Genomic DNA, 505,218 nt, shown 5'->3' with positions numbered 1-505,218 from the left:
TTATTAGTGAAAACATACGGTGTTTGGTTTTCTGTTCTTATGATAGTTTGCTGAGAATGATGGTTTCCAGCTTCATCCGTGTCCCTGCAAAGACATGAACTCATCTTTTTTTATGGCTGCATAGTATTCCATGGTGTATATGTGCCACATTTTCTTTATCCAGTCTATTATTGATGGACATTTGGGTTGGTTCTAAGTCTTTGCTATTGTGAATAGTGCCACAATAAACATACGTGTGCATGTGTATTTATAATAGAACCTGGATTCAAGAGGTCGTGTTGAGAGCTCTCTGGGAGCCTAGAAGATAATTTGGGCTCTCTCCTCCACTTTGGGAGACAAGGGGGACATTAACATTGATCTCGTGAAGCTGGAGGATGGGGGAACTTTTATATACACAGCCTATTTTCCATCCAGAAATGTTGGAAGGTAAAAACCCTCAGGAAGTAGCCTGAGCTAGCAGGATGAAAAAAAGGCATTGTATATCACATGTCAGGGCAGACAAAGGTGGAGGCAACCTCCCCTGGACAGGTCTCCTCTGCCTTTACTGGGCATGGAAGAAGACATGGAGTTCCCTTGAGTATGTTTGATGGGACATGGAGAGGACAGCAGGGAATGTGTCAAACCACTTAACTAAGTAACAGGATGTCCAACTTGCAGAGTGCTTTGGAGGGGTGCACCATGGGGGCAACTGAAGGGAAATATGGCTGCTTTTCTGCATGGAGACAGGGTCAAGGTGGAGCTGACCCTTACTCTAAAAACCACATATGTCATCTACACAAAGACCACTCCGAACAGCAGAAGCTGTAGTTTTCAGTGGAACCAAAATGAGACTCAGGCCTCTCCCTTTCCTCCAATAGCATCTCCAAGGCAGCTGACTACAGCCAGCTAGGTTACTGGAACCTCCGCTCCCCACTAGTCCACATAGAATAGGGCCATGTGTTAGTGTGAGACCCCATGATTTGAAGAAGGTATTTAAGAGAAAGAAAGGGGGAATACAAGAGCACACCATGTATCCTGCACTGCCTCCCAGTTGCTACCTCTTCCTCTAGTAGAAGTTTCACTTGAGCAAAGGAGAGATGTATTATCTTTGAATTAGAATGAGATTGATTTTTAAACTAGACTAGACAGATGGAATCAGACTGAATGGCAGTCACGTCCCCTTTATCCCTGGGGAAGAACACATTTAGTAGCAATCAGTGGAAAAGTAAATCATACCATGAAGTTAACAGCCCAATGAGTTCAGACTGCTCGATCAAACTGATCAAATGAACAGTACACTGTCATCAAAAAAAATGGTAATGAAATTCCAGGCAGAGAAAAGATCAAATTGATCTGAAGCAGATATAAAATGTGCAAGCAGGAGAAATTTTGTGAAAGTGACATGACACAGTACCAATCCACACTGTGCAGGAAAATCAGTCCATTTGATCCTTGAAATGTGTACATATTGAGCTGTGTTTCAAGTCAAATGAATACATTATCTTGGTGTAGGTCCTGCCAAAAGAAGAGCTTGAATAAAGACTTAGACACAAATACTTCATTTGGAAGATGATCCCAGGAAGGTCAACATGGCAGAGTGAAGAAATAAGACAAAGAGAACAAAGTCAAGAAACTGTGTTTTAATGAATGGGATACCACAATAGGCAACTGGGGCTCAATCCCATTGGTGACCTTCTGAGAGACACTTGAGAATTGTCTTTCTTGAGGGGGGCACTGGTATATTTAATTATCTCCTATCCATCATTAGATGAGAATTGTTCCTGCAGCATCAACTCTCCTCGCCCTGCACATGGGCAAAGTTTGTTCCCTTTGCTAAAATTGACACAGCAAATGACCTCCAGGAAGGGATGAGGGAACACGAGTGGGACCCTGAGAGCATCTCCTACATAAATAGACCTAACTAAAGACAAAAAGAGTACATGAGAAAGTCTATGGGTTGCTGATTTCTGGATCAAAATATATTGTTCTAAAAGCAAAGAAATTTCTTATCCTGATTTTCTCACATGACAAATGTTTTGATCATTAAGCCTGATCATTGTCAGCATTTCTAAAAACTTAAAGCTAGAAAAGACAAGATCTTATGATTCACTTAGGCTGAGTTAACCAAGGCCCCAAAGAGTTAGGTAATGACAGCACATTAATCATAATACAGGTTGAGTATCCCTTACCTGAAATACTTGGAACCAAAAGAAGTGTTTCGAATTTGGGATTTTTTCAGATTTTTGGAATATTTGCATTATACGTACCAATTGAGCATCCTAAATCTGAAAATCTGATATCCAAAATGCTCCAACGAGCATTTTCTTTGAGCATCATGTTAACATTCAAAAAGTTTTGAATTTGGAAGCATTTTGTATTTCAGATTTTCAGATTTAGGATCCTCAAACTGTACCTAAATAGACAGGTATACACACATGCACGTGCACGCACTTTCACACACACACACAGACACACGCCCCACATATTTCAGTTCCATGAGGGCAGGAGTTCTTATGTATTTTCTTCACTGCTGTGTCCCAGTACCCAGAGCAGCGTCTAGAAAGCACAAGATCAGTGCTAAGAAATACTTATTATCTCATCTGTCATGAGTGCCTTTGTAAACCATTTCCCAGCAGACAACCTGACAGGCTCTGTCACTTTAAATGACAGCTGAAGTACCATTGACCCTGGACCCTCTTGGCTGTCTGAGCTTATAATCTCCTTCTCAGAAAAGTTTTTAAAATGCATAAAGTAAAATATGTAGGCTTACAAAAAAAAAAAAGATTAAAGTATCATTATCACAATTTTAAAATGCGGCTATAATGCATTAAATAACAAGATCTTTTGATGGGTCAAATAACTACCATAATTTCAAAGTAATGAGTATAAATGATTCTTTTGAGATATAGCTGGCAAGTGTAATGTGGCTATTTCTATTGATGACAAATTCACAGGTCTTCTTATACTGCAGTGGTTTAATGCCCATGTTCACCACTGAAAGAAATTCTACTTTTCATTTGAGGTTAGTAAAAACTGGAGGTATAATTTTTTCCCATCCAAGTTCATAAATTCTGACAGATCCCCTCAACCCAAAACTGATAACCCCTGAGTGATTTACTGAACTGGGGTGGAGGGGAATCCCTGCATAAAAATTCTCTGAATCCAAAATAAATTGACACAGAAAACTGTAGAAGTCAGATTTAAAACTCTTTTTTTTTTTTTTTTTTTTTTGAGACGGAGTCTCGCTCTGTCGCCCAGGCTGGAGTGCAGTGGCACCATCTCGGCCCACTGCAAGCTCCGCCTCCCAGGTTCACACCATTCTCCAGCCTCAGCCTTCCGAGTAGCTGGGACTACAGGTGCCTGCCACCATGCCTGGCTAATTTTTTTGTATTTTTGGTAGAGACGGGGTTTCACCGTGTTAGCCAGGATGGTCTCGATCTCCTGACCACGTGATCCGCCCGCCTCGGCCTCCCAAAGGGCTGGGATTATAGGCGTGAGCCACCGCGCCTGGCTAAAACTCTTATATTAGTCCCTTTGAATCTTTCGTGACCTCTTGTTTGGCAGGTAAAATTTGAACGTACGTGTTAAGAATTGTGCTAGCAAAATGCCACTAATGATAATTTTTAGAGAGTCTCTCCAATGTGACAGGCATTGTGCTAGGGACTTCCAGGTGCTTCATGAGTCCTCAAAAAAAAAATGAAGTAAGCTTCATTTTCAGATGAAAAAACATGAACCCAGAGAAGCCTAATAATTTGGATAATGTTGCACATACATTGATAGTAGAGGCTTTTTAACCAGAAGTCTTCTTATTTCTCCATCAACATTATCTGGGGAGCAGAGTAAAACTACAGATTCTAGGGCCTCACCACAGAGATTCTCAAAATAATGTCTGGGATGATGCCCTAGAACTAACATCTTTCAAAGGTCTCCTAGGATGATTCTAATACAGCGTGCCTTTGAATGCACTTTGAGACACAACGATTTAAAGCTTTCTCTGGCCCAGGTTGCTTGGTGTTTGTTCCGGGGAAGGGTTTGAGCACAATGCCAGTTTGAACCACCTGCCTGGTAAAACCCACCCCTACACATGCAGCAGTCTGCTTCACCCAGATGCTGCAGGTCACTCCTACCATCTTTCCTCCCCTTTCTCCATTCACATTTCTCAGATGTTTCTTCCCATACCCATGTGGTTTGCCAAGGCTTTGCTAATGGAAAGATTGGACAATTGACAAAAAGAGAGAGATGATGGTTTGGAGGGCATTCTCAGGCTCCAGATAAGCGAGTGCTTTCTGCCCCTCTGAGGCTGTTTCACTGGGAACTGTTTCCTGGGACTGAGGGAATCCTGCAAAGAACCATGCTCTGAATTTAAATCAAAGTCACCCTCCCTCAAGAGAAATCCACATATGGTCCATCTGGCCTGGCTTTTCCAGGCAGGCATACCCAGCAACCAGGCCCAACATCCTCTTGTGCCCACAGGCATTTGTGTTTAAAATCCCAGTAAAAAAGAAAAATGACAGTTCAAGGGGTAATTGAGCATCTGTGTTTTATATGTTTTCTTCCCTGTCTCTGAAGCTTGAGAAGCAATGCAGATAAATGGGCCATTGCCTCAGGCTATTCCTGGCCCAGGAGCAGCTGCAAAATGTTAGGACAATGGCAATGACAATGAGTATGGAGAGGGCCCAGAGCTGAGGCCTGGGGTGGAGTCCGTCTTCCTGGACACCCTGAGCTGGGAGAATGCCAGGCTGCCAGGCACAGACGTGTCCAGAGACCACTTCCTGCTCTATGTCATGAGGCTCCCCTTTATCGTGTTTAATTGATGATAAAGATGAAGACATGGCTGAGAGAAATAAGGTGCAGTTCAAAGGCAACTAGACTGAGTTTGACATATAATTTTTAAATAGCTAGGTAAAAATTACATGGTAAACAATATTGATAATCATAACAGTAATCGTAATAATGGCTTTTTATACATCCTGCACATTACTTGTGGAAAAATCACTGTTATTTGGATTCTGGAAAGATTGAAGTAGCTGAGACACAGAGATGTGGTCATGAGTCAACACTTTCTAAAGATTCAGGGCACTCTGACATTTTGAGAATGACATGTTTGTTGTATGTTGTTTGTTCTCTTGTCAGTCCTTCCCTAGAGAAACTAAGGCCAAGTTTATTACTTTATAGGCACTACGGAGCCTGTACTCAATAGGTGCACAAAACAATAGTAGGTGTTATGTACATTTACATAACAATGATGTAATTACATGACAATTCCAAAACTAATAATAAGCCTTATGTTTTGTGAAAGCAAGTTTAAAGAAAAACATACACAGAAGGGAATTTTCAGACATATGACTCAGAAAGGTTTAAGATTTCTTTTTCAAAACGGTTGCAGAAGGGAATGGTAACTCACTGTGAAGTCCCAGATAAATCTAAGTGTCCATTTCTCCCCTAGATATTCAGATGGGTCCAAATAAGGAATACAACGTTTAAAGAAAATACTGGGATGCTAAAAAGGAAAAGTTTTGTCAAGTTTGGGGAATGTGGGTGAGAAGATCACAGATCACAGATGAGTATAAGAATGGAGTTAACCATCTTTTAGTTTTCACCAAAGGTATTTTTTTCCTTGTGCAACATGCAAATTTTAGGAGGAATTAAAGATTTTCCCTCACTGGTAAGAGGCAGACACTGAAGAGAGATCATGAAGACAAGAAGATTGTGGTTAATAGAAGAGCAAACAAATGGGAAATAGGACAGAAACTGGATGATACTTGGTGAGATTGCTGGGATAATGAACTTCTGAGGATACCCTATTGTGAGCAGTTTGAAGACTTAGGGAGAGGAGTTCATGAGCTGCCTCTCATATGGTGGAGACTGTATATGTGGAGGGAGAGAGTTCCACTCTAAAACCAGACAAAAGATTTTTCCCTACTCCCACTCGGACATTCTGGGAAAAAAATGATTATTTAGAAAGTGAATGAATTCAAACTATGTGCATTTCTCTAGGAATTTTCCTTCAAATAGAAGTCAACTTAGGCTACTACGTCCAGCCCACCTTTTTAATCCAAAGTGAAATGCCAAACTCAAGACCAAGAAGCATCAGAAGCAATATTAGGCCAACTGGTCAAGAGGTGCCATTATTAAAACTATTTATATTTGCCAAAAAAATCCATGTTTTTTTCACCTAGAAAAGCCAACTTCCCCCTCATTGGTTTCCTGCCCTGTCTTTACTTTTCCTCTTGCAAACATGCAAAATCCGTCTTCATCTTTTCCTCTTTCTCTTCTGGACGCCAAAGACACCATTTTAGCTTTGTTTTCTTGTTTCAAGAAAGCAGCCAAAGGCCAGAGAATAGTGTGTTTTATTTCATTTTGAAAAACAGACTCACACAGATTGATTCTTCAGGTCCCCCGACTTGGACCTGGCACAGGAAGAAGTCCAAACAACTCTGCATAGTTACATTAGTCGTTTTCTGGTGCTGCAGTCGCTGGATGCGGGTAGCAGTGAAACATTCCCAAGACAATCACTAAACATGCAGAATGCCAGCCAGAAGCATGAATCACTTTCAGGGGTCTTGCTGCAGGGAGCATGAGGTTGTATTCTGTGTGCATTGACAACTGTATAGGATAAGCCAGCTGTGTCCAAGGGAGCAAAGCACCCCATATTCTTCTGAACCTAAAGGGGTTTCCTCCTCAAAGAAGCATGTTTTCAATCCCTAAACTTTGGGGCCAGATACAGCTCCAAGTGGCATTTATTGCTCTTTGGAGAGTCAAAGCCAAGCCACCATGAGCACGAAAGCTGTCTGAGACCCTCCTCCCCTCCTCCCCAGCATGGAGAGAATAATTGCCATTTCACCCTACAAATCCGAAAGAGTCTCCCCCTTCCGTGGGTTTAAGCATGGACACAAGCCAAGCAAGCCTCAGATACCCAGGCCTGTTTGATTGTAGCTATGTTGGTGTATCTCGTGTACAAGATGGAAAAGTGCTTTTGTTGTTCTACCTGATCCAGTTGGGGGAGCAGGAATAGGGGGTGCCTGCCTAACGGCCTCTAGCCCATGTGCTTATACTGGGATCTGTCCCGAGGGATCTGCACCTGGTTGGCAGTCATTTTGTGGTGGACGTGGTAAATCGCGAGTGTTACCATGATGACGAGGCCCAAGATGAGCCCCAAAATCAGGGGCAAGGTTTCTTCCAGTTGCTCCCGCTCATCCACTGGGCATTTATGCTCTGCAATGGGAAAGAAGAAAAGCAGAGAGCTCTGGTCAAAACATCCTGAATCATAAGTTCTACAAAACAAAAAGGGAAATGGAGGTAAAAAGATTTCTCAAGGAAGCTTTGGGACTATTTTTCAGAAATAGTTTTCCCTAACCAACCCCTAGGTTAACACTTAATCGTTCTACATAATGCGTAATAAAAATACATCAATTAACTAGGACAACATGTAATTATTGGATTCCTGGCAGATGTCAACAAAACATCCAGATAACTTATTTAAATGTTCAGAGTTTCACCATTAGACACAATCATCATTGTTTTTATTGTTGATTCATTTTTAACTTTTTATTAAAGTAATATGTACACATAACGCATTATATAAAAATATGTAAGTTTCAAAAAGACTGAAAATACCAAGTGTTGGTGATGATGTGGAATGACAGGAACTTGTAACACCCTTGTTGAAAAATGTTATGACCACTCTGCAAAACTGTTCGATAATTTCTAATAAAGACAAACATACCCAGCATCCCATTCTTAGGCATTTACCCCAGGAAAATGAAAACATAGTCAACAGGAAAAGACTTGAACATAAATGTTCATAGCAGCTTTATTCATAATAGCCTAAAACTGGAAACAACCAAAATGTCCATCAAAATGGAATGGATAAATTGTGGCATATGTTCATATAATGGAACAGTAGTCAGTAATAAAAAGGAATGTACTATGGCTACACATAACAAAATGGGTGCATCTCAGAAATATTATGCTGACAGAAAATTGCCAGACACAAGGAGTGTATACATACTGTATGATTCCATTTATATGAAGTTCAAGAGCAGGTAAAACTAACTCTGTGGTGATAGAAGTCAGAATGTGCTTATATCTGGGGAAAGGAAAACAAGGGAACTTTCACCTGTGTTGGAAATATTGTAGATCTTGATCTAGGAGATGTTTACATGGTTGCAAATATAAGTACGAAAGCATTAAACCATACATTTTAGATTTGTTGATTACTTTGTTATTTTTTATTGATACACACTATTCATACATATTTATGGGACACGTGATATTTTGTTATGCGCATACACTTTAATGATCAAGTCAGGGAATTTAAGATATTCATCACCTCCAGAATTTATCATTTCTATGTGTAAACAATGTTTCAAGTCCTCACTTCTGGCTATTTTGAAATGTACAACACATGGTTGTTAACTATAGTCACCCTACTCTGCTATTGAATATTAGAACTTATTCTTATCTAACTATATGTTTGTACTCATTAACCAACCTCTCTTTAGTCCACTCTCCCCAACACAAACACACACACGCACACACACACACACACACACACACCCATATCCTTCCCAGCCTCTGGTATCTCTCTACCTCTCTGAGGTCAATCTATTGAGCTCCTACATGTGAGTGAATACATGCAATATTTGTCTTTCTGTATCTGGCTTATTTCACTTAATGCAATGTTCCAGTGCCATCCACATTGTAGCAAATGACACCATCTCACTCTTTTCAATGGCCAAATAGTATTCAATTATGTATATGCACCACATTTTCTTTATCCATACATCTGTTGATGGACACTTAGGTTGATTCTGTAACTTTGCTATTGTGAATAATGCTGGGATAAACATTAAGGGTGCATGTAATATATGTAAATTATGCTATAATTTTTAAGTAAGTGTAGAGCTTGATGAATTTTTACAAATGAACATCTCATGTAACCAGCATCTAGATCAAGAACACAAATGTTAGCAGCACCTCAGTGTTGATTTATTTTTCAGCCTCCTAAAATTCAAGATAGCTTCATAGTGCTGAGTCTCCATTTTTTTACATAGAACCACCATCAACAAAAAACTATTCTTGGGAGAACTTCTAGTGGTCAAACAGTTTGTCAGGCTAACCAGAATTATATTCCTAGAAACTAGAACAGGCTCATTTGCTTCTTGTGGGTAACTGGTGGCCTTTTAACCAAAATCAGGAGCCACAAGTGAAAAATAAACAAGCTTTACATGTCTCTTCATAAACACCAAGTTTTTTAAGTCCAGACGACCAAGTAAACATTTATTAAGTACCTACTGTATTCCAGTCTCCTCCAGAATCCCTATTGACATAGTCCCTTCTCTCACCTTGCCTGAGATCAGCAGAAATGAAAAGGGATGAGCTTTCCTCTCTAATAATAACAATTAGTGGAGACTTACTTTCACATATACAGCCTTTGATAGCTGTATACTTGACATTCTTAGTCCCTAAATTAACAATCAGTTCTAAGCACAAAGATTATCTGGTTAACAACCCTCTGAGGTACACAATATTATTATACTCATTTTACACATAAGGTAATCAAGTCATAACGATAATAAGTGGTTTGCCCAGGAGTAAATGAAGCCTGATCTGAACTCAAACAACTTAACACTATAGTTGGGGCAGCACTTAACAGACCTAAACTACTGGCATTAAAAGGCCACAGAATCCCAAGGTGGAGCAGAAAGGAGGATTTGTCAGTTCGGTTTCCTGATCTGCATGCTGGTTGCAGAGGTTCATCTAGCATCTGAAAATTCAATGAGCTGGATACTTATTACAAAGGGGAACAAGGAAGTTTTCCAGCATGATGGATATGTTGATTTCTTGATTGTGGTGATGGCTTCACAGGTGTATTCATAAGTTGATATTTACTAAATTACATGCTTAAATGCATACAATTGTACCTAAATACAACTGTTTTGTATGTGTGTGTATATATATATATATATATATATATATATATATATATATATACACACACACACATATGTATATGTATCTATATAATACACATATATATAATAGAAAAAGAAATTCTACTAGAAATAGCTTTTTTAAAAGATAGTTTGGCAAATGGTAGAGAAATGTTAAGGACTTATTAGGACTAAACTGAGCCTTTCTTCTTATTACAACCAAAAGTTTGAAAAAGAATTTTCAGGAAACTTTTCCCCCCACTATTTGATTCCATTCTAATGAGTCCCAACACTTTGAAGGTCAGCCTGGATCAATACATCCATTGCTCCAGGGACAGGACCTGAGATGACACAGTGTATCAGAAAGAGTGGCAGGCCTAGAACTTCATGATGCCAGCATGGCGGTCTTCTTCGCCAGTATGATACCATATTGCCTCTTTAAAGAGAACAATGAATAGAAATGGATCACGTGGGGTAGGAATTTTGTTAACAACAAAGGTTATTTATTTTCCTCATGATAACACTCTGTTGCCCATGTAATGTTAACACAGATTGCAGGGTTTGATTGGTTTGCAGGCGCTAGTGGCAACCTCATACAATTTTTTCTTACTTAATACAATACATTGAATAGAAACAAAGAATTTTTAAAAATTTTAAAATATTAAGAAGAAATACATTGATTTCAAATTATTTAGTAATAAGGCTAAGTCTGTGTTAAACAGTAAAAATAAAAAATAAATTATCTCACAAAAAGTAGCAAAGCCCTCAGGACCTTCAGACTCTCATCTATGCACCTTTCCAGGCTGCTACTTGAGTAGGCCCCAGGCATCTTTACAAGGTTGCCCTTGTGGCTCTAGCCTCTGTCTCTTCCCTTCTTAACTCTCTCCCCTGCAGAGCAATTTCATAGTTACCCAGACTGTAGACCATGGTTTTAGCTCACTTCTTCCTGCTTACACTCTAGTTACCCAGGCAAACAATCAGCCAGAAGCCCGAAATACAACATCTACCTTCCTAGGCAGAATGGGAGAGGCAATGGAGAAAGAGCTGTGTCTGGGAGCAAGAGCTTATGTAGCAAAATCACTGGAGAACATGGACAGGTGGTGTTCTGTGTGGCCCCAACTACAAGTATTCAGGACAGGGAGGGTGGGGAGTTAACAAAGCTTCAGGAGGAAGGGAGGTTGGAGTTGGATTGGGAAGAATCTGGGGATGGGGCACCAAACGACCTTGACCAATTTGTAAAGTCATGTCTTCTCTTTTCTCTTGTTTTATACCATAGCAATGAATAAACAGATATATAGTTAGATATAGCTGTAGAAATAGAGATATACATGAACTTTTAGTGGTCTCCATAGATCCAGATCATCACATCAAGAGGGAGTAGATGTAATGGAACATTGTGAGAGAAAGAGATGATAGTGGGCTCAGATCCCAGATCTTCCACTGTCCAACCCTGGGTGAATCTCTTAATCTACTAAGCTTCAGTTTCCTGTAAAATCGATATGACACCTAATTTACAGGGTTGCTGTGAGTATCCAACGTCATACTACAGAAGGCCAAGCACAGTGCCTGGCACAGAGTAGCTTTTCTGTCATTGTTCACTATAAAGATAGAAGTCTTATACATTTAAGTCTTCTGTGTACTTCTTTTAAATATGGGAGTCTTTGGAGCTCAAGTACCAAAAGTATTATTTCTAAATTGATAATAAAAAAGAATGTCTCACATCCCATTCTTTAAGAAAATTAGAGAAAAGATGATATAGTATGGTAAAGAAAGAGAAAGACAATATGCTTAGAATGCTATCATGATTTATTTCTCAGACGATTATCTTTTGTTGCTTTAGGAAAAAAAAATAGAATTAATCACACCACAGGAAAGGGCAATATAAAGAGGATATCAACTATGAAGATGTCAAAAAGTATCATAGCTACTACCAAATCCTGCACTTACCAACCCCTAATCAGTAAGTGGTCAAATAAAAAGGAATTCCTGAGCCCACTCTCTCATCCACTGTTTCAAAATCCACAAAGCTCTGAAAACCAAAAGTACTTTGTAATCACTTGTTTGGCAGCAAAACCTGACTTTGTCTAATGTGAGGCTGCTTGTAGTTTTCAGTCATCCTACTTAGTATGACGTTTCACATGTTTCACCGCAGGAAACAGATATATTAATATGTTTGATTGCATGGGGCTGCCCTGACTCTTCCATGGTCTTATGTAATATATAAATTGTGCACTGTATAGTCTTCCTAAAGTCTAAAATATTCTGAATTCTGAAAACCATCTAGCACCAAGGTTTTTTTTGTTTGTTTTTTTTTTTTTTTTTTTTTAGTTCGATCTGGGTTTTAGATGAGGGATTATGAACCCATAAAAGCAGGGCACGCTTTTCTCTTTCAGGCTTAAGACAGTGCTTTTAATCTCTGCCTATGACCCACGGGAAAAAAAAAAAAACAATATTTTACATGGCAGCTTAGAGCATATGTACATGCAGAGAACTAAAGCAGAAGTTTGACAAACAATAGTTATCCTTGCTTTATGCATCTAATAATTTATGCTCTATTCTATTCTGTTTCATTTAAAACAATGCTGCTCATGACCTACTAAGAAAAGGTTGTAATCTTTTTTGTGCAAGTATAATAAAACTAAGGACCCCTTCTCGGAATAATGTTTATGAATGAATAAAAAATAAAATACATACAATTACAAGGGAAAGTGAAATTCAGCCATCAAATATTTTTAAAAGAATTTCAGATACAGCAATATATGTATTTCCTTATTGGAACACATATATGTTGGCCATGATTATAAAGCAGTGAGAAGCATAAATGTTACTTTGCAAGATCTGCACAAACTAAAGTGAGATGAAAATACCTATGATTTCTATTGGTGACAGTCACGGGTACTGCTAATATTACTGTGGTCTGTCACCTTCATTTATAAACAAAGAAAATGCTAAATATTAATCAGAAGTTAGTGAAAATAAAGATATAAATTTTTTCCTCTGAATTCTATCTATAAACTATATATACCCCAGGGTAAAAATCTTGTATTGTAAACTGATTATGCAACCCACAGATTACAAAACAAGGAAGGCCTCTGACTTCCGCCAGGGAGAAGAGCATCTGTTGGCTTAGCCCGGACTACATCTGGCTTCAGACCTCCCTGAACCCCTGACTCCCTATCCACCTCCACAGGACTTAGGATCCCTCATGCCTTTGCTCTTGGTGGACTCAGGGCTCTAGAGTACACACAACAGGGTAAGTGGCTTGTGGCTGGAAGAGACAAAAACCAGCCTCATCATTGGAAAGAACCAGATGAAGACAAAACAAACAATAAATGCATAATCTGTTGCCAGCTGCCAGTTGCCAACAAAAGTCTCCTCAACTCTTAACCCAAGTGTACCCACTAAAATCATAATTTATCTTAGGTGCTGGTTGCTAGATATGTGTTTTATTTCATGACAGCATTTAAAAATTATATTGACTCCCTGAGATAAACTACAAGAGCGCTTCATTGCACCCCCAATGAATGGCATTGGGATAGGCAATGGGAAGCAGAGGCAAGCTCTCTGCTTCCTCAGGCTCTCCTAGCACCATGGACTGAAACTGTTTGAAGAGGTGGGCAAGCTTTCTGCTGGCTGTGCTTCTCCTGTTGTTTGGCAGGGCAAGATAGAGAAAGGGTTTGACGCTCTTTCCATATGTTCCCTGTGCTGGCCCTGGACTCCTATAACATCAGCAAAATATATTTTGTATACTGAGAAGCTGTTAAGATGAGTGGGCTTTGGAGACCTTTGACTGCAGACAAGCTGATACCCTCATCAAGATGTAAGCATTTGCTAGGCACAGTGGCATCACCACCCAGCTACTTGGGAGGCTGAAGTGGGAAGATTGCTTATGCCCAGGAGTTCAAGGCCAGCCTTGACTCCCATCTCAAAAAAAAAAAAAAAAAAAAAAGATTTAAGTATTAGAGAAGAAAAAAATTATAAGTGCAAGTATTGTTTGATGCCACTGTATGCCAGGAACATGACATGCATTGTATACACCCTATCCCACTAGACTGAAAGTTTCAGTGTGGCAGAAAATGTTCTTATATCCCAGTACCTAGGTGTAGTGGACACAGACACTGTCCATTCTTCTTTTGGCATTCACCAGTCCCATATATCCCAACAGGTTTTGACTACAAAGTAGGTCAGAAGTCCCAGGGAGTTAATGCTTCCACAGCGACCATCAGTGATAGATGGCATTTGGTGGGTAAACACTGGTTTGCTCACCCTCAGGTGAGATAATTCTGAGGCATATCTTATGCTCTCTCCAGAGGACAGTATCCGAAGCACAGAATTCTATGACTGGCTAACTCCATGGCCGAAGGCTGGGGCTCCATCTTGGAGTCCTCAACACAGTTCTCAGCTGTGTTCATAACAGATTATTTACCGTTGGCTGCTTACTCAGGAGGCCTTGAGGACCAACTATGTAGGGTGGCATGTTTCTTGACTGGGAAGTGCCAGGTAAGTCACAGGTCTACAAAACTCTCTGGATCAGCAAACCCTTCATGCATTTGTGACATGACAGCTTGCCACAGGACGCTCTACTGGGGGGCTGGTATATAGAGAAATGTCAGCCATGTTCATTTACACTAACACTAAAGTTCCCGCAGATCTGGGTAAAATACAGATTAAGTGGCGTCTCCCAATCATGATGCTAGGAACAATAATAAAAAGCTCATGAATTGGGGGTACCCAACAAACTCTGTAAATGCCTCTCACACTCACATGTTGATTACAGCTACTCAGCAGGAGCAGCTGTGGCCCTGAGATACTAAGGACAAAACCTCTGATACCCAAAGACAGGTTCTAGGAGGGAAGCCTTCACCAATTCGCTTCACCTCCCTGTGTCTCAGCTGCTCCACTGTAAATGGGGATCTCAGTATCTTTCTGCAGTTCTGTTTTGTTTCTTTTTGTTTTGTTTTGTTTTGTTATGTTTGCCCCTTGAGAGAGAATTAAAAAGGGACCAATCTATATGTGATGTCTTTTAAATGCCTGATAGACCTGAATCCTGAATAAAGGGAAATAGAGGTAGCCTTCCTATTCTATTATATTTTTTCTGACATAATACATAAAAGTTTCCTTTTACTCAAGGTATTAGAATACTCAGACTGGTTTGTTCCCTCCCAGCGACACATCCCCATTCCCATCTCAGCCAGAAATCACATGGGGCTCTCCAAGGGAATTGCAGGACTTTGAATGAGGCCCTCAGAAATTAATTGTGGAAGAACAAGGTAATCAGCCCCAAATGAGAAACAGAGTGTTTCAGATTGCAGGGGTGATAGCTTCTATTGCAGAGGTGATAGTTGCTGTACAAAGTGTATTTGGTAAATAAATGAGCCAAAGATGGCCTCTGTGTATTGGCCTCTAGGTGGTTTATTTCTTCACTGCAGGCTGAGACTGTTAGCTCAAAAGCCTGTTGGCACCAAACTCCCAAATCTTTACACATCCAATTATTTGTAAAATAGCTTAAACAAGAAAATTTGCAGCTGTATGGAGCCTGCCTGCTTTGCATACTCCTTGAAACCTCATGCAACAGCTGTTACCCATTGATAAGACAGGGCCTTGGAGTTCTAAGGCTCCAAGGCACTGCTGCCTCTAGAAGCTCTGGGACCCATGGACTCCTTGCTGTGCTGCTGAGCAGATGTCACCTGGACACATAAATCCCTCTCCAAAGCCCCTCTGCTTTGGGCATTCCCTTGTCCTCTTCCTTTTCTGAATGGTGGTCCCATAAGCTTCCCTCTGCACAGTCTCCTGCTGTGAGGGGCTTCCCTTCTCACAAATCCCTTTCCAACTGTCACCCAATGAAGCTTATTGTGCCTTTAATCCTTCAAACTCTCTATAGTGCTCCATGGGCCAGCAGTGTCACCTGAGACCTTGCTAGCAATGGAGCTTCTTGGGGCCCACTCCCAGACCTAAGTGAACCAACTCTGCGTGCTAACAATATCACCACAGTCATTGCACATTGAAGCTGAAGTTTCATGAGCTCATTGCTGGGCTAAGAGAGTTTTGTTTGGGGGTCAGTGTAGTAGTCAAGTACAATGCACTAAAGGGACTCATGTGATAAAGATGTCAACCTCCATTTGGGCTGCTCTCAGCCCTTGTGAGTGTCCACTTACCGACTTCGTGGACACTACCTTGATTTTCTCATAAGGCCTATTCAGTAGACAGGTGTGAAGAGTGCCAGGTATGACCCCCTTACACAGGGAATAGACTCTTCACAGGAAACCATTATGCTGTGCTTGACAATGGCCACGGTCCAAACACATGAACACACAAACACACACACACACACACACACACACACGAACACACGGACACACCCCTGCAGTAGGTGTGCAGATATATGACGTGATATTCCTTCTCCATGCAAGCATACTCCACTCACATGCACACACCGAAAGGCCCCTGAGCTTGTATTCTGGGGATAAAGGCCCAGTGATAGATCCCGAAAAGGCACCCAAAAGGAATCTTTAAAATTCCACCAAATTGAAAATAATGATCTCTTACAAAACAAAGTCGGGGCAGGTGCTGAGAGGAACAGAAGGGAGGAGCCAGGAACAAAAAAACGCAGCCACACAAAGGCACACTGATCCAGTGAGTGATTCTGAATGAGGCTTGCCACCTCCCAGGAATGTCAAGGCGTAAGCCTGGGGACACCATACAGGAGAGAACATCCTAATTATTAGCCATAAAAGCCTGGGGTGAGACAAGTGCCATTTGATTGTGACTTCTCTATTTGCATTTAGGAAGTTATATGTAGTTACAAACTCTCTATGTCTACCCAGCAGCCTTCCCTATCTAGGACCTTTAAGTGGATCAAAATTGGTTTTAAAACAAAAGACACCATTTACTCCATGCAATGAATTGTACTGATTTTTAGGAAAGTAGCTCTGCTCCTTATTCAGTACTTATTTATTCTTACTTTATACACCATTCTAAAAATCTATGAGGTTTGATTTCTCAGGCCATAGGCAACTATAAACAACGACTTAAAAATAACACAGAATGGTAAGGAGCTAGAAGAAGCAGCAATTATAGCACCAGTGGTAACAAGAAGTAAAGAAGCGCCTAGTAACAGCTAATCAGCAAAAACTAGAAAGTCATAAACTATTAAGAGTACCCATATAAACTCAAAAGCATTTATGGCAGGGTCCTGGGGACTAGGAACTGACATTACATAGTCCAATTATTTTCATAATAAATTCCTTGTCATCAATAATCATAAGAAGTCAAATTATACTTGATTATGCTTAATATTTTCAGTTTAAGAGAGACACTGACTGTTACATTTTGTAAATGCTTCCATAAACAAAAAGATTTTTAAAAACTGTTAAGGTCTCGACACAGTTTAGTAGCTTCAATTTTGTAGAAAATACATTAACATGGGATAGCCTATCCTTCCACCTGTCTTTTCTTAAAGACAATTTATCTTAGGACTTCTCAAATGCCTTCTCAATAATCAAGGTGGAAGGTGGTGCATTCTATTCTGGAATAGGTTGAGTGGAAGCTGCATTTTATGAAAGCTAGATGCCTTGGAAAATGATCATAGATGACAAAGGTGGAGATTCTCTAATATCCTGAACATTGGCATTGTTGTATTCACCTGGGGGTCTCCAACCCAAAGAAAGGCATAAACAAAGCAATCAAAATTTTTTCTGATTTTTTTTCCATGTAGAATAAACAGAATATAAAATTTAATAACCTCCTTTGTGAGGGAGAGAGAATAAATGATATGAATTCATTTATCCCACAATTGCCCAACGTGAATTGTTGCTTGACTTGAACAAATTGCAGAGGTTTTGACTCCCCTTGTGCCCTACCTCTGCAGGGGTGCTGAGATGAAAAGAATGTGTTTGACCTGAACCTGCCACAGCACAGCTGGGTCCCCTTTCAGAGGCTAAACAGACTGAGAGACAGCCTTGCTCCACACTCAGCAGAAGCAGCTGGCCTTAAACGGCTCAGCCTTCAGGTACCCTTCCCTCCCTGGAGCTTAAGGATATCCTCCTCACGAAGATGCTTGGTGGAAAGACTTGATGAGTCCATGATCTGTGCATACGCACCCACCCCCTCTGCCTTCTGGATGCACAGAAACTCGGACTCACAGCAGCAGAATCTTCAACTAGAAGTATCCGAGAGAACAAGAAGAAACGGGCCCAGAAAGGCAAAGGCCCTTTCCCCCATCTGTAGCTCTCTAGATTAACTAACGTCTTAAATACTTTAGCTGCTTTCTCCTTGGGAAGTTTGCATCAAAATTACAGTTTTTTCCAAAGTGACTTTTTAAATCTTTCTCCCTATGAAGGTTCATCTTTTGGCAAAGGAAAGAAGATGGGGAGAGAGGGAAAGATGAAATATAAGAAGGGAGGGAAGAAGGTAAAGAAAAGAAGAAGGAGGAAACAAAGGGAGACTGAGAAGAAAGGACTAAAGTGAAGGTAAACGGGGAGGAGGCTGGGAGGGAGAAAGAAAGAACTACTGAGATAAGTTCATACATTCAGCTTACTGCTTTTTTAGTCTTTGAAAATTATTAAAGAGGCAGGCAGTGTCATTTCAACCTAGAGGAAATCCAAGTGGTAACATCCTGGGGCCCTGGTAGGTCCCTCTCTCATCCTTCCTGAAATAAACTAGGTCTTCTTCCCCTCCATCCCCCAACAACTTACCTTCACTGAAGACAAAATCTGAGATAATGTCAAAAGGTTGGATGTGGACCGCAGACAGGATCATGGTGACCGTCTTCTGCGGATCACTAGAGGCCAGTGAAATGGTTTGTTGAGCTTGACACTCATAGGACTTCCCAGCGGGGGTGACCAAGGCAGAGAGGTGGTGCGAGTTGGCTGTGTGCTTCCCAGCTACAGCAAGAGCCCAGAGCAATAGTTAGAACCCTCATTGTTCCTAACCTAATGTGCCAGAGAGCTGGCTATTGCCTCTCAGTTCCAGACACCACACCCCTCCTGTCCTCTCTGTTCCCTTGCCAGGGCTAGGGCTCTACAAATGGCATCAAGTGGTGATGAAGGACAAACACACCCATTATCTTGAGAGCCAGGGCTCTTTCAATATTAATTTGGAACTCCTTTTTTGAAGAGGAGAATGATACTTAAAAACCCAACCCTTGTTACTGTATAAAACCTAGGCTGGGCATGGTGGATCCTGCCTGTAATCCCAAAACTTTCAGAGGTCAAGGTGGGAGGATCGTTTGAGCCCAAGATTTCTAGACCAGCCTGAGCAACATAGTGAGACTCTGTCTCTACAAATACACACACACACACATACATTTACAAAATTAGTCTGGCATGGTGACACATGCCTGTAGTCCCAGCTACTGGGGAAACTGGGGTGGGAGAATCTCTTGAGCCCAGTAGCTTACTCCAGGCTGTGGTGATCTATGGTGGTGCCACTGCCCTCCACCCTGGTGGACAGAGTGAGACCGCACTTCAAAAAAGAAAAAAAAAATCCCTAATAATGGAGATTCCAAAGACACAGAAGGAACAGTGACTTGGTTTTCCACATTTCACACGGGCCTGGCAAAGAATAAAACATCTTCCTCAACAAAGCCGGACAGATTGCTGGTCCTCTGGATGCTTGTCCTTACACACATACATCCCCTCTGAAGGTCTGCCTCCCATTGCTCTTTTTCTGACCTAAGTTTGATTTTTCCTTTTTCCTTTTTGGTCTAATTTAACTGGGGGACATCTTGCATCTAAACTTTGATGAAAAAGAAAAAATCCTCCTTTTACTGTGATAACAAAAAGGGGTGAAAAGGGAAAGATGACACATGTATTTTTATGTATTCAATAAAAATCCTTTCCCAACTCAGGTGCCTGGGTGATGAAGGGCCTCATTATGAGTGAAATAGACAACTTATAAAGAATAAAATAAATTTAAATGTGGTCTTTGACGGTGTCTGCAGATAGGAATATTGTTATTTGGGGGATGAACGCTCGTTTTGCCGAGGAGGATCTGGCTGAGTTGTCGGAGGGATGGGCCAGAAACGCTAGTAAATTATACATGGTGCAGAATCCACTGTCAGGTAGCTGCAGTCGATGACTGAATATCCCGTGCGAGCCATGCTGCCATGCGCAAAAAGACACTGAAGGCCATCACATCCTGACTGAAAAGGAAAGTCGCACTGCCCCCTTGCAGTTTTAGCGCATAAGAAACAAAACCAGGATGCGGAAGAAAATTAAAATGCAGCTTTGCCCTTCTCCGTGGTCCTTCAAAGGCCAAATCATAAGAGGTCGTTTTGAAGCACCAGGGAACGACAGGCCTTCAAGGGACTTCTTATCTAGGATCAGGCCACGGGTGACGTTTGGGTCCCCACGCCTGCGGTTCCTGGCGGATCTACAAGGCCTGAGACCCAGAAGACTCATGGGCGCTCCCGCCTCTTCCGCCCTAAAGAGCAAGCCGAGGGAAGACTTGGCCTGGGACCTCAAAGCGTGGGACGGTTTCCAAAACCTTGAGGAATTCTCTCTCCAAGCCTGTTCTGCGAGTTCCCAGGCTCCCTCCCCAGCCATGCCAGCCTCCACTCACCACTGACTGCGTCTTTGAAGTGGGTTTTCTCCGAGGAGTCGTAGACAAACTGCACTTTGCTCAGCCTCCAAGTCGCCTCAGGTCCCTTGGACATGTTGTGGCTTTCCTGTTGAGCCGGGGAGGTGCGCTTCAATCGTCCCCGCAGCGTCTGGGTTCTTAAACCTAGGGGCCGCCACTTCCCACACCCACGCGGAGCCTGCGGCCCCTCTGCCCGCTGGGCTCGGAGTTACCTTTACAAAGAGCATTTTGAGTGCATATGCGCGATCCACCCAGAACACTTGCAGCTCCGACTGGCTGTGGCCACAGCGGCCCTTCACCTCAGCTCCCCGGGTCAATGCGATATCGGCCTGTTCTGTGATCAGCTGGGAACACAGACGCCCCGCGCCCCCTCAGCTCGCCCGGCCCCGGGGCGGGGGCTGTAAAGGGCGGCGCGTCCAAACTCTGGGTTGCACGCTTGGGCGCTCCTTTGCGCGCGCGCATCCCAGGTTCCGGGAACATGCGGTTAGATGCTCTACGTGCAGCCCCGATAGGGAAGCGGAGAGAAGGGGGTTTACTTTCAAAGCAGGCAGGGGAACAGAAGGCATTACAAGCTGGAATCCCCATGCAGCATTCGGGAGCAGCCTGCCGGGGTGTGGGAAAGAAGGCGGGCAACCCAGGTCTTCGAAGAGCCTTGAGGAAGGGTGCCCTTCGCCCTGGAGCCCTAGGAGCAAGCTGAGGGGGGGGAAAGATTCCTTACATCTACGTAGTTGCTGGCCCACACATCATAAGGTACAATAAATTTGGCTGCAAACTCTGCCATGAGACACGTCGTCCCATTTTCCCGCACCACAAATATATCTTTTTCAGGGTTAGTGGAAAGGCCTGAGAGATTTTCCACTTCTTGTTCTGCCATGATTTGAGCCATTGTATCTGCGGAACAAACAAAACAATTCCATCAGTTCAGGGCTCAGCCCACGCGTCTCGGGCGCTAGGGTGGGGAGACAGTGCTCTGCAGGCTTTGGAGTGACAAAGTTCTCTGCCAGCAGCTGTGCGCTCTACGAGCCGTTTCTCTAACCCGGGTCTAACAAGCCTCATTCCTTCGCTGTTAATTTATAATGAAAATACAGTTAAAAAAATTAAAAATCCTGACTTTGTTTGTAATATAGCTGGCTGTTTTCTACATCTTGGGATTTTAAAGTAAATATTTCTTGCCAATGCTCTGACCTCACGAAGCTGGCCTGTCTAGGCTCTGTCTGGAATATGCCACAGAGGTGTATGGCTCTCAGGGGAATTCCCTGCCACCGGCGAGGAAGGCCCTCCCTCCTCCCCTAAAAGAAAAAAAGAAAAAACACCGCAAAACATTAAGGGCCATATTTTTTATCTCAAGCTAATTGACTTTACTTTGCCGGCTCTGTTCTCTGCAAAGAGTGCCCGTCCTCTCTCCCAGTCGCCAAATCGCTACTCACGGAACAACATCAGGAGAACTCGAAGTCTGTCGATGCTGGGGACCCCTCTTCCTTGGAGATCCATACTCGCAGTGCCCCGAATGAGGCCGGCTGTGCTGCTGCAGAGGCCGCCAGAGAGGGAATCCCTCAAAGTCGCCGCTGGAGTGGGCCGGGGTGAGCGAGAGGCGGGGGACAGAGAAGGGGGAGGGAGGGAGCGCGTATTCTGTGAGCGCCTAGCTAGGACTCGGTGTCGAGCGCGGCACCGACAGCTGCTGGCAGAGCAAATCGGCTCACTGCGGAGGAAAGGACCGCACGGCGGTCCACGGCTGCGAGTGCTGAAAGCAATCCGATTGTGTGGCAGGAGTGGCTGTGGCTTGGCTTGTGCGGAGGGCCAATGAGATCTGGGGGGACTAAACTTCTCCCTGGGTCTGTTTCCTGTTCTGCAACTGCATCCGCAAAGATGAGTCTGTTCTGAGAAACTTAATACCACCCTCAGCCTTATTAAATCTCCTTACCAGGTACAGTTATTAAGTGGTGTAGATACCTTATCACTGGAGTACTGTCTTCTGAAAACGCATCTGGTTCCCGAAAGAAAACGGTGGAGCAAAAATTGTTGCTGATTCGGGGGAGGAGGGCTATGCAGGAATAGAGAAGGGAAAATGCTATGGCAACAGTTTCCTGAATTTGGAGACATCCCCTTCTCTCCCCTGCTCTCAATGAGCTCATGGGTTTAAAGTTAAATTGACGCCTCCTCGAACGAGGCCATCAGACAATGCAGTAGCTCCATGTGGGCTTATTTTCCTGTGAATTTTGCTCCCGGGTGCATGAGGACTCTGAACTCTGGGGTCACCTACCCTCCCGCATTATACTGTGACCACTCTGCCAAAAAGGGATGCAAGCAAATCAGAAGTTTTTGAGAGTTATCTAGTGTCTCCTAGGACAGAAATTTTAGAATTATGCCCTAAGTAATGTCACATAGTTATGTAAGAAAAACACACACTGATATTACTCTAAAGCCTGTAGTGGAACAGAAGAACAAATACTACTGGGCTAATTCCTGTATTTACATATTTGGTAGCTTGCTTATTTTTTATTTTTGCTCTGTAAATCAGAATACAGCTTTCAAAAATACACATGCAGTCCTCATCAATTGTAGTGATGTCCAAATATTTTATTCCTTAGAAGATATTTCATAATGCAAATAAATGTTGCATCAGTAATATAATGTTATAAAACAATGTCATATTAAAGGGAAAATTGCAAAGTATTTCACCTGCATTATCTAATTTGATTCTCCCCAATCTTAGAGGGTAGGCAAGGAAAGATATGAGTTACTGTGGTTTTACATACCCCAAAACTGAGGCTCAAATAAATTAAATGACCTTCCCAAATGTCACATGGTCAGTTAGAATTAAAATACAAAAATCACATGCTTTAACTCTGTGAGATTATCTTCATTTCTCCTTATATAATATTTTTACTCCATATTTTGACTTCCATAAAAATCTATATTCAATATCAAATAATAATCTGAAATCTGAAATCTCTATCATTAATTCACATTCTTCAAATTTATAGAATGCTGTTTTAAGTATAATCACATTCTGACATATCTGCCACAAAGTATCTATATAATGTTTTTGGCTTTCAAACATATTCCTATATCAATCATTAGATCACTAGCAATTCAAAGTATAAAGTAATATTAAAATTGACATTATATTTTGACATCTTGACTTTTATGTTTGTAGTTCAGTATTTCATCCAAACATTTCTCAAGAACTTTACAAAGATGATTATATATAGAAGAATTGATGCAAATTTTACAGAACTTAACAGAAATGATTTTATACAGAAGATTGATAAAACGTCAGTTCTCATCAGTTGAAAGTGGAAGAGATAACATTTGTATGTGTTACATTTTTTCATGTTAGCAATTATTATTAAACACTTATTTTCCTGTAGTACTGTAAAACTGGAAAACAATGAGACATGTAATAAAGTATTTATTCTCTCTCTCTCTCTCTCTCTCCAGTATTTTATGAGGACAGAAATGAGTAGATTTCAGTCCAGGATTCACTACTTATTATTTTTGTGACCTTCTGAAGATTTTATTTGTTCTCATCTGAAAAATTGGGAAAATAACTCAGGGGATGGCTAGTTAAACCAAATGGGCCAATGAGTATAAATAAACAAAGTACAAATAGATCCATAAACATTAACCGAATACTTACTACTTCCAGTATGCTTGATGCTTTGAAAACCAAAAGATATTTATCATTACACAAGTAGGAGAGACACCTATAAAAGATTTTGACAATTTCTCTTGCAGTATGTTATTGCAGATATCTTCACTATATAAGTTGTTAAAAGATCAACTGAATTAATTCATGATTATCTGCCTTAATAATAAAAGATTAGGTGAGTAGTAGCATTGGTCATTGATCTTAAAATGTAGTAGTTGATTTACAAATGAGATGGTTGTTCCTTTGAAAATTATACCTGATATAAATGATCTCTTTGTTGACACTGGAGAGTGTACCCTAGAGTACTCAAATGGGTTGAAAGAAGAAAGAAAGCAATTTTAACTCTTTTTTTCTGGGGGGATTATTTTCAAAGCACAATCAGTTTAATGACTTTTTTAATATTTAATCTTAAACATGGCTAACAAATGCCCATTAATTTATCATCTTATCCACTGTGATACATTGCAATAGGAGTTAGGTCATTATACCTACAACTTTCACCTACATTAATTAAATATCTTTCTAATCATTCTGGAAAAAAACTCTTTGGTTCTCTAAAATAAGCAAAGAAGTGATCAAGGAGCAAAATTTGCCATTAAATTGCATTTTAATATATTAACAATGTTCCCCAGAATTTGCTCTACTTTTCATTTCTCAAGTCTAAAAGATGGTAGGAGAAATTGACATAAATATGTACACCTGTGTGGGTGGTAACTGTGTCAATTTTTATTATTGCTGCTGGTGGTCAGTAGAAACTGTTAGGGTGCAGTGTGACCTAAACACACTGGATTTGGGATCTCCTCTAGATCTTCTAGGTCCTTCAAAGGCTGTTTTTCAATTCATATGGATACTTACTGAATTAGCCTTTATGAATCTCATGCCATTGAGTGGTTGCTGTTTTATAAAAGGGCAAGAAGAGGCCCTTGCATAGAACTTTCAATTTGGATGAGAAGAATTTACATAAAGATTCCAGTTAGCCTAGCACAGTGTCTGCATAAATGTTCAGGGGGAAAAAAAAGTAAGACAGGCATCCCAGGTGGGAGAGTGGTTGAAATTGATGAAAAAAGGTCTCTTGGAGAAGGTGAGTCTTGAAAGAAGTTGACAAACTGATGTAGGGTGGAAGGAAGGATACGGATGGAAGAAATATCTATTGAATAGGGAATCAATGCAAAGATGTAACTCTTCATCCATCCATATTTATCCATTTGCAATAAAAAGCAAATTAGGCCGTAAATCAACAATGCCTTATGTACTATAGAACCCCTATTTCATTTCCGTATTTGATAATTTACCCACATATGGCATATGCAAAAGAATGGCCTATGCAAAATTTATTCTAAATAAAATTAAACTTTTTAAGTTGTTAGGGGCATCTTTTCATACTTGGTTGTGCAAGCAATTGACTTGTATTTGTAGAATCAAGAAACAAAACTATGAAAATTAGTGAACAATACTAATAAGAAAAGCGTATTTATAGCTTCAAAAGGAAAAGGCTGGGCTTTGTTGCAGCTGAAATTTGGTTTATTGAGGTTTCAGTTCACTTTACAGTAAAGTGTAAAAATGTACTCCTTGCTCTGTTGTTCCCACAGCCACCAAGCCATCCCTCTGCAACCCACACACAGACAACGGACGCACACCCGAATAACAGAAGCAGAAATAATTTAAACAAACAAGATGCATGCAGCTGTTAAGCCAGACTTTCTACTCACCAAAACTTTTCTTGTGTTCAGCTTATCATAGAACAATTAATTCATTTAGTCATTGCCTTCAAAGACCTTCGCAACCCTTTCTAGGATCTAAACTCTTGTGGGACAGAAACTGAAAAATAAATGTATGCACAAGAATTATTTTTCAGTTTCTATCCCACAAGGGTTTAGATCCAGAGCAAAGAGTACAAAAATAAGTGTGCGCATGAGCAATGTATGCACAAGAATATTTCGCACATACATTGCTAAGCCCTAGAATATTTGGAAAGAATCAGAAAATTGAGTTTAGGCTCCAATGCACTCAGTCTGCATGCCCTTGGTGTAATTTTCCTCATCCTAGTGCTTCTTTGGTGTCTCCTGCATCTACTCTAATGAAACAATGGTTATTTCTGCAATAACGGTAACCAGTGGAGGAAACAAACCACCAGAATAACGGCCTTTTTATTGGCTATGTTCACACTAAGTCCTGAAAAAAATACCATTTATGAGTTCATTTAGAAGAATTGCCTTCAGCATGGGGCAATATAGAGAACTGCATCCTTATAGCAAACCCTAAATAAGTAAATGGTGAGGGGCCAGGTAATCATTCCTCAAAATTTCAGTAGCAAATAAATCATTTTTGTCTTTTGAATCCGTGATTAGTTAACTGTTCTGGTCAGTCTTACATTTTTGGTCAGTGATACACAACTCACTCTGCTATCTCGGGAGGGAGGAAAACCTTGTTAACTTCTGGGCAGGGCACCTTTCTGTAAGGTTGAATTAAAACTCATTTGAGGATTTTAAAAAATCTTTAATGAGTCTGTTCTCCAAGAAATGACATCTGTCACAATAGGCCTAAGGTTAGACTAGCTGTGTCTCATTTAACATATTTTGCTACCTGAATTCTGTGATAATGCAGTACCCTCAAAATCTCTGAGATGGCACAGGAGTCCATTGTTCCCTTGGTTACTACTCTCTCTCTCTCTCTGTTTTTTTTTTGTTTTGTTTTGTTTTGTTTTTTTTTGAGAGTCTCACTCTGTCGCCCAGGCTAGAGTGCAGCGGTGCAATCTTCGCTCACTGCAACATCTGCCTCCTGGATTCAAGCTATTCTCCTGCCTCAGCCTCCTGAGTAGCTGGAACTACAGGCATTTGCCACCATGCCCGGCTAATTTTTTGTATTTTTAGTAGAGACAGGGTTTCACTATTTTGGCCAGGCTGGTCTCGAACTCCTGACCTCGTGATCCGCCTGCCTCGGCCTCCCAAAGTGCTGGGATTACAGGTGTAAGCCACTGTGACCGGCAAATTACTCTTTTAATTGTCTATCTGAAGTTATCTGCATATTAACTTGAAGATGTGTTTGGAACTAAGGAAAATTTATATTAATGGCCTTTGGGAAGGAGGGTGAGAGTGGAGCCCAGAGCCCACTGTCTCCTATTGAAGCTTTGCTTGCATTGTAGCTGGAGTCCTGGAATTCCCTGGGGTGCTCTGATGTTGTAAGTTTAGGACTTTGTTTTTTCTCTCTCTCTCGTTGTAAAAGCATAGCAAGATGTTTTAGTAACAAGGTAGTGGGAAAGGGAGAGTGTATTGGAAAGGCAAATGGGATGGGAGTATAAGAAGCGATATGTTAGTTATGACTTTATTACTCTAGTAGCGACAACATGTGGAAGGAGTGGCTTCAATTCTCTGGTCTTCGACATAGCTTTCCTAAAGGATACCTCCAGAACTACATGCCCCAAGTCTGAGTGATCTGAGTAGGGAAGTAATCTGAGCAATATCCTTTGGCTGATGGGGGGTGGGGTGCTCGGAATTTCATTATTAACATGTAATATCTGAACGTGCAGGAAGTGTGCGCTGCTCAGGACACATGGCCCGTGGTCTGTGGTGTTACCTTTGGATGGCGCGGCGGTAGGTGGGCCTGGTTGCTCATGGCTCAGTATCCCTGGGCTGGCCCGCGCGCCCGCTGCGGACTCCAGACTTGACGGCTTCTGCCCGCGGGAAGGAAGATGCATTCTACTGTTGGGCGCCTCGCTGCCTGCACCTCTGGCTCGCGATGTCCTCAACCTGGGAAAGACGTCGGCGCTTTGCACCCGAGTTGGGCTCCTTGGCACATTCGAGCAGCTGCTCTGGGTATAGCGATGGGTGATAAAAGTCATGCCTACTTGCAACGGCTAGGTCCAAACCCGCTCCAAAGCTCAGGGAGAGAGGTCAGCCCCGGGGCTGGAGTTGAGTACGTTCAGGCCATGGCGACAGGAACCACGGGGTCTTTAGTGTTGGGGTACCTGGAAGAGTTACACATGTCACAAGAGTCCATTGTTCCCTTAGTTAGTTACTGTTTTTACTTGTCTATCTGACAATTTTAAAGGGCGACGAAAGTTCCTGGTAGCGTGGCTCCTCTGAGACTTTCTTTGAAGTTCTTATGCCCCGGGAAGCCTCTGCCGACCTTGCTCTGGGGCGGGGAGGATGGGCGACGAGACAGACCCTGGCGATCACTGGCCGCGGGCTTCTCGGGTCCCTCCCCTGTCCAGAGAAAAGCCTGGAGACTAGTAGGGGAGGCAGGGTATTAAACCGAGGAGAGGGAGGAGACCAGGTTACAGAGGCTTCGCTTCTTTTTCTTTTTCTTTTCTAAACCGCCAGCACAGTATCCGTGCCCAGGGAAATTCCCCCGAAGAGCCCCAACGATCTAGCCTCCAGGTAAAATGGGGAGGATGCTGCGTTCCAGGGCCAGGGGCGCGCGGCCTCGCTGCAGTTTGGTCCTGGGACAACCCCAGGACCTGTAAGAGATTTTCCAAACAGAAAATAGATTCTGCTTAGAGGAGATCGAAGCAGAGACTGCCAACCAGGCGGGCTCCGAGGGCGCGCAGGCAGTCCAGGCGGTTACCCAGAGGAAGCGGTGTTTGTGCGCGGGGCTGGCGCCAGCCCTGGAGACAAGTGGGTTCGGGCCCTAGGACCAGGAGAGAAGGTGGACTCATTCATTGGTGTTCCCTCTGTAGGGTCCCTATTCGCTAAGCTAAGCTCCATGCCCAGAGAGGCGGGAATGAAATTCACACCTCCTCCTACCTCCAACGCCTCAGGGCGCCCAAAGCTGCTGGAGGCTCTGGGCTATGTCAGGGCTTTTTTTCTGCTGTCCCCTCATTCCCCAATCTGGGCATGAGGGCGCGGGAGAAGGGACTTCACCCTAGATCGGAACTGGAGGAAAAATCCAGTCTTCCACCTTAACGGGAGACAAACCGCAGGCTCGCCTCCCCTCGGAAGGTCTCCACCGCTAAGGCTGCTTGGGAGCCCCGGTGCGCACCGCCCCCTGTCCCGGTCCAGCCCGCCAGGTGCGCTGCCCGACGCCGCAGGCGGGATGTAAGATCCCGTGTCTGGCTGCGCTCAAGGGTGGCCTGTCCCCGGCCTCTCTCCCCTGGTCCAGTGAGGGCCATATACGAACTCTGGGAGGCCCCACACCTGATAAAAGCCCTGGGGATTTTTTCAACAGTCCCTCAAAATAAGGGTGTGAAAATATCCCATTCGGTTATTTTTTTCTCCATGGTGACCATTAGGTTTGTTTCAACTTAAAAGCAGATTTGGGGGTGCCCCAGCCTTGCCCCTGCTTGTGAGATCCCCCAGGCCTCTGCTGTCCACCAGAGGTGTCCCCTGGCCTAGCAACCCCGCGTGGGCACCTACCCCCGCAGGCCCCAGGCCCAAATCTATTTCTTCCCCAGGATTATCTAATTCTCCGGGGCCAATGTTTTTCTTCTTCTTCAGAGAAACAGCAGGATCTACGGAAGTTTGTACCCACCGCCTCGCCTGCAGCCTCGGGAGTCTCAACCCAAGCCGGCCCGGCCTTGTAGCCCAGAGCAGCAAAGCCACAGCAGGCAACGCGAGCTAACGCGGGTCGCGCGGAGGTCGGGAGCCCAGGCGGCGGAGGCGGCGGCGGCGCAGTTATTCCCGGGTGACTCTGGGGACTCGTGCAGATGGGGGACGCCTCCGGCCACGCACTTGGAGCCAGCTGCAGCTCCCGGGAGCCTGGCACTGATGGATCGTCTCATTTCCCAACTTGATGGGCCGGAACCTGGGATAGCTGTGCCTGCAGGGAGAGGGTGGGCTCAGGGACCGAGGGATGGGTGGCCCTAGGTGCTGGATTTTGGTTAGGGAAGGATACATTTCTCAGAGAAAAAAACCTGAATTTCCCCTTAACGCGAGGTTATGATCCGTTTTTCCACTTCACGGTCTGAGCACTGGCGCCACGCCCGTTTTCGCCAGGGACCGCGGGCCCTGAGTAAGTGGCAGTTCCCGGGGGCGCCTGGGGCCTCTGAGTCCGCCCGCACCGCGCCACGTGGCATCTTTTCCCACCGGACGCTGCGGAAGCAAAGGACTCGCCCTTCTATTTCCCGGAAAGAGCCCTGGGGGCATGCGGGCAGCAAAAACCCTCCTTCCATTCCGGGTCCACCTAAAGTCCGCATCTCCCCGTGGAATGGGAACTTGGGAACTTGGGCTCTGGTCCAGTGCTCGCTCCGAACCTCCGGGCACTGCGAAGCCAAGGGCCAACCCCGTGCCACGCCAACCAGTTTGGAGGAAGGAGGCAGAACTGGTATTGAAAGTCGGGGCAGTGGTGAGGGAGGGTTGTAGAAGGGTGAGGGAGAAATGCGCATCAAAATGCTTGAATTCCTTCTGTCTGACCCTCCAGCAAGACGAAGAAAGTCGTGCATCCCCTGGGAGGGAGAGGCTGCTTGTCCCTGTCCTGACACCCCACCCCATGGCTCAGGCTGGAGTCAGAGGGAATGAGAAGAGTGGGAAGCCAGAGGCTGAGCTTGGGTGAGAGGAGAGCAGACGAACTGGAGAAGGGTGGTGTTGCGGCGATTCCTGCCTCTGGGCAGTAACCATGAGTTTTTTCCTTTCAGCTTCCTAGAATCTTCCTCCATCTCAAGAAGTGGAACTCCAACTCCGCTCCAAGGCCTACCTCCTTAGCTGGGTCTTGGAGATCACTGAACGGATCTCAAACCTGGGATCTTAAAGAATCCCAAATCTGGGTGCACCTCAGCAGAATACGTTCTCCCAGACCAGTCTGTCAGGAAAGCCCCAGCTCTCTAGCTGGCCAGGAAACACCACATGGTTCGGGACATCTGACAAAGTGCCGTCCAAAATCCAAAGTGTGGTTCTGAGACCAGTAGCATCACTGTCCCTTGGAGACTGCAGGATTGCAGGCCTCATCCAGCCCTACTGCATCGGAACGTGCATCTGAGAGATATCCAAGGACTGTGTACAGTCTGGTTGGAGAAGCCCTTGCCCAATTTACAGAACCTGAGTTTAGCCATTGACAACCTGTTCAACCCTGTTCCTCCCAGCCTCCTCTTCATCACCTGTCAAGTGGGAGCTGTTTTGGAGGTCCTGGGGGGCTCTTATGCACTCCTGAGTGCATTCAGACCAATGGAATCAGAATCTCTGGTTTGCTGGAGCCTAGGCAGGAGTGTGTGTTTTGGGTGTCTCCAGGTGATTTTAATGGCAGCCAGGAATGACTAGTGTAGAAATACCCACTTTACAGATTAGTTAGATTAGCTAATCTGTCTAGCCTGGGCAAGACAATATGTGCAGTGTTAAGCCCACTGCTCTCTGTAGCCTGATTCATTCTGTAGCCTGACATTCTGTAGCCTGAGTCATTCTGACTCCAGCAAGTATGGCCTTGAACCATACTTAATTAGCCAAGTATGGCTAATCAGCTTCGCTGTGCCTCGGTTTCCTTACCCACAAAATGAAGTTGATAATAGTGCCCACCACAAAGGGTGTTTGTGAGGATTTAGAATCAAATGTTTAAAATCAAATTCAATAAATATTAGTTTATGAGGTCAAATCCCCCAATCTCTCATTTTCAACTAAATGGTAGAAGGGCTTGATTACTTATTTATCTCACCCTACGACCCAAAACCCTCGCCAAGCCAAGCAGCCCTCTTCCAGAGCACAACAGCTCGCTTTGCTTCAATATTCTTGTCTAGTTTTGAACATTTTTGGCACAAAATCCTATATTTTAAATTGCTTTGCAATTCAGTAAACCTGACCCTCTTGCAAAGGTTAATTTTGCCAAGTCCAGTAATCCCATTCCAGGTCCATCAGTTTCAGAAGCACTAGTATGAAGGGTGTGCTCAGCTCTGATCCCACCCAGAGATGCTGATTCTGTAGGTTTGAGGTGTGGTGGTGTATTTGTGTATCTAACAAGTTCCTAAGTAGTACTGATGCTTCAAGTCAGAGGGGACGACACCTTGAGAACCAGAGTGTGAAATGAATGGTTGACTCAGAGCATCTCAGGAATCTCAATGGCAACACTGTCCCTTAGAAATGCAATGCGAAACACACACATAATTTAACATAATTTAAAATATCCTGTAGGTACATTTTAAAAAGTAAAAAAAGAAACAGGTAAAATTAATTTTAATAATGTATTTTAATTAACCAAATATATCCAAAATATTTTTCTCAACATCTAATCAAGAACAAATATGCAGTGAGGGTTAACTGAAAAATCACAAGATCTATACATTTCGAAAAGGAGACTTTATTTCTTGTAAAAGTTTACAGCCTGCCAAGTGGCCATCCTACCAGCTGGGAAGTGTAGCTTCCAGCAAAGACCAGAAATAGGCACTTTGAGGGAGAGAGGAATTAGACAGAAATTTTAGTTGAACAGGTTGGCCAAACATACATAGTCAACAGGTTATACGAAGAGCTTCAAATACTCATGAAGGTGGTCCTGAGGCATGTGTACTGAACAAACATGCAGGTAACATATAACCATGTGTGCTTTGGGGTGGAGAATTAACATTTACATGTATTACAATTAGGCCCTACACCTCCTTTTTAGGACACAAAGGCAACCAAGTACACAGCCTCTGTAAACCGGCCAGAATCAGTCCATGGCTGTGGTTTTCTCATCAGGAGGAAGTTAACTGAAATCAGCCTCTTGTCCAATCAAAGCTGTAGTTATGGCTGTTGGAACAGGGGGGCGCCGTTAGTCAGCGGCTGGTGGTGAGCTGCAAATTGTTTTAATATTGCTTCTCTTGAGGCCAGTGCTTGTTTAGCTGCAAGGAGAAAAGGAAAAAACCTTGGCAATTAGAACCTGGTTTATTCTTTAAGTGTGTTGGGGGGGCGGGGGGTGGTGCATGATAACTCTTGCCTGGCATGGGAAGTCCTGTTTGTAATTTGGTGTTTTCTTACCACAAAGAGTCCATTCTGTCAGTCTTATGACCTCTATTTTAACATTAATTATGGTCAGTTATTGTGCCTAAACCACAAAAGGGAAGGGAAATAAGAAGGCGTATCTGACCTCTTGTCCCAACGTGGCCGGGAACTTAGTTTTTAAGGTTTCTCTGCAGTCGGTCTTAGCCAAGAGGGTGTCCATTCAGTTGGTGGAGGAGGGCTTAGGACTTTTAGTTTACATGAGCTATTTTACATTTTTTATTAAGTCTTTGAAGTCTGGTGTTTCTAATATGGAATAGCTATATTTCAAATGCTCAAGTGCCACAAGTGTCTGGAGGCTTCTGTATTAGACAGTGCAGGTCTCAACAATTACTTCAACTAGAACAAAAAGTAGAATTGAGTTTCACTGTTCCCTTGCAAATTTCCAGAAGCGTGCGTAAACCAGAATGTCCAAATAATTTTGCCTTTCTATGGTGTACTAGTCTGCTTGGGTTGCCATAACAAAATGTCATAGACTGGGTGGCTTAAACAACAGAGATTTCTTTCTCATCGTTCTGTTCTGGAGGCTGGAAGTCCAAGCTCAGGGTACCAGCATGGTCAGGTTCTGCTGAGGGTTCTCTTCCTGGATTGCTGAATAAGCCACATGTTGCCTTCTGTATATGTCCTCACATGGCCCCACCCTTGTGACATCATCTAAACCTAATTATCTCCCCAAAACCCAATCTTCAAGTACTCATCACTTTGGGGATTAGGGTTTCAACATATTAATTTTGAGGGGACACAATTCAGTCCATAGCATATGAAGCTGGGTGTATGAGAAAAGTGAGGACAGGACAAAAGAGGCAGGAGTATGTCAGTCATTCAGGAGCTATGAGGCAGGGGCCATTCCATTACTGGTGTGATGACCAATCAAGTTCATGTTTTGATAGGAGATTTAGTAGACATCTGTTTTGCTCTTGCCCCACCGCAGGTATGTACTACTACTTCCTTTACCCATACTCTATTTCTCTCAAAGGAAATACTATCCCCAACTCTCATTGCATAGAATTCTGGCGATGTTGAATCTGCACTGATTACTGGTATAGGGATCAATATCTGACCTTATGAGGAAGGATAAAGCATTTCTCAGAGCTTGTGGGAAAGATATTCTTGTTCTTCTCAGGACTTGGCTAAGAGGATGTAAGGTCTGGAGCTGCCAGAAGGTGACAACTTAAGCTTCCACCATGAGGAAACAGAGTTTCCAGTAACATAGAGAAAATCAGTACTAAGAGAGAGAAATCAGGGCCACAGGACTTTGATTACTTGACTCAGCTGCACTTAAAGCCAGCTGGGAATCAGCTCACCTTCCACATCTTTTAAAAGATGATGGAGGAGGCCAGGTGCGGTGGCTCATGCCTGTAATCCCAGCACTTTGGAAGGCCAAGGCAGGCAGATCAGGAGGTTAGGAGTTCAAGACCAGCCTGGCCAACATAGTGAAACCTAGTCTCTACTAAAAATACAAAAAATTAGCCAGGCATGGTGGTGGACGCCTGTAATCCCAGTTACTCAGAAGGCTGAGGCAGGAGAATTGCTTGAATCTGGGAGAGGCTGCAGTGAGCAGAGATCATGCCACTGCACTCCAGCCTGGACGACAGTGAGAAACTCCATCTCAAAAAGAACAAAAAAAATGAGGGCGGAAATCCATGTTACAGGTTTGTAAGTGTCACAAGTTGGAACAGAGTAGCAAGTTGCATTTGCTGGGCATCTTGTCCTAGCATTCAAGTGCTTTGATGCATTATTATTTAAAAAATGACATTAGTAGCAGAATATGTAACCTTTAGGCCATGTTTTATGTCCCATTTCTTAAGAATGTCCGACGTGTGACCTGGAATCTAAAGTACCTTGGCAATTGGAGATTTGATAAAATATCAAGATCAGAAACCATATGGTAGATGTACTTCTCACAGACAAATAGTCCAACCCAATTACTGCTAAAAGACTGCTCATTACTTCCCTCCAAGAGAATGAAATTTGAAATAGGGTTTGACAGGAGTATAAATAAACACAGATATTACTCCTTCTTATGTGGCTACAATAATACATTTCATACACCTGTGACTGTACCTTTATAGCTTTATATTGTGGTTATTTTTCTGTGCTTCCTGCTAGTTGAGAACTCCTTGAGGGCAAGGACCATATTTATCTGTATCCCCAACACCTGTCATAAAGCCTGCAACACCACAGACGGAAAACAGTATTTCCTGAATTTACACTTCTCTATCACATTGCTTTGTTATTTCCAGGAGTCAGTAATGCCAGCATGGGCATGAAGTGGAAATACATTGTAATCATTATGTTCTAAAAGTATCCCTACGTTACCAAAGGCTGAGGTCTGTTGCAGAAACACTTATGGGTATTTATCAGACACTGTTCTAAGCTCTGTTATAAACAGATCAACAAGACACACACCATTTTTCTTGCCCTTGGACCTTTGTCCTCATTGTTCCTTCTACCTTGAATGCTCTTCCCACATCCTTACTCTCCTCCATATCCCTAGGACTCCTCACTTGCCTTACTCAGGTATGTCTTCAAATGGGACCCTCTCAGTGAAGCCTTTCTTGGACATCCTGTTTCAAATGATACCCTCTCTCCACCCATCCTTCGTCCAGGCTTTGTTTTTCTCCTTATAACGTATCACTTTCTTAACAGCTTGCATTTCATCAAATTTAAGGTTCCACATTATTGTAAACCACACCATTATTTTATGTACTATTACAAAAGCAAAACACGCTGCCAGTTAAACCATGGCATGCCATCGATCAGGACACATTCAGAGTTAGAACTAATGAAACACATTCATTTACATTATTAGTTGTCTGGTCCTTTTTATTAGAATAAAGATCTCAATCTTTTTTTAAAAAAAGTTCTTATTCTCCAGTGCCTTAAAACATAATAGGCATTTCAAATGTTAAATGTGGGAGGATAAAATCCATGTCTTCAGGAGTGAGATCAAGTAAACAGTTATGAAACAATATAATAAATACTCAAGTAGAAGACGGTAGGAATTTTTCTCTGCATGCAGAGAAGAGCGTGTCTCCCTCAGCCTGGCTGGGAAGAGCCTCTCAGGGGAGGTGTTGACCAAGCTGGTCTAGAAGTGTGTGGGAGGCAGATCCACTGCAGGGGAGGATTTTCAAGCATCAAAGTCCAGGGATACAAAAGAGTATGAAAAACCAGGAAAACTGGAGGCTATTCTGTCTGACCGAAATGTGTGTTGTGTCTAAAGCAGTGATTCTTAACCTTGAACAAGTATCAGAATTGCCTGCAGGGCTTGTTGAAGCACATTGTTGGGCTCCTTCCCCAGAGATTCTGATTCCATAGGACTGTAGTGCAGCAAGAGAACTTGCATTTCTAATAGGTTCCCAGGTGACTCTGATACTGCAGGTCCAAGGACCACACTTTAGGAACTGCTGGCCTGGGGGAAGGCTGGAGGAGGGAATCAGTCATCTCAGCTCGAGTGCTGCTGTACACTCAGCCTTGGTGCATATGCTCAGATGAGGCATAGAGACCACGAGGGAAGGAGGGCAGTAAAGGGCTTTTCACTTCCTCATTATCATGTGCAATAAATAGAGTGCAGGAATTTTTTCTATAGCTTTCTAAGTCTGGGGAAAGCAAACACTTTTCCTTGTGTCCAAGATGTCCCCTTGTTTTTTAAGACTGAAAGAGAACAAATACACTAACTTTTGTCTACACCAGACTCCTTTAAAGAGCAATGTCTCCATTGTATCCCAACTCTTAGATTACTGTTTCCATGAGGAAACTGAGGCCTGGAAGATTAAGTGCTGGGATACAACTCCCCTACTCCCAGCTTTTATATCCCCATTAGTAAAAGGGAAAATAGGGCCTAGAACTCACTGTGCTGCTGCCAAGACTCTCCCTGCCCCTGTCTGCTCCTCAGCATCCACAGTGTCACTACCACCATCTGGAAACTATCCAGACTATTCTCCTGTGTCCTTTATCCCTACCCTGTCAGGGACCTCCATGAGCCCAGGCCCTCAGCTCCTCCTTATACAGCTCTGAAACCCCCCATAAGAATGTCATCTCCCACCCCACTTATCTTCTGGAACTCATGAACAGTCATCAGCAAAATTCCTGAAATCTGCAACTTCTTCTCTGCAAATACCCCTCCCTTGCTTGCTCTAACTCAGATCAGGATATTCTATGAAGGGACACTGCTTTCCGTGCAGCCCTTTCAAGAGGGAGCTGTAAACTCCCAAACTTTAGTGCCACTGTGTCTGAAGGGTGTGTGTCTCCTTTAATCTTCATTGTTGTTCTCCCAGACTACTGTCTTATTTTTCCCCCCAAGACAGCCCCTTCTCTCTCAGCTTCATATCTGATGTTATCGGACTGTAACTCCACTACTCTTTCTCATGCAACCATGTACTGTTACTCCCATCCCAACAATGAGTGACGCCTCATTCTCTGAATATGTTAGCTATCGACTCAAGATCACTCTCTGTAATGTTCCTCCTCCTCTTCCTCCTCTTGGTGGTTTCACTATCCATAGCTGTGGCTTTCTAATCTCACCAATTCCAGTCCCTCAAGCTCCTCCCTACTAATGGTCTTCTCTTAAATTCTACCTCAGCCATTTAAACCATGATCCAATTACCTTCCAGTCACCGATTCATTTCTCTGCTTCTTTTCATAGCATGGCTCTTTGAAATGACTGTCTACAAGCACTATCTCCATGTTTTCTTCCCATTCTCTTGAGCCCACTTCAACTGGGACCCACCCAAGTTGGTCTTGTTGAGGTGTGATGGTCTTTGATGTGTCAACTTGGTTAGGAAATTTTATTCAAACAGTAATTTAGGTGCTGCTGTGAAGATATTTTGCAGCTGTTATTAAAGTCTATTATCAATTGACTTTAAGCAAGGGAGATATTTTAGATAAACTGGTGGACCTCATCCAATCAGCTGAAGTTCTTAAGAGCAGAGCTGAGGATTCTCTGGAGAAAAAAACAATCTGCCTGTGAACAGAAGCCTGAGAGTCCCAGCCTGTCCTTCCTAATGCCTATGGAATTTGGACTTATCCACTTATTCCCCCATAATCACATAAGCCAGTTCCATGCAGTAAATCTCTTAACAGGTATCTTCTACTGGTTTTGCTTCTCCATGGGTTCAACCTAAACTGATACATGAGGTTTTTCAGGTTTCCAAGATGCCAAATTTAATGATAAATTCTCAGGTCGTACTTGACTTAGCCAAATTTGACAGTTGATTATTTCTTTATCAAGGCCCTTTGCTCATTGGCTTCCAGAACAGTTCACTCTCTTGCATTTCTCATGAGTCACTGGTTTCCTCACAGTTTCCTTGGCGACTCTTCCTCGCTTGTGATTACTTTTTTTTTTTTTTTTTTTTTTTTTTGAGACAGGGCTTTCTCTGTTACCCAAGCTGGAGTGCAATGGTGCAATTACAGCTCACTGCAGCCTTCACCTCACAGGCTCAAGTGATCCTCCCATCTCAGCCTCCCAAGTAGCGGGGAGTACAGGCATGTGCCACCACACCTGGCTAGTAGTTTTTTGTTTTGTTTTATTTTTGTAGATACAGGGTCTTCCTATGTTGGCCAGACTGATCTCAAACTCCTGGGCTCAAGCGATCCTCCCACCTTGGCTTCCCAAAGTGCTAGGATTACAGTTGTGAGCCACCATGCCTGGCTTGTGCTAACTCTTAAGATGGAAATGCTAATCCTCAAACATCTTCTTGTCTCTTCCTACTGTTCCATCTGGCTGAATCTGCAGCTAGAGTTGCCTCAAAAGTGGTGGCAGGAGAGTTCCCACTAGGGACTGCTTCAGAGTGTTCTGAGATGGGGCCAGTGGGGATTCCAAAGAAGCGCTAAACACCAGGTTGATTGTCCAACGAGTTTCTTAGATGAATTTATATAGACAGGGTGCTGCAGCTTCCTTGTGAGGGACAGTGATACAGGAGATGTTTTACCCAGGTATGTCTCCAGTGAAGGGGTTGGGTTATGAAGTTTATCTGGAAGTTTAAGGAATTTGGCTCAGAGCAGGGGCTAGTTTCTATGTGTTTAACAACATGTTTGACCTTTTAGAGTTTTGGGCAACAATGCAAACAAGTTTACCAGTGCGTGGAAATGTTGAAGGCCCCAGCTTGAATTTAAGGCTTCAGGGATTAAACATGAAGCTGGCCAGGTCACAGGACAGTCAGAATACAGAAAAAAAAGTGGGAGGATCTGGAAGATTATATGCTCTACACTCACTCAGTTGACTGTATCATTCAGTTTTGTTTCTTTAAACAAAATGCATATGTTCATGATCTCAAATGTTTGCCAAATGCCTACTCAACATCTATACTGGGTTATATAAAGCCGTTTATAACTAAACATGTCCACAATGGGGTTTTTTCTTTTTAGAGACAGGGTCTTGCTCTGACACTCAGGCTGGAGTGCAGACACATGGTCATAGCTCATTGTAACCTTGAGCTACTGGGCTTAGGCAATCCTCACAAATATCTGGGTCTACAGACACACACCACCACAACCAGTTAAATGCAACCTTAAAAATAATTTACAGACAGGGTCTCACTGTGTTACCCAGACTGGTCTCGAAACTCCTAGGCTCAAGAGATCCTCCTTCCTCAGCCTCCCAGAGCACTGGGATTACAGGTGTGAGCTGCTGTGCCCAGCCTTAATGGTTAATTTTATCTGTCAGCTTGGGTAGGTTATGGTGCTCAGAGGTTTGGTCAAACACTAGGTTCGATATTGCTGTGAAGGTATGAGATATGATTAATATTTAAATCAGTAGCCTTTGAATAAAGTAGATTACCCTCCGTAGTATGGGTTGGCCTTATCCAATCAATTGAAAACTGTAAGAGAAAAGATTGAGGTCCTCTGAGAAAGTGGGGAATCTTCTCCAGGCTGCCTTCAGACTCAAGCTGTAAAGTCAACTCTTCCCTGGGTCTCCAGCCTACTGCTTTCCTGCCGATTTTGAAATTGCCAGCCTCCATAACTGTGTGAGCCAGTTTCTTAAAATAAACCTCTCTCTTTCTCTTTCCACATTCTATTGGTTCTGTTTCTCCAGAATTCTGGCTAATACAAAGTTCAAAACCAAACTCCTAATGCCTCACCCTTGCAAAAAAAACCCTGCTCCTTGTCAAACTACTCCATTAAAGTTAGCTACCGCTAACTATAATGGACCTACGGGGACATGGAGAATGAGTGTCTTGCCAGGCTGAAGAAGCCTCAGTCTCTGAGCCCACAGGATGGCCAACCAGCCCTGGAACAATGATCCCAGATTCTTCGAAGGAAATAGAATGCTAACATGTTTAAGCTACAGTTAGAAGGTGTTTTTCATCTTTCACAGCCACTTAATCCTTACTGCTGGGCATTTCTATTGGAGGAGCAGCAAGAGCAAAGGGCTCTTTTAGAGACACGGTCTTGCTCTGTCACCCAGGCTGGAGTGCAGTTGCGTGGTCATAGCTCATTGTAACCTTGAACTGCTGGGCTTAAGCAATCCTCCCAAGTAGCTGGGAGTTACTCAAACCAAAACTTTCTAGACCAACACTGACTCCTCCCATTCCATCATAGCCCACATCCCATCCAATCTATCAGCAAATCCTGGCATCTCTCCCTTCAAACTAGACACATGATCTGACCACTCCTCACCATCTTCATTGCCCTCTCCCTGGTCTATGCCACTACTCTCTGTCATCTAGATAAGTACCTCCTAATCAGCCTCTGCTTCTGCCATGGTGCTGCCATGGCCAGTTCTGCACATGGGATCAAGAGTGATTCTACAGTGTAGGTAAGGCTTTGTCATGCCTTCCTCGAAACTCTGTAATTGTTTCCCATTTCATCCAGATGGAAAAGCCAGGCCTACCAGGCTTTACATGATTTGGCCACCCTTGCCTCTTCTGCAATCACTCAGCCCCTTGGCTCTGCTCCCATTCTGGATGCTCTCCAGCCCCTGGCCCTTTGCTCTTGCTGTTCCCTCCACTGCAGATGCCCAGCAGTAAGGATTAAGTGGCTGTGAAAGATGAAAAACACCTTCTAACTGTAGCTTAAACACGTTAGCAGTCTATTTCCTTCAAAGAAACATCCTGGGATCATTGTTCCAGGGCTAGTTGGCCATCATGTGGGCTCAGAGACTGAGGCTTCTTCGGCGTGGCAAGACATTCATTCTCCATGTCCCCGTAGGTCCAACCAGCATAGAAGAGCACAGGGCACAGGAGGAAGAGGTTAATGGAGAGGCCACTGCTGTATTCTAAGGAAGGTTCGCCAACACTTCCACTGGACACTTCTCCTGACGTTCCATTGCTCAGAATGGAATCATATGGTCATATGTTCATACCTGGCTTCAAGGGAGCCTAGGAAATGTAGTATTTACTCTGGGAAGCCATGAACCTAGCTGAGATCCAGTTCTATTCTGGAAGATGATGGGTGGAAGGATATTGTGGGGAACACTAGTACTTGCTATCTCAGCACCTTTTGGAATGACAAAGATGCACAGTGTGACTGGGGTAGATTGATATGAAACTAGATTGGAGAGGCAGGTAGGTATGGAAGGTTATTTCCAAAATGGCTGCCCAAAATCTCTCCCATTCTTGTATATTAATATCCTTCTTCCAATCAAGAGGTGGACCTATCTTCCCTCCCCTTTGAGTCTGTGAGTCTGGGCTGACCTTATGACTTAATTTGACCAATGGCATAGACCAATGGAATATCATGGCCTAGGCTTTAAGAATTGATTCTGGCAGTTTCCTTTGTTGCTCTCTTGAGATTCAGCGTCCAGGTAAAGAAACTTGAACTTGACCACTAAATGTGGAGAGATATGTGGAGAGGGAGCGAGCAGCCCAGGCAGACATCCCAACTGGGGCACCAGATGTGTCAGGAAAACCATGTTGGACATTTCAGCCCCAGCTGGGTTCCCAACCAAGCACAGCCATACAAGCGACCCCAGTCAATACCAAGTGGAGCAGAAGAACTAGCCAGCTGAGGTCAGCCAACCTAGAGCACCATGAGAAATAATGAATTGTTGTTGCTTCAAGCACTCAGTTTTGGGATAGTTTGTTATGCAACAATAGATAACTGGAATAAAGGGCAGAATCACATGAAGGTTTATAGGCTTAGGAAAGGAGTTTGGCCTTTATTTTTAGTGGAGAGGGAAGTATTATGGGATTTTAAGCAGATGACCTGCACAATCAGTCTGATTTATACTTTAAGAAGATCACTCTTCTACTGCGTGCAGAGAGGATTGCACGAGCTCAAGAGTGGATGCAAATGAAACCAGGAAGCTGTTAGAGTGGTCAAAGCAAGAGATGACATTGGTTACAACCAGGGTGGTTATCTCAGTAGTGTTGAGAAGTGATTCCATTTCAGAAATATGCTGGAGGAGGAGCTGATAATACTTATCGATTATACCAAAGGGACAAGAGAAAGCCATTAATCGAAGATAATCCTGAGAGTTTTAACCTGAGGCTGGGAAGGAGCAGGCAAGAAACCCAGGAATTCTAATTTGAATAACTTAAGTTTGAAATGCCCATTAAATTTCCAACGGCAGCTTTGAGTATTTGAGCATCAACAGGGAGGTCATTGCTGGATGTATAAACCTGAGACTCTGATTACCAAGGATCCTTCTTGCCTCTTGAAAGTTGGGTGTGTTGCTTTATCCTTGCTCTTAGAGTGGGGTCCATTTTCTCATACAAATGCAAAATATCACTGAACCCAAATATTAGACTTTTACATTAAGAAGAAAATTTAGAAAGGCACACTGTCTTTGAGACAGAGTCTCATGATTTTCTTGGCACCCGGCATGCATATCTGCTAGACTTGGGATGATTAATGGACAAGATTGTTTGTGACCCACTTATGGGCTGTTTCTTCCATTATAAAGCCTTTGAAATCTGGAAAGCTGGCTGGATTCAGTTTCAACTGGAAATGCACCATCCTTTTTTTTGTTGTTAATCATTAAACAAAGCCCACAATGCAGTCATATCTTTAGAGGTTTTATTGTTACTAAAATATAGCACACATTACGGTATTTGTGTCTTTCATGTTTTCTGTCCTAATGGCTAGAATATCTAAGATGGGAAATAATAATGCAGAGCTGGTTAGTTCTCACTGACTTTGATAGTTAATTTTGATAATTCAAGAGTACCTTATTTTAGATTATTCGGGACTTTTGTTGTTTCTATTTCTTGCGAATAACGTCCATACCGGAGGATAGCCAGAGAAAAAGAAAAGAGGAAGCAAATAACTCTTAATATTTTTTCCTTATCAAATAATCCACTAAGAAAATTTCAGGATGTGTCTTTTTGCATAACATTGAGGAGTCTGCCATCTAACAGGAAAGTTAAGGCACATATATGAACATCGGGCACACTCCAGCAGCTGGAAGTATCATTTTTTTAAACAAAGTAAGTCTACTTTGAATGTTCTCTCCCAATGCTGCTAACTCTCCAAAGTTGAAGGGGAGCCCACTGCAGTAGACACTTTTGGTGCCCCACTCATATTCCCTTGTCTCCTCAACCTCCCATAGCTTTAGTACTATCTCATTCATGCCTAAGACTTCCTGCCTCTGGCACATGCAGCTCTCTCCCTGAGGGCTTCTCTGGCTCCAGGAGCTTGCTTGGCCCATGAGGGGCTGGCTGGAGCTAGCTACTAGGGAGTCACTACCCTCAAGAAAAACTCCCATCCAAAGAGAAGGGAATGCTGATGGATAAATACCCCTTGTCTCCACCCTGGTGGGACAATTCTGAGGTGTGTGCTACACCATCCTGCCGAATATCTAGGGGGATTGTGCCCATCGCCCACAGAGGTAACATTCTCCGTAATTATTCCTTTATTGTTTTACTTCCATCCCCCAAACCCTCATTCTATTTCCTGGGATCACCTCCAGATAAAATACTTGCACTCAAATTTTTGTCCGAGGCTCTACTTTTTGCAGAACACACACTGTGACATCCCGCACCATTTGTCTTCTTCTTCAGAACCACACAATCACACTACGGCTTTTAAACACCTGGGGAGTGGGGGAGGTGCCCACTCCTCAGTCCCAGAGGTCACTGTAGCCATTGTCTCCTGTCCAACCCAGCAAGGGCAAGCGTGCCGGGCCCAAGGAAGCCTTCATTCTTGGCAGCTCTCTTTGTCTGCAAAGGTTCCAAAAGCAGCAGAAACCAAGGCTTGGAATCAGTCAGGCAGCAGAACCATCTAAGGTTCTGCCACTTCCTGGCCCTGGACTTCAGAAACCCTGTGTCTTTGAGGGCTCCAAGGAGACTTTGTTGCTTCTCCTCCCCGAAAGCTAGAGTTGGGTTCCTGCCACTCTGCCTCTGCACCCCCATCCCTCCCCTCTTCTCTACTCTAGGGTAAATGGGCTAGACTGAAGGCTGGCAAACTTTCCTTGCAAAGGGCCAGAGAGCAAACATTTTAGACGTTGCAGGTCATATGGTCTTTGTTAGAAATCTTTGACCCTGTTGTCATAACGCAAATGCAACTAGAGGTCATATTTAAGTGGATGAGCATGTCAGTGTTCCAGTACAATTTTTTTATGGACACTGAAATTTGAATTTCATATAATTTTTATGAATCACCAAATATTTTTCTTTTAACATTTTTCCAACCACAGAAACATAAAACCCATTCTTATCTCATGAGCCATATAAAAACGGGTGAGAGACCAGATTTGGCCAGTGGAATATATAGTTTCCTGACTCGTAGACTAGACTTTCAAAAGCAAAGTTCTGTTTAGATTTTATTACCCTGCTGAACTCCCTTTTTGATTGGCATTCTTTAAACCAAATCTAATTAATATTGGGAATGCATGGGATTTATCAAATCCTGAGGTATTATCAACAAATAAATCCTTCTAGTGCAGGGATCATGTTTCTTTGCATTTTCCTCACAGCACCTTGTATGATGGTATCCATAAATTAATTTATAACAGCACCAAAAGCAGGGAGTTTATTATTTGTTCATTTATTTTATTTTATTTTATTTTGAGACCGAGTTTCACTCTGTCACCCAAGCTGGAGTGCAATAGCATGATCTTGGCTCACTGCAACCTCCGCTTCCAGGGGTCAAGCGATTCTCCTGCCTCAGCCTCCTGAGTAGCTAGGATTACAGTCGCCCACCACCATGAGCTGCTAATTTTTTTTTTTTTTTTTTTTAAGTAGAGACGGGGTTTCACCATGTTGGTCAGGCTGTATTATTTGTTCTTTACTGTGCTAAGTGCTGTACTGAGGGGCTCACTCACTCATTTCCTCATTTGAAGCAGAAATGATAAAAACTGTACTAATAGGTTGCCATGACAATGAAATGACATTGTGCCTTTGACAAATGCTCTTTGTTCATTGTAAACTGTCAGGTGGTTTTGTGTTCATGGTTTTTAAGAATAGGATGTGATGATCTCTATGACAGTGTGGTGGTTCTACAGAGAACAGAAATTTGGACCCAGGAGAATAAATGGGTTCTGTTTTTTAATCTCCATGGTGTTGCTTTGTGACCTCAGATTCAACATTTGTACAATGGTGATAAGGTTCTCCATTTGCCTGTAACATGAAAATTAAATGAGAGAGCTCACTAAATGCTATAAACATGTTAGATTTAACTTTAACATTCGGAGTCTGTGCTATGAGTGTGTGTGTGTGTGCGCGTGTGTGTGTGTGTGTGTGTGTGTGCGTGCATGTGGTGTTTAGGCAGAAATCTAAGACGGCCCCCAATACTCTCATCTCCTTGTACATGTACTCTGAATAACCCCTTCCCATGAAGCATGGGCAGAACCGTGAATCTGATAAATTTAACTTCCTTGATTAGGTTGCATTACCTGAAATGGGGGAATTTTGCAGATGTAATTAATTTAGCAGATATAATAAGTCAAACCAGTTGACTTTGAGGTAATCAAAAGGGAGATTATCCTGGTAGGGGTGACCTAATCAAGTGGGTCCTTAAAAGGAACTGCTAGATCCTTCCTGAAAGAGGAATGCTAAAAGAGATTCTGCTGCTGGCTTTGAATGGGTAGGCTGTCATGTTGTAAAGAGGACCTATATATACGGCCTTGTGACAAGGAACTAGGCAGCTTCTAGGAGCTGAGAACTATCCTTGATCAACCAACAGCCAGCATGGGAGTGCGGATTTGAATCATATAACTGCGAATAACTGAATTCTGAAAATAACTACTTGAACCTGGAAGTGAATCCTGAGCCTCAGATGAGAACACAGCCTAGCTGACGCTTCACTTTAGTCCTGTGAGATTCTGAGCAGAGAATCCAGCCACACTGTGCCCAGACCTTTGACCTACAGAATTGTGAGATAGTAAGTGGGTTTGCAGTAACTCTGTGGTCATTTGTTATGCAGTAATAGAAGAGGAATACAATGTGAACTTGCAATCTACATGAGGTGATAAGAATAAGTGTGTAAAAGACAAAAGTCTAGAACTAATGGCTAACAGACGTGGTCTGGGTCATAAATTCTGCATTCCATTGTGAGTAGGGAAGAATTTGGAAGGGTGTCATGGGATGGAAGCATCATAGACAAAAGATTCCTGAGATCCATCTTTTCTCGTGAAAGGAAGAAAAGAAAGCATTTTGTTAGATAAGGTGGGACTGGAGCATGGGAAGTTTGTGCCTCCACATAGTTTGAGGTCATGAAGACAAAGACAAGCGAGTGTTTCAAGAATGGGGCAATGGTTGACTGTGTCAAACATTGCAGAGAGGTTTTGATGAGCATGTAGAAGAGACACATGGGATTTGGCTAGGTGAAGGTCATCCACATCTTAAGCAATGCCAATGGACATGATGGGAGTTTAACAGTGAGTTTACCTCCACATTTGTAATCCATTGATATTTGACAAGGATGCCAAGACAATTTGATTGAGAAAAAGTTTTTTCAACAGAGGCTCGGTAGATCTCTAGAACTTATGTAAAAACAAAAACAAAAACAAATGGTTCTGGGACAACTAGCTATCCATATACAAAAGAATGGCATTCACCCTTACAGTAGATATAAAAAGAATTCATAACGGATCAAAGACCTACATGTAAGAGATTAAACTATACAACTCTTAAAAGAAAGCAGGCATAAATCTCAGTGACCATGGATGAAGCAATGGTTTCTTAAATATGACACCAAGAGCACAAGCAACAAAAGAGAAAAATAGACAAATTGAACTTCATCAAAATTTAAATTTTTGTGTTTCAAAAGACACCATGAAGAAGGTGAAAAGGCAACCCACAGAATGAGAGAAAAATTTTGCAAATTATATATCTGAAAAAGGACTAGTATCTAAAATGTGTAAAGAACTCCTACAACTCAGTAATAAAAAGACAACACAATTTAAAATGAGCAAAGGTTCTGAGATATATATTTCTACAAAAAAAGATATACAACTTGCCAATAAGCACATGAAAAGATGCTTAATACCATTAAGGATCAGGGAAGTGAAAGTCGAAACCATAATAAGATACCAACGACACACACACTAGGATGACTATAATAAAAAAGGTAATAAGTATTGACAAAGATGTAGAGAACTCAGAATCTTCATACACTGCTGGTGGAAGTGTGAAATGACGCAGCCACTTTGGGAGACAGTCTGGCAGTTCTTCAAAGAGTTAAACGTAGAGTTACCATGTGACCCAGCAATTCTACTCCTAGGTATATACCCAAGAGAAAAGAAAACATACATCCACACAGAAACTTGTATGTGAATGTTCATAGCAACATTATTCATAATAGCCCCAAATCAGAAACAACCCAAATATCTATTAACTGATAAATGAATAAATAAAATGTATTATCTTCCTTTAAAGCTTGGTATACTGAAAAAGTTGGAATTTGTCTCTTCAGAGGTATCTAATGAATATTACTCTATTAAACATCTTATTGAAATGAACTTTGCTAACCAATTATTAAAAGTATATCAATCTAATACATTTTTCCAAATATTTAAAATCATACCTTTATATATCATGCAAAAATAATGACATGATATTATTTTAAAATTCCTAAAAGAGTTTCTATAGAGTATGTATTAAGATGAAGAGGAGTTCTCAGCTAAAAAGGTAAACACAGCCACAAATGATCTTCAAAATACCACTCTTTGAACACTTAGGATATGCCTGGAACTGTATGTATTAAATGATTCAAAAGCTAACTTGATTCTCACAGCAGCACCATGAGGTAGGTGGCATTACATCCATTCTACAGATGGAAAGCTCCAATTCTGCGGCATTAAGTAGGATGCCTGAAGTCCGCAGTTAGTGAATAGCGGAGTTAGGATCTAAGCTGTAGTCAGTGGGATCCCAAATTAGACTGTTAATTGCCACACTGACTTCTACAAGTAGAAAGTTTCATCTATCTCAGCTGATCCCAGTTGCACCCATTTCCATTTTGCTTTGCACTATCATTTAATGTTACTGCAGATCCCCTTGGGAGAATTTATGCCAAATTCATCATCTGGGTTCTCTTTAATCTGACAGCTGCCACCTTTCCTAAGTGGATATTTCTGCTATTTTTCTCGGGTGTGTCATTTCCTGTCCCTTGTGAGAGGCTCTCTCTTAAGTTACTCTTGTATTGTTTCAAATCATTTTCTGTTGCAGACTTGGAGAGTTGGCATGGAAAATGCTAGAAGGGAAGAATAAAGAGAGTCTATTCCACATCCAACTCTGCCTCCCTCACTCAGCACAGGCTTTTGAGAGGAGTAGAATAGTTTCCTTGTGGAGCAGCAAAGCCTGCTGAATTAATTTTATGCTCAAAACTCTTCTGAGTAATTATGCCTCTTCGATGGTTTCCACTAGGCAACAGGCTTCAGAAGTAAACTTTGTTATTTTGGCATCATCCCTATTGGTCTTCTGAATGTGTATATGTATTTTTGTATACTAAATTATATTTCATTCCCCCCATTCTCTTTATACCATGAACATATATCTATTGCTATATTTTTAAAACATGGGTTTAATTGAGAATTATACATGCAATGGAAGACACAAATCTTAGGTGTATTCCCTGATTCCCTGATCAATGTTTACCTGTATAAACACCCATGTAACCTCCACGCAGCGTAAGTTATAGACCAGCAGTTCTCAAAATCTTTGGCCTCAGGGATTCCTTAACACTCTTAATATTTTTAAAAAACTCAGAGTTTGTTTATGTGAATTATATCTGTAAGCATTACTATGTTAAAAATTTGAAACAGGAATTTCAAAATATTTCTCAATTCAATAAAAATAACAAAACTGTCACTTGTTAATATATAACCAATATTGTACTATTACAATAACTTTTTTGTGAAACATAACTGTATTTTCTAAAAGTTGGTGGGAGGAGTGGCATTGTTTTACATTGTTGCAAATGTCTTTAACGTATGGCTTTACAGAAGTCATCTGAGTTCTAATGTCTTTTTCTTCATTCGGTCTGTTGTGATATGTCATTTTCACTGCAGTATATGAAGAAATCTGGCCTCCCACAGAGACGGATTTGGAAACAAGAGGACTACACAGACCCTCTGACAGTCTCTTGGGGGACACAATGGCTTGCCAAGGGATCCTTGATACACACTTCGAGAACCACTTGCATAGACCATCACCATCATCCTGGAAGGTTTTTTCAGAGAGGACCACTACTCTGACTTCCTTCAAGATTAGCATTGCCTTTCCTTGATCTTCATGTATGTGGAATCATAAGGTAAGTACTTTCATGTGTTCTACCCTGTGAATATACTACATTTCATCAATGCATCCTCCTATTGGTACACATCTGATTTGTTTCTAGCTTTTTATTATTATGAATAAAGAACATGCTTTTTGATGAACACATACACAATACACTCATTTCTTTTTTTCTTTTTTCTTCTTCTTTTTTAAGATGGGGTCTCGTTACGTATTGCACGCTGGGGTGTGGTAGCTATTCTTGGGTGCGATCATAGAACACTACTTTGTACTCTGGGATTAAAGAGGAGGCATAGCCTTGAATTATATTGTCAGCCTCCCAAGTAGCTTGGACTGCAGGTGTGTATCACCATGTCTGGCTTACACTCATTACTCTTAGAGTGTAATTGCTGGGACATAAGATTGGCAGACGTTTAGCTTAATAGACTTCCAAGCCTTAGAAAATATTTTTACTTTGCTGAATTTTATTTCAGCATATATTATTTAGCATAATATACTTTTAAATTATTCGAAATATATTTAAATACATTCCTCTTATTAATACCTAATATATGCTCCTATATTTTTCTTTTAAGAATTTTGCTTTAAAATCAGTCTAACTACTCAATACCATATATTTCCATTGCTAGACTATTGCATTTAAAAAATCTGTGTCCCATATTTTATGCAATTGGACAAAGTAATGTGGTAAAGTAATTCCCCGTTTATCTGCAATTTTAGGACCCATAACTCAAACAGACCAGTCCGAAAGCAGCTACTTAATATTAGCATCCAAGACTGTGGCAGGAGGTCATTTGAGTGACCAGGGAGCCCAAAGGAAAAAGAGAGAAGGTTTAGAAGCAAACCAAAAAAATGAAAAGACAGGGAGGGGGAGGGAGAAAGTCAAAGAAGAAAGAAGAAGAAGGAGTAGGAGGAGGAGGAAGAAGAAGGAGGGGGAGGAGGATGAGGAGGAGGAGGTGTTTGTCAAATGACAAAGTTAGTTGAAATCATCAGCAGTCCAGCTTAGAGGAAGTGAACAGCAGACACTCAGAAGGTTACAAATAAAAAGAAACCTGAGACATCAAACATGAGGCTTAGCAGCTGGAATCACTCCCTGAGAAAACCATGTTCCGTGCCTGTAGGTGATTCCAGTGGCTTTTGAAAGCTGCAGTCTCTGGGACTTTGAAATGAGACTGTTTTATCATCTTCCTGTTCCCAGAGCTTGGCTGTATCAGTTAGTTATGGCCACATAACAAAAAATATCAAAACTCAGTGGCTCAAATCAACATCCATTTCCTATTTCTCATATGGTTATAGGTTGGCTGGGTGTTCCCACGGCTCTGGGAAAGGCATGGCTGATCTCAGCTGCAGGCTCACACATCTATTGTCAGCTGGTAAAATGAACGAGATAACTCCACTCTCTGCAAGTCGCGCATACCCGCCAGCAGGCCAGCCTTCTCATGTGCTCTCACGGCAGTGTCAGAGACTTAAAGTGAAGAAACAAAAATGTGCCTCCACTCGTGTCCAGTTTGCTGCTACAGCTTGAGTGTTCCTTATCCAAAATGCTTGGGACCAGAAGTGTTTCAGATTTCGGTTGTTTTTAGATTTTGGAATATCTGCATATACATAATAAGATATCTTGGGGATGGGATCCAAGTCCAAACACAAAATATATTTATGTGTCATTACACTGTATACACATAGCCTCAGGGTAATTTTATACACTGTTCTAAATAATTTTGTGCATAAAAAATTGGGGCCATTAATGCCACCCATCTACCTTATGAATATCGCCTAAAGCTAAAACTGTTGATAAGTTTTCAAAATAGAGTGCATTACTGGTAAAAAAACAAGTTGAAGGGCTGGATACGGTGGCTCATGCCTGTAATCCCAGTACTTTGGGAGGCCGAGGCAGGCAGATTGCCTGAGGTCAGGAGTTTGAGACCAGCCTGGTCAACATGGTGAAACCCCATCTCCACTAAAAATACAAAAATTAGCCAGGCATGGTGGTGCGTGCCTGTAATCCTAGCTACTCAGGAGGTTGAGGCAGGAGGATCACTTGAACCCAGGAGACGGAGGTTGCAGTGAGCCGACACAGTGCCACTGCACTCCAGCCTGGGCGACAGAGTCACTCTGTCTCAAAAAAAAAAAAAAGAAAAGAGAAAAAGTTGGAAGTGTGTAACAGTGAAACACTAAAAGAACATAACTGACCCCATTTTTGTTTAAGGGGCCTTTTCCTGTTCCTGCACATAGGCTAGGCTAATTTGGGCACACAGATAAAATACAAAAATAGCCATTTTGTATTTGTACTCTGGGATTAAAGAGAGAGTATGTAAGCAACTATGTTTTGTTAAAGATTTATAGGAACATTGTGACTTGGCTAAAGACAAAGACAAAGAAGTTTCCAACCTCCTCAGACCCTTGTTGGCACTCAAATGTCTGCAGTTGTCAGTCACCTCTTGATCCCAACTCCTCCTCTTCCCACCACCCTTAACATAAAGAGTCTGAAATGAGTACTGACCAAAGATGGTACTTTAGGACGCTAGTCCACCATCTTCTCAGTTTTCTGGCTCTTTGAACTAAAGTCACCTTCCTTGTTCCAACTCCTTGTCTCTCTACTTACTGGCTGTTGTGTGGTGAGCAGAATGAGTTGGAACTGGGTTACAAGGGTAGAGAGGTTAAGAGTGGTTTTCCAATAAATATTTAATCCATGAACAAATAAAGTTAGTTCAATGCTGAAGAAATGTCTAATATAACCATTTATATGGCTACTTGATGTAGTAGAAGTGAATTCATAATACAGGGGTACAGTCTGTAGGGTTCAATATGCTGTGCTGTAACAAATACCACACCCTAACAAAATACCAAGATTTGTCTAAGGAAAAACAAAAGATAGAAGTGTTAAAAGCTGCATGTGAATTTTGAGAAAATCCATGAATTGCTTGAAAAGGGTAAACAATTTTGATGGATCAGTATAACATTTCCTCATTCACATTATATGATATCAAAGTTCCGAAATGACAGATGGTCAAATCCTTTTTCTGTCTGTTTTGTTTTTGGTACATTCTGATTCATCTAAAGCTATTGAGTCCTGATGCAAGTGATTAGGTATACAATATTAAATTGGCCTTCCTTGGAAATTTTTCCTAATTTTATTGTGCTGGACACTCAAAAATTTCCAGGATGAAGTACTTCAGAAATTGCCCCTTACCCTGAACTTCCAAGAAGGTAATGCTAGGAGAGGAAAGGAGTGGAAAAGGCACAGCATCATTTATCACGATAAGTACAGTGTAGACACCAATTTTTTAATGTAAAAGCAATGATGCTGCTATTTTAACCATCTCCCTACTCCCCCCACCCGCCTAATATTTTTTCATTATTCTAACCTATGGAGCAGAACGTTTTCCACAAAATATTATTAAAGAAGATGGCTCATAAATATTCATCCCAGAGGTATCACCAGATTTATTATGATATTAAAGATGCAATTAAAATATGTGCTTGAGATTCCGTTCAACGTCAAGCATCAAAGAAGAGTTGTAGAAATGTGTGGCCTTCTGTTAGATTTGCACAAGTGATGAAGAAGGAGAAGCTAGAGTTTTGAACGAGGCGTCCCTAAGATAACCTCAGCAATAAAATAATAGGGGTATTCCTTCTTCACTCTCCATAATCTCTTAATGTTGATGGATCCACACTGTTAGATCCGTGATGGCCACTGTGATCATTGCACTGTTTTAAAAGTATGCTAACAATAAGTATTGAGAAAAATTATTTTTCTTGGAACTGAAAAGACACTTTGCAAAAAAGCTTCTTTTAGGTTTTCATTAAGTTTTCAAAGGCATTTCCTGCCCAAGAGTCTATACAGATGGTTATTTTACTTCATAGAAAATAACTTAGTAATTCGATATCTAGTGACTACCTCTTCTTTGAAGAGCAACTGAACAAAGCCTGAAAAGAAATTAGTCAGGACTGGTGGAAAAGTCTTATGCTTAAATAGCTTTTAAAGTATAAATGGATAAATGAAAAAGGGCAGGTTACTTCTTGCTTGGGAGAATGAGAGAACTTTTCAGAAATGGCATTTTTGGAAGTTGCTTTTCAAGACTTAATAGAACATTATTATGTAATGTGGCTAGAAAAGATGTGTACTATGTGTATGTGAACAGAGACTAGTGATAAATTCATATTGACTAAAATGAGTAGGCATGTTGGGGGCAGAAAATGAATGCTGTTATCACTAATTTCAACATTATTCTTTAGGCAGTAGACAGGAATTCTGCATTTACAAGCAGAATGGTAATATGATTGCAGGTGTCATTTGGGAAGATTAATCTCTGTGTAAAAGGGATTTGGAGGGCAAAGAAATTGAACAGCAAGTTTAAAATTCTGAACGTTGAGTTATAAGGAAGGAGAAGAAAGTTTCCAAGACAGGACAGAATTCATAAGTTTTATGAACAGATTGGGTGCTGGAGGAAATGAGATGGAGCAGAAAAAGATGGCCACAAGGTTTAGCACTGCTTATGGACTATTAAAATATGTGGGGAGGACAGATGGAGAAAGAGTCTCTATTTTTTTTAATTAATCACATACAATGTGCACATGGCCGCCTATTTAACTATTGACAATCTGAGAGGGAGAGTCAGAGCTTCGGGAAAGAAAGGTAAAGGCTAGAATTATAGATTCGAGAATTACATGCAAAGAAGTAGAAATCAAAGGCATGTGATTGAAAGAAACAGCTAAAGGAAACAAGATTCTTCAAATAAAGACGGTGAAAGATAGATTTCTTCCCCTTTTTGAATTGCTTTCCAGGAAGCTCATTGCTAAATTTGAAACTCAGTTGCAGAATGGTTCCTTTTTGGAACCATTTTTCAGTTCCACAAAACCAGTTTCAGTTTTGTGATAAAATGATTCTCTTGTGTCCTATCTTTAAAATTTCCTCTCCTCTTTAAGGCTTAGGGTTGAGGAGTTTGTATACTACTTTTGGAATACTACATATTTCATGGATTCCAAGATGTATGTATTTTTCACATTTTAACATCTCTGAAATTGGGATGTGCCTTGACAATCACCGGATAGGGTATTATAGTTTAATTGGCAGTGTGTTTCATTTTGTGTGGTATATAAAATAATAGTATAAGCTATAATCAATAATGCCTTCAATTTGATGAAAGATGGTACTTTCTGATGTGTTTCCCTATCTTGGTAACCTGGCTCTTTTTCCATGAAGCCTTTTATTCCCCCAAAATGTGAAGAGCAACCTACTTAGGAAAAGAGAAGTATAGTACTGTATGGGTATTCCATCAGTCAGGAATGGGAGTTGAGTATCTTTTCTGGGCTGAAAGAAAGAATAAAGGTAAGAATTGAGACTCAAGTGCCCTGGCTCCCAAATAAGAACAAAAAGTTCTGATGGTGGGAGAAGCAAGATGTTGTAGAAACCCAGATAGTCTTGGGGCAGTATAAAGCTTGCTTGCTTCTTGCTTTTTGGGGCATTGCTCTGGAACATTTCAAGCCTCCTGGATTTAGAAAACTCTGTGGTATTGAAACTACATGGCCCTAGTAGCTGACAAATGACCAAAGGAGTGTTTTGATGGATGGACCTGAGACAGCATCTTTGGTTCCTGCACAGCCCCCAAAGACCTGGAAGTTCTGCATATCCCAGAAGAATGCTGGAATAAACTGATACCAGAATGAGGACTTGGCTGAGCAGGGACTTTGAACCACTGGGGTGGGAAGGCCCACTTTGCAAAGCTGCAGTAGAGTGCAGTTAGGACCTGTCCAACAATGGGGAAACCAGATGCTCCTACCAATTGCCAGGTGGACACGTGAGCTTCCCTCATACCCAGATGCCATCTGGGGAAAAAAGCAAGATCTCCTGAATGGGGAGGGATCTCTAACAGGGGATTTGACTCTCAAGTAACTAAACATGTCCCTGAAAATGTTTTTTTTTTTTTAAAAAAAAAAAACAAAACTGGAAGACACTGAGTTACTTTAATTGGCTATTAATTTTTCTTCATAATAAGGGATAATGCAAGGTTTGAGTGCAATATGAACTGACAATAGCAGGTAACACATGCTTTTGTTGCACATTTGAGTTGTGTGTACATTTTAATCCTACTACAATGGATTAATGGTATGATGTCTCAAATACTAAAAGTAACCTGGATCAAAGAAAAACAAACTGGTTCCATGTATAACACTGGAAAATATAAATGCTTATGGTGGCCTAGGAGGATGAAAAGAGGGAAGAAATAAGAAAAATGGAAAAACTAGTAGTACCTCTCCAAAGCAGAAACAAGAGGAGGCAAGTGATGAATTCAGTCAAGTGTTACAGAATGGTGAGCATAGTTGAGCTCTTGGATTTGATTTGATTTGATGATGAGAAGCCACTCAGAATCTTTGAAAATTGGCAATCCAAATGTGGTGATATTTTATTAACCATAATTTTTCATGAGATGTTAGTGCCAAAAGATATGTAGTCTAACTCCACTGTTTTACAGATAAGGAAACTAAGAACAAGAGATATTTTACAGAATCCACTTCAAATCATAAATAGGAGAAAAACAAGTCTATTACAACTGAAGTCAACTAGAATCTGCATGTTTTGCATCATTTGGGTGAAAAACATGCTGAGGGTATTAATAAGCCCCCTTTGAAAATAACGATGATATCATGTATATGAAAAAGGCAAAACATTTGCTAGAATGTGTCTTGGGAGCAAATACTCTTGACGAGTGTTATGCGTGTTTTAATTTTTTATTAGAGAAGTTGGAAGTTTAATTTCAATATTGATGGTATCATCATTTTCTCCGCTTTGTTCAGAGGAACACACAGAATCAATTTTTACAAGCATATACAACAATTCATCTGGTGCTGTGCCCTAAAATCAGTAATCTGATTAGTTCTAGACTACCGGGTTTCCATGCGCTCCTCTTGGCTTTGGTGGCATGGCTCAATTCCCAGCGGAATACTTTTTCATGCACTGTCTGCAACTCAACTACAGCAGGCTTAAAGACCATGCAGATTAACACTGTAGCAAATTGTTTTGATATTTAACAGACATAAAAAGGTCATTTCCTGATATGAAATTCTGAAAATCTGCATAAATATTTTTGTGTAAAATTAAATTAGTTATGTATTTTTTTCAAACTAGAACTTGAAGTATCAAGAATGCCCACATAATTCATATACACATATATATATAGAGAGAGGGTTTTTCATTATGCTAAAAGTCTTGATAGTCAAATTATATTCTGTGCCATACATTTATTTAACCAGTATTTATTTGGCATTAGGTTAACTGTGTATGGATTAGTCTTTATTGGTGCTTGTGTATCATGCAAACATAGTTCTAGTATTCCTGTTTACTAATCTTGTCATGTGGCAATACTTAGATGATTTTGCTCTCTAACAGTGTGAATTAAAGAGTATAAATACTTTATACATGGTCACATTTACAAACGTTTGCCAATAACCACTTCACAATCTTTATGGTGTGAATTATAATATCCGGAATCTGCAGAAACAATTCCTATAAAGCAATGTCAGATGTAAACTTTCTTAAATGTGCCTAACACAGTTCTCCTTTGAGTAATGATGAGTTTTGGCACACATACACTGCTCTATTTTTCTATTGTTCTAACAATTTCCACAACTTTTACAGGAAATTAGCCTCTGATGGCATGGTAGAGACATGGCACTTACTGATGAGGTAACTTAGATGTAGAAAAATTTTGCAAAATTATTTGTCTAGCAGACCACCACTTCTGCTAATAAACTTGTAGACAGAGTTTTCTTTTCCTAGTGCATGCACTTGCTATGAAATTGCTAATGCACTGTTTTTTGTTTTTGTTTTTTGCTGCAGTTCAAACATGTCCTAAGGCATCACAAAGGAGAGTTGTTCACACCAAGCTCATTTACTTGTGATGGTATTTTATAGCAAACATGTTTAAGTTGTATTATCAATGGTTGGACTCTGCCTTACTGGAATAGTAAATTTTTGTGGATTTGTAGCTATTTTTGTTTGGCCAAGGAAATGCAATACTCAAGCTGTTAAATAGAAGTCAGTCAGACATTCCAAGTCTCTCTGGTTTCAGATATCATCTTGTTTACACATAAAGGAAACAAAATAAACAGCTTTCATCCATGGAGTTTGTGTTCAGAAGTTTGTGAGTGAGTCTTTTGATGCTTTGTGGGTTTGCTGCTTCAGTTTGCATTTTGGAGTTTCATACTACTGTTGCTGGTCTGCGGTCCATCTCGGCTTCCAATTTCACCATCTGCTGCATCTCCTTCGCCTATAACATCAGAAACATGGCCTTACGTGTGTTGAAATCCTTATCTGAAGGCACTTAACAACCCTGGCCTCTCTTCTCCCATAAATATGATCCTGTCACCACATCCTTGCTACTCAAAATATGGTCCATGTACAAGCAGCATCAGCATTGCCTGGGACCTTCTTAGAAACGTAGAATCTTGGAGTCTACCCCAGATCTATTGAATCAGTTAAAATCTTCATTTTAACAAGATCTCCAGGAAGTTTTTATACACATTAAATTTTGGGGACTGGTTTACACAGTGCCAGGAGAACCACTTGAGAAGAGGGTAGACCACTTGCTTTATCTTTAGACCATACCACAAACTGTTTGATTTAGTTTCTACAGATTGACACGTTGCTTTGACTGTGTGTAGATAATTTTATCACATTAGAATAAGTATTGCTTATGTACAACTTATTTCCTAAATAGCCTGAAATTTAGTTAAAAGTAATTCCCTAAAAATCTAATTGATAGAGAAGTTCAGGTGAGAGCATATTACATTGGATTGGCTGGAGTCTTCTGTAAATGGAATGTTACAGGAACATGCAGGCTTTCAGGAATCTTATTGTGCAAACTCTATCCCTGTGGGCTCTTACTTCTCTAGGGTACTTTTTATGGACTACCAGGAAGTAAGCAATGGTGAATTCAACCTCATGAGTTCAGATTGTCACTAAGAAAACCAGCTAATTCGAGAAGAGGAAAGGGGATATGATGGGGGCAGTGTCTGGTGAGAAATACTTGCTTGGAAACATAGGAAAAAATCAAATAGTACATTTCGACTTTTATTATCCAACTGGTAGCCTGGATGATTTTGCCCAACCAAATGCACGTATCTTTTGAGGAATGATGATTGCCCATTTCTTTTTTTTAGTGACATGCTGCTTTGAAATAAAGGACATTTGAAAATAGAAACATGGACCTATGAAGATATAAATCGGATGAAGATTCTGAAGTGCCCTGATGTTACTATTTATGTCTGCTTAGATATTCCAACTAAATGGAAGGTCACTGGGAGGGGATTTGGTCAACTCTGTAGATATATGAGAAGCATCTTCCAAATGAATTCTTGTGACAAAATTAATTTAACCCACAGACTATACTGTGATTTCCTTCTTCTTCTTACTTCTATATTTTGGCGTTAAGCTTCATTTTGGTGAGGATGGATATAATAACACCAAAGAATTAAATCTTTCTGTGTAAATTTGGGATGGTTGGTTCCCTCTGCCCAGATATTTTTTATGCCTAAAGTATAGTAATACTCTAATAGAGAAATGAAGAAATGGAGAAAAATATACAAACATGAAACTATGACACAAACAGTATTCAAAAGGGATGACAGTGAAACATTATCAGCACTGGAAATTAAATACTTCCAAGTTCGGTAAATAGTAGCAAATGATTCTCTGTGCTTGTCCCCCTTTAGCTTCTGAAGAAAGTATTGACCACGGTGTAGAAGGAAGAATCATAGGACATTACAAGACTATTCCAACAGCTAAGTTCTTATATGAGTTGGGTGACCATTCATTCTCATTTGTCTGAGGCAATTCCAGTTTATGCCTGTAGTCCTAGATATTATAAACAGAGCTGCCTTTCACTCTCAAAACTATCCTGGTATGGACAATAAATTATATGACCACCTTACTTATGAGGAGTGATTAGGGTCTTTGGCAGATGGGACTTAGCAGAGAGCATGACAAGAGTCATCGTGTAAGGTTTCTACATGCACAGCACAGCTCCATCATTAAAAACCACCAACCAACTTTCAGCGAGCGCTTTAAAAATTAATTGGAGTCATATTAACATTTGTGAGTGACCTGACTCTGTGACCCTGTCTTAGCTCTGGTCAGTCCAAATGACAGCTGCACATCACTGTTCTGGTTATGTCTTTATTACCATGATCTGTTTCCTAAATCTGCAATAGAAAATACAGGTTCAAATACCCTCAGAAGTAATTCTCTAAAGACTTAGGGCATTTTGGCATGAATATGACATCAGAAATCCAAGCATGGAATAGTCAAGCTTTTAAATCCAAACCCTTCAGATATTAGTTATGACCAGATGTGACTCATAAATGGAGACTGCACAGAGAATACGGACGTAGTCGAGAAGGAAAGCAACGTCTTGCTTATCAGAGTTTCGGTCCTACCTTGCGTTTGGGACACTGCATGACAGGATTTCAAAAGCTGTTTGTACAAAAATAGTAATGTCAAAATTGAGTCATACATACAAAACGAAGAAAATAAATGAATATTGAAGTGAATTTGAAAAATGAATGCAAAACCATATACAGAAAAGCAAAAAGCTAAGGATAAAACATGTACACACCCCTCAGTGACAAACTTTCCCCTAGTTGATCTCAACAGAAAAAAAAGAAACGAAACAAACAACCAACGCCTGTCATTCCCAGACTGTGCCTCTCTTCTGTGGCAGTAAGTGGAGAACCTGGCCTTTAAGCAAAACCTTTTACCTCTCTTTATTAAATGATAGGATTGATGATAAAAATCAATTTTTGAGACTCGAGTGTGTGACAGTAATGGAGTCGTTAATGTTTGAAATGGTACATGTCAAGACAGATGAGATATACTGTGTAGCTGGGAAGTCTATGAAAAAACTCAAGTAGGAAAAACATCCCCAACCTTCAGAGTGTTAAGTGAATAGTTGGCTGACCAAGTAGGCAAGGACATAAAGTGGCTTACAAATAACCTAGAAGGTGAGGATCCAGAATCAGGACCAAAACATACTGACGCCTGGTTTGTTTCTGCCAGTGCCCCCAACACTGGTTTAGCTAATGGACTGAATCCATTCCAGGCCTTGCTTTGGAAGGGGAGATTTGGGACACCGATTAGGAGTAGGGTCACAGGAGAACAGAAAGAAACCTTTGAGGGAAATACTATGGGAGAATGTTTACATTTATCTCTGGCTTAGAAAAAATGTCTTGGGATTTAACAATTATTTAGAAGATTGTTGTAGAAGTTTGCATTGTCTGGAGACAAAGAACTGTTCTTGCTGATGAAATGTTTACCTGGTTATGAAGGCAGTTATACTATATAGTTCCAGACCTTGCCTTTTTATGAGGAAAGAAATGAAGTCACTGTATCTTTTGCACTGTGCCCATGACAGTGTTGTACCATACAGAGTAACTGTGAATTGAGAGCTTTCTCACCCTTAAATGCCAAAAAATGTATACTAGAAAGATCTGGGATTGAATTTGCAATTGAACAGGCCATATTTCTAAAGCAAAGCTTAACACAGAAACTCAAGTCCAAATTCTTTGCTTGCCAGAAGCATCAGTATGATATCTTGAATGTCTTTTCCTTGAATCTCATTAAATCTTTATCAGGTCTCAAGCCTTTTCATGTTCTATGCTTTCCCAAGCTTTTGTGACTCAAAGTGTCAGTTGTGGGTGGTAGACCTTAAAAGACATATTTGAATTTCTGCAACAAAAAGCCAGCACCCTCCCAATACAATCTAATCAATACAGCTATCACTAATCTAGCAGTTTAATGCAAGAACTCTGGTGTGGCTTGAATTAGCCATGTGTTAGGATAAAAGCTCAAACTGATTTTTAAAAATTATGTACTTCGGCTCCAAAGCTAGCGACACAAGATGACTGTTTTCTCTAGCTCTGGCATACACCACTATTGTAGTGATGAGTAATTCTGAGCACATTTACATTCTTTAGTCAAACTTGTTGCTAAGCAACACAATTAATTTCCAAGTAGTTTCTTAATTTAGTTAACTAACACATAACTGTGCCTTACCTTTCACTGTGCCCTTCCTCTAGGGAGAATTTTTAAAAACCTTCTCCAAGGCATCCTTATCCCTACCCATTGTTGAATCACTGAAGTGGCTTCTAAAGCTTTGGAGATGGTGACTTTATCCTTACTCATATTCCCATATTTCCCCCAGGAGCACTTTCTGAGAAGTGCTTTAAGAGCAAAAACATAAGCTAGGTAACTTGTACCAGAATGTGATGTGTTTATGAGTTGGTCAAATGAATTGTACCTGTGGGACAATAACCATGTATTGTCCCCTTGGAGTGGACTTGCTTATGAATAGAAGCACTTAGCTGAAAAGGAAATGGGAAACATAACTAGGAAGTATGTTGATGAATAAAATTTCTGTCCACCAAAAAGTAAAGAATCTGAAACTAGAAGTCAGATTTATCTGTTACCCAATTGCCATACAAAAAAGATTTTATTTTATTTTATTTTATTTTATTTTTACTTTCTCAAAGGTACTTTTTAGTATAATTCCTACTTAAGTATTCTTCAAGGGGAGTCATTTACTCTGGAAAAAAGTATTCCTTAAATAGGATTGTTTTATAGATGGGAGAAAACAGGAAGGAATAATGTGGCACAAGTACATATTTCATCAAAACCTCTCCGTTTCTAAATTGAATTACCTAGGAATAATAACTTCTATACCAACTACACCTAAAGAATAACATTTGAACTGAGAGAGTCTGAAATGTAAATGATAACTGAGGGTCTTGTTGCCATAGGAACTAGAGGGATTTCCATTAATTAAAGGTTACTGTAGAAGGCTGATGGGCTGTAGCCCATTTGGAAAGGTGCCCACCTGTACTATGCACCAGATAAAAATACATTTACCTTGGTGCTGGTATATGCCCATTGGCCTAACTAAACAGTTGGTGTTTGGGTAACTCCTTTTTTTTTTTTTTTGAGATGGAGTCACTCTGTCGCTCAGGCTGGAGTGCAGTGGTGCGATCTCGGCTCACTGCAACCTCCGCCTCTTGGGTTCAAGTGATTTTCCTGCTTCAGCCAACTGAGTAGCTGGGACTACAGGTGCATGCCACCAGGCCCGGCTAATTTTTGTATTTTTAGTAGAGACGGGGCTTCACCATGTTGGCCAGGATGGTCTCGATCTCCTGACCTCCTGATCCACCCTCCTCGGCCTCTCAAAGTGCTGGGATTACAGGCATGAGCCCACTGCGCCCGGCCTGGATAACTCTTTATTTGTGTATATTTCTTTATTTAGTGTCTTGTCTTGCAGGGAAAAAGACCAAGACTATGGTATCCACTCATGCTCAGTGATTTGTAGAGTGATGGGGGCTCATGACTTTAGATACCACCTGTAAGTCCCAGGGAGGTTTTTAAACTTCGTTTTCAGATTGAGTTTGAAAATAGGTGGTTTCTCTCATTTGCTTTTAAACATCATATCCCTTGCCTATAGTTTGCAAATTATAAAACTCTAAATGAAAATGGAGAAATACTTCGTAATCTCTTTTTTTCATCCTCTCACTTTTAGTAATTTCATTCTTAGAATTCACATAATCCCCATAATTTATCCAAATATTCTTTTTTTGGCACAGCCAGATTCTGCTCCTGCTCCAAAAACTGGTACTTTCTTTTCTTTTTGGATATAATGGAGAAAATATAGTAATGGGCAACAAATTCTTCTATCTACCTTTCAATTACAATATGCAAGCCACTGGTCACTGTGGGCCATGGCATGTGTATCCCAAAGCTGGCTAGCTGCCTGCATGTTTTTACGTATTTTAGGTAAAATACCTGCTCATTCTGTTTCTCTAGGAATTCTAGATGTTCAAGCTGGACTTTTTTCAACTGATCCATTTCTTTGGACTGCTTCATGGCAAGCTGCAAAAAAAAAAAAAAAAAAAATTCTGATTGAACTTTGGGTTACAATCTTAAAACAGGGATGAGAGATGACTTGTAACTTTATAATTTAAGTGAAAGAGATAATAATTTTTTAAAAAATCATCTCAAAATTTGGAGAGTTTAAACTCATAATTATTTCTGGGAAGATCTTTCCTGCTAAAATCTTAGAAAATAATAGAGGACTTACGCATGACTAAACCTGGCTTCATTTTCTGTATAAAATGGTGCCAAATCATTACCTTAAAGATTTTAGTGAGACATTATTTTAGCTTTCAGGGAGCAGAGAAGCTGGAATGTTTAATGTACAGAAAAATCAAATTAAACAAATTAGCTAGAGATCTGGTGGCTAAGCATGTTATTGTTTATAGTTTTTTAAAGGAAGAATGCCAAAAATATAATAAAATACTTACTCTCTTTCTTTCTTCCAGAAACTTTTTAGTGTTGCTGCTGTTTAACTCCCTGACTCGCCTAAAAGCAATGGGCACAAATAACGGTTGGTATGACATTGAATGAAATTAATATTATATCAAATAATAAAGAGCTATATTCCATCAAATTCTCTGGATGGAATTATTGCTTTATTTTTCTAATTGTTATTGCAGTATTTTCAAACATATAATGTCCAGAGAAGAATATTTAAAAATCTGTGTATGTGTCCCTCAGATTAACTGATATTTTTAATGTTTTGCCATGTTTATCTCACATTTTTAAAGGCAATAAACAGTTCCAGATGTAATTAAAGCCCCATGTGTATTCTTCCTGATTCAGTTTTCCTTATTCCTCTCTCCCCAGAGGTTACCACTATTGTGAATTTGGTGTGGATCTTCTCACCCATGTTTTAATATTTTAAACCACATACAGATGTGCCCATGTGTAATATAAGAGCTTCTCAAACTTTCCTGTGCATACCAATCACCTGGAGAGATGATAAAAACCACAGACTGTTGTGCCTTCCCCTTAGTGACTTTGATCCAGTGGGCCTGGGGTGGGAGGTCTGAATTTCTAGTAAGCTCCCAGGTGATGCTGATGTTGCTGGCCAGGCACAGTGGCATCGCTTCCTGTGTTTTCTAAATGTACCCATAGAGTAACATAGTCTGGGTTTCTTCCCATAGCTTACCACTTAGTCTTATGTTTTAGAGATACACCTATGTTCCAGACCACTTCATTATTTTCATTTGCTGTATGGACTTTTCAATTTATGAACAGACTACACTATTTCCTCATTGCCATTAACAAAAATTAGGTTATTTTCAAACAACGCTACAACGATCGGGTGCGTGGGCCCTGTAATACCTGACACAATAAGTGTCTGTTGAATAAACAGATGAGTGGATGAAGTATGGTGCATATCTTCTTGTGCACACAGGCAAAGGCTGCTGTAGGGTGTATACTCAGACTTGTCACTTGGCAGGGTACGAACAGGCTCTTCCTTACTCCAATCCAGTTGTCCCCAACTGCATTTCCATCTGCAGTGTCTGGGTGTTACCCTTTCCCCATATCTTTGCCCACTCTTAGTACTATCAGACTTTCTGTCAGTTGGATGCTCCTATGGAATGGAGCTTATTGTCTTAACTTGCATTTCCCTGACTACTGGTGAGGTAGAGTGTTTTTCATGAGTGAAAAGACCTATAACTTCTTGAACTTCTGTAATAATTGCCAGTCTGTTCAGGTTTTCTCCATTTTCAGTCAGTTTTGGATATTTATATTTTTCAAAGCAATTCTCCACTCCATCTAACGTTTCAAATTTATTGGTAGTTTTTTTTAATAGTAGACTTAGTTTTTCAAAGCGTTTTTCTCTGTAGTTAATTCCCCTTTTCATTCCTAACATCACTAATTCGTGCTTTCTCTCTCTTCTTTAGTCTTGGTGAAAGTTAACTGATTTATTATTCTTTTCAAATAAGCTTTTGTTTTTCTGAATGTTCTCTATTGCATTTTGTTTTCTATTTCAGTATTTTTTGCTTTTTAAATTTATTTCTTTCCATCAGAGATCTTTGGGTTCACTCTGTTTTTCCAACTTCATATTCTCTTTGAGTGGTTAGCTCATTAATTTTCACATCTTTTAAAAAATATATGCATCTAGGCTATATTTTTCCCTCCAAATATCACTTTAACTACCCTCTACACATTGATAAATAGTGTTTACATTGTCATTCAGTTATAAATATTGGGTAATTTCTGTTAAAATGTCTTCTTTGATCTAAAAATGTAAGTATGATTTTCAGTTTCTATGTATCTTTCTTAGTGCTATGACAAATTTTTAAATTTTATTTCTCCTCAGTTTGATAAAGTGGATACAAACATACACACAGTATGGGTTTAGAATATAACTATCATTTGGTATAGAAAAATTATTTTTTAAAAAACAGCCAATTTGTAGATATTTTGGAACCACATACCACTGGATACAAACTTATAAGAGATAGCAGAGTAGGGTGACTATACTTAGCCACAAATGTATAGTACTTGGGTGATGGACAACCTAAATGCCCTGACTTGATCACTGGGCATTGTATACATGTAAAGTTTTCTCACGTACCCCCATACAGTTGCACAAATAAAAATAGAAAGTTACAACAAATAAGTACAGTTTTCAAAATAAGATAAATTTTTAAGACCCTTGCTAATTAAGTTAGCAGTAACTCCAAATTGAAGATAATTTGACCTCAACCGAGCTAAAGTCTACTTTGTAACATATTTGAAAAAGATGGTAAAAAGCTATTAATTGGCACATTTGTCATGGTTAATTCTATATTTCACTTTGGATAGTCTAAAACAGTTCAAATTCATGAGGTTTTATCATGGCTGGAATATTTGGTGTTTTCAAACTGAAGAAGGTGTCATTTCCATGTATATAAGGCCCTTAAACAAAGTTGCTTATCTGAGAATAACATCCAGAGAATGACATTTTTTCTTTTCTTTTTTTTTTTGAGATGGAGTTTTGCTCTGTTGGCCAGGCTGGAGTGCAATGGCAGGATCTCGGCTCACTGCAACCTCCGCCCCTGGGGTTCAAGCAATTCTCCTGCCTCAGCCTCCTGAGTAGCTGGGATTACAGGCAGGTACCACCACACCCAGCTAATTTTTTTGTATTTTTAGTAGAGGTGAGGTTTCACCATGTTGGTCAAGCTGGTCCCAAACTCCTGACCTCAGGTAATCTGCCCACCTCGGCCTCCCAAAGTGCTGGGATTACAGGTGTGAGCCACTGCACCTGGCTCATAAAACAGCTTTTCTCTGTTGGACTTTGGCCAAAAGGCCACCTTCTTGCTAGGTATTATTCCCCCAAAAGAAGGAACCCCACTGTCCCTAACTGCTGGTGGCGTAATCCAGGCTCTTGGTTATGGAGCTGATAGCATTTGTATTCTCAGATGTTCCTTGAGGTGGATGATGGGCAGCACTGGTGATCGCTGGGAATTAAGTGCCTATCCCTTGGGTAACATGACTATTGACAGCTCCTCAGATCCCCTTCACCAGCTGTGTCTAAAGGGCTTGCACTTGGCACCTTCTATAGAGGACACACAAACCTTCCCCCCAGTCTCAGGCGGCCAATGACTGCCTAATATGGAAACACAAAAGCCAGGTACTCTTGCTTCAAAGAGGGACAAATCTGTGGTGGAATTTTTTATTTGAGGTTACTGGGACCCTAGGTGAGACCACATCCTTGCTTAGGGCCTGCCCTGGGCCTTCCTGCTTTCTCACTCCCTTTCTCTGAAGGTCCCTTCCTCAGTGAATCACAAGCACATCAATTCCTGCCTTGATCTGCTTCCAGAAAACTCACCTAACATAAGGACAAATGAGACAAATGGGATGGGGGCTTTCAAGATGATCCCATGTGAAGGACTACTGAAGAAGACCGCCCTCCTGACTGTTGCTGCTATTCAGAACTGGCCCATCCAGAACGGACTGACACCTGAGCAGGGGAGAGGCTTGCAGAATGACCCAGTGGAACCTGGGAAGGATGCTTCAGAATTATATTGATTATAGGCTGGGCGCAGTGGCTCACGCCTATAATCCCAGCACTTTGGGAGGCTGAGGCGGGCAGATCACTTGAGGTCAGGAGTTCAAGACCAGTGTGGCCAACATGGTGAAACCCCATCTCTCCTAAAAATACAAAAATTAGCCAGGTGTGGTGGTGCATGCCTGTAATCCCAGCTACTAGGGAGGCTCAGGCAGGAGAATCGCTCAAACCCAGGCAGAGGTTGCAGTGAGCTGAGATTGTGCCACTGCACTCTAGCATGGGTAATAAAGCAAGACTCCATCTCAAAACAAACAAGCAAAAAAAAAAATGAATAAAATAAAAAAAAGAATTATATTATTATGTCATATTTTATGCAACTTTGTTTGTAAAGCAGCACATATATATTGAATGTAAACTAATTTTACTGGTGGTAGTAAGCAACCAGAAAATGTGGACGATTGTTCTACAGTGATAATAACAAATCTCCATTGCAGTTATAATAGCAGAATTCCTAGTCAAAAGCCACAAGTGTTTTGCTGTCTCAGTTGTGTGTGTGTGTACACACATAAAGAAAGTTGAGACTGTGTCCTCAAGTCAATGCCATATTCCTGCAGTGAACACTCTCAGACTTACCTTTCCCGTTCTGCTTTATTCTTGATAGATTTATCTTGGCTGATGGCTTTGCTATTTTCCATAGAAATCTTAGCCTGGTGTGCTCGCATTTCCTTGCTTTCCCTATGTATTAAAAACAAGAAAACAAACAGGGAGGGGGGATGGAGAGTTTGTGTTTAATGGGTAGAGAGATTCACCTGGGGAAAATGAGAAAGTTCTAGAGGTGGGTGGCAGTGACGGGTACACAACAAAGTGAATGTACTTAATGTCATGCACTTAATGGTTACAACAGTAAAGTTTACATTTTATATATATAGACATAATTTAAGCATGGAAAAAAACAAAAATACTTCTGTTTATAGCAATATGACTAGGCTCACTCCTCTCACTCTTCTTTTTTTTTCTTTCTATTATTGAGCTCATCGACTTCTGTATTTTGGAAAAAGGAGGGACGGGACCCCAAGCTATGTGGATGCTGATCCTTGAGGGGCAGTGGCCACCTAGTGGTGAAGTGACAGTGATGGCCTGTGATGAGGAGACAGTATTTTTGCCCATAAATATAAAGATCTCAGTTTTGCTTCATATTATTTGGGATCAGATGGGCTGGAAGAGAGAGAGAAAATGTTCTAACCATCACAAACGGCCTTCCTGTTTCTATCAGCCACAGGAATGAAAGGGACTAAATGGTTTCAAGTAAGCACAGGGAATAGCAAAAAAGTAGGTTTGCAGGTGACCAACCACTGCATGTGGGAATGCATGTGTATGCATGACACACATGCATTAAAGGAATAAAACTTAAAATGCTACATAGTATATTATTACAAAAATTTTTTTCTATAACCTATGGAGATCTATTGAAAGCACTGCCTGGAAACCAGCATACAAGCAGTCAGGTTACCTAGGCACTGCTATTTGCTCTGCATCCAAAGAGATGGGCAATACTGAACTGGAGAGTTGCTCACTCAGCTACCCTAGAGCCACTCCAGCAGGAACATGTATAGAAACTCTGGACACAAGAAGATCACTCTCAGATTTTACCATAACTTGTTAGGAAATTGACCTTTCTGTATTCATTCATTCAACAAACACCAATGACCAAACGTTGCTGACAAATGTCAAGAAAGCAAAGATTTTTAACCAAGAATAATAGTTGTGATCATGAGGAAGAAACACAACCACCAGGGGTTTGAGAAAAAGCTAAAATACTGCTGTTGCTTTGAAAAGTGCTTCTGCCATGGATTTATTTTATTTATTTATTTATTTTTTATTATACTTTAAGTTCTAGGGTGCATGTGCACAACGTGCAGGATTGATACATAGGTATACATGTGCCATGTTGGTTTGCTGCACCCATCAACTCGTCATTTACATTAGACATTTCTCCTAATGCTATCCCTCCCCCAGTCCCCCACCCTCCAAAAGGCCCGGTGTGTGACGTTCCCTACCCTGTGTCCAAGTGTTCTCACTGTTCAATTCCCACCTATGAGTAAGAACATACGGTGTTTGGTTTTCTGTCCTTGTGATAGTTTGCTGAGAATGATGGTTTCCAGCTTCATCCATGTCTCTGCAAAGGACATGAACTCATCCTTTTTTATGGCTGCATAGTATTCCATGTTGTATATGTGCCACATTTTTTTAATCCAGTCTATCACTGATGGACATTTGGGTTGGTTCCAAGTCTTTGCTATTGTCAATAGTGCCACAATAAACACATGTGTGCATGTGTCTTTATAGTAGCATGGTTTATAATTCTCTGGGTATATACCCAGTAATGGGATTGCTGGGTCAAATGGGATTTCTAGTTCTAGATCCTTGAGGAATCGCCACACTGTCTTCCACAATCGTTGAACAAATTTACACTCCCACCAACAGTGTAAAAGCGTTCCTATTTCTCCACGTCCTCTCCAGCATCTGTTGTTTCCTGACTTTTTAATGATCGCCATTCTAACTGGCGTGAGATGGCAACTCTTGTGGTTTTGATTTGCATTTCTCTGATGACCAGTGATGATGAGCATTTTTTCATGTGTCTGTTGGCTGCATAAATGTCTCCTTTTGAGAAGTGTCTGTTCATATCCTTTGCCTACTTTTTGATGGGGTTGTTTTTTTCTTGTAAATTTGTTTGAGTTCTTTGTAGATTCTGGATATTAGCCCTTTGTCAGATGGGTAGACTGCAAAAATTTTCTCCCATTCTGTGAGTTGCCTGTTCACTCTAATGGTAGTTTCTTTTGCCATGCAGAAGCTCTTTAGTTTAATTAGATCCCATTTGTCTGTTTTGGCTTTGGTGGCCATTGCTTTTTGTTTTAGTCATGAAGTCCTTGCCCATGCCTATGTCCTGAATGGTATTGCCTAGGTTTTCTTCTAGGGCTTTTATGGTTTTAGGTCTGACATTTAAGTCTTTAATCCATCTTGAATTAATTTTTGTATAAGGTGTAAGGAAGGGATCCAGTTTCAGCTTTCTACATATGGTTAGACAGTTTTCCCAGCACCATTTATTAAATAGGGAATCCTCTCCCCATTTTTTGTTTTTGTCAGGTTTGTCAAAGATCAGATGGTTGTAGATGTGTGGTGTTATTTCTAAGGGCTCTGTTCTGTTCCATTGGTCTATATCTCTGTTTTCGTACTAGTACCATGCTGGTTTGGTTACTGTAGCCTTGTAGTATAGTTTAAAGTTGGGTAGCATGATGCCTCCAGCTTTGTTCTTTTTGCTTAGGATTGTCTTGGCAATGAGGGCTCTTTTTTGGTTCCATATGAACTTTAAAATAGTTTTTTCCAATTCTGTGAAGAAAGTCATTGGTAGCTTGATGGGGATGGCATTGAATCTATAAATTACCTTGGGCAGTATGGGCATTTTCACGATACTGATTCTTCCTATCCATGAGCATGGAATGTTCTTCCATTCATTTCTGTCCTCTTTTATTTCATTGAGCAGTGGTTTGTAGCTCTCCTTGAAGAGGTCCCTCACATCTCTTGTAAGTTGGATTCCTAGGTATTTTATTCTCTTTGTAGCAAATGCAAATGGAAGCTCACTCATGATTTGGCTCTCTGGTTGTCTGTCATTGGTGTATAGGAACGCTTGTGATTTTTGCACATTGATTTTGTATCCTGAGACTTTGCTGAAGTTGCTTATCAGCTTGAGGAGATTTGGGGCTGAGATGAAGGGGTTTTCTAAATATACTATCATGTGATGTGCAAACAGGGACAATTTGACTTCCTCTTTTCCTAAATGAATACCCTTTATTTCTTTCTCTTGCCTGATTGCCCTGGCCAGAACTTCCAACACTATGTTGAATAGGAGTGGTGACAGAGGGCATCCTTGTCTTGTGCCAGTTTTCAGAGGGAATGCTTCCAGTTTTTGCCCATTCAGTATGACATTGGCTGTGGGTTTGTCATAAATAGCTCTTATTAATTTGAGATACATTCCATCAATATCTAGTTTATTGAGAGTTTTTAGCATGAAGGCCTGTTGAATTTTGTTGGCCTTTTCTGCATCTATTGAGATAATCATGTGGTTTTTGTTATTGGTTCTGTTTACGTGATGGATTACATTTATTGATTTGCATATGTTGAACCAGACTTGCATCCCAGGGATGAAGCCGACATGATCATGGTGGTTAAGCTTTCTGATGTGCTGCTGGATTTGGTTTGCCAGTATTTATCTTATTGAGGATTTTTGCATGGATGTTCATCAGGGATATTGGTCTAAAATTCTCTTTTTTTGTTGTGCCTCTGCCAGGCTTTGGTATCAGGATGATGCTGGCCTCATAGAATGAGTTAGGGAGGATTCCCTCTTTTTCTGTTGATTGGAATAGTTTCAGAAGGAATGGTATCAGCTCCTCTTTGTATCTCTGGTAGAATTCGGCTGTGAATCTGTCTGGTCCTGGACTTTTTTTGATTGGTAGGCTATTAATTATTGCCTCAACTTTAGAGCCTGTTATTGGTCTATTCAGAGATTCAACTTCTTCCAGGTTTAGTCTCGGGAGGGTGTATGTGTCCAGGAATTTATCCATTTCTTCTAGATTTTCTAGTTTATTTGCATAGAGGTGTTTATAGTATTCTCTGATGGTAGTTTGTATTTCTGTGGGATCGGTGGTGATATCTCTTTTATCATTTTTTTATTGCATCTTTTTTATTCTTCTCTCTTTTCTTCTTTATTAGTCTTGCTAGCAGTCTATCAATTTTGTTGATCTTTTCAAAAAACCAGCTCCCGGATTCATTGATTTTTTTGAAGGGTTTTTTGTGTCGCTATCTCTTTCAGTTCTGCTCTGATCTTAGTTATTTCTTGCCTTCTGCTAGCTTTGGAATTTGTTTGCTCTTGCGTCTCTAGTTCTTTTAATTGTGACGTTAGGGTGTCAATTTTATATCTTTCCTGCTTTCTCTTGTGGGCATTTAGTGCTATAAATTTCCCTCTACACACTGCTTTAAATGTGTCCCAGAGATTCTGGTATGTTGTGTCTTTGTTCTCATTGGTTTCAAAGAACATCTTTATTTCTGCCTTCATTCCATTATTTACCCAGTAGTCATTCAGGAGCAGGTTGTTCTGTTTCCATGTAGTTTTGCAGTTTTGAGTGAGTTTCTTAATCCTGAGTTCTAATTTGATTGCACTGTGGCCTGAGAGATAGTTTGTTGTGATTTCTGTTCCTTTACATTTGCTGAGGAGTGCTTTACTTCCAATTATGTTGTCAATTTTAGAATAAGTGTGATGTGGTGCTGAGAAGAATGTATATTCTGTTGATTTGGGGTGGAGAGTCCTGTAGATGTCTATTAGGTCTGCTTGGTGAAGAGCCGAGTTCAAGTCCTGGATATCTTATTAACCTTCTGTCTCATTGATCTGTCTAATATTGACAGTGGGGTGTTAAAGTCTCCCATTATTATTATGTGGGAGTCTAAGTCTCTTTGTAGGTCTCTAAGGACTTGCTTTATGAATCTGCATGCTCCTGTATTGGGTGCATATATATTTAGGATAGTTAACTCTTCTTGTTGAATTGATCCCTTTACCATTATGTAATGGCCTTCTTTGTCTCTTTTGATCTTTGTTGGTTTAAAGTCTGTTTTATTAGAGACTAGGATTGCAACCCCTGCTTTTTTTTTTTTTTTTTTTTTGCTTTCCATTTGCTTGGTAGATCTTCCTCCATCCCTTTATTTTGAGCCTGTGTGTGTCTCTGCATGTGAGATGGGTTTCCTGAATTCAGCACACTGATGGGTCTTGACTCTTAATCCAGTTTGCCAGTCTGTGTCTTTTAATTGGGGCATTTAGCCTATTTACATTTAAGGTTAATATTGTTATATGTGAATTTGATCCTGTCATTATGATGTTAACTGGTTATTTTGCCCATTAATTGATGCAGTTTCTTCCTAGCCTCGTTGGTCTTTACAATTTGGCATGTTTTTGCAGTGGCTGGTACCGGTTGTTTCTTTCCATGTTTAATGCTTCCTTCAGGAGCTCTTATAAGGCAGGCCTGGCGGTGACAAAATCTTTCAGCATTTGCTTGCCTGTAAAGGATTTTATTTCTCCTTCACTTATGAAGCTTAGTTTGGCTGGATATGAAATTCTGGGTTGAAAATCCTTTCTTTAAGAATGTTGAATATTGGCCCCTACTTTCTTCTGGCTTGTAGGGTTTCTGCCGAGAGGTCCGCTGTTAGTCTGATAGACTTTCCTTTGTGGGTAACCCGACCTTTCTCTCTGGCTGCCCTTAACATTTTTTCCATCATTTCAACCTTGGTGAATCTGACAATTATGTGTCTTAGGGTTGCTCTTCTCGAGGAGTATCTTTGCGGTGTTCTCTGTCTTTCTTGAATTTGAATGTTGGCATGCCTTGCTAAGTTGGGGAAGTTCTACTGGATGATATCCTAAAGAGTGTTTTCCAACTTGGTTCCATTCTCCCCATCACTTTTGGGTACACCAATCAAACACAGATTTGGTCTTTTCACATAGTCCCATATTTCTTGGAGGCTTTGTTCCTTTCTTTTTACTCTTTCTTCTCTAATCTTTTCTTCTTGCTTTATTTCATTAATTTGATCTTCAATCACTGATACCCTTTCTTCCACTTGATCGAATCAGCTATTGAAGCTTGTGCATGTGTCACGAAGCTCTCGTGCCATGGTTTTCAGCTCCGTCAGGTCATTTAAGGTCTTCTCTACACTGTTTATTATAGTTATCCATTCATCTAGCCTTTTTTCAAGGTTTTTAGCTTCCTTGCGATGGGTTTGAACATGCTCCTTTAGCTCAGAGAAGTTTGTTATTACTGACCTTTTGAAGCCCACTTCTGTCAACTTGTCAAAGTCCTTCTCCATCCAGCTTTGTTCCATTGCTGGCAAGGAGCTGCGATCCTTTGGAGGAGAAGAGGTGCTCTGGTTTTTAGAATTTTCAACATTTCTGCTCTGGTTTCTCCCCATCTTTGCGGTTTTATCTACCTTTTGTCTTTGATGTTGGTGACCTACAGATGGGGTTTTGGTGTAGATGAACTTTTTGTTGATGATGATGCTATTCCTTTCTGTTTGTTAGTTTTCCTTCTACTAGTCAGGTCCCTCAGCTGCAGGTCTGTTGGAGTTTGCTGGAGGTCCACTCCAGACCCTGTTTGCCTGGGTATCACCAGCGGAGGCTGCAGAACAGCAAATATTGCTGCCTGATCCTTCCTGTGGCAGCTTTGTCCCAGAGGGGCACCCACCTATATGAGGTGTCTGTCGGCCCCTGCTTGGTGGTGTCTCCCAGTTAGGCTACATGGGGGTCAGGGACCCACTTGAGGAGGCAGTCTGTCCGTTCTCAGAGCTCAAACGCCATGCTGGGAGAACCACTGCTCTCTTCAGAGCTGTCAGACAGGGATGTTTAAGTCTGCAGAAGTTGTCTGCTGCCTTTTGTTCAGCTATGCCCTGCCCACAGAGATGGTGTCTATAGAGGCAGTAGGCCTTGCTGAGCTGCAGTGGGCTCCACCCAATTTGAGCTTCCTGGCCACTTTGTTTACCTACTCAAGCCTCAGCAATGGTGGACGCTCCTACCCCAGCCAGGTTGCTGCCTCACGGTTCGATCTGACTGCTGCACTAGCAGTGAGCCTGGCTACATGGGCGTGGAACCTGCCAAGCCAGGCACAGGAGAGAATCGCCTTGTCTGCCGGTTGCTAAGACCTTGGGAAAAGCACAGTATTTGGGCAGAAGTGTCCTGTTTTTCCAGAGACAGTCTGTCACGGCTTCCTTTGGCTAGGAAAGGGAAGTCCCCTGACCCCTTGTGCTTCCTGGGTGAGGTGACACCCCACCCTGCTTTGGCTCACACTTCTTGGGCTGCACCCACTGTCCAACCAGTTCCAATGAGATGAACCAGGTACCTCAGTTGGAAATGCAGAAATCACCCATCTTCTGCATCGATCATGCTAGGAGCTGCAGACTGGACCTGTTCTTATTCAGCCATCTTGGAATGAAGCCCATGGATTTATTTTTTAAAGTATTTTAGTAACTAGGTCATGATCTCTTCAAATGACTTCCTAAGCAATTCAAGAATTAGTATATTTTGTTTTTTCCTTTCAGATAATGCCTACTGTTGTGAGCTAATGTTTTTCTCTTTATTCAACAATGTAAAAGAAGATTAGACAAGTGCCATGCTGTATTCCGTGAAGTATCTTTGAATAAGGGTAGGCACCTAAAATCTGGCATTGTAGCAATCATCAAAGGCAGAATGATGAACACAACTTTCTGCATAGTGAATCAAGAGCATTTCTAAGGAAAAAAGAAAAGACAACTTCTAATCCTATAGGACGAAATAGAATGCTTTAAAATGCATGGGGGTACAGCACATTATCCCACAGAAAATGGAGCATGGGAGACTGCATTTAGTTGCCTCAAATGAGAATGGGAAACCAGGGCAAAAACACTTTGTTCTTGTGGCAGTATCTGTCACTCCAAAGTAATGTTGGGAATTTGGGCATGCAGCCAGATAACTTATGCAGTTGGCATTAAACACATTTTTTTGTTTGATTTATTTGTATAATGCTTCTATTTTCTACTCTTGTTGTGTCTCAAGAGACCCTAACTGTGGCATACGGTAGGCACTAAGTGAGAACCAAGCAAGCTGCAACCGAGCTATGATAAAAAGATGTAACAAACACCAACCTTCTTCTGCTCAGGGATAAGTCCAGCTCATGGCTTGCAGTATTTCAAATGCAATATTCACTTTGCTGAAGTGGGCACAGGCCAAAATAAACTGATACTTTGCTGTTTTTTAATCAGGCTTATCTTTTCAAAATTCACAGAAGTCCTAACACTGTAAGGAAGGGAAATGGAGACTCTCTCCACAGGTAGCTATTAAATGATCAGAACCTGGTCACTCTAGGAGCTGAACTGATTGGTCTTTATCTCTCTGTGTGTCTTTTCTACCTAAGAGACTCCAGATCATTCTCCAAAGGCCAGTTCCAGCCCTACCATTTTGAAAAGTCTCCATGACCACTCTGAAAAGGTAGAGCTCCTCTGAGCTGGATGCCTTTAGTGCCCATGACATTTTAAAATATGTGTCATATGCTACTTTGTTATCTGACTTAACTGTTCATATGGGTGTTGTATCTTGCCAACACCTGTAAGCCCTCTGATGGCAGGGGCCATTTCTTTTTTCAAAATAGAGATGGGGTCTTGCTATGTCTTGAAGTCCTGGGCTCAAGTAATCCTCCTGTCTTGGCCTCTCAAAGCACTGGGATTACAGGTGTGAGCCACTGCACCTGGCCCCTGGGTGCCATTTCTTATAGCTCATCTTGCTCATAATCAGCCATATGATGAGATACACAAAAGAGCTACATGTTGTACGTCAAATTGATTTCACTTATTACCTTGGCTCTCTTATACACACAAAATCAGCTTTTGTTTTTAAATATTAGATGTTTACTCTGGAGACGGCAATTCCCCCACCTGTCATGGGACAGTTTCAGCTGCTGGGTTTGCTGCTCGTGGGCATTGATGAGTAGCTTTTTCAGCAGCTCACACTGCTGGCTGAGGTGCAGGTCTCGGATTTCTTGCTCCTCAGCACTGTGGGTATTGATCATTTCTGACCATTCCTTTGTGTGCTGTGCTACAATCTCTTTGACCTGTTTGGGAAAAAGGGGACGGTGCCATTGTAATCCTCATAGGTCAGGTATGAACCCAAAAGCACAACATTATTCAGGTATTTCAGGTTCCTCCCACCAACTTAATTGGTGAATCATGAGACACCTATAACCACCAAAAAATAATATGTATTAATCAATGGGAAGCAGGAAGTTATTGCTTATCAAAATAAATCAATTGCTTTGGCTCTGAATAGTTAACTGTGAACCCTTATTTTACTGCCTCACTTAGCAACACTCTGTTTTGTTTTTTGTTTGTTTGTTTTGTTTTTTTAGATAGAGTCTGCCTCTGTTGCCCAGGCTGGAGTGCAGTGGCATGATCTCAGCTCACTGCAACCTCCACCTCCTGGGTTCAAGCGATTCTCCTGCCTCAGCTTCCCAAGTAGCTGGGATTACAGATGCGTGCCACCATGCCCAGCTAATTTTTGTATTTTTACTAGAGACAGGGTTTCACCATGTTGGCCAGGCTGGTCTCAAACTCCCGATCTCAGGTGATCCACCTGCCTCGGCCTCCCAGAGTGCCGGGATTACAGGCGTGAGCCACCACACTCAGCCAACACTCTGATTTGTGTGGGCCTTAGGCTCTTTTACCAATTCCATCAGGATTTTCTTTATCACCTTATGTTTCTCCAGCTTCATGTCCACAAGCCCACATGTCTGAATAGAGAGCTGTGTGTTCTTTTATTTCTGGATCATGACTTACTGTGTCAACCCTGATAGACACTAGGGTAGAAAGTCCTCCCCACCCAATATCCAAGCTCTTTGCAGTGGGGTTTTGCAGTGCCTCTTGTCAAGAGCTGGAGTCTGTTTCTCCAGCTCCTTGAAGCTGGGTGACCTGTGACTTGCTTTAGCCAATGAGATAGTAGCAAATGTGATGCAAGCAGAGGCTGGAAAGTACTTGCCCTTCTGCTATGCTGGGATCCCTGTGGCTACCCTCTGACTGAGCCTGTGCTAGCCTGCTGGAGGTTGATAGGTCATGTAGGAAAACAAGCAACAGCCAGACAACTACCAGATACATAAGTAAGGCCATACGCCCCCTGCTGACAGTAGATACACAAGTGTCTCCAGCCAAAATCAGCAGAAGTATGGCCCAAATTTCTGACCCACTGAATTGTGACCTAATAAACTGTAGTAGTTGTTTCAATGTGCTCTTCTTTGACACAGTTCATTATATAGCAAAAGCAAACTGATACTGTTGCCAAGGCTTTTCTTATTGATGCCAAGCATCTAAGAATCATGACAGTTTGCACAACTACTAATTCTCAAACATTCCAGTTAAGAAGAGAGAGAGTGGGGAATAACTCTTAAAGACACATGCCTTACTGCCTCTATAGAGTTCATGCCCTACAAAACATACAGCTACCAAGAACATCTTGAACATCTTGCCTGCTCCATGCATGCAGCAGGGCCATTAGGCCAGATGACACAGCTGCATATAGATAGATGAGGCTGGCTGGTTCAACCACAGCTATTTTTGGGAGCTTTCTTTAACAGTTGTTGTTGGTTTTTTTTTTCTTTTTTTTTCCTTTTCATTTAAAAACTATCATTGCTGGAAGAATTGTTTTCATTCTTAACTGGGACTTAACACTTAGTTCTCCAAATGCCCACAAAGTTGATTAAAGTCTCTCAAGCTCCTATTTTCTCCTGTCTTTAAGAAAATGTGAGTAATTAGGCTTCTCTTTTAGAATATCAGCTCTTAATTTTTTCTCATTCCAAATTTCCATGTAAAGTTAGGATGGAGTAAGTATCACCTCCCAATTTGGGCGGTTTTCTGTCCTATGTTTAATGTTATTTCTATAGGGAAGTATATTCTGTATTTTATATAATATTTCCTTTTAGTATCTTCATTTATTATTTTCCTTGATGCCTCTGAGGCAGGCAACATAAATATTGTTAGCATAGTTCAACAGACAAGACAAAAGAAGATGTTCCATGAAATGGCTCTTCTTAAAGCCAGTGAGTCTGAGGCAAACATGAACCCTGGGCTCCCCTGACATCCCAGATCAGCTGCAGGCTACTAGACCAGCTCTGGGCTACTGTTATTTCTAATTTACACTAGGTACTCCTTCTAAAAAATTACAAAGTGTCTTCTGCAAGTCACTGCTGTAAAAATGGGCATTTTCTTACCTTAGATTTGTGATCTGATGTCAGCGTCTGAATTTTGATTTCTGTTTCTTTTTTCATTTCGAGACAATTACTTCCCCTGAAAATGGAAAGTTGCAAATGCATGCCAGAAATTAGATATTTTCCCATTCCCATGGGTCTTTGCTACAAAGCTTTCTGATGAAGATAATATATTCATCAAATATGAGATGTCATGGCTCATTGGGCAACACTGGTCTTTCTAGTAATAGATTCACACCTTACAAAATATTATCTGTTTCATGATTACTCAATTCAACCACTATACAAAGAGGCACTTCAAACCTAACAATTATTTCATCATTAAGGGGCTGTTGTCAGTTTCCATTTTGGTTCCTGTTTTTCTCAAGCTATTTTTCACTTATTCAATAAAATATTATTTGGGATGAAAACTGGAAAATAGGTCCTCAGACTTGAAGTGAATTTTTCATTCTTCCATTTCATTATAAAGCCAGATTTTTGTCTTTTAAATATGCCAGTGAAGGAGAAAATAGCAATCCTTGGCACCACAGGGCAATTTTTGCTTCTTATTCTATTGTGAGTAGGAAATATATGCTAGGCGAGTGCCCAGCAACTATTACTGCTTATTTCAGTGATTATGTCTTCCTTTTGGAATATCCACATCGCTGCTGAAACAAGAACAGGTCCTGAGCTTCATCTTCAGCATGTATACTCTAGGTTATTATAGCTCAAGTCAGAATGCTTCCTTATAATATAATTCCAAGTTCCTGTGAGAGAAGCATTACTCTAAAAATGCAAGGTCTCGCATCAAATCTAGCACTTCTCAATGGCTGGCACTGAGCAAGTTTCTTCTCTCTTCTGTTATTCAATAAGTTTGCAGCACTGCCGAAACATTCCCGTGACTTAATTCTAGACAAATCTTTCACAGTAAATGCAATGAGAGGTTTTATTCAACACTCTCATCTGAGGGCATAAGGGCATGCACTTGTAATATTTATTTGAAAATCAAGATTTTATTTTCCCCTTTCTAGTGCATCAACCTTCTTTATATTCGGGCTATGCAAAATAATTTCTGTAATTTAGAATTTTCCCAACTTTAGCTTGTCTTCCCTTGTTCCCCCATTCATCTTTTTACCATCACCTTAAAGATCCTTGAGTGGAAAGCATATGAGAGGTAGTCATTAGCCAAAGCTGGAAGCACTTGAATAAAGCTTCCCTTTCCCAGGTCAATCTTTCCTTTCAGCTGAGTAGGTAAGAGTAAGGGGAAACCTTTCATTTGTTTCAAAAATAGATCCTGCATGAGAAAGCTCCAAGGACTGTCACAGTTTCCCCTTTCACTAACTTTTTAGCAACTCAGTTGCAGTTAAAAGTCCAGGAAGGCTGGGTGCAGTGGCTCACGCTTGTAATTCCAGCACTTCGGGAAGCCAAGGTAGGCAGATCACTTGAGGTCAGGAGTTCGAGACCAGCCTGGCCAACATGGTGAAACCCCATTTCTATTAAAAATACAAAAAATTAGCCGGCATGGCAGCATGTACCTGTAGTCTCAGCTACTCAGGAAGCCGAGGCAGGACGATTGCTTGAACCTGGGAGGCGGAGGTTGCATTGGGCCAAGATTGTGCTACTGCACTTCAGCCTGGGCAACATAGCAAGACTAAGTCCAGGCAACCTTGATATCATGGTGAATATTAATGATGAGAAACTCTCCTCAGATATGGCTTTCCAGAAGAAAGTATCTGATGTCTGATTTTGAAGTAACTTTTAATGTATTGCTAAGATTCTACTCTTTAGAGTACTTGGAAATGCTCTGTGTGAAGAGCCTGCTAGGAGTGCTGCGTTTGACAGCAGAGGCTCAGGAAGAAATCTACAGATTAGACTTTTCCAGTCTCATCTACGTTTAGGATAAAACAGGGCTTTATTTGCTGAGAGACCTCCAAGAGCACTCAATAGCCTGTTTGGGGGGTTAAGTGTCACACCAGGGACACTTCTAATAATTACCAAGTTTATAATAAATTACATTTTGATCCCACATTATCTTTGAGAGTAAAAACAATCATGAGGTAAAGATATATTTTATCAATTTTTTAAAAATTTCTAAAGGTAGCACTCATGATTGATTGAATCAGAAAACTGTAATATTATTTTTAGCAAAGAAATTTACTCTATGGTGCTTGGATCTGAAATCTCCTTAATAAAAATTTTTGGTTTGGTTAAGCCAAAACTGTGTTTCTAAATACACCGATCCACAAAAATGCATGAAACATTTTTTGAAAAGATATCTTGTAAATACAAATAACCTTATTCTTGGAGAGTACTATAAAGTCATCAACAATTTGCTCCTTGGTATTAGAGTCTGTCTACCATCAGTTTCAATATTATAGCCTAAAATGTCATTAAATATGAGAAATTAATTTACAAAAAAGAAATAGGCCAAAGCTGATGTGGTTAGAATCTAGAAGAATCACAGCTCCTCAAAACTTACTGTAATCACTACCAATATTGCCACATGAGCTCCGAGGTGGGTGACTCACTTACTCACTTAAAATACAGATCAAAATGTTTTCTAAGCAACAGGCACATTTCTGCCTCAATAATACACAGTGAAACCTACGGGGAAAACAAAAGGCAGATGATGCATAATAACAGATGCTCAATAATCAGTGCCTGATTTGTATTTTTCTGAAAAATACAACTTTAATAAAAATGAGGGTACCTCTCAAATAGTGAGGCCTGATACCAGGGCAGGCATTTTAGTTACCCACCATTTACTCCTCAAGCAAATTACATTGGTTTCATGTCATGAACTTAGATCTTGGGATCTGAAATTTCGGCAATATGAACCAATGTCCAAGAAAATTATAACTAACATAATCTGTTCTGTTTTCAGAGTTTAGTTTTCTAGGTATATCTTGGGTGACTGTTAAAACAAAAAATAAAAAACAAAAACCAAATGCCAAAAAACCCAAGTAGGAAAAAGAAATCTCATTCTCCTTTTCTCTTGTGCCAAAGGTTGTGGAAAACTAGAAGACATCAGCAGAGATTGAAGGAAAGAGATAAAAACCAGAGGGAATCCCTGGAGAAGGTCAAAGGCAGGAAAAATAATTTCTCAGATAAATAGAATGTATGCGTGGTCTCATGGAATTTTCCCCAAAGTATTTATAAAGGGAAAAAAGTAATCTGACAGTGCAGAAACCTGTAAGATACCAGCTTAACCAAGTCATCCAGGTTAACATCACCAATAATGGGACATATCAATGTCACACCCCCATCCCCCCAATATCGTGGACTGAGAAGGAAGCAGCATTGTTTCCATGGTGTGCTTGCCACAAATGCATAACCTCACTCTCATCATGAGAAAATATCAGACAAATCCAAAAGAAGAGCCATTCTACAAAACAACTGACCAGCTCTCTTCAAAAGTGAAAGTCACAAAAGACAGGGAGAGATTGAGGAATTATCACATACTGAGATGACAACTAAATGCTATTTAATTTTGGAGGTGATCCCAGAGTGGAAAACAAGCACTTGTGGAAAAACTGGTAAAATGTGAAAAATCACTGTGGCTTGGTTAATGGTATTGCACCACTGTCAATTTCCTGGTTTGACAACTGTACTATGATTATGTGAGATGTTAACATTTAGGGAAAGTGAGTTAAGGGCATAAGGGAACTCTGTAGTATTTTGGAAACTTTTCTGTAAATTTAAAATTAGTTCAAAATCAAAAAGGACAATCAATTCTCAGAGTAAAGAGGTATTTTTTCAATTATTTGAGGCTAAGATTTCTTTCTCATATTAGAAATAATTATGATGAATTAAAAGATATCAGAATCTCTGCTGAGAACCTTCCCCAAACCAGAAGCTACATCCACTCATTGACCTGTTATGATGTTAGAGCATTTAAAATGAATGAGTTTCTTACTTCCCAGGAATAATTTTTAATGATGAAAATCAAGTCAACACTAAGTTCTTCCTTGACCTAAACAGCAGCAAAACTGTGGGAAAAGACAAAATATAAACATAGAGAAAGTCTTCAGAAGGAAATAAACAGTATTACCCCTTCTTCTTCATTGCCTTCTCTAGGATTTTCTCATGAGTCGACTTCTCTTTGTCATACTGTGCCACAATTTTGTCAACTTGCGTGCAGTGTAACTTCTGCATGGTACTGTGTTCCTGAACAAGAAGGATTTGCAGTTATGAATTGGACTCTTAGCATGGCTCACACCATATAGGGCTGGCATAACTTTCACCAGCTTCCCTAGAGTCTTCATTTAGAAAGTCAAGGAATAACCAAATCTGAGAACAGTACAGACTCCAGATCTCCCATTCAACACCGGTTTTTTTGTCCAAGGGCATTCCCAACATGGGAGTCTCTAGCCTCAGTCTAGTGAACATGCCCAGTTCAAATGCACTCCTGCTCAGCAGTGGGTAGTGCCAATCATCTCGAAGTCCTTTCTTCTACATATACACATCTCTGTAGTATTTCCACCCATTCATCTTTGTTCTGCTGTTTGAGACATGTAATTAGCCTACTGCCCCTTCCACACATTGGTCCTCAAACATGCAAGTTCAGCCACCATGTTTCTTCTCTTGTATATGCTAAATGTAACTATTCATCATGTGACATGGTTTCTAAACACCTGCACATTTTGGAGCTCTTGAATGCCATTATTATATAATGAGAGGCATCACTGTGTTTGTCACCATCAGCTGAATTTGAATCTACATCACTTAATATTTTCACTGGCTTACTTATCTAGAAGCAGTTTATGAGGATAAAGTGTTCAGGAGCTATGGCCTTCTGTTTTACAGATATTTAAAACATTTTCCCATCTGCTTCACGTAACCATTGAAATTGGGGCTGCAATGCTTTGGAAAGTAGGTATTTCAATATAAACATTATTTCTTCCTGGACAATGAAAAAGGCATTTAGCTACAGCCAATGACTTATATGAAATCAGATTTCTTTAGCTGCTCAGCCTCCCAAGCACAGAGGAAATCAGTACAATCAGAAATTTCCAACTCTAAATGACACTTGATGTTATAGCCTAACCTTACTCTTGAGAACCAGAAAAATGGGATGCTATTCATGACTGGAATGGGTGTACATGTTGTTCAGGTTATATAACCCCTCTCACCGTCATATTTCCTTTCACTTATTGAAGAAAATAGTGCCTTAATTTAAAAGCAAATTTATTTTCTTTCTAAGGTAGGCTTGACTTTATGCAAATCTAATTCATGAACTTCTTTTAACGGTTTCATAAAATATAAATGGGGAAGGAATTTTTAAGTCTTTACCAAGACTTCCTTAATTTCCCAGCTAAGAGATTTAACACAGGACTTGATCTACAATTCATTTATATATAAATTCTTTAGAAACGCATTCATGCACAAGGCCTCAGCATTCTTGTCTTTAGGAGAAGGAGTGGAGAAGGGTGATGCTGGATAGGGAGATTCCCAACATAGGAACTTACAGTGGGAACAAAGGCTAGGTGGGCTTGCTGTGGATCTGGGCTTAATTTGTAATTGGAATGCCCCATAAATCTAGCCATATTACCAATGTGTGTGCACCTTTGTGCTATAAACACATTTCCTCCAGAGCTTCTGCAATGTGGCACTGGGTTAAGGACATGGGTTTTTCAGTGCTGGGGTGAGTCACTTACCTTTCCAGAGTATGCTCATCTTTATAATTGGGATAGTGACATTTACTTCATAGGGTTGTTAGGATTAAAAGTGAATCTAATGTATCAAATGTGTGTTACAGCTTATTCAAAACACAGTGACATACAAACCTATCTATACTATTCAATACCCATGATAACACACAGAGAGTGACTTGAGATAGGGATATCAATCAGACTAATTAAATCAATAAATGTTTCCTCCATGCTTGATCTACTGCCCCAGGAATAGAGGAACATGTTGATGTATCCCTGAATGTATTTAACTACTCTTGTAATACTTTGGTACCTACTAAAATGCCCTCCTCCTAGTCTTCTTTCTAAGATTTAGAAATCATTATGGTTGGCTAACCCATGTGTTAATTTTTCCTGGGCAAAAAATTAAATAAATAAGGGGCTTTCTGCAGGTCTCAAAATATATCAGAAGTGCCACAGTCCTATATTATCTTGCAAATATCATTGAAAGGAGGGTGAAGGCTATTTCTTTAAATATTTTAGTGCAGAACAGGACAAGTAGAGACTTTGAGGCTTGGATGTAAATTGACACAGATTTTTTTCCTAAGAAAATATTTTGGTGAACCTTATTAATCCAATTAGATATGAGGAATAGGGCTCTTTGTACCACAAAGTTGTTTATGATGGATTCAACTCTATGTAATATGCTCTACAAGAGCAGGGCAGGTCTTTTCTCTTTACCAGTACATGGCACAAAGCCTGGTACAAAGTATATGCTCAATAAGTATTTATCGCATGAATAAAAAGTCAGCATAGGAAAATAGCAAGAGGACTTAGATTCTGGTCCCAGCTCAGCCAATAATTAAACAACTGCCCTTGTGTAACATATATAAATCTTCCCAGGCCTCAATGTCTTTATTAGAAAACTGAGTTAGGGCTGGGCACAGTAGCCCATGCCTGTAATCCCAGGACTTTGGGAGGCTGAGGCGCATAAATCACCTGAGGTCAGGAGTTCGAGACTAGCCTGGCTAACATGGCAAAAACCCAACTCTACTAAAAATACAAAAATTAGCCGGGCATGGTGGTGCACTCCTGTAATCCCAGCTACTCTGGAGGCTGAGGGACGAGAATTGCTTGAACCCGGGAGGCATAGGTTGCAGTGAGTCGAGATCATGCCACTGCATGACAGAGCAAGACTCCATCTCAAAAAAAAAAAAAAAAAAAAGAAAAGAAAAGAAAAGAAAACTGAGTTAGGTACCTTTGCCTAACCGAATTCATGAGTTGCTTATGAGATGCAAGGTTACTAAACATATGCAAAAATAATTTGAAAAACTGAAAGCATATTGAATTAAAGTGACTATAATTAATGTCAGTAACAGGAAAGCTGGTCCTGAAAAATTGTCTCTGTTTCTCTTTTTATTCAAAACTCCATCCCTGTGTGGTAGGCAGTGATTGCTGAAGTGTTTTGGGATAACTTGATTCCCAGACACCACTTGTCCTTTCAGAAAGAAATGGGGATCCTAATTACTGATTTCCATGTGACTCTGGTCAAGTCTCAGCTCATTGTGCTGTAAAATGAAGGAGGCATGAAATGATCTCTAAGTCCATCTTAGCTTAAAAAAAATGTCCATTATTGGTTTTATTCTTTTGGTCCTTAGTTAAATCATGAAACACTATTGAAGAGACATACATTTCTCATTCATTCAAGCCAAGAGTACCAAAATTAAATGTGTTAACTTAAAGTAAATCTTAACTGGGACATTTTGGGGAAAAACATGTATAGCATTCAGAAGAATTTGTGTACGTTTCTTATCCAAGTTAAGAGTAAATTCAGCTTCTTTTGGGGAAAACTGCTGCTGCAATTCATTCTTGTGACTGATGTGACTATGGGCGTGAATGATCGCACCACAGAGGGTGCTGAAAAATTGGAGTAAATCATGTTTGCTCAGCATGTAACTCTGAGATTACCAATAGGCGGACTCTGAGGGCAACTGCTGTGTCTCTGCCCCTTTCCACTGCAAAACTAAGTTATAGGTCTGGTACTAAGGTCTGACCATGAATTAAAATTGATGAGTTTAACAACAGTCTTGGTGCTGTCGGCTAAATTGCTTGCATAGCAAAGAGAAAATTTTCCATCAGTAGCTTTACTAAAAATGCCAGAGTTTAGTAGGCTTCTCAGGCATTTCATTTGACTCATTTAATGTTGATACTGCAAACTGGTGGCCTAAGGAATGTATCCTGCCTGCAGATGTAGTTTTTAGTTTTGGATTTTGTTTTGTTTTTTCCTACGCAGTTTCAAAAAGAGGTTGAATTAGACGCCGATAGTAAAAGATCAGGAAATTCAGATAAGCTTTCTGATTTTTTGACTCTCCTTTAAGAGGACACGACTGACCCATCTACTCTCCAGGCACCAATGGTGGTAGCTCAGACTGACTTGGCCTGTGGATAGAGATGAGTGCTCCCAGCTTTTATGGAGTCAACACCTGTCCAACTTCCCTCAGCTACTTCCTGCTTGGACCCCATAGGCATTTGAATTGTAATTCCCCTTCTAACACGTTACTGGAGATATGTATCCAACTTTGGGTTTTACATTTTTGGCTCTAAGGAATTGACCTCATTGGACAATTGAAAAGCATGCCTGTCTCTTAATGAAAGTAACTGCAGCTCTGGATCCCAATGAGTCATGTGCTGGGGGAGGATTATTGTTAATTAATTCTCCTTTTTCTGTGTCTCATATAATAGACACTTGAAAAACCATTACCCTAGTTTCCATTTCGAATTGAAGTGGTTCTAGAAAGTATGAGACAAGTAGAAGTTTGATTGCCAGTACATTCAGAGGGTCAAATGCAGTTGATCATTGCCATTTTCCAAAAATAGACATTTTAATGAGCATTTTTATATCCATCTGGGGTGCAAATGGTCGTTACCCCCATCTTTTCTTCTCAATATCCTAACAGCAAATTGCACACCTATTTGCAAATGGCAGAACCTCACACTCACCCCACTGTTCCTTTCTATCTGGTAGCTAACCTGCAAGTTTGGAAATAAGCTCTCCTTGGGACCATACATTTATTTCTTAAACTGCTGAGATATAGTTCATAGATTCTCTGCTTCTCTTTAAGTCTAAAAAGTAGAATTATTTATCTAGGCCAGCAGTGGCAAATCTTTTGGCTTCCTTGGGCCACATTGGAAAAAGAATTGTCTTGGGCCACACATAAAACGCTGACACTAATGATAGCCAATGAGAGAAAAAAAAAAAAAAAGTCTGTGCATAAATCTCATGTTTTAAGAAAGTCTACAAATTTGTGTTGGGCTGCATTCAAAGCCATCCTAAGCTGCATGTGGCCTGGGAGCTGCATGCAGGTTGGACAAGCTTGATCTAGGCTGATATGTAAGAGCTGAGATCTCCCTACAGTTGCTGGATATAGACTAAATAATAGTCCCTGTTCTTAGCTACCAAGGGCTGTTTGGGCCAGGGGCACACTAGTAGGGAGAGTGCAGCCCAGGTCATATTTCTTCATCAGCAGGTCATTTTATGACATAAGGCTTTGGGGTGGTAAGCCTTAGCTCCATGTTGGGTGGCTGAAAACTATTATAAAAGAGCTGTAGATGTCCTTTCACAGAAAGGATGTAGGAATTAATTCTTACTATTATGTGGCAAGAGGATAAAACCTCTGTTTCTTTAAGGAGGCTTGATAAGTGTCTTTGCAGGCGATTAGTGGGGTTTCTACTAAGGGCTCAAAAGATAGTAAAAAGTGCTACATAATGTTCCTAAAAAAACAGTCCTCAAAATTTAGCATGCAGAGGAGAGGAGTTTATCTAAAATGTATTTCTGTATTTCCTATATTCTTTTCTTAGAGATGATAGCTAAGTGTCAGATAGGCATAAGAATACATATTTTTGTAAAGCCTCCAGCTCTTGGCCCAATGACCTTATGTTGAAAAACCAGTCCTGAAGGAACCCAAGATATTTGTGCCCTGATAGGTTCATGATTGCTCTTAAAAACCTGTTAGTGAGACCATAAAGAAAAAGATGTGTGAAGAGAAGAAAAATTAGTGTGAGAAACATCAGAGGCAGCTGAGTATAGTGGTTACAAGTCTGAGTTCTCAAGCCGGGCTGAATTTGGTTCAAATCCTGACTCCACCACTTAAAAACTAGATGATTTAATGAAGCTGTGTTTTTTTAAGTATTAATAAGCTAATCTGTTGAATAGCCGGTAGGCTATAAAAATGGCCACAGTTATTTCCCTTTCTGCATCCACTCCCACTTCTGATGTAACTTTGTCACCTGTCAAAAGGTAGAGACCTCATAAGGCCAGACTTAGGACCTACTTTGGCCAAAAAATGAGGTGGAAGTGATGGTGTGTTAGTTCTGAGCTGGGGCCACAAGAAACTATGCTTGATCTGCTTGGTCTCTCAGGACCCCAGCCATGTGAACAAGCCTGGACTAGCCTGCTGGAAGACAGGAGACCACATAAAGCAGAGAGGAAGTGGTTTAACAGAGGCTGACCTAAATCAGCCAGTCCCCCATCTGCCAACCAAACTGGTAGTAACAGCAGATTCATGAGTGAATACAGCTGAGACCAGAAGAACCATCCAGCTAAACCCAGCTCCAACTACTGATGCACAAAATTGTGAGCCAAATAAATGGTCATTGTTTTAAGTCACTACATTTTAGGGTGGTTTGTTACCCTGCAAAAGCTAACAGATACAAAACTCATATAATTATAGTACTCCTTTATATAACTGTTATGAGAATACCTAAGAATATGTGCTTAAGCAAGTATCAATATGTACAAGCTAGTATTGCCACTTTAAAAGTGTTGACTGACAGAAAAATCAGTGTTAGGATAAACACGTCATATGGAGATCAGGCATGAAGTATGTCCAATGGTAATAGATTCACCACATTGTTCCCCTCTCCTTAAACAGTTTTTCATTTTTTGGTTTTAAAGACAACATGTTTTTGTTGTTGTTGTTGTTGTTTGTTCTGTTTTGTTTTTGAGACAGAGTCTTGCTCTTGTCACCCAGGCTGGAGTGCAGTGGCACAATCTCAGCTCACTGCAACCTCCGCCTCCTGGGTTCAAGTGATTCTCCTGCCTCAGCCTCCCAAGTAGCTGGGATTACAGGCACCTGCCACCATGCCTGGCTAACTTTTGTATTTTTACTAGAGACAGGGTTTTGCCATGTTGGCCAGGCTGGTCTTAAACTCCTGACTTCAGGTGAGATCTGCTTGCCTTGGCCTCCCAAAGTGCTGGGATTACATGCATGAGCCACCATGTCTCGCCTAAAGACAATATGTTAACAGAGCTGGCATCGGTGTATATTAGGCAAGTAAATATTCATTATATTCTTCATCTTAGAAGTTAGCTTGGGCCGGGCATGATGGCTCCAGGGAGTTAATGGACAACTCTGATGTAGGTTAAGTTCTAAAAATTGAGGGGCATCCTTCCTTAGTCACAGTCCTGATAATCAGCAGTATATCAACACTGCCCAAAGTTGATAGTGATTTTCCCTAATGTCCCATGTGCTGTCACTGCATTTGACCCAATGAGGGAACTTGTCCACTTAGTGAGCATCCCATATCCTACACAGGAGTATGGTGCAAGACTATGGATTCTGGACTCTTGATTTTGGTTCAAATATCAGCTATGCTGCTTCCTAACTCTGGGACATCAGATAACTTCACTAATTCCTAATTCCCTCACATATAAATGGAGACTCACATAGAATTTACCTTACAGGGTAGAGTCTTAAATGAGACAATGCATATAAGGTGCTGAGCACAGCATCTGAGAATTACTGAGCATGCAGGAATTCTAGCTGCTATTATTGCTGCTATTATTACCACCCGCCACAGCATATTTTCTGGCCATGCCTCAAGAAAATATTAAATGAAGCCAAAATCTTTATGTTTCCAACTAGCCCAAAGGCCACTGAGGTGTCTGCTCAATAAAAGAGATCCAATTTAAATGCAAGAAAAATCTGTTAGATAGTGCTGCAGCATACGGGCATCCACTCTATTCCAAATAATTAAAGTCATTTAAGGTGCTTTCTCTCTTATTTCTCATTCTTACTCTTTTTCTGTTGGCTTTCCATAGTTCAGCCTGTTGTCAATAACCAACAACATTGAAGCCCCTACTTTAAATTGTTCTGTCTCCAATAACCCCATTGAGCAATGTAAGGAATTTCACTGAATGGAATTATTCATGAAACTTAGAAACAGTCTTTGAAGTGAAGTGACTGTATCAGCAAATCCATTGAGCCCAACAGTTCTGTAATACAGGGAACATTACTAGGATAAGATTAGGCCTAACTTCTAAAAAAAATCAGTGTTAGGATAAACTCTTAAAGAAATGACTTCTCAAAAAATCAGTGTTAGCACAAACTCTTAAAGAAATGACAGGGGACAGGGTTCCAGACAATGTTCTCGGCATCTCAATACGTGGAATGATTAAAAGGTACATCACTCAAGCCAAGTTCTGAAGGACATGCCTTGGTTTGAGGCTTGGGTCAGAGAATAAAGAAACAGGAATGCAAGATTAGTTTAAAAGAACTCAGAAGTTCTTTCAAATTAATAAATTATAAATTAAGTTTCTCTTGCTCTCATTGCCCTTAATAAAAGAGGACAGACATTATCCTACCAGCAGCAGCTGGTTATTATATGTTCTTAGGAAGGAAAGAGGTACTACCTTTTTCTTCTTTACCTGTGAGGGAGTCTGGAAGTGACGATGTTTGAGGGCCATGACGTTTTTCAACCCACAGGAGAATTCCTGGGGCCACCTCCTGCTGTTCTCTTACAATTTGCAACTAGCTCTTGTAATTTTTCACAATCACTGTCAAAATACCACTTCTTATGGGTAAAAAGCAAAAATAAATCTATTTCAGAAGTAGGCTACTGGGCAAGATTTACATAAGGGAGAAAAAGTGACAAGTGTTCTCTCTCTAGGTGCTGTGAGTGGGAGGTTGACAGATTGCTAGCATCTCCCTCCATGCACCAGTGTGTATGGCAAACTATGTGACAGTGACCTGGCAATTTAGGTAACTAGTGGCTAGAATTGTGAGCTGGTCTTCAATATTTTATATAGTCATGTTATTAGTGAAATAATTTTTCTTTTTTTTTGAGATGGAGTCTTACTCTATCACCTACACTGGAATGCAATGGCACGATCTCAGCTCACTGCAACCTCTGCCTCCCGGGTTAAAGCGATTCTCCTGCCTCAGCCTCCTGAGTAGCTGGGATTACAGGGGTATGTCACCACACCCAGCTAATTTTTGTATTTTTAGTAGAGACAGGTTTTACCATGTTGGTCAGGCTGGTCTCAAACTCCTGACATCCTATTCTACCCACCTTGGCCTCCCAAAGTGCTGGGATTACAGGCGTGAGCCACTGTGCCCGGCCTAGTGAAACAATTTTTAAATGGATGAAGCTTTGTTATGCATTTGAAAGAATTGTTAGAAATGCAGACTACAAACAAGTGACAAGCACTCCCAAACCGATTCTATTTTTTAATTTCATTGTTAACCAGTTAGAATGAGTTATTACTGTTAAGTGGTCTGGTATCAGCTTCAAAGTAGTGTTTTTGGCTACAAATGATTCATCCATACATAACACAAAATAGTAGCTGTAGAGCACTGTACCTTTGCATGTTTCTTCTTTAAAGAATTTAGCTCCTTCTGCTGTTTCTTTAAATGCTTCAAGTAAGCCTTTGGGAGAAAAATAGAATCAAAAATAGGTTTTTTGTTTTTTCTTTTTGTAATCACAATGATTACACTTGGTGAGAAACAAAAATATATTGGTGTCACCAATATGTGTAATACAAGAGTGCTTGCAAAATAGTCAAGCAATTTTACCTTCATCTGCTTTAAGTCTTCTATCCTTACTTGAGGGATAAGTTCAATACCTAAACAAACAAAAAAAATTAAGTCACTATGTATACTAAAAATCAGAGAGAATAACTGGTAATATAGAACTGACATATCGAAATCTCATCGAAAGACTTTGAAGCAGCTTTACATATGATGAATATAAACATCTTAAGTTCCTATTACAAAGCAATTAACTGGACAATTGAAATGTTGAATGTCTTAACTTAGGTCAGGTTTCCTACAAGCAGAGCCTGAGAAGGGGATTCATGTGCAAGTGATTGATTGAGGGCAGACTCTCAGGAGAAACCCCTAAGGGAATGAAAGAAGTGGAGCAGGGCAGAGGAACAAGGTAGGGTGTGTTTCCAGTAGAAATCCAGCCTCAGTCTGATCCTGCAGGGAGCTCTTCAGTACAAATGGCACCCAAGAGTCATTCCACCTTGGCAAAAAGAGGCTGGGCATTTGTAACCCTGGATCAATCAGCTGAGTGCTACAGAGGTTTCACAAAACCTTTCAGGCAAGGGAACTCTCATGGTCCCAGGGCAATTCTATGGAGAAGGGCAGCTGAAATGCCCAATCAGCCAAAATTCATAGGAGCTGTGAGATGGGATAGTGAACCCATAAAGGGGAGCTGATCAGGCACAAAAGTATCTATTATCCTTATTCTTACCTTTGTATTTCAAGGCATATCATGCCAGTCAACTAATTCCCAACTCTATTCTCAATTCAGTCATTGTGAAAGAATAAAACATTTTTTTCTGGCTTCTCCCTTTTACCAAATTCAATCTTAGCATTTAAGCAATGTGCTATTGAGCACAGCAATGCCTTAAACATACAGGAAATAATAAAATCAAACCAGTGTATAACAGGAGCATACCAGGAGGAGCTAGGGTAATACACTAAGTCATCCTGCTATCTGAGTGATGCTAGGCCAGGTGTTGTCATGGCAACAACAGTTGTAGCCAGATCCTCAAACAGTTTCTGTTTGACTGCAGATTTTCATCTTAGGCAAACAAAATGAATGTGTACTCTGTGCTGTAATTGATTTCCATTAGAATCCCAAAGGCTAGGTATGATATATTCAAGAAAGATAGGCATCAAGTCCCAGGCTCTTGTTTTTCCCTTTTATTCATTTTAAGATGTGCACATTCAATGATAGGGTGGTCAGGCCGCAGAAGGAAAGTTTTGGCTGAGGGAAATCAGCCTTGTGATCTGTAACATTTTATGATCGGGGTATAAAGGGTCCATGGGGCTCTCTACTGATCTCCTAAGTTGGCTTTCACAAGCTGTCTCTCTAGTGACTGAGGCAGGGTAAGGCAAGGGAGTGACTCCTGGCACACAAAGAGCTCCCTGTCTTTAGGCCTCAGCTCTCTCATCTGTAAAATGAACATACAGGATTTGGGGAGTATGCAAGGTCCTCCAGAGATCTAGCAAATTCTGAGTTTGACCCAGTCTGATGAAACTTACACTCTCTCTCTCAATTTTTATTTTCTTTTTGTCTTGGTTCAACTAAGTCTTGATTAAAAGGAACCTACAAAAACATAAACTTCCCTCAACTACCTGGTTTTGTGTTTTGGGGGAAAGACACAATTTGTAAAAATGTTGATTCCCATAAGTGATTTAGTTAGAAAAAAAAAAACCACACTCTACAGAAGAGGACAGTTCCATCTGCGTGCCAAGAACAGCCTTCCTCATAGAGCTTTGCACAATAATGGGAATGTTCCATGCGTGGGTCTGTCCAACTGACGGCCTCTAGCCATCTGTGGCTCTTGAGCACCTGAAATGTGGCTAGTGTGAATGAGGAACTCAAGGTTTAACTTTTAAGTTAATTGTTAAATAAATTCAAATAGCCCTATGTGGTTAGTGGTAGCCCCATGTGGTTAGTGGCTACTATATAGGACTGTGCAGGTCTACAGGCTTCCCTGGTATGAAAGTAGGTTAGGCAGCACATTTTGGGTTTTAGCTAATTGAAGTTTCACTACATAAAGTTTTTGTTCATATCAGCATAGTTCCTTAACAATAACTTGTTTTCTCTTAATTGCTAATCTGGAAGTTAGGAGCTGGGTGTTCTTAATCCTTTGTTCTTAAAATCAGAAAAAAAAAAAAAAGTCGTGTTGGTGCAGTTGTTGCTGTTTGGCTGAATGTCTAAGAAAAACAGTTTGGAATTTCACACCTCCCCACCTTCATAGAGGTCTGCAGCAAATGCCGTCTGCTCCAGCCACACACTATGCCCTCTCTACATCAGCTCTTCTAGTTCACTTCCAATTGCCAGCGTCTGAATGCCGAGAATTTATCCCTTCCACGGGAACCCTCAAGAAAAGGCTGACAGGAGTCAGGGTATACATTCCCCAGCTCCCTCATCCCTCTAAGAGGAGACCTCTGAGAAGTATGTCCAATACCAGCCCCCAGAGTTTCTCCAGGGCATTAAGTTCCAGGTGCCTACTGGCAACTGGCTTTAAAACATTCTAATTACTGGCTGCCTTCCCTCCCTGGTGTCACTTCTTCACATCTCTATCCATGTCCACTGCCTCCCAGAATAAACTACTTGCACTGGAAGCCTTCTCTCAGGGTCTTTGGGGTGACTCAAATTAAGACAGTTTTCTGGAAAGAAATGGAGGCTTGCTTTCTCAAATGACATCACTTCCCCCAAAGGCTCCTGGAGTAGAGTTTATTCCCCACCCCACCCCAATCCATGGAGAGGCGTGGGAAGAACACCTATAGACTTCTCTCTTGTACTTCCATGCCATTCTCCTAAAAACTATCATACAAAAGAACAGACCTCTCACTTACACCAGGCTCTGCTGAGCCTAACTACCTCCACATGTGTCCTTTTAGGTCACACACTGCCCGGCCCCATGAACTTCATATCTGAATTGTGGTTTTCCTATGCAGGCATTCCCAGACGTCCAACACAGTGATTCAATATGCATGAGAAGAATGTGCTGAGTGACTTTTCTTTCTGTTTTCATGATGCCTTCCATTCTAGAAATCTTCATCTCTACTTTACCTCACCTCCCACTGACAGTTGTAAACGGGATGTTAACACTGCTTGAAACTGCCCTTCCTCCAAGACAAGTAGCTTAGAGTAACCTCTTTCTGACTGCAATCTCCATCCTGCCAACTTCACTCACTCCCTCACACCTACCAAGCAAGCTTTTTACTTTCATCTTGTTCCTGGTTCCCTTTAACCTTTTCCTTTCCTAGAAAAGTCTCTCTCCTCTAGTATCTACCCCACTGGAACATTAACCTATATATTATGATCAGGGTGGCAGACTGAGTGCAAAAATGGCCAAAAAATTCCACCCCTCCCTGTTTCCACACCTACTTACATGTGACTTTGGAATTTCTCCCATCAATATGTGGAATCTGTTTCCCCAACTCTTGAATCTGAGCTGGGCCATGTGACTTGCTTGGGATGACAGAATGTAGTGGAAAGGATGCCATGCCAGTTCTAAGTCTAGGACTCATCAAGGAACCTGACATACAGATGGTTCAACTTACAGTGGTTCAACTTTGTGATGAAGCAAAAGTGATATGCATTCAGTAGAGAGCATATGTTGAATTGTGAATTTTGATCTTTTCCTAAGCTAGGGATATGCGCTGGGGCTGCAGCAAGCCTCAGCTCCCAATCAGCTGTATACTCTACACTGTACTGCATTTAATAAGTTACACGAAATATTTAACACTTTATTATAAAATAGGCTTTGTGTTAGATGATTTTGCCCAACTGTAGACTAATGTAGGTGTTCTGAGCACATTTAAAATAGGCTAGACTAAGCTAAGCTATGATGTTCGGTAGCTTAGATATTAAACACATTTTTGACTTAATGATATGTTCAGCTTATGAGGATGTAACTCTGTCATAAGTCAAGGAGCATCTGTACTTTCACCTCCATTTTAGAACACTGCAACTACCATGTGAACAAGCCCAGGCTAAGCTGATGAAAGATGAGAGTCCACAAGGAAGACAGCCCACTTGTCCCAGCCAATGACACTTTAGCTGAACCCCAAACATTTGAATAAGCATAGCTAAGATCAGCTGAGTCACTGATACTAATCCTCCCATAACCAGAAAAGCCACCCAGACAACCTCATGAGCTATAATAGATGCTTACTTATTTAAATTACTGACTTTTGTGATTGCTTGTTACACATCAATAGCCAACTGTTACAGTGTCATAACTTAATGGTCTTCAAACTTTTGGTCCCAGACCATATAAATTGTGATAATTTCAGGCTTGCAACTCCCTAAGCTGTACTTTGTCCACAGTTGTTGCTGAGTTTCTGGGCACTGCTGAAGAAGTAATGAGATCAAGCTACATCAACTTAGTACACACCACCAACCCTCACCAGGGTCCTGTGTGCTATGTGGCAGACCTTCTCCTTATTTCCTGTGGATCATTCTATTCCAGCCAGGGGCAACTCCAAAGCTTTTCTATACTGCTGTTTTTCAGTTCTACCTCTACGTTTCTCAGCAGAGAGCAGCCACCTAACCAACTTCTTAGATCAGATAAAATCTATCTGTGTTATACTACAAAAATGACCACTATTTCTTTCTCCTCTAATCAAGAGGTAGAGTCTATTTCTCTACCCCTTGAATATTGGTTCACTTTGTGACCTGCTGTAGCCAATGGGAGACTAGCAGAGGCTGGAAAAGGGCTGCTCTTTAAACTCAGGGAGTACCATATGAACAAGCCTGCTCAGGCTTCAGGATAATGTGAAACAACTTGCCAAATGACAGATGTGTGCATAAGGTCATCCCACATCTACCTTCCAGTCAACCTATCAGCTGATCACAGGTGCATAAGCAAGACACAGAGATTAGCCAAGCCAGCTTAGACCAACCAACCCAATGAAACATGATCTCAATAAATGGTGGTTGTCTTAAGCTACTAAAATTTGAGGTCATTTGTTATGCAGCATAAGCTGACTGATACACCGTCTGTCAAGAATTCTTCCTGTCTATCCTGAAACTTCTATTCACTCATCATTCTTCTTAGCTCAGACAGAACATATCTCTTCCTTCCTTATCCAGCTGAATTTCACCCTTTCTGTTGATTCAGATCTTCCTTATAGCCTTGTTTTACCATGTACTCTCTTTTGCATTTTCCTTGTTTTTCTTTATTAGTTCCTACCAACATGCTACTGTCCTCCAGAACAACCATTTTATGTCTTAAATTATGTCTCACATTTTTTTAACCATGTTTCTACCTTCATCATCCAATCACCCCTGGTTCAACTATAATTTTGTAGTCTTCACTTCTCTGGACTTGTCTACAGCATCTTCTCAAAACTAATTCTTCTTAGAACATAGATCTCTCTTTTCTCTTTTTTCCCCATTCATTCTGCCTTCTAAGTATTCTTATTCTGTTTCTCTGTCCCTCCTTCTTCTTCTCCACCTGATATAGATTTGGTAATTGCATATTTCTGCCCAGATGTATCAGCAACAGCTTGTCCTCAGTGATATACAGAACCAAAATCATCTTCCTTACCAAAAGCAGCTCCTCCTCCTAACTCCTCTACTTCTCTCAATGGTACAATCTATCTCTGGGATCTGTCCTTGAAGTCTGAGTTACCAAAAAGCCCCTTTCTGCCTAAGGCCCATATCAAAGCTGCCAACTTATTTCTTTCTTTCTTTTTTTTTTTTTTTTTTAAGATATAGTCTCCCTCTTTCACCCAGGCCGGACTGCAGTGGCGCTATCTCAGCTCACTGCAAGCTCCGCCTCCCGGGCTCACGCCATTCTCCTGCCTCAGCCTCCTGAGCAGCTGGGACTACAGGGGCTCGCCACCATGCCTGGCTAATTTTTTGTATTTTTAGTAGAGACGGGGTTTCAACATGTTAGCCAGGATGGTCTCGATCTCCTGACCTCATGATCTGCCCGCTTCGGCCTCTCAAAGTGCTGGGATTACAGGCATGAGCCACTGCACCTGGCCTCAAGCTGCCAACTTATTTCTATTCTTCCTTCCTTTTGACAATTTCCAACTTAATCTAGATTTCCTTGCCCCTATCATTCATTAAACAGCGCTTTACTTCCTGAGAAAATAGACTACTAGATTTTAACTAGGCATGGTTCCAGGGACACACTGATGATGAGGTGTGGTCTCATCTGCAATGACCTCTTTCTCTGGTTGTTAATACTTTATTAACACAATGTGATAGGTGTGTTATAACAGAAGCATGAGTATCATAATTCTTACCTTGCCCTTAGCATGCCCACTTTCAATGAATTCTTCTGCCAAGACTATAATTTTCTTCAAATACTCCTTTGACTCATTTCCCATGACCTTCTCAGGATGACCCCAGAATTCTTTCCAGAACAAGAAAAATGAACTCCTTGCCACTCCCTATCAGCATTCTCCCTGCCCACTTTCCCTCCAGTATGGAATGGGCACCATCCAATCAATGGATGTCTGGCCAATTCATATGGAAACCAATTAAAATAACCAGCACAGTTGTTTCCCTACATACTGGCTGAATATGAGACACGTGATTCTTTGTGATGCCACCTCTTAATGATCTTTTGTTTCATCTACAGGTAAGCACATGGAATTGGCCTTCAAGTGCTCATTTGATAATTTTACAAACAAATAATCATGTTTCTACTTATGAGGGAAAATTATCAGTATGAGAATTTAGAAATGTCCAATAGGAATAACTATGTTGGTTCATGAGCCCACGGCCTGTCCAGGTAACTACCTATGGGAGGGTCTGGAAGAGAGTGGGGATGAATTAGTTAACATCACTATGTAAAAGGTTCTTTCCCACAAAGAACTTCGAATTTATATATTTCCTAAAGCTATAGATATTGTACACTGTGTAATTAAGGTGGGTGCAGAAGATAAGGAACCCAACGGCTCTCTCTCACCTTTCTTGGCTTCCACACCAGAGGCCAGGGCAGCCGTGGTGGTTGGTCTGAGCTCAGAGCTACTCTGAGGGGTCACATTTGCTTTGGCGGTGTTGGCCTTTCCTTTCTTGTCATTTTTGGAAGTGTCACTGGGCACGTCGGCTATGTCACTCTGGAACAGAAACATTTACATTGACCCAAATGAATGTCACTCAAGGTCAAATATCTTGTACATTCTTTATTTTACTGAATCCAGTAAACTTCTACCATACTCTTCCTAGACTTCTACTCTCTTAAAGGCAAAGGATCCAGCCAAGGAAAGAAGATCCAACTTCTTAACAAGCAGAGAATACTTTCTCTTTTTCTAGCTATTGGAGAGATGCTACATCCATTCCAAACTGAGGAGTCTGGTAAAGAGAACATTTAAAAACAAAGAAACAATCCACGTGTGCACTGGAATGGGAGAAGGTTGGGATGTAAGGCTGGCAAACAGTGAAAAATCAATAATAAACGCCATTTTGGCTGGGCATGGTGGCTCACGCCAGTAATTTCAATGCTTTGGCAGGTCAAGGTGGGAGGATTGCTTGAGGCCAAGAGTTTGACACCAACCTAGGCAACAGAGTGAGACCCTGTCTTGACAAAAAAAGTAAAAAAATTAGCCAGGCACAGTGGCATGCATCTGTAGTCCCAACTGCTGAGGAGGCTGAGGTGGAAGGATGGCTTGAGCCCAGAAGTTTAAGTTTATAGTCAGCTATGATCACACTACTGCACTCCAGCCTGGGAAACAGAGCGAGATCCTATCTGTTAAAAAATAAATAATTAAAAATAAAAAGCAATTATCATTAATTCACTGAACTAGGTTAACTGGTATTTCAGTGTATCATAGAAACATCCTGTACAGTACAGTTTGAATATCCCTTATCTGAAATGCTTGAGACCAGAAATGTTTTGGATATCAGATTTTGGAACATTTACATATACATAATGAGGTATCCTGGGGATGGGACCCAAGTCTAAACAGAAAATTCATTTATGTTTTATATACAACTTATACACAGCCTGAAGGTAATTTTATACAATATTTTTAGTAATTTTGTTCATGAAAGAAAGTTTATGTACAGTGAAACTTCAAAAAGCAAAGGTATGACTATCCAATGTCAGCACTCAAAAGGTTTTGAATTTTGGAACTTTTCGGATGTTGCATTTTTCTGATTAGAAATGCTCCACCTACATTTTAAACTTTCCCAAAAGTATAACAAATGTTTTGCATTTTCTTTCTAATGGGGAAGGGGTCCCCAGATGTGAGTTAAGCCACTGATGATGAAGTGGATTTTTCTGATGGCAGTCACATTTTATTAAACATGCCACACTTTTGTAGAAAGTTAACTATTGTTGAATTGATGAGCTCAGTTTTAAAAACCCTCCTTAAATTTGCTAATTCATTACTTTGTCTTGTTTTTGTAAACACTGTTTGATAATCAAACTCCCACAACTTGGCCACCTTTAATCAACCATTTCTACTTACAGTTTCAATGCCCATAGCTCTCATTTGGTCTGCTCTCTTTTCTGTAATTGAGAGAAATTTCTTTGGATCTGATAAAGCATCCACGATATCTAGGGGAAAAAAAAACCCAATGAGCCGTTAATTCTCTGTTTTACTGAAAATATTCATTAAAACTCTGCTTAATAAACTACAATCCTGGATACCTGTTGTGCTTTCTGTTAATAATCTTTTCCTAGGACATAAGACACACTGAGGAAGGCACAGCTAGTTGCAGAAAACAAGAAAGGAGTTAAAAGCAAGGGCCAAAGACCAGATGATTTTTTTATTTAGTTTTTCCTGATACAAAGTTTTTCCTGATATGAAGGAGGCAAAGTGTCAGGACAAACTGAGTGAAGTGTGTGGGTTCTAGACTGTTTCTTCACTTGTGTGTGACTTTCAGCAAGTTGATTAATGTCCCCAGCCTCAGTTTCTTTATCTGGAAATTAGGGTGGATACCACCTGCCCTGCAGAATAATCATGATAATTCAATGAGATGATGAACACAAAAAGTACCTGAGGCAGGTAGGTCTTATTTTTCGATACAGAAGGATAATACATATTCAAAGCCAATTTTGGTTCCATGGTAGACAAAATGAAATCTTTCTCTAGTGTTTTCTCAGGTATAACTTGAACTTAAAAGATAGTAGAATTTAATATTTTATATTAATGCCATTTGAAGATTTCCAAGTACTTTCAGAGTTTCATATAATCGTGCACAATTTACTCATACTATAGAAGGCAAAATTATTCTTGTTAACTTGAAACCATCCATAATTTATACATTTTAAATACTGTGTAAGTTTATAAAGTTTTCCCTAACAGAATCGCCTTCCTAATTACAATCTTAGGATAATTCTTAAGATAACATTCTCAGTACACGGGGCACATAATTCTCTAGGTTTCAATTTTTTTTTCTTTTCCTTTTTATAACAGAAAATAACATTTGCACATGGTTGGCCGGACGCAGTAGCTCACGCCGGTAATCCCAGTACTTTGGGAACACGAGAAGGGTGGATCACCTGAGGTCACGAGTTCAAGACCAGCCTAGGCAACATGGTGAAACCCCGTCTTTACTAAAAATACAAAAATTAGCTGGGCTTGGTGGCGCATGCCTGTAATCTCAGCTACTTGAGAAGCTGAGGCAGGAGAGTCACTTGAACCCAGGAGGCGGAGGTTGCAGTGAGCAGAGATCGTGCCAATGTACTCCAGGCTGGGTGACAGAGTGAGACTCCGTCTCAGAAAAAAATAATAATAAACAAATAAAATAAAATAACATCTGCACATGGTAAACATTCAAATATATAAAATGAAAAGTGAAAACTTTCTCTCCTGCCAATCCTACGCCCAGAAGGTAACTATTATTATCCATTTCTTGTATCCTTTCTGATATTTTTTAAAACTCCAAATGGGTTCATAGTTTTCTGCACCATTTTTTAATGTCAAATATCTTGGGAAACATTCTCATATTGGCAATATAGCTCTAATACATTAATTATAAGGGTTGCTTAAACTTTCCATTCTCTGAATGGTGATAATTTCTTTAACCAGTTCCTATTGGTAGACAGCTTGTCCTTCCAGTTCTTTGCTATTAAAGTATTGTAGTGAATGTCTTTGAACATTTCGTAGCATACCTCTACATATATTTACAGAATAGATTCTTAGAAGTTAGAATGATGGGTAAGAGTATTTGTCCTATGGTAGTTATTGCCAAATTGCACTCCACCGAAATTGCATCAATTTATTCTCCCACCAGTGGCATGTGAGAAGGTCTGTTTTTATCACCCATGATCCCTAAGAACTCTTTGCCTCTCAACAACAGCTGTGGAAAAATTAGTTCTTAAATCTTGCTCAGGAAAAAAAAATCACAGACAATTATTTTTGGCAAGTTAATATTCTAGGAATTTATTTATATATTTTAAACTCTTTGTTACAAAACATTTCAAGTATACACAAAAGTGGAGAGAACAGTACAATAACCCCTCATATATTTATGATGATAACCCAACAATTATAAACATTTGTTTGCCACATTTCCTTTATATTCCTTTCATTTTTTCTCTTTCCTCTCTATTGAAATATTTTAAGGTGAATTCCATATATCAGAACATTTAATTCCTAATAACTTGTCTCTGCAGCTCTAAATTTAATTTGGAGCCAACCATCCCAATGCTATATCCAACAAAATTGGCGTAATTCTTTACTATGATATAATACACAGCCCATCTTAATATTTCCCCTATTTATAGTTACATTGCTTGAATCAAGGTACCAGATTTCACACTATGTCTCTGATAATTATGTCTCTTAAGTCAATTTTAGTCTAAAGCAATCCCTCTTGACATCTTTCTTTAAGGATACTTCTAGGAGGTGCTGTGACTTTATATGCATCACATTGAGGGACATAAAGGCTGGTTGTCCCATTTGTGACGCTAAGTTCCTCAAGTAGGCTCAGGAGGTGGCAGCTTGCAGGAGGTGGCAACTCCATCTCTGCATTCATACTGCTGCTATCTCTCTTCACAGCAATTCGGTGATTCTCATGGCAATACTTTGGCTCCCAACATTACTTTTAGAGGTGCTTGCAGGAGGTGGCAACTCGATCTCTGCATTCATACTGCTGCTATCTCTCTTCACAACAATTCGGTGATTCTCATGGCAATACTTTGGCTCCCAACATTACTTTTAGTGGTGCTGATGGTGCTGACATCTCTCTTCAGTCAGTAGTGTCTGGAGGAGACACAGGGTCTACCTCCATTGCTTAGAGAGGAAATGCAATGTTCAGAAGACTCCTCTGATGCCAATTCATGTCTTTCTACTCAGCATCCTTCTGCCCTGTGGTCACTGGTCAACCATGAGGTGATGCTGTGTTAGGAGAACCACATGGCTTTCTCATCGTCATCAGGATGCCATGAAGTGGGCATGATTAAGGTCCTTCAGCACATGAAGACACAATTTGACCAACCTAGACTTTTAGCACAACTCTTTGTGCCTGACTCCCAAATGCCTCTTCTTGCCACTTGTCCACACCATTATGAGGCAGAGTGAGGTTTAACTTGTATCCATTAAACTTTTCTGCCCTTCTTTGGAGGAGATATACTTGGTCTATGCTTCTCTGTACATTCTCACTTCAGATATGTTTTGCCAAGCATCCAATCCCAATGGCACATTTCAGTGATAACACACAGGACTGGGTGGTTAGGAAACAAATACTCGCTAATTTTTAATAACATATAATCAGTCTGGGGGCCTGAAGAGAGTATATGGCATTTTTGAGGAGTAACTGGTAGTCTTTTCCATAGGAATAACAGATAATACTTTAATTACTTAAAACAAGTTACAGAATCAATAAAGCAAGACATTAAAGAATCAATAAAGCAAGATATTAAATGATCCATCTATCCTAACCAAGCATTTTTGTATATTTTTGTGTCATTTTTGCACATGAATACATATTTTCCATGGTTTATTAGAAGTTATATAACCTGCATTTTCATTGATGCATATATTATATCGGCATAGTTCTGAAAATTATTTTTAGTAAATGGGAAATGTCACATTGATTTTCTATATCAAACTATTCCCCACTGGTAGATACTTAGATGGGCTTTCAACTTTTCTATAAAAAGATGAATTTAGGAATATCTTAGTGCAAAAAATGATTTCTTTGTCATTTTATCAGAAAGTTAATGGTTTAGTTAAATAATATAGCACTTTATATAACTCATATGCCTGATAGGCATTCCTAACAAAATTTATTCTTAATAAGCTTTAAAATAGTTATTGAAGAATGATGAATGGAAGGAGTACTAAGAAAATAAAGCGGAGGCCGGTCACGGTGGCTCATGCCTGTAATCCCAGTACTTTGGGAGGCTGAGGTGGGTGGATCATTTGAGGTCAAGAATTTAAGATCAGCCTGGTCAACATGGTGAAATCCTATCTTTACTAAAAATACACACACACACACACACACACACACACACACAAACACACACACACACAAATTGGCCCCGTGTGGTGGTGCACACCTGTAATCCCAGCTACTCGGGAGGCTGAGGCAGGAGAATTGCTTGAACCTGGCAAGTGGAGGTTGCAGTAAGCTGAGATCATGCCACTGCACTGCAGCCTGGGCGACAGAGCAAGACTCTGTCTCATAAAGAATAAAAAATAAAAATTAAAAGCAGAATTAAGAGGGTGGAGTAGGTTGAATAGTGTCCACCAAAACTCCTGTCTACCTAGAACTTCAGAACGTGATGTTATTTATAAACAGGGTCTTTGCTTAGGTTTTAGAAGAGGACTGAAATGAGATCCTACTAGATCAGGGTGGGCCCTAAATCCAATCACTAGTGTCGCTATAAGAAGGGAGAGAACATGGAGTCACAGGGAAGAAGGCCATGTGACAACAGAGGCAGAGACTGGAGTGGTGCATCTTCAAGCCAAGGAATGCCAAGGACTGTCTGAAGCCACCAGAAGCCAGAAAGAGGCAAGGAAGGATTCTTCCCGAGAGCCTTCAGAGAGGGCATGGCCCTGCCCACCACTTAGTCTCAGGCTTCTAGCCTCCATAAATCTCTGCTGTTTTAAACCACCCAGTCTGTGGTTATTTGTTACAGTAGTTCTAGGAAACTAGGGCAGAGGGAGAACAAGACAACTGTACATTCGATTGCCAACAGTAATTGAGGGGAAAAAAATTCACTACTTAAATTCTTGGGTATGCATCTTCCATAAAAAGTCATGTGCTTAAGTGTACAAGGCAGGCTTTATCATTAAGACTATGGAGGGTCCAGCAGCCCCTGGAGACCTCCTGCTAGAATACCAGTGGTTTTCCTCCTGTTTATGCAGCAATGTCTTGGTCTCAGCTTCTAGGGCTGATTCTACACAATCCTGACCTAGCTGAATCCACATATTGTCTTGTTTGTCACAGGCAAGCTATCTGAGATGCTCTCATCAGCCATCTGCTATCGGATTATGTAGATGTCACCTAAATGATACAACAAAATCGGAGCCTGCTGAAGATTTATCCATTAGCTGGATAAATATCATTACTTAACTCTATCTTGAATTACCAATATTAACAAATCTAGACACTATTAGGGACATATGATGCCAGATCCTAACATGCTGCCTTATTTGGTCTTATTTTTTGAAACGTCTTATTTGAGATGTTTTATTTGCAGTTAGAGGCTGCCTTTACCTTTAAGAAATTACAATATACAATAATAATGCAATATAATGTTCTTGAACAAAATGCAACAAAAATATGAAAAGTGTAAAGTAAGGTTTGTTCAAATTAAATCAGATAAGACAAAAAAGAGATTACAAAAGGACTAAATGCCTTGAGCAAGGCTAAAGTTAGCAGGCTATTTGAAATGGATGCTTCATTCCTAGCAATTTCATATAACAAACTAGATACTTCTAGGATAAGCATGCCCAACCCATGGCCCACAGGCCACATGTGGCCCAGGATGGCTTTGAATGTGGCCCAACACGAATTTGTAAACTTTCCTAAAACATGAGAATTATGCACAAACTTTTTTTATTTTTATTTTTTAAATTTTATTTATTTATTTATTTATTTTTATAGCTCATCAGCTATCGTTAGTGTTAGTATATTTTATTTGTGGCTCAAGACAATTCTTATTCTTCCAATGTGGCCCAAGGAAGCCAAAAGATTGGATACCCCTTTCTAGGATGTCTAATTGGGTCATGTGGTGGCAGGTGTTCATTCTGTAGCTGGAGTTATAGAACAATGCAGAAGAATGGCATTTGAATACCTGGGACAGTTCTGACAAAAATTCTCTGCCAAAGTGCAAAGGGCTCAGCATTAGGGAGCCAAGGCCTGCCTTGGCATCTTTAAGATAATTTTTCATTGTAATTCAGTTTCTCCACTGGCCAGAGGCATATATATGTGAGACATATGGATAGGTAGATACGAAGAGTGCTGCATATCAAAAAAGGAAATTGATTTTTAATAGCCACATTTAAAATAATCTGTAATCAGAGAATGAAAAGCTCTACCTCAAATATCTCATACTTACCTACTTGTGTAACTGTACTTGAAAAATGGTATTTATTTTTTCCTTGCCTCAGCCCAGAAAAATAACTTGAGGAAGTGGTTAAATAAATCTGGTATATTCTTGGCCAAAGTTTTGCATATTCAAGTAAACCCAGTATCTTTCTTTGGTGCCAATATGACATTTCACTGGGCTTCCTTCCTTTTATTGGGGAATACTGTGGCTGCCTATTTCCCATTTAGTTTAGGGTTCCACAGGATAAATCACTGTGGCAAGAATTCATTTCCAGTGCTGATCGGCATCCACTGGCAGGTGAGTAGGCCTTGCTGGGGGGAGCCACATTGTACATCTAACAGGGTAGAGATGGATGCATGCAAACTCCTGACTCTGCAGAACCCATGTAGGTGGCCTAAAACACCCTAGATTCTTGGAGGCCACAGCAGGGGCTCCGGAACCTCTCTTTTTAAAAGAAACCAGTCTGCTTTTTCTGATTTGGTTCTTTCATTAAGATTTAACTTAAAGCTCTACTTATGTGTATTTTTAAAAACACCATCTATTTCTGGGCATAATGTCATTTCCATGAAGCTGGTCTCTCCTAGTAAAGACTCTCCATGTAGGCCCTGCTTTTCCCCTCCCTTCCTCCCTGCCATGCTTCCTGACTTTCATATAGAGTTGAAAGCATCAATGTAGGTGTCTCTAAGAATGGAAATGAAGATAGCAATTCCTTAGTACAGACTTCCAGATGCTTATTGGCTTTTCAGGAGAACTCAGTTGATTTTCGTTTGTTTAACCAATGCTTTTCAAATCATTGAGTGCCTCAGTGGTGAGCACTGCCCATGGCACCTACACTCCCCCTCCCCACCCCTATGTGCTCACTCCTGGCCCAGGTTCCCTCCCGTTCCCCTCTACTATTCCTAACTTACCAAGAGGTACAGGCAGAAGAAAAATCCTTTTCCCCTATCAGCTGCAATGTGGTGCTGATAAAGAAAGGCAAATCCCAAGTCTATGATTTTGTCTTAGTCCTTTGGGTTCCTACCAAAAGATTAAGCATTTCTCAAACTGCATTTCCTAGAATGGTAGAAAATACAGTAGGTGCTTGGGCAACAAGATCCTGTGTCAAATAAGATTGGGAAATGCTCATGTTCTCCCCCTCCCCTTGGGCATTCACCATACATCCCAGGAGCCATGCAATAGATAAGCCTGTTTAAATTTGCTTAGTCTAGCAATTTCCAAAGTATTTTACCATAATCCATCCTGCCCCCTTCCCCTCCAGAGCTTTTCTTCTTGAAGTCTGACTAATATTTTCTGTAGTACAGAAAAGGCCACAAGAAAGATATCACTGTGAATATGCAACTGGGTTTTTCAACAAATATTTAATAAAATATGACATTTTAGCACCCTTAAGGAAGAGGACAGATGGAACAAGTTTAAACTGCATCAGGAAGTCCTGAGATTATTTCCCAGGAATGGCATCTTAATTAAGAACATTCTTTCTCTGGAAATATCTGATATAAGAAACAGTCAACTATCTTTGTAAAAATGGTTGGAAAGCAACCCTATGAAAACCCTGGGCAGAGACCCAAGATGTATTTTTAATCATAGGGAAGGTGGAAAGGGGAAATGTACAAAGAAATAGAGGGTCACTTCATCTTCCCTGACATAAAATAGTTGTAGAAGAGGAGGCAAAATTTATGGTTGCAGAAGTAATGATCAGCACTGCCCGAGGAACAAAGCGCTGGGAGGCTCATGAAACACAGCGGGGAGTGACATTTCAATACAATGCTGAGGCTCCATAGATTTCGGAAGCAAAGCATCAACTCTCTTATTTGCTCCCCTCCCTATCACTCAGTAATAATAAAATAAACACAAGTGATAAAACCCACCCAAAGCAACAGTGGGTGAAAAAGAAATACTGACCCTCGTTTCATTGCCATTAGCCCTGGAACTGCTTCCTGTCTCCTACAGCAGTGTCTAACACTGATAAAGCCTTGCAATGGGCAAATGCCATCTACGGTGGCGTTGGCACCCACAGATAAAGCAGCAAAGATAATCCCAGCACTCGGAGTCTCATTGGATTTGACAAAGGAAGAATGCTCCTAGCACCCAATCTAGTACTTCTATTTGTGTATGACAGAGGGAGTAAAAGACAGGGTTGTTTTTCTTTACGTTTTGTAGCAAAATAATATTGAAAAAATTAAGCCAAGTTTTCATGATTCATTCCTAATCATCTGTCCTAAATGTTACTTTTTTTTTTTTTCTGATAGGAGACTGTATTGTTGGACATTTTGCATCTGGGCTGCTTAGAAACAGCCAGGAAGGGTTCAGAACTCATGGTAGCCATCACTGCTCTGTTATTTCTTTGTGTCTTTTGGGAGTTATTTTGTTGTTGTTGTTGTTTTTGGAGACAGAGTCTTGCTCTGTCAACCAGGCTGGAGTGCGGTGGCATGAACTCGGCTCACTTCAACCTCTGCCTCCCAGGTACAATCAATTCTTGTGCCTCAGCCTGCAGAGTAGCTGGGATTACAGGCGTGTGCTACCATGGCAGGCTAATTTTTGCATTTTTAGTAGAGACAGTGTTTTGCCATGTTGGCCAGGCTGGTCTTGAATTCTTGGCCTCATGTGATCCACGCGCCTCGGCCTCCCAAAGTGCTGGGATTACAGGCATGAGCCACCGCGCCTGGCCAGTTTTGAGAGTTTTTATGCTATAGAAATGAGAAGGAGAAGCAGAAGGAGTTGCACTCAAATTCCTAACTCTGTTTCCTCAGCGGCCAAGGAAGAAAACTTCAGTGTTTATCCATAACTAAATTATGGCCGACATAAAATGTAATCCTATACAGCTAATAAAAATATAAAAATATTTCATGACATGGAAACATATTCTAAAAAAAAATTAGAATTCCAAATTAGCAGTATAGTAAGATTTAATTTTATTAAAAATAAAACAGAAAAGGCCAGGCACAGTGGCTCACGTCTGTAATCCCAGCACTTTGGGAGGCCAAGGCAAGTGGATCACCTGAGGTCAGAAGTTCAAGATCAGCCTGGCCAACATGGTGAAACCCCGTCTCTACTAAAAACACAAAATTAGCTGGGCATAGTGGTGCACGCCTGTAGTTCTAGCTATCGGGAGGCTGAGACAGGAGAATCGCCTGAACATGGGAGATGGAGGTTGCAGTGAGCCGAGATTGTGTCACTGCACTCCAGCCTGGGTGACAAGAGCAAAACTCCGTCTCAAATAAATAAATAAACAAACAGGAAAAAAAGAGACTGGAAGTAAACAATAGCTGTCTCTGGGCAGCAGATTTGTGAGTGACCCTCATTTGATCCTCTGTGTTCTCAGAATTGCTCTCTGATACATATTTTAGCTACTTAACTTTTTATAGAATAAACCTGCTATGCATATTTGTGGAAAAAAGTAATGAAAATCCACACTATCTTTCTTTAGCTAAATATAAATCTAATGATGTATATTGATGAGTTTCTTTTTTTTCCTAGGGGAAAAAAAACATTTTTTTTTCTAGAAAATGCTGAGTGTGATGGTGCTGAGCTTCATCTTGAACTTGTTCCTGTGGAATGAAGAGGGAATATCAATACTCCAGGGAACACAGACTCTATAGATTTCCTATCTCACTGGTTCAGCACATAAACACACTGAGATATGAATGTGGGAGGTTGGCTAAACAGGGAAAATATAAGTATATTTTGAATAAGTCAAGAAGCTATAAAGAAGATCAGAGATTTGGAAAAAGACAGTTCTCATATTCTTCTTCTGTTATCTACAGGGAAGTCCCTGACACCGCATAATGTCTGTCCCTGGTTTCTTCACATATAAAATAAATGACCAGAGAATTTTGAATAAATTGTATTTGAATGTCAACTCTGGTTAAGGCATCGACTGCAGAATCTCATCAATGGTACATAGAAATTTCAAACGCTTCTGATAAAAAGTAAGCAGCCACAATGACATGTTAGGAAAGAATACTGGCAGGACTAATATTAAAGAGATTAATTTGGCTAAATACTTAAATACAACATGGGTAATAAGCTACATTGTAAATACAGATGTTTCTGCAGCACAGATCTCCCTATGCTTACATCCATTCTGAACAACTTCATGCTTTTGGATCTCTTTACATAAAGCTCTTGGCATAAAGTAGAAGCTAAACAAATGATTTCTTTCCCTTTTCTATTCGAGTGGCTTAGTTCCCAAGAATGAATTAGAGTTTCAGTGGGAAGTTAACCCATGCAGAGGCAAAACTTCTAAATCTTCCATCATATGGGTTTATACAACTATTTCTAAAATGTATGAGGTATTCCACAGTTCCTGCTTTCTAAGCTCACGTATGTGGAGTATGATTTAACTCATCAGCTGATGCCCCATGGCCACCACCATGCTGTGTTGCAGGGAGGTTTCTGAGGTTTGCCACGGACTGCTGCTCCTAAACCTACCACTTGTCTCCAGTGCCCCTTTCTGATCCTCTTACCCAGCCTCACAGCATCCCTTTCCAGGCTTTTTATGGGTTGTTACCTCTATTACTGTATGTTGTAGCTTCTAATGTGCTTCCTTTTTTTTTTTTATGAAAGACAAAGGAGAAGGAGGAAGGAGCCTGGACTATGAATTTTGGGATGGAAAAATCCTCATGGCTTATTTTAATTTTTGACTCTGATATTAGACTGGTAAAGTTGTGGTTTAGTTGCAGAAAATCTGCCCTCCACAGAAGCATGCACTACTAAAAACAAACAGCAAAATTATCCCATATTCCCCAGATAAAATAGTGATGTGTTCCAGTGAAGTATAGAAATTATATCTGTGTCTACAGACACCCCGCCCACCCCCATGCGCTCATACATTTCTGAGCCTTGCTATATCATGTACTCTAATGATAAGCACCTCACAATAATGCTATGAGGGAGGTAGTTATTATTATCTTCACTTTGCAGGGGAGGAAATGAGGGGTTTGAGAGGTTACATCCTCTTCCCAAGATCACCCTGCCAGCAGTGGAGAGTAAGGATTTGAACCCTTGGCTAATCGGATGCCATCATCCTGCTGTACTATTTCCTTATGGTTCAACAGGCTGACAATATAGAGGATCTTTGCTTTCTTTTAATGTATTGGCTTAGATGGAGGCCATAAAAAGTTAACATGTTTGCATGTAAGCAAAATTCTATGACTTAATCTAGCTTTGGATTCCTCCCATTGATTACCTTAAAGCATATGGATTGATGACTAGGATTTTTTATGAAATTGAACTTTCTTGTGGATTTGGAAGAAAATTCAGGCATGTTGATAGCTGAGTTCAATTTAAATCTTTTAGCGATACTATTGATAAGATATCTATGGTTTCACCTTATTTATGTTTTTTTCCCTAGTCTGATTGTCAATATAAATATACCCTTCACAAAATGTGTTTGTAAAAATTGATAAACAACATAAAATTATAGTATTTTAAAATAAGAAAGGACTTTAGAGATCATCTCGTTTTGTACTTTCATTTCTTACTATGAAACCTGAGGTTATGATGTATTCTTGATGTATTCAAGGTAATCAGGGTTGGCAGCATTAGCAGGAATAGACAGTATTTTTATTGTTTTTTAAAGCATGGACAAGATGTTTTATAATCTTATAATCTAGGACCTCATCTATATCATATTCCGTACCCAAATGTTTATCTTACCTCCAAATCCATCAGGCACATATGTTTTAAGAACAATATTGCAGAAAATTGTTGGTAGTGATAATGGTTTATTTCCCTCATTTCGAAGGGAAATGTGTCGATATCCGGCTTGGAGGCCATCAAGCGGGAGGATCCTCTGGCCAATCAGCTTGTTGTTATCATCATACACAGCTATTCTCAAGACAGCCAGGTCCGGCAGGATCACCTGCAAACAGAACAGGACTTTCACTGATTTTTCCAATGCAGCGCCCAAGAACCATGACTCTAAGGAGTGTGGACCAAATCCATGCTGTTCTTAAATGTTCCCTGATGTTGAAAGTAAGTCCATGATCCATCTGCATTCCCCAAAATGTACTGCATGAGCTACAGTGCCCAAGACACTGAGAAAAGCAATTGGAACATGTTTCCTGGAAATTATCTCGTGAAAAATGTTAGATGAAATGAATGTTAAAGATTACCACTTCAACCCTTGTGATTGATCCTTGTCCCCACCCATATAATGGATGAGAAATAAAGCCACTTTCCTTGATCTTAGACATATCAGTGACAGAGTGGGGCCTGGGAATTGGGGATCTAATCCTGTGATCTAATATCTGGCATATTGCTGACATCTATATTTGTTTGTTTTTAAGAATACGAAAGTATCTCTGAATAAATAAAGTATCTCTGAATAAATAAATTAAGTATCTCTGAATAAATGCTTCATGCATAAGAGATAACTTTTGTACATAAATTTGGGTCCTCCTTGTTTCTTGTACTCCTCAGTTTCCAGCAAATGTTGGGATGTTAAATAGAGTAAGATGCGGTAGCTAGAAACATTAACATACTTTGATTCTAAGACACCTACTCCTGCTATCCCCAAACGGAATAAATGAACATAAAATCTGAGTTCAGATAGCAGAAACCTGATTCAGTTACAAAATAGCAACATTACAAAAAGGGTATCCAATGTGTTTAATCAGGAATGCCTTTTTATTGGCTAAAAGCAACCAGGACATCTTGCTTGATCTGAGTGCTATGTTTAAAGCTAGACAATGGACTGGTTGCCTATTTACATCTGAAGGCTATAATTTAATTCCAGCTTAATGAAGATGAAGAGGAGAAACCATGGTAACTTAGCCAATTTCCCTCTCTCTTGCTCCTTATGCAGTGAATAGAGGCTTGGGATTTGCCATTCTTGCCATGTGAGATTAGTGAAAAATACAAAAATGACAAGAAAGAAAACAAAGTTTTTAAAGCACTTGCTAGCAATGAAAAAAACGATTTAACTTCTGAAGAACAGAGAAGGACTCAGAATTGGCATCTCGTTTCTAGTGCCAGAACTATTATATATAAACACTAAGCTGGGTATTTTCTCATTCATCCAAAACAAAGAATGCCTGAGTCAACTTTCTCAGCTTCTAGAAATGTGAGTAGGGATTATTCACTATGCCAAAGAACACTAGCCATACTGGTAACGGATCCAGCTATAACAAATTGGAAATACCAGGGAAGGAAAAAACCAAATCACAGCTATGCATGTAATTTACACCATATCCTGACAGGGGCAGAGAAGAAGACAATGGGATGCGAAGATTGTGTGGATCCCAGCGTAAACTTAAATGTCAAAATGGCCTGTTTCATCAAACCTACATTGATCTCCCTTCATTTGGTTTCTGTAAGCCAGTTACTCTATTCTGAAATGGATAATCCCTATTTTGTTAAGGAAAGAAGCTGATTATCTGTGTTGCATGATGTACAAATGGAGCAGAACCAGCTGGAAAACTTGTGCCTAAAGAAGCAGCAAGAAATCATTGTGGTCAGGACAACAGAGTAAGTAAGAAAGGAAAGTGAACATTCTTGGAGACAGCACTGCCGGTGTGCGGATTTTCCACTGCATCTTCAATAGACAAAAAATAAACCAAGGGAAAAGGTGAATAAGAGATTAACAACCGAACGTTAGAGAGAATGGCTGTGATTGTTTTTAGGATCCAACATACGGTATTAGGAGAAAAAAATAAAACACTAACAACAGTACAAGAAGGATAAGACCTGCAAGTAGGCAACAGGTGTCACTCTTTCAGGAGAGACAGGACCATGCCAACTGACCCATGTAGTGACATCTATTGACCAAAATTTTGGAGTGCAGCATCTTACCTGACTACTTGGCTAAAGGAATAGTGTAAGTTACCAGTAACTTCCAGGGTAGGGAAGAACTCTCTAGTGTACGATGGTGTCCACCAGCAAGGACTCATTCTAAAAGATGGTAAACCCAGAGCTGAGGCACTGCTGTGCAGGAGATGGGCTCTTCCAAGGAGGAGAGGAGAACCAAAAGGAGGCAGGGCCAAATAGAACCAATGATCCTATGACAGCTACAGAAGTTAGCCATTAGGAGAAGAGAAAAAGAAGATGTTGTCGGTTGAATAAGTGCCCCTGTATCGTGTAGCGTCTGTGAACTAAAACATGGCTCCCAAGTTATTAGAGTAAGTTTGACGTGCTGAAAATGTCCTACCTTCCGAAATACAAATGACTCTTCATTGTAAACTGGATTGAGTCCATTATTCATAACCATGCGAGTTCGGAATTCCTTACGTATGGTGTCAGTGGGCAACCCATACATATCCACCTCTACGTAGGTGCCAATTTTCTTATCTGATAAGAATTGACCTGATATAACCTGTAGCAGCACGAACGAGAGCAAAGAGAAGTAAGCTCTGTGTAAGCATCAGTAGCAAAAAATAATCAGGAAGTAAGAAATTCTGTCTTTTGGGTGGGAGCAGGAATTTCAATTATCTATGGCAATAATGTATTCATTTCTATCAAACCAAAACATTATCGAACAACTACTATAGGCAAAAAAACCCCAGCTGTTTCAAGCAGATGTTCTACCTTCTAGAACTGTCTAGAAAAAAAACAAAGAAAAAATATATATGAATCATAATACAAATAGTGTCCACGGCCTCTTCATCTCACCTAAGTGTCTACACCTATGAAATGAAGTGATGAATTCAGGTATGTCCTAAGACCCTTCATAGCTCTGAAATTCCATCATGCCATACTTATTAATGAATTCTTTTAGAAGTCTTGAAAAGAGACACACAGAAAAGTGAAGCTAGAATTTGTCTGTCATTACTGATATTGACACTGGTCAGCTAGGACAGTTTTATAATGTTAGTCTATCTACGATAAAGCTATGGAGAGATGATTTTTCATTTAGTGTTTAAATGACTATAGCCACTTATTAGGGTTTTTTGTTTACATTATTTTCTAGCTAACAATCTGAAACAGCTTTTTTGAGGTATATTTGACATACAATAAATTATATGCATTTAAAATGTACAATTAGGCTAGGCACGGTGGCTCATCCCTGTAATGCCAGTACTTTGGGAGGCTGAGGCAGGTAGATCACCTGAGGTTAGGAGTTTGAGAACAGCCTGGCCAACATGGTAAAAACCCATCTCTACTAAAAATATAAAAATTAGCCAGGTGTGGCGGTGGGCACCTGTAATCCCAGCTACAGGTGCAGGAGAATCACTTGAAACCGGGAGGAGGAGGTTGCAGTGAGCCGAGATTGTGCCACTGCACTCCTGCCTGGGCGACAGAGTGATACTCAGTGTCAAAAAATAAAAAACAAAAAAAAAATGTAAAATTAGATCAGTTGGGACATATGAGCACATCTGCGAAACCACCTCCATAATTAAGATGATAAACATTTGTATCATCACCTGAAGTTTCTTTGTGCCCTTTTGTAACCCATTCCTCCCTGCCCTTTTTTCAAAGGCCATCACTGATTTACTGTCTGTCACTATAATTTGCATTTTCTAGAATTTTGTATAAATGGAATCAAGTAGCAGGTACTTTTTTGATGGTATCTTTCACTTTAAGTAGCTAATAATTTTACTAGTGAAAAAATGGGTCTCATTTTTTAAAAAGGGGGTGGAATCTTAAGTCAAAGTTGTGAGCAGCACATGGATCTTGCAATTTAACATTCAATATTTTATAATTTCTTTCAAGGACCACTTGTGTATACATTTATACTACCTTGTGATGAGCAGGGGCCTTACCTGCACTGAGCAAGTGGCTGCAATAACACCATCAACAGGAGTTTCAGAGAAGGGGTCAAATGTTCGATCAGGCCGCCTCATGAAATCTGGTTTGAGAAGGTACCTGGTAGGACAATAGCATAGAAGTTTATTAGTAGGTTTTACAAAGACTAAAACACTCGCTAGTTGAAACAATGGATGCTTCCTTTTCTCCATCTGTAACACAGGAGCTAGGATTTTAGGCAGAGGGTCCTAAGGATGGAAGAGAATGTGCCCGCCCTTATGCACAACCTTAAAGAGCTGCAGCCTCAGTGGTATCCAGGACTTCCTGATCCTATCATCTTCTCTGGAACTTTTTTATCCCCTGGTCACCTTTAAATACTTTTCTTTATATGTATAAAATAAAATGCAAAGAATAACAATGAAAAACCAATTATATTAGCTATAGTTATCAAAATATAAAAATATGTGATATTCTACCTCTGTATTAATTGTACTTGTAATAATGCATTAAATTATAAGATCTAATGGTAAGATCTAATTATGATGACAATAATCTAAAGTACAAAAATATTTTGAGACAGCTGTAACAATAGTAGTGAAATATGACAATGTCTGTGATTTACATTGGTGAGAGAGTCACGGGTACCACTAATGTGACTGTGGATTGTTGTCTACATTCACAATCAAAGGTAATTGACATTTCAGCTAGAGGTAGGTGAAAATAAAAATAAATTATTTCTCCATTTCTAGTAGAAACAATCAGGCAAGAAAACAAATTAAAAGGCATCCAGATTGGAAAGAAGGAAGTAAGCCTATTTCTAGTCACAGATGACATGATCCCATAAATAAAAAAAAACTCTAAGGAATCCACTAAAAAAACTATTGGAATAAATAAATTCACCACTATTGCAGGATACCAGATAAACATATAAAAAGTCAATTGTATTTCTATACAATGACAATGAACATGCAAAAATGAAATTAAGAAAACAATTCTATAACAACAGCAAAATATAAACCACTTAGGAATAAACTTTTTTAAAAAAAATAAGTGTCTACAATTTGAAAACTACAAAACACTGTTTAAAAAAATTAAAGAAGAGCTAAATAAATGGGAAGACATCTTGCCTTCATGGGTTGGAAGACCATATTGTTAAGCTGGAAGTATTTCTCAAATTGATGTGTGAATTCAGTGTAATCTCTATCAAAATCCCAGCTGACTTTTTGGTAGAAACTGACAAGCTAATCCTAAAATTCATATAGAAACTCAAGGGATCAAGAATAGCCAAAACAATGTTAAAAGAGAGAACAAAATTGGGTGTCTCACACTTCTTGATTTCAAAACTTATTACTAAGCTACAAGATTTAATCAAGACAGTCTGGTACTGACATAAAGAAAAACACATAACTCATTGAGACAGAATCAAAGTCTATAAATAAATCCACGTTATCTATGGCCAATTGATTTTTGACAAGGATGCCAAGACCAATCAATGGGTGAAAGAATAGTCTTTTAAATAAATAGTGACAGGATAATAGGATAGTTCCATGCAAATAAATAGATAAATAAATAAAACTGGATCTTTACCTTATACCATATACAAAAATTAGCTCAAAGAGGATAAAATAACTAAATGCAAGAGCCAAACTACAAAATTCCTAAAAGAAGCCATAAGGACAAATCTTTATGACCTGAATTTGGCAATGGATTCTAAACATGATACCAAAAGCACATGCAATGATACACTGGATTTTCTGTTGAAAACTTTTATGCTTCAAAAGACACTATGAAGAAAGTAAAAAGACTAGTCACAAAAAGGAAAAAATTTGCAATTCATATATCTGATTAGAGGCCTGTATCTAGAATACATAAAGAATAACTCATCTAAATAATGGTCAAATGATCTGAACAGACATTTCTCCAAATAAGATATACAAAAAACCAAGAAGCACATAAAAAGATGTCTAACATCATTAGTCATCAGAGAAATGAATATCAAAACCACAATGAGATATCACTATGTATACACTAGGATGACTGTAATTAATGAGTCAGATAACAATAAGTGTTGACAAGGATGTGGAGAAATTGGAACTCTCATATGTTGCTAGTAGGAGTGTAAAATGATGCATTCACTTAGAAAGACAGTCTGGCAGTTCCTCAAAGAGTTAAACATAGAGTTACCATATGACCCAGCAATTCCATTCTTATGCATGTAACCAAGATAAATGGAAAGACATATTCATAGAAGAACTTGCATATGAACATTCATAGCAGCATTATTTGTAATAATCCAGAGATGGAAATTACCCAAATGTCCATCGATGAATGAATGTATGGCACAAAACATGGTATATCCATACAATGGAAAATTATTCAGCAATAAAAATAATAAAGTATTGATACACATTACAACCTGGATGAACCTTGAAAACATTATGTTAAGTGAAAGAAGCCAGGCACGAAAGGCCATATGTTATATAAATTCATTTATATCAAATGTTCAGAATAGGCAAATATAGAGACAGAGGGTAGATTAAAATTCCTATTGGGAGATGAAAGCTAAACGATACAGATTTTGAGGCGATGAAAATGTTCTGCAATTACCCTCACTACACAATGTCTGCCCCTCATGTCCACGGGGTAGTGGTCATATAATCACAGATTCCATAATTTCCCTGAAACTTGTGTCAAAAAACTTAAAAAAAATTAAAAAATTATTAGAAATAAGTATAACCATAGATTTAAAGAATCCATACTATGAGCAGTACATCAATGAAAATAAAAGTACTTTTTTCCAAAAGTAAAGGTTTGCTTTTAAATGTAAAAGAATCAAAATTATGGGAACTCAAATCTCTAATTTTTCTTAGAAGCATAACTTTTATTAATTTCAAGTCTAGATGATGTCAACTTTATTATCTGTTAAAATACAACCCAAAAGGGATCCTGAGTCATGATATTTTTTCTTTAAAGTTTAATGTCACTTTTCTTAGTTTTGAAAAAGTCACCATTCATTGTTATCTTCTAAGACTGAACAAAAAACAAAGTGTTAAAAATATTCCCTTACATTTGATAGTCCAAAAAGGAATCTTTAAGAGACAACACTGATTTTTTATCAAGAATATAGACATTTACACAATTGTTGAAATGTTGAAGGTAATTTTGAACACTCTTGTCTCCAAGAGAATGCAACCCACAATATTAATATAAAAGCTCTCTATATAGAAGAGATTATCTTCTGTATTCATGGAATTTTAGATTTGCAGCTTTTTTTGTGGCTAGAGTTGGCAACTAGAAAATATGATGATACAGCAAAAGGTAAAGAATCAGGATGGAAAGTAGGTGAGTAGCTACAATACTACGCCTGCATCTCCGAGGGAAGCCCACCAGCTTTCTCTGGAAGGAAAACCGACACAGACTGTGAGGGGAGGTAACAATGGTGGGTCTGGCTTTCATGACACAGGCAGCATTTGGACCCCAGCTGTGGCAAATGAGGGATTCTGCCTCCCGAGGAAGGTCGGGACTTGGATGAATACAGGACTGGAGTCACCTTTCCAGTTCTGAATCTCCTTGGGAAGTGAGTGTCCAGAGATTCCTCACTTTCCACAGTCCTTTGTTAAAGATCAAGAGCCCTTCCTACCCACCAAAATAAGAAACGGGATCACAATGACATCTCAGGGTCAAAAGCATTCTTCCACATCCCCCCTTTCAAATCTGCATAGAACACTCATCTCTGAAGGAGTGAATTGATCCAAAATGAGAAATGGCAGGGGAAAGGGGCAAGAAACCCATATCCAATTCTCCAAAGCAGGCATGCTCCGGTGAAATGGGTTCATTTTGTATACTTGAAGAGAGTAAAACAGAGTATGCAGAAGCTTGTCAGGACCATGAGATAAGCCCTGGCCTGGGATAGGACACTTAGCAAGCTTTCTTTGAAGGTCAAAGGAGCATCTGTTCTGGGTCCAAGGCGGTCTGAGAGAGCAGCAGAGGTTGCCTCTCATATCCCTGGTGGCTGTGAGGGTGCAGGGGGCTGGGGCATTGATAGGGAAGCTGAAGCCAGAATCTGGCACCAGAGCTGGCTATGTGGATGTGCTAATTGTGCAGTTCTACAGGGCCCTGAACTCAGAAGGGCCCCATGCTTGGTTTAATGCTCTGCATCCACCATCCTAAATTCTCAGGAGCCCTTCATTTTCATTCTGCATTGGGCCCTGCAAATGACATAGATGGTCTGTTTGGTGCTTTCTGGTACAGAAAATGAACTCATTCCAGACATCTAGGTCTGTGCGGTAGGCACAGGCACAAGGCCAAAGCCAATGCCAAGACAGGGATCCAAGGATTTTCTGTGGACTGTGTAAGGCCTTGGAAGGCAAGCGAGGGAGAGAAGAAGGGTTGCTAACCAGGTGGGTGGATAGGAGCACCAAGAATGAGAAAATGGGGTCATAAGGAAATGCATCCTATTTCATCATACCTAAGATGCCATCAGTTGTCCAACATGCCATTATTTTATTTAGCTGCAAGAAAGCAAAATGGCTGCTGATGATAACTGCAAGTTGCTATGCTATACAGTATCCCCCTTTATTTGCAATTTTGCTTTCTGAGGCTTCAGCTACCCCTGGTCAACTCTGTTCCAAAAATATTAAAATAGAACCTAATATAAAAATTGGAAAATAAAAATTTGAAATAAAAAATCTATTTTAAAAGATAGAAAACCCAATAGGAAAATGAGTAGAAGTTCTTCACAAAACAGAATATCCAAATAGCCAATAAACATAAAAGAGAAAAAATTAAGATATTTTGAGACCACATTCACCTAACTTTTATTACACTATATTGTTATAACTGTTCCATTATTAGTCATTGATGTTAATCTCTTACTATGCCTAATTTATAAATTAAACTTTATCACAGGTATGCAATGTGTAGAACCACAATATATATAATACATGTTGGGTTTGGTGGTTTCAGGCATCCACTGGGGTTCTTAGAACGTACGGCCTGTGGGCAAGGGAGAAATGCTGTATAAAAAACAGCCTCTGAATCATAAAATGTCATACCATTTTGATATCAATCACTCACTTTCCTATGAAAGTCTAAAAAGATTTTAGGTATTAATTTACACTATTTTGTTTCATTTGCAATTAGGGAAATGTCTTCCATTTTTCCATCTTCAAAAACGAGACTGTTAAAAGCACTGCTCACTTTCCTGGTAACATTCACACTTATTGGGCCCAGTGGTGCGTCCTCCCACAAGATCAGCCAGGGAGCACAGAGGGTTTTCCCAGGAGGGTATCTGACGTTTTGCTACAGTTGCTAGATCCTGGGGGTGTTTGTGTACTTTGCACACTGATGTTCTATATAAAACAGGGATTCTTTGCCTCCACAGGCCTAAAGGGCACAGAATGCCTCTTTAAGAAATGCAGTCCTCAGACTCAGCCCAAAGGGGCAGTTTTTAAAAGTCTTTGCAGGTGGGTGGGAGAACCACAAGGGTGACACGGTGAGAACCATGCAGTGCCCGAGCACCAGTGACAGGAGCTCCTGTGCAGCACCGGGCCCCACATCTACCATCGCCATGGAACACAGAGGCATGCAGGTGACGGCAATTTCTTCTCTTTTCCCTGTCACTGACAGCCTTTGCCACCAGCTGGGTGTATGGGAAGGGGAATTAGGAGATTACAGAGTCAACAGCATCGCTGATACTTTATCAAGCTGGGCTGCCCCACTGCACAGGCTATTTTTCAGCTTTTCTGGTGAGGTGTATGCTTTCAGTCACATAGCGTCCAACACATCAGCACAGAATTCAGGCTAAAGTAGCAACAGTATCCTTTTCTGTGAAGGTATTTTAAAATAAATGAACGCATTTACAAATGACCAGTGAGGTCAGGCATAGTAGCTCATGCCTGTAATCCCAGCACTTTGGGAGGCCAAGGCAGGCAGATTGCCTGAGCTCAAGAGTTCGAGACCAGTCTGGGCAACATGGTGAAACCCCATCTGTACAAATAAAAAAACTAGCCATGTGTGGTGGTGGGCACCCCTAGCTATTTGAGGGGTGGAGGAGGGAGGATGGATTGAGCCCAGGATGTCAAGGCCTCAATGAGCCACGTTTGCACCACTGCACTTGAGCCTGGGTGACAGAGCGAAACCCTGTCTTAAGAAAAAATAAATAACGGTGGAGAGAGTGAGACACTGCACGTGCTAATAATGGCTAAGCAGAAATTCTAGGAAAAACAAACAACATAGGATTGTCAGGACTTTTTTTTTTTTTTTTTTTGAGATGGAGTCTTGCTCTGTCACCCAGGCTGGAGTGCAGTGGCACGATCTTGGCTCACTGTAAGCTCTGCCTCCCAGGTTCACGACATTCTCCTGCCTCAGCCTCCCAAGTAGCTGGGACTACAGGTGCCCGCCACCACGCCCGGCTAATTTTTTGTATTTTTAGTAGAGACGGGATTTCGCCGTGTTAGCCAGGATGGTCTCGATCTCCTAACCTTGTGATCTGCCCGCCTCGGCCTCCCAAAGTGCTGGGATTCCAGGTGTGAGCCACTGCCCGCCTCGGCCTCCCAAAGTGCTGGGATTCCAGGTGTGAGCCACTGGGCCGAGCCGTCAGGATTTTTTTTATACAGAAACAATACTCCCTGCATCCGGCCAGGCTGCCAGGATTCCTCATGGCATGTTAGACAGCTGATGGCATCTTAGGTGTGATCGCTGAGGTGGGCAAGGAAAGTGCTTCAAGCATCACCGGGCCACTGCAAGTTTTCAGAAGTGAGCACAGCCATGCCCGACGGGTCCTGTAAGAGCCAGGAGTGCTGAGGCTGACTCCTTGGGGTCCTTAAAGGACGACTGAACAGAGCACTCATTGAATTTTGCAATGTCTGTGTGTGTGATTGATCACAAGGCCTTAAGCTTTTCTTAAATCTCACTTTTGCACAGAAATGTGCAGTTCCTGAAGTACTTTCGTACACTCATTCAACCTGACTGAGCTGTCGTAAACTGTTAAAGAAAAAAATGTACACAAACACTTGTTAAACATGGTAAAGTGGACTTTATTCAAAGGGGTAGGGAGCCATGGTGATAGGTATAAGGGCTCAACCCTTACCCCAACAAGCGTACATGGAGATTTAGAACCATGGAGTAAGGTGAGCGCCAGCAGATGGAAAATTACTATGAGGAAACATCAAGGATAAGGACTTCTGGCCAAACTGACTTGATAGGATTATTGCTGAAGGCAGGCCAAAGTGACAGGATATCCAGGGTGGTCAGATACCAAGGGCTGGGGATTTTCACTAAACTGAACTAGCACGATTGTTGCTCAGACTGGATTCTACAGTGACTGAGAGGGAAGCCCAAAGGTGGGTCTCATCAGAAAGGACTCGGTTTTTGTCAAAGGACAAAGTCTTTTTCAGTTCCCTGTTTCGTTCTAGAAAAAAGACATTTTTTTTCCTTTGAGTACAACAAACCCTGTGCGACAGGTGTCACCGTCTTCATTTTATCAAGCAGAGAAGAGAGGCTCTGGGTCTAACACACCTGCTCTAGGCAATACAGCAAGAACTAGGAGCAGCTGGGAGCTGAGCTCAAACCCTGATCTTTAGACTCCCAGCCTAGGGCTTTTACTGACAGTCCAGGGCTGAACCCCTGGGGCTTGATGCCTTGGCCCACTACTTGGGAGAGGAGGAGGTCTACAAAGCAATTTATGCGCAAAATCTCCTGGGTTGGAACACTTGGCATTAAATAACAAAATTGCTTTCACAAAATTCTGAAATATGAATTCAGATCTTTCTCTTCCCAGCTACACAATTTATTTTCTTCCAAAGCACACAGCAGAGGAAAATGTAGGGCATGCTCCAGGTATGTAAGTGGTGGGTGATTTGGGGAATAGCATAATCACTGTGTTTGCAGCCACATTGGCAGAGAACCATTCACCAGGCTGGCAGAGGGAGGCAGAGTGCATGCTGAAAAGTCATTCCTAACTCACAACCACTGAAAAATGTTATCTTGACTGGCAGTGTTCAGTGATAAAAAGATATCCAATCAGGTGAGCCACCATGAAGAAATTCCTAATAGCATCATTATGACGGGATAGTTTTCCATTGGATTCCTCTACAGGCCTTTGGGCAGTGGTCTGGAGTTATTAATATTTACTTGTTTGGGGACAGATGCATGAGGCTGAGGTGGGGTGAGGGGATGACCACATAGTTGTGTTTTTTTTTTTTTATCTCAAGAGAATTCTAATTTTATATTTTCATTTAACCTTTCAGTGTTTCTGTAGAATTAACATTTCCTATTTCACTTCTTGGTTCACAGTTTTCAAGAGTGCTATTTAAGGAAACTAGGACAATATTCACAGCATTATTCTTTGATAACTGCTACTTACAAGACACAAAAAAGAATCAGTAGAGGACAAAGGTTTATTCCCAACTGAATGAAATTCAGCTCGACACCCACAACTTCATTACATATGAAATTAACTTCATTATTTGATTTGTCCTAGGTAAAATGCACATATTTAATGCCTACATCTCCAGTTAATGTCCAAGTGTGCAGGGATTATTACCTGTCCCAGACATAAAATCCTCCACTATTGATTTTAAAGTGAGAGGATTAAACTGTAGCATATGTATGAACTGCTTCACTTGTGATTTAAAAAACCCAAAACCTGCTTAGTAAAATGGGGTAGATGAAGAATGTATATGTGCAAATATTCTCTAGGTATTTCATTTCTTTCTATTCCATCCCTCAAACCCAGCTTAAATTCTGTAGCCCCTAATTGAAAATGACATGGCTTCATTAGAGCTGTAGTATGGAGTTCTCAATCTAGGTGAAAACAGTTTAAATCATATTACTCACCCGCACGATCCATTATACTCAAATTTTCCCTGATTCAATTGCATCGCTAAATCTGTCAAGAGACAAAAATAATTTAGCATCTTGTCTTCCTAGACAAAAAAGACCCTGACGGGGTGATTTGAAACAATAGGTATCAGATTGCTCCTAGGCCCACAGGTCCCTCTTTAATACTACAAGGTTCTGCTTGGTCTATTTAAGGCATACTCTCTTCCATGTTGAATTGACCTCATGTTTCATTTAAATTAAACATAAAATGTGTTTTCATAAAGATCATGCTAAAGGTCACTTTTAAAACTGGATTCAATATAGGAGTCACACCATTGTTTGATGAGTATTGAGAGTAGAGATATCCAACCTGCTACAGTGGGAGAGGATGGGTCTCAGGATCCCTGGGCAGAGGAACCCTGGAGATACCCGGGAGGGTGAATATGAAACTTGATTTAAAAGACTGGAAAATGAACTAGGTAAGTATCGCATAAAACTTGGTGGCATGCTTCCAGGATGGGAGGCAGGGGGAATTACTCTAGTGGGGTCTACACTGGCAGCACATGGCTTTTGACTTCTGTCTTGCAAGTGAATAACATTTTTTCTTTCTTCCCATCCGCAAAAGAAATGGGTAAACTGATGGATATTTTTTCCTCTTCAAAATGTTGTGTTTAAACCTAATATTATAGAATAAAACATAAGCTGGGTTAGCCATTTAATCCATATTATGGACTCACTGACAACTGAGAACACAAGTTGGGCTTTTTTAAGTAAGTGAAGTCATCAGAGCCTTGTTACTGGGCCCCAGCTAGAAACACTCAGGATTGTATTGGTAGCTATCACGTCACAGTCTAACCTAGCAAGCACTGTGGGGACCCCATGCAGAATGGTGACTCCAGTAGGAGGAGCTTCTGGTCACTGGGGAGGCTCCTTCAAGGCATGAGAAGCACAGTCAGCTCACACTCATGCCAAAGGAATGAAAGTCAAAGGATCTTCCACTCAATCCACATAGCAGGGAACGAAGTGACAGGGATTCTTAAAATACAAAATAGATTTTAAAAAATCCTCAAATTGGGAAGCATGGGCAGTTCTCTTAATAGCAAAGAGTTGAAGGAAAAAAGAGCTTTCTGGTTTTGTTTTATTTTACCAGTTGTAAGAACCATGCTGTAGAATTGACCATCTACAGTGAAGAGGGTTTGTGGCATATTTCTATCTATTCTATTTCTATTTTGCTACCTCTAGTCTTGATACTGTGATCCTAGGCTCTTAAGCAAACCTCAAAAATTTTAAAAATGTGTTTATCAATTATAAAAATTTACTCTTTTCCTTCCAGAAAAAAAAAGTCATTATATATTGGAAACCTGACTTTGAGTACACTTTGGAGGACCAAGTTATAGATTAGTACCTCTTCAAATATGTAACTCCTTATATACCATTTTAGTGGCATTTACTTCAAAATATTCTGTATTTGTTTAGTGAAGTGCCCCTGCATCAGTCATATTTGCTGAATGTTCACAGTGGTCAGGGTGTTTGCCAAAGGAGAAATGAGTCGCTGTTACTGTACAAAGATACTCAAATTCTTTTCACTTAATTCTGCCTCTGGAAACAAAGATAACAACTTTGATCCAAAAGGAAGAAAAATGAGAAATATTTTGGAATATGGGATAATGGTTAGCAGGAATAGTCATGGCATTTATGAAAGGAATTAAATTCCAATCACAACACATTATCTTCTACCATTGTTTGCTCTATTTTGGTTTTTTTTTTTTTATTTCTCACCATTATATAAATCCAATAACACATTGCTTTGCCATATGTCTGCTTCCTTTAAAAAATGCCCACAGCCAACTGATGGGAAGTGCTGGCACCATCCTGTCAAAGTGTTCTCATGGAATTTGGGGTCACTGGACATCAGCTCCTACCTGGGGTTTGATAGTTCAGTGAAACCATCTGGCAGCCAGCGTTCCAGAAAATCTGAGGCATGTAATTACTGGAATCGACTCGGCCTCCCTTGGGGTAAATGCGACTCATTTGCCGTTTGTTATAACTGTAACTTATTAAGGAAAACAGAAAAAAAGAGTCCTACAGCAGAGAAAAATAAACAACAAAGAGCTAAAACAACAAAGGTCTAGGCCAACAATGACAAACAAGTAGACAGCACAGAGCAGATTTCACATTTACAAATGATGCTTAAGATCACAGTTCACTGTGTGGATTATAAAAACAATTTTCATTTGGGCAGATTGTCACAGCTGCCATGGTCTTTCCCACATATCATTTTATGAACTCCACCACCAGAATGAGATATTAGCCATTTATCTATTTCAGAGGCTCTTGCCAAACCAACGTGAGTCAACCACTCATTCCACTTGATACATAAGGATACTTGACAAATTCAATTGCATGTGTCTTCAAGTAGCCAAGACCGACTGATTCATTAAAAGAAGACATGTTATAATGAATATTGCGTTCTGTAAAAGAAAAGCAAAGATGGATTCAGGAACTCTGCCATCAAACCCTCACCGAAAAACAGCAATAAATAAATGCAATTACACCCTGAATCATGAGGCCTTGGAGGCTAATGCTACATTATCATGTCAGTAGCTCCTACTTTCATTGACATCCTGTGGATGGAGACATCTGTCTTTTCAGCCACCACCGAAATATGAATTTTTGATGATAATGATGATTACGATGGCTTCTCTAGCCCAGAAATGAAGTTTTTAAATACTTCTTATGTTTTTTTGAAAACCAGCTTTTGATTAAAAGGAGTCTTGTGAATGCACTTGGGAACAGAAGAAGCTACATGCCCAGCACTAACAAATCCATAGTCTCTCATCGCCACCTTGTGGTTGAAGTCGTGAATGACAATGTAATGTCACCACATACCAAGGTGGCTTCTATGGTCTGTGAAACAAAAATAAGGTGAGGTGGAACAGCCCCCATGCCCACAAAGAAAAATGGCAACAAATTAGATAAAAGCTCATCAGCACCATAAAAGAAAATCAAGCAAAAAAGGCGACTGCATTTAACCTTTGGTGTTACCTTCTGCCACATGGAAACCTTGAAACTTTACAGGCTGGGCGTAGTTGATCATTGTGGACAAATATGGATGGATATTAGTGGTAGCACCTACATATTTATAAGATGCCATCCACGCCTGCTCATCTTCTACAGTGACCAGGCCCTACAAGCACAAGGAAGAAAACATATAAGTTGATGACTTCAGTAGGACCCACGGATACGTGCTGCAGATTTCCTTAATAAAGATAATTGCACACACACAAATTGAAAGGTAAAGGCTTTTTCTTCCTCAATTATGCTAAAGGATACTTTAAGAAGTTAGTGTCTGTTGTAGCTCTGAATAATGCAAAAGGAGGTAATCATAAAATATTAAGCTTATCTTACATTTGTAGGACATTTTTAGATTTTTAAGGGACTTTATTCAAGAAATTACTGGCCGGGAACGGTGGCTCATGCCTTTAATCCAGCACTTTGGGAGGCCAGGAGTTCAAGACAAACTTGGCGAACATGGCAAAACCCCATCTCTACTAAAAATGCCAAAAATTAGCTGGGTGTGGTGGCGTGAGCCTGTAATTCCAGCTACTTGGGAGGCTGAGGCAGGAGAATCGCTTGAACCCAGGAGGCAGAGGTTGAGGTGAGCTGAGATTGTGCCACTGCACTCCAGACCAGGCAACAGAGCAAGACTCCATCTCAAAAAAAAAAAAAAAGAAATTACTATATTGGACCTCACAGCAATGCTATGAAATAGATATAGCATCATATTTTTACAAATTGAGGCACAACATCAAAAATAGTGACTCTCGAACATTAGCGTGCATCAGAATCACCTGGAAGACTTTTTAAACTAGAACAGATTCCTGGGCCCCACACTCAGAGTTTCTGTTGAAGTGAGTCTGCAGTGAGGCCAGTCATTGCTGTAACTAGTTCCCAGGTGCTAATGATGCTGCCTCTTTGGGGACTATGTTTCACTGTAGCACTCTAGAATGTAAGCAACATACATACGTGGTTTATAGTATTTAAAAAGCACTTAATCTTAAAAGTAACCTAATAACTTGCTGCATAGGACATATTGAAACTGCATTACTTTGCATACAGAAAAAAGAAAACAAATTAGTTTATTTATTGATAGAAAAAACAACAATAAAACCAACAACAAAAATACCTTCAAAAGTGATCAATATTTTTGCTGAGAACTTTGCAAAGCTAAATTTCCTGCATAAAGTGAATCTAGTTGGATAAATTCCTTAGTTGGATGATGTAATCCATGAGTTAAAAAATGGTCAGATGCTGGGCGCAGTGGCTCACGCCTGTAATCCCAGCACTTTGGGAGGCTGAGGCGGGTGGATCATGAGGTCAGGAGATCGAGACCATCCTGGTGAACACTGTGAAACCCCATCTCTATTAAAAATACAAAAAAATTAACTGGGCATGGTGGCAGGCACCTGTAGTCCCAGCTACTGGGAGGCTGAGGCAGGAGAATGGCGAATGAAGTGAACCCGGGGGGCAGAGCTTTCAGTGAGCGGAGATCACGCCACTGCACTCCAGCCTGGGCAACAGAGTGAGACTCCATCTCAAAAAAAAAAAAAAATGGTCAATTTGTTTGTCTTAACTGATCACTTAACAATCTGAGCATTCTAAATTATCAAACTGATTTCACCAATAAAAGCCTGAAACAATAATCAAGTAATGTAATTTGGTTTTGTTTTTGTTTTTATCATTTTCTTAATGTGTCCTCCTGCTCCCCCACCAAACAACGGCCATGTCCGTTCCTTCCATGTGTGTTTAATAATAATAAATACCACCAGTGCTATGAGCTGAGCACCAGGATGAGTTCTTGCACACACAGTCTCATTACTGTCTGTGATGTGTAGTGAGGATTAGAGTCCTACCCACTGACCACATGAGAAGATTGATGCCTTGAGAATTAAAATAACTTAGCTAATAAATGACAATGACCAAATGTCAATCTGTATACTGTTGACCCAAATTATGAATTATGAAATTCTAGAACAAGAGAGTAATGTACTCACAAATATTTTGGGACAGGCCTGCGACCATATTTATTCATAATTCTTTCAAGTTTAATATTTAGAGGGTGAGAAGATACGATCTCAACTTCAAATAGGATAGGACCCCACAGGCAGCAAGGCAGTATTTTCCGAACCTCTGAAGTATGAGAATGAAGTTATTAGGCAAACTTCTGCCTGTGGCTGTCAGCCTCACTGTTGTAGGATAAACCATAAATACTTACTAAATAAAACCACTGTGATCACTTGAAGAACTTTGAAGAGGATGAAAGAAAGTGAAAATGTAACTTTACCTTTCCTACAATAAGGCCAATAGCTAATAACATCAAATAATACTCTTAGAAGTTATGCAGTGTAAAATTAATCAGTGATCTTCCAGAATGTCAATGTAGTGGGAACTAAGATCATCCTTTCTATTATGCTATAATATGGATTTGATGACCTATTCACTCATTTTTATTTTCAAATTCAATATGCTGATGATCATGTAGTTCCACTGCAGGAATGAAATCTCTAATTCCAGTGAAGAAAATGCCTTACTGCATTAAATACCTACTTTTAGAAAATCATCTTACTCATCTGCCCTAGTTTTGTGATTTTTATCAGGATTTAATCATTTTTTCACCACAACTGATTCCTTCCTTTGAAGATTTTTTAAATTAGATGCATCTGATTTAAAATGTGCAAGGGAATTATTTTGTTACCTTTTTGTTGTTTTCATGTTCAAGGTCATCTGAAGCCTAATTAGAGAAAGGAAATAATTTGTTTACTTCTCTAAAGGGCAAAATTCCAAATTTATTAGCCATACATACATAGATATTTAAATAAGTGTAGGTAAACTTGTTATTCTATTTATTTGCTAAGGTGGGACATTACTGATGACAAAAAGCCATGGATGGCCTCACTGTTTTATGCACCAGAAGGGCTAATCTTAATGCTCTTTCCCTCCTTCGTGGACAGTCTTTACCTACTTAGATGTTTTATTATAATTATTTAATTAGTGCTTTAGTCATGGGGCTTAGGAAAAGCAGCATGAATGGTCACTCTTGAGTAACTCAGCATTCATGTCTGGGTATTTGTTATGGACTGTTTGCTGGTGCAGCCCCCCATACTGTCCCCAATTCATATACTGAAACCTTAATTCTCATGTGATGGCATTTGAAGATGGGGCCTTTGGGAGGTAATTTGGTCATGAGGGCCAAGCCAAGAGAGAGCTTGCCTCCTTATTCTCTGTCCACCACATGAGGACATAAACACGAAGAAGGCCCCCCACATTAGGAACTGATTGCGTGGAACCTTGATCTTAGACTTCTTAGACTCTAGAATGGTGACAAATAGTTTTCAGTTGTTTAAGCCAATGGTATTTTTGTGATAGCAGCACCAACTGACTAAGACACTAAGACAATATTGATGAAGGCTTTAGCAACTTTTTTTTTTTTTTTTTTTTTGAGACACAGTCTTGCTCTGTTGCCCAGGCTGGAGTGCAGTGGCACAATCTTGGCTCACTGCAACCTCCGCCTTTTGGGTTCAAGCAGTTCTCCTGCCTCAGCTTCCTGAGTAGCTGGGATTACAGGCGCGTACCATGGCGCCTGGCTAATTTTTGTATTAAAACAATACTCTTGAGTCTTAATAGATGTTCAATATTCTCAGAGTAGTCACAATTCCCTATATCAGAAAAGATAGTGTGTAAAGGCAATATTCCTTTGGCTTTGCTCATCAGACAAATACTCTCCCCTCTTCCTATCACCAAATGTATCTGCCTACCTGCATCTTCATCCACTGTCTTCACTAATCAGGTGTTCCTGCTCCTGTGAAGGGCCACACCTTTGCACCACAGCAATCCCACCCTCTTCCACCTCCTCAAGGAATTCCAGGCAGTTATCCCCTCTCTTTCCTGCAAAACTAATCTCTTCCTCTCTACTGCACCACTTCCAAGTTTTCAAACACACTCCAGATTCATTCATCCGAAAAAGAAAACACTCCCTTGACTCCTCAGGTGCCCTTGGCCACCAGTCCATTTCTTGCTCCCCTTCACATCAAAACTTCTCAAAAGCATAGTCTCTAGTCATTCATATCTGTGTGATCCAGTGTCACCACCCTGCCTGGCACTCCACTGAAATGTCTCTTTAAGGTTGCCAACGACCTCCATGCTAACAACCCAAAGGACACTCTTGAGTCTTCTTACTTAATCAGTCAGTAGCATTTGTTAAATTAAGTTTAGCCTAAAGGTGTCTCTTTACCTATTCTAAAGGTTTTTTCATAAACTTTCACATAGTAAACTGTAGACTGAATGGGTGTGTAAACAGACTGGAACCTACTCATGTGCCAATCACTGAGTTTCAGCCAATCAAAGGTGGCCAACTATTCAACCTCTGTTCAAATAAGGCAAATAAGCCTGTAACCAATACAGCTGCTTCTGTACCTCACTTCTGTTTTCTGTAGGTCACTTTCCTTTTTCTGCCAAAAAATCTTCCACCACATGGCTGCACTGGAGTTTCTCTGAACCTCTTCTGGTTTGGGTCCTGCCCAATTTGGGAATTGTTTTTTTTGCTCAACTAAACTCTGTTAAATTTAATTTGTCTAAGATTTTTAACATATTCTACAGTCAACCACTCAGTCCTTCTGTTAACACTGTTCTCTTTCCTGGTTTTCTTGGTGTCACTGCCTAATTTCCCTCCTACTTCTCTAGCCATACCTTGCTCTTCTTTTCTGGCTCCACTTTTAACTAGGGCTCCACTTGGGCCTTCTTTTCCACCTTTCCTTGTGAATCATCTCAGTATTTCCATTGTTTCAAATACGATCTTTTGAACTCCCAACTTGTATCTCTAGCTCAACCTGTCTTCTATATACGCGTGATAATGACGCCAGTGATCATGAGGATAATGACAATGATAAAGATGAAAAGGATGATAATATACCAGCAACTAATACCTTTACAGGAGTTACCATGTACCAGGCACCACGCTAAGCTCTTGACATGTCACAAACCATCCACTCTTCACAGTGACCCCATGAAATAGGTGTTATCGTCTTCACTTTGCAGATGAGGAAACTAAGGTACACAGAGGTTAAGTAACTTACCCAAAGTTAGACAGTTAGGAAATGAACCCAGAGAAAGAGTCAGATGGCAATGCTATATGAACACCTCCCCTTGAATACTTCACAGGCATCTCAAATAGTCATCCCATTTGAAACTCCTGAATTCTTTCTCTTTCGGTCTTCCCCATGCCAGTAAATGGTACCATCACCTACCCAGTTCCTCAAACAAGGACACTAGAGGGTCATCTCACTTCTTCTTTCTCTCTCATTCCCACATTCCATCCATCAGTAGGCTGTCCCATTTCTCAATATGTCTTGAAGCCACTCAGTCCTCTCTGATGCATTGTCTGGTTTGACCATCGGGGACTCTCGTCTGGCCTAGAGCAGCAGCCTGTCCTCACTGCTTTTCCTGCTTCCACTCCTGTTTCCTCCTAAACTAGTCTCCATATGGCAACCACAGCAATCTTTTAAAACTTGAATCAGGCTACACTGCCCCCTTCTCTAAACTTTTTCAGTAGTGTCACATTTCACTGAATATTTGAATTTCTCATAATGGCCTCCAAAATCCTACATCACCCAGTTCCCACCTACCTGCCTCATCTCGTCTCACTCCACCCTCACTCAAGCCACTCTACTCACAGCCCTTGCTGTTGTTACTGTGGTCCCTCCGCATGGAAAGTGATTCATCAACCTCTGTGCATGGCCAATTCCTCTTGACCCTTTGCGTTCTGGTTTCCTTATTCTTTCTACTTCATTATTCTTCAGCATGCGTGTTTATGTTCATAATTGCACTCACCGTAAGTTGTAATTATATAGTTATTTGACTACTTGCTTGTTTGCTGTTTCCGATCCCTTTCCCTAAACTACAGGGGGCCATGAGCTGCCTAAGGGCAGAAGGCAAGTGTGTTTTACACTTTTAGGTCATTATGGCCTAGACTATGCCTGACAAAAGGTAAGTATATGAATAACTATTTTCCTTGGCTGAATATCTGGAAACATTTTTATGCTTACTGTACTTTAGGGGGAAGGTATATAATTAGCAGGACTAGTTCTCAAATGAGGGCTAGACTCGGGATGTTCAGGGGTCATTTTCCTGATGAATTCAAGATTAAATCTTACCCCTGGGATGCTGTCATTTTCTCCCTCCCCAGCTGCAATAACACAATAAATGATAATATTTAGAGGACACTGGCCAAATGGGTAGTGGTTAACACTGGCCCTGACTAATGAGTAATTTAAATGTCCTTTTAAATTTAATATTGTGTATGTGTCAAGTTCTGGTCACCCAGCACAGACTCGTATCCTAAGCAATTTAGAAGGGGAATTATAGGTTACTTTATTCTCTTGTGGTTCTCACATTTCCAAAATTTCATAAATAACAGCTGCTACCTCTTGAGAGTGATGAAAGAAAGGGGACTCTGACCTTCTTGACGCTATTTGCAACAGCTTCCTTGTGACCCAAGTCATCAGCAGAAAGTTCATTTCCAAATTTGAATTCGGGGTGAGCTTCCTCCTCTTGGTCAGCTGTGTGAAAGACAAATGGAAAATCCATGACACCAAACCACTGCCAAGTAGTCAGACCTTGTTCACAATCTTGGGTAGAACATAAGCACTTTTAGAGAAAAAGGATGCTAAAAGAAAATGGGGACATTGATATATGCAGTATTTTTTCAAGTAAAACTCTCACTAAACTCTTACCTATTCAACGTCAAGGAGCACATCTTGTTATGTATTATTTCTCCTGCTCCTAAAATGTGGTTTGAAATGCTTGATGCTTAATAAATTTTTTTTAAGTGGATGGCTACTTCTATTCTAGTATACTAATTCTAAAAATGAAAGCCTCAAACACTGCAGGAATATCTATAACTCATAAAAAGGTGTTTTGATCTTTCATGACATCAAGAGCAAATAAGAAGATGCAAGAAAACAAATACATCGGATAATTTTGAAAGAGACTAAAATGTCCACTTGAATTTTATGGGCATAATGACTTATAGCTTGGAGTGGTAGAAAAAAGAAAGGCCTCAGAAGGATTGTGCTACTCCTGCAAACTATTTGTCAAACCTAGCATAGGTTTCAAAGGCTCAGGGCTCATTTGTCAGGCTCAGGTAGGAGGAGAAGTGGAAGTGGGTGCCAAATAAAGCTGGTGTCCCTGGAGCGTGGTCTAGTCTGTGAAAGGAAGTACACACACTGTGTTCATTGGTCCAGGAAAGTGACAAGAATGCCAGAATCCACCCAGGATGTTCGTGGGGAAAAAAAAGAAGTACCTGCTGGAAAATGTGCAACATGCTGAGGTGAGATTTGGATTCACACAATCACTATTTGCAGTAATTCCCAGATAAAGAATTTGCCTAAAATCTAGCCAGGATCAGGAGAAACCCACAGACATCAGGATGAGGACAATATAAATCCACATGGTCACACCACAGGGCATGAGGGAACGTTACTGTAAAAACAAAACAAAAAAACCCACTAAAATAATTTCTGAGAAATTCAGAAAGGAAATGAGTAGACCCATAAGAATGAGATAGATTTTTTTAAAGCATGTTTAAAAGTACAAAGGAGAATGAAAGAACAGGAGTAAATGAAAAATGATTTCACTGATTCTAAGATGTACTTTTTTTGATTTAATATTTCTGATATTGCAGTGTGTTCTTCAACTGACGGTTTTTTCCAGTGAATGGAAACTACTTTTTCTTTCTTAGTCATAATAAAACAGTGGTATCTTTCAACTGGTAGTATCTGGATTCAGAATTTCTAGATAGACTGTTTTATTTTGTGAAGTATCTCTCCAGGCACAGGAGGAGGGTGAGGGAAAGAAACAGCCACCTTCCTCTTCTGGAGCTAACAATTCTGATGAAGGGATATTCTAGAGGCAGACGATTAAAAAAACAAAATCCAAACAACAACAACAACAACAAGTGGGTAATTGTAAGGCTTAGGCAGGAAGAAAAGGATTTGAGGAAATGGAATACATCTTAAAATAATCTAATCCAGCATCTGTCTTTACTTATAAACGAGGAACTAGATGCAGAGATATGATTTGACTTGTCTGAAATCACACAGCAAGATAATGGATCTACCTGTCTCTTGAATTCTTAACATAGTTCTTCCAGGACTAGGTTTCCATGACCTACAGTCAGTAACCAAGATTTCAAAACTTCTCATGTCACTATTAAATTTTCATTTAATTTATTAATTTCATTTCATTTAATTTAATTTATGTCTAAACTGCCAATACAGATGTAAACCACTTGAAGGCAAGGGGCATACCCCAAACAAGTGGTGGAGACTTACTAACCACCTTAAGAGAATTGTATGAATACATGATCACTTTCTGAGTGTGCAGATATGCACAGACACACCTATAACCACATACAATTTTGATATTCTCCACTACTTGTCTCCTATCCTGGGAGCCACATGTCCTTCTGAATCTAAATCCAGCCTAATGCCTGGGCACCTGCTTTCACTGACTGAAAGCCTTTTCTATTTTCTACAGCCTCCAGGCAGGCCTCCCCTATTGAACTATGCTTGGTTTCCCCTTGCCTGCTGTGTTGATGTATTTAAATTAGAGACTCTAGCCACACATAGATAGTAGATTCATACAGTGGCACTAAGGTAATTATAGCCGACTAGTTGACCAGAACCAAAGCCAAGTATTACTGAGGCAACCTAAGAATCACACACATAACAGGTGAAACAGGAGCCTTGTGCCATCTAGGTGGATGATTCTGTCCTTAGGTACTTTCCTACGTGGATACTAAATCATGTGGTTATTTCTGTTAAGACTTAACCCAAATCTCAAGTATATTTTGGAATAACATGGGAGTCACTAGAGGCAAATATTTTTCTGCCTGGAGGAATAATTACCATATGGATGTAGATGGTGGGAAAGCACCTTTAAGAATAATACATGAAGCCATACAGATGCTAATTTCAGATGACTGTGTGTGTTTAGGAAACATCACATCTTTGACTTTCATTCGTTCTATTCTTTCTCCTTTTTAAAAAAGTATTTTTGCATATCTATGTTTTCACCATATTCCTGTGAATTGAAAGGGCAGTACTGTAACGTACAAAAGTCTTGACTTGAATCAGGTAGCTCTGGGATTGAATCTTAGTGCAATCGGTTGCCCGCTGTGGGATCATGTGCAAAATATGTTACCTCTCTAAGCTTCAGTCCTCTCATCTGAAAAATTGGTGTAATAATACCCATTTCAGAGGCAGAGCTTGCAGTGAGCCGAGATCGCGCCACTGCACTCCAGCCTGGGTGACAGAGCAAGACTCCATCTCAAAAATAATAATAATAATAATAATAATACCCATTTCATCAGGCTGTATACAGGTTAGATAAGGCCATAATGTAAGCTGCCTGGTCCACTGTTGGTACAACGATGGTAGTAATTATTATTAACATTGTTTTCTTGTTAATTTATTCCATTATTTCTGCAGTTTGTTTTACTGGATTATCGTATCAGTAATGCCTTACATATTTTAATTACCATCTATGAAATTTAACTTAAAGGAACTGGTTTTACTGAATAGTCATCTTTTTTGTATCTTAGGAGTATTTTCTTGACCATTTGAAACACAGTTCTATAAATATATTTTTCTTAAATCTTGTTTAGATTTATTATTTGCAAAAACATGTGAAAAAATATAGTAGGCATCACGGCTGACTATATTTTCCAAAGACAGCTGCCGTATCATCTGCCCTCCTCTGTGCTCTTATGCAACGTGACCTTGTCACTCACTCACCCTCTTGAACTTGGATGGGCCCTGAGACTGCTTCGATGAATAAAACATAGAGGAAGTGATACTGCACCAGTTCCAGGCCTAGCTCTTAACTAATTTAGCAGCTTCTGCTTCCTGCCTCTTGAGACACTGGCTCTTAGATGTTCCATCTGGGGGACTTAGCCATCGTGCTATGAGAAGCCCAAGTCACAGAGAGAGGCCACAGGGATACTATGGTCAGTGAGGCCCAGCGGAGCTCCCAGCGTTCAGCCAGCATCCACTGCCAGCATGTGAGTAAGCCGTCCGGGATAACCCACCCAAGGGAACCAGTCAGCCCCAGATGTCATCTGCTGACAAAAGCAGGAGAAACCCAAGGGAGAACCACCAACCTAAGCCCACATGACCCACAGAATTATGACAGAAAATGATAAGGTGTTGTTATAAGCCCCTAAATTTGGGGATGGTTTATTGCATAGTAACAGATGACCATAATAACGAGTATCAACTGAGTAGTATCAGATATCTTTAGCCTCTTAGACCCTCCCTGCCACATAAAACAAATGAAAGTACAGTCATTATGACTTTTCTCTGGGAGTAATGTCAAACCCAAGGACTGGACATGCAACTGAATCACTTATAAAGTCTGTTCCACAGTCAGGAGTCTTTATTAAGGAGTCTTGAATAAGGTTAGTTAATTCTTCCAACTTTTGGATTTTTAGCTCTATGTCTAGCTTTCCTAAAAGAGAATGTCCTCTGATGGATCTGGGCAAAGTAAACTGAAAAGCTTCTGATGTTCACCATTCTAGATGCTATTAAGAAAGAACATTCATGATTTATGGGAAGAGGTAAAAATATCAACGTTCATAGGAGTTTGGGAGACTCCCATGGATGACGCTGAGAGGTTCAAGACTTCAGTGGAGGAAGTCACTGCAGAGGTGGTAGAAAGAGTAAGAGAACTAGAATTTGAAAAGGAGCCTGAACATGGGGCTGAATTGCTGCAATTTCATGATAAAACTTAAACCGATGAGGAGTTGTTTCTTGTGAATGAGCAAAGAAGGTGGTTTCTTGAGATGGAATCTACTCCAGGTAAAGATACTGTGAGCATTGTTGAAATGACAACACAGGATTTAAAATATTACATAAACCTAGTTGAGAAGGCATCACAGCAGGGTTTGAGAGGATTGGCTTCAATTTTGAAAGAAGCTCTGCTCTGGGTAAAGTGTCATCAAATGGCACTGCATGCTACAGAGAAATCTTTTGTGAAAAGAAGGGTCAATTGATGCAGCAAACTTCATTGTTGTCTTATTTTAAAAAATTACCACAGCCAACCCAATCTTTGGCAACTGCCTCCCTGATCACTCAAGGCAAGACCCTCCACAAAAAGATTTCAATATGATGCAGGTTTAGATAATTGTCAGCATTTTTAAGCAATAGGTATTTTTTAATTAAGTTACATTTTTGGACATAATGCTGTTATTGAACACTTACTAGCCTACAGTACAGTGTAAATAATTTCTGTATGCATTGGGAAACAAAAATTCTTGTGAATAATTTTTTTGCAATATTTACTTCATTGTAGTGGTCTAGAACTGAATCTGCAATATTTCCAAGGTATGCCTGTATATAAATCCAAGGCATTGTATAACCAACACAAGTCCTTGTCATTTCGTTCATCAATTCTCATGAAACATAACAAACAAATAATTCTCTAAAATCATCCCCAAACTCTCAAATGACCCATTTACAACTGAACATTATGATTGTTGCTATGTGATCAAAGTAAAAGAGAAGGTAATAGCACATACTCAAATATTTTAAGCAAGACTGCCTTCTTAAAATTATCTAGCTACACAGAGATAATTCTGGTGAGCTGGTTATTTGAAGGAATTTGAACTTGAAATTTTAATACTGGCTTTTAGTTTCTAGTTCACTTTGTGGAGACAAACCAATCATTTGCCTGAGGGTCTCTTAAATTATTTGCCTCTCTACTCTCATCATTAACAGACTCAAGTTCATGTTTTTGTCTATACAAAGGGATTACAAAATGTGCCTTATATTGCTTCCTCTGCCTACTACAGCAAGTGCTTCAGGGATTCTCTGGCTAAGAATTTCTGCTGAATAGCTGAATGGCCAATAGGAAGGGAGATGACAAGGCCATTAAAATTTAGTAGCCAGAAAAAATGGGAAGTGTTTGGCAAAATACCAAGAATACCAAAATATTACTATGAGGAATTAAAACGGCATTATTATATAAAAGGGTCTTCTGAAAGAAATTCCTGGTTTTCTTACTCATTTATTTTTGAAACAAGGCCTCAGTCTGTTGTCCAGCCTGGAGTGCAGTGGTAGGATTACATATAGCTCACTGCAGCCTTGAACCTCTGGGCTCAAGGGATCCTACTGCCTCAGCCTCCCCAGTAGCTGGGACTACAGACACAGGCCACCACGTCTGGCTAATATTTTATTTTTTGTAGACATGGGGTCTCATCTCTACGAAAATGTTGCCCAGGCTGGTCTTGAACTCCTGGGCTCAAGCAATCCTCCCACCTTGGCCTCCCCAAGTGCTGGGATTATGGGCTTGAGCCACTGTGCCCAGCCTGGTTTTCTTATTTAAAAAGTATTTTCAAAGCATGTAACTTAAAATAAAAGCAAACAGCTCACCACTTTCGATCTCCTCTTCATTATCGTCCTCTAAGATGTTTGCTGGGGAGGCAGATTCTCCAGCTTCCATCATGCTTCTCAAAGCTTCCAGCTGTTCTGTTAGCAAAAACACGCAAAGAGATGGTGACAGATGCTAGGTAACATACAAACCCTAGGCCTTGAGATCGACACTGAGGAGGACGTGAAAAGAGAGAAGAAATAGAATGTTCAGGCACCAAGGCACCATGTTTCTAAGGTTCAGCAGTGATCTCTCTCTCGCCATTTCCTGGTGGTCTCGACCTTGTAAGAAACCTGCAACAACCACCTTATATACACATGATGAAGAATTGCGGGGACATGGGTGAAATGCCCAAAATTCTGGTCACCAAGTTTGAGAGGAGGTTCAGTCCTCGTGAAGGATTTAAGGCTAGATAACAAAAGCCCATAATTTGGAGAATCTGGCACAGACCAAGGTTTACGAACAGTTATGGGGAACTGATAGAAAATAGGCAGGTTGGCAACAAAACTTCAGGAAAAAATATTTGCAACTGATTTAATGGGGATTATATCCTACTATACAAAATAAGACTAAATAATTTTTCTATAAGTCAGAAAGATAAAGGTAAACAAAATAATAAAAATGGGAAAACACATAGGGACAAACCACAAATAGTAATATGCAAAAAAGGAGTTATTGAAGACACACAAATAAAAAAACCCCTAAGGTACCAATTTTTTTCTATGAGTTGGACACACATTTAAAAATGGCCAACAGCCAGCATTAAGGATATTGGTGGGAAACAGGCACTCTCATATATGACTGGTGAAGAGTCTAAGGTGGTAGAACTTTCCTAAAAGAAAGCATAACAAACTATATCACAATATAAAATATATATACGTTTTGGCTGAATAACTCTAATTGCACCAATTGATTTCAAGGAGAGGGTTGCACAAACATACAAAATAACATTCAAGCATGTTTATAGTAGTGAAAATCCATCAACTTGGGACTCGTTACATCATGCTATAATAAATGCATACAATTCTATGTCATATATATTAAATTCTATATAGTGTTTCATACATTAGGATTAAAGTTAGTATGTAGATGTATATCCTGCTGATGTAAGTATACTTACTTGGTTAAATTTTAAAAATTTAAACTCAGTATCATTAATATGATCTCAGTCATGTTAAAAATGTGGGTATATATCTACACATGTACATTACGTACATGTGTCTATAGTATATGAATACGTGTATAATATATGTTAGTGCTGTTACTTTCTTACACTTTTCATTGTCTTGATTTTTCTATGGCATTATTGCTTTTGTAATAAAATAAACTGTCATTAACATAATTTAAAATTTTTCATTTAGAATACTTGGGGGGAAAATGAAGTGTAATCATGCCAATATTTGATACCATTAATTCACTGAACTAGGATATACTCTGAAAGAAAATATTTTCAAGGAAATCATCCTGGGAGAATAAAAGGAAACATGTTTATATAAAATCATTTGTCTCTAGATCTCTCTATTCACATATACACAGTCACACACTCATATGTACCTAGTATCCCTAGATAGGTATAGAGCACGGGGCAAACTGAAAAGGGAAACTTATGAGGACTTTAGAGTGTATAAAATTATAAAATGCTGGTTCCTTATATCTTGAGAAATTCTAAAATGCTTCTACTTTCCTCTCAATTTTCCTTGGGCCCTCTCCAAATTCTGGCATTTGAATATATAGATATGCTTTTCCTACTGCATGAATTAATTGATATGGAAATTAAATTTAAATGGAAATGTGGCAATCTTGCTCTGAAAAGTACCTGTAACATCACCCCTACACCCTTCCCCCAAAAATCAGTGGTTTTAAAATAAATTGAATTCTCAACAGCTGAAATGTCCACACATGTTATGTATGCTTCCATTATAAATGTGTGTGTTTCACTTACTTTTTTCAACTTCAGGTTTCAGCCGCTTGTTTTTTATGAGTATTTTTCTTTTGAGGTCATTGGGGGATGGCAAAGCCCTGCCTGGTTCAAGCTAGAGAGAAACAGAAAGAGCTGAATTAAGGAAGGGCTGTGCTTCTCCATTCTCCTTCCCAGTCCAGGAGGAGCCTGGGAGGCCTGGGAGTGATGCAACCCAACACCCACTAGATGGCAGGCGGCACAGCCTTCTGTTTTCACTCCCCAACCCAAATTAGCACACCCATTGAGCTTTTCCTTAGACTAGTGCTGCAAACTTGAAATCCACATAGTTTCCAGAGGTGTGCAGAGCTGCTCCAACCTCCCCAGTGGAGCAGGGGTCTGGCCTGGGATGTGCCGGGGAGGGGTTCCTGCTCCCCAGAGGGCCTTGCACCTTTTAAGTATCTGGTAAAGTGCAAGGGACAATTGTGATGGCTGGGTTCAGAATTAGCTTTCCCAAGTGAGAGGCCCCCCAGATCCCCCCAAGTGTCAGGCTGTATAGTAAGCCTGTCTGCTGAGTAGGCTGACCCAACCCTCAACACTTGAGATTGTGGTTTTGTGGTTTTGTAGGTTTGATAAGGGAATCAAGAAGGGAGTTGTTCCAATTCCTGGAATCTGAACTTGACTACAGCATCATTTGCTTAGATTTATATCTGCAAAGGAGGTGCCCCTGTATGCTATCACCTCTGGTCTACAGAACCGTCCTGTATCTAGTCTTCCATTCCCCATTCCTCCACCCATCTCTCTATATGCCCACCCACCCACCCCTCCACCCATCCATTCATTTTCAAAACTTGCTTTTATACTACTTATTATATGTAAGGCACTGTGCACTCATATGTCTGTCTTGCCTCAAATAAAACCCTTTGTTGAAATGCTGTTTCCTTCCAGCAGCGTGGTATAACTGGCCCATTCCCCAGTGATCTCTCTTGTACCAGGACACCTCCAACAAATAAAGCACCATACGCCATCTTCTTTTCTAGTTATGTGTTCACATTTGTGTCCTGCTCCCACTCCCAAGGTTGAAAGCTCTTTAGCTTTTGGAGCAGGTCTTATTCCCATTTATATTACCCATGCTTCCCCAGACACCTGTCCTGTATTCAAAGGAGAATAGGGTCTTGAGGCAGGGAATATAAGGCCTATTCATGCTGACTTCCTAGAACTAAATCAAATGGAAACACTTCAGCTATGACAGGAAATATCCTCTCCATTTACAAAGGATGTACACCAAGTAAATGACTTTATAACTTTACTTCATCCTATTCATTTACATAGACCGGACACCAAGTAACCAATGGAAACCTCTAGAGGGTATTTAAACCCCAGAAAATTCTGTAACAGGGCTCTTGAGCCCCTCTGCTCAGGCTGCTCCCACCCTGTGGAGTGTACTTTCATTTTCAATAAATCTCTGCTTTTGTTGCTTCATTCTTCCCTTGCTTTGTTTGTGCATTTTGTCCGATTCTTTGTTCAAGATGCCAAGAACCTGGACACCCTTCAGCTGGTAAAAGTATGTGCACATCACTTCACTAAGAATACAGTGAACTTTCCACAAAAGCAATCACCTTAACCTAATCAGAAAGATAAATGGAGGGCCTAGGTAAAAACAAATAAAATAAATCAGAGCTGTTTCTTAGTTTGGGTTCCCTTAAAATCAGCCTCAGAGAAAAGTAGTATTGCACCAGGTCGTCTACTTGGAAGGAAACTCCAACAGAGGTGTGGGAAAGTGAGAAAAAGAAGACAGGCAGCTCATCAAGGGTGTGTTATCACTGCAGCCAGCTGGAGCACGATCCTGCTGGGAAACCCTGGAAGGCAGAGAAGAGCAGGTGCTCAGGGTTATCCCACCTCGGGAGGGATGAAGCATGGGATAGGGGTGATAATTCCCTGGCACTGCTGGTCTTTCATGTGTGGCAGAGCAGGCTCCAGTGACCAGAGCTCACTCTCAGGCAAAAAGCTGTGGATGTTGGCAGTGGAAAGTCAGGCCAGTGTTCAGGGAAACAGGAGGCACTGCAAGGATATGGGCAGGTCACCTGCAGCAACTGCTTCTGCAAGTTCGAGGGAAGAAGGAAGGGGGACAAAGGATACAGATATCCTTGTCTCTCATATTTTTTTTCAGTTCCCATAGACACACTTCTGAAAAGAACCTCATAAAGTGTTTACATGTAGCACAAAGCACCTTCCTGCTGTCATTTGCTGTGATGTTCTTCTGCCACTACCTCATGCTACCAGGTTTGAGCCCATCAGGTGCTGCTGTCAATAGCAGGTCTTTCCACTTTGATTTCATTAGCTGCCTTGGAGCTCATAACATCTTGTGATTGTGGATCTTAATCTCTTGGAGGTCATGGATCCTTATAAAAATGTGATTAACTCTCTAGAATGAGTATATACAAAAAAATTGCATGCAATTAGAATGAATTCACAGATCTCATAAAGCCTATCTATGGAGCACAGGTTAATGTTCTTTGCTTTATGAAGAAATTAGCAGGTTTAACATGAAGTTCAAAAATGTATGTGCAACATTACTCAGTGATTTATTTTGGAGTTAGGAACATGAACTTCAGGATGTCGTGACATCAATCCAGGGCACTTTCCACAGCATGAGCCTCCCATGGGTTCTGAATACCGGGTGCATATACAGTTCACCTGGAGGGCTTTTAAAACACCATGCTCAGGGCTGACCCTGCATCAATTAAATCAGTCTCCAAGTGGGGCCCTGGCACAGGTGTTTTTAACAGTTTTGTAGGTGATTCTAACATGTAACTGAATTTGAGAACAACTGACCTGAATCTGGACTCTTGGCCTGGGTGCTTTATGAAACTTTAAGACTGAGATCTGAAAACCATAAGACCCAAAGATCCTCCAAATGAAATTGAACCAGATGTTTATTTTGTGTCTCTTTACATCCCTCTGAAGCATGATGTAAGCTTTCCGTACCAAAGAATTTAAATAAATATGAAGATCTTTAGCATTAGTCCTCTAGTACTACTTGACCCTTCAGAAATTTTCAAAACAAATCCATTCATGCTAGAAATATGGTTTGTTAAAAATACATACTGGATGTGATTCAAGTGCTTGTTTCAACAGGAGATCCCCAAATAGATCTTCGCAATATTTGGACATCTTGTACTGTTGATATTTGCTGGAGAGAAAAAAGTGGCATTTGTAAATTCAAACACCCATTAACCGTCCAAGAATAAGAAACACCCATTACTAGGCAATTAAAGATTCTCACTTGGCAAAATGCATTATTGTCCTCTTAATGCTAATGTGAGATGTATCAAAAACTTTAACTGGTATAATTTTAAAAGAAGGAGAAGGAGATTCTGTTCCAAAACTAAGAGCTGGAAAGAAGAATAAAAAATGTCTTTCAAGTTCATCAAATCTGATTTCAAATATACTGTCAAATCTTCCAGCTCAATGGAACTTTAAGTAAGGTGTCCCAATCTCTGAACTTTTATTTGGAACAAGTATTTCTGAAACACATTAAAATGATTTGGTTTGGGGGGACAAGGGTGGTTTTTTGTCGTTTTTTCCTTTTTTTGTTGTTTTTTGCTTTGCATAAGAGTAGGTGCCCTTGCTGGAGAATTATTTGAACTTAGTACTTCACAAAACAAACTATTCAGCTATTTAAAAAGTTGTAGAGCAGGAGTGGGCATTAGGGGTTAGGAAACAATACCACATAGAGACTTGTGGCAGAATGGATCATTATACCTGCAGTGATTTTCAAAGGAGAGAATTACAGGATATTCTGATGTGACAAATGCAGTTTCCTTGATGGCTTGAATTACATCCTTTAAAAACAAAAAAAAACGTTAATGAGAGAAAAGAGCAAAAAAATTAAGGCACCCAAAACTATTCAGAGACTATTAATTGAGTCTTTCAGAAAGTCAATTCCAGCAATTCAGACCTGGAGCCCCCATCTACCTTGACACCTCTAAAGGTTGAGTTCCCTGTGGTTATAGCCAGGGTGCAGTTAATGGTTAATGACAATTTTTTAAGCTATCTTTTACTTCTCCAGAATTATGGTGCTATTAACTTACAAGAGATTTCACCTAAATGGCATGCCAGTCTGTGGCTTGTTAATCTGCCAGGCCAGGAGTTCAGAGTCCACCTTTCTTCTTGAGGAGCAGGTGATCTCTGGCACAGAGGTTTTCACTCCCGACCACTGTATGACTCCTCCCCACCTCATGCAGAAAAGTGTGGGTAGTAACCTCAGGACTGCTGGAGGCTTTCACTGACTTTCCTCTGTGTTTGGAAATCAGTCTTGGGCTATACTTCATTAACTTGATGTAGACCTCTGTGTACTAAAGTGACATTTGCAGTATCCCTTGTTTCCTATTAGCCTGGTTACAAGGCCGGGGGAAGGGGTTCTCGTTGGTCAAGCAACATGTAAGTGAAACATAGAAGTGTTCTTGACCCCCCATCTGTAACACAGAACTTAATTACAGAAAACAACATTTGAAGGAGCTAAACATAATCTTCCCTTTCACTATTCTCCATGAAATAGGAGAGGCTTTAAGAGATGGTTGGCCCCGTCTCTGCTTAGCTTTAGAAAGAAAGGCTTCAAACCAGCACTTCTACAACCGGAGCATCATATTTGGTAAAAATCCCCAAATTCTTACTGGTTTGTAGCTAATCACAGGGCAAATCTCATCATTCAGTTAATCAGAAAAATATTTCACAATAGTTATCTAGGCAAATCCATTTGACATGATAAAGCCCAAGGTTAGATAATCTTGAAATATTTTATTGAGGCATTCCTTGTGGCTGAGGTAGTCATTTAGTTATTCTTCCTGGCTATGCAAATTCATGGCTTCCCACTTGAATATACTCTTGGTACATATCAAGAAGTATTATCTTGAATTCATTGCTGGTCAAAACTCTCCAATATCTTGGCTAAGAGAAATACTATGCATAGCATCTAGACATCTGCGTGTGTGTGTATGTGTGTTTTTTTTGAGACAGAGTCTCGCTCTGTTGCTGAGGCTGGAGAGCAATGGCATGATCTGGTTTCACTGCAACCTCTGCCTCCTGTGTTCAAGCAATTCTCCTGACTCTGCCTCAGCTGGGATTACAGGTGCATGCCACCACACCAGCTAATTTTTGTATTTTTAGTACAGACAGGGTTTCACCATGTTGGCCAGGCTGATCTTGAACTCCTGACGTCAAGTGATCCACCTGCCTCCACCTCCCAAAGTGTTGGGATTATAGGCATGAGCCACCACGCCCAGCAGCACCTATGTTTTTGAAAATACCCATGGTGATGTTTCACATGTAGGTGGAGTTGAGAACCGCTGCTCCTGGTGTTGTAATATCTATCCTGAGTTATACCAAACCGACAGACAGCTGCAGCTGACATTTGCAAACCACAGAATTTCATTCTTTTGATTTGTCTAACCTCATTATCTTATTATTTACTTATTTATTTATTGAGATGGAGTTTCACTCTTGTTGTCCAGGCTAGAATGCAACAGTGTAATCTCGGCTCACTGCAACCTCCACCTCTCGGGTTCAAGCCATTCTCCTGCCTCAGCCTCCTGAGTAGCTGAGATTACAGGCATGTGCCACCATGCCCAGCTAATTTTGCATTTTTGGTAGAGACAGGGTTTCCCCATGTTGGTCAGGCTGGTCTCCAACTCCTGATCTCAGGTGATCTCCCTGCCTCGGCTTCCCAAAGTGCTGGGATTACAGGCGTGAGCCACCACGCCCGGCCTTTCTTATTCTTGTAGGCCCTATTTACAATCTATTTTATTCCTGTATTCTATTTATCTTTTTATGCCACCTTGAAGTCCTTTAGGAATAATGTAAAGTAAATAAGCAAATAAGTAGATAACAAAAGGAGACACTGTTTCTAAGGTAAGTAAAACTAGGTAAACTCTGCCAGAGAAACCTTGTTATGTAACACAGTCACCATTTGAAAGCAAGAACAGTATCATGAAGGGGACGTTCAGTGGAAAAGATCTTTGTCTTGACTTTTTCCTCAAGACTGGAAGAAGGGAATATGAAGGCATAATGCTTGAGAAAATGAATCATTTGTTTTCTCTTCTCCATCTCCCTATTTCCTGCATTTTCACAGAGTTTGGAAAAGTCTGTGTAATTATTTTTAAAGTTACCTTAAAAAGGATATCTGTACACATTGCTTTTCCATGAGTTATTATTGGTTCTTGGTCTTCACCTTTTCCATCCCAGCAGTCAAGTTCAACACATCTAGGGATATAGTGAAGTTACAATATTGAAACTTTACAATGAAATAGTGTTCATACAAATTAAAAGAAAGACATCAAAATAAGTTGTTTTCTTCCAGAACAGAAAATTGAATAAATTAAGTAACCTGATTATTTCATGGCATATACAGGTTAAAACCACATTATATTCCTCATCTGGTTGGTATTATCAAAAGGGGATTGTCTGAGTGAGATTAAGAGACTTAAGAAATATAACAAGCATCATGGTTCTGGATGAAATCCTACTTGTGACAAAACGCAATAAAGGACAATTTGGGGGCCGGGCGTGGTGTGTCCTAGGAAGGCGGATCACTTGAGGTCAGGAGTTGGAGACCAGCCTGGCCAACATGGTGAAACCCCATCTCTACTAAAAATACAAAAATTAGCCAGGTGTGATGGCTACTTGGGAGGCTGTAATCCCAGCTACCTGGGAGGCTAAGGCATGAGAATTGCTTGAACCCAGGAGGGGAGGTTCCAGTGAGCTGACATCATGCCACTGCACTCCAGCCTGGGCAACAAAGTAAGACTCTGTCCCAATTAAAAAAAAAAAAAAGGACAATTTGGTTGGGGACAACTGGGGAAATATGAATGTGGGCTGGGTTTTAGATGACATGGGACTGTTGTGGGGTGGGGGGAGGGGGGAGGGATAGCATTAGGAGATATATCTAATGCTAAATGACGAGTTAATGGGTGCAGGACACCAACATGGCGCATGTATACATATATAACAAACCTGCACGTTGTGCATATGTACCCTAAAACTTAAAGTATAATAATAATAAAATAAAATAAATTAAAAAAATTACTTTTAATTTTGATAGGCTGGATAATGTTACTTTGGCCATTTCAGAAAATGTTTAGTGATTCATACTCAGGTATTCAGAGGAAGTTTGCAAATGGAAGTAGTAAGACAGTTAATTTCTTTTAACATATTTCCATATCCAAAAAAAAATGAATTAAAAAAATAAAGTATTGTTTAATTTATAACCAAGAAAAAAACATAATGTAACTACATTTCTTATTTTTCACTTTCATCATTTTTGCCATATTTTAAATCTCAAATATTTGCCAGTTTCTATAAAACAAAAACGATTTTAATAATTTCTACTCTCAGAGAACTAAATTTTTGAACTTTTACATCAAATAAAGCTAATTTACCCTCTCCCTCTCCCTCTCCCCCTCCCCCTCCCTCCTTTCTTCGGTCTCCCTCCGTTGCCGAGGCTGGACTATACTGCCGTGGTCTCGGCTCGCTGCAGCCTCCCTGCCCCGGACTTCCGTGGTTCTCCTGCCTCGGCCTGCCAAGTGCCTGGGATTGCGGGTGTGCGCCACCACGCCTGACTGGTTTTTCTATTTTTGGAGGAGATGGGGTATCGCCCTGTTGACGGGGCTGGTCTCCGGCTCCTGACCTCGAGTGGTCTGCCAGCCTCGGCCTCCCGGGGTGCTGGGATTGCAGACGGAGTCTCGCTCACTCAATGCTCAGTGTTGCCCAGGCTGGAGTGTAGTGGCGTGATCTCGGCTCGCCACAACCTCCACCTTCCAGCCGCCTGCCTTGGCCTCCCGAAGTGCTAAGATTACAGCCTCTGCCCGGCCGCCACCCCGTCTAGGAAGTGGGGAGCATCTCTGCCTGGCTGCCCATCGTCTGGGATGTGGGGAGCCCCTCTGCCCGGCTGCCCCGTCTGGGAAGCGAGGAGCACCTCTGCCCGGCCGCCCCGTCTGGGAAGCGAGGAGCGCCTCTGCCCGGCTGCCCCGTCTGGGAGGTGAGGAGCGCCTCTGCCCGGCCACCACCCCATCTGGGAGGTGAGGAGCGCCTCTGCCCGGCCGCCACCCCATCTGGGATGTGAGGAGCGCCTCTGCCAGCCGCCCCGTCTGAGAAGTGAGGAGAGCCTTTGCCCGGCCGCCACCCCGTCTGGGATGTGAGAAGCGCCTTTGCCCAGCCGCCACGACTGGGAAGTGAGGAGCGCCTCTGCCCAGCCGCCACCCCATCTGGGAGGTGAGGAGCGCCTCTGCCCGGCCGCCCCGTCTGGGAGGTGGGGAGCACCTCTGCCTGGCCGCCCATCATCTGGGAGGTGAGGAGCACCTCTGCCAGGCCGCCCCATCTGGGAAGTGTACCCAACAGCTCCAAAGAGACAGTGACCATCGAGAACGGGCCATGATGACGATGGCGGTTTTGTCGAAAAGAAAAGGGGGAAATGTGGGGAAAAGAAAGAGAGATCAGATTGTTACTGTGTCTGTGTAGTAAGAAGTTGACATAGGAGACACCATTTTGTTCTGTACTAAGAAAAATTCTTCTGCCTTGGGATGCTGTTAATCTATAATCTTACCCCCAACCCCGTGCTCTCTGAAACATGTGGTGTGTCAACTCAGGGTTAAATGGATTAAGGGCGGTACAAGATGTGCTTTGTTAAACAGATGCTAGAAGGCAGCATGCTAGTTAAGAGTCATCACCACTCCCTAATCTCAAGTACCCAGGGACACAAACACTGCCGAAGGCGGCAGGGACCTCTGCCTAGGAAAACCAGAGACCTTTGTTCACGTGTTTATCTGCTGACCTTCTCTCCACTATTATCCTATGACCCTGCCACATCCCCCTCTCTGAGAAACTGAGAAACACCCAAGAATGATCAATAAATACTAAAAAAAAAAAAAAAAAGCTAATTTACAAGTGCCTATAATCAATGGCCAGTTAGCTCAATTGGTTAGAGCATGGTGCTAGTAACAAGTACCTATAATCAACAAAAAACTCAACACGCCTTCTTACAATATGCATGTTTTCTTTTTTGTGGTTTTGGAGGCATATTTTAAATTTACAGTAAAGAAAAGTCTTTTCACAGTAAAGTCTTTTGGATGACTGAAGATTTTTCCGAAAGAGATACTGTCCTTCTTTTCTCAACGTTAAATGACCATGATAATCCATTAAAGGGAATAAACAAATTTCCTTTTCATCCTGATTACTATTTCCTGTTTTTCAGAGAAAAGTAAATTAAACTGAAGGGCATCACACACAAAAAACAAATTGCCATCTTGAGTTCCTCACCTGCAACCAGCCAGGAGAACCTGTCTGTACATTTCTACCGAAGACTTCCCGCCGAACTGTCTGCCAGTGAGATAAGTGTTATGGGAAGAACTGATGAAGTAGTGAGCCAGAGGATGGTCCATTTCTTGGTAAAGTTCTAAACGATCTAGGAAGACTGGGGCGTTTTCATCTGACATCAGATATCTGCAAAACCCATCACTTGATATAAGGCCTAGGGGAAAAAGAACATCTTAGTAGCACTTGTAGCTCTGAAGATGCATATCTCATGTTTTATTCATGGAAGCTGAGGCAGCTTAAATTATAAGAGTAAAAACGTCTTCACAGTCTCTTTCCCAAGAACTTTCATCTGTCAGAACTTGAATGAAATAAGAGAGTTGCACATTATAAGTAACATAATGAATTCCACAAACAGGTGGTATTCTGCTTTTACATCCATGATGGCAGATGTACATGGTCCCCCAAGTTCAGAAACACAGCACTGGGAGTTATGGTGACCAGGGGTCCAGGGGGCCTGTATCAAGTTCTGCTCTTGCTACTCACTCCTTTGGCTCCTAGATCTCAGCTTCTTCTTCTGTCAATTGGGGAAAAAGACTGGACCTATCTGACTTCCAAGATCTTCATAATGGGAAATGAGAATAGATACGAGAGGTGCTCTTTAAAAATGGAAAATGTATTAATTATAAGACATTGTTCTCACTGAATTGGAAAAGGGATTTTTCTTGGAGATGATGGTGCTTCTGAGTTTAAACAATTCAGTTTTCAATTTTATCTAAAAGTCAGGTTATGGGACTGGTGAGAAGAGTATACAGTGGTCATTGAAACGTGGCCCCAAAAGCCACCCTTCATTTCGATCACACCTTTCTGACATGGGGTAGAGCCCACGTGGTAACTACAGGAGCAACAATCAGTATTTATGCAACTTATAAATGGTTGATGCATCGACAGCTTCAAGTTTTTGTTTTATTTAAGAACTTGCAAGTTATGAACTGATTTCAAGCTAATACAGAAGTGTTCAGATGATAGCATAATGAATAGCCACGGGCCTACACCAGTGTGGTCAGATCTCAACATTTTGCCTTATTTGATTTACATTTTTGATTATTTGACTTACATGTAAAAGAATACATAATTTCTGATGCCACTGCAGCATCCTGTATACCCCACCTCAATTCCATTCCATACCAGATAGATAACTAGTATCCTAGTTTTGGTGTTTACCTCCAAAATGGTTCTGCAACCTTACTACATATGCATTTATCCAAACAACGGGTAGTTTGGGCTGTTTTTAATTTTATGTAAAAACTATCCCACTGTGTGCATTTGCAACTTGCTATTTTTATCTTTATATACCAGCTATGTAGGTAGATCTTGTTCATTTATTTTTCACTGAAGGTACAGAAGTCCATATATGAATATATCATAATTTATTATCCATTATTTGGTTGATGGATAGTTAGGTCATTTCTAATTATAAATGAAAGTAGAAATTTGTATACCTCTTTCCTTGGGCACCTTCATTCATTCTAAAGAGCAAGTACTTTTAGAGGCACCAGGATAGATGCAGTGATAGAAGAAACAGGTAAGCCCTGCCTTCATGAAACTCTCATATTATGAGTGACAGAAACAAATAAGTAAACAAATAAATATAATGTCAAAGAGGTACTAGAAGGACAGAGAAAGCAGGGAGGAAGGTGATGAAGCATGGCAGGATGCTGTGTTAAATATGGGCCAGTGAAAGCCCTTCTGAGGTCACGTACATGTGTGAGGAGCAAGCCACGTGCACACCCAGGAAACACCAGTCCAGGCAGAAGGATCATCAAGTGCAAAGACCTTGATGCAGATGTATGCGTGCCAACATCATTCAATGACAGCAAGACAGAGCAAGTGACCAAGGAAAAAGGTAGCTTGAAGTGAGATTGGAGATGGAGCCAAAGGCTACATCACTTGGGCTTTAGTCCTCACTAAGTATTTTAGATTTTATTCTAAATGTGTTGGGAAGCCTTTGGAGGGTTTCAAAGGGTGGAATAACATGATTAGATTTGGTTTTAAAAGGTTTACTCTGGCTGCTGTGTGGACCATAAATTGTAGGGCACTGAGTAGGAAGGAGAAGGCATTGCCTGGAGAGGGATGATGAAGGTTTGGATAGTCAGTAATGTTGGAGATGGTGAGAAGTGATTTATTTAGGATTTCTTTTGAGGCTGGATCTTACAGGTTTTGCAAATGAACCAGACATGATGTGAAAGAATGAAACAAGTCCAACATGAGCCCAGTGGTTTTGACTGGGTAAATAACGGTACTATTTTATAGGCTTTGAAAGGAACATATCTAGGGGTAGGAAGGATCGAAATATGTTGTATATATACATTGGAAATGCCCATTCAACATCCAGATGGAGAGTTCTACTACAAGTCTGTAGTGTAAGCTGGAGGTTAGGACTGGAGAGTTTAATAGAAGAAATGTAAAGCCATTGGCTTGGATGAGCTCAGGTACAGAGTGAATATAGGTGGAGCAGAGATCTGAGAACTGTGCCGCTCTGGTATCCAGAGTTTGGGAAATAGATGAGAGATTCTCTAGGGTACATACCTAGAAGTGAAAATGCTGGGCTGTATAAGAGGCATATTTTTCACTTTATAAACTATTGCCAAAATATTCCCCAAGATGGTTGTACCAATGTAGGGTCTTACCAGAAGTTTATAAGAATGGCTTTGTACTCCATTCTCACCCACACTTGAAAATGACAGACGTTAAAATTTCCATCACTTGTGAAATGGTCAAGCTACCCTTTTTAGATGTGTCAATGGTCACTTCATAGACCTTTAAAACTTAGAAGGAATTTGGAAATAAACAAGGACACACCTCAATCATGACATTTATCACACTGCCAAGGAATTGTTGAATCACTTGTCTTTCTCCTTGAACAGATCGCAACTGCCTTCAAGGCTGGGGACATTTCTTATTGTTTTGAATTCCTAGCATCTGGCACAGTGCTTGGCACCCGGTCAGCCCTCTACAAACTTCAAAGAATGAAGGTAGGGAAGGGAAATACTAGCCAAATTACTGCATGAGCCCCACCACCTTACAAGCAGGGAAACTGAGGCCCAGGAGGCCAGTTCCTAGCTCAAGGTCACAGGGAAGTGACAAGAATCATATCACCTCCTGCCAATGCGAAGTGTTAGATTTTCTACCAAGCTGTACCTCCCTTTGCTGTAATCATAAGCAATGTGAAATAAATTATGATATTCAGAATATTGACAGAGAGGGAAGGAATGAAGCATTCTTGCTTAAAATAGGTATCTTCAGCCATAGCAGAAAGTGTAAACTGTACAACTACAACTAAAGGGAAAACTATTGGGCTTGGAAAAATATCAGGGGTGAAATCATGGAGTGTAGAGGGCCAGGTATACCTAAAAAGAGGGTCCAGATAACATACAGACCATTCAACCACACTCACTGGCATTAGATACAAAGAAAAAAATAGATTTTAAAAAGGAGGAAACTGAGACCTTGAGATTCACGGACATACGGGACCTATGGAACTTGAACTTTCATCTCTTTACATTCTCCACTGAGACATAACGCCAAAGGCTCTAGCTCAGGTACCCCCAGCTCTCCCTCCCATGTTCCGCAGGCATTTCTCACTGCTGTGGGACTGATTTTAAAATTTCTCCCCATGCCTTTCCTTTGACAAATATTTGTGCGAACAACCCTTTGTTTCCAAAGCTTCTTTGAAAGGGACAAAGGTCCAGCAATTAGCTAAGGCGATTCCTGACTATTTAATTTCATATCAATTGTATTTATCTTTCATACCAGAGGTCAAATGAGGGTTACTGCACATCAAATCACGTATTAAATTTATTTGGCTTGGCAAAACAAAAGGGAGAAAAAGAAAAGGTATAAGTTTTTATATGACAAAAATTATTTTCAAGGATTGCAAGTAGAGACTGTATTGGTTGTTTTAATATTTCAAGCAATATGCAATACTAAAATCTAATACAAGAAAGTACATGGGGAAACATCACTATAATGTATTTAATAATACAATAAATGTAACAGTATACTTCAGTCAGGATTGACTAATTCTGATGAAAGGTAAAATTTATACGAACTTAAGAGCAGGAAAAAAAAATAGTCATCAATCCATGGCTCAGGGAGTTGCAAAGCATTTACAGATACCTTTAAATAAACCAAGGCTTTAAAAGTTGCATCTTTTCTTGTTTTTTTTTTTAAGTCCTTTTTTCATGTTTATTACCTTTTTTCTTCAAATCTTCATCAGGTTCATACATCTCAATGATCTGCATTGCCCTTTTGGCATCATAAAATGGAAATAAAATTTCATTCAATCGAGGATCTCGTTGATGCTATGATAAGAAAATAACTCCATTTAGGTTGATATTTCTTGGCCTTGAGGCATTAGACATTACTAAGTTTATAATTTATAAAACAAAATATATCTAGACTGTCATGTTTATAATTACAAAGATAGGACCTCACTGCCTTCCTGCCTTTCTCCTTAAAGTATACTTCAAAAAGTCCACATTTGGGAATACTTTTGGGTTACTCTCCCTGAACTAGAGAGAGAGAGAGAATACATTTTTTCCCCTTCAAAAGTTGAAGGATACATAATAAAGTGTGCATGTCAATTGTACTGTCTTCCAGTTCCCACACAACAGGGAAGACATTTGGCATGAATATCTATAAAACGTGAGGTCAAAATATTTTTAAAAAGCAAACACCAACCCCCCAAAATAGTTCAAATAGGTAATATACTAATTTAAGTGCACCCCTCAAAAACCCCAAAAGCAATAACAACAAAAAGCCTAATGTTACACAGGCAAACATCATCTCTTTTTCATAACACCTTTCTACATCAATCCATGATTTCTTGGGCACTCAACAAATTTCATTTTCTTGAGTAACTATTTTTTTCAAAACGAACCAATTGTAATGATGAAAATTAATCAGTACAAGCATATTTACAAGCTATAAACAATATAGAATTCTCTGGGCAGAGAGTCCATGAATGATTACGGGACTTAAGAGGTTGGTGACATTATTGTTTTCAAATTGACACCTAAGGAGCTCCTGCTATGACATGAGGCACCAGGAGCAATGCTGTCCCTGCAATGGTATCATCCTAACTTCATGGCAATGATGAAAAACCCAGTTTACTAACTTACTCAGCTCCAATAGTGTGTGTTTGTGTGTGTATGTGTGTTGGCAGTGGGTCCACTAAACTTCCTTTCTGTTCACTGAGGATTAGAGGACAGCACTGTGTCCCTGGTCAGCCCTTACAAAAATAATGAATAAGTGAATAAATAAAGCAAACCTCAATGGAAGTTTGGAATAATGACAGATAAGCAGGTGTGAGCAAAACCTGGTCAATAAATAGGACCTTGGTGACAACTCTTTACCCAAATATATGCACGGACTGAAAAACATTGTTGGAAAGGTATTTAAAAAGCAACTGTTAAAAGTTCATATGGATTTCCCTTCCCTATTTGCTTTGGAATGGGCATTGGAAAAGTGAGCTATACACAGAATGAATGCTTTTGGCCAACAGAGCACTTGGATGTCATTTCCTCATGCATATGGGGCCCAGCCTTTTCTGGGTCCCCTCCTCCCCCACCGAGTTAAGAGCATTAACTCATAAGGAATCAATATCAAATTTCATCAATTTATCCCAATGAAGCATGCTTCTGTTGTAATCTAAGAAATTATGGCTCACAACAGCTAACATTCATGCATATGCTACAACAGAAACTGTTATGTTAACAGCAGGCCTCGAGGCCACCAAGAACAAAAGTTATGGGATATGCAGGGAAGAGGATTGTGAGGTGGACCATGGAATGCCAGGCAAGTGAAGGCATGCTACACCTTGTTTAGGAAATTGATGCCATCGTGCAATGGAGCCCACTACTCAAGGAAACAAGGAGCTCCGTCTTTCTGGTGAGAATGCATTGTTTTAAAAACAAACAAACTGACAACAACAACAAACCCATCTTTCTAGGCACATCCCTTCTCACATCTCCATAAATAATATCATGGTAGAAGATGGATAAAGGATGAAAAAGGTCCTTTTTAGACCCCAGCACTGTTATGTTCATAGGTGGCCACTTTATTTATCTTCCTTATTAAAATTAAGTTTTTTAAATTTAAAAATATGTTTGTTGGTAAATATTTTGAACTCATGGAGATGATGAGGCAAATCCATATGAATTAAAAAATGAGAGAAAAAAGGGATTCAGCTACAGGAGAGAGAAGAGATAAAATTAGGAAAGGAGACAGAACTCAGACATTTTTGTGCATTTTAAAATATACATACATGTGTTTATTCTGACAAGGTACTACCTGAAGTGTGATCTGTGGATGGCAGCATCAGCCTCACCAACACCTGTCAACTTGCTAGAAATGCAGCTTCTCAGGTCCCTCCCTAGATCTACTGAATCTGCTGATCTCTGGGGTGGAACCTATTAATCTGTGTTTTTCATAAGACTTCTGAGTAATTCTGATGTGCTCAAGTATAAGAATCACTTTACCTAACATATAAAGGTATGCATTTTAACATATTTGCACATCAGTAAAAAGAAAAGTACCTAAGTCTCACAAGGATAGAAGCATGTTCAGTGTTTCAGATGTCCTCCCAATTAAACACTATTAAAATTTAGTCAGAGGGTATGACATTCATTAGACCATCCTGCCTATGGCAAAACAAAGCCAGGAAAACCAAGCCCTAAAATGGATGTATCATAATCCCCTATTCTGAAAATTACATTCGCAGCAAATAAGCATGAAGTGCAGACAATGCGAAATTGCATTTGTTTTTGCTTCTGCTCCCACTAGATAACAATCTTCAGCTCTCCCTAAAATCTTCATGCTTCAAAAAGGTAACACAAATCAATCTGGGTAATCCAAAGGCAAGGAAACAAATATAAGATTTGCATTAGAGTCAGAAAACTATCATTTTCATATGGAAAAACAAGAGGAGAAGGATCACTTCCAGCTGATCTCACAGTAATAAGGCTGCAGTAGAGTTCCACAGAGACACAAGCACAGTGAGGTGAATGTTTCACATCTCTGAGGAACCATCAGTTTTCAGCCAGGATTTGGGGAAACAAGTTACTCAGGTTATTCACCCCATGGTATCCAGTGCTTTGTAAAATGAGATTCTAAATGACTTCCAAAAATAGGTCACAGAACTGTGTCCAAGTAAGTAAGGAGGAGATGAAGAGAACTCCAGTATTACGTCCTTACTGGTGCTGAGAAGAGGCATCGTCTGGCTTCAATCCAAGTAGCACTGGGAGAGATGAATGTTGACATAAATAATATTTTAAAAATATAGAAGGAATAATTGGCAAGGATAAGCTTACTCATAAGACTAAATACCCTCCTTCTCTCTCTTTGCCTGTGCATTTAAAGCATAAAGATCTTGTAAAAGGAAAGAGATCATGGGTCCTTTTAAAATATTCTTTCATCTGCAAAAAGAAAAAAGTCAGGTTGAGCCCTGATGTGATCCTATGATATGTGTGAGGAAGGGGGAAGATTACCAGCAACAAGAAAGTAAAGCTACTCCTTGATTCCTGTGGCCACCTAAGGCCTTTTCCCTCTCTTCCTTGTTTTTATCCCTCTCTCCTGCCCTCCACCCATCTCCCAATTCTGCAGGACCCTAGTTATCATCTTTGTAAGAAGTCAAACAAAGAATGAAGGTAAAACTAAAAATCAATTTTGCTTCTCATTAGGAATAGGGAAAGGGAGGTAAAACTAACCAAAGCCAAGAGGTTTTATCTAGTCTTGCCACATACAAGCAATTGAGCCAGTAGTAGTGTCTCACCACGTGGCAGCTCACATTAAGTGCCTCTGCTATCCCTCCTGGACTCTAGTTTGCTATTTTCATATTATAGGCAAAGAAGATTTCCCTCAGTCCATTGGATGAGACTAAGAGACATAGATGTGGCAAAATTTTAGCTCTGAGTGGTGGATTCCTATGGCTAAATTCTTAATGGAGAATAACAGAAGGTATATGTCGCTCTCATATTCTTCCCACTCACACTAAACATTCCAAGGAGGAATCCAGTAATCCACTAGGATGGTGCTTTACAAACTTGAATGTGCAGATAAATCACCTGGAGATCTTGTTAAATTCAGACTCTGACTCAGCAGGTCTGGGTGGGACCCAAGACTGAGCATTTCTAATAAGCTCCCAAGGGGTGCCGATGCTGCTGGTCCATGGATCACACTTTGGGGAGCAACGAACAAGGAAATACTGAGAAGCCAATGAGGAGTCAGGTCTAAAGCTACTACTGAAAATCTAGTCAGTGTTGATTGCATGGATAGGGAGGAGGTCACCCTACAGGGTGACCAAAGCAGTAAATGGACTATATATATAGTCTCTCCTCTCCTTGCAGCCCCCTGAAGATACACATTAGTATATGAATAAAAACTTTCATAGAAAGAGTGAAAGGATTAACCAGCTGGAAGGTGGTAGGAACCAGCATGTCTTTTGCTAATATAAATGGGATTTATGTTTTCCTACTATCTATTCTACCTGGTTAATGGCAGTGTATGTGTGTCTCCAGGTTTTTGCTTTGCTCATTGTTTCTCTGGTTACCTTGCTGAACTCTCTAATTACTTCAAACAGTTTTTCCGTGGAATTGTTTATATCAGAGTAGACAATCAACATCTGCAAATGAGACTAGGACCTTGTCCTTTCCAGTGTTCATGGGACTTGTTTATTTTTTTGTCTCATTATATGAACCAGTGGAGTGGAAAAACTTGAAATATTTTCAAGTAAAATAAACATCGTATCATACTCAAAGGATTATTTAAAAGTAGAGGCATCTGTCTGATATGTGGGGTAGTACTTGCTCTTTCTTGCATCAGTGCATTTACACTTCAGTTAACAGAGTTTCTAAAGTGCAAGCTTTATAAATTTGAAGCCATTGAACCTTCACAAGGAACCTTCACAGGGGCTTCCAATGCAGTGTTGAATACTGGCTTGTTGAGACTATGTGGCTAAGGCATTTTGAAAATGTTTAGGTTTAAACTCTTGGAGTAATTGACCCTTACATTCCAATGCCCATTCTTTCTTGAGTGAGCTCTGTCTGTCTCCTTTTGTTATGAGTATTGAAGTTGTTCTGCCCAAGGGGTGTTTTTGATTTTGGAGAGATAAGAGGGGCCAGGGTAGGACTCAAAAGAGGGAGTGCAAGGAACAGGCAGAATGTTCTCTATGTTTGACAAGGCTTCTTCAAGCCGACATTCATGTTTTTGTCTAGTTCTTCCAGTTGAGTTCACTAGGATAGAAAAGGAATAAATTCAGGGCAGACACTTGGATTAAAAATAAAGGCTATAGACTTTCCTGAGTAGTCTTACAGTTCCTATGACCTAAAGAAATCTAGAATCACACCGATTCCATCAGTCACACCCCAAAATTTAAGGTACTTCCTTAATGTTAAGAAGACATCAAATAGAAGGAAACACTATTAAAAAAAAGAATACTATTGTCTACTGTAATTGTGAGGGATAAAAGGTTGACAAATAATAAATACTTAAAGAAAGAATCTGAATGGCAGAACAAGAAAGTATGGATGATGATATTTTTAAAAAATTAAATGTTATGTCTAAGAATTACAGGAGTGACTGTTGGGAGCACCAACAAAAACAACCCATAAAAGGAAATGCATTAGATAAGAGCCTATAAATACTGCACTTATCCTCAAGACCTAAGAGTTGCTTCATTCTTTAACAGTGAAATGCAGTATTAAGGTCTCTGTAATGTTTAAGAGAGGGCTTCATCCCAAAGAACACAAGAGGCCTTGTCTTGGAAGTGGCAAACTGAAGATGTGGTAGATTTTCTCCTTTACACTAAACCGTCTTCCCTCTTCACCTCACCAAACCTAAGATGATCACTGAACCAAAGTGCATGAAGAAGCCAAGGGATATAAAACAAAACAAAACAAGAAACCAAAAAACAAAAGGCAGAAGAAGGGGAAGGGGTTAAAGAAACAAAACAAAGCAATTTAACTTCTGAGCAGCTGTGGCATAAGAACGTGGATAGTATCTGGGTAAAGATTATGAACATTGTATTTATATGACTAAAAACCAGTGGAGTGGAAAAATTTGAAATGTTTTCGAGTAAAATAAACATTGTATTGTACACGAAGGATTATTTTAGAGGCATCTGTCTGATATGTGGGGTAGGATTTTCTCTTTCTTGCATCAGTGCATTTACACTTTAGTTAACATAGTTTCTAAAGTGCGACCTTTATAAATTTGAAGCCACTGAACCTTCACAACGGAAGAAAAGAAGATGTAATTTGTCTCTATGAAGTGGCAAATTAAGGTCTGCCTTTTTATCTTTTCTTAAGATAATACGTTTTATCTGGCATGATACCATCTTTTCTTGCATTTTCTCTTTATATGGTATAATGATTAACTTAAATTATTTTGAAACAAAAGCATACTGTCCATCCTTCACTCAAACTCTTATTAATGTGTTAGAAAAAAAAGTGAATTTTCCATTTTGGATTAACAAGAGTCTTGATGGGTTTCACTGAAGGGAAAACTTTTTTTGTATGTGTGAAGAAAAAAGTAGTTCATTTTAGTTGTAATAAAAGTTGCAAACTTTTTTTGTTCGAAAATATTTTTCTCTTGTGCTTAAGCAATTCTATCTATCAGTTTTGGTTGTTAAGTTAATCACATTCTAAAATTAGCTCTGAGCTTGTTATAAAAAGAAAAAGTACAAATTTAACCTGCAATCCTATTAGCCTAAAACTCAATGTATTTTCACCCAGGAACTCAAGTGTTTTGCTTGTTGTCAAAATATTCTATTTGAGCCAACATATTTTTCTTACATGCAATCCATTAAAAGACAAAAATAAAGCTTTCCAGTCCATGCAAAGGTATGAGATAAAGTTAGCAATGGAGAATCCAACTACAGTGTAGTAAACTCAATCCATTCTCTTTCTATTTAATGAGATCAATAGAAAAAAAGTACCTTAAATATCATCTTGCAAAAACACAGACACATTTACTTAAATGAATATATTATACAATTCACACATACACACAGAACCAGAGCTACATGTAACAGCCAGAAACCAACAAAAAGTGGTGTGCAAAGCCAATGTGAAGAAAGCACATGAACACACAGGGCGGCAGCTGATTTTTGCACCTGGTAAAGCCATAATGGAAAGATCAGCAGGTCAGAAGCAAAGCGAATAAGGGCATATGATGCAGGCATGCAATGAGGACACCAGAGAAGGCAAGCCACTGCACACAGACTTTATGGAGTTAATGTATGAAAAAGCTTACTTCATTTAGAAAGCTCACTAATTGGTCTACCGTTAAATAATCAGTTTTGTCTCCATTGCTGAAAAGAAATTTATTAGAAAAAGTAAGTTTTTGTATATGATGCTACAGTATGTACGATTTACATGTTGACATTTGTTGATGATAATTCTAAACTTATTTTCTAACCCTGAAGTAGTGGTGAATTCTTAAAATGGCCAGAGACTGTTCATAAAGGGAGAAAAATAAAACAACAACAACAACAACAACAGAAGGAAAACACTCCCACTAGGTCACAGAAAAAGTCTGCAATTTTTTTTTTTTTTTACCGTTTTCAAAAGATATTATTTCAAAAACAACATGTAAGTCATCCATTTGAAATAATTGGAATGAATCAACTTTTCAAAAACATATTAACATTCCAAATTGAATCTAGTTAGTTCACATAATGGGTTAATACCTAAAGGAGCAGGTTAAAATTGTAGGTAGTTAGTAAAGCCAATGCAAAAAAAAGTTCCAGGTGCTGCAATTAATATACGTAAAAGTTTCTCAAAAACTCAGAGTGAACTTTTACACTGATAAAGTATGGGGTTAAAAATGTAACCCTGACTAGATATTCCTAGATGCTACCAACATACTCTATTAAAATAGGACAAAAACGTTTTAAAAAATCGAAAAGGACAGTGATAATATTTATATGGCACTTCCTCATAAGTGGAACTTACATTTTTTTGAAAAGATCTTCTATATCTGTCCGAGGACAAATCTTTTGTGTCAGTTCATAGAACTTTTCATAAGAAAATGCTGTGGGCTCAATTTCATCATTCTGTAAGGAATAAAATCATGTTATGAATCACAGAACCGTTTTTCCCTTGGAGGGTGAGAAGCTACAGGGTCATGAAGCACAGTGAAGACCACTTGGACTCAGGGTCTTCATCTCTGATTCCTGCTGACAGAAGCCAGGAGGCCAACTTCCAGGCACTGCCAGGCCATCTCACTAAAAAACAGTGCGTGTACATCAGTGTTTCTAGTTATCATGCTGCCAGATTCTGTGTGTGCGAACACCTGGCTACAGCTGGCCTTGCTCTGGGAAATACCCCAAAGAACGAATATAAATATTTCCTCCAACTCACCTTGAGGGAGAAAAGTGCCTGCCTGAGGGATGCTGAATAAATCAAGCCCAAGGTTTAATTATGCTTATTTTGTGAATTTTTGCAAGACCATGTGAACGGGCTTAGGGTAACCATGTAAGATTTTACTTTTCAAACTGAAATTTATATTTCAAATAGGACTTATTAAAATAGTACCAGGCTTCAATCTTTCTTCAAGTCAATAAATTAATTTCAATTATTTTAAATTTGAAGGGCCATGAATACAAATGGTGCGGGGAGAGATGCTTCACAAAATATTGCATAGCCATCTTGTAGAATTGAATTTATTAGTTAATTATTCATGCTAATGTTGTGCCTGGTTGAGGCAGTGTTGGTGAGCTTCTCTAAAATAAAAACTGTGTAACACAGCAAGCTGGCCTTCATTTCCTTTTCTTAAGAAAGGTGACAAAAATCATTTGAAGCAAACTATTTACATTTTTAGAGATTTAGGTTAAAATGCCCAGGCAACAAAAGGAAGGAAGGGAGGAAGGAAAGGAGGGAGGGAGAGAGGAAGGGAGAGGGAGGAAGAAGAAAGAAAAGAAAATTAACTGTACTATATGTCACTGACATATAATTCCAAATCTAATTTAGATCAGTTTAATATAAATAATCTAGCTCATTACATATGAGAAGATAAATAAACAAAATGGTTTTAGAAATACATTATTAAGTTAATGCATACCTTTCCACTGGGAAGACCTAACTCCTTGAGTGCTTGAAAGATCACCTTTTCTGTTTTTCCCGATGCAAATGTTCTAGTAATACTAGGGCAGAAAAGAAAGAAACACACATTCCAGTTATTGTTCATTATGTTTTCTCTGATGCAAAGATCCAGGTCCTACTATGGAGAGTGAGACTAGGGTAAAAGGAAGAGGAGAATAAAATTACCTCTCATTGCAGATGTTTTTCATTTCCCAAACTAGTTCCTCCAGTGTCCCTCTGGTTCCCAGAGCTGGTTAGTCTAGTGATGCAACTTGAATCTAAGACCAGGGGTCCCCCTGGTGCTTGGGAGAACAAGGGGCAAGCGGCACTGGAGGGACACACATTTATTTTTTATTTTTTATTTTTTGAGACAGAGTCTCACTCTGTCACCTAGGCTGGAGTGCAGTGGCGCTATCTCAGCTCACTGCAACCTCTGCATCCCAGGTTCAAGCAATTCTCCCGCCTCAGCCTCCCAAGTAGCTGGGACTACAGGTGCACGCCACCACACCTGGCTAATTTTTTGTATTTTTAGTAGAGACGGGGTTTCATCATATTGGTGAGGCTGGTCTCAAACTCCTGACCTCAGGTGATCCACCCACCTCGGCCTCCCAAAGTGCTAGGATTACAGGCATGAGCCACAGCGCCTGGCCTGGGACACACATTTTTGGACAAAAACAATGATAAATTCTGATGCTACCAAATTGCCTTCTTATGAAAAAGGAATGTGGCAGATAAGACAGTAGCTCTAGAACAAACCCTCATGTTGACAATAACTGGGCCTAGGGAAAAGGAGGCGGCCCCTTACAACTCAATCCATGCCTTCAGTTGTCCTTATCCTGGTTCCCACACTTAACCACAGTTGACACGGGCGTGATCAGACATATTTTGTTCTTGTTTTCAAGCTAAGCACCCTTGAGCCCCTCTGAAATGTCAGCTGCCTCAAGGATAAGGGACTTTACTGTCAACATGATGGGTTGGGTGAGGGGGAAGGGGAACAATTATCCAATGTTTCAACAAATCTCAGTAGTACCCCAAGACATAGTATTTTTGGATAGCCTTTTAACTAGAACAGTGAGCATCAAGGCTAGTAGAATAGATAACACCTTGATGAACACACTTCCTGGTGATGATAAAAGTTAGGAGAGACTCTCCATTATAAATGTGTTGGTGCCACTCAGAATGAAAGCTATTGAGCAGAGGACTTGGTACCCTGGAACACCACACTTGGCTCTGAGCCATACCTTAGCCACCAAGGAGCCTTCAATCGCTCCCTGATTGGAAGCCCAGGTAATGTGTTACCATGATAATTTCATTTTAACTCGACATTCAGAAGTCCAGCTTGACTTGAGGATGGAGTTTTACTTCTATCCATGAGGGCTGGCTTTGGAATGCCTCCCCTGTGAGCACAGAAGGATTTTTAACAGCATCTCATGCCCAGCGTTTTTGTACTTTCCGCCATCCGTGCTAAGTAGAAGGCAAGTTCTGAATGAGAGTGCTGACAGTTCCTCTTCCTGAGTGGGAGAAAGCACCACTTCAGTGGCAGAGTAGGACTTCCCAAAATAGACTAAGAAGTAGCTGTAGGTAAATGAATTATGTGTTCATTCACAGCTTTATTGTTTCATGCCAGGTCCAAGAATACTTCAAGAAGTACATTTTTAAGAGTTCTTGAGACAGTTGTATTCAAATATAAGGAGGCCTGTGAATTCTCTTTAACAAATCTACAAATATGGGAGAGAATATGTGTGTGACATCAATAAATGGTTAAGATTCCTAGTATAGAGGGTGCTATGTTTACATTTTTCATCTCTAGAGTTCAGGTAATTTTTATACATTAAATTTGGGGTAAGACAAAAATTTTGTAGCCTTTTTAATTTAGGGGAAAGTAGCTGTTCAGGGTGACTATTATTTCATAAAAAGTTTGTGTTAACCTAGCTAGTAAGACTCTGGCAGGATCTGGCATTTGCTCTCAGGAGAACAATCTTTGCATAGCAATCTCAGGGGTATCCCAGCTAACTGAAGCCTCTGTTAGGTTTGGACATGCCTGGCATAACGAGATGAAAACTGATCAACGTGGGCATGAAATCAGCGGGTGTGGAGACTGAGCCTTTCTGGTGAAACAGAACCTGGGTACCAATAGCTTCTGTTTCCTACACAGAAATTGAATCTTTTGGCTAGGGTTTGGCCAGGTGCCAACAAATAGAAAGTAGAAGAATGTCTCAAGGGGAAGGGAGATGGAGGGGGCCAAGAAGGGAGATAATATCGTGGCTGTGTTTCATGGGAACATAGAGCATTTACAAAGGGAATGTGATTTACTCAAATCTCTATATAGCCCCATGTTCACATAAGCTTAGTGCCTCATAGCTAACTGGTACTCAATGAGTTTTTGTTGAATCAAACTAAACCACCCCCATTCCCCAAAAGAAATGCTACAAAAGCAAACACCCCTGAGTTGTGTCCAGTCCTATTAGAGTCCTGGTTAAATTCTATTCCGGGGGACTTCGCAAGTGGCTAAAACAGCAACGATCCTAGAAACTAAGGGAGTCCCACTCTTTGCTAGCTGAAACAGGGTCTGCAATCTACACGATGGTTTTAACACCGTGTTCTGAAAGTTACAGAGAACTCTTGAGTGAAGGATGGGGCAACTGCCCCAGCAGAATCATACCTTCTTCGTGGGCTGCTGGGCCTTCAGGACATGGTTGGGCTGATTATATAGGGATGCTTCCAAGACGGCACCTGCGGCTCTCAGCCTTCTTTAACACAGCCGTTTTGTTTGGGATCTCTTCCAGCCCCTGCCCACAACTACTGTCTGGCTACTCACTTCCCAATTTTCTAGTCATTGGTGTTCACTCCAGGTTACGAGAGAGGAGGGAAGGTGGCAAAAGAGAATTGCTATTTCCAAAACTTTGGTCTGAGTGGGAGGATAAACTGAGTGTAAATTTGTGAATTTGAGAGAAAGGCAGACTGCATGGGTTATGTAAACAGCAAGACAAGAGAAGAGGGAGACAAAAGGTAAGACTTTCTTCATGTGTTATTCCTGCAACTTCCTGGATATTAAATTTTGGTTTAATGCTAAAGAGCAGGAACCATTCCCAAGCTATGTAATCACTATGAAGCCAGATCTCTTTTAATATTATGGACAGTACACTAATAGTTTCCATTTTAGAAACTTCAGAATGATAGTGAATAACATTTTAAAAGTGTTTACTCTTCATATCCATTAAAACATACACAACAATTTCCAACTAACTCTTGGCAGCTCATTCACCAATAGAGTTATCTGATTTTTTTTCTGGCATGGTATCAATTCTCCATCAACTCTAACAAACTGCCCCCAAATCACAGCCGTCTTGTGTCAAACACCTGTTAATACTGGCAAGCACCATGGAGTCCATGTCAAAGAGAGCTAAAGAAGATGCCAAAATATCTAAGCTATTTCTACAAAAAGGTGGTAATAATTTTGTATGTGAACATGTTAGATAAAAATCACTGGAATCAGAAACGACTTCAAAGCTTGTATGACAATGACTTGATTCATAGGATACATACAAATGAAACCAAGACTGCTGGTTAGAAGTGCTTTGATCACAATCTATGTGTCTCTACTTTGCCCATTTCCTGAACCTCATCTTGGAAGAAAAAGCAGGATAGTAAGGCATGTAAAAACACATCCAACCTACATTTCTATTCTTCACACTGCTTTGTGCTCTCTGATTTTAAATAAAAATGCAATAGCTGTAGGGTACTGGGATACATTAAAATAATTGTTCTGCTATTACTCAACTGAGCAAAGGATTTTAAATAAGGATAAGCATAAAGTATCTGCCAACAACCATCAGTCAAGGCTGCTAACAGGGCTTTTTTCAATCTTCTAAAGCAGACTAAAAGTTGACTTGCTAGCAAGTTATTAAATAAAAGCAGAGAATCCTACAGATAGATTTGGAAAGACCACAACAAATGCATGAGGTCCATGACTCAACAAGCCCTCAATAAAGAGTTAAATTTAAAAAAAATTGTCTAAGGTCTTCATGACTTCTGTGCTTTACATTTTCTCGATATTTAAGTGGTCACATGGATACTTTAGGTCGTGATTGTTTAATATACAAGATTGAGAAAAATGAGGTCTTCTGGGACAATTCTGTTAAATATGAAAAGAGTAATGTCAAGGGAGTATGGAGATAGTCTCACAGGGATGCAGAATGGAAGCTGCAGAGCAGAATGAAGCAGCTGGGCAGGGAAGGAGGCAAAGGAGAGTCAGAAATGCCAGGAGCCACAGCACATGCCACTGCTCAATGCATCCACACAGATGCTACGCACTCGGTGACCTGGTTATTTCTGAAAGACAGATCAATTCTAAGACAGGATTCCACCCAGTAGTTCTGGGTTTTGTTTGTTATTATTTGTTGATTTGCGTATTTGCTAAAGTGGTGTCCAGAGAAGTGAACATGAACCTGAGTCTGGAGAACCCTGGAAGAGAGAGTTGGCATCTGGGGAACCCATGTTTGATTCTGGTTGTGGGCTTAGGTTCACGAATCCAGATACATGCCTGTCTTCATGTGAAAAGCAGATGCCCTGGGGCCCAGCCCAGCTTCTGGAATTTCCATGAATGCTTAAAACAAACACCAACCAAAAAGGTACTGAAGAGTTTGGTAAAGAATTCCCATCACTACTGTGGAAAGAGTTTCCAACTGTACCCAGAGACCATGTGTAAACCCTAACCCCTGGAAGGAAGTGAGAAGCAGAAAAGAGGGATGCATGGGGAATCCTCAGAGGGTGAAATCTGTCCACTTAAGTATTAAAGAACACATGTGGAGGATGTATCCTGTCCATGTTTTCTTTATTCTTGATTCCACTCAAGTCTTTTTTTTTTTTTTTTTTTTTTGAGATGGAGTCTCACTCTGTCACCCAGGCTGGAGTGCAGTGGTGCCATCTCGACTCACTGCAAGCTCTGCCTCCAGGTTCCATGCCATTCTCCTGCCTCAGCCTCCCAGTAGCTGGGACTACAGGTGCCTGCCACCACACCCGGCTAATTTTTTTTTTCTTTTTGTATTTTTAGTAGAGACGGAGTTTCACTGTGTTAGCAGGGATGGTGTTGATCTCCTGACCTGTGATCCACCCGCTGCGGCCTCCCAAAGTGCTGGGATTACAGGTATGAGCCACCATGCCCTGCCTCAAGCCTTTTTATTCTTTGTCATTGTTACCTGCATCAGGGCAAAGGTGGAAAGGATAGCTCCACAGAGTGTGTGGTGTCAGTTACAGTACATGTAGAGAGTAGGCAGCACGAAGCCAGAGAAGTATCCCCATCTGCCCTGAGCACCAGAGGAGCAGCAAAGCCCAGAATGAAAATGCTCTGTTCAGAGGCATCACACTTCTCAAGACACGGTCCACACCCTTCCACAGTAGGTGCACAATAAAATCTTCTTTAAGTTTAGCTAACAGTTTCTCATGGCAAATAAGCAAAAGAAACATAAATCCTAAAAACCACTTATTTGCCGATTTTAAAAAATAGTTCTACATTTTCTGATGTTCTTTAAATTGTCAAAGTACCTCTTTTGCCACCTATTTTGACCAAAAAAATGCAGTTTTACTTCCATAAATGATTTTTACAAACTGAATATAGCATTTGTCAAAGCAATTGAAACTAAGATTCCAGAAATATCTTTAAAGCATTTAACACACAAATACTTGTGAAGGGTTCTCTCTTTGGTTTGGGATGACAAGCGTTGACCCGGGACACGGACAGCAGATAGGAATGATTACTTACCTCCTAACTGGAATTTTACCATTTGTGTTGGTCATAAATGCCAATTTCATCCAGCTGCAAAACAATAGCAATAACATTGCCTTAATGTTTCTTAGAGGGAGCAGCTTCAATTCTGTTAAGAACTTTAAAAGAAAGTTCATTTAAATCAAGAACATTGGTTCTGAAAATCAGACAATTATGTGCTATAAGATGAATTTAGGGTTGTCAGATTTAGCACATAAATATATAGAGCTCTCAGTTAAACTTGAATTTCAGAAAAACAACAGGTAATTTTCTTTTACTGTAAGTATGCTCCAAACATTCCATAGGATATACTTATACTAAAATATTTTTGTTTCTTATCTAAAATTCATATTTAACTAAGTGTCCTCTATTTTATCTGGCAACCCTAGCTAAATGAGATGACTGGGTGCCTCCATTGAGCAAAACACATTGTTGGTACTTATTTGTGATTGGTCTGCTCGATTATTGCTCTGTAATAATATATTAAGGTGGTGGGAAATGCAACTGCACGGTGACAGCAGCCAGCCTTGTCTTGAGAATTCATGAGGACTCATCACTCCCAGCTCCTAGTGCTGCCAAGTACTGATCACATGGGCGCCTCCTTAATTTCCAGTGGTAAGACTAGTTCATCAACTCAAATTGATGGTGAAAAATTCCTTGCTTTCCCCAGGCTTTTAGGAGACTCAGAACATTTATCTGTACTTTGGAGCTAGGACTTTTCTTAGCTAATGACTCCCATTCTTCCTGTTTCCAATCAATAATGTGCTAACAATTTGCAGAACATGATGATTTAGTAAAGTTTCTGTCTTAAGTTTCGTAGAAGCACCACTAACTACTTTAATAACGGGATGTTTTAGGGATGAAGAGAGTGAGAGAAGACTGAGCAGAAAAAAGAGTTAAACAAAGTTGTGGTTTCAGATGGAGCTTGATTTAGCTTGAACTCATGTGATTTGTGCCAGACTTGGCGGCAAGAGGGATGGCCTTCTGTACCCTGTTGCAGCTCATCATTGGCTGTGGACTTCCTCCTGGAGGAGGGAAGAGTATAATCTTCCAGGAATGGAAGCTCCCCTTCAGCAGAGGGCAATGCTCTGAAGAAGTGGACAGGTCTGAGCCCTTGGTGAGCCCATTCTCATGGCAGATGATGGCTGGGTGAACACCAGCTTCATAAAGGGATCTGGGCAGGATGTTGTTAGATCTCATGTCAGATAGAGATATTTGTGTCACTCAGGTATAAGCAAGCCTTCTAAAAGTTTTTGACCCTTTAGGACTATCAGTGCCTGAAGTCATAACATCAGAATATCCACTGGGTTTCTCTTTAAAAACACATGCCAGGGCAACTGCAGAGGAAAAGAAGAAGCAGCTGCACAACACATAGAAATAGATAAGACTAAATAACTTTCCTCCACTAAAAGGGTGAAAGAAAATTGGAGGGATACCATAACAAGATAAGTAGTATTGAATAAAGAATACTTTCCAATTTCATCTGCATGGTAATTTTGATTCACAGATGAGGACAGTGAGGCACAAGTGTAAGAATTTGCCATGGTGAAGCCGGGATTTATAGCCTAGAGACCACACCTGTAAGCACCTGCCACAATGACCAGAAGATAAGACATGACAGTACCTTTAGGACTAACCTCTTGGCCCATTGCCAAGTGAGTATGATGAATCACACTCTTGGTGCTGGGGCATAATTTTGAGAGATACAGGCTTATCCCTGCAATTTCTCAACATGGTTCCCCTTGGCACCTCACAACTGCCTGCCAATGGCCCTGTGAAGGCAGATGGCCCCCACCTTCACGGATCACTGCTTTTCAAACTGGCTGACATTTGACTTTGGCTAGGATTCCTTTGTGGGTGATTTTCATGTCACCTTGAAAGGTTAACTTGGGTAGGGTTTAAATCTACCACTGTAGTACTCCTCTGGATTTCAGATACTGTAAGCTGGAGTAATTCCTTCTTTCATGGAAAAAATAAATTTGGAAATCACCATTGGATCCTTGATCAAATCTTTAAATAACTGAATCCTACAGAAAAAAATTCAGAGGTAACTTTGGATCCCTGACGGTGTGCTAAACAAGGAGCACTGCACTTGGGGCTGAGGCTTCTTTTTCAGGTGCATTGGCAAGTGCGTCTCTTGGTCACACTCCTCATTTCTCAGTTTTATGCAGCAGAGGATAGAATTACCCCAGCACTCAGCGATGGCTCCAGACATGCAGAGCTGTCTATCAGAAAACTCAATCTGGGGACACAAAAGCCAGTACCCACAACTGACAGCATACAGAGTGACTGAGGTTCCAGTGTCCTTTGACCATCAACTATTCTTTTCATATAGGTTTTGGGCTATGGGTTTATCATGCATGCCTTTCTACGTGGTATGAAGAGTACAGGTGTGTGTTGGTCAACTCCAAGGTCAGGAGCATGGAGGGAAAGGCAAGCAGGAATTTGGAGGAAGGAACCACCTAGCCTTCATCTCTTCATCTGACCATTTGTTTGATAACTGCCAAGAAAAACGAGTAATGCAAACAACACTCACTGTTTCTTGAGGCATGTCATTGGACTGACGTTGTTGGCCCTGAAGTTGTGTATGATTGATCTCAGGCCTTCTACCCATTGCTGAAAGAGAAAGAAAAAATATTCTTGGTGAGCAAATCTGCTGGAGTCAAATAGAGCAGTTTTTATTAGATAGATTGTATCCATTTTGTGTAATAAAAACACAAACTCTTCTTTTGTCCCTTTCCTGTCACACAGCCATCTATATTTTGCAGGCTCATATTTTATTCTTTAATAAACAGCTTTCATTCTTTCCATGAAGACAAATGTGCCATCTATTGTGCCATTAAACTCTGGGCTGCCACAAAGGAATGTTGCCCACTGACTGACTTGTGAAGCTTTCTATTTGCAGCTTGTTTAAATATAAGCCCTTTTTCAGTTGCTGGCAATCTTAATTATTTCCAACCAGCATTATAAAATACATGACATATTTAACTATTTTCACTTTAGAGGATAAATGAATAGGGGTTCATCAATTTTATTGTGTGATCCTTTCAATCTAAGAGTTTGTTACTTATCTTACCTATGTTTTCCAGCAAAGCCTTAAAAAGAAAAACATTCTTTCATTGCCAGGGTGATCAGAGCAAACAGCGATGTGCTCACATAATTTCTGTATAAGGACTTGGACCTCACTTGTAGTTCATACCATCACTCCACTGTTTTACAAGGACAAGTGAAGGGAAATTGTGCATGGCAGTAGAGGAATTTGGGTCTCTAAAAGGGCATTTACTAGAAAAGCTCAGCCCATGAATTAAGGCCAACTCTGCCCTTGGGTCCAAAAACTGATGCCAATGAATGCCATAGAAGAATCATACCCTCGGCAAAACACTTCGTAGCAAATTGACATTTGGGTTAAATAGAACGGTGGCCCACACATAAGCTGATTCCTTACCTTCTTAGGTTTACAGCCTGACTGCTTAGATTTGCGGCTTAGTGCTGAGGAAGGAAAAATATCTTGGAATAGATAGTAATATAGACGTATACTCTATATGCACTGTCTAGTATGGTATCCACTAGACACATATGGCTATTTAAATTTAATAAATATAAAGTTCAGTGTCTCATTTGCACTAATCACATTTTACATGCTTAAACATCAACATGGGGTTGATGGCTCAGACAGTGCAGATAATTTCCATCATCACAGATGGGACTGTTGGACAGCACTGCCCAGTAGAACCAGGTTTTAAAAAGTCAAGCAATTTAATCTCTGTAAGGGCAAAGGTGATGACTGCGTTCTAACAGAGTATGGTTTTGTTTTGTTTTTTGCTGTTTAACCTTTCTTTTAATTTTAATTGTGTTAAAAATGGACATAACATAACATTTATCACCTTCACCATTTTTAAATGAAAAATTCAGTGGCAGTAAGTACATTCATGTTGTTATGCAACCAACATAACCAGCCATCTCCAGAACTCTTTTCATCTTGCAAAACTGAAACTCCATATCCATTAAATAACTCCCCATCTCCCCCTCCTCCCAGCCATTGATAAATATTAATACCATTCTCCTTTCTGTCTCTGTGATTCTGACTATGCTAGGTGCCTCATATAAATGGAACCATACAGAATTTGTCATTTTGTGACTGGCTTTCTTCACTTAGCATAAAGTCCTCAAAGTTCATCCATGCTCTACCATGTGTCGGAATTTCTTCCCTTTTAAAGGCTGAATAATACACTCATCCATTCACCTCTGATGGACTCCCTGTCCATTGTGAATTGCATGTCTGCTATGAATATTGATACACAAATAAGTTACTGCTTTCAATTCTTATTTATGGATAAATAACCAGATGTGGAACTTCTGGATCATATAGTAATTCTATTTTTTAATTTTTAAAGGAAATACCATACTGTTTTTCATCGTGGCCATACCATTTTTCCCCCACCAACAAAGGACTGCAAATGCAACAAGGGAACCCTTTTGCTCAGGGTTCTAATTTGTCTACATCCTCAACAACACTTGATATTTTCTGGGTTTTTTTGTTTGTTTGTTTCTTTTTTTAAGTAGTAGCCAAACTAATGGATGTGAATCTAACAGTTTTTGCTGATCCTGGTCACACCTAACAGTTTTCTGAGGGAAGACTTAGGGGTTATAAGAGGTAAATTTTCTTTTGTGACTAGCAAAAGCAGAGCTGTAAATAGCATCGAAAGCCTCAGCAAGCATCATAGTGGGGTCAGGATTCTGAAGGAAGATGAAGAAATGAAATAGTAGAATTAAAGAAATGCCTCAATTATTTTTCATCAGCAGAACTCACTTCCTCTGTCAGGCTAAATATGGACTATAACTCCCTGCAGACTATCAAATATCCTGTTATTGACCTAACAAACCACAGGCCCACACAGAGTTTCCCAAGAATAGACAGAAAAAGCACAAATAATTGGGTTGGCATTAACTGGGATGCATTTTCTCAACCTGCAGGCTTACTACATGTTCTAAAACACAAAACAAAGTCCATAGTTTCCTAGACAAAAAAAAAAAAAGTGGACAATTTCTGAGACTGTTCACTGGGCTTTTTCTGATCATTCTAATTTAGTTGTTTGTCGAAATAAATTACAGAGATGGTGCACTTTGAAGAGGCTTAAATAACTTTCATTCATCTTTTGAACATACAACGCTGGCAAGGAATCTTGTTTATTGTGATGGAAAGGTCAGTGAGAGTGACCTTTAAGGCCATCACTCCAGTGACAGGGCCCATGCTTTAGTTAGTAGGAAATGCCACCAGCATCCTCAGAAGCCCTAAAGGGAACTGGGAGGGAAGGTTGCTGCCTCTTTCTTCTTGCAATGATGAAAGTGAGGTCAATGGCCTTGCCTAAGGTCACAGAGCAGCTGGTGCAGGGCAGACAGGCAACAAGAGCTCTGTGGTACATTCTTCGTGTTGGGGATTTTTATTTTCACCCAATGGCTTGCCCACACTTCTCTCCTCACGACATGGTAAAGGCCCCTTCTATTATCGTTCAGGTAAAGTACAAGTAACATAACAAGGGCAAAGGACTGCAGGAAAAATATTAATGATTCTTTGTCTTGTTGGGGTTTTTTTAACATAAAGTAGATGAAATGCCAGCAGGTGTCAGTAGAGCCCTGGAGTTTTGTTGGAAAGTTACGCCAGGCGTGAACTAGATGCCTATCAACTTGTTTGACCATTTCCAGACTAACAGAAGCAATAAACCACGAATTGGATTCTTTCTTGAATTGCTGAAAATAAGCTCGTGTGGTAATCATCTACATAGTGTCCAGGAAGCGCATTTTCCAGTCCTTGGAACACAAGTCATTGGCTGGATGGCGACACGCTCCTGAGATGACTTCTGCCACACGGGGCACTTTCCTTCTGGTCCGGCCACCCCAAGCCGAAGCCTGAGCCTGGGTGCTAGGGAACCAGACCACAGGAGGTCGGCTCTGATGTTCGGATCAGCACGGTTTCCCTGTTTCCCTAGCAGCTTGTTAATTGCTACTGTTCTCCCATTTTTTTAACCTTTTCTAACCATTCCTAAGTTAACTTAAAGTGTGTTTCAGCCCTTCTAAGAAGAAGGGGGAAAGAAAGACTCTTCAAGGGACTTGAGGGCTTGTGCTGAATTGTTTGGAGGGCAAGGAGAGAAAGAGAAGCTGCCTCTAATTCTCTCCTGGAGCTTTTGACCTCTCCTCTGGGACTCCTTAAATTTATTTTCACCACCCCAGGCCCTGTCCAACTTCCAGGCATATGTTTAGACCTTGCTCTTACCCATCTATCACCTTTGCCCCGGGAACATTAGGACTGACATAGACAAAAATAATCCCTTTCCCATGAAAATACAAACGTAGAGAGACACAGATACAACAAACACAAACCAAAAATACTATGAACTTACACTGAGCATATATTTTACTTTTTTCTTTTAAAAATATTGGTTAGGGTTTTTCCCCCAGTTTATGAAAACAATATTTAAATATGCTTCATAGGAAAGTGTAAAGCAAAGAAATACACAGTAAGAAGTAAACATCACCCCAAATCTCATGACGTATATTAAGAATTGGCCACCAATAACATTTTGCTTTCGGTATTTCCTTTTTTTGTTGTTTTTTTGAGATGGAGTCTTGCTCTGTCGCCCAGGTTGGAGTGCAGTGGTGGGATCTCGGTTCACTGCAACCTCTACCTCCCAGGTTCAAGCGATTCTCCTTCCTCAGCCTCATGAGTAGATGGGATTGTGGGTGCCCACCACCACTCTCGGCTAATTTTTTTTTTGTACTCTTAGTAGAGAGGGGGTTTGACCATGTCGGCCAGGGTGTGTTGAACTCCTGACCTCAGATGATCTGTCCGCCTTGGCCTCCCAAAGTGCTGGAACTACAGGCGTGAGCCACCGTGCTCAGTCTGCTATTGGCATTTCTAAGCTTTCACTAGGCACAGGCTGGCCCGTCATCCTAAAATAACTAGTCCTATTATTCATCAGGCAGCACTACTTCCAATCTTAGGGTTCCAATCTTATCTCTAGGTTTTGATCCTGAAGAATTATTTTTCGTCTTTAGTCAAAGAAGCATATTGTCAATGGAAAAATGAACAGAGACCCTGTGGCACTCTCCAAGTTTGTGATGTAATTTTCTCCAAAGGGACTCAGTAGCATCCTCCTTCATCTTTTGATGTTTGGCTCTCTGTTTTCACAGAAGAGGCTACTAGTGAAGGTATCTTAATTAAGTTGTTCAAAAGTTAACTAGAGGCTTGTTATTAAAATGTAGTCTGGGGACCAGCAGCATCAGGATCACCTGGGAACTTGTTAAAATGCAAATTATCAGGCCTCCGGCTGAATCAATCTTCAGGATGGGAAATAGGAATCCACGTTTTAATCAGCCTTCCCTGTGATTCTTTTGCACACACACATTTAAGAAGCACTGTTGCAAACCCTTACTACTCAAAGGGCCCCAAGACCAACAGCATCAACATCATCTGGGAGCTTGTTAGGAATGCAGAGTCCCAGGTCTCATCCCAGAACCATGGAATCAGAATCTGCATTTTAGCATGATCCCCAGATGACTGGTGTGCACATTAGAATTTGAGAATCATAGGTCTAAAAGAGCAGCCCCCCTCAACTTGGAGTTCTCCTTCCACTGCCCATATAAGATGTGAGTTTGGTTTTTGTCTTTGTTTGACACACAACAAAATACAATATATGGGTAGCTTATAAGCAACAGAAATTTATTTCTCACAGTTCTGGGGGCTGGAGAATCCAAGATCAAGGCGCCAACAGATTCAGTGGCAGCTTTCTAGTTCATAGGTAGTGCCTTCTAGCTATGTCCTCATGCAGTGGAAAGGGCAAGGGGGCTATCTGGTACCTTTTTAAAATAAGGACACTAATCCTCTTCCTGAGGGCTCCACACTCATGACCTAATCACCTCCCAAAGGCCCCATCCTCTAATGCCATCACCTTAGAGGGTAGGATTTCAGTTTATTAATTTTGGTGGGACACAAGCATTCAGGACACAGCAGTTTCCTAAGGGAGCTGCTGTTTCTGAGAGTGACTACACACAGGATATTCTATCTCATAGTGATAGCCCTGGGAAGAGCCCCATGGTTCTAGACCCACTCTTGGTTTTTGTCATGTCCCACCCCACCTGGGCTGAACAAATGTGTTCACTAGAATGGAAACTCTGACCTTTTTAGGGGATTGAAGTTCACATTTCTTGTATGTGGAAGCAAGAGGATGCAAGATGCTATAGGCAGCAGCTTTCATCTTCCCTATATCTGAGCTGTGAGAATAATCAATGACGGGGCCATCTGAAATATTTAAAACATGGGAACTTCTTGGTATCGACAACTCACAAATCTAGATCAATTAATTTTGTTGTTTTCTTGTTTTACTTTTCTATTTGTTTTGAGACAGGGTTTTGTTCTGTTGCCCAGGCTGGAGTGCAGTGGCCACAATCAAGGCTCACTGCTGCCTTGACCTCCCTGGGTCCAGATGATTTTCCCACCTCAGCCTCCCAGAAGCTGAGACCACAAGTGTGAGCCACCACACCCAGCCAATTTTGGTATTTTTTGCAGAGATGGGGTCTGGCCATGTTGCCCAGGTTGGTCTCAAACTCCTGGGCTCAAGCTATGTATCTGCTTCGGCCTCCTAAAGTGCTGGGATTACAGGCATGAGCCACTGCACCTGGCCCATTTTTGTTTAAGTGAATGGAGATAAGAAAAAGTTGGCATTTTTCAAGTAGCTACTTTCAAGGTGCCTAAATTGCTCTATCCATCAGTTTTAATCTGCTCAAATAATATGTCAGGAATGTATATAATTTGAAATATAGTTTTTGACTCCTTGGCACTGTGAATTCTGTTAAGACCTAAAGGGCATTCAAGAGAAATAAGACACATTTCCATGCACTTGGAGCAAACTATGAAGCTTTTCAAATAAAGATTGCCACAGGATCTAATCTTGTCTAAGATAGAATTCCTTATAAGGTGCTTAGATGTAAAACTGCAACATTTCACAAATCTACAGATGAAGGCTATTCAGTGCAGGAACTACACCTTCATCTTAAGCTAGAAATTTAGTTTCATGAAGGCATTTGAGTTTTAGCTTGCCATGAAATATAGCCAGTGCCTCAGATTCTAAAATAAATAGGGACTGTAGATAAATCACCACCAACATGTTTCCTCTTATGAGTCTATAAAAACATGGCAAAATTGACAAATGGGATCTAATTAAACTAAAGAGCTTCTGCACAGCAAAAGAAACTACCATCAGAGTGAACAGGCAACCTACAAAATGGGAGAAAATTTTCGCAACCTACTCATCTGACAAAGGGCTAATATCCAGAATCTACAATGAACTCAAACAAATTTACAAGAAAAAAACAACCCCATCAAAAAGTGGGCAAAGGATATGAACAAACACTTCTCAAAAGAAGACATTTATGCAGCCAAAAGACACATGAAAAAATGTTCATCATCACTGGCCATCAGAGAAATGCAAATCAAAACCACAATGAGATACCATCTCACACCAGTTAGAATGGCAATCATTAAACAGTCAGGAAACAACAGGTGCTGGAGAGGATGTGGAGGGGTGGGAACACTTTTGCACTGTTGGTGGGACTGTGGACTAGTTCAACCATTGTGGAAGTCAGTGTGGTGATTCCTCAGGGATCTAGAACTAGAAATACCATTTGACCCAGCCATCCCATTACTGGGTATATACCCAAAGGACTATAAATCATGCTGCTATAAAGACACATGCACACATATGTTTATTGCGGCACTATTCACAATAGCAAAGACTTGGAACCAACCCAAATGTCCAACAATGATAGACTGGATTAAGAAAATGTGGCACATATACACCATGGAATACTATGCAGCCATAAAAAATGATGAGTTCATGTCCTTTGTAGGGACATGGATGAAATTGGAAATCATCATTCTCAGTAAACTATCACAAGGACAAAAAAAACCAAACACCGAATGTTCTCACTCATAGATGGGAATTGAACAATGAGAACACATGGACACAGGAAGGGGGACATCACACTCTGGGGACTGTTGTGGGGTCAGGGGATGGGGGAGGGACAGCATTAGGAGATATACCTAATGCTAAATGACGAGTTAATGGGTGCAGCACACCAGCATGGTACATGTATACATATGTAACTAACCTGCACATTGTGCACATGTACCCTAAAACGTGAAGTATAATAATAATAATAATACAAAATATAAAAAATAAAAAAATTTTAAAAAGCATGGCAAATGAAATCATTTCATTTGAATTAGGAGAAGGTTTAGTTGGCATTAAATTGTCAGTATTTAACTTTGAGGGCAGGCTAAAGGGAAGACATTTCCAGCTAGTACACTGTTAAAAGAACTATGCGGATAGCACTTAGAGAGACTAGACTGGTAGTTCCCAGCACCTGTGGTACATTAGAATCACCTGGGGGAATTATAAGACATTTCAGAAGCCTGGGTCTCACCCTAGAGATTCTAACTAATAATTAGAATGTACTTGGGCTGTCTTTCAATCTGCTTTTTTAAACACTGCAGGTAACTCTAACGTGAACCTATAGTTGAGGACAATTGAACTAGATGATGTGAACTAAATTTGGTTTGGGCAGGTGTTTCTCAAACTTTAATGTGCATTTGGATCACCTGGGGGCATTTGTGAACCACAGAGTTGGATTTAGTAAGCCTGGCATCTGCACTGAGATTCTGCATTTCTAACAAGCTTCCAACAGATACCAGGCAGGCATTTGGGCTTGCCAGATTCCTGTGCCCTAGGCTCACAAGGATACCAGGGCTTGTACCTTATTTCTACACAAATTGCATATCTTGAATACCATGAAGAACTCCACCAAAGAAAAGGTAGTTCCAGTCTGCATTATGCCAGAGGTTCTCAAGTGTGGTTCCCTTGATCAGCGGGTTGAGCATCTCATAGGAATTTACCGGAAGTGCCCATTCTCAGGCCCTATCCCAAATCTACAGAATCAGCAACTTGGGGGCAGGGCCCAGTAATCTGCATTTTAACAAGCCTCCAGGTGTCTATCATGTAGAAACCACTCCAGGAGGCTAGTATCAGAGCACCTGGTGCTAATGAGAGAGAAAATTAACTGAAGGGGGTGTGTAGGTGGCCACTGGAGGGTAGGCTTGTTTTATTTTATTTTGAATTAATTTTATTGAGCTATAATTTATATATAATGATTGATCTTTAAGCTTTGATTCAAATTTTTCAAACGCTAACTAACTACCTTTAGGGTGAGCATTTAAAATTTTAAATTCTCATTCCCTGGTTTTGGATGAAAATTCACACACACCCCACTGCATGTGTTGAAGTATTTGAAAGAAAGTTACAGGCAACATAAAAGCAATGCAGGCAGCTGCAGGGAGGTTGGGTAAGAGGATATTTCACAGCCACAGGAAATTCAGGAGCTGGTGATTTCCAGGATCTCATCAGGCAGCAGGGAGCTGGCCCAGAGGAAGACTGTTGGAAGTTACAGCTCCTCCTGCTTGAGATAGTTCTGGTCTGGAAGATCTGGGCTTCTTGGGATAACTCTTACCAGATGATTCAGTACAGAAACCAGACACAGGTCTACTTTTTAGAATTGGGGTACATGATCAGAACATGACTTGGGCCAGTACAGAAACCAGACAGAGGTCTACTTCTTAAAATTGGGGTATATCAGAACATGACTTGGGCCACCAACTGTCCAGTCCAGACCTAAGGACCAAGGCCAGAGCCAGCAGAGCAGCAGGAGGAGCCAGAGGCTAAGGGCCAGCGTTCCCAAAGCCTGAGTCCCCATTCCCACAGCATTTGGTCCAGGTCTGAGGCCTGGGAATTATAAAACCCCAGTGGCAGAGGTGGAGAGTGGAGAAGCTGATGGTACAGGCAGGACTTGACAAATGAACATTTTATCTTTCAAAGGTATTCATCTAGGACACTAAATCCAGCCTAAAATTAAAAAGGAACAAAACCACTAATGTTTGTTTGTATAACAGACCAACTTCTAAATCATGTTAAGAAGTAAAAATTAAACAAGTTCTCTCTTTCATGTCAGCTGATTTCTCCTGGCTCCACCAAGGACAGACAAGTGCAGGTACTAAGTGTTAGTGTCACAAGATATCAATGTCAGTGTTGGAAACGCCCACATGCCCATGGGACAAGAGGGCAATTCACCATGAACTGTTGCTGCAAGAAAGATGAGTGCAAGAAAAAAGACAGTGAAGACTTTCCTGCATAATAAAGGAGCTAAGCTGCCATCCTACACAAGTCCAGTTGATAAACCCAGGATAGAAAGCTACATCAGTGAGCCTGTGATAATGACTGACAGCAACCTACTTCTGAAACTGGTGGCTAAAAAGCAACAGGACTTTTGCCCCCACAAAAATTAAAAAGACAACCCAACATTAATTTCAAAAGCCCTTGGGAAGTCAATAATAATCCTCATAAAGTTTTCAAATTCTAAAAGAGAAGAATTGAAAGGGGGAAAAAGAGAGCAACTGGGGCCTCTTTTTCTTGACAGTCTGAAGCTACAGAGTAAAATTGATGAAAGTGAAAGAAGAAATATATTAAGTGTCATATGATTTTTAAATCACCCTCAGAGCATGCTGAATGAGTATGTGAGCAAAAAAGAAGCTGCCATCTATTAGCATGGGAGGCTGTATTTGAAAGATAGAACTGAATGGGTGAGGATAATATTTATACATTCCTAGACAAAATTAAATCATATGATTCTTAAATTACCCTCAGAGCATGGTGAATGAGTATTTGTGCAAGAAATAAGCTGCCATCTATGAGTATGGGTGGCTATGTTTGAAAGAGATAATTGAATGGGTGAGGATAATATTTATACATTCCTAGACAAAATTAATTTAGTCACTCCCAGAGAGTCAAAACAGTCTATCAGCCTTGCTGGTTATCTTGACAACACTGGCCAGTTAGGTCAAAAAGAGCCTCTAAATAGTCACAAGAAAAAAGAGGACACCTGTGCTGTTCAGAAGCTGCAGTCCCAAACTTCCATACCAAATGGCTTTGTTAGCATTCCTTAGACACAATTTTTGCATTGCCTAAGCCTGATTCTATATATTAATAGATACCCTGTAGCAATGTCCTATTGGATCTATAGAATCTTGTCACAAATAACTGCATCTATTTCCAAATATCTACTACAATAAATATACTGTTATGGACACAAAAGATCAGGAGGGAAAAATGTATACATAGAGTATACTTACATTAATGCCTATATTCACTTGTGCTTCTGATTTAGATATACAACACATGATGTTCTTTAGTGCCTGAAAGTCCACAGACCAACTACATTCCTACATCCCCAGAAATCTTTCAAAAATAAAATAAGATTTTTGGTTTATTTTATGTAACATTATTTGGCATCCAAATGGAAAGCTCTAGAAGAATGGAGGGATTTTAAAATGTTGAGAAAACCAAAAGCATCATCTTAAGCCAGTCAGCAACCATCAGTTTTTTGACAGCATTACTTTTGGACTCAACTCAGTCAAATTTGTGAAATTCTGTTGGTATGGGATGAGTAAACAGCTGGTGAATTAAAAGGTGTTCATAGAGTTGTTTCTTTAGTTGATGGCCTGTATTTATCGGTCACATTCTTCCTGACAGGTACCTGTTGACAATGTTGGCAAATTAAGTCATGCCAAAGTAAATAGTATTTCAACTTGATGACAATCATACCTGCTTAGTCTGAGATCAATATAATCAATCAAGAAGCCTTTGTCTAACTCTTAACTAGGCAGCATCCACCAATTTAGTTCAAGCAAATCAAATCTATAGGTAATTCTATAAACTAAATAGGACTTTCAATATAAGAGCTACTAAAAGGAATCTAAATCGGTGGGCTTGAGTTTCATTACCTGGTTCTCTGTCTTTTAAGGTAAAGTCTCCCCACACACAGCAGAAAACAGTGAGGAGTGAAGACAAGTGGAAGTGGAAAAACAGGGAAAATAAATAGAATATTTATGGTAAATATGAATAAATGAATCCTTAGATTACATCATTGTTTTGATACTTCTAGAAAAATATTGAGCTGAATAATGCCTCTATGATATAATTTACTGACTTTTATTCAGTGCCACACTGGTTCTGAAAGATGTTAATGGTGTCTCATCAAAAAATTAAAAAAAAAGTTTAGGAAACAGCTGAATAGCTTTCTTCCTTGCTGAGATCCACATAAGAATAATACTTCTTCTGTTGATGGGTGCAGCACACCAACATGGCACATGTATACATATGTAACTAACCTGCACGTTGTGCATATGTACCCTAAAACTTAAAAAAAAAGAGTAAAGCACTAAGACTCAAATATATCTGAGACCCAGCTCCTCCAAAAAAAAAAAAAAGAAATACTTCTTCTGAAAGCACTACCATAAAGAAACCTGTCTAAAGGCTTTCTCATGCTTAGCTGACCAAAGAACCCCCTTTATATGTGGACTTTTTTAAGGAATCCTTTTTTCAGGCCACTAATTCGGGAAGTACTACTGTATGACTATAGCTCCCACAGATAATGATCTTAAAACATTTGCCTAAAAAGTACATTAACATCACACAGTGTTACAGGTGAAAGAGGCTGTTCCCCCCACTCCCTGCCCCAGTTTTTATACAGATAAGCTAAATCAGCCAACTGGCTGTGCACGGTGGCTCACGCCTGTAACCCAACACTTTGGGAGGCCGAGGTGGGTGGATCACTTGAGGCCAGGAGTTTGAGACCAGCCTGGTCAACATGGTGAAACCCGGTCTCTACTAAAAATACAATAATTAGCTGGGCGTGGTGGCATGCACCTGTAATCCCAGGTACTTGGGAGGCCAAGGCACAAGAATAACTTGAACCCGGGAGGCAGAGGTTGTGGTGAGCTGAGAACACACCACTGTATTACAGCCTTGGGGGACAGAGTGAGACTCTGCCTCAGAAAAAAAAAGAGAAAAAGAAAAAGAAGCCAACTGTGAATTGCAGCACAGGGTGGTGGTAGAATTCAGGATCTAGAGCACTAGAGAGAGCCACTGCCTGGGCTCAAAACACCACTTACTGGACGTATGGCCTTGAAAAGTCAAGTTACTCAACCTCTCTGGGCATCTTTATTTGTAAAATGAGGATAATCATAATACCTATCCCACAGACTTGTGAGAGTTAAATGAGATAATACATATCAAGCACTTTGAACAGTGTCTGACATACAATATAAACTATTTTCCTGCTGCTGCTGCTACTATTATTAGTATTATTATTAGAGACCAGCAAATCTTTTCCATTAAGAGCCAGATAATAAATATTTTAGGCTTCAGGGGCACACATAGTTCCATGTTGTCTAGTTTTCCTGTTTTTTTTTTAAATTTATTTTTTAAACATCGCTTCAAAAATGTAAAAGCCATTCTTAGTTCACAGGACATACAAAATTAGGCTAAGGGTTGTGTTCAGCCCATGGCCTGCACCTGCCGACCCCAGATTATGATCATTAAATTACTGGCTCCAGATCATAGAGCTTGGAGGCAACAAAGTCTCATGTAATACAAGGGATTCTGCCCACTTCTTCATGCCATCCAGTTTTTAATTTTGCCACACAGATGAGAAAACATACAAATACATGTAGGCCCATGTCAGCATACATTATGTTTCCAATGGCAATTTTTTGCTGGCACTGGAAACTGGGGCTATGTGGAAAATGGAAAAGCAATTTAAAGTCAGTGACATTTTTCTCTCCCAGGGGCCAAAAGGTGAAATACAAACTTCACATTATGCTTCTAGTGCAATTAGAGTAATTCATTTTGCATTCCCTTGGTGGAGTCATTTGATAACACTTGCAACTAGGACAAAATGAGCTTCTCTGGGCTGGGTCTACAGTCTCTTCTTATGAAACCTGTCAAGTTCATGAAATGCAGTGGTGAGAAAGGCTCCAGCACTGAAAACCATGTGCCCCATGAAGAGCACAGCATTTCAAACACAACTGTGAAGGAGGCTGGATGATTTCTAAAACAGCAAGAGCTGAGCGCCCATGAAAATCCACCTCACAGATCATGGGGATTTGCGGTTACATTGAAACCTAAGAAAAAGTTTTAATTTAAACAGGAAAATTCATATAATAAAATGCAGTATATTAAACAGCATGAGTCCAACTGCATATAAAAAGGAAAGTGTGTGGGGAATAAAAAGACTCATTAGAGTGGTTATCAGCGCTGTGGGGAGAGGGGATGGGGAGGAACCCGCTTATTGGGCATGCAGTTTCCTTTGAGGGTGATGAAAATGTTTTGAAAGTAGGTAGAAGTGGTGCTTGCTCAACATGGTGAATGTACTAAATGGCACTGAATTGTTCACTTTAAAATGGTTAATTTTATGTTACATAAATTTCACTTGAATTAAGAAAAGACACAGAAGGGGAAATACACTCTAGGGGATTTTTAGTTTCTTTTTCTTTTCTTTTCTTTTTTTTTTTTTACTATCCTGTACTTTCTGCATAGAATGTCATGCAACTACATCCTCTATCATGAGCAACATTCCTTTAGCATTCAGGAAATACCAGTCAACAGTATAAAAACACACTGTCCATGCAAATGTTTAAATGACCTTGTCAACATGGTCAGTGCAGCTGCAGAGAACCTGGGAGCTAAGCGGAGGCTTGAGGCCTCTTTCATCTTTGATACTCTCATCCAAAGAAATAACTTCACTGATACAGGTGACAAAATTCCCCGAAAACAACAGCAAATATCCTCTAGCTTCAGCTGCATGTTCCTGAAGAATCATTTTGACCAGGAGCTTTTAAGTAAGTCCAGCACTAAGAAAAATGCCAGCTAAAAATCCACACTTAATTCCTTATGAAAGTAGGGAGTTTCAAAAACAAACAAACAAACAAACAAACGTAGACCTTTTCAGGATTTCAGAGGCCTAGAGATGTGCCACAGAGACAGAACAGAGCTCGCCCCATGGACAAGCCCCTAAGGATCCTAAGTAGTATATGATCTCTGTCCTATTGCATCACCCATAGCAGGTCATGCAACTAACAGGTTCCTCAGAGAAAAAAATTTAAACAAATTCATTGTTCCTTTTTCTCCCTGATCCAAAGTAACCAGACCCTCAATTTCTGATTAGCTGTATCATCGTACTCCCAGTTAATCAGAATCAGAATCTGGTCTCTATTTTAGCTTCTCTAACTTTACCCAGGAACAAAACCTCTGGATTCCACACTGAATGTTTCTCAGATCTTTCCTTCTTGTGTAACTGATTGAAGCCGAGAACAACTGATTTTCTTGCATTCTATCTCAGGATCTCTCAACCTTTAATGTCCACAGGAAGTACCCAGAATGACTTCTGTCACCTCTCCAACCACAAAGCCTCCTATCCTAGTAGCTGACTCCTGGTGTCATGATGATGTAGTCCAGGTTAAGCTTATCTAGGGATTTCCATGTGTACACAAGTGTCCTGTCAAAGCAACTAACCTGGACCATCCTTGGCTCCTGGTACACTTTATTTTGCAAAGAGAGTGCTTCCTTAAGTTTTTTTGTTTGTTTGTTTTGTTTTTGAGATGGAGTCTCACTCTGTTGCCACGCTGGAGTGCAGTGGCGTGATCTTGGCTCACTACAACCTCCACCTCTTGGGTTCAAGCGATTCTCCTGCCTCAGTCTCCTGAGTAGCTGGAACTACAGGCATGGGCCACCACGCCTGGCTAATTTTTGTATTTAGTAGAGACAGGGTTTCACCATGTTAGCCAGGATGGTCTCGATCTCTTGACCTCATGATCCACCTGCCTCAGCCTCCCAAACTGCTGGGATTACAGGTGTGAGCCACCATGCCCAGCCAGTCCTTCCTTAAGTCTTATAAGAGAAAGTGACTTCAAAGGACACATGGTGCAATTCCTTTCTTTAACAAATGAGGATTAAAAAGATTAATATAATTGAAATGATTTGTCCAAGTTCAGGTTTCATCAAAAAAATATTCCTGGATGAATAGCTGAATGAAGAAATAAAGGAACAAACAGGTATCTTTCATTTAAAATGCCAATAAGGTGAACACAATAAGTCAATATTAGCATTCACTTTAGTGCAAGTGTGTTAATGCTACATGGTGCCTGATGTCTATAGCTATGGTTCTAAATGATCCACAGACATGTTTGTCATTTTGCACAATGTTTAAAAAATGAGTTGCCAACATTTTAATATCAAGAGATTTCATGTAAAAAATCCACGTTAGTATTAAATGGACATGAAAACAATCTAGAAACCTCAGGCCCATGTTTTGGTAGTTGGAAAACTAGCTGGAAATAAGTGAAAGTGCCCCCCTCAACAGCGTATGTGCACTCCAACTTGCTAAAGTCCACACCCTCCCGTATTTGTCTTTGCCTGACATGTTTTCAGCTATTCACATCATTTCCCTGGCTCCCACAGGCATCTGAGTTCACAAAATCTGGTCTAAAGGAACTATCACTTTTGGTGATGCACAAATAAATAATTCAGAGTTCAGAGAGCGCCATCACGGATGAGACACTGAGGTAGCAGCTGCTAGGAGAGATGGTCTTGCAAGAGCAAATGAGAACTGGCAGGCAAGGAAGAAGGAGCCACAGAGGAAAAAGGTGGTCATGGGAGGCCCCAGGAGACTGATTTCACCAGCTCCACAGATTCTCTGATGACCACAGCCCATGTAAGGCAGAGACTGGTGGTCCGTAAACTCAACCCAGCAATAGAAATAACAATAAAACCCATTATCCTTATTTGGCAAAAAGAAAACTCTTAGGTGGGATGGGACATTTAAACTTAAGAATATGCACTCAATTATTTGTTCTGATTCACAGCTCTGCACTCCGGACAGCTTAATGCCCCCCCTCATTGATTTGTTTCCAATGAACTCAGAAGAGCTTCAAGAAAAACAATTAACAAGAAAATGTCAACTTTCAGTCTTGGAAACGTTAAAGAAACCCAAAACAAAACAAAAATTAACACAGAGACCTACACACTCATCCCACATTTGAGCCTCAAAAACTGTTGAAGCAATGTGGTGAAGAAGCTTTTATTAATTAGTATACTGGGGTTTGGGTGATCAATAGGCAGTTCAGATTTACAATTTAGCTGCTTTAGTATTCAGCAGGCATCAGCTCAGTTGAGCCTGGGCATCAGACCACTAAGTTAATGTAAGTTCTTTAAGGCCTCTGCAAGTAAAGCAGGATATAAATGTTAGTGATTGAGCTTTTCTGCTTAGCAGTGATTCTCTAACTTGAGTGTGCATAAGAATCACTTGGAAGGCCGCTGAAATCCTAGCTTTCTGATTCAGTAGGGTGGGGCAGGGCCTGGGAATCTGCATCTCTAATAAGTTCTCAGGTATTGAGAGCCACTGGCCTATACAGTATAATTAAAACTGAATTTTAAGAAATGCAATAGCCTTTCTAAGAAGTCCCCAGACGAGGCTGAAGCCTCTGATCCCTTGGGGTAATGCTGTGGTTAAATATCAGTAGAGGAACTGGTTGCAGGGCTTGGAGGCTTTGCAGGATGTTAGCAAAGCCAGGAGGACTCAATTTAAATAGAGAATCAATTTTTTTTTTAGTGAAACAAAGAATAAATTCCTTCTTCTGGAACCATTGCAGTAAGTCTTTCACTCAACACAATTCAAGTTTAGCAAAGCAATTTTGACTTTCAGCCCAATTTGTTAAAATAATATTTTATTACTGGTAACAAATAACCTGACTTTATCTTTTTGTACACAAAAGAATACATAATATTTTTGTAATTTAATTTCTATAGTAGTTATTTACATGCTTATTTGATGACTTGATTACAAGGCATAATTTATGAAGTTTGCCAAATATTTACAAACCTGCATAAAGTATAATGAGCAGTCTGGTCTAAACTCAATCCCAATATTTGCATTTTGAACGTCATAATAACAGCTTATTTTTTGTAATCAAAGGAAAATTCAACTTGGTATAGAATAACAGATTTATTTATGGAGATGTTGAATGAGGCCTGCATTTCCATCTTACGTCTAGTGACTGTGATTTCAGTTTGCTGTGCAGTGCCAGCTGTAACTTATTAATGAAAGACATCTGAACTGCCTTCAACTTTGCTAGACACCAAAATCCTTCCAAGCTAGTTGTATTCTGAGCGAGGAAAAAACAAAAGAAAACATGAGAGGAACTAAAGTTGCTTTTCTAATGAAATTAACTTATTAGAATGCTCATATTCAATTATTTCTATAGTGCCTTGTAAAACAGTGAGCAAAAAGATGAGAATGATTCCAGGAAAAAAAAAAGAGCTTTATTTCAGTTTAGAAAAAAATGGGAAAATACCTTCATTTGGCTGTATTTATTCTTTTTTTGAGATGGAGTTTCACTCTTGTCGCCCAGGCTGGAGTGCAGTGGTGCAATCTCGGCTCACTGCAACCTCCACCTCCTGGGTTCAAGCAGTTCTCCTGACTCAGCCTCTGGTGTAGCTGGGATTACAGGCATCTGCCATCACACTGGGTAAATTTTTTGTTTTTGTTTTTTTTTAGTAGGCTGCATTTATTCTTAACTGTTTTAAGCTTTATGATGTATAAGACTCGCCTATTAGCGAAAGGTGTACTAGGTTTGGGGTAAATATGACAGCAATTTGTTAGTAATTCTTTTTAACAGGCAGTTGTTTAGGAGAGGAAATGAAAGCTAAATTCTCTAACTGTAACGACAGGAAGGATTTAGGTAAGCAGGACATAATGATCCAAACTGGAAAGAGGCCAGGACACCAGGGTCAAAACCTCCAGTCTCGTCATGGATTCTTAGCAGCAGCGCTATTACATCCTGAAATGTGGCTCTAAAAATAACACACGGGATCCCAGAGTTCTGTCTTTCCTTTAGACTATCATTGAATCACATTTTCTCAGTCTTGTTGTCAAAGGATCATCTTCCTGTCTGTTCTAACAACTGAACTGTACAAACTTGAGTTGCACAACATTAAGGTTTATACACCTTTATCACTTGGGTTGGAATTCATTTAGTCAACATAAATACCTCAATAGAATAGGTTTTTATTGAGCACTCACTAAGTGTCGGGCACTGACAGTTCTAGATGTTGCAGATACAGCAGTGAACAGAACAGTGCCGTCCTGCAGACAGAGGAAGAAAATAAATGAATAAATGGATATTATGGTAAGTAAGTCGTGCTAAGAAGAAACACAGAGCAGGAAAAGGAGTGAGGAAGTGCCGAAGGCTGGTGAAATGGGGAGCTCCTGCTAAGACAATTTTCCAGCAGACACGTGAGGGCTGTGGGGGAGAAAGCTCTGTGTGTAACTGGGAAAGAGCACGATACAGACAGAAGGAACAGCAAATGCCAAGTCCCAGAGGCTGGAAGAAAATGCGTAGGAGGAAAGAGAGAGATTAAGGTAGAAAGGGGAAGGGAGGTGGGGATGATATCTAGCAGGGCCTTGGAGGGTTCTGAGCAGTGGAGTGATGTGATCTGAATTACATTTTAAAAACATCCCTCCAGCTGCTGTTTTTAGACTAGACCAAAATGGGCAAGGCTAAGGAAAAGAGACCAGTTAGATACCTCTTGGGGCACAATAGGGAAGAAATGATATTGGCCTGGACCATTGGCCTGGGCCACTGTGTCGTGATGACGTTGGTGAGGAGCAGCTGGATTCTGGATACCTGCTGAGGGTAGAGCAAACAGTATTTGTGAACAGACTAACATAGGACACAAGAGGAAGGTGTTCATGGTCTCTGCAACTGAGAATGGTCTCTGCAACTGAGAGCACATTTGTTGAGATGAAAATGACTGTGGGAGAAGCAGGTGAGAAGAGTTGAAAGCTTTGATTTGGGACTTACCGGTAGAGGAGAAAGGTATATAGAACTGAGCACAAATCTCCTAAATAGGTAAGAGTGGCAACACAAACGTATTTACTCTCAAAGCAGAGAGAGAAGCTGAAGAAAAGACAAGGTGAGCTACCAAGGTGTCTCTTAACAATGCTGTTATCTTTTACTGAAAAAAGCACAATCATATTTTCAGAGTCATATGCACTGGAAAGTATTTTGTATTTATTTAAAATTCAACCCTGAGAAACTCAGGTTTCAGATAATATTTTATTGACTCTTAAAGCACCCACTTGAATATGAAAAAAAAACTATCAGAGACCCTCTTTGAGAAGTAGAAGAATACAGAAGGGAAAATGGCTTGCTGAAAGTCAGGAAAGCTTCCTCCACATGGAACATGGTCCTTGGTATAAAAGACACTAAGTTCAAAGTTTACCCTTTTGCCTAGATTAAATGTTGGGTTAAGTGAATTATTCCAAATGGTCAGATCTTAAGTGTAATAAGAGCCTAGGAATTAAAAAAAAAAAGACTCATGAATCTCATAGGATACTCATAAGCAAGTTCTGTACTAGAAACTCACTTAACTTACATTTCACTTGTCAGACCAAGACTCATCAGGTGTTTATAAGACAAACAAAATACACAGATTGCCCAGGGAGTGCTGGACTCTCCCAGCCAGCAAGCCACTTTCCAATATTTTGTACTCTTTTACTCTCACCTTACATGTCTACCATGGGTTACTTTTGTTTTCAAACCTATTTATTGTCAGTTGTCATAAAAATTGCGTAAACCAATGACACGATCTTGTGGAAAGAAAGGGCATTGTTGTTTCTCTAGCTGAATATTTTGGGAAGATTTCTTTAAAGGCAAGTTGCCAAAAATATTTTTCTCAAATTCCATGTAGACAAGATAACTAAAAGATTAGGGAAAAAAGTCACAGAACTGTAGGATTTTGCATTCCATTGCACTCTGCCCAATGAGTGTCCTTAGTCTCAGATCCACCTTAAAGAAACCAAACTGGCTATCTGAGGCATTCAGAGTAAAGTACAGGGGGAAAAAAAAAAAAAACCCCAAAACATAAAAGCCACGCAACAGATCCACAATTAATGAAAAGGCTTGTCCCTAACATTAAAAGATTAGTCAACAATAGAACAACATTTATATGCCTTAAGTTACAGTGTTTAAGGTATATATGAATTAATTTTAAAAAATGATTACTTGCTCGAATTGACTTTTGTGATAAACTGACCAAAAATGCACCTTCTCATTGCATGGGCTAAGTAAGAGGGCTGTTAGTATATTTCATGGCCCCCTGATTCTAGGCTCCTAGGCTATACTCACGTTTGAGTAGAACCACTCAGTGAGTCACAAACACTATTTCATGTACCCTGGGAAATCTCTACATTTCTCATTGGCCCAATTTGATTTATGTATCCTGCCATCATTTCGAACTGAGGTAATTATATCTATGTGTATTTCATATAAAGACTTTCACTTTGATGGCTTGTGTGTTCTATTAGGAATAGAAACACATATAGAGGAATAGAAATAAAACGGTGGTGATGGAGAAAATGTTGTCAATGCTGAAGGTGGTAAATATGGTTATTTTAAGTTTTGAGATAAGGAAGGGGGCAAGAGTATCCACATGCAGGTATATTTGGTGGAAAAATGTACTCAATATTTTCTCCAGTGTCAATCAACCGAAAGGACAATGCACTGTCCAGTTTGGACAATGAGATTTATATTTATTTATATATTATGCTATTAATGAAATTCGATGTAATAGTTCCCAGAAGCTGAAACACTTAGTTTCTTCAGTAAGAGCAGGCTCAAATAGTATTGAGTTTGAATAAAAAATCCAATACAGAATTATTTTTTAGTTCTTAACTGGCTAGCTGCTCTTAAATTTCAATGGCAATAATACTAGGAGAAAACCTTCAAATCTTCCCTTGAAGTATACATCCCCCCACCCCCAACCCTCAAACATATATCACTGGTCATGGAACAACATGGGTTTGAACTATGTGGGCCCACTTATACATGGATTTTTTTTCAGTAAAAGTTACACCAATGTGCCTGCCTCTCCTGACTCCACTTCCACCTCCTCCACCTCTGCCACCCCTGAGACACCAAGACCAACCTCTTCCTCTTCTTCCTCCTCTGCTTACTCAACGTGAGGATGATGAGGATAAAGACTTTTATGATGATCCACTTTCAATTCATGAATAATATATTTTTTCTTCCTTATGATTTTCTTATTAACATTTGCTTTTTCTCTAGCTTACTTTATTGTAAGAATACAATAGGTAATACATATACCATACAAAAAGTATGTGAATTGACTGTTAATATTATCATAAGTCTTTCAGTTAACAGTAGGCTATTAAGTTTTGGGGGAGTCAAAAGTTATACATGGATTTTCGACTGCACAGGGGTATGGTAGCTCTAACCCCCACATTGTTCAAGGGCCAACAGTACACATCCATAATCTACTCAAGGGTATGTTTCAGAACGTGGTTCTTAGAATGGGCCAAGACTAACAGCAACCAAATTATGGAAAGCAAAAACATTATGGGATTTACTGATTTGAGCCATCTCCCCAGGACTGTATTTGCTCAGGGCACAGAGCAAAGTGGGTGCAGCATATAGGGCATGAGAAGACCTGGTTTTAGGTTGGACTCTGGCCCAGCTTGCTGTGTGGTCTCAGAGTTCCTTTACCTCTCTAGCTTCATTTTTCTCATCTGAAAAATGAGGTGAGAAGCCCTTCCTAAGGTCCATTTCGAACTCTAAAATTCTTGGCCTCTGTCATCCTAATAGCTAACACATATTAAGGGCTTTCAATAAGAAAGGCAGTACACAAAGTGCTTCCCACGTCATAACTCATGTAAGCCTCACAATCATCCTAAGAGCAGATATTCTAGTACTGTTCCCATTTTACAGATGAAGAAAATGAGGCACAGAGAGGTCCAGCGTATATCTGCTTCACATAGCTGGGAAGGGGACGAGCAAGGATTTGAACCCAGGCAATGTGGCCCCAAAGCCCCAATACTTGAGCTCATACTGCATCATCCTGTTTCTTGTAATATGAATTGGTAATTAGAGAAGGAGTTGATCTCAGAAGAGTAATAAAAGAACTTGAAGGCACTGCAAAATCTGTTCTCCCAAAGTGAGGTGACCTGAACGATAGCATAAAACCACCACAATAAGGACAGAACCAAACACTCTTATGTGACATCGAGCATCCACTTCTGCCTCCAGAGCTACAAAACAGGAGTTCTCAAACTTCACCACACATCCGAGTCACCTGGAGCATCTTGTCAAAAATGAAGATTCAGGATCAGAACATCTGGGTGGGCCTGAGACTCAAATGTGTAACAAGCTCCCAGGAGGGGTCTGTACTTCTGGAATGAGGACCATACTTTGTGAGTGAGGGTAATGGAGCTTGGATGGTTTAGGGGTCAACAGAACTCAATTCTGCCATAAGTTATCCTGGATTCATGGTTAAGTTTTGTAATCTCAGTGTCCTCAAATGATCTTCCCTGTACATTTCCTGTTAGCTCTAAAATTCAATATTTCTAATGATATTAGAAATTCAACCTACACTGAGTTTCCACTTGTTGGAACCCTCTCTCATTCAACCTACACTGAGTTTCCAATTATAGGGTTAATGAGAAGACAAAATGCCTCCCCATTCCCCCAAACCCATGTTTCTGCCATGGAAAGTGAAGGCTTAGTCCTTTTCACACACATTACAGAAAGATAATGGGAGCTCTGTACAGAGGTAAAATCACCCTGTAAACACATGATTAGCAGACAAAATATTTACGAGGCTTTCTACTTCTTCGAGAAGTCTCTTTGAGACTCACTTGCCAGGGCAATGGTATGCTGGATATGGTATTAAAAGACTGATCTTAACCCAATATTTTAATAACTTATTGGGAGGGGGGGTTTGGATTTCTTAACCATCCAGACCCGTACTGCCCACCCAGTATGGTGGCCATTAGCCATATGCAGCTACTGAACACCTAAAATGTGGTTAGTCTGATTTGAAAATACACATCAGATTTCTAAGACTTAGTATGAGCAAAAGAATGTAAAATATGTCACTAATAAATTTTATATTGATCTCCTATTAAAATGACAATATTTTAGGTCTACTGGGTTAAATAAAATATTTTATTAAAATTAATTTTACCTGTATCTTTTTACTTTTAAAACCCAGCTACAAGAACAATTTAAATTATATATGTGGCTCACATTGCATTTCTACTGGGTGGTACTGATCTAGACCTTTGTCACTCAAACTGTAGTTGTCAGATGAGTAGTATCCATGCCACCTGGGAGCTTGTTAGAAAAGGAGAATCTTGTCCCCACCTCAGACCTATTGAATCAGAATCTGCATTTTAACAAGAGCTCAGGGGATTCTGGTATACACTCAAGTTGGAGAAGTGCTGGACTAGTATCCCTACAACATATCGTAGTAGGTATTTGGGTTGTTGGCCCACAGGAGTGACATGCTAAAAGGGTATTTTAATTGCTGATTTTCTACAGAAACATGTCAGCAAAGCAATGCTAACTTTTAAATTACCATACAATTTAAGTATATAAAAATATAGCACGCATAAAATTAAACACACAACATATATACATGGTGGGGAAGAGAAGGAGGCCATTTAACTGAAGCTACCTTAGTTACTTCTGGATTTTCAGCCACCATGTAGGTAAAACTAATGTTCACTAGATCTGTGCCACTGCAGACACAAACTATCCGCCCTTCCAGATCATTTTCTGATTTTCCAACAGCTTCAAGAGCAGCCAAGATTTTGGGATCCTGTATAGAGGTACACAGATAGAAAAAAAAATAAGTTACATCACAGAGCATGGAGGAAGAAACGTGGTAAAAAGAAACCACATTTAATGTAAAAATAAACATAAGGGCCCAGACACCTAGCATTATTCTAAAACCTGTAGAGGTGAAATTTGTAACACTATATATTCCTTGAAATCAACTGATAAGAAAGGTATTACAAATTTTTTGGTTGGGGGAGGTACAGAGTCTCTGCTCTGTCACCCAGGCTGGTGAACAGTGGTGCATTCTCAGCTCACTGCAACATCTGCCTCCCAGGCTCAATGGATCCTCCCACCGCAGCCTCCTGAGTAGTTGAGACTACAGGCACATGCTAACACACCCTAATTTTTGTAATTTTTGTAGAGACAGGGTTGCACTATGTTGCCCAGGCTGGTCTCAAACTCCTGGGCTCAAGGGATCTGCCTCCCTCTGCCTCCCACAGTGCTGGGAGGTGTGAGCCACTGTGTCTGGCCTAAATTTTTGATTTAGAAACTAGATATGAGGGTCTTTGTTTAGAGTTTTGATTGTAGTTATTGGAGGACCTGGAATATGGCAATTGGATAGAAGAGCCTTTTATTAGGGTCTGCTTGTCCACAAAGCCTCTCTCTCACCAGAGGAGAGTCACAGAGGTTTCATGTGAATAAATGTGACATTACCACAACCAGCAACCACATGCTATTCTCAAAACTGAGATCAAATGTTTTAAGTAGCCTGGATACAAAGAGTGAGTTTTTTATCTCTAGAAGCCATGGCCATTTCCAATATAAGTAAATCCGTGTTTAGAAAAGCAAATACCAATCACAGGTACCTTTGGTATGGCTCCCGACCGAATACTGTTGATGAGGGAGCATTCTAGCACCTGTCCTTCCTGAAGAGAGAGAATACAACACAGCAATGAGCTTAAATTATGCCATACCTATGATACAGGCAAACTGCTTGGCAAAAATTTCTGATGATGAAGGCAGTGCTGATTACAGTCAGCTTGAAGAGGGAATTAAAACCATGTAACAATAATTATTGTAAATAATCAGAAATAATCAAGACCCCAAGTATTCCATTTCACATATATATATATACATACATATAGACATATATATGTGCAATGCTGAATATAAAAATGTTTCTAAAATCTGTTACTTTTATATATAAAACATTGTTAATAATCATTAAATACATGTGTGTACATGAAATGTGAGAAAAATGCTAATTTTTATATAACTTTAATTCTTTTCTTAAATTCAGCTCAATTGTTCATTAAATGTGGACACTGTACCATACATCGAATTAAGTCCCAGGGTATAATGAGATGAACACACTTTTAATGTACCTTTTAGATTTCAGCTTGAGCATCTCTTCTTCTGGCAGATTTCTTTCTAACTCCCAAGATTAAATTAAGCTCTTTGACAATCCAGTGTTCTCTTTCACAACATTCAATGACTTGTAACTTATTTTTTAATGCCTGACATTGCTCCTAGACTGGAATCTATGAGGATAATGTCCTTAATCATCACTGTATACTTCAATGCCTGGCACATGTAGGCACATTTTTAAAAATCTTGAATGAATGAATAAGGGTAGGGTTCATCAACAGCACTCAGTCTACTTGTTGAGAAACAAAATGGCTTAAACCACAAAGCAGAAAGAACAACTTGCTCTTCTTGGGCCATACCTTGCCTTCACTTCTCCATGTCAGAAAGAAGCCAAACTCATCCACTTTGAAGAGGCAGTTGGGTTCAAACACAAAGGATTCCTGTCAAAAAGAAATGTGTTGATCTTCATGACTCACACCATTTTGAATCTAATAAAAATGAAAATATTGCTGAGCTTCTAAACAAATTAGAAATCACTCTTTTGTATGTAATATCCACAATTCTTATTGTATTATGGAATGTTTTCATTTTGAAAACTCTTTGCTTTCAATTTTGTATTGTAAAACTGATCAATTTAATAAAACATCTTGCTCTAGGATAGGTTTAAGAACAAAGCATACTGACTGAAAGCATGAAAGTCATAGAGAAGAAAGTTTCCTTAATATCTTGGAAGAAGGATTCCCAAGTTCTAGCCCACTGATGTCAAAAATCAGGAGATACATTATTTTTTAAGTCACTGGTTTTTGTTTTGTGTTTTTTTTCTTTTTTTTTTTTGTCTGTAAAATCTAGCATTCAGATATTTGCTGAGATTTTTGCTTTTTTATCTAACCTCATTTGGTGTCCTGTAAAGCGCATCTTGAACAGCCCCTAGAGCTAAAGTGTAGTCACTAGACCAGCAGCATCAACATCAGCTGGGAGCTTTACTGAATTGCAGAATATGAGGCCCCAGTCCAGATGGACTGAGTCAGAGTCTGGGGGGATGTGACCCAGCAATCTGTGTTCCAACAAGCCCTCTAGAAGATTCGAACACACACGAAAGTTTGACAACCATTGCTTTGAATTTTGACACCAGAAACTCAGGGAAAGCTACAGAATGACGTTTGAATGAAGAAGCAATATTAGCCAAATTCAAGGCATCAGAGCATCTGTGTTACACTTGCCAACTGACTTCTTGTCTTATTAGAGCACCACTGTGCTTAGGAATGAGAGGAAAAATCCATGTGAATGAAAGAAAAAGGGCATTTGGGAAATGAACATAGATGTCCTGTGCCCTCTGACTGCATTACACCAATACTTAGCATTCACACTTCAACAAATCTACATGTTCTTTTCATGAGCTGAAGAAACTGGCTTCCTAGATCATTTCAATGCCAGCAATTAGGAACCTGTCTGGCAAACATGGATCAAGGCAGTGCCTTAAAACAAATAAATAGTAATTACAGGATTAAGGTTTTAAGGGCCGTTCAGACTCTTAGTTTCACCTGTTAAAATTTATCTTTCTAAATTACAGGGGAACAACAACATTTATCAAGGTAAATCCAATGCCAAGATACTAGGCCATCATAAAGTAGTCCTAGGGGTCCCTGAACAAAGCAGCCTTCAATTTGGGTAGTTTTCTGGCAGATGAAGTATTACTGTATGTATTTATGTATTCCAACTCTGTATCAGGCGTGTGCTCTGTACTGCTGTCATTGCCATGAATAAGACCAAAGGAAAGGGCATGGTATAATTTTTGCTTTAGGAGTTAAAACCCAGTTCCACCATTTGTTATGTACTCTCTCCCAGAAAGACCCTTTCTAAATTTCAGAATCCTTGTCTAACAAGTGGAAGTAGTTCCACCTACCTTTTGGGTTTATTGCTGGAATTAAATGAGATGGTGAACATAAAGCACATAACACAGAATTCCAATTCAGCAAGTAATAGCTCTACCAACAATGCATGGTTCAGACTTGTAATAGTGGTAGCAAATTATTAACAATATGAAAGTGCCAGTATATGACATTTTTTGACCCTTCAAAATGGCATTTTTGGACAGTTCAACCTTTTAGAAAAGGCTTAACCCAGAAGTTGATACTTTAGATGAATCTTCATGCCAGGCAGAGTGAGCAGCTATTGACCTCACATTAGAAATTTGTTTGTGTGGCTAGAGCACTTCAAGAGAATGACAGGGGGTGTGATGGGACATGTATAGAAGAGTTGTTTCATTGCAAGGGTCTTCCGTGCCACCTGAAAAGCATTAGCTATTACCCAAAAGGCCATGGCGGGTCTTATGTTGTTACTGACTAAAAAAATGAGAATTATCAACTAATCAAGACATAAGAATTAGCCCATTTCCAAATATATCCCAATGAATATCCTGACGGCAATGAAGAATTTTGGTACACAGTGTACAAAAGTACATCGTAAAATGGTGTTTACAGAGTAGATCCACAAAGAATCAGCCACTATCATTCTTATGTGCACCCTATCACCTAATTCCAAGTAAGGATTTGAGATGATTCATGAAATACAAATAATAAATAAGAATGGGTTTCCAACTTATTTTGAGAGTGAACTTTCACTTCCTTGGCCTCCTTAAATACAAAATTCTTTTCTTCCTTCCCCCCTGAGTACCCCTAGAGCTTGCCATTACCACCTGGACATTTCAATTCCTAATATCTCACTCTTGGAATTCCATCTGGTCCTTCTAGCCCCTAGCTCTACAGTTCTCCCCTCCTATATTTGACTTCTTTGCAAAGTCAAATATCCCTTTTGATTATCCCTGCCAATCTCTCACTACGCACCAGTTCCCTCCTCCTTTTACTTCCATCCTTATCTAGCTTATTTCCAAAGCAGCCCAATATTGCAATCACTCCCTCACAGGTGGTTCGCAACTTCCATGTCTCATTTAGTGTTTTCTTGGCCAAAAAACGAAGTCTATTTTATGCATACTTTATCACCAAACTTGGTGGTGAAAATCACAAAATGGAACTGTCTGGCTTTAGTTTAAATTCAAGATTATAAACCTCAAATGGATAGTCAACAGTGACGTTTAATCTTATATTTCCTTCTCAATGGTTACTTACTACCCCACTTACTACCCCATGTCCCTGATCCTCTTCAGGACATAATATCTTAGAAATATTCACTGTTTCCATTACCTCTCTTCATACCATCTGAGCAACTCTATCTGGCTTCCATTTCTATCACCCTCTAAAACTTCTCTGGCCAGTCCAGCATGCTGCAAAATAGGAGTGCACACCTTCCTTTCCTCACCTGAGTTGATCTCTGAGAGTTTGATTATTCCTTCCTTCTTGAAACACTCTCCAATCCTGGTTGTGCTCCATTACCTTAGTCTAATTTCCCGCCTTTTCCTTCTGTACTCAACTTTTACATAGTCCTCAGGACTTGGTTCTGGGAATTCTCATTTCCACTGTGTTCCTAGATTTCATTCAATCTTGTGTCTACAATATCATCTATTTCCTGATGACCCTCAAATTTGTAAGAGCAGCCCCATCCTCTCCTCTGTGAGTTCAAATATTTGCTATTTGACATCTCCACTAGGATGTCTTGAAATAAGTATGTCCATAACTGAACTCTTTATTCTCTCCCCTCCAAGTTTCTCCATCACAGTACTTCCTTAGTTCCATAAATGTCACTAGCATCTGGTCACTTATTGAAACTAAGAGTCATCCTTAATTTTCCCTCATCTTTTCCTCTCACTTTCAGTAGCAAGTCTTCTTCTATAATATTTCGAATACACACCCACTTTACTCCCTCTCCATCACCACCCACCTTGGCCCAAACCAATATTATCTCTCCCATGGATTGATCTTCTCACTTCTGCTTTTTCTGCTGCCCATAGGAGCCAGATTGATTCTTTAAACTTTGAATGAATTTATTAAAACCATTCAATGGATTCCTATCATATTTAGGATAAAATCCCAACTCCTTACCTGGCCGAAAAGGTCCTGAACGATCTGGGATCCTTCAAATTTTATCTCATGCCACTCTCTGTTCTTCCTTCTATTTCTTGTTCACAACCATAAAAACTCTTTTCCTGCAACCCCTCAAGCTCTCTCTAGCATCAGGGCCTTTGCACTTGCAGTTCCTCTTGCTCAGAAGTCTCTTTCTACTGCCCTTGGTGCATCAGGCTCCTCTTCATTCTACAGACCTTGTCTTCATTATCCCCTCCTCAGAGAGGCTCTCCCTGATCCTTGATTTACTGACTGACTCCCACACCAGAATGCAACAACCTCCAAGAGGGCAGAGTCCTTGAAGCAGTCTTGTTTACCTTTGTGTTCTAGCACCTAGCACATCAAAAGCACCATAAAACTAACAAATTAACTTAAAAATAAATGAAAAAATGAATTTTTTTAAATAAAAGATTTTGCAGCAGGCCAATATGTAAAACAAATAAACAAGAAGTTGCTCAAATTGAGGGGGCTGCATCAGGCCCAGAACCCAACAAGGAAGTCCTTGGAAGACTGCCAAGGATAGAAGTGCAATTACAAGGGCACTGGTTGAGGCCGTCTGCCTAAAGGCAGGAGTCCCTTTTTGTAATGCATACAAACTCATCTTCGAGGTTGGGGGTGACTTTGAGGCACGTCCTGGGAATTCCTATTGAACCAGGAGCACTGTTTGACACTGTGAAGAAATCATTTTCAAAATAGGATGAGAAATCTGGGCAAAGAGAAGAAAAATAAAGTGGAATAGTAAACTAAGGCCAGAGTAAAAGGCAGCTCTCTGAAATGCCTGTCATAAGGTCCTACACAGTTATAGCAGGATAGCAACTTGGCTCTGGGCTCCCCAGCAACAAAAGCAAAAAAGGGAAAAAAAATATTTACCAGGTGCCCATCCAGCTCATAAAATAAAAACGTATCAGTTGTTAAGAGAAGCAATTATCAGAATAGAAATTCTCCAGGGGGATCTTAGAATGAAACCCAGCTGACACTAAAGACCAGGCTCACGACAAAACCCACAATCAGCTCATCAACTGTGGCTGAAAGGTTCTTGGACCAAATGCTTCAAACCACCCATGAAAATTCACAGAGCAAATCTGAGGGATGAGAGGTAATCAGCTGAAAGGAACTAAAACACAATCTAATTTGGTTTCTCACCACCTCCTACTAACAAACATAATAACCCTACCCTCTGGTGAGTAAAGACACATCATGTCTATTCTTTTTTCCCTAACAGCAGTTTTAAATTTCACATGAATCCCTCCTGACCTGAAAGTGGGCTATGGCTCCCTGACCAGATTGAGGCCAGGCTATTGTGAAGTCCCATTGTCAGAAAAATCCTCCTCCAGATCTGGGCCCTGCAGGGGAGATCATAAAAGAAAGCTGGAATGTTTCTCCTTTGGGAATCTATTTGTTTTGCAGTTAAATGGTAACAGAATTTTCTGGTAAAGAAACAAACCATAAGAGAACTTCCTTGGGGGGTGGGCAGAATTTTAATTCTCATATTAGTTAAAATTCATCAGTCACGCCTTAGAGCTCAAGGACACGTTAGCTCATCCAGCCCAACTCTTAGGCCACTAGAGAGCAAGGCTAGAAAGGGACAGGAACACCTTTTGTGAAACTACTTAAGCAGAGGCCAGAGGGCATTCTGTTTGAGAGTCTAGAATCACTTTTGCTGGAGATCACCATTGCTAGAAGCTATTTCTGGCTCAGAGATCCCCACTCTGAGGGGTTTGTGCCACTACAGGCTTACAGAGACACTTCCCTCTCTTATCAAAGATAGAGTATGTTTTTCACTTGTGTGTTATTTTTAGTATATTTTCCCTCACACATGCTGTTTCAACATTAATCAATATCACAACCTATTTTTCAAAGATTCAAGTTACTTTCAAATCAACTAACATTAAACATTTTTCCTTTATTTCAATTTTTAAAGTGATTCTGTTCAATAAAGTTTAATCCCCTCATAAGGAATGTCAGAGAGTTCAGCAGGCCAAATACTCTGATTGAAGTGGAGAAATTCCTTGGATGGGGATACAGCTAAGTGGTAGCTGATTTTATTTTAATTGTGAGTTGTAGTTATTTCTTACCCTTTCTCTCTTGCCCTCTCTCTCGCCATCACTTCCTAAGTTAACTGCAAATGTCTGTATCTTATACTGTGGAGTTGGCATCTTCAAATAGGGCATAGTCAAGTCTTATTACCAGCTAGGGACAGCTATTTTGGACCAGATCATAAAAGCTTTAACTCTACCTTATTTAAACATGAGTTGGCCAGGGGCTTTTCTGTGTTTGTCACTGGACAGATACATTAGGACGTAGAGAAATGTGAAATGGAGTAGGCATTCACATTCCATCACAAAACTGCGTTTTCTGGGAAAGAAAACCTTCAGAAGAGGTGGCAGTCCACAGTGGTTTTGAGATCCAGGCCTTGTAGTGGTTGGTTCCTGGGTTTGCATGTCAGCCTCCTCACCAGGCAACTGCTGGAGAATCTTGCAGTTATTCTGCTTAACCTTGCCATATTTCACTTTTCCTAGCTGTAAACTGGGAAAACTGATACCGACTCACAGGGCTTTCAAAGAATTAATATTGAGAATGTCTAAGTACCTGGGACAAAGTAAATGCTGACTAAATGGTCGTACTTATGAGAAAATAGCTACAATTTTAGGGCTCTTGTTGTGAGGTATTTCACAAATACTATCTCACATAAATCTCATGATAACTCTGCAAGGTTTTAGACTAGATCAACATTGTCCAACGGATTTACCGTGATGATGGAAATGTGCCAGATGGGTTCTGCCCAATACGTTCACCATGAGCCACAGGGAGCACTTGAAATGTGGGTAATGCAACCAAGTGCTGAATTTTTTATTTTAATTAATTTTTCATTTAAACAGCCACAATGTGGTTAGTGGTTACCATATTGGCCAATGCGGTTTCAGAGAGAAGGGGGGAAAAAGGTTCAGAGGAGACTAAATTATTCAAAGCCACAGTCAAATAGTAACAAACCTGAAATTCAAGCCAGCTTCTCTGATTCCAAAGCCCATGCCTGTCTGACTTGGGCAAACTTGACCAAGCAGGGCCCCTCTGCCTATCGCCAGAAGATTGTTGGACGGTCAATAAACGAACACTGCCTAGGTAGACTCCACTAGGTACATATGAGACTCACCCTCCTTGCTTCCTGGTTTGATAAGAATGGAGAGGAAGTTAAAAAGACCTTGTCAAGGTTGGAGAGAAACAAAGAGGAGTCTGAGGAAGAGGCCATAAAGGATCTCATTCAATTTAAATCACATTATGCGTGACTACCACCAAAGAGACCTCATAAACCAGGGAGAATGATGGGTGTGGCCTTCAGACTGGGAAAGCAGGTGGAGTCTGGTTTGGAATTAACCAAGAGGTCTAGCTTTCTATCAGATCCTGAAAGCTCAGAGCCCAAGAGATGCTTTATGGCTTATTTATTTCCTCTCCTTATTCCAGGGAAATGCTTTAAGCTTCATACCTAGCAGATCCTTTGTGATTCTGCACAAACACCGCCTCTCTCAGAACCACAAATTTTTATTTTTTTCAAGTTAAACTAAAGCCCTCAGTGATAACATCCTGCCATCAGAATGATTTATGGACTGATGTAATAGATGGGCATGGGTCCTTATTAAGTTGCTTTTACCCTCATGAGCTTGGTCTCTTGCTTGGAAGGATATAGAATGTTCATTCCATTTGTGCCTCTCCTATCTGCTTTAAGATCCCAGGAGATAAAGGACACTGGGCCTCTCAGCTCACATTCCACATGAGGAGCCAGAGGGCACGGCTGTAGCTGCTCCATCACAGACCCTTGCTATGTGCTACAAGTATTACCTTGTGAAAAAATCTGTCAGACAAAATAACAGCATGTGTAGCTCCTGCATTCCTTTTGATGGCCTTTGATTCTTTGGACAGATGTTCCTATTGGGTTAAGTTGTTAAATATAGACCTTTCCCCCTTCCACCAGTAACTGATGCTCAGCTGGAATCCAACAGGGAGATGCCGTTCTAGTCTCCTGATGAGCAATTCAAAAGGCCTGTGGCACCTAGTAATATGCCTACTATTGCTAGGTAACATACACAGTGCTTCCTAAGAGCCAGGCAACGCTCTAAGTACTTTCTCTACATTAACTTATTATCCTCCCAACATTCCTATGAGGGAGGTACCATTTTTATTATTGATATAGGAGCTAGAAAGAAATTATTAGGCAGATAGTGTCAGTACAAGGAGTCTTCGGCAAGGCTTCCCTTTTAATAAAAGTAGCCCCCAAATCATTTCTTTTCTAACAAAGAGCAGCCTGAAAAACCGAGCTACAGACATAGATAAACAAGCTGGAAGCTTGTACAGGTGAATGCTGGCAGCTGCGCCAAGAGAAGGCTACCTGGAAGCCAGGTATGTTCAACACGGAGGCTCCATCTTCCCTTTTCTTTGTCACCACGTGTACAATAAGGACGAGGCAACATGGCACCAGCCAGCTAGAATAACCATCTGCATAATAAAAGATTAGGGTGGAGTGGCCAGCTTCTTTGCACACTTGCAAATGGCATGCCTCCTCCAACCGATCTTTCATCCCCTGTGTAAATCACATACCCCCTCCTTAAGTTCATTTATTAAACTTTCTGCATTTCACTGCGGAAGTGGCAACCCATTTTCTCCAGGAGCCCTTTCTGTGCAGAGAGCTCTTCTCTTTCTTTTGTCTATTAAACTTCCACTCTTAACCTCACTCTGATGTGTCCACGTCCTAGCTTTCCATGGCTGTGGGACAACGAACCTCGGGTATTACCCCAGACAAACAACGCTGCTTCACTATTTATACCTATTTTACAAGTGAGGACATTGAGGCATGCAGATCAAATGTTTTGAACAATATGCTACACCTGCTTTGAGGCTGACACATGAAAGACTGACAGTGTTCAGGAGTGGGCTCAGGTAACTGCTCAGCAGTCGGCTCAGGTAACTGCTCAGCAGTCATACCTGAAGAAGCCTCTGCTATTCTCCTTGCCACTGATGCCAGCAATCATCACAAAGGATCAGATGGGTTTCTGAAGTGTTTTGGTTTTAATTACTGCATTTCTTATGGATTCCCCGTGAATCCTACCACATAGATAACTGAACAACTGTACTACTGAAACATTCTGTACTTATTACAGTTTTTTATGGGGGAGTGTATTTTGTAAGAATTCTGTAAGAATTTTTTTTCAGATCCTAGGACCAGGAAAAACTCTGTTCCTACTGACCTGTTGCTTTCCTTACAATCTAATGGACACTGTGAACCCTACAACAACTTGTGTTTTCTACATTGCTTTAGCCACCAGGAACACCAGAAGCAAATCTGAGGCTCACCTCTTTCAACTTTACAGATCATTTTCGCTGCTTGTTGAGTTGCTGCCTGCTAAATTTACCCCTCATTTGATGTACTCTCCCTTGTTTACTTTTTTCCCTTCAATCTAAATCCCTCTTCCGTTATTTTATCTGGTGGTACATATTTCACATTACAGCTTCCTGTGGAAGGTGAGAGAAACATGTAAGCATAAAAACCAACTCACCAGCAGCAGAAACAATTGGGTATTTTACATAGGCTTTAGGGTTTTAGATGAACCTGATCCAAATGTGGTTAGATATTCATTTCTTCATCTCTAAAAACAGAGACAACAACATCAACCACAATACCTATCTCACAGGTTATTTCTGGGCATTAGAGCACTTGACACATAGTCTGAACTAAGTAAATTAGTATTGATTTTTTAATTTTGTTTTATTATTATTTTTTTTTCGAGATGGAGTCTCGCTCTGTCACCCAGGCTGGAGTGCAGGGGCATGATCCCAGCTCACTGCAACCTCTGCCTTCTGGGTTCACGCCATACTCCTGCCTCAGCCTCCCGAGTAGCTGGGACTACAGGCGCCCACCACCACGTCTGGCTAATTTTTTGTATTTTTAGTAGAGATGGGGTTTGTCTGTGTTAGCCAGGATGGTCTCAATCTCCTGACCTCGTGATCCACCCACCTCGGCCACCCAAAGTGCTGAGACTACAGGCGGGAGCCACCGCGCCCGGCCAGTATTGATTTTTTTTTAAGAGACAGAATTTTGCTGTCATCCGGGCTGGAGTGCAGTGGTACAATCATAGTACTCCAGCTTCAAACTCCTGGTACAATCATAGCACCGCAGCCTCAAACTCCTGCGCTCAAGCAATCCTCCTGCCTCAGCCTCATGAGTAGCTAGGACTACAGGCATTCACTATCATGGCTGGCTAATTAAAAAAAAAAATTTTTTTTTGTAGAGACAGAGTTTCGCTATGTTGTCCAGGCTGAACTCGAACTCCTGGCTTCAAGCAGTCCTCCTGCCTCAGCCTCCCAAAGCACTGGGATCATAAGCATGAGCCACTGCACCTGGCCCAGTATTGATTATTAATATAAAACATAGTAATAATAATCATTATAATGTTGCTAGTACTGATTATTATTAACCATCAAAGACAAATGAGGTAAACACCACCATCCCTACCTTACAGATGAGAAAACTTTTCCTAACTGAGGTGAGGCAAGTCACCCAAGAGGATGCAGATAATATATAATATGAGGCAGAAATACAAATACATTTTGACAGGGAATCCATTTCTGTTACACAGATCTTTAAAAAGAGCAATGGTATTAGTGCATGTCTATTTCCAGTGAGCTAGAATACAAAGCTAAGCATAAGGGAAACCCAGAGTTCGTAACTCTGGGTTGACTTAGACTTGTTGAAAATGTGGTTTCTGCACAGAAGGTCATCTTCTGTTTGTTCCTGCTCCAACTCCTCCATCCCACTCTGCCTAAGCTGGCCTCAGTCTACAATCAGGCCAAGAAGCTGCTGCCACAGACGAGCCATCACAACACAGTTTTTATTTTCAAGTGCATGTTGGGGTATAGTGAACAGAAGAGGTCATTCCTGGTTGGGGAGACTCTGCCCTGCACCTCCCTGACACGACAGAGCACGTTCTCAGATGACAAGAGGGCAATGAAGTGAGTTATTCAGCAACTTCAAAAGGTGGTAAACCTGCTGTCTATCTTTCATTTCAAAACCAATAGGAACAAAAATGAAAACGTCTCTCCCTCAGTAATCAACCATGAGCATTTAAAGTGCTCATTCCAGCAATGACAGTGAGATACAGAGAACGCTTATTCTGGTGTCAAGTAGAAAGATTTAATCCACCCCTTTCATTTTATTCTTACCTCAGGAATAAAGAACATCATCAACTTTCTAAGTGACCTGGCTTGGAAGAGTGGATGAAGGCTATTGAAAAGAAACAAAGGAAGGTACACCATCTTTTCTGATCTCTCATATTATATATTTAAAAAATAAAATAAAATTTGGCCTGATGGTGCTTACCAAGGTCCTATGGTCTGAATGTTTGTGCTCTACCCCACCAAAAATTCCTATGCTGAAATCCTAATCCCAAATGTGATGGAATTAGGAAGTGGGGGCCTTTGGGAGATAAATGGGATTAGTGCCCTTATAAAAGAATCCAGAGAGACGGCTGCCCCTTTCACCCACCGTGTGAAGACACAGCAAGAACGTGTCATCTTGGAATCGGGAAATGGGCTCTTATCAGACACCGAATCTACCAGCACCTTGATGTTAAGCATCGCAGCCTCCAGAAGTGTGAGGGATAAATGTGTTGTTTATAGCTGCCGAGTGTATGGTATTTTGTTATAGCAGCCTGAAAGAACTTAGATACAAGGTCTCAGAAATATCCTTGGTTCTTTGAGAATTTAATCAGCTTAACTATGATTGAATCTGGGGGAGAAATGAAATGCCCAGATTAGCCACCTGGGAGAGGCCAAACTGTTTCTAACGATTGACTTTATGGTCACTAATAGCTAGGGATTCCCACTTTATCTTTTACTTGACGATATAGATGTTAAATCTTTGGGACTTGATTTGTGAGGCAGGCCAGTTTGAATGGCTGAACACTCCGGATCTGTCTAGGTTTGTAATTTTCCCTCCCTGAAGTGTCTCTGCTGTGAGGATTGTGAGGCAAAATCTGGATGCTCAGATTCTGGGAGGGTTCCCTGACTCTTGCCAGAAAAGAGGTGAAGAAATTATTCCTAAAATATTCAACAACTACCTCTCAGAGTGCAGAAGGAAGGAGAAAGCAAAATGTGTTTTCAAGAGGAGTGGGTGGTCACTCAAAGTAACTTTCTTGGGCAGGAAAACTGTCACAGTAGTCAAAACAGTTGCCTTAGCAACTAAAATAAGGAAAAATTAAAGAGGAACAACTTAGAGTTATGGAGGCAAGTAAACAGGATTCTTAATAAATATTTACAACAAATATTAAAAACACATTATGTGGCTGTCCCCTTATAAAAAAATCCTAAGAAAAACAGGAGACGTGCTTTGTAGTTGCACCGGAAACACCGCCGCAAACTGATAAGTTCTTCTCTTTAGCAAAGCATTTCTAATTAAAACACAATTAGTTCCAGCATAATAAATTACACTGAGCAAGTAATTAAAAATACAGTGACATAGAAGATGTTTCTGAAAAGGCAGGTCTATGAAAAAATATTTTAAACTATTGATATATGGAGATAATAGACAATGCTGAATACAGTCATTGAAAGAAAAGGAATCTCAAATGACTTTTATGGAACTTCCCTTTAAATATATGCATTTCTCATTTAAATAATGCAGCTTTTGAAAATGCTTTTTTTTTTCCACAAGAGCTGCATGATACGTCACTCCAGTTGGACTTTTGTCTTCTGAAATAGCTTATATTTAGGCCTTGAAGATACATAGTCCCCACTGGCTCTTAGGGTCAATGCTGGCTCTGTCACTTTTTATTGTGTCTAAAATAAGTGCAGCAATTACTGGAACATCACACAAGAACCACTGCTACCACCTAGAGAATTCTGCAGTGAGCTCAGAGTCGGCCTCAGGAAATGGCAGCAGAGTCCTGGAGGCTTATCCTGAGGACCTCTTACCCTGAGGGAAGGGCTTCTCCATCTAGAAACAAACCCCCAAGACATTTCTTAGGGAAATGAGAATGGGAAGATTGTATTTTTCATATTATTTCCCCCACATTCCCCAAGGAAAGTATTTACCAGGGCTTTTTTAGGATTTGTTGTTGTTGTTGTTGTTGTTTTTGAGACAGACGGAGTCTCACTGTGTCACCAGGCTGGAGTGCTGTGGCATGATCTGGGCTCACTGCAACCTCTGCCTCCCGAGTTCAAGCGATTCTCCTCCCTCAGCCTCCCAAGTACCTGGGACTACAGGTGCATGCCACCATGCCCAGCTAATTTTTGTATTTTTAGTAGAGACAGGGTTTCACCATGTTGGCCAGGCGTGAGAGCCACTATGCCTGGCCTTTCTTTTTTAAATTTCTTTCTTTTTTTTTTTTTGAGACAGGACCTCACTCTATCACCTAGGCTGGAGTGCAATGGCACAATCATAGCTTACTGCAACCTCTAACTCCTGGGCTTAAGCAATTCTCCTGCCTCAGCCTCCCTCCTGAGTAGCTGAGATTACAGGCAAGACAGAATTGGAAATGTGAGCAATTCATTAGGGCAAATGCCTGTGAAAGAGAAAGGGGAGAGAAACCGAGTGACAGGGAGAGCCTCCAAACCAGACCTCAGAACAAACACCTGAGAGAGGAGAGGAGGGAGCAGGGAGAACTGGGGAGGAATTGTCTCAGCTTGCAGTACAGCTGAGAACATTGCTGGATTGCAGCTGCAGAGCACAGAACGCCCACCAGAGGAGCCTCACTTGGGCAGGAAAGGCCCGGTTGTAGCAGCTTGCCATGTTCAGTACAGCCTGGGCAGGGACATTTTGAGGGTGCTGAAGCCCCTGCAGCAAAACTGTCCAATGAGGGGACTCCTGGGGCAGCTGTCTCTTGAAGGGAGATTTAAGCGACACACCTCCATAGCTGCCACAGATAGTGTCTCTGGCTTAACCTTTCTCCACATTCCAAAGTGACATTTTCAGTTCCAGTTCTTTGGGGCTTTAAAATTCCTTAAAAATTAGGAACCATGGAAATATCAATGAATTTCAGTCTCAGATAAGTAACTAAGGAATTGCTGGATCATAGTAGGTACTTATGAAATATGTTGAGTGATGAATTAATTCCCTGGTGGGGATACAGCAGGAAACAAAGTCTACTCTCAGGGCTTATCTTCTAGAAGGACTTCAGCAATGAACAAAAAAGAGTAAGTTATCAGGTAGTGATAAATGTAACAAATAAAACATCCAGAAGGGTCAGGAGCCTGTGTGTGTAGGTGAGTAAGAAGGCCTCTTGGAGAATGTGATATTTTAGCAGAAACAGAATGAAGTGAGGAAGTGAACCATGAGGACTGTACAGAGGAGAGTAGTCCAGAGGGAGAACAGCAAGTGTAAAGGCCCTGAGGTCAGAGTGTGCCTAGAATGCTCAGGGAATATCAATGGGACAGCGAAATGGTAGGTCATGTAGGGGACTTGCAGGACACAGAAAGAACTTTGGAAATTACTTGGAATGAGGTAGAAACCCATTAAAGGTTTAAACCAAAAGAAGGGCATAATCTGACTTCCATTTTTAAAAAATCCATCTTACTTATTCCTTATGATGGCAATGCGAGGTAGGTATTATCACTCCCATTTTTCAAACAAGGAAGCTCTGGCTTAGTGCTTGGTGGGTGTTAAGACTGACTCATGGTCACATCTCTTGAGTAGCAAAGCCAAAACTGAACCTATTTCTGTTTAACTCCAAATGCATTCCCTTAACCAACTATGTGTATTTCAAGCTTTTGGATAGAGTTCTTTGGCAAAGATTTTGCCTTAAATACCACTTAGTACAAAAACCCTTTCTGTATTTGCAAACAATATCCTGGCAACTTGGCTTTTGGTGAGCATTCAAAAACTAGTCTCCTTTTCACATGTCTACAAAGTTAAGAGGATCACCTGCCCTTTCAGGTACTTGGGAGAAGAAAAGTTGACAGCAGAAGAGCCGTGGAGGTGCCAGCATGCTGTCCTCAGCGTAACTCTGCAGTAGAAAGGGAATGCAGGCTGGACCTGGGAAGCTATACTGACTCTGCTCATCTGCTTCAATTAACGTTCTTGACAAAGCAGCATTTCGGAGCAAGTGCTTACTATTTATGGCTTTAAGAGAAAGTATTTTATAAATTATATGCTCCTTGTTAGTTTATCAAAATAAATATTAAAAAGATAGGCTTTCTCGCTGACAATATTTTATGTCTATGTCCATCAATTGAAAGAAAATATTATAATCTTTCCATATAGTATGTTTTACCTAGTTTTTCTCCCCCCTCAAAAATTAAAGACTAGGGGCCAGGCACAGTGGCTCATGCCTATAATCCCAGTACTCTGGGAGACCAAAGCAGGAGGCTCACTTGAGCCCAGTAGTTCAAGACCTGCCTGGTCAACATAGTGAGACCCTGTCTCTACAAAAAAAAAAAAAAAAAAAAAATTACCTGGGTGTGGTGGCTCTGCCTGTAATCTCAGCTACTCGGGAGGGAGGCTGAGGCAGGAGAATTGCTTAAGCCCAGGAGTTAGAGGTTGCAGTAAGCTATGATTGTGCCATTGCACTCCAGCCTAGGTGACAGAGTGAGGTCCTGTATCAAAAAAAAAAAAAGAAAAAGAAAAAAAAGAAAGGCCAGGCATAGTGGCTCTCACGCCTGTAATACCAGCACTTTGGGAGGCTGAGGCAGGCAGATCATGAGGTCAAAAGTTCGAGACCAGCCTGGCCAACATGATGAAACCCCGTCTCTACTAAAAATACAAAAATTAGCTGGGCATGGTGGTGCGCACCTGTAGTCCCAGGTACTTGGGAGGCTGAGGCAGAAGAATCGCTTGAACTTGGGGGGCAGAGGTTTCAGTGAGCCCAGAGCATGCCACGGCACTCTAGCCTGGTAACACAGTGAGACTCCGTCTGTCTCAAAAAAACAAAAAACAAAAAACCTAAAAAAGCCCTGGTAAACACTTTCCTTGGGGAATGTGGGGGAAATTATATGAAAAATACAGTCTTCCCATTCTCATTTCCCTAAGAGAACTAGACTAAAGACACCTAGACTTAGTAGTATAATACTTATGGTCTAGAATAAGTAATGCAAACGGTGAGTAAAAAGTTAAACAGGTCTTTGGTTCCAGCCTATTAATGAACTTTAGAAAGACTTTTTAATTATGTATTTTATACATCATATATATCTTCAAAAACATGTTTCTCTGCTGACAGCCATTCTGGGTCATAAAGCTGTGTGACCTGTGTATGTTCTCTTTAGCAATACATTAGTTCTGGACGCTAGCTCCATCACGTACTACATGTTGATTAACAAGCAATTCTTAAGTGACCTAAGCTTCTCTTTCCTCATCTGTAAACTGTGGAAAATCTCATTTAGCCCTCACCACCACCTGAGGGTTTAAAGAGATGACTGATGTCAAGTACTTTGCACTGTGTCAAGGGTTCAATAAATCTAATATGTTCAGCCTAGATAAAGAAGTCTCTTTTATTCAACAGTCTTCACCCTTTTCTCTGTGTTGCCTGTTTGAGGAAGATTAGCTGTAAAGAACTTTAAATGGATCTAATTTTGTTTCCTTCTAGTAAGTCTACAATTCCTTACCTTTCCCTAGGCCTAGGTTCTCAAACTTGAGCTGCATCATCAGAATCACTGAGAGGGCTCTTAAAACACAGATTGCTGGACCCTCCCCCCAGAGTTTCTGATTCTGTAGGTCTGGGGTGGGGCCTAATAATCTGCATTTCTAGCAAGCTCACAAATGTTGCTGATGCTGTCTGAAACCATACTTGGAGATCCACTGTAGGCTAGCTGGCAGGCCATTTTTCTGCTAAGTCTGTAACCAGCCTGTGAAACCTCAAGCAACATGCTTAACCATTTTAATCCTCAGTTTTGTAAACTGCAAAAGGAAGCTAAAAAGACCTACTTAAAACAGGGTTGTTTCGAGGCTTAAGTGAAATAATGCTTAAATCAGAGGCACTGGAGCCAGAACCACTCCATCTTGAACAGGGCTGGGTAAAACGAGGCTGAGACCTACTAGGCTACATTCCCAGGAGGTTAGGCATTCTTAGTTACAGGATGAGAGAGGAGGTCAGCACAAGACACAGGTTACAAAGACCCCACTGATAAAACAGGATGCACTAAGGAAGCCGGCCAAAAGCTGCCAAAACTAGGATGGCTAGAAGAAAGTGACCTCTGGTTGTCTTCACTGCTCATTATATGTTCATATGAATGCATTAGCATGCTAAAAGACATTCTTACCACTGCCTTGACAGTTTACAAATGCCACGGCAATGTCCGGAAGTTACCCTATATAGTCTAAAAAGGGGAGGAACCCTCAGTTCCAGGAATTACTTCCCCTTTCCTGGAAAACTCATGAATAATCCACCACTTGTTTAGCATATGATCAAGAAATAACCATAAAAATAGCTAACCAGCATCTGTCAGGGCTGCTCTGTTTATGGAATAGCGATTCTTCTGTTTCTTTACTTTCTTAATAAACTTGCTTTCACTTTACTCTGTGCACTCACCTCTAATTCTTTCTTGGGCGAGATCCAAGAATCCTCTCTCTTAGGGTCTAGATCAGGATACTTTCCTGATCATTTATACCATTTGTCAAGTGCAAGGTCCAGCACCTAGTGAGTGCTCAAAGTAGTAGTGATTTACTACTGTCTGTGCTAAAAAACACCTGTCATGATTAATTTTATATGTCAACTTGACTGGGCTAAGGCTGATGGCTGATGAAATATTACTTCCGGGTGTGTCTGTGAGGCTGTTTCTGGAAGAGATTTGTGTTTGAATTGATGGAATGAATAAAGAAGATCTGCCGAATACAGGAGGGCACCATCCAATCCACGGAGGGCTTGAACTGAACAAAATGGTGGAGGAAGAATGAATTCACTCTGTCTTGATCTGGGACATTCAACTTGGATACTGATGCCCCTGGTTCTGGGGCCTTTGGACTCAACTGACACTTACACACCATTGGCTCCCCTGGTTCTCTGGCCCTTCAGGTTTGAACTGGAACTGCCCTACTCGTTTTCCTAGGCCTCTAGCTTATAGACAGACGATATAAGATTTCTCAGCCTTCATAATTGTGTAAGCCAATCCTTCATAATAAATCTCTTCCTACCTATATATCTCTATATATCCCATTGGCTCTGTTTCTCTGGAGAACCCTCACTAATACAGCACCCTCTCAAAAACAACCAAAACAAGTAATGACAAAAATAATTTCTGAAAATTTTCAGGAATAGGGAATTCAGTGGCATGAAATTGCACAGGTTTAAAGAAGTGCAATTTTATCAATCGAGAAGGGACTTCAAAATTATTAACTTGATTTTTTAAAAAAATTTCTTCTCCCTAGACTGCTCAACAGAAAAAAGAATTCATTTTAACATGTGCTGTATATTTCATCTGACTGTTCATTTGTCCACACTTGAATGAACTCTGTTAATTCAATGGCTACACCACATGCATTAAGAGAGTGCAATTCCAAAGAGGTGTGCAAAGAGAATGAAACCAGGATGTCCTTAGGGTCTCTTCACCACTAGCCTGATGATCTGCAAGACTGCACTCATCAACCCTAATTAAAAGGATGCCCTGGCCAACACCCTCCTGTTCACCTGCGGCCCACAGACACGGCTTGAGGTAGCTAATATTGAGCATTTTTCTCTTTATACTGCAGGTTGAGAAGAAGCAATAGAGAATCAGCACTGTAATTTTAGCCATTGTGTTTAATTCTTTAGCATAGTACAGTAGTACTTGAGAGACCTAAGTAGATCCTCAGCTAGTTCCTTATGAAACTGCCTTTGCAAAAATTGTATCAGTGAGAAAAATTATAACAGTTAGCTAAGCTAACCCACCTCCCACCTTGCCTTTTCCTTAATTATTCCTGGGCTTTTGGATGAAGGTAACTTTGGGAGATGTTTAGGCTACAGTTTAAATGATAACAGGCATTGCCCAAAAACCAACCACTTCTGTTTGAGAGGAGGGCCTGAGTCCTGCTAAGGTGCAGACATATATGACTGTCAGCCATTATTCTGGATGTTAGAAGACATGCAATGTCCCCAGTTACTTCTGCAAATAACATTGCCATTGTAGAAACTAAGACTGGCCTTTTGAGATATCTTTTCAGGTTTTTTTTGCATGCCTCACACCCATGTCTCCACCTGGACCCACCTGGACTTGCCAACCCCACTCCTATGGCCCCACCCAGAAGCGATTCAGCATGATTTCATCCCTGCCCCATCCAATCAGCAGAAGCCTAGACCCCGCACCTCCTCTTCCCTCAAACTGCCTTTAAAAAACCCCTAAACTAGCAGCTTTGGACAAGATGACTTGAATACTAACTCATCTCTCAAGTGGTGTGGCTGGCCTTGTCTCTATTAAACTCTTTTATTTTTATTTATTTTTTTTTTGAGACAGAATCTTACTCTGTCACTGTCACCCAGGCTGGAGTGCAATAGCGCAATCTGGGCTCACTGCAATCTGTGTCCCAGGGTTCAAGTGATTCTTCTGCTTCAGCCTCCCGAGCAGCTGGGATTACAGGTGCCTGCAACCAAGCCCAGCTAATTTTTGTATTTTCAGCTGGGATTACAGGTGCCTGCAACCAAGCCCAGCTAATTTTTGTATTTTTAGTAAAGGCAGGGTTTCACCATGTTGGCCAGGCCGGTCTCCAACTCCTGACCTCAAGTGATCTGCCCATCTTTGCCTCCCAAAGTGTTGGGATTACAGGCGTGAGCCACCACGCCTGCCCAAACTCTTTCTTTACTACAATGCCATGTTCTTTCTTTGTGCAGCTGGCAGCAAGAACCCCTAGGTGCTTACACTTATATTTTAATTTAATTGCCCATATTTTTTCCATACTTTCTTCCTGTCTTGTGTTGTTTCCACAAGCTCCTTGTAAATCTAGTGGGACCCCAGATTTCCCTGTCTAGTTTCCTAATGGATGCATCTCACATTTTTCCATGAATAAGACGTCCTTCTTGCATCCTTGAAGCATGGATCTCAAGGATTACCATTTTCCATGAAACTGACTGAGACACTATTTCATGGGGGAGATGCTTCCATTCCTCCAGGAAATAGAGTTATCTTCTACTTTTGTGAAGAAATAAAAGCAAGCCCAAAGAAACTTCAGAGAGGGAAGAGACATGAAAATGAGAAGAGCAAGCCCCTGCCCTACCCCACAAAAATGAGAGCATCTTAGAAAAGAAAGGTGAGCAGTCTGTTATGTATGCAGCAAAAGGTGATAAACTGATACAATGATCTATCAAGATAAGGAAGAGAAATAGAGGGTGACTAAATTAAAAATACAACACAGTAGTAAAAGAACACGAGGAGTAAAAATAATTACTTGAAACTAGAATTATTTCATTACTACCATTACCATCAAAACCAATTTGTTACTCATTTCTATGTGGCATTGTTTGTCTTCTAATCCAAGTGCCTGCTCATTTTTTTACATATTATGTTCTATGGCTGCTATTGGGCTACAATGACAAAGTTGAATAGCTGTAACAGAGGCTGCAGGACTCATAAAATCTAAACTATTTAATATGTGGTCCCTTACAGAAAAAGTATGCTGACCCAGTTCTATGACTTTTCAGCATGAGATGACCTACAATACAGACCTTTCCTTAAAGGTCTCATGCTTGGATGACAATGAGCTCTGAGCTTTGGGAGCATGAGAGACCAGATAATATTATCAGCACTGTTATTTCAAAGGCTGGTCTAGAGGAAGGAACAGGCCTGAATGTTGTTTTGGGTTTTTCTTTGCAAAAATCTGGCTGATCTTAGTTTTTGCTGCTTTGGGTTGTTTCAGTGTTCGGGCCAACTGAGGTGGTGCTCAGATGCCTGGCCTTGGCTTTCTTCTCACATCAGGAAGAAGTCACACAGCTGTGCTGACAAGAAAAGTGTGTGCAGACTCGTAGAATCCTAAGGAGAACAACTGATATTCTTCGACCCATCCACCTTAACATATCCTATTTTTCTGGCACAGAGATATTAAGAAAATCGCCCATGGAGACATAGTCAGGAAAAGGAAGGATTAAGCCTCTAGCTCACCTTCCTTAAAGTCCTGGTCTTCTCCAACCTTTTGGCCCCCGCCTACGAATCATCCTTTGTACGGCCTCCAGAGTAACTGTCTCCAAAATATAAATCAGATCATGCCAGTCCCTGTTGAAAATGGCTTCCCATAGCAATCAGAACGAAATCCAAACACCTCGGCCTGGTTCTACACCATTTATTCTCGTACTTAAGTGTGCACCGGACTTCCTTGAAGGGCTTGTTAATGCACATACGCCTGGGCCAGTTCCTGGAGTTTCTGATTCCATAGGTCCGTGGGATGGGCCTGAGAATGCGCATCTCTAATAAGGTTCTGGGTGGTGCTGATGATGCTGGCTTGGGGACCACACTTTGAGAGAACTACTGCTCCACATGAGGGGCTTCTGCCTGCTTCTCAGAATTCTCCTCTTACCATGCCCTGACCATGATGCTCACTCCACCCTTGGTGCTCTTCTTTCGACATGCCAAGACTATGTTTGCCTCAGAGCCTAGCATTTGCTGTTTCCATGTCTTGGAATGCTTTTCCCTTAGTTCTTGGCCAAACTGGCTCTTTTTTTTTAATTTTTTTTTAGACAGAATCTCGCTCTGTCACCCAGGCTGGAGTGCTGGAGTGTAGTGGTGCAATTTCAGCTCACCGCAACCTCTGCCTTCCAGGTTCAAGCGATTTTTGTGCCTTAGCCTCCTGAGTTGCTGGGACTACAGGCGCGCACCACCATGCCTGGCTAATTTTTATATTTTTAGTAGAGATGGGATTTTGCCATGTTGACCAGGCTGGTCTCGAACTCCTGATCTCAGGTGATGTGCCCGCCTCAGCCTACCAAAGTGCTGGGATTATAGGTGTGAGCCACCGCACCTGGCCAATCTAGCTACTTCTTATCATTCAGCTACAACTTCAAATGCCACCTCCTGAATAGGGCCTGCCCTGACCACCCAACCCACAGCAATGTCCCCTCCCCTACTCCTCAATGTCTGCCTGTCTCTCTGATCCCTCTATCACTCCTTTTAGTAACATAAGAGTATTGAACACTGCTGGAAGCCATTCATTTCTATGCTTATTGGTTTATTGTTGGTCTCCTGCCGCTGGACCATACACTCCCAAAGGACTGAGACTTTGTTTGTCTTGTTCATTGCTTTATCTCAGCCTTCTAGAGCAGTGGTTCGCACCATGGATTAAGTTGTAATGTCTTTAAAATATTTCCGAATTGTTAAAGGGCCAACTGTACTCAAGATTGTTTATCATCATTAAGTTGCTATATAGCTTGTTGTAGCCTAATGATTCCAATATGATAATTCACATACAATATACAGAGTGTGTGAAAGACTCATATAAGTATACACATTTACGATCTTACCCCTAATTATAATTCAGAATATTCTGTCAGAGGTTCTTTTTCCTCAAACCTTTCTGTGTAAATAGACTTTCTGTTTATGTAGACGGGGTTTCACCACATCTCTACTAAAAATACAAAAGTTAGCCGGGCATGGTGGCACATGCTTGTAATCCCAGATACTTGGGAGGCTGAGGCAGGAGAATTGCTTGAACCCAGGAGGCGGAGGTTGCAGTGAGCCGAGATTGTGCCATTGCACTCCAGCTTGGGTAACAAGCACGAAATTCCGTCTCAAAAAAAAAAAAAAAATTCCTCTACCCTGAGGAATGCAGTATCACCCACATAAGAGGGTGAGTGAAGGAAGCCTGTGGCTGTGAGGGTCTTGGGGTCCTCATTCCTTCATCCCATCAGGCAGCAACAATCACCCTGAGAGAAGAGGACTGAGAGAGGAAGATGCGCCCATGTGTTCATCCTCTTGGATCATTTATTACGTTCTTCCCTTTCTATTCAATGTATTTTTAACTAGTATTAATGTGATTATATACAAAATGCTTCTTAGGTACTACAGAAGATATCACTTTTGCTTTTGGTTCTTCGTCATTTCAGAAAGAAACAATATAAATGCATCCATACATGTACCCCCTTCTCTGGCATTCTCTCCACCTTGCATCAGAGCTGTCCAGTTCCCGTGCTAGAAATTCCAACCTCATTCTACACTTATTCTCTCACATACTCTACATCCACCAGGTTAGAAAAATCTTCTCATTTATTCCTACACTCAAAATCCTCCCGTATTTCTCCATATGTGTGACTGACTGTCCATTAAGTCCTTCAAGCCCAACACTACCCTCCAGACCACTCCCACAAGGAATCCAGCCACATCCACTTGTCACTGGTCATCCAGAACTGATCACTGCCCTGCTGAAACCCCATCAAAGGTTCCCTAGAGCTTTCTGAATCAAATGCCAATGCCCTGGGCTGGAAAGTAAACCCATTGATGGTGTGGACACTGGCCATCTCTGTGCCTTCACCCCTGTACTCCACTGCCCTACCCTCTGCCCTAGCTGAATAATCCCCTTACCCCCTCAATAGAATGTGCTGTCATACTCATGCCCTTGCAGAAGCCCTGGCCTCTCCCTTCCTCTTAGCTGTGCTTTGAGTGGTTGACTGACTCACCTATCAAGACTCAGCCTGAAACGGGCCTCCTCATTGAGGCTTCTGGGGCCAGTCCCCCAGCCCTGCTGCCCCTTCCTCTCCTCTCACACCACAAGGAGATCATTCTACCACCTTTCTCATCACAATATGCAAGTGGAAGAAAGTGGAGGGGTGAGAGTGAAAGGGCTTCAGGGCCACATGCTGAAAGCCTAGAGTTTAAAACTGAGAAGCCCAGCCAGTGGTGGTGGTGGTATAGCGGTGAGTACAGCTGCCGTCCAAACTATGAAGCCAGTACTTACTGCAGTGCATAATAAAGTGGCACCAACAGGTTTCTGTTCCATATGTCCAACTCTAATAGAGACAGGAGCTTAAGAAAACAGGACTCATGGCAAGACAGCCAGTAACTAAACTAATTATCCACCAGGAATATGCAGAAATCGGTTTCTTGGAATAAAAACACAGCAATTTAACTCCACTTAACGCATTTTCACTACTTTTTCTCCCCCAACTCCAAATTTGAAATTATTTTATTTTTGGTTTGTGATTGGCTACTTTTATACTTTAAATCATATCTGCAAGCCTCTATTGTACATCAACTACCAACCTTCCCTCTTGCTGAGAGTATAAAGCCTCTGGACTTTCCTCTGTTTCTCCAAGTCCCTTCTAATTTCCAGCATCTGTCTGGCACCCTTACTTTAAATAGATAAAGGTAACAGCTTTTTTGTTATGCTTGGTCAAAAATAATTAAATGTTTTCTCTACCCTTAGGTTGATTATAAAAGTTGAAAAACTAATAGGTTGATTATAACAGTTGAAAAACTAATTTATTATGATTATTATCATTTTGATGACTGTAAGTATCTTTTAGTGTAAATACAGGTATATCTGGACATTGTTTTATAATTGAATTTAAATTATCTCAAGCTTAAAAATAATATGCAAAGATGGCCATCCCTCTTTTCATTGTTACATCAAAGCATGATTGAAGAGGCATACCTAAGAATGATTTACTTCTATAGAAAAATGTATTTTTGGTTTGACCTACTATTTACTGTTGTTTGGGACATAGATTCTTCGAAGTTTAATAGATAGCATTTTTCTGCTGTTATTCTATAATGATGTAGATGACTTGTGTCCAGTAGAAAAAGGCAAATCTATAATAGGTTAGAGTTTTATTGCCTTATAGGACATTAGCCAGTTTTGTATCTAATTGACAAAACTTACTTCACTTTTCCTTTCCTTTCCTACGTAAAATTCTCTTCCTCAAGTGCTCTTGGAACTAGCTTTATCATCCTGCTAATGTCCTCCCTGATTAGTTAAATATATCTTTTAATCAAAATACTTTATATGAGGCTTGTGTTTTTAAGTCTTTTGAAAATTGTATTTGGAAAGCGCTTTGCTTTGCTGATGAACAGCCTGTGGGGTGTAGGCTGCTTGAGCTTTTCTGAGCTTCATGGTGTGGCTGCTCACAATTTGATTTCAGAACCACCTTGGAAAGAGGCCAAAGTCAGCCTGTCCCACTGTGCCTGACTTTAGGTTTGTATTGACCCTGCACTTTGATACTCCTTTGATCCTGACACCTGCAATAATTGTCTCAGTTTTCCTCCACCACGTGTGTGTGAGTGCGTGCGTGTGTGTGTGTGTGTGTGTGTGTGTGTGTGTGTGTGTGTGTGTAGGGTGGAAGGTGGGGAGGCTAGTATAAAGACCAAGAAGACCAAGACTTTGCTAGGAAAAGGGACTCCATCTAGGCAGCTGGACTCAGATACAAGAAAGTCCCATGGGCAAGAAGAAGGGGTAGCCCGAGCTGGGATTTATGATGTGGGAAAGACGAGGTCAGTGGCTGAGGTGAGTCATCCATAAAACATTTGAACCCCTGCTCTGGCTGCCCCTAAGAAGAACTGGCTGATGAATTCTGGAGATTCCAACGGAATGCACTGAGAATGCTTCTTAGTGTCAAGAAGGGAGAATGGAATTTTAAAATCTGGTTGTAGTTTGAGTTGATTATCTATGCCATCCAATAAGAAAGCCACTAGGCCCATGTACCTATATGAATTTGAATTTAAATTATGTAAGATTAAAAACTTAAGTCCCTCAGTCCCAGTAGCCACATTTCAAATGCTGAACAGCCACATGTGGCTGCCATAACGGCAACACAAATGTAGACCATTTCTATCATTGTGGAAAGTTCTGTTGGTGAACACTTATCTATGATGGCAGTCTCCTTCTTAAGAATAAAGCTCTTTTTAGATTTTGTGTGTTTTAAGGACATACTTTGACTTTCAGGCTTATGCAAAAGGGAGGATCTCAGGAGAGTCTGAGTAGGAGAGTTTGAGGTGAAAGGGGAGCCAAACAGCTCCAGGATGAGGAGGGACTTGAATTTTGAAGTTTTCTTCTTTAGATTGAGAGACAGAAAATGTTTGACAGTTAAGAAAAAAGTATCTGGAAAAGTGAAAAAGGACTCTGAGTGTGATTAAAATAAAATAAAGGAAACAGGAACAGGAATCTTGATGGAGGAGAGGGACAAAGAAGAAAAAAGAGAGACACTCCTGGTTGGGCTGGCTAATGAAACTTATTCAGCATGATCTCCGATTTTTAATCTTAAAGTTGTCTTGGTGTGGTGTATGATGCAATTCTCCTCTGCTGCCACTAAATCTTCAGTAAAAAGTCTACTTTATACAACATCCTTGTATTTCTGGAATTTGATGTTAAAGTGGGTTTAGGGAAGGAAACAAATTGGAGTAGTCAACAGTCCTGGAAACTGAATGGTAGCCAAGCATTTGAGGACATAAGTCATCATCAAAAGTGGGTAAGCACCTAGGAATTCTAGGAAAGACTGGGAAGGCCCTGACCTGCCAGGGAATGGGTTCTTCAGATCTTTGATGTGGATATTATAGGAAAGTCAGGGGGCTGGTTGAGTTAGAGATATCTGGGTTGCATGTATTTTTAAAAACACTGCTATTTCTCTCCTCCACAAGAGACGAATCTGTCTTTTAAAGATTTAATGTTAAGCATCACTTAGGAAACAAAATATATTTTGCATTTAAGTAACGTGTAAGTCAAGTAAAGTTAGAAAAGTACAGAATTAGAAGTGTCATGGCAATACAATCACAGCCTACCACTTAGGTCATTTGTAAAAATCTGGCTGCCTCAAAAATAATTCTTCAGTAATGCAGAAATAATAAAATAAACTTTAAATGCATTTGCACTTACTACATTTATTGACTATTTTTAAAACAGTGCCTATTAAACATTTTTCCCCCACCTACTGACTGCTTACTCCCTGCTCCCTTTTTTTATTTATTTTTTTTTATTTTTTGAGACACAGCATCACTTTGTCACCCAGGTTGGTGTGTGGGGGCGTGATCTTGGCTCACTGCACCCTCTGCCTCTTGGGTTCAAGCGATTCTCCTGCCTCAGCCTCCCAAGTAGCTGGGACTATAGGCATGTGCCACCACACCTGGCTATTTTTTTTTATATTTTTAGTAGAAATGGGGTTTCACTGTGTTAGCCAGAATGGTCTCAATCTCCTGACCTACTGATCTGCCCACCCTGGCCTCCCAAAGTGCTGGGATTACAGGCATAAGACACTGTGCCCAGCTGCTTTCTTTAAACAAATACATGGAATACAATTTTATGTTTACCTGCTATTTGAGTTCATGATGATAACGTTAGTTATCATATGGTGCTGACAGCATTTATGCCCCTTCACAAAAGGTACCTTTGCTATGACACTTTAGGGATGCTTGGGTTTTGTTTCTCTAATCTTATTCCTCGCACTGGCTTTCAGCTGTAATCCCTCATGGCTGTTCATGTACCAACCATAGAAACGAACCTTTTCTGCTTACATGTTGTTGCCTTAAATGTTTTCATGGCTCTGGCTCTAAAGAACTGAGTCTTATAGGAGTGGGAAATAATTATTTTTTAAACTGGCTGTCATCCAGCTTGAAATATTCTTCAGCTTTGTGGTTTGGTATGTTATCATGAAGACGCATGTTTGCTTTATAAAGTTAAAATGTTTTTGCTCAAAATCCTAGTAAAATAGCACTTGAAAGAGTTGAAAGCTTAGTTACATTTTATTTAATACTTGTTCAAGGGTTCTTTTCTTCTAACTTTGCCTAGTTTGTAGAGGAATCCAGAGGAAAAGCAAATGCCTTTAGAAGCACAGGTGATCAGTATTTCCTAATATGAGCTGTGATGATTAATAATCAAAAAAAACACAAGCAATAAGAAGGATTCAAATGAATCTCTGGTTCATCAAATCACATTTCACTGTTGTCAAGTACTTTTTTCTCCAATAGCTTTTTCTTACATAACAGTAGGAGATATACTGAACCAATGATTGCATGTAATCTCTTCAAAATTACCTTCTCTGAATTATTAGTCTGAATTGGAATCAACTGGATCTAAAATCATTTTAGATGCTAGACATCCACAAAGAATTTGGTGGTTACAGGTATTCTGCTAGTCCCTGGAGAGAAAAAGATAAGTAAAATATGATCCCTGACTTCAAGAAACTCAGAACATAGTTGGAGAGAAAGAAACATTAAATAAAATGTGAAGGCAGTGTAAAATATGCAAGGATAGGTTAGTGGTGGCAAAAAATAAGTTATCGCCTCTTATTCATTCAATGGGTCAAGGAAGATATCACAGAAGTGGACATTTCTCATCTGGGTTCTGAGATGAGAGGAGTTCACCAATCAAACCAGTTGGAATAAATACATTTCAGGAAGAGGGAGTAGCATAAACAAACCATGTAGTAGAATAGTTTATGGGGGAAACTGTAAGTGGTTTGCTATAGTTGAACATACGCTGTATGTTGGAAACTGGAGAGAAATGAAGGTGAGGTAATTAAGCAGGAGCCAAATTATAGAAGGCCTTGTATTTCATTCTGTGAACTTCCCTTTACGCTACAATGGGAAGTGATGGAAGCATTTTAAACACAGGAGAAATGGGATCTGCTTTATATTTTAAAAATATTACTCTATGATCTCAACCATGGGAGAGAGAAAAAAAAGAAAAACAAATATGAAAAAAGACTAGAAGAAAACTGCATAAGAATTAACAGTGCTTGTCTCTGGATGGCAGAATATTATTCTGTTTCATCTTATAGCAGAATGCAGTTCACTGTTATTTTAATTTCAGACATATGAACAGCTATTACTTCAATATTTTAATTCAAACAAGGAATAGTAACCATGTTTAGGTCCATCCTTAGCATTTGCAATTTTGTTTACTTAAAAAGTGACTATCCTGTAAATCTAGAGATGCACCCTGCAGAAATATCAAGTCAACAAGTATTAAGCTATGTCAGCTCACAGAAGACCTAGTTTCTGCATCTGACAATCTGGATCTCTGGGAAGATCAGCGAATTAGCCACTTCATACATTTCATTGATTTTGAAAGGAACCAACTCTGACTCTAAATGAAGTTTTAATATGTTTTACTTTCAACTTCTTGGTAAAGGAAACATCAATTTCATTATACACTCCTTCCCAAGTCACCTCAAATTCAAGTACAACAGAAGAAAAATCATGCATTTACAATGCAAATGAGGCTTTAATTCACCTACCCAGCCATTCTGAACAGATTGGTGGCCCAAAGCCCCTGCTCTATAGAAAGTCTGGAGTCATCACCACCTTGCAAGGGCACAGACAATAAATGATAGAATCAGAGGCATGCAAAGCTTTGGTCAAAATGGTTTATATCAATGAAATGAGCAAAGCAATGACTGGCACAAAGTTCAATCACTATTACATTTATAACACATACAAAGTTAAATGTAGAATGACTGCCAAAAGCACTGCATTAAGCAAAAACTGTTACTATATAAAACCCATCTGTAAACTGAGAATATTAATAGCAACAACCTTGTAAGGTTGTTGTAAAAAATTAAACAAATAATACACATAAAATGTTTAGAAGGTCATCTGGCACATAGTGAGCGCTCAAAAATTTATAGTATCATTATCATTATTACTCTAGCTCATAACTTGCCTCTTTTCAACAACTCCAACCTATAAATCCTAAAGATGTTCTTACTTATGTCAAAGAATATTTACTCAATACTGTAATTAAAATTTAATAATTATTAGAATGTTTTGAGAGAAAAGATTAATAACACTTCTTTACCTCCTCGTATCTGTCAAAAACTGCTCCTTCTTGCAAAAAGGAGGGAACTTCCTTCTGCCAGTTAAATTCATAAGGTTTGGCCATGATTATATTCAAGACCTAAAAATGAAAAAGAATAGCTCGTTAGTATATAAAATGAAAAAACAATTGAGGATGGTTAATCACTTCGCATTTCTGTGTTTGCAGAAGATTTACTTTAAATATGTGGAATACGTTTTTTTCTTCTTCCCTTTGTCTGACCCCCAACTTGCTTTCTTTTCTCTAAACCTGGAGATATCATAATCAAGAAATACCAGAGGTGATCATTTGGGAAGTTTCCATTCCCTCTCCAAATCCTACAAAATAACAAGATGTGTGTGTGTGTGTGTGTGTGTGTGTGTGTGTGTGTGTGTGTGTGTGTGTGTATTCTTTTTTTAAAATCTGAAGGCACCAGATAAAATAAGGAAACCGTAGACCAAAATCAATACATAAGAGAGGCCTGCTGTAAATAGCTAAGGGCACTATGGGCTTGAAGGTGAACATATGGGCAGGAGGAGCCCACAGGGTATAAGTTGCAGAATCACGTAGGAATAGCCAGAATTTTTTATAGCTCTTGGTCCTCTCTTTAGCCCTCTCTTAGGCTCCCTTTCCCCTACCCCTTTGTTCCTCACCCCTTGGGCCACGTGGGGAACAAGAGAACTTCTGATTTTGAGACAGCCAGCTCATAGGGGGTCCCTGGAGAAACTCCAACCAGCCTGCCCACTGAGGTGGGGCCTCGGGGTGTTCACAATGTTTGTAGCAGAGAGGAGTCTGGCCCCTCCTCCTTCTGTGTGGAACTTGGGATTCCAGTGGCCTAGAATGAAGCCCTCTAGCAGGGATTCTGGGCTTGCAAGAGTCCCTGTTGCCCCATTTTCTTCCTTTTTACCCAATGAAACCCTGTCTTACTCGCCATTTAAATTGCCTGTGAGCTTGAATTTTCATGGCTGTGGGACAAAGAACCCTGTTTTTAGCTGAACTAAGGAAAAGTCCTGCAACAGTTTTATTATAGACAGTGAGTAGGACATTTAAAGAGAGGCTAGGCACTGTTCAGAGTGGCTCCCTGCAACTAGGAAGAACTCAGCGTTCCTTTTACCCATCCTTGTTGGCAACATGCACCATGGTATGTATGCAATAACTACAACCCAAACATCTTGCATGACAGGGGAGCATACAACAATGAGTCACCAAATAGTTAAGCAATGCAAAGAACATGGAAGAACACCAAACACATCAAGTAAAACTTACACCCAAGGAAAGAGGGTGAGCAGGAAAAACAGGACCTGACTTCAGCATACTGATTTTTTCAGAGGGAAGAGAGAGTATATTCTGTTCCTAAAATATAATTAACCACAGATACTAGAAATTTAAAACAAGATTGTTGAAATAAAACTTAATAGATGAGCTGAATTGTAAAGAAAACTCAGATGAAGTGTTGAGCCAAGGGATTCTTAAAAATGCAACACCACGCCGGGCTCAGTGGCTCACGCCTGTAATCCCAGCATTTTGAGAGGCCGGGGTGGGGGGAGGGGGTGGATCACCTGAGGTCAGGAGTTCAAGACCAGCCTGGCCAACATGGCGAAACCCCATCTCTACTAAAAAATACAAAAATTAGCTGGATGTGATGGCAGGCACCTGTAATCCCAGCTACTCGGGAGGCTAAGGCAGGGAGAATTGCTTGAACCCAGGAGACGGGGATTGCAGTGAACAAAGATTGCATCACTGCACTCCAGCCTGGGTGAAAAAGTTAGAGATATAGAAAATAGAAAGGAAAGGTTTACCAACCTTATATGGAGACAATGGAGGGATGGAAATAAAGTAACAGTAGAAGAACGTTTCTGAAACCTGAATATTTGAGTCCTCAAAGTGAAAAAATCCACTGATTCCACGTAGTATAAATGGGGGAAAAAGATATACACCCCCAAATATACCTCATGGTGACACTGAAGACACAAAATATGCAGAAATGATGAAATCTCTCAAAGATGCAGGAAGAGAAAAGATAAGCTAGAGGTAAATGACGATGAGACTGATATCAGGTACATCATCCACAACACTAAATGCAGTAAGACAATTTTGAAGTTCTGTGGAAAATAAATTTGGATTTAAAATTCTGTGTTCAATACTGTTTCAACTTTTAGGAGAAAAATGTAGTTATTTACAGACTTGTAAGTAATCAGAAAGATTTAGTAATCTACTCTGAAAAATTTAATGTATTATATACTCTGTCAGGGGAAAATAAATAGAGAAATAAGAGAGAGATGGGAAATAATGTTAAGAAAAATAAAGTAAAAAGAAACAATAGGCTTAATCTTAAGTTTTATTGTACTATGCCAAAAAAGTAGAAAAGAAAAAATATATTTAAAAATTAGCCAACCCAAATCCTAGATTATATCAATATATGAGTTGTGGCCAGTGAAGTGGTTGGAGGAACAAAGTATGAGACAAAGGGAAGTAAAACCATTTTGGGAAGGGAACAGAGATACTAAAAACTCTAGACATCAGTAGGAAAATAGAAGTTTAAATATGGGTGCTATGAATTTAAGAGTTCTCCTATAGAAAATTAAAATTAAAAAAACATAACTCCCAAATGATTAGCAGGGGAGAAATAGCAAAAGAAACTCGAGCCTCTTTTAAAAAGTAACCAGATAAAGAATGGAGAGAAGACAGGAACATATTATAAGTAGGAAACACAAAATAAAATGACACATCACTAAGCATAGTAAATACGAATTGGTTAAATTCACTTATAAAAGATGTTTTCGGATTAGGTAAAATTATGGTTGTTTACAGAAATATTTTGAAAACTATCTAAGAAGTTTGAAAATGCAGGGATGTTGGGGGGAGGGGGGCGGGATAGCATTTGGAGAGATACCTAATGTTAAATGACGAGTTACTGGGTGCAGCACACCAACATGGCACATGTATACATATGTAACTAACCTGCTCGTTGTGCACATGTACCCTAAAACTTAAAGTATAATTAAAAAAAAGATAGAACTAAAATTAAAAAAAAAAGAAAATAAAAAAGAAAACGCAGGAATGAAAAAAGATACCATAGGCACGTGCTAAGAAAAAAAGAAAACAGGTGTAACAACAACATGAGACAAACAGACTTCAAGAGAAAAAGCAGAGGCAGAGTAATAATACATCACATTAACTGCCATTAATATCTAAGCATGTGAGCACGCAGCATCACAACATTTGAAAATTGACAAAGTACACGGAGAAATTAGCAAAGTCACAAACAGGAGACAATGATTCTCAGAATAACAGAATAAGAAGACAAGTAAGAATCTCGAAGATCTGAATATCATACTTAATAATTTAGTACAACAACTTAAATAACTCAAAGTAACACAATTTAAATAACAGTACTTAATGATATTTATTCTCTCTCTTAATATATTTATTCTCTCTCTAAATACATTTTTTTTTCTTTCCCTCTTTGCACCCTGGCTACCCACACACATGTGACAATCTCAAAATCCGATCACGATTAGGCCCTAGAGGAAATTTCAGCATTTTTCAAAAGGCAGAAAATATTGTGGTCATGCTCATTGACAACAACAAGGAAACATATAAATTAATGACAGAGAGTGTACAACATCTATATACATGGAAATTAAACATTCACACCCCCCCACACACACATACATACACCCCTTAATCATTCTTGAGTTAAGCAGAAATTATAAACTTTTTAGAAAGAAAAGATGAGAGCATTACAAACCAAAACCTAGATATGTAATATGTAGCCAAAAAAAAAAAAATAGTAAAACAATGATCAGTAAAAGCAAAAGTTAATTGTTTTCTGAATTGGATATATATTTGGCAAGTACTTAGAGCAAGAGTGAGAGACACAGAGAGAGGGAGATTTAGGTGGGGGCAGAAGGGAGGATGAGGAGGAGGAGGTGGCTGCAGCACAAACTCACAACATTTACAATGAAAAGTGGGATATAATTAAAGAATGAGAATGTGAATATTCTAAGAGAATATTGTATATAACTTTAATCAGAATATTTTAAAAGCTAAATAAAAAGTATATATCTTTCAAAGTTAAAATACATTTGGCTTAAATTACTACAGCCATTGTCAAAAACAGTATGGAGGTGCCTCAAAAAACTAAAAATGGAATTTTAGTTTTTTGAGGAACTAAATGATCCAGCAATCCCACTTCTGGGTATTTACTGGAAAGATCTGAAATCAGTAGGTCAAAGAGATATCTGCACTCCCATGTTCAATGCAGCACTATTCACAATATCCAAGTTATGGAATCAACCCAAGTATCCCACAACAAATGAATGCATAGAGAAAATGTGGTGTATTATACACAGTGAAATATTATTCAGCCTTAAAAAAGGGAAGAAATTCTGTCATTTGTGACAACATGGATGGAACTGGAGAACATTATGCTAAGTGAAATAAGCCAAATACAGAAAGACAAATATCCATGTGCTCACTTACATGTGGAATCTATAACAGTTGAACTCATAAAAGCAGAGAGCAGAACAGTGGTTACCAAAGGCTGAGGGTAGGGGGAATGTGGAGTTGATAATCGAAGTATACAAAGCCTTCTATCAGTTACACAGAAGAAATAAGTTTGACTTTGAAACCTTTTGCATAGCTTGGTGAATATAGCATGTATGTACACACATAACCACATAGCTTCTACCCAAGAAGCTTAGAAACAAGCTTCTGAGGTAGATGATGTGCATTCATGCCTTCTATGCTATAAAACAGATCTGCAGAGAAAAATAGACCCACAGACCCCCCTTAATAACCAACTACAGGGAGCTAAGTGTTAGCTTGAAAAATAGATTAAAAAACAACATGGTGGCCATCCCAGTTTGCCAGGCTGTGAAGAATGGTGGGCAAAACATCTCTTTTCTGCAGAATTTTATGTGTTCTATGATTGTCTCACTCCTGACAACCATCCCTTTTAATTCATCCCTTTGGTTTCATTTTAAATCAGTAAGAGGCTTTGGATACAAAAAGTTTATATCAAAAATAAAAATAAAAAAAAAAAGCTTTTTACAGTTTGCATATCTTCCATTGGTTTAACTCTGGTTCTCCTAGAATCAACATGAGTACCCAGTATATGATGTTTCTCAGACCTCACTACTATTCTTAACTACTAAAATATTCATCTCTACCTTGGGTACTAATTTCATCACAATAGTCTCACTATATGAAGAACTTTGGAGGTGAAGGAGGAGGGTAATTTTGACCTTAATCTCTTCTGCAGTGGAGGTGAAAGTTCATTTCATTGCTTATTCCTTCATAGCATTGGGGTTCAGAACAAGGTAAGAAGTATTCTGGCAAAATGATGTTGGAGTATCCTGAGTGTTCCCAATTTGAAACTGGTGGCTGTGGTCGAGGCTGTTCTTTGTGCTATCTGTGGAAAACTTCCTAGGGCCTGGCATCAGGGGCACTAGCTGGGTTATTTTACACACATGGTACAATGATGACCTACAGACTAGAAAATGTTGACCCAGCCAATCCTGTTTCACTACAGTTTGATCCAGATAATTGATTTAAAATGGGAACAAACGAAGGTACACATTATAGTCCCAGTGACTGCAGAGAATGTTAAAGGGACAGTTACTTCTTTTTAAAAGAGGGGAGGAACTGGCCACCCTATAACTACATTCTTATTGCAATTATCTCAAATCCCAACCCACAGCCAACTAACTGGCTTGAAAAAAAAAAAGGCTTTGATTGTACCATGCCAAAAGTTCCTCTTCTCAAATTCTCTAGCTTGCCTTCCAAGGCCTCACTTACAAGATATTTCAAGGTTTAATTGTCTCCTCCACCTCCTAGAATGGCATCATCTCACCATGCAGAGCCCACAGGAAAGGATCCACCTTCTCTTTGAGGAACACGGGAAGTGGAAGAGACTTTACATTGTCAAAGAATAGACAGCCTGAAACCTCTTGCAGTGTAAACACATTGAGCAGTTACTGGAAGGAGGCCAGAAGGCTTTTAAATAGTCGCATTGTTCTAAATCCTTGTGCAACTGGATCGGATTAGCTATTGCACTAGGGCAGAGGAAAAACTCCCTGGACTGCAAGAAACTTTGGAAGCGGGGGACAAGAAAGAAGGGGAGTCCTAGAAGGTCTTGTTCCAGAGCAAGTGGCAAAAGCTCCTCCTAAAGATGATAATAAGAAACTGGCAGAGTTAGGAGGAACACAAGGGGGCTGAGGTGGGCTGTCGAGGGGCCAAATATTCAAGTAGGACATGTGCATTACCCATAAATATGGCCTTCTATCCATTCGGTTGGGGTGAACCAAGGAAGAGATTTGGTTTTCTTGGCCTACTCTGTCCTGAGTCTTTAAACCTGCTGTCTTGTCTTCCTTGCTAGACCTATAAGGTGGTCTTCAGGAATTACCAGACCACCTATCTCAGATGTGCTGGATCAACTTTAGAGTCAGTGCTGCTCACCCTCCCTCACCACCACCCCCAACCTAGACCAGTTTAGGTCAATACTTTCACAAGGAATTTTTTGTCTCTGGACATGTGCCTCACGTTCTGGTAGAGAGTGAACAGAGGGCAGTATGTGAAACCAGGCATATCTAAGGTACCTGGGTATGGCAGGCTGAATAAATGGCCCCCAAAAGATACCCACCTCCTAACTGCTGCAACTCGCGAATGTTACCTTACAGGGCAAAAAGGGACTTAGCAGATGAGATTAAGCGAAAGATCTTGAGATGGGGAGATTATTCTGGATCATCCAGGTGGGCCCTAAATGTCCTTACAAAAGGGGAGCAGGGGAAGTTTTGACACAAGCAGAAGAGGAGGAGGAAATGCGACTACGGAGGCAGAGATTAGAGTGATGTAGCCACAGTTCAAGAAGAGTTGGCAGCCACCAGAAGGTGAAATAGGCCAGGAATGGGTTCTTCCCCACAGCCTGGAGGAAATGTGGCCCTGAAAATACCTTGATGTCAGACGTCTGGCCTCGAGAACTGTGACAGAATAAATTTTGGTTACTTTCAGCCACTAGTTTGTGCTAATTTTTTATAGTAGCCCAGAAAATGCATATATTGGGCCCCCTGAAGCTGAACACCTTTCTTAAAAGAACTAAAAAGTTGCCAAATAAGTTTGGAATGCAGTACAGACTGCTCTGATTTGAAGGGAATGGTCATTCAACATGTGTGTTCAACTGAATCATCAGAGGAAGACAGAGAGAAAAGTACAGAATAAACTTCACCTAGAAATGAATTCAGATCATTCCTGTCCTTCTGTTCCAAAGCCCCTTTGAGGACTAATGACATTATTTCTGCATACTCTTCCCCAGGTTCCAAATGTCTTGTAACAATTTTGCATCTCAGCAATAAATACAAACTTCAAATCCTGCAGCTCCCCCGAAGCCAAACAAGGTGTTCTTCATTTTTTATTCCTATTTGTGAAAAAATGAATTCATCTGAAAAAGCATTTGCTTCTACTTGATAACATATAGCTTTCAAGTGAATAAATGCACCATGACTCAGTTATAAATTTTATTAAGTGCAACTTTTAACTTCAACCTTATGACAAAAAAATTTCCATAACAAATTAATCCCTTCCCCATCCAACCATACAAATCCCATTAAACCAAATAACCCATGACCTTAAGTGACCTCATGATGGCACAACCAAAGTTGTTTTCCAGAACATAGAGAGTTGGGATAAAATTTCCACTGACCACAAGTAAATCAGTTGAATCTATCACACATATTTCAGTGCCTTGCTCTTCAATCTTTAAATAAGATATCCTTATATTTCTAAAAACATATCAACAAGCTGTCATCAGATCATCCAGGGCTTTTAAATAAATGGCTTTACCTCCAGTAAGAATCTAATTTGACATTAATATATTGTATCATTAGGGATAACTTCCCCATTTGCAAAAATACCTCCATTTTTATTAAGCCATTAAATAACCTTTTCAAAAAACATACAAAGAGTACAGGAAGAAAAATATGATAATATGCAATGCTGTTGATGGATGGGGTGAGGGCATATCTGGTAAAAAAGAATTTTGTAATACATTTCTATAGCCTTGAAATATCCATACTCTTTTATCTAGTAATTGTACAAGTAGGATTTATCCTATGTAAATGTGTACAAAATCTATGCACAAGAATACTGTTGTGCTGTTTATGGTAGAAAAATATTGGCCTTATATAATCATCACTAAGCAATTGATTAAACACACTCTAGTACTTAAATACTGTACCCATTAAAAATAGTACTTTAAAGGAATAGTTATTTGCTTAACAATAGCAAATTTAGAAGAGTTTCTAAAAATATTCACAACTCTTGTGAAGCAAAGACAAATGCTCTTAACATACAGTTAAGAAAAAAAATAACCACAGGCTATAAAATTACACGAGTCTGATCCAAATTTTTATGTTATATATTATACACATATTGCTTACATATGTACACTGTTTTACAACGGGAAAAACTAGCAAGACATATACCAAAACAAATAGTAGTTACAGCTAGCTGATGTAATTTTAGAATTTTCTTTTCTTTAATACTTCCCTGTATTTTAAAATATTCATAGTGACTGTAATTTTTATATTCCAGAAAAAATATTTTCTAAAGCAAATGGAGGATACAATTTTAAAACTTGTTTCTTTTCATATAAATTAGTCTTAAAATAATGTCTATGTTTTCTAGCAGAAATCCTGGCAAGAACAAATAACAGGAAGAGATAAATACATAAAGCTGTAAAACGTTGTTCTCCCCTTTCAGAATTTAAAACCTTCCCTGTACAATGGGAGCCTTCACACATCCCAGTTATGACTGATCCTTATTCATTACTTAGTAAGGAGTTACTTAATATACTGACTAAAATGAACGTTAACTGAAACCTCTGCAATACTTATATTTGGGAAAAAACTGATTGTGATGGTACTGGAATTAGACTTTAATGAATTCTGGGCTACAAGAAATCTATGGCCTTTGCTATGATTTATCTATTATAAAGCATCACATGATTAAAAACAATTTCCTGGAGTGTATTAAAAGAACACAAATTGCACAGGAATAAAATAAAAACAGAAAGCAAGCATTCGCTATTTGTCCCTGCCTCTCGTACCTCAATATTAATCATAATTGAGGGGCAAGTGTAACTTCCTTAAAATTTAATAATTACAAATAGATGAATAAAAATATTAAAGTGTACTGCCTTTATAAATTTATTAGGTGATATTTGTGATCATGCTATTGGTTCCATTACATCAAGATTTTAAAAAACATGTCTAAAATATGTTTAGTTACCTGGGGTGAAGATCCAGGTTTATAAATGTATTAGATGACATTTGTGATCGTGTTATAGGTTTCAATCTATCAGGATTTTACAAAACATGTCTAAAATATGCTTAGTTGCCTGGAGTATTTAGAGATCCAGCTTAATTTAAATATAATGAATAACTGTCAATATATTCTAGGGAAGAAAAAGTAATATCTTTCCTCATCCATCACAAAGTTCATGTCTGAGACCCTCTATAACAAAAGACAGGTTAACAAGAGAGACATACAAATTTATTTAATGTAAGTTTTATGTGACACAGGAGCCTTCAGAAACAAAGACAGAAATTGAGATAATCGTATATTTCTATGTTTAGTTTTGATAAAGAATGGATAGTCATATAGAAGCATGATTAGACAAAAGTGGGTACGATATAATGGTCTTGAACTGGGGGGAACTGAGAAAGGTCTCTTCACATTCTTCTTGGTATCTTTGTGTTATCATTCCTTCCCTCCAGGCATAAAGTGGGACACCTGTCACATGAAGGTGTCTCAGGAAAGAAGGTCAGAGATTGACCTTCCAGCTTCTGCAGTTTTCTCAATTTCCTTTATCTCAAAATACTCAGTATGTCAAGGTGCCATGTTTTCAGGTATTGTGTTCTGAGCCCTGGCAATTTAATTCAATCTGCAATAATCAGTTTCAAAGAAATTAGAATACAACGAAGTATAACAACTTCCTAAGAGAATAACTGAGCTGTTTCAAAAGATTGTTTGGATGTTGGTTGTTTGCCTGTAGCAATTCCCTTGGAAATGACATCTGAGTTCCTATGCCAGCCCTCCAAAATCCTCTAGAACACATCAAGGAGCTGAAATCGTATTAAAAGTACATAGTTGTCCATGACTGAGGTTTTCCAGCCTGATAATCCCTTGTCATTCAACTTTAGAATGGTTCAAGCTAGGGAGCAATAATGGTACAGGAGGGCTCAGTGGCAGAAGTGGGGCCTATCTACACGTGATGTCCTCTGAGGGGTCATGTTCTTAAGTGCTTAGTAAATCCACCCCTGGCTTAACAGTATTTTGATCTTTCAGAAACAGAAGATAGTTTGTATATTAATCTTTTTTAAATTTCAATAGGTTTCTGGAGAACAGGTGGTGTTTGGTTACCTGAATAAGTTATTTAGTGGTGATTACTGAGATTTTGTGCACCCATCACCCAAGCAGTATACATTGTACCCAATGTGTAATCTTTTATCCCTCACCCCACTCTGACCCTTTCCCCTGAGTCCCCAGAGTCCACCATATTATTCCTATCCCTTTGCATCTTCATAGCTTGGCTCCCACTTATGAGTGAGAACACGTGTACACACATATTAATCATTTTTATAGTAGTGAATTACAGAAGTGACCGCTAGAAAGAAATTTTTTTGATAGCATGCAAGATATATCAACCTTTAGCAAAAAAATATATATATGGTGTGGGGGGGGGTGCGGGCTATAGAAGCCTGAGGAAAGGAATATATAATCTAACTGGGTTTTTCTCTTTCATGAATAATAAATCTATTTTAGTAGAATTTGTTTTTGACATATTATAAATATGCTCCAGAGTAAAAGTCATCTTGTTTCTTTTTTGTTATTATTATACTTTAAGTTTTAGGGTACATGTGCACAACGTGCAGGTTAGTTACATATGTATACATGTGCCATGTTGGTGTGCTGCACCCATCAACTTGTCATTTAACATTAGGTATATCTCCTAATGCTATCCCTTCCCCCTCCCCCAACCCCACAACAGGCCCCTGTGTGTGATGTTCCCCTTCCTGTGTCCATGTGTTCTCATTGTTCAATTCCCACCTATAAGTGAGAACATGCGGTGTTTGGTTTTTTGTCCTTGCAATAGTTTGTTGAAAATGATGGTTTCCAGCTTCATCCATGTCCCTACAAAGGACATGAACTCATCCTTTTTTATGGCTGCATAGTATTCCATGGTGTATATGTGCCACATTTTCTTAATCCAGTCTATCATTGTTGGACATTTGGGTTGGTTCCAAGTCTTTGCTATTGTGAATAGTGCCACAATAAACATACGTGTGCATGTGTCTTTATAGCAGCATGATTTATAATCCTTTGGGTATATACCCAGTAATGGGATTGCTGTGTCAAATGGTATTTCTAGTTCTAGATCCCTGAGGAATCGCCACACTGACTTCCACAATGGTTGAACTAGTTTACAGTCCCACAACAGTGTAAAAGTGTTCCTATTTCTCCACATCCTCTCCAGCACCTGTTGTTTCCTGACTTTTTAATGGTCGCCATTCTAACTGGTGTGAGATGGTATCTCAATTGTGGTTTTGATTTGCATTTCTCTGATGGCCAGGGATGATGAGCATTTTTTCATGTGTTTTTTGGCTGCATAAATGTCGTCTTTTGAGAAGTGTCTGTTCACATCCTTCGCCCACTTTTTGATGGGGCTGTTTGTTTTTTTCTTATAGATTTGTTTGAGTTCGTTGTAGATTCTGGATATTAGCTCTTTGTCAGATGAGCAGATTGCAAAAATTTTCTCCCATTCTGTAGGTTGCCTGTTCACTTTGATGCTAGTTTCTTTTGCTGTGCAGAAGCTCTTTAGTTTAATTAGATCCCATTTGTCAATTTTGGCTTTTGTTGCCATTGCTTTTGGTGTTTTAGACATGAAGTCCTTGCCCATGCCTATGTCCTGAATGGTACTGCCTAGGTTTTCTTCTACAGTTTTTATGGTTTTAGGTCTAAGCCAAAAGAACAAAGCTGGAGGCATCACGCTACCTGAGTTCAAACTGTACTACAAGGCTACAGTAACCAAAACAGCATGGTACTGGTACCAAAACAGAGATGTAGACCAACAGAACAGAACAGAGCCCTCAGAAATAATGCCGCATATCTACAACCATCTGATCCTTGACAAACCTGACAAAAACAAGAAATGGGGAAAGGATTCCCTATTTAATAAATGGTGCTGGGAAAACTGGCTAGCCATATGTAGAAAGCTGAAACTGGATCCCTTCCTTACACCTTATACAAAAGTCATCTTGTTTCTTATCTTTTATGCCTCTGAAATAAAGTATTTCTGTTCTTACTAAGGGCAGCAAAGAGCAGAGGGTATTTTATTACTACTGAGAATTTAACATAAACAGAGTTATCATCAGCCCTAAAGAATATAAAAGTTCTGAGAAATAAGAGGATTAGAGCACCCTGGGATATTTGTAAATGAAAGACTGTATAGTAGCAGTTTTTTCCCTCTCTCAAAAGTAGAACTTGTCACTGTTTTCAAGTACAGAACTAACAGAATACATGGTGGATGTCTATACTTTACCGCGCAGGAAAGCAACAACTTCTCCCTTAGTAGGAGGTGCTAGCCATATGCAACAATTTTCAGGGAGAGTTCAGCCCTTTTTGATCTAACAGTAGTAGTTCTGAGAAGGTCTTGGAACATAGAAAACAAAAGGGAAACATGCACAAATTAAGTATAGTTTTAGGTAGAGGTCACAGATTCCATACTGGTCTCTCCTGGATCTTTCAAGGGGTTCTTAACCCAGGGCTTCCTGGTCACAGAGGACCCTAGTCTTTAAAAAGTCCTGGGGTTCCAGAGTGGGGACTATGAGAATGGAGGCTTAGGTTGACCTCTTCCTCAGCTTAAGTTTCTTCTTTGCAGGAATACTCTTTGAGTTATTTCTTTTTAGCCAAGATGGGAACTCAAGCTGGGAGCATAGGGGAAAGACTAGAGAATCTTTAGGTCCCTGGATTTGCCTTAGATTATTGGTTCTTAAAGTATGGTACCCCGACAGCAGACATCACCTGGGACTTCTTAGAAATGCAAAATCTCAACCCCCATCCAGACCTAAATCAGAAAGTCTGCTGGTGGGGTCCAGGAATCCACGGTGTATCCAGCTAGCCAGGTGATTGCAATGTAAGCTAAGGTTTGAGAAAACAGCCTTAGATCAAGTCTCCAGCAAAAAGGAAAAAAGGGGGAAGAGGAAAATGGTCTTTAAATCCTTATCCAGCCCAGCCCAATTTACCAGGAAAAGAAGCTGGCTAGGTATTCGGAACTAAAGCTTGGGTAAGAAAGACAGTCCATTTGTCTAGAATGCACGCTTTTCTCAGGAAGTCCATGGACAACCAAGCCTATGGAGACTCTGAAGGCCAGTACTTGCTTTCCATCCAAGACCAAGAGTAGATACTGAGAGCCTGAAGTAAATGGTAATTTTCTCAACCATTTTTTTTCAAGCTTCATCCTTAAGAGTTAAGTAAGAAGAAACCAGTTAAGAATGACAGGCAACTTGAAGAAAGTAAATAAAGGGTGACTGAGTCATAACCAAACCCTCAGCCAACACAACATCCCTTTAATCTGCAGTGCAGACTTCACAGTCACTTAAATAACTTCAAGCAGTTACCTCTTTTGGCCCAAACCTTTATGCTCCCTGTTAACTACAAGCTATGAATGCTAATATTTCTCCTAAGAACTCAGGAAAAAATATTGGGTAAGAGTCAACCAGCAAATTCCTTTAAATTTAAGGAACTGCAATTGACAAATGAGCTGAGGAGAAAGATTATGTTAAAACACAAGGATTCTAGAAGAAACGTGCCCTCAGCTGCACTGGAAAGCAGCATCTTCCCTCACCACCTTTCCTTTTACATTCTCCTCTCTGTATTTATCAGAATTGATTCCTTGCCCCCCGGTACTGAGCATTTTGCACATTTCTCTTTTCTTCTCATTCACTAACTTACTGGTTATTTACTTACTGGTTATTTACTCCCCTAAACTTACTGGTTATTATTTAAAGAAACTGGGCCAGGCACCACTCTGTATTTTCATTTAAGCACCTTGTGCTTCCCCCTTTGAAGAACTCACCACCCTACCTGGTAAACAGCTATTTGTTTATCTGTATCATCACTACATGATGACCTCTGTGAAGGCTGGGGCCTTGCTTGCTACTATAGTGTCCAGCATATAGCAGTAAACAATGAATGAATGAATGAATGAATGAATGAATATTTTACTCTGTGGAGGAGCTCCCAACCAACCCCCAAAACAAATCAAGGCAGAAAGGACAATGGACTCTTCTCTTACACAAACACACACTTAATCCTTCCTTCTTTCTTTCCTTCCTTCCTTCCTTCCTTCCTCTCGTCCTCTTTCTCTCTTTCTGACAGAGTCTCTCTCTGTCACCCAGGCTGGAGTGCAGTGACTTCTTCCCTTCCCTTCCCTTCCCTTTCCTTTCCTTCCCTTTCCTTCCCTTTCCTTCCTTCCTTCCTTCATTCCTCTCTTCCTCTCTTTCTGACAGTCTGTCTCTGTCACCCAGGCTGGAGCGCAGTGACTTCTTTCTTTCCCTTCCTTCCCTTCCCTTTCCTTCCCTTTCCTTCCCTTTCTTTCTTCCCTTCCTTCCTTCCTTCCATCCTTCCTTCCTTCATTCTTCTTTCCCTTTCCCCTTTCCTTTCCTTTCCATTCCATTCCATTCCATTCTTTCCTTACTTCTGTCTGTGTCTCTGTCTCTGTCTCTCTCTGGGTGTCTCTCTCTCTTTTTCTTTCTTTCTTTCTTTCTTGAATCTCACTCTGTCACCCAGGGTGGAGTGCAGTGGCACGATCTGGCCTCACTGCAACCTCTGCTTCCTGGGTTCAAGCGATTCTCCTGCCTCAGCCTCCTGAGCTGCTGGGATTACACGTGTGTACCACCACACTCGGATAATTTTTGAGTTTTTAGTAGAGACAGGGTTTCGCCATGTTGGCCAGGCTAGTCTCAAACTCCTGACCTCAGGTGATCCACCTGCCTTTGCCTTCCAAAGTGCTGAGATTACAGGTGTGAGCCACTGTGCCCAGCCCAAATGCACACTTTAGTACCATTTCTGTGTATACCTGCTCCTCTCTCCAGTATCCTGAAATGCTGTTCACAGTGTTTTGTTCTCCACTCATACCCTGCTGCCTGCCTGCTGCAGGCTAAAACCAGGCCTGTAGAATGAGTTTCCATTCTTTACCAAGTTTGACAGCCTCGATTGTGCCTATGAATAATTTCTAGAATAAACATTCCAACCACACCACCTCTATGGCCTGAACCTCTGTTCTCCTTAGACCCTCTCTGATCACTGTCCCTTAGTAAGGGCTGTTCAGATTGGCACCTAGGTCCTCACTGGTGGGGCTTGATCCTGGACATGTCCTCATGAGGTGCGTGATGTTCTTATCCCTAGAGACTGTCTCTTTAGAGGAGACCTCTGGGCAGCCCATAAGGTCCTCCTGTCTCTTATGCCCAGCCCTCTGTACTTTGCCCTTCATTTGCCCTTGGACTGCCTGCCACAATTATCAGGCAAAACATCGCCAACATGAATCATATATGTCAAGAGGGAAATCTCTTTTTAGAAGCCTGATTTTGCCTTATTATTGGACTATTTCAAAGGAAAGATTTTTATTTTATCTTCACTTGAATAAGCTCTCTGAAGGTTGCCTCCGGCGTGAGTATGGAGTAAGCCTGAGGATTGTAAAATGAGACTTCACAAAAATGGGCAAAGTGCTTTGGAAAGGAGCAGGCATAAATTCAAGGACTGGAGGCATTCTTTATTTTAAAACTATTTTCTCATTAAAATAAACATACACACACAACGAGCTCTTCAATTTAATCAAAATTCCTTGTATTTAAAAATTCTCCAAGCTACTTTTATAAATAGATCTTTGCTATTATTATACAGGAGTCATAAGAAGAGGATAAAGCCTAAGACCATGCATATTAGAACTGAGCTCAGACCATAGAAGGAGAAAATAAAACATTCTTCCTCAAGTTTTCAAGCTTAAGGATATCCGAAATCAACAGTCTTCATATGTTCATCCACACAGGGGTACTGCCCCATGATCTGAAAGTAACCTTTAGTCAAAAAAATGTCACCTACATAAATCTCAAATCTCACACAAGGTCATTTATCTCCTTATGCGCCCAAAATTGTTCCACCTGAAGTCCAAAAGCTTAAAGTAAGTACAGAGATGGAACTAATAAAATAGAGATAGTGAGAAAAAAATCACATGGAATTCGAGGTTTGGGGAGGTTGATTTAATTTTTTTATACATGCACATTATTTTCAAAATCTCTAAACCTTTCTTCCTCTTTGTCTTTTTTATGCACAAAAATACATCCAGTCTGAAAGGAAAAGGAAATAAAATCCTTAATCTCAGTTAACTTATATTAAAAGTGTCACCTTTTCAGGCCCCTCCTCCTCAGGTTTGGCATTACTAATTAACTATTACTTAAAATAATGGGAAATTTACTGTGCAAATTGGTTTATGTAAGTGAGGCTGCACATTAAAACTAGGTGTAAATATTAGATGCTGTCTTTGGCTTTTTCTGATAGACCAGCAGGGAGAGTGGAATTGAGTCTATTTCATTCACATCAGAAATACCAGCAATAACATTCACACAACTTGAAATAAATCTAATGTGACATTGGAAAAGTGAATCAGAAAAATACAAAGTTTATAGTTTTATAAGTAAATTAACCATTTTTAAAAATGAGTCTGCCTTTGATTATATATTACACTATTTCCACAATTAATATTAAATTAATATGAGCTATATAGCATGCTGGAATGGAAAGAGAAGGGCAATCGGAGATGGAAGACCTACATTCCAGCCCCAGCTCTGTCCCAACTAGGTGTGTGACCTTGAGGAAGCCCCTTAACCCTCTGAGTCTTAGTATCCTTGTCTGTAAAATACAGATCCTGAAACTGTAATTTATCTGATGTTTTCTTAGCTTATATTAGTTTTATCTCTGTGATGCCTTCTTAGTTTACATTAATAAACATTTGATTAAACATTATTTGAGCTCCTATGAAATATAAATGTTATTTAATAACCATATATATCCTTCCTGAAATACATTTCCAAAAATGAAAAAATGAAAGCCACATTCAGATGGGCCAAGCAAGATTTAAAACAATGCATTACTATTGTGTCTTGAAGAGTAACTGACAGAGTAATGACATAGTGGCATTTCTAGAACAACTCTTCAGTATCAAAGCACACTTTCAAGATGCCAAATCCTTGTCCAATTCTTGTAAGGTCAACAGTCTTCAAATAATTGTCCCTTTCATAAGATGGGTGCTTTTATTGCATTATTTTAAAACATGTTTGCTTCCATTGCTTATATAGAAACTGAAAAACATCCCTCACTCTAACAAGGCCCAGAGGCAATAGAAAGGATATCAAAGGTCAGAGAGTTGGATGTGAAGCGATTCCAAAGAGTTCACATGGTGTTTCATTTTAGCAAATTTCTTTAACTTCTAATTCAAACCATATCCGCAGGCTGGGGAAAAAGAGAGAGAAAATGGAGCTTCTTTAACTAAGTTCCCTGCCCCTTGTTAGACAAATCCTTGGTTTTCCCAAGTGTCGGTACTAATGAACAGTTACAAAAATTGCTTTGGTCCTTGTGTCTGCAATCAATTAGTTTTTTTTTTTTGGTTTTTTTTTTCTGAAAGGATAAAGTTTGATCCAGCATATTCTAAAATGCTACAAGACTGCCAGCAAGTTTCAAAGACACATCAGAGAGAACTCAACGGCCTGACCTGGAGACCAGGAGGATGACATTCTCATTAGGCAAGAGATGCTGGACCTTCTGCAGTAATGAGAAATGAAAGTCACCACTCTGCTCTAAAAGCAGGGGCTATTTACCCCTGACCTGACACACTTCTCAAAGCTCTCACAATAAAGGCACCCAGCATCCACTTACTGTTTCACCATTTACCAAGTATTTTTACATACTCTTTTGAAGTTATATACTCTCTTGAAGTTAGAAATCTTAACACAACTGGAAAAATGTGGAAAGTAAAGCTCAGAAAGCTTAGAATCCCTCAAATATGGTAGAACTATTAATAGAACTTAACAAACCTTTTGACCGAACACCCTCATTGTCTGACCTTGGTTCTCATGACGAAAGTTCCTTAATTTCAAGTAAAAAAACACTCTAAAGATATGGCCTCCAACCAAAATGAGGGAAACTCATCCTTTCCTGGGACTGTATTTAAGCTGCTTTAATAAGAGGTAGTTTAATAAAAAATAAGGATTGCTTCAATAAAGGAGATGTCCACATTACTATCAGTTTCCAATTTTCCACTTTGAAATGACCTGAGGACAGAGATCCTGGTAACCTCAGCATCAACATCAGTAAATATTTTATATTATCCAAAAAAAACCCGAATAATTTCAAGTTTCTTTTATTTTTTTATTCCCTTATAAAATCATTATTCACTTTAAATAGATCACTGTGTCTTTAAATCCTGGCTTTGTTTGTAGAGTGTTCCAAATATGATAGAGAAAACTTAGTTTTATAAAAACATCACAATCTAGCCACTTAGGCCATGACATTAATTGGTCTACAATGCTATTTGGGGAATATTTATAGGGAGTATTTTAATAAAATCAATGTTGCTGCCTATATTTAATACTGGTGAAATCACAAGTGTGATTAAGCCATTGTATATATATTTTTATTTCTATTCTGCCATATTTGAAACCAACCCCCAAGGTAAGACAGGAAAAGAGATAAGATTCAAGTATGACAATTGCATGGATAATAAGTTAAATTGAGTTTTGGGGATAAAATATCTACTGTCACTAAATTAATTATTGTGCCCTGAAGTTGTACAGAGAAGAAGACTTATAATTAAGGTATATTTTGGCCATCTATGTTATACCTTCCCATGGCCAATTTTTGTGAAAAAAGGAAAAAAGACTTTGCTGGATACCCTCATTTCCTAACTGTCAACTCACTGTAAATGTCTTAAAATATGGAATCTAGCATATATGTTCTGTTCAAAATATGCCTTTTTGAGTAGCTGAAACTTTTGGTCTTTAAGCTCAATGTTCTTATGTTGATCCTGATCTTTCTTAACCTTTCCAGAATGTAACTCCTACCTTCAGCCTGATCCTCTTTCCACATGTGGCCATCCCTCCACCTCCTCTGTCCTTTATCCTTTTTGGCTCTCAGTATTCTCCCTCCCAGGGCAATCCTATGGTATCACTCTTCTCCTCACCCTTCCAAAACTCCACTCCCTCGTTTTCAGCAGCCTCCTAAGACATCTCCACCAGTGCTCCCTCCAGTATTCCAGATGTCCAAATATGTCCTGAGATGGGCTCACTGCTACAAAAGGACTGCTTTGAAGAATAAGACAAATTATCAAGATTGATGTAAAAGTGAGCAATGCAAAGATCGTAGAAGTTAAAAAAAAAAAAAAGCAACTACAGGACAAAGGAAAAAGGCCTTTTTATGTGAAAAACATCTGAACTTTTGGTGAACTCCAACCTTAATAAGCTAATGGTGAAGAGGTACTTGTTGAAACCTTAACGCAGTCTTAGGGAGGTCACTGATAAAGGGCTATAATAAAATTAGTGAACTTTCAGATCCTAACATTGCTTACAGTATTTTGTACATTTCTGTGCCACAATTTTAAGAACCATATCAACAAAATACAAGAATGTTGAAGAATATGAAAGTTATAACATTTAAGCAACAGTCGATAAAAGATAATCCTAGGGATTTCAGACTTAATCTGAGCTCTTCCTGTAATAGAGTGGGAACATAGGCCAAGAAACCTCAGGTGAGCTTGGCAAGGTGCCACAATCCTGCTGGTGGAGCTGCAATAGAACCACATCCTTGAACTGCCAGTCCAAAACCCAATCTCACTGGTGCAAAAGGAAAACATGCCTTTGAAAAATTCTGTCTGTTCTCTAGTTTAAAAATATGGAAATTACTGTTGTTTGCCTTAAGGAAAAGAAAAACATAAGAGATCTGAAGAAATGAGATATAAGATTAAGCCATGAAATGCAGATAAATCATGCATATTCTCTTTCAAGAAAGTTCCCATCTCTTCTGCAGTTTATAGAACAAAGTAATTTTATTAAGGTTTTATGGAAAGGTCACTATTGCATTTCTGTAATATTAAAATCTATCTTAGCATACAGAAATCCCTCATGAGCCTGAAATATTAGTTCAAGACTAAGTTTATTAAGGTTTTGGCATGACTCGATATTAACTTTCTCAAAATATTACAACCATTTTCAAATCAGATAAGCAGTGGGATATAAAACTGTGGCTCATAAAAATAAAATCAAGAAAATGGAATCATTGCTTATTAGTTCTTAGAGATTAACTCTATACTTTAAAATTGTGAGGGAGCTTATCAAAACAGTTCATTCTGTATTGATACCTTCATTTCACAAAAGAATCAGACAGAAACATGGTTAAGGTCTTTGTAGCACATATCAAAGTAAACTGATATTTTAAGAGAAATTCAGTTCAAGTGCCAGTAATAACTTTAGTTATCTTCATAATCCCTTCTGTTTCCTAATACTTTCATCCATGAGTTGAGTGATGATTAAACAGAGAAATGCCTGGTATGTCAGTACTTGAGGCAGCTGAGTCTGATACCTGAAGTTTTCTAACTCATATATTCCAGAAAAGGTATAAAGTTTATCTGACAGAATCAGATAGCAGACACCTGTTATTTGGCAATGTATGAATTTATTGTCATGATTTTTTTTAAAATAAAATGTACATTGTTAACAAACATGCTGAAAAATTATGATGCTCCCTGGTGAGGAAAAAACAAACAAACAAAAAAACACTACCTGAAATTCACAGAGCACCCACTATCTCAAAACATCACTCATAAATATGGTATTCTTTGACTCACAGACTAGAGACCTGGCAAGAGATTGAAGAAGTTGTTTGGCTCACAGCCAGGTGTCCAGGAAGGTGACCATGGAAGCCTTTCTGGTTATTTGACCATACAGATCCTAGGGGATGGAAAGTCTATACAAAGATACTGATGGCGCTTCAAAATTCCCCTACCAGATCTCAGGACTCTTTCGTTCATTAGTTCTCTGTAGACTTCAGCAGTTGATTAGAATCCTCTATCCATGAGGTCATGACTCAGAATGACCTCACTGGCGTGGTCTTAAAATAACTGTGAATCCCACTGTATGTTGTGGTTATATTTGAACCTAGATGTAGTACCTCAAGATACATTCTTAGTTCTCTGCAGAGTACTATGTCACATTCTTAAGCTTAAGTGATTGGCCACACAACTGGCATTTTCTCTCTTGGCCTCATGGAATAAAACACTGGTCCTGAACTATTCTTGACAATGGGACAAAAGGCTTTAGGCCTGAAGAAATAGATGTAAACATTGAAGTAAAACCAGAAGCCAGAGAACCTTCCCTAATTATTACCTTCCAAACCTAAATCTGTCTCTTCCACTATACCCATAACCACCTCCTCATATGATAAACACATACTTCTTCAGCAAAACTTTTACAAAGAAGTATGAAGGTTTATGGGTGGAGATATATCCCAAATGTGTTCATTATATTTTAGCCTATTTGATTATTGATAAACTACCTAATTGTAGGCATCTATGTCCAAGAATTTAAAAGTAGATGGAAAAACCCCTAAAACTCCTAAACTCCAGGCTAATTTCAAATACCCACCAACACACATACTTACACAAGATAACTCACATTTTCATGAGACACATGGATTCCTTTTAATGGTAAAGTGCACTCCATGTGAAAAGAACCAATTTTAAGACCTGCTTCAACCAATTACTGTGAAGCTGAAAGAGAATCCCACAAACTATATTTCAAGGAGTTTCCCCATCTGAAAACAGACATGCCTATAATGTCACTTTGCAGGAGGCTCCCAAGATAGAAAAGATGATGTCTACGCATTTATGGCATTGTTCTATTTCACAATAGACATGGACACTATTTTCACTGCTGTACAGCATTCTAACCCCTGCAAGCGAATGCTGGCCTTGACCCTGGTCTGGCTGTTCACTTGCTACCTGGAGCCATATTTACTCTGGTCTTGTTTACCAGACAGTAGAATGCTCCATCAAGCTTTTCTAGGATCTAAAACAACTTTTTTGCTTATTTTGTTTATGGCCCCAAAGCATGCAATTGTTGATCATGTTATTTGCAAAGTTTTCTCCAGGAGAACTCTTTACTGGGTCACACAGAGTAGCAAATATCCTCTGTAATGTTTATTTACTTTCCTGAGAAAGAAGAACCTCAGAAAGCAGGTCTATATTGCAGTAATAAATAGGCTTGTACCCAAGCATATCAATTTATCATAAAAGAGGGCCAAGATTTCCTATGAATTCTACTATGAGGAGAACTATACTATGCTAAAAAGAACTTAGTAAGTCAGGCTTTATTTAGTAAATCAGCCTTTATTTACTAAAGGCCACAGAAAGTAAAAATGATAATTTAATTTTTTCTTTGACTAAACAATGCACACCACAGCCCAGTATTAGTCACATGAAACCAATAAGTTGGCTCTAATCAAATTATCTTGAAAATAAACAAATGTGTTCATAACAAGGCTGGTTTGCCCTGGTTAAAATAATGCCATTATAAACTGACTATAATTACATTTTTAAAATGCTAAAAATTTCTAAATTGTTTACATTTATTATAATATGTTACTTTTGTAACAAATTTAAAAAAAAAAAACATTCCTAGCACACTTACACAGAAAGTTCCTTGTTTTTTGATGGTTTTCTTTGCAGAAAATGAGTTTGTAAAAATAACATATCTTCATGCAGGATGTTTTATCATGCTGAAAGTGAATGTTCTCCCCTCCCCTGGGCATCCTCTCATTTATAGTCCTGTGACATCAAGGCCATTGCAATTTAAATAACTGCTTTTTCATTTATAACATATAATGAGTTGGGTTTTGTTGAAACAACTTAAGCAGAGCTCTAGACCTGGTTTAAAAACTAATCTTTTTGAGAACCTAAATTATAATAAAGCACTACATAAATATGGGACATGTTTTTTTAAACGATTATATCTGGTAAAATGGCAAGAATTACCAGCAAACACTATATAGTCTATTTATCTCTGATCTATTTATCTATTTCCTGTGGAAGAAGGTATTTCTATACATGTCATAGATACTGATGATTAGCAAACACAGAGCCAATCTTGGAAGTAGATTTTTCACAGGGGGGACCAAGGTGAGAAATCCACTTAATGTTGGAGGACAGGGACGAAAAAGATCATACATTTCCCTCTCCCCCAACTCTTTCTTCAAACCCATGTAATTCTCCATACCTTTGGTTCTTTACCCTTTCTTCATAAGGCTCCTCATCTCCCTTGGGATACAAGCCAATCTATACAACACGCTGTAAGACCTTACATAATCTAGCCTTATATCTCTCTCCATTCATCTCCTATTCCTTTCCCATGCTCACTTGACTCTAACCACATGGACTTCCTCCTGTACCTCATAGAGGCCACTTGCAATTCTGCCTCAGGGCCTTTGCATTTACCATTACCTCAGTTTAGACCATTCTTCCCTAAATATCGGCATGGCTCACTGCCTGCAGATCATAGTATAAATGTCACCATATCTAAGATGCTTTTCCTGGCCACTCAGAACAAAATGGCATCTCACCACCACCAGGATCTCTCTTTCTTGTTACCTCCTAGATTTTTCTACGTAACACACATCAACAACTTCATCTCTGATCCTTTATATATCTTGTTTGTGTTTTCCTCTACCAGAGTAGTGACTACATATATTTTGTTTTCTGCTGTGTCTCTGTCACACAAATATATGGGCCACGTAGTGGGTGCTCAATATAGACCTGTATAGAATGAATGAATGTGTCCCTCTTCTGACTTTTCTCAATGAAGGAATTAACAGAGGAATCCATACATGACAGTGGCCTTAAGTGTTGGTGACTCAGGGATAGAAAACAATTAAATGGAACATTAAAAAATATAATAGAAAGGGAATAAAGTAGGGCATTAGGGTTAAATATAGCCTCCTCCTTCTTTATCAAGGGATGATTTATTATTTCACTGTGTCCCTGCTAGACTAGATACTACACAGAATTCAATAGTGGATAAGACACAGACTCTATCCTAACAAACTCAAATCCAGCAGAGTAGGTAGACTATTCAACATAAGCAAAATAATATTTTACAGGAATTTAGAACCAGGAGAGATAACCCCTGCCCAGGAGAGAAAAGGGTAGAAAGGCCTCCTGGAGAAAGCTTCTGAGCTAGGCCATAAAGGATAAGAATTCTTATGTGAAATGCAACATGTAATGTTCGAGACTATAAATGATCAGCAGCAAGACAGCATCTTGCTTCTGAAACTTTAAAGTACTTCATAAAACCGTCCCCCAAACCCCACCTATTAGAAGATCAGCCTTCAGACACCTAAGAGTTGAAGGTGGAAATTCATGGTGTCTTTGAATATGGCTAACTCTGAAAGGCCTCAATGGATTTTGTCAAGGGAAAATAAGTGAAATAGAACTTTGTCATGTGAGACAAATGTAATACATAGAGGGCTTTATTTATTTGTCATCCTCCTTTGCATGCAGCCTCAGCTGGGGGCAGGGGTAGAAGGAGGAGCATGTATATGACTAGTTCAGGCCAATGGTTTCTGCCTGAAGATAAAGTGTGTCCCTTCTGGGGGGATATATTTACCACTCCTTCTCCAGGCATGGTAGACCATTTCCATGACCAGAAAGTCTTCCCCTCCCTTGATCACACTCCTTTGTAATATGACTACACAGCTTCTCCCATCAAGATATGAAGACTTTCGTTCCACATGGATACTGAAAATGGGTTTTAGACATGTGACTTGCTTTGAAACAAATCAGAGGCATGAAAAGTACTTGTACATTGGGGTTTCCTTCTTGTTCTCTTTGAAACCCTGAGATTATCATGTTTAAAAGGTTAAGACAATCTACTGGAAGATGAGAGGCCACATAGAAGTCTCAGTCAATCCAGTCCTCCTGGCTGAGGCCCCAAATAAAGTGAGTGAGGCCATCCTAGGTTATCCAACCTGAGCCAAGCCAGCCATGGCCAGAAAAACCACTCAACAAATACAGAGAACTGTGAGAAATAAAACATGATTTAAAAAATTCTGCAAAATTTGAGGGTGGTTTGTTACACAACAAAAGCTAACCTATATACCTGCTAAAATAGGCTGAATCGGATGACAGATCTCTGTGAGGCTCTAGTGAGTAAGTGGGCACTGTGATTGTGTTATATAAATGATATTATTGAAGAGTATTAAGGAGATACAGGGAAGAAGAGAGGAAATCCAAAATAAAAAGGCAGGGAGAGGAAGCAATTAGAAACTTGCAAAGCAGTCCAGGGTGTGAGTATGGGGGTATAATAAAATTAAAGCAAACCATCTGTGACTCTGAAGTACATAAAACTGTAACATCACTTTTCTGGATGACATGAATTATTGTGAACACAAATACGTCAACCTTATTGTGAGCAACCTGACAGAGAAATGTTTATATCCTATTTTTCTCTGAATCTCTCCTACCTACTTTTCTAAAGCCTATACCTAGAAGACAGACTGGTACTATCACAGATGATTAGAGAATCTTTGATGAAGAAGTGAATAACTGAATGAGGAAAGGAATGCCTTGGTCATCATGCCCTGTGATAACAAAGTTGTGTGTCTACATTTTGTTCTATATCTCTTTTGATGCCGGGCTTTGCTTTCTCCCAAACTGTTCCTGTTTATAGCTCCTACTGTCTTCAGAGGAAGGAACAAGGGAAAGATTATGTGATATATAAGAATCAGTAGGCTCTGAGTGAGGGCAGCTGGATTTTATAATAGCATTTTATAGCAGGATCTGTATACTAGCCATGTACAACATTTGGCTGTATTTTTCACTTCTGGATGTTTTACTTTTTGTTTAACTTGGATGGCTGATATTATTAGTAAGTTGATATCTAGATAAATAAAGTAGTCATGGAATATTTATTGAAATTTTAGAGTGTGTTTAATTCTTCAATGCCAATTTTTTTTCAATTAAACTAAATAAGAAGGAAAGGTATCAGCCATCTAACCACAGACAATTTTCCAGGGTACCTAAAATATAACGTATTCCCAATTTAATTTTGCAAAATCATTCAGCTCCACATTTCAAACTAAATACAAACTATCATTTTAAATATAAAACCTACATGTTTTAGCAGTTTTAGGTAATAAAATGTTATATGATAAACCTAAGATTAAAACATTTTAGCATAGAATTGTGTTATACCTATTTTGCTTTACAGTTCAGTTGAATTACTTTGAAACTCTGATTTGGAGTGTTTTCATTCCATCATTTTAACCTAATATACCATGACTTATTTTAAATATTTTAATATGCCTAGCCTACAGACCTGGCTCATTGTAAGAAAAATATTGTTCCAAAATTTTATTTTACATGCATAATATCACTTGCTAATTAACAGATTATTAATAGCAACATTTTAAAGTGATTAAACTACTTCTAATACTGCATTCTAAAATGTTCTTTCACATTGAATCTGTATAGAGACTTTATGTGATGGTCCTATTATTGTGTCTGTTTTGCAGATAGGGAAATTAAGCCCTCAAGCAATTAAATCACTTTCCAAAGTCACAAAGATACTAAATGGTGAAGCCAATATTTGAATAAGGTAGCCTCATCCCAGGGTTAGTATACTTAACTGTTAAGAAATTCTGCTCTCTCTCAAAAATTTAATAGAACGATTCTTTGAAAAAGTGAAGTTCCTAAGAAAGTTTGAAGCATGATTTAATATGGGAAACTAATTTCAGAGAAACTTTCAAAACAGTATTTATTACATAAATGTGGTATACCTCTTTTTTTTTTTTTTTGTAGCAGATGTTTCTTTGCCCTAAGCTAAGAGTCTCCTTCCTGTCTCCTTCCTTTGCTGAACTATAATACAAATATGCCTCCAGGCACTGTTATTATGAACACATGTTCGGCATACAGAACCACATTTCTGATACACTACTTTCTGCTGGGATTTATGCTGGATTTAATAGCTGGATTTACTTCAGCATGCTCAGTAAGGACCGTATCTCCCTCCAATTCAGTATTTCCTCACCGAGTGAAATTTCACAAAGAAAAGACGCGACCAAAGACAAGAAGAGCTGATGCAAAGCAGGCTAGGTTCATAGTACAAAATCAATAAGTCACAAACATAGGTGTTTGGCAACACTAAAAATCCAAGCAAGGCAGGCATCAGTTTTCTTGCCATTTTTCTTCCTAAGGAGAATGCTTTCCTGTTTGCTAACTTCAACTAATGGGATGAGAAACCCAGTGAAATTAGGACAGAGACACCCACCTCCTTTTTTTCCCTTCCCTTCTCCCCTGCCATTCCATCTTTCAGATCGAAGTGGAGAACACAATATCTTTGTCCTTTGATAGGTCTTCCTGCCTTCTCTTCCCAACTTGGAAATCCAATGTGAAGAGCCAGTGTTTTGAAACTTTACCCACAATCAAAATTCCGCAGGAAATGGGAGGAGTACCAAAGGGCTTAGAAATTCAATGGATCTCCTTTCCAGAGGCCAGAAGGTCAGTGGCCCACTCAGATTAAACTTCTCAGGGGATATGACCTAAGCACCTTATTAATCTCTATTCCTAGAAACCCCACAGCCCCTCTTCTAGTCAGAAGGCAGCTTTTTATGCAACAGTCTTTTGGCTTCTAGCAACTGAACAAGTCAGTCCCCATCTTGGCTTATTACAAGTGCCTTGGCTTTACCATTTGTGAAATACAAAAAGGGTTGGCTGGCCAACAGCTAGTCTGTTCATAGCAATGGAAAACATGAAACACCCTAAACTCCAGCAATAGGGTGGGGTAAAGTCAACTATGACAAAGCCAAACGGCTAAACAGTATAAGGCCATTAAATGTGACGATTCCAAAGAGATTTTCATAACGTGGGTAGGTGCTGGTAGTATTATTTTAAATGAAAAGGCAGAATGCAATACATTATTTCAACTACTCAAAAAGAGGCACAGAAACAAAATGCAAAAGACTTGAAGGAAAATACTCAAACGTTAGCCAGTGGTTTCACTGGAGTGAAGGTCAGCATTTTTTTCCTTTTTCAACTTTTATGTACGGTCTAATTTTTAAAATATCTTACTTGGATTTAAAAAATAATCTTCAAGGAAGATTAAAATGATGATGAACTCTTTGGAAGTAAGTCAATTATTGATACCTATAAAATATCTTTCATATCTCAAATTTGAGCTGAATTTCCTGCTAGTCACTCTTCTATTTTCCCTATTGTTCTCTCTGGCTAAAATGAATCTTCTATTCCTACCTATCTCCCCATCTTCCAATCCTGTCTGTCCTTTGATGTCTGGCTCAAATGTCATTTCCCCCCCTTCACGTTTTCTCTAATTCTCTCTTCCTTTAAATCCCAAGTACTTTATACATACCTCTCCAAGGCAATGAACATTTCTATCTAGCACTCTAATTATTTCAAGCTCATGTCCAAGTCTGAAAGAAGTTTCAGCTGCATGAGAAACTGAATTCAACTTTTACACTCTGCATAATACCTTGCACATAGGAAGCATTCAATGAACTCACAGATAAAGGAATACACAAAAGGAATACATTGGCAAGCAAACTGTTTAATTTTAGGTTTAACTTTGTAATCTGTCCTTAGAAATGTTCCTATTCTTTAACCAAATAACATACTCCAAATTTTTCCCACAGTTTCATAAAGTTATTAGCATCTTGCTTAATTGAGGCCATCCAACATACAACGTATCTGTCTTACCTAGATGTAACCATCCAAGAAAGGAAATACAGTAAAGCTTGTATTTAAACAAACAAACAAACAAAAACTCAGTGGGGAACTCCATGAGGGCAGGACCTGTGAATCTTTCATTTTTGTGTTCTCCTGGCACATGGTAACTTCTCAATGCGTACTTATTAAACAAGTGAAGAGAAATGAATGAATAAATGAACAGGCCTTGTGTGAGTGAGACAACCTGCCCTAGTCATGGCCTGTATGGACCACGTCCATTCTATGTGTCGGCTGCCATCATGTACTCACAGTGATTGCTACTTTCGAGGACCCTGGAAGTCCAGCGCTCATATCTGCTCGTTGTGAGATCCAATGCAGCTCCCTCAAACTGTAAACTGAAGGTTATGATATCTATGTGAAGAGTCCTTTTTAGGGTAATATCAGATGAAACCCATGCATAGGGCCCAGCATCTAGTAAAGCATGCCATGAGTTGTCATGAGAGAGCTCGCTGGAGTAACCATGGATAAATTAATAAGCAAACATTTTTGTTCAAACCTTTTTCTAAAATTTAATTTTGGAACTTTGTAAAGATATTTTCTGTGCTTCTCTTGAGTAGAAGTACCTGAAAATGTAGATTAACACAGTTCCTGGATGTCCCATCTAAGCAATGTACACTCTTATATGCAGTGCTGTTCTTATAAATCAAATCTGGTCTGGAAACCTTGCCAATAGAACATCAATACTAACTCTTTTCCAACTGGACTGTCGTGAAATACACTAGCATAAAAATGGCAAACCCTTTCCTGATTTACAGAGCATTTCAATTTGTAGTAGAAGGTTACTGACATGTATTAAAGTCTTGCAGTTCACAAGCCACCTCTTCCCTATCCACCAAGTATTGATAAGCACACAGCTGTAACTGGGAGAGTCCGTGCAACTGGAATTCTGTTTGCTCTGAACTTAAGCAAGCTTCTGTTCTCTGTGTTCATATCTCTAAGAAAGCAACATGAAAACATTCACTCTGGGTGGCTTGTGAGATTTAATTGAATACAAATAGCATAAAGTTACCTTCTAAGGCAATGTTGTTGTGGCTGCACTTGGTCTTATACTAAAACCGAGGTACTGTTCCTAATTTGTTTATTCTAAGGGAAATCACAGACACAGGGCAAAATGATCAAGTGAACAAAACTTGCAAAAAACAGTTTCATTTTATTGTTTCAAAACAGGAGTGCCTGGTCTGTGTGCCCCTTGAGCTGTGGGCTTCAGGCTGAATTCCTCCTAGATAGGAAAGCTGTCTATGGCCTTCTGTCACAGTACTTGGGTACCCTCGGTCATTATGTCCCTTCTCTCCTCCCTTCCAGTGACTGAGCTCTAAAGCAAATTATCATCATGAGACTCACAAGGATACTGGTCTCACCAGAAGGAAGACCCTCCCTGACACTTATCAACTATTAAGACTCTAACCAGCAGTTACCGTTTTGTAACTGTGGTGCAAGGTTAACAGCTAATAAACTGGTAATTAGACTACTGCAGGAAATCTGGCATTGGAGGTCAGATGGCTTGATACTGTGCATCTTTAATCTGGCTTTGCCCTACCCATATACCCAAGCAGGAAAGCTGCATGAGCTGAGGCTCTAAGAACTCAGTAATCTTATGTTCTCAGGGAAAGAAACAAAGCTGTTCTTTTTAGAAAATCAAATCATCATCCACAAATCAAAACAGCAAAGTTCGCTTTTCCTCTGTTTTGTTCAGGCCTGTTTGGCTTATCTATGGAAACAGCTCATGCTTTTCAAAAAATGGGCTGAGCGGTCTTTCAATATTATGTTGCTAAGTAGTCCTTTCTAGGTTAAACATGTTTACTCTTCAAAAAGGCTGAAATTTTACTCCAGTGGTTATACCCTGTAGCTAACATGCAGTGAATCCACTTCTCCCACACGGAAGGAAGATGACAGTCACATAGCGGCAGTAGGTGGAGAAGCTGGCTTCCAGGAACCTGGTCCAGGGCTTCCCAGACTTTACTGTGCATCCAGATTACCTGGGGGCCCCATTAAAATGACCAGTCTGATTCAGCAGTTATGGGGTAGGGACAAAAATTGCACATTTCTATTTCTTTTTCTTTTTCTTTTAGAGACAAGATCTTGCTCTGTCACCCAGGCTGGAGTGCAGGATTACAATCATCACTCACTGCAGCCTGAAACTGGGTTCAAGCGATCCTCCCACCTCAGCCTCCCAAGTATGAAACTGCAGGTTTCTAAGTAGCTCCCTGGTGATCTCAGTGCTGCTGGTCCATGGGCCATATTTTGAGTAGAACAGAATAGCTGGGATTTGAATCTTCATTTCTGGAATTGCTTCTTATCAAAGGACTAGACTGTGGCTGTGAGCTAGAGGCAGAAATGACATGTGTGGTATGATGGGAAGAAAGAGCAGGGACTAGGAATGGCACAGAACAAGCCATGTGACCTTGGACAAATCCCTGGATCTCAATTCACTGCTTTGCAAATGAAATAAATAACCCCCTCTCACAAAGCCTGAAAGAATAAAACATATAAAAATGTACCCAGAGGCTTGATTCTAATAGCGGCTTATGACCTACTATTTCCTGAAAACTCAGTAAAATCCAGGTATTCCTCCCCGTCTGAGACTCACATCTGGCTCCTCTTCTCAGGCCCCCACACCTGAGTCCTGGCCCATGAAATGTGATTGGAAGTAGCTGTATCGCATCTGGGCATGGCCCATAAAATATCCTCCCAGGAACATCCCTTCCTCTTGGTGATTTCGTCCTTCTAGCTACATTGACTCCAGGGTGAATTTGGCAGCTACGTGCTAAAAATGACAGAGCTCTCATCAGCCTGGATTCCTGAATAAACGAAAACATGTGGCAGTTGCATCAACCCCTTCACCTGCCCAGTATTGTTATATGAGCAAAGATAAATATTTTCAAGCCATTACATGTTTGTGGTCCTCTTTGTTACAGCAGCTAGCCTACCTAGGTGACACATTTGCCATCCGTTTCCTTTCCTCCTCACCTTCCCACTCCCTACTGTGCTCTCCCCTGAAACAGCTCCACATGCATCCTAAACTGCAGTGTATGGTTAAAAGTATAAGCTCTGAAATCAGAACAGCTAGGTCCAAATTCACCTCCAACCTTTCCTTGTACAGCACTGGACAAGTATGGTCAATAAGTTTCCTATCCTTACTTTTGTCATCTGTGGAAAAAGAAGGATTGTATCATTGCACATCTTTTGAGAAGGTCATGAGATAATGCATGTAATGGAGTTGGCACGTCACTTGGACAAAATAAGCACTCCAAAAACAAGCAGCTATCAACAGCTCCCTGGTGATCTCAATGCTGCTGGTCCATGGGCCATATTTTCAGTAGAACAGAATTAGTTGGGATTTGAATCTTCATTTCTGGAATTGCTCCCTATCAAAAAATTAGACTGTGGCCGTGAGCTAGAGGCAGGAATGACATGTGTGGTATGAAAGTAAGAAAGAGCAGGGCCTAGGAATGGCACAGAACAAGGCTGGAGTTCTGGCTCTACCATTTAACAGCCACATGACCTTGTGCAATAATAGCGTCCCATTTGATAATATGCCACTTGTTTCCTCCCCACCAGGTAATGCTGTTTCATAAATGATATGGTTTGGCTGTGTCCCCACCCAAATCTCAACTTGAATTGTATTTCCCAGAATTCCCACATGTTGTGGGAGGGACCCAGTGGGAGGTAACTGAATCATGGGAGTCAGTCTTTCCCATGCTATTCTTGTGATACTGAATAAGTCTTGCGAGATCTGATGGGTTTATCAGGGGTTTATGCTTTTGCTTCCTCATTCTCTCTTGCTGCTTCCATGTAAGAAGTGCCTTGTGCCCTCCGCCATGATTGTGAGACCTCCCCATCCATGTGGAACTGTAAGTCAAATTAAACCTCCTTTTCTTCCCAGACTCGGGTATGTTTTTATCAGCAGCATGAAAACGGGCTAATACAATAAGAAATATCATAAATCATTGTTCATATGGTGGTTGAAACAGTATTTCCTTCTATATGGTAAAATTCTAAAGAGTCTCTATTACATTCAAAGAGTTCTGAATTGGAAAGATTTTTTCAAGTATCTTAAGCATGGTTATATTTTTCTTACACTTGAATGACAATTACAAAATGAAAAGGGACAAAGAGGAAAGGGGCCAAATAATTAGTATAGATTTTAAACATTTTAAACAAGGTAGGAATTTTACTACTTGAAAACCTGTACTGTACAGAAAAAGCAAGACTGTCATATAATAAGGGATACTTGTATCTTTATCTGCTCTCTAGAACCATAGAGAAAACCTATCAGCAGATGGAAATTCTCAAGAGAAACACAGTTTCTGATGCTCAGAAACAAAGAGTAGAGGCAAAGCACAAGGCATGGTTTTCGTAGGACAGAAGATATTTTCCTCTTTAACCCTATGTGGGATATTTAAGAATAGAATTTGCCATTATAAAAATGCATTGTCCAAGGCTGATGGAAATAACTTTGCTGTTCCCAAACATGTGTTTACATGTGCAAATAAAATAGGGTCAGAATCTGATAATTTGGGGGGTAAAAGTCAGATTCAGTCTTAATATCTAAGGAGTATGGTGCCCATTAAGATACTGAAGACAAGCATAATTTCTCTCATCCTGCATTGCCCTCTCTTTTTTACGGCAACTTAAAGGGATTGGTATTGCAATTTTTAAGAGATGACATACAAGAAAGTTTACTGAAAGTATTCGCCACCACAAGTAGTGTAAACTCAAGAAACTATAGCATTAGAAAGGAAAGTCAAATGGACCAGGAGTCCATAAAAAATCAGGTACATCTGTTTCTTTAACATTTAATGTGCCTTTTCCTTTCTAAAGAAAAATGAACTGTAAGAACAATGAAAAACTGGCCTGGAGCAAGAACTGTGGAATTCAATTTTTTTTTCTTTGAAATACTCTAAATGTGACTCTTCTGTCTAATTCTTCTCTCCTATCCAGCCAATCAGTTACGAAGTCCTGCTGGATTCTACTCCCTGGATCTCTCTGGCATCTGCCCCGTCTTCCCCTGACTCTAGTTTTGTATTAATCCGTCCTTTCCTGGGCTGCTGCAAAGCTTCCTAGTTAATATCCTGCCAGCAGTCTTCCTCCTGTTCTTTCTTTCATTGTCTACACAGAAGCCCAACTAACTTTTCTAAAAATGTAAGTTTTATCATGTTACCTGATTAAAGCCCTTCAGTGGCTCACAACAATACACAAGATAAAAACCCACATTTAGTAATAACATGGCTTAACAAAGACATACATACTCTGGCTCGAGCATCTGTATCATCTGCTCCAAACAGACACACACACACACACACACACACACACACACACACACACACACTGCAACCATAATAACCAGTCTGTATTATCATCCGAACAGAACATAACTCAACACCTTCCTCTTCCTCCTCCTTCACCTGGCAAATACCTACCCATCATCCATGACTTAGCACAGATGTCACTGACTCTGGGACCCTTCTCTAACCCACAGCTTTGGGTGAGGGGCTCATTTGGGATCCCCTGCTTCTTCCATCTGACCAGTACATACAAGTATGGGCTCTGGAGTCAGACTGCAAAAATTCAAATAGCAGGCATGCCTTTTATAACTGTGTGATCTTCAGCAAGTACTTAACCTCTCCGTATTTCAGTTTCCTCATTTGTAAAATGGGAATAATCACAGTGCTTACTTCAAGAGCGTTGTTTTGAGAATTAAAGGCGTTAATATTGAAATGACTTAGAAGAAGTTCTGACGTTTCATTGTTGCTCGATACATACTAGGCAAGAGTAATGATAAAAGTGGTAGTGACATCATTCTATTCTCACATTGTAAGTCTTTTACCCTTGATTGTACGCTTTGCAAAAGCAGGTCTATGATTATCCTTCCTGCATGCTACTTGACCTACGTCAAACATTCAACTCATTGTTTATTTTCTAATAAGTATATACTGAGGATTAAAACCAATAATGCCCCCATTCCTGAAGGGAATCCAGCCTCCTCTGAATTACATGGATATATTTTCTCCTGTGTAACTTTAAAGTATTTTCCAAAAACAAAATATAGAAAGTACCTTCTATATATCCAACACTGCTAGGTACCAAGGTAGGTAAAATGAAATGAAAAAAAAAAAAAAAATCCCTGTAACCAGAAGCTCACAAGGTAAGTCAAGTTCACTAGTAACAGTGAACAAACTGGGAGAGCCTTTTCATGACACCAAAGAACAAACTGACCTTGTCTGATATCACCCAAGAACATCTTTTCATTTTAAGGGTATGCTCACCAAGAAATTTGTCACACGTCCCCACCCTGGGGAGCAGAAAAGCTCAAAAACAATTTGATTAATGGCCCCAAGGGGAGAGCTCTGGTAGCTTACTTGCTTTGCACAAAAGAACTGAGTAAATATATGACTTGCCAACATAAAATATACTTAGAAAGTGCTAAAGCAATATTGTCCAGGCTTGCATGTAATTCAGGGTGGAGGAGGAATGAGGGGAGGAGAGGAGATAGGGGTTGAGACCCAGACCCTCAATAGTCTAGGTTGGAGACCTGCAGCTATGGTATTAACTATGACAGCATGTAAAGTGTCAGTAATGCCCCATTTTAGACTTCTGATTGCCAGTCAGCATCCTCATTAACGTAACATATTTTATGACTACTAAAGCACATGTAATGTTTTAGGTACAAGGCCCTGATCTGATTTAATTTCTTCAAATTATTTTCAAGTGATACAGCGAACCTCATTGCAACAGCAACAAAGTTCTGTATTAAGAAATTGTTATACCTTCTTAGCCATGGTACCTTGATATTTTCTTTCTCTCTTTTTTTTTTTGAGGGGGGTGCGTGGGCAGGGTTTTATTCTGTTGCCCAGGCTGGAGTACAATGGCATGTTCATAGTTCACTGTAACCTTGACTTCCCAGGCTCAAGTGATCTTCCTACCTCAGCCTCCCGAGTAGCTGGGACTATTAGGTGCATGCCACCACGCCCAGCCAATTTTTTTTTTTTGGTAGACATAGGATCTTGCTGTGTTGCCCAGGCTGAGGTCCTGAACTCCTGGGCTCAACAATCCTCCCTCCTCAGCCTTCCAAAGTGCTCAGATTATAGGTGTGAGCCCCCACACCCAGCCCCATGATGCCTTCTTAATCAAAGGTCAAATCACATCCCTCTAAAATCCAAAAAGCACAACCCTAAAAGCCCCAACTGATATAGTTAGTCTGATGTTACGTGTGACTTCTGACTCCAGGTACAAGTGTTATAAAGAATTCTACTACATTTGCTATTTTGGAAACCCTTCTTGGAAGAAGCTAAGTGTTTCTAATAAGCCATCTCATTGATCCACAAAACATTTTATGCAGGATGTATTATTTACTCACACTTCACATTGTTCGGAAACATTTTTTTACAGGGATAAGTAATCTGGACAAGCAGTTGTCATCTTAATTATAGATGCACATAATTCATGTATAAAAAATAGTAATGACAACGTCAATGTCTTCTAAATGACAGAAAGCTTAAATGCAAAATGGTTGTAAGCATAAACTTTGTTACCAGAGAGTCCTGGGTTCAAAAATTCTTGAATGAGCTATGTAAATCCTGGGAATGGTAACTAACTTCTTTCAACTTCAGCTTCCTTAACTGTTAAATGTTGGTAACACTACTACCTACCTGATAAAGTTGTGAGATAATGAATGTAATATGCAGAATGTCTGGGGTAGAATAAATACAAGCAAACTTCTTGGTTTCTTTACCTCTGACAGTTCAGCTGAGCCTGAGAAAGTTTAGCACTGTCAGGGTCCTGCTTTCAAATAAGATGTAAAATGGACAACTTGAGGTAATGAACAATCATAGAACACTTCAGAAAACAGGCAGGGGTAAGTCCTCAAAGGCTGGATGAATCCACAGCTGGAAATTACATTCTGCCCAATAAGGCCTTTAGAGACCTAAAACAGAATGTTGTAACCTTTTCTTTTTCTCAGCTGTTGGCTAGCAATGCTTTCTCCTGCTGCAAATAATAAACCAATTTCTACAATGAGTCATCAAAATATGCTGAAATTTGTCTGGAAGAAAGGCTGTCTGTGAATAAGGCCAAAAATGAGTCCATCTTTTCAAATGAAAATATGGGTGGTATTCACTGATCTTTCCATGATAGTATGGAAATCAACAAATAATTCATCTAAAAAATATTTGTTTTTTTTTGGAAAACTCATTGAGGTGGCATAAATGGGCACTTGGTACATTCTAGGTAGCATACTTGATCTATATATTAGACTGGAAATTTCTTGAGATTTGTCTAATTTTCTTGATCCTACCCAGGAATCATAATTAAACTATATAACCTTATTAATCATCAATAAAGAACACTGAGTTTGAAGTTGCAAGTAGGGTTCATAATATCCATGTTATTTTTTAAAAATATATGGAGAGTTTGAATAAAAGGAAATATGTGATTCTTTCAAAATGTAAGTCATGAATGGTACATACACACAATGGAATACTGATCAGCAATAAAAAGAAATAGATTACCTATACAAGCAACAACATAGATGAGGCTCAAATGCATTCTACTAATGTCACATTCAATACACATTGTATGATTACCTTTCCATGACATTCTGGAAAAGGCAAAGCTAGTAGTGATGGAGAATATATCCTTGGTTACCAGGAGGTATAGATGGGAAGAGAGCTGGAATACAGACAAACAACAGACAAGAATTTTTTGGAGTAAAGACACTGTTCTGTATCCTATTATGACAGTGATAACATGATTCAATGAATTTGTCAAATCTAATATATCAAAAAGTATGAATTTTACTGTTTGTACCTTTTAAAATAAATAAAAAGAAAAAACTTTAATTCACCATTTAGTGATGCTTAATATTACTTTAAGCTGTCATAGACAGGTAGTTTCTCTTGAATACAAAAGGAACTTCATTAATAAAATCCCAGGGGAACCCATTTTTTTAATACTGTATTATGTACTATGGATTGTCTGTATATTGCCAACCCACCCTTCCTTGGTTAGGGAGGCCAGGAGGTTAAACATTAAATTTCCAAGACTCCTATGCATCTGAGTTTCACCAGTTAGAAGCACTTAAATATTTAAAGGGCAGTGGCCATCTTCCTGCTGCTACTGCCCCTGGCAATCACAATTTGACAGATACAGGTTTTAGAGGAAATTACAGCAGCTATAGCAACAGTGGGTGTGCTCTTGAACTCAAAAGTCCAGTGATGGCTACAACATTCCTCATCATTCACCAGCATTTCAGGCCATTTTCTAAGTACCCAATCCCCATGTATTAAATCTTTCCTGTGTGAAATACCTAGAGTGGTTTCTTTTCTTTGCCTTGATCTCTGTTGATATAAGAGTAGTTTATTTATAAAATGTTCCCTGTCGTGGATCTTTCTATGACAGAATTATTCAGAAGTTTCAGAAACGTTCAATTTAAATCCAGCAAAATATAGCCAAAGTGAAACAACCTTCTGTTTACCAGATTTTTCAGTAGCACTCAGTCCTTGCTCACTGTGTTGGAATGATGACATAGTTGAACATATTATCTCTTATGGCTGACAGCTCCAGGCTAATATGCCAGTAGTATTAACCCTAGCAGAAGAAAGACTCCACTTCCAATGTACTTCAAATAAAATCTCAGAATTGAGCTTGTTCATCCTAATTGGTCAGGTCTTGGCATCTTCTCCATTCCTGAACCAAAAGCATTCCATCCTTAGCTGTGGGAGGTCATAGCCAAGGTCACTCTCATCACTGATAAATGAAGACAGAACATAAAACCTATACTCACTGATTAAATGTTTGCATATCCGTGGACTTTAAATATATCCTTTTCTGTTAACAACTAATCAGATTAGTTAAGCCTAAAATAAGTGCTGTAGACTTGTTTAAAGAAAAACTTCCCATGAGGCTTCACAAGTATAGCCTAAAGTATTAGGAATAAGCCTCATTTTTTTGATCCCATGTGACCTGCATTGCTGCACCTTTAAGGAGGATATGACAGCAAATTCAATATGCTTACCCACCTTGCTCAATGGCTAAAACAAGCAGTGCCTTTTGGGCAAGGTAGGTGATGACAAGGTTCAGAGGAGAAATGCAACAATGAGGATAAGGGTCATGGATGTGTAGCTAAAAATACCTTCTCATTAGGTGCACAGAAATTTTATATAAAAGAAATGATTAAGACATGCATGTAGTCTGGGCATTATAAAAATAAAAAAAGAGTTGGCCTGTGCTAATTATATAGTTTCTTTACCTCTAAAACAGTGGTTGCTCATGGTTGTGGATGCTGATAGTCTTTGTCTCTTAACACCATTTCTGCTTCTGCAGTGGATGTTGATAGTCTTTCCCCCTTAACATCGTCCCCCTTGTATGGATAAGAGGGCACTGATGTTTATCTAGAAATCCTTCCTTTTCCTGCTGTTAGTTCCCGAGGTTCCTGTGAAACTGACTCTAAAAGTGAAAGATTGTGACTTGGGCTATGACCTACCACAGCTGGAGATGGAATAATCTTGGTTCAGGAATGGACAAAATACCCAGATATAAGCAATCAAGATTCACAAGCTCAGTTCTGAGATTTACTTGAGATACTTTGAAATTAGAGTCTTTATTCTGCTATGTTTGGAATAATGGGATATCAGCCTGGAGCTGTCAATGACTGAAATATGAAACCAAACACAGCAGAAGACATGGCAGAGAAACAGAAAGAAACCAAGTATGATCAGACTGATCAAGACCCTAGACCCAGCCATGGGTTCAATGAGAACCAAAAAGTTACCTTTGTCTCACTTAAAACTCCTGTGGTGAACATACTAGTTAATTTTGCTAGTTTGTTTTTGTCATCAAAAAAGTCTTTACTGAATTAATTGATTGCCTTAGTCCCTTTTCTGTTGCTTATAATAGAATACCTGAAACTGGGTTTATAAAGAAAAGGAATTTATGTCTTACAGTTATGGAGGTGGAGAAGTCCCAAGTCAGGCAGCTGCATCTGGTGAAGGCCTTCTTGCTGGTGGAGACTCTCTATAGAAGTGACAGAAAGAGACACCTAACCATGTTAGCACACTCAGCCTCCTTGCCATGTGATGCCCTGTGCCACCTCAGGGAGGCATGCTACCATGGTCAGGTGTCTCCTACTCTTTTTCTGAAGCCACAGACCCACTCCCATGCTAACCCATTACTCCATTAATCCATGAACAAATAAATCTATCATGAGGGCAGGGCCATCATGAATCAAGCACATCTTAAAGTGATTGCCACATTGGAGATTAAGTTTCAACTTAAATTCAGGAGGGGACAAATATGCAAATTATAGCACTGACACTGAAGGTTAATCTTCAGCCCAAAATGTATATTTTTCTACATATTTTCATGTATCTAAGCACAGGTTCTTCAGCTTTCATGAGATTTTCAGATGAGTTTTAACCCCCCAAAAAGGTCAATAACTGATTTTCTAGAGAGAAAAATAACCTCAAAAATCAAATAAAAACTGCCCTTTTATGATATATTTTATTACAAATAATAATTATTTTAAAAAGCTTGACTAATTTCTACTTCTAAACAGAAAAATAGACATGGAATAACCACAGAAGAAAAGAAGTAATTAACCATGTAAGGCCAGTGTTCTAAGATTCCTAGCTTTAGGAATTTTTCTTGATTCCCCAAATCATAGCAAACATAGTGAAGGCACACACAGCAAATGTAGCTTATAGATAAGTCATAAAGATGATTTAAGTTACAAGTTGATATAATGTCCTAGTTGACAAAATGGTTGAAGAAATGTCATATTTGGCACATATTTAATGAAAATCACTTTAATACTGTTGTTTTCTTCTCATAATTTGAAGCCAATAAATTTCCCAGTACCTAGGAACTGTGACTAGAGAGAGTACCTAAGTTTTGGAGGGAACAAATGATTAAAAGAGTTATTTTTAAAAGTTGCTACATAAGAATATACACGTAGTATGTCGTGCTCCATTTCCACCCATTTTATCATAAACTTGCTCTGTTCTATTTGTGAAATCTCAGGTTGCCTATCTCTATCCTAAGGTACTGCTGCACAAGGCTAGTTCTCTGTTAATTTAGAAGGTTCTTCTGCAGATCCTTAAGGATTCTTTCCCATACATTTTGCAGTTTAATGTTAACTTAATTTATAATTTGTAACATTTTAACATTAATCTTCTAATTTATAATTTTATTGAGACCCACACAAATATAGAAATGTAGCAATGAATCAAGATAAAATCAAACCCACAGAACAAACCCTCAATATTCTACCCAGCCTCCATTTTAGAAAAGTGGTCAGACACTAGAAAAAAATAATTTAAAAATGTTCAAGTACTATAGGGAGTCAGACTGAAATGGCAGCTTTCAAAAGAGGAAGAAAAGGAAAAAGAAAGCGACAGTATTAAGCAATTTTTTTCCATAAGGAATGTTTTTTAAAAAGGCTTAAAAGCCCCAAACAGGTAAAACACAATGAAAATAACAGATACTAACTATTAAATTGATATAGGTGTGGATCCAACTTACAGGGCCAAAAATTTTTTACTGGATTTGATTTCAGACGTGTGAGGTGGGACACCTCACAGTAATGTTTACTGATAGGTACACATTACAAAAGTAAGAGAAAGCTGACATTATGGTCTTAACATCTTTATCTAGAACAGTGCTTCTCAGACTTTAACTGCAAATGAATTACCAAGCGAGCTTGTTAAACAAACAAACATACAAGCAAAAACAGACAAACAAACAAACAACAACAAAAAAAAGCAGATTCTCATTCAGTAGATCTGGGGCAGAGACAGAGATTCTGCAGTTCTCCAGAGATAGCAATGTTGACCCATCAGGAGACCACACATTGTATAGCAAGGCTGTAGATTTCAGTATTTCTCTTAACAGTTACCTTTCCACTTGAAGCTGCTTGCCAACATTTCTTTCTAAATAGTCTTAAATGTTTATATGTTTAGCAAATGATTTCTCTTCACCACAGGTAAAAAGAATACTTATCAACTTTCTTTTTTCCAAGTACTATTTTTAGAGGCGTGCTCCTCAAATTTGAGCATGCATCGAAATCTCTTGAAGGGCTGGTTAAAACAGCTGGGACCCATTCCCAAGATGCTTCTTCAGTAAATCTGTGGTGGGGCCTGAGAATCTGCATTTCTAACAAGATGACCATGCTGCCGCTTGCCCAGGCACTATGCTTTTTGACCCACTGAGGCAGGGCATCCATCAACAGCACTGCTAGAAGTTTCTGTAAGAATTTATGCTAATGGAAGATTTTTACCATCAGAGAATAATCAAGTATGGCAGCTTCAGAGGACCTGAGATTAATATTCTCCAAGCCCTCTTTTTGGAGTTGAAGGGAAACAGCACCAGAAAGATTAAGTGTCATACCCAGGGCCACAGAACTGGTAACGAAAACACTGTGAGAATCAGAACTCTATTATTTTGTTGTGACCCCAGGAGTCTTGCCCCTATACCACATAACTGCTGGTCATCGGTTGCTTGTTTTTGTTTTGTTTTTTGTCTGTTTTTTGAGACAGAGTCTCGTTCTTTTGCCCAGGCTGGAGTGCAGTGTCACAGTCTCGGCTCACTGCAACCTTTACCTCCGGGGTTCAAGTGATTCTCATGCCTCAGCCTCCCGAGTAGCAGGGATTACAGGCGTGTGGCAACATGCCCAGCTAATTTTTGTATTTTTAGTAGAGATGGGGTTTTGCCACGTTGGCCAGGCTGGTCTCGAACTCCTGACCTCAAGTGATCCATCTGCCTTGAGCTCCCAAAGTGCTGGAATTGCAGACATGAGCCACCACGCCCAGTCCCCAGCCTCGTCATCTTTTCAAGTACACCTCAATCACTCACTGATGGTCCCTAATACTACAACACTGAACAGATTTTGGTCCCAGTCATTCTCTTTTTAGAAATAATCTCCAAGAAAGGGTTTCTAAATGTGGTGCAAGGGCCTCCTCTATCAAAATCACAATGGGGCTTGGACTTGCTTAAATAGTCAGATTCTTGGAGTTGCCCCAAAACTAATGAATTTGTTGTCTTGGGATGGCATCTGGGAAAACGCATTTTGACAAGCCTGTCTGCCCACATCCACACCTGTTTGGTAAACGGTCGACAGGATGATGTCTCTTGACACTGGTTGCACATTAGAATCTCAGGGGAGGGAAGGGATTAAAAATCCCACAGTCCAGGCTGCACCCAGAGCAATTACTCTGGACTCTCTGGAGATGGGTCCTAGGAATCAGTAGTTGTCAAAGCTCCCCAGGTGATTCCAATATGCAGCTCAGGTTGAGAAACAGTACTTCAAAGATTTCCAAATACTTCCACATGCCTATTCAAGAAAAGGACATTACATTTCCAGACAAAATGAAACTGTTTTGATAAATACAGAAATTTAGTCACAAAAAATCAAGTGCATTACAGCAATTGGCTTCAACAATTCCAACATGATCCAGTGAAACTATACATTTCTACTCCAACAACATAAACACTGATGAAAGTTCTGAATTCATGTCAGAAGGGCCCCATTGAGAGAGGCCACCTGATTGCCCACAGAATTAGAAATTCTTGTTATTTCCATCTGATCACTTCTATTACAAAGTAAGGATTTTTATAAGAAAATAATTTATATGGATTTTCCAATCAGGTTACTAAATAATTAAAGCGTTCCTGCAAATAAGCAGATTGATTTAACAATAATGGCAGGTTGTAGGACACACATTAGTTCCCAGGGCCTTTTAGGGAGTATAAAAGAGAAAATGAAGGAAAACAGAGTTCCTGCAAGGTAGAGTGTCAGAAATTTATCTTTTTAGACTTCAAAGTCCGAAATATTAATGGCATGGATTTCTGAATTGCTGCCACAGATGTTCTACCTGGTGAGTTTCTTGAGGGAGTCTGTATTCTAAATAGACTTAATACAGAATTATCTAGTAATTTCTCCTAAATCAAAACTTGTTATTTAGCCCACAAAGAGCTTAAGCTTTATGAAAAGATGCCTTTTTAAAGACGTTAAAAAACTTTCAGAGGCAGAAGTGAAAACAGGTGTAGTATAATGATTGAATATAAGTAACCTCAAGGTAATAACTAATTAAAAATGAACTTGCTGATACTTGCCTTTTGGACATGATTTTAACACCTTTACTGCTTTTCTCTTTCCTTTTTTCATCCCACTGATCACCCCTTTGGTACCAATACACAATAAGATGGACACAAAAACTATCTTTCTCTTGAACACAGGCAGCTCTCTCCAGCTCATCCTGAACTCAAGTTTCTAGCAGAAACACCTTAAATAAGAGCTCAGTGAGGGCAGGGGATAGCTCTTAGCTGAAGCTTGGCCAAAACAAATTAGCTGCCAGATAAAAGGAGACAGGTACCTGTGGAAGAAGCCATCTCAGTAGCCCTGGTCTGTGTTGGTTCCTAATTCTCTCCTCCATCTAATTAGCATTTCTCAAAAGTCAGTGCTCTACAATTATCAGGGTATCTTGTTACCACGCGACTCTAACACAATAGGCCTAGGGAAGGGCCTGAGAGTCTGCATTTCTAACAAGCTCCCAGCTGATGCTAAAGCTGCTGGTCCATGGGCCATACTTTCAATAGCAAGGGACTAGATATTCTTGTTGGTAGAAAAGAAAAGACAGTGATGGTGAAAGATCATGTCCCCTGTCCCAGACCTGCTAAGATATCATAGGGTAGTGGTCAATTTTAGGTAGTGGTCAATTTTAGAGAACTCCAGCCCACAATTTTCTTCCTTGACAAGTATTATCAGACCCCTATCCACAACGCTATCCATGGCACCCATATTTGTGCTGGGATCTTGCCCCTGGCCAGTGCTGACTGGACCAAGGAGGGACATGTGCTCAAAGCTGAGCACATGAGCCGATCAGCTTCTTCCTCTCTTGAGAGTTTGGGATTGAACTTCAGGGATGCTAGTTAAGAGCTGCCTGAAATAGGCATGTAAATATCTAGGACAGTCACCCAACCTCATGTATACAGAGAAACAAGGGCAGAGAAAAACAGCACTGGAAGAGCAGAGATAAGAGAGCCGCTGAAAATCAATCACTGCCTGGATTCTTTAAAGCTTTCCAGTTCATATTTTTAGATCCTCCCCTGCTTACTCTGAGATTCCTGGACACAGCCTTGTGTTCTTTCAATACGTTCCCCTTTTTCTCACTTAAAGCAGCTTGAGAGAGTGCCTGCAAATTCCAATGCAAAGAGGATGCAGTTTCACTTTTCATCAGAGAACACATCTAGTCCAGAGTTGTATAAAACATCCTGGCTTTGTCTCAGATGTCAGGATCTTAGAGGAATAAATAGTTCATGTCCATATCCAACAGTACCAGGCAGCTTCCTGGAGCTTCCTGTGAAAAACCATGTAACCTTCTGCAAGTCATTTACAAGGAGTCTTCGTTTCCTCATGGAATGCCAGACAGTGTCAACTCTTCAAACTCCTCTATTATTAAAACTCTGTTTACCTCAAGCTACTTCCTTCCTTCCTACTCCTCCAGTCTCATCATCCTTACATGCCAAGTGAAAAGAAATCCTGCCTCATCCTCCATGCTCTTCCTTTTGCAGGTAACTCCCTTCCCAACCCATGGGAGACAAGTGGCTGGCCTGCAGAAGGCATCCAGGAGGTGGGAGCTATGCTCTTTATAAATTCCGCCCTCTTCTCTCTCTCTCTCTCACTCACTCACTCACTCGCTCACTCACCTACTCACCTGACTACCTCATCTATTCTCTCATGTTGAGCTATCATACTCTTTCTTATTATAGTCCTTGTGAATGTCTCTGATCTTCCACTTTTTAAAAAAAGTTAATGGTTCTCAGATGGCACTCGTTCTTGGGTCCCCATATCCCAAAAGAATCATTCCTCCTCCAGCTCAGCCTATCCCATTCATTCAACTGACGATAGAAGACACAATTCCAAATTCCCACTTTCCAGAATGATCACCTTATCCTGTCTTGTATGACATGTATTAGACTTGGATCAGGTGGAATTCACCTTGATAATGCTGGTTTATGCCAAATGAGTCATTAGTTAAAGGTAAACAACACAGCCAAAAGGAATCTGCAACCTTCTGCCTCCTTGAGACAAGGACAGAATATAGATTCATCTTTGTCTTAAAATGCAAGGGTATATAGCTCCATGTCATTTTTCATTAATGAAGTTTCTGTTTTTTCACTTATTGGAGAGTATCGAAGTGCACAGCCAGTCTGTTCTCATTAACAATGTGTCCTTGGATATGTCTTCCATATCCACAGGGGAAGACTTCCATTCACCTAACATTAACAGCTTAGGAAATCACTATTGATTATGACAAGGTAAACATTTCATTATCTTTTTACTTATGAAATCAATTACATACTCAAAGTCAAGTAAAAGAAGAAGTATGTTCAGTCCTCACCACAAAGATATATTCATTCCCAATTTAAACTCTTAGAATATTTTTAATTGATTTCTCTAAAATGATCTAATTCAGTCATTAAAACTATGCTTATGAAGAACATTCAATGCCATGAAACAGCACTCACAATATTCTATGAGAAAAACAATCATATGCACAGCATATTTCCTAAGTTTTAAAAATGGTTATATGTATATGTCTAGACATTCTAGAAATAAATACAACAAAATATTATTAGTGTTTATATCTGGATGGCAGAATTACTGTAAGTATTTAATTTCTTGTTTGGAATTTGAATTTCCTAAAATCTTTTCAATGCACACGCACATATATGATTAGAGAAGAAGTAAACATTAACAAAAATTATACATGGTCTACACTCAGCAAATTAAAAAAAAAAAGAGAGATTCATGCATCCCCTTTGCTTTGATTGTCCTGCTGGAAGCACACATCATTACATTAATGTGATCTGCTCACATGCTTCTTACACTGTGTTAGAAAATGAAGCACACTGGAGGAAGACTGGTGGTTTCTTTAAAAGTGTCTTAGACTGAAAGGATGGGATAAAGAATCAATTTTAGTATTGCTTTGAAAGTGCGAACACTTGCCTCTTGGACTAATATACTTAGGGTGGGAGAGAAGAAAAATAATGGCTTTAATACTTTCATGCAACTTAGCCTCTTTTTCATTTGTAAACATATTGCTTCTTACCTTCTAAGGCAATGTGTTCTGTTCTAAGATAGTCTCCGGGGCTAGAACATATTTCAACATGTATTTTATTTCTTTAAGGGATTTTTACTTGAAAAATACAGAAAATGAACAAATCTAAGTAAATAAAATCATAATTCTATGATCATCTCTCTCTCTGAAAATTTATAAAACAAGAATATGAAGTTCCCTCCTCTGCCAATCCAATAAGACTTCTGAGACACAAGCACTAGTCCTAGTTATTATATATGCATAAGCTCATATATACACACATATATATCAAGTAAATGTATACATCAATGTCAGCATATACATGTATATGTAGATCTATAACTATACAATTATATAAACATACATGCTTTTAAAAATTAACATGATGTCACTCTATACATTTTTTTGCAGTCTGCATTTTTCAAAACATACAGAATACATTTCTCAAAGGGAACCACTGTGCCATCAAATGGCACACACATTCTAAAATTTAATACTGACAAATTATTCAACAACCCCTGCCAAAAAACTACACAAGATATCCTTCAATTAGAAACTTTTTACAAAAAGAGAATAACTATGTTTATTAAGAAAATGAAAATCAAAACAGTACACTAGCCTGAAGTAGAAGGAGGAAATGCATTCAAAGTCTATGGTATTTTATTTATTTTTTCTTAAACTGGGTGGTGACTAAGGGTGTTTGTTGTCATAGTATTCCTCATGCTTTTCATATACTTTACAAATAGCCCTTTGAAACTGCTCAGTGTTTAGTATGAAAATTTTCTAAAACATATAAAATATAATATAAAGGCTCTTCCTTTCCCATTGCACCCTGGTCCACTTCTGGGATGGTATGAACACATAAATCATTTCTAATTTCCATTCTTCAAATGTACCTCCAAATCTCTAGATCAGGGACTGCTCAGTAAAAGTATAGTGTAAGTCACATTTGTGATTTTACATTTTCTAGTAGTAATATTAAGAACAATTTTAAATGGTAAAATTAATATTAATAAATTAAATGTTATTTAACCAAATACATCCAAAATATTATCAATTCATGTAATCAATATAAAAATTATTGAAGTATTCTACATTCTTTTTTTTCATACTAAGTCTTGAAAAGTTGGGTATATATTTTATACTTAGAGCCTATCTCAATTTGGACTAGCTGCCTTTCAGTGGCTCAATAACCACACATGGTTGGGATGCTGGGTTGAAGAGTGTATCTTTAGATAATATGCTCAAACCTCTATTTCTTGATTTGTTTACTGAGAAATTATCATTTAACTCCACAGTATGCCATTCCCTCCTTCTCTCCATCTCTGCCAGTTTTATTTCAATATTTCGTTTTTTAATTGACTTTTACAGCCTTGTATTTAAACCTCTCTTTCTTAATTCACCAAACTGAGTTTCTCTTAAATCCTCTCTCTGTAAAATAACAGATTAGAGTCCCTGTATTTCTCTTCATTTCTTTTCCCCTTTCTACTTCCCAACCTTTCTCCATTAATTATTACTTTTACTTTGTCAAGGTGATATCATGTTCTGTACTATCTATTTTTTACACGTTTTTAAAATTGGATGAATAACATTTACAATATGAAAATTACATAATTGTTCTCTGCAGAAACAAGTGGTAAGTATAAATGCAGAGAGAAAGCCATGCAATATTATCACTAAAGTTGTGCTGCTCAAAAAACATTAACAAAGAAAAACTGAGAAGAAGGAGCCCTCTTAAACAGTATAAACTACATCCACTCACTCAGACCATTCCATTTCATCACACTTCCTGTTAGGGAAATGTCATTTGCTTTTAGGATTTCTGAGTTCCCCAAAAATCCTATTGTAATTTTGCCAACTTTTTGTTCTGCTTTAAAAGATTTGCCAAATAACTATTGTCTTAGATTTTTTTTATTGCATTCCTTGGTCTAGTTTTTCCACCTGGTCTCGAAACCCATATTTCCTTCTTTTGTTTTATTGAGCTTACACTGCATTAATTCTTTTAGGAATGATCTGGGGTGATCAAATAATGTAGATCTTACTTGTCTGAAAATGTGTTTATTTCACCTTCCTGGTAAATGTGCAGTATGTCTGAGAACAAAATTGCAGGTTCAGAATAATTTTACCTCCAAACCATGAAGTCATTCCCTTGTCCTCTAGTCCTCTAGAAATTATCTTTTTTTTTTTTTTTTTTTTTTGAGAGGAAGTCTAGCTCTGTCACCCAGGCTGGAGTGCATTGGCGGGATCTTGGCTCACTGCAACCTCCGCCTCCCGAGTTCAAGCGATTCTCCTGCCTCAGCATCCTGAGTAGCTGAGACTACAGGCACACGCCACCACACCCGGCTAATTTTGGTATTTTTAGTAGAGACGGGGTTTCACCATGTTGGCCAGGATGGTCTTGAACTCCTGACTTCATGATCCACCCACCTCGGCCTCACGAAGTGCTGGGATTATAGGCATGAGTCACCATGCCCGGCCTAGAAATTATCTTTGTGGTCAACTTTCCACCCCACTCCCATTTCTGGACTCTTTTAACATCCTCTCCTTTTCCTTGCTATTCTGAAATATCGTGAAAATGTGTTTAGTTACTGGTCCACTCAAATTCTTTTTCTTATCACTTATCAAGTGATTATACATGCATATTATCTAACATTTACATAAAAATGTGAATAATGTTATTTAATTTTCCAACTCAGATGGAAAACAAGCTGCTAACACTAGAGATACTTTAAAAGACATGCTGCCCAGGGGAGATGATGATCCAATGCTAAATTAAAACATCTGTGTGTGTGCGCATCTTTATTTCCTCCACTTTTTTTCCCCTCTATTAGAAGATGTAGGACCACGTGGAATGATTCTCTAATGTCTCCACTTTCATTAATTTTTTTTTCCAACTCTTGGTTCTTTGTTCTGTTTTCTAGAAAAGTTCTGCATCTTTTCTTTCAGCTAATATGCTGTTTTTAAAAGTCAACAATCAGACTTAATTTCCAAGAATCCCTTCTTGCTCTTGAAGTCCTCCTTTTCATAGGAGTCTGTCCACAACTCCCTGATAAAATTTAAATTTATTTTAAAGTTCCATCTCTTCTCTGATTTCTGTTTCTTCTGAATCAGTTGGTAAATTTGTTCATGTTAAAATTTATATTTTAGTTATCTACTTTTCCCAATACTGTTGATTCTGGTTCGTTCAGTCCTGTTAGTGAAAGATCTCGAAGCCAAAAGGAAGGAATCTTGGTCCAAATATGTATCTATGTGGCTTCTTCATTTGTACCCATCAAAATGAAGATCTTTCCATTTCTGGCCAAGTCAGGAATAGTTTTTGATGAGCCTGTCATCTTGGAAGCCCAAAGAACCATGAAACATTTGGATTAAAATTTGGCTTTCTTACTGCAGTTTTCAGAATTATAGCAGATGAGGGTCTATCGTACATTATTTCAGGGTCAAGATTTATCTGGGCAATAAAGGGTTATAGTTCTACATAATTATATGGCTACATTGAAACAGATTCTAGAATTAATTTAGTATTATAATTAGTTGAAGAAAATTTCACTCACATTTAAAGCTTAACCAATAAATGAATGTATTTATTTTCACACTATTCTCACTTGTGTCATTTTAGGACATTCTACTAAAGCAAAAAGACACAATTAAAATCATGCAGTTACCTCCATCCTTTCTTATTATGGTAGTCTACACCAAAGAAAGAGCAAGTTACATGCCCTGTTTCCAGAAACAGAATAAATACTACCTCTAGGAGGAAAGGAAGTATCCCAAGATATTCAAGTTAAGAACTAAAATGATCTCTGTGTGCCTATTTAATTGCTCTTCTCTCATACCTGTATCAGATCTATATTTTAAGAAAGTTACTGAGTAACTGTTTCTTCTTAAGATTCTCTGAGTTCATAAAATCTTGCTCTTAGATGGAATCATCCTCCATGAGAACAATCACTTGCCCACAAACCTCAATGTGCAAGTTGCCTTCCATTTATGTCAACTTCACTCTTCCCTCAAGCCTTGCTACTCAGCATACTAGAGTCACATGTAAACAAAGTCCTCCAAAACTAAAATCCTCAGGAAAATAGGAAAATGTATTTCTGAAGAAAACCATTCTCAAGTAATTATATATGCACATTATACAACATTTACATAAAAATGTGAATAATGTTATTTAATTTTCCAACTCAGATGGAAAACAAGCTGCTAACACTGGGGATACTTAAAAAGATATGTTCCTCAAGGGAGAAGACAATATGATGTTAAGTATCTGTAACGAAATATAACAGCCACCAAACAAGAACAGATGCCTCAGCAGATGGTGTGCAACTTGCCCACCCAACATCCTTTCTCCTGTTTTTACAGGGTGATGAAAATGAATCCAACTAAAAATACTTGCTTCCTGAGTCTTCCTTACAATTAGGAGTAGCCTTGTAACCTTGTTTAGCCGACAAGAGGAATGTCGAGATTTGCAGGGGTAAGTTTCTACTTCTCTAAGAGAGACAATTCTCCCTGCTTTCTTTTTTTCTCCTTGCTGGGAGTGTGCATTTGACACTGGAGGTACAGGATGTATCTCGCAACCATGAGACAATGAGCATCAGGGTGAAGGCTCATCAACTAAGGATGCTGGAGAATAAACATGGACAGAGTCTGGATCCCTGAGGGAATCACTTAGCTCTTGAACCAGCTCTGGACTGCCTACCTCTGATCTTGTTACAAGGGACAACAAAGAAGCTATGTGTTCCAATGCTTTGCTGTTCACAAAACTCATTCCTGATTAACGCACTAGCAATATCTGAACCTTAGTTGCCCCTCCAGACATATGTATACGAGAACTTTAATGCTTGACCATAATAGAGATGACTTTCTCCTTTATAAAACTTCCTTTAAATCTTAGGTACACACTCTTGATCCCTTACTAAACACTCTTCAAGTCTGAAATATTTCAGAATTCAGAAAGGTAATATGGTGTGTGTATATATATATATATGTTATGCAATAGTCCCAACAGATCTGAGTATCACCTTTTAGTCTAGGCAGTTGACAAACTATGGTCAATGGGCCAAGTCCAGCCTGCCACCTATTTTTGCAAATAAAGACTTATTTGCACTCAGCCACAACTTCATTTATGTACTATCTATGTCTGCTTTCATGCTACGAATGCAGAGTTGAGTAGCTGCAACAGAGATGGTATGGTCCACAAGGCCTAAAATAATCACTATCTGGCCATTTACAGAAAATGTTTGTGGATCCTTATCAAATACATAGGTATTTATGGAGTGAAATCTATGGCTATTCACTCTAAGTGGGATAAATAAAGATTATATATTACCATCTGTTGGTTTGGGCATGATTTTGCCATTAAATTTATGCTAAACTTACAAAAAAAAAAAAAAACTAAGTTCAAAGTTTTACTGCTTCCAGAATAAAGAAAAAAAAAAGACTGAAGACCTGTAGTAGAGAGGAGAGACAAGTTAATTAGGCTGGTTTAATCCACCATGGAATGTTCAACTCAATGGCTAGTTCTTTAATGTCTAAAAGCCCAGCACGCCTACAAAATCCTATTGGCTGAGGGCCTCAAGGAATAAAGAGGCAGCATACTGCAGTGAAAAGAACAGAAGCTAACAAGAAGAATGACTTTGAATCTTACAATTCTTATGACTTTGGGTATATACTGCTTTTCTCTGAGTGTTTTCAAATCTGTCAAATGAAACAAAAGTATTAGGAACTCTGCCTAGGGCCATAGAGGATGATGAGATTATTGGTGAGCGCACCATTAACAGGGCAAGGTACAACACATCCATGTCTTATCTATAGTATTGGATAAATTAGATATACTTCACTATATGAGCAGGTATAAATATATATTTTACTAGATATGTGTATTTATTATTATTATTTGGTTTATCTCTTTTACTGACTAGAGTGATTGCAGAAGAATCAAAATTTCTCTGGCCTTCCAAAATTTGAGGTGGTTCTTCTTGACATTTCTTAATTCTAATACTAGAAAGTTGATAGTATACTTTTACTACTTTGCTGTTCTGCACATAATTTGAATCATATGGATATTTCTCAAGGAGCTTCTCCGAAAAGCCATTGGACCATTTGCAATAAACATCCCCACATTTCAAGGGAATTTTACCAGATTCATTTTTATTGCAATATAAATATTAGAGAATAATTATGTAAATGTGATAAGACAATTTTTTTTATTTTTATTTTTTGAGACAGAGTTTTGCTCCGTTGCCCAGACTGGAGTACAGTGGCACGATCTCAGCTCACTGCAACCTCCAACTCCCAGATTCAAGAGATTCCTGTGTCTCAGCCTCCGAAGAAGCTGGGATTACAGGCATGCAACACCAAGCCTGGCTAACTTTTGTATTTTTAGTAGAGACAGAGTTTCACCATGTTGCCCAGGCTGGTCTCGAACTCCTAGGGGCCTCAAGTGGTCCACCTGCCTTGGCCTCCCGAAGTGCTGGGGTTACAGGCATGAGCCACCACGCCCGGCCAAGACAATAACATTTTTAATCCTACATCAAAACTTTACATTTCAAAAATTGCATTTTCTAGGCTGAGACATTTTTATCATAGGATTTATACACTTAAAACAGGAACTTCATTTTCAAATGTAAGCTGAAGAATTGATTTTGTTGGCTAACTCCTATATTTCTCCAAGTGCTCAGTCTTCAAATAAAAACAGTTATTTTTTAATATAATCCGGTTATTTTATTTATTACACAGCCTAACTTTTATACAGCCTAAATTTTAGATTAGTCTTCTTATTAGATTTGACAGCAGTTACTTATCATGGAAATGTATACTGCACAGAAGCTTCTCTACCAAGAAACAGGTGAGATTTCAAAAGACTGTCAGGCAGTTCCTTTGTTCTTGAGCCCAAGGGACATGAACATCATCTATTAGAGCTGGGCAGACCAAACATACTTTTGCTCTAACATGGCTTTGTTTGCACTGATGGCACCTTCTCAGTTGAAGATTCCTAACAGAGGAGCACTTATTTTTTCATGTGTGTCCTGCTAAAATTCCCTTCTCCAAAGAGAAACCCAGCAGATCCAGCTGGCAATAGAGGCACGTAAATTTGCAAGCCTATGTTTTGAGGTATGTGCACCTTCTAAATCTTCAGGAAACCTGGGAAGTGAACATGGGCAGCTTCCAGTGTACCCAAATATGGTCATTAAATCACATCTAAGTTTGGCCTCACAGATTCAGAGCTGCTTTCTATGAACAGACTTTATGCATACCTCATTTGAGCTTATCATCAACAAAGAGGCAAAACATAATAAGCAAAATGACTGCAGAATTATGAGCACCTGAAGGAAACAAAGACTGGAAGTGTGCAAGATGCCATCTAGAAGTGGAAAAAGAGACGGGAACAGGGCAACAGGGAAGGGAAACCCATTTTCACTGGGGCAAGAGTGGGGATGAGGAGCTGAAAGAAACTGGCAGTCACTGATGGCCTTCCAGATTGGGTCTGAGTAGGTATCAGCACAGAGCAGGAGCCCTACCTTGTTTGCTACCTGGAGAACGAGGAAGGTGAAGAATGAGGAAACTGCTGACAGGCAAGGAGAGGAAGGAGTTAGCCAGTGAGTGAATGGACAAAGACCAAGAATGTGCAACTCCAGCAAGTATAGCTGATTCTAGTCGGATCCCTTGCTCTGCTGGAAATGTGCACAGGCCAGAGGGAAGCAAAACCCAGTGGGGAAGTCACAGTTGGTTACTCACCCGAGAGCTTCTACCATAGTACTGCTTAGGCTACAGTGTGTCTGATTGGAGATGATGGATCAGGATTAGTCTAGGCTAGTGGTTCTCAAACTTAGCAGCTGCATTTACCAGGGCTTTCCAGAGAAACAGAATGAAAGGATATGCAGAGAGACACAGACAGATGTATTACAAGAGACTGATTGGCTCACATGATCACGGAGGCTGAGAAGTCCCACAATCTTCTGTCTGTAAGTGGAGGCCCATGAAAGCCAGTGGTGTCACTCCTGTCTAAACCAGAAGGCCTAAAAACGAGGGAAGCCAAGGTTGTGTAGGTACCAATCTAAGTGCAAAGGCCTGAGAACCAGGAGCTTCAGGATCCAAAGACAGGAGGAAATGGATGTCTCAGCTCAAGCAGAGAGAGCAAATTCACACCCTTCCTCTGCTTTTCTGTTCTATTCAGCCCTTCCCCAGACTGGATGATGAAGCCCAGCTCCATTGATGAGGGCAATCTTCTTTACTAATTTCTTCCTGAAACATCCTCATTGACATATGCAGAATATTTTACTAGCTATCTGATATCCCTTAGCCCAGTCAAGTTGACATATAAAATTTACCATCACAGCTGCATCCTAGAATAACCTAGAAAGCTTCAATTAAAAAAATGAATGCCTGTACCCCACTACAGAAAGTCTGATTCCAAGGTTCTGGGATAGGGTGCAGGCAACAGTATTTTCTAAAGTTCCCACATTAAATCTAAATTAGAGCCAAGATTGAGAACAGCTTAGACTAGAATTTCTCAAACTTTAATATGCATTAAAATAAAATGTAAATTTTGATTTCGTAGCTCTAGCATAGGACCCAAGATTTAGCAGTTCTAACAAGCTCGCAGATGATGCTGACATTGCTGGTCCTTGGACCACACTTTGAGTAGTGAGGACCTATACTTGCAGTGTCTCATATGATAGCTACTAGCCACATGTGGCTACCGAACATGTGAAATGTGATGGACCCAGTTTTCAATTTATTTTAATTTTTATTAATTTGCATTTACATTTAAAATCTGCTACTGATTTGGTTACTGGTTAATTATTACATGGAACAACTTAGGTTTATGAACACTTTTAATTGTGACTTTTATGAGATCTAAATACAGATCAAGAATATCTGATGAACATTTAGTATCTGAATTGAGACGTGCTATAGGCATAAAATACAGACTTAATTTCAAAGACTTTGAAGAAACAGATTATAAAATATCTCGCTGACAATTTTTATATATTGGGTACATGTGGAAATGATAATAGTATGAATATATTGGTTAATAAAATATATAATTAAAATTAACCTGTTTTCTTTTTGCTTTCTCAAAAAATATGGCCATTAGGAAATGTTAAATTATGTATGTGGCTAGCATTATGTATTTTTTAAACAACATTGGTCAAGATCAAAGGGAATTGAGGTCTTTATTATTGCCAGTCATTTATTATTGCCAGTAATCCATCTAATGGGTAAGAACTAAGGGGAAGGCTGCAAGTGACCTTCTGAGCAAGAAGTTAGTAAAAAAAGGGAGCCACATAAGAACAAAGTCCTTTGCCTCTGCCTCTTTCCATCCTGAAATTAAATGCAGCTGGGGGAAGAGATAACGTATGGAGCTTTGGCAGCCATTTTACCACCATGAGGAGACAAGCATCCAGGTCCTTGATGCCACTACCGAGTTGCCAATAAAATAGAACGCTTCACCTCAGTATTTCTTGTTAGATAAAAAATAATTGTTCTTATGGTTAAAATCAGTGCTTTTTAAATGTTACACTACATATGAATTACCTGGAGATTTTGTTCAAATGCAGATTCCCTTTCACAAAATCAAGGATGGGGACTGAAATCCTAAATTTCTAATAAGCTCCCAGGTGACATCTATGCAGCCGATATGAGGACCACACTTTCATTAGCAAGGGCTCAAACAAAATGACTTAGGTATTCTAGTTCTTGCTGTTGAAAGCTCTCCTAACAAAACCAGGTGGCAAAGCCAACCTTTGCCCATTAACAACAGCTCAATTTGCACACCATGGCTGGATGCATAATCATGACTGAGCAACTGGGGATCCAGGACCTAGAAATTTGTCCCTTGCCCAACAGATAATAGCAAGAGGGCAGAAAGCAAGGGTTCTGTGGCTATATCAGTTTGGAAGACACTGGGGTAAAAACAAAGTTAAAACACATTTCTCTGTTGGACATGCATAGTCACTACTATACTAACACACTCTTTAATTCTGAAAGTATTGTTGATTACAAAACTCTTCACAGAGAATATTACTGGAGTAATGTGACATGGAACACATTTTAGAAAATGCTGCATTATTCAGTTCATAAGTTAACAGAACACCTGATGGCCTACAAATCATGATGCCACATGAGATGTAGTTTGTGAGGTACTAAATGTGTAATAAGCATGGAGTTTGAGGTGAAGTAATCTAGATTCATTACTCACTGTGTTGCACACATCACATACCAGATATGTGATGATGGGCATGCCACTTCCATTCTGTGAGTTGAATCCCTCACCTGCAAGACAGGCAAATAATGCCTGCCTACGTTACAGAACTATGGTAAGAATATGTGCTCACACATCTCAAAAGGACACTTCCTGGATGTGTAACAAACAAACAATTTTTATGTATTTAGAACTATACAAATGCATCATGGGAGTAAAATATATAACTCATATGCAGTCTTAAGGTAATACTTGGGGGAAATCTTGGCTTTCTGAACATCTTAGGGGAATTCATTCACTGTCCTTTGTTCTTAAGAGTGCTTCATAGAAAAGCTGCATGTGTTTAGAAGTGTTTTAATGCTGTAAAGCTCACAGAGTTTAAGGAAGGTTTGTGGGTACCACCTGACAGGTGCAGGCTGGCTACCCAATAGGTCTCTCTGCACAGGGCATCCATCACAGAGTGTGTCCGTCACTTTCATAAAGGTAGGATGCCCAGAGCTTGCAAGGCTTCAAGGAACTTATTCTTAGTAAGCCAACACAAGGCTGAAGGATTTTTTTGTGCCAAAATACTGATTTATAGTGAGACAGAATAGGATAACTCTTAAGTGGATCATAACTTTAACAAGTTAAATTATTTGCTGCTTAGAGGCAATGGTGCATATGAAGACACTATTCTCTTATGAGTAGTGCTGATAATAGTCTGTCAATTTCTGCCTTTTTTCTTTTTCTCTCTTTCTATAGCTGACCTCTCTCCCTTATAACTAATGCATTCCTTGGATACAGAATCATTCATTTGCTCAAAAAATATTTACCTGGTTCTTTCAGTGTTGCTATATACTGAGGAGAACATAAATATAATATAGACAGGGTCCTGTCTTTCCCATAGGTTAAATTATAAAGGAGAGATAAAGCATGCACGTGAATAATAGCACGTTGAGATAGTGTTTCCCTAACACCTTATGAAAGACACATAGATCATTTCTGGTTTAGGGGATGTGATAGGCAGAATGATACCTCCCTAAAGACAGCCATTTCCTAATGCCCAGAGCCTGTGACTATGTTAGGTTATATCACAAAGGAGAATTAAGATGAAAAATGGCATTAAGAGGCCAGGCATGGTGGCTCATGCCTGTAATCTCAACACTTTGGGAGACTGACGCTTGAAGCCAGGAGCTCGAGACCAGCCTGGGCAACATAGCAAGGCCCTGTCTCTACAGAAAATTTAAAAAAATAAAAATTAGTTGGGCATGGTGGCACACACCTGATGTCCCAGCTACTTGGGAGGCTGAGGTGGGAAGATCCCTTGAGCCCAGGAGTTAGAGGCCACAGTGACCTGTGATTGTGCCACTACACACCAGCCTAGGCGACAGAGAGATACCTTGTCTCAAAAATGGGTGCAGCACACCAACATGGCACATGTATACATACGTAACAAACCTGCGTGTTGTGCACATGTACCCTAAAACTTAAAGTATAATAATAATAAAATTAAAAAAAAAAGCTGGCATTAAAATGCTAATCAACTGAATCAACTGACCTTAAAATAAAGAGATTATCCCAGATTATCCACGTGGACTCAATGGAATCACAAAGGTACAAAAGTCCTTAAACAGGGGGAAAGGAAGAGTAAGAGTAAGAAACAGAGAGATGACATTGTAAGAAAGACTTGATGGTTTTGAAGATAGAAGGGAGCTACACGCCAAGGAAAGCAGGCAACTGCTAGAAGCTGGAAATGGAAGGAAAGGGTCCCCCTCAGGAGCCCCCAGAAAGGAAAGCAGCTCTGCCAGCCCCTTGATTTTAGCCCTTGATTTTAGCCCAGTGATTTTGGACTTCTGACTTCCAGAATTATAAGAAAATAAACTTGTGTTGTTTTAAGTCACTAAATTTGTGAGGATTTTCTAGAGCAACAATAGGAAATTAATGCAGGGGATGAGAGAAAACCTCATAAAGGAACCTGCCTTGAAGTTGAGCCTTAGGGAATTTGAAGACATATTTCTGACACTCAATAAATTAGAAATAAATACATAGTTCTCAGTGTGTTAAAAGAGTCAGTAGGTCAGATTTAAATTTTCCACTCAATGAAACAGAAAACAGAAATAAATAATGCAAACTCTTTATGTAATTTTTACTAAGTTAATCTGACACAAAAGGCTGCTGGCCCTTTTTATTTCTAACATGTTTAAGCGATGCCAAAATTAATAATCAAAACACTATGTATGCTCCAGGAACTTCAAGTGATTATCACATTTATTCCTAATCTTACAAACTATCCCTTTATCCCATATTAAGAAACTCTTTGAGTTAACCTGGTGTAATAAAAGATTTCCAATTTTGGTATTAGTTTCAACCAAATCAAAAAACCTCAAAGTCAGAGGATTTAGATGGCCTGAAGACAGAAAAATGCAAAGATCAACCACATAAAAAAATGCTGGCGTTCAAGTGAACATCATTGTACATGAGTATTAATCACAGTACATGGATAAACACACATACACATACTTTCGATGTTATGTGTATATACGTATATATACATATATATACACAGATATAGTAATGGGTATAGATGGAGATATATAATATATATGTAATATAAACATTCATCTTATTCTCATGAGAGCTAACCGATCACAATACATTAGAAACATTGTCCACAATACTACAGTTCTCAGTGTGACAGGACACATGCATTGATTCTGCTTAACTCTATTAATAAATATTATGCTGCTGTAAGTCGGGGCTTTGTAAAATGAAGAAAGGTATTACAGGCTATTTAAATTTGAAAGAAAAATGTTTTTTAAGAAATAAAAAATATTTTTGTATAATTTCTATTGAGAGGAAATGGAGGCTGCATTAAATGTTTCCCATTTTATCTCCACCTACAGAAATCAGACCAGAGTGCAATGCCCAAGAGTGGAAATCAGATCACCAGGTGCCTGGAGCACCTGCCTCCTCAGGACCTCCAGGAAATCTATGTTTACATAATTGCTCTATTCTGCACTTTGTTTCAGAACCCAATCTACCTCAAGCCCCTTTGGAAGTGGGAACAAACTCAACAAATAAAAATCAAAGAGAATTATTCATAGACTACACTATATGCAAGCAACTTATCAATTTAGTACCAACAGGGAAAGGATTCAACTAAACAACTAAACTTAACAAAACAACTACCCAGGAAGGTTAGTAACAGAAATGTGTCCAAGTGAGTGAGTTTTTATTTTCCATCTGCACTTGAAGAGGGTTGTATTTTTATTCAAAAAGAGTTTACATAATGTCTACAATATCTTAGGTGCTATGTTATACATGCAAGTGTTCAGAAATGTCTTGCCTACCCATAACTTCATAAACTACTCAAAATATTTAATCAAACTTATGTGATGACAACTGGGGAAAACAGAGGCTAGAGCTATTTCTAAAAAAGCTTTTCAGGTGCTCAACCTGCGGTCTACAGAATTCAGGTAATTCATGAACTAAAATGAAAACAAAGTTACAATTTCATTTATACTACCTCTCATTAAAATGCAGAGTTTTCTTCAATTATGGGCATTGGCAACAAACTACAGTAGTACTAAAAAGATCTGTGATTCTGCCACCAATAAAAAACACAGATATCTTAATATCACATTATGATGTTGAAGTATCTTAATATGCTGGGTACTGTCATCACTACTTTGAAATAATAGTAACTAAGAGGCCTAATGCTATATATTATTTTATGTATTAATATAAAGATGCACACAGTTACTATATTGCAATTCATAATACTTTGAACTATTGTGCAATACAACTGATTTCTTTGGTAATCCTATATGTTTTGTTCTAGGTATTAATAAACACTATTCTGAGAAGGCTTCTCCAGATGCCAAATGGGTCAATGGTATGAAAATATTAAGACTCCCCTAAGCAACTAAAACAAGGCAATTTACCCAGTCGAGTTCAAATCCAGTCATATTGAATAACTGGGATCATATATGACAAGAGAAGACAATTATAAGTATGTTTCCCTTTTTTAACTCCTTTATTCACTCATCATGCAGCAGATAGCAGAGTGACCCATACCTCCAAAACACCAAGGCAGACGATGTTAGGATACACAAAGTTGAAAAAAGCAGTGCTGTCCTCAAGATGCCAAAGCCTTACCAAAAAAAAAAAGTGCTATATGACAATTGTACTTAGACAACATTACCACAGGAGTATTAAGTGTTGGATTAAAGAACTAATATTTGAAAGCAAACTTTGAAAGTTTTTAGCTAACTTGAACTGTGTTTTTCATCAGAAAACAAATCTGGTATAGCTGGGTTTGTACATCTGCTGGAGGGAGAGTGAGACCATTCACAGGGCGGTTATAACAATTCCCAGAACTATTAGGTTGGTGCAAAAGTAATTGTGGTTTTTGCCATTGAAGGTATGTATAGTGGTAAGGGAGAAACTGAATGGTGATTCAGAGCATAGAGATTATGTTTTTTTATGCACAGGGCTTCATCAGAAAAATGGAAGGAATTGTCAATAACAATAAAATGTTCAGCTAGATCAACTCAGTATATAGTATGTATTATACAATTATTCAAAATAGTGTTTAACAGTACTGTAATAACATGAATAAATGTTTTGTCATATTAAGTGAAAAAGAGCTATATAAAATTATCTAAGTTTATGGTATATGTAGATTGTTGCAAAAATGTCTTCAATTCTTTATCCCTCCCTGTATCCACACCTGTATCAGTTTTCTCGGGCTGCTTTAACAAATTACCACCAACTAGACAGCTTAAAAACAGCAGATATTGGCCGTGTGCTGTGGCTCACACCTGTAATCCTAGCACTTTGGGAGGCTGAGGCGGATGGATCACGAGGTCATGAGTTCGAGACCAGCCTGGCCAATATAGTGAAACCCTGTCTTTACTAAAAATACAAAAATTAGCAGGACATGTGGCATGTGCCTGGAGTCCCAGCTACTCGGGAGGCTGGAAAAAAAAAAAACCCACCAGATATTTATTGCCTCTTGGTTCTGTAGACCAAAAGTACAAAACCAAGGTGCTGGCATGGCCATACTCCCTACAGAGGTTCTAGGGGGAGACTCCATTTCTTGCCTCTTCCAACTTCTGCTGGTGGAAGCATTCCTTGGCTTGAGGTTGCTTCAGTCCTATCTCTGCCTCCATCTTAATATCACCCTCTCCTCTTTGTGGGTCTCACTCAGACTTCTTCTGCCTCTCTTTTGTAGAGATGCATGTGACTAAATTTAGGGCAGGGCCTATCTGTTTATCCAGGATAAACTCTTCCCCTCAAAATCCTTAACTTAATCACATCTTTTGCCATAGAAGGTAACATTCACAGATTCCAGGGATTTGACATGGATTTTGTGAGCCCTTTTTTGGCCTACCCCCAAACACCTTTGTCTTGTGATACTGTGGTTCTTCCCATCAAGAAGTGGAATCTATTTCCTCACTCCCCAAAATTCTGGACTGACCTTGGGACTTCCTTTGGCCAACAGAATGCAGCAGAAGTGACTTGGTGCCAATTCCCAGTTTAGCTCTCAAGAGACTTTGCCTACTTCCAGTCTCTTTCTCTGTCTCTCTTGAACTCCTGAACTCCTGCCTCCACCATATGAACAGGCTGGGCTAGCCTTCTGGATGATAAGCGGCACATGGCACAGTTGTCCCATCCTCAACCTACAACTGGCCAACTCCCAGAGGTGTGAAGGAGAAGGCTGCTCTTGCCCAGACAGCCACCAGCCAACATGTCAGCTGACAGACATACACATGAGCATAGCTGAGATCAGTCAAGCCTGGTCCACTTGCTCAGAACTGCCCAGCGTTCACAGACTCAAGAAGAAGACTAAATACTTAATATTTTAAGCCATGATGTAGGCATTATACTGCATTTTCTTTAATAAAAGAAAAATAACAACCATCACTATTTACTATCAGAATTCAAGCACTGCAAAATTGGGTGCCTACTATTTATTGCAAATTCAAAAGGGAACTTCATTTAAAGAACAAACTTAAACTTTTCAGCAAAACAACAAAAAAAGTCCACCTAAACACTCTTTACTTAACTGATCATCAAGTACATACAGTAAAGTCCTGAACAGACTGACTAAACTGTTGTTTCTAACAGGGGATTGGGATTTATCATTTGACACTTCAATCACACGTAGACAGAAATTATGTATTGTATGGGGCCAATATTACCTTTTTTTTGTTCCCTGCAGGAGTTCAGAAAACAAATCACTTGTTTTCATCTCCAAAACTAAGTTTCTGAAAGTAACTAGTCATAATTGATCCTTAATTTTGATAAAAACTAGTCATCAGATTAATATTTTTCCATGACTAAATCTCTGTCCTTACTAGCAGAACTAAATTGATTTAGAGTTCAAGTTCCTTAAAAAATATTTTGGAAATGTCATTATATTCTCAGCCACATTATATGGTATTCTCTTACAGCTTTTTAATTGAATTCAACATGCAATGGGAAATGAAACCCAATTATCTTGGGGGTTTCTAGAAAATGTGGGAAAGTTCATCTGAGTAGAGAAAGAGAAATGATTCATGATTAGGATGCAGCAATACGACCACAGAATAACATCACTCTAAGCTTAACCAACACCTCAAGATTAGGGATCAGGGAGAGGGACAGGACATTACTGCTCACAAGGGACAATGCTTCTACCATACATGTCATAGGACTGACCATTCACCAATGGCTTCTGGCCATAACAACCTCTGAATGTCCAGGATATACAAAGAGACTCTAGTCCTTAATAATATAAAATAACTTTTCATGAAGGCTAACCATGTTCTAGGCACAATTCTTATATTTTACATGAATAAGCTCAATTAAACCTCACAGTTACCTATGAGATAATAATGAGTAGTTCACAATAATTCCCATTTTACAGATGAGAAATTTGAGGCACAAACTAACCAAAGGTTGCAGGAGGCTAGGAAGTGGCACAGCTGGGATTTGAATCCATGCGGTCTGGTTTTAAAGCATCCTATTAACACCTCTGCTTTGCTGCCTCCCCTTTATATCCACGTTTTAAAAAACCAAACTTCCAGATACATTCGGATTTGAAAAATAATCAAAAGGCTATGCGCTTTTCAAAAAAGAAGGATGCAAAAAATTGCAGCTTCAAACAGAGAAGTCATCAAGAGCCTTGAGAAATCACCTGCTCCAACCTCCTGTTGGCAAATGCCTCTCTAAACTGCTCTTTCACAAACACAAATTGGAGTATTGGCTGGATGCAATCCCATGAAATCCCAAATGGATCTGACCTCCTTTGAGAATCACAGAATCATTCAGAACCCCCACTGAAGTCATTTATTGGCAGGAAGTCTTGCCTTTTTCTAAAATAAATTTCTTCTCGATTAATTTGGGCATTCATGAAGAACAGCTCAGCAGCATTCCCTTTAAATAAAATCCTCCAACCTATTAATCCCACCAGTGCTGTACTCTCTGGGTTCATCAAGTTAATTTCTTTAACCTTTCTCTCTAGAATTTCTATTCTATTAACAATCTTGATGTTCTTTGAACTTTCTGCAGTTTTTCTATACCTCTTTCCAAGGCTGCCAGGTAAAATACAGAACATTGGGTTATGTTTGGTTCTCAGATCAACAACAAATAATGTTTTAGTATTAAAAGTACATCCCAAATATTACATGGAACATACTTACACTAAAAAATTTACTTGTTGATGATCTGAAATTCAAATATAGCTGGATGTCCTGTATTTTTTATTTGCTAAATCCATCTATCCATTCCACTTCTTTGATGGGCTTTGAACCCATCAATACCACACAGAACCCTAATTCAGCTGCCTCCAAATTGAGCACGCATCAACATCACCTGGGGAGGGCTGTTAACTCGCAGATGCCTAGATCCCACTCCTACAGTTTCTGATTCCATGGGTCTGGGGTGAGCCTGAGAATCTGCATTTCTAACAAGTTGTCAGGTGACATGGATACTGCTCATCCAGGGTCCACACTTTGAAAACCACTACTCTAATTCCCTGATTTAGGGTAAAGCACAAGAAAGAGGCACCTCCAATCCTGTAAAATCCCCAGCTAAACAGCCTAAGCCAAGAGAAGGGCATGAGAGTCTCATCTGTGTCCATTGGACATTCAGGGCCCCTTATCTCAACCCTATTAGTAAATCAGAAAATGCCTAAATTTAAGAAGGTCCAGCCATTGCTTATATTGGTTAGATTCCCCCAGATGAAATGGTCCCCTTTATTGCTCACATGAATTATCACCCTGAGGCAAGCTTGTCAAGGGACAAAGGAGCCATCCCTTTGTTTTCATTTGCCCTGAAGGAACTTGCCCCTTGTTATTAGGAAGGAGCCTGTGAGGTTTTCTATCCCAAATCCCCTTCTTTAAAGCTGATCTCTTCATAATGACTCTTTCTGTTTTATTCTCTGAACTTCCTCCACTCTGCGAGCACTGGGGAGTCTACCATACCCATGAATCTGACTCAATAACTGCCCAGCTTGCGGCAGACTGCTTTGATGCCTCCATTTAATAACCTCCCTGTATGCTTGGCCTTTGTCCTGTAACTTTGACATCTCTTCCCATTCTGACTCTACGGTTCACCTTGGGACTTGTTTTGGCCAACAGAATGAGAAAACAGCACCTGCACCTGCAGTTCCAAATGTAGACTTCCCAAGGCCTTGCATGCTTCTGCTCCTTCTCTTGGAACCTTGTTCAGATGCCTCAAACAAGCCCAGGCTAACCTGATAGAGGCTGAGAGGCCACATGGAACAGAGCTGAGTTGTCCCAACAGAGGTGATCCAAAATTGGCCAGCCCCCAACTGACCCACTAGCTGACCACAGATGCATGAGTAAGCCCAAATGAGCCTAATCCAAACCAGCAAAAAAAGCCTAGCTGACCCATTAATTTGTGACCAAAAATAAATGTTTATTGTCATAAACCAAGGTTCTGGAGAGTTGATTATGCTGACATTCTGGTCATGCTTCAGCTCCATTCTCTGATTCTACTGACTTTGTCAAGGCTCCTGCCTGCCTTCCCATGACCTGCTCTCTAGGGAAGGAGCTCTCCTTATTTTGGCTCCTGCAGGTTATACCCTTGGCTTAAAGCCTCCTATTTCCATTGCTACTCTAGACATAATCTTGAATGCATCTGGTGATTCATCACACAAGTATCCTGACTTGGAAAATTATATTCAGTGTTGGTCAACAATTATCACATTTCTTTCATTTCCTTTTCTTTTATGCTTTGCCAATTTTGTTTCCCATTCTGCTTTTGGTTCATTGGTTTCTCTTGTGTGGTTTGGAGTGAGTGAGTGTGTGTGTGTGTGTGTGTGTGTGTGTGTATGCATGCATGCCTCTGTTGTTACCATTTTGCCATCAGAGGAATAAAAGAAAATGATCTACAGACAGATTTGCTGATTTCAGCTTCTCTGACAGCAGGAAGTACAAGGGAGGTGTGTAAATGGGCAAGATAAATAGAGAAAGGGGAGAAAGGTAACAGTATTTACCCCAGCCATAAAATCATTACTGGTAACAAAGAAATCAGAGAAGCCTTCATTCAAGTAAGCATTTCCTTTGTAGTTAAGCAATAAACCTAAACCCACCACAAATTAATTTTTCATTTACTTCCAGTTTTGCATACATTTCAAAGAAAACTGAGCCTAAATATTCCTTCCATAGGTCTTATCTTTCCTTCTAAACCATTGGAGACAGAGAATTGAAGAAGAAATATGACTGATTCAATGTATTAGATAGGATTTCTGCAAATCAAACAATTGAGATCTCTGCTACCACCAGGAAATGCAGTAACAAAGTTCTGGTGTGTACCATGATCCATCAGAGCAGACAACGGTTTACCTAAGTGGCCAGGGTTGTTGGACTGAACTTCTGTGTTTGTTACTCATCTCCCCCTCTCTCCTTTCCCTCTCATCCTCCCAACCCCCCAATCAAATGAAAGGGAATAACAAAGAGAACTGACAGATAACCAAAGAGAAGAGAAAGGGTCAAGAACAAACAAGAATAGAAGATAAAGACAAAAAAGCAAGGACAAATGTGCAATCAGAGACCAAGGCAGGGAATGCTACAGACCAGAATATGCCCAGAGGGAACTGAAGTGGGCATGGCTTGGAGCTGGCGCAGGGAATAGCAGGAAAAAATCAAGCTCAGACACAGCACAGAACACAATAACACAATAATAGTTAGGAAAATTCACAGGCTAGAAGGCTGAAGTTGTAAAGTTATTTACAATATACGATGGTTACAGAGAGAATGAAAGGGAAAACTGGGCAGAAGGTGAGCAGAGAGAAATAATATAGTTACAAAAATTATGAGACCTACTTAACACTAGGTATCATTATTGGGCTCAGAACACACTACCCCAAAATATGGCACCTGGAGGTCACTCTCTAATCCTCTCTCATTTCTCTCCCTTGAAGCATGGTCATAAAAAAAATTCTTCGGCCTACCTCCCCTGAAAGTAGGTCATAAGACCCTCATTCCAGAGGGCTACTCCTCTGTACAGACACCAAGAAGAATCTGAACAAATAGGCCTTGCTGAGTTCACCCCAGTTTATTACTATGTGATGGTTAATACTGAGTGTCAACTTGACTGGATTGAAGGATGCAAAGTATTGTACCTCAGTGTGTCTGTGAGGGTTTTGCCAAACGAGATTAACATTTGAGTCAGTGGACTGGGAGAGGCAGACCCACCCTCAATCTGGGCAGGCACCATCTAATCAGCTGCCAGCGCAGCTAGAATAAAGCAGGCAAGAGAAGATGGAAGAGCAGACTTGCGAGTCTTCCAGCCTTCATCTTTCTCCTGTGCTAGATGCTTCCTGCCCTTGAACACTGGACTCCAAGTTCTTCAGCTTTTGGACTCTTGGACTGACACTGTGGTTTGCCGGGGGCTCTGAGGCCTTTGGCCACAGACTGAAGACTGCACTGTCAGCTTCCCTACTTTTGAGGTTTTGAGACTCAGACTGGCTTCCTTGCTCCTCAGCTTGCAGATGGCCTACTGTGGGACTTCATCTTGTGACTGTGTGAGTCAATACTCTTTAATAAACTCCCCTTTATATATACATCTGTCCTGTTAGTTCTGTCCCTCTAGAGAACCCTGACTAATACATACGATGATAGCGTACCCTTCCATCCTTCAATCATACTTGAGCACAACTGTCCACAAAAATACAGTTTTCCCTGGATACTTGGGCATTCATTTCCAAAGACTCCTGTATCACAGAAAGGTTTGGTTAAATAAATTTGTTACGTTTTTCTCTTGCTAATCTGTCTTTGTTATAGGGGTCAGCCATGAACTGTGAGATGGGTGTGGAAAAGATACTGCTTTTTCTCCCCTACAGGATATATCCATTGAAATCCAGTTTATAATGCAATCTATACTGACATGGGAAAGCTATCATGATGTAAGATATGAAAAAATAAGACAAAGAAAATGCTTGGATACTTGACAACGTAAAAGAGGACTGTTAAGAAGTGGGAGTGGAAGGAAGAAAGTTCAAGAGAGGATAGTGGAGCAAATACCACCATCTTACAGGGTAAGGAGTCAAGACAGACCTTCAAATGTTAGAGGAATAAGATACAGAAAAATGCTATTTAAACTAACACGGGCCACAGAAAGAACTATAAATAGTAAGGTAAGTATCAAAAAATCAAGATTGTAGTTTATATAAATCTTTATTCATTAAGTAAGTCAATAGCTAATATTAAAACTGATCAACTGAGTACTGGAAGACTGAAGATTTAACTTAGATTACAGCAATGACCACCATAAGAATTAAAAACAGAAACGGCTATAGTGATCGCCTCCAAAAAATTAAGTGGAGATGCAGGAATTGATCTATCTCATTACATGTGCATACATTACTCTTATTAAAAAATCTAAAATGTTATACTTTCCAAACTGAATAATTATTCAACATAGGTCCAGCCCAATTGGCTATCCAGAGGCACAGGAGGGTACTTTTTGATACAAATCAGAAAGTTTCTCAAATATAACCTAATTGTCTTTGAGTAACATCATTTATTTACAGCATGGAAAATTGTACTAAAAGCCTCAGTCATGAGGAACTGTTAACAATGCCCACTTTCCTTTTATGCTCTGGAAAATCACAGACACAGGTATTGCAGTATCAAAATCAGTCAACACAGCAGCCACCCAGAAAGGTGGCCTTGCCTGGTGACAGCGTGATATCAGAAAGGACTCAAATGATAAGACTGGATTTGGAAATCAAAGGCTATGCTGTTCACCAGTGTTCCTGCTGTGCTGAAGGATGACACCCACATATGGATAAGGTGTCCCTCGGGGGGGGGTCAACTCCACTTCCTCCTCCACAGTGCACACCTGTGCAGCAGCCTGCACCCACTGACCAGGCAGTAACCTCAGGCTGTTGGCAAAGGACTATTTCTTTCCGAAACCATGTTCATGGGCCATGAGATGTTTGCTTGTATTGAAGTGACAACAGAACTCCTTCAGAGTTCAATGTTAAAACAGTATATGCTGGCACTATATCCATAGGCACCTAGTTCTTCCTACAACAGCCATACCTCCATACTTCTCAGAATCACCATTCTAATCCAGCTGCTCAGAACTCTCTTTCCAGCTGCTCTGGAAAACTCCAGAGCCTCCCCAGTGGTGTCCAAGTTAATCATTTCCTTCTTTCGCAGTCCCTATCCCTAACCAGGCCAGTCTTCTAAACCTGCATGCCTCTACGTGATTATTCGCAGAGCACTGCTTTCATCATGCTACTCCATTCCTCTCCTAATGAAAAGCTTTCTCTGCCTTGTCACTGCCCACCATGATGTGTCTCCAAAGTTCCAAGCAATATTAATTCCTCCCTTGGTTCTTATAAAAAATACTAAGAAAGAAAAAAAAAGATTCCACTATAACTCCCTTTAGGGGATTCACAATCTATATCAGGATACTCTGGGTTCTGAGAATGTCATGGTAAAGAAAAGTGTCTAACTGTGTTTAGTTCAGCATTTCACTTCTGTGCAAAGTATCTATTAACACCACTTAAAATTCCTCTTTTCTTGTGCAAACTTTGGTAGCACTACTGGTTTATGTTCTCAGGATCTGTGGTCTACTGTCATGCTTCTCAAACTTGAGTGTGCACAGAAATCCCTGGCAAGTTTGTGAAAACACAGATGGCTGAGCCTCATCCCAGAGAGTCGGAGGCAGTAGATCAGGTGGAGCCCAAGATCTGGCATCTCTAACAAGCTCCTCAGTGATGCTGCTGGTCCTTGGACAATACCTTGAGGAGCAAGCTCCTACTAGAAAAAGTCCAAACTCCTTAGCGTTTCATTCAGGGCCATTGCTGCTTTAATCTAATCTTCATCACCCACCTTTCCTCCAATAACTTCACTTTGGTTATCTCATGCTGCAGCTAATAAAGATTAGGATATATGGGGGTGTGGGTTGGGGGATGTGGATGTGTGTGACAAGCATATAGTCGTTTAAACATACGTATGCACACACACACATCCTGATCTGAGAAGTGGTGATATGGGTATCCTACATATGAAAAGTCTTGACCTAGGATTTGTACATTTTCCCACATGTGAATTATACCACAATAAATAAAACAGTAAAGAAAAGTGAGGAAAAATAAAGTATAATACAGAAAAGCCGTCTTTTTTTTCATTCATTCTCTCTTAAGACCTGTGGGAGAATGTCACATTATTCCACAATCTGTATTTCTGTGACACAGTATCATGAAGGTATCATTTAGATAAGTTATTAGAATAAAACCTATCACATAGGTGTCATGATGTCCTATGTGTTCAACACATAACAAGAGTAATCTGTATGTGGCTGGGTAAATAAATCATATTTCAGTTGTCTGTTCCCATGAAAGAAATGATCTTTTCCTTTGTTTCTTACAGGACAACTTTTATCCAAAATCACATAACCTAAGCTGCCTTTGGATTAAATAGCATTCAGCTGTTGATCTCATCTGACATTGTTAGTTTCCATAGAAACTCACGTAGAATGCTACCGCTTGTCTGAAATAAGTGCCTCTCCCATCAATCCAAAATGAGTCCAGGAAAGCTCTGCCTTGGTGTCTGACATCTCCCAGCACTGATCTGTTGCAGAAGGACAGACAGCACTTAAAAATCAGCATCTGTTACCATTATCAGGAGAGAGGTCTCCACTACAGACACACACACGAAAGATTAGACACTGCCTTGTGCAATTAGGCTCAGTCTAAGTAGGCTCTTCTCTGCAGGACTCTTGATATGAATGTTCCAGAGAGTCGTATTTGCAAAAAAACACACGCACACAAAAGGAAAAGCCTGAAAAGATCTTGTGTCCTATCAATTTATATCATTACATAATTACCAGCAGACTTTGAAGGTAAAGTAGTTCTTTATGCTATAAGGTTATTCTTCCTTGTTCTGGAAGGCGGCGGTTGGCAGGGTTGGAGGGGTGGAGAACAGCAAGGATTTCAGGCCTTGGAGGAAGCACTAACCTATAGGTCACTTAAACATTCTTGGTTTTATCTGTGCCAGAGTACCTGCTTACCATAAGCAGATTTTCCTGTACAAACATCAAGACATCAAGAGACAAAATTAATCTAAGGTATAAAAAGTCAAGAAAGAGATTACGCTTAGGGAAGGGATGGTGACCATGGAAAGCCCTGAAGGGGGATCCCGCATATTGGGAATGTCCTGTTTCTTTATCAGGTTACCTGGGCTCATTCACTTTCTGAATATCCAATAAGCTATCCCCTTATGATTTGCACAACTCTTATAAACAAACAAATCACAGACAAGCCAAGGCATCTAGGCAACAAAGATATCTGGCCTGGAATAGATAAAGACAATCACAGCCTGCTAAGTTTCCTGCTGAGCTAAACCGGAAAGGTAAGTTAATAACAAAATCCAGACCACTCGTGAAGATGCCAAAAACAATGACTGTGGAGCTTAAATTACATTCATCCCTCTTCAATAAGAGTTGGTTCATGAAGTGTGTCTTGCCCAAGCATTTCTTACTCACTTCCTGATGTAAACCAGCTGGTGTCTGCAAGGGGCATTTACAGGATTATCTGCCCAACAACCCACTTCTACATCTGAGAATTCTGCCAGTCAGAGCTGACTGCTCCTGCAGAGGCCTCACAATCAATGCTGAGCGAGTCATTGTCTTCTCTGAGATTTTTGAAAGCGGGATTTGGAAAGAGACCAGTCTTTCTGAATGCCTGAGGCTACAATATGTATAGTTTGTTGTCCACTACAGAAAAAGAGTCAGTTTACATCAACTACAGTCAAAGGAAACAGACACTATTATACATTTTTCTATAATACTATGGATCAATACATTTTAACATTTATGGCCTAACAGGAGCACAGGTGAGGTCAACACCCTTGACTTTTTAACTTCCAATTGTGTATTTGTCCATTCAACTTCAGTCAGCCATGTCTATGTGCATTTGCTTGACATCATCATCACCAGCAACTGTACTTCCTTTCAAAATCAGATGCAAGCACCCCTTCCCTGCCCAATGATTGTCCTCTTCTCTATTAGAACTCCAAGTCCATCAATGACCAATCTGAGGCCTACACTCCACTGACCCTACCACACTTTCATTATCCATCACAGTCCTTAGGTGTCCCTTTCCTTCTTACCCATCCTATATTCCATTGTCCATCACATCTTACAACCACTCTTCACTCCCTTGCCTCATTCTCTTTCCAGAATACTTGCTTTGTTAATTCCCCAAACATGGTTACACTTCATTCTCTACTAAGCAACTGCAGTAATGGAGTTTGGCTGGAGAAAACTGATGGCCAAACAAACTGGTCTTTACTTTAAATGCATGAGGACAAATCTCAAATGAACACTCAAGCATTGTCCAGTAACCCTTCTTTGGGTATTTACATTTCCACTCTCTAAAATGATTATATCATATAGTAACCTCAAAGAACCAGCCTCTTTTTCCTATGCCCTTTCTCAATGATAAAATTACCCCCAATCCAACATCTTACAAGTGTCAACCTATGAAAATTTCAGTTCCTTACCTTCCTTTTTCCTCAGGCCAGTCGAATTACAATTCTTCTTTCCTCTCGTCAAGGTCCTCAATGATCTCCAGGTTTTGAAATTCAACCATCACTTTTCTGACTCCATCAATCATCTTGACAGCATTTGACCCAATGAACTACTCTCTCTTATTTGAAACATTCTCTTTCTTAGTGACAGTGATTCTACAATCTCCAAGTTTTTCCTGACCTCACCCACCACTTGTCCACAATCCTGATCTTTTTTGGTTTGCTTAACCTCTACATGTTTGAGTGACCCACCTCTATGTATTTTCTCTTCCTAGGTGATCACAGATGGCCCCAAAGCTTTAGAGGCTGTCTCTATTTCCATTAATCACTTCTGCATCCCCAGCTCTCATGGATCTGACTGCTCCAGACTCATATATCCAACTGCTTACTTGCCATTTACACTCAAACACTCAATAAGCATACAAAGCTTTAAAGTTTAAAGCAGAACATTTGATTTTTTATCCATATTTTTCCTCTAGTCTTTTCCATCTCAGTAAATTTCCTACCTATTGTTCAATCTGGCACCCTGGGAGTCATCCTCAGTGCCTTTTTTTATTCACCTTACCATCTGTATCCAACTCATCTGCTGCTGAAGTGCCTTGAAAATAGTTCCCAAACTTGCTTATTTTCTCTACGTCACCACCTCCAGCACTTAGGTATAAGCCTTTACTCTTGTGTTAATCCAATAGCTACCTAACTGGCTTTTCTGCTTCCAGTTTATCCCCAACTGTACACTCCCAATTCATTTTCCACTGCAGCAGTGATTTTCTAAAATAGAAATCAGAGCATGCCTATCGATAAATTCCCATTCCATTTAAAACAAACAAACAACAAACAAGAAACATCAACAATTTTAAAAACTCCTTCCTACGAAGGTCTAAAGGTGATCATGCATCTAACTGCTGTCTACCCCTCTGACTTAATCTACCACTTGCTCCCCACTGGCCACTGTTAGTTAAACATAAGTTCTTCTCAAACTTACTTGCAACCTTATTTACAAGCAAACTTACTTGCTTTTGCCTCCATCTAGAAAGTGGTACTCTTAGTTCACATTCCTGGCTCTTTCTCATCATTTGGATCTAAGCTCAAACATTACCTTCATAGTACAATCTTCTTTGACCATAAATCCAAATGAATCACCTATCCTACCATAGCCTCTACCATACCACTTCCTTTTATTTTCTTAATGTTTATCACTACATGAAATTATCCTGTTCTTTCACGTGTTTACTTCTTTTTATTATCTATTTCCCTCTATTAGAAAATGTTCCTTTATGAGATCAGGGATGTGTCTTTGTACATTGCTCTCTTCCAAGTGCTTAGAACAGTGCTTGGTGCATGGTAGACACTCAATAAATATTTGCTAAATGAATGAACAAATGACAGAAAAAAAATTACAAAAAAGTGACTATTTAGCAAACACTAATGAGGACGGAAACATAAAATTTTTTTAGGTCATTATCATTATCATTTAACATTAAAACATTTAGAAGATGAAATCTGAAACTCATTTTTGGATTATCAAAATGAAACTAAAATGAGATACATTTGAGTAATTTCAACTAGACTATGATTTGGCTTAAGAAGTAAAACAAAATCTGCTTCCATTTTGGCATTGTCAGCCTTTGACAATATAAATCACTGTCTCTAGCACTCTGGGGAATGAATGACATCTGGGAACTAATAAACTCTTTGATGCTAAAAGCAAAGAAGTTTCTCTTCCTAAGTTACATCAAGCATTCAACCCAAATAAACATATTACAATCATATTTTTTCTCTCAGCTTTATCTTTTAAACTATCGGAGACTGAACAGCCAAAATAGGATTTTGATAATTCTAAGGGACTATTTTTCTCCTGTTCTTATTTACTTTTGTCTCTTCCAGAACTCACATAGCATACACAAAAATTTACCCACTTGTACCACTCAGTTTTCATCAAAGAAATAATATTTGATTGACATAAACATATGATCTATAAACCATAAACCTGATCTTTAGTCCTTTGCACTGCATCAAATGTTGAAAATTACCTACAAACTTTACCCAGCTGTAGCTACCATAATTCAACTAAATAAGTGAAGTTTCCATACTTCTGTTGAAGAATTCCTAAAATTTGGTTTTAATTTAGAAGATATTGGCTTAGTCACAGGAGCCAGGTATATAATATGATGAGACTCTGAATGGTTTTCTTGTTTATTCCTGCCCACTGTTTTCAACAATAGACAATTTAGAGACAAATGAATAATCCCTAAACTAAAGGTAGATCAAAGCTTTAATCTTTAATCAAACCCATGTTCCCTTTTGATGATCATAAAGATTTTATATTGTTCTAGGGTAATGATGCCTTGCATTACAAGAAACATAGGCAATTCCTCCCAAATTGCCAAACTTATTAAGGTATGTGCTATATGCAATAAAATGTATCTATGCTAACTGGCATCACAATCAAGATATTAGAGGCCTGTCCATCAACCCAAAAGTTTCTTTGGACTCTTTTGTCATCACCCTCCTTCAATACACACATGCCAGATGTAAGCAACCACTGATCTGCTTTCTATCACTATGGATTAGATCTGCCTTTTCTAGAACATTCTATAAATTAAATGACCCAGCATTTATTATTTTGTGAGGTGCCTCTTTCACCCAGCAGAATGTTTTTTAGGTTCATCCAACTTGTTGTTTGTATCAATGACCTATTGCTTTTTTATTGCTAAGCAGTACTCCATGGCATGCACACATCATAACTTTTTTATCCATCACCTGTTGGCGGATAATTGGTTGTTTCCAGTTTTTGCTATTATGACTAAAGCTGCTATGAACATACGTTTACGAGTCTTTGTGTGGATGTAAGTTTTCATTCTCTTGGGAAACAAAACCTAGAAGTAAAATTGCTGGAGTCATATGGTTAGTATATGTTTAACTATATAAGAATCTGCCAAGATGTTTTTTATGTAAATGTACTGAAAATTTTATGATTGCTTTCCAAATATAAAACTTTAATACTGAAATTTTCAGACTCTACACACAAGTTTCCTCTCTCTGCCCTATAAAATGCTAATATGTTCTTCCCCATCTCCATAGAAATTCGGTGCACTATCCCACAACGAGGCTAAGGAGCACTGCTATATACATCATGTTTTATATAACACCTGAACTAATTAGATGGGGGGGCTCCCTTAACAGAGCCCCATGTGGATACCAAGGACTAGTGAATACAGCAAGAAGGTGGCAGCTCTCTCCAAGAGGGTTTATATGCAGCATAATCTCCTGTATAAGGTGTTATGGCTGAATTTTCCTAAGTTACCCCCCTACACAACACCCTAAAGACCCAGTTCTCCTGTAAGAGCTTCATACGACCTAACCCCACAAGATAATAGCTGGAGGTTTCCCCTGGGCTACCTCATCCATGGAGGCTTCATTCAAAGTAAGATATGGGAAGAAAAGGGAACTATCACCCAGACTTCTGAAAATGGAAACTATCACCCAGAGTTCTCCTAGGATCTCTCCCAGTGTTCTGGATGACAAAGCAACACAGGAAAATAAAAGCCAACCAACGTTGTTAAGAAATGCTCTGATTAAACTATGTCTCCAAATTTGGGAATACAGAAGTACCACCCATAAATAAATACGCTTGTAATTCCTTTCCAGGTTATTATTCTCTGATACATGAATATAAGCAAAGTCTGTTATTAATATAAAATATAATAGGCCATGGGACTTTGACAGTCAAATAATCCTTGTCTCCTAAAGCCATCACCTAAAAAGGTCTATTTCCTCACCTCTTGAATCTCTGGGCTGGCCTGTGACTTGCCTTGGCCAATAGAATTGTGGCAGAAATTATGGCATGGTTTTGCTCTCGTACTCTGGGTACTTTGCTGCTGTCATGTGAACAAGCCCAAACTACTCTGCAGGAAAGCAAGAGACACATGGAGAAGAAATGAGCCATGCCAGCTAAGACCACCCTACACCACCCAGCCCTCAGCATACTTGGCAGTTGAACAGAGACCCATAAGAGAGCCCAATGGAGACCAAAAGAACTTCCCAATCAAGGCCAGCCCAAATTGCTGACCCAGTGAATTGTGAGTTAAATGAGGGGCTACTGTTTTAAGCCACTAAATTTTGAGGGTAGTTTGTTATTTTGTGAAAGCCAACTGAGACACTGGTCAGTCAGGGAAATCCTTTCTTTGCCATTTTCAGTCTACAGATTCCCCTCCTAAAACTTTTTCTTAACTTCATGGCCCTGAACTTTGACCCACTTTTCTGGTTCTTAGTTCCTGCTTTACCTATGTTCTCCTTTACCCCTATACTGCTTATTATGGACAAAATTTTATCCCCCACTGCCCTCAAATTTCATATGTTGAAGCCTTAACCCCCAAGTACCTCAGAACATGATTGTATTTGTATTTGGCTGTATCTTTAAAGAGGTTATTAAGTTAGAATAAGGCTGTTGGGGTGGGCCCAAATCCAGTGTGATTGGTGTTTTTATAAGAAAAGGAAATTTGGACACAAAAAGAGGCATCAGGAATGTGAGTGTACACAGCAAACACCATGTGAGGACAAAGAAAGAAAGCAGCCATCTGCAAGCCAAGGAGAAAGGCCACAGAAGAAACTATACCTGCCAACACCTTGATCTTGGACTTCTGGCCTCCAGAACTGTGGGTTTAGGCCATCCAGTCTATGGTATTTTGTTATCAGTCCTAGTTCATTTTCATTACCAGTGGAAAAAAAAAGTGTAATACATTTCCCAGCTTTTTTCCCTGATAATCACTCTGATAATTCCTTTTTAACCTTCAAAAAAAATGTTAGAGGGCAGGAAGTAGGGGGAGGGAGAGCATCAGGAAGGATAGCTCGTGGATGCTGGGCTTAATATCTAGGTGATGGGATGACTTGTGCAGCAAACCACCATGGCACATGTTTACCTATGTAACAGACCTGCACATCCTGCACATATGCCCCTGAACTTAAAATTTGAAGGAAAAAAGTTTTAAACACAAAGAACCCAGATTTGTTGTAAAAACTGTTTTTAGATGTATTAAAAGGTACCAAATAAAAAAAAAATAAGTTCACCACATCTTGAGAAAACATAAAATAAAGAGGTAAAACTTCCAACTCCAATGGAACCTTGAAAGGGAATCCCTGTTGACAGTTTGGTATTTCTCCCTGCAGCATGCACTTTGGTTACTGACCTTCCATACTGCACAATAACCTCCATGAAAGGCACTGAGCACAAGCAGGAGACATGTGGCCTTCTTCTGGCTGCACTGCATCCTAAAATCCTTCCTTTGTTTGCAGAATTTCTGAATCAATTTTAGTGGCTAAAAAATGACAACTACTCACACTTGTGATAGATCTGAAAGCACACATCCACTGAAAGCAGCTTCATTCTGTACCCGTTTAATGAGATTTTAGTGTTGCTAGTCCTTCCACGCCCGTAGGGAAATAAACTCTCACAGTGGATGAATCAGACAGGAGACTGTAGTCCACACTTCCTCTGGAGATCCTTAAAAAAGGCTGCTTTATGGGATGACCTTTAAGAACCACTCTTTTTGTATATTAAACAAAAATAATAGCTATCATTTATTAAACTCTCACAATGTCTTAGGCACTCTCTAAGAGCATGGGGTTTGTTTTATTTTGTTGTTTGCACCAGATGAGAATGTTATCCTCACAGCGATGCCAAAAGCTCCTGCCAAACCATGAAGACCAAGGACCTAGTGGTGAGTTCTGGCTGGCCCGAGTCAGGCCTGTTGATATCAGCTGCCTCTTAGGAATCTGCTTCTCAGCATTCTCTCCATCTCAGCTTTAGGAGGTTCTGCATGGGCCCAGAAGTCAACCTTCTCTACCCATGAAGATGGCCCTGGGCCTTCTGCCCTAGCCCATTTCTTTCTTCCTCCTTTAGTTTGTCTAATCCAAGAAGTTCTCCCATTATAGTTACTGAAGTGTTTCACTCAGTGCTCTAGGCTCAGCAGTGTCTAATACATATACACATAAACACACATATACACATAAACACACATATGTACCTACTTCTAATTGTATTTTGATGAGGGTCAGCTGAAAAATACATGTGTCTCCTTCTTATAGCTTCCCATTGTCAAGGTATCCAGTAGTTAAAGCCCTTTTCTATCCACCCCCTAACCCCCAGGAACAATCTCTCAGCTTCCATTAGATGAGGACTTTAAAGACCATCTGGAAGTGCTTAAAGAGTAGTTGCTAAGGATCCACAGACAAAAGTTCTTTCCAAAAGGAAAATCCTACATAGTCTCCTCTACTCAAAAAGGAATGGTCTAGAGGTCAAACATACTGGAAACAAATGTGACTTATCCCAGGAAAATCACCTGCCTTCTTCCTTACTCTCTCTCATCACAATTCTGATTTTTTTCCTGATTTTGATGCCTGTATCACAGCTTTCTTTTACATAAGAGAAAGTTGTTTTCAAAATTGCTTCTATAATTGAAGGCAATAACTAGTACAGGCAAACATATGCATAAATCAGGACAGTGTCTAGTTATCACTGCAAATGAGAAGCTCATACATTTGCTCTTTTCCAAAAGGCTGCTGGAATATGGCCCCTTGGAATTCTAACAAGCAGCTTTAACTTAGCAGTCTGTGCGCTGGCTTTGCTTTGAATACCACTGATGTAGTTCTCATCAAGGTTTCCAGGGCTTCTAGAATGTAAAACTTTAAGCAAAAGAAGCCCTTGGATTGTAGCATGCCTATAATAACCCCATATGCAATCACATGATTATTTACTGGAGTTGCTTTCTCCTGAGCTATAATACCATAGTTGAAAAATCACTGCAGGACAAAACAATAATAAAAGTATTACATTTTTATTTATAAAATAAAACTCTTCCTTCAAGAGGAGCCCCCCAAGTAGCCAAAATAATAATGGGAAAGAACAAAGCTAGAGGACTCACATTTCCTGAATTCAAAACTTACTACAAAAGACACAGTAATAAAAACAGTGTGTCAGTGACATAAGTATAGGCATACAGAACAATGCAATGGAATTTAGAATCAAGAAATAAACCCACAAATCTACAGCCAATAGACTCCTGACAAGGGTGCCAAGATGATTCAATCTTGGAAAGAATAGTTTCTTCAATAAATGGTGCTGGGGCAACTGGATATCTACATGCGAATTAATGAAATTAGACCCCTACCTCACATCATATTCAGGATGGCTCTATGACTTAAATATAAGGGCTAAAAATCATAAAACTGATAGAAGAAAACACAGGGTGTAAATCTTAGGGTAATTCTTCATAAACTTGGATTCTTAAATATAACAACAAAATATGAAGGGATCTAACATATGACAAGAAAAGTGGGAAAAAAAGAAAAAATAGATACATTTGACTGTCAAATTAAAAACTTTTGTGTATCAAAAGATGTTATCAAGAAAATGAAAAGACAGTCTACAGAATGGGAGAAAATATCTTCAAGTCATATATCTGAAAAGGATCAAGTGCCCAGTACATATAAAAAAAAAAAGTCTTACAATGAATTCAACAACATCAAAAAAGCAGACAACCCACTTAAAAAATGGGCAAAGGGCAGAGAAGAGGTATAAATGATCAGCAAGCAAGTGAAAAGGTGAACAATAGCATCAGTCATTAGGGAATATAAAGCAAAACCACAAGGAGGTACCATTTCATACCTACTAAGAAAGCTCTAATTTAAAAAAAACAAACAAAAAAAACAAAAAATTAGTGTTGGTGAGGATGGAAAGAAATCAGAACACTTGCTGTTGCTAATGGGAAGGTAAAATGATTAGAATCCACAGAAATGTCACTGTGTAAAGTCCCAGGGACAGAGCACTATTAGGTAGGAAAAGGGTCCCAAAATGAGAATAATGTGATACAGTGAGCTCCTCAACATCGGTGCCTTGCAGACTCTTAATTCCTTTCTACTTGTACAGAAGAAAGAGCAGAAGCCCACAGAAGAGGAGGAATAAGTGAATTCATTAGAAATTAGTTCTGAGCCTCATGAAAATCTTGTTTTATAATATCAGCATCTATAGGAAAGGAAGGAAAATGGGGACGAAGATTCTCAGTATCTGCAATAAGAAAAGTCCTATAGATTCACCATCTCCCTGTCAATACTTCCAAAACCAATGAAAAAGGTAATACTGTGCTCATTTTACAGATGGGACAACCCAGGTCCCAGGTTTCAGAGCTCACATTCTTCCCACCACACTGTGATGTATCCAGCCAGGTGACAAATTTAAAAATCACCAAAATCATTCAGTTTTTCAATAAACTTCTACTTGCTCAGAAGAGTGAGTTAACTTCTATTTTTCTATTAGCTCAGTATGGGCTCTTTAACATACCTCCAATGCAAAAATGTAACGGCATCTATCCAAATTCTAGACCGCTTTATTATTACATGAGGAGTATAAAAAAACACAACTGTTGCAACAGTTTCTTACAGCTTATTTTTCACAGGAGGATTGCCTCCTCCCAGCTACCTGAATGGTCACTATAAAACCACCAGTCCTCCAGCCATACGGAAAGGGTCAGGAGATCACGTCAGCACTTTTACCAGCAGTGCCTCTGGAGTCTTCCTCAAACTGCTCTCTTCCTGCTTTTGTGACACTTGATTCCCCCCACAGGCCACAAAATATGGAAAGGAATGAAGCAGCTGATCTGCAAGGTGGTTGCAGCCAAGGTCACCGGCCGGTTCCTCTCCTGGGAGGGTTTATTTTAGTCTTCAGTCCTCAGCAAGCTGCCCTTTCCCACCTGAGGACAGCAAAGACAAGATGCCTGCTCTTCTTTTCATTTCAGAAAAGTAAAATAGTTAAGAACTTTTCAAATGCAACAATTTCCAATAACTTTAAACATTTTATTGATATATCAAAAAATAATCCAGGGAGCTGAACTGGATTTATATTGTTCCCTCTCTCTTATAGAAGCAGATAAAACAAAGCAAACATGCCCAATGCAGGGGAAAAAATCCATATTTCAGTTCTGGAAAAGATTCAGAATGCCCAATTTAACATGGGAGTGTGTGGAACAGGTGAGGAAACAAGAAATCCTATCTTTGGAATAAGTTCTTACTATTGCCACCACAAAGGCCCTCAGGAAATGACACAGAAAAACAACCGTAATACAATGACTTCAATAGCATACTCACAAGCAATATGTGACAAGCTCAAAGAAACTACAAAATCTAAGGGCAACGGCTAGAATTTTAGACTATTTTTCTAGACTCGACTGTTACATCTTTTCCAGGTCCCTTAAACCTTGAAGGTAAACTGAAGGTAGAACAATTAACAATGCTAATACAACCTTTTAAAAAGTTCACCTGAAAACCAAGACAAGCCTTAAGCATTTGTTAAGTAGGAAATGAACATTTTGTTTTCAAATGTATCCCACTACTATAATTTATGGTTAATGCTTCTCTTCTCTAACTTTTTCTTTTACAAAGTTGAAAAAAATTAATATTATGTATATTTATACAGCGTAAGTATATACTATGTGATATATATGGGTAGTATACCCATATACTTACCAGCTAGATTCTACAATGAACACTTTATGCTACTAGCTTTTTTGAATATCTAGCCCTTCATTCATCGGTCTATCCATCCATCAGCATTTTTTAATCCATTTCATAGTAAATAAGTTGCAGAACTCAGCATGCTTCACCTAAACTCTTACACAGCTGGCATTTCAATCTTTTCCAGTTGAAAGTATGACTTCACAAAAGAAAGGAGGGAAAAGAAAGCAAGTCAATGCTCACTATGCACCTAGTTTCAGAGCCCATGTTGAGGTAAAGATGAGATTGTGGCAAAGGAGAGGGATTTTCCTATGAAAACCAGGGCGAACAGTATTTGGTAGAATGTTGAGCTTAGCAACTGTTAGGAAAGTTCTCTCTCAAAGGTCATGGTGTTGGCCCCATGCTTTTCCCCTTTCCTTCTAATCACCTTGGGAAGAGAAACCCAGTTGGCCAGGGACAGCAAGAGACAGAGCAAAGGAGAATCAACCTAGAAATGGAAAGATGGTGAGAAAAACCTGGCAGTTGGCCAAACCGAAGAATTCTGTCTTCTGGAGATGACATCCTTAGGTGGAAAAGGTAAGACAAGTCTTTTCAGTAAGACCAGTAAGGGGTTAGAAAATTCTTCCTCCTTTTTGTTTTTGCTCTTTCTCTCTCCTCTCTCTCAATTGCTCCACAAATTAAAAAATGAGAGGAGAACAGCTGGGGTTGGTGTTTGCCCACTGCTTGGGAAGGCCTCTAACAATAAAGAAGGAAGATAATGAAAAATAAACAGAGGGCCAGGGTTGGCCATTTAGTGCCTAAGCAGAAGACTTCACATTTTGTTAAGGACTGTCCAGTCCAGCTTACTGGGTAAGGAGAGAAGAGAGAGCCACTGTATAGAAGGGTGCCCGGGAATGAAAGCTGTGCTCATACCACAGCGCTCCCAGAGCACAGCTCAAGAGAGCAAGATGGGTACAGGAGTGGCAATGGAGAGGGTCCCTGAGGCAGATGATATTGCCCAAAAATAGTTGCAATATTATCTTCGCACATTGTGACTTCAACACTCCTGTCTCTGAGAGTTGAACTCATAAGTCTCTTCCCTTTGAAACTGGGCAGACGCCATTTTGCTTTCCATGATTTCAGGTACCCAAGGTCAACCACAGTCCAAAAGTACGAAATGGAAAATTCCCGAGATAATTCATAAGCTTTAAATTGTATCCCATTCTGAGGAACACAATGCAATCTCTCACATCCAGAAGCATCCTTTTGTCTAGCTTATCCATGCTGTACACTCTAGCTACCCACTCATTGGCCACTAGTAGTTATCTTGATTATCAGATAGAAGAAATGTAACATATATAAAATTCAGTACTTAACACAGTTTCAAGCATCTACTGCGGGTCTTGGGACGTAACCCCTACAGATAAGAGAGGACTACTGTAATGTGATAGACGTGACCATGCATGACTTCCAAGGCCAAGTCATAAAGCAATGCTGCTTCCACCTGGTTGGACAGAATAATCACACTGAAGCCCAGGCAGGCTGTCCCCCTGCTCTGAAGCTGCCATGCTATGAGAATAAAGCTGCCCATGAAGAGAGACCACATAGAAAAGACCACATGAGACTGGGTGAGGAGGAAGAAACGCTGAGCCATACCAGCTGCCTGCTCTTCCAGCGTCAGCTGCCACCTGACTGCAACTGCATGAAAGAACTCAAGCCAGAAATGCACAGCCGGGCCCTTCCCTAACTCCTGACCACAGAAAAACTGAGAGGTAAAAAGGTGACTGCTGTTGTTTGCAGCCACTATATCTTCAAGTGACTTCTTACACAACAATAAATAACCAGAATAGGTCCCAACGTATATACTATATCATGGTGATATCTCATTTCATGTACTGCAAAATTCGACTCTTTGAGTCTGGTATCAGTTTGGCCACTAACTATACCTTTCTCATTGTATATGTAACACTCCAGCCCCATGAGTTTGCATAAAAGTATTATACCCAAACTTTTCTAGAATCCTCCCCCAAAACACACGATATACATATATAGATTTTTTTCCCATTGAAATTCCCTCCCTTTCCTCTTTAAAATTTTTCTACTTTCTACCCTCCATTCAAGGCCCACTATCTTCTAAGTGACCTTTGAAGGTTATCAGTGACATCTGAGCTGCCAAACCTAAATGTTTTAATCCTAATTCATGTACAACAGGGCACTAAATCCAAAAATGGAAGTAGCAATAGCACCTCAAGGACAGATCAGCTCACTCTCTCTGGACCACGGTGCTGCCTCATTTCCTTACTGAGTAGTGTTACCAAGCTGGGAGATTCAGAAGCACTGACTAAGAGTCTTATTCAAACAGAATAAGGCCTTTTACCAGAGTTTCTCTATAATATTCTAAAGTTGCACTGGCCAATATGGTACCACGAGCCAAATGTTGCTTTTGAGCACTGAAATATGGCTAGTCTTGAAAGCCGTTTTAAGTACAAAATATTCAGTGGACAAAAAAAGGTAAAACCTCCATAATGTTTACATTGATTAAATGTTGAAATAATTATTTGGATATGCTAAGTTAAATATGTAACTAAAATTAATTTCACCTGTGATTTTGGACATTCCAGCCTCCAGTTTAGGCTGCTGTAACCTCTTTCTTTTCGCTGTCTTAATGAAGCTACAAGAAAATTCAAAATGTTCTATGTTGTTCACGTAATATTTCTATTGGACAGTGTTGGCTGGTCTAGGACATCAGGTGAACAATCATGAAATTTTGTGCTGTACTGAATCGAAGGCACCCAAGAGGGCTGGGCACAGTAGCTCATGCCTGTCATCCTGGCGCTTTGAAAGGCTAAGTTGGAAGGATCACTTGAGGTCAGGAACTCCAAACCAGCCTCGTCAACATAGCTAGACCCCATCTCTACAAAAAAAATTTTACAAATTAGCCAGGTATGGTAGTGCATACTTGTAGTCCCAGCCTCTTAGGAGGTTGAGGCAGGAGGATAACTTGAGCCCAGGAGTTCCAGGGTGCAGTGAGCTATGTCAAGCCACTGCACTCCAGCCTAGGCAACAGAACCAGACCCTGTCAAAATAAAATAAAATAAAATAAAATAAAATAAAATAAAATAAAATAAAATAAAATAAAATAAAATAAAATAAAACAAAATAAAATAAATAAATAGAAGGTGCCCAAGAAACACTATATATTTCCCTTAAAAGCTTATGAAAAGAAAATACTTCCAAAGGCAAAGGTGAACTATTAGGAAATAAAATAAAGGATGGCTAAAAGAGATGAGAATGAAGAATAATGAAGTTAACCTGTGTGCCTGGAAATGTTCCTAGTAAGAATAATCTCCAATCATACAATCACATGACATCCTCACCTCTTCTTTCAGGGCACTGAAATCATTATCCATGATTTTACTAAGGAAAGCTTTGAAATGTCAAGTTTTCTATTTCTAAAACTCTAATATATGTAGAAATTCTACTCACTGAAAATTACCTAGGTGTCTCCCAACACTGCAATTACTTTAGGACTTAGCTCTTTGAACCAGTAGCTGACTCCATTCTCAGAGGAGGAAAAATAATCCTATGCAGCCTCTGAAAGTGCTTAACCTACACCAGGAAATGGGCTAAGGATTAAAAATGTGCCCGCAGGAGTGAGGCAAGGAGGAAGATGGAATGTGGATTGGTAAAGCAGACACTCTAGTGTCCTGCCCAGATAACACTGGGTCCCTTTAATCGTCTTGTGTGCCCTTTCCCGGCTTTTGTGTGCTTTGCTGCTAAGGGATGGTACCAACATTTCTTAAGAAAAACCTTCTTCAACCACCGAAGCTGCTTCACATGCAGATGAAGACAGCAGAGGTGCTTGGAAGTTTATAGCCCTCTCTTACCTGCCCACAGTCAGTGACTGATGCAGGAGTGGAAAAGCCCAGCTCCATTGCCTTGATGTGGAACAGACTCTAGGGAGCAATTATGTTCCAGAGCGGCCCACTGCACCCCCCAACTCTGCCCCCAGGATCAGGCTGGGGCAGGCACATTGCTTGAATCATCTCCCTGCTTGGCTTCTTCCCTTTCCCTTCCCTTCCCCCACTCACTAGTTTCTCCTGGGAGCCCTGCCTTGATAAACCACTTGTGCAGAAATCCTCTTCTCAGTCTGCTTCTGGAGAGCTCATCTCACGACTCTTGGCATGCATGAATGTGCTCTAAGAAAATGTGAAAGAAACCACAGGTTTTTGTGCTTGCTATTGTTGTACCATGGATAAGAGCTTCTGTAACACTCAAGAGTTTGAAATAACTAAAGTATTTACAGGGTAATAAGAAGGATCCTCATTCCTATAGAGCACTGCAGCAACCCTAGGCCACAGATCTTAGATCAAGAAAAAAATATGCTAATAGCTGGTACAACATATCTATGTCTCCAAGGTGTAAGAGAAGACAGGACAATGAGTAAGGCTCTAAAGTAGAGGCAAAATGAAAGAAAAGTCAACATTAAGTTTGGTGAGCTGCATGCCTAACACTAATGTTATAAATTCTGTATATAATTAATACAAACATTTTTTGAGATGGAGTCTCGTCTGTCACCCAGGCTGGGGTACAGTGGCTCAGTCTCGGCTCACTGCAAACCTCCGCCTCCTGGGTTGAAGCAATTCTCCTGTCTCAGCCTCTCGAATCGCTGGGATTACAGGCATGTGCCACCATGCCCAGCTAACTTTTTTTTGTATTTTTAGTAGAGACAGGGTTTGACCATGTTGGCCAGGCTGGTCTTGAACTCCTGACTTCAGGTGATCCGCATGCCTCGGCCTCCCAAAATGCTGGGTGGCATGAGCCACCGTGCCCGGTCTATAATGAATATTTAATTAAAACAATTTAAAAGGAAGAAAGCACCCCCAACATTAGATAGGTTTTTCAGAAGAACAGTGTATCTTCCAAACTAAAATGCCACAGGAGAGAAGTTATCAAGGGTTGTTTACTTTCTTTTCCTGAAACTTGAAAGCAGTTTTTGATTGGACTAAACTAAGGCATTCCTCTTCAGCAAGAGCCAATCTAAAGCTCCCAATGCAAAGGTCACTTAATGCAAGGGTGAGGATAATTCATCCAAAAACAGTCATTTTGTTCTCTAAATAAATATTTTCTATTTTAGGAGTTTATTGACCAACACTGTTTTGTTTTGTTTAAAAAAAAAAGCTAAATTGAACGTGACATATAAGCAAGATTCAAAATATACCTTTTGCCTTTATAGAAATAAGAACATATTCTGAATGCCTACTCTGCATATAAATAGGCCTTAAAAAATACATTTAGAACTAACATAGAGTCAGAGCTGCTCACCGTTGGAAGTGTGGGGAAGTAAAGCAGGCATTTCAAGACAAAACCAGAAATGCTCAGGTTCCAGAGTTTAGATGTTTCCAATTTTGAGTATGGGAAGATATTATAGAAGAATCAGATTTTAGTTCAGTGTTTTAAAAACAACTCACAATTCAAGATATGTAGCAAGTGAATGATGCTAGAGTAGAGGCCAAATGGTTTTATTTTTAGGAGAGGATGGAGGGACATATGGAAGGATTCTCTGGAAGAAAGGCAAGCGTAACATAAGCAACCAACCACCAGGTGACATCTGGGGCTCCAAGTCTAATCAGGTCCTATTGGGTGAGAACGAGAGTACACTGCCCATGTACTGTTTCAGCCCCAGGATCTGGAGCCATCCAAAGCCTCTGTAAAAGTTTTTTTTTTCGGAGTCTCCCTCTGTTGCCCAGGCTGGAGTGCAGTGGCGCCATCTCGGCTCACTGCAAGCTCCGCCTCCTGGGTTCATGCCATTCTCCTGCCTCAGCTTCCTGAGTAGCTGGGACTACAGGCGCCCACCACCATGCCTGGCTAATTTTTCGTATTTTTAGTAGAGACGGGGTTTCACTGTGTTAGCCAGGATGGTGTCAATCTCCTGACCTTGTGATCCACCCGCCTCGGCCTCCCAAAGTGCTGGGATTGCAGGCGTGAGCCACCGCGCCCAGCCAAGGCTTTGTAAAATTAAATGCATGGCATTTACACTCCTTAATGTAGAGGAATTTCTTCTTTGAACTTAAAATATTTAACAAAACTTCTGAGCTCTGCTGGGGTTCTTTTTTTGGACTCTTGAATCAAGTGTTTATATTCAATAAGCACATAACTCGTCATAGGAACCATTTATAAATACAGCTGATGAAAAATGACCTATTTAAGGATAATACAACTCTTAAACAGAGAAAGTGGATAGTCCAGATTAATGTGATGAAGGAGTGAAAAGCAGATGATGTGTCCACACTGATTTAAAGTCCCGAGAGAATTATTCAGTCCCTCCTACTCCCCAACTCCTCTTTGCCTACTAAGACATGGTTTATGAGTCATCCTTGGGGAGTAGTAAAAGATAGCGCACTTGACTAAAAATAGATAGGAACATTCAATAATAAATCTACTTTCTGGATATCTCTTGTCATCATTAAACACTGATCACTTAGAGAAGTGTCAGGTTGTGCGATTCTTCCTTCCCCTCATGGAAAGGCCGGAAGAAAATCAGCCACGGGCACTGCCAGAAGATAATGAAGTATCTCACATGATATGCAAAACGCTGGAGGAAAACACTCAGCCATTAAATGCCAACAGCCCAGAGGAACAGATCCTCCAGGAGGACCTATTAGGAGAAACAATAAAGTTGCTGGTTCACGCCATTACTATAAAATGACCTCTTGTTCCTGAAGGTAAGAAATGATACATAGTCCAAATGCTTTACTTGTAACAGCAATTTAAAAATAGCAATTTGAGCCAGGTTCGGTGGTTCATACCTGTAATTCCAGCACTTTGGGAGGCCGAGGTGGGCAGATCACGAAGTCAGGAGTTTGAGACCAGCCTGACTAACATGGTGAAACTCCGTCTCTGCTAAAAATGCAAAAATTAGCCAGGCGTGGTGGCATGCACCTGTAATGCTACTCAGGAAGTGGAGGCAGGAGAATCGCTTGAACCCAGGAGGCAGAGGTTGCAGTGAGCCGAGATTGCGCCACTGCACTCCAGCCTGGGTGACAGAGCGAGAATTCCGTCTCAAAAATAAATAAATAAACAAACAGCAATTTGATCAAGGGATTATAAAAGAACATGTCTCATATTCACTAGGATTCTGGCTCTGGAATACAAGTATTGGCAAGTTACAGTTTATAAATAAAACAAATCAGCCATATAAAGATATTTCCAGTTCCCCTTTTTGCGTTTCTTTAAAAGTTTGTAAAATGAACCATTAGGGGAGCACTGGAAGAATTTATTTACATCATCCCCTGGTAGTTCCCCCAAAATGGAGGATTTTTGCTGATAATGTACACAGTTGTGATTTTTCACATCAGTGGGAATCTTCTTAAGCAAAATCTGCACAGGACTGAAAACAAGTCACAGAAACATTTCTCCCCAGAAAGAATTGTAGACAATGATCACTTCAAAAACATGTGATGCTTACTAAATGCGGGCAACACTATTGCAGAGAGCAAGTAGAAAATCTAGCAAAGGGTAAAGTGCCCAAGGTTAGTAGTGAAATTAATAAAATTGAACCTAGAAAGTGCTGGGAGATCCTGCTTAATGCTCTGCCGCATCAAGGAAGATGTCTGTGAATCAGTTTTGAGAGGCATTTCAGAAGCAGCATCAGCCAGAATGAAGGGATTCATCTTACAGACTGAAAGTTCTAGAAACCTACAACCAAAGACTCTCCACACAGGCGGTAAAGTACTCACTGGGCAGCTCTGGACTGACTGCAGGTGATGTCCACTTCGTCAAACTCACAGCAGCACTGTCCTCTGAAACAGACACAGACAAGACAAATCGATGTAAAGGACTTTTAGAGTTTTCATGGAGAAAAACAGTCCTTTGCACTTCAAAATCAGAATCTAATGTAAATTTAAAAACGTCAGAAAAACAAAAAAAAATTAGTGGCATAAGTTGCAAACAAATGACACAGACACACAGTCATCATATCAGAATTATTACTGCTATACTCAGCCAACAGAGTTTATACACTCTCTCTACAATGCTGCTAATATCCTACTCACCCTCTTAATCTATTAAAATAATTAAGCAGCAATAGAACAACAAGGCTATCTAAAACCTTCTCAAAGTAAATATAATTATCTTTTCCTGATTAGCAGTATAATGTCCTTAGATGAACTGTAATTGGAAAAAACTCTTTTTATAACAGAATTACATCTATTTGCAAAGAGAGTCTTTTTTTATGGCTGTTTCCGTATTGTCTTTGTTATTAAGTTGTTTATGTTGATTCTGGATTTGACATTGGATTTCTGATTTGGCTGAAATCTAGATTTCAGGATCTTTTCAAGGTGGAGTGGGAGGAAAAGTTCCAGGTGGTGTCAGAAGTACACAAAAGTGGCCGGGTGCAGTGGCTCACACCTATAATCCCAACACTTTGGGAGGCCAAGGCAAGCAGATCACTTGCCTCAGGAGTGGAGTTCAAGGCCAGCCTGGCCAACATGGTGAAGCCCCATATCTACAAAAAAATACAAAAATTAGCCAAGTGTGGTGGTGCGTGCCTGTAATCCTAGCTACTCAGGAGGCTGAGGCAAGAGAATCACTTGAATCCAGGAGGCAGAGGTTGCAGTGAGCAAAGATCATGCCACTGCACTCCAGCCTGGGCAACGGAGTAAAACTCCATCTCAGGCCGGGCGCAGTGGCTCACGCCTGTAATCCCAGCACTTTGGGAGGCCGAGGCGGGCGGATCACGAGGTCAGGAGATCAAGACCATCCTGGCTAACATGGTGAAACCCCGTCTCTACTAAAAATACAAAAAATTAGCCGGGCATGGTGGCAGGCGCCTGTAGTCCCAGCTACTCGGGAGGCTGAGGCAGGAAAATGGCGTGAACCTGGGAGGCGAAGCTTGCAGCAAGCCGAGATGGCACCACTGCACTCCAGCCTGGGTGACAGAGAGAGACTCCATCTCACAAAAACAAACAAACAAACAAACAAAAACTCCATCTCAAAAAAAAAAAGAAGTACACAAAAGTAAGGGGAAGCCCATTTCCATATGGTAAGAAGGCAGAGGCAACTGATGACACCTGGGAAAACTGTGTCTATAAAGTTTGAATTGAAATTTGTGAAGGTCACGATCTATGTATAGAGATGACTACAGCACAGTCCTTTAATAAGGTCTCAGGTAGGTTGGTACATTCATATAATACAAGACTACACCATGAAAAACAAGAGAGGAAATCTGTACCTATATGAAAAGACATAGAAACAAATTCTCAGGTCATTTTATTAATTTAAAAAGTCTGAAGTAGTGTAGTAATATGGATACTATGGCTCCATTGTGTTAAGACAAACCTCACTAATCTATATGTAAATACACAGACATATATATCGTTATACACAAATAACGCATCTGGAGGGAAAACAAGAAACACTGAGTGTGGCTACCTCTAGCTCCCTCTAGGGGACCAGTACTAAAAGGAGATTTTTAAAGGGTAAGGTCTTTGATTTTAACCTAACATTTAACCATTATGTAATATTTTACCATGAAGCAAATAATTTTTATAATTAAAATGGAAAAAAAGCCAATTCACTCCAAAGTCTCTACAGAAAGCAACATCCCACTTCAAATATACAGAATTAGGGAATACACAGCATCATGTACCCTGACTTTACTAATTTAGTGACTATTTACTATGATGCAGGCTGGCTCTAAGCATGGATTGAATCATCATTTATAATCCACATAAAAACTCAAAAATGTATGTACTCTCATTTTATAGAAAAGGGAATGAAGAAGTTGAATATTCAAGAATCCCACAAAACTGGCATTCAAACCCAGGCACCCTCGCCCATGTTTAACCCCTACAGTGCCACTTCTTCCATGACATTTACCAGATTTTCAATCTTACATTTATATTTGTAATTATGTATTAATAATGAAGATACGACTCCCATGAAGACAGGGATTATGTGTTATTGAAAACCACTAGGTATTTCCCCAATACCTACCATAACGCCTGGCACAGAGTAGATGCTCAATAAATCTTTGTTGAATGCTGAATAATTAGGTGGCCTACCTACAGCTGGAATGTTAAACTATATGACTCTTTTATGTCTCCTGAGGCTATGAAACAGGCCGAGTTCCCAAAAAGCTCATTGATTAATGATCCTGCCATACCATGCTCCTCGTTTTGAGAAACCACTTGCTGCCCAAGTCATTTCGTAATCAAAGACTTAGAGACTGGACACATGTTTTCCCTTCTCTTCTTTAATTCCCTAGCAACTATCTAACATAAACTGCCTCATTGTTCCATAAACCTTTCTAATTCTGGGCATATATAAGATATTGCAACATGTGGGGAAGGCAATGTTGAAATACTTAACTACAAAGAAGTTAAGCAGTATAAGCAATTTGTCATGAACTATTTAGCTACTGGCATATCATAGCCAAACTATTGCAACTGACTTGGAGTTGTAGTAATATGTGAATGAAGACTCCAGCATACCAACTTTTCCTTTCAAATACTATTATTCTGGGTCATGAAGGGATTACATGGGGCTTTGGTAAAGAAGGGACTGTGTGCATGAGTGTGTGTGTGAGAGACAGAGGCTGTGTGTGTGTGTGTGTGTGTGTGTGTGTGTGTCTGGGGTGTTTATGTATGTCTTCCCACGTGTTTTGATCTTTCAAAGAAGAAAGATATTTTCCCATAATAGGTAAACAAAATTGCAAATCCCAGAGTTGTATCAGTGTTAATGCAAACAAAAGCTGTTTCATTCAACAAAGGTATCAAGACCATTCAATGGGGAGAGACAGTCTATTCAACACACGGTGCCAGGACAACTGGCACAAAGACCACATATGGTATCTCACACGCAAACGAATGAAGATAGGCTCCTACCTCACAACATGGACAAAAATTAGCTCCAAGTGAATCACAGAAGTAAAACTATAAAATTCTTAAAAGTAAATATAACATAGGAGTAAATCTTTGTGATCTTGGGTGGCACCATCCTTGTGACCAGAACAATGGTTTCTTAGGTGTGACACCAAAAGCATGAAGAACAAAAGAAAAAAGAAGATAAGTCGAACCTCTTTAAAAACTTTTGTCCTTCAAAGTACACCGTCAAAAAAGTGAAAAGAGAACCCACAGAACAGGAAATCTGATAAAGAACTTTTATCCAGGATGTAAGAACTCTTAGAACTGGACAGGAAAAAGACAAATAACCCAATTTAAAAATGGGCAAATGACCTGAATAGACATTTCCCAAAAAAGATATACAACCATGAAAAGATACTTAACCATTAGGGAAATATAAATCAAAGCCACAATGAGATACTGCTTCATAGCCACTAGAAAAGCTATAATCAAAAGACATAACAAGTGTTGACAAGAATTTAGAGAAATTGGAAACTTCATACACTGCTGGTGGAAATGTAAAATGATGCTGCTGCTTTGGAAAACAGTCTAGCAGTTGCTCAAATGGTTAAAAATGAAGTAACTGTATTACCCAGTAATTCCACTCCTAGATATGAACCCAAGAAAAAATGAAAACATATATCCATATAAAAATTACATGTAAAATTTCATAGCAGCATTATTCATAATAGCCCAATTGTAAACAATCCCAATGTCCATCAACTGATAAACATATTAACAAAACGTGTAGTACGTTCACATAATAGAATATTATCCAGCAATTCAAAAATGCAACACAGATACACATGACTACGTGAATTAACTTCAAAGAAACATTACGCTGGCTGGGCATGTTGGCTCACGCCTGTAATCCCAACAGTTTGGGAGGCCAGGGTGGGTGGATCACCTAAGGTCAGGAGTTCAAGACCAGCCTAGCCAACATAGTGAAATCCTGTCTCTACTAAAAGTACAAAAATTAGCTGGGTGTGGTGGCACACACCTGTGATCCCACCTACTTGGGAGGCTGAGGCAAGAGAACTGCTTGAACCTGGGAGATAGAGTTTGTAGTGAGCCGAGATTGCACTGCACCACTGCCCTCCAGCCTGGGTGATAGAGTGAGACTTTGTCTAAAAAAAAAAAAAAAAAAAAAAAAAAAAAAGTATGCTAACGGAGAGAAGCCAAGCACAAAGACCACATATGGTATGTTCCCATGTATATGAAATGTCCACTACAGGCAAATCCACAGAAACAGAAAGCTGACTAGTGGCTCTCTATGACTAGAGGAGCAGCATGGGATTTCTTTTTGGGGTAATGAAGATTCAAAGGTTAGATTGTGTTGATAGTTGCACAATGCCACGAATATATTAATACTAAAAACCACTGAATTGTACATTTTAAGTGAGTGCATTTTATGATATGTAAATTATACTTCATGAAAGCAGTCTTTTAAAAAAAGGCTATAATACACATAGTGAGTTTGCCAGTCAGCTTTTTCCAAAAATGAGAAAACACTCACATTCTTCAAGAAAACACAGTAAGTGATAAAATTTATATATATTAAAAAGTCTTATTGTGATTCTTCAGGGGATTCCTTGTGATGGAAAACATCCAATTTTATTTTACCCTGACAAAAGAAAAGCATACATATGGAACTGCCTTCAAGCCATAAGAAAACACCAATATTTTACTGTAAACCACCACTAATCATGCCACAGTGTTTTACATAGTCTTATTTCAAAGCAATGGGGAACTTTAGCCAAGGGTGAAGCTTTTATTTCTCAGAGGAGGAAGAAACCTACAAATATTTAAAGGTGACATTGCCATGCCTGTTTTAGTGAATCTATATATGTACTGAACACAAAAAGACTAGCATGTGATGTCCTCCCCCAAGATATTCAATATTCAGATTTTGTTTTAAAGTGAAGAGTAACTGGGCAAGGTTGAACAAAAACAGATCATTTTACTCTGACTTAATACTGAACATGGAAATGATTGTTTTGCAAGCAAACAGAATGTTGGAAAGCAGTTGTGTCAGTGAGATTGTGCAGTACAACAAAGACTTCAAACTTTTGTAGCTTAAATCAATAACCACTTATTTTGGTGTTCTCTAGTTTGCAAGAGAAGCAAGAAGGCAGGCCCCAAAGCACAAGCACTTTCCAAGCCTCTGTTGTATCGCATTGGCTAATATATCATTTGGCAAAACTAGTTACATGGTCAAGCCCACATTCAAAAGATAGAGAAATGGTCCCACCTCTTGATGGGGCACTGCACACTGCAAAGCCATGAATGTACAGTGGGGAAGACCTTGTGGACGTTTTTACAATCGACCATAGCATTATTTCCCAAAGCGGAACACTCTCCCACTAATGGTCCATGAAGAGATATTTTATGGTTTATTACACTTTATTATTAATGGTACAGTTTCCATGTACCATCTTAAAATACAGATATTTTACAATGGTACATGGAGAGGTAATGTAGAATGCATGGGCATTAGCACTTACCTTCTATTTATAGAAAATGGAATCATTCTTCTATTGAATGGGTACATAACTTCTATTGGGTACATAACTATAATTATTTACAGCTACTTATAATAGTAATGTTACCACATTACCATCATTATCATGGTTGTATTTTCTTTTTAAGCAAATACATTTAAGTGGAAAAGATGAGTCATAAGTTCAGGTAAAACTCAGATTTGGCCAAATCCATAAAAGTGATTCAGGAATAACCCAAGTTTAGAACCTAGTGGGGTAGGACAATGCTTCTCAAACTTTAACATACAAATCACCAGCATATCTGGTTAAAATGCACATTCTGTTTGACTGTAGGTCTGAGGCAGGGCCTGAGATTCAGCATGTGTGAAGCTCAAGCTCTCAGGTGATGCTGACATGACTGGTTCCAATGCATGCTGAGTATCAAGCACAGAGATGAAGGGCAAAGACCTGGCAGTCAGAAGAGCTGAGCACCATCATTGACCAGCTATGCAGTTTCAAGCAACTGTCTTCACCTCTCTGAAACCAGCTCCTATCTGTAAAATGCAGGCGGTGTTAGGACTCATCTTAGAAGTCAGGGTCAGAGTGAGACGAGATAAGAGGAGCAAGGCACCCAAGCAACACAGAAGGGATCAATGCCTGCTTTGTTCTGTAGCACCTAATGACTTCCATAAAAGCCCTCGAATGAATCGCAGGTTAAAAAAAGAAAGTGGGTGGGCCAAAAGGACACTGTGTTAGCCCAAATCATACCATGCCTAGACATTAAAAGTAATCAAATCTTAGAAACAAGTTTCACCAATGCAGTCATATTTTCTATATCCATGTAAGGTATTAATATGTTTATGTTTCCTCAAGTTCGTGCTACAATATTTATTGAGCACCTACTGTGTGCCAGATGCTGTTCTCAGTTTGAGTATATGGCAGTGAAAAAAACAGACAAAACTTCTAGAACTCATGGCACTCACCCCCTCCAATTCTCTCAGTCTCTGGAACTGCCCCCATATACTAATTCTCTAGGCTGCATTCACAGAGAGGCTGCCCATGGGCCTGATCTGGCCACATATATGTTTATATGAATCCATGGTGATCTTTTAGAGTTTGAGCCGGTTATTAACATTAAAAAATGAGAGACTACACATAAATATACAGACTCCCAGCTTCTCTTAGAAATTTGGATGATGTGGCAACAGAATGCTGCAGACAACTCAGCCACAGCTGAGAGGCATCTGTCCCCTCAGAGAAAGCTTGGGTTTTCAGATCCCCACAGCCCCCGCCCTCCAGAGCACTTCCACCCAGCCAACTCCGTCACCTATGTTCTCCTCTCACCGACCCAAGTGAGTGATCCCTAAATGAAAGCCCTCATCAGCAACATGTATAAGCATGGAAGGGAGGGGATTCCAACTTCCTATTCTGTATTTTTTCTTTGCCGTCATGCAGTAAACACCAAGAAAAAGAGCTACTTTAGCCATTCATTTCCCCTCCCGAGAAAGCATCTAAACTCTGCCCAGAAAACTTACCTCTATCTGTCATTTACTGTGGCCAACTGGCTCTACAATGCAAAACAGGGCTCTTTAGAGGAGTTCATTACAAGTTTTTTATGGGTGTTATTTTTCTCTAAATAATGGTAATGGCTTTGCAATTGCTAACCTACATTCTTTTGCCTGGTTTCCTTCGTGTATTAGTTTTCTACAGCTGCATAACAAATTGCCACAAACGTAGTGACTTGAAGCAACACACATTCATTAGCTCATAGCTCTGTAGGTCAGGAGTCCAGACATCGTTTCTGGGTTTTCTTTTTCATTCTTTTTTTTTTTTTTTTTTTTTTTGAGACAGAGTCTTGCTCTGTCACCCAGGCTGGAGTTCAGTGGCTCGATCTCGACTCACTGCAAGCTTCGCCTCCCGGGTTCACGCCATTCTCCTGCCTCAGCTTCCCGAGTAACTGGGACTACAGGCGCCCGCCACCACGCCCGGCTAATTTTTTGTATTTTTTAGTAGAGACGGGGTTTCACCACGTTAACCAGGAGTTTCTGGGTTTTCTGCTCAGCATCTTACAAGGCTAAAATCAAGGTGTTGGCTAGGCTTCATCCTTTCTGGAGGCTCAGAGAAATAATGTGCTTACAAGTTCACTCAGGCTGTCGGCTGGGGGCCACTCTCAGCTCCTAGAGGCCATCAACACTCCTTGTCACATGGCCCCCACCATCTTCAAAGCCAGTCATGGAGAATCTCCCCTGATGGAATCTTTCTCTCTGAATCGGTCTCTCCAACCCCTTTTAGGGTCCATCAAGGACAAACTTTTATTCTTAAAGTAAACTGTGCCATGTAACATAACTTAATCACAGGAGTGACATCCCGTCATAGTCACAGTCCTGGGGATCATACAGGAGATGTAAACCAAGGGGCAGTAGTCTCGGGGGGCCACCTTAGAATTCTGCCTGTTAACACCTAACTTAGCATGCATTTGTCATCTATGTAACTCAGGCTTGACTCTGCAGCTATGTCACAAGAAAAGCTAACTGACCAGCAAAGAGGCTAAATAAAACCAGTCAGTACATTTTTAACAATTCTCCCAAATGTTCTTGGACTTCCACATCTACTGCAAAGAATATCTGTACTCTACCAAGTTCTAAATCTATAAGAGATGTTTCTCCTCTTGACCTTAAACTAAATCTTATGAAACTAGATGTCTAGAAAAGTGACATTCTTTAAAAGCAGCAGCAAACACACACTCAGTACCTAGAAGGACCAAAAATTTGGGTTTCCTTTGTTTTGCTTTGTTAGGACAGGGTATCCAATTAATAACATGGGCCAAAATGTTTTAATTAAATTAGGTTATATTTTGTACATGGTGTTAACCAATTTAAACTGCTCTTTCATTCAACTGACTTGATTATTGGGAAGTTACACAGAGGCAGCATATACATAACCACACTAATATTTAAAGTAAAAGCAGGTCAAGTGTGGTGGCTCACGCCTGTAATCCCAACACTTTGGAATGCCAAGATGGGAGGACTGCTTAGGCCCAGAAGTTTGAGATCAGCCTCGTCAACATAGTGAGACTCCATCTCTACACAAAATACAGAAAATTAGCCAGAAATGGTGGCACATGCCTGTAGTCCCAGCTACTTAGGAAGCTGAGGTGGGAAGATTACTTGAACCGAGGAAGTCAAGGCTGCAGTGAGCTGTGATCGTACCACTGCACCCCAGCCTAGGCAACAGAGCAAGACCCTGTCTCAGAAAAAAAGAAAAAAAAAAAAGTAAAAGTTTAAATATAATTAAAATCCTGCTTAATATATCCACTAGTACATGGCTTATTAGATAAGACTTAAAAAAATGAGAATCCTCAAGAAATCTCCCTTCAGAAACATGTTTGGTTAGACAGCAAAACTGTCAGAAGCAAATAGTAATAACTACCAATCAATGAGAAATTACTATGTCCAGGTACCACTCTCAGTGTTTTATGTATATTAACTCATTATATCTCATCAAACTCTATGAGACAGAAATGGTTTATAGATGAGCAGACTGAGGCACAGAGTAGTCATCTCACTTATCCAGAGTCATATGACAGGTAAGCAAAGGAGCATGAATTCACCCCTGATGCACTGGCCCTGGGACCCTTCCTCTTAAGGCAACTGTCTGTGCATCCATCTGTGCTTCCACAGTATAAAATAGGGGCTATTTCTGCATCTATTATACAGCACAAGATGGTGGCCAAGCACACATGCATTGCACTCAGACAGATACGGCTCATGTCCATGACCAAGAGGTGAGTGAGGCCTGCAGCCCTGGAAAGGGGTACATTTCTGTAATTTGCGTTAAAATACCCTATATACCAGCAGCTGCCTTGTTCAGCAAGTCTATGAAAATCTCTTTAAAAAAGAAAATAATACAAGTATTCCTCTACCCCTGTGTTTTATTTTGAAAGAGGAAAGAGAAAAAAATATAATTGATTCCTTTTTCTCTCTTTTCTTCCTTCTAAACCCTCTTCCACTATGCACCATTTTGAAATTGAGAGATTATGAAACAATGAAAACACAGCAAAAGCTAACACTAGAAGCAAGTAAGAAACATGATTGGATCCCTTTCCTATTGTGGAGCAGATGGTGGGCCCTCCTCTAGGTAATGAGAAAGAAAAAATCTATAGTTCAATAACCGAAAACCTTTTCCATCGATTCTATCCCCCCATAGCAATGGCAGCACGGCACCACGTGCCACCAGCCACAGGCAGCACAGACCCTGAGAAACCATGCTTAGCAGTTGTATAATAGTAATAGGTCACTGGAGGTAGAGCTGGGGTGGGGAGTACAATACTAAATCTTGACATTTGCATTCAAGGCAGATTTGCTTTCAATGACTCATTTGCACGACTAGGTTGGACAAGTCCTTGTGTTAGGACATTTACTCAGTGATGTTTCTTGGTACTTGTAAGATGCTAACCAAGGACTGTTAATGTACTAGGGCCCCTTGCCTAAGGAGGTAAGAGACTAAAACTATACTTTAATCAGTCCTCTTCATGTTCTCCTACAGTTCAATCTCAGCCCCAGTGTCCTGTTGGTTACATGGCTGAGGTCACAGAAATGTATATTTATTTTGTCACAGAAACCTCCTTTAATCTGATGCTTTGTGGTATCGTTTGTTTTGGGTATTGGTTTTTGGGTTTTGTTTTGGTTTTTTAAGACAGAGTCTCGCTTTGTCTCCCAGGCTGGAGTGCAGTGGCACGATCTCGGCTCACTGCAAACTCCGCCTCCCGGGTTCAAGTGATTCTCCTGCCTCAGCCTCCCGAGTAGCTGGGACTACAGGCACCCACCACCATGCCAGGTGATTTTTGTATTTTTAGTAGAGATGGGGTTTCACCATATTGGCTAAGCTGGTCTCGAACTCCTGACCTTGTGATCTACCCATCTCAGCCTCCCAAGGGTATTGGTTTTTATAGGGTTTTGTTAGAACATCTCATGCTATATAATTTGACTTAAAATAGCCATCCATTGTATCCAGAACTCTTGAATACATTTGAGATGACACATAAACTTCAAGGTCCTTGGCTACTTGTGTTTGTCAATGATCCCTCAGAACATCCAAGCAGGGTCTTAGTTTCAGAAACTTGGATGTGTGCCAACCCAGGTAATTATTCTCTGCCTACCTAATTTCCCCAGGCAATTTTAATTGAAAATGGTAGTCTCCTTTACCTCAGTTCTAATCTGCTCTGAAGTGTCCCTGTGTCCTGTTTCTTCCCTCCTTCATAAGCTAACTGAGCTGGTTTCTTTTTGAAGCTTCAGTTGAAAAAGAAAAAAGTTTCTGGAGCTCCCAAGAGGGAAAATATCAGATAAATATGAGCCATTTAATTAGTCTCAAACCAGTGTGCTGAATGCCATGGGAGTGGTTGCAAGATGCCCCTCTGCTGCCTAACCTGATGAAAAGTTTCTTTTGTGGATAGAAATACAAAGGGTTTCTTACTGAAAAACTGACCAAAAAAAAAAAAAAAAAAAAAAAGAAAAAAGAAAAAAAAGGCAGGAGGAGGGATGTGGGAGGGACACAGATAATTTTACTCTCTTGAAATGATTTTTTTAAAGCCACTGCTCCCTTGCTTATTTCCAAATAACCTGATTTAAAGTTAGCAGAACAAAATACACCATTTAACACAGGAATACCTAAAGTTCCATGAAAATCTTAACAGAAATATGCTTTTTAATTACTTCTAACAAACATTCCCTTAAACCAATGCTGTCCAATAGAAACACAATGAAAGCCAGAAATGCAAATTACATATGTAATTTTCAGCTTTCTAGTGGCATCATTACAAAGGTTAAAAGAAACACGAAATACTACTCAACAATAGAAAGGAAATAACTATTGATAACACAACTTGAATGCATCTCAAGGGAATTTTGCTGAGTGACAAAACCTCATTTCAAAAGTTACATACTATGTGATTCCATTTCTATAACACTCTTGAAATGACAAAATTATATAGGTAAAGAACAGATTAATGGTTCCCAGGGGTTAGAGAGGAGAGAAGGAAGGGAGATGGCTGTGGCACAGAGATCCTTGGGATGGAATTCCATTTCTGACTGTGGTCGTGTCATAATGAATTTACAAAGGTGATTAAATTGCATAGAACTAAAAACACACACACACAAATGAGTGCATGTAAAACTGGTAAAATCTTAATAAGGTCAGTGGATTACATCAACGTCAGTTGCATGGTTCTGCCACTGTACTGCTGTTTTGTAAAATATTACCAGTGGGGAAAACTGGGTAAAGGATATATGAGATTTCTCTGTATTATATTTTACAACTGCATATGACTCTGTAATTACCTCAAAATTAAAAGTTAAAAAGGTAAATTTAATTTTAATAATATACAGATGCTCTAGATTTAGAATAAGGTTACATCCTGAAAAATCCATCCTAAGTTGAAAATACGGTAAGTCAAAAATACATTTAACATACCTAACATGCCAAACACCATAGCTTAGCCCAGCCTACCTTAAATGTGCTCCGAATGCTTACATTGGCCTACAGTGGAGCAAAATCATCTAACACAAAGCCTATTTTATAGTTAAGCGTTGAATATCTCACGGTTGTTTACCCTCGCAGTCACACAGCTGACTTGGAGCTGTGGCTCACTGCCACTGCCCAGCATTGCAAGAGAAACTCATTACATATGCTAGCCTGCAAAAATATAAAAATTTGAAGTATGATTTCTAAAGGATGTGTTACCATTTTTGCACCATTGTTAAGAGAAAAAATTGTAAGCAGAACCATCATAAGTCAAGAACTGTCTGTATTTTATTTAACTCAGTATACATAGAATTTTAAAATATAATCAATGTACATGTAATCAATATAAAAATTATTCAGAAATTTTAAATTCGGGTTTTTTTTTTCATTCTGAGTCTTTGGAATCCAACGTATAGTCTGCTACAACACATCTCAATTCAAATTACCCCCATTTCAAATGTTCAATGATCACACGTGGCTCTGGCTTTCATTACGGGGCGGCAAAAGTTCTTTAAGCCTAATATACATTCCCCAGTCCCATCCAGTGGCAGTCTCTTTAACATGACATATAGCTTTACTTCTTAGACATTTCTTACGTCACTGGTTCATAATGAAAGTCTTAGAGCGGCCGGGCGCGGTGGCTCATGCCTGTAATCCCAGCACTTTGGGAGGCTGAAGCAGGCAGATCACCTGAGGTCAGGAGTTCAAGACCAGCCTGACCAACATGGCAAAACCCCGTCTCTACTAAAAATACAAAAAAAAATAGCCAGGCATGGTGCTGCACGCCTGTAATCCCAGCTACTCAAGAGGTTGAGACAGGAGAATCACTTGAACCCAGGAGGCAGAGGTTTGCAGTGAGCCGAGATTGTGTCACTGCACTCCAGCCTGGTCAACAGAGCAAGACTCGATCCCCACCCCCGCAAAAAAAATCTTAGAGCTTGGATAGTGACTGGAAAATTTCACAAGTGGTACCAACTTGAATCTGCTTTGAACTACAGTTCCAATGATAAATAAAAGTAATCTCTATGAAAAAAAAAAGACTTTTAGTATCTTTTAAGAAATAAGAACTAAGTTTCAGAAACTATGTAAACTGGGCTCAACGACTCAACGACTAAGATTTTAACTATTTTGAATCTTTTTAATTTGTTTTTTTTTCTTCTCTTTGCTTTCCTATTTCCCTGTGGTGATTAGAAGTAGAATTATTAAAATAAGAAAGCCTTATGGGTTTCCTGTTCAGAGCCACGCAACTGTGGGACTCAATTTTCCTCTAAAGGCAGTCATGGGGGAGAAAGAACCAAGTGATCAAACGTGTGTAATGGCAGATTTTAAGAAATACATAAAATTAGGCCAAATCTCTTGGGACTCTGAAAAGTAAAACAGGGAACAGACATGGTTCTCAGACCAGGTCTAAGAAGAAGCTCCAGGTCTCAATCTCAAAAGACCAGTGCAATCTCCATCCCCCATTGCAAGTGACAAAGAAATGGGAAAAAAAAAAAAAAAAAAAAAAAAAACACTATTCCCAAATGGAGCCTTCGGAATATAGAGTGGTTTTGGGAGTGAGAGAAACCTATCTTTGAGAATATAAGTAAATTAACCTCTCCTGGACCTAGTTTCCTTGTTTGTAAAGCAGCAAAATTATCTACCTAACTCATTGTTGTGAAGTTAAATGGAATAATACACGAAAAGTGCCTATCACATTCCTGAAACCTGGAGTGAGTACTCAATTACATTCCTCTCCCACTCCTTTATTTCTGCACTGACATAACTATGCATATAGAGAAAATGATCTGTGCAAATTAAACTAAGAATAGTAGCATAGGAAACTCAAGAGCTGTTGCTCCAGAATAATGCCAGAGAGAAAAATATCTCATTTTAGTTTATTGTAAGTCACTTCTAACCTGCTGGTAGGAAGCTGGTTTCCTGTTCAATCTAGGTTTATAGCACTCTTAAGACAGCTGTATAGAAGCAGGGTGATATACCTAAAACAGAGGATCCAAAATAGTCTAGAAAACTGGAAACAGGCTGGTTTTACAAGAGATTCATGACCTCAAGGACCTTTACATTAGTCACATTCTCAACAAACATAAAATGTATCTACTAGCCAGTAAGTGAGAACAGAAGAAGAGTAAGTACAGCTTACAAGAACCCCCAAATGCCTAAAGTTCTCTAGTTATAAATTATATGTTTAGATTAGTATTTATATTTGTCATATATATATATATATATATATATTTTTTTTTTTTTTTTTACCAAAGACAACTGGTCAACCATCTGTTCCATGAGACATTACCTCATATGCTGGCCCACTGGGGCACAACACAGTGCGATACAGCAGTTACCTGGTTTTTGTTTTTGTTTTTTTGATGGAGCTGGAGTCTGCAAACTTTTCATGACCCAGAACACAGCTGCTGATGTCAGAGCCCTGAGACAGGTACCATATTGAAAACAAGGGCCCCAGATGCATAGCCTGGAGTAATTTCTTTGAAAAACAGCCTGCTCTGATTCTGTTTCCTATTCATTTCTATTTGGTTTTTATAAAGGAACTAAAGCAGCTGATATATCTACAAATTCGAAGTTGCAGGACAAGATCCCAGCCTTTGTCAGCACCACTACCACTGAGCTAGACCAGTCAGCTGGCAAGGTCCCTCTAAGGATATGAAACTGCTTCTGGGAGAATGTGGGAAAGCTTTCCACCATTGCTACCTCTGACATCAGAGCCAAAGTCCATCATGCCATGAATAATAACTGAAGCAGGACAAAGCCACACCAGGAAACCACGGCAACTAAAGTAAAATAAAATGGGGAACTAAGAGCAGATGTGATCACCCACCTAGGACATTTAGGATTCATCAATGCCTGGCATCAGAGGTATAACTGGTTTTAAAAATCAAGATAATTATTTATTTTTATTTTTAATTCACATGCAATAAAATAGACTCTCTCATGTGCAATGCTGTGAGTTTGGCAAATGCATACAGCCATGTAACCACCACACAATCAAGACATAAAACAATTCTATTACTTCAAAACTCCCTCAGGCTGCCCCTTTGACAGTCAGTCTCTCTTCCCACTCCCACACAACCACTGATCTGTATTCTTTTCCTACAATGTTGCCTTTACTGCATGGAATCATATAGTATGTAGCCTTCCAAGTCTGACTCCAGCTTCTTTCAGGAAGCGTAATGTATTTTGGGATTCATCTGTGTTGGTGCATGCATCACTAATTTGTTCCTTTTTACTGCTGAGTAGTATTTTATTGTATGGATATGCCAGATATTATTTTTTCATTCTCTAGTTGAGAGATACCTGGATTGTCTCCAGTTTCTGATGACTCTACATGAAGCTACCATAAACACTAGTGTACAGATTTTGGTTTATGCATAAGTTTCCATCACTTAGGTAAATACCCACAAGTGGCATGGCTGGGTTATATGTATTATATGTTTAACACTGTAAGAAACTGTCCAACTGTCTTTCAAAGTGGTGGCACCATTTTGCATTCCCAACAATGCATGGGAATCCCAGATACTCTGCATTTTCACCCACTTGGTACCATCTAGTTTTTTTTCTTCTTATTTTAGCCATGCTCATAGGTGTGTGATAATATCTCATTGTGATTTTTAAAATGATGACTCTTTGCAATCTGTCAAATGTTAGAGTACCATGTATTTCTACCTTTCTACCTTTAAATAAGTAATGTATTATTATGTCCTTTTTAAAAACAAGGCAAGAAGCCCAGACAGTTAAGTAAATTTACACAGTTATAACATGCAGAAGATCTGATTCCAGAAGAAATATTCCCTCTACAAGGTTGCATATATGTGCCTAATACCTACCAATATTAATATTACACCAATAATAATAATCACAATAGATTCCCATTTAGCAATAGGAAATAATTCTAATACATCATAACTTTTATGAGTATAAAAATCCTACATTATTGATAATGCAAACACATGCATATGCAATTATATATATACAGTACTATACACACAGGTACATTTTATTATAAAAGGCAGTTTGTCAAGCATATTGATAGTTTAAATTTAATTGCAAAGGGAGGAGCATTTAATATTTAGAAAACACAAAATTATACCAGTAACATTACATAATTGCATAATAATGATCTGATTATAAATATTAGCTGTTCCAAGGAAGATTTCCATTTTTAAACAACTTATTCACTTTTTATTCTGTTACTGTTTGTACTTTAAGAAAACTAAATATATGATATGGAATTTTTACCATGTCTGATTTCTTCCCACTTTGTTGTCATGTTTACCTGCCTTCTGCTGCTGAGGATCATTTTATGCATTCCTTATCTATTCCCATAGATGGAACAGGAAATTAAATGTCTTTCCATGAAAAATAGTTATTTTACTCATTCAACAAATATTTATTGCATTCCTAGCAAGCTGGGGGGAGGGGAGGGGTAGTGGTTACCACTTGAGATAACTGGCCTTGGCAAGGGTGTCACTCATGAAGTGACTTATGAGCAAAGACCTGAGAGAAGTGAGTGAGTCAGCCTCAAGAAGACTGAGAGGAAGAGGAATCCAGGGAGTGGGACCAGCAGATGCAAAGGCCTTGAGGGGAATGCTGTATTCTGCAAGGGTGAAGAGACCAACGTAGCTGGAAAACAGCAAGTGAAGGAGGAGGACACCAGAAGGGATGAAATCAGAAAGGTAAAAGGGAGTCAGATCACAGAAAAAGACAATGATTGGATCTGATTTTCAATTAAATGGGAAGCAATCAGAACATTCTGAGCAGTAGTTGCCTGGTCTGACCTAAGTTTTAAAGGAACACTTTGTCTTTTGGAGAACTGACTACGGCAGGGCAAGAACAAAGCACCGAAACCAGCTAACAGGCTACTGCAAGAGTCTGAATGAGTGATGACAGTGGCGTGGTCAAAGGCGGTAACAGTTAACATTGGGAAATGCTGTTGGATTCAGTACAGATTTTGAAAACAGAGACAACAGCATTGGTTGATGGATTGCATTCAGACGTGTAAGAAAGGGAAATGATTTCAAACCCAGCATTGAAAAAGTTAAAGAAACTACAATCACTTAGTCTGAAAAACAATGAATAGTTTTAACATGAATCTTTAAGAAGCTAAAACACAGTGACATACTAAGTAGCTGGTATCCATTTTTGAGAGTCAAGAGTGAAAAACGGGAAACTGAGACTGTCATTTTCAATAACTAACTTTGGGAACATCTGCTGCTATCACAGAGGGAAAGTCATTGAGAATTCTGAGTAAAGATCAAAATCAGAATACCATTCTCTCTCTCCTGCCCTTGATGACTTTTATGTAATATATTCCCAGTGAGCTATTGTAGGCTGAGATTGACAGGAATCAGCCAGAAGATGGATTAACAACAGATAAACAGGTTGACTGAAATGTAAATAGATGAAGATTAATGCAGTGGAGAGCATGAACAACATGCAGGAAGAGATAAGACTCAAAATAAGTAAATTGTAATTTTAAAAATTTCGCATGCTGCAACAATTGTCTGAAATAATAAAAATCTGGGAGACCTGGCATTTAGAATACCAATTTTTGTTCATTTCTCTCAGAAAATTAAGGATGCTGTTAAGATCAAAACCATTTGTTATGAATATAACCTAGTGTTTCAAGACTAAGAATAATGATTTTAAAGAAATTCAGGACAATTTCGAAGAACCAGAGAAACTGGAATTGTAAGTGGTACCGGACAACCTTCCCCTAGATTTCAGTGTCCCCACCATCTGAGATCCAAGAGTGAAAGAAACAGTCAGTGCTAGGCTAACAGGGTTCTCAGGATTCCATCAGTGATGGGAACATTGAAAAAGCCAACTTGGAATCAAATACTCAACGTACCGTCCTTTAGGTTTATTCTCAAAGTTATCTAACATGGGGTTTCTACACTGTTTAATAAATGCTTATTGAATGAATAAATGAAACTTTCCACCACTGTTGGGATGGGGAGGGTAGGAAGAAAAACACACCTCCATTTTTATATCCTTCTTTCCCAAGGCAAACCCAATGTACTTCCCTAGTTATGATTCTAGGGACTTGTCAAGGTGATTTAGTGTTACAATCCAGAGCTTTGAATCCTATAGTTCCAAAAGAAATGACACACAAAAAAGACTAGAGACTATTTTGGAATTTCTTTTAAAAGTACTTCAACATTTATTAACACTTACTAATAGAGTCCCCATTGGCAATATTATCTTCCTGCTCCTCACACCATGTTAAGAGTATAGACCAACCTTATCCAAGCACTTCTGAAATCCTAAACCTCTCCTATGAAATCACAAGCCATGTGATATCCCTCTCAACTTTGAAGATACAGCAAAGATTAAATGAGAGTCAAAATAGCCCTCTACTATTTTCATAGGTGGCCTTTAAAAAAGAGAATACAATGGTAAATCAAAATTTGGGAACACAGTGATATGCTGGTGAAAGAATTCATTGCTCATTCTTCTATTCCAATTTGACACACTGTCTCCTCTATTCCTCATGAGTAGGGTACAATCTTAATCATTCCCATCTCTGGAACTGAGATAATCTAAGGACAAGTGAGTGACCAAAAATATCCTATTAATATGACTACTCAGCCACATCACAGTATCCATTCCAAGATAAAAACCATAACTCTATTTAATAGCACAAAGCCCTACATTTATTTGCATCTTACATGTGATCATTCAGGAGACTGAAGCAGCTAGCTAAATCATTTTGACCTTATTTAATTTACCATTCTCCTTTCACATTAGTTCTGCTGCAGAAATAGGACTGCAATTCCCTTTCAATAACTCCCTGACAACTTAGGATCAGAAAGAATAAATTTACTTTGTTGATTCCCCATATTCCACAAAGAAACAGAACCAGTAATTGTAATACCATTTAATAGATGCCAACCTACCTTCTTCTCTTTCTTCTATTTTTACAGCAAGATAAATGTTGACCAAAAGTACACTATGTGATTTTTCTTTTGTTTCAGTGTTCTTCTACTGTATTTGTTTTGAGAGGGGGGGAATGTGTTCTAGTGACAGACACCTTTGAGAAAAAACATTGCTTTCTAGATAATAGTTGGCAAATACTGACTTAAAACAAAGTTAAGAAAAAGCTAAGTATAAATGATATAAAAACCTTAGTTATATCTCTGAGACTACACCTAGAGGGACCTAACATGTTTACCACAGGAATTCAGTTAACTTGCTCATGCAGAGTCCTTTTGTTGAGAAATGACAATGGTTCTCAGCTCAGAAGTTCTCCTGAATCAGCATAAGATTTTGTTTTTTTTTTTATTTTTTATTTTTTTATTTTTGAGATGGAGTTTTGCTCTTGTTGCCCAGGCTGGAGTGCAATGGCACAATCTCGGCTCACTGCAACCTCTGCCTCCCAGGTTCCAGCAATTCTCCTGCCTCAGCCTCCCAAGTAGCTGGGATTACAGATGCCCACCACCATGCCCAGCTAATTTTTGTATTTTAGTAGAAACGGGGTTTCACCATGTTGGCCAGGTTGGTCTCAAACTTCTGATCTCAGGTGATCCACCAACCTCAGCCTCCCAAAGTGCTGGGATTACAGGCATGCGCCACCGCGCCCGGCCTGGTTTAGTTTTATTTCTGTTTGGCAACAAGGGAGTTTGATTTAAGCCTCTCCAGAAAATTCCTATACAGGTCCCAGGGTGGTCTAGGCAGCAATATTCAATAAAAATAAAATGTGAACTATATGCATAACTTAAATTTTTTAGTTGCCACATTCGACAAGGTAAAACCAATTTTTAATATTAATATCTTTCATTAATCCGCTATATTCTAAATATTATTTCAACATGTATTCCATATATTACACAAAAATTAATGAGATATTTTACATTATTTTTTCATACTAAGTCTTTGAAATCTGATGTGTATTTTATACTTGCAGACACATCTCAACTTGAACTGGCTACGTGGTGAGTGCAAAATAGCCATATTGCAGCAAGTGGTGCCCATATTGGACAGCACAGGTCCTAGGAAAGAATCTGTGGAATTGCTTAATGGGTAGGCAGTGAGTTATGGGTTGACAATAATAAAATCTCTCTGTTACAACCAGGTGATCAGAAGAAAGACAACTGGAGAGGCCCACATGGTCGTTTACCTGGAGGCATCTAATAATTCTCTAAGTTCTGGTTATTACAAGAATTTAACTCTCCTCTAATCATTACAGCCCCAGGCATTTCACCCATTAATGTGCCAAGAGCTCTGTAAATAAATTTGTATTTTGTCACATTTGTGGAAAATATTAATCTACCAGTTTTCTTACTACACTGAGCATCTTGCTTTCTTGCATTTTACATTGCCTACATCTCTTATATTCCCTCTGGGCTTTGTCGCTATACTGTATTGATGAAATTCAAGTTTAAATTCAATTCAGAACTCTAGCTCTCATCTTGAAATCTAATCATGAGCTATACCTCAAGATAAATTTCTAAAATAACACCTCCGCTTACTGAGAACCTTTGTACTAAATATTCTGCTAGGCCCCTCATAAATAAAATCTCCAACCCACCAAAGATAGGCCTTATTACCCTCATGAAAGCAGACTAACCTGATGCTAGAAGAGGTTAATAACCTGCTCAAGGATCACATGAGTAGTTTTGGCTACCCCTAATCTTCATGACTTTCCACAACCCTTCTTTGCCTTGGTTGAGTAACAGCAGCCAATGTCCTCTTATACCTAAATTGTCCACCCAAACATCAGTATCTTTCCATAGCCTGAATTCTGAACACCAATTCCTACTTTATTCCTCTAGGAACAGAAACCAGCAAGGAAGCAACAACCATCTGTCACTATCGAGCTTGCAAGGAGCAGGGGAATAACTTTCCTTCATCAAAGTCTAAGATAAAGAAATTCACTGAGTGCCACCCACATTACACAATCCTCCCACCCAGTTGTCCATTTACATGCCCAGAAGTCATTTTAATTGCAAATTAGAGGTCACCCCTGATAATATGGCCCTCCTATTCCATTGTCAGGGCACTCTGGTCCCCAAAGTCATTAGTGCAAACTTGTTTCAATTGCTTTTGACTCTGCCTGCACACACAGATTTCTCTGTAGTGACCTCTGCTATAACAAGCTTCTGCTCCCCACACATAGACTGTTGCTAAGGAGAAAAGAGTTCTGCCTCTGTAATTACTACAGTACCTGAAATTCTTCTGTAATCTCTACCAGTCCTTTACTTAACATCAAGAGCCCTTTCTGCTTAAAACTGTAACGTCTGCTTTTTGCACTCCTAAGCAAGGCTCATCAAAATTTTTCTGATGCAAGGTTGTCTGAATCAGAAAAATTTTCAGGCTAACTTTATCTCCAAAACCTCTTTGTTTTTCAAAGCAGTCCACCCCTCCCCAGGCATGGTTTTGCCCCCACAGTTAGGCAAGATGAATCCTGAAGCCAGTTGTCTGAGACTGTATTAGTCAGGGTTCTCTAGAGAAACAGAACCAGTAGGATATAGAGAGATATATATAAACTGAGATTTATTCTAAGAATTGGCTCATGCAGTTAGGGAGGCCAAGAAGTCCCACAATCTGTTGGAGAGCCGGGAAAGTTGGTGGTGTAATTCAATAAGAGTCCAAAGGCCTGAGATAGGAGGTCAGGAGGATTGATGGGATCCCAGCCTGAGTCAAAAAGCCCAAGAACCAGGAGCACCGATGTCCAAGGGCAGAGCAGGAGATGATGGATGTCTAAGCTCAAGCAGAAAGAGAAGAATTCACCATTTCTGCACTTGTCTTCTATTCACCCCCTCAATGAACTGCTGATGATACCCACCTGCACTGGTGAAGACACTGTTTTCTACTCTGTCTACCAATTCAAATGCTAATCTCTTCTAGAAACATCCTTACAGACACAGCCAGAAATAATGTTTTACCAACTATCGAGCAACCCTTAGCCGAGTCAGGTTGACGTATAAAATTAACCAACACAGAAACCTTGCTCCTCAAAGGTGCCCACAGACCAGCAGCATCTGCATCATCTGGATGCTTGTTGGACGTGCAGAATCTACATTTTAACACCAACTCCAGGTGACTCATATCCACATTAAAGTGTGATAAGCCCCAGTTCCACACAAAGCTAAAAAGAATATGCGGGATGATTTTGCGAAAAACCAGGAAGTTGATGCAAACTGCAGTTTTTCATTTAACTTCTGTTAAGCAATGAATTATTAGGCTTTGTTTGTAACCCTATTTTTCTAGACTAAAATTGGACTAAAAATGAAATAGTTTCCAGAGAAAAACCAAACTTCCTAATTTGGTCTTAAAATCTTGCCATCGCCTCACTTAGTAAAGTAAAAGCTTACAGTCTGATCCATTGCTTACTGCACAAAAAGAGAGGCACTAACTACTAAAAGATTTCTGCAAAGAAGCATTAGGACAATGCATGAAGTAACTGTTAAGCAAGCAAACAAACAAATGTCTTCTCATAATTAGCAAGCCCCATGTATTTTCCTTTTATAATCACCGCAAATATTATTAGAATGATTTATGAGAGATACAATTTTACAGATGCATCCATTTGGGTTGAAGTAAGGAAATTAAAAAAAGGTTCTTTTTTTTTTTTTTTTTTTTTTTGAGATGGAGTCTTGCTCTGTCGCCCAGGCTGGAGTGCAGTGGCGCAATCTCCACTCACTGCAAGCTCCGCCTCCCGGGTTCACACCATTCTCCTGCCTCAGCCTCCCGAGTAGCTGGGACTACAGGCGCCTGGCCTGCCACCACGCCCGGCTAATTTTTTGTATTTTTAGTAGAGAAGGGGTTTCACCGTTTTTTAGCCAGGATGGTCTCGATCTCCTGACCTTGTGATCCACCCACCTTGTCCTCCCAAAGTGCTGGGATTACACGTATGAGCCACTGCGCCCGGCCCAAAAAGGTTGATTTTAAAGCTATGTGAAACTATGTTTTACAGGAAAAAAAAATGTAGCTAAAATTACCTGAGTTCACCCTCCAGTGGTTTTGTGTTGGAAAATACATTTGTAAAATACAAACATCTAAACAGTAAGGCCTATCTATTAATTAGACAAAGTGAGTCAATTTTGAGTCATTTAATCATAAGGAACACTCTTCACATTCTTGTCCCAACAAAGAAGTGGGAATCATTTTTTTCTAATGTGAAAATTTATATTTCACTTCCTATTATTTCACTATCCTACTCAAGGCAGTCATTTCTTTACTTATAATCATTCAGTTGTTTAAAAACACGAAACACCAAGTTCACAATGAATGTGTATAAAAAGAGTGATAGCTTCCAATTTTTTTTAAAAAAAAAAGCAGTTCATGCTTAAAGACACTATATCCCATACTTTAAAGAAGACAGTAACTTTGGTTTTGAAAACTGTAATATTCTGATCATGAGGTCTAATGGTCTAACACTGAGAAAACCTAGAATATAGATGAAAAGATGCCACAGTATTCAAAAAGAGATTGTCAAGAAAATTACCAACCAAATAGCCAAATACTCTCTGAAAGTTATAATGTTTTCAAGAATATAAACATTCCCAAAGATCAAAATATATGTTTATTATTTGTCTATTATATACAACATGACTTAAGAATCCTATTTTTCTTGATGCATGACTCCCATTTTTGAAATAGTAAAATTTTAAAAAGACATAGGTCTTTTTTCAAGAGTCACCTCTTCAGAAAGCTCTGTCCTACCAATCTATTCAAAATGGTGGCCCCAACTTGTCACTCTTCATCCCCTCACGCTTAGCACCCACTAATCTAATATTCACATACAGCTTTCTAATACAAATGCTGTGATTCTTTGCCTAAGAGCTTTCTCTAGCTGAGGAGTTGTGTTCATTCTGACACAGGGGGCAGGCTGGAAATAACCCTGGGCAGCTCTCAACCAGATGGATCAGAGTTAGTGGGAAAGGAACCAACCTGTGTCTTTCTACAGGAAAATTCCGAGGCATGTTCTACACTGGTCCTCAGTGGATTAGGCCCTAGTTGCACATAGTTGTAGTTTTTCTCTGTGAAAACAAACCATTTATTGGCTTCCTTCATGTCTCTGTCTCACTTTCTTACTCTTCTACCAGTATTTCCTGCGATCATCTTTCCAATAAGTCACTTGCACTCAAATCTTTGTCATGGCGTCTGCTTCACAAGGAACCCAAGATAGCGTCCATCCCAGCTCCTAGCACAGTGCCCAGCACATGGTAGGTGCTCAATAAATATTTGTTGAATGATGAGTGAACATGCATAGTTAACTTTCACCTTGGCAATGCTGCTGATCAAGAAGCATTTTGCATCTTGCCTGAAAGCTTGTTTTACATACAGATGATTAGCCCTTGTTTCCAACTAGAACATAGATTCTGAGAGGGGCCTGAGATCTGCATAGGCCCCTTTTGGGCAAAACTGCTAATTAACGGATAGGTGCTCCAACCTGAGCTATAGCATATAAAGGCTCTGTGTTTGAATTAAAGCTCTGCTATTACTGTCTTGACATTTTTTTTTCTTTTTTTGTTGAGATAGGGTCCTGCTATGTCACTCAGACTGGAGTGCAGTTCACTGTAGCCTCAACCTCCCAGGCTCAAGCAATCCTCCCACCTCAGACTCCTGACTTGCTGGTACTAAAGGTGTGCACCACCATGCCCAGCTAATTTTTTTGTTTGTTTTTGTAGAGACAGGGCCTCCCTATGGAGACCCTGGGAGGACGAGGCTACAGTGAACGGTGATCACACCACTGCACTCCAGCCTGGGTGACACAGCAGGACCCTATCTCAAAAAAAAAAAAAAAGAAAAAAAAATTCAAGACTCTGACAGCTATCTTTAAACCAAACACAAAACACAGGCAGGACCTTTCTGAGTCTAGAACCCTGTGCAATTCCACAGGTCACACATTCATGAACCTGGCCCTGCCAAAAACTCATCAAGAATAAAGTGCCAAAGACCTCCTAAGAAACCTCCCTTGGCACTGATTATTCTCAAAGAGAAATGACAGTGTGATCTTTTATATTAGGTTAAGTCATCACAAAACTATACAAGGTGTAACAGCAGAGATACCTGTGGGCAACTCTTCAGAGCAGTTCGGCTCATATCACCTCAAATTTCCCAAACCCCCATGGAATCAATCATGGCACACAGCTCCCTACTGCCGGCTCGATGGCTCACTCTGCTAGGAACTCCAAGACTGCAATTACCTTGTTGAGTCCCACTGTTTAAATACACAATTATATAGCTGAAAGAGATAGGGAACCTGCTTTTAGATGCAAAAGGTCTCAGGATCTATTTCAAGAAAATCCATTCACGTTAATCACTCAGTGGTCTGGTGGTAGCACAGCTAAAAAGTCAGAAGGGTTTGGCAGAAAAATGACAGAGGAGCAAAATAGCCTACTAGCATCATACCTAAGCTCTAAGGATGTGTATATTTAAAAAAAAAAAAAAACATACAGAATGAATTAATATCTGGACATAGCCATGACCATAGCAGACCTATAGAAATATATTCGAGATGGAAAAATGGTTTAGCACCACCTGTACCTGTGAGATGCTTAATATATTTTGGAGGTGCTGGAGGGGAGAAGGGAGAAGTAGTCTGTGTATTATAGATCCCTAGCAGAGGGACTCGGGGTATATTTCCAAACAAAACTGACCACAGACCATTGATTTGCCATATAACTGGTAGGACTAGGTACCAACAGGACAGATGGAGAAATAGCAACTTAGAACTCACTTAAAATCCAACTAACCACTGATTGTGTTAGTCTGTTCATGATTCTATAATAAAATAGCACAGACTGGGTAAGTTATAAATAATAGAAATTTATTTCTCACAGTTCTGGAGGCTGCAAAGTCCAAGATCAAGTTACCAGCAGATTCAGTGTTTAGTGAGGACCTGGTCTCTGCTTCTAAGAGGGCCCCTTGAACACTGTGTCCCTACACGGTGGAAAGCAAAAAAAAAAAAAAAAAAAAAAAAAAAATGCCTATCTAGTTCCCTCCAGCCCTTTTATAAGGTCACTAGTCCTAAAGATCACTTCTTAAAGATCCCATCTCTTAGTCCCATCACCACACAGCAGTGTTTAAGTTCCAATGTATGAATTTTGGACGGAGACACACATTCAAACCATAGCCCTGATATTCCATGTAATTTATTTTACTACTGTATGCAAAATACTTCCTAAGGTTCATGTTTGTGTTCTATCCTGCTATAAAATGCAAAAGAAACAACTGTCTCTGCTTTGAAATGTTAGTATTTAGCAGAACTGCATTTCATGAAAAATTAGTCTACTGAATTAAACTCTGCAGGGTATAAAATACTATACTATTACTTCATACTGGAGGCTTCTAAACCATACAAAATCACTTCAAAGTATATCAAGGAGGAGGGGGTTAGTAGTTAGACATGTCTGGATTTAAGTCCCTTTCTGTCTTTTACAGATTGTGTGACCTTGGGCAATTAACCAAGCTCCATGAGCTTCAGGGTCCTCTTATTGTAAAAGGAGAGCATACCCACCTCTCAGGGTTATTGTGAGGGAGAATACAGAGAATAATCAATATTCTCAAATACAAAATGTTCAAACCAAGCTCTCAATGTCCCCAGGAACCTGCTCCTTGCCTGCATCCTCCCTGCCCAGGCCCACATCCTCGTAGTTATTTTTGACTCCTTCTTTATACCTGGTCTCCAGTCTGTCAGCAAATCCTGATGGTTAATCATTCCAAATATCCAAAATCTGATTCACTCCTGACCAACCCCAGCTCTATTAGTCTGTTCTCACACTGCTAAAAAGAGCTGCCTGAGACTGGGTAATTTATAAAGAAAAGAGGTTTACAAATTGACTTACAGGTCCATATGATTGGGGAGGCCTCAGGAAATTTACAATCATGGCAGAAGGCAAAGGGGAAGCAAGGACCTTTTTCACATGGTGGCAGGAGAGAGAAGTGTGAGGGAAGGCACAAGAGCACCTTATAAGATCTTGTGAGAACTCACTATCATGAGAATAGCACGGGGGAAACCATTCCCACAATCCAATCACCTCCCTCCCTTGACACGTGGGGATTACAATTTGAGATGAGAGTTGGGTGGGGACACAGAGCCAAACCATATCGCCAGCCAGCCCCAGTCAGCTTCTAGGTATCCTCACCTCCCAAATGGCCATGTGCTAATTTTCTTCCCTGGTCCCATCTTTGTTCCCCTTCAGCCAGCCAGAGGACTTTCCTTAAAATGAAAGAACCACTCAAATTAACAAAGTCCTTACTTTGGTGTGAAGCAGTGGTTCTCAACCAAATGTGAGTTTGTGCCTCCGAGGACATTTGCCAATGTCTGGAGACACTGTTAGTTGTCACACCTCGGGGGTGGGGGAGAAGGTGTGCTCTATGGTTTAAAAGTTTGTGTCCAAAATTCATGTTGACACCTAATCCCTAGTGTAACAGTATTAAGAAGTGGGGCCTTTAGGAGGTGACTGAGCCATGATGGGTCTATCCTCATTAATGGGATTAGTGCCTTATAAAGGGGCTAGCGCAAACTAGCCAGGTCCTTTTGCCCTTCTACCTTCTGCCATATGAAGATGGAGCAACAAGGCATCATCATGAAGCAGAGAGCTTCACAGACACTTAGTCTACTGGCACCTGGATCTTGGACTTCTCAGCCTCCAGAATTATGAGAAATAATTTTCTGTTGTTTATAAATCGCCCAGTCTGTGGTATTCTGTTACAGCAGCATAAATGGACTGAGACAGTATGCTCCTGGCATCTAGTGGGTGGAGTCCGGGGATGCTGCTAAGCATCCTACAGTGCATATGACAGCCCTCCACAATGAACAGTTAACCAACCCAGAATGTCACTATATGACAGCCCTCCACAATGAACAATTAACCAACCCAGAATGTCACTATAGGACAGCCCTCCACAATGAACAGTTAACCAACCCAGAATGTCACTATATGACAGCCCTCCACAATGAACAGTTAACCAACCCAGAATGTCACTATATGACAGCCCTCCACAATGAACAGTTAACCAACCCAGAATGTCACTATATGACAGCCCTCCACAATGAACAATTAACCAACCCAGAATGTCACTATAGGACAGCCCTCCACAATGAACAGTTAACCAACCCAGAATGTCACTATATGACAGCCCTCCACAATGAACAGTTAACCAACCCAGAATGTCACTATAGGACAGCCCTCCACAATGAACAGTTAACCAACCCAGAATGTCACTATAGGACAGCCCTCCACAATGAACAGTTAACCAACCCAGAATGTCACTATATGACAGCCCTCCACAATGAACAGTTAACCAACCCAGAATGTCACTATATGACAGCCCTCCACAATGAACAGTTAACCAACCCAGAATGTCACTATATGACAGCTCTCCACAATGAACAGTTAACCAACCCAGAATGTCACTATATGACAGCCCTCCACAATGAACAATTAACCAACCCAGAATGTCACTATATGACAGCCCTCCACAGTGAACAATTAACCAACCCAGAATGTCACTATATGACAGCCCTCCACAGTGAACAGTTAACCAACCCAGAATGTCACTATATGACAGCCCTCCACAATGAACAGTTAACCAACCCAGAATGTCACTATATGACAGCCCTCCACAATGAACACTTAACCAACCCAGAATGTCACTATATGACAGCCCTCCACAATGAACAGTTAACCAACCCAGAATGTCACTATATGACAGCCCTCCACAATGAACAGTTAACCAACCCAGAATGTCACTGTATGACAGCCCTCCACAATGAACAGTTAACCAACCCAGAATGTCACTATATGACAGCCCTCCACAATGAACAATTAACCAACCCAGAATGTCACTAGTGTCGAGGCTGAAAAGAAATTGAAGTGGTCTGAATTCCCCTCCACCTCTCTGAATCAACCAGTCCTACTCCCCAACCCTCTCCAAGTTGAAGAAGGATGTCCTTGCTGTTCCTCGCACATGACAAGTGACTCCCACACAGTGCCATTGTTCCATCCGCCTATAATGTTCTTCCCATTGTTACCTATAGGGCTAATTATTTCACCACCTTCAGGCCCCTGCCAATCACCTTATTTTAAATTACAATTTCCCTGGCTTTCCATCCTTCCTCCCCTGCCTAATTTCTCTGCATCACACATTACCATCTGGCACACTTTTCATTTTATTTTTTGTTCATCTGTCTCCACTCCCTGGAATGTAAGCTCCACGAAAGCAGGGACTTGTGTCTGATCAATTCATATTATATACCTGGCACATAACAGTCACTCTTTGCTGAAATGAATGAAGAAATGTGTGAATGTTATCTTCTAGATGTAACTGAATTGTGGCTGGGAGAAATCTTCTAGTTTGAGAGATTCACTACCAGAGCCATATTTATAACCCATTTTGTATTAAAACTGAGAGACCTATAAGAATAATTCCCAAATGAACGCAAAATGCCTTCATGTAAAACACATGGAGAATAGTAAGAGGAACATGGACAACCCACCCTTGAATCTTCTTTCAATCACAATTCACTCATGTGAAGGGTTAAACTATAGGATGATATTTGCCTACGGAAATTATCATTTTCCAACTAAAACTTAGTTTCTATCAGTGGAAAAATACAACTATAATTTTCAGAAGATAAAAGGACAGAATGTTTAAAAATCTGGACAGTTCTAGAACTCTGGCCTATACAGTAGTTTTATTTCCAGAGCCCATTCAACCAGTAATGTTTCACGGTCCTATGAAATACTTACTGAACCCATACACAGCAAAGTTTTACACATAGGGTCAGATATAACGTAATCCTCACCCTCAGAGGGTTTACAGTCTGGCATGGAAGTTTACATAGTTATGTCCTTGAAATGAAGCAACGCACACCACGAAAACAGAAGACAGAAGAGTAAGTGTCTGTGATAAAGGAGGTACACAGACAGTGTCATTAGGGTCCTCAGCAGGGGTGTGCAAATGTTTTAGAGCAGGAAGTGGTGCTGGTGTTTCTTGAAGAGAGAGCACGGCAGTGGGTGGAGGCATGGCTGTGTTTTAAAGTGACAAGTAGGCCGGGCATGGTGCTCATGCCTGTAATCCCAGGACTTTGGGAGGCCGAGGCGGACAGATCACTTGAGGTCAGGAGTTTGAGACCAGCCTGGCAGACATGGTAAAACGCTGTCTCTACTAAAAAAAAAAATACAAAAATTATCCAGGCTGCTGGTAGGCACCTGTAATCCCTCAGGGAGGCTGAGGCAGGAGAATCGCCTGAACCCAGAAGGTGAAGTTTGCAGTAAGCTGAGATCACGCCACTGCACTCCAGCCTGGGTGACAGAGCAAGACTCCATCTCAAAAAATAATAATAATAAGTAAAAAATAAAACAACAGGTAGGGAAGTAGCAGGAAAGCAAATAAAAGGGTCACTGTGGCCAGGGCACCGAGGTCTCAGCGTCTGAGGCAAAGGACAGGCAAACCATCAGAGGCAGAACTGATGGTTTCATTGGGGGTTTCCTGTACCTTCAGGAGGCAGCTGGGCTGGAGGAAAAGAAACTCATTTAGATAAACAGGCTGGGAAGAGAAGCACAAGATAACTAGCTAGAAGTAGAAGGCACCTGCAGAGAGAAAAGAACTCAGTCTGCAAAGTGGACCTGGACCACACCACTGGAAAGGAGAAGAGGCAGCAGCTCGTTTGGCACATGGCAAACCGCTTGAGTTGTTCACACCCAGAAGGCACAAAAACGGCCAGACAGGAAAGACAAAGAAGTGAATTCACTGGATGCCATGACCTCGGGACAATTCAAGCCACTTCAAAAAATTAAAACACCCAGTGTTTTCTTTGGGTTTACTAGTTGGTTTCAGATAAGTGGAATTAAAAGTACATGATTATTTTTCCATAGATGTTAAAGTGGCCCTTTCCTGAAAAGAGCCTCGTGCCAATTAAAAACCTCTGAGGATCAAATGGAAGCTTCTGGAATGAGTTGGCAGAGACTAATCTGTCATTATAAGAAAAAACAATCAGAATGGGTTTTGACAAATACTATTTTTTAAAAAACTTTCTTTTGACTCTTATCTCATGAGTAGATATGTAAAATGTGAAGTCTGAAACCCATACCATAAAAGAATGGCTTTAGGATTTGTTAAACATGATTTTTTAAAACAGGCATCCAAGGTCAAGGGACAATAAGGGTTCACCCACCACACCACCCTTGAATGGGCGTTCATTTATTCAGCAAATATTTACTGAATCACTACTATGAATGAGGCACTTTTCTAAGTGCTTGGTGAACATCAGTAAATAAAACAAAACTGCCACCACTATGGCACTTACATTCTAGAGAGGCAGTAAACGCTAAACATGATAAATAAATTATACCATATATTAAAGGATGGTAAGTGCTGTGGAAAAAGCAAAAATAGAGAACGGAGTAGGGGTTAATGTTAATAAGAAATCTAGCTTTATAAATGAGCAAAAACTAAGGAAATGAGAGATTTAGCCATGTGGATGAGTGGGGGAAGGCAGAGCATTACTGGGAGAGGAAGCAGCCACAGCAAAGACCCCAGGATGACAGCAGAGCAGCGAGGAAGCCAGTGTGACTAAGCCCAGTGAGCTAGAGATGAGGTCACGCAAAAAGGAGTCAGATCACACAGGCCTGGTGGGTCACGGTAAAGACTCTGGCTTTTACTCGGAGTCAGATGAGGACCCCTTGGAGGGCTCTGAGCAGGGAGGCTCAGGAGCTGACTTACACTTAGTCAGTCACTTTCGGTGCTGAGTGCAGAACAGGCTACGGAGAGGGGTCAGTGTGGGGAACAAGCCAGGATGAGAAGAGACCAGTCATCCAGGTGAAAGAGAACCTGGCTCAGGCCAGGATGGCAGCAAGGGAATTAGTGAAAAGAAGGTGGGTACATTTTGAAGGTAGAGCAGACAGAATTTACCATACCACGTGTGAGTGTGAGAGAGAGGAGTCAAGGATGATTTGAAGAACAAAACTGAATAATATGCCCTTTCTAAATTTCAGTATAAATAAAAAAAAAACTATAGAAAATGTTATCACTCAGTCAAACACTAGGTTTCTATTTAGCACCTGCTATTTAATATGGGATTCCCTTCCAGGGAGTTTTTCCACAAGGAAGCAAAGTCTTAGGCTGGGCGTGGTAGCTCTCACCTATAATCCAAGCAACTTGGGAGGCCAAGGCAGTATGATTTTTCAAGGCCAGAAGTTCGAGACCAACCTGCACTACATAGTGAGACCCCTACCAGTGGGGCATGGTGGCACACACCTGTAGTCCCAGCTACTGGGGAAGCTGAAGCAGAAGGATGGCTTGAGCCCAGGTGGTCAAGGCTGCAGTGGGCTATGATTGTGCCACTGCACTCCAGCCGGGGTGGCTGACAGAGTGAGACCCTGTCTGAAAAATAAATAAATACATAAATAGGTAGTAAACTATTCATGGGCAGATGGGCAGCTAGCTGCAAGTTTCACTTAGGTGTGGTTCTGTCCCAACAAAAAAACTAGAGTATTTTACAGTAGGGCTAGCATTACACAAATTGAATGTACAACTGTCAAGATTTTTAAAACAGCTCCTAGATGCGTGTGTTATATGTATACAACACATAAGATCACCTGACAGCTCATAAATCGGTTCATAGTGGCGATGTTTTATTTCCGTAAGAGTCAAAACTAGTTGAATAAAAAAAAATTGCCTCCTAATCATAAAAACCAGAGGTTTTTTTTTTTTTTTTTTTTTTGAGGCACAATGCTGGGTCACCACCCTCAAATGGTTCCTTTCTATATTAATTTAATTTCAAAACAACATAAAACCTATGAGCATAGTAATGTTATCAATCTGAAGCATTTCTAGAACTGAAGAAACCATGGATGGCTTCTCAAATAGAGCACCTGCAATGACATCACGACACAGTGTCCACCATGCTGGGGGTTTCACCTGGAACTTTAAAGAAAGTGCTTATGAAGGTAAAGGAAACATTCACCAAAAAACCACTTTGACTCATTCTGAGCCAAATAAAGCTATCTACTCAAGTAAAATTTGAAAACCCAGCTGAAATAAAGCCATAAAAGAAGCTAAAGAATGCTGATCCCTTTTCCGTTTTTTCCCATGACCACAATACTGAGGTGGTCACCTTTGAGCAAGGATCGCCTTCAGAATCATTGCAGAAGGTGGTGGGGGTTGAAGTCAATGTAGGAAATAGGATGCCTTCTACCTTCAATTTAATTCCTTCTTTGAAACGTCCCATCTTCTGGTACCTTCCAATGGCTTTAGATTTTTAAAATTAATTTTGCCTCTTTTTGCAGGAAAAAAATGTAAACTTGCAAAAACTGATAGTGCAGGGAAAGTAGCTCACGTTAAAGCAGATTCTTCAGTTTATAAATATATTTACTATAGAATTTTTTAATAGCTTCATAGATTAATCCACTTGTCTCTGGTTATAAAGACCCAGGGTATAAATATGTTACAATGAGCTATATGAAGTAACTAATATTTAATCATTTTGATCAACAAAAACAGCAATTTCGTATGGTTCAGCCTAATACCAGTGAGGTATCAAGATATCTGATGTAAAATTAAAATAATATTTTTCAATAACACATACAAACAGGAAAGTGAGATTCCATTTTCCCTAATTCAATTTGTATACAACTTTAAACGTCTGTATACAATATTTCCAAAAACCATTAAAAAACACTTAAAATATTACTTATCACTAATTATAACTACAAGCAAGAGAAGTTGAAAATAATGATAAATTAGACCAGCATTCTTATCTAAATAAATATCTCCAGCTTGATGGTCCTTTTTGATACTACTCCAAAACTGAAACTTAAAAATCTAGCAGCTTTTCTTCTTTCTTATGTGTGGTGATGGAAAAAAATTTCTACGTCCTCTGTGGTATCACAGCCCTTTCCCCCATGCCTCCCGCTCTACCTGGTTTTAGAGTTGCATCTCCATCTTGTTCTGGAGAAGCCTCACCAGCCCTCATCACTTCCTCCTCCCCAGAACTAACTGAGGGAGGGAGGGAAATGTGGCCGTTGTGTAGTGGGAGATGGGCTTAGTGACCCAATCTGGAGTTACCCCATTATGCTTGGGGTACCTTGGCTGGGACACCAACAATACAGCACATTTTCACGAGATAGGTGAGCCCCAGGCTTCCCTGGGCTGTAAGAGGGACTTGGGCTGGAGAGTTAGAGAAAACTCTGGGACACCACTTATGTTTGGACAACATCCTCCGGGGCAGGGGAGATTTCAAATGGTGCTCTCCCTGTAGTTTAATAGACACAGACAGATTCTTCCTAGCTGTGCTGTGAGGCAGAGCAGCGTGACTCCCTGACCCCTGCAGAAAGACACGTTGAATCCTGAAGTCACTGAGTGGTAGCTTCAGGCCCTGTAAGCGTATTCTTCCTTGTAAATATGATGAAAATGAGCAATTAGATGTGACCAAACAGAATAGGTATTTATTACTTTTCTTTCACATGATCCCCAAACTGTTGCTGCTGGTGGTGTCTCAGAGCATGGGAAGGACATGGCTGAGACAGCTGAGAAGGGAGAGCTACACCAGGAAGCCCCTTAGCCTGTCGGCAGAGGGCCAAGGTTTCAGCACTGGGTGACCCAACTAGTCCCAGTTTAAAAATCCGAAGTCCCATGTCCTAGGCGCCTGAGCTGGGAGTTCATTTCCTAGAGACAACAGGCCAACCACCTGCCCTTCAATCTCTACCTCTGCCAGAAGCTCCCTGTCACTTGCTATTACAGCCCTGCTATTTGTTGAGGAGAAGTCTGTAAACCACCCATCCATGCACTCAGTAAATACTACAGATGCATCTTCTGTAATAGCTCACAGGTTCCCGGGTTACTGAGACTTGAGTTAGGCCTAGCGATGATTGAGCAAATTCCCCAAAACCCTCAATTTTAGACAAAAAACGAAGAACATGCCTCCCGTAGACACTTCAGCCTGGTATAATGGGTAGCTTCCAGCACAGCCAACTTTAAAGAGTTCTTTTAACTGTGAGAGCCCCAGAAGCAGGTGATTGATAGCCTAAGGATAAGAAAAAACCCTCAACCCTTTACTCACTTTACATGGGGTAAACCAATAGTCAGCAGCTAGCTACAAGAATGGAGCCCAAACCTGAAGACATTTAAAGGCAAAGAAGAACCAATTCTTCAACAAGGTAATTCTTATTGCTATAAAACCACTCCAGCTAATGATCAATTCATTTATACAAAACTTATTTTTTGAACATTTTCCACGGGCCAGGTTATAGGTGAGACGCTATGGACAAAGAACAACAAAACAGACACCGCCCTCTCAACTCCCACTCTCATGACTGTTGCTAAAATCTATTACTCACTTTGCCCTTCCTTTTCTCAAAATCATTTCATAAAATTAGCCCAAGGTCTGAAAGCAATTTCCTAGAACCCCTATTATTGATCTTCTTTCTCTCTTTTGGGAGACTGTATTGGTGTTATTCTAAGAAGCTCTACAGAACAATTATTTGTCTCACTTTGTTGTCCTAGTGAGATTGCTAGGGACTGAACATTTGTGTCCTCCACTCCCAAAATTTCCATAATGAAGCCCCAATCCCCAGTGTAATGGTATTTGGAAGTGGGGTCTTTGGGAGGTAATTAGAGTTGGATTAGGTCATGAGGATGGGGCCTGTATGATGGGATTTACAGCATTATAAAAGAACAGAGACAAACACTCTGCCTCCACCATCCCCCCGACCTGAGTGCCATGTAAGGACAATGACAAGACCATCTACAAACCAGAAAGAGGGCCCTCTCCAGACACGGAATCTGCAGGCACCTTGACTTTGGACTTCCAGCCTCCACAACGGTAAGAAATGGCTTTTGTTTATAAGGCACCTAGTCTATGGCATTTTGTGATAGCAGCCTGAAGTAAGAGACTCAGAAGGTATAGGGAAAAACACCTAAAAAATTAGGACTTGAGGAAACACTTTTGATTGCTAGGGACTATCAAGACTTACTTTCAGATACACCTTTAACAGTGATCAATATGGCAAGCAAAAACAATGCTTGGTACCCTGAGCCTCATCTGACAGACACCTCATAACATCTGAAGTCTGTTTGCAGAAATGAATTAGATCAGCACCATTTGGGAGGTCTCAAAAAGACTAATATCATGAATAGAATGTTAGTGAGGAGGGTGGCACAAAGTGCATGAGGCCAAAGACTTTTGATGACCCTCTATGAATGGCAACCCTTAGGACATCTCTGATGGCTTTATCTTGGTCAGCTATTCAAAGCTTGGTTAAGGTCATAGTTTCCAAAGAACTTTCTCTGCATTACAATCAGGCACAACATATGGGTCCTGCAGCTTAAGTGCCTCACTCACAGGGGACTTATCATCTCCACAAGTCTCACTGTAGCAGTTGGCAAGCCCATATGGGATAATAAATTCAAGGACATTTGTTTATTTTTGTGCTCAAATGCTTAAATAATTTTGTAGGAACAAAGTTTTCAAGGTATCACAGAAATAGCATCCAGACAGAATCACATTCCAAACTCCTTTCTAATGAGATGATTCTTGGGAAATCTGAGGAGCTTTTTCTTGCAAAATTTGCACCTGAAAGTCCTTGAATGGGTGAAATGGGCGTGAATGTGATCTTCAACCAAGGGAGGAATTGAGAACACTGAAGTCATCTGCATAGTCTTTGTGGCAAGGTTGACTGCACTCTAGCAGCTTAGCAAGAGTCCCACCTTTGTGTGAAAGGCAGCAGTTATATCAGAAATTACTTATTCCCCTGTGCAGAAAGGAATTGAGGGTTGTAACACCAGCCATGCTAAACTGAGTTTAGGCAAGATGTAGCCCTAAAGAACTGACTTCAGCATGCATCCTTCCATAGACCAATCCCATATGATCACTAACTAATAAATGCCCCAATTTGCAGAATTCAGATCGTAGCACCAGCTTTATAATGGAAAAATCCCCCATCAAGAGGCTGATTCTACTTGTGAGATTTAAATCGCTGAACAATGAGTACTAATGGTCTTTTTTATTTTGAAATTGTTTATTGTCAGAGTATAAGCTAGCCGATCTTGACTAATACACCATCATTTTTATTATCCATAATAATTACTATCCATAATAATACCAAGGCAGAAAAATTTTTATTATGATGAATATTGGGGCCACAAGATTGTTAGGACAATACATGCTCCTGTTCAGAACTTTCTATTTCTCTTACTTTGATGCACAGTGAGAGATTTCATCATGAAAATTCCAGAACATATGTTGATTTATGTCTAGCATTTAGAACTAAACATTCCTAAACAAGGCATCTGAAGCACAGCACATGCTTGTGTTTTATAGTGAATTCTATGTGTGTTTTTACCAATAATTCTTGTAGGTGGTTCTCCTTTTTTCCCCTCATTCTCACCAGAGAAGGAATTTTATGGGGATAGTGGTGTGTTTTGTTTCTTTCATTTTATGCAAGGCAAATAATTTTAGAATTTTCAAGCTGAAGAGAACCTGAGATAATCTATTCTAACCCCTAGCTTTGAGGAAGAGGACAGTGAGGTGTAGAGAAATGAAAACAAGCAAGTTCATATAAAATGTTCCTTCATAACAGCTTTCTCTCATTCACTAAAACAAGCATGTACTCAAAGAGGCTAAAATGCCCACAAGTCTAGACTGCCAACCTTTGGCATACTTAACTCAGTATCAAATGACTCATCTCCTTCCTCAGTGGAAAACCTGGGTAAATCTGCTGTATTCGTTTTCTATTGCTCCTGTAATAAAATTCACAAACTAGTGGCTTTAAACAACACAAATATGTCATCTTACAGTTCTGTAGATCAGAAATGCAGCATGGATCTCACCTCTAAAATCAAGATGGGAACAAGGCTTCTTTCCTTTAAGGAGGCTCTAGAGGAATCATCCATTTCATTGTCATTCAAGCTTCTAGAAGCCACCCACATTCCTTGAAGTAATGGGGCCATGAGCCAAGGAATCTCATGGCCCTATTACTTCACCTTTGAAGCCAGCAATATTGAGTCTCCTGCTCCCTTTCATGCTTTGAACTCTCCCTCTCTCTTCTCCTCACTGTTTTACTTGTTCCTGGTTTACCATCACCCCAACCTCTATGTGCCACCCTATCCACCTGCACAATGGAAAAATACCCTTTCAAAGCCACCAATCTTATCAAACAGTCCCCTATTCAAAATCCTTCAGTGATATCCCATTACCCATAATTGTGGTCCTCAAAAAATCTGTGCCTATACCCCTCTAGACAAATCTAGAAAAACTCACCAAAAGTCAATTTTAAGTTATCTTCATTTTTTATCATAAGTTCAAAAGGGTTGTTAAAGATATAATTTCTAGAATGTTCTAAATGTTGACAATTTAAACATAATAGCTGTTAGATATACCTAAATGTATCTAGAATGTAAACACCAAAATTATTTAAAAATAAGCAAGTTCACACTTAACATTTATGTTTTATAATGCCTTTTTTCTATTTCTTTTCTACCTCCCCTGCAAAATTTTATCCTAATGAATACATTTTTGTGGCTAAAAGTATTTTATTGATCTATCATATATCCCTATATACAACAAAATATATACATAATTTAGAATTTTAAGTTTAAATTTACTTTGAATTTAGCCCCTAAGGGTGAAATAATGTATTTTAATTAAGTTATACTAAAGTTTTCACTGGTAGGCAATTGACAAAAACCACATAAATATCATAAATATTAATATAATTTTAGTAATTATTAAATATAAAACTTTACTTGAAATATATCTTTTGATAAAATGGATAGGGCTTTTAAAAAATTAATCCATACATCTATGAATATTACTTAATGCTAAAATAACAAAGTTTTACCATCAATTTTATTCCAGTTTTTCATTTTTCTTCACATAAGTGCTGATAAAATGTTTTTGCCCTAAGAAAAGTTTCAATCTCTGAACTCCTTTTGAGTTTTATGCCACCACAGAAGGTGATCCAAATTCAAAATTATTTTTATTTATTTATTTATTTATTTTTTGAGACAAAGTCTCACTCCTATTGCCCAGGCTGGAGTACAGTGGTGCAATCTCAGCTCACTGCAACCTCCGCCTCCCAGATTCAAGCAATTCTCCTGCCTCAGCCTCCCAAGTAGCTGGGATTACAGGATCCCGCCACCACAGCCAGCTAATGCTTTTGTATTTTTAGTGGAGACGTGGTTTCACCATGTTGGTCAGAATGGTCTCGAACTCCTGACTTCAGGTGATCCACTGGCCTCAGCCTCCCAAAGTGCTGGGATTACAGGCATGAACCACCTGGCCTGGCCAAAATTATTTTTAACGATTTATCAACTGATGATACAAATATGTTTTAAGCACAGTTTTGTTGCAGAACACGGTGTTTTTCTGTTTAGCACTTGGAATGTTTTTATACCATAGGACAATGTACCATATTAATATTTTGGAAAGATGAGATAAGTATCTTCCTTCTACAAAATGAGATGAGGACAGGCAGGTGTTAGGCAGATCAGTTTTAAGAAAGGGTATACGTAAAAGTTTAAAACATGGAAAGTAATCCCTTAAGAATCGCTGAGCCCTTGCATGTATTCCATTAGAATATTTTCATTTAGGCCCAAGTGTATGCCTAAAGTCATCTTGAAAACAAGTAGGATCAAATCAAAACGTCTTTGCATACAACACAATGTCTTTCATGACTTGATGCAAGCTCACTTTCCATTTCCCACCCTTATCCATCTACACCCCTTTTCCAACACTAGCTTGAGAAACTGAATTACTTACATTGGTTCTAAGTTGCTTTCAAGGGGAACATGTGTCAAAATGACTTCCTCCCTTGATTATACTTTGCCCCCAAGCCTACCGCTATTTTAGACACAAGAGATGAGTCACTGAAATTTATACCAGCACCTTGGCCCTGTCTCAGTCCAGTCCCGAGGCTCTGCTTGGTATTCGACACAAATTAACAGCAGTAGTTTAATTAGTTATCATATCTTTAGGATAAAATCTGTAAAACAAACCCAAACCCATTCAACCACATCGTTTATTCCCACACTCCAGGAACACTATTCAGCAATTCCAGCATTTCATATATAGAGACGAGGTTATTTTTATTACTCTGCTCTCCTGCCCCTACTAACATGCTGCTTTTATTTCTATTGGATATATTTTTTCACATTCTGCTTAGTGTCACAATGACCTGTGTATAAATCTGACTTTTTCTGTCTCCATGGGGCCACAGCCATGGGTTCCATCTTCATTTGATTCCTTATTTGATTTCCAAGTTCCAACCACCCCTCCTTGAAAAATCTTTCTTTCTTCGCCACCAGTCCATCATTGTTGCTCCTTATATAATCATTCTTTCTCAGTTTCCTCCATTTGCACTCCCTTTGCCCACTGCTTATCCCAGAAGTTCTTAAACTTTGCATGATACAATACCAGAAGTCACAGCCCCAAAATTGTGGCAGTTATCTTTTCCCAAGTCAGAGGGAAAAAAGCTTCTAACAGTTTCCTCATGTTAGAGTTTCTATTATTTTTCTTAAAAGTTTGCTATTTGACTGTCAGTAATGGCCAGCAAATGACTAAAGTAAACAAACACTAAGGAAAACACAGAAATTACTTATATGTAGTTTAAGGGTTTTGTGTATATGCTCATGGGTTGGAATTTTATGCATAAAGTAAGATCTTATATTTTACTTTGAAAACTGGTGCTTCTTCATATGATATAATAAAATATGTATACATTTCCCTGTTTGTGTGTATGTATATACATTTACATATGTGTGCATAATGTAAATAAATATGCAGTAGATATCAACATAAAATTAAGGTTTTTTTCTATTTGTCTGATAATACATGTAAAAATGGCCTAGTGAAAATACTCAGATACTGCTGGATGGAATGAAAATAGTTCAACCATTTTATAAACCAATTTGGCAGTTTCTTACACATCTGATCATGCGTCTACCACCTCACCCAGCCATTCCATTCTTATTTACCCAAAAGAAATAAAAACATGTTCACACAAATATTTGTACACAAATGTTCATAGGAACCTTACTCTTAACAGCCTGACACTGGAAATATACACATGCCCATCAACAGGTAAATAAGTGGTAGTATGTGCACACAATTGAATATTACTCAGCAATGTAAAAAAGCTATAGAGGAAACAATAGCATGGAGGAATCTCTGAAACATAATTCTGAAAGAAAAAAGCCAGATAAAAAGAATACATAGTTCCATTTGTATGAAATCCCAGAGAGAGCAAAAAGAATCTAAAAGTGACAGGAAAGCAGACTAGTAGTTGCCTGGGGCCAAGGGGTTGGGAAAAATGGACTTCAAGAAGACTGGAACAAGCTTTCTGGGGTGCCAGAAAGGTCCTAAATTGTGATTGTGGTGGTGGTGTACACATTTGCTAAGACTCACGCAATGCAAAATGAGCACTAAAGATGGATCCATATCATTCCGTGTAAATTATAGTTCAATAAAGTTAAGATATTTTAACAGGCCCAATGGACCTTTCACCAAATTTGGAGATAATGTCAGGGATGATCTGATTTGCTATGAATATGGGATTATGTGGTAGATGTGGGGTTTACTTTGAATGACTCTGCAGGAGGCAGATGAGGGGAGGGAGTAGAGTTTTTTTCTATAGAGTGAGCTGTCTATTCATTTTAAAGATTTCAGTGAGTTGATATCATATCACTTATTGGAACTGCCATAATTTTATGGATGAGACACGGACCTAAGAGGAATAAATTGGTGCACTCCAGCATAACATTTGTATTTAATTTGGCACAACTTGGGCTTTAAGCAGTATGGGTAGACTCTTAAACTAAGAAGGACTATTTCTTCCTGATGCCAATCCACAGATTATTCTTTCCATGGTGAAATAAGGTTACTTGGACAATTTATTGGAACTGAGAATCTTTAGTGCACTGTTTATCGGAACTGAAAATATTTGGAGAATGTAGTTTATTGGAAATGACATCCCTGGAAGCTAAACAAATGAATGCATAAACTGATCTAGAGAATGAGACCTAGAAGGGTTCACCCTTCTCCCCAGCACCCTAGTGTGACAATACAAAACACTGATGTTTCTTAAACTTGATTGCACTTCATCATCTCCTGGAGAGCTTGTTAAAACATAGATTTCTGGGCCCCATCCCCAGAGCTTCTGATCCAGTAGGTCTGGGGTGGGGTCTGACAACGTGCATTTCCAGCAATTCCCAGGTAATGCTGATGCTGATGGTGACAACCAATGCTGTATACCCGGTCTTCTGGACCTATGTCCTACTATAGTTCTGGAATGGCATATCTATGAATCAACTAAAAAGAAATCTATTTATTTCACTAGCTACACCATCAGTATTAATAACAATAAGACAGGTCAAAAGAGAAAATGTCATGATTCTTAGAAACAAAGACGGACAAATTGTTCCTGCCTCAAATAATTTGTGGATAGATGAGTTTTTCTCAATTCTTAGATTACTAAGTAGCTTCTGTATTTCTGACATTAATTTTGCCACTCTCTTATCAGCAAACATGAATATTACACTATGTTCTGCTGATAAATGACAGTCATAAGTTCAAAATGTATATCATTTTCCAGTGTCAGATGACAAAGATAAGACAATTGTGAAGGAAGGACTAGTGATTAACAAGAAGTTATATTAAAAGTTGGAAAACAAGGAAGAAAACCACAAATAGCAATAGCAGCAGCAATTTCCCAGGGGAAAATAATTAGGCTTTAAAGAGCTTAATAGTCAAGGGACCAAGGAGGGAAGAAACATCTTAATTAGTAGGAAATGTAGATGAAAAGAAAACTACAATGTAAAAAAGGCTTGAAATATACAATATTGCCAGGTAAAATTGAAAAGAAAAAAAAAAAAAAGAAGAATAGGCCAGGTGCAGTGGCTCACACCTGTAATCCCAGCACTTTGGGAGGTAGAGGTAGAGGATTTCTTAAGCCCAGGAGTTTGAGACCAGATTGGCCAACATAGTAAGACTCTGTCTGTACAAAAATAAAAAATAAAAAAAAAATTAGCTAGGCATGGTTACGTGCCCTTTGTCCTAGCTACTAGGGAGGCTGAGGGAGGAGGATTCCTTGAAGCTGGGAGATGGAGGCTGAAGTGAGCCATGATCACGCCACTGAACTCCAGCCTCAGCAACAGTGAGACCCTGTCTCCAGGAGAAAAAAACAAAACAAAACAAAACAAGAAGCAGCAGCAGTAGCAGCAAAACCAAGCCAAGAAATAAAGGAGAGTTGTTTTATTTTTGTGCGATTATTTAATATAGCATTTAAAAATAAGATATACCTAGATACGGTAATTTGTGAAGGGGGAGAATCAGTTTTTTAAATAAATATTCTCATCTTATTTGGTGGATAAATATCCAACTCCAGGGAAATAGAAATCAGTGCCAGTTCCTCAGCACTGTAGAGGTCACAGCCTGAAGGAATTAGATGCTTCCCTGAAGGTGGAAGTGGGGAAGTGAATTTGGGGTGTGGAACATGGAACCTGTGAATAGTCACCTTACACAGCAAAGGGGGCTTTGCAGACAAGATTAAATTAAGGATCTTGAGATAGAGAGGTGACTGTATTATCTGAGTGGGCTCAATGTAATCACAAAAATCCTTTAAAAATGAAAGAGAGAGGAAGAAGGATCAAAGAAAGACATGTGACAATAGAAACAGAGTTCAGAGGGATTCAGCCATAGTCACGGGATGTGCACAACTTCAAGAAGCTGGACAAGGCAAGGAATACATTATCTCCCCCAGAACCTCCAGAAAAAACACGGTCCTGCAGGCCTATTTGACTACCAACATCAAGAAGTGTAAGATAATAAATCTGTGCTTTAAGCCACTAAGTTTACGGCAGTTTGTTACAGCAGCAACAACAGGAAACTAATTCAGATGTCTTGGGATGCTGGGTGGAACTGGAGAGCGTGTGTCTCCTCTAAAGGAAGAACACAAGTCTGCATGTGGCCAGATCTTCTAATTTATCAGGAGATGAGGTAAATCTGTTTGCATAAAGTTGGCAACTAGTAACACTGTGCAGGACCAAAAGTATGGTCAAAACATTGACTACTGCTCTTTATTTTCTTATTGAGTAGGTCCAATCATGCGATGCATCTAACTAAGGACACAGGATGGATAAAACAATGCAATGCCTTTTACTGGCTCAACGCTACACCCCAGACCACAGACCACACCAAAGCTTTGCAAGGCCAACCAAGAGTTCAGCAGTTGACAGAGCTCCTATATTTACAGCCAGGAGGCACTGCAAGCAAAGCATAGTTCATCATCTGTTCCCAAGTCTTTGGAAACTGAACTTCAGAGTGAGATTTTTCTTATATTCTAGATCATGGATGGGGTCAACCTGCACTATGGAGTCATTCTACAAAATGAAATTATTTCAGAAAAACAATTTGCTCTTTGCAGATAACAGGAATTATTAAAGTGCCAAACATTATTACTGAAACATGGCCAGACATATGGAAGTAACTTTTAAAAACAAAGACAAAAACAAAACAGAAAACCCCAGATTATTTTGCCTTAATATAATCCTCCTGTTAATTCTGTTCTTAGGGCGAGTTGACAGGGGAAGGGGAAAATGAGGTTTATCATGTTTGCAGAGACAGTGGCCTCTCTTAACATTCAGGCACTCGGCCAACAATATTTATTAAATGACAGTTTTCCAAAACACTAAACAAGAAAAGGAAATGCGAATGGAAATGCAAAATAAGTGTTAAGATGGTGTTTCTGCAAAGAGGACTTACATTGGAAGACATGGGAAGACTAATACATAAAATATAATTAGAGAGTAATTAACAGTCTTTATCTACACAGGAGAGTAACACCAAAAGGTTTATAAGCCAATGCAATATGCACTCAGGAAAGGGAGAGATGGACAGGGATTTGACTTATAGCAGTGAGGAAAGCTTCAGCAAGGTGAGGTTTTATGCTTAACTTTCAAGGATAGGTAGGATGTATGTAGAAAATGAGTAAGATATTCCACTCAACAGGGAATTGGCTTGGTGACTTCTCTCTTATTATGGAATCTTAAGTTTTTAGTTGAAGCTGAAAACATACTAAAACTGGCATTAAATGGTGGTCCTTTGTTATATGATGAATTCTTATATTCTAGATCATGGATGGGGTCAACCTGCTCTATGGAGTCATTCTACAAAATGAAATTATTTCAGAAAAACAATTTGCTCTTTGCAGATGAAAGGAATTATTAAAGTGCCAAACATTATTACTGAAACATGGCCAGACACATGGAAGTAACTTTTAAAAACAAAGACAAAAACAAAACAGAAAACCCCAAATTATTTTGCCTTAATATAATCCTCCTGTTAATTCTGTTCTTGACAAGTTGACAGGGGAAGGGGAAAATGAGGTTTATCATGTTTGCAGAGACAGTGGCCTCTGCAAGCACTCTGCCAAATATGGAAGATCGATTGATATTTCTTTCCATTCCATTGAGGCTTAAAATTATGAGGAGGGGGGAAATAGTCATTATTTCCCACAATTCTCCACTTACATAATACACAACTGCACAAATAAATGCAGATAATATGCTTCTGCCGCCTCCAATTACATCATCAGATGAAATATTCAAAGTAGAAGTCTCAGATACTGTTGCAACCCAGTAGAATGATGCTTAAATTTATAACCTGAATTTATTTTTCTTAAAACATGGCTCTCTGAGTTATTTTTTTGCCAAAACTGACTGTAGCAAGTGTTTGCAATACTTGTTCTGTCCTTTCCTCTCAGAGAAAAGCAACTATAAATTAAGTAACTTGGAAAACAAGATTAGAATAAATATGCACATACAGATTCTTGTTGTTCTGGTCTATAGTTTGACAACTATACATTAGCCCTAACAAAATATGGTCTCTGGTTTTAATTTTTGAATAGACAGCTGCTGAATATTTGTGCAGTTTGGTTCTAAGGATTGCATACTGTACTTTTTGAAACTACTGGAATATTCTCTTGCATTCTTTTGTGAGCAAGGAAACGTAAACTGTCTACTAAATGATGTACCTTTGAAAATCACTACATATTTCTTTGTAGCATTCTAAAGGGGACTGTAAAAGAAGCTTCTGAGCGCCTACCATATGATAGGTAACTCCAAGTTATACAATGTGGATTTCTTACAGAAAATACCTGAATAAACCCATCGTTTATAAATCATATTCACACACACACAAAAAAACTATGTCAAGGTGTGAATAAGAGCTTAAGGAGCTGTGTGAGTTTTCAGAGATGAGTCTCATATTCCACTGAAGTAGTGATTTGTGAAAAGGAGCAAACCAAAAATGGGAGTTTCATGGTACCGTCAAAGAACTCAATGTGAGCACTTTACAGCCCCTAAACAACTTTATGGTGCTGGTATAACTCATTCATTTTGACCATATCCCTACCGCTATGTTAGATATTCAAAAACTGCTTCTTCATGACCAAAGAGATTGTGGTACATTTTAACTTTCTGCCTCCAGGCCATTTTGAGAGTCTGGCAATTCAGACAATTAGCTTTCTGGATAGCTGAGGTTTTACCGACTCTGTGAACCCACATCAGGGCAGATCCAAATCAACCCCAGACCTTGTTAGGTACCTGAAGGTAAAGCTGACTGAAACTACTGCCCACAAACATGGAATGTCATGAATTATCATTATTACAAGGATAGAGCTTTCTGTTTCTGAAGAAGCAGTGTGAACCAACTTATATTTCAGGCTAAATGATGAGGTTACTGTATCCTCAAACACAATCTTCGTAGGAAACAGCTGCCTGAAAGAGGAGTTTTTTTTCTTTATATCCAGAGAAACCAGGTGTGTCAGCCCAAAGAACCTCTCAGAACATGGTTTACCTCCATGTCTTTGCATCTCTATTTATGTTATCTCACCAGCCATCTCATAAAACATGATAAGAATCAATAAAGTCATTGGAAAACATCTGTACCAAGTAAAAAACAGATAATCTAAGCTACTCTTGTTAAAACTTTAGTTCTGTCAGAAATAAATTAGTCCTAACAAACTAAATATTAATTTGTAAGAAAGTGTTGTACAACATGCATTCCTAAGTATGAAAGTAACTTGCATGAAATAAAACTGATCAAAGCACAATTTTGAAGAAATAAACTAACCACAGATCACTTGCAATCAGTAAATCCTTCTTTGGAGAGACTCAAAAAAGAACGTAAAGGTTGGGGAAGGAATGCAGGAACTTTCTCCGGTGGTGGTAATGTTCTATATCTTGCCAGGACTGATTTATCTGGGTGCGTCCACTTGTTGAAAGTTCAAGCTATGTACAAGTAAGGATGTGTGCATTTCATCGAATAGAAATTTCGTATGAATAACTGATAAGAAATATTGAACTCCAGTTAATAATAAGCATGCTGGAATATACAAACTATGCCTGCAGTTTATTTTTAAATCCATCAAAAATAAGACAGTGAAAGACAGAGGGATAAGTGGATGGACAGATAATAAAGGCAATAAAGTGTTCATGGTAGAATCTAGGAGGTGAATACACAGCTGTTCATTGTAAAATTCTTTCAAATTACTATATGTTTGAAATTTTCACAAACAATGTTGTGGAGGAAAGTACAATGGGAAGGAATCACTGAAGAATTTGGAGTATCACACCAACACCCCACTGCCCACTTCCTTCCCTTCAGGAGTTCAATTCACATGGTATCTAGAACCCTGGCAGAGTATTTATTTATTTATTTATTTATTTATTTATTTATTTATTAGACAGTCTTGCTCCGTCACCCAGGCTGGAGCGCAGTGGCACGGTCTCAGCTTACTGCAACCTCTGCCTCCCGTTTCAAGCGATTCTCCTGCCTCAGCCTCCAGAGTAGTTGGGATTACAGGTGTGCACCACCACGCCGGGCTAATTTTTTTTTTTTTTTTTAAGAGATGGGGTTTCACCATGTTGGCCTGGCTGGTCTCAAACTCCTGACCTCAAGTAATCTTCCTGCTTCGGCCTCCCAGAGTGCTGGAATTACAGACTGGCAAAGTGTTTACATTGAGAACTCAAGACACATATCTCACAAGCTGAGACATGGAAAGTTTTTATGAAAATCAAATGCCCAAAACTGGATTATTACATTGGAAAATTGTGTGTTAAGTGAGAGGAAGGAAGCAGCTCCTCACAAATAAAGTTTCTATATTTAAATTCACAGGGAGCTAAAGTGGAGCACCTGCAAGCCAGATTGGGCAGAGGATGCCACAGAAGACTCAGGTTCAAGATGCAAATCAAACTCAATGCATTTAAAAGGCTCCTGATTGGCAGGACATGAGGGCAGACAGGAGAAGAGGATGAGCCCTTGGTGGTTGTAGCAACCGCAAAGGGAGACTTGAGCTTGAAAGGTGGGTGTTGAGCTTGAACGCTTTCTTAATTGGTGGCTGCTTGGGCTGACAGGCAGGAGTTGGGGCTGCCAAGGATGACGAGTCCTGGAAAAGACTGCTGTGGAAGTTCAGCAGAGGTGACAATCCCACACATTTCTACCAGAGAAAACAAGCCACACATCATCAGTTATATCAGCCACAAAGCGGCCAGTGTCACCAGCTAGTCGATTCCCCTCAATCACATCTCAGTCATGAGCTTCGCAAACTGACTGCCCACTATGGACAGACAATGTCCATTAAGTGAAAAACAATGACCTGAGCAGTTATTTGGTATCTGGTGGTGTAGCTCCTCGCTAGTCAAAGTGTGGTCCCTGAAATGGTGGCATTAGCAGCACCTGGGAGCCTGTTAGCAATGCAGAATCTCAGGCCTCATCACCCCACACCTGCTGTGGTACAATATGCAGTTAACAAAATCACAAATGATTCACACGCACATTAAAGTGTGGAAAACAGTGGAGTGATCCGATAACAAGCCCACAGACCGAGTCTCAATTACTTGGGTCTTCTCAACAGCAGCTTCATCAACAGCGTCACCTTCAGAGAAGACAGGTGCAGGTAAACAGGTGCAGGTAAACAGGTAAGCAACATTAAGCCTTGCACACCTTGTCTCCTGGAAGCACCTTCTCCTGCTCTATAATGCTTCAGTTCTAGCCTCCATCTGTATAAGATAACTTACCCCAAAGCCCCGGGAGAGTCTATAAAGATAAAACACAGTTGAACTTGTGTTGAAAATTTGGAAAGTTTCATATGCTTTAATGTGTCTGGAAATATTCTCTGTATCTTTGGAGAGTGCATCACTTTATATGTAATTGCTCTTTAATGTAAAAAGCACATAAAGTGGTTTTTTTCCAACAGGTAATAACTATCAAAGGAATTCTTAGGCCACTGTCCCTGCTTCAGCTATAAAAGACAGCTGTGAAAGTTCTTCATGCACCCTTAAAAATTGCCATAGAATGTTGCATATTATTCATGTATAAATCTGTCGAAAATAAGTTTATTTTAATGGTCATGCTTTGTTTACTTCAGTCATTATAATTAAGATTGTTTATGCTCAAATATCTGTGGCTAGTCATGGTTTCACCGTTTGTTTCATAACTACATGTGTTTAAGGCGTGCCTAACTGAAAAAATAAAGTACGCAAATATGAAATATGTTTCTAAAGCTATTCAAAGCCAATTATTCGGTACTAAGTACAAGTTTCATACTTCAGCATCACTCCTCTGTCCATGAACATGTGCATATTATATGAAAAAATGGGTTTTAGAAACATAATTACCAAATACACAAACCAACTTTCTAAGTTGTTAATTTTTACTCTCTGATTTCAGAAAGGAATTTTACATAATGGCTCATTAACTTTCCAAGACAATGAATAAGTACGCGTTCATGTTCAAAGTATATTTTTATTCTCACTTCTTATTTAGGAAAAGAGACTTGAAAATAATCATTTTACCCATCTGAATATGGTTGAACAAAAAAAGTGGCAATCAAAACAAAATACTGAAATATGTCCCATATTTTCATTACTAATTATGAAAAAGAAAAATGAATTAGCTTTTTAAAATTTATGCCTTATAAAAAAAGTTTAACATCATCTGTGCTTTATCACATTATATTTAAGTATTCACAGAAAGTATTATCAAGGGACTGTTTTTTTTTAATAGACCTCATTTCTTAGAGCAGTTTTATGTTCATAGCAAAACTGAGCAGAAGGTACATAGATTTCCCATATATCCCCTGTCCCCACACACAGTTAATTTTTAAAATATGGAGTGTGATAAATAAAACACACCAAGAAATCCTACCAGCCAAGCAAATCATACCTATACATGTCTTATGGAAAACTCTATTCGAGTTACAGTTAGGTTTAGGAAAATTTTATAAAAAGAGATATTAAAATAAATATCTAATTGATGCCAAAATTACCACAAAATCACAGTGTCTAATATACTTTGTTGGCACAATTTTGTCTTCAATTTCTCTCTTATAAGAAAGTCTAAAGAAAAAAGTAATAATAAATATAACAATTTTCATGGGAAGTTTGGGTTCTCTAAGCAATATAGTATTTTCTATCACTAAATACAGCTATATCTGCTTACCTTCAGGGACCATGAAAATAAAACCGTGATAGCCCTCTACAAACAACAGAAACCATAAACTTAACAAAACTGCCCCCTCTATATAAATCTTAACTGCTATTCCTAAAGCCATTTTTCAGTATGCTTTTTTACCTGAAAAGGAGTCAGTAGGATTTCAACCTCACTCAGTCAGAAACAGGCACTGGAGAGCACGCCTGAGGCAGGTGGAGAACTTCAGAGGCAGTCACAGGTCTAGGATAAGCTCGCCCCTTCCAGAATGGGAAGGGGCAGGAGCCTCGGGATGAATTAGCCGGAGAAGCCAGGGACTATAACGCTGGTCCTTTCACGCAGAGTCCCACCCCTCCGCTACAAAGTGAGAGGCTGGGCAAACAGTGCCCACAGCCACAACAAAATATCCAGAGAGAGTGGCTGAGAGAGACTCTTTCAACTACCCTAAGTCGAACAACAAATACAGCAAACGCTTGTCACAGGCATATTGCCGAGGAACACTGCCCGGGAATGAGTAAGAGGCCCCAAACATAACAAGAAGAGCCACCTGATCAGAGGTTGGGTGTTTGTTTATAATAGGAAGAGTAAAATTGGAAGGCCACACCTGAACTCTTCCTTAAAACAAATCTTTGTTTTTTCTATACTGAAGTCTACAAAAAATTCAGGATATAAACTGAAAGAAAGGCACAACTGATTGCCCACAATTCAGGAAATGTAGTAACTTGGTTATAATATATTCATAATCTCTGTTCCAACCTCCCCAGTTGGGCTGGCATCTTTTACTGTTTTTCTCCTTTATAATACCTTCAGAGTTCAAGAAAGGAAATAAAACTTTAAAAATTTTTAAGTTACAAGTAGCACTGATATAAAGAAAAATAATTAAGAACTACTGTCTAAAATGAGATCTAGAGATTATCTGCCTTGCACAGATAGTAAAATGTTGAGACTTTTGTCCTGTTGGTATAACTCAAGAGGATTTTAATTCTACATCAAATTAACATGGTAACACACACACACACACACACACACACACACACACACACACAAACAGCCCCAGGTTTACCCATCCATCGGTGACAGCGTTACAATAAAAAATTTGGCATTTCCCAAAATGCTCAGAGAATGTAAAATGTTCTGCAAAACAAGGTTCCAGGATGTTTTAGGATGGCCAATCCACACTAATGTAAGTAGAATTCTATTCTGCAGGATTTCTCCAAGTTTTTAGTATGCTTATTTTCATTATAAATCTGTTAGAAGAGATTTTATGCTGTGCCTCCCACATTTAGTTAATCATGGGACCCTGTATTTGAGAGGCATCCAGAGAGAATTGTATTTTGTGAGAAAGATTTGGAAAATGCCAAAAACTCCAGATTTCATTTGCCAATTTTTAATCCACCAAGCTGATATTGTGACAAGTTTTCAACGCACTTGGTAAAATCATTAAATTATTAGGCTCCCCATCTGTCCCAACTTGTACTACTATCTCTAAAAATTACAGTGTGATCAGTACTAGATTTCACACTATTATAAAGCTTTCCCAAATGAAAGTATAGCGAATGGAAGCACACCCTACAGGTATTTAGTGGATATTTAGTATATGCTTTGCATTACACTAGAACATATAAGAAACAGCATGTTTTGTGCCCTCGAGAAGCTGGACTTTTTGTTTTGAACCTTGGCAGTTGCTATAGCGGGCACGTGCCTGTACTGTGGCCATCCATTTGCTCTCAAAAGCCGACTGTCAGACCTCAGAGATGAACATTCAGCCAATATATCATACAGAGTGGGCACCCAAGCCAAAATGCTGATGCAGGCTAGAAGTAACCATAAAAAACACCACCCAAATGCAATAGTGTTTGCATGCATATGTGCACATTTCAACCACTTTTACACAGGCAGACTCAAGAGGAAGAAACTGAGTCATGGCACCTCCAGCAAACCACGTGTAAAACCTGACTCTACCTCAAACGTTTCCATCAGTCTCAAGTCCTAGCATCCTGCAGTTCCCTCCACCTCCCCAGAAATCTCCTGACAGTCTATTGCTCTTATTTATATTGAAAAGACAGTTTTCAGGATAGAACCACAGAATAGACTGGTGGTTCACAGCTACTCCACAAAGATAATTAAGTCAACACTGCATATATTCATCCACTTGACTACTAAAGAACAAACTACTTCACACAAGTTATTTTTCCCAATCATGCCCCTGAAAGATTGAAATCTTTCTAAACTGAGTTATACTCTTCTAATGCTTCTAATAAGAAAATATTTAATATAATTTTAAAATGTCTTCAGTTTATATAGATTCTAATCAGTCAACAGAATCATAACTAAAATATTGTATTTAAGAGACTGTCATATGATGAGAAAAATATTTTACTTAAAAAATGATTCAGAAGACATGAGATGGTTTGATGTTGGGCAAGTCACTTAATTTCCCTGAGCCCCAGTTTCTTCATCTGTAAAACAGCAATAAAATCACTTCCCTCACAAGGGTGCATGCAAATAAAAAAAAAAGACTCCAAAGATTGGGGCAACTATTAGATACACATCATAATAACACTATAACATCTTGAGAAAATGTTCTTTCAGCCACCATTTACTGAAGGCCTGCCATGTGACAAAAAACAGGCAGTGAAACAGTCACTGTTTAATATGAAAACGATGCAGCTGTGTCTCATTATAATCAATGGCTACAGTCTGGGATGTTTTAAAAATTAATTGGTAAAGTAAAACAAGTTTATTGAAAAAGTTCAGACCACAGAAGGAATAAAGTTAAAAGTAAAAATACCCTTCATCTTTTGTATTAATTATAACCACTGCTTACTTTTAAGTTTGCCTATAATCACTTTTTTGGATGACTCACGCAAAATAGTTTCCTTTCAATAAATGAACTTATCTCGTTTACATTATGATTTCTAATAAGCAGGTGGTTCATCTTAATTCTATTATTTCAATTTATTATGCTTCCTGGTTTGATATTTTCTTTTGTTCTGATGTTTGCAATGTAATTTATTTAAATATGAAATGGAGGCAAATTACGGTATATAGAATGTAATAAAAATGTGATAAATCATGATCATGTAAAAAATAATAAATAGCATGATCAAGAGATTGGAAAAATGGAAGAAAATATGAATGTTCACGTTTTAAATTTTTCATATTTAGGACTCAACAGATACTGTCTAAAGTGAATAAATCTATAAGCATAATATTTTATTATTCCCATTTACAAAAATTTATTACCACAAAAAAGAAAAAACAGAATATAAACATAAATTATAGAAAGGAAAAAAAAAACATGGAGGATACTGTATAATCTACGAAACAAAACATCAAAAGAGGAACAAGTTCTGCTTCTCCAGGAACCCGCCTAGGGCTTCAACCTCTCTGTTCCCAATTAGGGATTTTGGCCATGACCTTGCAAAAAATCCACCTGCTGGGGCTCTAAGAGACACATATTTTGACTCTGCTCAGATTTGCTCCAAATTTGGCAGATATTCTTCAGAGGCTTAACATTTGGGGTTTAGCCATTCTCTACTTTTAGTGAAAAATTTCCCCCCACTTTTAGTTATTTTTTTCATCCCGGCAGTTTCAGAAAACAGAGTCGACATGTTTACTCAAGTTCCTTTAACAGAAACCCATCTCCCAATTTAGTTAGTTTCTTATTATTTTCTACATTCTTTAGTTTTCTGCCTCTCCACTACCCCTTCTAGCCACTGCTCCCCTTCCAATCTCTTGGTACTAAAATCAGTGGCTGAGCCAGCTTCCAAGGCCTGCAAAAGACAACTGTGTGCATCTATTCCCATCCCCAGGTTCAGTGATGCTGAACTGCTAGCTTAAAATTGGCCATGGTAAGAATATTTAAACCCCAGAAATTGGTAAAAATACAAATCACCTCCACCCCACCAGTGGTTAAATGTATACCAGCATACCCCCGGAAAGGTCTGTACATTTTAAAAAACAGCTTTTCAGAACAATATGTAAAGTAAGACTATAAACATTTTTACTGAGAACAAGATAAGGCTTTTAGGCTTTTTTTTAAATGAGCTAATATTGCACCTCCACAAGAGGCACTGGTATAATATATTTATTATTCACATTTACAATAGTTTATTACCACAAAAAAGGAAAAACACAATATAAATGTAAATTATAGAAAGAAAAAAACATGGAGGATGTTGTACATTCTAGGAAACAAAACATAATTGATGAACGTAACTACTATAGGACTAGTAAACATGAACGAAGGCTGTGTTTCCAGAGCAAATACCATCCTTTCCAATTCCCTTTAATATAAATATACAGCATCTTTTCCCATATTAACTCCGAATAGCATATTGAATCTGTTTTTTGACTCTCATTACTGAGGAGTTTAAGAAAGCACCAACATATTAATTCACCATGACGTGACAGTTAAGAAAACTTTTTAGGTACAGGTATACCTCTGCTTCTCTCTTTCCTCTTGCCCAATACCCAAAACATACACAAATCGCCACATTTTGCTTCCTTTTCCTCCAAAAGTCTATGGATTAAAGACAAAACAATTATGTAATAATGCCCTTGATCCTTTCAACCTTGCAAAAGATTGACTTTAAAGCTGACAACCCAGGATGCTCAGGGTAAAGTCAACTCATTGTTTCAGGGAACAAGGGACAAATTAGCAGAGAACATTATTTTAAAGCAGGGTATGACATTCTAATAAACACTGCCAATTCCATCTGCCTGGGTCATCCACTCTAATGAATCGTGAAACTAAAAGATTTGACAAAAAAAACAGAACATGCTAAAGAAATAAAGGATATAAACTTAAATATCATATGAATTAAAATTCTCATCAATGTTCCTCCAGCTCTTCATGCTGGCTGCATTGAACATCTATTATAGTATCAGTGATTATCGGCATTAATGTATTCTGCCAATAGTATTAGTGTTATTTAATTTTAGTTTATTAATAATTATCTTTTCGTATCACAGAATGGAACCTCTGTTTTGATTCACCAGGTAACAAACACTCTTTTTTGTAGAATCTAAAAAGTGAAAAAGCAGTTACCTTTCAAGTTAGAACAGAATCCACAGAACAATAAAAATGCTTCATAAGTTATTTTGTCTACATACTTTATTCTACTCCAAGAAAAAAAATATACAAAGTCCAATACAAGCAATGCTGGGTATTATTCAGAAGACATAGCTTCACTTTTGTCTCTTCGAGTCAATAAAATAAAATTTATTTCACAGAACATGATTTGTGCACTGGCAATGGCTGCAAGCCAGACTTTCCTATGATTAACCAAACACTGGTAATCAACAGCTCCTGGGTGGTAAAATCAGCCAGACAGCACAACATGGTAGGTAAGAGCAGCGGATTGCACTCCAACAAACCTGGGTTGGCATCAGAGCGATTTGATTTTGGACAAGTTAACCTCTCTACTGTCCATCTTCTCACTGAGTTCACAAGCCAACGTTATCTTCCCTATAAAACTAGAACTTTCCCTTTAAAATTAGTAAAAACCATGAACCACTTAGGATAAATGCTAACTATAAAATGCAGTTCTCAAAAAGGCAAGGGATTACTTAACATGTGGAAAGAACCTAGGTTTTCAAATCAAATAAGCTGCGTTCAAACCCTAGCCCCATTATGTACCAGCTGTTTATGGGGCATTGGACTAATTACAAACCTTATAAACTTGTTTCCTGATTTGTAAAATTGGGATAATGATATCTATCTAAAAACTTTTACATATCTCAAATAACCACTGTCTCAAAAATAATTTATATTTATCTGTCAGCACAGAGTAAGTGCTGAGATGTCAGCTGCCTTGCTGCTTGAGATTTCATTGTTTGAATCACTTGCTAATGCAACTCTGGCTCGCTTTCTGCTTTCACTCAACTTGGAAGCACTTCTCCTCTCTAGCAAACTATCTGAAGACCTGCCACTAATAAAAGTCCTTTTCATGCTATTTCAGGCTGCCAGCATGAGTAATTTCCCAAGAGAAAGAACCTTATTTTCTAGTATGTTCTGCTAATCCTCCAAACCCGAAGTCCAGAAGAAACCTCTCTGTTTTCCACAAGGCTTCTCCCTTTTCTATGCCCTTGCAGGCTCTCCCTTCTCACAAAGATACACAGAACAAAGGAGCAGAAGTTACCTCCACCATTACCTCGGTCTAGAAAACAGCTTGTAACTATTCTTTGTCATTATAAGAAAGCAGCTCCTCACTCCAAGCTCACTTTCTGCATTCTTTTTTAGTTGCAAAAACTGAAATTGATTCTATTTCTTCAGGAAGCTATAAAACATGCATGCACACACACAGGCACATATTTTGTTGTGGTTTCCTGTCACCAAGCAAAAATTATAAAATACCAAAAACATCAGCTGCCCAATTTAACTCTGTGCGTTCATTTACTCAACACGTATCTACTGAGTGCCCACCATGCTCCCGGCGCTGTGTCAGGTGCCAGGTATATACGGATGAATAAACAGACATGGTCCACTTCCTTGAGGACCTAACTATCCTGGACTTCTTTCATCTTTTCCCCAAGCCAGGACACACTTCTAACGAGCTCTGGTTTCCAAAACCTAGCCCAGGGCAGGGCAGGACAATTAAGGGCTACATCTAAATAAGCCACAGCAAATGTTAGAGACCCACCCCCCACACTCCCAGCCACAATTCTCTACTCAACAGATGAAACCTGCACATAAAGGTGCTCTCTATTATGCCACCAAACGGAGTTGGATCCAGCTCACCCTGCTGTCCTGGCTAGAACTGAGCAGCAGCTCCTTGGCGACACAGGTCCTGTGGCAGCTTTAGTGTGGAGGGACGTTCAGCTTGTCTTCCTGTAGTATGGCCACCTCTTCTCCCTAACTATGGGCAACTAAACAGGCCTAAAATCTATCAGAAGCCTTCTGAAGTTCACGAGCACACTGAACGGTAAAAGACCATTGTAATAATTTCACCATCCATGCAAGCCACAGTTAATATCTTGCTATGACTTTGGAACCATAATATTTAATATTAGTGTTTAATATTTAAATATAATATTTCAAAATAGATACTGAGCAAGATGAAGCCAGTTTCATTCACCATCTTTATGTCTGTAAAAACTTTCATCAAGCCAAGCTCTCTGCCCTCCTGGGCTCACTGTGTATAGAGGAGCTACTGCTAACGGAATCATCTTGATTAAGAATTCATATACTGTAAAAGGCATCAGAAAAACATAATCAGAATACAGGGAAATTATATGATCAGATAATCAGCAAAACCTTCAGATGCAGATTAACTTATTGTTCAACTGATGAGTCTTAAGTATGTTCATGAATTGCTTTTAAAGAGGTCTTGGGAATTAAGAAGATCCCTCTTATCACACAAAAACATGCTAAATCTCTTTATTTTAAACTCAAAGATGAAAAGACACCTTTTACTTTTTGCACTATAATCAATATATAATAATCCTATGTTAATCATGCATATCATACACTGTCCTCTTGGTAACAAAGGGACACTAGTCCCAATGGTCTCCAACATGTACTTGAGAAAGCTTAAAGCTCTCTGATGTTTCAACCAATAAGTATCTGTCAAGGATAAAAAAAGGATCAATTTAAGGCCATTTTCTAAGTAGTCTGATTTAAAATTCAGGAGTAACCACACCTTCTTAGATAATAACTTGGATAAAAATCACCCATACATCTTCCCACAAAGCAACCTAAACTGGCCTTCTAGAGACCAGATAAAGTGGTAAGGGACTTTAGGGCTAATCATTCAGATAATAGCTTTACTTGGATTGGCTTAATAATACAGGCCTGAATTCATTTAAACATCTTTCTGCTTCACTTTCCCTAAGATAATTCTAAAAACAGTACAACATCTTTGTATTTTAGACAAGTGATTCTCAGAGTGTAGGAGCCATTAACACTAATAAACTACAAGGTGATTTTAGATGATTTACAAATTCAGTATGGAATAAGACAGACTCTCCTAGTAGAAAAATTTAATCCCTGACTCTGAACTGATTGCATCAAATAGTCTCAACCCTATAGAGCATGCCTTTAAAATCTCTCTGTCTCAATAAAGAAAGGACGTCCTCTGACGCAGGGTTTTTGGCAGCCAGTGGCATCTACTTAGGATTGAATAACACTAAATGGTTTTCACTGTTTAGTTTTTATTGGGTATCTACTATTTGCACACATAATAGTTTTCCATTTAAGATAGAGGTGTAAGGTTTCTCTTTTAAATACTGTTTTGTACGGTTAAAAAAAAAAAAAAACGTGAGAGTGGCCAGGTGCAGTGGCTCACGCCTGTAATCCCAGCACTTTGGGAGGCCAAGGAGGGTGGATTACATGAGGTCAGGAGTTTGAGACAGGCCTGGCCAGCATGGTAAAATCCCAAATCTATTAAAAAAAAAAAAAAAATTAGCCAGGTGTGGAGACACTTGCCCATAGTCTCAGCTACTTGGGAGGCTGATGGAGGAGGATCACTTGAACCCGGAAGGTGGAGGCTACAGTGAGCTGAGATCATGTCACCACACTACAGCTTGGGCAACAGAGCAAGACTCTGTCTCAAAAAAAAAAAGTGAGAAACATTAAATAATAATAGAAGTAAAATACAACTATGGCAAAAAGCATGCAGATGGTATCTGTATGACTGATATTGGGAAACACTGTTTGAAAATACTTGTAGTGTAGTGATTATAATAGCCTGGGTTTGAATCCTAGCTTTGAAACTTCCTTGCCGTGTGACTTTGGGCAAATTACTTAGAATCCTTGTGCCTTGGTTCCCTCATCTGTAAAATGGAGACAAGGATAGTACCTACTTCAAAGGGTTATCGTGAAGATAAATGGTGGAACAGGTAAAGGGCCGAAAGGCTAGCTGACATATAGGAAGAATTCAACATAAATTAGTTTTGCTTGTTTGAGATAGGGTCTCACTCTGTTGCCCAGGCTAGAGTGAAATGGCATGATCACAGCTCACTGCAGCCTCAAACTCTTGGGCTCAGGAGGCTCCTTAGCCACAGTCTCCCAAATAGCTAGGACCACGCACCATCACACCCAGCATAAATGAGCTACTACCAGTAAAATTACTAGTATTTTGTAAATATATCTAGATGAGTAATTATATACTCAAACTCAACTCTTTGGTCTGTGAATTACAACATAAGAGAAGGAGGCTTCTTCATGGACTCTTGTATAGATGAAAGGGAAAGCTCATTTTGTTGTTTTATTTTTTAAATGAAATGTCAAACAATTGAGGAGTCTCATAAACCCATGTGACTCCCCAGGAATGAGAAAATCAAGTGCACTATCTTGAATTCCACACTATAGTTTCCTTCTCTCCCTACTTAAAGGTTCCAATTTTTAATTACTAAGAGTTAAAAATGAGGCTGCCATTCCTTACCTATATGACACCAACCAAAATGTATTTAAACCAGACACAAGGTTCCTTCAGCATTTTAACATTCTGCCCAATTCATGCAGCATCCCAAGAATTGCTATCTTCATGAATGTTAGCACAGTAAATGACTTTTTGTTTAAATTATAGCCACTTTCCATGCAATGAGACTTTTTGAAAATCTGCTTGAATATAAAAGGCAAGTTGGTATCTCTTATTTATCTTTTTTTTTTTTTCATATGATTTTTCTCTGTCCTTGGCTTCCAGGGGAATTCCTCCATTTGTTCATGTAGCTTAATGTGAGCATCTTGATGAATCAGAAAATGCACTGGGGAAGTTACTTCATATTAACATTGTGTGCCTTCTTCACTCCACTCCATTTAGCAGGCATTTTGGACTAAAATAGCGAAGAACAGAGGAAGAACATTGTGCAGTGACATGGACTAGTGATCCGTGAGGTCCAGCCAAGCTCCGTGTCTGCTCTCTGGGGGATAATAAGGCCTCCTGAATAATCAACTTGAGTTGATCCATCTAGTTCAACTAGTTATAAGCTCCACTAAAGCCCAAAGAGGGAAAGAAGGAAGGAAGGAAGGAAGGAAGGAAGGGAGGGAGGGAGGGAGGGAGGGAGGGAGGGAGGCAACCCTGTAACCAACATGAAGGAAAATGGTTAACAATAAAATTAATGCTGATTGCAAATGTAACCTTCAAGATTCACAGAGCCCAGTAATCCCTCAAAGAACAGATAATACGATCTGATTGCTTTTGAATGTCAAATGTACCTGAAAGAAATAGCTATGTAAATTGCCACAGCAACCTATGTACTAAGAGTCTAAGTTAATTTCTAAAACCTAAGTCAATGCCCCCTCCCCTCTCAATTCTGTCAAAATTAGACCTTTACTTCTCTAACTTTTCCATGTACAGTACTCACACCTACAGAGGCAGTTAGTCCTTCAGCATGAATATGAAACAGGTCTGCAGTGCTAGGCTACCTGGGTGCAAACCTCAGGTCTGTGCAACACTGGCATGTTACTTAACCTTTCTGTGCCTCAATTCCATCATCTCAGAATGGGACTGTAATAACACTTACCTCATAAGCCTGTTGAGAACTGTACCTAGCACATAGTTAGTGCCATGTCAGTGTTACATATTATGAGTAATGGTCATATGTGACCTGTACGTGACTTCTCGAATACATTGAGAGAGGTATTGCCCATTTTATGGATGAGGAGACTGCATGTTTCCAGTGTTAAAGAGCTGCCCACAGGACTTCCAGAAACAATCTGGAGATGAAGAACAGAAGTACCCATGGCAGATGACTGAAGAAGCACTGAAAGTGTACAGAAAAAAGGTCTTCTTAGTGACCATCATAATTTTTTAAGTGTTGATAGCTTATGCATACATTGCACAGTCTATGACTGGAAGAATTTAACAGACTAAGACAACGGATATTGACCTATAAAGAGAAGTTCTCCACGATGTTTGCTATTGGCTGTCTCAAAACACTCTCTCCTCACTCGTAACTTATTGTCCATACTGTATTTACTTGTCTTGTGTGTTCTGGAGGCACACACAAAAAAAAGTGAGAAAGAGCTAAAGTGGGCACGATGTAGGTATAGTCTATGAGGTTATGTTTATGCCACATGTCTTACTCCCTGGGAGTTTAGCTACAGAGCACAAAGGAAATGGGGCATCACTATTGTCCCAAAAAACATCAAGTGAGATCAGGAAACCCACCCACTCAGAAGTCTTATTCACCAGCTGGTGGTTTCACTGAGCTTTGAGGATCCCAACACACTGAGGCAGGTAAAGACAACTGATTTAATCCCATCAACCTAGCTGCCATCGTGTTCAATGAACAGAAATTTTAACTGGGTGAGTTTGTGGAAACAGAGAAAGAAAAGGTACAGAAAGAATCAAGCATCCATACAAATTAAGCTTTTCCTCCCTGGGACACTGCAGTAGATTGACAGCTAAAAAGGCCCTGAATCTCAAGTTCTTCAGCTTTCCACACCCTTTGTAAAGTGACTTTGCAGCTCTTTTCAACAAAGAATTGAGTCTTCACAATTCACAATTGCAAAGATGTGGAACCAACCTAAGTGCCCATCAACTAATGAATGGATAAAGAAAATGTGGTACATATACACCATGGAATACTATTCAGCCATTAAAAGGAACAAAATAATGTCTTTTGCAGCAACTTGGATGGCGCTGGAGACATTATTCTAAATCAAGTAACACAGGAGTGGAAAATCAAAAACCACATGTTCTCACTTATAAGAGGGAGCTAAGCTATAAGTAAGCAAAGGCATAGAGAGTGATATAATGGACTTTACAGACTCAGAAGGGGAAGGGTGGGAGGGGGGCCAGGGGCAAAAAACTACCTATTAAGTACAATGTACACTGCTTGTGTGATAGGTGCACTAAAATCTCAGAATTCACCACTACATAATTCATCCATGTAACCAAAAACCACTTGTACCCCAAAAGCAGAAGGAAGGAAGGAAGGAAGGAAGGAAGGAAGGAAGGAAGGAAGGAAGGAAGGAAGGAAGGAGGGAAGGAGGGAAGGAGGGAAGGAAAGAAGGAAGGAAGGGAGGGAGAGAGGGAGGGAAAAAGGAAGGAAAGAAGGGAGGGAAAGGAAAGGAAAGGAAAAGAAAGGAAAGGAAAGAGGGAAAGGAAAGGAGGGAGGGAAAGGAAAGGAGGGAGGGAAAGGAAAGGAGGGAGGGAGGGAGAGGGTTGTGGGAGAGGTGGTCAAATAAATGTGGAAAATGTTGTAGCTCCTAGACTCTGCTAAGATCTGGTACAGTGCATGGTATATGGTAGCTGATCAATATCTGTTGAATGACATAAAGTGTGCTTCTCCAAACACTGTTTCCCCCAGGAAAGGGGGCCAGAGTGAAGCAGATTTAGGAGCTGTGTATGTTCATTATGCACACCAGCCACAGACGACTGAGCATTATTAGAGAAACACACACCAACAAAATTCACCTTTTAATGTTAACTCCATCATTTCAAAACTTTTGGTTGTGGCATTAGTATTCCAATCCCAAATGTAGCAGAAATTGCCAGTTATAACTCAATAGTCATTCTCCTCTCCATCATCAGTAAGAGAGCCCCAATTTTATTCAGGCAGTTGCCCAAAACAAGACTACATTTCCCAGGCTCTCCTGCACTGAGATGTGACCATGTGACCAAATATTGGTCAAGAAAAATTTTTTTAAAGTGTTATATGGAACTTAAGAGTAAGATGACAAAAATGGCAGGAGATGCCTCAACTAAAAGGATTCCTTTCTTCTCTCTAATCCCTCCTCGCTGCACATGTGCACTGTGGACCTGATGGCCTAAACCGAACTTTGCCCAAGTGACCAATGGAAAATGGAAAGATCAAGATAGTGGACCAGAAAGATGGGAGTCTGGGATCCTGATCTGACTGGAATATCATGCAGCTTCCTAACTTCTCATCAGTACCATGTAGCCTATTTTGAAAAATTACTTTTTCCTACAGAAAAGGAGTCATTACTTTTATTTCAATAAAAAGAAATAATGACCGGATTTGCTCTGTTCTCCAAAAATAATGCTGAACACCTACATACCTAAATGCCCACCTTGTTTGCAAAATTTTGGTTGATTATAATAATCATTTCCTGATGAAGAATGGAGAGCCAAATACTAGGAAGAAAGAACACTGAGTGAATTCACCTATGCACCTTATTCCTCCCCTTATCGTATCACTCACTGAATGAAAACGTACCTGGGCCACCCACTTTGACTTTCCCTTGTGGCTCCTCTTTAAACATCCAATTACAAATAAATTTAAAGCCATTGTATTAGTTTGTTTTCATGCTGATGATAAAGACATATCCGAGACCGGGAAGAAAAAAAGGTTTAATTGGACTTACAGTTCCACATGGTTAGGGAGGCCTCAGAATCATGGCGGGAGGTTGAAAGGCACTTCTTACATGGCAGCAGCAAGAGAAAATGAGGAAGAAGCAAGAGTGGGAACCCCTGATAAACCCATCAGATCTCAAGATGTATTCACTATCAAGAGAATAACACGGCAAAGACCAACCCCCATGATTTAATTACCTCCCCCTGGGACACTCCCACAAGACATGGGAATTCTGGGAGACACAATTCAAGTTGAGTTTTGGATGGGGACACAGGCAAACAAAATCATTCCACCCTTGGCCCCTCCAAATCACATGTCCTTACATTTCAAACCCAATCATGCCTTCCCAACAGCCCCCCAAAGTCTTAACTCATTTCAGCATCAACCCAAAGTCCACAGTTCAAAGTCTCATCTGAGATAAGGCAAGTCACTTCTGCCTATGAGCCTGTAAAATCAAAAGCAAGCTAGTTACTTCCTAGATAGTGAGGGTACAAGTATTGGGTAAATACAGCTGTTCCAAATAGGAGGCATTGGCCAAAACGAAGGGGTTACAGGGCCGATACAAGTCTGAAATCCAGCAGAGCTGTCAAATGTTAAAGCTCCAAAATGATCTCCTTTGACTCCAGGTCTCACACCCAGGTCACATTGATACAAGAGATATGTTCCCATGGTCTTGGGCAGCTCCACCCCTACGGCTTTGCAGGGTACAGCCTCCCTCCCAGATGCTTTCATGGGCTGGCATTGAGTGTTTGTTTGCAGCTTTTCCAGGCACATGGTGCAAGCTGTCAGTAGGTCTACCATTTTGGGGTCTGGAGGATAGTGGCCTTCTTCCCACAACTCCACTAGGCAGTGCCCCAGTAGGGTATCTGTGTGAGGACTCTGACCCCATTCCCTTCCACGATGCCCTAGCAGAAGTTCTCCATGAAGTTCCCCGCCCCTGCAGCAAACTTTTGCCTGGGCATACAGGCATTTCCGTACATCTTCTGAAATCTAGGTGAAGTTTCCCAAACCTCAGTGCTTGACTTCTGTGCACCCACAGGCTCAACACAACATGGAAGCTGCCAAGGCTTAGGGCTTCTACACTTTGAAGCCACAGCCCAAGCTCTATGTTAGCCCCTTTCAGCCATGGCTGGAGCAGCTTGGACACAAGGCACTATGTCCCTAGGCTGTACACCACACAGGGACACTGGGCCCGGCCCATGAAATCATTTTTTCCTCCTAGACCTCTGGGTCTGTGATGGGAAGGGCTGCTGTGAAGGTCTCTGATATGGCCTGGAGACATTTTCTCCATGGTCTTGGGGATTAACATTAGGCTCCTTGCTACTTATGCAAATTTCTGTAGCCAGCTTGAATTTCTCCCCAGAAAATGGGTTTTTCTTTTCTGTCACAGTCAGTTTGCAAATTTTCCAAACTTTTATGCTCTGCTTCCCTTATAAAACTGAAAGCCTTTAACAGCATCCAAGTCACCTCTTGAATGCTGAGCTGCTTGGAAATTTCTTCCACCAGATACCGTATATTATCTCTCTCAAGTTTAAAGTTCCACAGATCTCTAAGGCAGGGGCAAAATGCTGCCATTCTCTTTGCCAAAACATAATAAGAGTCACCTTTGCTCCAGTTCCCAACAAGTTCCTCATCTCCAACTGAGATCACCTCAGCCTGGATTTTATTGTCTATATCACTATCAGCATTTTGGGCAAAGCCATTCAACAAGTCTCTAGGAAGTTCCAAACTTTCCCACATTTTCCTATCTTCTTCTGAGCCCTTCAAACTGTTCCAATCTCTGCCTGTTACCCAGTTCCAAAGTCACTTCCATATTTTCGGGTATCTTTTCAGCAACGCCCCACTCTACTGGTACCAATTTACTGTATTAGTTTGTTTTCACACTGCTGATAAAGACATATCCAAGACCGGGAAGAAAAAAAGGTTTAATTGGACTTACAGTTCCACATGGCTGGGGAGGCCTCAGAATCATGGCGGGAGGCTGAAAGGCACTTCTAACATGGCAGCAGCAAGAGAAAATGAGGAAGAAGCAAAAGTGGAAACCCCTGATAAACCCATCAGATTTCATGAGACTTATTCACTACCATGAGAATAACACAGCAAAGACCAACCCCCATGATTTAATTACCTCCCCCTGGGTCCCTCCCACCACATGTGGGAATTCTGGGTGATAAAATTTAGTTGAGATTTGGATGGGGACATAGCCAAACCATATCAGCCATCCCTCAGTATCTGTAAGGGAATGGTTCCAGGATCCCCCACAGGTACCAAAACTCACAGATGCTCAAGTCCCTTATATAAAATGGCATAATATTTGTATATAACCTATGCACGTTCTCCCATATACTTGAAACCATCACTGGAGTACTTATAATACCCAATACAATGTAAATGCTACATAAATATTTGTTATGCTGTTTTTATTTATACTATTTTTATTGTTGTATTGTTAAATTTTTTGAATATTTTCTATCCGAGCTTAGTTGAATCCATGGATGCAGAACTGGCAGATATGGAGGGCCTACTGTATTTGTTTAGATTGTTTCCTCAGGGAAACCCAGAAATTAAATCACTTTGCCAACAAGGCCAGAAAAACAAATCATTTGTGTTGTGGCTGAGCCATAAGGCTCCCATCATAAACACAAGCAGAGCCTGCACAGCTTTGCTCTCACAAAGCCATTTGGGGGAAGATTTTTATGGCAACAGCTGAAATGTTTCTACCAAAACAACACCTACACTTTGCTAGAGTTATTTTCGGAGGAGAAGGTTTCCCCTACTGCTGCTTAAATCGTCCAAATGTGTAGTGAAAAGCCTAGGCTCGCAGTGAATCTGGCAGCCCTGGCAGGAGAACTTCTCTGCCACTTCTTGGCTGGGTGACCTGGGGCAGGTCACTTAACTTCACTGACCTCAGGCCTCCTTCTAAACTAGGAATCTCAGCACCTTAGAGTCATCCTGAGAACTGACGAGACGATGCATGTTTAGCACCATGGCTACATAGTAAGTATTCAAAAAATGGAAGCTGCATTGATTTGTACCAAATTTGATGCTAAATACCTTGAATACCTTAAGGAATAAAGATACAAGAACCTATGGGTAAGCCATATTTAAAGACACCACATTAAAAGTCATAGGAAAGTACAAATGTGCATGACAGTATATGTATACAAATCATGGAACCCTATTTATCCCAGACCACTTACTCTGCTTTTCCTCAACTCTTTAGGACTGGGTTATGGAGAAGAAATCAGTCAAAACTCTCAGAATAGCTACACTAGACATCATAAAGTCCACTAACTGAAACTTCTGTATTTAATTCATCAATAATGTTAACTAATAGTGTTGAGCATTCACCAAGTGGTACGCACCTAGCAAGGCATTTCTTATGGTTTAATCACTGTATTTATCTTTCACATTACACACCTGGATATAGGTCATGGACACTGTGATGTGACGCCCAGACACTGCTTCAGGACTGAAGAATTGATTCCTTGCTACTATGAGTGATGCAGGCAGAATGCCCTCAACTGTCAGTCCTCTCTGGAAAATTCCCTCAGCTGGAGGAAGCTGTTCCATTCACGGTCAACTGCCTCCAATGGTCAACATCAGTGAATAAGCGCCCAACCTGCTTCAGAGGGTTAACTAAGGCTCTTGTTAAGATTGCACTGCAGTTCAACTTCTCCCTCTGCCCAGTCCTGAATCCGTCCTTTCCCCTCCACAGATGTTAATCTGAAGAGTATTTGAGAATAAACAAACCTCTGCACACCAACCTCCAGTTGGGAGTTTGTTTCCCAGGAAACTCATATTGAGACAACTTAGGTACTGAAATTACTTTCATTTTTTTAGATTAAAAAGTCAGTCTCAGGTTAAGAAACTTGCCCAGAGTCACATAGCCAATGAGTAGCATAGCCAGGACTACGATGCAAACATTCTAACACCAGAGCGCAGGCTCAAAACCACTGTGCTCTATTGCTTAAAAGAGTTTCCATTGTTATGTCCAATGAAATAAACTGCATAACGTGGATGTCACCTGCACAGTACGTTGCAAGAAGCAAATCAGGAGGGAAGTAAGGGTTGCAAGAGAAGGCAAATTCAATAAATCGTTATTAGTCAAAGTCAACCAGAACACAGAAACTACTCTAGGTCTTTCAAATCAGGTGACTTGTTACAGATGTGAGAATGACTGACAGACCACAGAGGGACAGTGAAGCAGCCCAGAGACTAGCAACTGAGGAGAGCTGCTATCTTCCCTAACAGGTGGGATAATGGAAGGATGTGACGTTATCAGAGCCTAGAGGCTAGAGCCAACTGACAGAGACCAGGGCAACAGCCGTGGAGATCAGGCTGCTGTGGAGAAAAGGGGAGTCTGGTGAGAGCTGATTGGAAGAGACACATGGAAGAGACACATGTGTTCCTAGAGATACCAAAGAAAGCAGAGAGGCAGAGAAAGGCACCCTGACCTCTCTCTCTTCTGGCCCTCCAGTTTTCCACCAGTGCTTCCTGTTGGCTACACCTACCTGGAGGCCAGAGGGCAAGGGAACCCTCTGAAAACAAACAAGGAATACAAGAATTTAGAAAGCAGATCTGTCTAAAGCCAAGTGGCCCACATACTCCAGAAACCCAAGCAAACAATAACAACACCTTACACTTACATGGCTCTTTACAAGGCATGTTTCTATATTACTGCACAGTTCAATAACTGATGTCTAAAAGGATGAGGCTGGAAGTTTCAATTATTCTGTTTATTAAATCAGGGAAACACATCTGTTGGACCAGAAATATTTCCATCACGAAAACAGCTACTTTGACAGTGCTAAATGGTTAGGATTTCATTATCAAAATTTTACTTATGTAGCACAGATTGTTCCCTACCAATGTCAGGTAAGTTAGGTGTTAATGTGCCAGCTATTCTAGAAGGCTGGGTCTGCCTTCACAATTGTATCTTCTGTTTGATAAAGAAGGAGCTAGAACACAAATTCTTACTCTCCGCTCAGAAGTCCTCTGTTGACTTCCCTGATGCAGGAGAAATTCTTGGGGCGAGGGAAGAGACAGGAGAAAAAAAAATCTGAAAACGAAACTCTATTACCAAGGATCTCCAGCCACAGTATTTCAGTAATCACTCAATGCTTAACTATCCTTACCCTTTGCCCTTTGTGAGACATCTAACAAGGCATGACTACTCTCTATTCTTCCTATTTCAAAAATCATTTATATTTCATTTCCTCCAGGAGGAATGTGATTTGTTCCTATATAAAGATTGCAAATACATTTCAGTCCCTTCCACCCCACAACAAAGCTTCTTTGAGGTAATTAAAACTCAATTGGCTTGAGAATCTGGGTTCAAGGCCCAGATTTGCTTCTAGATAGCTGTTTGGATTGAAGGAGCCCAATTAACCTCTCTGGGACTGTCTCCTTCACGACTGCCAACACGATGCAACTAGAACTAGATGATGTCCACAATCCTTTCAGCCTTCAATGAAATAATTCCATAGAAAAACAATAAAGACCTGTGCAGACCCAGATGAACTCTCTCTTCCTTGACATGGCTCAGACATCTATTTGTGAGGCTGCTTATCAGTATCAAAAGTACAGTCCTGTGGCCATGGCATGGAGAAAAGTCTGACCTCATTCCTTGCTCAATTGACTGTAATCTCATCCTGCAATTTCTAAGTTGGGATCTAGGATAGTCTGACTGCAAAAAGAGCACAATTCTCCCTCCCTGTAACCACAGTCTCGGCTACGTAACTTTGTGGTGCCATTCTCACTCTAGAATTGGCTGTGTGACTTCCTTTGGCCAATGGAAATATTAGCACACATGATGCAAAGAAAGGCTTGAAAAGTGCTTGCACAACTGAGTTTGTTCTCATTCTTGCTCCTCTGCCATAGCCAGGAGTATATGCTAGGTCTAGTATCTTAGGATGAGACACATATTTAGCAGGGATGAGTCACCCTGATCTAGCATAGATGTTAGCTATGCCACCCTAGGTCAGCTAACAGCTAGCTGAGCCCCTAGACATATGAACTAACCCAGCGCTGCCTGCCCAACCCATAGCTGAGCACAGACACATGAATGAGATCAGCTGAAATCAGTCAAGCATTGAGCAGCTGAACCCCCCGAAACTTACAGGCTAAATACATATATGTTATTCTATTCCACTGCAGTTTTGTGGTTGCTTATTATGCAGCATTATTGTGGCAAAAGGAAACGGATACATATTCCTTGGAATACTAGTCCTTAGCCAGACTGTAATGACTACTTTTGGAACAAAGGTTCCTTAGTTGTGAAACAAGTTGATGACATCCTATGCACCTTAACATACATTAATGTCTTTAAGGATCTAGAAGCCCCACAATAAAGAAGTCTATTTAACTTTGTCTAACCCATATTTCCCACAACCTATTTTACCATAGACCTCCAAGTATGATTCCCTAATCGGATTCTCCCCTAGCCTTAGACCCCAATTCTGGGTTGAACCTCTATCCAATCTTTTTGCCAATCAGGCCACGTCTTTTATTTTCTCTCACAAGATGATTAGTGGACTCTTCAAAAGCAAATTAACAAAACACCTTAAGAGGAGGACTTTGATATCACAAAAGCTTACATTGTTTATAAGCAAAGTTTAATAAGAAATAAAAGATAAATGTTCCAAAAATATCTGAAATCCACATATGGTCTAATTTCAGCTCTCTTCTATTTACACTTAAACAAAAGCATAATGCTGACCTCGCCAATTCCTTCCTCAGCATTCTTCAGAGGCTCCCCATTGCCATCCTCTTATTATAATTGCTTTTAAAAACTAACTGAGAAGCCATCAGGCTGAGATGGCTCCGGCACCTTGGGTTCCTAAGTAAGTAAACCAAAACCTAATCAATGTGAGTCAAAATACCATGTAAAGAGTCAGAAACTACCAATTAACCTCTAACTAGGGACTTTCCACTTTAACCAAATACTTTTGTCTTGCTTCCTAGAACACCTTATAAAAATGTTCCCCTTGTGCCCTTTCAGCGGAGCCCTGAACCACTTACTACCTGATGCTGCCCAATTCATGAATTACTATCTACACGAATAAATTCTTTAAAATGTTAATGTGACTATTTTACCTTTTAACACAGTTTACAAGCCTTCACTGACCTGGTCCCTGATTCCTTATCCATTTTATCTCCTTTCTCCCTCACCCCTAGTCTTGTGTGTACATGCTATCCATCCTGATCTACTTTTAATACCATCAAATGGGCCATGAGCTACTGCTCTGAAACTCCAGAGTTTGGTCATATTTGAGGTGAACCTGAATCATGCAGCTTTGAAATAAGGTGATACAAAAGCACTAATATTGTCTCACATTAATTTGGATCTATGTAGGCACCCCCACCGAAACAATTCTTCAAGAATTGTAGTTTTGATGCTGGCTGGGGCAGAGGAAACTCTAAACTCTGTTTACAGAGTGGCCACAGGGCCATGTTAGCTGGTAAATGAAAATATCCACCATCTTTTGACAGAATTATTTTGAATCATGGGAGTTCCAAATTTGCAAGAACTTTAGAAATACAACCCTCACATAAAATATGACCTCTAGAACATGGAGTTTCTTCTGCTGGAAATTCTTCCTCATTGCTTAACCACACTCTAGCCCAAACATGCAGTTCTTCCAGCTAACTTCAATTTGCCCTTTATGTATCAGTTGAGACAGTACTGCTTCCTGGAAGCTTTCCCTAAAACCCCCAAAAACAGGTCACAAGACCTCTCCCCAAGACAGAATTTACCTGATATTAACATTTTCCCACTGTAAATGCCTGGCATTTATTCTAGACTCTTTGATAGGAGAGATCCTTGCTATTCCAATTTAGGTGGCTCACAGATGATCAATGAATATTGCATGGTTGGGTGCGTGAATGGAAAGATAAATGGATAGATGGAAGATGAAATGAACGAATGGGAAGCCACACTAAATATATGACTGATTTTTGCTGAACATTCTCTCCCTATCCTCTCCCCTGCCCAACCTCAAGAAAAGATAATTACAAACACTAGGCAACAGCAGGGGAAAGAAGACCAAAAAAAAAAAAGAACTTTGATAATTGTATCAGCAGGATAAGAGTGATCATTATGAATTTTGAATTAATGTAGACACATTTTTTTGATGTGAGAGCACTTGTCAAAAATATAAAACACACCCAGAATAAAAGTAGGATGCAGTAGTGGCTTTTCCTAATAAAAATAAAATTTGCTGAAGATGCATCTTTTATTTTTTAGAGAAAAACATTTTAACTCATTTGTTGAGAGTGAAGGATTCACTCCAAGAATTGTGCTATGTAATGAATGTGGCCTCTTTGACACAGGAAACAAAGGTGCAGTGAAGGACTTTCTTAAGAGCTCAGTGGTTCAGATTTCCTGCTTCTCATCACAAAAACATACTGGAGAAATATTTTTGTTTTCACTCACTTTCACCTTGGATACATTTCACTATCTCAGTTACCCCAGTTGTCCTCTTTAATGAGGACAGAAATGAGTGCAAACACAGCTAAGATGGTTTAAAACCAAAAAAGCCTTCATCTCTGATGTTTCTTCTCACATGGCTTTGGATCCCAGACTGAAAACACAATATACCTCCGGCACTTTTAGGCAGAGCTAGGAAAATAGCTCTGCCACTGATTTTAAACATCCTCCTAACTGACACCATGGAGAAGTCTTAGGCAATGTTACATGAATGATCTTTTGGCTGCGTATGTGTATGGCCTTGTTCTCTGGGACTTAATTTTATTTGAACTTCCTTCTCCTTCTCCTCCTACCCCTCCTCCCCCTCATTCCCCTCCTTCCCCTCCTTCCCCTCCTTCCCCTCCTTCCCCTCCTTCCCCTTCTTCCCCTTCTTCCCCTCCTTCCCCTCCTCCCCCTCCTTCCCCCTCCTCCTCCTCCTTCTTTCTTCTTCTTCTTTTCTTTTTTTCTTTTGTAGAGATTAGGTCTCATTTTGTTGCTCAAGCTGGTCTTGAACTCCTGGGCTTAAGCAATCCTCCAGCCTTGGACTCCTGAGCCACCACACCAGCCTTTAACTTTCTTTAAACCCCTTAGATACTATATCTGCAAAGGGCTGTATAGTATTTTCACTAGCTAGAAAAATCCAAAACAATTTTCTATGGATTGTTTTAACCTTAAAGTTAAGCAAAGGTGTAATCTGCTGCTTATGTTTTTCAGGTTCCTTTGTGTCATATTTCCCTATTGTTTGAACTCTTTTAAAAAGTCCCACATAAAAGTACAAGCAAGAACCTAGCCATTAGTTGTATCTATCAACAAACACATCAATGGTCATACCAGGAAACACAGTAGTTGGTTCTCCCAGACATCAACCTTAAAGATGTGGTACAGCCCAGCTTCTCCAAGCAGTTCTGTCCTTCAGAAACTTACTAAACTTTCAAGAATTTATTTCTGCCTCCTACAGCTTGTTTTTTCTGCATGCGTTATTTCAAAACACATCTGCATCCCCTGGGAAAAGATAAAAGTGATACCAAATAAAACTAAAAGCAAACTTCAGAAAGACTTCTCAAGGAAATGCTCCCAAATAAAGAGTAATTTCTTCACTTTGTTCTTTTCTTTCTCCCTTTAACTCTCCAACAAAGTTAAGTCCCTCAAGACTGTTTATTCTTCTCATTTATAAAAGCATCCACCAGGTAACCAAATTAAGATCCCTTTTGCAGAAGGAAGCCCAGCAAGCTAGTCCCCTGATACTATGAAGCCATAGCCACCAGGATTCCCACAAAGCACAAGTGTATCCACCCTGCATTTCTTGCCAATGCTGTTCCTTAATTGGCCATGAATAGTTACAGTCAGCCCCAGCAATTTCTGTACCCTGTATAGTATAATCTCCTAAAACATCAGCTGAGAGTTTAAAAGCCAAATTTTTAAATAGCATCCAATTAATAATCATAGTAATAATGAAAGAATTGCCAAACTGCAATGTGAATTCTGAAGTCGAAAGTGGAGGCTAAGCTAAATGCACCAAAACTATCCTTCCACCATCCCTCCCCTCCACCGTTTTTTAAATGTTACATTTAGTACTGAAACTTTCTGGAACTAGCTAATGTGAAATGTTAGGATTTTATATTTCAGGTTCTATTTGCTTATTCAACATTTACTGAGCACTGACTATGCCTGAATATAAAGATAGAAATTATTGACAGCTGATCTCAAGGAAATCAAAATTCCACTCAAAAAGAAGTTTCTAACAGCATTTGTTTCATTCACTCAACAAATGTTTACTACTAAGTACCTGCACTGTTCTAGGCATTGAAGATGTCCATGCATGATACAGACAGAAATCTCTGCTGTCATGGAACTTCAATTTTAAAGAGGGAGATGGACAACAAACGAGTCAGCCAATGGTCTAGATATTAGAAGACACTAAAGGTTATGGAGGAAAAAGACTAAAGTAAGGAAAGGGACAGGTACAAGTCACAGGGATGGCAACACTAAAAGAAAGGCCCCAATTGGCAAAGATTTGAAGGAGGTGAGGAACAAGTCCTGCAGATATTGTAAAGAAGTTTCCAGGCAGAGGGAGAACGTGCAAAGGCCCTGGGGCAGCCATGCCCAGTGTGTGTAAGGAAAAGCAGTTGGCAAGGTAAGCCAACATGGAGTGAACAAAGGAGAAGGTAGTAACAGATGAAGTCAGAGATTAAGAGGAAGGGATCGTGCCAGGCCCTTGGGGCCCTTGTGAGTGCTTTGGCTTACTCTCTGAATGAGGTGGGAAACCATTTAGACTAGGAGCAGGGCAACGTGATCTGATATCTATTTCAGAGCATCATTTGGGCTGCTGTGTTGAGAACAGACTGCAGATGGGCAAGGGCTCAAGCAGGAACAGACAAGCTCCAAGGCTACTGCAGAATCCAGGTGAAGAAGGGTGATGACTGGACCAGAAGGTAGTGATACCAGCAATACAAACTGCTTAAATTTGGGATATGTTGTGAATGTAGAACAACATAATTTACTGTTGAATTAGATGTCAGTATCTGAAGATATGGGACATTCTTTTTTCACTTCCCTGCTTAAAATGCCTAGTAAAACTCCCAAGTTTGTGTTCATTGGATTTATTTAATCCAACAGCATCTAATGATGCACTCATTTGCACCTCCAGCCTTTATCTTTCAACCAACCCACAGTTATTTAACATTGCTTATAAGCTATTCCATTCCTCTGGTCCACACAACCTTGGCGTGACCATCCATTTCCAATCTTTGTACTGGTGATCATGGAAATAATTTTCCCAGATTCAAGATCCCTTTATTTCTTCCTTCTTTGTATTCCTCACTATGAATCCAGACATGAAAATCCACCCATTCTTCCTCTGAACCCATTTTGTGCACTTCCCTCTCTCTTAATTTCTATCACCACCCTTGTGGTGCTGACCACAACATCTCCCAGGAGGTGTCTCTGGCTCCAGCCTCTTCCTCATCAAAACTACCTCACCAACTGCAAAGGAAATAATGTTCCAAATCACAGGTTTTATGATATGACTTCCTCTGCTTGCAAGCATTCCACCTCTGCACCTGGCCTCCAAGGATCTCACTCAGTGGCTTGCCATAGCCCTCCACTCCCTAACCTCCCACCCCTACCCTGTATACCTTCACTGCCTTTGGTGTGTGAAAGGGCATTCCTGCTCCTTCTCACACTTTAACTTTCAGACATGGGGCTTTCACAGCCTAGAATGCCCTCTCCCTCTACTTTCTAGGCAACTTTTCCTAAATCTACTCATCCATGGAGATTCAGCTCAATGTCTAGCCTTTCTATAAAAACACTCCTGACTACTCCATCCCCCATTTAATTCCTATTATTCCCTTCTTATCTGATTGTTGCACTGGGACCTCATGTCATATACGCATGCCATAATTCCTGGGTAGGTATAAATTTCAAGATTATATACCAACTTGTATGTGTCTTTACACCCTCCACGGAGATACATATGGAGTGTTCAGTACATATTTACAGCATTAAATTATTTCAGGGAAATTAAGTGAACTTAAACAAGATTGCCCCCATCTTTATCTCAATCTAAAAGTGGGGATTGAAAAATCCTAGCATGCAAAGAGTGTAGAATCTTTAAATAAAACAAAATCTCAGTTATTTCCTTCTCCATCTTTATGTTTCCCATCTGGCATTTTGATTCTTTTACTAACTTACTAACTTTCTTTTTAGATAAATAGCATGCCACAGAAGAACTGGACAAAAAGTTTTGGTTAGGGTTATCTCATGGAGATTATGCTCAGAGGTGCATCCGTCATATCCCAAGCTGTAATCTAACCAATCTTTTTGGCTTGCAGCCAAACAAGATACTGGCTTCATGGGAGAACAAATAGGAATGGAATGAGTAGTTCTGGCCCAATGGTCACAAAGTTCAGCCATCACTGAGATCTCTGAGTACAGATTTAGGGCCCCATGGTGGTAGAAGCATAAAGAAAAGAAAAAGTTGGCTTTTAATCAGGCACTTATGGACCATCTCTGGGCAGGAACTCTTGCTACATTTCAAACTAACATGCAGCCTCTACCCTTAACAATAGGACTTCACTGATTCACATGGTATCACCAATGGGGATGAGCGGCAGTCCCCAATAAACTATGTCCTTATATTCCCTGAAACGAGGCTAGTCTTAACTTCTTTCATCAAGATAAATATTCTCTCCCCTTGGTCCTTTCTTCTTCAGGGCAACTACCTCTGTGTTAGTCCATTTTGCATTGCTATAAAGGAAAACCTGAGACAGAGTAATTTATAAAGAAAGATGGTTTACTTAGTTCACGGTTCCGCAGGCTGTATAAACATGGCACCAGCTTCTGGTGAGGTCTCAGGAAGCTTTTACTCATGGTGGAAGGCGAAGGGGGAGCAGGCATATCACATGGGAAGAGAGGGAGCAAGAGAGATGCCAGGCTCTTTTAAACCACCAGCTCTCACGTGAATTAATAGAACAAGAACTCACTCATTACTACGGGGAGGGCACCGAGACAGTCATGAGCGATCTGCTCCCATGACCCAAATACCTCCCACCAGGCCCCCCCTCCAACATTCGGGATCATATTTCAACTTGAGATTTGGAAGGGACAAATGACCAAACCATCTCAACTTCCAATTTTTAAATCATGCAAATAGCAAGCACTTATCAGTACCTAACAGGAGCAATGCATGGCCACTGCAGCCCTGAGGAAGACAGACACATTCCTCTGCCTTCTAGAGCCTTCAGTGGGAGGCAGATCATAATCAAGTAGCCACACTGGTATAAGGTTACAAAGTGTGATAGCAAGATGAGGGAAAAGGAGACGGACAGGGGATGTGGCTTAATCCAGGGTGTTCCATGCTCCCCTCAGGAAGTGATATTTGAGCTGAGATCTGAAGAGCAGGTTAGAAGTTAGCTGACAGATAGGGACCGGGAGAGAGGAGACAGCCTTCTTGTCTCAGGGACACAGAGCAGAAAGGAAAGACGCATATTAGACAAACTTAAAACAAAAAAGCAAAGCTGAAAAATGAGGGAGAGAATTACTCCAGAAAAAGTTAGAAGGCAAGTGTCAGGCAGAGCTCTCTGGACCATGGAAAGAAAAGTTATCTCAAGCCTCAGAGGAACGGCCAGGCACAGAGCATTCTCTCAAATAATCTTCAGAGCACTAATCCCACCTCAGCCCCTTCAAAGAAAATCTTTAATAGCACAAGACTTGGCCCTGTCAACCACAGGTGACTGGATGGTCAGCAACCAATATGAATGTCCCTTGGGAGCATTTGAACTAAGAGACACAGAGGCTATAGGCAATTCATGACGAACACTTATGAAAGTTTCCGTGAATAGTGGTGGCTGGTGACACGTGGAACATGTTGGGCCTTCTGCAAAAAAAAAATGTGGTTTTAAATGGTTTGTCACTCCTCCTGCTGGGAAGTCAAGTCTATTTCCTCTCTCCTGGAAGCTGGCCCTGTGACTGCTTTGACAGAATGCACTGGGAGTGGTCACCCAGGACTTCTGAGCCCTTGACTTAAGGGAACTGGCAACTTCCACTTTTGCACATCTATAAGCTCCCTCTTGGAAGCCAGCTCCCTCACTGTGAGAAGCCCAAGCCACATGGAAAGAAACTACATGGAACAGAACTGAGATGTTCCAGCTGGCATCCTAGCTGAACTCCCATCCAATAAACACATCAACTACTAACCATGTGAGTGAGTCCTCTTGAGCATTCCAGCTCATATGAACCCCCAGAGAATTTGAGCCCCAGCCAACACCACATGAAACAGAAGAACTGCCCAGCTGAGCCCAGTTACCACCCAGACTCATGAAAGGCACTAAATGGTGGTGGTTGTTTTAAGCCAGTAAGTTTTGGAGTGGTTTGTTAAAAAGCAAGAGATAACTAAAACAGAATATAGATAGAACATGGTTAGCAAACAAGATAAGGAAAGAATAAAACAGATAGACAAGAAGACATTCTCTGCATGACAGGGAGTATAAGCTTAATTCTGGACGTTGGCATTCTATTAATAGTTCCATGATACCTGACTGGACTTTGTTCCTCTCCCTGTACTTCATGAGACCTCAAGTTTCTAGACAATATAATGACCTTTAACATGACCATTTTAAGGGGTTTCCATTTACAAAGGCTTTGACTATAATACCCATGTACTATAGTTACCATTTTGCTCATGCCTCTGGAGTGGAATTCTTGTTTATCAGTTTCCTACTTAGTAAGCAGCACTCAAAAATTCATTGCATCTATAACTGTTGTAATGATAAGACAGTCTTCATCAATTAGCCCACCTTATAACATCAAGACTGCTGACCCCTTAAGCTTTAGGGACTAGAATAATTAGAAGGAATAAGGCACAAATATCTCTTATGGTTGGTGTATCCAGATATGTTCTGCTAAACAGGTGATTGTGAAGTATGGATGCTAATATAATCATTAGAAATAGAAAAGGCAATCCACCATATTTCCAAGCAACCCATCATATTTTCATATTTTAGGTAATTCTATGGTGATAGAAGGTAATTGTGTAATGGCAAATTTAGTATAAGTGCACACAAATCTGAGCAAAGCTGTGTAGTGACAGAAGATACCAGTGGGTCTTCTCCCTGTTTTGAGATGCTCCTGAATTAAAATCATACATTTTTCAGTATTTAAAACATGTGCTATATGATATCTAGCAATATATTTCCCACTAAATGTCTAAAGATCCCCAAAGATATTATTTTTGTTTTGTTTACACTCCCCTAATATTTTTAGAGTATATTTTAACTAATATTTTTAGTCTATATTATTTTAAGTGATGATGCATATTAAGAATCAGATTACCATTCTATCCTATGGCCGAAGTCCAGGCATTTCTCCAAAGGCCACCAACATTTCTCCCAAATCATATTTCTCACTGAATCTTCAAGCCACCAGGAAATGCACACCTTCCTTCATGCCATTCCTCCTCTTATCTTCCTGATACGTTCATTATCATCCTTCAAGACCCAACTCAATGTCACTTGCTCTATGAAACATTTCTGTCATTCACTAACCTCTCTGCCTTTTCTTGACAGACTTACTTATAAATCCTCATTTATATGCACGTAAAATTCTCTACATACTTATAACACTTAAAAATATTTGTCACAAGTATTTGTTTGGGCTTCTATTTTCCAAACTACATTGTGATTTCCTTGAAAGCAATGATCAAATATCATTCATTATTGAGTTAATGGTACTTAAGCAAAGTGCCTGAATCACAAGAGGCCCTCTGTAAATACATACAGAATGGGTGTTTTCTGTTGCTAGCCCCTTATTCTAAGCAGCTTGAAATGCCTTTCACACCAACTTAAAAAAAAAAAAAAAAACTTGAGAAAAATAAATTATAACCCATTAAAGGGATGAGAAACATAAGGAATTAAGGGGAAAATACTTACTTATCTAAAATTAGCACACATGAGAGAAATCTCTGAAATTTCCAGATGGATAGATCCATTTCACCCTTCTATTTCTTTGAATTACAAATTTTCCATTTTATAGAGTTAAATACATTATAATTAACTGCATACATGGTAATAAGGCAGAATCCAATTTTCAATTCACTACCTAAACAGAGCTTCCCACAGAGCAGGAGAAAAACAGATTACCAATTACAACCTAAGGCACCCCTCCAAAAAACATCTTCTTTAGTAAGTAACCCTTCTTTGTTAATGGATCCTACATGCTGAGTATCCTTAGGGCTTGAGTACGATTTATGCCTCATTATCTTATACCTTCATAACATCTCTAGCTGTTTCATTTCATCTGATTCTGTCTAGAGAGTAAATGCCTCAAAGATGTTACCTCGGTCAGGGTCCCAGCAGGAAACAGATGGAACACTCAAACGGGGCAACAAGGGAGTTTAATAAGAGGTTATTTACCAGGTGTGGGCAGGGATTAGGGAAACCATGCAGGGAATATGACGTGTCCTAGGCCTGAAGGAGTAAGAGGACAGAGCTACAGAAACCAAGAATAGTATTAGAACGACAGAAGAGATCTTCCTGGTCGACTGTGGCTTCTAGGAGGGGGACAGAGTCAACCAACAGCATGTTGGCAAGAAGAGACCCGGGAGTCTCTTAAGCAACTGACCTCACAGTTCTCCTCCCTCCAGTCTCCTCTAGAAGCTCCCACTGCCTGAACCCATTCTAAAGCCAGAGGGCAAGGAAGCTCACCAATGTTGCAATTAATGCCCAGCCTCAGGAGAGTAGGCTGGAGAAAGTGAAGAGTGACTCTCAAGGGGCAAACAGAATATCCAACACTGATGGTATCAGTTTCAATATTTATTTCTCAGCTCTATCCTTCCCATATGAAAGCAGTAAGTATATGATGGAAAGAGGAAAGAGCAAAGACAAGGTGTTTGTCATATTGGAATCGACTGTGTGTAGAATATGCACTTACACCCATTTGCAATTCTTTCTGAGTGCACACAGAAGTTGCCAGTGATCTGCCAATCCCTCCACATTCCCACTGATTCAGTTATCAACCACACTTAAAAAGCCTTCCTCTAGGAACTGAAACCCTCTTTTGTAGACTTTTCAGCTACAAGTGCAAGGAGTAAGGCTTCCAGGAAAAGCCCCCAAGCAGTGACCTAGGAGCTGGTAAATAAATAGCCCAGCTCCTTGCCTGCCTTTCCTGTGGGACAACTCGGAAGCATATTCTACCCAGTCTCCAAAAGGGCCCCAGCACAGAGGAGCCTCAGTTGCCCACAGTGGAATCTGCTTATCGGCACACACTGTACTGGCTGACTTTCCTTCCTTATCTCACTTCCTCCACTCCCCTACGGGTGCTTCCCAGGACCACCTCCCAAGTGAGCTACTTGCACTCCAATCCTTGACTCAAACCAGCTTTGGGAGAAGCCAACCTAAGACAATGCATAACTAACAACCCACACTTCTGAAAATAGACTCACTTTAGAGTGTGAGGATATTGTGTGTGGGGTGTGTGTGTGTGTGCATTTATGTGTATAAGAAATGCTGCCTACAGTTTTTACTCTGCACTAAAGTAAAAATGTACCGACCTTGGGGTCAAAAAGTTTTGACTTCTAGTCCCCAGCTTGGCTTCAGACTAGCTCTGTAAACTTCATCAAATAATTCAACCTCCCCAGGCCTCAATTTTCTCATCTGTCAAATGAACTTAGATAAGGGGAGCTCTAAGTTTCTTGTCCAACCTAAAAGCTTGCTAAAAATTTACAGCAGTAAAAGGGACATGAATTATGTGTCCCAGTACTAGGACTTACGCACAACTCCATTCTTCAGAGGATTTTCTTAGACATAGGTAATTCAGGAAAAGCAAAATGTGCTTTTCTATACAATAGAAAAAAGAAATTTTAGAAAGTAAAGATTTAACTTATTAACCAAATGGCTATTAGATATTATTTTAATCAAATTTTCTAGGTTTGACAGCATAAATATAACCAATCATTTTAAAACTCACAAACCTTGCATAAACATCTATTGGAAACCCTCTTAACCCATTATAGGATATACCTATAAAAAATCAAGGTGGGGAAATTAGAAAAATCAAGCCTGGAAATTTCTTATAAATTAATACCCTCAAGAAACAAAGTCGTGCTTTGTAGTTCTGGCTCTGCTGTAACTTCATATGTCTCCATGGGCAAATCATTTCACCACCTCATTCCTCACACCCAACACAGCACTTCCAAGAGAGGCAGACCCAGGATATTCCATAAAAAATGATCAACCGATGAATTCAATAATTACTCTGAGCCTTAGTTGTTTTTGGTGTACAAATTGTTCTGGTTTCTTTTGCCTTTGTTTGGGGGTTAGTTTGTTTTTTCAGTGTTAATAAGGTATACTTGACAAATAAAAATTATATAATCGTTAAAGTTAAATTGTATATTTGGCTCTAGTGAGGTATACTTGACAAATAAAAACCTTGTGTGTATATAAATATATATACACACACATTGTGCAGAAGTTGGGAGGGTTGCACTATCTATATCATTTTGACCATTTCTTTCTACCCTAACATTCCCTCTTGAAATGAAACAATATAGTAATCTAAAATTCTACAGCTTAAATGATTATAATTCTTGCCTTGAAAGCTATTATCTTCTGCCAAAAGGAGCCATTCTACAGCAGTGCTTACCTACTCAATGGCAAAAGTCATTGGATCCCAAATTTTCATAAACTTTAAAAAAAATTGGTGCTTGACATACAGTGTCATGGAATGAATAAAACTACGATTTCTAGCTTTCCTATTTAAAATAATGCCAAAATTCATTCCAACCACCAAATAGGGAAGATGAGTAGAATAAATTAGACAGCTCTTTCACTTTTCTTCCTAACTAGCACATTCATAACAAGTATAACATTGGTTATCAAATAAAAAACATAAAAAGTAACAATTAGCCTCTGAGAAGGACTTTCTGGGATCATGGGGGATGCTCCTACTTTTTCTCTTAGGCAAACAGAACTGTGGGTATTGGAAACGGGAGGCAGAACAGGAACCAAAAGGAAAGTTCTAATTTTGTGTCTTTCTGGGCACACTATCTAAAAAATGGCTTCCTTCCAACTTCCACCAACATGAAGACGGGTCAGCTGCTTCTTGATGATATTTCTTCTGAGTTTCAGGGCCAAGAGGGAGAAGGATATTAAAAAAAATGGGGTTATACAATGTCATTTACCAAAAAGTTACATATTAATTAAATTAATGCAATTATAAATTTGAATGAAGTTAGAAGTACTAATTTATTACTTATGCTAAAAATTATAAAATTATTAAGTAACAGTACATTACCAAGAAGGAAAATAGTAAATTACTGTGGAAATGTTAACTTGAAGATCTATAATCTACTTTCTATATCAGTTGTCCTCAAAGTTGGATGCATAACAGAAACATGTGGGAAACTTAAAAATTCTGAAACTCAGGAAGACCAATTATACCAATAGCTCTTGGGGCTGGACACCAACAATGGTATTTTTTGAGGAACCCAGATGATACTGATGTGCAGGCAAGATTGAGAATAACTGGTCTATATTATGCTAAATTAATGTTAATGCCGCCTTGGGGCAAAAGACAGTGCCTTGAACCAGTCCTTCATTTCTCAAAAATTCTCCCCTGCCCTGGTCTTTACAGTAGGACATTTGAGGCACAAAGCTTTGTCTTCACACTCTTTGCATGTCTTACGTTGTCTCTCAAAGCTACCTGGAGTATTGTGAAGCCCACCTGGAGTTGACACTGATGTCTCCTAAAGGTTTAAAACACAAAAAGACAGAGGAAGAACCACTGTGAAGTGGCATTAAAATCATGTGCACAGGGAGAGCTGCTGTCCACAGTGCCTCCATGGGAATGATTCACCCAATGTGAGGAAAGCTCGCTGAGGGTGGGTCAGCTATCCACTTATGCAGCTTCAGCCCCTTTTCCGGTAGTGGTCTCACGCAAACATTCATTCTTTCCATCAAATACTTCCTAGCCATGTAGCCTGGTGCTAGCTCACCCTGAACTCACAAGCTTGTAGGGACAACAGATTTTAAAAAGTAATTGCAGACTGGGTGTGGTGGCTCACACCTGTAATCCCAGCACTTTGGGAGGCCAAGGTAGATGGATCACCAGAGGTCAGCAGTTCAAGACCAACCTGGCCAACAAGGTGAAACCCCACTCTAGTAAAAATGCAAAAATTTGTTGGGCATGGTGGTGTGCACCTGTAGTCCCAACTACTCGGGAGGCTGAGGCAAAAGAATTGCTTGAATCCAGGAGGCGGGGGCTGCAGTGAGCCAAGATCATGCCACTATACTCCAGCCTGGGTGACAGAGCGAGAGACCATCTCAACAACAACAAAAAAAAGTAATTGCAACTCAGTGTGATCAGAAAAACAGAAGTATGCACAAAGCACAATGATAAAACCCACAGACTATGAGAACAACATAAGCAAAGACCTAAAGGTAAGAAGATATCAAAATAGGAAGTAGTTTGCTGCTGCATAAGAAGCATACATGACAAGTATGAGCCAAAGGTCAGAGGTATGAAATTAGAAAGGGAAGCATCAGCTAGGAGTTAGGGCCTTACCCTACAGCAGTGTTTCTCAACAGAGGCACTACTGACATTTTGGGCTGGTTAATTCCTTGTTGTCGGGGGGTGGTCCTGGGCATTGTGGGATGGTTAGCAGCATCCCTGGCTTCTACTCACTAGAAAATAGTAGCATCTCTATTTTAGTCACTACAATATAGTACAGTAGTGCCCAAGTATAGTCAATAATGTCTCCAATGTCAGATGCCCCTAGAAGCAAAACTGCCCTTAGTTGAGAACCATTGCCCTAGAGGCAGTGAGGAGCTATTGTATAGGCAGAAATAAGTCAGAAATTTGCCGTTTAGAAAAAGCAATCTGATTGCAATGTAGAGAATGAAATGCAGTGGTGGGCATCGCAAACGATAAATCCAATAGAAGAATCCACATATCTGTGTCCATGCTTACAAGCACTTTTATAAGGATATCAAGAGTGTCAGCACTCTCAACTGGATCTAATTTACTAATTTATTCACCAGGCTTATGAATAAGAATCAAGTATAGTTTTTCATTATGTTAACCATCTTTACAATATGAAAACTTCCTAAAGTTGGACTCTAGGTTGTAGGACTTGGAGTCACTGCTCTTTTCTTCATAATTCTCAGTGTCTTTCACAACCTGAATGAATAAAAGAGCTATTACTCTTAAAGGTAGCTTCCTTAAGTATAACTATGTGGAAATAAAAATACTGCATGACATTCAGTTGCAAAGGTAGAAGCAGTGATCTCACAATTTAACAACCACACACACACACACACACACACAAACATTATGCCCTTGCTGACTATGCTCTTAATGGCACTATAGCATTATGAAATGCAGTCTTCTATGAGCCACAACATACACAAGGTCCCCTTTGTCCTTTTGCACAGACCATGTAAAGTAGGACATGGTTTTAGTTATCTATTGCTTTGTAACTAACTACTGTAAAACTTAGTAATTTAAAACAACAATAAATTATTCCTCACAATTCATTAAGTTGGCTGTGCTCAGCTGGGCAGTTCTTCTGTTGTAAATGGTGTAGCTGAGGTCACTCAATAGACTGCAGTCAGTTGGGAGTTTGACTGGGGCTGGAACATGCGAGACGGCCTCTCATCATTCAGGGTCTCTATCGATGTGGCCAATCACTTAATAGTCTAGTCCAAACATTTATGTAGCATCAAGGTTGGCTTCCAAGAAGCAGCATTCCAAGAAAACAAGCCCAAATGATTATCAAGCCTCTGCTTGTATCATTTTTACTAATGTCCCATCAACCAAAGGAAGTTATATGGCCAAGTCTAGAGTCAATGAGGAATATAATAGACAAGGGCATGAGTGATAGGAGGCAGAGTTCAGCAGGGTCACCAAATGTAACAGTCTACCATGGTTGGAACAGGATTTCCTTGTAAACCAGATTCTTTTGCCCAGACTTTTTGAACTACGAACCAACAGATTTATTAAAAATCAGTGACTACATATATGAATCAATCTATATCAAATTAAAACTGCAACCACCATACACGTTAGTCCCTTCCTGGGCCAAACAGAAGCACTCTGATACAGAGGCTATGCCCTTAACCACCAACTGCACTCAAAGGAGCCAATCTCATTCCTTCAACAAGTAAAGTTATTACCAGTCACAGAGATCCAATAATATCTTATTACTGAGGACCCAAGGTAAGATTCAGAGCTCAACTTTCAGGAAGCTGCCTGACTCTAGCTTTAGCTTAATATTTTGTTTCAGAAGGAGGGAGGAAAAGAAGGAAGGAAGCAAGGAAGGAAGGAAAGAAGGAGGGAAGGAAGGAAAAAGGGAGAGAAAGAGGGAAGAGAGATTGATCGATCAGTTAGTCAATTGGTTGATAAATCAATTGATGGGGCAATAGATGTACCGAAAGATTACTAGCTAAACAGAAAGAACTGATCATTCTCAGGTATCTTCAGAACAGAGCAGATCTGGCCCAGAGTAGAAAGTCAGTTATTGCTCCTTGAATTAAAAAAAAAGAGTCAAGTTATGCTATTAGTACCACCCCTAAGCATGCAATGTAACTTCACATGATGCTGTTACATGCTGGCCATGAGGCCCATGGACATGCAAGAGGCTTAGAGAGGCTGAGCTGTTTTCCCAGGAAACTCTCCGATTCCTTTCACAAAGAAGAATGGACTTCATTTTATCTGTCTAAATTAGACCTCCCCTATTTTGATGGACATAATGAATATGATGGTCTGTGTTGGCACAGAGAAACAATGACTAAGTTTGCTTTGCTTGGGCTTCATATTACTTCTTGCTTATCTGATCACAACTTCAATTCATCCTACTTTTTAAAAAGCTTATTTTTTCCAGTTACCACTGTGCTAAGTTAACAAAAAGGATTTCCAACCTCCAGTATATGAAATCAGATAAGTTTGTTCCTAACTTAAGGAGATAAATTATCATGTGCAAACGTCATCCATGGGTTTCATGGGAAAACAGTCCAAAACAGAAAACATCTGCTATGATACTCTTTCAATGACTTTAAAGAGGAAACACTTGCAGTGACATTACTGTCTATTTTCTGTAGCTGTAACTGCTTTCTACGTTGAAAGTTATTCATTTACTATAAACCAGCTAGACGACACAGCAATTAGAGTAATTTATCTTTTAAATTCAGAAGAGGAAGATCTAGGCAGACTTTTGAAGTATGCATGCATCTACTGCATCATACACAATTAAAAGATTTATTTTTGGTGTGGGGAGTGTGGAAGCTGGCTGCAGTTTTTAGAAAGGCACACATTTTCCCTTTGAAATGGTTTACTGAGTTTCTGCAGTAGCTGCCTTAAATAAGGTTGGTGTGTAAATACTTAAACTAATCTCCTACATTAACAGCTCCCAAAGATCAATGGAACTTCACACCTCCCTAGAAGCCAGACACCCCCAAAGACACTGAAGCACAGCTCTGACTTACATTGTCGGCTGCATTGCATTTTCATCTTGAGTAGCAGCTCTAGTACAAGAAACTTCATCTGTTTCTAAGCTTGCTGCTAAATACATAATTTAATATTAAAAATACAATACACAGAGAATGCCAAAATGAGCCAAGAACAACAAACTAGATACAACCAAGAGAAGCCCCAGAGGCTAAACATGGTAGCAAAAGGAAGAAACAAGAATCTATATATAGAAAACAACTATCCTATCCAACAAAAGACCTATTTGTTTGTAGAGCTGTTTTTCTTCTTTCTTCGGGATCCAGCTCCATGTATGGTAATTAAATTGGGAGAATAAGTTGTTGAGTTAGAAACGAAGCAAAAATAGAGTTTTGAAAACATGTGTATAAAATGTTACAACAAGGTTTAAATGCTCATATGAACAGATTTAATTTTATTCGGAACATCACTTGAATGGGGTGGGAAGGCAGATGTACCCCCAACTAAGAATCCACCACACATATTGAAATCTCACTGTTGCTCTCCAAAAAGAGAGTATCCCTGGGTGTAAATAGATATTCACAGTGCACCTTTTTAACTCCCTTAGATGTGTTCTCCTTTAGGCATACCTTAAGTCAGTATTTGAGAACAAGAAGTTTATTTGGGAGGAAATATTCCAGGAAACACAAGGTGACTGAGGAAAAGTGAACCAGGGAAGGAAGCCAGTATAGAATGTGATATCAAGCAGATTACCACCAAGGGTAACTGCGGTCTGATCCCACTGGGGAACTCGGGGAAATGTGAAGAATACACTTCTCCAGTTATTCCACCCCAGAAGCAAGGGACCTGGTATAGTTATACACCAATTTCTATCCTAATTGGTGGGAGGGGGACTGACTTTTCGGCCCATATGTGAGTACGGCAGGTGGTCAGAAGACACCCTCAGGTAAGAAGACACAGATGCAGGCAGTTGGAAATTGGGCATAAAAATGCTAAGTACCAAAGCAGGGATGTGAAGAGAGATTTGCACATCCATGTTCATACCAGCATTATTCACAATAGCCAAAAGGTGGAAGCAACCCAAGTGTCCATTGATGGATGAGGGATCAACAAAATGTGGTATACACATATAATGGAACAGTATTCAGCCTTAAAACACAAGGAAATTCTGACACATACTACCATATGGATGAACCTTGAGCACATCATTCTAAGTGAAATAAGCCAGACACAACAGGATAAATACTATATGACTCCACTTATATGGGGAACCTAGAGTAGTCAATTTTGCAGAGACAGAAAATAGAATGGTGGTTGCCAGGAGCTGGGGGAGGGAGGAATGGAGGTTTCTGTTCAATGGATATAGAGTTTCAGTTTTGCAAATGAAAAAGTTCTGGAGATGAATAGTAATGATGGTTGTGCAATTCTGTGAATGTACTTAATGTCACTTAACTGTTCACTTAAAAAATGGTTAAGACTGGCTGGGTGCGGTGGCTCATGCCTGTAATCCCAGCACTTTAGGAGGCCAAGGCAGTGGGTGGATCACTTGAGGTCAAGAGTTGGAGACCAGCCTGGTCAATAAGGCGAAACCCCGTTTCTACTAAAAATACAAAAATTAGCTGGGCATGGAGGTACACTCCTGTAATTCCAGCAACTTGGGAGGCAGAGGATGCAGTGAGCCAAGACTGCGCCACTGCACTCCAGCCTGGGTGACAGAGTGAGATTCTATTTCAAAAACTAATTTAAAAAAATGGTTAAGATGGTGTGTTAGTCCATTTTGGTATCTCTACAAAGAAATGCCTGAAGTTGGGTAATTTATAAAGAAAGGTTTAATTGGCTCATAGTTCTGCAGGTTGTACAAGCATGGCTCCAGCATAAGCTTCTGGTAAGGGCCTCGGGAAGTTTACAATCAAGAGGGAGCAGGTGGTGTCACATGGAAAGAGTGGGACTGAGAGAGAGAGAAGAGGGGACATACCACACTCTTTTAAACAACCGGATCTCATGTAAACTACTAGAGAAAGAACCCCTCATCCAAGAGGATAGCGCTAAGCCATTCATGAGGGATCCGTGCCCATGATCCAAACATCTCCCACCAGGCCCCACCTCCAACAATGGGGATTACATTTCAACATGAGATTTGGAGGGGACAAACATCCAAACTATATCATATCAAAAATATGGGCCGGGCGTGGTGTCTCACGTCTGTAATCCCAGCACTTTGGGAGGCCGAGGCGGGCAGATCACTTGAGGTCAGGAGTTCAAGACGAGTCTGGCCAACATGATAAAACCCCGTCTCTACTAAAAAAATACAAAAAGTAGCCGGGTGTGGTGGCAGGCACCTGTAATCCCAGCTACTCAGGAGGCAGAGGCAGGAGAATCACTTGAACCTGGGAGATGGCAGTTGCAGTGAGCCAAGATTGTGCTACTGCACTCCAGCCTGGGTGACAGAGCAAGACTCCGTTTAGATAGATGGATGGATGGATAGATAGATAGATAGATAGATAGATAGATAGATAGATAGATAGATAATTTTACCACCGTTTTTTTTAAAAGTTAAATGTTGAGTAGTATGGGCAGGGCACCTGAAGTGTCTAACAACCCACTCAAAGACCTACCTCAAAGATCTTCAAAGAGAGGCCCAAGGAAAACCATCCATAGAAATCTGGGGAAAGGGACTACTCTACTTAAAAAATCAATTTATTCACTTTTTTTCTCATTATAAGACTAATATATGATCACTGATGAAAACTTGGAAGATACATAAAAATAAAAATAAGAAATTTTTAATCATCTATTATTTTATCACAGAGGTGGCTTTCAGGATGAGCAGTATGAAGTACCTCATGCCTCCTATGTGAGGCGTGTTCCTTGAACCAAGAGAAATGGCTTTCCCTAGGAGTTTGTTAGAAATGCAGAGTCTCAGGCTCCCGGACCTGCTGCCTGGGAAGCTGCATTTTAACAAGATACTCGGGTGATTTGTGCACACCTTAGAGTTCAATGAGCATTGCTTTAACACCGCCCTTCTACTTCTGTCTATGATTTCTGAAAAGGGTTAGAGCTACTAAACCTCTAGTGCCTTGGTGGTAAAACGTCCACTCTCTTTTGTGGAAAGTAATTCCCATCTAGCTTTAAAATGAGGAAATACAGTATCTGGCACAGAGGATATGCTATGTAAGTATGTGACTTATGACTGTTAGTATTACAGGTAATGTCAACTGAAAGAAAACCAGTGGAAAGTGACAGCAAAGTAGGGCATTTTATTTTATTTTGCTGGAATAGAAAAATCTATCATAAGGCAAGCTAAAATGGTTTTCTCTCAAGACTGAATGCTTCCTTTGTGATGCAGTTCAGTATTCTTAGACTTTTTTCAGACCTCAAAAAAAAAAAAAAAAAAAGCAAATGAAATGACATGTTAAAACTTGCTCTGAATCTCTTGCATTTCCAAGGCTGCTGCTGGTTTGTTGTGCTTAATGTATTTTTTCCTTCATTCCATACCAACTTTGTAAGCAACAATAGGACTTTGTTAGCTTGTGCAATGATGCAATTATATTATAAGTGCATTAGCCCTCTCACTCACAATAAGAATCTGACTTCAGAAACAAAACACAAAATTCACTACCAAAGTAATATGTTATCATGGTAACATGTTAAAGAGTTCTTTAAATATGAAGTATACGATCTACTTTTGCTTAGATTTAAAACTTAAAATATGGAAGGAAGAGTGAAGGGGACTAGGGGAAGGAAAACAAATTGAGTCATGAAGGAGCCATATAACATTTTAAAACATATCAAACACACATCAAGAGCCTTCACATGATCATTCTTTGACCCAGTACTTCTGCTACTAGGAATTTATTCTAGGGATGTGTAAAAACACGTGTCTTCAGTGAATGACATTCCTTACAGCAATACTTAAAATAGCAATTTTTAAAAGTAAACAATGTTTACAATATTAGACAACTTGTTAAATAAACTTAATTCGTTTATAGAAAAGTAGAGTATAGCATTCAAAATAACACTTGCTTAGAAGTATATTTAGTGAAATAAAAATATTAATATTGTTTTTATTTAAAAATGCAAGTTATAAAAAGTATGGATAGTACAATCCCATTACTGTCTTTACTTTTACACACACACACATACATGCATACACACACACACAAATTTGTCCCCTTTTCTGGTCTTAATCTTCTTCACAGTGCTCATTACTACTAGACACATAGTGACCTTAGGTTAATGCCTGTCTCCCCCAACAAAGTAAACTTCAGGGAAAGAGGGGATGGTTCTGGTCACTGTCATGTCCCTATTGCCTCACATTGTGCCTGGCACATAGTAGACAAGCAACAAATATAAACTGAGAAATAAAGGACTGAACTATAATTATATGTGTATACGCATATAGAGACAGACACGAGACACTGGAAGGTAGTCCCACAAATATCAATAGGGCTATGGCTGGGTGGTAAAAATACACATCCTTTTATTTTCTCCTTATGTTGGTCTCTAGTTTCTAAATTTTATGCCATGAACCTCTAAGAAGAATAAAAGATATAAGCCCTTATTCATATATGCATGTGTGCATTCATATACATATATAAAGAGATTCTTATATTTGATTGTCTAGTAGGAATATCCCTCATTACGAGTTATATCTAAATTGCCAAGTTATACATTGGAAAAATAACACACTATTTTATTCTCTACTTTAGGTGAAGAAAATGAAATTTAAAAATGTGGAACAAGTGGTTTGAAAAAAAACACACAACTAATCCATTTTTACTTCTTACCACACACATTCATTAAGTTCCATACCAAGCATAAAATCAGAGAGTATAATATACCTTAATAAACTGCTTCTTATTTCATTAAAAATAAGTTTTTAGTTTTATGAATTGTATGTTGCATTTTGTAATTTTAGTGGAAAAATGACAGTTTCACAGGTAGAACAATACACATCCTATTGTTTTATTTTTATTATATTAAAACTAGCAATTGCTTCAGAAGGCAGCTAAACTGGATCACGGTGTTCTCATTGGTCTGAAAGCAGAATTGCCATCAAGAGACACGCCTGGTGAATTGATGGAGTCAAGCGTATTTCAGGCATTCAGAGAACATCCCTTGAAATAAATTAATGGGGCCAGGCTTAACATTACAATGCATCTATTTGAAAAGGTTTAAAATGAAATGTATTTCCTGGGCAATCTTCAATGTAACTATTTTATTTCCTTATAAGTAATATAAACACTTCATAATAAACTTTTTAAAATACAATACAGGAGATAAAAACAATTGTCAATTACAAAGATGAGACTTATCAACTAACACTGCAAAACAAAGTTCATATAAAAAGATGATACATGCAAATAAAAGCATAATGTTAAAAGGGATCAGGAATATTTCTCCCTGGGGAATGGCCAAGGGAGTTTGTGAATTGGTCACAACACTAAGACCCCCTTGGACTCTCCAGTACTTGAAACCTCACATCAGCTAATTCTCTGCCTTTTTTCTCTTATCATTGCTTGTTGCTTGTTTCTTAAATACAGTCTCTCATTCACAGTCTGTAAAGTGTTAAATCACTATTCTATAAAAGAGGTATTTTCTTTATTTGCCTTTATTCACCAATCTCACTGTGATATTTACCTCTTACAAAATATAAGATTTTACTTTTTTAGAGACAGGTCCTATTCTGTCACGCAGGCTGGAACGTACTGGCACCATCATACCTCACTGCAGCTCTGAACTCCCAGGCTCAAGGGATCCTCCCATCCCATCTCAGCCTCCCAATTAGCTGGGACTACAGGCATGTGCTACCACACCTGGGTAATTTTTATTTTTTTATTTTATTTTTGCCCAGGCTGGTCTTGAACTCCTGGGCTCAAGCAATCCTCCCACTTCAGTCTCCCGAAGTTCTGGGATTACAGGTGTGAGCTGTCTCACCCGGTTGAGATTTAATTTTGTAAATGATTTTTATTTTAATATTCTAGACCAGAGGTTGGCAAACTATAGCCTATGGGCCACATCAGGCCAGTCACCTGCTTTTGCAAAAGCCCAAGAGCTAAGATTGGTTTTTACATATTTAAATAGCTGAAAAAAATTAAAAGAAGAATAATATTTCAACTCCCATCATAATTATATGAAATTCAAAATTCAGCATACATAAATACAGATGTGTTGGAACCCAGTCCCACACACCCACTCACTTAGGTATTGCCTGTGGCTGCTTTTGTGCTACAACACTGAATAATCACAACAAACGGTATACTCCACAAAGCCCAAAATACTTTCTGGCCTTTTACAGAAAAAGTCTGCCAACTCCTGCTTGTGACAGCTACATACAACATAGATCTGTAAATAACTGTGTTATACAGGTTTTGTATACCATTTGAAAGAAATGAAGTCATTTATATAAGAAAACCTATTTTACATCTGTGATCAACAACTACCTATCTACCTACTTATCTACCTATGTTATCTTTGTAAAAGTTTGGGTGAAAGATCTGAAGAAATAATCACCAAATTGTTCATGGTAATTGCCTCTAGGGAAGATGAGAAAATGAAGAGAGAAGGTGGAATTGAACAAAATATTTTTTACTCATCTATATTGTTTATCCCAGCAAGCAGGTATTACTTCATGTTAAAAAATAAAAAGAAGAAATAAACTTTAAGGGGCACTCTTCACATACAAAATATTGACTTTAAGAACATGATAAAATTAAATAGCTGAAATATATATAAAAAAAAAAAAAGAGGAGATTTCCAGGAGTTTCTTAAAAGAGTGATATTTAGAATTGGCACATTCAAAGCAAAAGGCATCTTTAACCATGAAAAAATGTGAAATGTTACTCAGGCCATATTTACAAGCTGCAGTAAAATATTTTCAAAGTACACAGATTTTCAAAGGCAAATACTATTCAAAAACTAATGATAAACAGGTAGTGAAGAATATACTTTTTTTAATAGACTGTAGCTTCACTGAATCAAATGGAAATCTCCAATTTCCATCCTTCTCCTCACTCCAACATGTCAGCTGAAATTAATTCATTGCATATTTAATAAATACCTTAGTAAAGAAATGTTTTTTACTTTTTAAAATCTCTTGATTTAAAAAAATATTTTTCCCAAACTATATTGTAAAAACATAAAAATTGTATAGCTATATGCTCAAGAGTACATTTTTACTGTTTCTTATGTTTTTAATGAACACTAAAATCTTTCAGAGAACAGATACTGTATCCAGACAGGTCCATGATGCAGTACATCCTTACTGAACCACTGCATTTATAATTCAATTCCTACACATTTATAAATGTTGGCTTTTAAACTGCAAGCCCAATGGTCCCTTTAACTACACTTAGATGCACAATAATTGACAGCTCATTACAACAAGTGGTCTCAAGAGTGAAGTATAGAGCTAATGGTCTGTAAATGCTTTAGTCTCCAAACTTGGGCCAACACTGAGGCAAGTAAAATTGGTCCTTTCTTTACATGCGCGTGATTTTTAACTGCCTGCATCAAGCAAAACTGATCTCCCTACTTCTAATGTCTGAAATACTGCATATGTACATTAAGAGTGCATGGCTAGTTAATCTATATTGTCTTGTGAAATTGACTATGATGTGACAATTCCCAAGTATCCACATTGTGAAGAGGAGTAGAAATGATTTTAAAGCAATGAAACAAAACACCTAAGTATCCAGTAACAGAAGATTCCTGGGATAACTTATAATTCTTCCTGTTTTAAAGGTATGCAACCATTAAAAACCATGTTTAAAACAAAATCACGTAGGACGTAATCACAATATAATGTTAACAGAAAAAAAAACAGGATTGTATGTCCAATATAATCCCAATTTTATTTTAAAATACAGTATATAATAGGTAATGTATATAACATCGAGTTATAGTTATAGTAATTTTTGTGTGTGGTAAAACAACAGTGATCTTTATTTTTATGTTTTCCTGAATTTACAGAGTTATCTACGACAAGCACCACTTTTACAATCAGAAAGATAATATTTAAATACAATAATGTTTCTTTGTCTCTCTTCTTATCAGTATACATCAAAACTTGCCATTAAATATTAAACTAGCTAGTCCATCCACAATGAGAGAAACCAAACAACACACTCATGTTTAAATTTACCTTCAAGTGCAAACACTGACAAAAAGGAAATATTTAATAACATTTCTATTTGAAAGTCCTGAGGAAAGCAAAGTTGACAGGAATGCCGCTGGTAATAATTCGACTTGAAAACTATAATATTTTGCAGCTATAATTCACAAATTTTATAACTAAAATACATAAATTTGGTGTCAGGAATAAACATTAAATATAATCAACCTAATATAAGCAATTGGAAAACATGAAATAATTTCCATAATTGCAAGCATTGCATTGCATTTCTGAAACTGATGTCCTTTACCCATATTTGTCAGAGCTGAGTTTTGAATGAAATGAATACAGTTCATTCAAAACTTGATATTAAAGTGCTGTTTCCACTGAAGACTTGTCTTTCCCTTTCACAGGAAAACCAGCAATTCTCCCTAAAGGATTTCTGAATATTCTAGTAGTACATTTTATATCGGTGTGTTCAGTAACTGGCCTACTTGTGCTAGGAAATTATAAACAAGCCACTTCCTACATTTAGACCAGACAAAAGCTGGTCCTGCCATAGGGACAAATATTTACGACTGACTAATTGAAATTAAAGGGTGGAGAATGGACAACTCAGAAGAAACAGAAAATGGTGAGAAATTAGGGCAAAAATAGAGAACAGGTGGGACGACACGTAAGCGGCGTTCAGAGCCCTGTGGAGAAGCCAGAAGCAAGGAGAGAAAATTCTGGTCATTGTGGGTGATGGTTACTAAACAAAAAAACTAGTTAAAAAAAATAGAGAGCAAGGAATATTCCATATCAGGGACTAAGAAATTCAAGAAACATTCATCCAGGTGTTAGGTGAATTCCAAGTGCTCTCTGGGTACTGTGGTGGCCACAAAAGTGGGTCAATGGCGCACTGCCTTCTGGAAATTGACAGGTAGGGCCTCCAATGGTGTGTGGATAAAATCCAACAAAGGGAAAAGCTTTGAGACCTTCCAGAGAGATCTAAAGAGCCAGGAGATGGTCAAGACGGGTAGATCATCCCGGTGAGGGGTGTGGTGAGGTTCCAGTGTGAGGAGGGCTTCAGGGAGATGGCACTGGGGCTGAGAGCTGTGATGGCACAACAACACATGTGGGGCAAAGGACAGCTCAGGTGGGGACCTCAAGAGCAGGTGGAAACACCAAAAGAGAGCAGCTCATTTTGTTTAGGGACCATTCAGTTCAGGGAAGGCAGATAAGGCTGGGAGTGAGGTGGAGACCTCATAGCATGGAGGAGGAGGCTCCTGACGGTCTAGTTAAGGAATTTTGACATTATTCACCTGGCCGTGGAAACCCATGGAAGACTGCAGCAGGGCACCTTGGGATCAGAATGGTGCTTCCAGAAGGTGAGTGGAGGTGAGCTTGGGTCAAGGGAGTGCAGGAACATATGGGGAAACCCATTAGGAAGCAAATGACACTCTGCAGATGAGAAGTAGTATTGACCCAGACAATGGATCCAAGAGGATGAACATGGGAGAGATTTTGGAACTAGAATACAGAGCAACTAGTAATTACTCACTATAAAGAGAGAGAAGGGGAGATGGCAAGATGTTGCTAAGAGAGAGAAAGGAAGAAGAGAGAGGTTTAGAAAAGGAGCAGGTCGGCTGGGTACGGTGGCTCACTCCTGTAATCCCAGCACTTTTGGGAGGCCAAGGTGGGTGGATCACTTGAGTTCAGGAGTTTGAGAAAAGGAGCGTGTCAAGGGAGAACAGATGAAATGGGAATTTGAATAAGACATTCAGAGAGGGCCTTGAACTGTTCCCAATCCCTCCTTTTAATCTGACATGGCTATCTTCATTATCTATTAATAATGAGGCTGCACACAGTAGGCACTCAGGAGAAGACTGCACTCAGTCAGTTTGTTCACTTCCGTAACGCAGATGGGCCTTCACATAAGGAGAGCAAGGAGGGATCCTTCTTAGAGCAGTGCCCACAGCTCTGCTGCTGGGGCAGAATAATTAGCACAGATGCCCGAGGCAGACTGGCTGCCAAAGCAGATTGCTGAAAGAAAGGGGAACTGCCAGGTCATGTGTCCGACCGGCTGGTATCACTCCACTCTCAACAGTGTCTGCAAACACACTCCCGGCTTCTTAGAGGTGTATCATCTGATCTTCCTAATAGGCTGTCATATGCTAAAAGATTAAGGAAAAGAATTCTTACACTGCCTAAGGCAACAGCGTGGTTTGTGTTTTTAAAATTAGTAAGGTGGCAAAGAATCTCCTTAGGAAACATTACAAGATGAGTTATAAAACTTACCGTACTGCGTAAACACTAGCAGATGGTTGCCAACAAATCTTTAATTATCTTCAACTCATTATGCAGTCATTAACCTTGACAAATTAATAAAGGTGAACTAATAAACTTGTAGGCTTATATAACTTAAACAGTTCCAAACCACAAAGAAGATATAGATAGATGTTGATCAAATGATTTCGATGGGATCCTTTTCATCTCTCCTAAAACTGTATGGTAAAATTGCTATGGAGTGACTACTTTGTTTTTTTTTTTTTTCTCCTTTCTCTTTATACACTGTAAGAGAGACTAAGATAAGTTCCAAGCTATTAAACTATTTGTGATGATGTACAAGTCTTCATCATAATTGGGGGCACACTTTCTTTTGACCTTTACAAAACTTTCATTTCCCAAATGTGACAGATAAGAAGTACTTTTATAGCACCAATAATGATTTTTTCCTATGGGAACTTGCCAATTATAAGCTGAAAACGAAGAAAAGTCCACATTGGAAGTCCATTTAGAATCTCAATACAGCTGAAAATTTGAAGAATTATGCTTGGAGGATAGTGCAGGTAAGTTAAGAATGTAACCTAGAGAAATACACATTAAAATAGTGTGAGGGCAAATACTTGCTCCCTTAGCATTTAGCAAAATGCTAAGGGCCCATAAAATGTACTTAATAAAATGTGACTATTAGTCTAAGCTTTTGAATATGAATAAAAGCCTGGGAAAAATTAATTCATGATGCCCACAGCTGTTTCAGTAACACGTACAATGTACAACACAGTTAGGCATCAAGTTCTTATCAACTCACCAGACTTCCGATATCTTAAGAATTTCATCTTATTTTTCTCATCCTAGCAAGATGCTCAGAGCACATGAGAGCCTTAATAAAGGTGACAGTTAACTGAGCCCATTCAGATACCACAATAGTGTTCCAGTAAAGGATATGTGCTAATGCCTCACTTTTCTCTAACAATAAATCACTTTTTATGGGATCTTGATTTTACTCCTAATTTGACTTGGATTTTCATTACTTACACATGCTAAATAAAATTCATTCATTCATTCACTTGTTCACCCATTCAGCGAGTCTCTAATGATTTTTCCCTGTGTCTCAGGCATTGTTCTGTTCTAGCCCTCCACTGTCACATATGGAAGGAACCAATCACATGTGGCTACTGAGCACTTGAAATGTGGCTCATTCAAACTGAGATGTGCTGTGTGTAAATTACACACCAGATCTTGAAGACTTAATTAAAAAAAGAATGTAAAATGTCTTGATAATTTTTATATTGATTATGCATGAAAATAATATTTTAGATATGTCATGCTTTAAAAGTTAATATTAATTTGTCCTTTTTCTTTTTTTTTAACTTTTTAAAGTTATTTTTATTTCCGTCTCTTTTATTAAATTCTTTGTTTATAGAAGATTGCACTTACCGTTGCTCTGTTCTCATATTTTATAAGCACTTTGTTGTTTTTTTTTTATTATTATACTTTAAGTTTTAGGGTACACATGGACACAGGAAGGGGAATATCACACTCTGGGGACTGTGGTGGGGTGGGGGGAGGGGGGAGGGATAGCATTGGGAGATATACCTAATGCTAGATGACGAGTTAGTGGGTGCAGCGCACCAGCACGGCACATGTATACATATGTAACTAACCTGCACAATGTGCACATGTAACCTTTTTCTTTTAATGTTTGTAGGATGCCACTAGAAAATTTGATATATAATGATAGTCAACACTTTAGACAAAGCTTTTTTTTTTGAGGACTTTATATTCTACTTGAAGAAGCCAATGGTAAACAAAGAAATAAATAATAAGCAAGCTTATATAATTTCAGATAATAAAAAATATGTAAAGAAAATAAAGTAAGAGAAAAGAATGTGACCAAAAAGGGTTATTTTAGAAAGGGAAGCCACGGAAGTCTGTTCTAGGGAAGTGACAGCTGAGCAAGAAAAATGCACGATAGGTAGAGGTAGTAGTATAATGAGCTGGAGAATGTTCTAGGCAGGGGGAGCTGCCAATGCAAAGGCCCTGGGGTAGGAATAAGGTAAGCAAGTTTCAGCAACAGCAAGAAGGCCAGTGTAGCCGAGGCACAGGAGAACAAAAGCAGAGCAGGTTAGAAGAAAGAAAAGGGTCAGAATATAGGAATCTTGGTTGGAAGTTTAGGCTAAATTCTACATCTAAAGGAAAGCCATTGGAGGATTTTTCAGCAGGGGAATCACACAATCTTATTTAAATTTTTGAAGATAATTCTGGCTGCTGTGTGGAGGACTGATTAAGCACGGATAGGAATGGACACAGGAAATCAGTCAGAAGACTCACAGCATTCCAGGTGCGATTTCCATCATTCAAATCAATGTGGTTGAACTGATGCTCTCACATGCTACTGGTGGCAGTGTAAAAGGATTTAAAGCTTTCTACAAAGCAATTTGGCAACACATATCCTGAGCTGTAAAAATATGTTCACACCCTTTGACAGAAATTACAAAATTGAATCCCAATAAAATAACTGGAAAGGTGAAAAAATGTATGAAGGTGTACACTATAATTGTATTTAAAATAGAAGCTATCAGGAACTTCCCATGTGTTCAACAGCAAAGTAAATGATGAATGAAGTATTATATAGTCATTAAGTTACAAGTATGAAAACCAAGTAACTACAGATAATAGAATTCTCTACAGAAGAAATCCAAATGAATCTGTAGACAAATTCGGACAAATTGGAGTGTTAAGCAAGGCTGCAGAAAAAGCAGGGACATTCAAAAACCAACGCTTTCGTATACACCAACCACAATGAATTAGAAAATTCAGTTTTAAAAATTCACATTCACAACAACAAAAACTCTAAGGCATGCAGAAATAAGTTGAATAAAAAACATGCAGGATGTTATAGAAAAAGTAATTTTTGAGAGACATTAAAAATGACCTAAATCAATAGTTAGAGCCAGCATATACATAGGTGGGTAGACTCGATATGTTAAAGATGTCCATTCCCCACCCTCATTTAATCTATAAATTTCATATATTCAAGTCAAATTTCCACTGGGATTTTTTTTCATGGAACTTGACAAGCTGTTTTTTAAAATTTATTTGAAGGGTAAAGGGGCCAAAAATAGCCAAGACTTCAACCTACCACATACCAAAAGTTTCTATAAAGCTATTGTCATGGCTGAGATTAGGGAAGGCAACCGAGGCTCCTACAGCCTAAGGGCAGATGTCTGCACCAATTCTATGTCCAGCGCACCTTGCTTGCCTCATCCTAGTCTTAGCTCTGTGATACTGATATAAGGATAGGTGAGGCAAAACTAATGGAATAGAACTGGGCAGACAAAATGGTTGCAGATATGTACATTTTTAGAATACACAACAATACTCTGCATGTGTGTATCTATGTACATGCACAATGTATATATATGTGCACACATATATATCTTATACGTACATATAAGGGACACATACATGAGACAAGAGTATAAAAACATAAACAGAAAAGAAAAATAGAATTCTGAAAAGTTACTTCTGGGGAATGTGAAATGGAGTGGAGTGAGGGGAATTGAACTGGGCACTAATATTTTCATAACTTTAAATTTTGTTTCATAAAAGATTTGAAGCCATACACACACACACACACGCGCACACACACACGGATACAATATCAGAAATGCTAATTTTATAAGTGAAGAATAATACAAAATTATATATATATATTCACATTTCTAGCTATAAATATGTGTGGTCCATGTGGAGGATTCAAAATGTACAAAAAACGATATTGGCTCTTATGTTAAAGTACTAAAATTATAAAAGAGGTATGTTTTTCTGTTTCCCAAATTCCTGTTACATTACTTTAAAATGGTGTTTAATGTTTGATAAAGCATATTACAAATTTGAAAAAGGCCAAATCTAGAGCCTAAAATCATACTTAAAATATAATTATATGAAATAATTTAAGATAAACTTTGCTAATGCTAAACAACTACCTGTGGCCTGCAAGTATTCATTAGGATTAAGAAGAATCAAGCCCATCAATAATCCAAATTAAATGAATAAATTCATATTAATTACACTAAATTTACATTTCAATTATACTATAAGAAGTTTTACCGCATGTTCTCACTCATAGGAGGGAATTGAACAATGAGAACACACGGACACAGGAAGGGGAACATCACACACCAGGGCCTGTTGTGGGGTGGGGGGAGGGGGGAGGGATAGCATTAGGAGATATACCTAATGTTAAATGACGAGTTAATGGGTGCAGCACAACAACATGGCACATGTATACATATGTAACAAACCTGCACATTGTGCACATGTACCCTAAAACTTAAAGTATTAAAAAAAAAGAAGAAGAAGTTTTAAAAATCTATTCATAAAGCACTATAGTGTAGAGGTATTTTTATTATTAAATAATATATAGGGAGGGTTATATATGTGTTATACCTAGAAGCACCTCATTTAAATAAATTTTAAAATGTGTACACATTCCACCTCAGTTTCTATGAGGACCATCAGCACTGTTCTCGTTTCAATTTATTCAGGATTTACAAAATGAATAACGTAAGATTTATGGAAAATTTTAAGTAGTCTAGAGACCCACTGTTCTCAGCATAGAAACTAACCCTTAGAATAAGGTTTACTTATTAAAATAAGGAAGTAACTAGAGAAAAAGAATATAAAATAAAGTCCTTCACCTACTCAAACAAACACAAAGATCCACAAAGGATACTATTTGCAGAACTAACACCTCAGCAAGTATGACAGTAAGGGAAGGGATATCCTGGCCAATTACTCTGTGAAGTTCATAGTCATCAGGGTGGATTCATGGCCAAACACAGCAACCAAAGGCCGGTGTCACAGATCACCTACTCCAGGTAACAGAACTGTGCACAGGCCCTTAAACGTGAGGTCGGTCAAGGCCATCATCAGGAAGTGTGTTCTTTTACAGCAGTGTGCTTTGACAGGAAGAAATGTCGTTACTCAGGCATCTTAGGAAGCCATGTTAATCCTCCCCAGGTGCCATAATATGATTCCAGAAAGCTGCCTTTAATTTGGGGTTGGGGGAAGAGTGCTGACAACAACTGGCTACTGCTCTAAGCAGCTTCTCCCCTGGATGCACAAACAGAACAGAACTTGATAGTCTTCCTCCCCTGATTAATCCCACATTTGAGCCATCACTCATTACCTTGCTGAGTAGTAATTAGAAGGAAAAAGGGGAAAAGCTAGGGGTTTGGAATAAGCTTCAACATTATTAGTGTTTAACACTTCATCTTAATGCAGTGAGCTCAGACTATCATTACCCTCCCTGACACACTCAATATTCATACTCATCTCTAATCCTCTACCTAGGCTGTTTCTTTTTTTTTCTGACTTCTCCTCCAAATGATAAACAAATCAGGTCACTGCCCAGCTTAACTCAACATTGCCATCATCTTACTTTGTCTTCTCCGTTCCTAGCATCAGCACCACCCCTCTGAACACCTTATTAAGCACAGTCCTATGTCAATCCCAAATTATCTCGTTAGAAATGTGTGCCTCCAACAGGAGTAAGTCCCTCTAGGTTTTTAAGACAAAGTCTCTCTCTGTTCCCCAGGCTAGAATGCAATGGCATGATCTCAGCTCACTACAACCTCTGCCTCCCGGGTTCAAGCAATTCTCCTGCATCAGCCTCCCGAGTAGCTGGGATTACAGGCGTGCACCACCACACCCAGCTAATTTTTGTATTTTTAATAGAGACAGGGTTTCACCATGTTGGCCAGGTTGGTCTCAAACTTCTGATCTCAAGTGATCCGCCCCCCTCAGCCTCCCAAAGTGCTGGGATTACAGGCGTGAGCCACTGCGCCTGGCCAGACATCACAACTTGAGCAAAAATCACATTGTGAGCTTGATTAGGCACTCCCTTTCTACCCTGCTGCATGCAACACAACACTAGGTATATATGTCTGACTCAATTTGTTTGGCATTCTATTAATAGGGACGCCAAATGACTAGATTTCTACATTAATGCAATATTGATAATGACTTGGGGACACTGAAAATTGTTCAGAACCAAATGAAAGTTTAATTATGTTTGGCATTATTTTAGCAATTTAGTATATTAGATTATTTAGCAATTTAGCAATCTGGGTTATTAAAACACAAATAAAATTTAGCATTTTAACAAGTTTGGTTATTAGAAAAGTAATACTCCACAAAGGTAATTAAAGTGTGTCTCGTAATATGTGATCTTCCCCAGTACACCAATTCCCTGTATTTCCTGACCAAGATAAAAGCAGTTATTCGGATTTTCCCACCTATAACATATCTGAAAGATATAATAAAATAACACTTTCCATGGAAGACAACAAGCAACCTTAGAATGTAGACTACACATCCCGCGGGCACTTCTGCACAATCAGAATGTGAAGTTCCCTTTCCCAATCACAGTGAGGTTCTCAAAGAATGTTCTCTTGGAGAACTGCCAGTGTTTTGTGCTGCTATCTGAGGAAGCATTCTTGGAGGTGCCCATGAGCTAAAGCAGCAAAGGGCTCCGACTCTAAAACATTTCAAGCATTTTAATTTTTATTACAATTTAAACCATGTAAGCACAACCCTCAGAAAAAGAAAAACTCAATTAACAAGCTTTACTTTAAAGAGTCCATTTTTCTTCTAAGTATAAGCTGTGGGATGGCACCTTGCACACACACTCACATAAATTGATGTCAAGGCTCACAGGACCGCCATTCCTTCACCTCCTAGACTGCTGCATTTCAAAACTTATAATGTCTCCCTTTAGCTGCTTTAGGGACTTGGCATGAGATTTTTCAGCAGTCAGTTCCTTCAGCAAGGCCTGCTTTTGTGGAAAGGGTAAAATTTTATACGTACCAATTTGAGAAGCTGAATTTTTTTTTAAAAAGGGCAAGAGGAAATTGTTATAATTATAGAGACAGCTTTTGCATGCAAAATCAGTTTTCCTTGGGGAAATCTGCATACTCTCTATAAAGAATCCCCAGGCCAAAAGTACACATTATGCTTTTCAGCTCCAGTCTTTTTCAAAGCCATGCACTTGCCCAGGAATTGCATAAAGGGACAGTCTATGAATATGCTCCAGGCCTAGCCCAGATAAGCTGTTTATAAAACAAAAGACTTTACAAAGTTTTTTATAATATTTTAAAGACATATGGTATGCCTGAGGAACTGACCATTATCAATCAGTGTGAGACAATCAATAAAGAGTAGGGTATTTGGGCCAGGCACAGTGGCTCATACCTGTAATCCCAGCACTTTGGGAGGTCGAAGTGGGCAGATCACTTGAGGTCAGGAGTTTGAGACCTGCCTGGCCAACATGGTGAAACCCCATCTCTACAAAAATACAAAAATTAGCCAGGCATGGTGGCCCGTGCCTGTAATCCCAGCTACTTGGGAGGCTGAGGCAGGAGAACCACTTGAACCCAGGAGGCAGAGGTTGCAGTGAGCTGAGATCATCCACTGTACTGCGGCCTGGGCAACAGAGCAAGACTCTATCTCAAAAAAAAAAAAAAAAAGAGTAGGGTATTTGTTTCAACAGGTCTCCAAAACGTATCTAAACACTGTTCACAAAGATAATCACTGTAAAAGGCCTTCTCTTCAGATTCTTAACACTTCCAACTACATAATAAAAATTGGTCACAGTTGTTATGAAATGCTAAGAGTTAAGGATATTTTTGTGATAATGAAAGTAAAGCACAGGTAAAGGGACTATCCAAAATAAAGATCCATTTTTTTAATTTGGTCTAAATGTAAGGCATATTTGTCTTTGCTTTTAATTTTAGAAAAATTTTAGGTAATGAGCCTTGAAAAAAGGTGATAGTAATACTTCCACTAGTGGACTTTAAGACACATTAAATACATACTTCTATATACTTCATAGTGGAAAAAATACTTTGAGAAGGCAATATCCCATTTTAAATCAAAGTAATTATTTCTGTATGGAAGAAAATCCCTATGTTTTATGAGAGTTACTTGGAGCAGGCCATTCGTCTCAAAGAGGCTATTTTTATAATACAATAAATAAAATATTCTTAAATGAACTGCCCATCAATGGGAGAAAATTATCCATTTGTGTTAAAAGAAGTCTATTTTTGTCAGGTCTTTCCAAAGCAAACAAATTAGCAGTGGCTTTGGGAACTGTGAATCCACAGCCTCAACAGCAGTTGTCCAAAATTAAAGGTTTGTCAGAATGGGTGGGTGGAAGATGGAAACATTTCAAATGAGTATAAACATTTTATAACCCAGACAGAACCTTTCAAGAGTATCCCCACAGACTGAAATGATCTGTCACCTGGGCTAGGCCCCAGCTTCATAAATGGAACTTTCATAAATGGAATATTTTCAAAAATAACAATGAGAGAAAGCAACTCTTTGAAAAACAGATTTAAAGTAGAAAACATTCATAATATATTAAGTAGGAAAAGGAGGTTACAAAAGCATGAGATCTCAATTTCGTAAAACAAACAAAAACCAAATAAGATCCACACTGCCATCTGAAGAACACCACATTACAACATTAGTGGGTGCAGGGCCAAAGCCAGTTCTCTGTCCAATAACTTCCAGGCTTTGCCCAATGTACCTTCCCAAGTAGAGAAGAGTCATAGAGCCCTTTCAGGAAGCTCATCCCTGAGGGGGGTGTCTGTGACAAATCTAAGTCTAACATCGTTCAATCTGGCATTTTCCCAAACGTATATGACATGGAAAGTTTCCCAATGTCCCCAGTGACCCAGAACACCTATTAACATTCTTAGCAGCTCACCTTGGAAACAGTTTGAATAATAAATTGAATACCTGCTTAATGAATACAAGTAGTCAAAAAAATTGATGAAAGACCAAAAAGAACAACAGTACAATATCAAAAGTGGTGATTTGTGGGTTGTAGGATTTTGGATTATATTAATTTTCCAAATTTTCTATAACAAACATATTACCTTCATGATTATGAAAAAAAATACAGTATTTTACGATGCCTAAAGGGCTACACTGTTCATCTTCCTCTAAACTATTCATTGGTGAAGAGGACATTTGGTACTTCAAATGCCAACACACTAAGTTGGAGAAAAGGAGAAAGATCTGGCAATCTGTAGATTGCCACATGTAGACCATCTATAAAAGGCCAGCTATAAAAGAAACGTAGTCAGCTTAAATACTGTTCTCAGATTTCTGGTGTCCTATGAAAATAAATGAAGCAAGGAGTCCAGCCCTGGCAAAAGATGAAGGAGAACCTCAGCCTCACTAATTTCCTGTTTATTCTCTCAGATGCCAACCATTACACAGCAGCCTTTGGGAGAAATGTAAAATGTGTAGAGATAATCTAAACACTGTTTAGTCTTTTTATTTCCCCCACAAAAGACAGTGTAAATAGAGGAGAAATGATAGCTTACAAGACATTTTTATGAATCTGAGACAATAATGTATATGTCCATTGAAAGATGTTTAAATCCTATGTTTTAAAGATTCATATTTCATTGAAATAAATGCTAATCAGTGTAAGTTGTTATTTTCCATCAAAAATATATTTTTGGCATTTCTTCTTCAACTTTAATTTTTATTATATGTTTTAAAAAAAAAACAATTCCAGACAATATGGCTGAAAGGCTATGTTAGCCTTGACCTGTGCATTCATTTTCTATGCGGAGTTTCAAAACGTTCTACAAATTAACACTTTGCAAAAAATAGTTGAGTACTGTTTAGTAAAATACCCATTGCTTAATAATAATAATTTTAAAAAACTCTACTAACCTTCTCTGTGGGAACTTGTCCATAAACTTGAATAACAGATTCACAGAACATCAGGGCTAGAAGAAAGCTAAACTGGGCCTCCATACCCTTGACTCCCAATACTGAGGCCTGAATTGGTTAAGTGCCTCCCTCCAGGTCACACAGCTACTTAGGGACAACACAAAGCCAGATGACAATTTCCAGAAGACTGAGATTTTGAAGCTGTAACTGAAAACTCCCTGAGTTAATTAAGACAATGACTGCAGTTCAGTCCTGGCAAGAAAAAAAGGATAATATTTATGTGAGAACGAACTTAGTCCATCTGTGGCTGGCACACAAATCTTTCCCTTCACTATATTAGGCTTTCACTTTAACTTGTTCTGCCTGTCTTCCAAACAATTTTTGACTGATATCAGAAAACAAAAATCCTCCTGTTATTTCATGAGCCCAGCTTTTATAATTTGATAAGCACTAGAATATGTGTATTGTAGGTAAGTTGCAGAGGGGTGGTGGTAGGGAGTAGGGGAAAGGTTTATTAAATCAAGAAGCTATCATTTTAGGCCATTACGAAAAAAAAAAAAGCAATCATTTTATTTATTTCCCACACTCATGCATTACAATCCCACATGAATTGCCTACCAGTGAAAATTGTGAGATTCTCCTTCTCAAATAGGGAGACTGCTAAAATTCTATTTTAAAGTTTTATTGATATTTTTATTCATAATTTCCAGAGAAAGGACCAGAAGTGTGAGTTGGTTGTTTATTTTTGTTTTCTTTTGTTTTAATCAAATCAACTGCCTAAAGAAGAAACTGAAACTCCAGCACAATTCTGGTACTCTTATAGCCACACCATTTTATAAATGTTCAATACTTTAGACCCAGGGATACAAATTCACATCTCTGCTCTGAAGATCGTGCTATATTGTTTAAGTATCAGGGAAAGTATTCATCTATGAAAAATGTATACATTTTCAAGTCTATTCAGGCTAAAGTTAGTGTTAAGAGCAGCTAACACTTTTTTTTGGTGGGGGGCACCTTACATTTCTGGGACTCAATAAAGTTTACCAGGCACCTGGTTTTTCCTATGCAACCTACTTCAACTACCCCTTTCTCCTCTCTCTCTTTCTCTCTCTCTCTCTCTCTCTCTCTCTTGTTTTCTCTCTTCCTCTCTCTCTCATCACTCTGTATCTCTCTCCTGCAATTGGCTTTGCTTTCTCACTAGGCTTTTCCCCCATGTTATTCCAAGTTTGGGCAGCTGCACCTGGATCAACCAGCTTATATTTAAATTAAACTATCTGACAGGACATGTAAAATTGTCTTTCAGTAATTTTAATTCATTTTTCTTTCTTTTTTGGCTGCTATATCCAATTTTAATGGTAGGGAATATATTTGGCATTCTTGAAAAAAAAAAAGAAGATCTTGTTCCTTTTGAATTCTTAATAATAATTAGTATTATCATCATCATCATTTCCATGCTTCACAATTCATACCTCAGCAAGGAATTCAAGCTGACATGTTGTGCTGATCCAACTTTTGCACCAGCCTCCTGTTCAGTCAAATTTCAGTCCTCATCTTCTTTGACAGCCCCTCTGATTAATCCTCCCTCCTTGAAACACTCAGCAGGTGGATTCTAAGACGCCATATGCCCTTGGTTTTCCTCCTACTTCATTAGCTCACTTTATCCCTGATCTCTAACACTGATTCTTCCCTATCTCCCCACCCTCTAAGTGCCCTTAGACTCAGTCCTCTGAGTCTTGTCTTTGCTTCTTGTCCACATTCACTTTTCTAGTGACTTCATCCAGACTCACAACTCCCACATTTACACATCTTCAGCCTAGTCCCATCTGAATTCCAGACTCTTAATATCCAACTAACTCCTGGTTCTGTCTTCATTTTGGACACCTAATGGGAATCATGATTTTACATATCCAAAACCAACTCCTGATCTTCTCCATTCAAACCTCTCATAATGCAGTCTTCCCCATTCTAGCAAATAGCACTTCCATCTTTTCAATTGCCCAGGCACAAAACCTTGGAATCCCCTTCACCACCTCTTCCTTCCTCATACCTTACGTGGAATCCATGATCAAATCCTACTGACTCTATCTTCAAAAGAGATCGAGAATCTCACCTCTTCAAACCACCTCCATCCCTCCAAACCTCGTTAAAATCAATATCCCCCAATCTCCCTTGATTACACAGGAACATAACCTCCTGATTCTCCTTCTTCTGGACGTGCTCCCTCACAGTGTACTCTGAACTCAGCAGCCAACGTGAGTCTTCTCAAAAGTAACATCCCAGCACTCTTGGGTCCCAATTCTCCAAAGGCTCCCTATTCCATTTACAGCAGGAGTCGAAGTCCACACAGAAGACTATAAGACCCTCCTCCCTACGCCACCCTCCTGCCCAATCTCCCAGCACTCTCCTCATGTTCAATCCGGGGCTTCCTTGCTCTTCTTCAGAAACAGCAGGCTCACCTCTGCCTTATGGCATTGGCATTTGCTACCTCCCACCCCCAAAAGCCTGAGGAGGTCGCCCCCCACAGATGACATGTAATCCTTCCTTAGCAACTTAGGGCCTTGACTCAAAGACCACCATCTCAGGCCGGGGTGGGTAGGCTTCCCTGTTAATCTTTTCTAAAATGACAACACACCCTCTGCTCCCTATTCCCCCTTTTCTCTGTAATGATAATCAGTAACAATATGCTAAAATTTTGACTGTTGGTTGTTCCATCTTCCCCACTAGAATTTAAGCTGCAAGCTGAGATTTTTACTTCTTTAATGCACTTCTGAAGCCCCAGCTCCTAGAATAGTACCACAACAGACATAAGAGTATAATCCATAATTGTTGAACGAGTAAATAAATGCTCCACTATAACCTGGTTTTTCTTTACAAAAGGTCAAGATAATCTTCCCACACAAATAAACACACAACTAATCGAAGGGACAGGGACAAGATTGGCCATGACTGGGTAACAGTTGAAGCTGGGTGATGGTCATATGGAGATGGTTTAGGCATTCATTCTACTTTTGTGTATATTTGAAATTTTCTATAATGAAAAATGAATATACATTTGCTTAATTATTTAATGACCGCATAGTATTCCACAGTCTGACTACCATAACTATTTAACCAATAACCCTACTGGAGGATATTTAGGTTTCATCTTTTTCTCTATCACCAAAGATGTTAGGATAAATAATCTTACACAACTATCCAATTTGCCTTACAACAAATTCCTAGAAATAGAAGGGTTTGCACATTTAAAATCTTATACATACTGCCAATCTTCCCTTCACAAAGTCTGACCCAGTTTATGTTCCCATTGGCACATTAAAGGAGTGCTATTCTAAGAGTGGTCCATAGAATGGTGCTAGACTGCAAAATGTTCCTGACTGGTCCACTGAGATAGGTCCAGAAATTGAGAGTAAACATTTAGAAATATTTAACGCACTTTGAGAGAGTTAATTTTATGTCTGATGAACATTTTGTGTGTGTGTGTGTGTGTGTGCATGTGTGTCATATTTGATATTTTATTCCGAATATCTGTGATTTTTGATTTCTGGCTACTTATTTTTACTGTATGTTACAATCATATCTGTCAAAAACAGACTGGGAAAATATGGCCCTTCAGTGCAGTTTGAAAAAAAACTACACTGTTTGCCCACAGCATCATCAATTATGAACTTTTTGCTTGTTTTTATTTGTCATTTTAGTTACCGAGAAATATAGGTTGGTGCAAAAGTAATTGCGGTTTTTGCCATGACTTTTGATGCAAAAAACCACAATTACTTTTGTACCAACCTAATAATATACCACTGTTGGTTTAATTTGCACTTTTGATTGCTGACAGATTTGACCATCTTTTTATATGTTTGACGGCCCCATATTCATTATTTTAACTCCACAACTTTATTAAATGTTCATCTTGCTGATAAGGTTGTCAGAGTTTATTTTAAAAGCTCTTTATACTTTGGAAATATCAGCCTTTGTTGATCATATTGTTTGTAAATGTTTTCCCGGTATATGCTCTGTCCTTCAAACAAGTTGAGATGGTTGCTGACATTTTGAAAAATAAAGATGTAAAACATATGTATATGTAGTCACATTTTTAAATCCTTTCCTTCATGGTTTCTAGTTAGAGATGACTTCCCCACATACACATAAATTGTAAAAATATTTATCCATAGATTTTTATCATAAATTTACAGTTTATCTTGTTATATGTATAATTTTGATCCCTAGAATTATTTCTATATTAGCAGTGTGGTAGAGACCCTGCTTTATTTTTCCAGAAGACTTTGCAGGTGTCCCAATACCTTTTATTGAGTAATTAATCTTTTTCCTACCAATCTGAAACACCAATCTTATCATATACTAAATTACCATACATGTGTATGTAAAACAAGGTTCTTTAATATTTTACTCATTGATGTATCCCTGTATCAATACCATTGTTCAATCATCATTGACTTAAAATATTCTTTAATATCTAAGATGCCAAGTGCCCCTCATAAGTATTTCTTGTAATTCTGAGAGTATTAATAGGTTCATACTTCCAGATGCACTTTGGAATTATTTTGTCAAGTTCCCTAGTTTTGATAGAAATTGTACTGAGTGTACACTTCAAATGAACAAATCTGATATTTTTGTATTACTACACTGAATCTGGCTTTCCAAGAACAAAGAATCTCTCTCCACTAATATGAAACTCATTTTATGTCCTACAATTCAGTTTTGTAGCTTTCCTTACTTAGTTCCTACCATACATTTCTAGGAAAGTCATTCCAAACTTTTGTATGGTTGTACTGTTATTTTGGATGTGATCTCTTTTTAATAATATTGTCTAATATTTATGCTTGGTAATTAAATCATCAATTTTTACTTATTTAGTTTGCGGCTAACCAGCAATTTTAATCAACAATCATAGTACTTCTAATAGCTTTTTAGGTGAGTCTAAACATACTCTGTTAATTTCATTCATATCTTCATTCACTCATTTTTTTAAAAATCAAGCACTTGTTACATATATCTCAAGATATCAGAGCAACTAAAGATTAATATTATATTTAAAAATATGGATCTCCTCCAAGGAACATAAAATCTAGTAGAGCATATAAAATATACATATATTATTGTACAAGACAGAAATTGGGAGGTCTTTAAAATGGTACAGTTAAACTGTATGATGAGAGGTAACAGAAAGACATACTACAGAAGGATGGAGAGCTTAAGGAAGTCTTCATGTGAGTGGTAGCATTTATTATGAGGACAGAATGTTAGGATGTGAAGAGATTAAAGGGATAATATTCTGGGAAGAGAGAAAAAAAGTATAATCAAAGGCAAAAGAAGAAAAATCCAGATAAATTTGGGCTAAAACGCAGGGTATACTAAAGAAGGAATAGGGTAAACTAATAAATGGACTGTTCTGAATGCAAGACTAATTTTGTTCTTAGGTAGAAAATGGGGAGCTACAGGACAAACAGAGCTATGTTCTAGGAAATTGAATCTGAGGACAAGATGCAAATACTGGGCAATTTGCGGGTGAGAAGGACTGAGGCAGAGAGAGTATGGTAATTTTAAAACATGGTCCCCAAATTCTTTGACACTTCTCCAGTTGAGAGGTAGGAGTCTGTATTCCCACTCCTTGAACTTAGGCTTTGTGGCTGCTTGACTATAATCCAGCAGAAGTGACACTAGACCAGTTCCCATGTCCAGACCTTAAGAAAGTGACAACTTTTACTTCTATCTCTTGGAAAACTTACTCTTGTAACTCAGCCACCATGCTATGAGGAAGACCAAGCAGTCCATTGAGAGCCCACATGGTGATGACGGAAATCCCTAGTTCTTAGCTCCCAGCCAACTGCTGGCATCAACTTGCCAGGCATGTAGGTGAATCATCTCAAAAGTGGATCCTCTGGCATGCAGTCAAAATATCCCCAGCTGATGCCATAAGGGGCAGAGATGAGCTTTCTCTGCTAAACCCTGCCCTAACTGCAGATTTGTGGTTGTTACTGTTTCAAGCACTTAGTTTCACGGTGGTTTGTTGCACAGCAATAGCAACTGGAACAGAGACCAATTTAGAGGCTCTCATAATAGTGCTTATCAATGAGAAAAATGACTTAAAAGCAGCTGTGAGAATGGGGGAAATGGGTTAAGATGCCAGCATATTCTGAAGATGCAATTAATAAATGGGAAAATTGCAGCCTAAAATTAAACAATTATAATTTAGCCTCTTAGTTATTTCTCTGAATAAGAATTAACTAGATAGAAATAGTTATTTACTAATATTTTGGATGGGAAAGGGATTTTCTAGTACAAAGTAGTAAATGTGGCAAAACTGGAAATACTCTAAAGACAACCTTCGGGGATTTAACGTAGACCAATCACTCTCAAATTTTGTGCTCAAGACAAGTTCAGGGTTCTGAAAGGTCAAAATTATTTTCATAATGATACTAAGAAATTATTTTCCTTTTATTATTCTCACTCTCTGAAAGAGTTTTCCAGAGCCTTCATCATGTTCAATATCTCAATAAACTGCAGAAGCAAATAAGGGAATTCACGTATCTTTTATTAAGCAAGACTTTAAGAGATTTGCAAAAATATTAAATGGTGCCATTCTTCTCACCAAACATATATTGTTTGGAAAAATACAGTAATTCTTCATTTAAAAAATTCTTACTTACGTTAACATGTAATGGGTTTATCACTGTTATTTAAAATAAGTATTTGTAAATGTTCCCATTTTACTTTTTAATATAGCAAATAGTTATGATATAAGCTGCATGTTAAAAAGCTGTTTAGAACTCTGAACAATTCTTAAGAGTATAGAAGGGTCTTAGACCAAAAAGTTTGAGAAGCACTCCATACTGGAGTAGTCAGCACAGAGTATATGCCAATGTGTTAAAAAGTACAATGGAATGGCATGAACCCGGGAGGTGGAGCTTGCAGTGAGCCGAGATCCCGCCACTGCACTCCAGCCTGGGAGACAAAGCAAGACTCCGTCTCAAAAAAAAAAAAAAAAGTACAATGGCAGAGCAGACATGAAGAAGAACAAAGGCAGTAGGAGTGAGTATATGTGGTTCCTACAAGTCCTAGACTTAATTGTCATCATTGCCTTCATAGCTTATATGGAAGTGACAGCCAAGCAGCTATTTTATGCAGACTTTTTTTGGTGTTCATAATAATCTTGCTGAATAGCACCTTTAAACCCCAGAGAACATGGCAGGAGAGATTAAATCATCTGTCTCAGGTTACAAAGTGCTGATATTAATAATGTCTTATTTTTGTTCAAGCTATAGCCCCCCCCCAAATATGCTCTGGCATTATTAAGAGGAAAAAGTAGGTATATTAAGTCAACAGAAATAAACTGTTAACATAAGTAGTTATTTCTGTTTATTAAGCACTTTTCTCCTAAAGAACTAAAAACATTTCAAATATATCAGCATGCATAAAACCTCCATTAATAACCTTACAGGTATACAGTTGCTATTTCCATATTGTAGAAGAAGAAAATGTTATTAGTTAATACACAGTAAACTAAAAAGCAAAAACATTAAATCCCTAATTCTTCATCTCTGCCAAGCAATCATTTACATGTCATGCCAAAAGCAAAATGTATATCTCGAACCACCGCATTTGCTGCTTTTAAATGAGTATCAAATACTTTCTCCTTCTGTTGTAATCTAAGATGATTTTGTATAATTGTTTCCCTCTTTCCATCTTCATTGGCTACCTCTATCATCTATACAGAACTATTAAGCCTGGGAAATGTTTTCTAATAAGACCATCAACCATTTTCTATACATTTATGAAGCAAAATTAGTCACTGAACTTGCATTCTCAGTTACCGCAATCTTTGTAGTGATCCAAGAGGATTAAAAACTCACTCAGAACTCTGATTTACAGCCAGGTGCGGTGGCTCATGCCTGTAATCCTAGCAATTTGGGAGGCTGAGGCAGGCAGATGACCTGAGGTCAGGAGTTCGAGACCAGCCTGGCAAACATGGTGAAACCCTGTCTCTACTAAAAATACAAAAATTATCTGGGCATGGTGGCAGGCACCGATAATCCCAGCTACACAGGAGGCTGAGGCAAGAGAATCACTTGAACCTAGGGAGCAGAGGTTGCAGTGAGCCGAGATCATGCCACTTCACTCCAACCCGGGTGACAGAGCAAAACTCCATCTCAAAAAAAAAAAAAAAAGCTGATTTACAAAACTGGCAAATTGTTTTTACAATGAGGCACTAAGCTTTCCTCTAACTCTTAGACCTATCTGTAAGCAACACTAGGCAATATGTAGGGAAATGTATGTAGGCCATAATCATACTCTTGTATAAGCCATGCTACTACTCAGTGCAAGAAGATGATTCCACATAATGGGCAACTGAAAAATGAAAAAATGTCAGCTAATACCTGATAAAAAGAAATAATGAGATTTATGTGGCTGAATGAGGGTGTACAAGGGTAATGTCAGCCTCTGCAATGAATAAATCTGAAAATACATAAAGAGTTAACATAATAGAACCTCATTTCTCTTTCTTGCTCGCATAATTTATGCTCCATCTTTCATTGTATAGAGTTTGTTACTGGGAAAGACGGCAAATATGACTATTAAAGATTTTCTGTTCAGGAACATGTGGATTCCTGAATAGGAATAGTGAGGAGCCATCCATAACGCAATGATTTAGACTCAGGTTCACTTGATCCTGTCTCTCACCATCCCCTCAGGCCTCCCAGTCATCTGAATCTAACCACAGGAAAGAGGACGATAGAGCCTGGGGTTTCGACGCCTTGTCCCAGATTTGCCCTACAGGACTGTTCACATTGTGTTGGTGAGGACAAATCATGTAGCTCACCTACATACAAATGGAGGCTGTTCCACCAGTCTCTCTGGTTGGGCGGCTGCTTCACACCATACTTCTTTTCTATTGAGGGCTGAGCATAAGTGATGATGGACAGCAGGCAACCTCTGTCCCTGGGGTGATGGTTCCACTGCCAGGCAAGCCTCTGACCAATTATCATGAAATATGAAGAAATGGGCCACCAGAAACTTCACCTCACAGGCGGGCAGCCTACCCACATAAAAATCATGCTTGGGATGAGGAATCCCTCCACGGGCGACACACCGTAGCATTCTACGGAGGAAGCTGTGGCACTGTCGAGATGATGCAGATGGTCACACAGCTGCTGTGTGCACGAAAGTGGGAATCAGCGCACAGGAGGAAGAGACAATATGCTTAAGAACTCAAAACATAACGTGAAACAATATGTGAGTCTATCTGTTCTGGAAAAGCAATAAAACAGGCATACCAGCCTAGCCAAGTAGGAATCAGAAAAAGAGTGATTATTCACAGGCAACAGTTTTGATTACATGGTGCATGTAAGAAACAGAATTATAAACACAATTCTCTATCAAAAACAAAAAATGGAGTTGCTCCATTACTAAATCCATGGGGGATGTTTGAAATTCTGATATATGTATTCTTCCATTAAAGTATATTCCTTTCCATTAAACAAGTCAGCATATCTTCCTTGTGTTACAGCTAAGTGGTTTCTTTTGATTTTTCTTTAATTTTCCTGTTATGAAGTTTGAGGTTACAGTGAGCTGCAGTCATGCCACTGCACTCCAGCCTGGGCAACAGAGCAAGACCCTGTCTCTAAAAAAAATTAACAATAACAAATAAAATTAAATTGTCCTGTTATTATTCCACGTAAGGAGGATGTCCATTAGAACAAGGGAGACTAGTCCAGCTCCTTATACTCATGGGAAGGCTGTTTCCATTAGTATTGCTTTTGTTCCCAGTAACTAACTCTGTTTCACCTACTGCACTGTTGGTGCTGGTCACCACAGGTGGCTCTGGACCTGCCACCATGGTCCTCCTGCCCGCACCAGTGATGGGCAGAATTCCAAACCATTGCCTCTCTAAGTCATCTCGCCAGAGCCCCAGTCCCAGATGTGACAAACCTGAAGTCCCATGAGTGTGCCTACTTGCTGGCAGACATCAAGAAAAACACAAAAGTGGGCATTTCTGCTTGGGAAGTTAAAAGAAATGACACTTTTATCCACCCAGCTTCACACAATGACGAATGCCCCCAAATTCAGGAAAAGGATTCAGATACCAGGTAGCCCAAATGGGGATAAATGTCTACTGTACACACAATAAAATGTTAATTCAAACTGGCACATGGACCCCTGCCGCTTGTCAGGGGATATGGGCCATAATGAAAGGGAGGGGAGCTGGAAGATTATGGGGAAACAATTTTCTTTTCCACGCATTCACTAAGGACTCCTGTCCATAAAAATCTCCCACGATTTATAGGGTAAACCAGGCTTTGTCTTCTCCATTCCATGCCAGGACCCCAGGGGCAAAGCCCCTAGGAATAGCTTTGTGGTGTTGGTACTACTTGTGGCATGGAGCAGTCCTAGTGATGACAATTGTCCCCAGCACTGTAAAAAAAAAAAACTTTCTATGATGATGATAATGTTCTATGTGCTGCCCTCTAGCCACATGTAGCTAATGAGCATGTGAATTGTGACTGGTGTAAATGATGAACTCAATTTTTAATTTTCTTAATTAAAATAACTATATGTGGTTAAATTTAAATGACCACATGTGGCTGCTAGCTTTCGTACTGAAGAATACATCTAACCAAGCTACCATACAAGAAAATGGACTGTTTAAAAGTTTATAGAAGAAAGTTCCTCTATTGCCCCTAGTAACCTAATCTAATATCTAATAAAATAAACATCTGAGTATTTCTTTCTTCTGACTATTTAAAAACATTCTGGCCCTGTCTTGCTCGAATCATGGATCCAATCTTAACATGATTCAGATACCTTCCCCATGTTCTAGAGCAACAACTTTCAACTTCTTTGATTATGAGCTTCTTTGATTATGAGAACCATGTTTAATGTCAAAATGAATTGTTAGCCATTTATAATAGTAGTATAAATGGTAGTAGTATAAAGTAGATTTAATTTCTATTGATTAAGAAAATACATTATAATAAAAAAGCACCTCTTAATTCAGTAACACTTCATATTCATATATATTTCCTTATAGCAGGAATGATACAGAGTTTTAAAATAGTCATATATATATACGTATATATACATACATATATATATATACGTCGCCAGACAGTTAGGAGCACAGTCTTGAAAAGGCTCCTCAACTGCGTGGGTGACAGAGCCCAGGAGGCTGTGGAGTATTGTAAAAGACCTGGAGTATGTGGCAATTAATTCCAAGGATGTCTCATGTATTAAATAGTCTCATATATATATACACACACACACACACACACACATATATGTATATATATACACACACACGTATATATGTATATATGTACATATATACGTACATATGTATATATACATATATATGAGACTAACATATATACGTATATATATGTGTATATATATATGAGACTATTTAACACATGAGACATCCTTCGAATTAATTGCCACATACTCCAGGACTTTTACAATACTCCACAGCCTCCTGGGCTCTGTCACCCATGCAGCTGAGGAGCCTTTTCCAGAATGTGCTCCTAACTGTCTGGCGACCTTGCAGATATGTGAGTTTTTATTCCCAAGAGGGATTTTAGATTAATGTTGGATAAATGCGAAAAAGCAACTTTCCTAGTAGTTGAAAGTCGAATTTTTTCTATACATATCTGCTAGCAGATACGTGATGCAGATGATTTATGCTGCAGTTAAGTCCAATTATTATTCAAGATGATCAAGGTTTAATAATTTGGATTTCCTAAAAGTGTATTTTTATAACTCAGCATTTATATCACACTTAACAGCTCTTTTGCAGTCATCATTCTATCAAAGATTATCCTCACTCTCTGTCTTTGATTAACTCATGTTTCTCTATATCGTCTTTGAAGCCAACATTTAAATAAATAATCTGAGAAAAAAAAGAAAACATTTATTTAACTATTATGCAGTCAATTCACTGCAATAATTGCATACAGCAGGTTTTTGAACTCCAATTTTGAAGCAAATTCGCAACAATCTCTCTGGTCTCTGTAAGTTCACTCTGCTAGCATACTCTCATAGGGTTTATTTATGTCCAAATGCCAAATTTACACGGGTGGCTCTATTTATCTTAAATGGGCCGAACATTACAACTCAGCTTCAACTCCTCTATTTCCAATTTGGAAATCAATGTATGTTCGTTCTCCACACTAGATTTCCAATGATATAGTATGGACCATAGTCTTCACTTTTTGCTATCTAGAGGTGGGTGCTTTATAAGTAACATGTGAGCAACTGCTTGGTGAGCTCTGTCAGAGAGAACCAAGCCATTCCCAGGGCAGAGATGGCTGGGAGCTAGCTGGATGGGTAATTAAAAGCTGGAGGTGAATGGTCATTCTTGTGAGGTTGCAGAAGAATGAGGAAAGACGCCATCAGCATCACGAATTTGTTATTGTAATTAAATCAGGACAAATTGTTTCTATACCCTAACTTCTCAGCCCAGAAATGATCTAAAAGGTAAAATCTTACAGTCTGAGAGCCAACTAGAGGATAACATGAAAGGATAATGGCACAAGGTCAGATTTGACCACTGTGACCTTAAAACACCCCCCAAATCTCTGAGGCAGTCCTGTGGTTTGGGGTGACAGCCCCATGGGACCCACCATACCACTCATGCCTAGCGGTTTCCCAGTCTCCACAGGCACTCCCTGAACGCATGGCTCTAGTCAGAACCAAGTCCCCAACTACACCTTTCAGAACAGGAGAGCCAGTCCATATTTCAGAATAAAAAGTATGAGATAAAAACCAAAAAAAAAAAAAAAAAAAAAGGCCAGGCTGTGGCTCACACCCATAATCCCAGCACTTTCGGAGGCCGGGGTAGGCAGCTCACTTGAGATGAGGAGTTCGAGATCAGCCTGGCCAACATGGTGAAATCCCATCACTACTAGAGATACAAAAATTAGCTGGGTGTGGTGGCGGGCACCTATAGACCCACCTACTTCAGAGGCTAAGGCAAGAGAATCCCTTGAACACAGGAGACAGAGGTTGCAGTGAGCCAAGATCACGCCACTGCATTCCAGCCTGGGTGACAGAGCGAGACTCTGCCTCAGAAAAGAAAAAAAAAAGAAAGCCAAAGTGGCTCCTAAGCTAGTATGAGTTCACTCCATGAAATTTGGAAACCTCTTGCAGGCTCTGTATGGATTACAAAAAGATACCGTACACCCAAGAATGCCCCCAACCTTATTACAGCTGACAAAGTATGCAGCAAATCACAATCCACACACTGAAAAAGAAATCTCACACCACAAAATGAAAGATATCACATTTTTTACTGGCCACAGACCATTTTACATTTCCACACTGTCTTGGTTTCCTAGAAAGATGTCACCCACTGAAAAAGACAGGAACACATTTCATCAAGATGAGCTGAAATAAATGTATTGCAATAAAAAAATGGATCTGCTGAGAAGCATTCACTTATTATACATCACATACATTGACTGCTGTAGACATCAACTTTTGTCTCAAAATAGTCATTCTTTAAAAAGACTGGCAAAGTTAAATATTGAATTTAGAAAGATGAATCTGAGGTTTTAATTCAATTCACAATGGCACGTGTTAGTGGCATAAAAAATTGCTTCTCGATTAAATCATCTGGATTGTAATTTATTCAAGATAAAATTTTTTTAGTCACAAATTAAAAAGCACATACACCTACCTTTTTAAGGGAGATCACATTTTCAGGATTCTGAATCAGAGAGAAATTGTCTTTTCCTGTGAAGAAAAAATAGAAGAAAAACTACCTACTAGTAACAATAAATAGCAAATGTGAATTTTTAAGACCAGCCTATAATCTTACCATGTTGTGTTTCATTTATAATATTAAACAAATGGAAATCTTTAAATTAGACTTGAAATATTTCTTCATTTCTATCTACATAAAACATTTTACAGATTTTAATTCCAATGATTTGCTTTTTAAAGAACAAAATGGATAAAATCAAATGGAAAATGGATAAAAGTAAATGAAAATTGCTCAAAATTAGAATTAAAGTTTTTACATCACATCTATCCCAATGACATATTTTCAAACATTTTGCTTAATTCCATAAAGTAAATGTATAAACAAAGAAGGAAATATATAAAACTCCACTCTTGTTTCTGCTTTTCCAGTGGGAAAATGATGTGAAAAGGTTGTGATGGGCTGTGTAGGTAGCAGAAGGTAAGAGAACTATGAGCTGCTACCTCTTTCTATTGATTTTTTATTGTCCAAGCCAATAAACTATATTTATGGGCTCTATTTTTCTTAGCTAAGACTTTTAGATTACAAAAAAACTACATAAAAATTTAAATAAAAACAGGATACCTCTGATTTTATTTTACATGTATTACTTTCAATAAACAATTGACACAGAAACCTACTAGTCACTAACAAATACTAAATATGACTTTTCAAAATCACTTGTTAATATAAATTATTTTAACTTTACATATTCAAGCCAAAATAAGAAAGTAAATGGTTTAGTTTAATATAAGTTAATCATCCACTACTATAAACTGTTTCCGGTCAAATCTAATTAAAATGACCCATGGGATAATGTTCACAAGAATGTAATTCTGTCTCTGACCATGATATATGTTTGGTTCCGTCTGTAATTTAACTTCCAATGGGGATAATGATATATAGATTCAAAAACAATGACCAGGATTCTGACCCAAAAGAGCTCCAAAGATTTGAAATGACCGCCAATGCATAAATTCAAGGAGACCACAGTCCAGAGGAGTCCCTCTCCCCAAATGAGAAATCCTCCATTAGCTTGTGTTTGCTTCACTTCAGAATAAAAATCCTTTTTAAACTTTAAATAAGAAATTCTCACAACATCCTACTGAAAGGATCGTGAACCCTGCAACCATGTCCATGTCTGCAAATAGCCAAAATGAGTTCCACTCTTCTTGGCTAAGCTTAGATAGCTGCAGAACCTCTCTCCTTCAGAGCAACACCAATGCCCCATGTGGACTCCCCAGTGTAAGCCAGCATCTGGGGCCTTTCCTCTCTTGCTCTTCACCACTTCATATGTCAACCAGCAGTACTGTGGTCCCCTTCACTGCCAATATAGTATAGTGATGGTAAGAGCTGCCTGTTCTATTTTCTGAAACTACAGTTGCAGGTAAGCTCTGCTAACAAAAGAAAGCCAAGATAGCTAAGAAAGCCACGATGGATTGATGATCAATATGCACACATGGGTCACTGCACGTACACTAAGCCAAATCATAATCTATGACATAGTAACAACTGGGGTGGGGCCACTTATAGATCTTCAGTTCATAACTGACCAACCAGAAATAATATATCTATTTTTGCTTCAAATATGGATTTGTTTCAAAACAATCCAGTTGAGGTCACTGATGGGGAGGAGTAATGGATGAAACGAAACTGCCATGAGTTTGTTACAGTGTAATGATGGATATATGAAGGTTCACTGTGATATTCACTGTACTTTTATGTATATTCAAAATGTTCCATAATAAAAAGTTTTTTAAATGTTCATTTGATGGGAATTATTTGTGAAAATACAGAGAGAAATGCACAGATCATAACTATCACAACCTTTCTGTTTTTCAAATACTTTCTAACAAAAAAAAAGAAATACTTTAGGCAAAAATTTTAAAAATCAAATATCACACTAGGAAAAATGAAAAGCTTATAGGTATGGTTTAAAAAAATTATAAAAATGGCTTTGAATATTTATTTCAATATTCCAAAGCCAAATAACAAATATATATTTAGTTGCAATAAATCTTCTGTTTCTTTTTTGATTTTAGGTATCCTGCTTTCAATTAAGTAACATCAACATAGGAACACTGGTTATCTCATTCTTGTCAGAAATTGTAGGTAGTTAAATACACCTTTGATTCATGTAATTGGGGAAATGAATAACATATCATTAGTATCAATGTGATGTTTCATGAACAAATTCTTTCTAATGCCAACATCCAAGAGGAAACAACTTTTTTTAAAAATCCTTTATTCATGGCAAAGATTTGGGGCCACAGATATAAATTATCAGATCTGCTACCTGCTTATCCTAGCTCAGTGATCTGTCACTGTGAAACAGACAAAAGATGGGCACTTTATGGATTATACCACGCAATTTGACTAAAATTTGAAAGAGCCAAAAAGGGGCCATGTGACACTAAAGCTGAGCTCTCACAACAAGCAGGGAAAGTCACCCACAAGTAAAATCATCCTCACAGCCCAGGAATTTGATTTACTGACCCCGCCAGATGCCACTACTGGAAACCTGACCCTCGCCATAAAATAAAAAGCAGGATTTATGTCATGGTTTGGGGAAAGACCATGTGTAAAGCTGTGCCTACCCCACATCAAAGACAAACCAGGTGCCAGAAGAACCTCACATTCCCTCTGAACAGAAAACACACCGAGATCTAACACTAAATCCTAACGTGAGATGTGATGATTAAAAACAAGAAAATAAAAAACATAGTTCATGGTCTTCTATTTTCTTTTGCAAGCTTTCCTGGCCTAAAACAATCTGTTTCCTTTCCAATAAAGAAACAATGCCAAACTCTGAAAAGGAAATTTGTCTGACTTAATGGGTAAGCATATAAAAGCTGGAAAAGGGAGTATTATGGGAAAACCAGAGCAACTCAGCCTCAGGAGGCAGGCTTCCAAATTTATCAGTAAAAGGACTGAGGGTCAGAGGAGGGAGGGTAGGGTTAATAATTACGAACGAGTTACATGACGGAGGTCAGCTAAACAAAATTCAGTTGTTTTCAATTTGAAAATCACAGTTCTAGCCATTTACTACATGAGCTAAGAGAAACATCCATTAGCTCGCAACCATACTTAGATATTTTACATTCATGCAGCCATAATATGAGGACTAGTTTTATTAAATTTGCAATGGTATATCCTAAGGCCTTATGCATTTAATAAATATGTGTCAAATAAGTGAATGAATGAAGTAGCATCTAATACTTACCAAATCATGAAATCTAAAACTAAGCTAGTAGATGTGACAAAAACAAAATTCCCAGGTATGGTGGCTATAGCTATTTGTTTAGCCAACATTTATAGCGTTACGAGCCAATATACTAAGCTGAAACGATTTGCTTTCCCAGATACTATGGCAGCTAGGGATAGCCACATGACACAGTTTTGACCAATGAGATACAAGAGAGAGAGCTCTGAGAAAGTTCATTCTCATGATGTAAACAAGTCCCAATCCCTCATTTCCTGGAAATAGCTCCTGAGTGGTGCAGAGCCATCTCACACCTATGAAGACAAATAAATGCTAAATGATAAGGAGTGGTGAGAAAGACAGAAGGAACCTGGTTCCCTGATGGCACTGCTGAGATGCCACATCTGCCCAAAATGCTTAGATTCCCAAGCGTGCATTTCTCTTAAACTTCTGTTAGTTTAGGCTGCTGTTTTCTATCACTCACAGCCAAAAATATTCTAATATATACACCAGCAATAACTTATTTTCCCCCTTCTGTATCCTGAGAAGCTGCTCCTATTTTAACTAACTGCGATGCACCCTATAACTGCTCAGTAACAGATACATCACCATTGCAGTGGAAACCTCATCAACAATTCCCACTTGTCAACACTAAGGATGTCTCACCCAACAGGCTCACCAACAGGCTTCAGAGAGAATCAAAAAAGCATCAGAAACAACAAGGCACATCACTCTACCGAGCCACACTGTGCTTTCCTAAGGACCATTACATTCTGATATTAACAATGCAAAAGAGAATGATAACAATGCAAAACGGAATGATGACAAAAAAGACAGCAATGCTATTCCAGTGACCAAAGAAATGAAGAATCTTCTAAGTTAAGACAGTCTTAACCTGTCTCACAAAGAAAAGTAAATATTTAGTGGCATGCCTAGATTAAACACCAGAAATGGAACATCACTAAAAAACAGAAAACAAGAACATGAAAATACCTCTCGAGGGCTGAAGAGCTGACCTGATTCAAATGCTGCTTTATAGGGCCTCAGAAATGCACCTTCTGTGGAACTTAAAATTCTACAGTAACTTCTATTATCTGTAGATCTCTCTTGATACAACATAAACTCCTAGACCTCAGGAAGCAAGCCAGTAACAAGTATTGACAAATGCTGAATGAATGAAGAAGCAAAACTACATAGAGATTACTTTTCCAAGAGACTTTATGAAAAGCATGCAGTTCTCAAAAAGAAAAAAAAATCTGTAAGCATCACTTCTAGAAATATAATAATGGGTTGAAATAATTGTGTATTTAATGGTCAAATGTCTGTAGAAAGAAAAGAACAGAACTACAACTAACAGGTAGCTATTGTTGTATAAACCAGGTGAGGTGTTAGGCACTTTGCATCTAGTATTTCATGCAGTCTTCACCGCTCCCCAGTTAGGCACTAGTCTCTCCCCTTTCCCATGAGGACAAGTTCAGAGGGAGCTTTGGAGCTCACCTGAGGTCACTTTTCTAGCAAAAGACAGACTGGATACTCAAACCTAGGAAGGTCAGAACCTAGGAAAGTCAGCTCTCACATTTCTGCTGTACAATGCTGCTTCTCACTTTTGTCTTTATGAAAATATTATTTATAAACTGCATACCTACATTAGCTGAGGGAACATTCAAAGGAACCTTCAGTCTATGGCCAAAAACATAAGCCAGGTGAGGCTCCACTGTAATCTCAAGCACAATTACTACATGCCCATATCATAAACCAGATGTGGTTCCACATGACCCAGATAGTGACTTTCTCTAGCTCATTTTACAGTTGTCGAGACTTATAAAGGCTCTACATACCTATGGCATGTTTTTTTTTTAAAGCTACCATGTACTTGTATGACCTAGAAATGATAAAAAGAAACTTATGAGTCAACAGCATTAGTTTCTCTCAGAAATCAGCCCTCTCCCATGTATGGTACAAACACCCCAGCTCTCCTGTCACATTTACAGAACATGTGGCACCAAGACCCTGGGGACCCTGGTCTCTGGGGAGGCTTACAAATAAAACCCACTGTGTCTATGAATACAACATATCGAATTGATTGAAGCAGTTTAAAATAATGAATTCATTTGAACCAAAAAGAGAAACAAGTCTACTGTCGAAAGAAAACAAATTGCATGTATATTGCAATAGGCTTCTAATACTTTGCATTGAATAACTACTACCTCTTTGAAGTTGATGAAAACTTCTGTGAAAATATTTATCCAGTAAACATCTCAGTGAAATAAACTGTGATGACTCCAAAGAAACCAAATTTAACAACTTTATAAATTCTCATGGAGAAGAAATAGAATCACCACCCCCGAAACATTTGGTAATTATTTATACACAATATGCTCACAGTCTGTGATGAACGTGCAGAGATGCAAAAGTTACTGGAGTATATTAGCTTAAACATGAGCTTCTTTACTCTGCCATTTCAGGTTAACTTTTCCAGCAATTTTTTAGTAACACAGAGTATTCTGCAAGTCCTCACTTCTACCACGGAAGCTATCTAATACCCATTTGAAAAAAAAAAAAAAACACACTAAAAATGTGTTAGAAGCCAAACTTATTTTGGGATAGTTATCGGGTGACAAAGCACACTTCCATTTTTTCCCTCCCCCTTTCTATTAGTTAGTTATCTATTATTTTAAGATTTCCCATACACATACATTTGAAAAAAATATGATTTAAAAGGATGTTGAGTTTTTTCCCAAATAATAGCTCGATTCTCTTTGGAAAGATAAACAAATCCTTTTTTCTTCAGTAATGCATCATTTCAATACTTTCCCATGACAGACACAGACACACACACACACACACACACATAAATAGTATTCTCAATTAAATAACACTATAACACTCACAGTTTTTCTCCTATACAGTTATTTTTCAATGTGTTCAATCTTCACCAAAGGCCAATGATTTTAAAAAACAGGCTTCATAACAAAAGAAATGGGAAGAAGATACTTTCACAAAGACACTATCAGGCCATAGCTCAGAAAGAACTCTGCGTACAACTTCTTTGAAAATCTCTGCTCCAAAACTTCAAGCTTTCTAGTAAATTAGGACTCCTTTACGAATGCTTACCTTGCTTAAAGTATACCTTGAAAAGTAGGACAAAAGCATCTCCCTTGCATTTAACCCCACCATCATACTGACACTGCTCATTTACAAAATGAAATATTGAGGTCCACATTAACTGCTATAAGCAATTCCAGGATTAAAACTAAAAACAGGATCAAGTGTGAAAATACTTCCTTATTCACCAGCTAACTTTATTTCTTTCTCCACATCTTAAAATAATTCCTAACAGCTGACAAAGGCTCCAAATAGTATACAAATATCTAGTCTACAAATAAAGCTTTAGGAGTTATATTAAGCAGATTTCTGATGATATTGGACACAATCTTAGAACCACTTCCTACATACAAAGTCTAGCCATGAAAGGAATTATTAGTTTTAAACAGAAAATTAAGTGAGCTGATTAAATATAGATCAAAGGAAGTTCTACCATGAAAAGACCAATTTTTGTCACTCATGGAAAAAATGTATCAATAAACAAAAAGCAATCTGGTGTTTCTCATTCTGGCCTATATTGGTTACCACCTATTATAATTAGATTAAAGGTAGTTTTGCCTTCTTCCCTTCTTCTTTGTGCTTTTAAGTTATTTTCCAATATTTTTTACATAATCACATATTTTATAAGTACCAAAGTTATTTTTAAAAATCTTAGACACTACTGAGATATAATCTCCTTTTAATTAGGATAAAGCACATGTTAATATATTTTTAAATATATTGATAATTAACTAGTCAAAATTAAATTTATAACTTTAAAGTAACTTCTTATCATATTGTCACCTATAAATTCTGGTACAAAATCACATTAAATCTTTTAAGGCTATTTTGTACTTTGAAATAAGCTAACTAATGAACTGATATATACATTTCATATTCATCTATTTCTGCTCCAAAAATTAGGGGAAATTACCTGTTTCTTGTTCCAAACCATTCTCCTTTATCTGTGCTATTTATTATTTGCCAACTCTTAAAGTATATTTTTATATTTTATATATTATATGACATCATTATGTCATTTCTCTGACAGTTATATTAGTCTATAAAATACATATTTATATGTCTGCATATATATGCAAAAGTATATATATATTCCTCAAAAAAGTACACATTTACATATATATACATTTATGAATATACCTATATGATCTGTACTGTTTAGAGATTTCCAGCAGAAGTGCCTGTCAATCCAGTTTCAGGTTTTATATAGGCCAACCTGACCAACTAGTTTGACAAGGCTAACAGTAGTTTTGAATTCTATTTTTTTCCACTTAAGTGACCCATTGTTTAACCAAATCAGTAAAGAATTTTACAGATTAGCAACCTCATTCCTCTTATTATATTGGTCACCTTTACCTTTCCCAGAGACCAATATCCTGCAATCACCATGACTTGATTCATTAAGCATTTATTTGGTACTTAGTATTTCTCATTACTGTGAAGGTAGGAGCTTACAGAGTGTGGCAGTTCACGAATTATAAATGTAGCTGAAGGTTTAACACTTATCTGTGCATCTTACTATTAAGCCAGTGATCTCTAAATTCTTCTAATGATGAGAAAAGGGAATATTGTTTCAATTTTCTGCTAATGTTTCAATGCCAAAGGTGATATGATGAGTTCCTTGTATATGTCCACAGGACTTGCTACACATGGCCAAGCCAGTCCAGAGATCACCTCCAAGAGTCTGTGTATGAGAAGAACTGCACTGCAGCAAACTCTTCAAAGAAAATTCAACAGATCCCTTTCCTTCTCTCTCTAACACCTCATAAGGAAGGCAAAAAAAAAAAAAAAAAAGAAAAGAAAAGAAAAGCCATAATAAATTGAGGCTATCTGCAATGACAGAGGCTGATATTCTATTCCCTGCCTGGATGCCTGCTTCAGTGCAGAAACCATGGCTTGTGCATCAGATTGGCTGGCTGATGCCATCTGCAAGGCAACAGAGCCCCAGTAGAAGTAGAAGCAGGCTGTGCCCTCGGGGTCTGATGGTGTTAAGATGAGAGTTTTCCTGTGGACCTTGTGAATACTATGGAAGGTTGTCATGTTTGAATGATCCTGAAAAGCCTCCATCTGAGTGGGCTGCCTGGACAAGGACACAGAGACACTCCAGTGATCTTCCACTGGAATATGAGGAGCTGATATTGCAGTGCTCAAAGCAAATAATGGCATGATGCCAATGGACCTGCAAGGGCTCTCCAAAAAATCCATCAGGGTGTGTATGAGAAAGAACTGGCCTTGAAAACAAACAGCACCTGCTACGTGCAATAGCCTTGGCCCCTTTTATGTCCCCCGTGTCAACTCTGGAGGAGCCAGATAATGTGTAGGAGAGGAAGAGAGGAGAGTTAAACCAGGAATTCCTTTTCTTCCCTACTGCTGATCACTAAGCCTGGGCTCAAGCCTAAGAATGAAAAAAGGGGAGAAGCTACAAACTGGATGGGAAAATGGAAGTTTTGATTTACATTGTACTATGTTTTTCTAATATTTGAAAATTAGGTTGTTCCAATACTGTAAAATGACTGAAAAGCTATAGGATCTGCCAAAAAAAATCATTCAAAGTACAGGAGAGGAGAGAATAAAGCTATTTTCTGTTTATGTCTCACTAAGTGTGGCCCATCCAACAAACCAATTATACTATGTATACAACCTATGTATAGTATACTATGTATAGTATAAAATAAGTCTTGTGACTTTTTTCCATAAAGTTAAATCTGAAAGAAAACTGAGAAGATATAGAAATATCAAAATGCAAATGTAATATATTTCATAAAATGTTAACCACAGAATATAATTATGTCAACAACTTTAAATGTAAATGGACTAAACATTCCATCTATATGGCAAAGATTATCGGAATAGATTTTTTTAAAAGCAAGAATCAACTATATGCTCTCTACAAAGAGACACATTTTAAACGGAAACACACAAATAAGTTGGAAGGATGAAAAAAGTTATATCATGCAAACAGTAAGCAAAATAATGTTGAACTGGCTATATTAATAAGACAAAATAGACTTCCACACAGAGGATTACTAGAGACAAAGAGAAACACTTCATGATGATAAAAGGGTAAATATAAAAGAAATAGTTCTAGAAGCCTAAGCCCTTCATTTAAACCGGTGATGTGAAATGACTTGCTCAAGAACACATAATCAGCTAGGGCAATGGCCAGCTATAAGTCACTTCTCCCAATTTCCTTTTCGAAACCTTTTCCCTATGATCGGTGCTCCTAATCTGAGCTCATTCAACATGAAAGCAACCAACCTATTTGATCAAAACTGTCAACTTGGTAGCTAGGCAAACACAGCCTTGGAAGGAGGGGAAGACCACATGGAAGGGGTAGAAGAGGGTAGAATCCTGAGCAGGGTCTGACTCCAGCTGAGGCGCTACAACTTGCTAGTTATGTGGCCCTGAACAAGTTACTTAAATGGGCCTCAGTTTCTTTTTCTGTAGAATGAGGATACTGCCACCTATCTCACAGGATAGATATAAAAAATGATGATAAGGAGGACGAGGTCAATGACTTGACCAAGGTCACTCGGCTTCTCAGTAGCAAAGCCAGGACCCCACAATGCACATCATACACGCTCACAACCATTTTGCTAAACTTCCTCCCAAAGGAGAGTCCCTAGAGGAGTTCCTGACCTTCACAAGACACTTCAAAAAATGTTCATTTCCTTCCCAATATACCGATGCTGTAGTTGCAAGTAACTTTATAAAGGTATTTCTACATGGGATCCTCACACAGAAACATATATCCTTTTTCATCTACATACACGAGTTTGAGATGATCACTTTTTCTCATCATGATGGCTTTTTCTCACTCTTTGTAAGGTCCTAAGGTCAAAGTGAGTGAGGCAGGCAGGGTAAAAATTTCAGTGATAATTTAATTTATATCATCTCTTATATTCCAAATGAAGCCACATAATTAACACATTTTAAATCATCCCTCAAAAAAAGAGTTTAAACATATCATTTTGCTTAAAGGAAGAAACAGCCATTCCACTGTTTTGTGGTTATAATAACCAAAGAGGCATCACATTCTCAGGACTGTAAACTCAACTTTCAGTTTGGTGAAGGACTCTTCAGAAAATGAACTAATTCCCATGGGTAAGTCTGTGCTTCTAAGACCAATCCCCGTATAATATGTTCAAGTATCTTGGCAATTTTCTGGATTATTTTTATTACGTAATTGAGGATGTTATACAAATAGGTGTGATTTACAATCACGCTGGTCTTTCTCTTTTCAGAGTCTAGTCAACTATCTTAAATGTCAAGGTTACAGTCAAGGTCAATATATTTCACCCCAGGAAAGTAGGTGTCAGCAAGGCAGTAATGCCCACTTATGCTGCCTTATATAAGGCAGAATTTAAAAGTAAGACAAAACTTGATAATTAATGTTAAAAAATGCATTGCTTAGATACTAATTTTAGAAGCAGCAGAATGCATACAAATCCAAAATAAGATATACAAAACCATGAAATAAGGAAGGAAAGCAAAATAACAGTTTGTGGCCCATGTCCTCATCTTACATATTAGTTTTAGGACACATTTAAAAGCCTACTACGTGCTAGCTACAGTACATGTCTGATTTAAAATTTGAGAATGAATTATGACTGCTTGAAAGAACTAAATAGCTCATAACTAATGTATTCAAATAAACTCAAATGACCAAACCAGTGGTCATTTCATGTGACTCACTGAAAGTTCACGCACATATGTAAAGGAGAAGAACCTTTATTATGTGACCCCATTCTATGCTGTAGCTATGTCAGGTTCTGAATAGTATTTTAAACAAAATATATCACACTTAATCAAATGTATGCATTACCTAACTAATAAAATAGCACCATACTGTTTAAAAAGCTCACTCAAGTAATAATATTGGAAAAAGAAAAAGTAATATATTCTTTTTTTTTTTTTTTTGAGATGGAGTCTTGCTCTGTCACCCAGGCTGGAGTGCAGTGGCACAATCTCAGCTCACTGCAAGCTCCACCTCCCGGGTTCACGCCATTCTCCTGTCTCAGCCTCCCCAGCAGCTGGGACAACAGGCGCACGCCACCACGCCCGGCTAATTTTTTTGTATTTTCAGTAGAGACGGGGTTTCACTGTGTTAGCCAGGATGGTCTCAATCTCCTGACCTTGTGAAAATATATTCTTTTTTTATTTAAAGCAAATCAATGTCATGCTTTATATTGAAGATGTCTTTATATCCAATCTTTATATTAAAGAATGTACTGAATATAAATCATTCAGCAGTTATGTTTGCTGTTTTATAACCTCAATTCTACAAATATTTTATTTCTCCATTGGTGATAAATTTAGATTGAAATTAATAAATAAAATAACTCATTCATAGCACCTCCATTGTGCTGCTGGGTTTTTTCCTGACAGGCACCAAATTAAGCAAAACACTACAATGCACTTAATGAATGTCTTATGATAATTTATTCCCCACACAAAAAAAAAAATTACAAAGAGAAAGCACCAACTAACTAAAGAGAAATTAAAATATTTCCTAGACTACTGTTAATATGTTAAGAAAACAGAGCCAAAACCATTTTTATTTTGTTTTAGAAAATTACCCCAGGACTTACATTGATAGCAGAAAAATTCAACAAATACACATTACTTATCAAATTACAAATTAGGCAATGATTCAAGTTCCTAATTATGGAAAAAGATTTGAGCTCATTTAACATGTTTTAATTATAAGACTCCTTAAAGAAGTATGTGCAATTCATGTAGAAAAAAAGAAACAGATAAAGAAACAGGCTAAAGAAAGACATGATTTATCTCATCTCTGCCTGTAAACAAATTAACTCTTATGAAAGCTCAGTGAAAGCAAATACTCTCTAAACTAAACCAACTCAAGAAAAAAATCACCTTTTGAAATTAGGAACATGTGTTCAAATGCCAAAATTATTATTCTGATATTTTTGGTCTGTAATACTTTGTTTCTGTATCACAAGGACTGCTTTCATCTGCATGTAAAAGAAACCCTCCACTGTATTAGGTTTCTAGGACTGCCATAACTAAATACCATAGACTGACTAGCTTAAACAACAGAAATTTATTTTGTCACAGTTCCAGAGGCTAGAAGTTCAAGATCAAGGTGCCAGTGCCAGCAAGCATGGTTTCTCCTGAGACCTCTCTCTTTGGCTTGACGACTGCTACCTTCTCCCGTGTCCTCATATGGCCTTTCCTCTGTGCCTGTATGGTCACAGATGCAGCCATTCAGATTCAGGTCAGGTCAACCTTATTTTGAAACTTGTCTATACCACTGATGAACCATGTGACCCTCAGTAAGTGCTGTAATCACTCAGTTTTCTTAGTATCGAATGGTCGTAATTATACCTAACCTGCAGAATTGCTGAGAGAATGAAATGGGATTGTATTCTGAAGGCCCAGGGCACAATGCCTAAGCCTAATAAATAATGGGTTAGGGGCCCGGTGTTAAAGAATCCTGGAAGTTTCAACATTTTTAAAATATTGCAAAGCCATCCAGTAAAGACAAAAATATCAAAGAATTGGCTCCATTTCTTATGTATCCCATTCCACAGTGTGGCTCAAGCACCTGCGGTGTGTGTGTGTGTGTGTATGAGTGTGTGTGTGTGTAGAGAAAGAGACTTCCTTTCTGAGGGTCTCATACCCTGTGTCTCGTATCCTGTGTGAGGATAGGAAGCAGTTATTGGTAAGCACTTATGTTCCCTGCACCATAACCCTTCTGCAATAAGAAGGCTGCTGTCACCTCTAGAAGGAAATGGACAGGAACTGCTCTTGAGATATTCTAGACCAAAAACCCTGTTGACAAATGAGACATACCTTCCATGTAATTATTGCCTTAACCTTTCCAACAAAGCTGGAAGCACTTTGGTTCAATATTAAGTAGAACATTTCCAGAAGGTTTTCAGAAGGCATCTGCTGCTCTTAATTAAGGAGTGGATTCCTCCTGATCATCAATCTTTATGGAAAACCTGTTGGTCTGCCATGTTTATAATACTGTAGCTGAGAAAATAAAAATTAACATAAAACAAAATGGTTTGGGAGAGCCTGATTCTGGCAGAGCCACTGCCAGGATATGTGTTAATACCCAAATCATCTGCACTTTTAAATTTCCTCATTTCCCTTTGGTAGCTGCACAAGAAATCCCTCTATGCTACTTATGGCAGATGGGGAGAAACTTTAACCAGTTACTTTGAAACTCTTTCAAAGGAAATGAAAAATGGACAGAATGGGGCCAAGCTTAAGATTCTCAGAGGGCCTCACAGGTCCAAAAAGTCTCTAAATAAAAGGAAATATTCTCTATCTGTATTTCCAAGTGCTATCATGAAGTGTTTTCTGAAAAGCTGTAATAACTAAACTATAATCCTCCTAAATGTTGTCTGCACTGAAATGTGAATAATGATATATCTAATAATTAACATACTTAGCACTTTTCGACACAAAGCTAAAAGAAATCTGTGAAATCAAAAAGAAGCCAAATGTGAAGAAAACACCTCTTAAGTCCTATTAATGCTCCAAGCTTGGGGAGGGGGGCCTGGTGAAGACTGTCAAAGACACTCTTTTCACAAGATTCAAACCACTACGAATAAAATGCTCCCTTCTGGTTTTGGAACTATAAAACATGTTCTTTCAAAAACAGTATTGTATTCAGCAGAATATTTCCCTTCAATTAATTAATGGCTTTCTTGCTTTCTCTGTTTGGCACTGATGTACTTGCAGGTCATTTTGAAAAGAAAATGCTACAAGAAAATGAATACAAAGCATTTTAAATTACTAAGAGTCCCACTTAATAAAATAATCTGATTAAATAAATTATTTTGTTCCTAAATTTCCAACCAAGTTTGAAATAAGAAATTTTTTTTCTAATTCCAGGTTATAACACACTGTTAAGAAAAATAAGAATAACTTGATTAAAATCGAACTCATAAAATAGGAAAAACAATATGAGTATGTGCCTATCAGGAAAAAAATGATAACTTATCTTCAGGGAAATGTCTCCTCTGGATCTAGTATACTGATTACAATATCAGGATTTCTGTTACCAGAAATAATGGATATAGAATTTTCAAATTACTTATCATATTTCCAAATTGATTATTCTGCTACTTTTCAATGACCAGTGTAAATAATCATGAAATACTTTTTTCTTTAATAGGTCTGCAGATGGCTTCGGTTTACTAAACTTTGGCTTTTTTTTTTTTTTTGCTTAATCATCAGATTGTTTTCCTAATTTACCCAATCTGCAGGCTTTGCAATAATGGCATTTGGTTATTTATTCATTTAAGAGACATCAACTTAGTCACTAATATGCACCAGATTGTTCCATTTCCCAAGAGAGTCATGCTGTGGCTAAAATTTGCAAACTGTTCAACAGGAGGACTAAAGTAGGGCACCCAATCTGGACTGGAGTGGAAATCAAGGAAGGCTTTACAGGAAGATGACAACTGTATGAAGTCTCTAAAGGCCTGTAGGAGTCAGCCAGTTGAAGAAGGGGATTGAGTGCAAAGTCATAGTGCAAAGCCACAGTGTCCACAGTGCAGCAGGCTTTATGTTCTTGGATTTCAACACAGCCTAGTATAGGTGATGCAAATAAAGGAGTTAAAACTTCATCACAGGGGTCAGGCCAGGGATGGCTTACATTTGGCAAATTAGGAAAACAAATTAATCCTGATAGCAACAGGGAGCTGTTGAAGTATCTTAGAGGTAATGCTATAATAAGATTTGTTTTGTGCAAATTACTTTAGCTGGTTTGGAGAATGGAGTCAACGGGCAAAGATGTAAACTTATAAAGTAGTGTCTATTTGTCTCCTCCAGTAAACTGTAAACTCCTGAGAGCAAGATCTCACTGTTAAAGTACCTGATGCTCACTGAATAGCCAATAGAAGACATGAATGGAGGCACAGATAAGAAAGAGACAGTATAGAGAGACTGAATGAAAAATTCTTGGAACAATCAAGACAGGAAATTCTGCAGACATAAATTCAGGCTAGCGGCAATAGGAATGGAGAAAAGTGAACAAAAATGAAGGATATTGATGGGGTAGACTCAACAGATGGATAGCTTGTTTCATGAAGATTTAGAAACCGGAAGGAGACACAAGTTTGGAGTGAAGTTGAGGACTCCTGTTTTGTACACTTTGATTTGAAAGTCCCCATAGACTTCAATGTCAAGATCTCCAGCAGACAACAGGATATATCTGGAGCTCCGACAAGAGGTCAGTGATAGGGGAGTCTTCAGTAAATTGGGGGTTATAAAAATGGTAGAAGTGAATGAGTTATCTTATACAGAAAGAGTTTACAGAGTGAACACAGTCAAAAGCAATGTAGAGACCTCCAGAGAATACCATTTTAAGGGCTAAGTAATGAAGAGGTACTCAAGAAGCTCTGCCTCTAATCTATGAAAATAGTGAGTAATGGACAACCAAACCCTTGGAATCAAGGACTTCAGGAATATATAAGGGTAAAAGCAAAAATGAATTAATCTAGTGCAATTCCTTCATGATGGAGAGGTGATATGATTTTTCCAGAGTGACCAACTCTGAGAACTTGCAAAGTAGTAGCTGCTAATGACTAGTATCTTGGTTTCTTACTGCACACAATTTGGAGGTAAGAAGAAATGAACTCTGATATACCTTATAGCAGTATTATTTTATGATTCTAATTAAGTTCCATTGCTTGTTCATTCAGGACAAGTACACAAACCAAAGAGCAGACTTCACCTTTCAAGCAACAGGGCCAAGAAAATGAGAGAATAAATGAGCCTGAAATTTCAGAGTCTTGCTGCCATGCTGAACAAATGGGGAAATACAGCTTGTTCATTTATACTCAGTGATGCTAATGATTCTGTTAAATTGACTTCCTTGAAGGAAAATTACTGTTAATAACCTTAATTTCCTCCTAGTCTCTTCCCCCAGGTACCTGACATTTTAAATAAAATATTTTTATAAAATATTAAAATCAAAGGAATTATATCTATCTTAGGAATCCAACTCCATGCTGAGAGACTTTATGAATCCCTTCTGTCTGTCCTATCTATAAGCCTACATTTTTGGTTAATCAGATAAATACATAACATTTCCCATTCTACGCATTTCCCAAGAAGCATAAAGCATAATCCCTTCCAAAGGGAACTAAAAAAAAAATTTTTTTAATGTTACTCTAAGGCCCACCACAAATTTTACTGATACCAGCCATGTGGTATTGTAGAAAATTCCCAATTTCAATTTCAATTTCAATTTAATCACTGTAGATGCAGTTTTATTTTCTTTGTCCACAAAACCAGATCATAAGCTTTCTACCCTGGACTGACCACTCAACCATGCAAACCTCTGTTCTGGAGGGCAAATGGGTGGGGGTCTGCTACTGGCCTTCCCAGACCCATTCACTTACCTTTTCCACCCTTTTCCTCCTCTCTCCTGCCCTCTGGCTTCTGTCTGGGTTCGGCTAATGGAAGACACTAGCCAGCGTTTAGGGGACAGGCAGAGAGTGAGGAAGGTATATATATTCCCCTCTGTCTCCCTGGAGGGATATTACAGGCAGACGGGGTCCCTCTAGAAAGGGATACAGCTCTTGTCAGCCTTTCTTGCCCCTTCCTTAGAGTAGGACTAACTCCCCGTCACTGCTGGGTCTTTCTTTAGCATTCACCCTGATTGTATTCCCTACACCTGCCCACACCTTGCAAAAGGTCCCTTTAACAAGCCCTCCTCAAAGGACTTGGCGTACACATGCCATCTGTTCCCCAGCAGGGCCCTGAATGATACAGGTTGAAAGAGTGACCAGGTGGTGCCCTCCACTGTGCTTTCACAGACATTATCAAAGGAAATTGTCTGTAAACTGTGAAACACTATAACATTTCCATGAGCAAAACCTAGCACAGACTTTCTTGAATATGCAAGGTTTCAATGCCAAGGAAATATGACTGTCCCACCATATTTCTACAATTCACAGTGTGTTGTAAAAATAAACATGCAGAAGGCATACAATCAGAATCTGAATGTCACTGCCAACCAAACCAGAATTTTTCTTAAAAAATGAGTATCTGGAGAAACAGATGAAAGGACTAAATCCATCTTTGGGAAACAGAAACAGTATTTCACTTTGCTGTCATTTATCTAATCAAGACTCACTAACCCTGACTGAGTCTCAGTCTTTCAAGGAATGTGGTAAAATTCACAAATAATTTACTTCATATCATTAATAACAATTACAGTTATCAAAGTAGTCCCTTCTGAACACAGTTAGGAATCAATCAGTGACCTAGATTTCCTGCAATATTTCTCCCAATATCTCTTTAAAAGAAAACATGGTGTAGCAGCCAGGCGTGGTGGCTCACACCTGTAATCCCAGCACTTTGGGAGGCTGAGGAGGGCAGATCATTTGAGGTCAGGAGTTCAAGACTAGTGTGGCCAACATGGTGAAACCCCATCTCTACTAAAAATACAAAAATTAGCCGGGCTTGGTGGCACACACCTGTAACCCAGAATCGCTTGAACCAGGGAGGCAGAGGTTGCAGTGAGCCGAGATCGCACCACTGCACTCCAGCCTGGGCAACAGAGTGACATTCCATCTCAAAAAAAGAAAGAAAAGAAAGAAAAGAAGAGAAGAAGAAAAGAAAAGAGAAGAAAAGAAAAGAAGGTATAGTTTCTAATTTATATAGTCCTTTATCAACATATCATTTCAAAAAAACATAGCCAGGCCAGACGCAGTGGCTCACACCTGTAATCCCAACACTTTGGAAGGCTGAGGTGGGGGGACTGCTTGAGCCTAGGAGTTCAACACCAGCCTGGACAACATAGCGAGACCCTGTCTCTACAAAAACAGAAAAAAATAGCCAGGTGTGCTAGTGTGCGCCTCTGGTCCCAACTACTCGAGAGTCTGAGGCAGGAAAATCGCTTGAGCCCAGAAGATGAGGCTGCAGTGAGCCATAATGGCATCACTACACTCTAGCCTGAGCAATGGAGCAAGACCCTGTCTCAAAAATAAAATAAAATATAAAAAAATAAGAGTCAAGGACATTAAATTCAAGTATCCATTAAATAAAACTCATTAAATAGCATTATCTCCTAATCTTCTCATTCTTTAAGTAAAAAGCAAAAGAGATTCTTAAATAACTAGTATTTGAAAACCTAAAGCTACAAACACACCTGGATAGGATTTTTCAGCAATGAAATTAATTTTCCCAGGCCAGTATCAACGTCTGATCTGTCTGTGTTGGCTGTGGACCACCTCACTTCTCTAACAACAGATTAAAGGGTGCTTATGGACATGTCCCTGCTGGGAAGGGTCTAGAGTTTCACAGCTCACCAAATTGATCAGAAAATAGATTTTCAACTCTCTGATTCTACAAGATATGTCTTTCTTAAAAGAGTTTTTACATTAGCCCCTTAACTGATCAATTTGTTTTGATTAAGAACTGTATTTTCAAGGGATTTTAAGGACATAGTCTGTTTCTAAAATCACTTCCTGGTATGCCATATACAAGTGAAATCTTACTGAATTAGTAAAGCGAGGTAACAATGTGGGACATGCTGCAATTAGAGGCTATGTTCAGCTGCATAATCAGAGGTTCCACAAATTTCATGGAGACCTTTTTTAAAGGCAATTCATCAGTGCTCTGTCAAAATTTGAAGTGTGCATAGGCTTTTGACCAAATAGTTCCATTTCTAGAAATTTAGCTACAAAAAAAATTCTCACACATGTGCACAAAGACCTACGAACAAAGATCTTGAATCTTTCAGTTTGCAATAGTGTCCACAGAAGAATGGTTAAATAAAGTACAGTACATCCGTACTATCAAATTTTATGCAATGTTAGAAAGAACAAGATAACTAACATATTGACATGGAAAGCTCTCCATGATATACAGTTAAGTGGACAAAAGCAAGTCAGTCACAGACAAAAATGTATACAATATGATCCAGTATATGTAATAAGAAAATGACATGTATATATACTTATACATGTAAATGTACAGAAAAAAGGAGGGAAAGAGGCATTCTAAACTATTGCCAATGACTGTATCTGGGAATGGGTGTAGGTGGAAAAGGGTACTTTGCATTTTGCTTCCATATTTCTGCATTATCACTTCAATTGGAACATATTAATGTATTACTTACATCATTTTAAAAAACCAATGAAAAAAAATTAAAAGAAATCCCAGAGAGGGCTTTGGTGATTTGTCCAATAATAGCATCTTGGCAGATATGAGAGAAACACATCCCGAAGGAACTGCATTTTCATTTGATCCAGTGTGGTCTCTCATTTAAAAGCAACAAGGAAAATGAGGGCTGTTAAGCGGACTGCATCTTGAAACACTGGTCTGCAGGAACAGATCTGTATTCTATATTTCAGGACAAATACAGCTACTACCAAATAGCAGGGGGGACATCTTGTGACTGGTTAGAGTTCAAATCAGTGAGGCAGGCAAGAGAACCTCTGTGTCTCCATAAATGAAGTCACCTATTTCTGTACACTTGGGTGTTATTTTTTATTTATTTATTTATTTTTTGAGACAGAGTCTCACTCTGTCACCCAGGCTGAAGTGCAGTTATGTGATCTCGGCTCACTGCAGCCTCTGCCTCCGAGGTTCGAGCAATTCTCCTGCCTTAGCCTCCCGAGTAGCTGGAATTACAGGCGCCTGCCACCACACCCGGCTAATTTTTGTATTTTTAGTAGAGATGGGGTTTTGCCATGTTGGCCAGGCTAGTCTCAAACTCCTGACTTCAAGTGACCCACCTACCTCGGCCTCCCAAAGTGCTGAAATTACAGGCGTGAGCCATCGCGCCCGGCCAGGTGTTCTTATTTTAAAGGAGCACCATGAAACAGGAGGAAAAAACATGCCCTTCCCCCCTCAACTTTGTGTATTTGCCAACAGCTTGGAAAAATAGGGTATAGGGAGAGAATAAACAAGCAGAAATTCAGAATCTGAAATCTATGTACACTGGAAATAAATGACCATAACAACCTTTATAAGAAATTTTACAGCCAAAAAAATTAAAGGGCAAAACAAAAACTATTGACATGTTCTAGTACACGGTGTTTCCAAGCACTTACAGCTAACAAAAGGCTCAACATGGGAGCTCCTGGGTCAAACCACAAACATGCTTTGTTTGGCCACACCATGGGCTGACAGGTTTGTTTTCCATTTTAATTATTTCCAAACATTTTAAAATGAGAAGACTCCAAATAAATCTGGATTTCATGCTTCTCTTGAAAATGTGGAGGCACTGGTAATCCTGGGCCCTAGGCCCACCTGGCAGAAACCTGTCAGACCCGAGTGGTAGCTGCTCCATGGGAAGGGGCACAATTGGGCCCCTGGATGGGCGCAAGCCTCACCACTCCCTAAGGCCTCTGACACCTGGTCAGCCACACTTGGGCCTTTCACTTACTTGGCCCTTAGAGGAATCAGAGTACACCACACCCTCATTAAAACCATGAGGAACTTCACCAGGTAAAAACCGGCCTTCCAGAAAACTAAAACTATTTGTTTAGGCTACCACGAATTAGCATTTAGTACTCTCCCTATCTCGGATTTCTGGCATGCAACTGCAGAAACAGAAGTACCTAGGATTAGATAAGAATGCATTGTTTTATCCTCAATTTCTTATTCCAATTCCATATTCACAGCAGGATTGCCAGAAGCTTTTGTCATATCTCAGCCTAGTCACTTAAAATAATTATCACAAAACTTGTTATGGTAACAAGTCTTTCTGCAGCATGTACCAGCTTAATGACAGGTAATACACAGTACGGTGGTTAGAAGTTGGAGTTCTGATGTCAGCCTACCTGAGTTTCAGTCTCAATTCTAACTTTAACATCCTGGGATGATTAATTTAACATCTCCTAACCTCAGTTTCCCCAAGTATAAACTGGAGATGCTATTAGGACACACTCAAAAAGGCTGTCAGAAGTATTAAATAAAGTGGCACATTTTAACTGCTCAACAAATGTCTGTTGTTTTATTTTGTTGTTGTTATTATAATACTATGTAAAGCAGAGAAGTTGAGTACTCTCCGAGAAACTCCATGGAAAAACAAGAGCTATGGTGACTGCCCCTGAACACCAGAGACCCCTAATTCTTCTAGTGGAGGCCTTTCTCCCTCCAGGTCTAAATGGCTTAATATGTTTTGTTTTGTTTTGTTTTGTTTTGTTTTGTTTTGTTTTGTTTAAAAAAAAAAAAAAAAGCCTAGCTGGGAGACAGATACCCTGGGGACAGCATCTGGCTCACTGAATTATATTCTGAAACACCAAAGTCACAGAATTTTGAAGCTATTAGGACTGAGTTAATATTAGGTCCCTCTGTCCAAATGCAGTCACTGGGCTTGGCAAGTCCAAAGGAAGATCTGGTACTTCATGGTGGTCCTGTGGGGTGACTGAAACTTTCTGTACTTGCAGAGTGGCAAAGTAAGTGTCCCTTGTAAATTTTATAGGAATTTTCTCAGGCTGCTTTGTATGGATAAGGTCAATGCCATCTACCCCTATGAAAGAGAACAAGATGAGAGCCATAATACTAGTAGTACCATTAGGAGAAGGGGCAGTAGCACTTGTTAAACATGCTTTTAATTGTTCAGGAGCATAAGAAAGGCAATGTATCTTAAAGTAATGATTTTCCTGGCCCAAGGGTGTTTCCGTAGCTACAGGTGGAATTTCCCAAACCTGGGCACACCCAAAGATCCTGGGATCCTTTGAGCACCTGTAGTAGCAGCAGTAACAGTACCCTGTATCATTCACAGTGCAGCACCAAGCACTTTTGCCCCATAGGGTTATTCTCCTCATTTTACAGATAGGGCAACTGAGGCTCAGAGTGAATGCCCAGGGTCACACAGCTAAAAGAGGGCATCTGTCAGCATTCAAGCTAAAACAGGGCATTTGTCAGGAATTCAGTGCCTGATTCCAACGCCTGAAGATCTCAGCAACCACTGCTCAATGCAAACCCACAGTGAAAACACCCACCCAGCCAGCTGCCTCTGGGAGGAAGCATTTCTCGAGCACATGGTCTTCGCCTTGTGTGGGTCATGAATGCCCTTCGCAATATGGTAAATCTTAAAGACCCTTTTCAGCAGGATATTTTCATTTTATTATTATTTTTTAATAGACTGTCACTCTGTCACCCAGGCTAGAGTGCACTGATGCGATCTCAGCTTACTATAACCTTGAACTCTTGGGCTTGAGCGATCCTCCTGCCTCAGCCTTCCAAGTAGCTAGGATTACAGGCATGTGCACCACACTCAGCTAATTTTTTTATTGGTATTTTTTGCATAAATTGATCTTACTGTGTTACCTAGGCTGGTCTCAAACTCCTGGCCTCAAGTAATCCTCCTACCTCAGCCTTCCAAAGTGCTGGCATTAGAGGTGTGAGCCAGCATGCCTGGCCCAGCATAATATGTTTAAATATATAAAATTAAATACCTAAAAGTACAATGGAAATCAATCTCATTGAAATATAATTATCAAAATAACTCTTTAAAGGGATATGTGAAGTAATACATGTGTTTCTCTTCAACCCACTAAATGCCAAGATCTAGTAGTAGCCCTAACACCTGCCCCAATTGTCACTTGGAAGTAAGTGAATATAAAGATGTAATTCATTTGCCAGCCACATTCGTGGACCCACCAAACTGCATCCTTGGCCCTAAAATGAAGAACTCCTGTTCTAGAGAAGAAAGGGAGATGTCAAATGTAAAATCAGGGGTCTGTGGTCTGTGGTCTCTGATCTCTGGATGAGCTGCTTACAATTAATTACTTCAAGTTGCTTTTTTCTTCCTGTTTCTAAGGAAATGGCTACTTCAATTCACTCATGTCTGGGAGCCAAAGACATGCTTTAATTGTTCGGGAGGACAAGAAGGGCAATGTATCTTAAAGCCATGATTTGCCTGGCCCAAGGGTATTTCCGTAGCTAGAGGTGGAATTTCCCAGCCCTAGGCATACCAAAAGATCCTTTGAGCTTTGAAGGAGAATCCCAGGAAAGGGGAGAAGATAACACTATCTTATGGTCACATGGTGTGTGACATTCTCATTGAAGGTTTTATAAGTAGTGAGTAAGAGAGGTGTTCAGAGAAAAACCTTGGATTTATGTCCATTTCAACTATTTTTATTTGATAAAGGAAAGGAAAAGTAGACGAAGTGCATGCAGGGAAAATAAACACTCTGCTGGTCATTCATTCCCTGGAACATAAGGATCTCCTAGCTGAGATTTGAAAGGTACAGCATTATTACTTTCATCTCCTCTAGAAACTTGGGTTACGCCTTCAGCATAAAAAAGCATCCAAAGTCGTGAGCTTCCACCCAGACTCTTTCTACCCTTCCACCCAGAAAATGGGGTTTGGGAGTGGTTGCTGCAAAGGAGTGAAGTGGGCCTTGCAAATAAAAGTTATTCCAGGGTGATATTTTCAAAGCAAGCTTAATTCCAACCAAGACAATGTAAACATCACACTCATCCACTCAGTAATGCATAATCACCCAGGTCTGCCTCCACTGGCAAGGAAGTAAACTCATTTTTATACTTGGTTAGCTAAAGAATCACAGCCTAGGAACATGTAAAACCTTTATATCATTCTAAGGCATAACTAGATAAATAATATTACAATTTGAGAAAGTATTTCTACTTTAAAGGGTGAGGCTTTATCAAAAGCAAAACTATTAAACAAACAAATACTAAGGAATAGAAGAAAGAGCTACACAAGTTTATTCATTTTCCCAATATGAGAGGGAAATAGGAAAATGTGGAATGGACAGCACTGAGAATTAAGCAGTGTCCTTGCAAACACAGTTCACATCTGAAAACCAACAGCAAAACCACAGAAAGTCACTGCTGCCTCCCACCAGCGATGAAAAGCTGTATTTATTTCCCAACAGGCAGATAAGTCTCCTTGACAGACACTAATATGGCCTACACATTCATATATTATGAGGTGAAAAGCAACTATTTTAAAAACTTCAATCTGGACATAAAATACCAACTGTGATCATTAAAGCATCTCCATTAGTCCTTGACCTAATTTTGCATATCAAATACAGAAGTTCTTGGTTTTACAGGGACTCAACTGTGGTAGATAGACAGTTTATTAAAAGACCTGGGTCGGCGGTGCTAATCAACATGCTGTTTCACCCTTACTTTATAAGTGATCACAAACAAAAATTTAGTCACAGCCTGCTAAATAATTTTAAGTTTCAAAGAAAATTTATACTTCCTCAAAAATAGTTTACTATTAAGTGTGGAGAGCATGAGAAATCCAAAATCTTTCTTACATTACCTAAGTGCTCTAATCCGAAAAGATAAAATTTACTCTCAAGATTTCAAAATAAAAAATCAAACTCAGCTAATTACTAATTTTTTTTAATAATCTGCAAAATTTTTTCATTAATTCTGTTATTTGAGTTTTCCAGCTACATCTGAAAAACTGGGGATGAAAATTCAGACACTAAACTCAGAAGCTAATTTCACTTATATTGTTACATCCTTTCACAAATTAGCATGCTAATGTGATCACAAGGAAAACAGCACAGCAGCCCTGAAGCTCACTTTTACCTCAATTTTACTTAGAGGGTGAGGTAAAGATGAATACCAGGCAAACATTTCAATTCTTAATAAATCAAACCCCAAAATGAAGTTAGTGGTATCTTAGGAAAATACCATGTTTACTGAAATTGCCAAATATAACTGTCCCATGTTGCCAAAGTCAGCAGTATACATTAATCTAAAGACAGTTGTGTGTAATCTTGGGAAAGGCAAACTAGCTGTGCTACGGGCACTGAATGGACTCTGCTGTGGTTGAAATATTTCAGAGGTGATACAAATTTTTAAAATCTTTTCCTGCAAAAGGTTTTTGGTAACCTGTAACACTTTTTCAACTACCATATTTCTTTATCTCATAAGGCAAAAACACACCGCCTCACGATTCCAGGACATGTAAGCAGTTTAACATCACTCACATTTTCAGGCATATAAATATAAAACTTCCAATAGAGTATTTTAGAACAAAGCTTTCTGCGTGGGTATGCATTTGCAAAATAAAGGTAGAGTTATTCCGACAGATTTAAATGTGCACCCAGTGATCAAATGGAGTTAGAAATTCTGTTTTGACAGTTACTTGTAGAACAGCATTTTCAACAGCGATTAATTCAGAGCTGGGTAGTAATACCATCAAAACTAAGTTCCAACTGTTGAGTAATAATATAGTTGGAAGGAAGTGTAGTCCATAAGCTAATACATGGTACCTTTAGATATGTTATAATACGTCACATTCAAAAGGTTACTCGTCTGGCAGCAAGTCTTACGTTCATAAAAGTGCCAATAAAAATGTTTTGCCATTTCAAAAAGTGATTTTTTATGAAAACAGGTGCTCTCCAAAGATGGCAATCATTTATTAAACTACTACAGTTCAAAAGGAAGATGATATAATAGATCAATACACCAGCTAAGGATCATGCAAGACTGTCCTATGAAAAACAGCATTCTGGATTACATAACACAGATAGTGAGGGATTACACCACATGCCCCTGCTGAGCTAGACTTTTGATCTTCTGTATGATTCTATAACTGAGGCCACTCAAATTTGAAGAGTATAAAATATGAGGGTCTCAGTTCAACCACACATTTCTGAAAACAGCCGTCTTGAAAACAATAAAAGAATAAAGTTAAAATTTTACCTTCCCCCGCAACACACACACAATTTTTCTATTCTGAAAAACACAGTTGTTCAGATACTTTCTTAACCTCCTTGGAGCCTCCCCAGGTAAAGTCACCAGTTGCTTTTCCTGGTCATGTTTACATTATAAATCTGATTTCTCTTTAAGGGGAAATTCAATATCATTTTAAAATGATACATAGCTGCCTATGTTTGAATAACGTTATTTCCAGACAAAAAGAATTATTAAACAGCTATCTCCACATACCTATAACTTAAATATATAGACCACTAAGTATTACGTATATGGAAAAAAAAACACCTTTCCTGAATATTCTGGCCAAAATTAAATTTCAAATACATGTTTTAGAACAATAGCTAGAATCACTACAGAAGTTAAGAGGAAAAAAAGTTGGAAGAGTAGGGTCATCTTTCAGATATATCCATATTTATGGAAACTATAGTGGGCAGTTGTATTTCTCTCTAGGAAAATGCTAGTTTTATGATTCTAGATAAAGTTGCACTTAAACACACTTGGAAATTAGAGAATTCCATATTTCCATACTTCGATTCAGTACCATATACGAAGTCTACACTCAGAAGTATTGTACTATACAGAGTCTAATTGGTTAAAGCAAAAGCAACTTTAAAATTCTGAAAATAAGGATTTCCTTCACTAACAGGCTTTTAGGAGGCCCGAACCCTGCCCCCAATGAGTGCTAAGCCTGTCAGTGTTGTTTTAAGTGGAAACGGTCAATCATTTCTATGATTTCCCCAGAAGAGGCAAGAAGATCCACACGCATACACATTTACATGCGTTGCACGGTGCCAACTATTTCCAACCAAAATAATCATATACACGTCGAGCCGAGCTATTTCTAGCCCAGAAGAGGGTGAACGTCTGGAGAGAGTCTGAGGAAACCCAGCAGGCGATGACTGCAGGGGAAGGGGGATGGCGTCTGGGTCCCCTGCCTCCCGCGCGCACAGGGCGCCTGGCACCCGGCACCTGCACGGGGTCCCCGCTGGGCATCCGGGTGCGCGCGCGCGCGCGTCCGGGACGCACCCGCGGAAAGCAAACAAGCCCTGAGGGCCAAGGCGGGCGGGAGCATCCTCGGGCGGGACCCGAAATGCCTTTTCCTACCTGTCACTTTGCCTGGAGCTGCTGCCGGGGATGCGGCGACGGCCGCTGCCTGGAGACCCAGTGTGTACGCGCGTGTGTGTGCGCGCCCGTGTGTGCGTGTGCGTGTGTGTGTCTGTGTGTGAGAGATCTTGTTGGCGGTGCAGCTCACTTACTGCTCCCGGCGCGGCGCCACCACCCCCTCCTCGCCATAAAGAGCCGCCGCCAAGCCCCCTCCCGGCGCACCCCAGTCCCGCCCTCCCGCCTGCCTCCGCACCCCCTCCCTGGCCTCCCCGCCTCCCCGTCTCCGCGCCGCGCGGTCCTTACCTCAGTTGAGGGCGGGGGTCTCCGCCGTGGCTCCCCAGCGAGCCCACGGGGCAGCGCCGACCCGCCCGCCCACCGCCGGGCCCTGCGCGTCCCCCGCTCCGGGCCCCGCCGCCCCTCAGCGGCCAGCCGCTTCCTCCTCCCCTGCCCCCGAGCCTCCCTCCTCGTTCTCGCCTCCCGGCTCCAGAGCCCGAGCTGTCGCCTCGCAGCCCCAACCTGCCCAGGCTACGGAGCATGCCCAGTGCGGCGCGCCGGGCTGGGCTGGGGGTGGGCAGGGGCCGGGCCGGCCGCCCAGTTGCCGCGAGCCCGCAGGGCGAGGAGTGGGCGCCGACTGGGTCGGGGGCGCAGCCTCGCGAGCCGGGGGCCGAGCAGCCGAGGCAGGTGGTGGGCAGCGCCAAGAGGAGGTGGGTGGGGCATCCGGGGAAGCCGGCCCGCGGCGCGCTCCTCTGGGGTCTCCCTGGCGGCTCCCCGCGGCATGTGCCCCATGCCCAAGGGTCGGGGGCGCACGGGATGGCGCTGGGCGCAGAACCCAGGGAGCGGGGGCAGAAAAGCGGCACCCTCCTCGGATGGGAGACCCGCAGCCCGCCGTGGGCCGTGTGGAGGGGCTCAGGACTGGCCAGAACGGGGCCCCCAAAGCCGTTGGCTGGGTGGGGGACGTGCTTATTTGTTTATATTCGGTTTCATAAACCCATACAGCGCCTACAATGCGTCCTGCAGTGTTCTAAACGCTTTTTATTCATTTAATCCCTAAAACAATCTTCCAAAGAGTACTACTGCCTCTTTTTATTTCGCGGGTCTTACACAGAGCCACAGAGATTAAGTGGTTCCAAAAAGTCTTCCCACAAGTGCAACCTCAGACATGCAAATCCCCCAGACTTTGGTCCCTGGGATGCTGGGGTGCTGCTCCAGCCAGTTCCTGGCTTTTCCCGGCCCTACAACGGCCCCCAGGTGCCTCCGAGTCACACTCACACCCAGGCCCTAATGGTGTTCGGTCTGGCATCACCCTTGTGTGGACCCTCACAACGTGCTGCTCCCGAACTCCGGAGGGCTCCCTCCTCCCCACTCCGCCTCCTCCTTCTCCCGGCCGGCGGCCACCAAAACCCGGAGACGTGGCACCTGCGCATTGGGGACTGGGGCCATGCTCGCAGCTGCACTAGGCATGCTCAGCCGCCTGAGCCGGTCCGGCTGGCCAGGAGGAAAGAAAGGGCCAGACGGGGCGTGAAGTGTAAGAAATGGAGGGGGAATGTGTGTGCAAACAATAGTCCAGGCTCTGATGGGCAGGGGCAGTTGTAGATGCAAAAGACTCATTCCCCTGGCACATCCTGGCCATTTCCAGGCAGGGCTAAGAGATGGGGGTAATAATCATCAAAAGTTTAACCAACTGGGCATCCTTAAGCAAGAGGGGGCTGAGGCCCCACTGACCACTCCCCAGCTCAACTACTAAGCTGTAATTTTAGCTGAGCCTGGAAAAAAAGCTCCTCAGCAGCTGAAGCTGTCTGCCTGTGAAGAAGCCAAGAAAAATATCCCAGACCAAGTTTCCCCACAAGATTGGAAAGGAAAGATAGATCCCAGGGAAAGGCTGGTGGCTCTTCACTGTTAGGGATATTAAAGATGTGGTGATTTTGGCTGGGCGCGGTGGCTCACGCCTGTAATCCCAGCACTTTGGGAGGCCAAGGCGGGTGGATCATCTGAGGTCAGGCGTTCGAGACCAGCTTGGCCAACATGGTGAAACCTCATCTCTACTAAAAATACAAAAAAAAAAAAAAATTAGCCGGTCGTGGTGGTGGGCACTTGTAATCCCAGCTATTCAGGAGGCTGAGGCAGGAGAATCTCTCGAACACGGGAGGCGGAGGTTGCAGTGAGCTGAGATAGCCCCACTGCACTCCGCCCTGGGCGACAAAAGCAAAACTCCATCTCAAAGAAAAAAAAAGGGATCTGGTGATTTTGAGTGATTCCAGCATGATAAGGCAGTGTGTAATGGGCATACAAGTTGCCTGAGGATCTTGTTAAACTCCAGATTTTGATTCAGCAGATCTGGGGTGGGATCAGAGATTCTGCATTTCTAACAAGTTCCCACACCATGCTGATGTTGCTGTCTTTAGATAGATTTTTAGTTGCAAGAGGTTAGGGCAGTATTTTAGGCCTGTTCTTTATTTTATATGTATAAGAAAACCAAGGTTCAAAAAGGTTAAGCAATTTGCCCCCAGGTCACACGGCCAAGAAGTAGCATCACTAGGCTCAAACCCAGTTCTCCAGGGCTTCCTGTGTATGTTCCTCTATTCCCCAGGTATCACTCACAGACAGATGAGCTGAAGCTGTGTGTCTTGACAGTTTTTAACAATAGAACATAGTATTAGTAGATAATGCACCCAAACACACTATATCAGTTAGCCTTTAGTGTGTAACAAACCACACCAACACATAGTAGCCTAAAGCAACAATTATTCATTAGCTCACAATTCTGTGAATCAGTAACTGGAGCTAAAATCAGCTGAGCAGTGTTGTTCTCCTGGGCCTACTCATGCAGCTGCAGACATGCGGAGCTTGGAGCCTCATCCGGATGGCAAGGATGACAGGGTATTCCCATATGGCTTCTTCGTATGGTGAGTTCCTAGTTCCCAGCAGCAAAAGAAGGAAAGCCCCAATTCAAAATAGCATTTTATACCTCTGCTTGCTAATGTTCTACTGGCCAAAGCAAGCCACATGGCCATGCCCAGATTCAAAACATGGAGAAATCAACTTCAATTTTAATAAAAGGAGACACAAAATAGAGTAGTATTTTGTTTTTAAAATCTACCACACACATCAGAGTCCATAAAACTAGCCCTCCTGCCTTAGAGTTCAAAGTTGTATAGATTAAGCCTATCTTTCATTTTATATATTGGTAAACCAAGTCACAGTAATCTTTGTTGTTACTGTTAAGTCTTCAATCTAATAATATGTTTATTAAGGAATCTCAACTCAGGTATAAACATTAAATAATTTTTTTCTCTAAATCCTAAATTCAATCCAAATTCTCAATTCCCTTACCCTGCCTTTGATGACATGTTAGATGGTCATTCATTCCACATTTTTTTTTTTTGAGACAGGGTCTCGCTTTGTTGCCCAGGATGGAGTGCAGTGGCATCATCACGGCAACCTCAAACCCAGGGGCTCAAGTGATCCTCCCACCTCAGCACTCCCAGTAGCTTGGACTACAAGTGTGCGCTACCACACTTTGCTAAATTTTTTTATTTTATTTTTTTGTAGAGACAGAGTCTCACTATGTTGCCCAGGCTGGTTGTGAACTCCTGGGTTCACATGATCCTCTTGCCTCAGCCTCCCAAAGTACTCAGATTACAGGTTTGAGCCAAAGGATTGAGCTTGGATTACAGGTTTGTGCCTGGCCCATTGAACAAATTTTTTGAAACCTTCTATGTGCCAGGCACTACTCTTTGGCCAGGATACTAAAATAAGCAAGAGACAAAAATAATTGCCCCTAAGAAACTTAGATACTATCACAGGAGATAGACAATAGCATATTAAAAATATAGAACATTGGGCCAAGTGTGGTGGTTCTAGCCTATGATCCCAGCACTTTGGGAGGCCAAGGTGGGCAAATCACTTGAGGTCAGGAGTTCGAGACCAGCCTGGCCAACATGGCAAAACCCCAACTCTACCAAAAAAATACAAATATTAGCTGGGTATGGTGGCATGTGCCCATAGTCCAGCTACTCAGGAGGCTCAGGTGGGAGAATCACTTGAATCTGGGAGGTGGAGGCTGCAGTGAGCCAAGGTCATGGCCACTGCACTCCAGCTTGGGCAACAGAGTGAGACCCTGTCTCAAAAAAAAAAAAAAAATATATATATATATATATATATATATATATAAACATTGAGTAGTGCTAAGTAGTGTTTTATAACCTATATAAGTAAATATATATATAATCTCTCTGTCTCTCTCTTTCTCTCTCTCTCTCTCTATATATATATATGTAAAACATTGAGTAGTGCTAAGAACCATGGTGAAAAGAAGGCTTCCTGAGATGAGGTAGAGAGGCAGCTATTTTAGATAGGGATCAGAGATGGCCACTCTAAGGCCATTTGAGTGGAAGCTGAATGAGAGATGTTAATATCTAGAGAACAGTGTTTCCAGCAGCGAGACCAGCCAAGGCTCTCGGATGAGAATATGCTTGGCATGTCCAAGGGATGAAAGGAGGCCAGAGTGGCAGAGCAAGACATGGAGTGAGCAGAAGTGGGGTCACAGAGGCAGCAGGGGGCCAGACCATGTAAGGTCACAGAAACAACCTTGGACTTTAGTCTGGGTGTGTCATGAACCCATTGGAAGATGTTAAACAGGGTCATGACATGATCTGATTGATGGTTTAGGAAGATGTGCATTAAGAATGCCTATAGGAGGGAGGGTAGAAAAAGGAGCCTATTCTAAGGATACAGCAGTGGGTCCACTAGGGCAGAGTTTATCACTTTTCAGTATTAAAACTCAGACCAAGTGTATTAGTCTGTTTCATGCTGCTGATAAAGACATACCCAAGACTGGGTAATTTATAAAGGAAAGAGGTTTAATTGAGTCACAGTTCCACATGGCTGCAGAGGCTTCACAATCATGGTAGAAGGCAAGGAAGAGCAAAGTCACATCTTGCATGGATGGTGGCAGTCAAGAGCTTGTGCAGGGGAACTCCCCTTTATAAAACCATCAGATTTCGTGAGACTTATTCACTGTCAGGCGAACAGTACAGGAAAGACCCATCCCCGTGATTCAATTACCTCCCACCGGGTCCCTATCACAACATGTGGGAATTGTGGGAACTATAATTCAAGATGAGATTTGGGTGGGGACACAGCCAAACCATATCATCAGGTTAAACCTTCACCTTCAAACTCAACTTAAATTCAGTCTTCTGTCTTCTCCCTGTCCCACTGCAAGCCCTATTAGATGCCTTAATTCTTGAAGTGGAAGGTTACTGGCACAGGATCTGGCATTTAAACATTTTCCTACCCACTGCCCTTCCCCAGCCACCCTCCCCAACCCTGCCATTTGCCCTTCAAGGCCTAGTTCCGCCAGAATGTTGGGCAGCAAGAAGAAAAGGCCAGTGTCTCTACCTTTGACCTATAGCCATTATGGCCTTCTCTTGGTTCACTGTGGCTGCTTCTCTGGCTAGGAAATCAGGGACACAATCTGTCAGGAGTGCAATGCAAGCTCTCTGCCATGGAGATAATAAGGGAGGCCCTTGGAAGGTCCTTCTGGAATTCCAACCCCAGGTTCTCCTTTTTTCCCAGGCTCCACAGTTCTCTTCATGGTGGTCCAGCCTAGAGCATCTCAATGCTGGGTCTCACATGCTAGGTAGGCCACCCTGTTGGGTGAGGCATCTGCAAGAAAGTTAAGCTGAAGAGCCTTCTAGAGTATCTACTGGAAGCCCAGAGAAAATAGAGAAAATTGCCCATCCCAGCCAGGCTAATGGGTTGGCCAACAGGAAGGCAGGTAAGATGGAGCTGTTTCTGCAGCAAGGAGGATGCCTAGACCAATTTTGAAGACTTTCTCTAGAATGTAGATCCCTGAACACCTCATCGTGCTCAGCTGCAGACTCTAGTTATCAATTACCTGGCAACATTGTGTTATGAAAATTAACATTCACCACAAGAAAAGCCAAAGCAAACTGCAAACGCCACCAGTTCTTTACTTTGATTTGTATAAAGTCTTGCTTATTGTCATTGTTACTTAATATGAAAGGATAATAGTGACAATAAGGACCTTTAGCTGAATAGTCTCAACCGTATTAGCAAAAGATCATGTTGTATCTCTTTTAGACAAAGGGCAGTACATCTCTTGTTCCCATTTAAAGTGGCACATTAATTACAGTTTTCACCTAGCTTTTTGCATGCTGTGCTTTGGAAGACAGAGATCACCACTGGCGCATTTGCCCAGTTTACCTTAATTAGAGACATATATCTTTGAAAAGTGGGCAGCACACAGACAGGCCTGATACGAGCTGTCTGGACCTCAGGGTATCCTTTCCCTAACTTTGTGTCTTGTTCCCCTGTGCACTGAACAACTAAAACAACTTTGGTTTTCTTTGAATACCAAAGAAAATGATAATGAAGAAAATTGCCTAAGGATTGAGTTTATGTGCAATGTAATGTCTGGTGAAAAAAAAAAAACTCCCACTGAACTTTCGATTAAATTAATCATTGATTGGAGTGTAAAGGGAAAATAGAAAAGTAAAATAAAGATTAATTCCATTCCAAACTACTTGCTTAAGAATAGAATTTTGTATATATCAGCTAGGCTTAGGATATGATTAGACTGCAGATGTTCAACTAGACTGGATGATGACGATGAAGAAGGTGATAAAGATATTTTATATATATATATATGTACAATAAAGTACAAAAATCTTAAGTGGGGGCTTGAGGAGTTTTACTTATATAAACGTCTATGTGACCACACCTCAATAAAGATATAAATCCTTTATAGCACTCCAGAAATTTCTTCATGCACTTTTTCAGTCAATATCCTTCCCACATACAAACACACACACACACCCCACCACCACCACCACCACACCACAGGTAACCACTATTCAAACACCACAGATTTGCTTTCTCTTGTTTGTGAACTTAGTATAAATGAAATCATGCAAAAGGTACTCTTCCGTGTCTGGTTTCTTTCACTCAGCAGTACGTCTGGGAGATTCATTCATGTTGTAGCTTGTATCTGTAATTTCTTCCTTTTTATTGTTGTGCAGTATATCCTTGTATAATAAAATAGAAGGTATTTATACAATCTGTTTTGATGGTAAAAAAAAATTGTGGGATTTTTTAAAAGTGCACATGAAAGGTCCTTGAAAGCTGGTCTTGGCCGGGCACGGTGGCTCACGCCTATAATCCCAGCACTTTGGGAGGCCGAGGCGGGTGAATTACTTGAGGTCAGGAGTTCGAGACCAGCCTGACCAACATAGTGAAACCTCATCTCTACTAAAAATACCAAAATTATCTGGGCATGGTGGCACGCAACTGTAATCCCAGTTACTCGGGAAGCTGAGGCAGGAGAATCACTTGAACCAGGGAGGCAGAGGTTGCAGTGGCCACTGCACTCCAGCTTTGGCAACAGAGCAAGACTCTGTCAGAAAAAAAAACAGAGAGAGAGAGAGAGAAAGAAAAAGAAGGAAGGAAGGAAGGAAGGAAGGAAAGAGAAAGAAGGAAAGAAAGAAAGAAGGAAAGAAAGAAAGAGGAAGGAAGGAAGAAAGGAAGGAAGGAAGGAAAAGAAAGAAGAGAAAAGAAAAGGAAAGGAAAAGAAAACTGGTCCTGGTACTACTATACTACTTCTTTCCATATTCTCTATTCCTAGCACAATGTGGTATACTAAGTGCTCAATACTGGGTTGTTTCGTGAGAATAAAGAATATTCTGTGTCATGGTAAAGTAAATTCCTAAATATTTTATTCAAAAGAACAGAAATAAAATTATGACATATTTCTGGATAAAAAAGGGTTTACTCCAAATAATTCAAATGACAATTAAAGTATTTTTCTGATGCCAAAACATCAGTAATCATTCCCTTGAAATATGGGGAATATGTGCTGTTAAATTTAAATCAGAAAAGCCTCAAAACTGATATCAGCATTTAACCTACAGAATATGATTTACAAATGAGTGCACTGTTCCCACTTACCTGTTGTTTATGACAGGATTATGTAAAATGAAATCAGAGCATATGGAAAATATACCCAGTACTTAATGAGGCTGCTCAACTGCTGGCCTAATTGCATGGTTTTATGTTTCTCTCCATTCTTTAAATGTGAACAAATCAGTTTTGTAAATACAATGATTCGTTCCTACCATTTCTGTTATGCTGCAACAAGATTAGAAAAATACATTAACTTACAATATAAATATCAATTGCACACTCAACAAGACTCAATGTTCTTTTCTTTCCTTCACTGACTCCATGTGGTTGGAATCACAACAAAAGTACAATTCAGTTAAAATGATTGTCCCTCTATGCCTCAGGAAGCCCAAAATTTTCACCCACACACAAAAATAAATTTTTTACATTATTTTTTAGTCAATTTTGCCATTGTGATTAATACTGACCAAAATAATAATATTTTTTTGCAGTTTTCCACCTAGAAGTGACTTAGAGGATCAAGTGATCCAATCATTTCAACTAATTGATGAACTTTTTGTTTTTTGAGACAGAGTCTCGCTGTGTCACCCAGGCTGGAGTGCAGTGGCGGGATCACGGCTCACTGTAAGCTCCGCCTCCCGGGTTCACGCCATTCTCTTGCTTCAGCCTCCCTAGCAGTTGGGACTGTAGGCACCCGCCACCACGCCTGGCTAATTTTTTGTATTTTTTAGTAAAGACGGGGTTTCACCTTGTTAGCCAGGATGGTCTCGATCTCCTGACCTCATAATCCGCCCACCTCGGCCTCCCAAAGTGCTGGTTGGTGAACATTTTAAGTCCGAGAGGCTGTGTGACTTGGTCAGTTTGCATACCGGCTGATGGGACTCCAGCTTCCTTTTCAGAAATTGGACTCACATCAGTTCAACAAAATCCAGAAGAAAGAAGACAAGATTAATTGAATTTTTACAGAATTTTATGAAGCTTATATTTTAGCTCATGATCAAAAGAAAAATTTCCTTGCATTTCATAGGTGTTTCCTCAAAGAGGTTCCTTTTCTAGACTTTATTAAACTGAGCTGGCAGAGTGCAGTGACTCATGCCTGTAATTCCAGCACTTTGGAAGGCTGAGGCGGGTGAATCACTTGAGGTCAGGAGTTCGAGAACAGCCTGGCCAACAAGGTGAAACCTCGTCTGTACTAAAAATGCAAAATCAACCAAGCGTGGTGGTGCATGCCTGTAATTCCAGATACTCAAGAGGCTGAGGCAGGAGAATGGCTTGAACCAGGGAGGCGGAGGTTGCCAGAAAGTCCCATCTAAAATTTAAGCAGGATTACCACATACAGTAGGTCAGGTTGCGCACTGCATGAGGATACTCAGTCAATGGGCCAAGTGTTCGCTGAGATGCTCCTCTTGCAAAGCCTTTTGCTTGGCACTGGGCTGAATTGGCCCCAAAGACGTAGTACACTTTTTTATTTTGCACAAAATTGTGGTATAGGTCTTACTCTTTGGAGTGGATGCACCCACCAGGTTTACCTTATATATATAGTGTTTTATAAAATGCAGCAGATTTGCAGACAAACAACTAACAGCAAAGGATTTGTGTGATGTTTATGCTTTTTCCTTCTCTTTCAAAATAACATTAATGCAACCAGAAATGAATGTGTCCATTTTGGCTGGTTCATAAAGGGCTTTATTCCATCTCAACTTCATGGTAATGGCAGAAGTACCAGAGAGAGGAAGTGCCAATGCCAAGCCCATTTCACACCTCTGCTTGCTTCATGTCTGCTACCATCTTGTTTTGCCCAAAGCAAGTCACTGGGTTGGGCCCGGTGTTTAGGTATAGGGCAAAGTGACCTGCCCATAGTGGTAGGGTGCTACAAAGGGTACGGATTGAGAGAGCGGTGAATACTTGAAGTTATGACTGCCATCTACCACATGCCATTATTAGATTTCACCTTCCTTAAAGAAAAGGACTGTTTCTTATTTAAATTCTAATCTCCAGGGTTCAACATGGTGCTTGGAATATAGTGAGGTGGTAAAAAATATTTGCTGAACTAAAAATAAGTAGCCCTGCAATCTACCAGGTGGCTGGAACCAGAACCAGTGAATCTTTTATTTATTTATTTATTTTTGGTTTTATTTTTCATTGACAAATAATAGTTGTATATATTTATGGGGTACAAGATGATGTTTCCATATTTGGCTTCTTCAGCAGCCTCATATTTTATTTTGAGTCTGTTATTAAGTAGATTCATCTACACCATTTACAAATATCTCTTAAATTATTCTTTCCATTCAAAACTCAGCTTCTCTAACCCCTCCAGTAGGAATTAAGCCTCTTAGACTTCCCCAAAGCACCTGGTACCGTCTTATTTCATAGCACTTACCTCATTATTTAAGAGTTATCTGTTTATCTGTCTCACCTCAAAGGAGTGTGAAACTCTGGAGGGTAAAATCAGGATTCTAACTCATTTTTTCCTTGCCAAAACAACTGCAGTATACATTTTATAATAGGCAGTACATGCACAAAATACAAAATTCAAAAGTCATAAAAAGGGGTATGTTTCAGAATGGCTAGAAGATTTGGAATGTTCTTAATACAAAGAAATGATAAATGTTTAAGGTGATGGATATCCCATTTCCTCTGCTTTAATCATTACACATTGTATGCATGTATCAAAGTATCATATTTATCCCATAAATATGTACAATTATTATGTATCAATAAAAAGGGGGTATGGCCAGGTGCTATGGCTCACACCTGTAATCCAAGCACTTTGGGAGGCCGAGGCGGGTAGATCACTTGAGGTCAGGGGTTCAAGACCAGCCTGGCCTACTTGGTGAAACCCTGTCTCTACTAAAAATACAAAAGCTAGCTGGGCGTGATGGTGGGCATCTGTAATTCCAGCTACTCAGGAGGCTGAGGCAGGAGAATCGCTTGAACTGGGAGGCAGAGTTTGCAGTAAGCCAAGATTGTGCCACTGCACTTCAGCCTGAGCTCCGTCTCAAGAAAACGGGGGTGGTGGGGTTGGGGGGAATACAGAGAAAAAGACTGCCTTTCCCCAAGACTTCAAGTTCTGAGAGGGAAGCATTATATTCCTGTGCCTTATTTAGCCTGCCTGTGAGTCTATACCAGTGTATGTATATAAACTTACATACATACATTCTTTGTTCTTCTTATACACTATTCTCTTTAAAATTTTGTAAATTATATATATGCATGTAGAGCAGCCTCTATGTTTGTAACAGCTTCATATCATTCCATTGTATGGATGTGCCATGATTTATTACATCTGTACAATTCATGACTATTCCTTACTATAAGAAACAGTGAAAGTAATATATTCCCACGCCCTTCTCCTTTTCCTCCTCTTCATCATCCAAAACTGTAGTTGCTTACCACATAACTTGTCTCAGTGTTAATCTTTGAAGCTTTAAATATATCTTTACTTCTAATACTTGCTTTATTTGATTTATAATATCTTTGACATCTGGTTCTAAAGGTAATCAGTATATTTACATTGCTTTTCATCTTTCTCCTCCTTCCTTTCCTGAATGTTACTATGTTACTCCTACATTTTCTGGGTTTGATTGGCATTTGATTTAGTCTTAGTCTTAAAATTAAATCATTTCATTAACAGTGAATGTGCTGTATTTTCTCCAGTCATCTCTTGGTTTGCTGACATTTGGCCTATAATAATTTTTTAAGGGATTATGGAATTCATAATCCTTAATGAATGCATGCCAAGATGTCTGTCTGTTCACTGCATACTTAATTGATTGCTTGACTTTGTTTAAAATTTTTGTTTTACCTTTTCTTTCCCTGAGGACTTTGTAGGCATTGCTTCTAGCATATAATGTTGCTGTGAGGGTGTCTGAGGCTGGTCTGATGCCTTTTCCCTTAAAGATTAATTTTTTTAACCAAGATTTCCAAAGGATTCTTTATCTTAAAAGTAAAATAATTTTACTATAATATTTTTACATCAATGGTAATATTTAACAGTGAAAGACAGAATGCTTTCTCAAGTTTTAAATTCAATGTTGTTATGACTAACATTTTCTCATATTATATTTTCTCATATTTTGAGATGAACTATATGTGCCTTAGATTGCCTTGTTGGTCTTCCATATGTCACTTCTCTCTAATCTTTCTTAACTCTTCATTCTTTTACATTATATTTTGCTCACTTTTCTTAATCCTATCTTCCATGTCTGCTACTGTGTTATTCGGCACAGATTTTTTTTCTTTCTACTTCTCACTGGAGTCTCTATTTTTGTGATTTATTTTTCTCTCCCATTTTTCCCTTGCCTGTGCTAACTAATCTCCTGGTTATATCTTACTTCATCTTCTCTGAAGTTTCCTGGTGAAACAGATTTGCATTTATCTTTCCAGCCCACAAAAAGGCAGCTTCAGGGCTATTCCCAAAGCAAGGTCTCTTTCCTCCACTCTGCTGCATTGAGAGACAGCTCCCTACAAATAATCATATCTGCGTAAGTCTTCATCAGCCCTGACTCTTTGGTAGAAAATTTTGTCTAGGGAAGCTCTCACTACCAGCTGATAGTCTTCCTTTCTGTTGTTTAAAACAATCATGTGTAAATTACATTTCAAAATTTTTACAATATCCCTAAAAATAGGCTGTGTGCTTTGGAAAATTCTACTCTGTTGTCTTAGTCTTAGATCTACTTCAATGGGGTGTCTTGTTTCAGCATCTTCCTATATTCCTAGTTGATCATCATTGAATGTTGCACCCCTAACTTACATATTTGTTAAGGGTCAGGAAGTTGTGTTTTTTTCTCATTTTCTTTTGTTTTAGTGTGCTTTGCAAGAGGGAAAGGAAATATTTCTTTACTAGGAAATTTTAAAATCAGAAAAGCATAGCAATAATTTCCATATTCTAGCTCATTTGTCTTCTAATTTCCAAGGTCTAGTATGATAGGTACTTAATTAAATTGCTAAAAGGAAAACAAAGAAGGAAAGTGTATTAGTTTTCTATTGTTGCTCTAACAAATTACTTACAAACTTAGTGGCTCAAAGCAACACACATTCGTTATCTCAGTTCTGTCGGTTAGAAGATCAAACTGAGTCTCACTGGGTAAAATAGGGGTGCCAGCACAGCTGTGTTCCTTTCCAGACTCTCTAGAGAAGAATCTGCTCCCTTGCATTTTCCAGCCACTAGAACCACCCGTACTCCTTGGCTCATGGCTCCCTTCCTCCGTCTTCAATGCAGCAATGCTGGTGGCGGGTCAAACACTTCCCACATGCCCTCACTCTGACCTTCTTTTCTTGTTCCCTTTCTACTTTTAAGTAAATATATGATTATATCCAATCCACCTACATAATCCAGGATAATCTCCAATATCTCAAAATCCTTAATTTAATCATGTCTGCAAAGTCTATGTTGCCGTGTAAGGAAACCTATTTATAGGTTCTGAGGATTAGGACACGGACATCTTGGCGGAAGAGAGCATTGTTCTATTACAGAGGAAGGAAGGAATTAAAGGAAAAAGTAAGTTAGTGGTTCTTACGCAGATTTAATTCTATGACACAACAGCAGGGTTCTATTTGGCATTAATAGAGGCTGTAAAGTTTCAAAGTACTCAAATACTTGGCCTATCCTGAGATAAGTAAAAATCTTACAGAGTGGGATTGAAAATCATATTTTGTCTCATATAAATATACCTCGATTAATCCTGTTTTTAGGAAGAAATTATATCATTTAATATATATTATTCGAAAAGTCTGTTAAAGCATTTCCTAGATGTACTGGTTACCAACACAGTAAATAGTACAAGACGGGCCCGCAGACCCTCTGGTCTGTGGCCTGTTAGGAAGCGGGCCGCCCAGCAGAAGTTTAAGACGGTATAGCCAGTGATCATTACCTCCTGAATTCCACCTCCTGTCAGATCAGCTGTGGAATTAGATTCTCACAGGAGTGTGAACCCTGTTGTGAACTGTGCATGCAAGGGATCTAGGTTGCATGCTCCTTATAAGAATCTAACTAATGCCTGATGAGCTGAGATGGAACAGTTTCATCCCAAAGCTATCCCCACCCCGACCACCCTCCATGAAAAATTTCATCCAGGAAACTGGTCCCTGGTGCTAAAAAGGTTGGGGACGGCTGGTATAGGAGATCAAATATAAATATAAAATTAAGTGTAAATATAAAGCAGTATATACAGTTTAAATATAGGTATAAAATATAAATAAAATATATAATAGATACATAGACACAGAGATATTAAAAAAAGATAAATACTAAATCTAGAGAATAAATGAAGAAATGTTTCAAATTTATCATGATTAAAAGAGACACTTCTGAAATTACCTTTTGAAATCTGAATTTATTCTTTCAAATGAGATGAAATATAGGGAAAGCTTTTGATAACAGAAAGACTGTACAAAAAATATTAAGTTAACACAAATGACATTCAAGAATTATGCAAATGAAAACATCTAGGATCTAGTTGTAAAATGTACTTGGAGAGGTGAACTGCTAATTACAGCTTGGATTAAATCTCTGACACCTTGAAGAAATAAATAAATTCATTATTTTTTAAAAAAGAGAATGAAAAATAGTTCTGAGAATTTCCATGTAGACTACTGAAAATCTCAAGGCAAATCATTTATTTGAAACTGCCTACAACATGTGGGGAATGTTTGATTTGGTTTTGTTTTAATCCCATTTGAAACATCAATAGCTTCTGTGATGCCTCTTTAAAGTGGCCCTATTGCTCCCAGCCGCAAAATGCAGATCTAGAACCCTGGAAACGGCATCTGGACAGATAGCATCTATTGCCCACTGTTCCTCACTACTTTTTAATACTGCACTGATGTTTTGCCAAGGAAGCATGACTCTGGTTTCATCTGGCTAATGGCTTTGCGTGCATTTTTCTTTTGCCTATTTCAGTGTCATCTCCATGAAGGCACCACAGTACTTTTTCAGTGAGCCAGGCCCAACAGATTATGGACATTAAGGCTGGGCTGACTCAGCCTTTGGGCTAAATTTAGAAAAATAAAAATAAATAGAAGCAGAAATGAGTTAAGTGGAATTAAATGTAGGTACAGATGAGGAACTGACTAGTGCAATGGAGTTTTCCAGGTTCAGTTTTGGTGAATCTAGGAAAGGATCGTCGAGGTGGCTTCTTTCACTCCAGTTTCTCCATAATTGTGTTAATATCAGGAAGAAGATTGTCAGTCTACTACTGATTCCAATGTTAATCTCATCCAGAAATACCCTCACAGACATACCCAGAATAATGTTTGGCCAAATGTCTGGACACCCCATGGCCCAGTCAAATAGCCACATCAAATTAACAATCACAAGTGCTTAGTACAGTATCTGGCACCTACAAAAATTCAATGAATGCTAGCTCAGGACTCTTTCAGACTACTTCTAGAGCTTATTAATCTCTTTCTTTCTCTGAACTTCTACAGTGGTTTAGTGGTAGTACTATAAAGGAATGACTTTATATAGCACTTACATTATTGTAATGCATTTTATTGATTGTTTATGTACATTATGTTTTCCCAAAGAGACTAGGGAGGTAAAAAGAGAATCACTGGCATCTTCAGCTGCTGAATAGTAAGGAGAACCATGGCTTTTCCCTTCCTCTTCATGAGAGAAAGGAGAGGGGTTCTTCTCCCACACCACACCAAAGAGAGATGCTCTGAATAAACTATTTCTAAAGATTTTGTTTTGCCCCTTAGAAAGGAAGATGGGCATCTCATGGGGCATGTAGTTGGGCAGCATCTGGTCTACAAAACCTATTGGCCCACTTTGTGCTAGCTATTACAGCTAACTGGAGCTTGAATGAGGGAGCAGGGGAAGGAAGTTCTTGGGAGAGCTTGAGATGTAGCTGCAGAGTTACTGAAAGTAACTCTGTCTTATGTCTCAGGACATAAAGTATAATGCCTGCTTCTCACGTGGAGATCATTATCAATGACAGGAACTTGTGGTGGGTTGGGGAGAGGAGCCAGGCAGGAAGGGACTGTGGTGTTGCATGCTGGTAAGAAGATGTGGGCAATCTTCACCGTATCTCAGTGCTCTGAGACTCTTAGAGGGCATACAAAAGGGCTTCAGCAATTTCCACGCATGAAGAAGCACAAAGGATAGAAAAGGAAGCAAACCCAGTAGCTACTTCAGGCTATATGATGCCCAACCCAGAAATGGGGCTGAGGACAAAGGGAGACTTGGCTGCTGCTCTCCACAAGGTCCTCGGTGGGGCAGAGGCAAAACTATGCTGGACATCACCCCAAGAAACAATGCATCACCATCCTAAGGGAAATCACCTTGAAATAGGCCATCAGCTGCATACCCAGCCAGAGGAAGACTGGGGCATGTTCCTCCACCAACAGACAGTCATTTCTATTTCCATTTCTCCTATTTCCTCACTATTTATATAAAACAAAGGATTACAACCTGGAAGGAGAGGAAAGAAACGTTCCCATAAAAGACAACGAATTTCCAGGCTAGGAGCAGTGGCTCACGCCTGTAATCCCAACACTTTGGGAGGCCGAGGCGGGTGGATTACGAGGTCAGGAGATCAAGACCATCCTGGCTAACATGGTGAAACCCCGTCTCTACTAAAACTACAAAAAATTAGCCGGGCGAGGTCGCGGGCACCTGTAGTCCCAGCTACTCGGGAGGCTGAGGCAGGAGAATGGCATGAACCCGGGAGGCGGAGCTTGCAGTGAGCCGAGATCGCGCCACTGCCCTCCAGCCTGGGCGACAGAGCGAGACTCTATTTCAAAAAAAAAAAAAAAAAAAAAAAAGACAATGAATTTCCTTTCTTACATGGGAGAAGAATTAATAATGCTGCCCACACTGCTTCTCTCCCTGAAATTTCCAAGTTTCCAAGTCAGGAGGTAAGAAGATCTCTAAAAGGTCTAAATTAAAACTAATTTAAACTGGAGATTTAAAGTGGACCAATCTGAGTGCAGTGGAGCGTGTGATCAAAGCTTACTGCCTGCTCGACCTGCCGGGCTTAGGTGTGCCTCCTGCCTCAGCCTCTCAAGTAATGGGGACTACAGATATGTGCTACCACACCTGGCTATTTTTTTTTTGTCAGTAGAGATGGGGTCTCATTATATCCCCCAAGCTGGTCTTAAACTCCTGGGCTCAAGGGATCCTCCTGCATCAGCCTCCCAAAGCACTGGGATTACAGTCATGCGTCATAACACCCAGTCTGATTTTTTTTTAGGTAACAAAGTATAGAAAGATATCACTAGTTACCACCAATATTGAGTTCTTTCTTTCTGAGCACATACAAAAAAAAAAAAAAAAAAAAAACCTTACATTTCTCATCCTTCTTGGAGTTAGGCAGAGCTGTGTTTTATTTGTGAATCAATGGACTGTGAGCAAAAGCGACAAGTGATATTTTCATCTGAGAAAGTAAAAATCCTGCAGGGTTTTCTTTTCCTGCTGTGGCCCCCTGAAAATATACATATTAGATTAAACTGAGTCATGAGATGTAAGCAGGCTGGATCTCTGAGTCACCTCTTGGAAGGGAGGTGTCCTGGAGTTCTGCTGGGCCCATAGCAGATTTTCTATGAGTCATAAACCTTTGTGAAATCACTGGGATTCCTAGCTAATTTATAATGACAGGATAGTTTAAGCTATTCTGACTCATGTAGGAATTGAAACTGGAAGTAGAGGGCTGTCATAACACAAACCTAAAATGTTTGGTGGAGACTTGTCAGTTAGGTGGTGAACAACTGGCTAATGTGTATCCGAGTCTGGAAAAACAGTGACGCATATATTACAGGAGCAAAATATTTCTTAAAACAGTTGTCAATGGAACCTTGGGACATGTATTAGATTTTGATTATTACTCCAATGAATTACTACAAATTTAGGCTGAAAGCAACACAAACTTATTATCTTAAAGATCTGTAGTGCAGGAGTCCTATGTGAGTCTCACCAGGCTGAAATCAAGGTGTCAGCAGGCCGCATTTCTTTCTTCAGGCTCCAAGGGAGAATCTGGGTTTTTGCAGTCGGGTTGTTGGCAGAATCAGTTCCTTGCAGTTGTAGCATTGAGATTTACATTTCCTTGCTGACTGTAAACTGAGGGCTGTTCCAGCCTCTAGAGGCTATCTCACATTCCTTGACTTGTTATCCCCTTCCTCCACCACCAAAGCCAGCAAGGGCAGATACAGGCATACCTTGTTTTACTTGTTTCACTTTATTGCACTTTGCAGATATTGCTTTTTTTTTTAATAAATTGAAAATTTATGACAACCCTGCATCAAGCACATCTGTTGGCTCCACTTTTGCAATAGTGTGTTCTCGCTCTGTGTCTCGTTGTCACATTTTAGCAATTCTCACAATATTTCAAACTCTTTCATTATTATCAGGATGATCTGTGATCAGTGATCTGTGATGTTACTATTGTAATTGTTTTGAGGTGCCACAAACTGCGCCAATATAAAGTGATGAATGTTGTGTGTGTTCTGACTGCTTTACCAACTGCCCATTCCCCATCTATCTTCCTTCCCTCTGGCCCCCCTATTCCCTGAGACAACAATATTGAGATTGGACCAATTACTAATCTAACAATGGCCTCTAAGTGTTCAAGGTGAAGGGAAGGGTCACATGTCTGTCACATTTGATATAAAACTAGAAATGATGAAGCTGAGTGAGGTAGGCATGTCAAAAGCAGAGATAGGCTGAAAGTGAGGCCTCTTGCACCAAACAGTTAGCTAAGTTGTGAATGCAAAGGAAAAATTTTTGAAAGAAATTAAAAGTGCTATTCCAGCGAACACACAAATGTTAAGAAACCAAAACAGCCTTATTGCTGATAGGGAGAAAGTTTGTGTGGTCTGGACAGAAGATCAAACCAGCCCAAATATTCCCCTTAAGCCAAAACCTAACCCAGAGCAAGGCCCTAATTCTCTTCATCCTATGACAGAGAGGTGAAGAAGCTGCAAAATTTGAAGTTAATGCAGCAGGTGACATTAAGTTGAAGCCAATGTTTATTTACCATTTCAAAAATCCTAGGGCTAGGCCAGGCGTGGTGGCTCACTGCTGTAATCCCGGCACTTTGGGAAGCCGAAGTGGGTGGATCATCTGCGGTCAGGAGTTCGAGACTAGCCTGGCCAACATGGCAAAACCCCATCTCTACTAAAAATACAAAAATTAGCTGGGTGTGCCTGTAGTCTCAGCTACTCAGGAGGCTGAGGCAGAAGAATTGCTTGAACATGGAAGGCAGAGGTTGCAGTGAGCCGAAATCACACCACTGCACTCCAGCCTGGGTGACAGAGCAAGACTCTGTCTCAGAACAAAACAAAACAAAATACTAGGGCTTTTAAGAATTATGGACCAGGTGCAGTGGCTCATGCCTGTAATCCCATCACTCTGGGAGGTCGAGGCAGGCAGATCATGAGGTCAGGAGATTGAGACCATCCTGGCCAACATGGTGAAACCCCATCTCTACTAAAAATACAAAAAATTAGCCGGGTGTGGTGGCGGGTGCCTGTAGTCCCCAGCTACTCGGGAGGCTGAGGCATAAGAATGGCATTAACCTGGGAGGCGGAGCTTGCAGTGAGCCAAGATCACACCACTGCACTCCAGCCTGGGCAACAGAGCGAGACTCCATCTCAAAAAAAAAAAAAAGAATTATGTTAAATCTCTCCCTGTGCTCTGTAAATGAAACAACAAAGCCTAGACAAACAGCACATCTGTTCACAGCATGGTGTACTGAATATTTTGAGCCCACTGTTGAGACCCACTGTTTAGAAAAAAAGATTCCTCTCAAAATATTGCTACTCATTGACAGTGCACCTGGTCACCCAAGAGCTCTGATGGGGATGTACAAAGAGATTAATATTGTTTTCATGCCTGTTAATGCAACATCTAATCTGCAGCCCAGGGATCAAGGAGTCATTTCAACTTTCATGTCTTATTATTTAAGAAATACATTTTGTAAGGCTACAGCTGCCATAATTAGTGATTCCTCTGATGAATATGGGTAAAGTAAATTGAAAACCTTTTGAAAAGGATTTGCCATTCTAGATGCCATTAAGAACATCTGTGATTCATGGGAAGAGGTAAAAATATCAACATTCACAGGAGTTTGGAAGAAGTTCATTCCGACCTTTATGAATGACTGAGGGTTTAAGACTTCATTGGAAGAAGTCCCTGCAGATCTGATGGAAACAGCAAGAAAGCTGGAATTAGAAGTGGTTCCCAAAGATATGACTGAATTGCTGCAATCTCATGATGAAACTTGAACAGATAAGCAGTTGCTTCTTACGGATGAGCACAAAAAGTATTTCCTTGAGATGAAATCTACTGCAGATGAAGATGCTGTGAACATTGTTGGAATGACAACAAAGGATTTAGAATATTCCATAAAGTCAGTTGATAAAGCAGTGGCAGGGTTGAGAGGATTGACTGCAGTTTTTTTTTTTTAATTTAATTTTAAGTTCTGGGATACATATGCAGGATATGCAGGATTTGCATATCCTACGGCTTTTAAGGGCTTTTAAGAATTATGGACCAGGCACGGTGGCTCACACATGTAATCCCATCACTCTGGGAGGTCGAGGCCGGCAGATCACGAGGTCAAGAGATTGAGACCATCCTGGCCAACACAGTGAAACCCCGTCTCTACTAAAAATACGAAAAATTAGCTGGATGTGGTGGCGGGTGCCTGTAGTCCCAGCTACTCGGGAGGCTGAGGCAGGAGAATGGCTTTAACCTGGGAAGTGGAGCTTGCAGTGAGCCAAGATCACACCACTGCACTCCAGCCTGGGCAACAGAGCGAGACTCCATCTCAAAAAAAAAAAAAAGAATTATGTTAAATCTCTCCCTGTGCTCTGTAAGTGAAACAACAAAGCCTAGACAACAGCACATCTGTTCACACGGGCTGCACGGGATACACGTGCAGGATTTGCTACGTAGGTAAATGTGTGCAGTAATAGTTTGCTGCACTATCAACCTATCCATTAACTGTGTATCCTGATGCTCTCCCTCCCACTGGCCCCTTGACAGGCCCCAGTGCATGTTGTTTCTCTCCCTGTGTCAATGTGTTTTCATTGTTCAGCTCCTACTTATAAGTGGAAACATGTGGTGTTTGGTTTTCTGCTTCTGTGTTAGTTTGCTGAGAATTATGGCTTCCAGCTCCATCCATGCCTCTGCAAAGGACACGACCTCATTCCTTTTTATGGCTGCATAGTATTCCATGGTGTATATGTACCACATTTTCTTTATCCAATCTATCATTGATGGGCATTTGGGTTGATTCCATGTCTTTGCTATTGTGGAATGGTGCTGCAGTGAACATATGTGTGCATGTGTCTATAATAGAATGATTTATGTTCCTTTGGGTATACACTCAGTAATGAGATTTCAGGGTCAAATGATATATCTTGTTCTAGATACTTGAAGAATTGCCATACTGTCTTCCACAATGGTTGAACTAATTTACATTCCCACCAACAGTGTAAAAGCATTCCTATTTCTCCACAGCCTCACCAGCATCTGTTGTTCCTTGACTTTTTAATAATTGCCATTCTGACTGATGATTATGAAAATCTCATTGTGGTTTTGATTTGCATTTCTCTAATGATCAGTGATGTTGAGCTTTTTTCATATGTTTGTTGGCCACATAAATGTCTTCTTTTGAGAAGTGTCTGTTCATGTCCTTTGCCCACTTTTTAATGGGGTTGTTTGTTTTTTTCTTGTAAATTTGTTTAAGTTCCTTGTAGATGCTGGATATTAGACCTTTGGATTGACTCCAATTCTTACAGGAAGTTCTACTGTGGGTAAAATGCTAACAAGTAGCGTTGCCTCCTCACATAAAACATTTGTGAGGGAAGAATCAATCAATGAGGCAGATTTCATTGTTGTATTTTGTTTTAAAATTGCCACAGCCACCACAGCCTTCCTTCAGCAACTACCAACCTGATCAATCAGCAGCCATCCACATTGAGGCAAGACTCTCCACCAGCAAAAAGATTATGGGTCTCAGAAGATTCCAATAATCATTAGTATTTTTACCAATAAAGTATTTTTAATTAAAGTATGTACATTTTTTCAGACATAATTCTTTTGTGAACTTAATAGACTACAGTGTTGTGTACAAATTTTATATGCACTGAGAAATTTAAAAATTTGCGTGACTCAATTTATTGTGATATTTGTTTTATTGTGGTGGTCTAGAGCAGGGGTCCCCAACCCCAGGAGCCACCAACTGATATCTTAGGAACTGTTAGGAACCAGGCTGCACAGCAGGCGGTGAGCTGCAGGCAAAGGAGCATTACTGCCTGAGCTCCACCTCTTGTCAGATCAGCCGTGGCATTAGATTCTCACAGGAGTGCGAACCCTATTGTGAGCTACTCATGGGAGGGATCTAGGTTGTGCACTCCTTATGAGAATCTAATGTCTGATGATCTGTCACTGTCTCCCATTACCCCCCAGATGGGACTGTCTAGTTGTAGGAAAACAAGTTCAGGGCTCCCACTGATTCTATATTAAGGTGAGTTGCATAATTATTTCATTATATATTACAGTGTAATAATAATAGAAATAAAGTACAAAATAAATGTTATGTGCTTGAATCATCCCAAAACCATCCCAGCTCTTCCACTGCCTGGGTCTGAGGAAAAACTGTCTTCCACGAAACCGGTCTCTGGTGCCAAAAAAGTTGGGGACTGCCGGTCTAGAGTCAAATCCACAATATCTTTGAGGCGTGCCTGTGTATTCTTTTTATGTTGTTTTCTCTGACTTACCCTTTCTGTGTGGAATCCCTCTGACTTTTACGCCTCTGCTCTTAAATAACTCATGCCATTAGATTGGGACCACCTAGATAATTTCCCTATTTTAAGGTTAGCTGATCAGCCACCTTAATCTGTCCACAGCCTTAATTCCCCCCCTCCCCGCCCTGCCACCTTTTTTTTTTTTTTTTTTTTTTTGAGTCGGAGTCTCGCTCTGTTGCCCAAGCTGGAGTGCAGTAGTGCAATCTTGGCTCACTGCAACATCCGCCTCCCAGGTTGAAGTGATTCTCCTGCCTCAGCCTCCCAAGCAGCTGGGACTACAGGTGTGCACCACCATGCCCAGCTAATTTTCTTTTGTATTTTTAGTAGAGGCAGGGGTCTTGCCATGTTGGCCAGGATGGTCTCGAACTCCTGACCTCAGACTATCCACCCGCCCCTTCCTCCAAAACTGCTGGGATTACAGGTGTGAGCCACCGTGCCTGGCCTTAATTCCCTTTTGCCATGTAAAATAACATATTCACAGGTTCCAGGGATTAGGATGGGAATATCTTTCACAGCCATTTTCTGTATAACACAGGAGTCGTATGAGCCTAATAAACTGGTAGCTCTTGGAGAAGAGGATGAAAACTTCAGGAGTTGATTGCAGTTGGCTGCATTTGGCGCAGGTGCTACAAGAAAGCAATGAGCTCAAGAAACAATTGCCAACTTGCAAGTAAAAATGAGAGGAAACGGAGATTCTAGAAATTCAGGACCTCGTAATTTTGGTAAAGCCCTCTGCTTCCAGTTCCTAAAGAAAGAGATGGAATTAAAAAAAATAAAAGATTGATGTAACAAAATAGCAGGATAAACTTTCAGTTGATTAAAAGACATCAAGGCAAACAGACTAAGGGTATGTTTTTTGTTTTTTTTTCAGATGAAGTTTCACTCTGTCACCCAGGCTGGAGTGCAGTGGCGCGATGATCTTGGCTCACTGCAACCTCCACCTCCAGGGTTGAAGCAACTCTCATGTCTCAGTCTCCTGAGTAGGTAAGATTACAGATGCATGCTACCTCACCCAGCTAATTTTTGTATTTTTAGTAGAGACAAGGTTTCACCATGTTGTGCAGGATGGTCTTGAATTCCTGACCTCAGGTGATCCACCCACCTCGGCCTCCCAAAGTGCTGGGATTACAGGCGTGAGCCACCACACCCGGCCTAGAGGTATGGTTTTGAGTAAAACTTTTCAGTGCCTAGGGGTATGGTTTTGAGTAAAACTGTTCAGTTGGATAAAATGACTCAAGGCAAAGATAAGAGTAAGTGGGTAGCCTTCTTACTGAACCCCCATACCCATAAGGTAAGCCCCATTAAGTTGAAAATGAGACATGGCATCTGAGTCAGTGAAGCAAATAGGGCTTCAGAATAATAACCAAGACCTTGATTTTGGTCATTGGTCACATGGAACGGATTGCAGGCAATTAGGTCATAAGCCTGCTAGGTTTGGGGGAAGAATTGCTAAGATCAGATAAACCTGTGACTATTTCAGGTATAAAGCAACCTGAGGAGAGTCTTTTCCCAAATGTCAATTTCAAATGTGGCTGAAAAGGATGATGGAATAGGAAGAAGCTTCAGAGGTCAGAGTTCACAGATCCCATGGACAGGTTGCTGATCAAGAAATGTTTCCCACCCAGGGAATGGCCAGGACTAGGGCAAGTGAGGCATTTGCCCGAGACACAAAATTTACAGAGCTGCCAAAACACTCAGTAATCAAAATGACTAATGCTTTAATGCAATATAGCAGTCCCCCCTACAAGACCTCCAATGAATACCTGAAACTGCAGATAGTACTGAACCCTATATATGCTATGATTTTATTCTAGACATACATACTTATGAAAAAGTTTAATTTATAAATTAGGCACAGATTGTTGTTAAGAAATTAACAACAACAATAATAAAATAGAACAACTGTAAAAATATACTGCCATAGATGTTATGTGAATGTGGTCTCTTCCTGTCCCTCTGTCTCTTTCTCTCTCCAAAATAATGTAATATTTTCAAACTGTGGTTGACCAAGGGTAACTGAAACCGAGGAAAGTGAAATTGCTGATAAAAGGGGACTGCTGTAATTAAAAAATAAAAATGAATGCAGAGAAACCCATGATAAATGAAATGAAATTTAAATAAACAGAATTTATTTATTTATTTATTTTTTTTTTTGAGACGGACTCTCACTCTGTCACCCAGGCTGGAGCGCAGTGGTAAGATCTCAGCTCACTGTAACCTCCGCCTCCTGGGTTTAAGCGATTCTCCTACCTCAGCCTCCTGAGCAGCTGGAATTACAGGTGCCCACCACCACGCCTGACTAATTTTTGTATTTTTAGTAGAAGCGGGGTTTCGCCATGTTGGCCAGGCTGGTCTCGAACTCCGGACCTCAGGTGATCTGCCCGCCTTGGCCTCCCAAAGTGCTGGAATTACAGGTGTGAGCCACTGCACCTGGCCAGACAGCATTTATTCTTGAAAAAAAGAAACAAGTTTGAGCAAGGTGATGACCAGTGGGGCCCAAACTAATACTTCATGTTGATACAATTGAGAAGCAAATGGAAAAAGACTAACTTTTCCAGTTTCTTATTGCTTTTCATTTTACAGATAATGATTACTTAAGATTCACTAATTAGCTCTTAACCCCACACCTACCGTCATCATCAAATTTCAATGCATAGGTGTAACTCACTTAGTGATATATTCCTGACATTTTATGAAATTTGAATTTCTTTTTTACTGTCAAATCATATCTTTTCTTTAGAGCTGTTTTATCTTCTGCCTTATTCATCTTCAAGTGGCAGCGTCTTTTAAGCTACTAAATTTCTCTGTTCCCAGGTTGATCTGCTAAGGAGTTAAGGATCTAAATACACATTTAATTGTGAGAGGAATTAAAAGCTCAGGACCTCAATTCACTATGCCAACAGGAAAAAATTAAACGGAAAGCTGAGTCATGCAAGAACCTGCCTTTCCTTTTGTTCTTAAGCAGTTAGCTACAGGTAAAATATCTCCATAGGTAGCGACTCTGTTCACCTTATCTTACGTAAAGTGCCCATTCACTGAGCACAAGGCAAATGCATAATTGATGATACCTCCACCGGCTGCTTTTCTCTTGAAATATGTGGATGATGCTACCTTCCCTCTTTCCCTTCCAGCCCACTTTTCCCTTTTATATATTGAAGCCCTCAAAGTCATCTTTGGAAAAAGGCACGGACCCTAGACAGTTTCTGGGTTTCCCTGATTTGTTGTTGTTGTTGTTGTCGTTTGTTTTTCTCTCAGACATTGTCCTTAACCTTGGCAAAATAAACTTCTAAATTGATTGAGACCTATCGGAGATAATTCTTGGGTTACAAAATATACTAACATAGTTTATTTAAATTTTTTAAAAATATTTATTTCAATAGTTTTGGGAGGTAAAGGTGGTTTTTGGTTATGTGGATAAGTTCTTCATTGGTAATTTCTGAGATTTTAGTACACCTGTTACCCAAGCAGTGTACACTGTACCCAGGATGTAGTCTTTTATCCCTCACCCCACTCCCAGCCTTTCCCCCACCCTGAGTCTCCAAAGTCCATTGCATCATTCTTATGCCTTTGTATCCTCCTAGCTTAGCCCTCACTGATAAGTGAGAACATACCATATTTGGTTTTCCATTCCTGAGTTACTTCATTTAGAATAATGGCCTCCAGATTCCATCCAAGTTGCTGCAAAAGACATTATTTTGTTCCTTTTTATGAGTAGTATTGAGTAGTATTCCATGGTGTGTATGTACCAAATTTTCTTTATCCACTCCTTGGTTGATGGGCACTTAGGTTGGTTCCATATCTTTGCAATTGCAAATCGTGCTGCTATAAATACGTATGTACGTGTGTTTTTTCCATATAATGACTTCTTTTCCTTTGAGTAGATACCCAGTAGTGGGATTGCTGGATGGAATGGTAGTTCAGCTTTTAGATCTTTAAGGAATCTCCACACTGTTTTCCATAGTGGTTGTACCGCTATGGAAACCTAAATTGCATTCCCACCAGCAGCGTAAAAGTGTAGGGGAGCTCATTTTTAATCATGATGTCATAGAATCACTGATCATTAATTTATTATTATCATTCGGTTTTCATTTTGTATACCCACAAGCTTCTTAAGAACTTCCTTGTTCTTAGAAGCCTAGGAATAGTAAAATTGTTAACGGTTCCTGCACATTTGGGCAGCTGGCCATTCAACCTTCCAAAGTGACTCCTTTTAAAAAGTTATTCCTCTGAATACAAGAAGAAAACAGCCGAAGGAGAGGTCTGATTTATCCCAAATACACTTTTCTGACAGTTTGTAGCTTTTGAAGATCTATAATCCACCTAGGAGGCCTCAATGGGAAAAAAATGTTATGGTCTCAAAAAAGGTCAGGAACAGCTAATTTACAGAAGAAATAAGAGAAAAATGTCCAGCTTCACTTATGGTAATTAATAAATATAAAAATCTAAAACAATATAATATCTTTCAATGACTGAATTAGCAAAGGCCTCCTTAAATGACCACACTTACAGCAGATGAAACAAACACTGTAGCCTGGCTAAGGGAAGTGTAAATATTCCTGGAAATTATTTGTAATACTTATATACTCTGTCACTATAAATTCACTTAGAGTAGACTCTTCAAAATATATAATTCATTTCAGGGACAATTACTTATATACTGAAATATTCATTTCAGTGAAAGATGAATTCTGAAAAATAAATTGAAATGAACCTAAATGTCCAACTATAGGCGCATGGTTACATGCATTATGGAGCAGTCCAGATTCTTTGAAAAAGTTGGGGTTTTGGTGTCTTTGACCTAGATTCTTCTCCCAGCTGTAAAATCTTGGGCAAATCAATTATTCTCTCTGAATATCAGTGCTCTCATCTCAAAAGTGGGGACAATAATATTTAAGATTCATGGATGTTGTATGACAAAGGCTTCTTATAAAAAAAAAATCTCTCTCCACTTTTGGATTTCTCTAAGCAGGCATCTAGAGGTATCCTGTCCAGTGTAGAAGTCACTAGCTATAGATGACTATTTAAATTAAATGTATTAGAAATAAATACAACTTGAGCTTTAGTTCTTTAGTCATACTAGTCATATTTCAAGCGCTCAGGAGCCACATGGTGATAATGGCTACCTCCCTCAGTTCTTCCATGTAGCCCAAGACCACATAGTTTTGTTTTACTGACTCACTTGCCTGGGTCTAAATCCAGCTCAGGCCTTTCTAGCCTGATGACTTGGGGTAAACACATAAATTCTTGGAGCCTCATTTACCCATCTGCAACAGGGAGATAATGAAAATAACTAGCTTGTGGATTGTTTTGAGAATGAGAAATAAAGTGGTTCACACTCATTTCCAGCAGACTGCCATCTTGCTACTGAATTGGCTTCCCAATGATCCTGATACTAGGAGAAGGTGCACTGACAATGTATAAAATAATATTATGCAAGCTAGAAAGGTCTCTCATCATACTCTTGTGAGCTTGAGAGCTATGAGTCAATCCTTTGAGGCTGATCTATTTGCATGTGCCAGCAAAACTGAGTTTCTGAAAATGCACACTTAGGACCATACCCACTGTCATATCACAGCAGAGAGATCAGTCTCCTTAGAGAAATCTACTTTCTTGGGTTGCTTTAGCTACAGCCTACACAATAGTCAGACAGTTTTGTGATTCATTTATATCTATCATCCTATGCATCTTCCCTATGCAGACCGATTTTCATTTTAAGGGCACATTTATATTTACCATTAATCCTTTTGCTTTGCATCACTCCATATAGAAATAATGCAGTAAGAGTTAAATTTCAAATAAGACAAAGCATAACAAAACAAAACCTTTACCCATCAAGGTCAAAAGAAGCATCTGGAACAATTATCCACACTGAACGCCTTACAAAAAGCCATGAACCCAAATTTCCTCTTTTGTTTCCTTTCCCTGTCTCTGTAGCCATTTTTTAATTATTATCTGATAATCATGGTTTCTCTATTTTCCCCCTACCTCCATCAAGGATTGCTTTAAGGGGGGAAAAAATCCAATAACCTCATTCACATTAAGATGTAAATTAGCAATTCCCTGCAAGGCTTAATAGGGTCTCTCCCACAGGGAATTTATATTTTAATGTGAACCAAAGGACCATATCTATAAAAGGATAATTTCAGGGATCAGAAATTTAAGTAAAGAAGGTCACCCAAGGAGGCTATAAGCATTTCTCCAGCCCACATGTATGCCAGACCTTGGGCAGTGGAGCACAGCAAGACCTGGGAGGAACAGTCAGAAACTGAGGACCAGGCTGAACATTGTGGATGCTCCTGGGTGAGCCACAGCAAAGTGGGAGGTGGAGCATGGTGGGGGAAGGCTTGGTGGCAGGTGGAAGTCAGGGGCCTAGCTCCTCCAAAGGTGAGTGTAGGGGAGGCCCAGCAAGAGGAAGCCACTGGGAGTCCTGGCAGACAGGAGAGGAATCTGGTAATAGCCAATGTGCAGACATCCAGACAAGCAGACAGCAGTGCCAGGAACCATGGACTCCACTGCGACTTTGAGGCTTAAGGCAGGCTTAGTTTTTCAGAGAACCAGGATAAGAAATTCCGAAATGGAGTCCCAGAGGTATGGGGGTAGCAGCCAGATAACCAGAGTGAAGAGTCTCATTGTCCTGTGACACCTGGGACACTAACGATCCATCCACCCAATTTCTTGGCTCCAGTACTTACTCAAAAGTAGGTTTTATCCAGCCTCAGTGGCTTAAAACAAATGGGCCATGGCTTTGACCCTGACAAACGCTTCTTGTTGTTGTTGTTGTTTTGTTTGTTTGTTTGTTTTGTTTTTGCTGCACTCCTGGCCTTACCTATTTTCCAGAACTGACCTCCACTCAGTACTCGGCTCTGGATTTTTTCCAATGTGCGATTATGGAGCATCTGGCTGCTTGCTCTTCTGTCTTTCTCATGCTTTGTAGCTTTGGTTCTTCTTGTCCTAGTCTCCCATTCCTGTTTCTCACCAGCCGACTTCCTTCTATCCTCTGCACTGGCTCTAGTTCCAGTTTCTTAAACTCACTTCCCTCGAAGTAATTTACGTTCTACACAGCTTAATCAAAAGATGCCTCTGATGGTGTCCAAACTATTCCCCTCCTCCCAAGCCAATCTTAGCCAACTGTGTCTCAATTACCATCAGTGGGAGCCCTGAAGAAACATCAAGTAGGAAGAATCTGGCCCATACATGTCAGTTAAATTATGCAAAGAGGAGTTCTCTTTAGTAGCCTGAGCCTTTCACCTCTTAGAAGATCATCAGCAGGGCCCAGAATCCACTGGTCCGATCAGCTCTTCTACTGTTTCAGGACCTATCCCAGATGTCACAAGTCTCCCTGGACCAAGCAATAAATTTGGGGAAGACTCTGAAGCTCAATTTGTATTTTCTCTTTTTTTGACTGTATTAGTCAAGTATTTTTTTTCATGGCAGTAATAGCTATATAACAAACAATTCCCAAGTCTCAGTGACTCAAAGGAAAATTTATGTTTCTGTTGAGATTCTTTTCCCGCAGCAGCTTCCTGGACCGTCAACTGTAGGTTAGCTGAGCCAGCTCTGCTTCAGGCTACAGATTGGATTTAGATCTTCTCCATATGCCTCTCATTCAAGGGCCCAGGATGAAGAAATAGAGACTACTTGGCACATGTTCTCCTCAAGGAAAATGGCAGAAATACAAGAGAGCAAGCAGAACTATACGAGCACATTCAAAACCTTTGGACAGCCAAGGTATAGATTATATCTTCTCACACTCCATTGACCAAAGCAAGACACATGGCCAAGCCCAAAGTCAGTAAGTTGTAGAATAGTATATTCTGTTAAAAGTGAATTTAACAGAATATAAAAGTATATTCTGTTAAAAGTGACCTCAGAGAAAAGATAGGGTTGTGAAAAAATAATACATTCCACAACATTGTCCTAAATAGTGGCACTAAAACAACAAAATAATAATAGGAGGAAAAGCTACACTTCATTAAATGCTTTCTTTGGGCTAGCCAATGGACTAAGCTCTCTATATGCATTATCTCATCCATCCTATTGACAATTTTCAAAAGCAAATATCTTTTTATTCCCCACGTGTTAGATGAGGAAACTTAGGAACAGATGGTAAAGTAAGCACTAACAACAGTAGCAGAAATAGTTAGGAGCTCATAGCCACTAAACACTGCATCAGTTTCAAGCCTTTTTTGCAACAAATAATAGAAAATTCAACTGAAGTTGCTTTAATGATGTCTTTCACTACTTATTGTGCAAGAAGCCTAGAGGAAGGAGATTACAGGTATGGTTCCCAGTGGTTCATTAGTATCTCTCAAGAATCCAAGGGCAGGCTGGGTGTGGTGGCTCACACCTGTAATCTCAGCACTTTGGGAGGCTGAGGAGGGCGGATCAACTGAGTCTGGGAGTTCAAGGCCAGCCTGACCAACATGGAGAAACCCCGTCTCTACTAAAAATACAAAAATTAGCCAGGCATGGTGGTGCATGCCTGTAATCCCAGCTACTTGGGAGGCTGAAGCAGGAGAATTGCTTGAACCCGGGAGGTGGAGGTTGAGGTGAGCCAAGATCACGCCACTGCACTCCAGCCTGGGCAACATAAGCAAAACTCTGTCTAAAAAAAAAAAAAAAAAATGGCTGTTATACCAAAAAAAAAAAAAAAAAAAAAAAAGAATCCAAGGGCTTCTTTGTTTCTGTTCTGTCATAATGGTTGTGTTGCACCTTCATAGCACCAAGATGGCAATCCTATGCAGATGACAACTTCCAAAATATTCCCATGATGCATCCCTCTATTAAAGTCCTCACAAGACACTTCCCATCATATCCCATTGGCCAAAATTACATCACATACTAATGTCTAAACCAATCACTTGACAAGAGATAAAACAACTCTGATTGGCTTACACAAATTATGATTTCTCCCTCTGTGTTTAGGAGAAACCTGGACTTTTTAACAGGCTGTTCCTCTGAAGCAGGTAAATAACATTGGCATTCAGTTAATGAGGAAGAGAGAAAAGAAAGGCTGTTGGATTGGCAACCAAAATGTCTTCACCCTCTCTTACTATGCGCCGTTGTCCACTATGGTGAGCGTCCTGCCTGTATTGACTCATCCAATACTCTCAATGGCCCTGTGATTTTAAAGGCTCACAATTTTCTATTTCATTCTGAAAAATGAGGTAAATTTTGCAAGATCACTCAACTAATAAATGGCAGAGCCAAAATTTGAACCTTGAATCAAAATTAGTTTCCAAAGCTGGAGTTCTTAACCAAAGTCTAGATATTTCTGCATTATATTGGTTGTAAGATATATATTGTCACATTTTAATAGCTATGAAATTAGAATGTACTAACAACAATGATGTCATAAAATCTCACCGCCCACATTTCTTTTCCCTTAAGGATACAGTAGTTCCTGCTTATCCACAGGGAATATGTTCCAGGACCCCTGAAAGTCATGGATAATACTGAATTCTGTATATAGTATGTTGTTTTCTAAACATACATAGCTATGATAAAGTTTAATTTGTAAATCAGGCACAGTAAGATTAAAAACAATAATTAGTAATAAAATATAACAATTATAACAATATGTCAGCCTCACTACTCTTGTGCTTTCAGGTCATTATTAAGTAAAATAAGAGTGACTTGAACAAAAGCACTGTGATACCTCCACAGTTGATGTGATAATTGAGACGGCTTCTAAGTGACCAATGGGCAGGTAGCATGTACAGTATGGATACACTGGACAAAGGAATGATTCATGTCTTGGGCATGATGGAGTAGGATAGGCAGAAATTTCATCACACTACTCAAAATGGTGTGAAATTTAAAACTTATACATTTTTATTTCTGGAAATTTTCCTTTAATATTTTTGGATCATGGTTTAACATAGGTAACTGAAACTGAAATCATGAATAAGAGGGCTACTGTACATAAAATAATGTAATGATGTAACTTATAATCAAAGGCATGGCTGTGAAGAAATATACTTCCAAGTCAAGATAGGATTTTAAAAAGTGGGCCGGGTGTGGTGACTCATGCCTGTAATCCCAGCACTTTGGGAGGCCAAGGCAGGCAGATCACCTGAGGTTGGGAGTTCAAGACCAGCCTGACCAAAATGGTGAAACCCCGTCTCTACTAAAAATACAAAATTAGCCAGGTGTGGTGGTGCACGCCTGTAATCCCAGCTACTTGGGAGGCTGAGGCAGGAGAATCGCTTAACTCGGGAGGCAGAGGTTGCAGTGAGCTGAGATTGCACCATCACACTCCAGCCTGGGTAACAAGAGTGAAACTCTGTCTCAAAAAAAAAAAAAAAAAAGATGCCAAATTGCCCAGCCCATGTGTCCAAAATGCCAGTTCCCTGATTAATCACTACTAGGAATATGCGGGAGGGACCTCTTGCCCCTGCTTGTTGGGAAAAGGGGAAGTTCAGACACAAGTAGAAGTTATACACACTAATGACATATTCTTTTTATGAGTTACAACACAGAATGACATCCTCTTATGGAGAGTGGTCTCCCACCTTGTATTGACCTTGAAAACTCATGGAAAAATAAGATAGGGAGCCATGCCAGTACCTCTTGTCTCCAGCTGGCCCCACCTGCCTTGAGATCATAGCGCCTTTTATCTAGAACCTTACCCTGACTGGGACCTTAGTGCATTATGACTATATAATAAGTACACCAGCAGCTATACCTACCACCACCACATTCCTACTATCTGATTGGCCCAGGAAAAGACCTGCCTCCCCTCTTCCCATACAATCAAAGCCTTCTCTGTTTATGAATATATTGTTACACTCATGCAAATCTGGGCTTCCCTTCAATTTACCCCTTTCCCTGTCCCCTTTGCTTCCACAATCTCCATAGTCACTTGGGGTGAATTAATCTCTCCTCATCCTTCTGTTCTGCTCTAGGCTGTTGTGCCAGCCCTGCTGTGCACCAGGGGGATTTGCTTATTTATTTATTTATTTTTATTTTTATTTTTAGAGACAGTGTCTCACTCTGATGTCCAGGCTGGAGTGCAGTGGCGTGATCTGCAGCCTCAAACTCCTGGGCTCAAGTGGTCCTCCTGCTTCAGCCTCCCAAGTAGCTAGCTGGGACTATAGGTATGTGTCACCACGTCTGGCTGATTTTGAAATTTTTTGTAGAGACAGCATCTCGCTATGTTTCCCAGGCTGGTCTCCAACTACTGGCCTGAAGTAATTCTCCCCAGAGGGCTAGGATTACAGGCATGAGTCACCAAGCCCAGCCAAGCAGGGGGCATTTAAAGGGCTCTAAGGCTGTAGCTAAGATATCCTCACCAGTGCATTTATTGGTGTGCATCCTGAGGGGAAAATTTTGAAAAATGCTTTAGGGACACATGGATGAAAGATACACAAACTCTTCTCAAATAAGACAGGCTTGCAAAAGGCTAACTACTATAAAGCAGAACATTGTGAGGGTCAAAGCAGAATGCTTAAAATCTGGGGGTGTGTGGGAGATAGAGGTGAGTATTCAGGAGGGTTTTACAGAAACCTTTAAGCAGAGCCAAGTTTGTTTTTGTATTTTTTTTTTTTTTTTGAGACAACCTATGTCACACAGGCTGACATAATCATGGCTCACTGTAGCCTCAACCTCCCGAGCTCAACTGATCCTCCCACCTTAGCGTCCTGATTAGCTGGGACTACAGGTGCACACCACCATGCCTGGCTAATTTTTGTATTGTTTGTAGAGATGGGGTTTTGCCATGTTGGCCAGGCTGGTCTCAAACTCCTGGGCTCAAAGTGATCCACCCACCTCAGCCTCCCAAAGTGTTGGGATTACAGCCATGAGCCACCATGCCCAGCCGCCAAGTTCTTCAAAAGCATTTTTAGTAGGGATGTAAATGCTAAAACTGACTATTCTATACAGGAAAGGCTAGAGCTAACTCTAGCTAACTCTCACCATGAGAGATAGAATGCTGAGAGTAGTTTCAGTAGGAATAAAAATGAAAAGATGAATATAGAGTATGAAGGCGCTAATGATGATGCCTTAGCTAGGATTCTGTAGAGGCGAAATCTGAGATGTTCTCAGGAACAACTCAGATAGCACCAGAAAGAAACCAGATAGGATCACTTTCAGCTAAAGGGTAGCCTCAGCCTGTTCCTGCAGGGAGCTCTGGAGCAAGAGCAGCACCACAGAGCTGTCTTCCCTTAAAGCAAGGGGGCTGGGCTTTTAAAAATTCACCATATTGGCTACTAACTGGGGGCTCTTTGTAGGAGAAGCCACCATTTCCCAGGGCATTGTGGGTGAGGCGGCTCCCACAGCCAAGGACAGCTCTCCAGAGAAGGATACATCTATGAACTATGAACAGCCAACATTTACATCAACTGGGTGTCTGGGTGAGACACCAAAATTATCAATGGCAGAAAAATTTTTATAAGACTTAATGACACAGTAGATGGTGATTTCTTAAAATGGAGTTTCTTATGTTTCCATTTTCTGTTTTGATTTATCTGTACTTCAAATGCATGTGTTTTTAAACCATAAAGCAATGTACAAAAAGCAAAGTATGAGAAAGATTTACTGCTTCATACTGAAAGAAATCTCTCTTCCCTCTCTCTTTCTACTCTAGCAGAGATATAGAAGAATGTTTAGGAATTAATGCTAAGCTGCATCAGTAAAGAAGTCAAGCAGTTGACCAAGGTTATCTATGTCAGGACTCAACTCAAATTTGTTTGAGCATAGAGGGACCTTATTGGCTTGGGTCACTACAAAGGGTGAGTTTGGACCTAATGTATGAGATGGCTGATTCAGGACTCAAAATGAGGTGATCATTCTACCCAGCAATCCCATTACTGTGTATATACCCAAAGGAATATAAATTGTTCTGTTATAAAGACACATGCACGCATATGTTCATTGCAGCACTATTCACAATAGCAAAGACATGGAATCAACCTAAATGCCCATCAATGATAGACTGGACAAAGAAAATGTAGTACATATGCACCATAGAATATTATGCAGCCATAAAAAAGAACAAGATCATGTCCTTTGCAGGGACGTGGATGGAGCTAGAGGCCATTATCCTTAGCAAACTAACATAGGATCAGAAAACCAAATACCGCCACTTAGAAGTGGGAGGTAAATGATGAGAACACACAAACACGTAGAAAGAAACAACACACCCTGGGGCCTATCAGAGAGTACAAGGAAGGAAGAGGGAGAGGATCAGGAAAAATAACTAATCGGTATCGGTAATGAAATAATCTGTACCACGGATCCCCACGACACAAGTTTACCTATGTAACAAACCTGCACACGTACCCCTGAACTTAAATAAAAGTTAAAAAGAAAGAAAAATAAGCTTATCCTTAAAGGGCCTATGATCGTTACCTAAAAATTTGTTCAGGGGAAGAAACGTACTGACTTTCTCTATGTCTGAAAATATCCCGATATTTAATCACCTTAACCTAATGGTTGGTTGCCCCACTTTCTCTGTATGTTTTTGTGTTATTCTACCCACAAACATATACTCCCTGCTCTGGAGCAATGGTTCTTAGCATTAGTATGCATGAGACTCATCTGGAAGGCTTATAAATACACAAATTCCTGGGTACCACACCCTGAGTGTCTGATTCAATAGGTCTGGACTGTGGATTTTCATTTCTCTTTTTTTGTTTTCCTTTTCATTCCCATCACCCAGGCTGGTATGCAATGGTGCGATCTCGGCTCACTGCAACTTCCACCTCTCAGGCTCAAGTGATTCTCCTGCCTCAGCCTCCCAAGTACCTGGAACTACAGGTGTGTGCCACTGTACCTGGCTAATTTTCGTATTTGTTTAGTAGAGATGGAGGATCTCACTATGCTGTCCATGCTGGTCTCAAACTCTTGAGCTCAAGCAATCCACCCACCTTGGCCTCCCAAAGTGTTGGAGTTACAGGCTTGAGCCACCACACCCAGCCGGATTTTCATTTCTAACAGCTTTCCAGGTGATACAGATGCTGTTGGTCTGGGGACCTAATTGTGAGAACTACTGCTCTGGGAAAAGTGGATGGAAAAGTCAGCATTTTGGCCACTACAGATGGCGTTTAGCAAGATATTAGATGATCACAATAGGCTTAAACAAGAAATGGCTGGTTTTCAAGTCAATATGAAAGGAAATCAAAAGGATCCCTGTTATGGGGCTGGACTCTCACATAGTGGTAGACGAAACTGAAAGAACTTTGACAATGTTCCAGGAAATTTCCGTAATCGAACAGTTATTCAGCCAGATACAAAGATCAGATAAACCGCCTTGACCTTCTTACTACCTGAGTCTGTTCCATATGTCCTCAAAGTAGTTGCCCTTAGCTAAAAAGAAAGACGTTGGGCCTAGAATACAAACTAACAAAAAACAGATTTGAGAACTATGTTTAGGATCAGAACTATGTAATGACGTGAGTGTACTACATTTTTGAAGCGCTTGAATTGCCAAAGAAACTGTGAGCCAGGACTGAAAACGTTTGGATTGTTTGAACTTTAAAACAACTTCCAGTCTGTTTCCTTACCTAGAATGTAAGATACATGAAAAAAGGGACCTTGTTTGTCTTCTTAAACCACTGTACCCAATACCTAGATGGAGCTTCACACAGAATATATGCCTAATAAATGTGTTAAGAATGAATGAAACCAAAACACCACAATACAGCCATCAGAGATCTGAAATTTGCAGCTAGAATCTGGTTGCAAAAACTGTGTATCGCCCAAGGAAGATATAGTCTCCCCAGATATGGCCATAGAGGTTTATGGACAAGAAAGAGACTCCTTGAGTGCAGATCTAGGGCATGAGGAAAATGAAGAAGGAAGCTGCTTCTTGCTAGAATCAGGGTCTAGCAAGAAAGTCCCCACAACCCCAAGGGTACTCATGGGGAAAGCTGTTCACAATGTGTGTGTAGCAGGATTTCAAATTTGCTAGT

At 39.6% G+C, this 505,218-nt stretch overlaps 2 protein-coding genes and 1 long non-coding RNA gene across 23 annotated transcripts, besides 8 other annotated features; 1 reads left to right on the top strand and 2 right to left on the bottom strand.

Moving 5' to 3' along the window:
* Positions 1–6,311: 6,311 nt before the first annotated feature.
* Positions 6,312–22,246, bottom strand: LAMP5 (lysosomal associated membrane protein family member 5). Of its 2 annotated transcripts, NM_012261.4 has the most exons (6): positions 21,920–22,246; positions 21,211–21,383; positions 20,705–20,836; positions 20,475–20,580; positions 18,608–18,796; positions 6,312–7,194 (listed from the first exon to the last, which is right to left on the bottom strand). In NM_012261.4, exons 1-6 carry the CDS (start codon positions 21,981–21,983, stop codon positions 7,016–7,018), a joined length of 843 nt encoding a protein of 280 aa, NP_036393.1. In that variant the 5' UTR covers positions 21,984–22,246; the 3' UTR covers positions 6,312–7,015. The 2 variants fall into 2 exon arrangements, with proteins under 2 accessions (NP_036393.1, NP_001186826.1); NM_001199897.2 differs by lacking the exon at positions 20,705–20,836.
* Positions 17,477–18,183: an enhancer, noted in NCBI's record as "OCT4-NANOG hESC enhancer chr20:9499300-9500006 (GRCh37/hg19 assembly coordinates)". NCBI's record gives its function as "activates a minimal SCP1, AML or CMV promoter by ChIP-STARR-seq in naive H9 embryonic stem cells {active_cell/tissue: H9 hESC(naive)}" and the evidence as "EXISTENCE:reporter gene assay evidence [ECO:0000049][PMID:30033119]".
* Positions 20,727–21,311: an enhancer, noted in NCBI's record as "H3K4me1 hESC enhancer chr20:9496172-9496756 (GRCh37/hg19 assembly coordinates)". NCBI's record gives its function as "activates a minimal SCP1, AML or CMV promoter by ChIP-STARR-seq in naive H9 embryonic stem cells {active_cell/tissue: H9 hESC(naive)}" and the evidence as "EXISTENCE:reporter gene assay evidence [ECO:0000049][PMID:30033119]".
* Positions 21,838–31,656, top strand: LAMP5-AS1 (LAMP5 antisense RNA 1). Its single transcript, NR_109957.1, has 5 exons — positions 21,838–22,072; positions 27,671–27,956; positions 29,577–29,911; positions 30,499–30,626; positions 30,713–31,656. It is a non-coding gene; the product is annotated as an LAMP5 antisense RNA 1 (long non-coding RNA).
* Positions 25,630–25,679: an enhancer, noted in NCBI's record as "active region_17537". NCBI's record gives its function as "activates an Ori minimal core promoter by ATAC-STARR-seq in GM12878 lymphoblastoid cells {active_cell/tissue: GM12878}" and the evidence as "EXISTENCE:reporter gene assay evidence [ECO:0000049][PMID:35858748]".
* Positions 56,028–468,158, bottom strand: PLCB4 (phospholipase C beta 4). Of its 20 annotated transcripts, none has more exons than XM_024451898.2 (40): positions 467,933–468,158; positions 440,494–440,549; positions 319,384–319,446; positions 228,938–229,036; positions 199,630–199,710; positions 198,769–198,828; positions 197,799–197,942; positions 173,861–173,940; positions 171,322–171,375; positions 165,541–165,622; positions 164,433–164,533; positions 163,732–163,789; positions 156,674–156,782; positions 152,425–152,635; positions 149,280–149,373; positions 146,878–146,957; positions 146,221–146,305; positions 143,158–143,248; positions 141,218–141,313; positions 135,246–135,346; positions 131,488–131,523; positions 128,778–128,919; positions 128,119–128,203; positions 127,655–127,779; positions 125,748–125,799; positions 116,927–117,029; positions 115,375–115,539; positions 112,884–113,088; positions 101,188–101,276; positions 99,684–99,834; positions 92,806–92,855; positions 92,593–92,658; positions 83,374–83,489; positions 79,347–79,422; positions 77,026–77,201; positions 68,164–68,265; positions 63,989–64,046; positions 63,471–63,557; positions 60,083–60,119; positions 56,028–57,915 (listed from the first exon to the last, which is right to left on the bottom strand). In XM_024451898.2, exons 4-40 carry the CDS (start codon positions 229,019–229,021, stop codon positions 57,827–57,829), a joined length of 3,621 nt encoding a protein of 1,206 aa, XP_024307666.1. In that variant the 5' UTR covers positions 229,022–229,036; positions 319,384–319,446; positions 440,494–440,549; positions 467,933–468,158; the 3' UTR covers positions 56,028–57,826. The 20 variants fall into 20 exon arrangements, with proteins under 20 accessions (XP_024307666.1, NP_001364071.1, NP_001364063.1 ...); NM_001377142.1 differs by lacking the exon at positions 467,933–468,158 and adding an exon at positions 467,630–467,749; NM_001377134.2 differs by lacking the exon at positions 131,488–131,523.
* Positions 317,907–318,107: a silencer, noted in NCBI's record as "peak4143 fragment used in MPRA reporter construct". NCBI's record gives its function as "represses an SCP1 promoter by STARR-seq MPRAs in K562 erythroleukemia cells {active_cell/tissue: K562}" and the evidence as "EXISTENCE:reporter gene assay evidence [ECO:0000049][PMID:32103011]".
* Positions 355,991–356,606: an enhancer, noted in NCBI's record as "OCT4-NANOG hESC enhancer chr20:9160877-9161492 (GRCh37/hg19 assembly coordinates)". NCBI's record gives its function as "activates a minimal SCP1, AML or CMV promoter by ChIP-STARR-seq in naive and primed H9 embryonic stem cells {active_cell/tissue: H9 hESC(naive and primed)}" and the evidence as "EXISTENCE:reporter gene assay evidence [ECO:0000049][PMID:30033119]".
* Positions 400,380–400,674: an enhancer, noted in NCBI's record as "tiled region #7247; K562 Activating DNase unmatched - State 5:Enh". NCBI's record gives its function as "activates a minimal TATA promoter and a strong SV40 promoter by Sharpr-MPRA in K562 cells {active_cell/tissue: K562}" and the evidence as "EXISTENCE:reporter gene assay evidence [ECO:0000049][PMID:27701403]".
* Positions 461,147–461,647: an enhancer, noted in NCBI's record as "H3K4me1 hESC enhancer chr20:9055836-9056336 (GRCh37/hg19 assembly coordinates)". NCBI's record gives its function as "activates a minimal SCP1, AML or CMV promoter by ChIP-STARR-seq in primed H9 embryonic stem cells {active_cell/tissue: H9 hESC(primed)}" and the evidence as "EXISTENCE:reporter gene assay evidence [ECO:0000049][PMID:30033119]".
* Positions 484,638–485,837: an enhancer, noted in NCBI's record as "P300/CBP strongly-dependent group 1 enhancer chr20:9031646-9032845 (GRCh37/hg19 assembly coordinates)". NCBI's record gives its function as "activates an origin of replication core promoter dependent on BRD2, BRD4, P300/CBP, MED14 and CDK7 cofactors, with strong dependence on P300/CBP, by STARR-seq in HCT116 cells {active_cell/tissue: HCT116}" and the evidence as "EXISTENCE:reporter gene assay evidence [ECO:0000049][PMID:35650434]".

This window comes from Homo sapiens, chromosome 20 (genome assembly GCF_000001405.40).
Source record: "Homo sapiens chromosome 20, GRCh38.p14 Primary Assembly".
Classification (NCBI taxonomy): domain Eukaryota; kingdom Metazoa; phylum Chordata; class Mammalia; order Primates; family Hominidae; genus Homo; species Homo sapiens.
The sequence above is the reverse complement of the archived record's forward strand: the minus strand, read 5'-3'. Positions and strand labels throughout refer to the sequence as shown.

Coding starts and splice junctions, on each gene's coding strand:
- LAMP5 (NM_012261.4), bottom strand. CDS start 21,983: ATGGATCTCCAAGGAAGAGGGGTCCCCAGCATCGACAGACTTCGAGTT. Junction 20,837..21,210: donor GGGCCAGCAACTACGTAGAT/GTAAGGAATCTT, acceptor CTGTGTTCCCAG/CTGATCACAGAACAGGCCGA. Junction 20,581..20,704: donor TCAAAATGCTCTTTGTAAAG/GTAACTCCGAGC, acceptor CCGGCTCAACAG/GAAAGCCACAACATGTCCAA.
- PLCB4 (XM_024451898.2), bottom strand. CDS start 229,021: ATGGCCAAACCTTATGAATTTAACTGGCAGAAGGAAGTTCCCTCCTTT. Junction 99,835..101,187: donor GAGCTATGGGCATTGAAACT/GTAAGTAGAAAT, acceptor TTTCTGTTCCAG/AGTGACATAGCCGACGTGCC. Junction 64,047..68,163: donor AATAAAGCAGAACGGGAAAG/GTAAGTCTGAGA, acceptor CATTGCTTTTAG/GCGAGTCAGGGAGTTAAACA.